Here is a 576,716-nt window from a genome sequence, read left to right as displayed (position 1 = left end):
TACTTAAATCCAAGACACATAATGCTTCGCGACGGAATGAGGACTAGGATATCTTATTTGGGAACAGTATAACCAGTAACTAAAGAGGAGGATTAAGAGAAACGTTAGAAAACATGTGTGGATGAAGGGAGATTAGCGGTGGAGTGACTTCACATACCCAAAATACTGCAATCTAGAGCAATAAAAAAATAATAACGAAAACACAGACTATTCTCATTTTAAAAGCTCAAAATATGAATTAATTTATTTTATACAGAACACAGCGGCTTCAAAGTTTTGTTGTCGTATAATTATATTGCATATCGACAGCGATATGGGTGGTCCGGTAGCTCAAACAAAAACTGTGCCACAACTAAAGTTTCAATTACAATTTTTCAATGTTTCCTTACGTTTGTTATAAATTGTGAGAATTATAAATTGTAAAGCATTTTTCTATATGGCAATACGGAGAAATGGAACATAATTACATAAATTGTTTAATTAGATTCTCTAAGAATGCGCCATGTTTATGTTTTATACTTTTTTCTTTTTAACTATTAAATAAAGGCAATAAGTAAACGACGAACGTATATTTCAAACTTAATAATTATATCAAATGTGTTTTTGTATCGGTCATTAGTCATCATTTGTCAGAAATAGGGAAATTTATAATTAAAGGAATCGTTCTAATTGCGTACGTGTGCTAATTAAACTTTTTACTGTATTTGAGAATGCTTTTAAATAATATATTGATGGAGCATTGTTACTGAATTATTTAAGAAATATTTCATCGTTACTTCGGTTGTTTTAGGACTCTTTAGGAGTAGCTACAAGATATTTAAAAAAAAAAGTTGCAGTCAATAAATGGTACTCAAACTTTTGTAACATGTAAATTAACAATATATTCAACAGTAATGCGTTTCGGTAGCCTATTAAACTATTAACACCAGATTAGCCTTGAAATTGTTCACCCGTCAAAGTAATAAAAATAAATAAATAAAATCATTAGCCAGCGATTAGAAGTTTCCGGGCAACGCCATTTTGTTGACGTCACTACGTAACCAGTCTTAAATAATGCTATCAACATCTAATAGGTCCTCATTTTACGTAGTCCATAAAGGCTCTGGGTCATAGACTCGACAGATCTTGAGCTTTGGAAACCACTGAGGCGTCGAAGTTCTTTGCAGCATAAATCGTTTATCGAAGCGTTGATGCCACCTCCTCTCAAAATACTGGGGTTTGCACCGTGGCCCCTCTTTAAACAAATGTGATCGAATTTAAAACAAACGTCTCTCTAATTTATTTACATATTATGGAGCCTCCACGGCCTATGGCATATTAATACCGGCAGTGATAGAGACAACATGTTTTGAGATTCAACAAGTACGTTTAAAACACTGATAAGAAATATATATTTTTTTAATTGGAATATTTATGGTCCGATTCGTCTATGGTATTAGATAGCATTTTAATACAAGGAGAACGGCATTCTGTCTTTGAACCATTTAAATCTTAATTTATCAATCTATGACTCGCAGAATATTAAATCGAAACAATAATATGGAAAAAATGATTTCAGGATACTGGAGTAGTTGCATAAAACTAATAACCAACAACGCATCCATTGATCCATTTAAATTAAGGAATACACAAGCATATTTTAAACGTCTCGCCTAACAACAAGCCAAGGCAATCGAATATTATTATAGTGAAATCACATAACTCTAACAAGTGATCATAAATATTCATCAGTCACTTTCGAATTTCAACTTCTGATTCTGTATTATAATTTGTAAAATAAAATGAAGGCACATTTTTGTCTTCTGTCTGAATACCAAGACCAACTGAAACTAGTTGCAGGAGGAACATTGTCTTATATAATATTTTTTTAATTTATGTTCATTCTCTAGATTTACTAGTGGTAGGACGTCTTGTGAGTCCGCACGGGTAGGTACCACCACCCTGCTTATTTCTGCCGTGAAGCAGTATGCGTTTCAGTTTGGAGGATGGGGCAGCCATTATAACTATACTAAGACAGCACTCATATCTCAAGGTGGGTGGCGACGTTTACGTTGTAGATGTCTATGGGCTCCGGTAACCATTTAACACCAAGTGAGCTGTGAGATCGTCCACCCAACCACAGAATAAGATAAAAAAATATAGTTATTACTACTGGTTTCCAAGAATCTACATATTTCAAAGCACGTTGAATCGAAGCCTAGAGTGAATAAAATTGTTTTTATGATAATATCCTGTTAAAATTGGGTACAAGGCGTGAATATGTTATCGACTCACACGTTGCAAATGTGGTCTTCGTAGGGCTGTCATCTAAGTTTATAAGTCATATTTAGTTTATTACACTTTAAAATTTCTTCTCAATTTCATTGTTATTGCATTATGTATTGACAGTATTATCAATTAGTTCGACGATGTTTGCCATACAACGTGGGAATGCTACCAGTCTTCTGGGCACGCTGCCAGGCGACAACAGTTTGGCCCAGTTATATTTTTTTAAATTTGTTTTATTTCAATTTATTATTATATTATATTTTATAAAAATATTTGAGATATTGGACCTTAGTCCATAAAAGTAGTACATTTACAGATATAAAATTTGTTCAACCCTGGATTCAGTATACAGGATTTTTTTCAATTAGTATTAACAATTTTCAAATAAAAACAAATAAAAACTCAGATTTGGCACAAACCATTTTTTTACGTATATAATTATATGTGTATGTATTGTGTTTGTTGGACCGTGAAGTAAATTTCTTTAGGTTATCTACCACCTTATTTTACACTAAATTGCCAGAGTAAAAAAAGACCAGGAAAAAGCACTCAAATTTAGTAACAATTAGAAAAATCGTTCGTAAACCAACCAGTTCATTATCAGATCGCAAAAACTAGAATTTTTCGGTTACATTTTTATTTTACTAATTGCTTTACCTTGTTCACACTGCACTTATTGTAAAAGTTTATAACATTAATACAAATTTGAAAAATGTAGTATTGTTTTTTGATTTGTTTGAAATAAAATACTTGAAATAAAAGTGTTAAGTTCTTTTTCGTCTGTATAGTAAAAAAATGTCAAGCCTTTTATTGAACCGTATTTCCTTGTTATCGAAATTGCAATATTAAAAACCGCCTTCACATAACAGGTCATAAAAGGTCTTATAGTTTTTTCATTTAAAAAACATATCGGAACACATGCTTGTGTGTCATGTCACCTTTGAACTTCCCAAAGAAAAAGTTTTATCGCTTTTTTCTTCTAATCACCTTGTAATCATTCACATACTGAAATGACTTAGTAAAATTAGAAATGTTAAATTTCCCTTTGATTTGAACATCCCTGCTATAAGAATAATACAATTAAAAATAATTTGTTACAACAATTACGAGATTAAGCCCTGAAAATACCTTTAAATAATGTTTAAGGCTGTTAAATATTTAGTTCCGTCGATTTGGAATAGAGTAAAGAAGAGATGCAAATTAATTGCTAGTTCTCTTTGTTATTAAGCGTCTTTTTTTTTGTAAACAACATAAATATTATATTATTACATTATTATTTCTTAGATGCGTTCCGATTTCAAAGGTATGATTGTCGTGACCTACCTGATTGATTTTGTACGTCCTAGATAATCCGAGGGAACGCACTTTTTCGTTTTAATTTTGTCCGTTTTCTAACTCAATGTGTAATAAATAGGTTTCGAATATTTTTTATTATAAGTCTTATCTTGATCACGGACAACTATGATGTTGTTTGTGACGATTTCAGAGGTGAGGTTTTCTCTAAGATTTTCAAAAGTATGTGCTTACAATATTTTCAATTAAGTAATATTAATCGTTATTATTTTATTATATTCTTCTTTGTCTCCACCTTATCGCAGTAGGTGGGGTCGGCACAGCGAGTTTTTCTATTCCTTTCTCTTCTATCAGCCGCCATCTCAAAACTCACTCCTCTCTCTCTCTCATATCGTCATTCACACACACTCCATCCATGTCTTCTTCGTTCGACCTCTTCCTCCTCTAACTTGCACTACCATTTCCATACATCACCTAATCACATGCATCCCCATACATTATGTAATTGTAATTTTATTTCGAATCTCAATGTTATTCATCTTTCAACATTTCTTCAAACACGGCTCCAAATGCAATTGTATTTTTCTGTAAAAAACCTAATTACCATCAAACCTTCGCTTGTTCACTTTTCTGCTATACAAATAGCGCAAAAGTCAACGCCCAATCAAAATAATATTTAATATAAAAACCCATTTTGCAAAGCAACGCCTCCGATGCTGTTCGTAACAGCTGTCATAAATGCGCCATTTCCGCTTTTTCAATGAAATTAGCCGCCATTTTACTTTATTTACTTTACCCGCCATCACAGATACTATCTCTGTCGTTTTATTCACTCGGGAACGGGAGAGATGATTTTCTTAAAATTATTGCTGGTTTTTTTCAAAACCCTTGCTACGGGTAAAGGCGAATTCGCGGTAGAACTTGCAACGCACGACATTCTCTGAGAAGTGAAGAATAATTGTCTATGGTGAGAGCGCACAGTAATTAAAACTACATAATTATTCATCGGAAATACTGTCGGCCATTATGGTTTTGTTAAGCTGTTAGCTATTAACGGCATTGTCGTTGTAGCAGAACTAAAGTGCTTTTTTTTTTCATTCAACCTATACCAAAAATATTACCGGATATGTAAGCTGTTAAAACGTCCAGAACAACTTAAAATATAAATAGTATTAAAAATAATTAATTATTCAACAGATATTAGGCATCGACCATCAAACATTACGAAAATAAAAACGACTGATCTGCACGTTAACAATCAGCTATTTTATTTGAGTGGAAGTGATTGCCGGTGACAGCTTCAGTTTAGTTTTACCAGGTCTTTTCAAAGTCAAAACTTTCCAATCTATTAATTTTCTCGCCAATTTATGGCATGAATGACCCCTATTAAAGACAGTCCTCTAAGAATTTCAAACGTTTGTTGGAACCACCTCTAACTCAGTTACTGAAATAAGCTCATTGGTTAAAATTATATTGGGCGTCATAACCGAAACTTTGGGGCCTACGTCAATGGCGTTCTCGGTTCTACTAATGTCATCATAAAATACTACAGGATATTCTGTGGTGGTGCTAGAAAAACGTCCGAGTCAAGAACATCCAGGTCCCAAATACAAAAACAAAAGTTTCGCTGTCATTACTTAACTTTACCGGAAATTAAATCATCGAGGACTGAATTAATGAAAAAATATTAAAATTCATCAGAATATTCTCATGATTCGTAGAAAGTTCTAGACTCGCATTTATTATAATCATTTTATTATCTGCCGCTTCTAATACTGCACAGTTTTCGTTCGTCGTAATGTGTAACACGCGAGTTGAAGCCGTGAAAGCATTTTTAATACCAATGATTGTAATAATAAGAAATTCGAAAAGTTTAAATTTTTAATTCGGGCATCACAGTCAAATCAAAATGGAGGCGTTTAAAGCACAGCCCTTAATCTATGTATGTGAAAATGTATTCGAACCGGCGCAATACATCATTTAAACTACGTGCAACGTGAGGCAATAACTTGATTATTTTTTTCACACTCCATTCTCAGTAATTTCTCAATAACCAATTTGCAGTTTGAAATGTCTTCATTTCGCAACTGTATCGAACAAAAACAATGTAATCGCTTCGAGGACCTTTGGTGTCTGTTGATAATGCTGTTAGTCGTGCGCTGTCATTTCTGTTATTTAATTATTACTGATAGTCGGAAGATAGTGGAATTGTCGTAACTTGAAAAAAACAACTTTACACAAGAGCCTTATGTACAATATAATATGGTACAAAGTGATTTAACCCAAAATGCAAGTTACGACATTTCCACTTTCTCCGATTTGTTCGACTTGTTCCTGTGACGGTAGATTATCTTTTTTTTTTTAAGAATTTTATGACCTGGTAACTAAGACCTTTAAGTCATGTCTTATTTTAATTTATATTCTTATTTTTATGAAAAATCATAATATGGAGTGAAATGAAATGAAAATGATTAATTTGAGACGTTAATCAACTGGGATGAAATTAAATGAAATGAGATGATATGGGATGAAATATAATCTCAGTAAAATGGTGTTTATTTACAGAGATTTTTTCAGTAGACTTTTTGGAGGATCTCAAGAAGTTACATCCAGCGACTTTGTTTCATTGTCCCACATTTGTGCACTTTCACAGATACTAAACAGTTAATAAGCCACCGTTATTACCCATTTAAACCTGAAGAAACACTAAATTGTCAAAATAAAACAAATCACACAACCTCACTCCTCGCGTTCCCGCCAAAAAGTCGTAGATTATCGAGTACGAAAATATCATAGATTACTTTCAGTGTATCTTTTCTTTCTTATTTAAAGTTGACAAGACTAGAATTTATCTCGCAAGATGTGTACATGTAGGAGTACTAACGGAAAGGCGGGAAAAACAGTACTTAGTCGGCTTTTACATTATAAAATGTCAGTAAAATTAATTCTTGATTTTGGGACTGATCAATGCAACGCTATACTGAATTATGAAATTTAATAATTCAAGTATATAGAACGTGACATTTTGTCATGCACTACACCACTTGAATGAGTAATTTAAGTACTGTTAATAACACCTGTTGATTTTCAATTATTAAAAACCTTTAGTAAGAAAACAAAATATTTATATTTACATTCACAATCAACGAACATCTATTTCAGGAACGTCTCAAGAAATACGAAGGCTTGTTTAAATCTCCTATCAGCGACATCACTGCAAATCTAGGGCCCAATATATTTAGACATCTAAACTTGCCTGAGTTGCCATAACGAAGTCACCCACGGCGGTATGCAGATGCACGGGCACCGGCCTTTGATTTACATCCTGCCTTGTTACTAGTCCGATGTTGCCAGTTACATAAAAAACTAACTAAGCCCCGTGTACACTGTTAGACACCTGTCAACAATGATTTATGAGTTTTGAAACGTTCGTTATGGAATTGTATACGGAAAACGGTTCATTGCGGCTTTGTTTTCAGATATACATTAATTGGTTTCTATGGGTTTTTGTTTCGGCTCCGTTAACTAAGGTAGAACAGGCACACTTATGCAAAAAATTCAATGTAAAATGAATAAACTGCCAACCGTGAGCGCCTTATGCGTTATAGTAATAGTGGTCGGGCGTATCGGGAAGAATGAAGTGATTGAACATTCATTATTCTACGAGTGGTTTCTACTAGCGATCACCTAGACCCTGTAGACTGCTATTCATGCTAATCCCCTTCTTGAAGTACGTATCACGTATCCCGTGGTATGTACGTTCAATGATATTCCTAAATATTGAAAATGAATTAATGAACAATTAAGAAACCATTGCCTTCAAAAAAGACGTCGATAAAAATAAACGCATATATAAAAAAAAACTTTGCAGTAAGATGTCACTTATTTTTATACTATGTTTGTTTATTATTTTTTATTTATTTATTGCTTGGATAGGTGGACCGGCTCACAGCCCACCTGATGTTAAGTGGTTACTAGAGCCCATAGACATCTACAACGTACATGCGCCACCCATCTTGAGATATTAGTTCTAAGGTCTCAGTATAGTTACAACGGTTGCCCCGCCCTTCAAGCCGAAACGCATTACTGCTTCACGGCAGAAATAGGCGGGGTGGTGGTACCTACCCGGGCGGACTCACAAGAATTCCTACCACCAGTAAAAAAAAAAATTATATAAATTATACGTTAGTCGTACTCTACAATGACATTAAAAATGCACATAACGTTGCAAATGAGATATTGATACATAATATATCTTTCAAGAGTTATGGGAACAAGCTTGAATATTTTTATAAATCTATTAGATGAAATTGAATGTTTTCTTTCACCATCGGCCATTTTTCCTAACGAGCAATATCAATATTTTTATATATGGGCTCCAGTAACACCAGGTGGACTGTGAGCTCGCCCACCCTAAGCAATAAACCTATCTAAGCAATAAATAAAAACCTTTACACAATGAGATATTAATTATGACGTGCTAAAAAAAAAAAATATGTAGGTTAGCTGTAGAATAAAAGAAATGTTTGGATGGGACAAGTTACTTGTATTCAAAATATTGTTTTATTTAATGGACAGATTTGTTTGCTCTTTGTTTGGGTGTTTATTATCTATATATAATACGTATTAATTAAACGCATATAAGTATCTATGCGAGTCGCTGATAACACAAGGAATCCTAATTCGGAGCCAGATGACCGTGCGTTATTTATATATATTCGATATTTCGATATTTCTCGTTACTATTAGGTACTACTAATAATACTATTTACTGTTTGTTAATGAATCAAGATTTTCTTATTGTAGCGGCAATAGATACGCAGTACTTAACGGCTATTTCAGTGTAACCTTATCTAGTAGGTGAGCTCACGGGGCTTAAACCTGACGACGTTGCTAACACGAACCCTAGCAAAAGCCGTGCTTCGCAGAATCTACCACCGGGTCGGAAACGTGACCCTCTAAGAAGATCCGGCGAGAAACTCAGTGAGCGTGTGTGTAGGTTAATTTACTCGTCGTCGTGGACGATGACCAGTGCTTGAGGTACCTAAAAGCACCGTTAGTGAATCGAGAGAATCCGAAATGACGTGTGTATTCCGAATTAGCAATCTTACAGTTTTTTATAGGATAGTGGGGTCAGAGAACAATATTCTTATCCAATAGCAACCGCACACGCTTCTAGCGTCACACACAGATCGATTATAATTCGTTGCGAAATTTTATAAATAATACCAATATAATAAATGTTAATAACAAAATAAAGATACAATAACTTCACGTATCGCCATACTCAGCATTGCAGATGCATGAAAACTTACAGTAATTTCGATTACCAATTCATAATGTTAGAGGAGTAGACTAAAATATAAGTATATATAATATAAAAGCTTAATCGATCGTAAGCACAAAGAATTTACTATTGTTGGTTAAGAATATATAAAAACATTAATCGAATGTAAAAAAAAAACTAAGTCGGCGCCATATGTCGTTACTGAGAAATATAGAAACACGGCCGCACTAATAATTATAGGAAAACAAAACAAAAGTGATGATTCTTCAAATATTTAAGAATTTTTTTTCCACATTTCCACACACACAGCGACGAGTTTTCTCAGAAAGAGCGTTTACTATAAACTTAAATTCAATAATATTAATTAAATGGATATAATAATGGTTTGTATAAAAGTACTTATAAGTAAAAAGTACTTGGAACGTATTTCTGGAAACGAACTGGCAGTTACGAATTCAGTGAAACAACAAATTGTTTTAAATAGAAAAATAAAAACAAGAACTGTTGTGAATATTCAGGGGTGAGAAAATTGACGCTCGTTTGGTTAGACTAAGTATGATAAAAAAAAATGTTTTTTAGTAATTATTCTACTAATAAAACTATCAAATTATTTATGTTCGGACGCATAAATATCACTAACCACAAGACACGAGTCGATTTTCATCTATAAGATAATGACTCCAATATTAAAACTGTGAAGGATCGATAGAATGTTTCTAGCTACTTCACGCAAGAACTACCCGACGGATTTTGATGAAACTTCACTGTGCAATAGTTTATATATTTCAAAATGGAATATAGGTTATGATAATAATATAGTACCGTGATATTATACAATTGATATTTTGTTCATATCAGCGAAGCGTGATCGGGTTATGTCCTTTTTCTTCCTGTCCTTCTTTAAACGAGGCTTGTGGAGAGTACTTAACAGTAGGCAGCGTCTTGGCTTTGCTGTTGACATTGCTGATGTCCATGGGCGAGGGTAACCACTCACTATCAGGCGGGCCTTATGCTCGTCTGCCTACTAGGACAATAAAAAAATACACCAATGGTTGTGTGAAAGGCGGTATGTGATAAAAAAAAATAGGAATCTGAAGAAGGAAAAATAGGAAGAAGTAGGAATCAAAAGCTCGAGATAATTCCTAAACACGAAGTTTTGCCAAATCCAACTTAATCGATACTAATTTTAAGATCGCTATTTGATTGAACAGCTCTGGTTTAAAAAGAGGTTTTTTTTGTTTGTATTTAGGGGACGTTTTAGTCAATGTTCCGTGCGAATGGGTGTTTGATACGATTGAAAACGTAATTAAGAGTACTTTAACGGTTTGCTCACTCGTGTTCCACGTCACGGTCGAGGGTCCGCGGCCACGAAAGCTGTAAAGCATTCGAAATGTCCGAAATATAATAAGGAACTATAAAAAAGTTAGATAAAAATTCTTAAGTGTTGTGCTATTATTAAAAACTGCCAAAAAAAAATTTAATTAATCTCGAAAATTCGACTTGCGCATTTTACGTGTCAATTGGATTCTTTGCTGTCTCTTAGATATTTTTTTAAATGGATTTTATGACCTGGTAACTAAGACCTTTAGGCCAAGTGTTATTATAATTTTAGTGAAAACTTTTTTCTATATGAAAAATGATATTATGAAATGAAATGAAAATGAAATATGAAATAAAATGAGATGATATGGGATGAAAGATAATCTCAGTAAAATGGTGGTCATTTACTGAGACTTTTTCAGTGGACTTTCTTTTTCTGGAGTGAGAGTGGACTTTTTGGAGGATCCCGAGAAGTTACGTTCAGCGGCTTTGTTTCCTTTTACCATATTTTGCACTTTCACAGATACTAAAAAGTTAATAAACCACCGTTATTACACATTTAAACCAGAAGAAAATTAAATATTAAATAAACAAAATAAAACAAATCACACAACTTCACTCCTCGCGTTCCCGCCAAAAAGTCCTGTCTCTTAGAGTACCCGCCGTCAATACAGATTATCTTCTGAAGTAAAATCCAAAATTGATTCAAACATAAATAAGTTTTTTATTCCATAATATATCTGCACTCGCTTTGCCGCCAATACTTTTTGACGTTTTATCTCATATATATTTAAATCGTTTTAAAACAATATTTCAATTAGGTACCCAATTAAGTTAAAACCAGGGCAAAAATAAACTACTTTGTCAAGCTAGCTCGGAATTGAACAAAAAAACACCTAATTTAGTTTTACAAACAGTGCAACCGTCTAGATTATATTAATTACATTTATTGTACTATCTATTTTTGTATTATACTATCTATCTACTGGTGGTAGGACTTCTTGTGAGACCGCGCGGGTAGGTACCACCACCCTGCCTATTTCTGCAGTGAATCAGTAATGCGTTTCGGTATGAAGGGTGGGACAGCCGTTGTAACTATACTTGAGACCTTAGAAATTATATCTCAAGGTGGGTGACGCATTTACGTCGTAGATGTCTATAAGCTCCAGTAACCACTTAACACCAGGTGAGCTGTGAGCTCGTCCATCCATCTAAGCAATAATAAAAAAAAGAATAAAAACATACGAATGATTCCGGTATCATACATTTTTAAGCCATGGCATAAAAATTGATAAAGAATTCGCAGCGCCAGTTTTTTGCAATAAAAAGAACATTAAATATATATTTTTTCGCTTACTTTGATGTGTGATTCCCGCAAAGCCTTTAAGGCGAAAGGTCAGTTAAAATATCGTATAAGGATGTAGATGACTTAAGGCGAAGTTCTTCGTGGCTTTTTCTGTTTTCCTAGCGTTCCTATTCAGTACGATATGATGGCGTATCGCATACGAATAAGGGTGAGTTTTATTCCGGCTTATTGTGGCTAGCCCGTATTTATACTATAATCATCCGTACATTGAGCTATTCCATTTTCAATCTAGGCTATGTGGTATTTTCATGTTCTTTAACGTATTGTAATTTAAGTCTGGTGGTAGGACCTCTTGTGAGTCCGCACGGGTAGGTACCACCACCCCGCCTAATTCTGCTGTGAAGCAGTAATGCGTTTCGGTTTGAAGGGTGGGGTAGCCGTTGTAACTATACTGAGACCTTAGAACTTATATCTCAAGGTGGGTGGCGCATTTACGTCGTAGATGTCTATGGGCTCCAGTAACCACTTAACACCAGGTGGGCTGTGAGCTCGTCCACGCAACTAAGCAATAAAAAAAAAAAGTGTTTTCATGAAATACTTACAATTTTTTTATAATTTTAATACTGATGTAGTGCAGATGTATAATTATCGTTTTCAGTTTATACACGTACCAACACTGTTAAATTTACTTATTTAGTTACAAACGGATTAGCCGCAGTGACAATTTTTAAAACTTATTCGCCTTTAAGCCTCTTTCATCTGGCTGTGGACTAGTGCATGATAATCGACTATTATTTATACAAACATAAACCTTAACAGTAGGTATACATGTTTATTAGAGTTTGATATCAAATACATATATTTACTAACGCACCTAGAAGTTTGTAAAAACGCTTTCACACATGAAGTTAATGTTCTTGTAATGCTAAATAGTGGAACTACGGTAGCTCTTACAAGGTAAATTAAACAATGATGTAATATATCTTCAGGAGCGCACGAAAAACAACCAGTTAACCTTTATTTTATTCCGCTCTAGCCCTTTACTAAAAATGACTCTGGCAAATTTTTTTTACTTGAAATATTAATAATTTTACATGACATTTTCGAACATCTGCAGGCTGTCTATAGCTTACAAGTAATTGCGTTTCGTAATAAGGTTTTTTCTAGTATTCTATACCAACAAAGGTTAATTGCCCAAAGTATAAAATACCAGCTGTCAGTTAAGTTCCAATGTGAGATAGCAATGAATTAAACAACATAGCTGACACATTCTGGAAATAGAACTAAACCTGTTAAACATATTATAAGACATAAGCGTGAACTAATCGCCTTCGCTGCACACGACCTTTGAATTTAATTGCCGGACTATTTCATGGTAATGGCAACACAGCAGTCTATAGTAAGGGTAGCTTTTTAAATTTCTCAAATGTGTAATATTATTGCTTGCGCCCTTTTTTCTTGTTAACTTCATTCAAACGTATTTATTTGGTCGATTGTCTTTTGAATTATCAATTAAATGTTCTCAATGTCTGTAATCAATTAATTAATTATTCTTAAAACACAGGATATATATCCTGTGTTTTAAGAATATCCATAGATTAGTCCCTAAAAGCATTTCAAGTTTTTAATGGTATTTCCAACCTAATTAATATAAAAACTGTATCTAAGAAGGCGTGAAAAGTGTATAAATTAAAATATTTAATCAAGCAAAAACGTAGTTGTAAGAAGCTATAACAATAATCTAGAAAAAATGCAGTAAAATTAAAGTAGCAGAATTAAATATAAAAACAAACATTCACAACATTAACTGTCAGTGATGTGAATCACATACAAAAGTAATTGAACTAGGAATTACTCAGGAATTCGGAATTTAAAACATTAAAAAAATAATATGTTTCTTTCATCATAAATTTTCCCATCACTATAGTTAAACTAAAATGTTTTAAAATCCTTAAAAACGAATGTCGTACCGCTAGCGTATCGAATAGGAACTCGAATGAAACGCCGCGTTCTCCTGACGCGTCAACTTACCCGCTTGCCAATTAAATAATGTCATTTTAACTAGTTGCACGGTGTGTCTTAAAATGAGAGAAAGAAGTAGGTATAGTGTGTGAGCAGTACAGTATAATGTAGTTGAGAACCACCCGCCTCTCACTTAATAATTCATTTACAAAATGGAGAAATATAATGTCTGTTGTATTTCTTGAAATCGTAAAATGAACGCGGACGATATAGAAAGCACTTCATGACGCAAATAGAATGAAGATAAAATATAAATTATGACACATTCATTTTTAAGTATTTGTATTTAAGTTGTTTCTTTTTTTATTTCAATTAATGTCAATTAAACTTTAATGTTTGAAAAAACAGTTCGGAAAATTACCAAAAGTAAATCAGGTTTTAAGTTTTCGCTGTACAGAAATAGGTGCAGGTGTATTAAGCTGACCCTTAATAATTCTTTTTTTGGCTTTATATGTTGTAAAAATCAAAAAACTACACTGCAGGCAGTTGATAAAAATCTTTGAACATTTTTACACTGTAAACAAAAATAGCGAAACTTGTTAGAGCTGTTAATTGGTAATTTTGTTAGCATAACAATATCTATCTAATTAATGTTATCATACATTATTTTGAACTTGTCTTCAAAACTACCTATCCATTTTACTAATCTTAATAAATCATTAAAATCCAGAAAGGTTAAGTGCTTCTTTAAAGTAAAACATATTTTTTATATACATATTTTAATGATGAATTTTACTGATTTTCCACGCGACATTACTGTTTTAAGCAAACGTCGTCTAATGTTCGCATATGGACCGATGTAGTAACGGTACCGATATTTTTTCTAAGTAAACATGTAACACATGTGTAAACTTCTATGCATGAATAACATCGTGTAATCCATTCTAATATTGAACCGGAAAACATTGCTACTAGATAAAGTTAAACACGTATTAACTGTCTTTTTTCTTTCTAAATTTTCACTGTGTCATTCTCAAGTAACGTCAATATAAGTCTTGCCTGAATTTTCAATGGGCGTTCCCTGTCACTTCATATCAAAAATAAAAATAAAACAGACTATAGAACTTAAAAAGTAACTTTTTACTGGTGGTAGGACCTCTTGAGAGTCCGCACGGGTAGGTACCACCACCCTGCTTATTTCTGCCGTGAAGCAGTAATGCGTTTCGGCTTGAAGGGCGGGGCAGCCGTTGTAACTATACTTGAGACCTTCGAACTTATATCTCAAGGTGGGTGGCGCATTTACGTTGTAGATGTCTATGGGCTCCAGTAACCACTTAACACCAGGTGGGCTGTGAGCTCGTCCACTCATCCAAGCAATAAAAAAAAAAAAAACATAAATTCCTATGCCAAAATGGTCAGTCCAAAGCAATGAACACATGCAATTAATTATCTTATAATTAACATAGAAATAGCTAAACATTCGTTAAACAAAGCAAGCTTGCGTTTATTGTTGGTAATTAGCATCGGGCATGTCCTTAAGCGGGAATCGAACAAAATAAAACACCTAAAAATAACTTTACACAGCGTTGTGACATCTATTATTTATCTTTGAAGACTTAAATGATAAATTATGGCTATATAAGTATGGTATTGTAAGGGTTCCGGGCCATTTAAACAAAGGAAGGTTCTTGAATATCTTCGTTTGTTTTTTCATATTGAATTTACTTCTAAAATTGAAAAATGGAAAAATTCTAGAAATAATTTTTATACAAGAATAGACGGTATTTATTTATTTATTTAGTGAAGGAAGGACTACTGGTGGCCCGGACGCCTTTTCAGCTTCCAGGACCGGGACAGGAGACGGTGTTTAGCACAAGATTCAAATGACCTTAGTAATCCGTGACCGGGAAAACTGCAAAACATTCGCAAAGTCGGTAATCTTCTATCTTCTTCTTCTATATATATTATATAAAAATGAATTGCTGTTCGTTAGTCTCGCTAAAACTCGAGAACGGCTGGACCGATTTAGCTAATTTTGGTCTTCAATTATTTGTGGAAGTCCAGAGAAGGTTTAAAAGGTAGATAAATATGAAAATGCTCGGAATTAAATAAAAATAACAATTTTGTTTTTCCTTTGATGTGTCCCCCGTTGGACGAATTCCTTTTGTTTGTTTTAAGTTTATTTTATACAAAACTTTAGGTCCTTTATTTATCGATTGAGGCACTATGAAGTCTGCTGTGTCAGCTAGTTTTAAGTATTTACGGATTTTAATGGTTAGTTTTGTAGAACATCCATTATAAAGTTTTCGTACTACTAAGTCTGCCGGGTCAGCTAGTCATGTATAAGTTATCGGCAATCTGTATAATTTAGGTATAATGTGTTATTTTTATCTGTCATTTTATACCCATCTACTTACTTACTTACGTAACATTGATAAATACAGGCCTAAATATAGTTATTCTACACATTGCTGGTGGACCTGCAGGTACTTTATACAATACCTATTTTTTATAAATAATAATAATTATAAAATAATTATAATTAATTAATAATAATTATGAAGCAATTATAAAATTATTATACCTAATTTTATACATTGCCTAGGTAAAGTATATACTGAAAATTTTTATTCATAAATACATTACCTTAACGTTTTAGGTATTCTGTAAATTGCCTAGGTATTGTATAGAGTACCGTATTATACAGATTGCCGGTATATATAAAGACGACAATAAAAGCGATGTTATATTAAAGTTTTAATTATACTATCAATCACTTTAAAAGCCATTCAATTTATGTCATATTTCTGCTGTGAAGTAATCATGAATTTCGTTTTCAGCGGTAGGAGACCTGTTGGATAATACAAACGAATATTCAACTCACATCTCAAAACTAATGACAGCATTTCTGTTATTTTATCTGTGGAACCTTGCAAGCCCATTAACATCAATCGGGCCGTGAGCTTTTCCACCCAAACATTGAAATATATAAAAAAACGCATTCGTTCCTCAAGGTTTTCCACGTTATGATGTCAATGCCTTCTAGATGGTTCATTAGCTCACCGAGACGTCTGTGCCAATAATAAACATAATATTACATCGGTCAACAATTCGTTATTTCGTCCGTTAATTATTCGTTATTAAATCGTAAGTACTAAAAGACGTTACGTGCGAGTTTGTGTCGCAAAAAAAAATGTATCCATTGTCCCTATAAATTATCCTTTATAGGCATTGATAGCGATCCGGTGCATATTCAAGCGCAATTAATGTTATTATTACGTATTGAGTTATTGTACCGTTCACAGAAAAATAACGGCACAGATTAATGAATGAATGTATGAATGAATGAATGATTTATTTTATCTCAGACAACAACAACAACAAGTTCATATGTGTACATAGTATCATTGAAATATACTTAAGATTACCAAAATTGTACGCTATTTGTTTTAGATGCGTGAAACGCCTTGATACATACAGATTAATGTTTTGGAAATAAATGTGTAGGCGTTGAAATATTTTGTAAGCGAGCTTAAGAGCTTAAGGTTGTACTTTTGATGAAAATTAGCGGCGGGAAGAATCTATACTAATATTATAAGAGGAAAGATTTGTTTGTTTGTTTGTTTCGAATAGGCTCCGAAACTACTGGACCGATTTGAAAAATTCTTTTTCCATTAGAAGCCGACATTGTCCCTGATGAACATAGGGTACTTTTTTTTTTTTTTTTTATTTGGTTTCATGTGTGTTTTAATGTTTCCGAAGCGAAGCGAGGGCGGGTCGCCAGTTTTAACATAAACTAATTTAATATTTAAACAAAATATGTCAACACAATATTTATTGTTTAGCAATAAATCAACGCTCAATTCCAAATTCCCTACACACTGTCTGGAGGTCTGAAGCAAATAAACTTAATGGCCATTTTTATAACACCGTATATCACATCGTACATCTATACTAATATATAAATCTACAGTGGTTTTTACGGATGTTCCGTTGTAACTACTGAACCATGCATCCGATTGACTTGAAACTTGGTATCCATGTAGAAAATACATGTACTTAATGGATAGGCTAATATTTATATGAGTGTTGGACTCCCTAATAATAATGACGATAAATAATAATGGTAATATTAAATGCCCCGCGAAGCGGGCGAGTACGGCTAGTCGTATATAATTTGAAAAGAGATTTCAAATAAATAATAACTAGAGGTCCCGCAGTAGTCGAAATTCGACTATAATTAATTGGAATTGTAAGTTTGTACACTATTATGATTGTATTTTATACTTCTATAATCACAAATTTCGCCAAGACTACACTATAAATATTAACAAAGACAAACAATATTGAATCTATTCTCAATTTGACAACAGACGCCAAGAACAAAAGCTTGACAATAAATAGTATGCATGCGTGTGTGCGTCAAATACATGGTACGTAGTGTGTGTAATGTTTTCTTTATTGATTTAATGTATCTTATAAACATTATTTAAAAAAAAAATTTAGCATTGTGCATTTCTTCTCTATATTCTCTATAAGTGTGCAAAATTTCAGACTCCTCCGTTCGCGCAATTTTCGTAAAAATGGATACAAAGTTTTTGCTTCACGTATTAATATATAGATAACACTTCTGCCATTCGTACTTGTCAAGCATTTCGTATACAAATGGATATCATGTTCACGAAGCCATTTGTACACATTAATATACATAGAATGCATATCAGTTGTGTTAACCACATTCCAGATCAACGTATGACAATTTTGCATATTTTTTTTCCATTCAAACATCGTTACTCGGTAATTTAATTTCAAATGTTCTCGGTGTAGTTTCTATTCTTTATTGCATAAATATTAAATTACCCACCAATTCTTCGACATCGCATCTCAAGTTGAGTGATCATGTTGTCACTTCAGTAAGTCTAAATAAATTTGGAATCAAATAGATAGATCGTTCTGGAAATCTCGGATGAAGTCCCTACGTATCAATGAATGTATTTTATAATTCGCTGCACGTTTTAATAATAGTAATATTTCCGTTATCATAATTGTTCTTTCAGTTAAATAATAATATAGTACATAATAATAATATATAAGTAGGTTGTATAATAAATAATATAGTAGGTTGGAGATAGCTCAACATGAGATGAATGCATGACGGACATTTTTTTTTTTCGGGCCTGGGGCCGAACCTCCTACGAGGTCCCCGCGCCTAGGGGGCGCGCGGGGTATGTGAGACTTAACGATCTGCAGGTGTTGAGAGCAGACCGCGGGCCCAAGGAATTTTAGGGCCCACCCACTAAACGACTCTCCTGCTCTCTTACACCCGACGTCCGATCTCCGTCCGGGGTCAAAACCCGGTCAGAGTAGGGGGTTCCCGCGGTGAACACTATAACCAGACACGCGGCGCCACCCCGAGGACGCCCGACCGACGGGTTGTCGAGGCGATAGTCGACGACCAACGGCGTCGGTCTCCGCGATACGGCGGCCCTACCAGGCCGCCCAGGTGATACCGCTGGTGTTCCGGGATACCCCGCTGGGCCAGAACCAGCCTGCCGGGTCGGAACGCGATACACCGCCGACCGGGTTGCTCTTCCACAGTATGTTCGGCGACGACAGCGCCGACGAAAATGCGGACCGCATCGCAGTCCGCAGCCGCCGATGCATCGTCCCGTCCTCCTGGTGCCAGCGCGCTAGAGTGACGGTAGCGTGCGGCGCAGCCTCAACCAGGTCGTGCAGGTAGCGACCTAAGCAGCCGTGTCCCGTGAGCACCTGCGTCGCTCGGAAGGTGAGACGTCCTCGGTCGCGATTCACCCAGTCCGAGAGGATCGGGCGGATCGCTTCGACGGTCCGTCGCCCATAGGACCTGACGGACATGTCACAAGGGAAGATCATTGCAAGCCAGATGCTCAGTGGCAAAAGTGTTTCCTCAAAACTGTTCATGAACGCATTATGTCTAGATGGCAGGGAAGAAGACGGCTTTGATTGAGAGTACCGCGATCATGACTCAAACAAATTTTCAGAACATTAGATGTGACACACAGCAACAAATATAGAAGGCGCCAAATATCTCCAGAATCTATATTGCTAGTAATATATTTTATTAACAGGGCAGACAGGGTTATCATTCCACCTGATGCCTACCTTGAGATACAAGATCGAACACACACACACTCACATATTTGTTATATATAATATAATTAGTAATATTGTAATTTATAACTTGTAATATTGTAGTATATAAAGTATATAATGTGCTTTTATGAAAGATCGGAGTCTACTAGTACAGGCTTGCACGCTTAAAAGAGACTCCAATCATCGTATTATTTTAACGTATTTAGTATTTAGATGCCAATCATAGGTATTTCTTTAAGGTTTCGTTGTTGCTGATGTTTTAGTCTTTTAGGTCTTTTAGAAATAGATTCATTCTCAGTATCCTCGGATTCGTCTTTCACAGAGTCTACTAGATACTCCGGCGCCTTAGTATGAAGATCGAAGGAGAAATCGCGATAATTACTTCAGCGAGCCGCGCAGGGCACCGGTGACCTACTGTGACCTACATGACAGTCGACGTGTTAATTAAAACTTGATGACAGGCTTACGACGCTGTAAAATTTAATGTACTTATAAAACAAGTATGTTTCAGATCCTGTGCATTGAGTGTAATGGAACTTCGTAAGACGATAGTTTTTGTTGTTCATTAATAAATGTTTTTGCATTGCACGTAATGTAAATTAAAATATAAAGTTTACGCGGGGGTTAATGACCTCTTGCGATTCAGGGCGCGTCCGATATTCGTCCTTACTTCAGATTGTACACGAAATACTATGAACTCACTGACTTCACAAGTAAATTACGCATTCCTTATACTTCTAAGTGCGATGATCCCAATTCGACTGTAGGAATCGAACAATATTAGTATGGCGAGTAAACAAATCAATTTAATTAATTTTTCATCTCGACGTCTCTCTGTGTATTGCACAGATTATCTTACATTTTCTTTTGAACAATAAATACGATCTGTGTCGAATTTTTTAAGTCGGATCATAAATCGAAATAGGTGTTGCCAACTTGCCGATCCGACAATCGATACGATATGATATTAAATCGAGATATATAATATAAGTTACCAGCGAAGGCTTGTTGGCTTTAGTACCTTAGGATAATCAAAAGAACAATCATAAGATTTTTATTACTATCGCAAGCGAATCCTACAGCACCTCGGAGACATTGCCAGGAAAGGCGTTGAAAATCTTGAAAAACTAGTGATTACTGACAAAATGCAAGGAAAATGGCGGAAGCCTAGTCCGATGCGTTGTTCTGACCAAATCCTGCATAACCCTCGATTCTAACATTTACGATGGTCTTAGAATGTGAAGGTGGTCTTGACTCATAAACATGAGAAGCACGACTGAAGGAGGAGAAATCGAAACGACTTAAAATTATATAGTTCTCAATTCAAGACGTATGTTTTATTTGTGTTCGCGCGAATACGTGTTTCTCATTCCAGAAAATTATTATAATGCTATCGGAAAGAAGCCGCTGAATGGAGTTTTTTTAATCTTAATTACACTCAATAATTATTGGCAGCCACATTACGAGTATCACTTCTATCTTCGTGTAGTAAACAACATACAGATGTTTCGACAATCGCTTCACCTGTTACCGGTTTTCAGAGTAAGGTACTCGATCTATCTACACAACTAGCTATCCAAGCTTGGACGTAACTAGCTTCGAAAACGTGGATAGACTTTTGTATTGCATATGTGCGTAAACGAGCCAGTGTGCATACACAACGCGAAAGAACCACTCATCCCGAGAGATGAGTTCTAAATCTCATTTCTATTGTATTACGGTTGAGCATTGTTCAAACATTTATAGACCAGAAGAATGGTAGCAATCGCCCATATAAAACTTAGAACACGAATAGTAAAATTTAGTTGTTTTTCTGTAGATGAACCGATGACGTCAAAGGCTTCCCACCGATGCCCATAGACATAATAAAATGAAGGCACTAGGATAACGGCTAGAATAATTGTAGAGCATCGTGGCATCTTCGACCTCATCTTCAAAGTGGGCGGCTGTCTGCTCTAAGGCAATCTACTTAACATCAAGCGGGCCGTGAGCTTGTTTATCGACCATTACAAACCTTTTTTTTTTTAAATTATAAATTTGAAATAAAACTATATAATAAACTATAAACTATAATAAACTATATAATAATGCTAATATAGGATATACAATATACGATCGATGCGTCGAAGACGAAATTTAAAAACACAAGCGAATTTAGATAAACACTAGAGGTTAAGAAGAGATGAAATAGTCGAAAGCTAATAAGGTAATGTAAGTATTTATGTGCGACCGATTTTTCCTAAGACAAACGGTAATACATTCGCCGAGAAATTACAGAAATTAATAGACATTATTGTTGACAGAGGACTCCGAGTGCACACGTTTTTTTTATTATTCTTTTTTTATGTTACGATACGTCGTAAGCAGCACAACTTTAATGTTACAGAAAAGAAAGCAAAAATGAGACAAAATACAGATTATCAAAGGTCTTCAGATTAATTAAAAATAGCGATTGTCATTTCTAAATGTTTTTTTTTCCTTTATGGCAATAGTTTTAACTTTATGCCAGTTTCAAGTAAAATTTCTAAAAGTTTATAACGGAAGTCTAATTGAAGTTTCTCTTACAGTGTATATATCTATGCATATAACACTGGCAGAAATTGCCGAGGACGTCAGCAGTTTGACAATTTAAAAAAAACGAACGTCAAAGATTAAAGTATAAGATTGTTCAAAACGTCATTGTGTTGACAGTCTTAGAAACATAGCCTCGAGCAATCGTCTTTGATCATAAATAAATCGATTTATCATCGTCACAGTTAATGATTTAATCATTAACCGGTGGTTGAAGTTAGTTTGATGTGAACAGGACTTAACAGTTTTCATTTAAAGACGTTATTAAGAAGTCTGACACTTTTATTAATGTCGACCAATATCGTGTCGTGTCGGTATCGTATCGTGAATATGAATTGCTGTTCGTTAGTCTCGCTAAAACTCGAGAACGGCTGGAGCGATTTGGCTAATTTTGGTCTTGAATTGAATTGAAATTGAAAATACGGTGACATTTAATTTTATTTTAGTATTCCCTAGCCACAAAAACTGATTAAAAACGTCAATAAATTAAAGTAGCTTCTACATTTAAAAAAAAAATCAATTCGTTTGAAATTTTTCTAAAAAACCATTTCAATGCTTATTGGCCACAAAAAGCGTGAGCAAAAATTTTTGGAATCGTCGGAACAAATCAAAATAAGTTTGAGAGTAAAGGCTCTCACTGACTGAGAGACGCGTACACATTATCAACGATAGCAAAAACACGATTCAAAAATGTGTTATGCGACCAAAAATCGTATCGTACTGTATAAAGTATCTAATTTAATATAATTGACGGTATATAAATCAATCACTGATATCAACGCTGAATTAAAATGTCTATAGTTTATGTTTTATTTTTAATCTTTTTTTTTGTTTATTGCCTTTGTAGGCAGACGAGCATACGGCCCACCTGATGGTGAGTGGTTACCGTCGCCCATGGACTTCAGCAATGCCAGGGGCAGAGCCAAGCCGCTGCCTACCGCTTAATACTCTCCACAAGCCTCGTTTGAAGAAGGACATGTCATAGCGCTCGGGAAACACCGTGGAGGGGAGCTCATTCCATAGCCGGATGGTACGTGGCAAAAAAGATCTCTGGAAACGCACTGTGGATGACCGCAGTGGCTCCAGGTAGTATGGAGTATAATCTGGTAGTACTTATAATCTGTTTTGTTGCTTCTGTAAAATATTTATTTAGACAATATTGTTTTCTGATATCAAAAATATTAATGTAAGTTTAAGATTGCTATTCTATTTCATTACAAAGCTTTGGCCTGCTGTTTCACCTTTTTTTTTTCTGGGATAAAAATCTCAATTAACCTCTGACCCAGGAAGTATTTAAAAAAAAACCTTCAAGATATTTTCATTTTGATTTTTGTTAAACGATAATCGGAGAGCACCTGAATGAATAGTAAATACAATACCACCCATCTTACTTCATTACAATATACATATAACAGCCTCCACCTCTTCATATCAGCACGTTGCTATTGATATGATTTAAGGGAATTTAAGTAAATTAAATTAAAACTTATTCGTATTAACCTTAGATTTTTTAAATTATCATAACACTAATTCCGACGTTCCTAATACTATACAGCTTTTGTGGTCACTAACTTATAACTAGTCAGGTCATAAGTATTGTCACACAGTAAAAACTTTTCTTTTAGAATGCTGGCCACAAAAAAGTTTTTTGAATTCGAATTTCGAATTGTTCATGAAAATAAAAATGTATACTTTCAGAATTTTACTCATTTTTAAATATGGAGTGGACGCTTAAAGAAGACCGTGTTGCAGTTATTGCGTTGCATAGTTGCGGCTACGCGCCAATTCAAATTTTTAACATACTGAAAAATTTGAATATAATCAAAAGATTCGTTTATCGTACCATCAAACGATACAATGAAGACTCTAGTGTAGATGACAGGTCAAGAAGTGGTCGCCCTCGGTCTGTTAGGACTCCAGCAGTGATAAAAGCTGTGAAGGCGCGAATTCAAAGAAATCCCAAACGTAAGCAGAAACTGTTGGCCCTTCAGATGGGGTTAAGCAGAACCACGGTGAAAAGGGTGTTAAATGAAGACTTAGGGCTTCGGGCATATCGAAGAAAAACAGGACATCGTTTGAATGCTCGTCTAATGGACCTGAGACTGAAGAGATGCCGCGCTTTGTTGAAGCGGTACGCGGGAAAAAAATATCGGGAAATTCTTTTTTCGGAGAAAAAATTTTTACCGTAGAAGAGAGCTACAATAAACAAAATGATAAGGTGTACGCACACAGTAGTGAAGAAGCGAGCAACCGTATTCCGCGTGTCCAACGAGGTCATTTTCCATCCTCGCTCATGGTATGGTTGGGAGTTTCTTATTGGGGCTTAACAGAGGTACATTTTTGTGAGAAAGGTGTAAAAACGAATGCAGTTGTGTATCAAAATACAGTCCTGACGACCCTTGTGGAACCTGTTTCTCATACCATGTTCAATAACAGGCACTGGGTACTCCAACAAGATTCGGCGCCAGCTCATAGAGCGAAGAGCACACAAGACTGGCTGGCGGCGCGTGAAATCGACTTCATCCGGCACGAAGACTGGCCCTCCTCCAGTCCAGATTTGAATCCGTTAGATTACAAGATATGGCAACACTTGGAGGAAAAGGCGTGCTCAAAGCCTCATCCCAATTTGGAGTCACTCAAGACATCCTTGATTAAGGCAGCCGCCGATATTGACATGGACCTCGTTCGTGCTGCGATAGACGACTGGCCGCGCAGATTGAAGGCCTGTATTCAAAATCACGGAGGTCATTTTGAATAAACTTTAGTGTCATAAGAATCTATGTTTTGTTAAGTTCATTTTGGTATATGAATGGTTACATAATGAATAAACTTGTTTAAATTATTTTACATTAAACATGTGACAGAATTTATGACCTGACTAGGTATACTTACTATACTTACAAGTATTACAATATGAAATTACATATATTGAGAAAAAATAATTTGAAAATACGTATCATATCGTTTAAGAACGAACCGCGTGCATATTCTTTCTTCATTTAAATATTTTTTCTTTACGATAACCTTTTTTATTTAATTCACCAAGAAGTTTAGTTTGCTGTATCCGACGGCACTAGGCTGCGCTCGTTTCGATTCCGTTGCCCTGAGATTGGTAACAGATGTATCTTCTAAACAAACCATACAACAGTTATTGGCCTGAGCTACGCTATAATAAACGCAGACTCAACGTTAATCGCATACCGCTAGTTATTTAAATACAAACCTCCAAATGAAGAATGCAGTGACCGCGTAAATAGGTATTTTACAATATCCGATGCATAAAGATCGTTACCGCAACAGTTAAATGAGTGTTAACGCGCAAGAAAATCTTGTTTTAACTGCGTTCGAATGACTTTGTTAAAATTCTTCGGTGAGCATTATAACACGGGCTCATTAGTGAGTCCAGCTAAAAAGAGGTTAGTGGTCTGATTGGGTAGTCAGCTCCACTGCCCAGGTCTCATTATGGGCCGTCGCCCATCTCGAGACAGTGAGTCGAAAACTCAGCCGTAATACTCGAAAACTGTCCCTCCATTCGATTTGAAAAGCATTGTGCGGCAGAATAAGCTGGCCCCATAAGACCCCGTGCGGGCTTCGACTACGCCCTGGCACAGATAAGACTGCACCCTGAGCGGCTAGTTCAAAGCTAACCTAAGATCATTAAAACAAGTCCGCTTCGCAAACACAACCAGCCCCATAATTGTTCTAAAACAACAATAAATCGATTACATACATAAACATTACGTGATCGTGTCAATTTGTACTCGTTAACCAGATTTGTGAGCGTAACTGAACATATTTTGTTCTAATTGAATTTCACGACTGGTCCGTAATGAACTTTTGAAGATTTAGAGAATACTGTGCGTAGAATACCGTTCTAGAACTCATTATAAACTGTATGTGTACTAGCTGACCCGGCAAACTTCGTAGTGCCTCAATCGATAAATAAAAGACCTAAACTATTGTATAAAATAAACTTAAAACAAACAAAAGGAATCCGTCCGACGGGGGACACATCTAAGGGAAAACAAAATTGTTATTTTTATTTAATTTCGAGCATTTTCATATTTATCTACCTTTTAAACCTTCTCTGGACTTCCACAAATAATTCAAGACCAAAATTAGCCAAATCGGTCCAGCCGTTCTCGAGTTTTAGCGAGACTAACGAACAGCAATTAATTTTTATATATAGGTATGTGTATTTGTCGATCGCCAATCATAATAAATATTGTTTTAAAAACATCTCAAACCACTCATTCGTCTTCAAGCCTCTCTCTCATTTAAAAGTGCGTTTAACTGGTATTGCATATAATATCATATTCCATGTAGGTACTAAACCTGAAATTTCAGATTTTAGATTAGTTTCATGAAAATCTAGAAATCGATTTTTGGAAAGGTGTGTAACGAAGGTTCTAACACAGAGAAGATCTTCCACTGAGCATATGAAAATTACTGTGTAGACCGACGGTCCGAATGTTGTTGTTCGGAACTTGTATATATGGAAGTTTATCTTGAAAATGTCGTTAACGAGAATCAGACATCCGTCAAATATTTTGTGTTCTATGATGGCTACCACTACAGATTGACAAAAACTGTATAACATAAATTAGTTATTTCAGCTCATTATATGTATACACCAATGGCAGCATCATTTTTTGTACATTTTTGTTGTGCACCCCTATTATACACCTATATATTGTGCACCCATATTATACATAATAATATGAACATGTTTATTAGCCCACTGAGTTTCTCGCCGGATTTTCCGATTTGGTGGTAGATCCTGCAAAGTACTGCTCTTGCTAGGGCTAGTGTTAGCAAATTCTGTCACTTTAAGCATTAACTAAAGTTTGACAATAAACAAAGAGTATATCTGTGTGTGTCAAATACATGGCAGTGTGTGTAATGTTTTCTTTATTGATTTAATGTATCATTTATTCATTATTTTTTTTAAATATTAGCATTGTGCACTCCTTCTCTATATTCTCTATAAGTGTGGGAAATTTCATACTCCTCCGTCCGCGCAATTTTCGTTAAAAGGGGTACAAAGTTTTTGCTTCACGTATTAATATATAGAAGATGTTTACTACCTTCCGTCGTAACAATGGCGACATTCATAATGTCAATGCGCATTACTAACCACTAAACACCAGACGGACAATGAATTGGTTCACTCATTTGCGCGATCACTGTTCTACTTATAGTAATCACATTTTCGTTGTTTGATTGTGATTCACTCGAAACTAATTCGATTAATACTACACATTGATAAATAGATTTCTTCTGCCGTCGGCGTAAACGTACTAGAATGAAATGACCTATGTCTGCGTGATGGAGGTGGCGCGGTTAGCGTCTCGCCTGCGTCCTTATACGTGTAGGATTCATGTATTTCAATTCAACGACGTCTCAGTAATTTTATAATACGATATCAATAAATATCTTGAAGTTTTCTCACGGGAAATGAAGGTATGAAATGTCGGAGACTGAGTTTTTTTTTCTATTAAGATCAGGGAATACGAAACTTTTTAAAAGGGTCTAATAATAAAAATTTTGTTAAATTTTAAATTTGTTTCAAGGTTTGCAGCACTGAGCGGTGGGGTACGAGCGTCCTAAAAATACTTAAATGAATTGTACGAAAGAGAATATGCGAGAAAAGAGTGCAATCGTAGAGATGATGTATGATAGGCCTAAATAGAAAATGAGGGCATACTTCGTCGACCCCGTATAGTGGGCAAGAAGAATATGTTGAGTTTAAAAATAGTTACGCAAATAGGAAAACTTAAACATACCATTGACAGGGCGTATTATGATCCCGGACGGGTAGGTACCACCGCCTTGCTTATTTCTGCCTCAAAGCAGTCATGCGTTCCTGCCTGAAAGCTTGGGACTCTTGTTTTGCCTTACAAACGAAAGGCAAACTCTTCTTTCTCACTTCTGAAAGTGTATAACGATATTGTAGACGGTGATATCTATAGATTTCGATTCATCTAACATTGGGCCGTGAGGACGTTCACCCGTGTCTATTAAACAAATTAAATCTACATAAACGTTTCTTCACATCACAACACTAAAGGTTCGGCCAGATTTCGTGCCTCCCGGACCAATCAACGATCCGCCGCTTCTATAGTAGCTGCTTACAGCCGAGCATTTAACGTTTTTTAGACCTAGAGAATGTGCCTGTACTACGGGAAATGCTAAAAAATACAAATTTATTGCGTAACGCTAAAGTTTTTTATCAGGATGGTCAGACGAGCGCGTTGAAGGTGAGTGACAGTATTCACTATGAGCTCCAGTAACCACCAAACACCAGGTGGAGTGTGAGCACGTTCACTCGCATACAAAATCAAAAAGATTCTATTAAACTTAGCTCAAGTGCCAGCAACGTCGCAAACCTTAACTGATTAAGAACCAGAGAACGCATACACCTAAAACAAATTTTAAGTACAAATCAGAATATTATCCAAAAAGTTTACAGACATTCACGATCTTTACTGGAAATCGTATTCGTAACGGAATCTGTACTAATAATATTATAAAGAGAAAAGATTTGTTTGTTTGTATTGAATAGGCTCCGAAACTACTGAACCGATTTGAAAAATTCTTTCACTGTTTGGAAGCTACACTATTCCCGAGTGACATAGGCTATAATCTTTTTTGAAAAAAATTAGGGATCCTTACAAATACTCCAATAATGTAACCTAAGGTGTAAAAAAATTACCTAAAATATTCTGCGTGCCCTGCGAAAACTATTGATGATAGAATAAAATAATGTGACTTTGTAGAACACATTATTATTTACAAAAAGTGTCGCGACAGCATATATCCAACTATTATAATTATGCCGCAATAAGTGTTATTTTATCTAAAAAAATAAAGCATCAAATAACGTTAAAAATTTTTTAAGGCCCGAGCGGAACCGGATCCGTCCGCTTGTAAATAATAAAATGAAACAATTTAACGCGAAGTCGAACAGCAAAGCGTTTTTAATCGATAATTTTTCTACTTTCCATAAATATACTGTAAAAAAAAACCCACAAGGAATTCCCTTCAATCAATCAATCAACTATATTATTTGAGTCGAAACACGTCTTATGCTCAATGACGAACAAACATTATTTCACAATAACAAGTAAGTACAAAATGCTTAATTTCATTCCAATCGTCTGTATAATAAGGCTTCTTCCAAGAAGTCTGGCCGCGGCTCGTGTCAATAGTAAAAAATAATATCGTTTGAGTTTTTAATATATTCAAAGGTTCTGTACGTTAGCTGGAACTAAATAGCTAGATAGAGTTATAACAATTTTAAAACACAGTATTTTCTTTGGTTTTCGCAGCCATATACATAATTAAAACTGTCAAATCAGGATTAATGACGCGTTTTTAATTGTCATTAGGTATATTCTTTCTGACGTTTAGAATAGTTTATGGTTTTACAAAATATTTTATACGGACTCGTCCGTGACTAATAGTTTTAAATTAATTTTGTGGCATTTTAAAGATTTCTTTAATTTTACGTTTTTCGATTGTGCACAATACGTATCTGATTTCTTATTTATTACTCTCCTATTAACGGGAAATTTGCTAAAATAAATAAGTCAAACACACTATTTTATAAACAATTATATTTTTTTGGTAGTGTACAGTATTCTGTTTTTTATTTATTTTTTGCGTAGATGGGTAGACGAGCTCACAACCCACCTGGTGTTAAGTGGTTACTGAAGCCAATAGACATCTACGATGTAAATGCGCCACCCACATTGAGATATAAGTTCTAATGTCTCAGTATGGTTACAACGGCTGCCCCACCCTTCAAACCGAAACGCATTACTGCTTCACGGTAGAAATAGGCAGGGTGATGGTACCTACCCGCGCGGACTCACAAGAAGTCCTACCACCAGTAATTACGCAAATTAAAATTTGCGGGTTTAATTTTTATTACACGATGTTATTACTTCGCTGTGGAAGTCAATCGCGAACATTTGTTGAGTATGTATTTCATTAGAAAAATTGGTACCCACTCACCTGGGATTTGAACACCGGTACATCGCTCAACACGAATGCACCGGACGTCTTATCCTTTAGGCCACGACGATTTCAAAATGAAACGAAGAAAACGAAGCTAGGCGATGATAGGTGATGATAATTATATTACCTATATTATGTAGATATTTTTATGTTAAACTTTAAATCGGCACGCGAATCTTGTCGACTGACATTTAATGACACCTGCGCATTCGGGAAATACCGATTGTGCCCGATTACACCCGAGTGCCACTTAGATGTGCCAGTGTTGCACGCTACACGCACGAACCTCTGCTTTTTCACGGCTTAGGAGCTCAAGTAGCGGCTTAAGTAGCTACTTACTCACATTGAGTATCCATCGAAAGCTTTAATACTTTCTGAAGTAACACAATGCTGTAACGAATTTTCTGAGGAGCTCCACAGTGACACAGAAAATTAAACAGAACCATAAAATAAGGTACAAACGACCTCCAATCGGTCCGAATACCTCGGTGACTTGCACTTAATTCTTTATGCAACCGTATTCACACCGAACAGTGCCCACCATCATGAAATAAATTAAATGTTGTATTGTGAACAGCCAGTTGAAAATTGGTCGATATAAATCAATTAGTTTACGCTTTCTTTCGTAGACTACGTCCATTGTTTTCTTTTGTTGAAATAAGTGGCTGCGGTTTTCCTTCTATTAGATCTAGCTAACTGTTTCATAATTTATTGGAAATAAGAAGAAAAAAACTAACTCAGTTGTGAAATATTCGTAGTTGTATTTTCCTTGTTGAAGCAATCGGATTGTTCCTGCGCTGATAGATCCGACCATACAGTCGTTACAGTAATATGAACCCTAAAACTGGCTGGGTAGGACGAACGTATCCCGCTACACTATTGGTGCTTCCCAAGCACCGGTCATCGTTCTCGTCGAACCCGTCGCTTGTGACGAAGGGCTCGTCGTGAAAATTAACCCACAGAGACAGCCCATTGAGTTTCTCGCCGGATCTTCTCAGTGGGTTGTAATTCCGATCCGGTAGACTCAGCGAAGTACTGCTCTTGCTAGGGCTAGTGTTAGCAAGTCACGGGTTAAGCTCTGTGAGCTCGCAACACGTCCGATGAAGCTACCAAGAAGCATAGGTAGGATTAAAAAAAAGATAAAATTTGAGACTTCATATCTTAAGAGGTGGTATTCAGTGATGTTACTTTATTAGTTTATCGACTATACCGGTGTTCAAATCCCGCAGCCAGGTTGTAGTTTAAAAATAAAACATAATTCTCATAATTAATAGCGCGTTGTAAGCCTGCACGAGTAGGTATTGACTTACTTATCTCTGCCACGAAGCAGTCATAGGTTCTGAATTGAAAGGTGAGAATAACTTAATACAATTTAGAGCTAGACACGTCACTGAGCACCAGACGGGGCGTGACTTCGTGCAACCCTCGATACAGTAAAAAACAAAATACCGAAGTTGTTTTCATTAAAATCTTCGTGAAGAATTTTGCCTTCGAGTTTTGAGGAGTCATAGTGATGAGTCGCGACCGTCGCATACAGACATCGATACTAGTAAATAATTTCTTACTTAATGTAAGTACGGCCGTATTGTCAGGGTTTTCCTGCCCATGTCTATCCTACAGTAGTACGCGATGCCCTGTGGATGATGGCAGTGGTTCTTGGTAAGCATCGTCTGGTCAACAAATCAACGTTTCACGTCCATTGAGCACAATTGTAGTTTAGCGTTTTGAATCAAATTCACTTTAACGGGACGCCATTTTGTTGCATAGCCATCTCGATCCATTTTGTAGCATGGCCATCTCGATTCATTTTGTTGCATGACCATCTCGATCTGTATTGTAGCATGGCCATCTTGATCCATTTTGTTGCATGGCCATCTCGATCTATTTTGTAGCATGGCTATTTTGATCCATTTTGTTGCATGACTATCTCGACCCATTTTATAGCATGGCCATCTCGATGCATTTTGCTATCAAGACAAACTGCAGACTAAGTAAGTGGTGCCTTCAACAAGTAATATTTTATTGAGTAAAAACGGCACATCCGTATCACGTGCAGACTTCATCCAATCAGGTACCCTCGGAACGGAATCTGCGCCCAAACAGCCGAAAACTCGATCCTAATGCACTTTTTGCATCGCATTCGTTCAGTACCGCCGAGAATTCGTTTTAATTAATTAAATTAATGAAATAAATATTCTTAGTTATTCATTTAATGACGCGTTATTCGCTTTGGAAGCTTAATCATTTTCCCTGTGTTTATTGAATTATTCGTGAGTAAGCTACTTATAGTGCGCAGTGTAAATTTAAAAAGGTAAAATGTGTTTGCAAATCACGCATTGGTTTGGCAATTGATAACTACTGAACCACCGTATCCGGGTTTAATTACGTGAAAACTTCTTTGGCACCGTTAATGATTTAAAAATGACACGAAAATCTAATAAAAAGAAACTGACATAATAGATCCGTAGGATTTATGAAAGAATTAGATAGGCATATATCTGTATATTTATCTATTCGTTTCTACCCAGAATTGAAACTCAACGAAATAAAAGAGACAGACATGAACATTTTTAGAATTTAGGCTACAAGAGAATGAGGCACGCCGGACCAGTGGTCATCGGCGCCACAACCACCAGCCCTCCTGGTCGATAGCCAATTTTAAACACTTTTTTAAGCCACAATACAAAAAGGCTGTTTTATATTAAAAAACCAAAGTATTCAACGAAAAAAGAAAACAGGAAAGAGATTATGACCGGTTTAACTGGTTTTTTTTCTTCAAAGTAAAATATTATGAACCATCTTTCAGGATCATGTCGCTTCGTGTTCAATTAACTTTAACTTCAATTAATTTATCAATTAATTTCCGAATAGAGTCACGATTAGGCCGCTCGTCCGCCTAGTACGTACGTCGGCTGTTATTAACACGTACTGCGACTCATTAGAGGCCATCTCATGAATAATGAATAACAAAACCAATTAAAATGCACGCGAAAATGGCCGCATGTAGGTGGATGCTGGGTTGCTACACGAGAGAAACTTGCAGGCCTCAAGAGAAATTTGCTTGCTGGAGAAATAATATTGTAGTGATAGGGGATAGGGTTTAGTGATAGGGTGATAGTTATAGGGTTTTGATCCTCTCATCTCCTTTTTATCATCATACCTCCCGCCATCGGAGCAGAGTTCATCCATATTGTCTGGAACCGCTGCGTTCATCGACAGTGCGTTTCCAGAGCTCTTTTTTGCCACGTACTATCCGGCTATGGAATGAGCTCCCCTCCACGGTGTATCCCGAGCGCTATGACATGTCCTTCTTCTAAAGAGGCTCGTGGAGAGTATTAAGCAGTAGGCAGTGACTTGGCTCTGCCCCTGGGATTGCTGAAGTCCATGGGCGACGGTAACCACTCACCATCAGGAGGGCCGTATGTTCGTCTGCCTACAAGGACAATAAAAAAAACGTGAATTCAGCTCAAAAGAATTATATAGCACCAATACGACTGGCCTGTGGTAAAATATTAATTGACCCGTAAATTCACAAGTCAGGAATAAATAGAAGGATATAGTCAAAATAATACCAAATTTTAAACAACAGCAAAAAACCGGTTTTAACAATATAAAATAAAAATATGATTAATGTAGTCGAAGTCAATTAGAAATAGATTTTTATAAACGACTCAAAAACAACTGGTTGGATGTTGATAAATAGGACCACCCGAAACCTCACCTAGAAAAAAGCTCTGAGGTAACAACAACACATTTAAAAAAGCAGTCGAATTTACAGTCTACTTCTTTTTAATGTCGATTAAAAAAGGCTTAAAACTAAAAGACCAATGCGACTGAACACTTTTAGCTTACAGCCAAGCACAAGTCATGTTACACCTCCAAACGCATCATCAAAATTTTGTATTGTCATCATACATACACATATTTGCTTGTAGTATGTGATGACGAGACGACAATCAAAAATACATGATAAAACCATTACATATTCATTCACGCCTATACAACTAAATAGCTACAAACATAAATACGTATCTTAACAAAATAAATAATAATGACTTAAGAATTAGATGTATAGTATTTAAAGCCTGTATTATTAACCAAAAAATCCCATAAATTGTTCTCCCAAACGACATACAACTAACCTGGCAACACAACAACTATAATAACATTAATAATAATATAACGTCTTGTTGACTATTAATTAATATTCGAGTCATAACTGTAGTTATATTATAATAATCATTCTGTTCTATGAAACGAATTAAAATTAAAATAATTTACCTACAGATATCGAGATTAAATGTGAATTTGTAACGGCTCGCTTGACTGATGTCTCAGACTAAATTTCGAAAATCAGCTCTATGCTATAGAATTTGATTGATCCTGGAGTATCCATATGTGAGGCCGTTCCTACACATTGTCTATTTCTTTCGTACAGCACTCATTGGCGCACAGCATTGAAGAGCAGGGCAACTGGTGGTAGGACCTCTTGTGAGTCCGCCCGGGTAGGTACTACCACCCTGCGTATTTCTGCCGTGAAGCAGTAATGCGTTTCGGTTTGAAGAGTGGGGCAGCCGTTGTAACTATACTGAGACCTTAGAACTGATATCTCAAGGTGGGTAGCGCATTTACTTTGTAGATGTCTATGGGTACCAGTAAACACGTAACACCAGGTGGGCTGTGAGCTCGTCCACCTATCTAAACTATTAAAAAAAATAATGACAATGTCGTTCGTAATAATCCGGAAATAATGATAATAAAAAAATACGAGATTAAAACGTAAAATTAGAGTTGATTATGTCTACGACTCGTCAAAATATTTCTTATTTTATTTTTCCTACCTAAGCTGGTAGCCTTGAGAGGCTATTCCAGCGTAACCTTAACTAGTAGGTGAGCTCACGGGGCTCAAACCTGACGAAGTTGCTAACACGAACCCTAGCAAGAGCCGTGCTTCGCAGAATCTACCACCAGATCGGAAACGCGACCCACTGAGGTCGTGGCCTAAAGGATAAGAAGTTCGATGCATTCTTAGAGCCTTATCTAGCGATGCACCGGTTTACGAATCCCTCAGGCGAGTACCAATTTTTCAAATGAAATACGTACTTCACAAATGTTCACGATTGACTTCCACGGTGAAAGAATAACATCGTGTAATAAAAATCAAACCCGCAAAATTTTAATTTGCGTAATTACTGGTGGTAGGAAGTCTTGTGAGTCCTCACTGGTAGGTACCACCACCCTGCCTATTCATGCCGTGAAACAGTAATGCATTTTAGCCGTTGTAATATAAAAACTGAGACCTTAGAACTCATGTCTCAAGGAGGGTGGCGGCATTTACGTTGTAGATGTCTATGGGCTCCGATAACCACTTAACACCAAGGGTGCTGTGAGCTCGTCCACAGACCAAAGCAAACGCTTATAGCAACAAGTTAAGGTTTTCCTCACGACCGTTTTTAAATACTAAAACAATGTTGCTCTACGACTGCCCTAGCTGGTAGTGGCGGGGTGATCTATTGCTTTGTACCACCTCTCTACTGCTTAGCTTGATGTGCCTACTTAAAATAAATAAACAATCCATTTGCGGCAAAAAAAAAAGTACATTAAACCAAAAATGGAAAATACATAAAATCGAATAAAGATAATTACATAACAAGCACTTATAATTTCGCCGGTACCATTTAACCTCACAGTACAGACGCATGAATATAAATTTAAGTTTTTAATTGAAGTACATATTACTGAGAAAGGTTGCTTGCTTATTAACGCTAAGTTTTTGAGGAAATGAAGCAATCGACGATAACGCTAAAAGGATTAAGCAAATTACATATTTCTTTAAATAGCTGTTTTTATCTCAAAAACGCTTTTTTTATAATTTTAGTACTTATTTTCTTTGCAAAAAAGTACGTGATAAGTAAAAAAAAGGATTGACAAATTGAACTCAAAGCCAGCTTTTAAATAAGCACCACTTTAATTGGATATCTTGTGTTACATTTCGTAAACTTATAATAAAAGGCGAAATACTAAAAGCCGACCGCACACTAACCAAAAAGTCGCATAGGGAGTGCGCGATAAAGATAATGTGCTCTACGAATCCGAAATTAGCCTATTGCCTCTATTCAAATGTCGATGTGCAATATTTATAGCCGGCCACTTTAAGTATCTTATTGCTATAATGTAGCCCTAACGATAAGCAATTTGAGTTTCAGAAATATCTGATAAATCGGTAGTTTCGTTATGTTAAAAATGTGGTAATCCTGGACATTTCCGTGTGCGGTCTGTTGAAGCTGTTTGACATTTGTGCAAGACACCTAACCGAATAAGGTTTGTTAAGCAACGTAAATAACAATAAATTCATTTTATTTCGGGTCCGCGGAAGAATCTGCTCCATGTCAATCAAATAATACAGTGAAAAATAATTCAGTTAACAGAGTATACGAATTGAAATATTTGGGACAGATTGTAACGACGGATGTGCGCGTCGGTGTTCAGTGTGCTTAGTGTGAGTTTTTTAACGTTCTCGACAGCGTAAAAGTAACTCAGATTTGTACGCAGTTGGAACAGCGCCCCTAGCGGCTAACGTAGGCAAACGTTCCAAATCCATATAAATTTCATTTAACTTTTACGCTATCGAGGACGTTAAAAAACTCGCACTAAGCACACTGAAGCCGTTAATACACATGACAGTACGTCTGCAATTTAATAATGAACTAGTGGTCCCCCAGACTATAATTAATTGTAATTATAAGCTTGCACAATACTATGGTTCTATTGTCAAAGACTATTTATTCTTCTTCTATAATCTTCTAAACTTCTATAATCACAGATTTCGCCAATACTACACTATAGACAAATAATATTAAAGACAAACAATATTGATCTATTGTCATTTAGATCATAAACTTTAAACAATAACAAAAGTTTGACAATTAGCAATAAATTAAGTATGTATATTTTGTGTCAAACAAATGGTAGTGCGTGTAATGGTTTTTTTATTGTTTTAATGTATTTTTTGTGCATAATAAAAAAAATATTAACATTCTGCACTCCTTCTCTATATTCACTATAAGTGTGAGAAATTTCAAACCTATCCGTCCGCGTAATTTTCTTAAAAAGGGGTACAAAGTTAATATATAGATATAGGTTGTTCTAAGGTTGTGTCACTTCTGTAGTTCATCTTCTTAAATCTCGTTTGAAGAAGGACATGACAAAGCGCTCAGGAAACAATGTGGTGTCGCTCACGCACTTAATCTCGCCAATTAAAATATTCAATAATATTTACGGAGCAATTTGTGAATACCGATTACTAATTCCTTAACTCAAATCCAATCAATAGAAAATACAAAATACACGCTTCTGTGGTTTCAAAATCAAAGAATATGTTTAAAAGAGGCAATTCAAATTCAAACGAATGACTCTGATATACATTTATCTTATCTATATATTAATACGTGAGCAAAAACTTTGTATCCCTTTTTACGAAAATTGCGGGCACGGAGGAGTATGAAATTTCCCACACTTATAGAGAATCTATATTCTTATGATTGATTGATGCTAAATATTAGCATTGTGCACTTCTTCTCTATAGAAGATATGCTAATATTTTTTTTAAATAATGCATAAAAGATACATTAAATCAATAAAGAAAACATTACACACACTACAGACCATGTATTTGACGCACACACGCATTGCATACTATTTATAGTCAAACTTTTGTTCTTGACGTCTGTTGTCAAATTGAGAATAGATTAAATATTGTTTGTCTTTGTTAATATTTTTATAGTGTAGCCTGGGCGAAATTTGTGATCATGGAAGTATAAAATACAATTATAATAGTGTACAAACTTACAATTCCAATTAATTATAGTCGAATTTCGACTACCGGGCGACCACTAGTACCTTTAAATGAGCAATTCTTATATTATATATATATATATGTGTCGCATCCGGGTCAATAGTTCGGAATATCAACGATACACAAACGTCAAAGTGACAGAATGGCCGTGTCGTGGTTGACGACTTTAAGTAATATTAAGACGGTGGTTTTGATTATTATTTTAAATGATGAAATGTTGTTTTGATAAATATCACAAAATGAAGGGTAGACTCCGTAACGCCACAGTTATAAAATGGCGGTACGTGGACAGAGTCGTGGCATTCGTGTCAGACAGTGATTCCGTCCGTCTCAGCAGTGAGTCTCTGACGGTCAGTCAGTCAGTCAGTCGGTCTGTCGGTATGTGCAACGAAACTGTCGGTTTATCCTGTCATTGTGAAAGTTGTGTGTGTTGAGTTTCAATAATTATTATTCAAAAGGTTTTATTGACTTTTTATAAACTGAGTTCAACCAAATACGAGTGATAACGGAAACTACCGCTTAGCCATCCCTGGCGACGCCGCCGACATATATATATATACTGAATCTCGGAAACGGCTCCAACGATTTTCATAAAATTTAGTATACAGAAGATTTTGGGGGCGATAAATCGATCTAGTTACGTTTTATTTTCAGAAACTGTTGTTTTATTCGTGTTTTCAATAATCAACTTTATCGATAATCAACTTTATGACTCTTCCCGAAATCTATTGGCGAATAATAATACTATTTTCCTTGATTGAGGGCAACTAACTGCTTTAAAGACACAACAAGATGGCGTTATAAAAAAACAAAAACCGAGGAAAGCTCAGTCATCATCTAGTTTTATTTTATTTAAGTAAACCAATATTATTGGACGAGTTCGTTAGTAAATTAATCTCTATTTTTGAGTATGCTAAATATAAATATGTGTTAAAAGTGAGAAAAAAAAATTAACAAAATATTTTTTTGGTAAAATTACAATAATTTATTTACATGTCATAATTCTGTTCTCGTTTAGCTAATCTACTTTATGGATTCCCGGCCTATCTGGAGCTAAGTGGTTTTTTATTTCTGTTTTTTTTGTTTATTTAATGAAGATAGCTTTGCAGGATATTAACCTGTCTTAAAAGCCAGAGTAGCATATTTATGCTACACGACATTACTTATGATTTATATAGTTGTTTTTATTACTTTTGTTGTTTTTGTGGGACTAAATTTTTCTTAAGAATTAGAAGGTCAATACCGGTCAAAAAGTGACATGTGTGGTGGCGGTCAAGACTACATTGGGGTTAGGGTTAACTATGGGATTCACCGGAGTATTGGAAACAGTATTGTATGATACCAGTTTAGGCGATTACCAAGGTATCTACTGGTATTACAACGTATTGTAAGCTCTCACGGGTAGGCACCACCAGCCTGCCTAACCAGCTATTCAGATTTCAAGTATAATACCGTCGTTACACCATACAATTGAAACTTCACCCCCTAAACCTGGACAACTTAACATCAGTTGAATCGTGAACTCGTTTACCAACGGGTGCAATTAAAAAGTACTTATGCTTAGAGCTACACAATAATTTTGAGTTAGGGAATTATCAAATATTCCAAAGCCAACAAACACTATTAGGTATACACAAAAAAAAAACATGCAAAGAGATCTCTGTCAGCCCCAACTGCTTTTCGGAGTCGTGAATACGCCGATACATTTTGCTCTCGGGCAGATAAAATTGCAACACAAATTATTCAAAAAGTCGCAAAACAGGTCGTTCAGGCTTAATTGTTAAAGAAACAAGTATATGTGGCGCTATTATTGAACAAAGATAAAAACTAGCCGGTCAAAGTCATCGAAACGAAATAAGAGATTTCTTCTAACGTTACTTAAAGCTGTGGCTCACAGACAAAAACTTCTAAACTAGGGGAGTAGTGGATGCGTACCAAAATTACTATTCTGACTCTCAGAATGGAAAGAAGTATTCCCTCCACTATAACTAGTTATGGGAGCTGCATGGATATGTCCCAACATCCTGACATATTCTACAAAGCAAGCCAGTGTTCCGGTTGGAAGGACAAATTGACCAGAGTACCATAAAACTGAGACTTCGTGTATCAAAGTGAGTGGCGGTATTCATATGTGTTTATTTATATAGGCTCCCGTAACAATTAAAAAACCAAGAGCGCCGTGAACTCTGCCCCTCTAGAACAATAAAAACACCACAACATTTTTTGGTCTCGCCGGCAACCTTTCAAAATGGATTGAAGGATGGCTTTGCGATGGAAATGTCCAGAACATCTTACCACCAGTTTAAGCTATCGGAATTCACAATACATCTTACCACCAGTTTAAATCCAAAATACAAATATACCGTTTAATTAAGGATAATATTACCACCAGGCAGGACCATCGATTCTGAACTCTACTGCGACCAACTCATGAGATTAAAGCAAGAAGTTGAGAGAAAGCGGCCGGAATTAATCAACAGAAGGGGTGTGGTTTTTCATTATGATAACGCTAGGCCTCACACATCTTTAGCCATTCAGCAAAAATTAAGAGAGTTTGGCTGTTGAGGTGTTAATACATCCGCCGTACCTTCAGATTTTCACCTGTTTCGGTCTCTTCAGAATTTTTTTGGCAGTGTCAGGTTAACATCAAGAGAGGACTGCCAAAACCAATTGTGGCGGTATTTTGATCAGAAGCCCCAAATTTTCTATAGCAATGGGACCATGTCGCTACCTACACGATGGCAAAAAGCTATCGAACAAAATTGTAACTACATACTTTAGTTAAATGTAAATAATTAAAATGTTGTGAATTTTCTTAAAAAATGCGAAGAAGTTTTTTTCGCAACCTATTATTTAGTGACGCATTTACCAATAAGCATATATTCAATAACAAGTTTCAAATTTTCGCTCTTAAAAAACTTCAAAGAAGGTACGTACAGTAATAGACAGAAAATTCTAAGATTTTACTTGTGTAGCCAAAAATTATTTATGCTAATAGATACTGGTGGTAGGACCTCTTGTGAGTCCGCGCGGGTAGGTACCACCACCCTGCCTATTTCTGTCGTGAAGCAATAATGCGTTTCGGTTTGAAGAGTGGGGCAGCCGTTGTAACTATACTGAGATCTTAGAACTTATATCTCAAGGTGGGTGGCGCATTTACGTTGTAGATGTCTATGGGCTCAAGTAACCACTTAACACCAGGTGGGCTGTGAGCTCGTCTACCTAGCTAAGCAATAAAAAAAAAAGAAAAGATAAGAATCGTTTCACATTACCAAAATCTTTAGACACACCAATTTGTTTCGAAGGACAGAGCGAGCTAAGTGATGTGGGACAGGATGCGGCGATAGCCAATTGAAATAGGGAACTGTCGGGACATACGCGGAGAGCCGATAATAATGGTTCTACTATTACAGCACAAAACGCGAAATCTTTATCTAAAAAAAAATTATGCAATTATTATTAAACACAACTTTATATACATTTACCGACCGATTTTTTCTTTTGTTTCTGAATCGATTTCCTTTTTTTTATTGCTTGGATGGGTAGACGAACTCACGGTAGGACCTCTTGTGAGTCCGCACGGGTAGATAACACCACCCTGCCTATTTCTGCCGTGAAACCATAATGCGTTTAAGCTTAAAGGGTGGAGTAGTCGTTGTAACTATACTTGAGACCTTAGAACATATACTCAAGGTGGATGGAGCATTTACGTCGTAGACATCTATGAGCTCCAGTAACCACTTTACACCAGGTGGGCTGTAAGCTCGTCTACCAACATAAGCAATAAAAAATAAATACTTTCTTGGAAGTGTGAAGTGTGTGACCTATTTATCAAGATATGTATATGCTGCACGCGTAAAATATTTAAATAACGAACTTATGTATAAGGGCTCACATATATTTACATAAGAACTCATTATGAATGAGTTTTTTTTTGGGAGTTGAAACATTTCATCACATAATTAATTGGTTTTATTTAAAGGTAGCTACGACCGCACAGAAAGCGTCGCTGCCAAAGACAAAGGACTTAACAATGAATTTTATATTAGTATGAAGAATCCGCCTTCAAACGAATTAATGACTGAATTTTTGATAAAAACTACCTGTAAGCTATGCCACATTAACGTTAACCTAATTAGCGATGTGCTTTGACTTAAGTCAATTAATTTTTGCAAGTATGTATCGACAAGCCACTTCTCTACGTTCGTTGAGTGACTAATTAGCTTGTGTCAACTGTTAAACCCAATTCGAAATGTCGCAAAAAATAATATATATAGTAGAATCGATCGGAGACAATGCATACCTCAAAGCAGTGTTATAAAAAATCCAAATTATGCACTGGCAATAACAAAAAGATGTTTCAGGCTTTTTTGGCGGGCTTTTTGACAGCTCACGTTAGTTGGGTAAATCTATCTATACTAATATATAAATCTACGGTGGTTTTTACGGATGTTCCGTTATAACTACTGAACCATGCATCCGATTGACTTGAAACTTGGTATCCATATAAAAAATACATGTACTTAATGGATAGGCTAATATTTATATGAGTGTTGGACTCCCTACACCAGTTGCGGGGGCGTTAATGATGAGAATCTTTGTGGGGGTGAGAAATAATAATGTTAATTTTAAATGCCCAGCGAAGCGGACGGGTACAGCTAGTTGTTTTATTTTGTTACTTCAATGTTACTCCAGATTTAAACAGTGGTGGCTTATTATCTGTTGTTGCACAAATATAGGAAAATAAGGAGTAGGCAGGAGTAGGTAAGGGTAGGTTCTTGTAAAATTGGGTATTTTATTTTAATGCCCCTTGTTTTACTTGGACTTAATTTAAGTTCAACTCATCTCGTGTCGATCCAATTCGTCCCGCAGTATTACAGTTTAAAAAAAAAACTATATATCATTTCGCTCAATTTCTCATTTAATAAAATATCAGTTTTTTTAATAATAAATGATATTGTTCTTTTAAATTGGACATTTGCAACAATGGAAAAGTAAAACGGCAACTGCATACAAAAACCAAGAGGAACATGCATCATTTAATTATTAAAAACAATTAAAAAAAAGCAACGTCTAAATCTAGACTCCGCGTCTGTCAATGGCCTAATGACCCACATTAATGTTTACTGAACTAGTTAGGTCTCGAGATATCATTAAATAATAAATAAATAATTGTAACAAATCACGGTCATCCGGCCCCAAATTAGGATTCGCTGTGTTATAGGTACCAGAGACTGACATACATAATTATACCCGTTTAAATAGGTATGTTCTTTGTTGTGGTTTCCTCAGATTATCTTTAAAATCACTAACTATTAATATTCGACTGGAAACATTATTAATCAGCGCGTAATTGTCTGTGATTGCTGTTGATAAAATACACACTGAACGATTATGCTATATTTTTATAGCATTACTAGCGGATCCGGCAGACTTCGTAGTGCCTCAATCGATAAATAAAAGACATATCAAGGGGACACATCAAAGGAAAAACAAAATTGCTTGTTTTTTATATAATTCCGAGCTTTTTTATATTTTCTCATCTTTTGAACCTTCCCTGGACTTCCACGAATAATTCAAGACCAAAATTAGCCAAATCGGTCCAGCCGTTCTCGAGTTTTAGCGAAACTAACGAACAGCATTTAATTTTTATTTATATAAGTAGAGATAGTATTGAAAATGCGTCTTATAATTTTTCATTTTCAAGAAAAGAGAACAATCAAAACGTTTATGAAACATAAAAAAAAGTTGAAGAACATGCGATAAAGCATTTTATATTTCAAATCACAACTCTCTCTCTGATCTATATGTGTCAATTTCACGGAAGCAAAGCGGGATTCGAACAATAAAATTGAGCCAAAATGCAAAAAAATAAAAACTATGGCTAGTCATGCAGGAGTAGACTCTGCGGCCCGCCATCAAATCTTGATAGATGTCAAAGACTTGTATAAGGAGGACAGTAAGACGTTGACGTCTTTAATATTTTAATTATAGAATACTAGCAGCCCGCTCTGGCTCCGCTCGGTTCTTTAACAAACATTTCAACGATATTTAACGTTCTTTTATTTTTTTAAATAAAAGAACACTTCTTGTGGCATAACTATAATAGTTAGACATATGCTGTCGCGACACTTTTTGTAAAATTAAATAATAATGTGTTGTACAAAGTCGTAGTACATTATTTTATTCAATCATCAATAGTTTTCGCAGGACACGCGATGTAAAGAATATTTTAGGTAATTTTTTTACACTTTGGGTTACACTATTGGAGTTTTAGTAAGGATCCCTATTTTTTTTTTCTTTTCAAAAAAGATTATGGCCTATATCACTTGGGAATAGCTTAGCTTCCAAACAGTGAAAGAATTTTTCAATTCGGTTCAGTAGTTTCGGAGCCTATTCAAGACAAACAAACAAACAAATATTTCCTCTTTTTAATTATAATATTAAGTACAAACAATGAATTTGAACGTAGAAATTCCTAAAAGAAATGTAAGAAAACACATGACCGCTTATCTTATGAAAAGAAAAAAATTGAGCAATGCAAATTTTATTAAATTAAACTAGAGACGTACATTTCAATAGTAATTTGATTACTTTATCGCTTACTAGAACATCACATTTAGAATACAGCATTTTTTTTTTGCATTATTTATATATCAATTTCAGTTTTAATTAAAAACTTCTTTTTAAGAATAATTTTGAAGTAAATATATGTTACTGTTCTCTCCTCTTCGTACTCTTTTTCGAAGCTTACAAATAAGGCATGCCACAGCAGTTGCCACTGAGCACACTAGCTTGCTTAGCTGAGTTTAACGTGAATACATGAAACTTAAAAGGAAATGTGTACTACCAACATTTTTATCGCGCCATTTGTAACATTAAAATATTTCGTTTCCAGTCTAGTCACAGAAATAAGGCCATTTACGCGTTTCTTGACAGATCTTCATTAGACAGCATTAATCAGATTTTATTAGAAAAGTGAAAAGTCATTTTCAAATAAATTTGTTTTTATGTGTTTAATTCCAAGAGTGTAACCAAATTTCTGCCTTACAACAATTAAAACAACAATTAAATTAACATATTAGTTAAGTCCTTACTAATTTCCTTAGATATAACAATGACAGTACCTACCATCTTGATGACGGTTTGGATTGTATATAATGACTATTCCGCTATTTACATCGGATCACGTGAATGATACGCGGCAAATGTATGAATTAGTAAATAGTCAATCATTGACTAAATTTTTATTTTTATTTTTTTATTGCTTATGTGGTTGGTCGAGCTCACGGCCCACCGGATGTTAACCCTACTCCTCACAAGACGTCTTACCACCAGTAAATTAATACCATAAATTAATACATCAGTAATAATTCAGATTACAGATACCATCCTCGTGAGTTAATATAGAGCACAACGTGTTTTTGAATGGTAACGTCAATATGCAAATTTCATAACCCGATTTCTAAATAGATTTAGATTCGGCTCACGCTAATGGGATGTATTTCTGGTTATCTTTTTGTGAGACAATAAAAATAATTAAGTGGCACACGAAATCGTTTACGAAAATAAACCTCAATCGACAGCGAAAATGATCCTTAATTGGTTATAAAATATAAAAAAAAACAGTAGAACGGACACTCGTGCCACTTTCCAGTCACATATCGGCTTGTAACGTATTAATAATATGCATAAGGAACCGGATTTATCCACTTATAGTTTTATAACGAAAAAAAAAAAAAAAACCATCTATGGGATCGGGCGTTGACTGATCGAGAAACAATTTTCTAACTTTAATAAATCTAGTATATATAAGTACATTACGAGGAATGACGACGTCTTGTGAAGCGCATCACTAGGCTTTTCCGGTCACCGTCCTCGTCGAACCCGTCGCTTGCGACGAAGAGCTTGACGAGTGAATTAACCCATAGACACAGCCCACTGAGTTTCTCGCCGGATCTTCTCAGTGGGTCGCGTTTCCGATCCAGTGCTAGATTCTGCGAAGCACTGCTCTTGCTAGGGCCAACGTTAGCAACACTTCCGGTTTGAGCCCCGTGAGCTCACCTACATGTTAGGGTGAAGCTGAAACAGCCTCTCAAGGCTATCAGCATATATGTATAGGAAAAAAAAAACTAGACAAACTGATGACCACGATCACTCTGCGAAGAGTAAAATAAGAAAAATCAAAATCAAAATTCCCGTCGTAGGTATTCGTGAGCTTGTATAGTAGATTTAATAAATAAAAAGCTATACTTAAAAAATCGAAAAAGTATCTTCATACATTATTATTTCATCTCACAAACATAGCACTGCATAGTATATCGATCAGATCTTTTTATATTATATTTAAATTGATAAGTTGTAATGTTTATTATATAATAATATGTATATAGGTAAATGGTATATAAGAATATATATATTTCTGCCGCCTGGTACACATACACAGGGAATCCTAATTTGGTGCCGGACGACCATACGTGATTTATTCCCAGTTATTTATTATTTATTAATTTCTTTTAAATGTATTATTCTGTTTTAAAGTCGTAGCTTGGTTCACTTTCGGTTATATTGTAGTATTCTTTTACGAGTTCATTTTTGATTTCTATTATTTAAAATAGTGTTCAGATGAAAGTCTCCGCTATATTTAATTACTAATGTATACTTTGAGCCACACGCCACTCGTTATCAATATATAATTAGAAATTCGTATAATCAATAACAAGTGCCAGTAGCCATCATAGAACAAAAGATATTTTTGACAGATGTCTAAATCTCGCTAACAACATCATCAAGATAAGCTTGCAAGTTCCAAACAACAAAATTCCACGTCCGGTAGTACGTAAGCCCTCAAGCTTACTTGTAATAGGCAGGAAAAAAGCGTGTTAACCAATAATCGTGTACCACGGTTTTATTCTAGTGTAAGTTATGTTAATGACTCTATGCGAATGAGTAATTACCGACAAAAATTATAAAAAAATCCTAAGCCGAAGTTCGAACCGTTGATATTTTCCCTGAAGCTCAAAAATATCTCTTTTATCAAGGAATATTACCGAATTTCAGTGGAGCACAAAGAAAAAAAATTTGGACGTTGCTTGGTTCAGTGTTTTGTTTTCAAAGTTACGGTCCGGTCCAGTCACGGCTAGCAACAGTCTTCAAATTTCAAAACGCAATAAATTTCTAAATAATTAATTATGAATGTTGCAATCCATAAAAACACAATCTCATATTGCCAACTTAATTCCCGACGTGTCAAATAGTTTACGATTACATTTCAAAAGAGCACTTGAAAAAAACAATTCTCTCAAAATAATATCGTACTGAAATTAAATGATTTTGGGTTAATTGTTTTTTAAATTAATTATGACTAAAGATTGTTTGTTAGTTTGTTTGTTATTGCGTGTTATATTCAATCGTTTATCTCTTATCTGATTGAATTTAAGCTTTGCACGGCTGTTATTGGTCCTTCGCTGAAGGTTCTTGTCACAATACGTATGTACAGGCGGAGTGTGATTGGTTTAAAAAAATGAATATTCTTGATGCAACAACGACAAGCACGTCATTACGGACCCTCCCGATCCATTAATGGTGCATTTAGGTACCACAAGCACCGGTCACCGTCCTCGTCAAACCCGTCGCTTGCGACGAAGGGCTCGACGAGCGAATTAACCCACAGACACAGCCCACTAAGTTTCCCGCCGGATCTTCTCAGTGGATCGCGTTTCCGATCCGATGGTAGATTCTGCGAAGCACTGCCCCTGCTAGGATCAGTGTTAGCATCATTCCGGTTTGAGCCCCGTGAGCTCACCTACTAGTTAAGGTTACGCTGAAATAGCCTCTCAAGGCTATCAGCTTAGGTAGGGAAAAAAAACGACAATCTCAGCGGAACGTGGTCGAGCTGGTACTTCAAACAGGATGCATAGATTGTTTTGATAATGGAGACGTAAGGTTGATAGAGAAAGGTAGCTCTATTCAATTTGGAATATTAACTTATTCCCGTTTCGTGAATAGTGTCTTCACACTCTGTATATTTCTAATGATTGCTTCCCACCCTGTAAGCTTAGCGATACTGGCTGCAACCCGTACCCAAGTCACACTTGTTCGGAATGAAAACGAGTTCTATTATATAATAGAAGCTCGCAAATAGAGCAGATGTGGATAAGCTCCTTTTAAATAGTCTTAGACGCTGGTTCTTGCTTGCATATCTTCGCGCATCGATCCTAACCGGGATGATAGGAATACCACATAATTACCATGCAAAGCTGCATTGAAACACTTACATTATTAAGCGTTGTAAGGTGTAACATTTTTGTAATGTTATACGTCTGTACACATGTAGCCCAGCCTTCATTTCCGCAATGAACCAAAGGAAAACAAGGGTGACTTAAAATCAGTGCTGTTCGATCTATCTATCATCCTTAAGCAGCATTAGCTGAGCCACCTCCATTTGCTTTTTTCTTTTGTTGTATTCTTTTTTAATGTGAAAGGCAATAGATTTTATTATTATCATTATTTATTATTATGGACGATTCAATGAGAACCGAGATAGAGCCCGGGTACTCCAGTATTCTTGCTAAAACATTTAATATCCATGACCGGTATCAACAAGGCAAAGATGATGAAAAATATATAGAGCGCGTAGTTTAAAGGGTCCCTTCTTGTAGACACAGAGTTCTATGTTTATACTAGATTAGGCTAGAACTAAAGTCGAATTTGTCAATGACGTAAAATATATTATACCTAATACGTACGTATTCAGCTCTTTCAAAGGCTTACAAAATAAATTATAAGGTTAATTGCTATTTGTATTTGTACTATACCTTTAAGAGAGAAATAAAAAAAATATTATTATTATTATTGTTATAAAATTAATATATGGATCATACGTATTGTTGTAGAAATACCCGGGAAATAATTTTAACGGCCGTCTGGTGTAGTGGTAAGTGACATGGTCACTACGCAAGGGTCGCGGGTTCGAATCCCGCCAAGGGAGGATATTTGTATGATAAATATAAAATGTATTTTCCAAGGTTATCGATCTATATTAAATATAATATGTATGTGTATAATAAAAATATTACATTTATTTCCGTTATGTGGTACCTGTAACACAAATTCTTTACGAACATACCACGGGACCAGTTAACGTGGCGTGATTGTTAGTAAATATTTATTATTTATTATTATAGTATTTTTTTCGATCAAAAGTTCAATCTGTGCTATTGTAACTCTGGCGTCGTCTGTGAAAATTTCATGACAATCGATTGCATATTTAAAAAGTGAAGGCGTAATACTGAATCGGAGCCGGCTGACAGGGCGATTCGTTTAAAAAAATTGTGATTACTCACGTTTCGAGATGTGTTGCTTTCTGATATCTATAGGTCATATTACTGTTACGCGTTGGGGTTCGGGATAAATAAAATTCCATCGAATTATAAACTAAAAACTCAACACTTAGAACACTTAAAACACCCAACAAACACTTTAAAACACTGAAAACTTTAAAATTCTCAATTCTCTTCTTCCGCTTCGCTTCAGGTGATCCGTGCGCTGTTTCTTCACGAGTAGTTCCGATTACTAACTGACTGCGTGCCATCTCTGCAACGCTTTTATAGTCGATACGACATCCCTAGAATTATCGAGAATATTCCACACATCTCTAGTATTGTGCTTCCGCTATCTGACAATAGATGGCGTTGTACTTCTCGAGCGTTCTAGATGCTACTAGATCCTTCGAAATTCGTTCGACTATTCAGCGATAGATGGCATTACTTTTACCGGCGTAACATTACTAACCATAAGCTGAGTCGTAAAATCATATATGTAATATATATTATTAGCTGAAACTAAATAAAGTAACTCGGATAATATGAGTCGAATAAATATTATATTAATAACATTTTTTATTAATATTTACGAAATCTCATTATTTTGCAACAGCTGTTTCTTCGTATTTTTACTTATATGTTTTTTTATGTTTCAGAGATTACTTGGTGGGCCGGAGGCCTTTCCCGTTTTACCAGGGCAGGTGGGCGAGCAAGAACTCAGCCAGGAGGGGTGGAATTTGCTAACAGCTGCTCGAGCGCCTCCAAAAGAGACCTAACAACTCAAGAGTAGCTGCTTAGTGAATGAATCTACTACCGGATCGGAATCGCGACCCGCAGAGAAGATCCGGCGAGAAACTCAGCGGGCTGATGTTTAGGTTAGGTTGCATGTCGAACTCTTGGCCGAGTTCAACGAGTACGGTTACCGGGGTCCCTACTCTTAGTGTTACAGCTGAAGGTGTCGACTTGTCTGTTTGACTTGACTGTCGAGAGCGCGCATCGCGGTATTTGATAAACGCTGCCCGAGCGCCTTCGAAGGAGACCTAACAGCTTAGGGGCAGTGAAAATACATCTACTATTGCATCGGAAACGCGACCAGCTGATGAGATCTGGCGAGAAACACAGCAGACTGATGTCACAGACATAAGCTCTATCACACAAAGTATGTTAGCATATATAGAGAAGGATTATAAATATGAATAGTTTGTACCGTAAATGCAAACACGTGCTTTCTTGCAACAACGTATATAGGTCGTTTTCCCCTACCTATTTATTCGTTTGTAGCCTAAAAGCCTATTCCTACACGCGGACGGGTAGGCAAGCTCACGGTTTGAACTTGAAAGAATTTGCTAACACTAACCCTAGCAAGAGCAATGCTTCGCAGAATCTACGACCGGATCAGAATCGCGTTCCACTGAAAAGATCCGGCGGGAAACTCAGTGAGTTGTGCCTATGGATTGTTTCGCTTGCAACAGCATCATATTATCAAACACATAGCAGTGCGTGCTACAAAACTATCATCTTTAAAATAGCAAAGCAACAAGAAATAATTATACGTAATGAGACGTAAAACCAAAAAGGAAAATTGTTCACATAAAATCGTGTAAAGAAAACATAGCGCAAACAAACATTCGAATTGCAATTATTTCCCTCGCACTCATTCCTTCCGTTGAAGCGGGCCATTCGCGTACCCATTACTACACTATTTAAACACAATTAGAATATTCCTCGCAGCCATTATGGACACGTAGGCCGGGGCTGAATAGACGAGTTGAACAAACAGAAAAAACCTCTTACTTAGACAATTACGTAGCATCTAATTTACAATTGAAGATTACGATTATTGTTTCTGTATAAACATTTATATCGACGGGTGTGTGCGTAATATTTTCTTGTAACGAAATCCTGGTATGACCAATGAGGTTAGAATTCAATTTCAAAGACTATTGACCCCATTTTTCAAGGAAATGCAAGTGTAAACTAACACACCTAGTATTAATATGATATAAAAATAGAAGCCCGTGAACAACCCAACCCGAATTCTGCCTCCCACATGAGACATGAGGTCGAACTTTTAAACCTTTTTCTACTGCTTAGTTAAATAGAGCCCATAGATATCAACATGAAAACCATCATCCTGAATACATTCTACAACAGTGGTCCCATCCTTCGTACTGGAACACAGGACTGCTTCGCGTCTATTTAGGCGGGATGATGATATTATACCTACCCGCACGGGCACACTATACGCCCAGCAGAAGCGGGGTATTCCGTGGGATAGTCCATTCTAACCGGTGCCATCTAGGTTAGCTGCGGATAGCCTGTCGACCGAGAGGGCTGGTGGTTGTGGCGCCGACGACCGTCGGTCTGGCGTCCCGAGGGGGAGGGTGATGGGAGAGATGTGCTCCGCACTAAATGCGTCACTTTCCCCCTTTGCGTTTTCATGAGTTCTGTCTCATGCGAGGTTTGGACTTTGGTTGTTGAGCGACAGGAGGTTTTAGTCGGTTCAACTCCGTCATGCCCCACCCGCCATCCCCAGTGGAGGGAGGAAGTCCGGCGACTTCCTCCTAACCAATAAAAAAAGCGCCAACACAGAGTTTTATTTAAATACATATATTATTTTGCATTGTATAATATACCGTTTATTTCGTAATAAATAGCAAGCTACCTCTAAGTCTAGGCTAACTTAAAATTTAAGAGGAGAGTTTTCTAAAGTATAATTTTACAATCTTCAAGACCAAAGTGCATTTATTTTTGTTTTCATCATTTTTTCTAAAGTTGGTATCAACAATATATCTGTTAATGTGACAACTGGATAGTATGAAAAAAGACGTTTCAAATTTTTCAAGATAATAACTTCTAAGGCAATGGTATCCGAGACTATAAGGTTAAAAAAAATCTATAATTATCGACAAACAATTAATAAATCAAAACTGACCTTCGTATATATAATTCCCACGTCGTTACAACATTTTCTTGTAGTAAATCCCGTGCTTCGTAACAATAAAAAGGAGAATTAAAAATTCTTGTTGTGTAGACGTAATTAGGAACGTCATGAAAAAGTAAATTTCGCACGTTTTCTACAGAAGTAAAGGTTTTATATGTATAGTTTTTAAGTTCTTTTTTTTTTTTAATGATGCAGGAATTTTTATTTTTTAACCTTTAAGCGTAGAGCTAATGAATAAAAAACTCTTTACGTATATCACAATAATGCCCAACCTATATTATTTAGAATAAGACGTGCAATTATTTGATCTTTCACGTTTTTTTTTTTTTAAATGTTGCAGTATTTTTATTTTTACCTTTTTTTTTTTTTTATTGCTTAGCTGGGTAGACGAGCTCACAGCCCACCTGGTGTTAAGTGGTTACTAGAGCCCATAGACATCTACAACGTAAATGCGCCACCCACCTTTTTTATATATCTTTATTTAAGGAGATTATTCACCTAGTGAATATGTCACTCAATTGTGCAACAAAAGATAGTAACAAAAAATTCTATAAAAATATTAAGGAAACTGTTATCGTCTCTGACGGCCCACCAACTCTATTTTATAAATTGACTTAGCCATTTCGGATTCCGGAAAGGCTAATACGCAATCGACACCTCCAACTTGTCGAAAATCTATATATTTTGCAAAGAATTGTTGTCTCAAATCATCATTCCGCGCACACTCCATCGAGATAAGAGTTCTATATATTTATAGTTACAACGGCTGCCCCGCCCTTCAAACCGAAACGCATTACTGCTTCACGGCAGAAATAGGCAGGGCGGTGGTACCTACCCGCGCGGACTCACAATAGGTCCTACCACCAGTTAAAGTGTATATAATATCCCCGGATGATTATACCTCGAATACCTTGTATTCATTGATTTCCAGGGCGAAGTAACAATATCGCGTATTTAAATAAACGAGACTCGTAAAAAATATATTTTTCATTATTTTCATCATTATTCATTTAATGCCTTTTTGTGCGGTGATGAGTCTGCCGTTCTGGTTTGAATGGTGGCGCAGGATTTTTGTAATAATATTGACATTTCAAAGTCAGGACTCAACAGTAAGCCCCTTGAACATGTTTTATCAAAACAAAGGCCAGTATTTAGAAACGATCTAACACACTAAAGAGACTGGAAACTAATGTAAATCTAGTCAAGATTGTTTTCAAGGAATAAATAATGCTTGTTAAAATGCGAAAGAAATGTATGTGAAAGAAGAAGATTAAAAAAAAACATGTTATTAAATTGAGTTTGGATTTGAGATAATTATGTATTTATCATTACTGCATTACCTACTGTATTACTATACTATGGAATGTGAAACAAAATATACCTTTGTATTTTGCTTTTAAAATGTATTACTTAGAAAATTAAAGAAACTGTAAAACTAAATTAATAAATCGCTAACGCTAAAATAAGGATGTAAAATACCATGAAAATAATGCGAACAACAGTTTGTATTCACGGAACTAAATCACTCTGTGTTAAATTCGTGTTTGCTCAAAATTATCTTTGTAATACATTGGCAGCTCAGCTAATGCTCAACTGTAAATGGTATCAAAATAATCATGAAAAATCTGATCTTCTAAAGTTTCATCAACTGTCACGTTTCGCTCCACTTCCGCGAACGAGTTCAGATATGTCGTTCAAACTGTCTATGGTATTTGTTTATGGATTTCTATCGAAAGAGTTTCGTTTCATCATAAATTATTTCTAGGTATTTATGCAAATAAAACTTTATTTTTCTGCGTTCCTTAAACGCACAGTTATTATTTGAGATATATATTTCAAATCGTATTTTTTTTTATTGTTAGCAAAGTTTTCACACTTGCGTTAAATGACCTTTCTGGAAAACGGAAGCGACGGTGTTTCCTAAGCTTTCTCTTCGAACTATCGTTGTTATGTATCGAAAACTCCAGAACACATGTCACTACTAAAAAAGAAAACATTCAAAAACCTTACCTCCTTACTAAAAACGAGCGCGTTCAGAACACAGGCACAAAAACACTGCACAGATTAATAAATTTAAAAAAAAACATCACTAGATTCTCTTGTTCCACTTCAGAACTGACACTAAACATTTTTTTAAAGATCGAACGTCATTTCGATCAGCTGTTCGGAAGGTCGCAGCAAAAAAGCACACATGGCTGACATGTGATACAAAAGGTCATTGCACTCGAAAAGTCGCCCGACGGAGCGTGAATGGACTTGTGATTTCGTCAATTAACTGATCTTTTTTATTATTATTTTCATTTATGTTTTTGATTGTTTGATGGTGCGCGCGCGTTCCGCTCGCCGTCTCTGCAGCGAATGAGGAGCCCAAGAACTATTTCAAGCATCTTTTCCTCTAATCCTTTTGGTGCGCGTGCGCAAGTGTGCTGTTTGTTACCTGGACAAGTGGACTGGTGTGCTCCGTAGCGGAAGTAGGGTTATCTCGGCATCTATAGAATGTAATAGATATATCTTTAATCAAACACCACAGATTACGAATAATAAGTTATTGGGAGATGCTTTTTGTGCGACAGGCGGTGTAATGCGTGCCTGCCATTCCGAAGTTTTATTTATTTACTAGCTTTTGCCCGCGACTTCGTCCGCGTGGAATAGTTCACAAATAATGCTTTATTTTAGAACAAATTTGGATAACATAAAAAACGTTATAGTGAGCTAACCTTAATATATAGACATATGCTGCCGCAAACTTTATTTAGGTCTTTTAAAGGAGAACAATTCTGTCATACATTATTTTAGCGAAACTTTAATCGTTTCCGCAGCGCATGCAGCGGAAGCTCTCAAAAGGTAAAAATAGCCCCGATTTTAAAACATTCTTTATTGGTGCTCCGCTTGTATTGAGCTTAGCTGATGTTATATAGCCTATATAGCCTTCCTCGATAAATGGGCTATCGAACACAGAAAGAATTTTTCAAATCGGACCAGTGGTTCCTGAGATTAGCGCATTCAAACAAACAAACTCTTCAGCTATATAATATTAGTAAGTATAGATTGCATAGACAGGTGGACGAGCTCACAGCCCACGAGGTGTTAAGTTATTACCGGACCCCATAGACATCTATAACGTTAATGCCGCCACCCACCTTGAGATATGAGTTCTAAAGTCTCAGTATAGTTACAACGGTTACGGTTAGTAATTTGTTAGTGATTTCTTTCACTTTTTTTAAAGGCATTTTCTTTTGCTGTAATTTTGTGAAAATGCATACATACGCTACCATAAACCTCTTTGGATGCTTCAATTAAAAATACTTTTACACGGATATCCGTCACCACGAAAAACCTAAAGTATTCGAATACTGTAATTGGACCTGGAAACAAAGCTATGACAATAGTAGACACGAAATTAAGACGTAAGACTAATTTTATTTATTTCTACTACTCCCGAAATTCAAAAGAAAAAAGGTACTATTTTGTCGAAACCATTTTCAATCTCAGTTCTGTGTTTTAAGCTGCGAAATGCTTCACTAAGTTGAACTTGTAAAAGCTGTAATAGTCTCTTCAAATTTCGGTCACAAAACGCAGGAGTAAATATATTAAAATTGAAATAAATAATCAAGAATCGGTGGTCCTGTAAGCTCGAATTTTATGTAGAGTATTTTTTTTTTATTGCTTAGATGGGTGGACGAGCTCACAGCCCACCTGGTGTTAAGTGGTTACCGGAGCCCATGGACATCTACAACGTAAATGCGCCACCCACCTTGAGATATAAGTTCTAAGATCTCAATATAGTTACAATGGCTGCCCTACCCTTCAAACCGAAACGCATTACTGCTTCACGGCAGAAATAGGCTAGGCGGTGGTACCTATCCGCGCGGACTCACAAGAGGTCCTACCACCAGTAACTCTATATAACAATACGCAGCTACAAAACATTTTTTAATACGAACACCGCACAAACCCGGTCAAAATACATGTATGTATATATTCCAGAACCATTGCGTGTAACCGGCAAACGATTCCAAATCATTTAGCATTCTGAATAATACTTATACTCATAAAATACATAAAATAATATTCAATTCAGTTAATAATAACTAGGAAGAAAATCACGCTCGGTCATCCGGTTCTAATTTAGAATTCCCTGTGTTATGAGTACCAGAGACAAACAAACATACTTATATATATATCCAAATATATACGTATATATATATAACAAATACACAGGCAAAGAGCAAACAAACCTGTTCATCACACAATCTTTGCCCGACGTGGGAATCGAACCCACGACCCTCAGCGCCACAATCAGGGGCTCTAACTACTGCACCACCGAGTCAATCGTGTTTTATTTCATTTATGTATATTTTATCATTATATTTATACTAGCTTTTACACGTAGGTTTGTTCGAGCTTATGTCGAAAAATGATGATGGCCTCGGAATGGCACTTATTTTCTTAATAAAAAGTATATTTTTATGTATCCCTCTGACAATATGAATGCAAAATATCATATGAACTCGTCAAGTAGGTAAAGCACAACAAACAAACTTACTTCAGCTTTTATAGCATTAAGGTGTGAGAATCTACTTTTATATCTTGTTTTAAAATTTATAAGCGTGATTAGTTAATCTCTTGTACTCATAATTTCATTCTTTCATTTATTAATCAACGCACTAACTAAAATATTTTTTTTATTTTTTTATTGATTAGGTCTGTGGACGAACTCACAGCCCACCTGGTGCTAAGCGGTTACCGGAGCCCATAGACATCTACAACGTAAATGCCGCCACCTACCTTGAGATATAAGTTCTAAGGTCTCAGTATGGTTACAACGGCTGCCCCACCCTTCAAACCGAAACGCATTACTGCTTCACGACAGAAATAGGCAGGGTGGTAGTACCTACCTGCCTACCCTATTTTCTACGTTTCCACCTAAAAAGCTTTTTTTGTATAAGACCCACTGTTGGTAGATCGTCTTGTCAGCCCAAAGGGGTAGGGGCTGGGTGGCGGCATTGATGTTGTAGATGTCTATGAATCGTGAGCTCCTTCACTCATGTTAGCAATAAAAAAAACAAAAACTTCCAAATCTTCGTGGTCATAGCCTTGAGATGTTATTTCAGCTTCTCCTTGACGTATAGGTGAGCTAACAGGGCTCAAACCAGGAGTGTTGCTAACACTGACCCTAGCAAGAGCCGTGCTTCGCAGAATCTACCACCGGATCGGAAACGCGACCCACTGAGAAGATCCGGCGAGAAACTCAGTGGGCGCCACGTCTCTGTCGACCCCGCAAAGCTGCCAGCGTGAATATATGTCGTTACAAGGCTCGGCACGCGCGCGCTCTCGCATAGTTAGTTCATCGAACTCGCACACTTTTTTGTCTTGCATCGTAGGCGGGTCGTCACGATTAAGATCTTCTGATTATCACTGCGTCGGCCTGGTGGTTATCGACGGCTGCACCACGGGATCCGGGTTCGGTACGCGGTCGACGGTTTGTCAAAAATATTCGAGATATACAGGTCCTTATGTAATTAAAATAAAGAATTGGAATCGAATGTAGGTTATATGACTCCCGGTAGACCAACGCGCGACGCTCCGAATGTGATTGTTCGGAACTTGTATTTTTTTTTATTGCTTAGATGGTTGGACGAGCTCACAGTCCACTTGGTGTTAAGTGGTTACTGGAGCCCATAGACATCTACAACGTAAATGCGCCACCCACCTTGAGATATAAGTTCTAAGGTATCCAGTATACTTACAACGGCTGCTCCACCCTTCAAGCCGAAACGCATGACTGCTTCACGGCAGAAATAAGCAGGGTGGAGGTACCTACCCGCACGAACTCACAAGAGGTCCTACGAATAGTAATTACGCAAATTATATTTTTGCGGGTTTGATTTTTATTACACAAAGTTCACCGTGGAAGTCAATCTATGCGAGCTTATCTTGAAAATGTCGTAAGCGAGATTCAGGCATCTGTCAAATATCTTATCTTCTGTGATGGCTACTGCCACACGAATTTAATTCTTGTGGTTAATTGTATATAGTCTTGTAAAGAAAGGATTATACAAGGTTAAAAAAACTTATATCTTCTGTGTAAGCGAGAGTAAGTCACCACTCATATTCGCTTCGAGAGGATCCCATCCCTTTTTACCACCACACCACTCATCACCGAAGTTGATTCGTTCTAGGAACCGCTGCCTCCGTCGACTGTACTGTTAAAAATATTTTTTGTCACATACTACCTGGGGCACACATACTACTATCCATACTACCTATCCATACTGGAGCCACTGCGATCATCCACAGTGCGTTTCCAGAGATCTTTTTTGACACGTACCATCCGGCTATGGAATGAGCTCCCCTCCACGGTGTTTCCCGAGCGCTATGACATGTCCTTCTTCAAACGAGGCTTGTGGAGAGTATTAAGCGGTAGGCAGCGGCTTGGCTCTGCCCCTGGCATTGCTGAAGTCCATGGGCGACGGTAACCACTCACCATCAGGTGGGCCGTATGCCCGTCTGCCTACAAAAGCAATAAAAAATAAATAAATAAAAACATACCATCCGGCTTTGGAATGAACTTGTGGTGTTTTCCGATTATGACATGCCCTTTTCAAACGAGGCTTGAGGAGAGTCTTCTGCAGTAGACATCGTCTTGGTTGTGTTCTTCTTATGGCTGATGTCCATGAGCGATGGAGGCAAATTATCATTAGGTGAATCATAACCTCCTTTCTACTTACAGAGACAATAAAAAACACCCCCCTCAACCGGGCAGAAAAACGTGCCCATTTATCTTGTTATAACATAGAAATAGGTAAGCAAATTTCTATATTATTTATCCAAATAAGTATAGAGAAAAAACTTCAGAACGCTATATTCTAATTGAAAATCAGAAAAGCTCAAAATCAAAAGCTACAGCCAAATTAAAGGGTTTCGTTGATGTCTTTTGTACCGAATACTGAATTTTAGATGAGATGACGGTCCGCCTAGTATAAAAAAGTCTTCAGAATGATTTGATTGTGCAATAATTGGTGTTGTATCAAAATGTAATGCTTGAATCAAATACACTGATCAAGGATTATAGGGCTGGTAATGCAATGCAGCATTAACGCGCTCCTTAAAATTTTTAACACTAAGTGGGCCGTGAGCTTGTTCACCCATCCACACTAAAATATCCCCAGATAACATATGGACACTCGCAGATGAATAAATAGTTATATTCAATTACTTGTTTATGTTCTTAATTTACAAAATTCAAAATAACAAATGTTTGTTCTTAAATTTACTGTAACCGACAGGTGAAATGCGAGCCATAGTGTAATGATCCATCTTCATTCGTTATCATCAACCCATGATTGGATTCTCCTCTCTCCCAATTTATACCAGTTAGACCGGCCTCAGAACCTCCTCATCCATTTCTAAACGGCTACCCTCCACAAGTCATTGTACTACCTCGCCGGGGGACGTCCAATTCAATTTATTTTATAATGGCGGTCCTTTTTGATTTCGCCAAAATCCAGTTTTATAGAGTCTGTAGTTTTGGTTGTGCCCAGATATCTTTTGGTGTGGTTTGGACTCGTCCCCTGTTAAGAAATGATAATCGAACATCACATGAGACGTCACTGTCAATGTTGTGGCAAATGTCATTGTCATATTTCATGAGTGAACGCTCTGAGTAAAATAATATAATCTGCACTTCCTGTTTCCGGACGTTTCATTGTTGATCGCGTGTAGAACATTTAAGATGTAAAAAATAACCTTACATAAAAATTTTTGTAATTATTTTAAAGAAAACCAAAAATAAAGAGGTCCAGTTAAAAAATAAGCCAGACTTTCACTATCCCCTATATTTGCCTATACGCAGTCCCCACTCAAGAACCCGTCTGCTTCAGCGACCATTGGTTCTGCGGCCGGTCATCGTTCTCGTCGAACCCGTCGCTTGCGACGAAGGGCTCGACGAGTAAATTAACCCTCAGACACAGCCCACTGAGTTTCTCGCCGGATCTTCTCAGTGGGTCGCGTTTCCGATCCGGTGGTAGATTCTGCGAAGCACGGCTCTTGCTAGGGTTCGTGTTAGCAACGTCATCAGGTTTGAGCCACATGAGCTCACCTACTAGTTATGGCTACGCTGATATAGCCTCTCAAGGCTATCAGCTTAGGTAGGAAAAAAAAAGGTTCTGCGGCTTCTGGTTTCTATATGTTCCGCCCTACTTCAGCTAGCCGACTTTCTGGGCTATATCGATGACTAGTTCTCTGTTGCATAACCTCATCCCTGACTTGATCGTTCACTGAGACTCCAGGCATTGCTCTTTCTATTCGCATCATCCAATTAGCCTGAGGGAATCTTGTTAATGCTCGTTTTACGGTACGCAACAACAATAAGTTACTGTTACAATAATTTATTATATATGCGTTGAATCTTTATTGATATTTCAATAATGCGATTAAAATTACACGTCCTGTATTAATGTCACGGCGACCGATAAATTAGTAGAATGGTTTCATTACGACTTAATAAAACACAAATAGCGAACGAGGAAAGTTCCTAGGTTCAAGCAAAGCCGGGATATAAATATCAGGCACACCTCAGATATTTAGGGCCTATGTAGTATCTTTAGAGATCCTTTGGGACAATATAAAGTGAATATTGATAACGTGGATGACTTAAGACAAAACAATTGCCTCATAAGCTACCAGCGAATAGATACAGGAGAAAAAGAAATGTAACCGAAATGTAAATCCGACGAAACATTTCAAAATAAGCGGTGTAACATTTAGAATCAGATAAATAGGCTTACCTGATAGCATAAGGAATAAAAACTCAAAATCAATTCAAAAGAATAATGGGATGTCAAAATCAACTCCACTATTAATTCCTAAAAAGAAAGCCTTCAATCAATGATTCACCTTTATCAAAAGCACTGATGAAAACATATAAATAAACTAATAATATATACTAGTGGTCTCCTGGTAGTCTAAATTCGACTATAATTAATTGACATTATAAGTTTGTATATATGTTACCGGAAATGTATGAAATCAAGGAATTGTATACAAATCCTAGGAAATGTGTACAATTCCGATACTATTTAGGAAATGTATAAAATATTGTTCGAAAAACTATTTAATGCATAGATATCCTAGGAAATGTATAAATTTCCTCGGAATTGTATATAATTCCAATATCGTATTAGGAAATGTATAAATATGCTTTCTGTAATAAAACACGTTGTTAATAAATAAAAAATATTATAACACTTATTGAGACAATCGGGTAACAGTCATACCGTAAAATAATAATAATATATTCATATTATCTTACTAATTAAAACTTCTAAAATCAACTATCTATTAACTTTTAACGTATCACAAAATATTGTATTTATTTTTATAAAATAAAATTTTCATTTGGCAAGTAATCAGTCTGATAATTAAATAATTATAAATGTCAAAGTATAGAAGTAAATCTTTATATTATAATACTTTGTCAGTTCATATAGCTATTTATTTTTGCAGGGTAAGCTCGAATGGCATTTGGAAGTACATAATACTTTATTTTTAAAACACAGACATCTTGATGTAGCACAGTTTTTCTTGCAAAGGCACTTCTTAAATCCCTGGCCGGTTCCAGTGGATTGCAAGTTGGCAACTGACCGTAGTGCAAGACTCGTCCCGCTGTCCCCGCGTACCCACCAATATCTTAAATGTTTTACATTTCCGATTGCTATTTAGGAAATGTATAGATTTCCTAGGAAATGTGTAATGTGTAAGTATAATATAATTTATTTCACACATTTCCGTGCGATTTTAGGAATTACATACATTTCCTAGGAATTGTATACAATGACGGATTACATACATTTCCGTTAACATATACACTAATATGATTCTATTGTCTAAGACTTCTGCTTCAACGAATTCTATTTCTTTACAGATTTCGCTAAGACTACACTTTAGAGAAATATTAACAAAGATAAACAATATTTAATCTATTCTCAATTTGACCACAGACTATAAGCAATAAGAAAAGTTTGACATTAGACAAATAGTATGTATGCGTGTGTGTGTCAAATACATGGTAGTGTGTGTAATGTTTTCTTTATTGATTTAATGTATCTTTTATGCATTATTTTAAAAAAAGATTAGCATTGTGCACTGCTTCTCTATATTCTCTATAAGTGTGGAAAATTTCATACTCCTCCGTCCGCGCAATTTTCGTAAAAAGGGGTACCAAGTTTTTGCTTCACGTATTAATATATAGATGTATTCTATTCGAAAATTAATACTCTAAATTGACGTTTGTCAAAGTTAAACGAACAAGAAGAATGAAATTTTATTGGATCTGTCATCCCGGATCGCGTGTCGGGGACGTGTAAATCAAGTGTAACCGCATCTCGGATACAGTGATAAACCAACGCCACTGACTTTAGATTATATCGAATACTAGACGTGATTCGCGGTTTGACACGCTTCAGAATTGTTATTCATATATTTGACGATTGGTAGGTACGTAATGTACTAGCCGTACTCACCCGCTTCGCTGGGCATCTAAAATTAACATTATTATTTATTGTCATTATCATTAGGGAGTCCAACACTCATATAAACATTAGCCTATCCATTAAGTACATGTATTTTCTACATGGATACCAAGCTTCAAGTCAATCGGATGCATGGTTCAGTAGTTATAACGTAACATCCGTAAAAACCACTGTTGATTTATATATTAGTATAGATGTAATAAGGTAGGTATGTAAAACTATCATATTCGCTAATTCATATTATAGACAATCTATCTGCGAAATATCATCCAAAGATACATGCTTTTGTAATTTAAGTCTAGATATTCACACTGATTTATTACGTTGATTTATCATTAAATTAATTGAGCAGTTTATGTTTTAATTGATTATACTCTATTCCAATTACGAAGTCCCATGAGACAGATGTTATTATTATGTTTTTGTGTGTGTGAATTAATTGTGTAATGATTTAGATTGATTGTGTATTTTTTAATGATGTTTACGACCATTATCAAAAAATTATTATTATTTCTAATTATGTGAAACGTGAAGAGTTACGTTCTAAGGAGTATCAAAAGGGACTTCGTAATTGGAATAGAGTATAGTTATAGTCGTTGGAGTCTTTGATTTAGGACTTCGCTTTTTGTTGAGTTTTTTGTTTTCAATTTCTCCTAAGACCATGTGAGCCATGGGAAGGGTGGCGCCGTGTACTCGTCGCAAAAATAGGAAACGACTTGTCGTTGCCGAGTGTTGTGGCATCGATACTCGGCGACGACGAGTCGTGGAAGGCGATGCTCGACTTCTGCGAGTGCACCATCTCGCAGAAGGAGGCGGCGGGGCGCGTGAGAGACGCACAATCCCGCCGCCGTCGAGCGGGGGCCAGGAAGGCGGATCTCGCCCAAGCCCTGGCCCTCTAAGTGTTTCGGGTCCCCCTCACATGTCGGTCTGGGGACCGGCGAGGGAGGCCTAAGAAGACGACGTGCAAACTGTTCTGCACGCGTTTTACGCAAGAGCATCCGGGTGATGGAAGGCCGGCTATCCTCGACCCACGCTGGTTTTGACCCAGCGGGGTATTCCGTAGGATAACCCATTCTAACCGGCGCCATCTAGGCGGGCTCCGGATAGCCTGCCGACCGAGAGGGCTGGTGGTCGTGGCGCCAACGACCACCGGTCCGGCGTCCCGAGGGAGAGGGTGATGGGAGAGATGTGCTCCGCACTAAACGCTTCACTTCCCCCCTTTGCCTTTTCATGGGTTCTGTCTCATGCAAGGTTCGGACGCGGGTTGTTAAGCGACAGGAGGTTTTAGTCAGTTCGACTCTGACATGCCCCGCCCTTCATCCCCAGGGGAGGGCGGAAGTCCGGCGATTTCCTCCTCCTAACAAAAAAAAAAAAAAAGATCATGTGAGCGTAGTACAGCAGTATCACTTCTGGCTTAGCCTGCGCTCACGAAGCTGGAAAAACCTTCGTACCAATTTTTAATGTTATTGTTTTTAATGAATTTAAATGGCTTCTCGACTGCTCTCTCAGTAACACTGACATTGATAGGTAAATTTTGACCTCATAATTGGTAAGGAAGTTTGCACTCCTGGATTTACCACCGGTTGATTCTTCGTTAGCATTTTTGTTAAATATACGACATATAGAACAACGAATACCAAATGCTAAAAGTGTTATTTATGTGTTTTATGTGTTGGTAAGTAAAAAGAAAACCTTGTTCGGGGTTATTGTGTCTGGAACCATTTGTTTGCTGTTTGAAGGATGTAAACAATGCGATAAGAGACCGCAAGCCTGACTAGGTAGTCAGAGAGATTGTAAGACATTGAAATTCGACGAATATGTGCAGCTCTCTGAAGCAGTTCGGTAAGGCACGTCCGTGTCCCAAATCGCCATTTTACAAAACCAAATCGATCCTCGCTTGTTGATTGCTTAAAATCGAATGTGTCTGTTTGGCTTTTGTTCTCATTTAAACTAATTTTTTTATTGTGAAATATAATGTGAGTAAGTAAATTTTGTGATAATACAATGAAGACCTAATGCTGCCGTGTAAAAATTTCACGCAATGTACTTAAAAGATCAAGTGCAGTTTTGTTGTTTTTTTAGAGGTTTGTCCCAGAGTACAAAGAATTCGCGCTAGGTAACACGCCAGTCACATAACAAATGAATTTTTAATACTATTCGCGGATAATCGCAAAAGATAACTCACTAATAATAAATAAATATCAATACCTACGTAACGTTTAAAAACATATTTAAATTAAAAACAAATATATTTTATTTTTATCGCCACGTAAGGTTGTTGGAGGTTATACAACACGCACGCATAAAACTAGTAACGCCATCTATGAACGAAGTAATGAAAATAATTCTTCAACATTTACCGAAAAGATTAGAAATATTATTATTACATTTTATTATATCGATGCGTGCTTATAATTTACTTAGGTTGACAAACGAGTTTACTTCTAACCCTATATCGCTGGCTGAGACCATAAGGGCTGTGAATGTCACTTTTCGCTTTAAAACCTACCTACTAATAGATAGCGACTTGGCGTGGTTGGTAAACTATCGCCCAAAAACACGTCATTACGGATCCTCCCGATCCATTAACGGTGCTTTTAGGTACCTCAAGCACCGGTCACCGTCCTCGCCGAACCCGTCGCTTGCGACGAAGGGCTCGGCGAGTAAATTAACCCATAGACACAGCCCACTGAGTTTCTCGTCGGATCTTCTCAGTGGGTCGCGTTTCCGATCCGGTGGTAGATTCTACCAAGCAGTGCTCTTGCTAGGGCCAGTGTTAGTAACACCTCCGGTTGTCCTCACCTACAAACTAGGGTAACGCTGATATAGCCTCTCAAGGCTATCATCGGCATAGGTAGGAAAAAAAACTTTGAGTTGGTATTAAGCTCGCAGATATGTTAGCTGAAAAATCTGTTTGTTTACCGGCGACTTTCTTTTAAAATTATTTTTACACTAAGTAACACCTACAGCAGCCGCTATACTGTAAGGCGGAGACTTAGAACTCATGTCTCACGGTGAATAGCGACATTTACATTGTTGATGTCTATGGGCTCCAGTAGCCGCTTAACGTCAGATAAGCCGTAAACTCGTCCACCCATCACGACAGCAACATGCTCGTGAGTTTTTGATAACTTTGAAGAAATCTACTAAATCTACAAGAATTCATGGTTACACTAAAGAATTAACTGAGCTTACAAAAGACCGAGCTTTATAAAGCGTTTAATGTTCCTCGTCACTACGAGCAAACGACTTTATTTCAAAGCTGCACTTTGTGCATGCACGTTGTAAATGTCAACGTCATATTATTCTTTTAACGCGAAATTCAATCTTATAAATGAATTTCTTTTCTTTTCTTTATTTCTATATTTCAACCACCATTTCTGTCTTTTATCTGTTTATTTGAAATTCTATTGTGAAAAAATAGCCTCACCTTTTGTAAATGTTGTCTGTATGTTTGTTTTCAAGTCGTTCACACGTTTTAGCGTCACGCAATACGAGTGAGTCGCTTTTTTATTTTCGTTGTGTTCAAAATAGTACCAATATATTTAAAACCCGTTGCATAATAATAAATAAATGAAAATAAAAGGGCATTTTTATTTATATTGTATTACAATGTACATGGCTGTGTTTTTGTATATTATATTCAATATTATTTAATATTGTGCTTAAAGTTTGGGCTATTTTGATGTATCACTCTGAATATCTATAATAATTGTATACCGCGGCATTCCTGTTGTATCTTTTTCAAAATTTCTTTATATATAAACCGTTGCTTAGAAGAGATCGCTTTTAGCGATAAGACCGCCTGTTGTACATTTATATCTACTTGATGACTGTATTTCAATTTTAATTATTTTTTGATGTGCATTATAATATTTTTTCTTCCTCTCTCTTTTTCTGTCTTCGTCTTATTTTACCCTGATGTTATCAGTCAGGATATTAGAGAAAAGCTATAACATTATAGTATTGCCATAGTAGTCCATTGATACGTGTGCAAATTTTGAAATTTATCACCGGTCTTGAAGTGGGTGAAACTGACGTTCAAACATATCATTCATTCATTACATACGAGAACACATACAGAGTTAATGATTGCGATTTTTTAATTTTTTTCTTTTTCGATTTTTTTCTTTATTTAGGTAACTATATCGTCTGAGTTTGTATAAGTTTACCATTTCTTACACCAAAAAATGGATCATTCACTTCTACGTATTCAATCAACATAATAATTTCATTTCTACGGGAATAACGAACCTTCCACAAGGTTCACGGTCACTGAACCGACGTCAAAAACTCACAGACGTTTCCATGATCCCTACAAAACCCAAAATTAAACCATAATTATCCTGCCCTTCTCCCAGTCACCTGGGGTCGGCGCAATATGTTTTCTCTTTCCATACTCTTCTATCATATACCATTTCTTCGCTCACTCCCCTCTTACCCATATCGTCTTTCACGCAATCCATCAATTTCTTCTTAGGTCTACCTCTTCCTCTGTATCCTTCCACATTCATAGTTAGCACTCTCTTACCAACCTTCTTCATTTTCATTTCGTCTCATCACATGTCCATACCATCACAACGCGCACTTCTCAGCTTCTCTGTCACAGGTGCCACTTTCAGACTTCCTCTAACATATTCATTCCGTATTTTATCCTTTCACGTTACTACAAACATCTGTCGCATCTCTGTTGCATGCAATCGCCTTCACAAAACTAAATATCGAAGATCAGAAAACACAATCGTGTGCATTCGACACATCGAAAGCGACGATCGGTAACAATATTCTCGCGTTTACGGATGCACATAATCACGCGCACATATACACGTATGTATACACATATGCACATTCAGCTTGCACGCTGTCCATACGTGTGGGCGACTCATCACACGTCACCCGCACGCACACCCAACCGCGGATATGAGGTAACGCCTTCGTTGCTACGTTCACTAGATGCTCACGTTGAATTCTGTTTGCGCGTTTTTAATTATTTACTAGCTGACCCGGCAGACTTCGTAGTGCCTCAATCGATAAATAAAAGACCTAAGCTTTATTTCATTCCGAGAATTTTCATATTTATCTACCTTTTAAACCTTCCCTGGACTTCCACAAATAATTCAAGACCAAAATTAGCCAAATCGGTCCAGCCGTTCTCGAGTTTTAGCGAGACTAACGAACAGCAATTCATTTTTATATATATATAGATTGCTTTGTTGGGTGAACGACCTCACAGTCCATCTGGTGTTAAGTGGTTACTGAAGCCCATAGACACCTACAAAGTAAATGAGCCACCCACCTAGAGATATAAGTTCTAAGGTCCAAGTATAGTTACAACGGCTGCCCCACCCTTCAAACCGAAACGCATTACTGTTTCACAGCAGAAATAGGCAGGGTACTCAGGGATGGTGAGTGGTTACCGTCGCCCATGCACTTCAGCAATGCCAGAGGCAGACCCAAGCCGGTTCTTACTGTTTAATACTCTCAAAACTATTATACAACTGGGAGCTCAATTTCATGTTGTATCAAGTGATTCGAATTCCTGTGTCTCTAAACAAAATTTAGCTTTAATTAACGCGCTTTTTACTGGTGGTAGGACCTCTTGTGAGTTCGCACGGGTAGGTACCACCACCCTGCATATTTCTGCCTTGAAGCAGTAATGCGTTTCGGTTTGAAGGATGGGGCAGCCGTTGTAACTATACTGAGACCTTACAACTTATATCTCAAGATTGGCGTCAGCATTTACGTTGTAGATATCTATGGGCTCCAGTAACCACTTAACTAAAAGTGGCCTGTGAGTTCGTACACCTATCTAAGCAATAAAAAAAATGCCAACTGTCCAATCAATCAGTCGTCTTGAATTCTCTGAAAATGACATTCAAAGGCTCCGTTACATACAAAGAAAACAAGCTAATAAATCGTGTTAAAAATCGATAATGTGTCTGACAATATTATACTTTCGTCAATCATTAGTACATACAGAACGAAAGCAATTTAAATTAACGAACGGATCTGCACAAAATAGCATGCATAAACACAAGCTCAACTAAGGCAATAGTTTAAAATGACCGATTTATAAATTACTTAATTTTATAAAAGAAAAAAAAACCACAAGTGAACCAACACCGCATAGCTTGTTAAAATAATATTCTAATGACACGCATTGTAATGTCGACGGTACACGCCTAGAGGTGGCGCGGAGGTGGTAACGAGCAGTGGTAGGTGGTAACCAGACGTGATACGTGGTGGGACGTCGGAAGTGGGGTGGACAGAGAATACGCGAGCTAGCCGGGTGTGTGACTCACGCGCTGTAGAAAGTAGCTTACATAATTTCTGAGTGTATGTCTTCGATACGTTTAGGGCGACAACGGTATAACTAAAATTAGCACTGTAAATTGTGTATTTTAATCAGAACCAGTCTGCTTTTTTTTTTTTTTTTTTTTTTTTTTTTTTTTTTTTTTTTTTTTTTTTTTCCACAGGAGAAAATCGCCGGATCCCCACCCGCGCGGCAGGTGGGGTATGTGGGAGTTGAACCTCACTAAAAACTCCTGCCGCTCACAACCGGCGCCCTACCTCGGACCGGGCCGGAGCCCAGTCGGGGCTATTGAAACGGCGGGACAGGGTTGACGCAGAGCACATTACATCCATCCCACCGTCCCACGGACGCCGGACCGGTGGCCGCCAGCGACACGACCACCGGTTCCCTCGTTCAGCGGGCCGAGAGCCCGCTTTGATGGCGCCGCGTTACACCTTCCCCCAGAGCGGTCGGGGGAACGCGGTCTACCATCACCCGGCTTCCTATTGCGGGTGAGCGTGCAGAGCACGCCACCCCACGTCTGGGTCCCTCCCCGCACAAAACGGGTGGGACCCTTAGCTCTTAGGGGGCCAGGTCACGGATACGACCCCGGTCCCGACCCCCTGCTCGGCGGCGGCGGGTTTCTGCGTAGTGAGGAGAGCTTTCCCTCACTCGCCCCGCCGCCTCCTTCTGCGAGATGGTGCACTCGCAGAAGTCGAGCATAGCCTTCCATGACTCATCGCTGCCAAGCATCGACGCCACGACGCCAGGCAGCGACAAGTCAGGTCCTATCTTTGCGACCAGGACACGGCGCTGCACCTCCCAAGCGGGGCAGACAGCGAGCGTATGCTCCGCCGTGTCCAGGTCGTGTCCACAATGGTGACACCTCGTCGTCGGCTCAGCCCCTATCCGGCGCAGGTACTTCCCGAAGCATCCGTGCCCGGTCAGCACCTGCACCAGACGAAAGGTGAGACGTCCTTCGCCACGATTCACCCAGTCATCAAAGACCGGGTAAACCGCCTCGACGGTCCGTAGCCCCCACGTGGGGTTGGCCAATCGCCTCGACCACGACTCGAGCACGGACCGCCGAGAATGGGCCTTCCGCGCCCGCAGCTCACTTTCGGGGAGACGCGCCACGCCCCGAGCACGAAGCTCGCTGCGCCACCGATAGTCGGCAGCGAGCGACTCCGCCTCCAGCTCCCATGGCGGCGTCCCCGCCAAAACACACGCCGCCTCGAAGGAGACGGTGCGATATCCGCGAATGACCCTGATGGCAACGGTGCGCTGCGGCCGGCGCAGGAACCGAGCCATAGTGGCCCGGTTGCGCGGCTCAGCCCACACAGGTGCACCGTACAGGGCCATCGATCGCACCACCCCCGCGTAGAGGCGGCGCACAACCTGATCCGGTCCCCCAATATTCGGGAGCAGCCGGCTCAAAGAACCGGCCGTCCCCATCAATCGGGGGACCAGCTCCGCAAAGTGAGCACGAAAAGCCCACCGGCTGTCCAACACGAGGCCGAGGTACTTCAACTGCACCCCGACCCCTATCCGGACGCCTCCAACCACGATGTGGGTGTCAACGGGTGGCGCCCCCCGCGGCCCGTGAAACCACAGAGCCTCGGATTTATTGAGCGCCACGTCGAGACCCAGCCTCCTTATCCTTCCGACGACGAGGGCCACTCCCGCTGTGGCGAGACGGGCAGACTCCCTATAATCATCCCCCGGGCCACGACCAACGTGTCGTCCGCGTAACAAATAACGCGGAGGCCCGGGAGGAGGGCGCCCCTCAGCACCCAGTCGTACCCGATATTCCACAAGAGGGGGCCGAGAACCGACCCCTGCGGAACACCACGCACGACCGGAAAACGATGAAGGGTCCCACCGTACCCGGTACATACGACCGACCTGGCCCACAAATAGGACCCAACCAGCCGGCGGAGGTAGAGGGGCACTCCATGCCTCTCCAGTGCCCCCCCTATCACGGTCCAGGGCAGAGTGTTAAATGCGTTGGCGATGTCAAGAGACACCGCCAGCGCCACCCCATCCCGAGAAACGGCCTCGTCCGAGAGGGACCGCACGCGCAGAATTGCATCCACGGTCGAACGGCCCTCCCGGAAGCCGTACTGCTCCGCCGACAGGTCAGGCCCCACCCCGACCAGGTGCCGAACGATGCGGGCAGCCAGAATACGTTCCAGCAATTTTCCCGCCTCGTCCAGCAGTACGATAGGACGATACCCAGCGGCTGTATCCACCGGGCGCCCCTCCTTCCTCAACAACACAAGTCTACCCGTCCGCCAGAGCGACGGAAACCGTCCCGACTCCAAGCAGCCATTATATAGCTCAAGGAGCCGGTCCCCCAGGGCACCGAGGGCCAAGGCCAATACCCGGCCGTGGACTCCGTCCGGGCCGGGGGCCGTGTCTTTCGCAGTCATCTTGACAACGGCCACCCGGAGCTCTGCCTCGGTAATACGGGGCACCTCAGCAGGAGCTTGGCCGTCGACGGTGTCAGACGGCCCGCCCATAGCGGGAGGGACAAAACCCTCCCGCTCCTGCGGGAACAACGCCGAGACGATGTCCCGCAGCTGCTGAGGCTGGAGGCGCTCAGTCATAGAGGGGGCCCACGGGCGTAACTTGCCGCGTACCAATTTGTATGGGCTCCCCCACGGATCCGCTTCGAGCGCCTCCAAGAGTCTCTCCATGCTCTGTTCCTTGGCCCGCCTGATGGCCAGCCGCAGGGCGTCCTTCGCAGCGCGATATTCGCGGTGCAGCCGAGCTTCCTCCTCCGCGAACGCGACAGGCTCGTCGCGCCGCAGGCGGCGGCGACGGCGGTGTCTAGTGCACTGGCGGCTCGCCCGAATGGAGACCGCACGCAGTCTTGCAATTTCGGGCGACCACCAGGGCGACTGTCGCCGTCCAGAATGCCGAGGGCCGACCCGGGGCATCGAGGCATCACATATGCGGTGCATCGCGCCCCGGAACCATTCGGCCTCGGTTTCCACATCGACAGGTTGTGGGCGCTTGGGCGCCCACGCCGCCACCATAGAGGCCTCCACCAGGAGCTCCCTGTTCAGGAGCTTCAGTGCCCACCTAGGGAATGACCGGGATGCACTCTGCGAGGGGTCAACCCCGCGGGCACCTGCAGCCGGCGTCGGCGCGGGGGCAGAAAGATCGTACCGGATATACCGGTGATCGGACAACGATTCCGCCCCCACCACCACTCTCCAGCCGAGGATGCGCCGTGCGACGGGCGAGCTCGCGAACGTCAAGTCCACGATAGACTCGCCCGTCCACCGCACGCAAGTCGCGATCGAGCCCCTATTAACGATACAGAGACCGACCGCGACCGCCCACTCCTCCAGCAGCCTACCACGAGCGTCCGTGAATGGGGAACCCCAAGCGACAGACTTCGCATTGAAGTCCCCCGCCAGTATCACTGAACGGGGAGCGAGTTGACGAGCGATCACCTCTAGCCCATCCAGGAACCGCTCGAACTCGACGGTAGGCCGATTCGGAGAAAAGTACACCCCGATCACGACGATATTCTCTAATTGTACCGCGACGATCCCGGGGCCCCTGGTCACCATCGCCAGGGGGGGAACCATCGCGGTTCTTCTGATATGTATGGCCGCCAAGCCATCAACGTCCCCAAACCAACAGTCATCCGCTGGGGGAACGAAGTATGGCTCGGCGACCACAGCCACGTCAATTGACCACTCCGCCATGGTCTGGAGCAACATATCCTGAGCCCCAGCGGAGTGGTTCAAGTTTCCTTGGAGGAAGCGATAGGTGTGATCCATTAAGGCTGGCCCACATCCATCGCCTCCTCCCCTACTCCATTGCCCCCGCTATCGGGCGCGAACGCCTCAGCGGGGGACAAAGTGCCGGCCGGTGCTCCCCCGGCCAACCGCTTCTTTTGACGCCGCTTAGCTTGGCGGCGCCGATTTCTTTCCGTGTTCTTGCTAGCCGGAGGGCAGGCCTTGCCCCCGGCCCGGTGGTCAGCCTTGCGCCCGGCCGCCGCACATAATAAGCAATGCGGCGCAGCCGAGCACACGGCCGCCTTGTGTCCCGGCTGACCACAGCGAAAGCACAATCCGCTGCGGTCAACCGCACTCACGCATTTAGCGAGGCAGTGCCCAGTGCTGAAGCATCTGAGGCACCGCCAGGCGCGTGGTTCGAGAAGGCGCACGCGGGCCGCTATCCAGCCCACGCGCAACCTGCCCGGTTCCCCCGACGGTCTCCCGGGCGGAGGAGCAGCCAAGGAGGTGGCCGCCTCTACCGGGCAACGCACCCAAACAGAGCCAGCCCCGGTATAACCGAGGCGCAGCTCGCCTACAGTTATATTCTCCAGGGCGCAGTTGCCCCGGGCGGCAATAGCCGCCGCCACCTCATCCTTAGTGGTGCAGTCGTCCAGGCCGGTCACTCTCAATTCAGCCATTTTGACCGGCCTGTGCACTCGAACCTCCTCCTCAGGCAGAACCGTACGGAGCTTCGCCGCCAGACGCTCCGCGATGCCGGAACTATCGGCACCGGGACACTCTAGTAGCTTGGCCCCATTGGCCGTCAGCCTACAGCGGAGGCCCTCCCCCGCCCCGATCTCGTCCAGACCAATAGCCGCGCGCGCCCGGGAGACTACATCTCCGTATGACATGCCCTTGGCCTCGGCGGCCGGCAGCAGCGTTAAGACCACTGCCGCCGACCGCGGCGCGCGCGACGACTTCTTCTTTGACTTCTTTTTCTTGGCGGCCACAGGCGCTCGACCCTGTTGGGGAGCAGCCTGAGACGCCGCGGTGGCCGGTGCTCCGTCCACTTGTGGAGCTGTCGGTACGGCCCTCTTGGCACCCCGCCGGGCCACCACATTCCACCCCTCGTCCATGTTAGACGGGGGCGGAGGCAGCGGACGGGGTTGAGGCGCCTGCGATGTGCACTTCGCATTAGCGCCGCCCCCCTGCTTGGCTGAACCAGTGTGCTTAGTGCGAGTTCATTAAGCTCTCAATCACGTAAAAGTTAGCTCAAATTTGTGTGAAGTTGAAACAGCGTCCCTACGTTTGCCGCTAGCATTAACCATACAAACATCAATATTGAACTAATAAAAGATAAAGGCTATACGGAACCATAATTATTGTAATAAGTATTTCTTGGTGGGGAAATTAATTTTATTTATTTAATTATTTATAACTTCTTATACTAGAAAGTATAAAGGCGGACTTAATGCCATAGGCATTCTCTAACAGTCTACCTTAGGGGAGTGCAGAGATGAAGCTTGGTAGGTGTAGTGTGAAGGTGATAATACTTAAACATATGTGTATATATAACATACATAATATTTATAGATACAAATACTCGTACTTAAATAAATACATATACATAAATATATAGATATAAATATATATATACATATCATAAATATATACATATAAAAACATATATAAATAAACAAATATTATCAATTTTAAATTAAGAATTTGCTTAAAACATATTTTTAAGCGCTGCTTCGTTCAAAGAAAAAGGGCTTAATTCGTATTATACATAGGCTCAAAAGACGAAAACTTCAATTCGTTAATGTATCCAAACTCTGCCGGAAAGTTGGGAAAAAAAAAACGTGGCTCATAGTTTTTTTATTAATTTTTTGTTTTTTTTTTATTGCTTAGATGGGTGGACGAGTTCACAGCCCACCTGGTATTAAGTGGTTACTGCAGCCCATAGACATCTACGACGTAAATGCGCCACCCACCTTGAGATATAAGTTCTAAGGTCTCAGTATGGTTACAACGGCTGCCCCACCCTTCAAACCGAATCGCATTACTGCTCCACGGCAGAAAAAGGCGGGGTGGTGGTACCTACCCGTGCGGACTCACAAGAGGTCCTACTACCAGTAAGAGAGAAATGCTTTTAATGATACATTTGTAAGCACCTTCCAACAATAAAGTTGCATTTATATAAAGAAAACAGCGAACTTACTACCGGAGTTTATATTATATTTATAAGACAAGAGAGACGGCACGAGGAATTCATATAAAAGTGAACCACCAAACAAAAAACGACACGCGAAATAACCATCCGTCACAATGCTTTTTCGCTTTTACCCAAGTTTTTTTTTTTTTTTTAAATTTCGTTTTTTAATTACAGTAATGAGTTATGAGTGAACGAGGTCATGGCTAAACTAGTATTAATTGGTTAGAGTTAATTGACATGACAATGTGAATTTTGTCACTTTTTCGAGGATCTCCTCGAAGATCCAAGTCTCAATTGTGCTGTATAGTAGCTTCCTTCAAATCGAAATGTCGTGACAGAAATCGGCCGGGTACATCCCACCTATAATACTTTTCCTAGACAATACCTTCTTAATCTCTTCTACTGAACACTTTCCTATTCATGTCTTTTTACTGAAGGTAATTTTTTTTTTTTAAATTGTGATCCCATACGGCTTGCACCATCAACCCGGTTGTTTGCCGCGAATCAGTCAAAAGCGAATTATTTGATTTAATGTTAATGCTATTTTTCCAGTAATGCCTGTTGAAATTCGGCAATTTTATTTAGTCAGTATATAATACAATAATAAAGGAAAACTAACTGGATATTAGAACATTATTAAAAAGAAAAGAAGTATGATTTATAATCTTTTAAAAAAAGTTCCTAAATAAATTGGCGTTATCAAATGCGTAAAATGAAAAATGTAAATGAATATTATATAGTAATATCAATAAATGAGTGATTTACTTGATTTTGATGAACCATTTTTATTCTGAACATGCCAAAATACCAAAAAAAATTAGAGAAAGTTTAAATTCATGAAATCGTTACTTTTTTGAAAATGACCCTTATGACAATAATATTAGTTGTTTAAAAGTATACCTACACTTTTTTCTTGTTGTTAGCGAAACATGCAAATCAAAAGTATACGTATTCCATACATTAAATATTATAATTATTCGACAAAATCCGGTCGATCATTTCAAAACCGGCACACGAATCGCGTGTCTAATTCCTGTAACAATGCTTCAATTAATATCTGTATGTTGTAACAGAGCAAAATAAGTATTCAATGAACTAACTCTTTTGGACTGTTTAATTCGATTATAATTACTGTTTAAATTACACGTTTGCATAACTTTGATTAATGATTTACGTATTTTTTCTATTTTAACTTTTTTAATTTTTTTTATTGCTTAGATGGGTTGACGAGCTCCCAGCCCACCTGGTGTTAAGTGGTTTCTGGAGCCCATACACATCTACAACGTAAATGCGCCACCCACCTTGAGATATAAGTTGTAAGGTCTCAGTATAGTTACAACGGCTGCCCCACCCTTCAAACCGAAACGCATTACTGCTTTACGGCAGAAATAGGCAGGGCGGTGGTACCTACCCGCGCGGACTCACAAGAGGTCCTACCACCAGTAAAAGTGGTGCTTTTATTAGCTTGTAACGGAATCTTTCAACGTTTTTTTCATAGAATCCAAGTCGTCCTATTAACTTGAGCCCAATGAGTTTCTCGCCAGATTTTCTCAGTGGGTCGCGTTTCCGATCCGGTGGTAGATTTTGCGGAGCACTGCTCTTGCTAGGGCCAGTGTTAGCAACACTTCTGATTTGAGCCCCGAGAGCTCACCTACCCGCTAGGGTAAAACTGAAATAGCCTCTCAAGGTAAAGGCTATCAGCAAAGGTAGGAATAAAAAAATTTACTTGAAAATTTGCATATCGACGATTATGGTAGTAGTTCTAGACTATCCCGCTGATACGTAAGGCTCTCACAAGTTGTCTCCACTGTTTTTTATTTATTTCATACGAGCTCACGGCCCACCTGATGTTAAAGGGCTACCGGAGCCCATAGACATCTACAACGACATCTAAACAGTAAATAAACCACCGTTATTACACTTTTAAACCTAAAGAAACACTAAATAGACAAAATAAAACAAATCTCATAACTTCCATCCTCGCGTTTCCGCCAAAAAGTCTAATTCTTAGTTCGGTTCGCTATTTAACAGTGTATTTTATATTACATAATATATTTTATAAGACCAACCTGTATGCAATGTGGGTATGAACTAAATAAAATATTTCTAGAGTATTATAACCTCGAGGTGTTTTAATTAATTTAATTAGCGCAAACTATTAATGCATTTAATATCGCATTGTTTTATTTTATTATAATGATATTAAACGCATTAGAAATGCGTTAATGGTAATATAAAAAATGTGTGTGCATCTCCGCATCGCAACTGGTTTACTCTATAAGCGCAATTTTCATTGAATATAAAATAAGCAAAGGGGATTAATATCTTTTAATTATAACACTGGAAGCAAGTTTATACTTTTAATAAAATTCATTTATATTTATCGACAATATTTAATATATTACGTTAGATAAACAATACATGTGCTGCCATCTGTTGTCAGGTACATGTATTACTGTGACAGCACTATGTTAATTATTCAAGTAACTATGTTTCAATTCAATAAATCACGGTCATTTATGTCCGATTTTGATCTACATACTCAATATGTAGTAAAATAGAAATAGTAAGTAGACATTTTAATACATAACGCACTATAACGGGCTTAGATATTGAATACAATAGAAATTTATTTATTTTTAGTGCTGTGTGATAAATTCTATTGGAATGAAAAACGCTAACCGTTATTGTTGAGGTTCAGTTTTACTGCCCATCTGATTTTCGTACCGTGGGACATTAAATCAAATCGATTCTCAAGGCTTAGACTAGAAAAAACCAAACTATACAAATATGATAACACAATAATTTCTTAGCAAACATTAACTAAGTTATCATTTAGTCTTCAAAATTCAAAGTACCTTGAAATTATTGTGAATGAAAATCACGATCATATTCTTCGATTTTACAGACGCTACCGACGGAACGAGATGGGTCGAGAACTGACAGTCATCTGTTGATTATTAACGAATGTAAGAATTAATGTAACAATTTTACTGGACAATTTTGCTGGACCACCCTGCCTATTTCTGCGTGAAGCAGTAATGCATTTTGGTTTGAACGGCGGGGCAGCCGTAATTAAAAGTGAGACCTTAGAACTCATGTCTCAAGGTGGAATGCGGCATTTACGTTGTAGATGTCTATGGGCTCCGGTAACCACTTAATATCAGATGGGCCGTGAGCGGTCACCGGGGTCCCTAAGCCTGCTCCTAGTGTTAGAGGTGAAGGCGTCTAATGCAAAGGTTATTGGAGCACTTACTGGTCGAAGGCAAGGTATTGAAGTCGTCGAGGCCTAAAGGATAAGACGTCCGGTACATTCGTATCGACCGATGCGACTGTACCGGTGTTCGAATCTCGCTGACAAGTAACATTTTTCTAATGAAATACATACTTAACAAATGTTCACGAATGACTTCCAGTGAAGCAAGCACGCAAAAATTAATTACGTAATTACTGGTGGTAGATATTTTGTGAGTCCGCACGGGTAGGTACCACCACCCCCATTATTTCTGCGGTGAAGCAGTAATGCGTTTCGGTTTGAAGGGTGGTGCAGCCGTGGTAGTGTAAAAACTGAGATCTTAGAACTCATGTCTCATGATGTGGCAATATTTACTTTGTTGATGCCTATAGGCTCTGGTAGTAGTCATTTTAACGCCAGTAGGTCGTGATAAGTGAAAGCCACCTATGTCATTAATATATTTATAGGATTTTTGAGTAGGGTAAGTCCGGGGTAGATGGCCATATGGGAGAGATGGCCTATCGAAATATTTCAAGGTACCGTTCATTAAATGCCACTGATTAACGTTTAATTTTCTGCGCGTCGTGCGTAAGGGCAACAGTGCGATAAAATATTTGACGAAAAAAGCATAAAAAGTAAGTAAATCCTTTGTTTTTTGTTTCGACTATTGTAAATATTTATTTGATGTTTTATGTTTTACATAATTGTGGTATCAGTTTCTTTAAATTATGGTGATATTTGTATTTGATGCAAAGTATAAAAACAGTGCTACTTTAAAATCTCAAAATGGTTTGTTTCGTGTCATGGCTTGTTTTAGTTTTTGTTGTGGCCATCTCTCCCGGAAAAAAAGGAGAGATGACCAAGTACAGTCGGTATATGATGGCCATGGTGCCATGTTACAGAAATGATGTTTTCTGCAAAGTATTAATGTATTTTCTTATTTGTTTTAGATGCCTAATAATCGTGTTTACAAAATCCCGCGTTAAAACTGCCACGATGTCTAATGTTTCACACCCGAGTACTCCGAAAGAGGCTTCGTTCAGTAAGGATCCAGATTATACTGCCATCTCGAATTCTACAGGATATATCACCTAGTCCAGAAAAACTGATTAAGTGCTTAAATGAGCAAAGCAAATTGAAACACATTTGACTTCGAAAGAACACATCTAAACTAGAAAAATGCTGCAGAAAAAAGTATAAAAAAGAAAGTAATAATATGTGTCAAAACAAAGAAGGAAAAAATACAATAAAAGGACTGTTCAATGTATAAAAAGAAAAGCCATTCGTATATGAGAATAGTGACGATATTCTATTAAAAATACTGTCAGATAAGAATGAGAAAAGAAAGAGACTCGAAAAGGATAATTGTCTTGGGCGTGGTGGTGAAAATTACTACGAAACACCTCTCATCGAAGAGTGGCCTCAATGTACAGTGTGTCAGTATTGAGTTCACGAACACTACACTGAATTTAAAACGACGTGCTCCAGTTGTGACGAAGAGGAGAAAACAAGACTTAAAAGTAGAAAATAAGACCAAAAAGTAATTATAAGTCTAGAATTAAGCTATGGCCATTTTACCTTTAATACTATGGCCATCACACCTGGATACCTTGGGAGAGATGGCCAATTGTGATTTAAGAAAAACTTGAATTAATAAGGTGATCTTCTTAGAAATTGTTACTTTTTTGTTTAAAATATGATAGTTGATTCTTCAAAGATGAATGAAAAATAAATATAATTAAAAAAACATAAGTATTTGATTTTTGACAGAGCTTAGAAAAAACTATGGCCAACTACCCCGGACTTACCCTAGATATTAAATGAAAGATAAATGGAATGTCGGTATGTTTTTGTCTTATTTTTTTCCGGATCCTGGTGAACCGAACCGGTGATTAATATTTATTTATTTTTAAATAACTTTGTTATTATACTACTAAATAGTAGAACATATGGCTAGAAATGTTTTATCTATACTAATATTATAAAGAGGAAAGATTTGTTTGTTTGTTTGTATTGAATAGGCTCCGAAACTACTGAACCAACCGATTTGAAAAATTCTTTCACTGTTTGAAAGCTACACTATTCCCGAGTGACATAAGCTATAATATTTTTTGAAAAAAATTAGGGATCCTTACTAAAACTAGAATAATGTAACCTAAGGTGTAAAAAAACTACCTAAAATATTCTATACATCGCGTTCTCTGCGAAAACTTTGTAGAACACATTATTATTTACAAAAAGTGTCGCGACAGCATATGTTTAACTATTATATTTATGGCGCAATAAGTGTTCTTTTATTTTTAAAAATAAAACAACGTGGTTGAAATTTTTGTTAAAGACCCGAGCGGAGCCGGAGCGGTCCGCTAGTAGTTAATATAAAGATGTACAAATATTTGTTCCCGTGCGTGAGAAGCTGGAATAACCCCTTAGGCTACCAAAAAATAAGTAGAAAAAAAATTGAATTCGTTTAGGACCGTACTGTGTGTTTAGTGCGAGTTTTTTAACGTTCTCGATAGCGTAAAAGTTAACTCAAATTTGTATGCAGTTGGAACAGCGCCCCTAGTGGCAAACGTAGGCAAGCGTTGTGACATGACGTGTCGTGTCGGATCCTCCCGATCTACTCTCGAAGCTTTCAGGCATCTATCACCGTTATCGTCGAACACGTGTAATTCAAATCAGAAAACTTATGGATACAGATTCGTTTGCATAATTAGCTAAGATAAGTAAGTAAAAAGTAGGGTAGTTTAAAAAAAAAATAAAGTGTCAGAAATTTAATTACAGGATAATTAAAGATTAAATTTATTATAAGTTTAAACGACTTTTGATAGTAAGCTCATTGTTTAAGCTTTACATTCCGTATAAATTGTTTATCGAAATGAATAGAACTGCGTTTGGAAAGAAAAATGTGAGTTGCCATTTTATTTTTTGTTATTTTGATAATTTATGGAATATTTGCGTGCGCTAACCAAGATTCCGTCTTAATTAATATTAATTACCATTAAAATCCATTCACATTTACTTCGCCGGAGTTCTTACGTGTCTTTCTTTAAATACATTCAACACACTTTGAAAATGATGATAAAAACAGTTTACCATTTAAGCCGGCATTTATTTTATTCATTTGTCAGTATATTATTTTTTTCGGTTTTCGCGAGCCGTGGACATAATTAAACTTACTTTTACCTTTGTAGTATATATATATTATATTTATATTATTTTATTAAACGTACTTTTACGGTTTAGTATCTCGTTTATTATTGTAAAGGCGAACTGGTAGTAGGACCTCTTGAGAGTCCGCGCGGGTAGGTACCACCACCCTGCTTATTTCTGCCGTGAAGCAGTAATGCGTTTCGGTTTGAAGGGTGGGGCAGCCGCTTTAACTATACCTGAGACCTTAGAACTTATGTTTCAAGGTGAGTGGCGCATTTACGTTGTAGATGTCTATGGGCTTCAGTAACCACTTAACACCAGGTGGGCTGTGAGCTCGTTCACCCACCTAAGCAATAAAATAATAATAATAATAATATAATATAATAATATAACACTTTATTTAACACCATATGTGAAGTAAATACAAAATAAGTAGCAACTTGTACAGTTATATCATAGGAGCCATATTATTGTCCAAGGTAGTGCGATTTCAATCTGAACTTGAAAATTTCCGGCGAGGACGATTGTTTGATGCTTAAGGGTAGTGCATTCCATAAACGGACTGCTTCAACCGTAAAGGAATGGTCATAAAATGACGTCCCGTGAGCCGGAAACTTCAGTATTAAGTTCTCCGATGACCTAAGCGAATGGAAGAATAAAATGAAGAATAAGACGTAAAACTCTTTTTAATTTCAACGTTTTACGATCATGGCTATCTAATACTAACTTTACAGTAGATATATTGTCATTGTTACATTACTAGATAGATCTTAGACCTACAAAACATCCAGAGAAGATAAATTTTGACGAAAAAAGTTTATATTAAAAAAGTGGATATGAATTAATTTTAAGTTACCTAAGAATACATATATGTACCTCATTGTAATACCATAAATATCATTTCTAAAGCCTTTAATTGGTCTAGTTTGTGCTGTTCTATTCTCGAATGCCGAGTACATTATTCGCTGTTATCAAACTAAAAATAACAATACAGATTTTTTACTGGTGGTAGGACCTCTTGTGAGTCCGCACGGGTAGGTACCTACCACCGCCCCGCCTATTTCTGCCGTGAAGCAGTAATGCGTTTCGGTTTGAGGGGTGGGGCAGCCGTTGTGACAATACTGAGACCTTAGAACTATATCTCAAGGTGTGTGGCGCATTTACGTTGTAGATGTCTATGGGCTCCAGTAACCACTTTAATACCAGGTGGGCTGTGAGCTCATCCACACATCTAAGCAATAAAAATAAAATAAAAAATGTTTTATGTAAAATTCATGAATTGGACTCAGGTCTCATCCAATGTTAGGAGATTCGATTATCAAGCTGAAATGGCAGTGGGTGGCTTACTATACAAAGAACAATTAGCCGCTGAGGCAATTTTTTTTTTAATGTCACTGGAATGTGCTGAATGCGGAAGATGTTATTGTTAATAATGGGAAGACTTATTTGACGAGTGAACGAGCCCACGGCCAACCTGGAGCTCACAGACAACGCAACGTCATTGCCCCCACCTACTTTGAGACATGAGGTCTAAACCTCGATTGTATGGTATAACGGCGCTCCTATTTTTTTTTCTTTTTCTTAAATGAATGGACGAGCTCACAGCCCACCTGGTGTTAAGTGGTTACTGGAGCCCATAGACATCTACAACGCAAATGCGCCACCCACCTTAAGATATTAGTTCTAAGGTCCCGGTATAGTTATATAAGTTCTAAGGTCTCAGTACAGTTACAACGGCTGTCCCACCCTTCAAACAGAAACGCATTACTACTTCACGGCAGAAATAGGCAGGGCGGTGGTACCTACCCGTGCGGACTCACAAGAGGTCCTACCACCAGTAAACCCTATCCCTAAACCAGAATGAGTGACTAATTCGCGGCAGAAATAAGTAGGGTATTGGTATCTATTAATGATGGCTCACAAGACGCCCTACCACCTACCTCGAGACATGAGTCTAAGATCTCTTTTACAGTGCGGCGGCTGCCCCACCTAAGAGTAAGAATCCAAAATGCCACCCATTTTTGCTGGTTTGAAGTGTAAAATAACCCTTAAGTCAGTGGCAGCCCTCAGGTAACTTTGTCGCCGGGAACCACTTAACACCAACTCGTAAAGGGATATACGTAATAAAAAGAAAAATAATAAATATTTGCATTCCTAGGCAGACGGGCATACGGTCCAGCTGATGGTAAATTGTCATAGTCACTCATGGACATTAGCAATGGCAGGGATATAGCCAAAACACTGCCCACTGTTGAGTGCTGTCCTCAAACCTCGTTTGAAGAAGGATATGTCATATCAAATGTATCCCTAAACCGAAAATCCGGATAATGACAGATCGTGACGTCATCGCCGCGATCTCATAGGGCACTTCAATAGGAACGCGCGAACTTTGACAACTTCGAGAGCTCTATATGAAAAACGCTTTATATAAATTAATAATACTGCTCAATCCAATTAAGTTTTAATACCTAAATGAGTGAACGAGCTCACAACTCATCCGGTATTAATTGGTTACCGGATCCCAAGATCAACAGCCTAAATGCCGCCACCCGTTTATGCAATACCCAGGTTTTGCATGAAGGACGTAAAAGATTCTATTGTGACAGCGTCATTTATTAAAGTCTGCCCAGTACATACCTGGAGAGGTTGACTTGAATAACGCGAGCGAAAAGCTAGCCTCCTGGAAAAGCTAGTTGCCAGTCGTATTTGAGAAATAGTTTAAATATACTTATAAGTTAGGCTTTGGTTGAGCTTTGAGAAATTTTACTTTCGATTTGTTGTATAATAATATAGAATAATTATGATACATTTAAATGTTGCTTCTAGTTAGCTATATTAGAATATTTTCAAAATGTTCAAAAATTAATTCATAAAAATCTCCAATTGAAATCCGAGTCAAAATTCAAACACATAATCGAGGTGATTTCTAAATATGGTTTGTCATAGTACCAAGAAATTTTAGAAGCACGTCTACATAACATGAACTACCTACTGACTTACACGCTTACTGCAGTTTCACGGTTTAATATATGATTTATTGTTAATACGCTTTTATTAGCTTCAGACGTATGTATGTTTGTAGCCGAGTCTTTGAACATAATTTTGAACCACTTCAAAACGTCGGATTAACTCGAAATTTGGAATACTTATTAAGGACAGATGATAATTCAATATTAAAAAAAAAAATTTAAAAAAAATTTGAAAAAATCGAAATTCAACTAAAAATAGAAAATAAATTTTAATAAATTAAAATTGAAAATAGTGTAAGAAAAAATTATTTTATTGTAAAAAAAAGCATGGGTTGCATGGTATCAGTAGTTATAAATATTTTATGAACAGATATGAGTACAAGGGTTATTTTGATAATATCCTGAAAAGCACCCAAATCTATTTTTTAGTTTGATTTTCTATAAAAGCGTATTTTGTTAGTAATTTATTATTAAGTAGTAATTTATAATTAGCTCGCGACAAAAAGTACTCTTAAGTCATATCTGTAATATACAAAATATGAAATACTACATTACATAAATACCTTGTTTCTAAGTCTGGTCCCTCTCGGATCGTCTCAAATTTGCCCCGACCTCACTTCTTGGCAGCCAATCATTGACTGACAATAAAAATTGACTGCGAACTGTAAACGAATACATTACGTTTTTAAATTTTCAAAGTCTGCAAATGTAGTAAAAAAAACACCATTAATTAACCCCATTTCTAACTTATATACATAAAAATAACTATTAACTTGCGTACGCAATTATGCTTAGTACATATTAATGCATTTGCCATAAGACATTGTGTTAAAATCAATTTAATTTAATAGAGTTCCGTGTGACGTTTTCAGTAACAATTCTCTTTTTAAGTGAAAGGCTTTAAAATAGTTGTTCATTGCAATTTTAATAAAAAAAAAGAAATTTGTCAACAATATTTTGACATGTGAGATGTAAATGCAACATAAAATATTATTGGCGCGCATTTGTAATGCCTAAATTCAAAAACAATTATTTAAAACTATTATCATCTAAGTTCTAAGCTCTGTCTATTGACGCAAAAGATAATACGAAACGAACATAAAATGAAAAAAAAAAAACTAATATAGAACATTTATTAAATCATCAATTATTTATCAAATAAACTTTTATTAAATTTAATATCAATTAAAAAAAAATCATCTCATTATCATTTCTATCGTTTGTGTATCTATGTAATAAAATAACGTACAGAACCCGAACATAAATTGGCGACAGTTTAACTTGACCGTTTCGTTTTTGTCTCGTTCCCGTCAAATTCTAGAAATTGATAAATAAACAACGTTCAGGCGGCTTGGTACGCCACGCATCCATACATGACTGCGCAGTTTCCCAGAAACCGCCAAGCTCGGTGCGCAACTTCGAAGAATTTCACTGATGGTCCGCGGAATGAGCAGCTCGCTAATCGTTATGTTTTTCAACTATTCCCAGTATTTCGACTAATGTTATAGTGAAAACTAGTTATGTTTCGCAGTATCGCCCTCGTATTCACGTAAAAACATTTTGTTCCAGTTGAATAGGCGGCGACCCCGAGTGGATAGGTTCGTTCTACCCAGGGAACAACTGGCCGAGATTAAAAGTCGCGCTCTTTGGAAAATACCCTCAGCTTACACTGGCGACATTTGGGTCAGGATACTGAATTATATCAAACTATTTACACAAATTTGTTTGCTCATTTCTTATGCAATGATAAAATGATTATTTTCGTTCGAATCTTGTATATTTTTGGACAAAATTATTTTTAACTTATTCAAATGGAAATTGGGTAATATTTGTCGTAGACTAAAATTAATATTGCATCAATTGAATGAACTTCAGACTATGTATTACTCTTTTTCTAAATGAATTACTCTAGAAGAATCTATCGCCATTTGATCATTTCGGACCTGACTTTTGTGTCTGGACACAAAACTACTAGAGTACAAAACAACCTTCCCAATAATACTACAACCATTATCATGACTGCCTGATCTTTTCAGAGTTCAGAATACCTGCAACGGAAGAAATATGCTGAATATTTAGATGAAGCTTTCGGTTTGGAACCCTTGAAAGCTCATGATTGTAACCAGTCGATACCTGACGGGTACAGAGCTCAAGCCTGGCCCTGCGTGCCCAGAAAACGTAGATACCTCACCTCAGCCGACAGCATATTGGATCTACCGACATACAGCTATGCTTTGTGTACATTTTACATTATTTTAGTTTCTCGTATGGCGCAGTAGTTATGAAATTCCATCAGTTGATCTTAGAAGCAGCTCAATATTGTGATTATGGTTTATCAATTTAACTTAACATTTAACATTTATTATTATTTATTAACTTAACATTTACGTTGTGGATGTCTATGGGCTCCAGTAGCCACTTAACACCAGGTGGGCTGTGAGCTCGTCCACCCATCTAAGCAATAAAAAAAAATAAAAAAAAACTTGGCCACTCGGAAGCTATTGATTTGTAGCTCACGAAGATGAACGCCTTGGGAGCCTTGGTTAGTTTCAACGATACAATGACCAAACGGTTCTGCAATAGAGTCTTGGGTTCCGGTTCGAAGTTTATAAGACCCAATTGTGGCCAAAGGTTTTCATTTTTTTGAAGATACATTCGCGAAGGAACTGCTCTTGGGATGTTAGGTTTCATTCGGAGGAGCTTAGGCAGCTATTAACCAATTCCACTTCTGGCTGAACCCGTGCTCACCCACCCGTAGTGAAGTTAGAAAGGCCATAATTACCCTTCGACCATCCAAAAATAAAACGGTTTCATACACCTATTTCCGAAAAATCACAATATTCTAACAAAAGTTTAAATGCTCTTTGAATACATGCTTGAAGAAAAAAAGCACCAGTCATAATTTAGTTGGTCAAACACCCACGTTGTGGGTAAGCGAGCGAAACTAAGTGGTGTTTTGTGCTAATGTAAAAGATCAATCGTCAATATTACTTTTGCGTGCCGCATTCACAATTAATTTTATAACCAGTGAAAATTATTACGTCCTGAATTTAATTTATGTACTTTGGTTTGAACGCTGATTTTACTTCGCCACGTTCCGTGCATGGAAGTATTATCGCCATAATTTTAAACCTTACCTCTCATAGTTGTATATTCATATTGATTTCGAAAACACAGAGGCATACTGCCCTCTTGGTACGAAACGGCCACCAAAGCCTACGTGCATCGCCAATGCCAGAAATAGTATGATCATGTTGCTACATACCTTAAGCCTGCCTGCTTACAATTTGTTTGAAAAATACTTGGTATATGATCCTATTCCAACATGCAAATTCTAAGTCTACAAAGTGTTAATGTTGGCCACTGTGTTTAGATAAATCTGGATTTTGGCATAGAGTCGCTGAAAACAGATGTTAATTGGCTAATAATAACGACGGCAATATTTGGTCAAAAAGAAGTTTCTCAAACACTTTTTTAATTTTACTCTCACAAAGCTTTTCATGCAAAACATATCTTGCTTGACTTCCTCAGTTCCAGAGCTTTTGGACTGGAGCAGTGATAACATTCTGGTGGCAGCTCTGGGCAGGAACTACCATAAATGGAGCTGGCGCACTCAAAGCCTTACCAACCAGGGTTTTACGCAATATGAAATACAATGCTGCAAGTTTGATCCTAGAGGAGAACTCTTACTGGTAAGATTTTCTTATTGCTAATTTATTTAATTTTGTTATTACAAGGCAATGATATGAGATAGAGAAGAGTGAGTGTTGAAAGGACGGCTGATAGAAGAGAATGGAATAGAAAAAATCGCTGTGCCGACCCCATCTAGTGGGATAAGGTTGAGATAAAGAAGAAGATTATATGGCAATGTGCATTATTTATTGATGAGATTAAAATGAAGATTCAGATTGGATGTATTTATTAATAAATAAACAAGAGGATAATCAACAGAGGTGTTTCCTTCGTATCAAAATCAGATAACTTATTAGTAGAAATTAGGAATGGACACGAATTTAAATTACATTTCGGCAAATTTGCTGTCAGTTTCAAAATTAACTAATGCTATTTAATTTTTTTGTATTCTTCATGATTCGACTACAGCTTGGCACTGACAACCAGATAACGGAGATTCACAACAACGCGATGAGCAAGTGGGTGGCTGAATGTTCCTGTTTGTGTAACAGATTTGTAGCCATCTGCAGCATCACTGCCGTCGATTGGAGCCCTACAGGAAACTCTTTTATAACGTAACTATTTTTATCTGGAGTCGATGTTGTTCTAATTCTTACCATGCTAACTCTTACTATACCAAAAAAGCCAATAGTCTAGTGGACCTAATTCAAAGCTCCCTGATGTAGCTGTCACTTGTACAAGGAGAAAGATAGGTACTAGATATGGAAAAATCACCTTGGTAAGACTTTGAATTCCTTACGTTCCTGAGGTCAAATGTTGGATAGCAGAAGTGCTCAGGGTCTAAGCCCTAATCAAAACTAGCGCAGTACGAGAATCTTCTAGAGTCTTCGGAACTAATACTACTATTGTTGGTTTCAATTGTCTACCAAACCTTTTTCGTTTATTGTTGGTGACTCAGATTTGTTGGATACTAAGTTACAGCCGACTTTCCGAAAATTTGTTAAATCTCTCAGGGGATGTTCTCGTGGAGTGCTGGTGTCATACACTCGCACTGGAGACATGCTGGGGTGGCGACGTGTGGGCGAGACGATGCTGGCGGTGCGCGTATCTCCGGACGCACGGTATGTGGCGGCCGCGGCCGTCAACGGAACCACCGTACTCGTCATGACCTGGCCGCTGCTCCACTTGTACTCTAGTTTGGGCTCTAACTGGACTGTTAAGGTAACGTCAACAATGAATACTGTGATCTGTACAATATTTCTGTCAAAGATCAACTGAGAATTTGATCTCAAGTATCAGCTCAAATGGTTGTGTTCACGCTATGTCGAAGAAAGTTTTTTTTTTTTTTTTTTATTGCTTAGATGGGTGGACGAGCTCACAGCCCACCTGGTGTTAAGTGGTAACTGGAGCCCATAGACATTCACAACGTAAATGCGCCACCCACCTTGAGATACAAGTTCTAAGGTCTCATTTATAGTAACGACGGCTGCCCCACCCTTCAAACCGAAACGCATTACTGCTTCACGGCAGAAATAGGCGGGGCGGTGGTACCCACCCGCGCGGACTCACAAGAGGTCCTACCACCAGTAAGTGCTAGGTTCACCATTTTAAGTGGATCTTGTACTCCTCTCTAAGCACGATAGCTTTAACGATCATATACTCGATACTACGACAGTGTAATATATAAAATAACATTTTTAACAATCGAAGTAATAGGCAAATATTTGTTCAAACAGTTTATAGTGTACACTCTAAGCTCTCTAACTTTTTGACTATGACTTCATACTCCCAAGCAAAATCCTAAATTTTATTCCATTTTCCCCTACAAGATTTTAATTCTCCCTTAAGTTTTATTCGTGTCTTACACATCCGAAAATATTTTATCTTACGGTATTCAGGCTTTGAGCTGGCACCCTTGGCGCTCCGCCTTGCTGGGTGTGGGCGCAGTGACGTCACGGATGAACGCGCACGTCGCGGTGTGGGACGCGCCCACCTCCCGGGTCACGGACACCACAATCCGCCACAGCCGCCATAGTCTGGACGCTATGCTCTTCAGCCATAAGACCGGAGAGCTGGTCATCAGCTTGTGGAACCCGGGTACGGTTGAAACCTACTATAACAATCCTATGATACACGTTTTGTCTTCTTTTATTAGCCGCTAAAAATGAATTCCACCATTACATGAGTGTTTGAAGTTACTAAGCTTTTTATTATTTATTGCTTATATGTGTGGACGAGCTCACTGCCCGCCTGGGTGTTATGTGGTTATTAGAGCCCATAGACATCTACAACGTAAATGCGCCACCCTCCTTGAGATACATATTCTAAGGTCTCAGTATAGTTACAACGGCTGCCCCACCCTTCAAACCAAAACGCATTACTGCTTCACGGCAGAAATAGGTAGGGTGGTGGTACCTACCAGTGCGGACTCACAAGAGGTCTTACCACCAGTGAGAATATATGAATAACCTATCATATATATGTTATTGGACATCCAATAGGATATAGTCTGCAAGCTTGAGCGATATTCCAATGCAACCGTTAATTACGCAAGCTTTCCAAATCTGATCCCCTGGAACTCTTTACATCATGAGTCCCGGACATGTTCATCATATGTCCTGTGCTGGTCGAATATTCGTTACATTTATCTCCGTCGCACTTGCATTCGTGGTCTAGTGAGTAATTATTGACAAAGAGTAGCAATAGTGATGGGGACTATCGTAAAACTGCATGATACAATCTTCCTGCTTTTTTTTGCACAAAGCAATCCTACGTTACGGTCTGTCGTATTCGACTTTAGGCTTTCGTAATTAATTACATTAGAGACTTCGAATGCTAGATCACCAGTACCGTGACTGTGTAACTAACTCATTTACGTCAGCAAAAAGTACAACAGCTCTGTAAAGAGAAGTGATGCATGGAAATGCTTTTTTTTTATATATATGATTGGCGATTATACGGAAGAGGAAGAAAACCCTTTCTTTATGGGGCATTGCGTATTTTTCGTTGATGAAATCGAGCCGGGCTAGTTCCATTGGAATACGACGATCTAACCTTAGTTCTCATGACAGCTCTTGCCGTCTTTCATGAGTAGTTGCTCCGTCTAGCTAATGGTCACAGCACGATGACATTTGCCGATTCGCGGTCTATTTAGGAACACTAGTTTTCTTTTCAAAACGAAATAACTAAACACTGAGTTCAGTAGCAATTATTAGTAGAAGCCTATGTCCAGCAATGTCCACGTATGATGATGATGATGATGATGAAGGTTGATTGTCTAGCATATAGCAAAGCCAACATCGGTAATGGAAAAAAACCTTTAACAATAGGTCTATAGAATTGTATTTGTTTTGCATTAGATTGAACAGCACTAAGTAAAGGAACACGCGTGTCACGTTTCGATATACCTTAAATAATCCATTTTAGAACGAGCCGTTTCATCGCCGAAGACTTGTTCACAATTGGTAGTGATGAGTGGACCAGATAAAGTGGTCGATCAATGGGGCGAAGAACGCTCGGGACTGGACCGGATCAGGACTATGGTTTTCAGTCCCGATGGAACTAAGCTTGGTAAGGTAAATTGTTTTTTTTTTACAAAATAATGGGATTGTAAACTTTTTTTACCTTCTCATGTATCAAAATTGTATGTTTTGTCAAACAAGGCACCGAAACTCAAGGTCTGGCTTAAAATTTTTTGACGGACAAAATATTATTCGCAGGGAATTCGATTCCCGATTGCCATTACGCTTATAAATATTCAGAATTTGGAATCCGGGTGCATTCTTTCATATATATCGTCTGTGTACGTTTTTGATACCGATTGAAATTTTTTTTTAAGTTGGTGGACGAGCTCATGGCCCACCTGATGTTAAATGGTTACGGGAGCCCACAGACATCTAGTACGTAAATGCCGCCATCCACCTTGAGATACGAGTTCTAAGGTCTCAGTATAGTTACAACGGCTGCTCCACCATTCAAACCGAAACGCATTACTGCTTCACGGCAGAAATAGGCAGGGTGGTGGTACCTACCCGTGCAGACCCACAAGACGTCCTACCACCAGTAAAAATTGCGTCATACATCATAATTCCAGCGACAGCAACAGCAGACGAAGACCTCATCATCTGGAACTTTCTCCCGGAAGACTCCAAGAGGAAGAAGTGGAAATGTGACAGATTCTGGGCGCTTCCGCTGTACCTTGACGAGACGACTTACGGCCTCTCAATGCGTTAGATCGTTTCTCAAACTTAGATCGAGAACTCTAGTCAGATGCCGCCGGGAATACGGGGACGCGCAATATAATAAAAATACGTAAAAAAATTGTTTCCAAAGTCACAATTAAAATACTTTTACAATAAAATTTTGACTAGTGACTCGAGACCCAAGAATGATTGAGTTAAAAAGATTCGCGAAGCTGACGCCTCCGTCTGGGAAATAAAAAGACTCTAATAATTTCTCTCTTCTTTTCCGTTCTCCTATTTAACTCAATACTATGTCAGTATATCCCAGAGAGCCGCTACATATTAGCTAATCTACGTTAAACATTAAGACGAATTCGGAATAGCATATTATGATAGTACCGGCTACCACACGCCACACCCATCGCATCGGAACGCATATAAATATTATAATATTCCCAACAAAACCCTAGTAATATTTCAAACAATATCTGACTTTCGTATGTAACACGAAACCATCTGACAAATTTATTCTAGATCAGTGTTTCCCAACTTTTTTTGTGACATGCCCAATGTAACTTTTCTAAAATTTGTATACCCCCCTTAAAACATAATTTTTAACATTAATAAATTAATTTGTTCCCATAATAAACATAAATGATATGATTGAAGAAGAAATTACTATGAAATTGTTATCAGAGTAACTAATAGTTCAAAACATAATAAAAAACTAAAAATTCAAATTCAAAATAATTTTAATACAGATTTTTAATATTCATTAAGTGCCATTGCCTCCCTTTATTATCAAATTGCCCTCTTGTGGGGCGTGGGCCCTACGTTGGGAAGCACTGTTCTAAATCATACATCAACTGCCTTAACAGAATGATCTTGAGTTTATCAACTTAGTTTTATAATTTCGCCATTTCAAATAGTCTTTCGCTACTGTAGAATCAACCAAAATACTAAAATACGTCGACATTTGAATATCGTGCGACCTATAAAATATTCGAAAAATATAATATAATTATTGAAAACAAAAAAAAATGAATGCTTTTTACATAAAACCGAGAAGTTATTATCAATATTGCATGGGACAATTTTATTATTTCATTTTGGAAACTATTCCGCGACTGCGGGATTAATGCATCAATTTATTTCAAGACAAAATATGTTATTAACCTATTTCATATATAATTAATGCGCTGTTGACATTTAAAATTGTTGTTTATTTGTAAATTTTATGATATTGTAATTTTGTAAAAATAAAATGTCATTATTAAAATCCGATTTTACTTTAATGGTTGTAAGCCGACTAATCTAATGGTACGTCGAAAGGTTCCTTATATGTTTAAATACGTACAATTGCCATGAGGATTAAGTGAGTGAGCATATCAACATAATTGCAACTGCCGTGAAGCAGTAATGCGTTTCGGTTTGAAGGGCGGGGCAGTCGTTGTAACTACACAGACCTTAGAACTGATATCTCAAGTTGGGTGGCGCACTTACGTCGTAATTGTCTATGGGCTCCAGTAACCACTTAACACCAGGTGGGCTGTGAGCTCGTCCACTCATCTAAGCAATAAAAATAAAATCAGTCAACACATTTTTTTAATGCCTAGAAGGATGAACGAGCTAACGGCTCGCCCAGTGTTAAATAGGTATGGGAGGACATTGATTGAGAAGTCTCAATTCCGCAGTATAACAGACTTTTTACACACACAATTTATATTGAACACTAGCATAATTTCTTTTGCTTTTAATACGCTGTAGTACAACTTAAGAAATTACAACTAAATTAATTGAATTGACAAAATAATCAAAATCGACGAATATTTACGATATTACTATGCATGTTAATATAGATGACTCAAGAAAGCCGACGTGTTACCGTACTAAGGCGAGACGGAGCATTGGCTCTGCCCCTCCAAACCATAACCTCTCGCAACTAAACAACCCATAGACACAGCCCACTGAGTTTCTCGCCGGATCTTCTCAGTGGGTCGCGTTTCCGATCCAGTGGTAGATTCCGCGAAGCACTAGAGCAGTGAGCAAGAGTGCTAGACCCAGTGTTAGCAACACTCCGGTTTGAGCCCCGTGAGCTCACCTACATGTTAGGGCGAAGCTAAAATAGCCTCTCAAAGCTATCAGCATAGGTAGGGGGAAAAAGCAACTCACCTGATTATAGTCTTGGCGACTCATCGCAGGTGTAAAAGTGGGAAAAAAATTATTAACATACATAAATTTGTTTTTTGGACGTCATTGTATGTATTAGTTATAGTTGTTATTGTCTCTTGGGCCGCAGACGGTGATACGTCTATTTGTCTAATTGCTTAAACCCAAACTATAGACGTTTGTGAGACGACACACCCAGAAACTTCTCGAATCACCACCAATGTTCCAATTAAAGTTTGAGAATTCTCTGCTCTTTCCGAACGCATTTTTCTGTCCGAAAACCTAGAGTGTGAAAAATTATTGGTTTCGCGACTAAAAATGAAACTATAATGGCCTTCGTGTACTTTCGATTTAATTTAGGTAAATAAAAGTGTAGCCGAACTATTTAATGTAACGAAATTTTAATTCACTTAAATGCTATCAAAGGTAGTACATACAGTCAAAAGGGTGCTTTAACTTCATAGTACGAACTACGACGTCATTTTTCGTTCCTCGAAAAAATGACAAGGGGACACCCGGGTTTGAACCGGGGACCTCTCGATCTGCAGTCGAATGCTCTACCACTGAGCTATATCCCCATACGCCCTCTTGCACGAATATTACATTTATATTGAAAAGAAATTATAATATGACTTCTATTCGCTTTGATAAGAATTAAAAGAGCAAACAAACAAACCCAACCAGTTAGAACATGTCAGCGTGATTGCCTACTACCACTTCATTGCCACTCTCATTGTCAGTATTGACATTTAGGTATGAATTGAGAATATTAAACCCACTGAGTTTCTTGCCAGATCCTTTCAATGGGTCGCGATTCCGATCCGGTGGTCTACCAGAATCTATTCTGTGAAGCGTGTATTATTTACTGGTGGTAGGTCGTATTGTGAGTCCGCACAGGTAGGTACCACCGCCCTGCCTATTTCTGCCGTAAAGCAGTTTCGGTTTGAAAGATGAGGCAGCCGTTGTACTGTAAAAACGGAGACCTTAAAACTCATATCTAAAGGTATGTGGCGACATTTACGTTGTAATTGTCTATGGGCTTCGGTGACTACTTAACATCAGATGGGCCGTGAGCTCGTCCACCCATTAAGCAATAAAAAAAAGGTTGAATTAAAAAAAAACAGCCACTGCATCACAGAGCATGCCTAGCTAGCTTATAAAGTTGCAAGCTGCCCGTATTAAGAAGTCACAATGGCCCACTACGTAAAAGATTTACAAGTCTATTGAAGAAGGCAACGATTCACCGAGATTTATAAGGTGTGAAGTGAAAGATTACTACTTTGGAGTTGTATACATCAACTTTTTTTTCATTCAATAAATGGCTAACTTGTAAACTAGATATTTTTGTTGTTTAAAAGTAGACAAGGACCTTTCTGATGTTCGTCAGTATATAGACATCGCAACATAATTGAGCGAATCGAACTATTAATAGTATTGCTATCGACTGTAGCCTTTATATCGGAACACGAGATATTTCGGAACTGAAATAGAAAGATTTGCTTAGAGTAACAAATCTCCCCTACGGTTTAATACGAGATAACACCAGTATTTTACCATATAAATATTGCGTAAGAGGGACATTATTTCAATACAATTGATATACTGTCGTCAAAATCTATGAGTTCATCCTATCATAGACCCAAACTAAATTCATTGTACAGTACCCGGCGATAAATATTGCACATCGACCGTGGGAAAGAGACGGCTAATTTTTACTTCGTAGAGCGTTATATCTGTCGCACATTACCTAATTGACATTTAATTTAGTCTCCTTAAATACCAAACCGTTAGTGTTTCGTCGCACACAGGTAACGCTCTAAAACAAAAACAATATTAGACAGCTGTCTCTTTCTAATTATCGATGTGCAATATTTACTGCCTGTTACTGTAATAGTTTTTGATGTGAAACATCCATAGCCTCACGTAAAACCGATAACGGTTCATAAATACTGCCGTATTCACTACCTATTTATTTCGTGTAATTTATTAGCCGACTGTGATAAAACTGAGTGTTAGAAGTGATTTTATATTTTTTAGATGATTTTATACGTTTTATTTAAGATTTCATATTTAGACTAGCGGCCCGCTCCGGCTTCGCTTGGGTCGTTAACAAAAATTTCAAAATTACAAATTATAACACACACACACACATCAACCCTTCTATTTCCGTCAGGTTAATAAAAAACGAAAATTATAAAGATAGTTTGAATGTTATTATTTTACTAAATTTTCATTTAAATGATTTTTTTTTTTTATCTCTTTTTTATTGTTTTTATATTACTATTTTTCTAATTTTCGTAAAAAGGTCATACATACAAAACAAAAGGCATTGAGTTTATTGAGTCAGAGCTTCCCTGTAAACTATATTTGACGTTGTTTTATTTTTTTAAATAAAAGAACACTAATTGTGGCATAAATATAATAGTTAGACATATACTGCCGCGACACATTTTTTGTAAATAATAATGTGTTCTACAAAGTCAAAGTACATTATTTTATTCTATCACCAATCGTTTTCGCAGCGCACGCGATGTAAAGAATATTTTAGGAATTTTTTTACACCTTGGGTTACATTATTGGAGTTTTAGCCTATATTTTATAGCCTGTGTCACTCGGGGTCGGGGATAGTGTAGCTTCCAAACCTTCTGATCGAAGTTCCAAACAGTGAAATGTTTTTTAAAATCGGTTCAGTAGTTTCGGAGCCTATTCAATACAAACAAACAATCAAATCTTTCCTCTTTATAGTATTAGTATAGATTAGTATAGATGTCATTCCTTCATCGTGGTAGTCAATCGTGAACATTTGTTAAGAACGTATTTCATTAGAAAAATTGGTATCCGCCAGTGGGATCCGGACACCGGTGCATCGATAGATACGAATGCACCGGACGTCTTATCCCTTAGACCACGACGACTTGTTGATATTCGTTATAGACAGTTTGTGAGATATTCGGCTATGCTTGTAATAGCGAAATAAATGACAGCTGCTTTTTTCCCCTACCTATGCTGATAGCCTTGAGAGGCTATATCAGCGTTGCCCTAGCGTGTAGGTGAGCTCACAGGGCTCAAAGCGGAGGTGTTGCTAACACTGGCTCTAGCAAGAGCAGTGCTTAGCAGAATCTACCACCGAATCGGAAACGCGACCCACTGAGAAGATCCGGCGAGAAACTCAGTGGGCCGTGCCTATGTCTTACACCTGCTATAGAATTTGAGCACCCATCATTTCCACCTTAATTGGTACGATGTACGGGTATTATAAATATAAGACGACAGACGTTTAAAAATAATGCTTGTCTGACAAGGGGTTGGAGCTATCAAAAATGTCTGACTAATGAGGGAATATCATCTACCTACTTATTACCTAACCTATTATGTATAAAAATCAGCTTTTATACTATTACGTAAGTAGAATTATAATTTCCTGAACATTAAATATATCTGGCAAAGGGGGTTGCCACAATGTTGAGTGTCTGGCAATGAATAACGTGATTTTTAATAATATTCTGAAAGGAACACAAAAAAATCGCACTTCATTATTTAATGAATTTAGATCGGTATTTTACACACCTTCAGTACTGTGTACCTGCCAAAGCCACTGTAAACTTCATAATGGTCCATCGTTCTTACCTGTGTTGGAAGCATGAGCTAACAAACTTTCAGCTTTTATAAAACGAAGGTCTGGGGTTCACGGGTTCTTGTTCTATAAACGCGATTATAGACATTCAATAATATTTTCATTTATTAGGTTGTTTATATATACATTATTTATTAGGTGAAGTTTTATCTGTCATTAAGTTTGTAATCTTAATATCAATGTACTTATAAATATAATTGTAAAACCAAAAAAAAAAAAAAATTTATTAGTTTTTCAAATTGAATACGGGACAACAACACGCTACACGAAATAAGGGGACCGAAAATTATTGTAGAATTTTTAACAGTTTTTCAATATCTCCATATCTTTTATTTAGTACTAGCGACCCGCCCTCGCTTCGCTTCGGAAATTTTATTATTGATAGACGTGTCCCGCGTTTTTACGCCGTTTGACGCCGTTTGACGCCGCGGGGCGAAGCTAGTCTAAAAAAGTAGCCTAAGTTACTCCTTATATCATATAGTGAAAGTCTCGTCAAAATCGGTCCAGCCGTTCCCGAGATTAGCCGGAACAAACAAACAGACAGACAGACAGGCTGAGAGACAGACAAAAATTGTAAAAAATATTATTTTGGTACATACGTACCGTATATATATTCACATGCATGTAGTAAAAAGCGGTTATTTCAATATTACAAACAGACACTCCAATTTTATTTATATGTATAGATTTTACGCATGGACACAAACAATAATGCTTTGATTTTTAAAAAAATATCAGCACATCCCTATTTTATAGGGATGTAAGACGTCGTCGTAGCTCGATTGAATACAGACTCGAATTCACAATGGACTAATAAATTAGAGGCGCGCCTTATTTCGACATCTCAATGATCTGATGTGTGTTTCTAGATATTCCACTATTGCTAGCAATATCTATGTTAAATGAAAGATTTTAAAACTTTATAAAATATATTTTTTTTATTGCTTAGATAGGTGGACGAGCTCACAGCCCACCTGGTGTTAAGTGGTTACTGGAGCCCATAGACATCCACAACGCAAATGCGCCACCCACCTTGAGATATATATAAGTTCTAAGGTCTCAAGTATAGTTACAACGGCTGTCCCACCCTTCAAACCGAAACGCATTACTACTTCACGGCAGAAATAGGCAGGGTGGTGGTACCCACCCGCGCGGACTCACAAGAGGTCCTACCATCAGTAATTACGCAAATTATAATTTTGCGGGTTGCATTTTTATTACACGATGTTATTCCTTCACCGTGGAAATCAATCGTGAACATTTGTTGAGTACGTATTTCATTAGAAAAATTGGTACCCGCCTGAGATTCGAACACCGGTACATCGCTCAACACGAATGCACCGGACGCCTCTTCCGTTAGGCCACGACGACTTCGAATATTAAGCCATGTCTTTAAAAGAATTGAAACTAAAGTATCTGTGTCCATACCATACTGTGCCTTATCAAAAAATATTCTTGGGCATTAAAAGTAACGACCACTAATCATAAATTTCTCTATTTAACCGTTATATAATCGAAACAGTAAGAAAATGTAATAAAAAACATTATTTACTATCACAATTCAGTACAGTTACAGCTTACATTGTTGCAAAATGCTCTTAGCGCTGAAACAGGTTTGTGCAACATGTCAATTTTACTGCGGGATGTCACACTACAGGATTAGGATCAAGGATTTTAACTAAAAGTACGATACTATTTGAAATTAAAATCAGCTTGTTTTTTAATATATTCTATGTTAAATTTTTTTATCTAAAAGACACTAATCCAATATGGACCATAATTGTAAAACTTTTGATATTAAAGTTAGATAGTACTTAATCAAATCTTCATTAACTCGATCATGTTTTTAATTCTACATAATTAATTCTATTTTCACGTCCGCCATATTGATTTCAATAATGATTCTCGAAAATTAAATTTTCACCCATATTCAGGTTTTCATTAGTTAATAGTTATAGAATAATTAGATGTTTCATTCCCTCGTTTATTGCTATTTCATCGTAACCAGAGATTGACACAAAACTTAATTAAATAATCGTTCCAATTACTCGATGTCATGACTTTCTTTTCAATAAAGATAGATTCGTCCTTCGAGTTTATGATCGAAAATGAATGCGTTGAAAACGGGAGGCGGTGCGTAACGACTGGACAACGCTGGAGATTATCAAACATTTGACATTTGGTACAAAGCATAAGCGGCTTAACAAATAAATAATAAATAAATAAGTATTTTATTAACAGTCACGCCACATAAACTGGTCTCGTGATAAGTTCGTAAAGAACTCGTGTTACAGGTACCAGATAACGGAAATAAATATAAGATTTTTATTATACACATACACATATTTAATATACATCCATAACCCTGGAAAAGACATTTATATTTATCATACAAATATCTTCCCTTGGCGGGATTCGAACCCGCGACCCCCTTGTGTAGTGACCATGTCACTTACCACTACACCAGACAGCCGTTAACAAAATTACATTAAAATTTGTTTCATTGACCGGTGGTAGATTCTGTGAAGTACTGCTCTTGCTAAGGTTCGTGTTAGCAACGTCGTTTTAGCATCAGCGAACAGATAGCAATTTTCTAATTTAAACTTATATACACGTGTACCTTTGTTTAGTAGTGTGTATTTTGAGAGAATAATACCTCAAATTTCATTAAGCCTACAGATCGATGGTATAGTTTATTTAAAAGTTAGATACCCGATTTAAACACTATTAAACACCTTTCTGCTATCGGCTAATATTGACTAAGGGTGAGACCGATATATTAGTATTCATTATGATATTCGTAATACAGCTTGTATTCGTGTATCGGTAATCCGTCGAATTCTGATATGCTAATATTCCGTATTACTCTATTCATAATGTTAGCCAACTCACATCGGTCGGGTTGTATCTATCACTCGAAAATATACTGGCATACGCCGTACGTGTCTCGCGGATATCTGTCTATCACATTCATAACAATACTGCATGCGCTAAGAGTAAGTGAGATAAACTACATGTTTGCATATTGAGCAATGAAAATAAGTACATATCATTATGACTATAAGGACTAGTTTTTAATTCAACTTTTTACATGTCAAAGTTGCTAGTGGGAATTTTTAAATGCATTACTTTTTAATGTTTGAACCTTCATTTCTTGATTCAACTAAAGATTCTACTCAAGGCAAAATAGTGCATTTTTACATTTATTGGAATAAAATCGGTGAGCTTTATTTTCATTATTTTCATTTTATTTTGTTTCCTTTGAATTAGTTGGTTTTAAAACGATGATTTGAAAAACGAAAGTAGGTACGGTAGTTGACATTGTTTACCAATTTCATAAATTAAATTTTTTTTACACCAAATGTAATACTGCCACAACTAAATTAAGTGTTTTTACGTAATAAATTATGATGACAATATATTTTTGCGGTGGTATTTAATTATCTTCTACGGACTTCTCAAAATTTAAATAAAAGTTTGTTTTTTTTGATTTTTTTTTATGAAGTTTGATTTGAATCGAAATGACTTTCTAAACAAACGGTTCGTGGATTATAATATTATAGATGTTGTGTACCCACTAGCCACCTCAGTACCATGTGAGAGGTTTTTTACAAAAAAAATTCAAAAAAATTTTTCAAAATTTCTAAACTTATTTCTGACCGACGTAACAGGCTTTCGGTAGAAAAAGTAAAAAAGCTGATATTTTTATGCACCAATAAGAAATAAATAATATTACTAACTTGTTGTTTATATTAATGTACAATGTGGACCAAATTCTGATTTAATAATAATATTAATTTTAATGTACATAATATTACTTGTAAAATATTTAGTGTGAAGTCAAATTCCTAGATACAATATACTATTTATATTTTAACTAGCTGACCCGGCAGACTTCGTAGTGCCTCAATCGATAAATAAAAGACCTAAGCTTTTGTATAAAATAAACTTAGAACAAACAAAAGGAATCCGTCCGACGGGGGGATATCAAAGGAAAAACAAAATTGTTATTTTTATTTCATTCCGAGCATTTTCATATTTATTTTAACTTTTAAGCCTTCTCTGGACTTCCACAAACAATTCAAGACCAAAATTAGCCAAATCGGTCCAGCCGTTCTCGAGTTTTAGCGAGACTAACTAACAGCATTTCATTTTTGTATATATAATACCTTAACTAATACGTGAATATCCTGATATCTTAATATACTTCGATAAAACGGATAAACGAGTTAAAATTAATACGGTACGAATACAGTATTAAGTGTATTAATAATCATTAACTTATTTCACGAATACCGTATTAAGTTTAACTCGTTTACCCGTTTTATCGAAGTATATTAAGATATCAGGATATTCACGTATTCGTTAAGGTATTATAATATTACATCATGAATATATTAGTATTCGCTAATATTGATAAATATCGGTATTAACCCATCTTTAATATTGACTCAATTAATGCAAGCATATTGGGCAACCGGCCGGGTCTATCCCCGCCCCGCCCGCATATATCCCCCTCAAAGGCAATTGAAGAATAATAAATAGGGAAGTGCGCGTTATAATATCTATTGTAAATACTCAACGTCGCCCTAAGCATCATTATGAATCCTCCGTAATCCTTCAATAAAACGTTATTGTCAACTTTGGCAATTAAAGTAGTGCTGTAAATTTGTCATGGCACAATTAACTTGGTCATGTCCATGATTTTATTTTATTTATTTTATTTATTACACTTCATGTAAAATTTACATTGGCGGACTTAATGCCTAAGGCATTCTCTACCAGTCAACCAAAGGTAGTGTAGAGTAAATAGTGGTAGGTGCAATGAAATTTATATTAGGTATATGATGGCTCCGCTGATTACTTAACACCAGACTCAATAAAAAGTACTCATTAAATTTTATAAGCTGCAGTTTTCGAATATCCTACGATCTATCCGACCTAAGAATCGGAGCGACTAGATCAAGTCTTACTTCTTAGACCATAGACGCTTCCAACGACCGCTAGATAACAGACAAGTGTAATCATAGATCTGGTATGCAATTTTAATTATAATATAAAAAAAATCATATTTTAAGTTTTACTTGATTAACTTAATTATTATTATATTTTTTATTGCTTAGATGGGTGGACGAGCTCACAGCCCACCTGGTGTTAAGTGGTTACTGGAGCCCATAGAAATCTACAACGTAAATGCGCCACGCACCTTGAGATATAAGTTCTAAGGTCTCAGTATAGTTACAACTGCTGCCCCAAACTTCAAACCGAAACGCATCACTGCTTCACGGCAGAAATAGACAGGGCGGTGGTACCTACCCGTGCGGACTCACAAGAGGTCCTACCACCAGTAATTACGCAAATTATAATTTTGCGGGTTTGATTTTTATTACACGATGTTATTCCTTCACCGTGGAAGTCAATCGTGAACATTTGTTAAGTACGTATTTCATTAGAAAAATTTGTATCCGTCTGGTACCTATTTGTATTGGTACCTATATATGTGATTTTAAACTAGCAACTAGTCTTCGAATTGAATTCTCTTGTATTGCGGGATACGTACGCTGTGTTTGCCTTCCAGTTGCAGCTTGGCATTGCTGACGTCCATGGGCAACTTTGGATACTTACCATAGAGTGATCCATCTAAAAAACCTCAAGCAACGTCAATACTTTTTAGATTGTTACAGTCAGAATTCAATTTCTAAATTGCATTCACAGATCTGCAACAATGTAAAAGACAGCACTCGCCATAAGGTTTCCCAACGGTATTGCTACGCGGTGGGGTTCCGGATAAATAAAAAATCTACCGAAATACAAATTGAAACTGTATTAACACTTAGGACACTTAAAACACTTTACGAACACTTTAAAATTCTCAGTTCACTTCTTCCGCTTCGCTTCAGGTGATCCATTTGCGGTTTCGCTTCGAGTAGTTTCGATAACTAACTGCTCTCGTGACATCCCTGCAACGCTTTTATTGTCGATACATCCCTAGAATTATTGAGAACATTCCTCACAAGTCGAGGATTTTCGATATGCGATTCCGCCATTTGACAATAGATGACGTTGTACTTCTCGAGCGTTCTAGATTTCCCTGGTCTCTTGATATTCGTTTCTGCTATTTGACGATAGATGGCGTTTCTCTTACCGGCGTAACAGTATCCTATAATTAGAATCGAAATCAACAGTAGGTCATCATGGTCTGAAGAGTTTAATAGTAATACCGTGTTCGGTTATTAATCAGAAGATACAGGCTCTCGGGTAACAAGATAATCGTATCATCAGTAATCACAGAATCTCCACCTTCATACCTGTAGTCGACTAGCTTTGTCCTAACAAATTTCTCTATAGTTTACAGATTTATAATTAAACTAGCGACTCGCCCCGGCTTCGCAGGGGTGCAATGTAGAATTTTCGGCTTTTCTGTAGTATATATGTATCATACATATAAACCTTACTCTTGCTCTTGAATTACACTATCTTGAATTACACTATCTATTGCTGAAAACTGTATTATAATTCATTGTATAGCTTAAAGGATCTAGGCGAACAAACAGGGGAAGCGACTTCATTGTATACTATGTAAAGATTAAACCTTAAAAATAGTTTTACTTATGCCTATCACATCGACTGAAAAAAAACCACTTCACATTTTTATGAGCATTACATGTTTTTACTGTTTGTAGAGCAGACACAGCTTAGGCCTTTCTTACAAAATGATTTTGGGCTGTATGCGTATCGAATAAAACAACAAAAAATACCAATAGCGTCTTGTAATTATTTGAGTTCGACGCTTGAGATTAAAAAAAAAAAGGTTAATAAATAGTTGGTCGATACAAATTACAATAATCGCCAACATCTAGCTTCGACTACATAGTAAGATGTCTAAAATTACGTTCAGAAAACATCTGCCTCAAACAACTCACTCAAGACCTATTTCTGAATAACGAATTATAACATTAAATTAATCGTATGCCATTTAAAACCATATATGCCTCGTACAAAACGCGTGGCTCCTTTTAAAAGTTAGACAAAGTATTTTTGTTATGAAAAAACAATATGCACCTTTATTTTTGGAACGAAGTTCCTTATGGGACGATGCGGAGGGGTACCCTAACGGGGAAAAAACGTCCGTAACGTAAGACTTTTATTACTAATGCACACAGTGTACGACTTAACTTTGTAATAACGTACAAAAAATAACATGTTTTTATTACATACTCGCTGACCCGTCAGACTTCGTAGTGCCTCAATCTATAAATAAAGCTTTTATATAAAATAAACTTACAACAAACAAAAGGAATCCGTCCAACGGGGGACACATCAAAGGAAAAAATTATTTTTTTGTTATTTTTATTTAATTCCGAGCGTTTTCATATTTATGTACCTTTTAAACCTTGTCTGGACTTCCACAAATAATTCAAGACCAAAATTAGCCAAATCGGTCCAGCCGTTCTTGAGTTTTAGCGAGACTAACGAACAGCAGCTCATTTTTAAATATATAGATTTTTATAAATCATTGTGAATAAAATAAAGTTGATAACTTTGTAAAGTTTTTATTTTTATTTTTATCAATAATAAAATCATGATAAAAAATGTATATCCGAATAAATTTTTTTTTATACCTCGAATAGAACTTAAAATTAATATTTTTTTTATATTAAGGAACTTCGTTCCTATCCAGTGTCCCACGATAACACACATCTTTTTTTAAAATATACCTTTGATTACGGCATGTAAATGACATTACTCTATTTGAGATTTGAAGTCGATGTACCCAAGATCGGGCCCATGGTTAATCGTGCATTTTAAACCACGCCCCCACCAAAACTCGAAGGACCGAGAAGCCCTGTAGAGGCCCAAAATCAGCTTTGCACGAACGAATTCCTTCCAATTTTATTCGTCGACGTCTGTAAGATACAAAATCCCTATGCCAGTCCTATAGTTTTTCTTTTTTTTTTTAAACTAAAACCTCTTTGATCACTAACAAGGTCCTAGCTGAATTAACAAGTGAAACTATTTTAAGTTAAAAGCAAAGAACAATTACGTTGATCGTTCATGGAGTTAGCACGATTTGTAACGAACTGGATGTTATAACAATAAAATTTTAAGGTTATTCCGCGAACGCTGCCGGCTAGATTGTGGATATTGCCCACGAGACGTACTGAAGTATAGGCGGGAAGAAAACTGCTTGAAATACAACAATAATTAATATTAACAGAATAAATAACCTAATAGGCCATATAGTGGAGTGGGGTATGCTTTATTGTAGACCATTATTAAATTAAAAACCAATAGATCAAAAACAAAAAAATACAATAGACGGTGTTATCGCAAAGAGAAAGATAAACATCAGGCAGACAAGAATCCTCTGAGGGAATGAAATTATTCGCAGTTCACTTATCGTATGAATAAATAATATAAATATCAATAATACAATGATAATTTTACTATTTTACAAATGATTATAATAAAAAAATCATGGTAATTTAATAATAATACTATTGTGTTCATATTGTGTACTTTACAGAACAAACTTACACTGCAATCTGTGCGTATCCGTGAATAGTAAAACTACCCACTCAGCGAAAGCTGCTTCACCTATAATTGGTAAATATGTAAGCATGCCGAATTGATTACGGGTTCAATATATTTTAAAATATTACTCAAAATAGTACGTAGGTAAATAGTAACATGCAACAATGTTGCAATGCAACATTGAAACAAGCGCTTCTCGACTCGACTGTACCAGAGCTTAAACATTTCTAGAATGCACATTCGCAAATACTTAAAACAGTGCTAGCGTAAAGCTGTGGCAGTGGGCAGCGCTCTCATTAGCGTGCCCGTGTTACACTGACAGCTGTCAATGTCACTGAAAAACGCTCGACGTGGGCGAAACCTTTAACCCGGACTTGTTTGTGCTCCCAGAACGCGTAGAAATTAGTTTTGCAAAAGAAAAAAACACACACACACACACGTAGTCGTAAATAGTGATGTGACCTTCATATGTTAGGTTCTTACCTAAGCTTGATTTAAATATACTGTATTTCTTTTGTAATGTTAGACCGGTAATTTTGATTATGTAACGCTGTTACTTACAATAAACAACTAAATGAACTGTTCATCTTTATTATCTGATTTAAAAAAAAAAACTTAGGCCGCGTTATAGCTGGTTTGGTTTTCGCATATGCAACCCATGTAACTATTTTATCTGATCCTGCTCTGAAACTATGATACGTTCGGTTTCAGAGGACTTCGGAGGACGTCTAGTGGCTCCAGCTACCAAACACACCAAGTGTCATTGAATATTATTAGCCGGTCTGGGCAAAATCGCTAATCAATTCAGATTCTAATGTATTCAAAGTTCGCTCAAAAACAACCACCGAGCAAGTTCGGGAACTTCTATTCCGTATAAGTTTTAAAATCGATTTTTTTAAGTTAAAACTTCTGTAGCATCATTGTGATTCAAAATTCGATGAAACAAAAAAGCGACAGTAAAAAAAGACAGACACATAAATTCACAAGATTTAACGTGGGAGAAAATGAGATAGGATGCATTATGCAGTGTTTCTTATTTTCTTGGTTCTCTGTGTACCTAATATTCGTACTTAATATATTTTGAATAAATCTAATATATACGAATAAAATGACAACAATTATCAAACTTTGTATCACTATGATCATTAATAAAACCTACAATTATCCTCTTTCCGAAATTTTACATTCGTCTCATTATCTTTAAGTCAAAGTTTTTGAAGGTTTCACTTCTACCACGTGTGAATTGCACACATATGTTTTTTTTTTAAATCTCGACGCTCTCTATTTCTTCCTCTTCGCCCATCATGATCCGGATCAATCGATTTTAAAATCGATTAGTAGAACAGTTTACTATAATCGTTTCCAGGGCCGTCTATCCGATAGCAGGACAGTAACGTCGTGCACCTTACATGCATTCCGCGACACAGCACCAACTCACGATCTGTCCCCGCAATAACTCGAGTAATTGACGTTAGCCACCCAGTCAGACGTGCCTTCGATTGTAGAAGGGAATACGTACGAAAATGACGATTTAACTGAATTTCGCAAAACCTACACTTCATCGATCGAAGACAGTAGTTATTGTAATCGGCAAGAGTCGTGAAATTTCGACAAAAGAGTGTAAATTGTAATTTTGAGAATAAAGTGTAATATATTACATTATTAGAATATTACAATAATACTATGTTGATAAATACTTACTAAAAATTATGTAAATTAATGAGGTTGCTAAAAAAAGTGTGGCTAATAAAATTAGACGAAAGTGTAGTTTGCTGCAATGCGCGTGCACAACACAGGGAACCAATTACAACTGACATGGACTTCTGCTCATGTCAAAGCCAGAGACCAAGACTCGTGCCGATTATTATACGCATATTATTGTTTTGTCGACACACAATAGCTGTCAAATGTTTAATCTTTGCCGTGTCAAATATGAAATGTCGCATCTACGCCTTTTCTGCTCATTGTAAAGTGTCATATAATAAAATAGGTTGATCTTCCTAATTAAGACAGTATATTTTATCATTGTATTTAGCAATAAACGGTTACGTCACTATCGGTTTTCTCAATGAATGAACTCAGTACAGAACTGTTTGTTGGTCACACCGTCGCGTCCTGGCTTTCAGGCATCGAACTGACCCCCCTCCCATAGACACAACCTACTGAGTTTCTCGCCAGATCTTCTCAGTGGGTCGCGATTCCGATCCGGTAGTAAATTCTGCGAAGCATTGCTCTTTTTAGGGCTAGTGTTGGTAATTCTCTCAGGTTGAGCCCGTGAGCTCACCTACCAATCCGCACGAAGTTGGAATGGCCCCTTACGCTACCAACGATTAGGAAAAAAAAAATGACACCTGCACATTATTGCCACTTTTCATATCTTTCTAGCATGTTTTACTAAATCAGCACCAGATTGCTTAGAAGTACAAAACAGTGTACAAAGCTTGCGGCTAGTTAATTACATAAATCATTACACTCTCACTTAATTATTTATTTATTAAAAATAATAAGTTAGCCGGTTTATTTTCCACAACAGACGACATCAGAGACCCATCTCTATAACTCAGAGGTCGCGTGCGGTGACTTCCCTATGATAATTTAATTGTAGTGCGTGCATTACACTTTATATTTATAGCTATGAAACATTTTGCGATTGATTTAAAAATATATCAGAAATGAACGCGTCACGTTACGAGAAAATGTCCTTAAGTTTTGTGCGTGATTAAAATCTATATTATTTGTTGATGTTTGATATCAGTTAGTTTTAGAGTTAATTTGAATTAAATAATTAGCATTGCAAGTTTGTTTTCCATTAAAACAATTGTATTAGTAGTATCGATAGCACAAAACCAATAAATAATGTTTTGAAAAACTGTATAATAATAATTCTAAAAAATTTAATTAAAATTTCTCATTTTTAACCTTTATTTAGTCCAAAAACGAAAAAAAAAACATAATTTAGTAGCAAAATTAGTCCGAGTTGTTGGTCAAGTATCCAACACAATCAAAACTTAGGAATCCTAGCTCTAATGTGTAAGACTCATCGTTCTTTATTCAATAGGGGACAGTCGTCTTAAAATGCAATCAGAATTTCAATTCTAAAGGTGAGACGGTTCCGTAAAATAATAAAACATTAGTGATAAATCGAAGTTAAGATCATATTGCACAACCAGTGACCACCAATTTAACGAGATTTTCACATTAATCGCTTTTAATTATTATTCTCATAATCCTCTCGCAGGTCTGCTGGAAGAGATTTCTTAAGGAAATAAGCAGTGCCTTTGTACATAATTTTCCTATTACTCTGTACTATGTCTTCTTTTCTGTGTGTACATAAATAAATAAATTAATTAATTAATCTACATATTTTAAAATAAAAACATCCAATTTAACTAAAAATATTATTTTATTAAATGCCACTTCTAATGCCTATATGGGTCTGCTTGACAAGCAAACAAAGCTCGTCTCATATCGCATTCAGTGGACGGCAGGGCTGTCATGTGTTTGAATAATTTACTTCAACTTAATGCTTCATCGATGCGGTGTCGTAAATAAATTTACCTATTGCTTGTTGCTCCCATCAATCGGCTTCACTTCAGTGCTATAAATATTCTTATACCTAATTTAAAATAATTTTGATATAGCCATACGTATTGTTACGAGCGACGGTAAGATTAACGCCATCTATCGCCGAATAGTCGAACGAATATCGAAGGATCTAGTAAAACTGAGACCTTTAAAACTATTATCTCAATGTAGGTGGCGGTAAATTGTAGATGTCTATGGGCTCCGGTGACCACTTAACATCAGATCGGCCGTAAGCTCGTCCACTCACCTAAGCAATAAAAACAGAAAGGAAAAATAAAGTTCTTAAAATTAATATAATGACAATAAAATACGCGATATTATAAACTGTAAAATATTTTTTAATTATAATCCAATTGCTTTACACTTTTCTAAATCAAAAGTAGTTCTCCATTACGTCCGCTTACGTCCGTCGACAATAAACATTCAAAATGAAATTCAAGTTGTATGCAATTATAAATTCTAACAGTCTGTTTTCACCTTTCGATATTTCAATAAAACAACTGACTAAAGCAAGAAGAACTAACACATGCACATACTTAATTATTCGGAAAGAAAAATGTCACATCACATTAATATTCATACGAATAGAATTAATAACGTTTTTAAAGAAACATGTCCACAACCCTGGCGAAGTCGGCATCACAAAGGAGTACCTTAGATCGTGTTACAGGCGACTTCGTTCGATAGTGGCACAAGTTGAAATCGTACTGCAATCGACTGTAGTTATAACAAACACGTAAAAAACCAACAGATAACCATTTTCGATCTTATAACGTGGAGGATAAGGACTAATATACACACGCGCGCTGGCTGGCGAATAATTTGATGAGCGATTTTTCAGATCGCCTATTTCTCGACTTGCGCTAATACGTTATTAAGCCGGTGCACCATAGTTTTATATCAACAATACATACAATACACACAATAACGATACTTTAAACATTTAATGATATTACTGTGACATTAATTAATGATTTTTCATTACATACAAATTGTTGGTGACAAGAAATAGGTTAAGTTTCTATTGTAGTTTACCGACTTCGCAACGGATGTGTTTTTGTTACCGATATTTTAATTCTGCATTACAATTGAACGTTAAAACTGTTTGTACAAGTATTTTTTAATTAACAACCGTCATTCATGCCATTCATTGTTAGCAAACCTCCAACCGTGAATGATTGCTCGAATTATCTCTGCACGCATAGAACGTAGCCTCGGGAACATCTAGAAATAAACTGAGAGTCAAGTCAATGTAAACCTACATTGCACTAAGCAATTCACTCATCCCTTCAAAAGAAAAACCTTCGCTGGCTTTTGGGCAGTCAGGCTTTGTTCAAAACGCGAAGATCACTTATTCCATTCATATTCGCTATTTACCGCGTCGACTTGGCCCAAAACACGTCATTACGGATCCTCCCGATCCACTAACGGTGCTTTTAGGTACTACAAGCACCGGTCACCGTCCTGGTCGAACCCGTCGCTTGCGACGAAGGGCTCTACGAGTAAATTTACCCATAGACACAGCCCATTGCGTTTCTCGCCGGATCTTCTCAGTGGGTCGCGTTTCCGATCCGGTGGTAGATTCTGCGAAGCACTGCTCTTGCTAGGGCCAGTGTTAGCAACACTCCGGCTTGAGCCCCGTGAGCTCACCTATACGTTAGGGCAAAGCTGAGCTTAGCCTCTCAAGGCAAACAGCATAGATAGAAAAAATTTTTTTTTACCGCACAGCCTACTTACTTTTTATCCATAATAGATTCTCATTCAGTATCACCTTTCTCAGATTCAAATATATTTCATACTTAAGTTTTAGTAGATATCGAATCAGTGGAATGGCCCGCGTGCGTCGTGTATGTCAAAGTTGATAGCAAAACAAAACATAAAAGGAGAAAAGGGGCTCATTAGCATCCAATAAGCTTTTGAAGTCATCGTGGCCTAATGGATAAGACGCCCGGTGCATTCGTATCGAGCGATACGACTGAGCCGATGTTCGAATCCCGCAGGCAGGTATCAATTTTTCTAATAAAACACATACTAAACAAATGTTAAGATTGACTTCGGCATTGAAGGATTAACTTCGCGTAATAAAAATTTAAACACGCAAAAAAATGGGGTATTACTGGTTATATATAGGATGTCCACACGGGTAGGTAATTACCACTCTGACTATTTCTGCCCTGAAGTAGTAATGCGTTTAGGTTTGAAGGGTAGCAGCTGTTTTACTGTAAAAGTGAGACCTTAGAACTGTTGGAGTTGATAGATGTAGAAACTCCTGAACAAAAAAAGTAAACATAGACATAGACAGTGACAATAGGTGTCTTGACTAGTGAAGAAAAAATATCTATCGGTTCGTAAAGTAAAACAAAATAACAAAACTGTGATTTCGATAAAAAAAATCTAAACATTCTAAACCATGCTCTGCTACCATGTCGATGCCTCCAATGAACACTACGCTAACTCCAAATTCGTAGATTTACAGGATCGGAGCGTTTAAACGAAAAAAGTTGATAAAATCTTTATTATTGCAGATATATTTATGGTTTTTTTGTGTAACTAGCTGATTTACTCTTGCTTCGAACCCCATCAATAATGATTAATTGTAATACTTTTAACATAGTGAAGCGATTTGCGTGAAAAACGAAAATTTCAAAATGTTGAGTTAGAGAAATGTTCATTGGAGGCATCGATGTGATTTCGAAAAAAAAATTCTAAAACAAAGCGTAATTAATTCTAATTTATATAAGTGTGTTAGTAGATGTATTATTTTGTAGCTGCCTGTGCTCTGCGATTTGAAGATAGAGGACACTGGTAAGATCTTTAAATCATATCAAGAACCTATGTTTCAAGGTGGGATGCGGCATTTATGTTATTGATGTCTATGTAAAGTAACCACTTAATACCAGTTGGGCCGTGAGCTTGTCCAGCTATCTGAGCAATAAAACACATTTTTAGAGAGAAAATGTGAAAAATGATATATGTAGTAAAAACTAAAAAAAAAACTAACAAATAGCAAAGCGAACTAACTATTAATTTCACATTTTTTTGATCATGTTGATTTAGGTTAGAATATCAAAGCGAAGTTGTAAAATTATTGTGTCTTAATCAGTTGTTGATGCGTGTGCCAATTTTCAAGGCGTGACATTCAAATATTCCGTTACAAACGAACTTAAGATACATACTAAGGCAATCAAAAACATGAGTTCAAAACGCAATTCTGTATAATAAAATAACGCTTTTTTTAATGACTACCACTAACCCCGCCGACCAAACAGAGTATCAAGATTCCCCCGGCGGGTCTAGTCTTTCGACGGTCTATAAAAATACAATTTCAACGTCGTATTTCATTCATAAATCATACCAACAACGGTCTCAGTTTATCGAGCAGTCTGAAAAGATTTATTCAAACATTCATCCAATAACATATGCGCCATCAATTCCGATTAAAACGAACAGAGCCGCGGGCAAAGTCTAGTTTTAATTTCAAATAAAACAAAGATTCTAATTTTAAGTCAAGCGTGTTTATTCATTACACATTTGTACTTTAATGCATACTAGCGATCCGCCCTCGCTTCGCTTCGGAAATTGTAATTTATTATTGATTTTTCCACTATTTATTGAATGTTATTATACCTAAAAACCTTCCTCTTTAATCACTCTATCTATTAAAAAAAACCGCATCAAAATCCGTTGCTTAGTTTTAAAGATTTAAGCATACATAGGGACAGACAAATATAGGGACAGAGAAAGCGACTTTGTTTTATACTATATGTAGTGATAATACAGTCGATTTTTTTACAAAATCTGTTCTAAGTTACAACAACGAACTAAAAAAACCAACTAACAAAAAAGCACTTGGTTTTTGTTTGTTTTTATTATGATCAGTGTAGATAAAGTTTTCCTTGCACATACATAAGGAGTCAGTCTCTCTGTGTTTTGTAGTAATGTCGCACGGAGAGTGGTCTGAATTGTTTAAGATTATTCCATCATTTTATTTTTACCATCGCATCCCTCGCCATCGGAGCATGATTCACTCATACTTTCCAGAACCACTGCGTTCATTTAGCTTTGAATTTCCCTTCACGTTGTTTCATGAACGCTACGATGGGTCCATTATCAAAAGATTTTTAAGGACGGCAATAAAATGAACCAGATGAGAACATGGCCGTGACTCAACTACCACCAGCCGAAGACCACAGATACCATAAGCTGTGTCTGAATCTCATCTTTTAATACGAGATCGATGCCCGGGGTTACCTGTTACTGAGATTTATAATAAAGTCTAGCTGTACCCGTCCGCTTCGCTGGGCATTTAAAATTAACATTATTACTCACCCCCGCAAAGATTCTGATCATTAACGCCCTCGCAACTGGTATAGGGAGTCCAACACTCATATAAATATTAGCCTATCCATTAAGTACATGTATTTTCTACATGGATACCAAGTTTCAAGTCAATCGGATCCACGGTTCATTAGTTATAATGGAACATCCGTAAAAATCATTGTAAATTGATATATTAGTATAGATTAGCTCATCCTTCAGACTGGAAGGTATGATTACTTTCACGAAATTAGGGGGGGGCACAGAAGGGTCCACGATATGGCTTAACACTAATAATTTCAATAAAAACACGACATTTTAGGAATTTGTTTTTTCTAGGAATTATATCTCTGTGAATTCGTAAAAAATGTATGTAATTTGTAAACTATTAATACACCCTTAAACATCAATTAATTTCATTTTTATTTTTAATCCTATCGATCGTGGTTAGAATATTAAAGCGGACATGTAAAATTATTTTATTCTCATCGGACCTTGATGAGTATACCTACTAATCAAGTTAAACCGAGAACTTGAAGTCAGTGAAAATTATAATACCTTCAAAGAATCGGTGACATACGTACATACCAAGCTAATAAAATCGTGCCAAAATCACTAAGTGTTAGGTACGGATTGTCTTCAGTTAGTAACGTCCTGATAAAAGCCGTTGACTTTGACAAATCACATCGTTCTGAGCTTACAGGGAGAAAGTATACTGTTTTGCACCCTAAAACGCAATTCACATTGAAAATTAGTCAATAAGAAAATTGTATATTAAGCGGTTTTATTACCGGCTTACCGTTTTTATCCAAAGAAATTCTGTAAAGGATACGACAGAAAAGTATGTTCCGATACACTAACTACACTATACACTAACTACATTTTTATGTTCTCTGACCTAATAAAATATAATTTACAATTTTTTTATTCCTTAAATAGGTAAACGAGCTCACGGCCCACCTGGTGCTAAATGGTTGCCTGAGCCAATAGACACCTACGACATAAATGCCGCCACTTACCTGAAGACATGAGTTCGTAGGTCTCCGTTTTTACAGTACAACGGCTGCCCACTCTTCAAACCGAAATGCATTACTGCTTCGCGGCAGAAATAGGCAAGGTGGTGGTACCTACCCGTGCGGACTCACAAGACGTCCTACCACCAAAAAAAATTTTACTTTAATAGTTAACGAAAAATATTAATTATTTTTCGTGTTTAGTTTTGAATTTTCGCTAAGCAACTTTACCCTGATAAACATTTACAAACGCCTTTCCTTTGGAGGTTTATCGGTAAGCGATCTTTCGGTGCTCAAAGTCCTCATGTACGGACGGAGTGAGCATGAATGAGGGCACGTTTATCACACATCGTCCTTTGTGCTCCTGAGTTACGGTCGCTCTGAACAGCTCTAGTTGCGAGCGCTGCCCGAACTAAGAACTTACCCGCGACTAGTCTTAAATCGTTGTGATTTCGTGTGACAAGTGACGAGAGACAGCGGTAATGCGTTTCAATATAATCAGTTAAAAATCCACTTGCCGTGGCCTGCAACCTCTTTGATAGGACATAAGACCTACAACGACTAGACACAGACTAAGACAGACACTTGACAAGAATTCAAAAATAAAGAGAGAAATGGAACGAGAGTGTACGTGACTAGCGGCAGGCGGTACTTTTTTTGACTTCCTAAAAAACGGACACGAACCAGACGACAAGGAACGAATTGACCGTTCTCCGTTGACCGTTCGATATGTACATAAAATAGACGACAAAAGAACTAACCGACAGTTCACCACTCGTGGTATGAAGTCTTGTAAGCCCATACGAGTAGGGACCACAGCCTATTTCTAATGCGAAGTAATGCGGTTTGAATTTCGGGATTGCTTTATACAATACTATTGAGAGTTAAACCTCATGTCTTAAAGTGTTGGCGAGCTTCGATTACCACTTAATATCTGGCGGGCTAATTCACATCATCATCAGCCCACAGTCGTCCACTGCTGGACATAGGCCTCTCCCAATCCTAGTTCACATGTCTAAGCAATAAAAAATTTGTCCTTTTTAATAGATTTACATTTTTTTCTTACCTAACTGGCACTTGGCAGTAGCCTTGAAGGGGTATGCATGGCATGTCTTCACCATGACTAGTGGGTCAGCTTACAGGGTTCGGCCTGAGAGAACATGCTAACATCTGCCCCAGGAAAAGCAGTGCTTCGTGAAATCTAACAGCGAATCGAAATCACGACCCACTGAGAAGATCCGGTGAGAAGCTCAGTGGGCTGTGTCTGCGAGTTATTGTTTGCCATGACTATGTGGAAAACACGTTCTAGATCATCAAATAAAATACACAAGAGAACTATTTATATCAAATGCCAGTTTAAAAAAATCTCCTTATACATACAATAAGGCACTAAATTGCATAAACTCAACGAATCAATCGATATATTAAATGTAAAGAATAATTTTTTCTGCATAATTTCTTTCAAACGTACCACCCGAAGCTTATATTTGGTCCTACGTCGGATATACCGGAGCACACACTAAACGGGAAACAGGAGAAAGAAAGACACAAATACTCTAACCAAATTCTTCTTCTTCACCGTTCCCTCACTGCTGAGGATCGTGACCACAGGTGACTTTTCTCCATAGTATTCGATCATGGGTGGCGTGGCCCGCATGATATAGACCACCGATAACTAGATCTCACCTGATGCAACCAAATGGATTTAACTAAAATATCGAAATCGTAATAGAGCTGTGTCCGGTCATTGACAAATTATATCCGCTTCCGCTTCCAACACCAGCCATGCACATTAAACACATTATAACGAAGTATTCTACAAGTAAGGTCAGTTTAATGCATATCTCACGTTAAGTACAGCCGTTTGTATAAACGATACATAATTACTGAAATAATGTCCTGTACTAAACTAGAAATGGCGACCCAACACACGCGTTTAATTCCTAAGCCATCTGTTTTATATATTAAGGATGTTGTGTCACTTTATTTCTGATATTTGAGCTACGTTATCCTGAAGGAAATTACAAAGTATTTCTTACAAATAAAAAGGTAAACACGTCTTTATTTATTTTATTGGTTAGATGGGTGGACGAGCTCACGGCCCACCTGATGTTAGGTGGTTACCGGAGCCCATAGACATTTACAACGTAAATGCCGCCATAAACCTTGAGATATGAGTTCTAATGTCTCAGTTTTTAAATTACAACCGCTGTCCCGCCCTTCAAATCGAAAAGCATTACTGCTTCACGACAGAAAAGGGTGGTGGTACCTATCTACCCGTGCGGACTCATAAGACGTTATACCACCAGTAAAAGACACGTAGTTTCACATTGTTTTTTTTTTTTTCAAACTGCTTCCGGAAGGTCTGTTAAGTACGTATATCACTTGACAAATGTGGACCTGCCTACTGGATTCGAACACCGACACAGCCGCATCGCCCTTATTTAGGTCTTATTTACAGCACTAGTTGTCATCAAAAAATATCCAGTCTGTAAAACACGTATGATGCTAAGCATCTTCCTGTGCAGAACTTACTCTATGCTCGTCTAAAATTTTTAAATTGTATCGCCGTAGATTGTGAGATCTTTTCTTTTTTGTTTTAAACAAAAGTGATATTCTATGAGGCTTCGTCGAACAGATGCTTCAATTTTTCAGTTTCACCAGGACAAGTGGGCGAGCACAGGTCAGCCAGGAGGAGTGAGACTTGCTAACAGCTACCCGCGTAGATGCTTGTACTCATAGATTCTCCCTTCTATATTTATTTAAAACGCCAATTGCTGTTTTAACTATGTAGCGGTATGTACGTAATCTCAAATGTCACAAATCGGAATCAGATTAACCAGATTCTCAAATTAATAATATGAAAATCTTAAATAGCTCGATAACTGTTCGATATTTTCTGTTCACCGAACAAAAATACCCGCTCTGTGGAAAGGTTTTTCCTTTGTAAAACTAATTTCGATTTTCACTCTTCCTGATCTTTCCTGTTGTTTATTAATTAATATTCACAATAACAGGATATTTGTATCTTTCAATAATTTTTATTTTAAGTTAAAACTATATTTTCATTACCACACAGAAGTGTTAGTTTAGTCTTATGTGACCAAAAATGCAGGGCACAAAAAAGTTTTACCTACACCTGCCTGCCTTCTTCTTTTGCCTACATGTTTACATAGTATAGACTCGTAACCTCAAGTGGTTATTCTACGTCCACCGTACGTATTAGAAGACAACATTGGTCTGACATTTTAATTACATGAAGGACACCGTGCTCTCTTCAAACTTCTTGTCCGTCATCCTACATGATATGACGCTACAGATCGAAAGGCGCCTCTTGAGGGTACACGGGTTATTTTCTTAATCTTATCTACTTTTACCCTTACCCATAGGATCTACCTGCATCACCATAATAAGCCTCAAAAATGATGCTGACTATATGCGTCGTAGCGTTATATCGTGAGCCTGAGTAGATATAGAAAAATTCAAATATATAAAAATATCTCGTGTTCGAACTTATATTTCCTGTTTCAACGATGTGGAAATGATTATGCAGAACTATTGACTGACTCGATGATGAAGATTTGAGTGAGTGCCGCAATAGTATCCCTGACTGCAGGACTGTGAGGACAACCGCGTCTGTTTGCTCTTTATCTGGATGCGCAATATCTAAGTATATATAAATTTTTATCGTATATACATAAGTATATACGATAAAATTTTATATTTTTTAAGTATATTTTTACTGGTGGTAGGACCTCTTGTGAGTCCGCACGGGTAGGTACCACCGCCCCGCCTATTTCTGCCGTGAAGCAGTAATGCGTTTCGGTTTGAAGGGTGGGGCAGCCGTTGTGACTATACTGAGACCTTAGAACTATATCTCACGGTGTGTGGCGCATTTACGTTGTAGATGTCTATGGGCTCCAGTAACCACTTAACACCAGGTGGGCTGTGAGCTCGTCCACACATCTAAGCAATAAAAAAAAAAAAAGTAAGTATATAACAGTTTCCGATCCCTACAGAACAAGATTAGGAATAGATTTCCCACTTGATTTACCTCTGATTAAAATTAATGATAAATTATGCTCTATTGATCCACCGTTGCAGCGTCTACTTGCAACAGCCGAATAAAACCGAATGCCTCCGAAGATGCCCGAAGATTACCGAGCGCAGCCGAACGCTCCGATACACATCTCCGGGTGCGCGCATGACATAGATAATCTCAGCCACCCGCGGAGCATGCTCTGATATTATATAGCCAACTTAATAAATGCCCATTAAAATAAATTGTTTGCCATTGTTGGCTTCCGATTCGCGTGCTCTGTATGTCTGATTGCGAGCATCGGGACGTGTCCACACACGGGATTACATTTATGCAATTCTCAATGGTACGTTTTCAAATGTATAGAGTGATAGTACATTTTCGTTTTTTTTTTCAGTGCTTATTCAGCGAACTCATGGTTTGCTTGAAATTAACCTAGCTTGAACCTGACTTTGCCTGGAAGTAGCCCTACCATTTAAGCAACAACGCGTGATTGCTTTGCGACAACACCATACTCAACTTAAATGCTGTACGATATTCTAACAGCACATCAAAATTAAAATTGCTATCTACACGCATACGTTTGCGATATTGTTCATAAAAAGCGGTATCATCTAAGAGCTATCGTATTTTGCCATTTCAAAACTGTAGATGGAGATTCGGGCCTGTCTGATAATAAAATCTCTGGAATCACGCTAATACTGCTACCTCCTTATGGAAACGCATGGCAGCTTTTAGACGAAATAAACAGCAAAAAGGTAAAAGTAAAAAGTACAATGGCGACTTTACAGAATTGTGAGGACTCATAATATACGCATAATATACAAATTAAAATAGAAACAACCATTTCTTAAATTGTTTCATTGGTAGAACTTTTCAGCAAAGGGCTCATTCAATGACCTCTGTCCGTCAGTACATGGTTCCCAAATTGGTCTTACCGTCATATCTAATTGATTTCTCCGGCTTGTAATCTAGGATAATTTTCCACTTTTATTTAGACCCTGAGAAGCGGAGACAACAGCATCGATAGCTTTTGAGTGACAACCGCGTGGCAGCAGAAGACTTCTTCCCTACCTATTCGCTGGTAGCCTAAGAGGCTATCTCAACTATGCCCGGACGGGACTTAGTCGCCCTGTATACACTTGACGACACACCATGGAATGCAAAATGAGGACTGCTGGCCTGACCTGGAATGATATTAAAGGACAAACGCAAGACAGGGTAAAGTGCAAACAACTTATGAAGGCCCTATTACCAGCGGGGTATCCTAGGACTACAACAACAAGATTTTAGCCTGAACCTTTAATATTTATGGTAGGTGGTATTTATGTATTAATCAGACTCCCACAAAGATGTGACGTTTCTCATCATTACTGTCCACAGGTCTGCTCCGGAGCGTCTAATGATTCCTAAGGTCAATTAGTCATGATGACACAATTTGATCATAAATCCGTGCAAACTCACTCAGCTCCGATCACCATATTACGTGATGCTCTCCAAGATACGAAGGAAAAATGGAGGAGCATTATCAAACAGCACCATCTCTTATTGGATGAATCATGACCCTTAGTAATAAGGCAACGCGAGCCTTACAGTACAAAAAACCCTACAAAAATTACTAACTAACTTTTACAATTAATACATTCGCATGTGACGCGGCCCCAACGCTTCAAGATTCTCCGGCATCGGGCCGCATAAATCTACACTACGCAGGCTTATCACTGTGCCCGCCATAAAATATTGATGATAATTTATGCCTGAAACTATGACCATAAAGAATTGTAATGGCCGTTCCACAGTTTCATTGACACTCGCAATTAAGTTTTGAATAAACATTAGCATTGTATAAATCATGTTCCATTTTCATTCTCATGCCGAGTTTTAAGTTTTTTTTTTTATTCTTGTATTTAAATGCAAGTTATAATTAAAGCTGCACTGTCGACGTTGGTCGTCCGTGGTGACCACGAAAACTACAGTATTCAAAATGCCAATGAAACACGCGAAATCTAAACTAATATATAAATCTACAGTGGTTTTTTCGGATGTTCCGTTATAACTACTGAACCATGCATCCGATTGACTCGAAACTTGGTATCCATGTAGAAAATACATGTACTTAACACGTTCGCTGACAGTGAGCACTTACCCTGACATCACAAAAAGGCAGTGAAATTCTCTATACAAAATGATGAACGTCTCCCGACGTAGTCTCGTATTGGATATATGTTTGCTTATCTAAATGTGACACTACGTTGACAGACGTGAACGTTTTACGACGTAGTGTCATAATGGCTACATATTCGATCGCCTCAATCTGGCACTACGTCTACAGACGTGGACGTCTGTCGACGTAGTTTTGTGTTGAATACATGCTTGCCTGTTTTATAGCTAAACGACGTCGACAGACGTGAACGTTTCTCAACGTAGTGTCATATTGGCCACATATTTGACTGCTTAAACAAGCACTACGTCTACAGAAGTGGACGTCTGTAGACGTAGTTTCGTGTTGAATACATGTTTGCCACTCTTATTACAATACTACGTTCACAGACGTGAACGTTTCTCAACGTAGTGTCATATTGGCCACATATTGGACTGCCTAAAGCTGGCACTACGTTTTAAGACGTGGACGTTGCACGACGTAGTTTCGAGTTGGTTATATGTTCGCCTGCCTAAGTGAGACACTACGTCGAAAAATATCTTATATTCTTGGGATCTTCTGAGGAAAGATAATAAAACACATAATATTTGTAAAATAATCAAATATTTTCAAATATTAAACCTCCTACAATAATTTGTGACTTATAAAATAATCGAAATTTCCCAACAAAAAACAAAAAAATATATTAATTATTATAACATCAAATGGTATGGTATTTTTCAATATCTGTACGATGAAAAACAGATATAGTCTGAAACTTATTCAAATACACGTAATAGATACATATTATATATAGGTATATATTTCTTACACAATAATTACAAATTATTTGGTATTGTAATTAGGAACATTCCAATGATTATATCATATGTTAAACGCTTAAATTATTATAAATTATAATATTTTAATACGCTATCGGAAGTTATAAATTAGGATCTTCTATAACAATCTTTGTACATAATAAATAATATACAAAGTTTGGACACTACGGCAACGCTACTAACAAACAATAAAAAGCCCTAATATAATTAACTCAATAAAAGAAAACAATATTAAACATATAAGTACCAAAGTAATAAAAAAATAGGTCAACATACCCTAGTAAATAATTATAAAAATAGGAACGTATAAAGTCTCAAAAAATTAAAGTAAATCTGCAAAATAAGGTTTTGAAGAGTCAGACTACGATTTATTGTTCTTGCTGTTCAAGAATTTGGTGATAATCCTGGAAACATTCAGGACATAATGGAGGAAGTCCTGGACAACCAATGCACCTGTAGCTAGTTTCGACCCTCTTCTTATTCTTGGAACACATTTTACACATCAGAAATGAGTATTTTTTCTTAGAATTTTCAGGTGCAGGTTGGCGTTTGGGCCAATGACCCCAAAATTTTCGTTCTTGATCTGCAAATATGTTCTTTTGGGGGTTATTGTGTTTTCTGCTATTGTGTTTTTTTAAATCTAATACTAAATCTTTACCCTTACAGTTTTCTTTCAAATCTATTAATTTTTTTATTAACTCCTCCCGATATGAAGATAACTCATATTTTGGGTTTTTCAGTACAAATTTCTTGTATAAGTAATAGGAATTCCATACAGCGGTATCCAAAAGATGAAAAAGTACTTTTTTGTACCAGCGTATAGTTTTCCTCGGCGAAGAATAGTAACTTATCATCTGGTCAGACCTATCTACACCGGACATGTATTTATTATATGTTGCTACTTCAATAGGCTTCTTAACTATTTTCCCAAACCTGTTTGTTGTTTCTATAATACGGGGGTGTTCTCTAGTGGTCAACATAATCACTGGTCGCTTATCAACCCATTTGCTAACATACACTTTATTTTTCCTTACCCAAACATGATCACCTTTTTTTAATTTTCTGTCCACTACTTCCTTTGGATTATCTTTTCTATTAACACGAAGAGTACCATTTGTATGGGTTTTCAAATCAAAAAGTTTCTGAGAAAGAGTGACCGAATTGTAGTAATTATCCATGAAGAGGTGATGTCCTTTCAATAAAAACGGTCTCATCAATCGCATTACCAACCGTTCAAGCTTCGTTACACCTCTCAATTGGGTATTCTCGTCTTTTCCGCTATACATTATTATATTAAGAACATAACCATCAGCCGTTGCCAAGACATAGAATTTAATCCCATATCTTGCTTTTTTGGACTTTATGTACTGCCGAAAGTGAAGTCGGCCTCGATATAATAGTAAAGATTCATCTAAACTAAGCTCTTTATCAGGTTTGTATATCTTTCTAAAATTCAATGTCAACAAATCAACAAATTTGTTAATCTTTTCTGCGCCTTTTGCATCCAGTTCTGAACAACATATACATCGAAGTATCTGTTCATATCGCCGCGAAGACATTGTATATGAGAACACAGGATGATAATATAGTGGATCATCATAAGTAAATAGTTTTTGTTGTTTAGGAGTGCGAATATGTCCATGTAATAACGAAAGTCCAAGAAACTTTTTCATCTCAACAGTCGTAGTATTTCGAAAATTTTGAGACCGGGAATATCGGGTTGACGGTTTGTTTGACTGACACAAAGCTGTACCATAATTATTAGTACACTGGACCAGGTACTCGAGTAACTCTTTTGGAAACACGTGATCGAAAATTTGTTCAATGCTAGTCTGAGAGGTAACGTCAAACTGAACGCCATATGACTCGACATCGAATTCAAAATCAGGTATTTCTTCTGTGCTATGTAACCACGGTATCTCCTCTGGTACAGGAGATCTTATCCGATTTTGCACTGGTTCTGAATCTATATCATTGTCATGTTGAGATATAAGAAGGGATGGTAAGTCGTCTACTGATTCGGAAATCGGTTCAGCATTTTCGATAGTTCTATCGTCCTGATCAGAATCTGAACTTCTAATTGAGATATCAGACTTACTTGAATCCGATGAAGCCACAGGGCCTCCAGATATAATTCGACGAGGTCTTATAGAAAATATTTCCTCTGATGAACTGGATGCACCAGTTTCTTCTATATTTTGTGGTTCATAGTTCGTGTCAGAACCATAATCACCGTCATTATCCTCGAAGGGATCTAAATCTGCTTCAGATGGCGAATTTGATGAAAAATCGTCGAACAAGCGTATTTTTGGACGTTTCTTTGAACTTTTTGCTGACATCTAAAATTAACAAATTGTTCAATTGGTAAATCAATCAACAACCTATAAAATTTCCAAGCTGGGCACAAGCTTTATCACATTAGAGGAGTAAATTAGCAACGGCTAATTACACGTAAGGTCATGAATTTTATTCTAATCCGACACTATAATAATACTACTTTGACCCAAGTATTTCAAGGAAAGTCTGTTATTTAGTAAATAAAAATACCTAAGTAAATACTAACATCACAAAATCTTATAAATACATAAACATAACGATGTTTCAATACAAATAAACACACAAAATATCATTTTTGCAAAATTTACTTACTGTTTGAGTGACGTAAACACGTGGTTGTTCACAAAATGGCACTGGCCGCACTGATTGATCGAGAAATTAGCGTGCGCTCACGCAGGTGGACGTAGTACTTATATACGAACTGTTTACGTGTGTGCGTGAGCAACTGAGACAGCAATATTAAACTACCCACAAAACAATCATGTTACGACAGTAAGAAATGTGAGATTGCTTACAATATGACAGTGAATGCTATTCTTCATATTGCTTCTATTAGAAGTTGTCGTCCGACGACGTACTGCCAATGCTCATAAAAGTTATTACCCCGTCCTTCGACGTACTGTTATACCGCAATATGTTAATTTCCCGTCTAACGACGTACTGTCAGCGAAAGTGTTAATGGATAGGCTAATCTTTATATGAGTGTTGGACTCCCTACACCAGTTTCGGGGGGCGTTAATGATGAGAATCTTTGTGAGGATGAGAAATAATAATGTTAAATTTAAATGGCCAGCGAAGCGGACGGGTACAGCTAGTTATACTATAAAAGTACTTTTGACAACGTCGACGACTCGCTAGGGATCTATACTAAATTAAAGCTAATGAGCGTCTGTGCGTAGTACGATTATTTTGAAAATACTTTGTTATATTTCACACGCGGTAGAAGCAAACCTTTCTACTCAGTAGGTCGCGATTCCGACACGGTGGGTCAGTATTAGCAAATTCTCTCAAGTTGAACCCATGGACTCACCTGACATCTGGACGTAGCTAAAATAGCCCTTAGGCTACTGGCGAATAGGTACGGAAAAACAAACTTTTACGAGTATTCTCTCTCATTCTTGCGCAGACAAGAGCAACGTACGTAGCTTAAGAAAAGCTTGAATAACTAACCGATATAAATATTAATGTTATCGCTTTGTTGTCTTTCTTGGTTATCTTAGGTTGGCTGCCACGGTTGGGCCCTAAAAATATCCTTGTCAAATCCCACATACCCCGCGCGCGTACCACGCCCCGACCTCGTAGGAAGTTCAGCCAAAGGCCCGAAAGAATGGAAAAAAAGGCTGGCTGCCTTGGTTACTTAGCCAAAGACCTTAAAGAGTAACAAAATTGTTGAAGTATGATGAAATGGTCCCTGATGCATGCGCATGCGTTTTAAGTCGTGTCATAACCATGAGATCTACAGCTAAGGCTTAAAAACCCTTAATTTTCCTAATTTACATTTTAAATCTTCCACCTCTCTAAATATTACTGCCGGGTAACCTCTGTAAGGGGCTAAAGGGTAACTTATTTGGAATTTTATCCTAATGTCTTAATATTGACCGGGTCTATGGGCTCAGATAGCCATTAACATCGTCTGTAAATCTACACTAATTGCATTAAACCCGACAGTTGTCATTGTCAAAGAACTGAGGTTTAACCTCAGGCATGTCCAGATTATTGTAGTTACCAACCAAGAAACAGAATTGCAGTTGAAACAATATTTACAATGAGCGATTTCCAAATGAATTCCCAATTTTAAACGGCTAAAAATTAATCGATCGATAACTTAAAAAACGGCTATAACAAAAAAATATGTATGTACTGTGGATGAATAATTCTTTCTTAAATATAAATAAATTTCGAAAATTCCAGTCAGTAAATTACGTTCAATTTCCAAAAGTAAACAAAACCAATAAAGAAGAAGTCAGCGCGTGTCCGGCTGGACTTCACAAAAAATAACACCATCAAATTGATTGGTCTTTCAAACACAATAAAAAAGCTTATTGCCTAGTTTTTATATGAAATTTCCGGCTAAATCGTGTCAATAGCCGTCGATGTCGCTTTGAACGAGTTCTAGACTGGTTGCGGAAGGCACAGATTATACTAAGAATTTCATTTTTTTTTCTATTAATATCCGGGTATTTTTTATTGGAAAGAATTACGAGCAAACGTTCTGGTTCCGTTCGGAGTACCATAAAATAAATTTAATTGAATTTTTTTTTTCTCCTTAAAAGAAAGAGAGCGGAGAGCGTTGTCGGTTAGAGCAAACATGATAGCTCGCAGGTTTGCACGGTGTTCACTTAAAGTCAAGGTCACCCTCTTTAGGGGCTACTGTTCTAACTTTTACACGTGCAGCTTGTGGGGTGGATATACTCAAAGATCGTACAACGCTCTCCGTGTTCAATATAATAACGCGTTTAGGGTGCTGGTGGTGCTGCCCCGCTTTTGTAGCGCATCAGGGATGTTTGCAGACGCGCACATAGATTGTTTTTACGCTACCATGCGTAAGAGGTGTGCATCTCTGGTAAGCAGAGTGAGGGTCAGCTCCAACAGTATCCTGAGCATGATCGCAAGCAGGCTGGACTGTGTATACATGGGTCGCTGTGGTGTCATCTCCCATGGGATGTTACGACAGTAATTCATTGTGATGTAAATATAACTACTAACATAGGTCTAAGTCTTATTAACAATTTATATGAGTCATGGTTACTTGCAATAAAAATATTATTATTATTATTAAAATATATATAGTCTTATGGCGACTCAGTAATTGTTAGGAAAGTAGATTTTTCAGGTATTACTATATAAAGTATTACTCAAAATTAAATCTAAAACAAATATCCTTGATTTTTCATTAAAGGTTTTCTCCTATTTACCTATGAACATAACTCTTACAAAACAATAACAAAATAGTTTTTGCTCTAGGTAAGGTTGACATAAAATTTATAAACGATCGTAGAATAATAACTAAAAACGTAGAATAATAACTAAAAAGAACAAAATATGCCAAGTCTTTTTCCTTTAGAAAAACTATCAAAACGTGTTCTAGATTTAATAATGATACATTGATTATATTGGATATATCAGCTATGAGCCCACAGATCTATAACAGCTTCCTGCCTCTGTGAAAATACATGTGTTCCTGTTTGAAAAGTAGGGATAAAGATTAATCGCAATGACTGTTTCACATTATTTAGCAGAATTAAAGAGCAGAAACACCTAATGGTATGGGATCTATACATAGTAACCGCTTAATGCCAAATAGGACTTGAGTTGGTCTTTCGTACTTCAGTTACAAAAATCCTGTAATTACGAAAACTCAAAAATGCGTATTTCAGGTAGTTTTGATTTTTATGAATGGCAACACGATCGAACAAAATAAAAACTTTTGTCATTTAAACTGACAAGATCGAATAATTGTTTTTTTTTTCTTCGGTCACATTCGCTACAGCACGTTCTGTAACGGTTTACGATCGTTCTGAGAGTGGCGCCATTCATAATACGAAATTAAATAGGTGCTTCTCGGAATTCGAACAGAGCTATTTAAAAGTAATACAACATAAGAACGAAAATTACCGCATTTTTATATGTTTTATTTTATTTTACTAGAATAGCTAGTGACCTCGAGGAGTCATACCATATTCATTTAAATTAATGAAGGCGATCGAAACCCATAATCCTCACGAATCGAATCTACTGTTCTATGTTTTGCTCATACGATAAAACTATTGCACGTTCCTGCTTGTATACATTAATAATCCCACATCATACAATAAACAGCTATAACCAAGTGAACTGTGACTCAGGCCTAATTTTAAAAAAAAGTTACTATATTCCCACTGCGTCTGTTAACCATTCAATGGTCAAGAAGTGATCGATACTGAGTCTCTTTGAATGACAACGGTATAAATTTCGTCTACCTACCTTTGAATTTTTACCGATAACAAGGGGCTGGACCAACACTATTTTTACTTCGATAAGGGAGCATTCCTGGGTTCCGAATTGAGGCCTATATAGCCAGCCATATTGAAATACTATTGAGATTTCCCGCTCATGCATAAAAACGTGCGGCTGTGTTCCACTGGGCACCAGCTAAAAGTCGTGACCTCTATCGTATTGCGACAAAAAATTGATTGACAAAGATGTAGCGCGGAGTTAATAATGAGATCGGAGAAAAAATGATCTAGTAGGTAAGTCGAATAGGTCAACTAGCTCACTAGAATCAATAGCTAGGTCGAATCTCTCAATCCGATAACGCTTTTATCATATTAAATCATCAGACATAATTAATCTATACTATCTATATCTATACTAATATTATAAAGAGGAAAGATTTGTTTGTTTGTTTGTTTCGAATAGGCTCCGAAACTACTGGACCGATTTGAAAAATTATTTTACCATTAGAAGCCGACATTGTCCCTGATGAACATAGGCTACTTTTTTTATTTTTTTTTTATTTTATTTTTTTTGGTTTCATGTGTGTTTTAATGTTTCCGAAGCGAAGCGAGGGCGGGTCGCTAGTTATCAAATAAAGTTTGCATCGATTTTGAAATGATTGTATTTTATGAATTAATTAACACTAGAGGTCCCGCAGTAGTCGAAATTCGACTATAATTAATTGAAATTGTAAGTTTCTACACTATTATGATTGTATTTTATACTTCTATAATCACAAATTTTGCCAAGACTACACTACAAAAAAATATTAATAAAGACAAACAATATTTAATCTATTCTCAATTTGACCACAGGCGTCAAGAACAAAAATTTGACAATAAATAGTATGCATGCGTGTGTGCGTCAAATACATGGTATGTAGTGTGTGTAATGTTTTCTTTATTGATTTAATGTATCTTTTATGCATTATTTTAAAAATATATTAGCATTGTGCACTTCTTCTCTATATTCTCTATAAGTGTGAAAAATTTCATACTCCTCCGTCCGCGCGATTTTCGTAAAAAGCGATACAAAGTTTTTGCTTCACGTATTAATATATAGATACATTTTATCATTTTAATGTTTAATAAACGTCATATAAGACCATTTAGCTCGCCGGTCACCGGTCTCGGATCTGAGTTAGCTGTCTCTATTCGTAACCCGCGAAAAGAGCAAGAACAAATTTAGTTCTGTAGCTTACACGACATACAGCGGCCTGCCTAGATTCAGGGTGTAATTTATATGTAAAACAGTCCATTAAGAATCCAGAACATTCAATGCCGGTGGTCTGGCAACATTAACACTAGCGGTCTCATAAGGAATATCTATGGTTCATAATCTCACAGCTACTTTCGTCGTTTTGAAGTAATTTAAAATACGGACTTTTTGGCGGGAACGCTAGGAGTGAAGTTGTGTAATTTGTTTGATTTAATCTAAGTATTTAGTGTTTCTTCAGGTTTAAATGCGTAATAACGGTGGTTTATTAACTGTTTAGTATCTGTGAAAGTGCAAAATGTGGGAAAATAAAACAAAGCCGCTGGACGTAACTTCTGGGGATCCTCCAAAAAGTCCACTGAAAAAGTATCTATATCTTTCCTTACTGCGTACTGATTTAAAACACGATATTTCGAAAGGCGATGGCATGTTTTGGCCTTGAACAAGATAAACGAGTGTTTTTTTGCTGTACAAATGCATACGAATGCGTGGCCAGATTGATGTGGTTACCAGAGAATATGAACGTTATATATTAATGAAGCCAGATGCCTCGACGCTAAGTTGAATTCTTCAATATATTATGTACCAGCGGTTCCACCCTTCGACCCTTCGAGCCTCAATGCATGACTGCGTCACGCCTGAAATATGCAAGATCCTCTAAAACACTTCAGAAATAATTGAAGCAGTCGGTGTACGTTTTCGGTAGGGCTTGATTAGGGAAAAATTGGGCCCTTGAATTAGTCAATACCAATACACAATTTCAAGCAACCTAACCTAAACATCATCCCGCTGAGTTTCACAATTTCAGCGATTACGATTCCGTAGTAGATTAACTCGCGAAGTAACTGCCCTTGAGTTGTTAGGTCTCCTTTGGAGGCACTCGGGTAGCTGTTAGCAAATCCCACCCCTCCTGGTTGAGCCCGTGCTCGCCCACCTGGCCTGATGAAACTGGAAAGGCCTATAGGCCATCAGTAATCCTTTATTCATAACAAAAAAAAAACACTACCAAGACCTTCCCGAAACCTTTTGCATCAATTGAAAACAATATTCAGATTTATCGTGTTATTGTACACTGCATAAAGTACAGAGAATATTAGTGGATTTTATTTTTACTACCTCGCAGTAGGTACAATACGACCGATGTATCTTGGCGAATCCGAACTTCGCGCAGAAGGCTGCGCACAAACGTTTTTAGGAACCAAATGGTGGCATGACCGACGTGCGCGGGGCGGAGGTCTAGGCTAGGGATTGACTCTGCTGGAGTCATGGTCCAGACGGCTGGCTGATCCTTCGGCTGGTCGTAGGACCGTCGAGGCGATTCGCCCGGTCCTTGTGGATTGGGTGAATCGTGACAGAGGACGCCTCACTTTCCGGCTCACGCAGGTGCTCACTGGGCATGGTTGCTTCGGTGAGTTCCTGCACCGGATCAGAGCCGAGCCGACGGCAGAGTGCCACCATTGTGATTGCGACTTGGACACGGCAGAGCATACGCTCGTCGCCTGCCCCGCATAGGAGGGGTGGCGCCGTGTCCTCGTCGCAAAAGTAGGAAACGACTTGTCGTTGCCGAGTGTTGTGGCATCGATGCTCGGCGACGACGAGTCGTGGAAGGCGATGCACGACTTCTGCGAGTGCACCATCTCGCAGAAGGAGGCGGCGGGGCGCGTGAGAGACGCACAATCCCGCCGCCGTCGAGCGGGGGCCAGGGAGGCGGATGTCGCCCAAGCCCTGGCCCTCTAAGTGTTTCGGGTCCCCCCTCATATGTCGGTCTGGGGACCGGCGAGGGGGGCCTAAGAAGACGACGTGCAAGCTGCTCTGCACGCGTTTTACGCAAAAGTATCCGGGTGATGGAAGGCCGGCTATCCTCGACCCACGCTGGTTCTGGTCCAGCGGGGTATTCCGTAGGATAGCTCACTCTAACCGGCGCCATCTAGGCGGGCTTCGGATAGCCTGCCGACCGAGAGGGCTGGTGGTCGTGGCGCCGACGACCGCCGGCCCGGCGTCCCGAGGGGGAGGGTGATGGGAGAGATGTGCTCCGCACTAAACGCTTCACTTTCCCCCCTTTGTCTCTTCATGAGTTCTGTCTCATGCGAGGTTTGGACGTTGATTGTTGAGCGACAGGAGGTTTTAGTCAGTTCGACTCTGACATGCTCCGCCCTCTATCCCCAGTGGAGGGCGGAAGTCCGGCGATTTCCTCCTGACCAAAAAAAAAAGGGATTGACTCTGTGTAAACACAATCGTCCCTTTATTCAATCAAATATCGCAATCGATTTTTATCGATTTAGAATTTATTGATTTTTGTTTTTATGAGATACTGAACGAAATAGATTTACAAACTTATTGAATGTTGTCGTTAGTAAACGAGACTTCATCTTTAAAAAAAAAAAAACTAATAACACTTTATTTTCTTGGTTGAAAGACATGATTTAGTTGAATATCACTTATTTATAAACAACTACTACAATAGGGACTGTTTGTTAATATTTTAAACCTTCTATAAAATGGAATATAAATATATATTTTTATTTAAATTTTAATCAATTTGAAAAAAAATCGATTAAAAAACATCCTCAAACACCCATATTGGACATCCCTTTTCTTGACATCGTATAAATTCGGTAATGCTCGGTACGCGGTAATGTGTCTCACTCACACGCTAGCATTAGTGTCGTGTTCGTGTCGCTATCTCTGTCTTGAGTACGGGCGGCTACAAAAGTTTTCATTGATTTGTTATTATTATACTGTTTTTGTTTAGTGCTCAGTTTTTTGTTTAGTTTTAAGATTGTTTGTGTTTAAATTTGTTTTAGTATTAACTGTCCCTTGGCTTTTATACTATTCGTTAACAAAGATGCCACCAAAGCATAATAGTGTTTTAAATCGTCGGTCGACAAACATAATTTTTGATTTTTTTTTAATAAAAAGAAAAAGAAAAAAGCGTAATAGATGTTGACAGTTTTATTTAGAGTTGCTAACGCAACTGGTGTATCGCAACGCACAGTACAGCGGATCGCAACTGAAGACAGTGTTCGGACTTACTTTCGAATTAATTTAATTAAGTTATTTTTACAGCTTTCTGTCTTAATTTATTATTCTTTTATTATCTCTCTTTAATTTATTACGTTATTTTTATAGCTTTCTGTCTCATAGTGTTTTGATATTCATTTTATTTGTACTTGGTCCCTGTTTATGGAAATTTTAATTCGTATTTTGATTTAAAAAAATTAATGCTAATAACACTTTTTTTTTACGAGTGCACATGCGCGAAAGTTTACCTGTGGCTATATTCAGACTCGCCATGTTACGTCGGTCGTATTGTACTGTGGTGATTGATATTCACCCGTGCAGCTTCACAAGACGCCATACCTGATTTTTCTAAGAGGACTAGCTGACCCGGCAGACTTCGTAGTGCTTCAATCGATAAATAAATGACCTAAACTTTTGTATAAAATAAACTTAAAACAAACAAAAAGAATCCGTCCGACGGGGGACACATCAAAGGAAAAACAAAATTGTTATTTTTATTTAATTCCGAGCATTTTCATATTTATCTACCTTTTAAACCTTCTCTGGACTTCCACAAATAATTCAAGACCAAAATTAGCTAAATCGGTCCAGACTTCTCGAGTTTTAGCGAGACTAACGAACAACAATTCATTTTTATATATAACTAGTCAGGTCATAAGTATTGTCACACAGTAAAAACTTTTCTTTTAGAATGCTGGCCACAAAAAAGTTTATTGAATTCGAATTTCGAATTGTTCATGAAAATAAAAATGTATACTTTTAGAATTTTACTCATTTTTAAATATGGAGTGGACGCTTAAAGAAGACCGTGTTGCAGTTATTGCGTTGCATCGTTGCGGTTACGCGCCAATTCAAATTTTTAACATACTGAAATATTTGAATATAACCAAAAGATTCGTTTATCGTTTACCATCAAACGATACAATGAAGACTCTAGTGTAGATGACAGGTCAAGAAGTCGCCCTCGGTCTGTTAGGACTCCAGCAGTGATAAAAGCTGTGAAGGCGCGAATTCAAAGAAATCCCAAACGTAAGCAGAAACTGTTGGCCCTGCAGATGGGGTTAAGCAGAACCACGGTGAAAAGGGTGTTAAATGAAGACTTAGGGCTTCGGGCATATCGAAGAAAAACAGGACATCGTTTGAATGCTCCTCTAATGGACCTGAGACTGAAGAGATGTCGCGCTTTGTTGAAGCGGTACGCGGGAAAAAAATATCGGGAAATTCTTTTTTCGGATCAAAAAAAATTTACCGTAGAAGAGAGCTACAACAAACAAAATGTTAAGGTGTACGCACACAGTAGTGAAGAAGCGAGCAACCGTATTCCGCGTGTCCAACGAGGTCATTTTCCATCCTCGCTCATGGTATGGTTGGAAGTTTCTTATTGGGGCTTAACAGAGGTACATTTTTGTGAGAAAGGTGTAAAAACGAATGCAGTTGTGTATCAAAATACAGTCCTGACGAACCTTGTGGAACCTGTTTCTCATACCATGTTCAATAACAGGCACTGGGTATTCCAACAAGATTCGGCGCCAGCTCATAGAGCGAAGAGCACACAAGACTGGCTGGCGGCGCGTGAAATCGACTTCATCCGGCACGAAGACTGGCCCTCCTCCAGTCCAGATTTGAATCCGTTAGATTACAAGATATGGCAACACTTGGAGGAAAAGGCGAGCTCAAAGCCTCATCCCAATTTGGAGTCACTCAAGACATCCCTGATTAAGGCAGCCCCCGATATTGACATGGACCTCGTTCGTGCTGCGATAGACGACTGGCCGCGCAGATTGTAGGCCTGTATTCAAAATCACGGAGGTCATTTTGAATAAACTTTAGTGTCATAAGAATCTATGTTTTGTTAAGTTCATTTTGGTATATGAATGTTTACATAATGAATAAACTTGTTTCAATTATTTTACATTAAACATGTGACAGAATTTATGACCTGACTATGTATAGATAGATGTAATTTTTTCATCGTTTAAGCCATTAGCGAACATGTCTAGTACGTATTTCATTAGTAAATATGGTACCTGTCTCCATGATTTGCACGCCGACTTGAATAGGTAGGGAAAAAAAACATAATGAAAACACTTCTTCCACAGACACCGAATTGTTCATTAAATTCGAAATAATAATAAAGATATAGTATCTGTGTACACGATCTCTAATAAGGTTTTACTCTGAATCTCTTTGTTCGAATCGAAGTGAAAGGTTGTATGATGTCTAACAATATTCGCAGTTTTGCTACTAAGGACGTGTCCAGACGCCCCGCAATTAATTTATAAATTTTCTTGCCTTAGCCTGCAAAAGCAACTTCACGGAATCGTGTTTTGATTTCTCGCAATATTACTATCGGCAATGAGCCTAATCTCAACCGTTGTTTGTAATACTCGAATAAGAATTATCGAGTCGACATAATGACAAATGGGAATAACGCAATAGACCTCAACACGCGTCCTATAGATAGGAACAATCATGGAATACAAAAAATATATATCTTGAAATTGATTTTATTCCACTCTAATTCCCTTTGCTCATTGTATAAATGTAACTATTAAGGAAGCCTAAAGGAGTCATATCCAGTACTTTAACAATAAAAAAAAAAGTGGTGGTCTGTAAAGTGGATTTACGGACAATATTTTTACGTGATAACGTCAGTAGCAGAATTATTCGAACTACTAGCTCTGACATCACGCGAGAAGAGAGATAAATTTGTGACATGCCAACGCTTTGCCCGATCGTGCCTCTCTATCGCTTGTTCGGCGCTCTCGTTTACACGCTCAGGCTCAGGCGGAACGTGACACTTTTTCGTGCGTGCAGCCGAAATCGCCTTCATCGAAAAAAAAAAAAGACGTAACAGCGTAATCAATATTTTTGTGTGTACACGTCCTAAATTTAAAAGCAAAAGGGCAAGGATCGATATTGTGAAGTTTCAACAATATGCATGTTATTTGCATTAGTTTGTGTTACAGTATTGCGACCGAGATTTTAGAACAACGCCCGTATTGTTTACATTACCGTTGTGAAATTCTAAAACGGCAGAATTGTGATTTATAACTATTGCAATTAAATAACGCGACATCTTATTTTTGAACGGAGGCTTTGTGGGTTTTTGGTGTCGAGAGCAAGCAGAACATAAGAAACCTCTTTGATCAAGTACACAATAGTGATTTAATTCAAGATTACCTACTTTCGTTTCTGACATGGAACAGATTAAATTTTGTTCCGCCATTTTGATGAATTAGGCTGGATGGACCGACCTTGGGTAGGTTTAAGAAATTGCTGCTTAATGAGGCTGCATTTGATTTACATTAATTAAAAAAAAATACAATTTTTTTTTAGTTTTTAAGTTCTGTGTAATGTAAAATCTCAATTAAATTAAAATATAATTTTACCGGGCAACACAAGGAGTTTATTAATTTTCGTGTGTGTACATATTTATTTTATTGTAGTCATAACAGCTTGATAGATTTTAAAATGATGCAAAAGGACTTTTAATTTATTTTAATTGTTTGAATGAAAAATGAAATAGAAGAGATGACACTAAAAATGATGACCTTGAATTAATGTGAGGTCAAGGTCTAATTTTCTTCAAATAATAAATTATAAATTTTCCTCCAGCACTCATTCACATCACGAACGCCAAGTATACAAGCCTAGTAAGCAACCTACAGACGACTCTTCAAATCTCACTTGGAAACGCACTGCGGAGAACTGAGAAAGGGAGCTTACTCCAAAACTTAATGACGCAAAAGTGCATGATGGATGTATTGAATAAGCATTCGTTTGAAGTGATATATCATAATACTATAAGAACACGATGCAGGTAGCTATTTGTAAGTTTAACTAAATCCTATAAACGTTTTTACGTAGAGCATTAATTACTATACTTGTGTATCGAGGTTTTGAATTCCGTTGACTGCTGATTCGGCAAATCAGGCAAAGAAAGTGACTGAATAATCTCGAACAATTAGTTAATCACAGCACAGGGACTACAGAGTACAAATAAATAAATAAAAACATAGTTTAAGCTTCTTGCATTTCTGACATACCAAAATCAGTTTGCAACTGCTATTTTTAATTGTACTACATACTCGTTTTTAAGTTATATAATAAAATAAAATAAAAAATTACATGACTTCTAGCTAGTTTCCTTTTTAATGAGATGTTTTATTTTATTTTAAAATTATGAATTTTAATTAAGACCGTGGGTGGTTACTGGTTATAATATATTTTAGCATTGTAGACACATTCGCGAATGATTCAATATTATCCGTTGTAACACAGCACTATTTTGCCAAGCTCAACCCATGACTAGTGATGTATTAATCGCTTAATTAGATCGATTCATTATTGCTTCCTCTGAACACGATTCTTAGATAAACGCTGCGCAGTTCAGATTTATACCTACAGCACTGCGAATGGGTTGTAGTAGTTTAAAATGCTCGAATTAAGTATCGATTTATTACGGAACAAATAGTGATGATCTGTTATCATATTCTATTTATAAGTTGACTCGATGTGCACACTTCCTACTTAACATCAGGTGGTTTGTGAACTCTGTCACTCATATAGAGAAATAAAAAAAAACTAGTAAAGAATTAAGAAAATCTATCTATATATATAAAAATGAATTGCTGTTCGTTAGTCTCGCTAAAACTTGAGAACGGCTGGAACGATATGGCTAATTTTGGTCTTGAATTATTTGTGGAAGTCCAGAGAAGGTTTAAAGGTTTGAATTTGAAAATGCTCGAAATTAAATAAAAATAACAATTTTGTTTTCCCTTCGATGTCCCCCCGTTGGACGGATTCCTTTTGTTTGTGTTTATCGATTTGTTTATCGATTGAGGCACAACGAAGTCTGCCGGGTCAGCTAGTAATACATAAAAAATTGAATATTTTTTTATTAAAATCTAACCCAGCTAAAAACTAGGAAACATTTGAGTATTTCAAACAATAAAACTATTTACACCATCGAACACAATAAGCACAATAATTCTAAACTGTGAGCATGAATAGTTAAATAATCGTACATTCCTCACGACAAGACCTCGCATCACTCACTCCACAATAACCATTGTTAACTTTATATAATTCAATTGTAAATACTAAACATGGCTGCACTTGCGGACTCCCTTGCATTTGGTATTTTTCGTTAAAATCGAAGTTTCTGATTATTTAAGCATTCAAACGCATAAATGCTTAGGCTGTAAGTTTTCGATTCCGTTCGAAAAAAAAAAAAACTATGATTGCGCACCGTTGTCGGAATGGCTGATTTTGACGATATCACTTGAGCTGATTTGGGTCGCAATCTTCTATCTTCTTCTAAAAAGCCGGACAGGCTCTTACCATGCTTTTTTTTATTACTTAGGTGGTTGGACGAGCACACAGCCCACCTGGTATTAAGTGGTTACTGGAGCTCATAGACATCTACGACGTAAACGCGCCACCCACCTTGAGATAAGTTCTAAAGTCTCAAGTATAGGTACAACGACTGCCCCACCCTTCAAACCGAAACGCTTTACTGCTTCATGGCAGAAATAGGCGATGTGTTGGTACCTACTCGCGTGGACTCACAAGAGGTCCTACCACCAATCATGTCTCTGTAATATCGCTGAGTCGAGTGGAAAGGATTGTCAGAAAATATAGGCCATAATACTAACGCAGAAAATATAGGCCAAGTGATCGTACCTAAGGAGGTAAGGACATTTTGTGAGCCCGCACGGGTAGGTACCACCACCCTGTCTATATTTTCTGCCGTAAAGCAGTAATGCGTTTCGGTTTGAATGCTGAGGCAGCCATTGTACTGAAAAATTGAGAATTAGAACTCATATCTCAAGTTGGGAGGCGGCATTAAACTTGTTGATGTCCATAGTCACCGTTAACTATTATATTTAACACCGGGTGAGCTGTAAATTCATCCGATCTAAGAAATTAGAAATAATAACATAAAAATAAAAGGCAAACAGACAAATTTACATTTTAAACACGTGCATATTATATTTATCGTACAAATCCAAGAGATCCAGATAAGTTTTCTTTACAACCTTTTGTACACAATTAAACAATACTATTATGTTGGTAGCACGGCCGCCTCCTCCTTAATATGGTACCTAGAACTGAATCGTGAGATTCGAATCCGATTTATAAAATAATAGCTTAACGTTTTATTTAACATAATAATAGAGCTTATAACGAATTCGAAATGTTTGAGGTTAACGTTTTGACCGGTTGTGATGTATTTTTATACTGGTGGTAGGACCTCTTGAGTCCGCGCGGGTAGGTACCACCACCCTGCCTATTTCTGCCGTGAAGCAGTAATGCGTTTCGGTTTGAAGGGTGGGGCAGCCGTTGTAACTATAGCCTTAGAGCTATGTCTCAAGGTGGGTGGCGCATTTACGTTGTAGATGTCTATGGACTCCAGTAACCACTGAACACCAGGTGGGCTGTGAGGTCGTCCACGTATAAGCAATAAAAAAAAAAAAATTCATTCGCAATGTATTCATGGTAGCTTTTTTTTACCTATGCTGATAGCCTTGAGAAGCTATTTCAACATCGCCCTAACGTATAGGTGAGCTCACGGGGCTCAAACCGGAGTGTTGCTAACACTGGCCCTAGCAAGAGCAGTGATTCGCAGAATCTACCACCGGATCGGAAACGCGACCCACAGAGAAGATCCGGCGAGAAATTCAGTGGGCTATGGTAGCTAATGATTGACGTTCATTATAGGACGTGACGATCCAAAAAAATTCCCGTCTCTCTCTAACCTGAGTTATAGAAAAAGATGTCAAAACTTCAATATGTTTTTACCATAGCGACTCCACGCCCAGATCGCGGGTGATGACGTCATTCGTGACATATCGCTTAGCCCCGACTATGGTGCGGAGAAAAAGATTCTGCTAACCCTGTCACCTCGGTCGCTAAGACGGTGAAAGGAGGTGGTACCAGACAGCAGCAGCAGATGTAATGCGTAAACGGACATACGAGTTGTAAATAAATAGCGATCTTAGTCCTGATCAGTGTGTTTAGTGCGAGTTTGTTAACGTTCGCGATAGCGTAAAAGTGAGCTCATATTTGTATGAAAAGTGATCGTCTGCGTACGTCCACGTCACAGCCGGAGTCCCGCAAGGCTCCGCCCTCTCCCCGTTACTATTCAGTTTGTATATCAATGATATACCCCGGTCTCCGGAGACCCATCTGGCGCTCTTCGCCGATGACACCGCCATCTACTACTCGTGTAGGAAGAAGGCGTTGCTTCATCGACGACTTCAGACCGCAGCTACCACCATGGGACAGTGGTTCCGGAAGTGGCGCATCGACATTAACCCCACGAAAAGCACAGCGGTGCTCTTCAAAAGGGGTCGCCCTCCGAACACCACGCTGAGCATCCCTCTCCCGACTAGGCGCGTCAACACCCCCGCCCCCGCCGTTCGCCCAATCACGATGTTCGACCAGCCCATACCGTGGGCCCCGAAGGTCAAATATTTAGGCGTCACCCTCGACAGTAGGATGACATTCCGCCCCCACATCAAGACGGTACGCGATCATGCCGCCTTCATCCTAGGACGTCTCTACCCGATGATATGTAGGCGAAGTAAAATGTCCCTTAGAAATAAGGTGACACTCTACAAAACTTGCATACGCCCCGTCATGACCTATGCAAGTGTAGTGTTCGCTCACGCGGCCCGCATACACTTAAAATCCTTTCAAATCATTCAATCCCGTTTTTGCAGGATAGCCGTCGGAGCCCCGTGGTTCGTCAGGAATGTCGACCTCCATGACGACCTGGACTTAGAGTCCATCAGTAAGTATCTGCAGTCGGCGTCCATGCGCCACTTCGATAAAGCGGCACGACACGAGAACCCTCTCATCGTGGCCGCCGGTAACTACATTCCCGATCCTGCGGACAGAATGGAAAGCAGTCGACGTCGCCCAAAACACGTCATCTCGGATCCTCCCGATCCACTAACGGTGCTTTTAGGTACTTCAAGCACCGGTCACCGTTCTCGACGAGTAAATTAACTCTCAGACACAGCCCACTGAGTTTCTCGCCGGATCTTCTCAGTGGGTCGCGTTTCCGATCCGGTGGTAGATTCTGCGAAGCACGACTCTTGCTAGGGTTCGTGTTAGCAACATCGTCAGGTTTGAGCCCCGTGAGCTCACCTACTAAAGTTAGGGTTACGCTGACATAGCCGCTAGGGCTATCAGCTTAGGTAGGAAAAAAAAAAAAAAAAAAAAACTGCGTACGTCATTCTCGCTCACGACTCGGTCGTGCGCGGACGTGCTTTCCGATCCGTGGCCCGCTTGCGAGCTGCGTCTCTGAACTCACAGCTGTGCTCGACAGTGTAGTGACCGTGAATACATCGTGCTTACAATTCGGTAGTGCGGACGTTCCGATCCGTTGGTTGCTTGCGATCTGCGTATCGGAGTCCATTTTTGTGCGCTAAAGTGTTGTAACCGCGAACCCACCCTTTACCAACTGCCTTTTTCAAGGCAAAACCAATCGCTACGATCAGGCTTCCTGTGGCACTCACAGGCTAGCGATTTCCTAACCCTTCCCAAAACAACAGTCTTTTTCAAGACTAGACCCCCGCTCGCGATTCTGCCTGCTGTAGCACTATACAGCCCGAGCGGGTTCCTTTCCTTTTCCCCGCCGATTGCCGTTTTCACGGCATAGGCATTCCCCCCCCCCTGCTCCTTGCTGTCCTGCAGCACAGGGGGGTTACAAATCCTATCCGGGGCCTCGCCTTTCGGCGAGTTCAACAAAAGTCCCGGGGCCGCCCCCCCCCGGGCAAGAAGACCGAAGAAGAATGGAAGAAGATAGTGCTAGGGATATTGTCGGGTTCCTCCGGGATAGGTACCCGTCAATTAGGGCCGAGTACCTAGCTTATAGGGCCTCCCGTGGCAATCCCTCCCCCCCCGCGTCCGTCGCCGCGTATTTCAACCGTGCCTCGGAGGCACGCCGCGCGCCCCCCGCCGCCGCGTTAAGTTCGAGCGCTCGTTCCGACGATGCGACTCACGAAGCGCCTAGCGCTACCCCCACCCCCGCGCCCGCGTCGATTGCGTCATCGCTCGTATCGTCCGTCGCGACCTCCGTAGTCTCAAGTTCAGGCTCCGATACGGAATCGGAGATGGACTTTGAATCCGCGCCAAGCCCTCAGCCTGGAACCTCGGATGGGTTCCAAACCGTAACGCGCGGTAAAAAGCGTTGTCGCGCCGTGGAGTCCCGGAGCTCCACGACGAAGCAGACAAAATCCGCAACCGCCTCCCGCCCGCAGGTAGTCGTGACACCGGAGTCGGACTCCGCTCGCCGCGTAACCCCGCCGCCGCGTCCCAAGCCCGCGCCCGCTCCTAAAATAGCTGCCCCGCCCCCGCTGATACTTCAAGAGAAGACAGCGTGGAATCGAGTGTCCCAGGCCCTTCAGGCAAATAAAATTAACTACACCCATGCGCGTAACGTCGCGCATGGGATTCAGATCAAGGTCGCAACGCCGGGCGACCATAGGGCCCTCTCAGCATACCTCCGAAAGGAGAACATAGGTTTCCACACCTATGCTCTTCAGGAGGACCGCGAGCTCCGCGTAGTAATACGCGGAGTACCGAAAGAACTAGACATAGACTATGTTAAGGAGGATCTGATCGCTCAGTCACTCCCTATAGTTAGTGTGCATCGGATGCACAGTGGGCGGGGCAAGCAGCCCTATAATATGATTCTTGTCGCGTTGGAGCCAACCCCGGAGGCCAAAAAGAAAATTTCATGCCTCTCGAAAGTTTGCGGCTTATCCGGGGTCTCCATCGAAGCCCCCCATAAACGTGGCACTCCCGGGCAGTGCTACAGATGCCAGCTATATGGCCACTCGGCGCGTAATTGCCACGCGCGTCCCCGCTGCGTGAAGTGCCTCGGCGATCACGCTACGTTAGATTGCGTTAGAGATAGGGAAACCGCGACCGAACCCCCAAGTTGTGTCCTATGCCTTAAGCAAGGGCACCCCGCGAACTACCGTGGATGTCCTAGGGCTCCGCGCAAGCGTTCAACCCTCCCAGCTCCGCGAACCGTCGGCCCAAAGACTTCGGCACCCTCAGTGCCGAAACCTGCCTTCGTGCCGGCTGCAGTTCCCACGGTTTCAGCGTGGAAAAAGCCGCTGCCGTATACGAAGGCGGGAACGCAAACCGCACCCCCGCCCCCGCTCGCGACACGCCCCGCGCCCCAGCCCCTGCTCGCACCTCACCCCGCGCCCGCGTTCCGCCCCCCGCAACCCTCTGCCGTCAACGACTTCGCGCTCGTGCGCGACTTCGTCACCGCTGTTAACTTCGACCGTCTGCGATCGTTCGCAGACGCGATACGTAGGTCGGTAACCCCTGAACAGAGACTCGCGGCCGCGTTCGATCACATGGACGTATACGAGTCCGTGTCCCGCACTTTATAAAAATCTTTACCGGTAATCAATGGCGCAAAAAGGTAGAGAAAAACCGTATTCCCTTACGTTAGCATTCTACAATGCTAACGGACTCGCGCGGCAACGCGATCAAATTTTCGAATTCCTCCGCGATAATCTTGTAGATATTCTATTAGTGCAGGAAACCTGTCTGAAGCCCTCGCGTCGCGACCCGAAAGTCGCGAATTACGTCATGGTTAGGAATGACAGACTCACCGCCTCCAAAGGCGGGACTGCCATTTACTATAGGCGGGCCCTGCACGTTGTCCCTCTCGATACTCCCTCGCTCTCACATATCGAGGCGTCAGTGTGCCGTATCTCGCTGACGGGACACCAGCCGATCGTCATCGCATCCGTTTATCTCCCCCCGGACAAGCCCCTTCTGAGCAGTGACATCGAGTCACTGTTCGGCATGGGAGACTCTGTCATCCTGGCAGGCGATTTAAATTGCCACCACACTAGGTGGAACTGCCATCGTACAAACGTTAACGGTAGGCGTCTCGACGCGTTTATAGACGACCTCACCTTTGAAATAGTCGGTCCCCCAACTCCAACATGTTATCCGTATAACATCGCGCTCCGTCCGAGCACTATAGACCTGCCATTGCTTAGGAACGTAACTCTGCGCTTGCGTTCCATCGAAGCAATGTCAGAGCTCGACTCAGACCACCGACCTGTCGTTATGCAGCTCGGTCGCCCTCACAACCCAGTCACTGTTACGAGGACCATGGTGGATTGGAATAAGCTGAGCACGTGCCTAGCCGACGCCGCTCCGCCAATCCTCCCTTGCGGCCCGGATTCGAATCCATCCCCCGAGGACACCGTCGAATCCATAAACATCATTACCGATCACATCTCTTCCGCGATCATTAGATCTTCAAAAGAAGTCGATGTGGAGGACAGCTTCCACCGCATCAGACTGTCCCCCGATCTTAGGAATCTCTTAAGAGTTAGGAACGCGGCAATCCGGGCCTACGATCGTCTTCCCACGCATTCAAACCGGATTCAGATGCGTCGTCTACAGCGCGAAGTCCACTCCCGCTTAAGCGACGCGCGTAACGATAATTGGCATAGTTATCTAGAACAACTCGCGCCCTCCCACCAAGCATACTGGCGACTAGCTAGGACTCTCAAATCCGAAACTACCGCTACTATGCCTCCCCTCATACGCCCTTCAGGCCAACCACCGGCATTCGATGACGATGACAAGGCTGAGCTGCTGGCCGATGCACTGCAAGAGCAGTGCACCACCAGCACTCAACACGCGGACCCCGAACACACCGAGTTAGTCGACAGGGAGGTCGAGCGCAGAGCTTCCCTGCCGCCCTCGGACGCGTTACCCCCCATTACCACTGACGAAGTTAGAGACGCGATCCACAACCTCCAACCTAGGAAGGCACCCGGCTCCGACGGCATCCACAACCGCGCGCTAAAACTCTTGCCAGTCCAACTGATAGCAATGTTGGCTACAATTTTAAATGCCGCTATGACGCACTGCATCTTTCCCGCGGTGTGGAAAGAAGCGGACGTTATCGGTATACATAAGCCGGGCAAACCGACAAACGAAACTTCTAGTTACCGTCCGATTAGTCTCCTCTCGACGATAGGAAAAATTTACGAACGGCTCCTTAGGAAACGCCTCTGGGATTTTGTTACCGCGAACAAAATTCTCATAGACGAACAGTTCGGATTCCGCTCTAAACACTCGTGCGTACAACAAGTGCACCGCCTCACGGAGCACATTCTGATAGGACTAAATAGGCGTAAACAAATTCCGACCGGCGCCCTCTTCTTCGACATCGCGAAGGCGTTCGACAAAGTCTGGCACAACGGTTTAATTTATAAACTGTACAACATGGGAGTGCCAGACAGACTCGTGCTCATCATACGAGACTTCTTGTCGAACCGTTCGTTCCGATATCGAGTAGAGGGAACTCGTTCTCGTCCCCGTCAACTGACCGCCGGAGTCCCGCAAGGCTCCGCGCTCTCCCCATTATTATTTAGTTTGTATATCAATGATATACCCCGGTCTCCGGAGACCCATCTAGCGCTCTTCGCCGATGACACGGCTATCTACTACTCGTGTAGGAAGATGTCGCTGCTTCATCGGCGACTCCAGATCGCAGTGGCCACCATGGGACAGTGGTTCCGGAAGTGGCGAATTGACATCAACCCCACGAAAAGCGCAGCGGTGCTTTTCAAAAGGGGTCGCCCTCCGAACATCACTTCGAGCATCCCACTCCGTAGTAGGCGCGCAAACACCTCCGCCGTTAGTCCCATCACTCTCTTTGGCCAGCCCATACCGTGGGTCTCGAAGGTCAAATATCTAGGTGTCACCCTCGACAGAGGGATGACATTCCGTCCCCATATAAAAACGGTACGCGACCGCGCCGCGTTTATTCTAGGACGACTCTATCCAATGCTTTGTAGTCGAAGCAAACTGTCCCTCCGTAATAAGGTAACTCTCTACAAAACTTGTATACGCCCCGTCATGACGTATGCAAGCGTAGTGTTCGCTCACGCAGCCCGCACCCACTTGAAATCCCTTCAGGTTATTCAATCACGATTCTGCAGGATAGCCGTCGGAGCGCCTTGGTTCCTTAGGAATGTGGATCTCCACGACGACCTGGAGCTCGACTCTTTTAGTAAGTATCTACAGTCGGCATCGCTGCGCCATTTTGAGAAGGCGGCACGACATGAGAACCCTCTCATCGTAGCCGCTGGAAATTACATACCCGACCCAGTAGACCGAATGGTAAACCGTCGACGTCGCCCAAAGCACGTCATTACGGATCCTCCTGATCCATTAACGGTGCTTTTAGGCACCACAAGCACCGGTCACCGTCCTCGTCGAACCCATCGCTTGCGACGAAGGGCTCGACGAGCGAACTAACCCATAGACACAGCCCACTGAGTTTCTCGCCGGATCTTCTCAGTGGGTCGCGTTTCCGATCCGGTGGTAGATTCTGCGAAGCACTGCTCTTGCTAGGGTCAGTGTTAGCAACTCTCCGGTTGAGCCCCGCGAGCTCACCTACTAACGTTAGGGTGAAGCTGAAATAGCCTCTCAAGGCTATCAGCATAGGTAGGACCTAGGACCTAGTGGACAGTAGTGCTGCGATCTTTCTTTGTCAACTGTCACGCGTATCAAACTATATTTAACAAACCATAGTAATACTATATATAAGCTATTTACTGGTGGTAGGACCTCTTGTGAGTCCGCGCGTGTGGGTACCGCCACCCTGCCTATTTCTGCTGTGAAGCAGTAATGCATTTCGGTTTGAAGGGTGGGGCAGCCGTAGTAACTATACTTGAGACCTTAGAACTTATGTCTCAAGGTGGGTGGCGCATTTACGTTGTGGATGTCTATGGGCTCCAGTAACCACTTAACACCAGGTCGGATGTGAGCTCGTCCACCCATCTAAGCAATAAAAAAGGCAATAAAAAAAAGTAAACAAACTTACGATTTCCTTACAAACTATTCTAATTTTGACCGCACGCAAAACTACATAATAAATGCTTGATTAATTATTGAAGAATTGTTGAGTCCATTCCAGTATAGTTCATTGTCCAAGAGTAATAATTATAAAAAAAAACCACAGAGAAATATACATTTTTTATATTTAATGACATTGACGACAGCATTATTCCTGATGAAAACATTCAGGAAGTTGATTTATGCTGTAGGATTTATATTTAATCATTTTTTATAAACTAAAATGATTGAATAAAATCCCACTAAACACCTTCTACGCTAAGATTACTAAAAGCGGCAATTGCCCTATCTGGTAAACCTCTTTATCTAAACCACTACGGCAATAAGACCGAAAATCGGATACACCGACAAGAATAACATACTGACAATCAGTCTAAAGCTTCAGCATTTCTATCAAACAATAATAGCCTTTAATGCTAAGGAAATTCTTCAATTATTTGACATGTTCCGAAGTCAACGAGCCTTTACACTTTCCTCGCTAAACAAGTTTAGTTTTGTTAACATTGAAATGGTATTTAAAGAATTATATTTTTTATCGTTTAAACAATAAGAGCTACCGTTTATTTGGTAATGTGAAAATGTCCGTTTGCTTAAGAATGCCACCCGCAAACGGATGGCGATTGATAAGAGGACTATAATGGAATACGTTAAGTTGAAAACTAGAAATCTTTTAAAGGATTATAAATCATTTTAAATATAATACATAGAGAAAATAACTGGAAAGAGAGAGATGGACTTTTATTATATTAATCTACAATTTAAAAAAGGATTAAAACATTCAAGAAATGAAATGAATTATATCTCATTACCAATTCTTCTTATTATTGATCTAAAGATCGAACTTACAATCTGCCTGATAGGTTATCGATAAAAATATTTTAACATAAACAATAGACGTCATAACGCGAATACTACGTATAACTTAAAATCTGAACCATTTTTGAAGTGATAACTTCTTATGAGACGGTAGACCGCTTCGTTACGTAACGCGTTACAATGCCAGTCTGTCTGGCATCCCTTTCTCTCACGCATACGGCAGTGATACTGAAAACGTATAATATAACTCCTAACTACTTTTTTTTCAATATATGTATATTACAATTTTTCTTACACTATCATATTAATATATTTTACATAACTTTTAAGTAGTAAAATAAGCTTTTCTCAAGTTAAACAATTTTAATATTAAATAGTTCAAACTAGATTAGCTTAAGTTATGACTTAAGTTGGGCGTCCCAAGACGCAGTTTTTTTTAAATGTAACTGACTTTACTCCTTTTTCAAAACCAAATAGTTTCGCGGCAGAAATAGGCTGGATTATTGCATTTACTTGCAACATAGGGAGAAACGAAAACAATATCGTGTAAAAAAAATTAAACCCGCAAACTTATAATTTGCGTAATTACTGATGGTAGGACCTCTTGTGAGTCCGCGCGGGTGGGTACCACCACCCTGCCTATTTCTGCCGTTAAGCAGTAATGCGTTTCGGTTTGAAGGGTGGGGCAGCCGTTGTAACTATACTTGAGACCTTAGAGCTTATATCTCAAGGTGGGTGGCGCATTAACATTGCAGATGTCTATGGGCTCCAGTAACCACTTAACACCAGGTGGGCTGTGAGCTCGTCCACCCATCTAAGCAATAAAAAAAAAAGATTGTATTTAAAGTGGTAGCGAACACGGACGTTTATATTCGAAAATCATATTATTGTGTTCGAGTCGCAAGATAGCGAGTGCGCTATACGTGTATAAATATGACAACTTGATCAGATAGCGACAGTTTACATCCCCTGCGTAGATGTAAATCTGGTGTTTCAAACCTGCGGGTCGACGAGATCGTCGATACGAAAGAACTTCCGATGTCTCGCGATTCAGAACGGACATCGAGCTAATATAGAACCGAGGACTGTGATTCACACAATATTCTATGTAGTAATTGATTATTAAGCAATCTAATTATTTTTTTTAATCTTCATTGGCTTTGATTTCGGATTATTAGTTACGAATTGTTTTAATCTGTTGAGTCTCTATATCGGGCAAGGATTAATAAGACACGTGTTCGGTTAAGTGACTAACGTAAATTGGGATTACAACCTAACGTGCTATCGACAGCCCGACAATTCCGAGACTGACGTAACATCATTGCAATATAATTACCGCTAACACATACATATAATTGTTAGTTGCTATGGGGACATTTGTGGTCCCTACAAATCTTTCGCGGCCATTTATATTATAAATGCTAATCGTTATCATTATATTCATGATAATGGAGTTCCTCATAATAAATGGACTGTGAGCTCAAATAATCCATCTTTTAGCAGCCGTTAAAAAAGACTTCGTACTAGTAACTACTTCTAAACTTAAATTATTATATTTATAACTGGTGAACACCAACTATGCTTTACTGTTATTATCGCTAAGCGTATGATAAACATCGCTTGTTGAAACTTGACACGTAAAAGATACTGTTAATAAAAACTATCCTTGGAGCAACATCGACGACTGTACAATGTTTGCAAACCAATCAAAGATGCGAAGGCGAATTTTTATTTATCTATATATTAATACGTGAAGCAAAAACTTTGTATCCCTTTTTACGAAAATTTCCACACTTATAGAGAATATAGAGAAAAAGTGCACAACCCTAATATTTTTTTAAAATAATGCATAAAAGATACATTAAATCAATAAAGAAAACATTACACACACTACATACCATGTATTTGACGCACACACGCATGCATACTATTTATTGTCAAACTTTTGTTCTTGACGTCTGTTGTCAAATTGAGAATAGATTAAATATTATTTGTCTTTATTAATATTTTTTATAGTGTAGCCTTGGCGAAATTTGTGATTATAGAAGTATAAAATACAATCATAATAGTGTACAAACTTACAATTCCAATTAATTATAGTCGAATTTCGACTACTGCGGGACCTCTAGTAAACATAATTATGTTATCTGAAATATGTAAATTTCTTAAAATCACACTAGCGCTATCTATCGTTCGCCAATTGTACTACTACAGAACCAACCTTAAAATGCCAACCACAACTATACCAAGTCTCATCACAATCAGATGACTTTTATGGGTACGCATAGAGGACAAACACACCTTATTAAAATTTATTGATTGTTATTAACATAGATATTCATATATGTATATTACTGAAAACAGATTTCTTATAAATGAAATTATGTTAGGTCTATGAGAGATGAAGATTTCTCGCGGCATAATAATATCCAGATAGCCGCTAGGGAAGTTAAAGGTCACGTTTGAATTGTCTTTTCGATGCTACACGACGAATATAAGCAAAAGATAAAATTGGAAATGTCCTTTTTCAAATTTTCACAACACAAGTCGCACAGTCACGCAGCACCTCACTCAGTTGCCGATGATGGTAGATTAGGTTTCTTATTGTTCTAGATTGTCTGGTGAGCTTGGGAATCACTAGGACCCGTGGTCTATGTGAATCTCGACACATATCATGAGATATCAGATGGGAGTTTCAAAGAGCAACAGTTGGCAACGCACGAATTCTTTGCGGCACATACAGATGAGCTAGTGTGAGCCAAGCCTAAAGATATTTTTAATAAACCAACGTCGTACAAAGGCCCAAATCCATATAATCTTTATTATAAATCAGATTTTTCGAACCGAAATGAATTAAATGTCGTTCCAATAAATATATTATTTTCTAAAAGTTTACTTAATTTTGGCAGTACAGAAACCGATGTAAGATCAGTGTGAATTTGAACCAGTAAGTTATTTTAGTATATTTCATTAAACCAGTAAAACATCACAGTCAATAGCCATTAAATGCTGTAGCAAGTGATATATTCTTCTCAGTCGGACACTTTTGTCAGAGTGGTCGTGTTTGCGCTGACGCTGTATGTGCAGTAGGACCTGTTAGGTCGCCCATGCTCCCGACGACCGCCCTCCAGGCAATGCGCTTCCAGGTCTAATAAGGTCCAGCAGGTGATATATTGTCAAACTCTAATCGAAATTCCCCCTTAAATCGAGTTTTCTTAACATTAACCAGCTTCAAATTAATACGATAACCCACTTATTAGCCGCGTCTAATTACAAAGCCCGAACGACCGAGCAACATAATCGCCGTCGCCTCAAACACGTCATCGGATCCGTCATTTCGGATCCTCCCGATCCACTCTCGATACTTTTAGGCACTCCAAGCACCGGTCACCGCTCTCATCGAACTCGTCGCTTACGACTAAGGGCTCGGCGAGTAAATTAACCCACAGACACAGCCCACTGAGTTTCTCGCCGGATCTTCTCAGTGAGTCGCGTTTCCGATCCGGTGGTAGATTCTGCGAAACATTGCTCTTGCTAGGGCTAGTGTTAGCAACGACATCAGGTTTGAGCCCCGTGAGCTCACCTACACGTCTATACGTCAAGGAGAAGCTAAAATAGCCTCTCAAGGCTATCAGTATAGGTAGGGAAAAGAAAAAAAAGAGGAAAAAAACTTGAAAATATTACACAAGTTACAAGACTCGAAACACTAGTTCTATTCGATATTAAATTATACGTCATTTTCATCTTTGAAATAATTGATTTCGGCGCTTAATCGCGTGCTTCCTAATAGACAACTGCATTATTTCGTAGCCGATAGCGTCTATTTAATGAACCGTTTAACAATATCGATTATGTGTAGACCATAATTTTAAATTTACTATAAACAGCCTAAAGATATTTGTAATAATTAGGTGAGCAAGCATGCATTAATGTTTGGCTAGTAATGTATATATGAGGCTGTCAGGGCAAAAGTTGCCTAAGATTATACCATAGTTAGCATGGAAATGATGAAGTTTGAATTTACTTCTACACTGCTTTGTAGACAAAAACAATACGCGCAATAATAATGTTTACAAAGCCATCTCTGTTATCTGTCGATGAATCTAGGGATAGGCCGGTTTTGCATCAAAATTTATTATATTGTAAATAAATTGCAATATATTGGATTTTTTTATTATTAGTTGAATTATGGATGAAAGAATGGTAACTTATATAATATCATAACATCTTGCACTGCACTAAAATTCGCATGTCAAATAATGAGAAAGCATACACGCTGCTTTTAACTTATGTAATAACTCATTTCCACTATGTTTAGCGAATAAATGATTTCTTTCTTCATTCTTTCTTCTTTCATTATGTATAAGCACGAATATGGGAAATTGGGTAGGCCACTTTTGCACTGACGGTCTCATATGATGTCTGGTCATTGCAAAGGCTTGCCACAGCTGACTGAGTTTCTCGACGGATCTTCTCAGTGGGTCGCGTTTCCGATTTGGCGGTACATTCTGCGAAGCACTGCTCTTACTAAGGCCAGTGTTAGCAACACCTCCGGTTTGAAGCCCGTGAGCTCACCTACACGCTAGGGTAACGCTGATATAGCCTCTCAGGCTATCAGCATAGGTATAAAAAAAAATTATTAAATGTAATTGCTGTGATTCTTTTGTACACTTATTTACACATCAGAACATAATTATTATATTCTAGCATTTTATTAATGATGTCCTTTTATGAAGAGTTATGCTGAGTTATGAGAGAAAAAGTTATGCTATTAAAAAAAGTTATGTTTTATTTTTGATGTAACAAACTGAACTTTGAATGGAATATTTTGAAACGTTTTAAAAAACAAAGCCCGCCAAAAACGACTAGTTATCTCATTTCGTTTCAAGATTATTTCGAGCAAACATAATATTAGTTAATAATAATAAGAAATGGAAACAAATCACGCACGATCATCCGGTCCTAATTTAGGATTCCCTGTGTTATGGGTACCAAAGACTGACTTACATACTTAAATACGTTTAAATATATACACATACAGATAATAAACATACAAACAAAGAGTAAACAAACCTGTTCATCACACAATGTTTGTCCGAGGTAGGAATCGAACCCACGACCCTCGGCGCGACAGTCAGGGGCGCTAACTCCTGCACAATCGAGTCAGTCAATATCAAACTGCGCATTTATTCGATTTATCTATATATTAAATACGTGAAGCAAACACTTTCGCATACATATGTATAATACTATTTGTTTAATGTCAAACTATTCTTATTGCTTATAGTCTGTGGTCAAACTAAGAATAGATTAAATATTGTTTGTCTTTATTCATATTTGCCTAAAGTGTAGTCTTGGAGAAATCTGTGATATACAAGTATAATAGTTTTTGACAATAGAACCATAATAATGTTCAAACTTATAATTCCAATTAATTATAGTCGAATTTCGACTACTGGGGGACCACTAATTTATATTAAATACTCTAATTGTTTTTCATCATCATCATCATCATTTCAGCCTATCGCCGTCCACTGCTGGACATAGGCCTCTCCAATAGATTTCCATTTGTTTTTACTCTATTGTATTCGCTTTCATTCTCACTTTTTAGAGATAACATTATTATGCAGGTTAATTCAATTCATGTATAGTATTTGAAAGTTAGCGCTAAAGTTACCAGGTTAGCTGATACCTTAGTAACTCTCAACCGTAAATTATTTTATCGTAAACACTAGTTATTGTTCTGGCAACGTTAAATGGATGCAATTCTTATGAAAATAAGTAATAACATATTCCAAATAAGATATGACCTAAAAGTCTATTTTACCAGGGTTTAAAAAACTTATTTTATATTAGAGAGCTAAAAATAAAGTCTTAATACTTATAAATCTTATTAAATATAAAAAAATAAAGTGTTACTTTAAAAATTGTATTTATGTCTTACTTATTTATATGAAAGCCACAGAGTGTGAGCTGTGATTTATATTTAATTTTTCAAAAATATACGAATAATGACAGCACTTAATTTTAAATTTTTAAGGTGGCAATTTGTATTTTCACATTTTTATTGTAATGTCCTATACAATTGACATTTGTTATATGATTATCATTATCAAGTTTTGTTGTTGTTGTTAAATTCAGAAACTCGGACTTTCCCTCACTCACTAGCTTTTGATACCTTAAGGTCTGGTTTAGCGCCCTCTATAAATCGTATATTACCCACGTCCTACGAAATCGTTAACACAAATCAAACTTCACTTCGGGAACGATACCGCTGTTTAGGACAAATTACGAAAATTCAAACATTTATAATCTAATTTGCAAACAAAAACCAATTTCACATAAATTTAAATAAAAAATATTGAATTTGAAGTTTTTAATGAAAAATAGCCGTTATAAATAACGATAAATTAAATATTTCGAATAAAAAACGCTCTCAGTTTCTGGCGAGGCTCGTGCCTTATCGGCAGCTCGATTTGTGGAAAACAATGCTATTATAAAATGGCGGACATCTGCTAATAGTTGAACAATAGAAACGATAACCGTCTCACCCCATTAGCTCACGGATTTGGTACACTGCTAGTTCAAACGATGCATTCATAGTGTAAATTTGGTTCACCGTATTATTTAAAATACGGATTTAAAAAATATAGAAAATTTTATATTTCACGACATTAGAATTGTGTACGCTTTTTAGTTATTTTTAATTTCTCTAGATCAGTGGTTCCCAAACTTATTTTGTCTACTGCCCACTTTAAGAATAAATTCTTTTTTAGCGCCCCCAATTTTCTCTACCTACTTAAAAAGCACTATAGCAAGAGCTCAGTCGTGTCTAAGAGTTCTTTGTAGATGAAATTAAAAATCGCCTCCCAAGCCTCTACACAACGCCCCCATTTTTTTCTGGGTCTCTTACCGCCCCCCATTAGGCCTGCAGCGCTCACAAGGGGGCGTTATCGCCCACTTTGGGAAAGACTGCTCTAGATATACAGACAAGGTCACGAGTTACACGATGTTAAGTGGTTATTAACAATGCTATTTTTAAGCTTTTGAGGCACCCAAATCACTGAAACGATTGGATTTTGTTGAAATTGAGACTAGTTGGGACCATTGAATGTGGAATATTGAATTTTAAATAACATTTCTGATTTCACAACTGTATATTTTTAACGATAGGACGAAGATCTTCCACTGAAAGGGTGGAATTGCTCGATAGACAGACGGCACAAGTTTGGAACTTGTATGGATGCAAACGCTGTATGCAAATGTATATTCGCTGGTAACTTAAGGGGCTATTTCAGCTACGCCCGGACAGGTAGGTTAGCTCGCGGGCTCAACCTGATACAATTTGCTAACATTAGCCCTAGCAAGAGCAGTGCTTCGCAGAATCTACAACCCGATCGAAATCGCGACCCACTGAGTAGATCCGACGAGCAACTCAGTAGTAGCCTGTGTCTATGGATTAGTTCGCTTGTCTAACTCTTCGTTTTAATCAACGAAGTTCAGTGAAGACGAAAACATCGTTAGCTACCTACTAAATACAGATAAATTAAGTCAAAAACGGCTTAATGATATTTAAAAAAAAATATTCAAAAAGCTTTTTTACGTGTCATGCTCGTATCCATTTCAAGTTGGAAGTAATCCTAATACAATTTTAACACTCCAGTCCACACTAGCAAAGTACTACTGTTTGACTATGTCGCTTTAAAAAATCATATGATATGATATACCTATTAGAATATTAAATAACCTTCTCGAAGACTCAATCAGAATGCATGATGGCCACGAATAAAATACTAGCGAAGCCTTCTTCCTGTGCTTTTAACCACCAAGCGTTCATACATTTAAAATATTTTTAAAACATAAACACGCAAAGTAGACGGGTATAGATTGAGCCCAAAGCCTTCGGCAGTAATTATTTACTGAATAGGAAGCGTATTTAAATTATTTTAGGTCGATGCACATTCCGGTTCTCTTACCGGTGCGAAAGAATTTAATACTAGTATTTTTTCCATTTTAATTGCGGATAGAAAGATTTATCTATGCAAATAAATTAGTTTCAAGTATATTTAACTTTCTAATCTTTTAGATTGATTGTTAGTTTGACATCTGAATGTACCTACGTAATTATTTTTATGATTAAAACACTAACACTAGAGACGTTTCAAGCACTTTTTTTTCCTACCTAAGCTGATGGTCTAGATAGACCATATCAGCGTCACCAGGCTAGTAGATTAGTTCACGGGGCTCAAACCTGACGATGTTGCTAACACAAACCTTAGCAAGAGCCGTGCTTCGCAGAATCTACCACCGGATCGGAAACGTGACCCACTGAGAAGATCCGACGAGAAACTCGGTGGACTGTGTCTATGGGTTAATTTACTACAAGCACAGAGGCAACGGTATTTACATTAACAATAGAGTACTATCGTTTAACGCGTTTTTTTTTCCTACCTATGCTGATAGCCTTGAGAGGCTATTTCGGCCTCGCCCTAACGTGTGTAGGTGAGCTCACGGGGCTCAAATCGGAGTGTTGCTAACACTAACCCTGGCAAGAGCAGTGCTTCGCAGAATCTACCACCGGATGGGAAACGCGACCCACTAAGAAGATCCGGCGAGAAACTCAGTGGGCTAATTGAACGCGTGCGAAAATGATTAATTGTAATAAAAAATCTATATTCTGTGCGCGATTTTAATTCTTAATGATGTCCTCGCAATGAAAGTTCGGAAATAGAAATTTTAAGGAAATTTCCAGGCGTTGCGTGCTTCCAAACACGTTTAAACTCATGAAATATCTAACAAGATAACTACTGTCGTAATCTGTATTTCTGGACTAATCTCTGAAACGGTTGATAGATGAAATGATTAACAGAACAGAATTTAAAACTTCTCAGAGATTTTCTAATAGGTTCATCACTAAAAAAATATGTGTTTTTGTCGTATAATTCAAAACGAGCAGACTACAATTACACAGTGGATACATAACATTAACAAAGATCATTTGAAACTAATTGAATAAAATTTAAATGATCAACGATATAACATAGACATGCCTCGGTGGTCGACCGCAATAAAATACCTTCTCCATTAGTAAAATGAGATTACACACCACGCAATGATATCAATGTACAGTCGGTGTCAAATTTAATGTGCAAATCTCTTTAGCTTACATCGATCAGGAAAATAAAATGTGAAAACATTTCTCTTTGAATATGTATATTCTAATATTATATGAATTTAATTTATGCATGTACTAATTAAATGCGGTATTCGTCCGCTGTGATTCGTTAATCGTATTTTTTTTTAAATCGATTTCTTGAAACTAACCGTACGCTCTCCACTCTCAATACTACAGTCCACGTTGCTATCCACACAGCCGAGGATAGGCAGGAATGGCGCAGGATAATACAGGAGAAAATTGTAAGAGGAGGCCACAACCCTCAGTATTAAGGATTATCGACGCAAGGAGGAGGAGGACACTTTATCTTACATTTTCATATTTAAAAAAAAAACAATTTTTTGAAACTAATCGTACGCCGTCCACTCTCACTGAAAAGAATCCATTTCTTGAAACTAATCGTACGCCCTTCACTCTCAAGACTTCAGTCCACGTTGCTACCCACACAGCCGATGATAGGCAGGAATGGCGCAGGATAATACAGGCGAAAATCGTTAGAGAAGGCCACGACCCTCAGCATTGAGAATTATCGACGCTAGGAGGAGGAGGACGCCCCCTATCTTACATTGACGGTATTATGACAGAAAAATTCTCTGGAGTACTGCAAACAACCGTAGAAAATTTAACTTACAAGATCCGCCGAGAAACTCAGTGGGCAATTAGTAGCCTATCAGCATTATTAAACATACATAAAAATAAAAATAAAACATACAATGGACTGACTCGGTGGTGCAGTATTTAGCGCGGCCCCGACTGCTGAACTGAAGGTCGTGGATTCATCATCCACATTCCACATCCGTGTGAAGAATAGATTCACCAACTCTTTATCTGGACATTTAATATCTATATATTTAAACGTATAAATGTAGAATCCGTCATTGGGGTCCACAATACACGGAATCCAAATTTGGGGTCGGATGTACGTGACAAATCTTTTATTTATTGCCTATATAGGCAGACGAGTATACGGCCCACTTGATGGTAAGCGGTTACCGTCGCTCATAGACGTCAGCAATGCCACTCATGGACTTCAGCAGTGACGTAAAAGTAATTTATTGTTAATTAATTAAGTATGATAAATTATTTTGAGTAATTCATAACAATACATGATTACAAGTCGGATACTTGTAGAACTTCTAAATCATTACGAAATGAAGTCAAGATTCCTTAATACGTCGCGACAATTGACAGAGAGATTAATTAGTTAGTCTAGCTGTGCTAACCATGTTTGGGTTTATGGATAGATAGAAATTGAATTATTATTTTAGGTCGCAATTAGCGCTTGTAAATGTACACTAGTTTGTTGTTATTACTTCCGATACTAGCCGGGTGTAAAAAGCTTAGAAACATGTACACAATACAGAAACATATGCACGGATAGACATTAGGCGAATCAGCTCCCGTCAGGGATGTCACAGGGAGATAGAATGGTCTAGGCAACATTGTTTTGTTGTCAAGGGAAATTAAAATGTATATTGACAGTATTAAAATTATTAAATAATTATATTATTACATATATACTTATATTATAAGGTTAATAAGACAATAGTTTGTAATATTGTGGTGTAGATGAATGAAGAGGAAAAAGAAGTTTGCAAGTTTGTGAGAAATCTGTCGGAGAAACATTACGGATAACTTCTGAACTAAAAAATCATTTCATACATAGCTGCCTGTAAATTCCATGTTAAAATATAGTCAGCATTACTACTCGTAATACGTTTTGGCAGCAGTCGGCTATGTCCCAATGCTGATGTCCATGGACGACAGTGAATACTTACCATCATATTATATCATATGCATAAGTGTATAATCTATGATCATATGCGCCGCATACTTTTTTTTTTTAACGCTGGGGAATCCGTTTACGGATACCCGGTCGAGAGGGGTAACAGACCGGGTTATGTCGGACTCCGGCACCTCCAGAGAAGAAGAGGGAGAAAAGGAAGACAAAAGTCCTCCTCTTCTTCCAATTCCTACCGGGAGACTATGCGCCGTATACCTGTGCGTCAAAATCATGTCTCATTACAAATTAAAATTTTTGGAATATGCATTATTAGTCATCAGCCACTACTATATAGACAAGTACATAATTGTTGAATAGCTGAATTTGTTTCACGGGTTCTTCGTTGAAATGTGACATTTTTTTAAACGGCGGTAGAATTATTTATTAATTCATTAATGTTCAATAACAATATGCTATGACGACATTAAAATTAATTCTACTGGTGGTAGGACCTCTTGGGAGTCCACACGGGTAGGTACCACCACCCTGCCTATTTCCGCCGTGAAGCAGTAATGCGTTTCGGTTCGAAGGGTGGGGTAGCCGTTGTAACTATACTGAGACCTTAGAACTTATATCTCGAGGTGGGTGGCGCATTTACATGGTGTTGTAGATGTCTATGGGTTCCAGTAACCACTTAACATCAGGTGGGCTGTGAGCTCGTCCATCCATCAAAGCAATAAAAAAAAAAACAATTTGAATTTAAAACATAGCAGCTAATGTTGTCAACGTGAACTGTACAAACATCTCAAAATCCACGAAGCGGTTTTTAAGCCTTCAATGAAATCAACAAACGCTTTATTAACAGCGAAATATGCTTTTAACTGTTGATAAATCGACAGAACAACGAAACCAGTTTAATTCTAAACGAAATATAGACCGAAATATGTGTATCTTCGATTGTTTCTATCTAGGAATGTCCCAGATAATAAACAACTCCGATGAAATTAACAATAGTGAGTCACACTCTCGGTCCACGATGTCTTTGTTTCTAGTCGTTAATTACTGAGTGTCCGACTGTAACAGTTTGACTAGATTTCATTTGTAAGGCGTAAAGTGTCAAAGGGATTAGATAGGGCCAAATGCTTGCTGAGTGCTCAATATGGGCTTAGTAGAAGTTAACGATAAATCGTATTGAATATTCGGAGGAGCGCGGATTTGTGCTTTATACTGGTGGCAGGGTGAGTGGAGATCGAAGTCGAGTGACAAGAATGGACAAGATAAGGAATGAGTTTATCAGTGGAAGTGTGAAAATAGCCACAGAGATTGATAAATTAAAGAGCGGACGATTAGCGTGCAATGGACATGTGATGAAAGAGAGAGGAGATGCATGTGACCAGAAAATGTTTGGTAATGGCCGTAGTGGGGGAAGATCGGTCAAAGAAGAGATACATGGAGTTCGTGAATGACGATATGAGAAAAAGAGGAATGAGTGTTAAGATGACGGCTGATAGAGGAGAATGGAAAAGAAAAATTCACTGTGCCGATCCCACCTAGTGGGATAAGATGGATGCAAATATCGCTTGTGGTAGGGAGTCTTGTAAGCCCGCACAAGTGGATACTACCACCCTGCCTATTTCTCCCGTGAAGCAGTAAAGCGTTTCCATTTGAAGGGCAGGAGCTGTACTACTACTAAGTGTGTTGTACTACTAAGACCTTAGAACCCATGTCTCAAGGTGGGTGGGAGCATTTACGTTGTAGTTGTCTATGGGCTAACGGTAACCACTTAACACCAGGTGGACCGTGAGCTCGTCAACATATCTAAATGGTGGTAGGACCTCTTGTGAGTCCGCACGGGTAGGTACCACCACCCCGCCTATTTCTGCCGTGAAGCAGTAATGCGTTTCGGTTTGAAGGGTGGGGCAGCCGTTGTAACTACACTTGAGACCTTAGAACTTATATCTGAAGGTGGGTGACGCATTTACGTTGTAGATGTCTATGTGCTCCAGTAACCAATTAAAATCAGGTGGGCTGTGAGTACGTCCACCCACCTATGCAATAAAAAAAATCTAAAATCAGTCACAACGTACGGTGGGATTGGCTACTTTACATAAAAAAAATTGGTTAACCACTTGTGTATGTAACTGTACAATAACCACAAAATCACACACATGCGATTCCAACTGAAACACAGAACAGATCCTTTTGAGTGCTATCACCAAAACGCCAATTAGAAGCACAAACCGCCGACTTTTATCGGCCATTAACTAGCAATCAAGAACTAAATTAATTGGGCAATGAAAACTAAGTTACAACGACTAGGAAATGACCATTTTGTATATCAGCTTGGCAACTTAGAGTTTTAACAAGCTAGCCACGTGAAATGAATGTAATATTAAGTTTTTTGTTAATTTATTGTACGGGTTTCAGTGATGGATACATTGTTGGGGCTGGATGTGAGTGATTTTAATAATAATAATAATAATAAATAAATATTTACTAACAATCACGCCACGTTAACTGGTCCCGTGATAAGTTCGTAAAGAACTTGTGTTACAGGTACCAGATAACGGATACAAATGTAAGATTTTTATTATACACATACATATATTTAATATACATCCATAACCCTGGAAAAGACATTTATATTTATCATACAAATATCTTCCCTTGGCGGGATTCGAACCCGCGACCCCCTTGTGTAGTGACCATGTCACCTACCACTACACCAGACTGCCGTTTATTAGTAGATTTTAATAAATTGTCCGACCTTAAATGGGATTGACAGAGGTTTGGCTGTACCTCTAACGTTGCTAATGTCTAACATAAAAGTAAAATTACACCAAATAGTAATTCACGCATTTTTATTGTAATGTTACAAAGATTATAAATAGCAATATCATACTTTAACGAGTCCAAATGTGATAAATGCAAGATTTTTTCAGTATTTATTTCTCAAATTAATATACCTAAGAATAGAAAGTAGTTTGTACAAAACTGCGAACGACATGCCGTAATAAATGCATAATTACAAAAAATCGCAAAAATCGGGTTGTTCGAAATAAGCTTACTTTGCAAAATATACAAAATAGCACATTTATTAAGGAGAAAATTGTCAAGTCTTTCACCATTTTGAAATCTCTGCCAAATAAGTTAGTTATTCTTTTAAATAGCTTGCCCAAGAATAGTGTGATACTTTTTTCCAAAATGAAGTTTTAATGTCAGTCTATTACTGGTGGTAGGACCTCTTCTGAGTCCGAGCGGGTAGGTACCACCGCCCTGTCTATTTCTGCCGTGAAGCAGTAATGCGTTTCGGTTTGAAGGGTAAAACTATACTGTGATCTTAGAACTTATATCTCAAGGTGGGTGGCGCATTTACGTTGTAAATGTCTATGGGCTCCAGTAACCACTTAACATCAGGTGGGCTGTGAGCTCGTCCACCCATCTAAGCAATAAAAAATAAAAAAACTGACTATACTTTTATATGCCTTAATAAAACTTAATTTGTTTTAATAAATTAGTTAATAATGTTCGCTACGTTGATTTGTGACTGGCATTAATTACGCCGCCAATTTAGATTAAGTCTTTAAAAAATCACTCCAAATTTGCGATTACATGCGCGAATTAGCGATTACAGTACTCCAAAATATGACCTAAAGTATCGAACCGAAACGATTACTGCTTCACGGCAGAAATAGGCAGGGTGGTGATACCTACCCGTGCGGACTCACAAGAGGTCCTACCACCAGTAAATGGTGTATTTATTATTGGACCTATGTATATTAAACGTATAAATTATAAGTTTGCACGTATATTATAACACGTAAATCAGTTTCTTAAGTGCCAGATGATCGTGTGTGATATTCGGGGCATAGATATATTATGTACCTACTTAATATTAATTGAGCATTTTATAAACTCTCGTCACTGACATCCCAAGAAACCGATTACCATTCTAAAAAGAGAAGAACGAAACGCCATAGACAATTGAACATTAAGTAAATTGAGCACTCAGGCGAGCGCTCAATTAATTTATAATAGTATTTCAATGGTATTCATTACAATGGCGGTTGTAACGACATCACCCTAGGAATGATGTTTAATGCCTCGCAGTAAAACAACAACAATATTGATTGACCGTAAAGTTTGTTTTAGTGTTTGTTAGAACAAATATTAAGTAGCTTTCTCACGGTTACGTGATATACATAATTACCGATAAACGATTGAAATCAATTACGGCAGACTTTCAAATGAGCACCGTGTTCGCGGTCTAACCGTTGTAAACAAAATATTAAAAAAATTACATATAAATTACAATTACCAACGAATAAGGGAGCTTACTTAATATAGACACGGGTCTACTGTGTGGGCAGTTTATTTAACAGCGCGGGAATTTAAAAAAACATTTAAATTTATATTTTCACTGATTCATTAAAATTAGACAATTGACAGATTGTAGACGTCGTGGCCTAAAAGATAAGACGTCCGATGCATTCGTATAGAGCTATGCGTCTGTGCCTATGAAAAAAATAATTTGAAATATTGAATATCAACTAAAAAATTAAAAATAAATAATAGTGTAAAAAAACTTAACAAAATACGCTTTTATAGAAAATGTAACTAAAAAAATATGAAATAAATTTTAATAAATTTGATTTAAAAATAGTGTAAGAAAAAATGATTTTATTGTAAAAAAGCGTGGGGTGCTTTTCAGGATATTATCAAAATAACCCTTCTACTCCTATCTATTCATAAAATATTTATAGCTAGGTACTGATACCATGCACCCCAAATTCATTAAAATCATGAATTCATAAAAAATCAAATTATTAAATTAAATTAAATTATATATTTAATACATATATTTAAATTAAATCATTAAAAATCAAATTTATTAAAATTTATTTCCTATTTTTTTAGTTACATTTTCTATAAAAGCGTATTTTGTTAAGTTTTTTTACACTATTATTTATTTTTAATTTTTTAGTTGTATTTCAATATGTATTTCAAATTATTTTTTTCAATCTTTTTTTTAAATATTAAATTGTCATCGGCCCTTAATAAGTATACCAAATTTCGAGTTAATCCGACGTTTTGAAGGGGGTCAAAATCATGTTCAAAGATTCCGTTACAAACATACATACCTACGTCTGAAGTTAATAAAAGCGTATTAATATGATGTATTTTTGCGGCAAATACCAAATCCACTGTAATTGGATCTAAGTTATAATTAATATTATTTAGCGGAAGGGGGCACGTGTAGTAGTATCATTACCATCACGAAGCAGTTTTATGTTCTGGTTTGAGCGGTGAATTAAATGTTATAGACTAAAGTACAATGAAGTCTTCATCCTCGTGTTTCAATTTCGGTGGTGACATTCACGTAGAAATGTCCACAAGCTGTAGTAACCACTTATCACCGTCGTGGTTACTGTTTTGCCTACCCATAGTAATGAAAAAAAAATCGAATTGGAAGAAGCACAGATAAAATGTTTAATGAATATACATTTTTGGCGCGAAAGGACAATGCCCAAAAGTGGGCCAACTTTATGTCAAAACTATTTGTACTTGAAAAACTATGCCTTATTTTTTCACGTTGTTTAGTTTATGTATCAACATTTCTTTCAACCTGGCATTGTTTTCCAAAAAAATAAATTACTTAATTGATAACATCCCAAAACTATCCATGCCATAGTTTTTAAATTCGCCAATAGGCAAAGGGCTTAGCCCATACAGCCTTATAGCAAACCTATATGCTGTCAAACGAAAGAGTTGTTTGTGACCTGAACAACAAATTAAAAAAAATTTGCTAATGCTTATTATTCACAGGCTTCTTAGTTTATTTTTGTTCAATTAAATATTTATTGTAATAATAATTATTACTTAAAACCATGAATTATTTAATATTTTTAGATATTAATGATTCCATTAGTAAAAATATCAATGGCCTACCATTACTCTATTCTTATTATATATGATCAGAGAGTTTTGGCAGCAACCCGAGTGAAGCGTCACTTGAATTTTTATTTTAATGTTTTTTTAATAGTTTATTGTGTAATTTGTATTATTTGTATTTGTAATATTGTGTATAAAAGGTCTGCGTAAGCTCATACTTAAGTCAATGTGGTATTCGTCAAGTTGACGTCAAAACTCCCAAAAAGCAATAAAAAGAGATACACCGGCTTTTTATTGACATAAAAAATATATAACTTAGACAGACTAGGCTGTATAGGCTACGCTCTTTGCCTGCTTATTGGTGAATTTAAAAACAACAACAACAATATCGTTGCCGGCGTCCGGATTTTCATTTCATTTTATTATTATTATGAGGATATAATAATAATAAAATGTACGTAAGGGCTTATTTCTAGCAACATTAACCACAATTAACTTATTTAATACTGTAAATAATTATGAGAGCGATTATTGATTTCGAAGAAAACAATTAACAACTTAATTTTAGCTGCAGAAAAAAACAGATTTCTCTTAAACCTGGGTGAGAATATAAAAATCGTTTTCTGAATATGAAACGATATTTCTTTGTCTATCAAATTAAGTTAAAACGATCATGACAGGACAACTTTTTTTAGGGGCCCAAACGCCCATAGAAAATGGGCATTGTCCTTTTAGTTGCTTTTTAAAAAAAAAAAAAATTTTCCCTTGTAGGCAGATGAGCATACGACCCACCTGATGGTGAATGGTTACCGTCGCCCATGGACTTCAGCAATGCCAGGGGCAGAGCCAAGCTGCTGCCTACCGCTTGATACTCTGCACAAGCCTCGTTTGAAGAAGGACATGTCATAGCGCTCGGAAAACACCGTGGAGGGGAGCTCATTCCATAGCCGGATGGTACGTGGCAAAAAAGACCTCTGGAAACGCACCGTGAATGACCGCAATGGCTCCAGGTAGTATGGATGAACTCTACTCCGAAAAAGACGTATATATTATTAGCGTCGGCATTCTCAATCTTTCTTTTTATTAACTCGCAGTGAACGTACGTTTCGCTCAAATGCTGTACACGGACACGAAATACCAAGTACTACGCGAAGAGATGATCAAAGCCAACACCCGAAACCTGGTATACCATTGTCGCGCTGATAAAACCGACTGCGACGCAGCCTTGGCCAAGATGCGTTATAAAGCTAGCAAGCACTTCTACGCGCTCGCCAAGGCTGTGGTAGACTATGTTAAGAATAAACGGCAAGCACGGCCCACTGGTTATGTTGGTGAGGATACGTTATTTTCTTTAAAGGCTCTGTTTAAATCTCAAACCCCATTACTGTTTAATTTCGCGCTTAAACAACAAAGCATAGAAGTAGTCCAGACTAAAATCCGTCGACGGCCACGAAAACTGTAGAGTATTCGAAATGTCAAAAATAATTTAATGATCACAGAAAAAATAAAACATTCCTCGTCCGCGACTATCGCTAAAGTGAAAATCCCATACACAGCGCGTCTCTACAGCCGCTGTTACCACGTATCATCCAGCTCTGTGTGCCTAGAACGAGTTTTCTAAAGTTCTCGATTGCGTGAAAGTTAACTCAAATTTGTATGGAGTTGAAACTTTTGCCTACATTTGCCGCTAGGGGCGCTGTTCCAACTGCATTTAAATTTAAGTTAACTTTTACATTTTCAATAGAGAACGTTAAAAAACTGGCACTAAGCACACTGGACTGATCTCACTATTTCCCGACCGATATGACCTTCTTAATCAAGGCTTTAGTCACTTCGAGGGCGTGCAGCGACTTTACCATGCCCACATGCTATTATCCATGCCACTGTTGCTGTTAATGAGTTCTTAAAAAATAATTCCAGGCACGGCGACGTTCTGCCAAGACAACATCTGTGTTCCGGACACCGATCCACCGATCGTGATAGGAGGATGTTACACGCTGGTCTCCTGCGGCGGGAACCAAACCTGGCACCTGGACCCTGTTGTCTACAAGAAAAAGAAATCTAGAATGTTTTAGTTCAATACAGATTTTAAAGAAAATAAAATTTAATATAAAGTCTATTGAACTGCGAACTCTTTTCTCAAACACACTGGTGATTAAAATGGGCTTCCGAATTCCAAACCTTGGTCTTGATGACCGAGTTTGTTATGACTTTGATCTTATCGGTGTCAAGTTACAGGGTCACCTAGATTAGAGGCTCCAGTTTAGAAACTCCAATCTAGAGAATTCCTGAAATATTCATCAAAATCGAATCAAATACAGGGAATATAGACACATGACTTTTATTTGTATATAAATTGGATCTTGGTAATTAATTATTCACGTATACCCTTAAGAAAGACGACTCTGTGGCACTACGGCCTTATGGATTCGGTTTAGACTTCGATTTTTACTGGTGGTAGGACCTCTTGTGAGTCCGCGCGGGTAGGTACCACCGCCTAGCCTATTTCTGCCGTGAAGCAGTAATGCGTTGCGGTTTGAAGGGTGGGGCAGCCGTTGTAACTATACTTGAGACCTTAGAACTTGTATCTCAAGGTGGGTGGCGCATTTACGTTGTGGATTTCTATGGGCTCCAGTAACAACTTAACACCAGGTGGGCTGTGAGCTCGTCCACCCATTTAAGCAATAATAAAAAATAATAAAAGAATAGTATTACTTCATCTTCAACAGGCTCGAATGGTCCTTGACTTTGTTTTTGTTAATTTCACATTTGGCGTGTCTTAACTAAAAATATCACTCCATTCTAGTCCCAGACCAGTCCCATAGTCCCAGAGGTGGCTTTAGCTATGATGCAGGGCTTGCACACGGGCGCAGCATTGTTACGAGGCGCCGGCTTCAGCCGTGTCAATTACCCAATTACTTATGTACCTATTCTATTTTGACCGCGCGCATCCTAGAAAGCGCTACCAAAGACTGTTGTTGGTAACTCATCAGCACTCGTGCCTCATTACTAGCATCTCCAAGTACCCAGACCACATTGACCGTATCTTGACCCAATATATTAAACGCACTCCGTCAGAGCCGAGTCAAGAAGCAACTAGCTAATTGAAAACATAAATTCGTAATCCACAGGCAAGTTAAAACAAAAAGTAACATCGCACCTGTTCCATTGTTCAGATAACTTGAAGTTTCATTGTAATTTAACCTATAAAAGGATTAATCTCTAGCGAATTGACGTCTTCGTCGATATAAGGCACTGTCGAAGTATGCTATGAAATGTTCGCAAACATGGATTCACGTATAATATATGTAATTAAATACGTTTTAATTTTACATGCTTTGTGCGTTAAGGCTGAAATACGAAATGGTGGTATCATGAACAAGTAAGTAACCATGTTTTTTAATAACCGTTTCATATAAAACCCCTGTCTGTTCTCTGTGACCTTAGCTACTATACGTCCACTTCAGCCAAACATGGTAGTTTGACTGTCATACGATCTCGCAGACAACACAAAATGAACACCGCCAATCATTTTGAAACATGGGATCTGAATTTTATGCTTCAGAGCGGAATGCATCACTGTTTTGCGGCATAAATAGCTAGTAGGATCATGGTGGACCCGTAGGGGCTCACAAAACCTCCAGTATTTATGTAACTTTATATTTTCTGCTCTGATTACACAATGTTACTCCTTAATTGTGGAATTCGTTAGGTCTTACGTATTTCATAACTATACTGATAGCCTTGAGAGGCTATATCAGCTTTACCCTAGCGTGTAAGTGAGTTCTCTGGGCTCAAACTGGAGGTGTTGTTAATACTGGCCCTAGCAAGAATAGTGCTTCGTAGAATCTACCACCGTATCGGAAACGCGACCCACTGAGAAGATCTGGCGAGAAACTCTGCGTCTGTGTGATAGGCCATGACAACTTAACCTTATATTTTCGAATAATGCCGGTGGATACACAGTGGCGTCCATTCTCCGTACTCCTCAAACCTCTCTAGTGCACAACGTATAGAAGCATACAGACAGTATTTTTAGCAGGGTATTATTCCACAAGTGTCCGTGTTTTGATGACAACAAGATATAATAGAATTGCCATGTACCAATGGTAGTTTTTTTTTTTCCTACCTATGCTGATAGTCTTGAGAGGTTCAGCTTCGCCCTAACATGATGGTGAGGTCACGGGGTTCAAGTCGGAGTGTTGCTAATACTGGTCCTAGTAAGAGCAGTGCGTCGCAGAATCTACCACCGGATCGGAAACGCGACCCACTGAGAAGATCCGGTGAGAAACTCAGTGGGCTGTGTCTGTGGGTTACAATTGCCGTACTCACTTTACTAAGTTATTAATTGTTCCGAACTACAGCTGAACATAAGCCTACAAAATTTCAGAGTTACCAATTAAACAAATATCCGATACTCATAAATTCTGTCCTAACTAGACAAACAAACTAAAAGGAAGATCAAACTTGTAATATTTACTCTGGCAGTCTGACAATACATTTACTACGCTGCGTCTCAGATACAACAATTTTATATTTTGAACAAACTAGAGGCCAAGTGACGTCACAAGAGTACTTCCTAAAGCTAGGTTCGGAATCAAACTTACGTAATCTCATAAACATAGTGCTTTCTAGGGTTTCTACGAGCTGTTGACACAAAACCACTTTTACGGCTTAAGTACGCGTTTTATATTCCTCATAAGTTTATTTCCAACGTTTTGAAAACTATCGAATGCTACGAATACTTAACGTGCTCACTAACGACCAGTAAAGCCAGTAACGATCAGTATTGGAAACATTTGCATAAAAACGGCAATTCAAATAATAAGTATTCTCATTTGTTTTTCTGACAGGCTAATCAAAGTTAAACCTGTAGGGCCTGATTTCGCCAAGGTATTCGTGCCTCTGACCGAAATCCCACCTCCCTTGAGACCGCACACTCACAGCCCCTCCGGGAGACGACACTTCGAAGACTGCGGAGACAAGCCTAAAGCCAAGGAAGTCGACGAAGGAGCAAAAGTAGAGTTTTTCGGAGAATATTATGACGATCACGTATCTAAAACTGTGGCTACTGTTATTATACCGGACCACATCGATCGTGAGTAAAATGAAATCTAATATTATCTTCATTCACTGTCAGAGTTTAGTACACAGGCTTGGTTGGGGCGCTGGTCTGCAGTATGCTTTTGTTTCACCAAGGCAATTTAAACTTTAACCCCACGTCACGAGGTCCGCCCATCGAAGTTCTTAAGCTGGTTTTGGTACCAGGTGAACTCACTTCATACTCAGTAGCTACGCAACTTTACAATATTATTACTTGTCACAAATCGCTTTAAACTTTCCTCTCTACACTCATCATCATCATTATCATCATCATTATCATCATCATCAGCCCACAGTCGTCCACTGCTGGAAATAGGCCTCTCCCAATCCACACTACTGAGCCTTTTGCCCATCATTTATTTTACCACGTTCAGCTTAGACAGCTTAGGACAGGTGTGGATAATATATAATCATGCATATAATTGTCCGGGTGAACCATCGACTTAAAGCGGCCACAACAAATAACGAACTAGAAAGAACATACACGATTTATCTCCCAACATCCCACCCGCAGTTTTCAGTCTACCCCCGACCATGGCGCTTGGCAAAAAAAAAATATCAAAATCATGATTTGATCCTTTTAGTTTAAAAAACAAAATGATGCTCCTACTTGCTTTAAATAGTTTCAAAAGTATCAATATTCTTAAAAAATATGACATAGCCCTTAAATAACTGTGTGTAGCTCACCCATTAAGCTACGAACGCTAAACGTTAACGAGTAACTCTTTACTTCACAGTTCAACCATGTATGATTTTTTTTCTATACGCTCCGTTTTCCTCTCAAAATATAATTGGTGTAATTCGTTCATTTTCTTCAGGCAAACATTTCGAGGTGACAACTTCAGTTCCCTATCTGACCGTCGGGCCGATCGAAGCTATCGGATACCACCCAAGCACGATCAGCAGCGAGCACCCTCGTGAGTGCGAGAAAATCTACCAAGAGCATCTAGCGGAGCTTTACTCCGATGAGACGGCTGACTACTCGGAAGAGTCGCTGGAGATGGCCCGAATGCCACTCTTCCCTCAGGACATCCCGCCACAGTCAGTGGAAGAACGCATGGATAAAATGTACAGCGACATTAACGATGGCAAGCGGTAGTCAATAGCACGGTTTTACGTTAATCTTTTTTATACTTTTTATATGCGATTACAATGTTGTCAATTACAATGTTTTTTCATTGAGTCAATCAAACGTATTGATATGTTTTTTTCTTTTAACAAATCACATGCAATCTGGAATCAAACCGAATTACGTTTAAATTTGGGAATCAGAGATAGATAAACATACTTATAGACTTTTTTATTTATTTATTGCTTAGATGGGTGGACGAGCTCATAGCCCGCCTGGTGTTAAATGGTTGCTGGAGCCCATAGACATCTACGACGTAAATGCGCCACCCACCTTGAGTGGGTGATCTCAAGTATAGTTACAACGGCTGCCCCACCCTTCAAACCGAAACGCATTACTGCTTCACGGCAGAAATAGGCAGGGTGGTGGTACCTACCCGCGCGGACTCACAAGAGATCCTACCACCAGTAATTACGCAAATTATAATTTAACGTTAAAATAAACACATATATGTCGAAGAAGCCACAATTATTAACACCATAGTCAGACATCATAGGGGCGAATAGGGTGATCGAGCTTAGCAGACGAAACGTATGACAGTTCTTAGGACGGAGGCACCGCTCTTCAAGAAGGCCGGTTGGTAAGTGTGTAATGGCGTCTATGCGTCTCCATAGGCTAGGCTCTGTCGTAGCATGAAGTTAGCCGAGTTCCGATACCGCAATCGTGCTGCCATCTCTCGGGAATCGTGCTGCGTTTCGTTTAGCTACCAAACTAATGACCATCTCTGACGTATAAATATTAAACGTTCGGAAATGAAGTAACAAACTTGTCCATCACACGAATGTTTTCTCGATATCCAAATCGAAGCTTCTATCTAGCGACATCAACTGCTATACGATCTAGTCAGTAATTAATTAACTATTACGTATGCGTATAGTATATAATCGAAATACGACAAACACCCATGAGTGCGTCTATTTTTTTTAACTAAAAAATTACCGACTATTGGATTTAAGCCGTTTGTTTTAGAATCACGTAATTTTCCATAATAATTTCAATTAGTTTACACAACATACACATAAGCTTATAGGTAATTTGTGCACGATAGGATTCGAGTTTAATCTTTGTTACTGATATTTGAGTGTGCCTGCTCTCCGGAATGCTCAGAGTAATTGTTTAAGATGAACCCATCATCTCGTTTTTACCATCGCACCGCCCGCCACCGGAGTAGAATTCATCCATACTATCTACAACCACTGCGTTCATCCACAGTGCGTTCCCAGAGATCTTTTTTGAATGACATGTCCTTCTTTAAACGAGGCTTGTGGAGAGTACTTAACGGTAGACAGCAGCTTAGCTCTGCCCTGACAATGCTGGCGTCTATGGGTTACGGTAACCTCTCACCATCAGGTGGGCTGTATGCTCGTCTATCTACAAAGGCAATTTAAAAAAAACTAATCTTGTATCATGTATCTGAGTCAGGTGAGTATTTAAAAAAAAGAGAAATTGCGGTACAAAAGCCATGAGCAACATAATGATAGATGAAAGCATGCGACTTCAGGCGAAGTGTCTGAAGAGTTGTATGTAACAAAACTGATAATACTGATGCTACTAAATGAAACGTTCAATAGTCAACAGTAATTTATTGATAAAATAAACTTAATTACTAAGTAAATATTAGATTAATGTCCGACTACACTGGTCCCGCTTGAAGATTGTATTTATTTGGTAATTTAACGTCTTTATCTTTTTCGTCGAATATTTCTTCCGTGTCGTCGTCATCAAAATCATCGATGTCTAAAGTATTTCTGGAAAAAAAGAAGAAATCAATGTTTTTTTCCTTTTTTTTCTTTATGGCAATAGTTTTAACTTTATGCCAGTTTCGAAATCACTGTTCATATTGTAGGTACGAAAGAAGTCGTTTTGAATTAAGAATTCATTATCGTTTTTTTTTTTTCTGGTAAACTCAACCATCGAGGAAATAAAAAATTAGGATGCCATACTAAACCGTGATTTAAACAAAACGGGCATGAAATTAAATCGCCAAGCTATTTTCAAATTATTAGGTTTTTTATCATCAGGCTTTTGACTTCTGAATCGTGAAGATATAATCTTTTGTACGACATGTTACATAGGCATTTTGCATTAAAAAATTACTTTAATTAATTACATAATCTATTTTAATATATTTTATAATTATTTTAATTTTAATTATAAACATTCCTCAAAAGTATCATAGGTACCATTTGAAAAAAGTTTCACGCAAAAATCTAAAACCATGAAGGTTCTATGTCAATTTCATACTTTAACCCCTAGTACTAATCTAAACTACTTAATAAATAAATATAATAAAAAACTCACTTATTCCAGTCCATTTTGTGCCGTTTCCTGAAACAAAGTTTTATGTAACTTAATTTACAATGCAACTTCCTTAAATAATACTCATTATAATAGTCATTTTATATAACCCATGTTTTTATTGCATAATGGAAAGGCATCGTTCTGGTCGACGTTATTTGAAATGTAATTTATTATTGAATGAAACAAAAACCCGTGTGCCTTTGAACTAACATAAACCAAACTCAATAATATCTCTCTCGTCTACTATAATATAAATGTTAACTTGAATGTTAATAAAAATTCTCGCCGGATCTTCTCAATGGGTCGCGTTTCCGATCCGGCGGTAGATTCTGCGAAGTAGGGCCAGTGTTAGCAACACTTCCGGTTTGAGCCCCGAGTAGGCTACACGCTAAGTTGAAGCTGAAATAGCCTCTCAAGGCTATCAGTATAGGTAGAAAAAAAAAGACCTAAAATGTTATTGACTGTTAAGTAACCTTTTTTTTAATGTATTTATGGGCATTCATTAACTGAATTAATTGGGTACTAATTGGGAATTTTACATAATTATCAGCTTAGTCGATTAGACCATGGCCCGTCTGATGCTTAGTGTCAATGACGTCGACTAACTTGAATCTTTATGGAATGGAGCAGAAATAGCATGAACCCAAATGCAATCTATCTGATCTCGGAACATTAACCATTGCCGCTTTTTTTTCCCTATCTGTTCGCTGGTAACCTAAGGTCTATTCCAGCTACACCCGGATGGGCTAGACGCTTTCATTAATATGTTAGCGAAACGTCTATAAAACCTCATCGGAAATTACAGATTTTAGGTAAACTAGTGGCCCCGCAGTAGTCGAGATTCGACTATAATTAATTGAAATTATAAGTTTAAACATTAATATGGTTCTATTGTCAAACACGATTATAATTCGATAATATAATCACAGTAGTCTCCAAAACTACACTTTAAATCAATAATATTAAAGACCAACAATATTAATCTATTTTCAATTCGACCACAGAATTTAAACAATAACAAAAGTTTCCCAATTGACAGTAAACAAAGAGTACATTTTTATGTAGGTGTTGTGTCAAATACATGGTAGTGTGTGTAATGTTTTCTTTATTGATTTAAAGTATCAATTAAGCATTATTTAAAAAAAAATATTAGCATTGTGCACTCCTTCTCTATATTCTCTATAAGTGTAAGAAATTTCATACTCCTCCGTCCGAGCAATTTTCGTAAAAAAGGGTACAAAGTTTTTGCTTCACGTATTAATATATTGATTTTGTTTCAACATCGTCGAGCCGTCGATGTGTTTAACATATTTACCGATTAGTAGCAATATAGTCTTGGTCCATGTATTCCTCTGAGACTTCCACAGAGAGGGGCTGTCCCCTGTGATCTTGCAAGATACCGAAGTACCGCGGTGCTCGAGTCACAGAAAACAATAGTCCTGGAAATTTGTTAGCACATTTTGAGCTGTTTTTTATGTTAGGCACATTAGCTACGGAAGCATAATAACATATTTCGCATAATTCATATTAATAATAACCAAAATAAAATAAAATCATACTATGGCTTTCGTTATTAGAGATTAGCTAAACATCGAACTATATTTGGATAACTAATAACTACCTAAAACAAAATACATTTCACAACAAAATTCAAATTCGTTCAGGAGTTAAGGTGACGACCGACTAACAACTTGAAATGTTTTTGGAGGGAAAAACAGATGTCCATTTGTTATTTTTCACAATAGAACCCTTGAATGGAAATTACTAAAAGAATTATTGAATAACTACTACGCTGTTTGAATTCAAACTACCTTAATTTTATTTCCTTTATGCTATTTTTTAAGTGTTTTAAAAACATTTTTTTGATCATTTTATTAACCACTTCGGGCCAGAGAACATTCTTTTACTGGTGGCAGGACCTCTTATGAGTCCGCACGGGTAGGTACCACAACCCTGCTTATATCTGCCGCGAAGCAGTAATGTGTTTCGGTTTGAAGGGTGGGGCAGCCGTTGTAACTATACTAAGACCTTAGAACTTATAACTCAAGGTGGGCGGTGACATTTACCTTGCACATGTCTATGGGCTCCGGTAACCACTTAACACCAGGCGGGCTGTGAGATCGTCCAGCCACCTAAGCAATAAAAAATAATTGAAAAGAAAACATGCCACAGTACGAGAACGGTATGGGTAGGGTGTAGATAAGAGACGTATGCTCCTCCTACTCACAACACTAAGGACAACATTTACGACAATGTACCGATACTTATATACATATATGTATGTATCTAAACGTGTTATAGTGAAAAATAAAATAAACAATATCTTTAGAAACGTACCATCATCGACCGCCCAAATGCTTCTAAAACTTAAAAACAATATCAAAACAATCAACAAAGTTAATTTAACTTCACTCATTTCTAAAACTTATACTTATTAAGAATTATAAAAAGACAACAAGTTGATTAGAACACGAATTAAAATTCTTTGAATTTTCCTGATGATTTTATGAAAATGCTTATTCGTAAATCATTATACAGGTTGGACGTGAATTGAAAATTGTAATTAGAATCATAAAATGCTTTTTGTAAATTTTCCAGACTTCGTGCAACAACTTCCTTCGTCGGGCTTATTTGCAAAACATGGGTTTGTTTGCAAAAAGCATGTATTGTTCATATTAATGGAGATTATTATTGTGTTTTATAGTAACACGTGATTAATGAGTTTACATTTAACTAAACATTAATTTAAAACCGTAAATAAATTGATGCAGCTACAACCATTAAGAATGTTCAAGCATTATGTTACTTTCGCTCACTCTATCTCTCTTAAATATATTTTTTTTGTGATTTCAAAATAACTATACAGTCACAATCTTTAAATTGTTGAAGGGTCATCAAAATTATATTCAATCCGAAAACGCGTAAAGAAAAAGAAATTGAGAGTTTGCCAAAATATTTGGGCAGATCGGTCCAAAAGAAACAATAGGTTTAAGTCGTTGTGACCTAAAGAATAAAACGTCCGGTACATTCGTATGTAGCGATGCACCGGTGTTCGAATCCCGCAGGCGGATACCAATTTTTCTAATGAAATACGTACTCAACAAATGTTCACGATTGACTTCCACGGTGAAGGAATAACATCATGTAATAAAAATCAAACCCGCAAAAATTATAATTTGCGTAATCACTGGTGGTAGGACTTCTTGGGAGTCCGCAGGGGTAGGTACCACCACCTCGCCTATTTCCGCCGTGAAGCAGTAATGCGTTTCGGTTCGAAGGGTGGGGTAGCCGTTGTAACTATACTGAGATCTTAGAACTTATATCTCGAGGTGGGTGGCGCATTTACGTTGTAGATCAATCAAAGCAATAAAAATAAAAAAAATAAAAAAAAAGTTGAGAAGGCGTTTACATAAACACCTGGAGAGCCTAATGCTCAACAACTTGTAAAGGCAATAAACTAACTAATATCATGAGGTCAGAGAATAAACGTTTTATTTAAATAACATAGGTAATAAAGTACGCTCAAGAACTACTTGCGTTTCCATTTAGATTTTATTCAAATTATATTTGTATTAGGTATTATATTATAGTGCTCGAAATCGAATTTTAAAATATTCAATACTAAATTTTAATCATAATTATTTATTAATAATTATTTATTATTGTATTTATGGGCAGAACTTGACATTTCGACCCTTGGCACCTTTTGTAACATAAACTATTATTACAACTGTTAATAGAAAGTAGTGTGATTTGAAAGAAATAAAGAGTTTCCCGCCGGATCTTCTGTGGGTCGTGATTCCGATGCTGTAGTAAATTTTGCGAATCACTGCTCTTGCTAGGACTAGTGTTAGCAAACTCTCTCAAGTTGAGCCCTTGAGCACACGTACCCGTCAGGACGTAGCAGGAATAGCTCCCTAGACTACCGACGAATAGGTAGAGGAAAAAAGAAATAAATATTGGCAACTCTTTAAATATGAAAATCGTGGTAAGTGCCCTTTAAATAACAGTGTGAAGAAAGTAAAATGATTAAAAAAAACCCTTCTGCGATTATTTTTTTCCTACCTAATCTTTGGTAGTTTAGGGGTTTATTCCAAGTACGTGCGGACGGGTAGGCGAGCTCACGGTGCAAGAATTTGCTAACAATAATCCTATTTTCTTAATCTCACTTCCTCCCGATCCACTAACGGTGCTTCTAGGTACTTCAAGCACCGGTCACCGTTCTCGTCGAACCCGTCGCTTGCGACGAAGGGCTCGACGAGTAAATTAGTTTCCGATCCAGTTGTAGATTCTGCGAAGCACGACTCTTCCTAGGGTTCGTGTTAGCATCGTCGTCAGGTTTGAGCCCCGCGAGCTCACCTACTAGTTACGGTTACGCTGGAATAGCCGCTCCAGGCTACCAGCTTAGGTAGGAAAAAAATAATAATAATAATCTCGCTGGCACTATTGCGAGGAAATCACTCGCCCTCGGATAATTCGAAAGGGTAATAACCGGATCTTTTCAAACTATCATAAGATTTAAGTACACAGGAAATAATCTAATAAATAAAATTATTCTGTCCGTGTGTTGTATATAGGGAAGATCCGATATGTTAGGGAACTCCTAAACGGCTAGACCGATTTTGATGATTTTTTTTTTTTGTGTGTGTTCCAGTGAGTTCGTTATTGATTTAGATTCACAATTCGGTATTGTAATAACGTTTTTCTAATAGAATTTTCTTCAAAACGGTCTAAATTGTTATAAAAAAGTCCTTATTCAAAAAAGTTGTAATTTTCAGATATACGACGTGTATACAGTTAAGGTCTATCGGGACCAGTAGCCTTTTTTTCTTTGATATTTTTATTAATCGTCACCTATGCGGCTTACGTTCTGAAATTTACTAACAAATAATTAATCTCTGCCAATGTCTCAAAGTTTAACAAAAAAAAGACAAGCAATTTATTCAATTCATTTATTTTTTAACATCTTTAGTAGAACAGGTTTCCTTCGCCACCCCACAATCTTCTGCCGCCATATCCGATCAGATCCTGCCTCAAAGAGTTGTACTTCTTAAAGAACAACTTCTTCAGAATGCGCTTACGACGTTTATCTTCTTTCAAGCAAGACTCCAGCTTGTCCATACACACATCTTCTCTGAAATTAATTGACAAGACATATCACACCAGTACGCGAAATCATACCAGTTTTGACAATATTTTTTTCCTACCTAAGCTGATAGCCTTAGAGGCTATTTCAGCGTAACCGTGGCTAGTAGGTGAGCTCACGGGACTCAAACCTGATGACGTTGCTAACACGAACCCTAGCAAGAGCCGTGCTTCGCAGACTCTACCAGCGGATCGGAAACGCGACCCACTGAGAAGATCCGTCGAGAAACTCAGTGGGCTGTGTCTGAGAGTTAATTTACTCGTCGAGCCCTTCGTCGCAAGCGACGGGTCCGACGAGAACGGTGACCGGTGCTTGAAGTACCTAAAAGCACCGTTAGTGGATCGGGAGGATCCGAGATGACGTGAGTTTTGACATACGAAATATTTTTCAATAGAGTTATAAAATCTTACTTGTAATTTTGATCCAGCAACAACTTAATTGGTTCAGTTTTAGTAAACTTATCAGGAAGCCGAGACCCTGGGGGCATTTTAGTTAATTCCTTCATTATACCCATTATTGTATTTTCTAATTGGGCCAATTTAGGTACCATCAGCCTTTTGATAACCTAAAAGGAACAAAAAAAGCAGTCGTGTAGTAAAGTAAAACATTCATAGTTATGGCGTGTGTGCATTGTTTACTTATTGTAAGCTAATTATCAAACGCGGAACATTATATATGTATTGATAATATATGATTGAGTGTACGTATAAATTCGCGAGGGAAAAAAAAGGGTGAGATCGCAGTAATATAGTATGATATAAAGTGTTTTTTTTTTAAATATTATTTTTCAGTAGCTAATTGGTCGTTGAACTCGTAGGTAATAATTTCGGTCGTGACATTTTTTAAAGCATCCAAATATTTATCGCCATAATTTTATCGTTGAAACGGCCACCCTCATTGGACAATGGATACCGTAATCCACAGGGATCTCGTGTATATTTTGAACGGAGCCGGCAATCCGGCCGATCAAAAAGTAATTTAATTTCTTTTAATCCTGTAAGCAAAGGCAAAATCGACACAAGCGTTGACGTTCATCTTGAAAATGCAGAAAAGAATCTTAGCGCCATAAATTTGACAGTGACTGTTTAAGTGTCACTTCAGCACTAGATCCATTAGATCAGAGTCTTTAGACATCACAACGCGAATAGCGGTACACACCTTCCCACATTTGTTTCCAGTTTTGCACGGGGTTCGAAATCTCCTGCCTAGATCCATGGTAGGCAAATTCTGAATTTGTGTGATTATGTTCGAAAATGTACCAGTTGCTGTATTTTGAGCTGAAAATATTTTCAAAAGCTACAATTTTACATTTAATTATATATTAAAAATACCTTCAAAATTGACGTTCTTTTATTTTTTACTGCGCTTTATTTTAATATGACTTTATTTTAATTTTAATATTATTTTATTTATCATTTTAATAATTTCACTTTTCATAACTTCGTAACTATTGAATGAACGAAAATTTGGTACCGTGTATCGGATAGTAGTCACTTTTCAAATTCGAAAAAGCTTGCAATACATACTGTATAACAGAACAACTATAACTACATATATAATTATAATTTGAGAACTCGGGATTATTCAAATTCGACCTTATGACTCTCATGTCAACGGATCTTTATATTTATATGTATTTGTTATATTATGTATGGTTTGTTACAATTCGGTAAAAGGAAATGAGTAAAGGTACTTACTAATACAATAGGGAAAAAAACTTACCCATTTTACTTTTTTTCGACTTACTACCCCTACCGTTGTCTGGTTTATTATATTCATCGGAATTCTTACTACTGTTAACTAAAACTAACATATAAAACAGAAAGATACCTAAATAAGCAACTCGTTGCAAAAGCATTGTGGTAAAAACGTCTACTGATTACAACGTTTTAATTCAGAAGGAAACAGTATTTTTGGCTAAGCAATATGTTTGCCAAACATTACGAGCGGAAATGCATTGGTTTCGATCGAACAATGATTGTAATTCTTATTAAAGATTGTTTACAAATTATGCAACAATACAATTTATCGATACGTTTCTTTTTCTAACGCTTTTGTTGTAAGCTATGCTGGATTTAACTTAAAATTCAAGCAATTACCGCAAGAATTAACAATGTGTGAATATTTTGTCAGTTCGTAAGACAACTGATTTAATAAATTATTAAGTTCAGCTTTTTTTTTCCTACCTAAGCTGAGAGCCTTGAGAGGCAATTTCAGCGTAACCTTAACTATAGTAGGTGAATTCACGGGGCTCAAACCTGACGACGTTGCTAACATGAACCCTAGCAAGAGCCGTGCTTCGCAGAATCTACCACCGGATCGGAAGCGCGACCCGCTGAGAAGATCCGGCAAGAAACTTAGTGGGCTGTGTCTGAGGGTTAATTTACTGGTCGAGCCCTTCGTCGTAAGCAACGGGTTCGACGAGAACGATGACCAGTGCTTGAGGGACCTAAAAGCACCGTTAGTGTATCGGGAGGATCGGAAATGGCGTATTTGGGGTGACGTCGACTGCTTTATATTCTGTCCGCAGGATCGGGAATGTAATTACCGGCGGCCACCATAAGAGGGTTCTCGTGTCGTGCCGCTTTATCGAAGTGTAGTTCAGCCTGGACGCCTATTACATATCCATAATATAGCAATCCCATATATTTATCTTTCAACCTAAACATTATGAGAGGAAGATCTGTCCGTTATATTCAATCAGTTAGCAAAGTACAATACAAAATGTATACTTAATTAAAGTAAACATATCAATACCACGAACTTTCTTACATAAGTACACGTACATTATTACTCTTTAGGAAAAAAATTTTTTTAGCAGTTACTGATTTCGACCAGAAATAGAAAGAGGACACCGTAGTACAGCAATCAAGGTTTCTCATAATCAAGGTGATATTATGCATCCAAGCTAACAGTTGGATAGCCATAACAATAAAAAAAAACATCTCTAGCGTTCTACACGAAAGCCAAATCCATACTCGAATGGAGACGATTTATAAATACGTTGTAAGATTTTCTAAGGACACAAATATAGGCAAAACCCTCATTTAATCTCTTAAGATCCCATTAATCTATAATAATATATAAATCTACAGTGGTTTTTACGGGTGTTCCGTTATAAATATGCATCCGATTGACTTGAAACTTAGTATCCATGTATATAATACATGTACTTAATGGATAGGCTAATATTTATATGTGTTGGACTCCCTAATAATAATGACAATAAAGAATAATGTTAATTTTAAATGCGCAGCGAAGCGGGCGAGTACGACTCGCTTAATATTATAATGCCATTCAAGCCCATCCAATTACTTATATTCCAAAACGTCAATGCTTTTTGGCGGAAACGCGATTAGTGAAATTATGTGAATCGTTTAATTTTGTTAATTTTCTATTTCTTCGGGCTTAAACGTGTAATAATTTAGCTAAAGTGCATAAGTGTGACATATAAAAAAAATTAAACATGTGTGCAATTCACACGTGTTAGAAGTGAAACCTTCAAAAATTAAAATACAATTATTCTAAATGTCTATATGTAAAATTTTGTCATTTGTAAATAATTGTAAATCATCTTATAAAGTATGAGGTAGCGCCCTCTGCGAATCGATATTTTAACGTCACGTATAATCCTAAATTGAAATTCACTACAATAGGTTTCATACGCACGTTAGTATTAAAAAATCTCATAGGTGGCGCTGTATTAAAATTTTTCGACACTTCCGTTGCATACCTGCGTGACGTTACATCTGTAAAAAATTTACCCTCATGCGCCTAAAGAAGTTTCACTTCAAAAAATGCGAGGGTTGTAATTTAACGCATTCTTTCAAACAATTCATTGAGGTCTCAATATATTTTTTTCCCCTTTTTCTTTTTAGTTTTTACATATGCCATTATATGAAAAGTAATGAAGCGTAACGATATAAATTTAATTTGAAAATATATCCTAATAAAACTGATTTGTAGAAAATTGAATGAAGTTTTTGAAAATATCCGAAAACCCATATTAAGCGAGTTTAGTTTTATTTACCCACAATTGTGCAATTGTGTTAAATACATGCCAAATAGTTAATAACCCTACATTATTAAGATTTTGAACTGGAAGAAACACTAAATTTATAAAATATAACAATTCACACACCTTCGCTTCTCGTACAACCGTCATTAAATAAAAATAATAATAATATTAATAATGGTTGGTTCGAAGTACATATCAGTTGAATGGAATATTTTTTTATTCAACTGATAATTATTTTTAATATATGTGTCTTTTTTATTTTATTGGTGTTGGTAATTTTAAGAATGTTTCAATGATACTATGTAATAGACATGTGTAAGTAATGCGAGTGATATTACTCCGGTAATATTACTCTACGATGTAATGGAACATCACACATTACGCGAAGGAAACAAACATCACACTATCACCCAACATGTTTCTTTCTTTGTCGTGTAATGTTGCATATTACACGAACGGAACCGAGCGAACGAGACAGACCGATCGACCAAAATAAATGAGCAAGCGACACGGAATTATTCCTAGTGATTTTGAACCGTATGCTCTGGCCGCTAGGTACATTTTTATACCTATGGTACGTCTGAATTTTAATATAGGTATTTGTGTTTATATTTTTCATGCGGCCAGCCAGTAGTTCCCCGCAAGTAGTTACTTAATTTTTAATTCGCAACTTTTGTAAAATCGCTAGTCGCTCGTAATTGTTTAGTAATATTTCATATTAATTTTTGTGTTTGAATTACTTAAGCACTTGTTTGAAAATAGTTTTATTATTTGTTTTAATGCGTGTTTAATAAGTGAAAGAAAGAACGGCGTCTAAATGAAAGTACAGTCCTCTTTGGATGCACTTTGAGGAGACCGCGCCGAAACAATGCATCTACTGCTCTCGTATATTAACATTATTGTCGAGCTCAATTTGCAGTCTAAGTCGCCATATGAAATCCGTTCATCCCGCAATAAATTATATTAAGTAAAAAATAAAATTATTCTATTATTAAGTAAGTCAATCTCTGTCAAGTAATTTAACAGTGTATTACAATACAAAGTTCATACTTTGTATTGTAATACACTACTGTAATGACACACCCGAATCATTACCTAAGTGATGTGTATGAACACATCACTTAAGTAATGATTCGGGTGTATAGATACAATGTATTCGTCGTCACAGTATCTATTGAACGCACCGAGTAATGTTAAGAGTGATGTGTAATGTTTTCGAGTAATATCACCTGTCTGTAAAAGTGATGTCATATCACATTACATTGGCAAGTGATGTTTTGCGCAAGTCTACTATGTAACTACACATATGGACTTGTTTGTCTGAAATAAAATAAATCATTCATTCATTAAATCCTACCATCCTTTTACAACATATTAATTATATTGTCTGTGCCAGGGGGGTGCAACTCCCATACAAAGGAAAATAACATTCAACTAGCGTCATCTTACTCCTGTGGCGACGTCATTTTTGTAACTTTTAGGCATTAATGATCTAATAAACTCACTAGATGGCAGATATGAGTTCTGACTCAATACAAAATGTAGCGTACTTTGAAGCAGTGCTTCCACTTTTAGGGAATTCTCCCTTTTTTAGGGAAAAATAGTTGATATTTTGGATGATAAAGACAATTTAAAAAATACCAGGATTTAGGATATTTCGGGGTAAAAAGCAAAGCATATACTAGTAACTGTTGTGAATTTTAAAATAAACGATAATTAAAGTAAAACAATGAACATTTTATTTTATGGAGAGAGAATGGCATTAAGTCGAGTTGACAAGTAAAAGAATAAAACAGAGTTGTGTATAAAAACTATAAAGGTTTGATTCAACAGTAACCCTCTAGTAAAGTAAATCATAGATTAAGCCACTGCTTTTTCTTAGGGATTCCCCAGAATCCCAATAAGTATAATCCGCCAAATTTTTATTTACCTATTTTCGTTGATGTCACCAGAACTTACTTGTATTGTAATATACAGGTACTTCATGTACCATGAAAGATTATCATGGTAATTTCATTTACGAAAACCTTGTAATTGTCATTTCACTTTTGCTAGCAGTTCCTTCTTCAAAGACTGAGGTGGAAAGATTATTCAGTGTTCTCAAATTTAAAAACTGACAAAAGAAACAGGCTTTCTAATAAAACCCTGAACGGCTTGCTTCATAGAAAGTTCCCAACTTTGCCAGCAAGCAATTGCTCAATTTTAGAACCGAACAGTGTTAGGTTGTGCAGCAAAAGAATATAAAAGCAATGCGTCGACTTCCTTGAAAATTCTAATCCTATAGATCTATGATCTTCTGGGGGCGTTTATATTATATATACCTACATTAAATAATATGCTGTGGTTTATTTTCTGTATTTATTTACGCTTTCTATATAAAGGATTTATGAAAGTTGTCTAGGAAATTTTAGGGTAAATTCAAAAGAAACTAGGGTAAAATGTGTTAAAAAAAACGTAAGTGGAAACACTGCTTTGAAGTTTTCAAAATTCCAGGGCCGTAAAATAATCTCAAAAAAAAAAAAAAAATTTTCAAAATGTCGTAGGTAACGATTTAATTTTTTAAATCGTTTTTTTTTGGTCTTGGTGTGAGTTATTTTACGTTGTAGTATTAATTTAGAGCAACTTTTAGCTTTATGAGAATATTAGACGATTAGACATTGAGAAACTCTGTTTTGAATTCTCTTTAGACATAACTTGGCTCCAATACTTTTTTCTTCGTTAGCGTTTCGTAAGCCTGTGTAACTATTTTCATTTCTTACAGAATGTTTATTATTAAAAATCAGCATGCCTCGAAGATCGAAAATGAAATGCTATTTCGGATGCCTTGATAATGGTGAGTTTACACTATTTTCCCGGTATATTATTTGCTAACAGAATTATTATTCATAATATAATTAAATGAATTAGCACCAACTAATGGTCCTTCCTATTTCTGCTGCCTAGCTATCATATATGTTAAGTTTTGATCAAAACAGTCGGTATTAAGTCTCGTACTATCACACACACACCTCAGATAATAAAATTGTCTCGAGTGGGTGGAAGTATTTATGTTTTGCAACTCAGCGTATTATATGCTTATTGTCAAGTGGGCCCGAACTAGTTTTTTGGAATGATCAATCAGTCATGCTTTCCTGTTTAAATAAAATACAGCACAATTGATCTCACATCCAAAGTTAGATGATGGCATTCACGTTTTGTTTCCTGGTGTTTGATAACTAAGTTACACCAAGTGGCCTGTGACCACGTTCATCCTTCGACCCAATATAAAATAATGTTTTTATTTTTGTAGACAAAGGTTTGATAATGACAAAATTTTATGGAAAAATTATAAGGAGCACTAAAATGTCTGAAACATGAAAAGATTGATGCACTATATTTGAACCAGAACGTGTTATGTAATATATTAATTTGTAAGTAAGATTACATTAACACTAAATTTTTCATGGTCGTATTTTTTTCAATATTTGTTACATACTTAAGATACTTTGTTTCTCCGTTTCAGAAGAGAAACTGATTCAGCAAGGAACGTGAACTCTCAAGGGATCTTAATTTTTTTTAAATATGTTTATAATTGATAAATTAATAATTGAAATAGTTCATAAGAACTAAATTGATGCCAATTTTGTTTTAAAATAGGTTGTTTAGTTCTTATAGTTATAGTATTACATTTGAATAGTTGTAATTAGTAAGTTAGTAATATATGAAAATACTGATATAAATTTTTGTAAATAACCTTTTGTAAATTCTACGAGAAGATGATTTTAATTAATGATCAAAAGTCAACGGTCTTTAAAAGCATTATTTGCAATTATTTAGATTAACTGTGGAATATATTTGCTAAGTTGTGTTTTCTGTATGAGCAGATATAAATGAAAATGCCCAAACATGATTATGTTTCTTACATTTTCATTATGTGAAATCAATATGCTTGTGACTGAGTATATTAATAATTTATTAAAACTTAAGTGATAGACAGCAACCCCTATGGCACTGCTGAAGTTTATAAGCACTGGTGACCACTTATCATGGGCCGGGTTGCGTGCTCGTCTGCTGTTGAGTGCAATAAAAATTTTCGAAACCCTTTCTATTATTTAGATGTAATATTAGTGTACATTTAATTTGGATTAAAAGATAAATTTACATTTTATGTTTGCATGTGTATGTTTATAATTCATTTGCATGTAACGAACACCAGTTTCTTTTGTAACAAAATGTAAACTAATGGTTTGTAATGAATGTAATTAACTTTAAGATGATTTTCTTTCAATCTGCTGTTTGTTTCATCTAGTATTACCAAAGCTAAAGCATCAGAAACGTCAGAATAGAAATAATTTAGATAGGGAATAAAAGTATAACTAATGTAATCATGTCTAAGATTACTATAAGCGTCATTAAGTACAAACTATCAATATTTAAGAGTACTTTAAATCATCATTACATTTTTTAAACATTTTTTGTTTTTCAAATCATGTAATAAAACGTTTGTGCAGAACAAAATGTCACATGTTATGAACATGATTGTGGGTTAATCGTTTCTTAAATTTCTAAATGTTTATAAGAATGCTAAGAATAATTTAGTATTCACTTTAGTGTGTGTATTATCTCTACAATGCTAGTATAAATGACAATTATTGTATGACGAAGCATAGGTAGTGTTTATAGATGTAATATTTTCATACAAGGTCATGATCTGTCACGATCAACTTTAAGCAAGAACTGCTATAGTTAAGAAACAAATTTATTAAATTTAATTCAAATTGTCTACTATGTTTGTAATGGAAAGCTGACATGTTTATATTTCGCACAAATGACTTAAGTGACATTGAATGATTTGATTATCTAGACTTAATTAACTTTTAGATAACTTTCGATTTAATGTTATTAAGTACTCTAGTAGGATTAATCTAGAGGAGTTATTGTTATTCGAAATTTTATACAATTGTACGTTCATACTATCTTTTAACAGTAAATTGTTTGTAATATAGGGAAATTAAATAGCTTACAGAGAATTACAGCTTTTTATTTAAAAAAACTGTTTTCTCTCTGTATGAAAAGGTCTTATCGATTAGAATGCTGAACACAATCAAACGTTCTTTAATATTTCATAAGTACTACCGGGAATTTCAGCGATTCTAAACGATAAGATTTTTTCATAAAGAGAGTTAATTATAAAAAATATTAACATTACTAAAAAAGCCACCTGGTGGGGGGTAGGGAGACTAATAATCGACAGCAGCGACGCCTGCTGTCCCGGGCTCTAACTAAAGCAAAAATAAAAATGAGAGTTGCGCATCTATCTCAAATATATTAAGTGTATTATATTAAGTGTATAATCTATGGTCTGTGCCAGGGGGGTGCAACTCCCATACAAAGGAAAATAACATACAACTAGCGTCATCTTTAGGAACCGGCGCACAGTGGGTCGATTCTATGATTTTAGTGACTTAGGGACCAACTTTGTTTTTTTATAATTTTTTTTATGTAGATAGATAGAGCTCGTTAATCTCAATAATAATCGTTTTGGGCAAAAATTACAAAAACTTTATAGTTTGGTCAGAAAAATGTGTTTTATGATTTTTTTGTATGGAACGGGTCACATTAAATTAAATTCCTGCTAAGTACCGCGAGGTCCCGCTTTGAAACTTTATTTTCCTTATACCTTGTCTAGTCTACTATCATTTGATGCTATGAACATGTGCATAAAGTTGCAACTCTGCCAAATAAATGGATCGAAAAAAATTAATAAATACATAGAATAAAAACCTTTTTTTTTTTTTTCGTAAGTGCTTTTAAGTTAAATTTGATATGGATTAGTAAGTAAAAGCACGTAATGATACCCATAATTACATAATACCTAACAACAATACATTTAGTAGGTCTCTAATTATGCAATCTCTCTAAATATTATATATTTTGTTTCACCTTTCGATCTTTGGGTCAGAAGACGAAAGAAGATTGTGTAAAATATCCTCATTAGTCGACCTTCTACTTCTCATTCTTGAATAACATCTCTCTGTATATTTCCGAAAATCTTTATTGCGAGCTTCCGCTGCCTCTTCCGAGAGTTTACCTATACGAATGGCACCAAAGTTCTTCATTATTATATATCACTGCCATGTGCCAACAATTTATGGATACTGGAAGGCATATATAATACCAGGGATATACATTAACATACAATTCTGCAGTATATCTAAAAAATTCCGAAAAATTGGAAACCTGCTCTCCAGATGCAACAGAGTGAAGAATCACGTGAAGCCTCTCTATTAAATCTTTACGTATTCCTGTTATGCGGGCTGTTTCTTCTGCATCCCTGAAAAATCTTCTGGCAGTATTGCCATCATTGGTTGTTCCTACTCCTTGCTTGACAACATCTATAAGTAAACCGCATTCCTTTTTAAACGCTTGCTGTATAGCGCTCTTTCTGATTGATATTTTTTCTTTGTCATCCCCCCTTGCAACCCCATTTCTTGAAGTCCAAACGATAAGACGCAAACAAAAAAGTGTCATATAAAAAATAATCTCACAGGAAACTACATACGATGAAAAAATTGTGAAGTAATAAAATTATATTTACCGATATGAAGTAAGCACTCCATGCATCTTATCCAGGCATATAAAGATGGCATTCCATACTGGAATATTTCTTCATTATTTTCTCTTTGATAAGCAAGTCACTTCAAAAAACTCTGACGGTTTTGCTTTGCAAATATCACAGACAGCAGAAAATGTTTCTGAAAAATATGAGGTTATTTTGCCGTCTATCATCATCATGTGCAATTGATGCTTAACTTCAACTTGTTTGATTTTTGATGGCTGAAGTCTTTCTATTTCTTCTGTTATGCTAGCTTTTATAATTGTCACTGTTGACTGCGTTTCTTTTGTAAATTTAAACATTATTGGACGGCAATAAAAAGTTGATGAGGTCGTTTTCCCAAACAATTGTTCCATCAAATTTCTGAAGCCTTATAGGAACTAGACTGACCATGAAAATAGATGAATCATCAAACTCTGTTTCAGTTTTTTGTTTATAATTACTTTGACCTGGGGCTCTATCAAAGCCTATTTGCTTATAAGCAGTAGCTCTCTTGCAGAGTCCAAATCCGAAGTAATCACATCTAAAAGCCTATATAGCGCCAAGTTTAGTAATGCTTGCATTTTAATAGTAGCTCCTTCTTCAGTAATAATTACCTCGTCTTTCCCTGGATAACATTTGGTCTTTTCTTGCTTAATTTTATATTAAGAAGGGTATAAATCAGACCCATTTTCACTTGCTGCTTCTCTTAGGTTTATATACTGCCACTTAATTTAAGTGAAACTAATATTGCCTTATCGGGAGAATATGTACTACTTTTCACTTTACTTGTAATTAAATACTCATTAACTTTTTCTAGATCTTCGGGGTGATTTGACAAGTGGTTCATTATTTCTCCTACATCTTCATTTCTAGTGTTTCTCAAACTAGTAATTGTAGTAGCTTTCATTTCATCCGGGGATAACGAAAGCGATTGGTAAATTTGTTCAGTGCGTCTTCGTTTTTGCCTGGATCCCAATTCTTCAAAAGGTTTTCGAGGTGCAAAAATAGATGTCGAGGCTTCTGTAGTACATTTGAGGGTGGTACATTTTCAACATCTTCAGTATTAGAAATCTCGAGCCTTTCATGTGCAGTGTTGATAGCTTCAGGTATCATTCCTTCGGGCCAGTTTATTGCACATTCTAACCAATTACATTTTTTTCTTATAAACTGTGCTAACATGCGACTACTTCGTTTCCATATTGCACTTATATTTGAACAAAATTGCGTACTGAATTTTTGGAGCTCAACATTTTTCTTTTCGGTCACGTTTATTTGATTTTGTAGGAATTGAAAGAGTTTTTTATTATCAGACAGCGACTGTAGTTGCTCTCTTAAAATCATAAATAATCCTAAATTGTTAACAAAACTATCAATTATAACGGAAACAGCAAGATCACAACGACAATCACGAGATGTTAGTAGTAGTACGAATAAACGAACACTAGTTAGTATATAATAAACATGGTCACTTTATACTTCCAGAGATAAACAAATGTTTACTATATTTTCTACTACCCAGTAATGGCTACTTAACTAATTATCCTCATTAAATAATGTTAACTATCTTAATAATTAGAGAGATTGCTTAATTAGAGACCTACTAAATGTATTGTTGTTAGGTATTATGTAATTATGGGTATCATTACGTGCTTTTACTTACTAATCCATATCAAATTTAACTTAAAAGCACTTACGAAAAAAAATATAAAGGATTTTATTCTATGTATTTATTAATTTTTTTCGATCCATTTATTTGGCAGAGTTGCAACTTTATGCACATGTTCATAGCATCAAATGATAGTAGACTAGACAAGGTATAAGGAAAATAAAGTTTCAAAGCGGGACCTCGCGGTACTTAGCAGGAATTTAATTTAATGTGACCCGCTCCATACAAAAAAATCACAAAACACATTTTTCTGACCAAACTATAAAGTTTTGGTAATTTTTGCCCAAAACAATTATTATTGAGATTAACGAGCTCTATCTATCTACATAAAAAAAATTATAAAAAAACAAAGTTGGTCCCTAAGTCACTAAAATCACAGTATCGACCCACTGTGCGGCGAGGTCATTTTTGAAACGTTTTGGCCTTAATGAACTAATAAACTCACTAGATGGCAGATACGAGTTCTGACTCAATAAAAAAGGTTAGCGTACTTTGAAGCAGTGCTTCCATTTTTAGGGAATTCTCCCTTTTTTAGGGAAAAATAGCTGATATTTTGGATGATAAACTGTTGTGAATTTTAAAATAAACGGTTTTTAAAGTAAAACAATGAACATTTTATTTTATGGAGAGAGAATGACATTAAGTCGAGTTGACAAGTAAAAGAATAAAACAGAGTTGTGTATAAAAACTATTAAGAAGGTTTGATTCAACAGTAACCCTCTAGTAAAGTAAATCATAGATTAAGCCACTGCTTTTTTCTTAGGGATTCCCCAGAATCCCAATAAGTATAATCCGCCAAACTTTTATTTACCTATTTTCGTTGATGTCACCAGAACTTACTTGTATTGTAATATACAGGTACTTCATGTACCATGAAAGATTATCATGGTAATTTCATTTACGAAAACCTTGTAATTGTCATTTCACTTTTGCTAGCAGTTCCTTCTTCAAAGACTGAGGTGGAAAGATTATTCAGTGTTCTCAAATGTAAAAACTGACAAAAGAAACAGGCTTTCTAATGAAACCCTGAACGGCTTGCTTCATAGAAAGTTCCCAACTTTGCCAGCAAACAATTGCTCAATTTTAGAACCGAACAGTGTTAGGTTGCGTGCAGCAAAAGAATATAAAAGAAATGCGTCGACTTCCTTGAAAATTCTAATCCTATAGATCTATGATCTTCTGGGGGCGTTTATATTATATATACCTACATTAAATAATATGCTGTGGTTTATTTTCTGTATTTTATTTATGCTTTCTATATAAAGGATTTATGAAAGTTGTCTAGGAAATTTTAGGGATAAATTCAAAAGAAACTAGGGTAAAATGTGTTAAAAAAAACTTAAGTGGAAACACTGCTTTGAAGTTTTCAAAATTCCAGGGCCGTAAAACAATGTCAAAAAAAAAAAAAAAGTTTTCAAAATGTCGTAACGATTTAATTTTTTAAATCGTTTTTTTTTGGTCTTGGTGTGAGTTATTTTACGTTGTAGTATTAATTTAGAGCATCTTTTAGCTTTATGAGAATATTAGACGATTAGACATTGAGAAACTCTGTTTTGAATTCTCTTTAGACATAACTTGGTTCCAATACTTTTTTCTTCGTTAGCGTTTCGTAAGCCTGTGTAACTATTTTCGTTTCTTACAGAAAGTTTATTATTAAAAATCAGCATGCCTCGAAGATCGAAAATGAAATGCTATTTCGGATGCCTTGATAACGGTGAGTTTACACTATTTTCCCGGTATATTATTTGCTAACAGAATTATTATTCATAATATAATTAAATGAATTAGCACCAACTAATGGTCCTTCCTATTTCTGCTGCCTAGCTATCATATATGTTAAGTTTGATTAAAACAGTCGGTGTTAAGTCTCGTACTATCACACACACAACTCAGATAATAAAATTGTCTCGAGTGGGTGGAAGTATTTATGTTTTGCAACTCAGCGTATTATATGCTTATTGTCAAGTGGGCCCGAACTAGTTTTTTGGAATGATCAATCAGTCATGCTTTCCTGTTTAAATAAAATACAGCACAATTGATCTCACATCCAAAGTTAGATGATGGCATTCACATTTTGTTTCCTGGTGTTTGATAACCAAGTTACACCAAGTGGCCTGTGACCACGTTCATCCTTCTACCCAATATAAAATAATGTTTTTATTTTTGTAGACAAAGGTTTGATAATGACAAAATTTTATGGAAAAATTATAAGGAGCACTAAAATGTCTGAAACATGAAAAGATTGATGCACTATATTTGAACCAGAACGTGTTATGTAATATATTAATTTGTAAGTATGATTACATTAACACTAAATTTTTCATGGTCGTATTTTTTCAATATTTGTTACATACTTAAGATACTTTGTTTCTCCGTTTCAGAAGAGAAACTGATTCAGCAAGGAATGTGAACTCACAAGGGATCTTAATTTTTTTTAAATATGTTTATAATTTATAAATTAATAGATGAAATAGTTCATAAGAACTAAATTGATGCCAATTTTGTTTTAAAATAGGTTGTTTAGTTCTTATAGTTATACTATTACGTTTGAATAGTTGTAATTAGTAAGTTAGTAATATATGAAAATACTGATATAAATTTTTGTAAATGAGCTTTTGTAAATTCTACGAGAAGATGATTTTAATTAATGATTAAAAGTCAACGATCTTCAAAAGCATTATTTGCAATTATTTAGATTAACTGTGGAATATATTTGCTAACTTGTGTTTTCTGTATGAGCAGATATAAATGAAAATGCCCAAACATGATTATGTTTCTTACATTTTCATTAAGTGAAATCAATATGCTTGTGACTGAGTATATTAATAATTTATTAAAACTTAAGTGATAGACAGCAACCCCTATGACACTGCTGAAGTTTATAAGCACTGGTGACCACTTATCATGAGCCGGGTTGTGTGCTCGTCTGCTGTTGAGTGCAATAAAAATTTTCGAGACCCTTTCTATTATTTAGATGTAATATTAATGTACATTTAATTTGGATTAAAAGATAAATTTACATTTTATGTTTGCATGTGTATGTTTATAATTCATTTGCATGTAACGAACATCAGTTTCTTTTGTAACAAAATGCAAACTAATGGTTTGTAATGAATGTAATTAACTTTAAGATGATTTTCTTTCAATATGCTGTTTGTTTCATCTAGTATTACCAAAGCTAAAGCATCAGAAACGTCAGAATAGAAATAATTTAGTTAAAGAATAAAAGTATAACTATTGTAATCATGTCTAAGATTACTATAAGTGTCATTAAGTACAAATTATCAATATTTAAGAGTACTTTAAATCATCATTACATTTTTTAAACATTTTTTGTTTTTTTTTTGTTTTTCAAATCATGTAACAAAACGTTTGTGCAGAACAAAATGTCACATGTTATGAACATGATTGTGGGTTGATCGTTTCTTAAATTTCTAAATGTTTATAAGAATGCTAAGAATAATTTAGTATTCACTTTAGTGTGTGTATTATCTCTACAATGCTAGTTTAAATGACAATTATTGTATGACGAAGCATAGGTAGTATTTATAGATGTAATATTTTCATACAAGGTCATGATCTGTCACGATCAACTTTAAGCAAGAACTGCTATCATTAAGAAACAAATTTATTAAATTTAATTCAAATTGTCTACTATGTTTATAATGGAAAGCTGACATGTTTATATTTCGCACAAATGTCTTAATTGACATTGAATGATTTGATTATCTAGACTTAATTAACTTTTAGATAACTTTCGATTTAATGTTAATAAGTACGCTAGTAGGATTAATCTAGAGGAGTTATTGTTATTCGAAGTTTTATACAATTGTACGTTCATACAATCTTTTAACCGAAAATTGTTTGTAATATAGGGAAATTAAATAGCTTACAGAGAATTACAGCTTTTTATTTTAAAAAACTGTTTTCTCTCTGTATGAAAAGATCTTATCGATTAGAATGCTGAACACAATCAAACATTCCTTAATATCTCATAAGTACTACCGGGAATTCCAGCGATTCTAAACGATAAGATTTTTTCATAAAGAGAGTTATTAAAAATATTAAAATTATTAAAAAAGCCACCTGGTGGGGGGTAGGGAGACTAATAATCGACCGTAGCGACGCCTGCTGGACCGGGCTTTAACTAAAGCAAAAATAAAAACGAGAGTTGCGCATCTATCTCTAATATATTAAGTGTATAATCTATGGTCTGTGCCTTTAGATGTCATTTTGTCATTTCATGATGAAATTTTCATTTAAATTTAATTTATTTGATAGTTTTAAGCGCCTTACCTACATTTAAAGTGTTCGTATAAGGCATGACTTTCGGTATCTTATTTCAAAATACTTCCGCATATGGACCACATTCGCTTTTCCTATCAAATAAATCAATAAAAAAAACGTCAAAAAAAATATGACATTAAACATTTGATCATTTCTACTGCAAAATTTGGCTTCGTTTTTCAAGAGAAGCTTATCCTTCGTTCACAAATGGACAAAACAGACAAAAAATGTAAGAAGAATGGTCTAACAAAACCTATCACAACCCTAGAATTGGCTAAGGATATCACTGCAATCGATTTAAGCAACAAAGGTATCAGTGAATTAACGCATAATATCACGCTCCCGGAGAATTTATATGACTTGGATTTGTCGAACAATAATCTTAAAGAGGTTCCCAGTGAAGTCTTAAAACTTACAAAATTAAAAACATTTAACGTCTCCCATAACAGTATAACTTACTTTGACGACGCTCCCGATTTCTGCAACACTGTCGAACAGCTGAACATATCTAACAATGCACTGGAGGGCCCGCCGTATTGGATCTGGTCGAACACCCCTCAAAAATTAAGAAACCTTAATCTCAGTAATAATCCGAATATAACGAAATCATTAAAAAAAGAATATTTAGAAGAGTTAATGCAGTACTCAACTTTAGTCACTGATGTAGATGTAAGTAACTGTAGAATAGGAGAGAACATACAAATTTTAACATTATTTAAAAACACAAAAACTCTAAATGCTGGTATTTTGGATTTCACTTATAGGAATAAAAATAATTTAATAGAACTACCCAATTTAGTCTTGGATAAATATATTAATTTACAAAAATTGAATGTTTGCAATACAAACATATTTACGATCAACTCAAACATAGATATTCACAAGAATTTAATTGAAATTGACCTCTCACTAAACAACATAACAGGCTTACCAAAAGAATTTTGCAATCTATATAACCTGGAAGTATGTATATTATCATGTAATAAAATTTTATATTTGCCTGAGGAATTTTACAAATTAGAAAAACTGAAAGTGCTTCGTTTGGATACGAACAAGCTATGTATGCTTCCGAACTGTACAAAATTGGGCAGCCTTGAATTATTAGATTTGTATGACAATGATATTTATGAGGTACCTGAAGAAATTGAGAACATAGAGAAATTGGACTTGGCACAAAATTATTTTGATGAACCGACTGATGAAATTTATTTCAACAAAAGGAATAAGTTAAGACTAAATTTGGTGCGAGTTGATGGAAGGTATAATAATTAATATGTACAATTCTTTGAAGATTACTAAAATTGATTTATAGTTTCAATATGTTTAAAATTACTAACAAATAGGAAACAAAAATGCACCTTAATCTGGTTCTTACAGCTTTTGAAAATATGTAGTTTTATTGATATAAATAGATACCTTTGAATGTATGGAGATTTTAAAATCTTCAGTTTTTGTATGATGCTCAAACAAATAGACAAACAACCTTTTTATTGTTAAAGTTAGGCAAGTAATGATGATTTGGCATGATTACTGATGGCATATAAGACTAAGTCATAGCATTTAAATTGAAGCTTTTTATTAATATCATCACTAAAGAGAGGTAAGCTATCAGTCAATAAGCGTTGGTGATGGAACACCAGATTAATATGCCAGAGGTCAATAGTATTAAATCCAGGTAGGTCATGAGTTCACCTACCCATCTATGATTATAAATAAAAAAGTACCTCTAAACATTTTCTCATAATCCATAAAGTTTATTGGAAATATCTTCAATTTACAGACACACTTTTGTTCCACTTTAAAAACTTAAACTAATATAATATTAAAATAATAAAATGAATAAAATATTATATACCTTTCAGAAAAGAAGAAATCACAATTTCTGAAAGTGAAAGTTCTTCATTAAGTGATGCAGAAGAGGACTCTTATCCAATCGATAATTTGGATGAAGGTAAATATTGGAAGAATTAATACTAATATGGAATTTCATGTTTGATTTAGTGTTTTCAAAATGCCTTAAGAAATGCATTTGACTTAAAATTGTATTGTATTGTTTTGCTGAACATATAGTAATGGTGAAGAATCCTTACATCCTGATGTAATCTGGTAAAACGAAAAAGAAAAAAAGAACATGAAAAAGTTCATAGGAACTAGAAATTGTTTTTTTTTCTTTTTAGTTTTTTTTTTTTTTTTTTTTCTTTATTAGTTTTAAATTTTAATTTTAATTTTTCCAAGTATACTATGTAATATGGATGGATGATGATTAAATATGTTTCATGCACATAGTATGATGAGGATCCCCTTCAGTAATGTTAGTGGAACCCACCCTTAAATAGCTACTAGTAAGGTACATATTAAATTTGGGTATATTAGATATGAATCTAATATACTAGAATATACTAGAATCTAATAATTTGGGTATATTAGATATGAATCTAATATACCCAAATTTAATAAATTAATAAACTACGATGATGTAAAAGTCATTACTATTCTAATGTCTTCATACTAGTCATATTATGTGCAATTATTCTAAGATCATTTATTACGATTCATAGATGCTGTAAAACAAAACGAACCACCGAGCTCACCAGAAGACTGGGATTCAGATGAGTACTGGATACCAAAGTTCTATAAGTTATCAACTCCCTCAACATCACAATGGCTCTGTTTCATAAAGCAAAAAATGGAAGAAGGAAACTTTTGCCCAATAGATATGCATGTTACATCAGTGATTGACAAGATTAATGAGGAACGCATGTTAAACTCGAAAGAGGACCATGAATCGGAGGGACAGTTTGATGACTATTCTGATGACAATAGCTGACCGATGAGTACTGCTGTTATCTTAAAAATACAATATGAAAATTGTTAAACCATGTTACAAAAAACATTATTATGTTTTAAAATCTATTGATTATGAAAAGAAAAGCGTTTAATAAATAAAAAAGAAGAAAAATAGTTTGAAAAACGGTTAATTGAAATAATTGAGTTGGTTTTTCCTTAATCCCAATATGAATGCACAAGCATTGCAATGTATTAATTCAATGTTATCATGAATCAAAATTATGATCATTATGGTCAGATCTCTTTAAATGATACTACTCTGACAGGAAAGTACCGAAAAGATCAATAATACACAAATGCTTAGTTATTCATCTAAATTTATATCACTTTCAAAGTATGCTCTTTCAGAACTTACTGGTGGTAGGACCTCTTGTGAGTCCGCATGGATAGGTACCACCACCCTGCCTATTTCTGCCGTGAAGTAGTAATGCGTTTCGGTTTGAAGGGTGGGGCAGCCGTCGTACCTATACTTGAGACCTCAGAACTTACATCTCAAGGTGGATGGCGCATTTACGTCGTGGATGTCTATGGGCTCCAGTAACCACTTAACACCAGGTGGGCTGTGAGCTCGTCCACCCATCTAAGCAATAAAAAAAAAAAGAAGAACAAATACATGCAAACACTTTGCCGGAATTGAGATTCGTTTTCGCGCGAATTCTCCTTTACTTCTACCGAATGAAAACGGGTGCTACGAAGTGGTTAAGTTTAGGAAAAACAAAGAAGTCGGCTAGAGCCATATTATTATATTTATGTTATGACAAACCGTTCGCTGTTCCAAATAACGCTGTATTTAATTATTTAAATCTAGGTACTTAACTAAAACTCCGCGCCAAAATTGAAAACAGTTGTGTTGTGTTGTGATTTCGGCAACAACATATTTGCACATAATAAAACTTAAACATGGAATATACACTAAAATAAAATGTTTAACATTATATGGTGGTCAATTACCCTTATTTGAATTATCAGATTTTATTTAATCATTTTAAATTTAAATCATTATAACAGAGTTACCGAATGTACATATAAATTATAAATTAATTCGATTTATGATTCGATGGTTCGGAATGGTTTCGATTTTTTTATGGTATTTTATGTATGCCTTGCCCTAAAATTTGCTACTGGGATAATATCGTTTCTGGGTTTTATTGCTTGAAATAATTTGATTTAAAAAACTAAATAATAATTTATCAATTATGACCATGACGGGTAGAGGTAAGGAGAACTGTCTGTGTGTAAAAAGTGTCCGTTAAAATCTGCTAAATATGGGTGGCGCTACAGTAGCAATACTCTAGTCATTCCTCCGTGCGTCGTATTCCTCAGTTCTGAGGGTCGTGACCTTTACTGAGCACTTTTGTCAGGACTATGTTCTTCCATTCACTTCTGTCCTCCGCGCAGTGGATAGCGACATTGATGCTGGATTCCAAAGTCGTCTTGATCTGATCGGACCAGCGCATGGGACTACGCCCCCTAGGCCTCTTTCCTTCCATTTTGCCGGTGATGAGAAGTCTTTCGAGATTGTCACCCTTTTTTCTCGCAACGTGACCGAAAAACTCTAAAATCCTACGTAGGCAAATGGTGGAGAGTCTTAAGGAGACGCCTAGTTCTTCCAGGATTGATGCGTTTGTCCGATGCGCCGGATCAGTTAATAACTGGTCAATTAATTACATCTTGTCATACTTATGCTAGCGCCATTCTCGAGGATTTTTGAACTGTTATTTAGTGCTGAAAGTGGGACACTTTTTCAAGCCTCCTCCCATATATAAAAATATATATACCTAGGCAGGTCATAAATTCTGTCACATGTTTAATGTAAAATAATTGAAACAAGTTTATTCATTATGTAACCATTCATATACCAAAATGAACTTAACAAAACATAGAGTCTTATGACACTAAAGTTTATTCAAAATGACCTCCGTTATTTTGAATACAGGCCTTCAATCTGCGCGGCCAGTCGTCTATCGCAGCACGAACGAGGTCCATGTCAATATCGGCGGCTGCCTTAATCAAGGATGTCTTGAGTGACTCCAAATTGGGATGAGGCTTTGAGCACGCCTTTTCCTCCAAGTGTTGCCATATCTTGTAATCTAACGGACTCAAATCTGGACTGGAGGAGGGCCAGTCTTCGTGCCGGATGAAGTCGATTTCACGCGCCGCCAGCCAGTCTTGTGTGCTCTTCGCTCTATGAGCTGGCGCCGAATCTTGTTGGAATACCCAGTGCCTGTTATTGAACATGGTATGAGAAACAGGTTCCACAAGGTTCGTCAGGACTGTATTTTGATACACAACTGCATTCGTTTTTACACCTTTCTCACAAAAATGTACCTCTATTAAGCCCCAATAAGAAACTCCCAACCATACCATGAGCGAGGATGGAAAATGACCTCGTTGGACACGCGGAATACGGTTGCTCGCTTCTTCACTACTGTGTGCGTACACCTTATCATTTTGTTTGTTGTAGCTCTCTTCTACGGTAAAACTTTTTTCATCCAAAAAAAGAATTACCCGATATTTTTTTCCCGCGTACCGCTTCAGCAAAGCGCGGCATCTCTTTAGTCTCAGGTCCATTAGACGAGCATTCAAACGATGTCCTGTTTTTCTTCGATATGCCCGAAGCCCTAAGTCTTCATTTAATACCCTTTTCACCGTGGTTCTGCTTAACCCCATCTGAAGGGCCAACAGTTTCTGCTTACGTTTGGGATTTCTTTGAATTCGCGCCTTCACAGCTTTTATCACTGCTGGAGTCCTAACATACCGAGGGCGACCACTTCTTGACCTGTCATCTACACTAGAGTCTTCATTGTATCGTTTGATGGTACGATAAACGAATCTTTTGGTTATATTCAAATTTTTCAGTATGTTAAAAATTTGAATTGGCGCGTAACCGCAACGATGCAACGCAATAACTGCAACACGGTCTTCTTTGAGCGTCCACTCCATATTTAAAAATGAGTAAAATTCTAAAAAGTATACATTTTTATTTTCATGCACAATTCGAAATTCGAATTCAATAATTTTTTTTGTGGCCAGCATTCTAAAAGAAAAGTTTTTACTGTGTGACAATACTTATGACCTGACTAGTTATATATTTATTGCTTAGATGGGTGGACTATCCCACAGCCTACCTGGTGTTAAGTGGTTATTGGAGTCCATAGACATCTACAACGTAAATGCGCCACCCACCTTGAGATATAAGTTCTAAGGTCTCAGTATACATAGTTACAACGGTTGCCCCGCCCTTTCAAGCCGAAACGCATTACTGCTTCACGGCAGAAATAGGCGGGGTGGTGGTACCTATCCGTGCGGACTAACAAGAGCTCCTACTACCAGTGAAGACCACCACCATATGAGACGGTTCTCTTTACTTCTACCCTCCATAGTAGTAGGTAGGTAGTTAGGTACCTACATTTAAAGAATTAGTGTCTTATTAGATGCACTTAATGTTACTGGACCAAAACATGGCATAGGTAGCAGATTTAAAATACATGAATAATTATCAATATAAATGTAGGATAGTTAATTAGCATTGTATTACAAACATTAGTTTAAAGTCATTTATTTTAATTAGTCCATTTTAGTTTTAATTTACAACATTAATTCTAACAATAAATAATAAATCTGTTAAAAATGTTCTGCTCTACAATTTTTTTTTCTATTGAATCATATGGAAAAATTCTATCTTATTAAGAGCCAAATTGCCATGGCACTTATAGCTAGCTTTATTCTCTAAAATTGATCATAGAGCATATTCAAACAGATTAAAATCGGGACTAGATATAGCCAGTCTTCAACTCTGATGATGTCAGAAAAGTTTATAACAACACTTGCAAGGAGTGAGCCTTATGACCTTTCTTGATGAAAGAACTGTTTTTAGATATGGATCATGATCTGTTAAGATAGTTAATTACTGTCTAAAGAATTATATCTTGATACATCTGAATTGATGTGTAAGTTACTTTTGATTACTCCCATCTCACCAAATCATCATACATGCCCACATTGTATTCTATAGACAAATTAAGAAGCCTCACGAGCATAAACTTAATCTTTCTGCTAATTGAAATTTTGCTCTAAACTTTTCTCATCCTTAAATTAAAAAATCTTCGAGCTCTCTTAGCACACTGCCCAAGAATTTGTTGCAATTTCACCGCTGCTATTTAATTTTAAAATATTCATATAATTGTTACATAATATCATGCAACTGAATAAAGTTAAATCAAACTCAAAACAGATTTCATTTCGTTTATAACTTCTTCATGTAGTTTATTTCTATTCTTTTTTGTAATCTGAAAATAAAATAAATATATCATGTAATCATTTGATAAAATGCAATATTTCATAATTAAACATTCAACTTTTTTTTTATTGCAGTATAGGCAGCATACGAGCATAATACGAGCATACGGCCCACCTGATGGTGAGTGGTTACCGTCGCTCTTGGACGTCAGCAATGCCAGGGGCAGAGGCAAGCCGCTGCCTACAAAACCTACCTATTTTCATTCATTTGATTAAAATTGAATTTTCATTTAAATATGAACACTTGTGATTAAATTTTCTACCTTGTTCATTTTTTATGTTAATATCTTATCTACCTTACCTACCTACTTTAAAATCTCTTTTAAAATTAATATTAAAAATTATAATAAACAGTAAACAGTATTAATTAATTATACAAAACTGATCACTTTTTTTACAGAATGACAGACTTCACTCCATGGCACTGAAAGACACTGAAGAAAAATATTTTTTAAAAACTGAAGAGTTAAAAAAAATTGTTTTTGTCGTTGCATATATATATATATATATATATAACTATACAATAAAGTGTGTCTATAGATTAAAGTTAGACAAGTAAAAGGATGTCAATACAGAAAGTGTCATATATTTGAGGTGTCTTTACCACTGGTAAAATTTGTATTCAGTTATACATACCACCCAAACTTTAGCTTTAGGATGACTTCTAATGTTCTCCACAAGAGCAGACCTGTTTCTAACAGGTATGGTTGCCAACACAACATTGTAAGAATTTTGCTCAGAACTAAAAATATTTTCGATTACATTTTTAAACTTTTTACTAGATAATTCCATGCTTCCAATTTCATCTATTACTAGTAAGTTTGGTTGTGATGTTGTCTGAAAAGAAAAAGTATGATAATGTTCAATAATTGTTTTAAGAAGACCAGCCTAATTGTGAGAGATATAAGGCCCATTCAAGCAATAAATGAAAGCTACAAACTTTAGAAGTATTTTTCCAATGATGTCAACTGCAATACACTGACATAATTTTTCGTTCTCCATTCTTAATATAAGAAATTAATGGTCTACATGTTTTACAAAAATTCCATGCATGTTAGTGCAATACAGTGTGAAACCTTATTTCATTGGTGAAAAACATTATAAATATTACTAAACTTTTTTATGCATTTCGCTACTATTAATGACTATAGTTAACCTGATAACTTATAAGTACCGGCTGAAAAACAACGAAAATAAACGATGGGTTAGCTTACTTTCCACCGTTTCCTACGAAATAGGTACTTTGGAGCGAAGGCAACCTTAGCAAAAGGTTAAAAAAGTAAAATGATCACGGAGTTAATTGAATTGAATATCATGAAAATACTAGTGATTTCACACTTCACGGAACTCACCTCGTTTAAACATGGCAATGCAATATTTTCAAACTCTTCAATAAAAATCCCGTATTTACCAATTTTGCGCTTAATAGGGATAGTGATGAGATCTTGGTCCCTAGCCAAACGGCCCCTGACTCCTGCACTAGTAACCACATCGAAGCCTTCTCTTACTCCTTTATTTCTGACTTCTTCAGTAATAAAACCATTAACTTTTACACCTTCTGCTTCTAAAAGCGAAGATATTTTCTTGGTCAGAGTAGTTTTACCGATGCCTGTAAAAATTTTCGTTCAAAGCAATACCTACAACTGAACAAGTAAAATCAATCGTAAATACTGAAAGCTGATAGATAAGCTAACCAGGATCGCCTGTTAATATAAAAAACCTTATTGTTGTATTAGGATTTTTAGCCATTTTTGTAATACGAATAGTGTACTTATTATCTATCGTAATACTATCCTTAAATATTAAAATACTCAATCAGTTTATTCAGTATTTACAGGACATAAAGTACGTACCAGTACCTACACTACCTACCAGTAGAAAAGGCGAAGGTTATACACCATACAGCCTAAACTTTTATTTGGTGTGTTTGATGAAAAAATATATGAAACGAAATGAAATAAAGTTGATTAATTAGACACATTAATCAATTTCCCCACGTTTGTGCACTTCCAGAGACTATATCTTAATTACAAGAAAAAATTTATAAACTTATATTTTGTAAAAAAATGTTTCTACTACCTTTTTGATCTCTACATTTCGTAGTTAATATTTCTTTATTTCTGCAACTGAATTGAATTTATTATTTAATATTAATTCTGGAACTCAACTTCCATAACAACTATAGTTCTATTGATCGACTCCTGATTTACCTTTACATTTCAAATGTCCAAATTCTGATCTTAACATATTGCGAAACGCATTTCTGAACAAGAAACAAAATTCTAATACTTTTGGAGGAGACTTTTACTATTTTAATATTATTATTTATATAGCTGACGTCCCATTCGAGTTTTCTCCTTCCATAGCATAGAAAATATATTATTGATATATAAGTAGCTCCATAACTTGACTATGATGCTTAGAACCTCAAAACCAATTGTCCGGTATTAAAGAACCGGCTACCAAAATAATTCAGCGTAGATCTCCGTTAACAGAGTAGGCAAGCCCTTTCTGACTCTCTTCAACGTCTACCTTTATACCTACCAAATAACTAATCTATGGTTATCACTTCGCTTCGCAACAAGTTGTAGTTATCTTTTATCGCGCCGGCGTATGTATCAAAGTTCACGAGTGTCATACTCGCCGGTGCCTTTGTCCTTATCATTAGTATTGCATAAATCCTAGTACTTGGTGGTTCATATTTCTTAAAATGGCTTCTGTCGCTACTGTAACTCGTGCTTTGCTGGGAAAGAATGTACTGAACAAGTGCAAAGTGGTATCCGCAACAAGCCAAGCATCCATAAAGTTTTATAGCACAGGTAACTCGGCACGGCTTGCATTTAGCAGTTGCGTTAAATACAACATATATCTAGTATGAATTTGGAACTTGTAAATTTTTTGCGTACTACGAATCATAGTACCAAAGGTCCTTCACAAATATCAAAGTAAATTTATTAAATGAACTTTAATAATATTATATAACATGTGCCAAAGCTAAAATATTCCATAAAATATTTATTTTAACCAGAAACTCGCGACCACCTCGCCAGGACCCATGTCCCTGGTAGGTAGGTAGGTATCTGTACTATTACCTACAAACGAACACAGATGAAAGTTCCAAAACGATAATATAAGAAAGTTTTGTGAAAAAAAATTGTTTTTTAATCCTGCAGATGGGCAGATGATGTGCAATTTCATTCCTTTATCATGAAATTGTACTAACATGTTCTGTGCTACAAGCACTGTTACGCAATTAAAATGTTCCATGGGAAGTGTTGTGACCAATTATTGGTAATGATCCCATTATCTCAACCATGTTTTTAACATCGCACTAGCCGCCACCAGAATAGAGTTCATCCATACTACCTACAAACAATGCATTCATCTATAGTCCTGTGCCCTCAAAGATCTTTTTTGCCATGCACCATTCGGCTTTGGAATGAGTTGCTTCTACAGTGCTTCCTGACCATTATGACATGTTCTTATTTAAACGAGGCCTGTGGAGAGTATATAACGGTAGCCAGGGACTTGGCTCTGCCCCTTTCATTACTAACGTCCATGGGCGACGGTAACCACTTACCATCAAGTGAGCTGTACACGCCTGCCCATAAGGGCAATAAAAAAAGTTTAACCATGTTCTTTTTTTGTGTTATTTTGGCTTGTGTAGTTGTGTAGTATTGTAAGTATGAAGACTTTGGCTCCAATATTTAAAATTTTCAAATATGGAATGTAAATAAAGATTCAATAGTATAATTTATTTATTAAATCTAAGACCTCTTTATTATGAAACTAAATTCTTTTTAAACATATTTCTTTCTTTGAATCAGTTAATTGAATTTAATGTCATCTAAATTTCTCAGCTTGATATTCTCTTTAAGAGAGACTTGAATTTTAAAGGTAAAAATACTTAGTGTGAGCAAACAAGTAGAGATTAAATCACACAAACATATGACAAAAATGGTATGTTGCAAATCTGTGACGCTAAATGAAATAATGTGGTTAATTCTAATATAATGATAATATTGCCATGTGCAATACTCAGAGATGTCAACATACATAATGAATGTAACTTGTTGTTTAACAGCATCATACGAGAACATCAAGGTTGAGGTGGTCGGCTCCAAGAAGAATGTCGGACTCATTCAGTTAAACCGCCCGAAGGCACTGAATGCTCTATGCAAACCATTGTTTGTCGAACTCGGGAAGGCAGTCAATGATTTTGACGCCGACAGCAACATTGCTGCCATCATCATCACTGGTAATTCAAATAAATATCAACACTTAGATAAATTTTCCAGAACTTATGTTATGCATTCTGTAGGAAACTGTCGTGAACACCCTTTACTTAATTTTTGCATGGAATGTTTAGTATATCTACCTGCAGGATATGAAAATAGTCATAGTCTTATAATTTGGTACAAATGCACCAGGCATCTCAACCATTAGACCAGTGATTCTCAACCACTGTTCCGCGGCACTTTTGTGTGCTGCCAAATTTTTCGAATATATAATAATGTTAATATTATTAAATTATATCATTTTAAAAGAAAAATATTTTAAACATGAATATATATTTAAATCCACAAAAAAAAAAAGTATATTTTAGTTTATTTCGTATATAAAATTTTTTTAATAAACTATTTATGTGGTGTGTTGTAATAATTAAATAGTCTTTATATTTTTTTTTGTGTGCCGCCAAATTTTGAAATCATTAAATATGTGCCGCACCAAAAAAAAAGTTGAGAATCACTGCATTAGACAATGACTATCGTTTTAGTTAAAGAACAAATCACATTTATGTGTTAGCAAATTAATAAACCGCATCTTGAACGAAGATCTGAAATATTATTATTGGCATATATTAGTAATGTCAACAGTAAGAGCTAAGGCTATTTAAAACTTTGCTGGTATAAACTTATACTGTGAAGTCACTCAAATAATAGCATTCGAAACACGTACACTGCATTTTCACTATTTAAATGACAGGTAACGAGAAGGCGTTTGCGGCTGGTGCTGATATTAAGGAGATGCAAAACAATACATACAGCAGCAACACAAAACAGGGTTTCCTTCGCGAATGGGAGGACATCTCCAACTGTGGGAAGCCCATCATTGCCGCTGTTAATGGTTTCGCTGTATGTTGCATTTCATTATAATGTTAATTTATGAAGTGGTTCTTGCTGTTGACCAGTAATGGGTTTAAAGATTTTCAAAAGGACACGAAAAAAATAGAGCCATTCTTAGTGGATATATAGTATAATGTTAGTAAAATTGAACCTGCCTATTTCTGCCGTGAAGCAGTTATGCGTTTCGGTTTAAAGGGCGGGGCACCCGTTGTAACTATACTGAGACCTTAGAACTTATATCTCAACGTGGGTGGCGCATTTACGTTGTAGATGTGTATGGGCTCCAGTAACCACTTAACACCAGGCATGCTGTGAGCTCGTCCTCACATCTAAGCAATAAAAAAAAGATGTTTCAAGTAAATTAGATAACCGGTCTAGTTTGATCTATCTACCAAACATCTATCTAGCTCACAAACATCTACAGATGGACTTATGTGTTACTCACCACAATAACTGGTTTTGCTATTTCTGAATACAGCTAGTTTCATAGTATATAGTAATTTTAAATTTCCAAGTTAGTGAAGAAGGACATTTACTAATAGTGGGCAACATTACCTAAGAATAGTCCTATCTGATGTAGTCACCGTAGCCATAGAAATTACAGCATGAATACCATCATCCACCTGAAAAGAGAGGTTGAAGTCTCAATTGCATTACAACTATCCTTGAAACAGGACCCCATGACTGCCGTAGGAATAGACAGGATATGAATACTTACCTGGTACCTGTCTGAACTTCTGATTTTTACAGAAGTCTTAAGTAACATAAGGAGTGTTCTCGATTAGCAGGGTATTAATTGTTATTATTAATATTTAATTGACATTGTTAACGACAAGAACACACTGTACATAAATGGCCTGTTCATTTTCTGTGCGCGATTGTGATTACATGATAACGTTTTGAGATAAGATGCATTGTTACATCATATTCATTGTTATTGTAACCTTTACTACCTATATAAATAATTGCCTTCTTGTGGTATCTGATTTTTATTAAATTATGTTATTTCTAGAATTCATTGGAGAAGTCTTTCATGAACATGTTCTATTATAATTATGAATTTATTAGGAAAAAAATACTCTCCTCCCTACTCCTCATTACACTCCTACAGGATTTGAACACGAGCATAGTCGCAATGCTTAACAAAATACACTTTCTTATCAGTTTACTACTTACACAACGACGTTATTATTTGTGTTTTACAAAATAAAACATAATTTATTGTATTTTTTCCCCCCTATTTTTAGGCTTAGGGTACTATTTCAGCTTCGCCCGGACGGGTAGATGAGCTTACGGGCTCAACTTGAGAGATTTTCTAACACAGGCCCCATCTAAAGAAGTCCTTTACAGAATCTACCACCGGATCGGTATCATGACCCACTGAGAAGATCCGGCGAGAAAGTCAGTAAGCACCAACTTGCTAATTTTACTTAAAATCTATATTTTTGATGCCGTGCAGCTTGGAGGTGGTTGTGAGCTGGCAATGCTGTGCGATATCATCTATGCCGGCGAAAAGGCGAAATTCGGTCAGCCCGAGATCAACATTGGCACCATCCCCGGAGCCGGAGGCACCCAGCGTCTTCCCAGATACGTTGGCAAGTCGAAAGCAATGGAGATCGTGTTGACAGGAAACTTCTTTGATGCTCATGAAGCCGAGAAAATGGGTAATATTATTAATTCATTAGTAATATGGTGAGATAGCACAGTGTTACCATTTTATGAGATGTTATTGGAAGTTTGTACAGTATCATCATCCTTGGCAGCAGCAGCCCACTACCTGCTGCTGCTACAGTTACTGGATATAGGCCTCCCTCAATTTACACCACTGAACCCGGTTTTCGTTTCTTATTTATTTCTTGCTAGTCACCTTTGCAAATCATTGCTCCACCTGACTGAGGGACATGTCGTGAATTGAAAGTATACATTATAATAATTACAGATATAACAATGCAATGATAGAATACTAGTGCAAACTAGTAATAAAAACTAAAAGATTTATTATAAAATATACGCAAGTTTGCCATTAGTATTTAACATTTATAACAATCATTAGGTATTAGGTATTAAAGTTTTTATTAACCTTTAAATTAAACAACAAAATCTTCATATTCAGGTCTTGTCAGTAAAGTATTCCCAGTGGAAAAACTTTTAGAAGAAACCATCAAGCTGGCTGAAAGGATCGGAACCCACTCCCCGTTAATTGTGAAGTTGGCCAAACAAGCTGTGAACCAAGCTTACGAGACCACCCTCAAATCGGGCTTGCAGTTTGAGAAGTCCACCTTCTATGGAACCTTTGCTACGGTTAGTCTCATATTTATCTTTTACACCCCCAAATCATTAAATGAAAGTAGTGCATACATAACATTTGTAACCATGATTTTACAGTTCTGAACTAAAAGTTCTGGGTCTTCATGTTTACCTTCAGAATAGCTGCTATTTATTACCACATAATCCAATATTTGGATAAAAATGAAAACAGACTACCTACAACAAAATAAAATAAGAATCTTACCGAATCTAATCTAATCGATCTACCCGAAGTAAATTAAATATCCATTATTTGTGATAACTCGTAAACCGTTAGTCAGATTTTGATAAAATTTAATCACGAGGACCTCATGAGAAGTACCAACTTGCAAATTAAAAGTCATCCGAATCGTTTCACTTACAAAAATGTACAGTACAAATTCTATATTCGCGGGGTATATGTTTTTTTTCTTCTTTTTTTTCTACCTATTCTAGTAACCTCAAGAGGTAATTCTAGATTCGCCGAATTAGTAGATGAACTCGCAGGGCTCAAACCTGATGATGTTGCTAACACGAACCCTAGCAACAGCTGTGTTTCGCAGAATCTACCACCTGATCGGAAACGCGACCCACTGAGACGATCCGGCGAGAAACTCAGTGGGCTGTGTCTGTGGGTTAATTCACTCGTCGAGCCCTTCGTCGAAAGCGACGGATCGACGAGAACGATGACCGGTGGTTGGGGTACCTAAAAGCACCGTTAATGGATCGGGAGAATCCGTAATGACATGTTTGGGGCGACGTCGACTGCTTTCCATTCGGTCCGCAGGATCGGGAATGCCGTTCCCGGCGGCCACGATGAGAGGGTTCTCGTGTCGTGCCGCTGTCTCGAAAAGGCGTATATGTTCAGTAAATATACCGCGAATACAGAAACCGTGAATATGTAATGGTAATTTACATAATAATATATGGGATTAGTGGGGATACGTTCTTAGGAGACAAAATAAAAACTTGCTTTAGGCATAATTGTAATAAGGTCTATTTTACTTTTTTATTAGTTCATTTGACAGCGCGCTTACAAAAGATATTCGGTTGGATACCCACATAGGTATTGGAATCCTTTTTATCAATGTGTATGTACCGATTAGATCGCGAATATAGGAATTGATTCGCATACATCATAATTAAAGGCGAATTGATAACCTAATTCTTTTTTTGAAATCAGTTAAAATAATGTATATATGTTATATTCATTTTAAATTAAATTAATTTTTAGGAGGACCGCAAAGAAGGTATGACAGCATTTGTTGAAAAGAGACCACCGAATTTCAAGAATGAATAAATCTTTCCTTTATTTTCAAGTTTTCTATGTTGTTGAAAATGTTTTGTTATTTGTTAGGCAGTAAGTGAAATTAAGTGGGAAGTATAATATTGTTTATAACTTTTATATATTGACAAAAAAAAATCGTGCAAAATCTTTTTATACACTGAAATAAACGAATTTATTTTTAACTAGTCTCCATTTATTTGCAATTGGCCTATTGAATTCAAAATATTGTTTTTAAATCGATACTATACCTAATCAATATGATTTAGCTTTAATATGATTTAACTACCTATACTGAGACCTTTGAACTTATATCTCAAGGTGAGTCGCGCATTTACGTGCCGCCGCTGACTACTCCCCGAATCCTGATCATGCAGGAGCCAGTCACCGTCGACGCCCTAGACACGTCCTTACGGATCCATCAGATCCAATAACCTTTGCATTAGATGCCTTCAGCTCTAATACTAGGAGCAGGCTTAGGGACCCCGGTAACCGTACTCGTCGAACTCGACAAAGAGGTTGACGTGCAACCTAACCCATGCATCAGCCCGCTGAGTTTCTCGCCGGATCTTCTCAGCGGGTCGCGATTCCGATCCGGTAGTAGATTCATTCGCGAAGCAATTGCTCTTGAGTTGTTAGGTCTCCTTCGGAGGCTCTCGGGCAGTTGTTAGCAAATGCCGCCCCTCTTGGCTGAGCCTTTGCTCGCCCACCTGTCCTGGTGAAACTGGAAAGGCCTTCGGGCCACAAGTAAACTTTCAATCATAAAAAAAAAAAAAGCATTTACGTGTAGATGTCCATAGGCTCCAGTAACCACTTAACACCAGGTGGTATGTGAGCTCGTCCACACATCTAAACAATAAATAAATAAAAATCGTAGGTTGGAGAAAGAAAAAAAAACAAAACCGAAGATTTTGCTTTTTTCGAAAAAGCCATTTAAATCTCTTTAAATTCCAGCCCCTTAAATGAGATGCAATTTCATTTTTTTTTCTATATCATGAGCGGAGAAGGATATAACTTTGGTCTTTACACGTATAGGCCAATGGTCAGCAACCTTGTCATCCAAAAGAGTCAAATATACGTAATACACAATTGAAACTCATCCAAAGTGCCATATTAATACGATTTATTATTAGCTTCAGACGTGTGAATGTTAGTATGTAACGGAATCTTTGAATATGATTTTGACCCCCTTCAAAACGTCGGTTTAACTCTAAATTTGGTATACTTATTAAGGACCGATGTCTACTCAATATTTAAAAAAAAGCAATTTTTTTTTTCATTCATGAAATTAATTATTAATATTGAATAGAATGATCGATTAGAATTAGAATTGATATTGAAAAAAAATTGATTTTTTTAATAATTGAAATTCAACCAAAAAAAAAAAAAAAATAGATTAAAAAACTAATAAAATGGGGTGCTTTTCAGGATATTATCAAAATAACCCTTCTACTCATATCTGTTCATAAAATATTTATAACTACTGATACCATGCACCCCACGCTTTTTTTTACAATAAAATCATTTTTTCTTACACTATTTTTAATTTAAATTTATTAAGATTTATTTAGTATTTTTAGTGGGATTTTCTAAAAAAGCGTATTTTTTTAGTTTTTTTAAACTATTATTTATTTTTAACATATATTTTTATAGTCTTGCATTCTAAAAATGTTTACTTGTCGCTTACAAGACAAGATAATAATAGTAATATTCCGTGCCTGGGCCTTTCATTTTCATACTGGCATTTCTGTGAAAGAGCGGTGGCCTAGTAATCAAAGAACAGCTGGTTGCCGACCGCTGATGTAAGCGAGTATTCACACAGATTCACACAGAAAAAGACGTATTAAAGACAATTGAATACTCTTCTTGAAGTCGAGATCTTAAAAACATTCGTGATGCTGGTAGGGTGTGCTGTGAGCTCGCATAGGTGTGTACCACTACTCTACCTGTTTTTGCCGTAAAGTAGTATTTTTCTGTTTAAAGGGTAAGGCAGCCGTTGCATTATAATGTTAGAACTGGCCTTTTTACTACAAGTGTGTAACCATCATAAGTTTATATTAAGAAGAATAGTTGTTGCCTAGCAACAATTAGTTAGTCGTATAATTTTATGTAAAGAATAAAAAAGTCAGTATGTGCATCCGAAGAACTATGTTTCATTATTTAACATAATTACCACATATAAAACTCCGATTTAGAGCTCATGTCTCAAGGTGGGTGGCGCCATTTTCGTTGTTGATGCCTATGGGCTCCAGTAACCACTTAACAACAGGTGGGCTGTGAGCTCATCCGCCCATCTAAGCAATAAAAAAAAAACAATAATAACAAAAAAGTGAAAAAGCCTAAAAAGGGAATTTCGATTTATTATAGAAATCTAATTTCCTGGGAGTTCTACCAATGAATCAAATCGCGTTTAATCTATTCTAATATTATAAAGCTAAAGAGTTTGTTTGTTTGAACGCACTAATCTCAGGAACTACTGGTTCGATTAGAAAAATTATTTCAGTGTTCGATAGCCCATTTATCGAGGAAGGCTATATAACATCACGCTAAGACCAATACAAGCGGAGCACCAATAAAGAATGTTTCAAAATCGGGTTTTTTTTCCTTTTAAGAGCTTCCGCTGCGTGCGCTGCAGAAACGGTTAAAGTTTCGCTAAAATAATGTATGACAGAATTGTTCCCCTTAAAAAGATCTAAAAAAAGTCCGCAACATCATATTATGTCTATATGTTAAGGTTGGCTCACTATAACGTTTTTTATGCTAACCAAATTTATTCTAAAATAAAGCATTATTTGTGAACTATTCCACGCGGACGAAGTCGTGGGCAAAAGCTAGTATATCGATAAACGTCAACGAAAATTTTTGTGGCATCGATGCTTACCATATGCTTACCGAGCAAAACAGCTTTTTTTAAGGGATTTATGAGCTGGTAACTGAGACCTTTAAGTCATGTCTTATTTGAGCAAAACAGTGGTAGTTTTCCAATTACAGCACAAGAGCGCATTATGCGGCATAATGCTCAACTAAGCTTCAGCATAATTCGGCATTGTGCGTCACTGAGTCGCATTATGCTCTGTAATTGGAAAACTAATACAGGTAATAATTTATGCTGAAGCTTAGTTGAGCGTTATGCCGCATAATGCGCTCTTGTGCTGTAATTGGAAAACTACCAGCATCACTAGTTCGGTCATAGACTATATTTGATTAAAGAGCCAGTACCGGTAAAATGGGGCGATTAGGGACAAATTCCAACTTTATGACCAATTTTAAGGTAGTTGTTGATGTATATAATGCTATATCAGGATCAAAATGATTGAGTCTTGGGGGCATCTTTGTTGTCCAATTTAAAACTATGCAACTAGCATTCCAGTTTAAGCAAAAAAAGCAAAAATAGGTGTAATCCCTATTTACCCGGAAATTGCGGTTAATTGGGACGAAATGAGAAATTTGCTAGGGTTGAGATATTTGCTACTTGGTTTTAATTTATTTATTTATTTAGTTGCACCAACAAAGTGATCATCAATAAAAGACATTGAAAAACTGACACTCTGAACAAATATTAAATATTTTATTATGTATTACTTAGACATTTTTGTCCACCTTGAGATTTCATTGTTCTTATTACATGTCTGTGCAAAGTCGACTTACTTATATTAAATTGCTTAGCTATTTCAACTAAAGACTTATTCCCAATTAGGCAATTGCCCAATTGCTGTTTTTAATATTAAGGGATAATATCTCTTATAAGGCTTTGCACCCTTTGATACGTACACGCGAGGCATATCTAAAAATAGAAAACAATACGTAACTGATAATATAAATATTTACCAAACAATAAAATAACACATTGATAATTTTGAATAAAAGTTCTAGACAAAAACATCATGAATAAACCTGATTTTTACCAACAAATTTAAAAAATATTGTTATAACTACATAGACAACCCTAGAAACCTGTACCTATTTATACTTAGGTTGTTTCCATTTCACGTATTCTCATCCCAATTGACCCCTTTTTCGTTGTTATTTGTACCTAAGACGTCCCCAATAATCCCCAAAACAACAGATTTTTACATGTATTTTTATTTTATCAAATACATTAAAACCAATAACAACTGAGACTTTACCGTTAATATACATGATCGTTCAAACACTAAATAACGTTTATAAATCACAGTCGTCTTCTATTATTATCAAATAAATAAAAGAGAGCAAAGTTTCTAGCACTAAAATAATGAGCACCACAGAAAGTTAATTTGAAACGCGATTTTTTATAAGTTAGCAGCTATTATCATGCATATTCAGAGTTGTTTTGTAAACTTTCAACATTTTACTATTAAACTATAAAAAATGGAAGATTTTGCAACGAACATAAAACTAATATTGAGTGTCGAAAGATTTTCCCGGTTTTTTCCCGATTCGCCTCTCAATCCCTAATCGCCCCATTTTACGGTACATAAATAAACTAAATAAAATACTACAAACAAGATTCCTTCTTAATTTCAAGAAATATAAGTTCAGTGAATACAAACTCGTGGAACAATGGTAGTTATGAAACTTTCATCATGAGTATCTAAATGCAAGAATATAAATTATTTATATCGAATGAGACAAGTGCTTCGTGACAATACAGTTTCCATGTTTTGGGATCATGTTTACCGTAATCGGCATATCATGCAAGAGTTTCAGGACACTGAAGTGCACAAAACTAGTGTCTCGGTGTTCGTAGCGCTGTTTTATCTAGAAATGTTATACATATTGATCATGACTTTATCTATATTACATAGGTTGAATCAAAACATTGCTTCATAATATTTAAAAGGTAACTTTTTTCTACATTTTTTTGTACACAGTAAGCAATATGCAACGCATATAATAAAACCTACAGCCATAATAAACAAGCTAAATTAGACATACAATTAACTCTTCTATTACAAGATTTAAATTTATAATTCAAGTCAGTTTTACTGTAAATACAGGTTTGGACATGCAGTGTGTGTTTATGAACAAGTTAATTATTATTATAGTAAATATGTAGTTATTAGGTAGGGATTTAGCCTATACCAAATAATAATAGATAAATAATAAAAAAACAAAACAAATACTTGTCTTCAACTAACTAATGCACCAAGTTCAACACCCTGAACCTATGAAACTTAATTTTGACAGCACATGTTCTTAAATAAAATAATTACTAAGAATGTTTATGTATTCTAAGCCTTATTGGTCAATACTCTGTAAAAAATTCTCAAGGTCAATATAAAGTTTTATCATTATTATTTTACAAAACACAAGGTCCTTTTGTTGATTTTAGAAGATTACAAATTTTTAAAATTTGGTCTGAGAAACCTCATTTCTGTATTATATAAATTTGAAACTTACAATAACTAGACACATGTCACAGAATTCTGATGTTGCTAGACTCCTACTGATGAAATGTTCAAATAAATAAAATGCAATTAGCAATTCAAGTAACATAATATGAATTTATAATTGAATATTTTCATTTTACAGTAGATGAAATGAAATAAAAATGTCTTTAGTAATGAATTTGAGTAGTCCTAGAAGAAGACTGTATCTCAGCAAAGATGGCAATGGAGTCTATATAAACAACTGTAATCTACCACAGCACCAAAGAGATGGTATTAGATTTATTTACAGACAATTTGAACTGGTAAGTTTAACATTCTTTGTATGATACTTATTCAATGAATTGATCACAAATAAATAAACAGCACTTTTTATATTCCTAGAATGACAGTATATTACTATTTATATGCTATTAATGGTGAAACTTATCTTTTTGTTTTTTGAATTAGCAAATAAGAACAGTCTTAGTGTAAAAAAACTAATGTCAGAAGATTTGTCAATTTTTTTCTCAATTTTCTTAAATTTTATAATAAATTGTAAACATTGCCTCTGATGTTTAGTATAGATAAGCTGATAGCTTAAAGCCTCGTAGGTGATAATTACTTTATCTGTCCAGATAACAAGATTTATTTGTGGTAGATCAACTTGCTTGCTCCCAACATGTCCAGTAGTAGAAGCTATGCAAATTTTTTTTTTTTAGATTTTTAGTATTACATATGCTGAGAGCACACAGGTTCCTCTATTCCGTATATATTCATTTCAAAGGAGTTATGCATTCTACTCGGACACATATACTATTTATAAAAATTGATATTTCAACTTCATGTCTGGAGATGGGTGGTGGCATTCACATTATACTGTTTGTGTTATAGAACTGTGACTAACCGCCAGCATCAACATATTTTTTTTGTACACATCATAACATCATCATGAAACTCATTCTTGAATAGATTTTAAAGACAATCTAAAGGAGCTACCCTATAAATGACCTTGTCCTAACCCAGGTAATACCATGAACTGATTCTATCATGCGCTTAGTTTTACTACTATGAAACAATTACTGCACTGAAGAACACAAGCGAAACAATCACAGAGAGACTGCATATTGTACTTACTTTAGTCTGAGAATCTTCACTGATATGTGCTTTATTTTTGTATATATACTTTTCACCTTTCAGAAAAACCCTGGTATAATATTAAATGATCCATCAGGTTATGGAAAAAAAATACAAGTTGTCTTATTCATAAAAGCAATACGACATGCTCTTGAGGACTCCGTGTTGATCATCTGCAATGATAATGATGCAGTCATTTGGCTGGAACACTTCAGGGAGTGGACTGATTTCTATGATGGTATATTTAATAAAATATCTTTGGCTATAAGAAATATATACAGCTATGAGTTAGTTGTGATTGCGATTTTCTTCAAAGATGATCCCTTAGACAGAACCCACTGAGTTTCTCGTCGAATCTTCTTAGTGGATCGCGTTCCGATCCGGTGGTAGATTCAACGAAACACTGCTCTTACTAGGGCTAGTTATAGCCAGTTCTCTCGGGTGAAAAACCAGTGGTCGAGCTCGCTTACCAATCCTTGCATATTTTGATTAGCCCTTTAGGCTATCAACGATAAAAAAAGGTGAACGGTCGTATCGCATCGATCGATGGTGTTAGGACCTCTTGTGAGTCCGCACGGGTAGGTACCACCACCCATCCTAATTCAGCCGTGAAGCAGTAATGCGTTTCGGTTTAAAGGGTGGGGCAGCTGTTGTAACTATACTGAGACCTTAGAACTCTTATCTCAAGGTGGGTGGCGGCATTTACGTAGTAGATGTCTATGGACTCCAGTAACCACTTAACAACAGGTGTGTGAGCTCGTCCACTCATATAAGCAATAAAAAAATGCCTAACCTAGTGTTAAGCTGTCACTGGAGCTCATATCACAATATGAAATTCACTGACTCGTCCTTAGACATGATGGCTTTAAATCATGTATGGACTATAACACCATTTCAACGAGAATAGCAGTGACACCTAGATATTGACATATAAAACACATTGCACATTATCTAAGACTAGCGACCCGTCCTCGCTTCGCTTCGGAAACATTAAAATACACATGAAACCAAAAAAAAAAAATAAAAAAAAAAAAAAAAAAGTAGCCTATGTTCATCAGGGACAATGTCGGCTTCTAATGGAAAAAGAATTTTTCAAATCGGTCCAGTAGTTTCGGAGCCTATTCGAAACAAACAAACAAACAAATCTTTCCTCTTTATAATATTAGTATAGATCAAAATATCTAATTACAGAACTTCATCAATTTAATCTAATATAGTTTTCTATTATTTTCAGAAGTGTGTATTGAGAATTTTAATCCTTACAAGAAGAAGTTTGTTTTTATAAACACCATGCAGAATCTTCAAGCATTCACCAGCCGACAGAGAAGTGTCATTATAATTGACAACGATATCATCACAAAGGAAATGTTGAAGCTTTCATACAGATGCAACTTCAAGATATGGATGACATCCGTAGAAATGAAAGTAAGTCCAATCGAACAATTGAAAACTTTTCAATTAATTTTTAACACGTTTATGAAGTCGTCGTGGCCTAACAGATAAGACGTCCGGTGCATTCGCGTTGAGCGATGCACCGGTGTTCGAATCTCAGGTGGATACCAATTTTTCTTATGAAATACGTACTCAACAAATGTTCACGATTGATTTCCACGGTGAAAGAATAACATCGTGTAATAAAAATCAAACCCGCAAAATTATAATTTGCATAATTACTGGTGGTAGGACCTCTCGTGAGTCCGCACGGGTAGGTACCACCCCCCCACCACCACCAGGTGGGCCGTGAGCTCGCCCACCCATCTAAGCAATAAAAAAAAAATAAAAAAAACAAAATTAATTTATTCAATAATATTAAATATTGAAATGAAATTGATGTTATTTATAATCATACCTGCGAGATCCAACTTGAATACGGTCACATATTAAGTCTAAGAATTAACATTTTTGTAATAATGGTTCACAAGAGGCGGTAGTGGATTAGACAGTCGTGGTGGTTAGCTGTAGGCAGCGGCTTGGCTGTGACATTGGCATCGCTGCAGTCCATCAGATGGGGTGTATACTTTTCTACTAACAAGGACAATAAAAAACCCTAAATAGAGAACAATCTAATAAAAATTTAATATTATACAAGTATTACAAGAATGTTAAGTAGATAATGCTGATTACTATAAATAGTGGAAGCACTCACGCATAGATATTATTGAAGAATACATGTAATTAAATAAAAAAAGCACTAATACAAAACAAAAAAATACTGTCGCATTTCAGCAAAATTGTTCATCTAGTAGGCAGTTTAATGAAAATGTTAATGTTATAAAGTTTTTTAGCCGCAATCCAGCTATCGGTGTCTTATTTTCTACGGTTTTCGCGATTCGTAGACCTAATCAAAACTACATTACCTTATTTAGGATAATCACTGTAGTCTTTGAAATGTCCAACATAATAATAAAATGATAATAAAAAAAAACCTCACGATTAAACCATAAAACTAGTTTTAATTATATCACTATAAATAAATAAAAAACTGGGAACAAATCACTCACGGTCATCCAGTCACAGATTAGGGATTCCCTGTGATATAGGTATCAGAGACTGATAAACAGACTTATATATATTTAAATGAATAAATTTTTTGATAATATTCTGCAAGACAAAGAGCAAACAAACCTGTTCATCAGACGAATGTTTGCCCGATGTGGGAATCGAACCCACGACCTTTCCGCAACAGTCAGGGCCACTAACTACTACACCAGTGAGTCAAAATTATAACAGTATGATAAACAAATCTGTTAATCGTCTTTATTTTGCATTTCCAGAAAAATCTAGAACTATTCTCTGGGGTATACAGTTGGTTATTTCCAAAAGAAAAAGTAGAAATCGATAAATTCAAAATCAATGATGATGATGCATTTGATTACGTAACCAAAACGATACTCTTCGATGCTTTCACCGAAGAGTTTTTGAAGAGGAGTGAGGATTTCTTAATGCCTTTTTCGGTTAATAAGGTAAGATTATGTGTACATATTTACGAATCTCACCGAAATCACCGTACTTTAAGCTGAAAATTTAAAAACCATTCTGTTGTTTTTAGAAATCTAGTACTTCGGTCAAACAATCAAGAAAGAGAAAGGACATAACTGGTACTAAAATAAAACGTACTAAACGTGCAATTATAGATGATGATGATGATAATACTGATATTAAAGTAAATAGTGATATTAAACATAATAATGCTGATGTAACAAATAAGAATGATAATAGTAAGAGTGAAAATGGTGTTAATGATACTGGAGATCAATTAAAAATGGACGTTGAAACGTTCAGAGAACCATGTTCCGAAATGAAAGTACCCGAAGTGTGTGATAAGATTGTTAATAATATGGACTCGGTAGATCTGTTTGAACTCGATGAAATGATAGGTTTTAATAACATTAATTATAATGATGTAAAACAAGCGATTATAAATTTAGAAAGTGATTTAGTGAATGATGATCAAATAAAAAATATTGAATCTGAAACTAAAAACAGTTGTAATCTACTTTTAAATAAGGTAGATAATACAAATAAAGTATCAGAAAATACAGTAGATACTACAAATAAAGTATCATTAAATAAAGACGATAATGAAGTAATTGATGATCATAAAATGAGTGTAGAAGAATCTGAAGTTGACGATCGAAATGACAGTACACAGAGTCACAAAAGTATAGACACGATAATGAAGGAATACGAACATAAAATATACGACAAATTCAAAGGCTCGCTGCTGGATAGTTTATTTTAAAAATATTTGTTCTATCTGTATCGTCGGTGATTCAATAGTGAGTTCTCGTTTCAATAGAAGCTGTTATTCGATTTAAAGATTTTATTTGTCGTTTTGCGGCACACAAATTGTACGCATAGTTTTTGTGACCGCTTAAAACCAAGTGCCTCGTCCTGTGCCCGCTTAAGTCAATAAAAAAAAAACAGTTCTAAAAATAAAATCGACGATATTCTTCTTTTAACCTCTCCTGAGCACTGGTTTTCGAACGCGCAAACTTTTACCATAGTATAGTCCAAAAAATGACAATTAATTAAGATAAGCTTGTGCACAGTAAACCCAAAGCTGAAGGATATTTCCGTTTGATTTTATGTATTTTAAAATATTAACATTTTAAACTTTTCATCGGTGAACAGAAGTGGGAAATGAAATGGGACTGTCATTCAATAAATTGCACTAGTTAGAATTTTCTGTGACAGTACTTTTTTTTAATGTCAATTGGGTATTTTATTTTATGAAAAATCTTTACTATATCTTATAGACTATAAAGGACATCCACGCCATCCTTACTTGATTGATGAATAATAATTTTTATTTATTTATTGATGATGGTTTATTGAATTGATGGTTTTAGAAATGTCGAATGTTTTTTTTAATCGTTTTTCAGTTTTCCAAAATTACTAATATATTACTAATATACACATAAATTATTTTATTCATATAATTCAGCAAACCAAAACTGAAAAACAATAACCAAAATTTTCGGAGTGGTTCCACGTGACCAATAAGTGTCAACTTTCTTTTTCATCATCATCTTCACCCACACAATTATTGCATTTTTTAATTATCATATTTTATTACGAACAATGGCGACTGTTAGCCTCACACTTCGATCCTTGGATTTAGATAAATCAATTAATGCATTAACAGATATATTAATGAAGTAAAACTTGCGTTTTTAAAAGGTATAATTAATTTAAGTACATAATGTAATGTTTGCAATTTCTTTTTTTTTCATTCCTTTGACTACGGAAATAAAGTATTTGTATAGCTTTTAATTAGGTTATGTATTTTAATTTGATGAGTAGCAAATATAATGTACAGAATTTTTTAAGATCATATTTGTTAGTAAAATTCGTTATGTTATAACATTTAAGTTAGTAGATTAAAAATGCAATACATAGTTGAATAATTTTAACATAGTTTTTGATATTTTTTTTTACTAATTTGTTATCTACAAAACATGCTATCTCTGAATGCCAAAATTAAGGAAATTATTATAATTATTGGACGTTTTTCCGTTTTCAAATCAATTTGACAAAAAAGCAATTTTTAGTATTATGTAATTGAATTTTATGTATTTAGTTTTATGAAAATAATTTTGTCTCACGTTTGTTTATTAGTAGTTAGGGCAGTGATTCTCAAATTATATTTCTCACACCAATTTCCCATTAAAATTATTATTACAATGAACTATCTAACTTGTAATTAATCATTTCATTAATATACTGTTTGTAAAGTTTACAGTATTATAAATTCAATACTATTATTATAATATTTTCTACTTTATATGTGTCATTATAGGTAAATAAACAATGTTTAAACTTATCTTCTCCTTTGTGTGCTGTCAAAATTTGAAATTGTTACAACAGTAGTGTGGTGACAAAAAACGTTTGAGAACACTGGATTATTATGTCGAATGACGCGTGACGACATTTCAATCCTTGGAAACACTGAACTGCACTTGTGATTTTTAAATACAAACAATAGAGGAGAAAATTAAACTGTACTTAACTCTTTTTGCTATTGCATATATAGATAATGAAATAAATTTATTTTTTACGAAATAAATTACCATGAATGCATTATTTCTAATTGAAGTATAATACGTACATAGCAGAATGTACTTGGTCGCAATTATGTCAATACCAATTACAATTGTGAATCTTCTTCAGTAACTATCATTCGGGTCGTAATCAAGATTTATTGTTGTTATTAATGAATAGCCAAACTTTCGGGCCACCTAGCGTTAATAACCGGTAACCACTACCGGAGCCCATGCCTACAACGAAAACCACAACTTTGAAATCTTGGGTTGAAATCCTAATACATAACGTGCCTGATCTTTCACACCAGAAATTGTGATTACGCTGTCGCAAAAATAAATAGGGATAAGCTTACGTTGTGGCAAAAATAAATAGGAGAGATGTGCCTACCCACCCGGGGTACAAATTCTTAGAAGCGCAACTCTAAATGTCAATCGAAAATTCAATCTTAAGCACAGGTATCGTGTATTTGCAGCCGCCTCGGATAGTCCTGACGCAATCCATTCTCGAACTTTCAAAACCGATGTACTAATGCAATTGGGTTTTCATTGTGGTATGTGGCGCAGTGTGAAACGGAATTACTTCGACTGTTCGTATACTAAGTGCTCATGTTATGTATTTGACGGACGTATTTGAACAAAATTGTATTTTATTACGCAATGAAAAACATATGCAACAAAAATTGAAATTAGATCTAGAAATTGTTGGAATAGACAAGAATACCCTATGCCTTATACTGATATCGTCGCTGGCTCGTGATAAACAAAATCCTTGACGTAGACTGAGTGTTGTGCGACTGAGAATATAAATTTAATATAATATCTAGTACATAGTTAACGTTTGTAATTTTTTTAAATAACTAATAGAGTGTACGACTAATAAATAATGCAAAAACAAGTCTACTTGTGAAATTTCACGTAATAATATGTTCTGGGAAGATTAATAAATATCATCGGATAGATTATTCAAAAAAAATGAGCGATAATTTATTTCAAAGAAATAAAAATACGTTTTTTTTTCTTCCTTTTATATTCATTTAATATATTTAACAATTTTCTTAAAATACGAATAAGCCAACGTTTTTTTTTTTCTTTTATTTTCTACCCTCGAAGTAATGTTATATATCTATATATTTTGTTAAATAAATTTGTCTATGATCAACAATATTTTTGTTTTATTTGTTAGGTAACAATATGTCTCGTAAAACGAACTAGTATCCATAAAGGATTTTTGTACATAATATAAATACATATTTGTTAATTTACAAATGAAAATTTTCAACCAAATCGCATTTGCTAATCAAATGTATAATATTTAGGCCAAATTTGAGGAAAACCTCGCTTGAGTATTGAATTATCTTTTTAATTGCAAAAAAGCGTATATATCCTTTTCGTCACTCGTGGACATGACAACACTAGCAGCGTACCCAACCCGCTACAGATATAATACATATAATAATAAATAATATAAAAAAATATGTTTCCCCCTTAATAACTAAAACTAGTTGAATTAATTTATAGTTTAACTGTAACCGCGTCAATATATAATATAATAACTATATAAAACTATAATACTACCAATAAGTAGTCAGTTAAATTGAAAATATATAAAAATAGTTAAAAATCTATTTTCCAGGTACAAGTTGCTCACGATGTTAACTCACATTAGCTAACATTCGTTTAAAAAAAATAATTAAATAAATTGCTCACCAATTTTTAGCAGTTACAGTTTGGCAGATTTTGTGCCGAAAAAAATCTACATAACAATATCATTGTTATTAATCAGCTGCCAAACTTGAGCACTTATGAACACACAGTTACTTTCTTAATAACTGGGATTAAGGCGATCTCTCATTATACATGTTTTGCCGTTCATATATTTTTAAAATCGCATTTAATTCAGTTATTTTTATATTAGTTTCATATAGTTTAAAGCATTGATCAAAACAAGTTGCGAGGAATGTTTAGGTATAAATATTAATATAATTCAACTCTTATTTGCTAGAAATTTTTAAAATAAAATATAATATTATAAAGGCGTTTCTAACATAGTCAACGAATGGAATGTATGACTAATATAATGCGTAAGTACATAAGCTACGATATTATTATTAGTTGCCACGTGGAATAAAGTTGAACAATGCTCGACGTGAGAGTCATAAAGTCGGATGTTCACAATTTCTGATGTATTATTATAAATGCTTTGACCATTTTCAAAGCCTGTAGTAAAAGTCAGCTTTTTACGTCAACTTACCATAAAATTATAGTACATTTAATACTTCCAGTTACAATAAATTAAAGGCGATCATCGCGGACCATTTTTAAAAATTCAATCGACCATTTTATGGGTTATCGTTGGCCCGTACAAATCGATCTAAAAGGTAAAATCGATTTTAGTCTGTATGTAGTAAATATTTAATCAAATATTTTCGTGCAAATCGATCTAAAAGGTAAAATCGATTTTAGTCTGTTTGTAAATATTTCCGAGCATATCGATATAAAAGGCAGAATCGATTTTTGTAAAATAAAAAAAGGAAGCGAAACATTGTCTCGTAATTTTGTAACTTCTCAAATCGAAGCCGAACTTTAGGAATGACATTTAATCGTATTACTACCATAAGGAGCCAATCAAATTACACTAGTTGAAATACAGAGTTGTAAAGCAAATTATGGAACTGGGGCGCGTTCCCGCCCGGCCCTGACACCGGACCCTGAAAGCATCCGTTTATTAACTCGATGGATAAACGTCTTATCCGCCCGCTGTATAACTGAATATAAAATGTTATCCAAAAACACATTTTGTTTCGAATTTTCATTTTTCATTTATCAACAGTTAGAGAAGAAGAAACGAGTCGTTTAATATCTCTAAAAAAAAGAAACATATTCGAACACAGAATCTACTAAAAAAAAATCGCCAATGGGAATGTTTTTGAATCTTAAGATAAATATAATATATATAAAAGATCTTTGAGTTTTCATTTGCCAATCGTTTTCAAAATCGGCTTTAAAAATGACACTTGAAAGCCATCAATAAATATCAATCTAAGCTGATTGATTCGTAAAAATAATTCAAATCAGTATATAATTTTATGTGATCAATAAAATTGGCAACATTATGTACAGACCTATAGGAAAAAGTCCACTAATTTATGATCGATTGGTGCCATTCAATACATTAGAAAAAAGTAGTTAGTATAAAAATCATTTTCTATGCCTAATAAATAAAAGATACAACTTTTGTCTGTGGTAGATCTTAGACGCTTCTCTAGCCAAAATGTTCTTCTATGCGAATGCACGTGTTTTATTTTAAATAGTTCCGAACTTATAACAGAAAATTTTGCAAAGAAATTTTCTTCAGCCCCCATCGCAATTGCAATCTGAACTAAATTAATCTAGATCGTTCTTAAAATAAATATTACATATAGCTATAACGCGCACAAAAGATTAACTGTTAATAAGATGATGAATTGAAATTTGCTTAATCTTTTGACCAAGCTCTATTATATCGTGAAAGGCTATTTAGCTTAAGCGACATTTTGCTTAACACGCGACATTTATCTTTGTAATTAAAGGTGCTTTTTATCTGATACTAGCGGCCCGCTCCGGCTCCGCTCGGGTCTTTAACAAAAATTTCAACGATATTTGACGTTGTTTTATTTTTTTTAATAAAAGAATACTTATTGCGGCATAACTATAATAGTTAGACATATGCTGTCGCGACACATTTAGTAAATAATAATGTTTCCTACAAAGTCATAGTACATTTTTTATTCTATCATCAAGAGTTTTCGCAGGGCACGCGATGTAAAGAATATTGTAGGTAATTTTTTTACACCTTGCGTTACATTATTGGAGCTTTAGTAAGGATCCCAAATTTTTTTCAAAAAAGATTATAGCCTATGTCACTCGGGAATAGTGTAGCTTCCAAACAGTGAAAGAATTTTTCAAATCGGTTCAATAGTTTCAGAGCCTATTCAAAACAAACAAATCTTTCCTCTTTATAATATTAGTATAGATTAGCATCAACAGTTCGATGTTTTTAATTGAATTTCAATTAAGTTTACTCCATTCAAATAGCTGAAGAAGTTTCTTTTGTTATGATTTTTTTTCTCCAAATTTTAAACTTGTAATTGCTCTCCGGTAATATTGCAAACATGTCGCTTAAACCAAATAGCCTTTCACCCATCTATATACAGGATGATTTAAAAGTTTCATCGATATTATTACCACTTACTTTAATGTACGGGGCGTTCATTATACTATAAAAAATTAAATTATCGTTACTCGGTAACAAATTAGTACCAGACGTCGTGCTCCAGTCACGATAATAACGTAACGTCAGTTTAAATAGCATATAAAAATTTGAACATTATCATTAAAAAAAAAAGTTGCTTTCCTACAAAAACGGTACGTCAATAAATATGTTATTAAAAGTCACATCACAACAAGACATGTTTTATACAATTTTGCGTTACTAATGTTACATATTACATATAAGGCAATAATCAAGCGATAATTAATTACTAAAATAAAAATGTCTATATAATATTATCTATTATCAAGACAACACAGTTTGTGCTTCTAGCCTTGTCTCTACGGTCCGCTACGAAATATCATACCGTTACAATTTTTTTTTTGTTTTGCGTTCACTAATATTTCTATTAATTTGAATACGTTAGAAATCGTTCGCGTACCGTTAGGGGGTGACGTGGAGGTATTCAGCAACGAACACCCTGAATATCTTGTTTAGGTTCTCTATTGTGTTGAAGTCGAGGGCGGTCATGTCGTCGCCCGCCGTGTGCCACACGCTGGGGAAAGGCGACGGAATCACGTGCAAGATGTCCACGTCTAAAACAAACAAACAAAAAATGTATATAAATATCAGCGCAACCCTGCTATTAAGGGTCGCCGCACACGGCGCCACCCTCCTTGAGATATGAGTTCTAAGGCCTCAAAATTATAATTTGCGTAATTACTGGTGGTAGGACGTCATGCGAGTCCGCACGGGTAGGTACCAACACCCTGCCTATTTCTGCCGTGAAGCAGTAATGCGTTTCGGTTTAAAGGGCGGGGCAGCCGTTGTACTATTAAAAATAAGACCTTATACTCTCTCTATAACTCTATACAATGGGTTATTATTATATTGATTTAGCGTAAAATCTATATATCTGCAAACTTATCTATGACAATGATAACAATACGTATCGTAAAGATAAATTTCCGTTACATAATGTTAAACGAAGTGCAGATCAGAGTAAGAACTTTAAGGTAATATGTGAGGTACAGTAGGGGAAGTAGACCCTATTCCCTATTAATGAAGGTACTAAAATACAGTAGAAAATAAGCAGTTCAAAATGCGGTAGGAAACGGACCTTCTAAAATACTGTAAGGAATAGGCTCTACATAACTATAAACAAGCAAGATAAATTCTCATGGAACCTAGACTTTTTTATGAATGGGGATTACCGTTGCCCCGGAGGCATTTCCAGTTTCACCAGGACAGATGGGCGAGCAATGCATGCGACTAGGGGATGTATGGAAATTATAGTGCAAGGTAGAGGGGGAGAGGTCGTCCAAAGAAGACATGGATGGAGTGTGTGAATGGTGATATGAGAGAGAGAGAGAGGTGACGGCTTATAAAAGAGAATGGAATAGAAAAATTCGGCGTGCCGACCCCACCTAGTGGGATAAGGTGGAGACAAAGAAGAAGAGGTGGGCGAGCAAAGGCTCAGCCGGGGGGGGGGAATTTCCTAACAGCTGCCCGAGCGTCTCCAAGGGAGACATAACAACTCAAGAGCAGCTGCTTCGCGAATGAAGAACCTAGTTTAAACTATGACTTTAGAACGGTGTTTCCCAACGTGGGGCCCACGCCCCATAAGGGGGCAATTTGATAGTTAAGGGGAACAATCGCATTAAATTAATAAAGAAAATCTGTATTAAAGTGATTGTGAATTTCAACTTCAGTTTTCTATTAATATAAAAATTTTAGAAATGTTACAGTGGGACGTGGCACAAAAAAGGTTGCGAAACACTGCTTTAGAATGTCTAATAATAGTTTTATTAAGGATTTTCTTCGGTTTCCGCGATTTGTAAACGTCTACTTATACGGTTTAATCTCAATTTTAATATCTTCATTCATCTTATCAATCGTCCGTGACCACGAAAACTATAAAGTACTCAAAACAACGGAAACAATAAACACGAGATTTTAGCCGTGGTAAAGTGTTTTTTTTTTAAATAAAATAATAATAATAATAACTGGGAACAAAGCACACGCGGTTATCGGGCCCCAAATTAGGAATACCTGTGTTACATACTTCATCATCATCATCATCATAGCCGGTTACTCTCGGCAGAGCGGAATGTGGATTTCTTGTTAAAAAAAGCCTTGACAGATTTTATCCATAATTTACGAACGGAGGCTTGAGCGCACACACTCGTTAAGTGGGATTTTGATAGGGATTTTCATCTGATGAGTCGCACGGGGTTTCGTCCACGAGATATTTTACCATTGACCCTACCCTGAACAACAAGTTTCTCGATAGTACATACTTATATATACATTTAAATATATACATATCTAGATAAAGAACACCCAGATAAAAATTAAAAACCGACCTGTTTGTCACACGAATGTTTGCCCCATGTGGGAATCGAACCCACAATCCTCGGCGCCACAGTCGGGTGCGATCACTACTGCACCACCAAGTCAGTCAAAATTTTTTATTGTGTGTAGCTTCGATCAATAATACTACTATTGATCGAAGGTGTGTAGTTTATTTTTTACTATTTATGATTCAATTAACTATTCTTTAATTTGTTTCAATTATTTATTTGCAGGAAATAATTTTTAATTCAAATAAAAAGTCTGATGACCAATTAAGTATGTCAAATATGTCTGGAAAGCTAGGCCGCGCGGACACGTATTCTGAACTATCCTATCAAAAAAAAACACTTGTCTATGTGTCTTTATCGGGCATTCAGCAATTCTATCTGCATCTGTGGCAATGTTTACAAATGCACAATATTATTAGAGCACTAAAACCATAGATAACGAATATTAGGAAACAAGTTGCACACGTGTTCGTGGAGTAATTAATTAATATTATTGTTTTAATTACAGCGTCAATGTCGCGCTATCGGGGCAATAAAAAATCGAAATGACAAAATTAACTGTTGTCCCGAACACGTAATTATCAATACATGAATATGTTACTAATAGGTTTATGTACTGACTTAAGATCTATGGGAGGGAACTAGACTTCACGGTCAAACGCGGCGTGTTAAAAATTTTTACTGATTGTAGGACGTCTTGTGAGTCCGCACGGGTAAGACTACTACCCTGCCTATTTCTGCCCTGAAGCAGTAATGCGTTTCGGTTTGAAGGGAGGGTCAGCCGTACTGTTAAAACTGAGACCTTACAATTCATATTATATCTCGAGGTGGATGGCGGCATTTACGTAGAAGTCTATGGGCTTCGGTAATCACTTAGCCCCAGTCTGGCCTTGAGCTCGTCCACCAATCTAAGCAATAAAAAAAAAAGAAAATTCATTTTATCAGGTCACAGAACCTAAAAATGTAGGTAGTTGTAGGACATCGGAATATATCTACCGTACCTTTTTCAGAATTTATCTAGATAAAAACGGTAGAGATTTTCTTTTCCTACCTATGCTGATAGCCTTGAGAGGCTATTTCAGCTTCTCCTTGACGTATAAGTGAGCTTACGGGGCTCAAACCGGGAGTGTTGCTAACACTGACCCTAGCAAGAGCAGTGCTTCGCAGAATCTACCACCGGATTGGAAACGTGACAAACTGAGAAGATCCGGCGAGAAACTCAGTGGGCTGTGTCTCTGGGTTAATTTACTCTCCGAGCCCTTCGTCGCAAGCGACGGGTTCGACAAGCACGGTGACCGGTGCTTGTGGTATCTAAAAGCACCATTAGTGGATCGAGAGGATCCGTAATGACGTGTTTAGGGCGAAGTCGACTGTTTACCATTCGGTCAATAGGATCGGGTATGTAATTCCCGGCGGCCACGACAAGAGGGTTTTCGTGTCGTGCCGCCTTCTCAAAGTGAAACGCGCCACGTAGGACACCGGTGACATACATAGCAGTCAATATGTTTTAAGGAGATTATTCACTTAGTGAATATGTCACTCCATTGTGCAACAAAAGATAGTAACAAAAAATTATATAAAAAATAAAGAAAACTGTTATCGTCTCTGAAGGCCCACCAACACTATTTTATAAAGTGACTTAGCCATTTCGCAGTCAATATGTCAACTGAAACAGTCTCCGGTTAGACAGTCTTGTTTCAGCTGTATACAGTCGCCAATCGCTAGCCTCTAGATAACTAGTCGAGAGGTGATTGAGGTCACGCGGTCACACAAACACACAATTAACATTTAAGAAAGGAGGAAAAATGCATTAGAAAAAAAAAATTAACTTGACCTCCAAACTCAACGATCTAGTTATAAATACATTCTTTATTTATACTAATATATAAATCTACAGTTGTTTTTACGGATGTTCCGTTATAACTACTGAACCATGCATCCGATTGACTTGAAACTTGGTATCCATGTAGAAAATACATGTACTTAATATTTATATGAGTGCTGGACTCCCTGATAATAATGACAATAAATAATAATGTTAATTTTAAATGCCCAGCGAAGCAGGCGAGTACTTACGGCTAGTACTGTATACTTAGTCTGGTCATAAATACTGTTACAATTAAAAATAAAGTATTACATTTGAATTTGGAATCTGTCATTTTTTTAAGATTGCTCATTGAGTTTTCTCATTTTGACGCCAATACATTGTACAATATTTTGCGATATTAAAATGGAGTGGGGTGATAAAGAGAACCGAATCGCTGTGATTTTACACAAAGTAGGTATGGAGCCAAATGCAATTTTTAAAACTCTCCATACGCTTGGTATTAGTAAACTGTTTGTGTACCGGGCTATTAATAGGTGCAATGAGACCTCCTCTGTTTGTGACAGAAAAAAATCTGGCCGTCCACGTAGTGTTCGTACGAAAAAGGTGGTCAAAGCAGTAAGGGAAAGAATTCGAAGAAATCCTGTCCGAAAGCAAAAGATTTTATCTCGGGATATGAAGATAGCACCTAGAACCATGTCGCGTAATTTAAAAGATGACTTAGGACTTGCAGCCTATAAGAGAAGTACTGGTCATTTCTTAACTGGTACTTTAAAAGAGAATAGGGTGGTAAAATCGAAACAACTACTGAAGCGGTACGCAAAGGGAGGTCATAGAAAATTTTTGTTTACGGATGAGAATTTTTTCATAATTGAGCAACAATTTAACAAACAAAATGACCGTATTTATGCTCAAAGCTCTAAGGAAGCTTCCCAATTAGACAGAGTGCAACGTGGGCACTATCCGACTTCAGTGATGTTTTGGTGGGGTATTAGCTATGAAGGAGTGACTGAGCCCTACTTTTGTGAAAAAGTTATCAAAACATCGGCACAAGTGTATCAAGATACCATTCTTGAGGAGGTAGTGAAGCCCCTTAACAACACCATGTTCAATAATCAAGAATGGTCCTTCCAGCAAGACTCGGCGCCAGGTCATAAAGCTCGGTCTACGCAGTTTTCGTTGGAAACGAACCTTTCGGACTTCATCAGAGCTGAAGACTGGTCGTCGTCTAGTCTCGATCTTAATCCGCTGAATTATGATTTATGGTCAGTTTTAGAGAGTACGGCTTGCTCTAAACGCCATGATAATTTGGAGTCCCTAAAACAATCCGTACGATTGGCAGTGAAAAATTTTCCCATGGAAAGAGTGCGTGCTTCTATTGATAACTGGCTTCAACGTTTAAAGGAATGTATTGTTATTATATGTTAAATTGTTTTATATTTATGTATTAAACTAACACACTGTAAAAATAATAAATGTTATTTGCAATAGAATTTTTTTTTATTTTTAATTGTAACAGTATTTATGGCCAGACTAAGTATACCCTCTTTCGCAATATTTATATGGTAAAATACTGGTGGTATCTCTCAAAATATAAATGATGAAACCACTTTCACGATGAAGGAAAAATATGATATGATGAACAAATAATACAAACCATATATTTTATTTATAACTAGTCAGGTCATAAGTATTGTCACACAGTAAAAACTTTTCTTTTAGAATGCTGGCCACAAAAAAGTTTATTGAATTCGAATTTCGAATTGTTCATAAAAATAAAAATGTATACTTTTAGAATTTTACTCATTTTTAAATATGGAGTGGACGCTTAAAGAAGACCGTGTTGCAATTATTGCGTTGCATCGTTGCGGTTACGCACCAATTCAAATTTTTAACATACTGAAAAATTTGAATATAACCAAAAGATTCATTTATCGTACCATCAAACGATACAATGAAGACTCTAGTGTAGATGACAGGTCAAGAAGTGGTTGCCCTCGGTCTGTTAGGACTCCAGCAGTGATAAAAGCTGTGAAGGCGCGAATTCAAAGAAATCCCAAACGTAAGCAGAAACCGTTGGCCCTTCAGATGGGGTTAAGCAGAACCACGGTGAAAAGGGTGTTAAATGAAGACTTAGGGCTTCGGGCATATCGAAGAAAAACAGGACATCGTTTGAATGCTCGTCTAATGGACCTGAGACTGAAGAGATGCCGCGCTTTGTTGAAGCGGTACGCGGGAAAAAAATATAGGGAAATTCTTTTTTCGGATGAAAAAATTTTTACTGTAGAAGAGAGCTACAACAAACAAAATGATAAGGTGTACGCACACAGTAGTGAAGAAGCGAGCAACCGTATTCCGCGTGTCCAACGAGGTCATTTTCCATCCTCGCTCATGGTATGGTTGGGAGTTTCTTATTGGGGCTTAACAGAGTTACATTTTTGTGAGAAAGGTGTAAAAACGAATGCAGTTGTGTATCAAAATACAGTCCTGACGAACCTTGTGGAACCTGTTTCTCATACCATGTTCAATAACAGGCACTGGGTATTCCAACAAGATTCGGCGTCAGCTCATAGAGCGAAGAGCACACAAGACTGGCTGGCGGCGCGTAAAATCGACTTCATCCGGCACGAAGACTGGCCCTCCTCCAGTCCAGATTTGAATCCGTTAGATTACAAGATATGGCAACACTTGGAGGAAAAGGCGTGCTCAAAGCCTCATCCCAATTTGGAGTCACTCAAGACATCCTTGATTAAGGCAGCCGCCGATATTGACATGGACCTCGTTCGTGCTGCGATAGACGACTGGCCGCGCAGATTGAAGGCCTGTATTCAAAATCACGGAGGTCATTTTGAATAAACTTTAGTGTCATATGAATCTATGTTTTGTTAAGTTCATTTTGGTATATGAATGGTTACATAATGAATAAACTTGTTTCAATTATTTTACATTAAACATGTGACAGAATTTATGACCTGACTAGGTATATCGAGGGGGAGAAAAGAGTTTTTGCGACATTTACCTTTCTAATTAAGGGTCTGTTTTATTTGGTATTAGCGTCAACAATTCGATGTTTTTAATTGAACTTCAATTAAGTATAACCCCTTCAAATAGGTAAAGACGTTTTTTTTTTATATAATTTTTTCCAAATTGTAATCTTTGAATGGCTCTCCCGTAAAGTTGCAAAAATATAGCTTATACCAAATACCCTTTCACCCCTCGATATATACATATAGACATTTTGCTAAAATGTGTGGACGAGCTCACGGCCCTCCTGGTGTTATATGGTTACCGGAGTAAATACCTTGGGACATGAGTTACTCTCTGTTTTTCCAGTGCGATGGCTGCCCTACCCTTCTAATCGAAACGCATTACTGCTTCACGGCAGAAATAGGCAGGGTGGTGGTACCTACCCGTGCAGAAATGTCGCAATTCCTGATATTGGGGCGTATTCTGATACCTGCACGACTGGATAACGCCATCCTCTGTATTAATATCGCGAAGCACTGGTGAGTTCAAGATTGAACGATGGACCGGCCAATACAATACAATTAACACATTGAGCGCCGTGTAGGACACCAGTGCCCCACGTAGCGCACTCAAGTAATTATGTAAATTTCTGTTACTAAGCCCCCAGATTTCCTTACTTTTGCCTTCTATTGTATTTAATTAAATCTTTTATGTATATAAAAATGAATTGCTGTTCGTTAGTCTCGCTAAAACTCGAGAACGGCTGGAGCGATTTGGCTAATTTTGGTCTTGAATATTATTTGTGGAACTCCAGAAAAGGTTTAAAAGGTAGATAAATATAAAATGCTCGAAATTAAATAAAAATAACAGTTTTGTTTTTCCTTTGATGTCCCCTCCCCCGTCGGACAAATTCCTTTTGTTTGTTTTAAGTTTATGTTATACAAAAGTTTAGGTCTTTTATTTATCGATTGAGGCACTACGAAGTCTGCCGGGTCAGCTAGTGATCGATAAATAATAAAACATAAGCCAATGCAGTGATAACAGTCTTTCAGACTCTATTTACTGAAGGGTAAAATCACGAAGTGGAACTTACAATTTTAGACTTTTAAGGTCTCTTAGAAATTATTTCATTCTCAGTATATTCGGATTCGTCTTTCTCAGAGTCTACTAGATATTTCGCCACTTTAGCCACAGAGCAGGTATCCCTGAAGAGTGCGCCATGCAGGGTACCGGTGACCCTATATACTAAGAACTATACTGAGATCTTAGAACTTATATCTCAAGGTGGGTGGCGCATTTACGTTGTAAATGTCTATAGGTTCCAGTAATCACTTAACACCAGGTGGGCTGTGAGCTCGTCCACCCATCTAAGCAAATAAAAAAAAACCTACATGGCAGTCAAAGGGTTAAAGAGTTCCTCCTTTTGTTCCAAGATCGGTGGTGCCGCCCAGGCTATTGTTGTTCCATATCGGCCCTGATCTCATCTACTTAACTAATAATAAATAATAGTTTAAAAAAACTAACAAATTACGCTTTTATAGAAAATCCACCTAAAAAATAGAAGAATTTTAAGAAATTTGCATTAAAATTAATGTAAGAAAAAATGATTTTATTGTAAAACAATCGTGCTTTTCAGGATATTATAAAAATAACCTTTTTACTCTTAACTGTTCATAAAATATTTATAACTGATGATACCATGCACCGCACGGTTTTTTTTAATTAAAAATTAATAAAATTTATTTTCTATTTTTTATATTGATTTTCTATAAAAGCGTATTTGGTTAGTTTTTATAAACTATTATTTTTTGTTTTTATTAATTTGGCTTATGATAGTGGCAGCGTTATTAACGCTTCTGGATATTATTTGTAAACTGTTTATTATATACGATTACGAGCACACAATTGATAAACACTAAAAATAGTATTTAATAATAAAACTATTATTTATTTTTAATTTTTTAGTAGAATTTCAATTTTTTTTTTTTTGTAATTGAATAGACATCAGTCCTTAACTACATATTTCTTTTCAATTTTCCAAATTTCGTTAATCCGAAGTTTTGAAGGGGGGTCAAAATCATGTTTTTTTTATTAGTTTTTTATTGCCCTTGTAGGCAGACGAGCATACAGCCTACCTGATGGTGAGTGGTTACCGTCGCCCATGGACTTCAGCAATGCCAGGGGCAGAGCCAAGCCGCTGCCTACCGCTGTTTAAAGATTCCGTTACATACCAACATACATACGTCTGAAGCTAATAAAAGCGTATTAAAAATAATAAAATAGAAGTCGCTTACTTCGTCTCATGAATGGAATGTGATCGTCCTCGATGACCGCCCCCGAACTCATCAACCTGAAGTAGGTCTGCTCCGATTTCCCTCTCGTGTACGCATCGAACATTCCTAATTCGGCTAAGCGCTGTTCGGCGGAGGCGAGACGGACGTACCACTTCTCCGTCGATTGGAAATAACTGAAGAACACCGGATCCGGTGCTCCGAGGAGATCCAGCAGTACCAGAACGTCCTAAAACAATGTTAAAAACGAATAACAGACAGATATTTAAACGTTGCTAATCTAACGGACCATTCTTTTTTTAAATTATTGCTTAGATGGGTGGACGAGCTCACAGTTAGTGGAACTCATAGACATCTACAACGTAAATGCCGCCACCCACATTGAGATACAAGTTCTAAGGTCTCAAGTATAGTTACAACGGCTACCCCACCCTTCAAACTGAAATGCATTATTGCTTCACGGCAGAAATAGGCAGGGTGGTAGTACCAACCCGCGCGGACTCACAAGAGGTCCTACCACCAGTAATTACGCAAATTATAATTTTGCGGGTGTGATTTTTATTTTCACCGTGGAATTCAATCATGAACATTTGTTAAGTGTTTTTCATTAGAAAAATAGGTACCCGCCTGCGGGATTTGAACATCGCTAGATACGAATGCAAACAAAACCCGTCAAAATACAAACAAAAAAATCCCAATTTAAAATTTAGACTAAGAGCGCGATTTTCGAATACTAATCATTAACAAAGATACTAAGTTGGAGCCAAGCCCCAAGGTTTTATTGTGTACTTTTCAAACGAGTTATCATGTATTGGGTACTTGAAACAGAATATTTTTTGAAAAAAAAACCTCTGTCATCGTTGATAGCTTAAGGGGCCATTATAGCATCGCGCGGATTGGTAGTTGAGCTTATGGCGTCTCCACTTCGGAGGACTTGTTAACACTAGCCCAAGCAAAGGCAATGTTTGGTTAAATCTAGCGACGGATCAGAATCGCGACTCACTGTGAAGATTTGGCGAGAAACTCAGTGGATTGTGTCTATAGGCTAGAACGGTGACGGATGGTGGTCAACTGAACTAATTATGTCGATTTCTATTACTAAGGCGTCGGAATATCTAGTAGTAGACTCTGTTAAAGACGAATCCGAAGATACTGAGAATGAATCTACTTAATCCTAAGGGTTAAAAACAAAAGAAGGCAAAGCTAGACATTCCAGACAGGCAATCCAAATCTTCTCAAAATTCATACACGACAAAAGAATGTCACGAATATCACTGACTGTCGATGTTTTTTGAGTGAAACGTATTTGCTTTGACGCCTCTCTCGGTTAAGAAAGGAAAATCAATTTAATTGCAGTTCGAAAAAACCGACTGATTAACAAACAAAATCTTCCTTAATGCATATGAGCAATTTTCTCGGAATTTTTTATCGCCCATCGAAAACTATAACGCAGATAAAGTATCTGGGTTTTCATTATTTCAAACGTACATATTATGATAGGCCCAATGAAAAGGTCACGACACTGATTGTTTTGAATTTGTTCGAATAAAAATATAACAGCAAAACAACTCTCATGGTGCTCCTAAAACAGGGTGAATTCTTCGCTTTGTTATCTACGATTTTATTATTGTGACCAAAAAGAAGATATAGTTTTAAAAAGAAAGATGCCGTCATTAAAAAGTTATTGCAACGTTATACGTAATAATAAGTAAACAAATATTTAATGCCAATACACTTTAAGAATGTCTCATTACAAGAGGATAATTTTAAAATACCTATTTATCGTTTGCATGTTTGGTTTAAAATTACATTTCTCAATTATAATTTCTTTTAATTACAAAGATAAGCTTGGTAAATGAAAAATGTAAAAAAATGAGGTCTAATAATACGGATTTACTGTTTGAACGAACAAATCGAAATAAAAACCTATTATTTAAACTACTACATATTTAATTTTATTACTAGAATAACATTTTTAAAAAGTTAATCTTACGAGGTATATCATTCATTATTGGGTCATTATTATCTGATTTGAATTAAACATTTAAAGACGCAAGCATGTTTTGAAAATTTTAAGTTACTTTAATTAAGTTATGGGCATTGAGAAATAGGTTTTTTTTTATGATTGGGAGTTTACTAGTGGCCCTGAGGCCTTTCAAGTTTCACAAGGACAGGTGGGCGAGCAAGGGCTCAGTCAGAAGGGGCGGGATTTGCTAACAGCTACACGAGCGCCTCCAAGGGAGATCTAACAACTCAAGAGTAGCTGCTTCGCGAATGAATCTACTACCGGATCGGAATCGCGGCTGAGAAGATCCGGCGAGAAACTCAACTCAATGCGGAGTTCGACGAGTACGGTTACCGGGGTCTCTACTCCTAGTATTAGAAGGGAAGGCGTCTAATGCAAGGTTTATTGGATCTGATTAATCCGTCAGGACTTGGAAATTTCGGTACGTACCATTCTCTGCAAGTTATTAGCGCCATCCCTGTACGGAGTTTCGTGCCATTTCTTGGCCAAATGCCTGGCGCCGTAGATGGAGTCAGTGGGGCCCCACTGCCGGAAGGCCTCCTCACCGTCGAAGAATATGAACATGAGACTGAGGTTGGCATCCTTCAGCCTCTCCAGCTGTTTTTTCATCACCTTGGCCAGGTTCAAGAGCATGGCGCAGGGCACCGCGGAGTCAGTTGCACCTTATCAAAATTTAAAGGTATTATTGTTTAAAAAAAATACTATATTAAAATTTAATAATATGTCGTTTAACAGTTGTTCCATTGTTAGCACCGTACTTTCTATCCGTCCACTTCACGGTAGAAATAGGCAAGATGGCGCTACCTACGCGTGAGGGCTTACGCCGTACCACATGCTAAAAAGATACATCGTTTAACAAAATTAAATCGGCAAATATGGATTAATTTCCGTCATTATCGATGCTGGACTCACACGAGATCGAGTGAGCAGATGATCGAGTGAGCAGATGATCGAGTGAGCAGATGATCGAGTGAGCAGATGATACGTAGGACTTTTTGCCGAAAGCATTCATAGCTCGTCTCCCAGACTGGGTATTGCTGGCTGGGTTATGTTATTCTGTCTATAAGCCCCCTGAGGATGAGCGTAACATGTCTGATAGCATTAACAATATTGCATAAGCAATATAAAACACTCACCAACAAAAACGTGTTCCCTTGTATATTTACTGTCATAATGACATGCCAATACCAAGTATCTGTCGGCATTAGGATTCAATTCAGCGATAATATTCTTAAAATTCAACGTTCCAAAAACCGGCGTATGATCGGGAAACACGTTTTCGGTCACTGACCAGCCCATGGTCCGCATCTCGTTGGCTATGTAATTTCCGACTTTCTCGTGATTCGGTGTACCGACCACTCGCGGTATTAATATCTCGTTAAGTACAGCCTTAAAGTGATCCAAATCGGACAGGTTGGCGTATGCTTTTATGTCGTCGTCGGTAAAATCGTGCGGTTCGTGGAAATTCTGAAAATCGGCACTTGATTGAGTTAATTGAATCGTACCCTATAACTCTTTTCGATCAGTAGATTAGCACGCTATAGAGTAAATACAGAGCTGGTGTACACAATTAAGTTTATGCACATGCATATAATACAATACGTATTAGTAGGGGAGCCCAAGCGGGGATTTCGGGATTTACTAAAGCGCGGCAGATAAATATACAGGGAGATACCTTGTACCCGGTTAAGTACCTCCACCAAATATGAACCTCATAAATAAGGCCGCGCGTCCAGGATAAAGGATCAGATTAGTAAAAAAAAATTGATCATCTGAAATTCTCGAGCGCGTCAGATTAAGGTAGGGTGAGTTATTACATGCTAAAAAGTGTATATTCCACTAATCTGACAATTTGAGAGTGACGTAAAGAAAGGGGAGGGCTACAAAGTTGTAAAAAACAAACGTCATGTGGACATTCTCGAGCGTGGCTCAATTTTCTTTTATTTTGAAGGAAATGATTGAAGAAAAACGTAAAATATATAATCTGACGATTACCACAAGCTGAAATAACAAAAATTCGTCGTTAAAGTTGAATTTGTGCAGCTGCGTCGTAATGCTTATATTCCCCTCTCCGCGTTTTTTTGAGCATGTTTTTTTAAATTATTTTCTTGCAAATAATGGAATGGAATAAGGATTTTACTTAAAAAACATAAACTTTTTACTTGCAAGCTATTTCCTGAGCTTTTCAATTAATTAGGCTCAACGATTTAAAAAAAATTTTTTTTTTGTCAGATTATGCAAATCTCTTTAGATAATCGTCGCATTATGAGACAGCACGTCTACGACATAAAGATGAAACATATATATATCTTATTCTGACGCGCTTGAGTATTTCAAAATTGCGAATATATATTTTTTTTATATCATAATAACGGGGCGAGCTTGCGTCACATCGAAATCGTCAGATTATTGCATGAGATCTTTATGGTTCACTTAAGATCCCCTAATAAAACGCGCTCGATTAATTTTGTTTTTTTTTCATTTTCAACCCTTACATGTGTCACAGACCCCCATCATTGCAAACGATCAGATTAACATACACACATTATTAAAACGTAGGATATTTATGTTATCAATATTTGACGCGCTCGAGTATGTCCATCCAACAGTTTTTTTTACAAATTAGGAAATCTATAGCTGCTTCCCCCACGTATGAAAAGGTATACACTATGTCATATTTTTTTCTTACTAGCTGACCCGCCAGACTTCGTAGTGCCTCAATCGATAAATAAAAGACCTAAACTTTATTTAATTTGGAGAATTTTCATATTTATCTACCTTTTAAACCTTCTCTGGACTTCGACAAATAATTCAAGACCAAAATTAGCCAAATCGGTCCAGCCGTTTTCGAGTTTTAGCGCAACTAATGAACAGCAATTCATTTTATATATATATAGATTATCATCAAAGCTTTGCAACTCAATCAGTATCTATGACGCTCAAGTACATCCCCATTTAGCATAGTGGGCTCCCCTACTATATCATATAGAGGGGTAAAAGGGTATTTGGTTTAAGCAATATTTTTTCGATATTACAGAGAGCCATTTAAAGTTTAAAATTAGGAGAAAATATCATAACCAAAAAAAACTTCTTTAGCTATTTCAAGGAGCAAACTTAATTGAATTTCAATTAAAAATATCCAACTGTTGATGCTAATACCAAATAAAATGCACATTTAATTACAAAGATTAATGTAGCGTATTATGTGAAATGTCGCTTAAACCTAAAGACTTTCAACTGTCGATATGTTGTTGTACTATCCTTTTTATATTATAGAATTATATGTTCGTATTGGATATTTTTATAAGACTATATTAATAGGTAGTTGATTGAGTTGTAGTTTGTTTTTATTAATATATAAAAATCACTGGGCACAATAATATTGTTTCATACAATTGAAAATATTTTTTAAATGAACAATAGCATATTATTATGCGCTAAAAGTACAACGGAACAAATTAATTAATAATTTGCATACATATTGATATACCTATCATGTTTTATTTATACTGTCTATATTTGGTATGTCAAGCATTTTAATGATGACTTCAATAGTTTTGTCTTTATTTTTTAAGTGGCTACGAAACTACCTTCACTGTTTAATCCTGTATTTGCATACTATTTTCATTTGATTAGTTCTATAATTTTTAACACTTCAGTGTTCTTGGTAACAGATGACTAAGATTTTATGTGTAGACATTTGAATATTGTGTTAATTAGTTTGGTTTGTCAGTAACTAATAGCTAGTGAAAATTCACTTAATAAATTAAAATATTAATGACAATATTGTTAATATATAAAGACCATATTCATGTTTTGTTTTAATTCTTGGTATAACAGCTGTTATTCATATTCGAGGGTATATCAACTTAAATACTAGCTTATCTCATATTCAAGATAATTTAAAAAGCTTATAAATATCTAAGTAAAAAGATCAATGTAAATTTATGATAAAAAAACATTTTTCTTTGTTGGTCTTTTTCAAATGATTTATGGCCTTCACAAGTAAAAGTACAAAATTTAACTAGTGTTAGATATATATCAAAATTATTAAAATTATGCTTACTTTTTCTTGGTAGAACTTGAGGTCGCCTTTATCCGAGTTTCCGAAAGCGAAACACAACATCAAAAACAAATATAACAATTTAGCCATGTTAGTGAGTGATTAAATTACTTTACTATGAATTTAATTTCTGAAATTAATGTTATTTTACTCAAATTTTGTACTACTCAAAGTTTCATAAAGTTAAGTGTTAATTTAAAAGTTTTTGTATACTGCCACTACCACTTTCAAAGTTTCGCCCTTCGTGGCAGTTTCAACTGAACTGACTTGAACTGAGCCTGAACTCTGAAATTGTGACATGAAATCCGTATGTCATAATGTCCGTCAACTATCAAGTAGGGACGCGATCTGGGTCGCTCAATCGACGTATTCGTTTGACAAAAAATTTTCGATTTTAAATCAATGTTCATTTAATATAAAAATATAGAAGATAAAAGTGATATTAATTTTTATCCCATTCATTAAAATCTTAACGATAATATAATTTAAAATAATTTTCACTAAATTATTTTAACACCATTTTATAAACACGTGTAAATAAAAATAAAAATTACCTTCCTCCAGTAAATAAAATTCGGTAATGGTGCGACTTGAGTTCTTTCCGTTTTATATCTGCAGATAAAATATGTATTACATAAAAAAACATGTGTGCAATTCACACGTGGTAGAAGTGAAACCTTTCAAAATTAAAATACAATTATCCTAAACGTCTTAAGTATATGTAAAATTTTGTCATTAGTAAATAATTGTAAGGTAGCGCCCTCTGTGAATTGATATTTTAATTTCACGTATAATCCTAAATTAAAATTCACTACAAGAATTTTCATACACACGTTAGTATTAAAAAATCTCACAGATGGCGCTGTATTAAATAGTATGTATATTTCTGTCTCATTCTTTGCTGGCTTCATCCTACACATTTTTGTATTTGTGTCTCTTACCTGTCGTTTTTTCCGTTGCATCCGGTTTGAAATCACAACGATTCTAAAGAAGTTTTCACTTCAATATATTTTTGTGCGATAATAATTTGTGGTTGACGACTAGTTGGTTGATATAGTATATCATTTGCATCTAATTGATTGATCCTTGCGATCATGTTTTTCATTTATGTAAAACGTCAACCATTTTGAGAAAAATCGATTTTGAATTGATCATTTTCGGGAAAAAGTACCATCCCTCTAGTGCTTAAGCTGCAACTTGTGACTTTTTCTACATTTCCGTCCCAGGCAACGAAGCAACGCAAAACCGTCATCAGAAACATGTTTTATCGGATCCTCCGAATCCACTCTAGCTACTTTTAGGCACTTCAAGCACTGGTCACCGCACTTGTTGAAAGTCCTCGTTGTCAAAGAGTTCGACGTACTTAAAAAACTTAATCCACGGAGCTTAAAGCCGAATATTCTGAGTGCTTCGCGATTCCGATCCAGTGGTAGATTCAATGAAGCACTGCTCTTGCTAGGACAGATAATAGTAAATCCCTGCAAGCTGAGCCCCGTGAAGTCAACCACCAAACAAGGCCCCTCGAAGTTACTCGCAGATAGGAAGGCAAAAAAGTGTTTTATTTTACTTATTTCAACATTTTTGTAAACAGCCTTAATAAATTTTTTATTTTTATTTCATTGAAAAAAACCTATGTTTATTTTCAATGCGGCATGCATGAGACCGCTCTTTAACAAACCCACTCGGCCACTCAATCTCTTCTAATATAACAACTTACGTGGGCGCACCCTTGGGAAATCTGTTTTCGAATCTATTATTGTTTTACGTCCGGTTCTTTTTACAAAACTCAATTCAATTAACTTTATCATGGCGTCCCTTACTACAGTGCTCAACATTTAAGTTTTTATTGGTGATCTGATCTCCTGGGTTGTGTGTGATTTTGGTCTAACAATAGCAAAATACCTTCGTTACGCGTACCCTAAAAACTGACATCAGTAAATCACCGGAGGAAAAACAGCGTTCTCTGACCATTCACTGTTATTGCTTCGGCAGTACATATAATAAAATTGGAGCGATACAGAGAAGATTAGCATGGCCCGTACATAAGGATGACACACAAAATCGTGAAGCGTTCACTTTTTTTTTTAATTCATCGTGGCCTATAGGCTAAGTCGTCCGGTGTATTCGTACGTTGCAGTTATGCGTTTCAGTTTGAAGGGGAGGGGGGCAGCCATCATACTGTAACACTGAAACCTTAAAACTATTATATCAAGGTAGTTCGCGGCATTTACCTTGTAAATATGTGTATGGGCTCCAGTAACCACTTAATATCAGGTGGGCCGTGAGCTCGTCTAAGCAATAAATAAATAAATCAGCATACTACGACCGCCATCAAACATATTTCACTGATAGTATTATGAGCAAATCTATTAAAGAATTCATTAGTGTTAAGTGGTTTCCTGAGTCCATAGACTATATATACTACACGAGTGGCGCCACCCACCTTGAGAGTTCAGTGTGCTTAGCGCGAGTTTCTTAACGTTCTCGATAGCGTAAAAGTTAACCCAATTTTGTATGCAGTTGGAACAGCGCCCCTAGCGGCAAACGTCGCAAACGATCCCATTCCATACAAATATGAACTAACTTTTACGCTATCGAGAACGTTAAAAAACTCGCATTAACTCGTAGATATGTTGTTTCGATTGTCCAATAAGAAAATCAATACATAATAGATATTTAATAATATCTCCTTCGGTTTTCGCGAGTAGTCGACGTAATTAAAAGTTATTTTACGATTTAATTTCGCTTTTTTTTCTATCATTTTATTACTTCCGAAATCTCGAATACAGTTTACAGTTTTCGTGCGATCACGATATGATCACAATTTAAAAAAAAAGCGACATTAAATCGTAAAAGTACTTTTAATTATACGCAAAACGTGTTCACGACTTCCACGATAAAGGAAGAGAATAAAATTATTTCATCCTTTTTGTTTTTCATAAAAATTGCCAAACTATAAATTCGTATAATTATCGGCGGTAGCCTGGTAATAATAAGTATTGCACTAACAAACGATTCTGACGAATAAAATTTTATTAGTATTAACAAAAGAATGGTTAACAGAGTGAATAGTTATACTTGTTTAAATTACTCTTAGAAGCCTCTTAGAAGATAAAAATAATCCTTTTTATTAAATTATGCCCTTTCGAGAACATGCTCTTTCAAGTATTTACACAATTTGCTATCATATCCGACGCTGCGTCGCAGTTTATACTGGACGACGTGCAACTGTGACTCTCCTGATATCTTCACACGGATATTCTTCTTTGGGTAGACGCGGCTGGAGAATACCACGTCTCCGGAACCACAGAAAACCTCTATTGAACTATAGTCGACGAATATACGCAGTTTTAGTTTATCATTTGGAGCCCAGTCCGCCCTCCTGAGGCCGTCCACTCCGCCGCGATCTACTATGATGTGACCTCGATCCGCCGAGTACCCCACCGTGTACTGCTGGTCGCCATCCCATTCAAATATGACGGCGACATCGTAAAACACTTTGGCAGTGCTGACTATCAACTCAAAAGTCCTCGTCCCTGCATAGAAAGCCTCGCCGGGGTTGTACCACGCGTCTTCAAGTATTTCGGTCCGTAATTCAGCTACTTCCCTAACAGGAGGCATCTGGAGACGACCTTGTGGGGTCAGCTTCATTTCTCGTACAATGGTGAGCATGCTGGCCCATCCGTGCTTTGATTCTTTGAAATGGCTCTCCCACATTCCGAGCCAGCCAATCAGGAGTCTTCTGCCGTCGACGGCAAGCACTGTTTTCGGGGCATAAAAATCGTGTCCATGATCAAGTTCCGTAAATGTTGCCGTGGAGACTTCTAAATCATCAAACTGGCCATTAACATAGTTGAAATTAGTGACGATATAGCCAGTTTGATACAAATTTTTAAATCGAAATCCATCGCTAGGCACCCCTTGGAGGCACAACATCAAAACGTGCTGACCATCTATTTCGATCAAATCCGGACTTTCCCACGCATACCCGGTGTCGCCGAGTGACAGTGCGAGAGTGCCATTCAATTTCCAATTGAAAAGGTCCATGGACGTGTAGAGGAGAAGCCGGCCCACCCCTTCCCGGGTGTTAGTGAGGAGCATGTACCAGACATTCCTGAACCTCCAAACTTTAGGGTTTCGCGAGTCCTCCGCCCCAAAAGCTCCGTCCCGAACAACAGGATTGTAAATATACTTCTGAAATACGATACCATCTGTGCTGATCGCCACGTTTTGCGTTTGGAGCGTCGCGTTGTCTGATACGGCATTTCCAGTGTAGAACAGCACCAGGTACCCGTTGTGGGCGATTCCGGATCCTGATAAGCATCCGTGTTTGTCGTAGAGCTCGCCGGGGATGAGGGCTGGTGGATAAAACGTCCAGTCGACAAGATTATCGCTGACTGCGTGGCCCCAACTTATAGGACCCCACGCGCCATTGTACGGATGATATTGGTAAAAGATATGGTACTGCCGTTTGTAATACACGAACGCGCTGGGATGGTTCGTCCATGCGTGGGCCGCTGATATGTGGTACAGTGGACGATATCTCTGTTTCAAACAGTAACGATTCTCCTGTACAAAAGTCTCAATATGAGACAGGTCTACCGCGAAGACCGCGCAAAGGAAACGCAAATATAATGCCACAACTAAAACGTCCATTTACGTGGAGGTTTTATTAACAATTGAAAAATCTTCATCCGAGTACCTAATCGGCTAGTAATAGATTCTGTTTGTAAACAATGATGTAATAAAGGCATTATTTACAATAACAATTATAACACAACAGTAATCAATAACAGTCGCGTATCGGGTGGTTAAATGAAAATCGAAGTTTTTTATTTATTTATTTATTCATTTATTGTAACACGAAATATATTATTGAAAAATTTAAATAACATATCAAAATGTAAAACATTCATATTATTCGCTGTTTAGAGTTAAAATATTGTAAACGGCAAATGTAACAACACGCCTTATTGCTTTGAAGCAGAAAAAGCGAATCTATAATATACATAGTCATGTTTATGCGAATTCATATTTTTCTATACAAGATGGCGCGATGGCGTATCCTTTGAATTCCTTTGCACGCCACTTAGACAAACAATTATATTTATATATGTTATATGTATAAGAAATTTATACACATTTATTTATTTAAAAAAAATATCAAAATGGTTTCTAGAGTATCATTAATTATTCGAGATATGACAATGCTTATTTTTAATTTATTATTACTATTTTAAAAAATATTGCATTTCTATTCGATATATCGCTAACAGCCGTGTATATACAAATAAATAACTTGAGCAAACATACGTGAGCTTAGAGATTTATAAAAACATTTTTGTTTGAAATTAAAATACATATCTTATTTAACAAAAATAATTCTAATTGTGCATAATTACGTACCTATTTACTTTACAATTATATAATAATGGAATGTTTTAACTATTGAAATAAAAGTCTAAAGTCTAATATAAAAGTCTTAAGGTATATAATATTATGACTGAACAAATATATTTATTTTAGACTTATTTTTATTTGAATGTGTTCATAATACGTCATATACGTAGTTAGGTAACAAAAATCAAGTTTTGTTTGCATTATGAATGAAAACTTATTCGGTTATTCTCATATATATTTTCTTCACGTTAAAGTTTTTTTTTCAACTATATTCTGCGATAACTGAAGACTCCTAATCTCCTACGGATTCACTATAACACTAAACACATTGCGAACATATCCAAGAAGAAAGTTATTCAAAAATATATTTTTCTAAAATCCAACAATTATAATTAAATACAGCGAAAAGGCACATAAGGGTCGGATTATATATATTATAATATTTAATCGCATGCATATATATATACATATATGTATTTTAAATTTTTTTGCGTAAATTAATTTATTAGCTCACAAATCGCGCGTCACGTTTATTTTGTGAACCTTTTAGTTCTTAAGTTCATTTATTGAACTTACATTGCGCTAATTCTACCATAAATGTTGACTGAATGAAATATATTAATAATTATCTTTGAATTCTGGAAATCACAAGCATATGCAAGTTGGAACTGGCTGTATGGCTGTATGCAAAAATCTTCTTTGTTAATATTCTATATTCAAAATTCTTAAGACTATAATTTTAATACGAATTATTCAACAAAATCTCCCGCTACTAGTAGTGACTGCACAGATAATAATTCAACATTATGCATTTTCTTTTATTAATGCGATTCGTAGATACTTATAATTACAACTATTTTTACCGTTCAGTCTCGCCTTTATTATTTTTGATATTTCGAATACGTCACAGTGGTTTCGTTGTTACGGACGAATGGACAGATTTTTTTTTTTATAACTATCTCTCCTTTGTCGTATCACTCTTGTCAGAGTGGTCGTGATCGTCTTTCAGTATCATTGCTGTGGGCAGGTGTTATGCGCCTCACGAGCATAACATCTATAAAATTAAAACTATAGCGGGTCTAATTATAGTCAGTATAGTAGTTGTGAGCCTGCATAATTTTTTGGCGGGAACGCAAGGAGTGAAGTTGTGTGATTTTTTTACTGTCTATTTAGTGTTTATTCCGGTTTGAATGGGTAATAACATTGGTTTATTAACTGTTCAGTATCTCTGAAAGTACACGAATGTGAGAAAATAAAACAAAGCCAATGGACGTAACTTCTCAGGATCCTCCAAAAAATCCACTGAAAAAGTCTCAGTAAATGACCACCGTTTTACTGAGATTATATTTCATCCCATATCATCTCATTTTATCTCATCTGATTTCATTGCATGCCATGTTTCATATTTTCATTAAAATAAGACTTGACCTAAAGGTCTTAATTACCAGGTCATTAAATCCCTTAAAAAAAATGTGGGCCTGGATATGCTATTCGAAATAACTAATCCCTTTAGTATGGCGCGGAAGCGGCGGGCGGCAGCGCGGCGTGGAGGCGCGCCCAGGCGGCGGCGGCCCGCGCATGCCCCGCCCCGCGCGCCCGCGCCAACCCCCCCAGCGCCTGCAGCGCGGCCGCGGCATACGCGCGCCACACGCACGCTTCCTGTACAGTACAACACGAGTACTCTTAAGGCTTCGTCAAACAGAACGCGTACTTAGCGCTGCGGTTTAAAGTCGCGCTCTTTTGATGTCACACTAATTGACTAGATAGTCAAGATCATAGTACCTTTCGATAGCAGTGTGAAAAATGTAAAAGTATTAAGATGTCGAGTGATTTAGATGCGGCATTGTATAAGCATTGGTATTTTCTAACTAATTCTCAATCAATTTTTCGGGCATTATCCAATGTTTTAATAAACATTCACTCGGACGCCAAAATAAAATTTGTAAAAAATTACAACGCCTGACGTCAAAGCGTCCTAACGCCGCAACAGAGCGTTGCGTACTTATAGCACTGGCGCTCTGTTTGGCAGTATATTACCATAGTAGTACAACACACTTCGGCATCATAGCGCGCCGACAGTTTAGCTTTCTGACACGCGCTAAGTACGCGTTCTGTTTGACGAAGCCTTTAGAACCACAAGTTCGGGCGTAACTAGAATAAACCCCCAGTGAATAGGTAGGGAAAAAAATTCTTAGAACGATCAACAAAAATCTCCCGTCGAGCGCGTGATATTGCCGTGTAGACCGACAGTCCTAACATTGTTGTTGTTGTTCGGAACTTGTACATACGCAATATATCTTGAAACTGTTTATTACTGGTGGTAAGAACTCTTGTGAATCCGCACGGGTAGATACCACCACCCCGCCTATTTCTGCCGTGAAGCAGTAATGCGTTTCGGTTTGAAGGGCGGGGTAGCCGTTGTAACTATACTGAGACCTGCCTTAGAACTCATATCTCAAAGTGGCATCGGTGGTGCATAATTTAAGCAATAAAAAAAACTAACCATAGATAATACACTTAATACTCTAACTCGCAACGCCACTCACTTTGACACATGACAGTCTAGAATCGACTAGATTTTCTATGATATTTTATGGTTTAATTTGATGAAAATTTTGTAACACATCATCGATTTGGAAAAACTGTGAAATCCTCCGAAAATATCTGATTAATTGTCACACAGGTGTAGTGTCAGTACCTGAAGGACGGCGGCGAGCGCGTAGAGGTGTCGTCTCCGCAGCGCGGCGTGGGGCGGCGCGAGCGCGGCGGCGGCGGCGCGCTCGGCGTGCAGGCCGCGCCCCAGCCGCGCACACAGCTCGCGCCCGCCCGCCAGCGCGTCGCGCGCCAGCGACACCCGCCCCTCCGCCTCGCTGCCCACAGACTCGTCGTCGAACATCTCCCCGGTACATACCCTGCACGTAACCATAACCAAAAACGGTTGCGGAATACAAGAATACTTAAAGAGACAGTATAGCTGTTGTGGAATACAAGAATACTTAAAGAGACAATATAACTGTTGTGGAATACAAGAATACTCAAACATTTTACCTAGACAGTATAACACAACATTGAGTACACAGTTTAGGTAGACAATATGATACAACATTATACTAGCTTTTCTTGTACCATTATTGCTACATATTCGTTTATATTTCTGCCACAAAGCCGTCGTGGCTTAAAGGCCCCCATTCGTTAGTATCAACTGTGCCAGTGCTTCTAATGAAGTTTTCTAATGTAATACGAACTTAACACAAATTCACGAATGAGTTCCAAGATGAAAGAATCACGTTTTGTATAATAAGTTATAATTTGCGTAATAGCTCGTGGTACGGTGTCTTGTGAACCTACACGGGTAGGCACCACCACCCTGCCATTTCTGTCGTGAAGCATTTCGGTTTGAAGGGAGACACAGCCGCTGTAGTGTAAAGCTATCACTTATTATTGGTATTATTTATTCGTCATTTAAAAAAAAGATATGTCTCACAGTGCCGCGTCGCCGTAAGCTTGCTTGAGCCGGGTCCAGAGCGGGGTGTCGGCGGCGTCCCGCGTCGACAGCGCCTGCAGCGCGGCACCCAGCTCACGGAAATCTGATTTTTCTGCTTCGCATCTGATTTTAACTAAAAACAGAACTTACAATTTTATAAAACGCTTATAAAGACCGCGCTGAACCAATACCCTATATATTGGTCTAAGACGAACCGGTCGCATACTAGAAATGTAATTATATCGATGTTTCATCTTTAAATAATTCTATTTAGGATTTTACCCTGGGTTATGGGTGCTGTGAAAATTTTTTTCACGCCCACTGGGAATCGAATCCTTTTGTTTTAAGCTATTATTCGTTTCGATACAGGAAATAAATCTGGGTCTAAAATAAGTAAATGGAGCTTATGGCCAGACAAAGACATCACCAGCAACTGAGAAGTTAAATTATGAAACAGACCGTTCAAAGTGGATTTCCCAATTTTTAGTAAAGTTTGATATAATTAATCATTTTTTTGTTTTTTGTTTGGCAACACTGATATGGAAGACACTCAACTGACCTCTATTGAATATCTGCGCTAGTCTATCCATCCCCAAGTACAAGATCCGCAGTTGTTCCTGCTCCTTCGCAAACCTCGCCTTCATTTCGTCTAGAGGTGTTTCTTCCTACAATAACAGACGCGAAATTATTGCTTCACCCACTAGCTTATCGTTTATTATAGGTTTTTATAGCCCGTCCTCGTCGAACCCGTCGCTTGCGACGAAGGGCTCGACGAGCGAATTAACCCATAGACACAGCCCACTGAGTTTCTCGCCGGATCTTCTCAGTGGGTCGCGTTTTCGATCCGGTGGTAGATTCTGCGAAGCACTGCTCTTGCTAGGGTCAGTGTTAGCAACCCTCCGGTTTGAGCCTCGTGAATTCACCTACATGTTAGGGCGAAGCTGAAATAGCCTCTCAAGGCTGATCCGGTGGTAGATTCTGCGAAGCACTGCTCTTGCTAGGGTCAGTGTTAGCAACTCTCCGGTTTGAGCCCCGTGAGTTCACCTACACGTTAGGGCGAAGCTGAAATAGCCTCTCAAGGCTATCAGCAAAGGTAGAAAAAAAAATTGCTATTCGGAACGTGAGGTGTCGCTTCGCAAAAACTATCGTGTAATAAAAATAAAACGCATATGAGGAATATACTGCTAGTTACCGCCTTTTTTCCTACCTATACCGATAGCCTTGAGAGGCTATATCAACGTTACTCTATTGTGTAGGTGAGCTCTCGGGGCTCAAACCGGAGTGTTGCTAACACTGGCCCTAGCAAGAGCAGTGCTTCGCAGAATCTACCACCGGATCGGAAACGCGATCCACTGAGAATTCGATCGCCAGATCTCTGATCTGCCGTGAAGTAGTAATCATGCATACTGGTTTGAAGAAGACCGTTTCTTGACACTAATACATCATTTACACACCCAATTTACAGCAGTCCAAATTTTTGCCTTTCGGAAATATAGGTTTATTGATCTATCAAAGAATGATTGGATGATTTATTTATCTAATTAAAGTGGACAAGTCCGTCTGTGAAAATTAATTGTAAAAATAAATAGATAAAATGAAATGAAAATGAAACATTAAAAGTTGTTTAAGCTACCTCTAATACATCTAATAAATCCCTATATGTAATAACAAAGACAAAATGAAAACCGTTTTTCAGATAAATTTGTATTAAAGATATACTGACTTAGCTCACTAAATATTACAATATATATGTATATAAATATTACAATATGTTTAAATTAATAATTAATATTCAACATAAGCGCATCTATATCTTCTACTGAATTACTCACATGAAATCCAAGTGTTCAGCTATGAATATTAAGTAAAATTATTATTTTCCTCTATTATTTTATCTTATCTTATTATTAACGTAATGCTAAGCCTGCGGGACCGATGTCGCTTTAAAACCGTTATATTGTTCTAATTCTATTTAATAAACGACACTTAAGCACTTAATCCAGATTTACCTTAACTAAAAGTTATATTGAATTAACATTTCACTAAATAAAGATAAATCTACAGAGGGATGGGAGGGGGTTTTCACGGGGGTCCTTTTCCAAATTGTTTGATGATTCTGTCATCTTGTTGTTACTATGGCACCGTCTGCCGTCCAAGCAGAATTCACGAAAACTACCATTTTAATAGAAAATAATTACATTCGAAGTCGTCATGGCCTAAAGAATGAGACGCGCGATGCGTTCGTATCGAGCGATGCCAGTGCTTCTAATGTAATACGAACTTAATAAAAAATCATGAATGACTTCGAAGATCAAGGAATATCATCTATACTAATATGTATATAAATCTACAGTGGTCTTTACGTATGTTCCGTTATAACTACTGAACCAAGCATCCGATTGACTTGAAACTTGGTATCCATGTAGAAAATACACGTACTTAATGGATAGACTAATATTTATATGAGTGTTGGACTCCCTAATAAGAATGACAATAAATAAGCTAATTTTAAATGCCCAACGAAGCGGGCGTGTACGGTTAGTCGTGTAATAAAAATCGAATCCGCAAAAATTCGCAATTACTGGTAGGACGTCTTGTGAGTCCGCACGGGTAGGTACCACTACCCTGCCTATTTCTGCCGTGAAGCAGTAATGCGTTACGGTTTGGAGGGTGGGGCAGCCGTTGACGATATTGCCGAATCCAACAGAGATAGGCCGAAGGGCGTGGGTTCGTGTGACGAACAGGTTCATTCCCGCCAGGGAATCTTAACTAAAGGTCAGAAGACCGTGCGTAATTTTGTCTTCGGTTATTATCATTATTATTACATAATATCTTTATTAGAATCATTTATTTATTTATTAGCCGCACAAAATAAAAGACAAGACTATTCCTCAAGTTCTTGGAAATTATAGGATGGCTTGTTACGTTACACTGAGATTAGGTGTTTCGCAATAACCGCCAAAAGCTCCGCAATGAAAATTGATAGACGCTAAAAGTTTTCTAGATGTTTCTGAGACACGTGAATTAAGTTCTCACTTAAAGTTTACAATACCTGTTCATCGCACTGAGTGCCGGCAAGCACGAATTCGTCGTGCTTAGGTTTCTCCAGCCGCAGGACCGGCTCAGATAGAAAGGTGCGCAAGTCAGCGTCATGGGCCAATATTGGATGACAGGCGGCCAACGATAGCCAACGTTGGAGAGCAGCTCGACGGGATTCTAAGAACTGTCCACTTCCGCCCCCAACCACCACACGTTTCGGAGGTAGCTGACATACAGCCCTGCAAACCAGTAATTTTTTTAATAATTTCTGTATTATTCACATTATAGTTAATATAGAAGATGTCGAGTTGGTGCATCCACCATTGCATTAAATAATGTTTTTTGGGTGGCACTCAAACCAATTTCAACGGAATGTGGAATCTGTCATCATTCGTGCTTACTGCCAATGATTTCCTGTTACATTGGAGGTTGATGTTCTTCTAATCAGCCAAAAATACACTAGTGTACATTTTTACAAAAATTCAACAGTCTAGCTATTCTTAAGTTAGGGTGATCATAGAAATCATACTATGAATACCGTTGACCACTTGCTGTTATAATGGCTGTTCTACTGCACAAACTGGAATGCATGACTACTTTGTGGTAGATATAAGTGGAACGGTGCGGGCTTGCAATATCTCCGCACAGATAGATTTTTTAATAATATATATTTTAATATTTTTAAATTATGGAGGTACCTTTTTGTTCATTACTTTGGTGTAAATTGATCCTGTAATTTATATTTTTATAAAACATTAGAATAATTTTTTTTGTTACTAAAAATATATGGAGCAGTGGAATAAATTTATTTGCTTAAGGCAGTGCATATTTTTGAGATTACTTGCATACCTATTTACGATATTTATGACCCTACTTATTTGTACCACGAGGAAAGTCATGCATACCAGTTTGCAAGCCTAGTGTACAATTTGATTGAGATATCTCTTGTTATCATGAAAGAGGCATTTCTCATCTTGCATGACTCAAAGTAGTAACATTTACTTTTTTTAAGGCTTTCTTTAGATAATATTCATTTACTGTTCGGTTTCACAGAAACACAGCTTTGCTCTAGCAATGAATTAAAAAAAAGTTTTTTAGTGATCTTTGCTTATTGTCATAAAGTAACCGATATGAAATTTACCGATAAGGATATTTAGCAAATAGCACATCGTAAAGTTGTACAAAATCATTGTATCTTCTGGTCACAGTTGTGCCATGACGCCTTGAGCTGACATAATACTCGCAGTGTTTTAGTATAATTCCCTTCCGTTCGGGTACAAGATCTATGCTTACAACATCAGTTGCTTCAAGCTCTTGAAATGTTACTTCATTTGTATTTGTCATAATTGTCTGGAAATAAAAAATAAAATATTATAATTCAGTCTTCCATTCAATGAAAAAAATTCAAGTAGGCATTTGAAAAATCTAAAATGTGTAAAAAAATTAAACAAGTCAGAAATTTCTTTTACTTTATCTAGAAATTGTTACATACTTTTTTAAAAGTAATATTATGATTATCTGTGAATACACATGCTACTAGTTATACACAATGGTTTGTCTAATATTTTAAATTATTTAAAAAAGGTTAATTTCCCACATCACAACTTTTTTGGATAGGGTATTAAAATTGTTTATGAAGTTGCAGAATTGAAAAAAAACCCAATTTGTTCAAAATGACGTAAATTAATTTTAAATTACCCACATAAAGGTTTGTGTAAATTCCAAATAATATTCCAAAATAAGAAATCTTTAAATATATTTGGTTTGTCCATAAAATAGGACAACAAATCACCTTTTTTCAAGTTTTATCAACTCCGATCACACTTGAATAAATTTAAACATATTAAAAACAAATGAAACCATTAATATTATGGTGTGCAACCAATGCAACAAATTTCGTAACACTTACCGGTGTTTTATTACTCTATCATTTTGTTTACTTGCTTAAATTAATGCATTGGCGATTAAAAGATCGCTGTACGAATCCACCTCCAAACTTTCTACGACAGACATTTCCACGACAGAACAACTGTGACAGAAAATAAAGAGTACAGAAATAAACCAAAATAAACACGGTGGCTCTATCATTTCATTAATATAATCTATGACACTGATGTAGGTATGTCTCTAATATATTAAGTGTATAATCTATGTAGGTATGGATTGTTAAGACTTTTTGGCGGGAATGCGAGGAGTGAAGTTGTGTGATTTGTTTTATTTTGTCAATTTACTGTTTCTTTAGGTTTAAATGTGTAATAACGGTGGTTTATTAACTGTTTAGAGAGAGAGAGAGAGAGAGAGTATTCTTTATTGTACACCAAAAAACAAATAAACAGTGCGATACATGAAAAACAAAAAAAGTACAATTGGCGGTCTTATCGCTAAGAGCGATCTCTTCCAGACAACCATCAGGTGGACAAGAATCATTTGGAAACGAACTACGCGCGGTGTACCATTCCTGTGAAATACATATACATATATGTACACATACAGATACACATACATATCTCCATAAATATACATACAATTAATACAAAGTATTATAATATAATAATAATTATTAAAAATAAAATAAAAATAATAAAAATTAAATAAAAATTAATTTTAAATTAATTTTAATATCTGTGAAAGTGCACAAGTGTGGGAAAATGAAACAAAGCCGCTGGACGTAACTTCTTGGGATCCTCCAAAAAGTCCACTGAAAAAATCTCAGTAAATGACCACCATTTTGCTGAGATTATATTTCATCCCATATCATCTTTTTTTTTATTGCTTAGATGGGTGGACGAGCTCACAGCCCACCTGATGTTAAGTGGTTACTGCAGCCCATAGACATCCACAACGTAAATGCGCCACCCACCTTGAGATATAAGTTCTAAGGTCTCAGTATAGTTACAACGGCTACCCCACCCTTCGAACCGAAACGCATTACTGCTTTATGGCGGCAATAGGCGGGGTGGTGGTACCTACCCGTGTGGACTCCCAAGAGGTCCTACCACCAGTAATTACGCAAATTATAATTTTGCGGGTTTCATTTTTATTACACGATGTTATTCCTTCACCGTGGAAGTCAATCGTTAACATTTGTTGAGTATAGTAACCGGCAAACTTCTTGAGCAAATGACCTTGACTGCGCAGAACCGAATTTTAGATCACTTTGGTGGTGAGGGTGAGGCGCGACGGCAGGGGAAATCGTATCGAGCGCTTTATTGGTAGATCAGTCGAACCTTGCGTCCCGCACCGCGCCCTCATTCCGCTTGCTCCCAAAAGTACGCTTGCGTACAGTGGAAAGTCTATCGTTATTAATCGTTAATTATTTGTTATAATTACTTGTGGACTTTGTTGCCATTGGTATTTGTTGAGTGTTTGTTGATTTTTTATAAAACATACACTATGCCGCGACAAACTGGTGTAGTATTCAAAAGAAAGGGTAGAAAAATTGTGTACGACGTATATTGCTTCATTATAAAACAGGGGAAGAATGATATGGAAAAATTAAAACAAACTTCGGAAGTAACAAAACCATCAGTGAGTACTGTTAGGTGCATTATTAAGGAAGCTAAAGGCTCTGGCTTGCTCGCCGTGTTTCAGACTTCGGGTAAGAAAAGATCAGGGAAGAAGAAAGTTACCGGAATGGATAGTTTCGTTCAATCTGTAATAAAAAGATATAATCATAATAACTACATAACAAGCAGCGAAACTCCGTACCGTAGAAAGGCTTCGAAAATTTTAAAGAAGATATAAATTTTAATGGCTCGGAATGAAGCTTACGACGTATTATGAAAGAGCTAGGCTTTAGATGAAAAAAAATTACAGAAAATAATCGGAAGCTGGTAATTGAAAAAAGTAACATTCGATTACTACGAATCGAATATCTTCAAAAAATAATTAATTATAGACAAAAAAGAAGACCGAATCGACCGAGTTGTAAACTACACCGATGAGCCCTATGTCGACTCATCACGATGATAGCGACTCGGGTGATGAAAACAGTGATGATTCTAATATATTAAGTGTATAATCTATGGTGATGATGATGATGGTCAAGATTATGATAACGAAAAAAAAAATTACAAATACCAGCTTCACTTCAACTGAATAAAGACCTGGCAACAGCTCTAGTTTTGACTTAATAGAAGGAATATCTATTTTACCTCAAGATTAAATTATTACAATTATTATAACCTATATGTTTTGTTGATGTTCTAATAAATATTAAATAAATACATATGTTCATTTTAATAATTTAATAGCATTATGACGCAGAGTAAGTAATGTTTTTGCACGTGAGTGTACCATGCGCGAACTTACCCCCACTACGTCAACAAATGCTCAAGAAGTTTGCCGGCTACTATACGTATTAGAAAAATTGGTACCCGCCTGCGGGATTCGAACACCGGTGCAATCGCTTTATACGAATGCACCGGACGTCTTATTTAATTTAATTCCAGTTAATTAATGTTTCAAATTAATCATCTTTCATTCTCTCCATATTATCATTTTTCATAAAAACAACAATATCAATAAAAATAAGACATGACCTAAAGGTCTTAGTTATCAAGTCATAAAATGCCTTAAAAAAAATGGATTGTTATTATTTTTATAATTTTTTTTTCATTTTTCATTTTCATTCATTAAAACTTATTATATACAGTATCATTGAGTTTTATTTTAATATTATTGAACAAACCTTAGATTTTTAATAGTATTAATCATAATTTTGAGAAACCCTTTTATTATTTAATTTTGTCAAAAACGAAAATAAAAAACAGCTGCATCTAATAACCTAAAATTGGAATTTAACATATTAGAAAATATTACCGACAAATAAATACATACATAGTTTTTAATTATTTATATGATAAAATAATATGGAACTTGTTTTTTACTTCTCGGTGTTTTTATTATATTTGTTTTATTTTGTTTCATTTATAATTTTACTTATTGTAATTGCACACAAAAAAATATTTTTGATATTACTTAAAAAATTAAATGGAACATAATCATATACATACATGTCAAATAAAACATAAAATAATCAACCATCTTTATTTATGAATTGTATCACGTTGGATGATTTAAAGATACGATTCTTCTTTTGTAACAATTCATCTTCATCCATAGGTTCTATAATAGCGCCTGCCATAGTGACAACATTTGGACGTGTAAGTTTTCGGTGTGCAGTCTCAGGTATAAATGTGTTGCCTAATGGAGCTTTTAGTGAGGCCTCGAATTCTTTAACACTGTTGAAAGGATATGGGAGTTCTTTTACTTTATGTGCATCCAATTTTAGATCCTTGTACTCTTTAATGATTACATCACCTTTGTTCTCATCCCTCCTGGGAGTTTTTGGGGCAAATTTAGTAATGAATCTATTTTTTTTTCGTTTCGGTGCTTTCACTCCTTTTCCTCCCCACGCTCCCCATCCTGGCAGAGTTAAGTTAATATCTTCGGGCTTATCTTTATTAGCCTCATCTTCTTTTTCTTGCCTAAAGCTAGCTACAACATCATCTTCCTCGAATACTTCTTCTATATTGACTTTTGGTACAACCTGTTCATCGTCTAAAACATCCAATTCAGTTTCCTGTTGAGATATTTCAGAGTTTAAAAATTTCGGTTTGACCTCAATAAATTTACTGGGATCAATATTTGAGTTTGTAGGTTCCTCAGTTGGAATCTTGTTATGTAGCATAACCCTCGACACAATATCGTCAGATATTGTTTCTTCAGTAGGAATAGTTTTTGAAGTAGTTTCTAGTAACTGTTCATCAATTATAGCTTTCTTATTTTGAGTTGCTAATTTTAAGTACTCCAAATTATTCTCAGGTATATATGATTCACTGTTTCCTATTCTTTTGGATTTCTTTTTACTCTTTGAAGCTGTTAGCTGTTCAAGCTTTCTTAATTTCCTCCTGAAAATATCTAATTTCATATTAACTTGTTTCGATATGTTTCTTTCCAAATTATCAAATGCACCCCCAACACCTTCAGTGTACTTTTTATCTTTATTCTCTACAGGTTCAACAGTCCAATAAGATGTTGCTACCAGTTTAGTTTTAAGGGATTTTTTATTATTAATAAGAGTTTCTTTATTTTTCTTCATTTTGTTTTCATTTTGTTTTTGTTCTGTTTCAACAATCTTGTTTTTTGTAATATTGGAATTGTTCTGAATTGGTTGATTCAGATCTGATTGATTTTGTTCAGTACTGTTGTCTTCTTCAATGTTTTTATCAATTTGTGCACTTTCATTTTTGTTGTTAAATATTTTCTCAATTTTATTTTTTAAAGTATTTAATCCAGCATCAGAACATGCTTTTGTAGTATCATTATTTTTTTCTGCTTCATCTTCACTACCACTGTCTTCTTTGTGTTTAAACATTTTTCCTTTCAAATATTTTTTGTAGCCGAAATCAAATTCTGCATCAACATTAGACTTATTGTTTTGTTTCAACATCCAAGGATTCATCGGGTCTTGTGCTAAAGCAATATCAGGAATAACTACATTATCTTCTGCATCATCATCTGAACTATCAGGGTCTTGTGTCTTTTGTGTCAAACTTCGACTAACTGCTAACTGTTCTGCTATTTCTTGCCGAGCCTGTAATAATAAACAAAAAAAATTTTTAGTTTATTACTCTGTACCAACAATCCTCTTCAGAATATTAATCTTCTCAAGAATAAGACTGTCTGTTCATATAGTAAGAACTAATAAATTATTATTAATATAAATTATTAAAACTATTATTTGTTTTAACTTCATTTCTAATTACTGAGTTCAATCAGTTATTCTAATTCAATTGAGACTTTAAGCTGCAGTATCCACATTGTGATTTCTAATAATTACTATAAATAAAATTTTTTACATACCTCTTTATCATACTTTGCTCTGATCATTTTATTTTTTGCCCACTTTCCAGTGTTCTTATGCCGCAGTGTATGTCTTTCTAATGCTCTAGATTTTTCCAGAGCCTCTAATTTCTTTAAGGCCTCCTCTGGATTACTTTTTTGTAATTCTTCAAACTCTTTTAACTGTTGTTTTAGCCTGTCTTTCTTCAAAATTCTGAAAGGAGAAAGTCACATAGACCTGCTGGTATGAAAGACACACTGAAACAGTTTACTACATTTAAAAAATATCTACTAAGAATAATTACAATATATTTCATTTTCATTCATATTTCCACCATTTGTACTACTATATTTATATTTGCATATATATTATATTTTTATATTTTTATTATATATATTTATATTTATATTTTTTATTTCCGGCCGCACTGGAGATCAGTTGGAGAGGCCTATGTTCAGCAGTGGACAGCAGACAGGCTGAAATGATGATGATGATGATGATGATTTATATTTGCTATAAAGCTATTAAATTAATAAATAATAATAATAATTAAAGTAAAATAACCAGATGAGAAAGAAACAATACTAACCTATGATATTTCTTGCTCTTGATTTTACTTTGGCGTTTAGCTTTTGCAGCTCTATATGATTCTTGAGCTCGTATTTTTGCCAAATGTTGCCTGTGTTCAACCATTTCTTCATACGACATTGGGTACACCTGTTCTTCCTCATCGTCTTCTAGAACAATATCTGGTGGATCTACTGCCTCCAATTCGCGTTCTAGTTCAGATTTAGTTTTTAATTTTGAAATGAAGGCTTGCGTTGGCTGTAATCTATTTTCTGCTTTTTTCAAAGGAAAGAAAACCTGATCCACTGTTCGAGTGCGAGCAACAATGGGGTCCCACCGACCAACTTTCTTTTTTGTTTCCAAATATCCTGTCGCTCGCTTTATACGCTCAACCTGTGGTTTTTCTAATGGTTTACTTAGGACCTTGGACTCTTCCTGGCTTTTCAGCAATTTTTTCGTAATATCTACATGTGAAGCAGTATCACTCAAAATGTTAGAAACATTTTTCAAAATTGATTTATTCGATTTTTTTATCAAATTAAATTCTGAATTGATGTTTGTGGGCTCGTTGCGTGTGGGCTCTATTATATGCTGAGTTTTATCTAATTTGGAAATCACACTAATTAGTTGATCATGGTCCGAAGCTATGTGCTCTATATCATCAATACCTTCCATCTTATGTAACTTTGTTAATAATTAGCAATATTAAACTACGGAACTTGAAATTGCTACTCGCATAAAGTTTTTTTAAATTTTACCACGTTATCCTTAAAATACTTAAAAATCTTTCACCTAACCTAAAAAATTAAAATTACAAATTTGTCAGATAATGTCAAGTCAAAACTCAAAAGATAGATGTGTCAAATCGGAGCAAAGGGACATAGGTTATATAGCCAAATTTCTGGAAAAAGTCGAAAATGTTCGAATCCATAATACAAACAGTGGATGAAAAGGAGAAAGATGTAATGGAATTGAATGAATTCGAACTATGAGAAATGAAATAAAAAACCTAAGTAGAATGGTAGGAGATTGACAATTCCTTGGAGTGTTATATAGAACACAACATCCATCCACTTGTAGCTTTTTTCATTTTCCAACAGTTAAACTCTTAGAAAGATTAACTAAATTATTAATAAGCCACAATCAGTACACACTTTAACACCCTCAAACACCGAATTAGTAAAATAAATCGAATCAATGTGCACCGAAAACGGTTTGCTTTATTATATCTACGACGGTCAATGAGAGAAAATTTATTCCAGACCCAAAAATAGTGTAGTAATATAGATTAATAGGGATATAAAACATAATTTGTTTGGGTAAACTCCTTTTTAATTTCGCGTTTTTATTGTCGTTTTAATATTTCTGACGTTACGAATACTCCACAGTTTTCGTGGTCGCGGACGATTGAGCTGTTATTTGTCGACATTACAATATTGCGCTAAGACGGAACTTAATTATGTCTATAACCCGCAAAAGCCGAGAAAATACTAACTTATTGTAATTCGTTTTAGTAAACTCACTTATTATTTTGAAATAAGCCTTTTTCCAATATCGTTCTTCTGGAAACATAAAATGCACCTGTTTCTATTAATTCTCCGTTCCAATCCTGTCGCCTAGGCCGATTGAAAACATGAAAATTCAAGGGAAATACATTTCCATTTTCGTAACGCCAGCGTAAACTATAGCTTCTGAAACATTATTTATATAGTTAAGTCAATAAATTACTTTTAAAAGAGATGTGACATACTTCTTCTGAATAATGTACCTACCTATTACTGGCAATTTCAGTGATAAGCAAAAGTAAATGGACAACAAATTTCTTAAAAGTTTAAGTTTAATCAAAAACTCACCTGGCCACTGAAAAGACACAGTCGACCGGTTTTGGTATATTTAGTTTATTTAAAGCAACTCTTAACTGTGAAGGTTTCGTAAACGGTGACGTGGCTTGAATCAAAACTAATGTATTTATTTCACTATTATGCAACAAATATTCTTGAACTCCCCAAATGGACGGAGCCCAGTCAGTGGCTGTTACTTTACTACGTTTAAAAGGAGTAGCACCACCTTAAACAAAATCATATTTTGACAAGAATTACCTTTTTTTTTTTATATTGCTTAGATGGGTGGATGAGCTTACAGCCCACCTGGTGTTAAGTGGTTACTGGAGCCCATAGACATCCACAACGTAAATGCGCCACCCACCTTGAGATATAAGTTCTAAGGTCTCAGGTATAGTTACAACGGCTGCCCCACCTTTCAAACCGAAACGCATTACTGCTTCACGGCAGAAATAGGCAGGGTGGTGGTACCTACCCGTGCGGACTCACAAGAGGTCCTACCACCAGTAATTACGCAAATTATAATTTTGCGGGTTTCATTTTTATTACACGATGTTATTCCTTCACCGTGGAAATCAATCGTGAACATTTGTTGAGTACGTATTTCATTAGAAAAATTGGTACCCGCCTGAGATTCGAACACCGGTACATCGCTCAACACGAATGCACCGGACGTCTTATCCGTTAGGCCAAGACGACTTCAAACCTACCTAACTGTTGTGCTACTAATATTTAGTATTTTTAATAGTTGTCTTTCTGAAATTTCTTCATGCAATACTGAGAAAATTTAAAACATTGGGAGCTGTAGGTAGATCCGTACGTTGATATAAAACTCTAATATAAATTTAAATTAAAAAAAGGAATATTTTGATTATGTTGATGGCGGAATTCACATCTATAGGCCCCGTCAACCACTTAATAACAAGGTGGGTCATGAGGTCGCCCATCCATCAATGCAATAAATAATTCTATCCAAAACTTTTAAGACGTAAAACGTTTACTCACAAGCCACTGATTCCAAAGCAATTAATGGATGATCCGTGGACACAACCACTTGTTTCAAATCAGATCTTCTGGCTGTGATAATTGCGCGACACAAAAGACTTATTCCACCAACTGTTTGTAGATTTTTCAAGGGAATCCCTTTCGAGCCCCCTCGAGCTAGTATGAGCACGCCGATATCTTGACTTTTTGTAGATAAAATTGATCTGTGATATTTATAATGTAAACGTTTCAAAACAACTTCAGTTTTTCACATTAATGTTACCTAAATCGTAAATTGAATAACTAAAAATAAAATCAAGCGTACCCAAATTAAACAATAAAAATAGGTATGGTCACTCGGCATGATATGAGGATTCTAACAATACCCCATATATCTAAACCTGTCCTGGTGTATAAAGTTATGGTGGAATAATTAACCGTACAGCATAATATATACATATTCAAACCTTGAAAATATCACACACATTTTTCGAGCAAATGTTTAAAAGGTCTATGGCGATACATTATCCGGGAGTAAAATCCCTCCTGTTTATATTAGAGTCGCCCGAAAGCCTCACCCTTTGTATTCCTGTCAGAGCAACGGTAACTAGTTTTCATCAGGTCGTATGCTTGTTTGTATACTATGAAAATAAAAAAAATCCTTCTCTCCTCCCATCTACCAACGTTAATCTTGGTACTTAAGTGCATCTTTCATATACATCTCGACGCAATCAAATTAATGAACTTCCGCTACCCACTTATTCATCTATCATTTCATTTTATCATTTTAGTTTCTCAAAGCGTGGCCATATTACGCTTGTCTCCAATTAAGATTATTACTAATAACTCTGCTAGCAAGATGATATTCCTTTTAAGCTTCTTTCGAAATGGTCATTCTTTACCTTATATATCCTGGCCCAGCATAAAACGCATTTGACCATTCACATGTTTTAGTTGTTCAACACTCCGTCCATACTGAGGTTCAAATATTCGTATTTTATAAAACTTTAAATTCAAAATTAAATTGACTTCTAATGTTGTCTATGGAATACTAATTACAAAGAAAACCTTAAAATTAGATATGTCAATTAAAATCAATACACTCACAGGCTTAAAAAAACGAGCACTGGACACAACATAGTTCCGTGGAAGTCTCTGGAACACTTTATTGATGTTTCCTCTTTACCGAGCGCCGGATTGAGCAATCGAAAGAGTTACAGCTATTACTGCGCAAATTTGAGGGCTAGAGAAACGGAACCCAATGTCTTCATGCGAGTGTCATTAAAGACAACTGACTTTGGGCAAACATTGTGTGATGAACAGATTTGCTCGCTCTCTGTCTGGGTGCTTATTATCTATAAATATATAAGTATGTTGTGAATCTCTGGTACCTATAACACAGGGAATCCTAAATTAGGCCGGATGACCGTACGTGATTTGTTCCCAATTATTATAATTTACCACCTGCTTTCTTCAGCTGCGAAGTGGCCAAGTGACCCGGCTTAAAGAGTAACAGCGTTTCCACAATACAATTGAGAGTTTTACCTCATGTTTCACGGTAGTTGACGGTATTCACTCTGCTCTGCTCTCGTTCCAGGAATCAACTCGGTTTTAGTAATCACTTTACCCCAGATTGACCGTGAATTCTTTCACTCATCTAAGCCACTGACTGTACCTAAGCTCGCCAATAGCAGATAGAATTATTGTTTCTGCCTTAAATAGGCAGCCTATCCGGCCTATGTCGGAGGTGTGTTCAGCAGTCATTACAGCACACGGACCCCATGTGCGATCAAACTATTAATCAAATTAGTATCACGTCTATCCCCTTTTACATCAGCCGTACTGTAGATAAAAGAAAGAAGATGCTTGCAACATGCCTTAACACCAGTACCTGTTAAAGGTAGAACGATATAGGACTAGTATAGGGTTATCCAATAATTGGATTGGAGAAACTAAAGTGAAGATAGAGCTATTACAGACGTTTATTAAGTTGTTGATGCATTGGACACCGTACGGTGACTACCAGTTATTCTGGATTATGATGGATATGGAAGATTATTTCTTGATACTTGAGATGGGATATTCATTTGTTTTGTACGATAGCTATGTCACGCTTGAAACCGGAACTTAAGACTACTTCGTTCCAGAAATTGAATGTAACGGATGCACCAAACATACTCCTGCGGGTTATAACACCAGTGTATATTGGTTATGCGTCATAAAAAAAAATGCATATCTTGCAAGATGAGAAGCAATGAATAGCACGTATCTATAAGGAACATGACTTTAAAAAAGAACCTAACGAACACTTTGTGACATTTCTTATCAACTGTTGTTGTTGTAGATAATAATATAATTATAAAGTGACGTTAGGATGGTGTTATGCGCGATGTGCTCATTGATACGATGAGATCATTCTTGTTTTTTTTTTATTGTTTAGATGGGTGGACGAACTCACAGCCCACCTGGTGTTAAGTGGTTACTGGAGCCCATAGACATCTACAACATTTAGACTTATTTAGCTTTATTTATTTACCATTTAGACTTTAACATTGTGTCATGAAAATCAAACTCGTAAAAATTATAATTTGAGTAATTACCGACAACTTAGATGGACGGACATTGTCAAGGAAGCCACAAACACCAGCGTCCCGAGCGCCGTTATACAGGCCGAATGCAGGCAACATTGGAGGAAGCTGGTGCAAAAACTAGACCAAGGTGGTCACGACCCTCAGTAATGAGGAAGCGACGAAGAAGAAGAATTACCGATGGTAAGGCATGCTGTGCGCTCGTCGGGTAAGTACCACTGCCACCACCCTACCTATTTCTGCCGTAAAGCCGAAAAGCGTGTCGGTTTGAAGGGTGGTTTTTTTTTTATACCTACCTATGCTAATAGCCTTGAGAGGCTATTTCAGCTTCGCCCTAGCGTTTGTAGGTGAGCTCACGGGGCTCAAACCGGAGTGTTGCTAACACGGACCCTGGCAAGAGCAGTGCTTCGCAAAATCTACCACCGCATCGGAAACGCGACCCACTGAGAAGATCCAGAGAGAAACTCAGTGGGCTGAAGGGTGGGGCAGCCGTTGTACTGTAAAACTGAGACTGATGTCTCAAGGTGGATGGCGGCATTTACATTGTTGATGTCTGTTAACACCAATAACCACTTGAGCAATACCATGTCGGTCGGAGTGCGGGCATCTATCGCAGCAATAAAAACAGTTTTCGTTTGAAAAGTCGCACGGCCTATTTTACAATGCGATTGACAATTCAATCTAACGTCTCAAGACAGCTGCGTTTACATTATGGCGTCTATGGGCACCCGTAATAGGTTAACATCATGTAAAGAAAAACCTTCATTGTCTAAAACTCTTTAGTTTTCTAATAACGATTTTTCTTGAATGTCATTGAGTGAAGGCTTAAATTCAGTAAAAAGAAAGTCAGTTTGTTTAAAATATTAATTTTATTAGATTAAGGGCTTGAAATGTTGTTTCTTATTATACATATAACAGAAAACGTAATTGAGCCTTTTATTTTTTATTGATTCTGATGTAACCAATACCATTATAAAACAACATTGAATATGAACTGAACTGTTCACGTCAATCCCTATTATCTGAAACTTAAACAAATTTGGTACTTACAAAAATATATCCGAATAAAATAAAAACTATTGGTTCCGTTCCATTGTAAACATTCATTACGCATCTCATGAGATAAACCGCGAAAAGAACCTATCACAGAATAACTATTCCTTTATCCTCCTTATTCAACAGGGACTTCACCTCTTACATGGAAGATTCATTTAAATACATCCACACCGCAACTATTCACTACATTCGGTCTTGAGGAGCGAAACTTGATACAAGTAAGTACTTTGTTTTGTGTTTTTTTTTTTTGCTTAGTTTAGTGGACAAGATCGCAGCAAATCTAGTGTTATGTCGTTACCGAAGCCTATAGACATCAACAATGCAAATGCCGTCAGCCATCTTGAGACATGAGTTCTTAGTCTCAGTTTGTATAATTACTCTACTTTGCTTCCGCAAACGAAAACTAAGTCCTTAACTTAACGCGACAGACGTTGTCAACATTTTTTTATTTTTTATTGCTTAGGTGGGTGGACGTTCTCACAGCTCACCTGGTGTTAAGTGGTTACTGGAGCCCATAGACATCCACAACGTAAATGCGCCACCCATCTTGAGATACAAGTTCTAAGGTCTCAAGTATAGTTTTGTCAAAAATCTGTTAACTTTGATGAATCGACAAATGACAATGCAGTTTTTAAAGCACTCTTTAAATTGTAGTCTCTTTTTTCAGATGACAATTCACTAAAAGTACTGTATTATTCGAGCTGATAATTAATTATAAAAATGAATATAGCCATGTTTAGAATATCCGCGCTGGTCCGATATATCCCGGAGGACACATTCCACATTAATATGTATATTTTGTACTAAAGTAGACCCGCAAACTGGTGGAACCCTCGTTGGTTGACGATGCCACCCAACTCTTTCATTAGGAGAGATGTACACATGTGTATCATCTGATTATATTTGGCAATACTTAATGAATCGTTCTTATTGTTTTAGCTCAAAATGAATTCAAATCTGTTTTTTATCTTCGCTACAAGTCTGGTGTGTGTTAACGCAGAAGTTTACGGACCTTCTGATTACGCAGAAGAGTGAGTAGATTTGCTTAAATATTATTACTAATCTCATATTTAATTTACATAGATTTACAAACGCCTCAATTTCTTAGTCCATAGTTTGAAATTACCATATGAAAAAATGTAACGTCTGATATAGGAACATGCAAAAACTCGACTGTTTTATTAAGCACCATCTTCTTCCATTAGTATTTTTAGTTAAAACAGTTAATTACCAATTTCTTTTGGTAGTAGTAATTAACAAAGTTTAGTATCATTATCTAGCAAAAAAATATCCTGGCAACAATTTTCTCTGAAAAAAAAAGAAGAAGAAAACAGTTGAGTACCACTGTCTCCAATGTTTGTCAACCGGTTTTGTTAATTTATTTGCCTAGCAGCTATTGTCGATGCTATGACAATTTAATTTGAATTAATCTCTTCTTTTTCGTAATTGCAATAACAAAACCAAAGAGAAAATGTAATTATTGAAACGAATCGATCTTAAGGATCACACAGACACGTGATTATATTCGAATCTCAATCACTGACCGAACAATAGGAATTGTAATTACTTACTTTTCAGTTACTCGATCAGCGGGCAATCCTCAAGGCGACACCCTCGTGACGTCACTTGGGACAAACAAATGGGGGGAGGCAAGGTCTTTGGCACTTTGGGACAAAACGATGATGGACTCTTTGTAAGTATAAAATAAATTTTGATCCCATCACGTGAGACCTTATAGACTTATAGAAAGTGTTCCCTGAATTCTATGAAACGATTTTTCTGCAAACGAAGGCATAAATGGGCTAGGCATAGCTGTTCAGATATTTTTGAACAACGATGATTGAAATTAAAAATCTTTAATTTTCCATCAGCTTCAATTTCGTCATGCTAATCGATCTTAATAGTTCCCACGTCGATCAATAGCCATTTATCACTTATCTCGAAGCATATATAGATAGAAGTCTTCACTGTAAATTTCAAACCGCTTCTGGGTCCTCAAATCCCTTGACGGGGGCATGGCGCGGGCCTCGGGAACCCTTCCTGTCTGGACTGGAACCCCCCGCCCTCCCGACAGGGGTGATTATTCTGCTGGATGGTGATGAATTAATGAATCAGTGGCTAGATCGATGTATAAGGTAATTTCAAACCTGAATACCAACTGCTTTATGAACAGAAATGAATGATCTTAACATGCGTAATCCTTGTAACCAAACAATGTTTGAATGACCAAATAATTGTGTTTCAGGGAAAAGCTGGTTACAACAGAGAGATCTTTAATGACGACCGCGGCAAACTAACCGGTCAGGCTTACGGTACCAGGGTTTTAGGACCTGGAGGCGACAGCACCAACTACGGCGGACGCCTAGACTGGGCGAACAAGAATGCACAAGCCACTATTGACCTAAATAGACAAATCGGTGGCAGATCTGGGGTTAGTTTTAGTACTGTATAAATATGTATTTTAAAACGGAGCCTTTCCCTTTTCACTACAGGCGCCGGTACTATCTGTACAGTCTGGGGCCATAAGTCAACCTTTTTCTATAACATTTTGCATACATACACGATCATTGTCTAGTCAGAAAAAATGCGACTCGGAGAGTGTATAAGTGAGAAGTCATAATTGTCTTAAGGATGTCCTGTATAATCTTGTACATGAACTTAAAGCCTCAATCGCATAATGAAAATCACTACAGTTAAATACAGTGGGGCAAATTCTATAGAGCGCGATGTCAAACATTAAAACTACTGCTTAATAATAATTGGTCAATGTTTTCTGACATATTTGGACAAGGATTTTTTCTCGATAATTCTCAGCAATTAAAAACTCAAATTTGTATGCAGTTAGAGCAGCATCCCTAGCGGCAAATGTAGGCAAACGTTCCAACTCCATACAAATTTAAGTTAACTTTTACGCTATCGAGATCGTTAAAAAACTCGCACTCAGCACGCAGAGCCGATACATACACCTTCCAACTCCATTCCAACTCTAACGATAGATAATACACTACTCTAATTTCAACGCCACTCGCCTTGACACATGATAGTCTAGAATAGTCTAGATTTTCTATGATATTTCATGGTTTTATGTGATGAAAATTAAATAACTCATCATCGATTTCAAAGAACTGTGAAGTCCTCCGAAACTATCTGATTAATTGTCATTTACCAACGCAAGTTTTGATTTTTTATGTTTTTTTTTACAGATAACTGCATCAGGCTCCGGTGTGTGGGATCTGGATAAGAACACCCACTTTTCTGCCGGTGGTATGGTCTCGAAGGAGTTCGGTCACAAAAGACCAGACGTCGGTCTTCAAGCAGAGATCCGCCATGATTGGTGATCACCTCAACACCTATACAATAATCTGTTGCCAAATATGTCTAACTGTAAGTTTGTTCCATAATGTAATTAGATAGGATCTCGTGCTTTGTTATGACGGTTAGAAATACAATTTAATAAAAAAATGACGTTTCGTAAATTTCGTTGCATTTTATTTTAAGTAAATTAAACAACCATCAACATTGAACTTGTTTTGGAACATGAATTGGCCTTTTCGGGAAGAAGCAATGCCTAATAAAAATATAAGAAAATCGAAACACCTTCAGACTGATATGTTTGTTCACGTCTTTACAAACTTTATATGAAAAAAAAAACAGATTATGCGAATCCAAAACCTTCATTTCACCAAAATACCTACTTAATTTATTAAAATAAAATAATCTCAATAAATTAAGTTTTAATAAAAGGAAAGAAAAATCAAACGCGGCGTCTCGGTGACCATTTCAGTGACATTCTCTCGTAGCTAGCAACATTCTCCTCATTTACACCGTGTCGTGCATATCTATGTTCGTTTTCAGGGGACGATTTTAGTGCTGAAAAAAAAACATCTTATTTATGTAACTACGTAATTTTACCCGTGTATTTAAACTATGCAAGGGTCTCGAGATTTTTGAATAATTGTCTATAACATTTCTATATGATGGATTGAAGCGCTGTAATAATAGTCACATCTGTAGCGACCTACTCTCGCGACCATTTCTCTTGCGATCAGTTTCGAGTCACAGCAATCGTAACATGTACATGGCGCGAATTACTTGTAAAAATAGAATCTTAAAGGTAGGGTACCTATGGCGATCTGACGTTGACGATTAGTAGAATTCTTCTCCCATCTATTTTAAGTATTTTTGCCACTTTCACATAGCGCACAAAACGAAATATATTTGGAATATTTGTGGGAAAATTAAAACCGGTTTGCACTTACGAAATTGCTTAGTATTTTTGAAAGTATCTTTTTTTACTAATTTATTAAGACCGGTAGTAGAACCAGAGCTCGAGGCTATAGTTCTAGCTGTAGACGGTTCGCTGTCTATCCCCAGTGCATCCAGTGCTCGCATACGTTCGGCTATTTGGTCGTTTACTATGTCTCTGTGCGGACCAGCTTCTCCCAACTGCTCCATTTCACTCAGCCACTCGACACGTTCACGAATTTGATTCAATACTGAAATTAAAGAGACATTTGTAAACGTTTGAATTAGGATTTAAAGCAAGAAACAAAGTTTTTACTAATAACTAGTTTAAAAATTAGGTATAATAAACAGATGAGTAATTGTGTTTATTTGTTGGAATAAAACAATGTTTGGAGAGCCTAAAACATCAGGCAAAACATGCTTTGGGCGACGGCGCCGCGGCGGTTTTGCTTTGCCCCATCGCCTGTGTTGGCTATAAAATTAGCGGCGGCCACGAAGAATTATCGTGTGGCAGCATTTAATCAAAGTACCATTTCGACTATTGCATGAGATTAAGCTGGTTTTTAAAGTTTATTGTGTGTAAAGCGTATTGTGTGTGTAATTTCTGTACCAGCCGTGATCACGAAAAATTAATTTGAAATGTCGAATAATAGAAAAATAAGTTCCGTTGATTGGGGGGAATCGGGATCCTTTCCAAATCCAACACAAATCAATGGTTTTTCTTCTTCTTAAAATAGAGATTAAAATGGTTCCGGAGGCTTAAATTTTTATATACAATGCGTTATTAATATTATATTATACATGGTTCATTACAAAATATACACAAAAACTGAAAAAATTTGCTTGACCTGATTCTCCTTGACTTTGGGGTGATGGGATGGGATTACGTATGGGGACAATAAGAGTTTTTCGATAGGGCTGGCACTATTTAGTTATTAGGTAGGTACCTAACTTTAGGTAATTAGCTTTTCAATATCTTTAATGAGTTACAAAATCTTGATGACTAAATTGAACTATATTTATTATTTTTAAACACTAAATAGTTCAACAAAGTTAAATGTAACAACTCAAGAAAAGTATTATGACATCCCAGATTTGTCCCTATTCTAATGCCGGCCACTCACATGCGCGCAAATATTCGTACATTGTACGAATGTTTGTTGTACGATGTTTGCGCGCATGTGAAGGGCCGTCAAACATTCATTCGCAAAATTAGCGGCTGTGCAAATGGGTTCGGTACTCAATTTGCGAACCCGTTTGCGCTTCCTCCTACACTTGTTTACGAGTGTCTCACGAATTTCTCCTCCTTTTTAATTCGTCAATAGAACATTGAAGAGAAAAAGAGTTTTGAATTCTTTCCCAGACATCATTAACAGCCATGCTGTTTTTATGGGATTTCTTTTGATGAAGATACGCTACACAGTAGACGTCACGATCTATGAAAATAGCAAAACGTCCGTTGCCTTCGCAATCCTGGGCGCAATTGGTCACACGAATGTGTGGGAGACTACGCGAAGGATCGCGGTTCGCGCGCTTTGATGTATGTTAAAAAACCGACACAGCTTGGAAAACCACGAATGCAGCGAAAGCTTTGCATAATCATTTGCAAATGTCGTCCTACACTTGCGGGTTTGCATATTCGTGCGAATGTTAGTGACCGGTATAACTCTAATCTCTGTCCCCCCCAATCTACTATTCGTAAATAAATTGAGGGTAGGTACCCACATCACGTACGTAATGTCAAAATTATTCAATGTCAAAATGGAATCCTCACTTTCATTCCACATTTCTTTATTAGACGGTAATGTCGCAGTTTTCTTCGCTTGTTTTTCTACAGGTTTCGATTTTAATTCGCGTGCTTCTCCACAATCTCCATCTGACATCAAACGCGAAAGTCTGTCCTTTAACACTTCTCTATCTTCACCGCGTTTGATCGGTCGATACCTTGACCCAAGAAATCATTCTTATTATCAAAAAAGTTCTCAGTTGTACAAGATAGCATATTATAAACTAAGACACGAAGTCTGTTGTTTCGGAATAATTACTATTGTGGTATACTGTTAGAAACGAACGCGTTCTTCTTTTTTAACTAACATATTTATTCTGACTAGTTCGACAACCTTTCTTCCTATTAGTAAAAAAATACCTGATCCCATCATTCCATTTTCAAATAACTCTACATTTATATGATTGTTTTTTTTTATATTAATTTAATTTAACACTCACACGTCTTCGTCGAATATGCCGGAAGCACGAATAGCTGAAAGGGATCGACGTCGAGAAGTGCGAGGTCTCGTCAAAGGGAACCTGTCTTGGACGTCCCTTGTATTTGAAATGACTTCTTGTTTACGTAATTTGAGAACATCATTATGTCGCTGTGCTATGCTAAGCTTGGATTCTTCCAAAAGGACTGTTTAGGAGTGATTTATGAACGATTAATTAATTTATTATGGTATTTCGTGTAAGGGTCGCAAGGATTATAATTTTGTCTATTCAGGCTATAAAGCTGTCAAGGGGAAGTTTAGGACAGCCGCTTATAAGCCATGTCCGGTGGTTTGTCAGACAGGGCAATATCAAAAACAAAATCTTAAATAATTATCTACCCTTTATAAATTCCTGTTGTGCTGGAGTTCGATTTACCGTCTTCGTATGGAAGATACCACCGTGGGGAACATTTCTACTTGGCCATGTTACATTGACGAACCCTTTTTCATCTGGCTTCTCCATTTCACTTGAATCTTCCAAAAAAAATGTTAAAATCTGTAAAACTTATTTGCGTATTAAATGTCTCAACAGTTTGTTGGCTCTGCTTTTACAAGTTTCAAATATTGATGTTGTGTTACCTTAGTTACCATCGTACGTATAGCTTATAGAGCGTATAGAGCATAACATAAAGTTCAGCATACAGAGGTCACTACTGATTGTGCATTGATTACTAGAGATATAGGACGACGATTCAAAAAAAAAATCATTATCAAAAGTCAGTGAAAAAATGTGTCTCCGCTCCTTCCATAGGCTCCTTCAGCTGCTCAGAGTTTGATTGAGTTGAGTTGATGTCCGATTGTCATTGAATATAGGACGGGCCAAAGGGTTAAATACATGCTTCCCTTATTAAATAATACTAAAAGCATGTACGGGTACCTGTAGACTTTTATTCATATTTATTTATTTTAATTCCTTAAAGTGTTTATATATATCGTGTTACATTAATAATACGCCAGCCGCCATCTATTGTCAGATTGTACGTTACTATGTTACGAAAAGCTATTTAATTTTGATATCTTAAGCTATGTACTTCTGTATGTTTTGACATGTCCTTCTTCAAACGATGCTTGTGTACTTAACGATAGGCAGCGGTTTGGTTGTAGCGTCCCTGGCATTGCTGATGTCCATGGGCGACAGTAACCACTCACCACCAGGCGGGCCGTGTGCTCGTGCGTGCGTGCTCGGCCCTGCAATAAAAAAAATACCACTAAAACAACAAGACAAAGTTAAAATTAATAACTCCGAAATTGCTAACTCTCTTATTAATTTACTTATTAAATGATTCGTGGCTAAACTGGTACTAAGTTGCTACTGATGCCTAACACCACGAACGCATCCCTTCTTCGCGGAAAAAGGGTAGGGCGTTACCTAGTAGTAGTTACGCAAATTATGATTATCGAGAATTTGATTTTTATTACACGACGTTATTCCTTCCTTGTGGAAATCGTTGATGAACATGAGTCAAGTATGTATTTCATTAGAAAAACTATTGCCTCGCTGTGGGATTGGACAACCGTCACATTGAATCGAGGTTATTGAGGCCGTTTTCAAATTACAGCACAAGAGCGCATTATGCGGCATAATGCTCAACTAAGCTTTAAGTACATACAGGTAGTTTTCCAATTACAGAGCATAATGCGACTCAGTGACGCACAATGCCGAATTATGCTGAAGCTTAGTTGAGCATTATGCCGCATAATGCCCTCTTGTGCTGTAATTTGAAAACGGCCTCAGTATTGTTCAGCTGCTTCGCGGTCTCCGCTGTACTTACAAGTGATTCGAATATTAAATACATTTATTTAGTTTTAGTATGGTGTGGTTTGCCTGTTGCATTGTCACCTTTGATTTTACAAAAACTGCCCGCCCCACCCACGAAGTCGGAGCTGACGGTCGCGAGTTTTCAAAATATAAATCCCTAATGCATTTAGGAATTTTCGCTCGAGAAGAAATAATTGACCAAATTTGTACCTGGCTCCCTAATATGTGAAACGTACATTATTAAGTGTATTATCTATGGACAAATACCAACCATCTTCAACTAGGTATTGCGCAAAAAATTAAAAATGATTTAAATGTAAACAAAGCCTCTTTTAAAAATTAAATAGATAAGCTTTGCTTACCTAATTCTCTAAAAATAGAGAAAAATTGGATAAGGAACACTCAGAGAGGAAAAAGCAACGTATTATATCAATAAAAAATAAATAAATAAAAGATAAAAATGAAATAAATCCTCTTTATGTTGCGTATAATGACATTAAAAAATTGCGAATCCGGTAAATCCGTTTCCGTTTCTAGTTCTAAATTTAATTATTTTGTTCTTAATCACTGGTCACCTGTAGGCATAGTAATTAATTTAGTTTAATATGCATATAATGTCTGCGTAGTGTATTTATTTAGGAGTTCTGTTTACTATACTGCTGCTCCCTTTATACTGTGAACAAAGTGTGCATAAATATAGTAAAAAATTTAATTCATTTTGTCAAATCATACAGAAAAAAACGAATTTCACAAATGGATGATTCTATCGAACGTGTTATAGAAAATATTAAGCTCCAAGAGCAAGACAACGACGCTAAATTAAAAGAAAAGCGGGAATGTAAGCATAGATTAACAATTTATTTTGAAAGAAATTGATTTACAGAGTAGCTTTAGACGTCCGCTATCATAATACCTCCTAAATAGAATTCATTAGATGACTGAAAGTTTGGATGTAGTCGACATTTGTTTTATATTTATTTTGTATTATTTATAGTGTATCGTCTATTATGTATAGTATTAATGTATTATTTATATATATTATATTCATCAAAAAGTTCCTGATACCACATTAATTAATAAATCATCATTCACTTGAAACCAATAAAAAATCGTAATGCTACACTAATAATTCTAAAAATAAGATTTTACAGACTAATAAACCTAAATTACACATTAGCAGTAAAGGGCAAATCCCTACAATCAAAACGACCCACGCTTAATTCATGATGTAACTTTTTAAAACGTTTTTTTGGTGTCCATCACATTAATGTCCGTTGGCAAGCGCAGCGTTCTTTTATAATATTAGAAAAAAAAAACATTGCTACTCATTATCCGGTGACTCCATTATTCGTCTCTTGCATTACCTACAGGAAGATATAGGGTGATGTATTTGTAGGCCGTGCTATTTTTATCACTTTGGTTTGGAGACAATTGTTTTCATAATTCATTATCTGTGAATATTTTGATGTTAATCAATAAATTGTATTAATTCAGTCGAATCCAAGTTAATACTGTTGAAACGGAGTATTCGAGAGGTCACGTCGCAGATATCTAAACTGGACCAAGATATCCCACAATTAACAAACTCTACAGGTAAACTACAATTAGAAGTCGAGCAAGCCCGGATTCAGCGAGATGCTCTAACGCAGTTGCTAAATGATTCTAAGAACGAATTGAAAGAATTTAGGATTAAAACTGTGAGTGAATTCATATTTTTATTGTTTACTAAAAATTTATTTACCGCTGTCGAAGTACCGGATTTTCACCACTATTCAAGGACGGTAGGTATGCCAGGGAAGCAACCAGGTCCCTGTCTACTGTAAATAATAGATACCGAAAGCCTCCATTAAGAAAATTCAGCCAATAATTTTACATAGCATATGAAACTGGGAAGCGCTTTGAGTTTGAGTATAGCGCTCTCAAGATCAACTCTCTCAATTACGGGTTTTACAATGTACTCTTGTTATTTTCTTAAAATGAAAAGGAAAATATATTCGTGACTTTCACTTTTATCTAGATAATGGGAAGAATTACATAGAAAAAGGCAACATTAATAAATAAAACGTCACTAACAGCAGGCGTACGGCGTGGAACGCTCTAGACCTTAGTAGGAATAAAATAGTAGAATTACACGAGAAGCTCTCAGTCTCCTGAGCCGCCAAACTCTCGTTCGAGTGCGTTCTAGAACGGTAGCGTGGGGAGTATAAAATACGCAATAAGCTGCCCACTGAGTTTCTCGGCGGATCTTCTCAGTGGATCTCGATTTCGATCCGGTGGTAGATTCTATGAAGCGCTGCTCTTACTAGGGCTAATGTTAGCAAATCATCTTAGGTTGAAACCTTGGGCTCATCTACCCGTCCGGGCGTAGCTGGAATAGCCCCTTATGCATCGAGCGCGGCAACACAACCCCGATTCGACACACGGATTTCCGAAGGAATCAAATTAAAAACACACCAGCACTCCTCATGTTTAATATTTTGTAAAATTTACTACCAGCATGGATGGGCTCATAACTTAAAAAAAGTAATAGTTAATCTACTTAATCTTTTTAAAAAATAGCATTGATGTTTGAATTTGTTGAAGTTGGAAACTATCCATGACAGAAACGACTTTATAGCTGACATTGAAATTTAGTTTACAATTAACTACAACATAGTCCATAGAAACGGTTTTTAAGTCACATTTGTTTTATTAATGGGGTTGGCCGGTTAAAGCTTTTCTCAGATGTCGCCAGCGTAGCTTGTTCCCTTGTCACAGAGAGCCGCCATTTTGTGTGTTTTGCGTTCGTGATATTTCGGCATTTTGTGACTTTGATACGGTTCTTATTACTTTCTAAGTAGTGCTAAACAGTTTTACAACATGTATTCCAACTGGATAGTTAAAGAATTAAAGGAGGAGTTGAGAAAACGTGGTGCATCTTTACGAGGAAAAAAAGGGGATTTTGTCGAAAGGTACAATGTTGATGTTTTATTTTAATTTAGAAAACTTCTCTCAAACTGTTTCCGGTAGCTATTATAATAATAATATTAAATTGTGTACCTTAGGAACTTTATTCCTTGTAGCATGTGCAAAAAGAATTGCTCATATTACACACATTACCTACCAACTAATGTATTATTTTACTTTTTTCAGATTAGAGCTATATGACCAAAATTTTAATTTTGAAACAAAATGAAAAAATTGCTCTAGCAAAATATGCTAATATATATGATTTGCTAGTGGAGCCATGTGGCATTTTCATTAGCCAAGAGCGCCCATATCTTGCTGCATCTCCTGATGGTGTGTTGGGCGAAGAAACTATAATTGAAGTGAAATGTCCATACGCTCGCAGAAAACATGAAATAAATATAACAACGGTGCCTTACTTAGAACAATGTAACGGGATATTGTCTCTAAAAAAACCTGCCCATATTATTATCACATCCAAGGGCAGTTATACTGCTCAGGCAAAACATACTGCAACTTGGTCATTTACACCTACAAGGACAGCAAAGTGATTTATGTTGAAAAAGACAATAATTTTATAAATAATATGTTAAATAAATTAGATATCTTTTATGGAAATATTTTCAAAGAAGCATTGTATGAGAAATATCTGTATTATAACTATACACACTTGTCAAAATAAAAAATCAGGAATATTTTTAATTATTTTTATTGACAATTCCTTCTCTAAAATTACATAATATTACACATATGAAATTAATCGTTCTATGTGAACTCTCTGACTAGCTAATTTTTTATTTATCTTTAACTAAACACCTGGGATTAGTGATTTACCTTTTAAAAAAGATGGGATATTTATACTAATTCCTTTAGAGGCAAACATATCCTGTACATTAAAACCTCTGTCTGCCATAATACTATCTCCAGAATCACAAATCTGCAGCAGCTTACTTCGTTCTACTATCTGTCGATCACTTGCAGAACCAGCGTAGCCGTTTGAAACATATGATAATAATCCCCCTGGTGAAGCTCCTACCAAAAATTTCAGGGTATTTTTATGTTTATAAGAACTAAATGACGCTTTTTGAGCATCAGGTTGACTAGGCTTCTGTATGCCTATTTCAGTCCCATCTATAATCACCCTTGTGGAGGAATAATGTGTTCTAAAACAATTAGGCATATAATAATTTACTAAGCTGCGGCTAGGCCAAATGTCAATTAGGCTCTAGATATCACTGACAAAATTTATCCATGTTACAACAAAATTAGACACTTCAGTGTTGTGTTTCTTCTAAGCTTAATTAGTAACATTAAAAATTGATCTTTTATTGATATGCCGACCACTCTACTCCAGCGATACCTTATATAATTTGACATTGGCAAAAGTGTGATTAAAACAAATGAAAACTTAGATGCTGTTTCCAACCCGGTGTAGTATTGCACTATCTCATCGTCTGCAAGTAATAGCTCTGTAGAGAACAATCTTAATATATTGGATGTTTGATTTCCAATAGTAATATGATGCCTTGTAATTGTTTCATCTATACTAGAGTTATTATTTTCTATTAGAATTTCTTGAGAGACATTTGAATCAAAATGCACATTGCTGTGTTCTTCATGGGGTACTATATCTTCACAGTATTGGGAAGTGTTGGGCAGGCTAAAAAGCTGTTTTTTAAGGTTACGAGTTTGTAACCTTTGTTCTCTACTTTTTGTTTCTTCAGAAACTGGTTTCATATTCCATGAAAATATAGATGGCACAGCACCTTTCTTCAGATATTTATGTTAATGTTTGACACCTACAACACAAAAAAAAACATTTAAATATACTATCACAAGGAAACCTGACCATAGTTTCAAAATATTTGTTATTACAATGGATGCAGCGATTTAGATAGAACTTTCAATAGTAACAGCTGATAATGAACAACATCTCAAGAGGAATGTGTTTCCTTCAGTCTGATTTTGTGTTTGTTAAAAGGTTCCTTACAGCATAAATCTACTTGCAAAATATGTTAGCAACTAATAGTGTGCCTAACTATATTATTATTGGATTTTTTTAATAAGAGAAAAAAGATGTGTGCTAAACCTAGTCATGCATTATAAATATTTGACAGAAAGAAGCATACCTGTGTATTTACTAATGTTTTCATAGTCAGATTCCACAAAGTGTTTACGACATAACCTCGAACTTTTTGTGGGAGTACTTTTTTCGCGTTAAATGGCCTTTAACCACAGTCTTCCAATTATCTTGTCCTTCGGGAATTGATGTACTCCAATTTCTGAGCATATTGGCACAAAAAAACGCGTCATTGTGCTTAAAATAATTTTGAATCAAAAATTTCAATACAAATATTGAATGTTATGGGAACAATGCACACCAGCGCCACTTTGACAGTTGCCAACCCCATTAAAACAGATGACACGCCTTTAAATTTGAACTCGCGACTATTCCAACAATCTACGCGGGCTCACGACAGACCCTATCACTAGCACTTAATATTACAATTATGAGTAGGAGAGGTACGTAGAAATTCGGAATGAGGATAGCATTGACCGGATGATGAGTAATAGATATGGGTACGTAATGGTTGAATGGCAAACCCGAAATCCTTGTGTATTATCTCTATAGACCCTCATCATCATGAGATCCTTTTGCCGCAATACTCATTGAAGTAAGAGTATTTTTTTATTAATGCACCGCTTAGTTAACTAGGGTATGTTTTGGCAATTGCTCTTGTATTATGCGGTCTTTGCGACCAAGAACAGTAATAGCCGGCAAAATGAAGTTTAAATCAAAGAGTAATGGAAAGTAAAATTAAAAATTTATTCATTGCGCAATGAGAGTATAGATAAATTTGTTTGACAATATTTAAAACTTTTTTTTTGCTAAGTCTCGATCGTTCTCTTCTATCCATCTACTTTCCACATGACACGTGCCGAAATAGAGTTCTGTACAGCTGTAACATTATTGAAATTGATTGAATTATAATAATATTTCGCGAAGTGTGTACACTTTCTACTGAACAGCTCTTAATTACTCTGCGATTTGTATTTCACAAAAACACAGGAGAAAGGAATATCAACGGTTTGGAATCTACGAGCATCGCTGTGTAACTCAGTTAAAGAAATAACTGACAAATGCGATGTGCAGACCTTACTGTTGAACAATTTGAAAACCGACCTACATTCTCGACCGATGCCGATAAGTACAAATAAATTGACCTTGAATACGGAAAAATTAGAAATAGCCACAGAGAAACTGAACAGAGCATTAAAAGAAAGAGATTATTTATTGAGAGAACCTGAGATCGGGGACGAATATATTCGGTAAGAGTTTTTAACTGTAGTGTAGTAGTCTGTAGCTCCGGAAACCTTTCCAACTGTATTATTTAAAAAATTGCGAAACCAATGAGGTCACATGGGGTATCGGCTCAAAAATGTTAATACTATTTAGATTAAATTTTACACGGCGCATTAAAATTAATTTAAATGAATGCCTTCTAACTTAGGCACATGTGAATTTTTTTGCTTAATACATAATTAAACACTAGATTATTTCCTTTAATATAAAATAATTATGAATGTTAAGTTCCAAACGAGTCTCCCATTTTATCAATATACCTAGCGGAGTTAAAAAAAAAAAAATTTTTTATTGCCCTTGTAGGCAGACGAGCATACGGCCCACCTGATGGTGAGTGGTTACCGTCGCCCATGGACTTCAGCAATGCCAGGGGCAGAGCCAAGCCGCTGCCTACCGAAATATGTTAATAGCATCAGTTTAAAACGACACAAACGCTCTTTCCACGCCAAAAAGGCGCCATGTCGTCGAATTGCAGAGAACTGTTTGCTTTTCAAGATGTTTTCGCTCTTTTCTTCATAAAAATTTAGTTGTGTACGATTGAACTAAATATGATTGAATTGGAAATTTATTTCATTATTAGACACTGTGTGGTTAATTAGTTTTTTTTTTATATTTTCAGCATTAAAAATGCTTTAAGATATTCTGAAACAAAAATCACTAGCATTTTAGAAAAAAAATGTATTCTTTAGATTCTCATACTTATCTGTCAAGGTAAGAGCTTTGTATTACTAACATGATTTTGGGACACGAAATTGAATAATAGTCTATAGAATAGTCTTGAATATCAATTACTTCTAAGCAGCTTCTTCATATCTTAAATTTCGTGTACAATGTGATGAGGTCATAATATTAATTAATTCAATATATAATAAATGCGGTAGGCAGCGGCTTGGCTCTGCCCCTGGCATTGCTGAAGTCCATGGGCGACGGTAACCACTCACCATCAGGTGGGCCGTATGCTCGTCTGCCTACAAGGGCAATAAAAAAAATATATTTTCACTAAGGGAAACATATTTATGACACAAAGTTTGCACACACACTTTTTACTGGATTCATGAAGCGAACAAAGGAAAGCAGCAAAGTAGGACGTACCGCACCTATTATGTAGGATGTCAATGTCAACTGTCATTTGGTGTTGACTTGTTATGTCATTGCAATTGCTTTGAATTTGTCAGATTGACCAAAAAACTTAGTAATTTGTAAAATAATTTAGTCAAATGCAAAACCTACAATCTAGATTCGATACTGTGAATTGTGAAACTATAAACTTTTCAAACGAATCAAAATAGTATTAAGCATAAAAGTAGGAAAAAATGTTGAGAAATCTAAATTATTTAAGGTGACCATTTAATCCACAGCTTAATATTGTATAATAATGCTAAATATTAACAAGTTTATGTTTACAGGCATTGTTTTCGTGTTAGCGGAATTAGATTTAAAAGCAGCAATGTTGAAATTAACGAAAATGAACCGGTAAAATTTTCAACGAGCAGAGCTGCCTCTAGAGGTCCCGTTCCTTTAATCAGCAAAATAAATGATGATATGCCTTGGTACCAACCGTACGTAGTCATCGGAAGCGTTGCAATCTTCATGTTATATTTTTGTGTTTTGAGGGAAGAAAGTGACATTGACCGGGAATTCGACAAAACACTTTATGATAGGATTAAAGGGTTAGAAAAAGAACAACTCCTCCAATCATACAGATACAATAAAGAACATGGTAAAAGTGTTATTGAAATCGAAGAGAGATTGCTGGAAATTGAGAAGGCAGAGAAGGAACTACAGCTTTGAGTATAATATCAATAGATTTGTTTTATAGATGTTTAAAAGTATCATTAAAGAAAGTTAATTTATTTACTATGACAGTGTTATTTTATAACCATCCTCAGAAGTCCTCTGCTGAACATATTCTCATCCTTGGATTTTCAAAGTGACAAGGCTAATCTTGTTGATTTTGTAAGATTAATAAGTTAGCTACACTTAATTACTCCTCTAAAAATAAAAATAAATATGAATGAAGGAAGTCAAAATTCACAGTATCAAGTGCACTAAAAGTTGAAAGATTGTGTTTAGGACATCTGAGGAAAAGCTAATCTACAAGTTAAACTTATACATAATTTTGTGTATTTATTATTTGGTGTGCTTATATTATTAGTGAACGATGTTAATTTACAAATGCCACTATCTAGCAACATTTTTTTCTAATGAAGTACATATGGATCACATTCACAAATGACTTCCACAATGAAGGAATAACATGGTTTAATAAATTAAATGAATCAAAATTTTAATTTCGTAAATAATATTTTTTTTACAATTGCTATAGTCCTCAAATCTCAAAGTGGTTCATATTGTGATGTCATGGGCTCTGCAAACCACTTAACACCAGATGTGAATTCACTCTTTCACTTGTCTAAGTAATAAATTTATACTTTAAGTTTCAACATATACTTATAATAATATATTAAATACACAAAAAAAGAAACTAATCTGTCACACATTTGTCTGTGTTAATAGAACCCATGGCCGCAAGTAGTTTTAATAAAACAAAATCAGAAAATGGAATTCCAGTCGCCTGTTGTGAATAAAATGTTTGATAATTTCATTATTAAAATTTGCATTTGGTTGTTTTCATTGAAAACAATCCCATGCATTATTGTTTCCGTTTTTGCCCATATTTCCAAATCCATTTTGGAAATTCCATGCTGTAGTGTAGCTAACTACAAACTTAACTTGCCATTTTTATGTATTTTTTTACTCTTCTGTACTTTGTTTGAGACATACTATTAGAGAAATACATAAATAGGAGTGGACAATCCAACAAATGAAACAACCTAAATGATAATCCAGCTTTATCAGAAAATCCCTCACCTATGATTTGCCCTACTGGATATACATATCAGTGGGGTATAACCATAATCACTATTACAGATAAGAAGTGGTTTTTTTTAAGAATCGTATAGAAGGACATGCTAAGTAATTAACACTTGAAACTTTAAGCTTATCTCATGGTGAGCAGCAGCCATATGTATATTTCTAATTAATAGATTCAGGTAATGACTTAGTGTCAAGTGAGTAGTGAACTCATCTGGCCCTCGTAGCTAATAAAAAATGTAAACCACCTGCTTGACAAAACTGAAACTGACAAAAATATTAAAAAAGCCGTTAAGTCTAAATTAGATTTATTTAACACCAAATACTCAATTACACATTATGAATCAGTTCAAACACAGATTACTCACACACATGTGTGGCTTGGAAATATTACCTAATAACTACTGCTAGACACAACTTACAAAGTCATTTAACACAGATCAGGCATCCATGGGCTTTTTCTGTGACTAATGAACCTTACACAATATTACATGACCATATCTTGGTTTAGCAAGAAGTCCAATTACAGAATTTTGATGAAATACATCATTCTCATACTTCATTGCAGCATACCATTATTAGAATGAAAAAAATCAGTTCTGCCTCCTTACGATGTAATGGATATTATAATATTTAAGGTTAATTTAATATAAGTGAGACATAAAAAAGTTACAGAATTACATCTAATCAAAATTACAATTAAACTAATTTAAGCACGTTCACCACGGATTCGTCGAGCAAGTTGAATATCCTTCGGCATGATGGTTACACGTTTGGCGTGAATAGCACACAAGTTGGTGTCTTCGAACAAGCCAACGAGATAAGCCTCGCTTGCCTCCTGAAAGGTTCCATAACAATGTTAGCATTTAGGTTCAATTTAATAATAAATTTTTCTGTCGCTTTTAGATCGACAAGGTCTTATGGGTCAGAATATCAATTATGCAAAAACTATGCACATGTTGAAATACATTAATCATAGGTACCTGGAGAGCTCCGATGGCGGCAGACTGGAAACGCAAATCAGTTTTGAAATCCTGAGCGATTTCTCTCACAAGACGCTGGAAAGGCAGCTTACGGATAAGCAACTCAGTAGACTTCTGATAACGACGAATTTCACGAAGAGCCACTGTACCAGGGCGATAACGATGTGGCTTCTTGACTCCACCAGTGCTCGGCGCTGATTTTCGCGCCGCTTTTGTAGCAAGTTGTTTACGCGGAGCTTTACCTCCAGTAGATTTACGGGCTGTTTGTTTAGTACGAGCCATTGTTTACTGAAATAAAATTTTACACAATACATATCGACATGACTTAGTTTGGCAAACAATAAATATCAATAAAATTTTCTACGGTGAAGTTAACACAACAAATTATATCTCCTTAAAGCTATTAGTAAATCTACACACCTTTTTTAATGTTTTTCACAAGTTAAGCTACTAATTTTCTAATATTTTAGAATTTATTGACCAATTTCACAACAACGATCATATGCTCAAAATGGCGTCGGAGAGAATGGCGGGTGAAACTGACGCCAAGCTCTTGTGAACTGATTGGCTCTCAGAGGTTCATTTCAACGTTTACCATTGGTTACTATACTCAGCTATTTGATTGGTGTTTTGCGTTCGTCTTTCTTGAATGCTATTGGTTATGCACTTTTTAGTGTGATTTATTTTGATTTATATTTCGATTTTTTGAGGAGAGGCATAGAAGTCTCTTACATATGTTACGAAAAAATATGATATCACACATACAATTCCGCGACAAATCACTATGCAATTACTGACGTCCTAAAGCGATGGTAACCGCTCATCCTCAGATGGACCATATGCTCGTCTAGGTTGAAAGGAAAAATCTATACAGAAATTACTTTATTTCCAACCTACCAAATATCAGTATCCATACACCACTCTTCCCATCTAAATGGTAAATTCGTAAACATGTATTATTACATCACATTTTTAAAATGAGTTTATCGTCTGTTTGTACCACTGATGAAGAAAAAGTTGAATTCATTTTAAAAATGAACTGGTTTAAATTTGAATCTGAAGTCGTCGTGGCCTAAAGGATAAGACGTCTGGTGCATTCGTATGTAGCGATGCACCGGTGTTCGAATCCCGCAGACGGGTACCAATTTTTCTAATGAAATACGTACTTACTAAATGTTCACGATTGACTTCCACGGTGAAGGAATAACATCGTGTAATAAAAAATCAAACCCGCAAAATTATAATTTGCGTAATTACTGGTGGTAGGACGTCTTGTGAGTCCGCACGGGTAGGTACCACCACCCCGTCTATTTCTGCCGTGAAGCAGTAATGCGTTTCGGTTTGAAGGGTGGGGTAGCCGTTGTAACTATACTGAGACCTTAGAACTTATATCTCAAGGTGGGTGGCGCATTTACATTGTAGATGTCTATGGGTTCCAGTAACCACTTAACACCAGGTGGGCTGTGAGCTCGTCCACCCATCTAAGCAATAAAAAAAAAAAGAAGATATCTCCCAATTCAATTAACAAAAAATTATGTTATTTATTGTAATTACTTACAATTGTTAATGGGTAAGTAATTTGTTGGACTCTTTTGAACAGAACATAAATAAAGTAACATAAATAAATTTCACTTATGTGACCGAGTTATAAATAGTTTATAACATAGCCTATAACCAGTTTTTATCCCTTTCCCAATCGGCAGGACAGGATCTTCGATTGTCCGCCTGCCTGTCGTCAACACTTTAAGCTATAAAGGTCACAATAAGGCAAGATGAAAACTACATAGTCCTCATCCCAACAAATTATAGATAATAGTTACAAGTATAGCATTATAAATAATAGCTACAAGTGGTAGGGAACCCAAATGGGTTAGGAGAATGGGCACTCGTATTATTCTAATGAAAAGCACCAAACTAATATAATCTAAAGCGTAAAAAGGAATGCAACTTTCCAAATATTTTATCTCAAGATGCATGTGGCAAAATATTGAAGATAGAAAGAAACAAACAGAAAACACAACAGTCGATGTGACATTTCTGCTGTCACGAATGTTATTTGATAGGTTTTTTTTCAAAACCCATGAAAATAAAAGTTTTTAATGTTTTGGACTTTCGTTATTTTTGTTTAAATGGATCGCATAACTTATTTTCATCCATTTATAAAAGTAAATTCTTATAAAAATAGCTGTTTAAGATTAGTTCGGAAAAGTGATTGAATTTAATTGGTTGGCGGTAAGCGTACCCTGCGCGACGCGAAAGGCGCAGTAATACCTAGTTTTCCAAAATGCCGTCGGAATCCAAGCCTTTGTTAACAGCCCAAACCGAAAAACCGAATCATTACAAGTAACGAACCATTTAGTTTACAAAATTTGAAGTAAACGTGATGTGATGTCGGTGAACATTAAATTGGAGTTGTTGAATTACAGATATCTAAAAGAATTCCGAGTGGAGCAGTGTCCATCTTTTCTCCAACATAAATGTACACAACACAGGCCGTTTACGTGTTTTCATTGGCATTTTAATAATCAAAGGAGACGCAGACCTGTTAGAAAAAGAGACGGGACCTTCAACTATAGCGCGGACAATTACTGTACGAAGTACAACGAGACGTCGGGCGTTTGCGAAGACGGAGACGAGTGAGTACTTTAACACGCTTTGTTTACCTAAACATTTTGTAGAAAACATAATATACTTGTTTTTCGTAACCCTAATACATTTAAAAAGCTTCTGTTCGATGTTCTGATGTATACAAAAATCACAAAACATCTAAAAAAGTTGTTTATTTTGACAAAACAAAATTTACTGTAGTGCTCGAGTTTGGTATTTTAATAAAATAATGTTTAATTTATTTCATTTTGTAATTTCACTTGTCATTTTTCACAAGAACAATACTATAAGTATCAGAGGATTGTGTATCACAGAAGTAATTAAAATTAAATGATAAAGTTTTGAAATTGATATGTTTAACTTTTTCGTGTGTAATGAATATAATTTATATCTAGTGTTTGGAAAGAAGCCCTTAATTGTAACATAATTTAGAAATTAAAGTGCTCAACTTTTTCATTTTCTTTGAATGTGGCTCTTTGTTTGAAAAAAAAAATAAGTCAACAGATTCATTTAATGGTTGTATTACCTAATAATTCATCCAATTCAATCATATAATGTGTCATAGTGTTTACACATTTTGTCCATAAATTAATGTTTGTTAGACACTAAGAAAACTGTGCTGTTTGATCACAGATGCTTGTAGATGTTTTAACAAAAAGTTTTAAGTACATATGTTGCTGAAATTAATACCAATGGCTTACATCGTGCAAATATTCACGTAATGAACAGGTTTGTTTGCTATGTATGTATTTAAACTTTATTTATTATCTATCAATAAAAATATATATTATATATCAGTCTCAGTGACTTCTTTATAGGTATAAAAAAAAAAAGTTTACCAAAGCGTATTCTTAAAATTTTCACATGCTGCCATTGGTATTGTGGTAATTGACATCCAAGCTATACAGCCAGTCTAAATAAGTCATCTCACATGTGAAAGTGATGATAAACTTAGGCAATTTGCAAAGCATTAGGCAAAAGCAAAAATACACCATGGTCTACTGCTAAAATACGTTTTCAAATATTACTTGAATCAGCCTGTGTTGTTGGGCTCAGGAAACACCGAGGAGAGGAGTTCATTCTTAGTATATGGCAAAAGGATCTATTGAAATGTTGTACAGAAGCAGAAGTTTCAGGTAGTAGGGATTAATCTCTGCTTTGGTGTTGAGTGTTGGGATGATCAAAAGGCTGTGATGGGTTCGTTTTAAAAGATTCTGAGAGTATACCACGTTTTTTAGTTGAATCATATCAACAATAGTGCTGTAAGATTATTATTATTATCTTTTGTTAATTTCATAGTCGAGCAATTAAAATTTACATTACATGTTAAACACAAATATTTCTTGAACGAATACAATGCGAAGAGAAGAAAATTGTGAGATTTATCATAATTGTATATATATCATTAACAAATGTGCACGCATCAGGTGTCCGTTCCTGCATCGCACGGCGGGCGACACGGAGCGACGATATCACTTGCGCTACTACAAAACTTGCATGTGCGTACATGACACGGACACGCGCGGCCTCTGCACCAAGAACGGGGCGCATTGCGCGTTCGCACACGGCGCGCCCGACCTGCGCCCCCCCGTGCTGGACGTGCGCGAGCTGCACGCACTTGACGCGGACGACGACGCCGCGCCCAACGCCCTCGACCGAGAGCGGAACCTCATCAACGAAGACCCCAAGTGGCAAGGTACTGTCTGCAACAGCATAGACGTCTAATGCTGGGTATAGGCCTTCCCCGAGCCTCGTCACAACGACCGGTCCTGCGCAGCCTACATCCAGCGGGTACCCGCGAATTTTGACAGGTCTGGCTACCTCGTGGGAGACCTACCCACGCTACGTCTTCCAGTATGCGATCGCCACTCGATATCTTTTCGGTCCCAAACTCCATGTCTTCTATGAGCTCAATGTGCCCTGCCCACTGCCACTTCAATGTCGCAATTCTTTGGGCTATGTTATGTTATTATGGTTACCATGGTTTTCCTGCAAATCTCTTCATTCCTGATTTGATCTGGGCATAGCCCTCTCCATTTCTCTTTGGGTGACCTTGAACTTTCTGATAAGGCGACAACATTATACAAGATTAAAAATATATTAGACTAGCGACCCGCCCTCGCTTCGCTTCGGAAACATTGAAATACAAATGAAACCAAAATAAAAAAATATAAAAAAAATAAAAAAAGTAGCCTATGTTCATCAGGGACAATGTCGGCTTCCAATGGAAAAAGAATTTTTCAAATCGGTCCAGTAGTTTCGGAGCCTATTCGAAACAAACAAACAAACAAATCTTTCCTCTTTATAATATTATTAGTATTAGTATTAGTATTAGTATTAGTATTAGTATTAGTATTAGTATTAGTATTAGTATAAGTATAGATATAGATTAAATAGATGTTTTAACTGAAATTAACAAGCTTACTTGTTCACAGATACAAATTATGTCCTGTCATCATATAAAACGGAACCATGTAAAAGACCTCCTAGGCTTTGTAGACAAGGGTATGCATGCCCTCAGTATCATAATAGTAAAGTGAGTGATAAGGATTTGTTAATTGAAATTATAAATAAATATTTGAAATACAACAAGTATAAAACATAATAAATTCTATTAATTTGCAGGATAAACGTAGGTCTCCTAGAAAGTATAAATATCGCAGCACACCGTGCCCGAACGTGAAGCATGGTGAGGAGTGGGGCGAGCCCAGCAATTGTGAAGCCGGTGACACTTGTGGGTACTGTCATACGCGGACGGAGCAGCAGTTCCATCCAGAAATCTATAAATCCACAAAATGCAACGACGTTCAGCAGGCGGGATACTGTCCACGAGGCTTGTTCTGCGCCTTTGCGCACGTTGAGCCCGAAGAACCTGGCGGCCGCGAGCCCGGCCCCGGCGACTGCGGAACCAGTCTCGCGGACTTGCTGTCCTCCGCGTTGCCCGACAAGAAAGATCGCTCTACAACCCCTTCCGGTCCTCTCACAAATGGCGCCGGTGACGGATCTGAATGCGCGTCCACGTCCAGCGGGGGATCTGGTCCGCAGGCTGCGCGTGCTCGGCCTCTGCCTTTCGATACCGCCGTGCTGCAGGAGGTGGTCGGCTGTGCACTTGACGATCTGCACCTCGATGACCCCATCAATCTTGTCGCGGCTCTGGACCGCGATCTCTCGGACGGCGAGGGCGCGCTCGCGGGCTCCGCTCCCGTCAACATTCCGTCGGCGCGACCCGCCCTGCGCGGGTTCAGTCCCCCGGGCGGCTCACCGCTGCCGGCTTTCCTGCGATACGGACCCGACGCGTTCGGTCTCAAGGCTGGCAGCTTCGGCGCGTTCGAGGGCGGCGGCTGCGAGGTGTCGCGGCTGCGCGAGGAGGTGGCGGCGGCGCGGGCGGCGGTGGCGCGGTGGGACGAGCGCGTGGCGCAGGCGCGGGCGGCGTGCGAGGCGTGGCAGCGCGAGGCGGAGGACGCGGCGCGCAAGGCGGCGGTGGCGGAGCGGCAGCGCGACGAGGCGCTGGCACACGCGCTGGCGCTGCGGCGCGAGCTGGACGCGCTGGCGCCGCGCCGGGACCCGCGGGCGCTGTCGCTGCCAGCGCTCAAGGCGCTGCAGTCGCGCGCGCGGGCGGACCTCGAGGAGATCGAGAAGGCGTTGTACCTGGAGACGGCCACCAAGTGCATGGGCTGCGAGGAGCAGCCCCGCAGCGTCACGCTGGCGCCGTGCAACCACTACGTGCTGTGCGACAAGTGCGCGGGCACCACGGACCACTGCCCCTACTGCCAGACCCCGGTGCAGAGACACCAATAGCGTCGGCGCCGCCTCGTTCCGGTTGCTGTTTGAAATACTGCTCTTCGAGTGCCACTTGGACCGTACGTTAATATTCACCATTGTTGAAGGTAAATCATAGAGAATAATATCTCATGGAAAAATATCGATCGCGAGGTCATTGACATTCGTCTTCTGTTACAGTATCGAACAAAACACTTAACAGAAATGCGTTGCGTCAAGGTTTTCTCGCTGCTTAAAGAGCTTGCATTATTCATTTGGAAGGGACAGGAGCTTATGCTCCTGCATTGTGTTTGCATTTATTAATACTGATACGAAAATATATACTTAACAATACAATAAGAATTTAAGATCTGCCGCTATTGACCAATATTAAAATGACAAAATAATAATAAATATACCACTTGGACACTTTTAAATTTGATGAAAAAGTAGATGTAAGTTAACAACAAACTTATTCTGAAGAATAAAAAGAACAAAAGCTATTTCAGTAGAAACTTATATTTTGTGGTAATCTGTCTTGTGAATCACGAACTAGTTTTGGAGCTATTTTCTGCATATGTATGAGAGGTCTATTAAACGACCAAAAACCATGAAAGATGTATTGGCAACATTGTTAAAAAATACAACATAATTTATATTAAAGTAAGAAACCTTGGAAATCTGTAACCACGGTCTTATTTCATATTTGGAATTTAATGAAGTTGAAAGTCAAATTCCTTTTTTAATCAATATCCAAGGAATTTTGTCATTAAAAAAAGATATGCATAAATAGACTAGGGTTAAGGAATGGAAAAGCAATAATAAGAAAAACGTCGTGCGTATAACCAGCGCATTACATATTTTAGGAACTTGTAATCGTGATTTTGAACTGAAAATATAAAATATAATTATAATTCAATTAGCATTTACAGCAATCGTGTATTCATTGACATTGCTGTAGTACCTTTAGTGTACTTCTTAAGCTATTACTGTGTTAGGGCGAGGCACACATTCGGTGTGTATATAAATCACTCATCCACATCCCGTCATAAGGCTGTGTGTACATGTTCAGACTGACACACTATATTGAATTTTTTTTATTTTAAAAAAGGGCAGTAGTGCGTTGGATTGTGCACGTTAAAGGTTTCAGTATCTAGGGTAGGGTAGGTAAAGTGTTCAATATATATACTATCAAACTAAACTATTATTTGATCGCTTACTCTAAACAGCTTGTCCTCAAATAAATACTCCGGTGAGCATTTGGCTTGTCTTAACGACATATAGTCATACATGTGTGTCTCGTGTAGCTCTAGCTTCAATAATATTGAATTGAAAAAAATTTATATTTTGTATATCATATTATTTATACATTAATATCGATCAATGTCTGTACGATTGTTGTAATGCAGAAATATAGTGTTGCACATTTTTAATAATTTTATAAACACATAATAATGTTGGCATATTTAACATAGACTTTAAAATAATGCAGTTTATAGTCTTACACATATATATATTAATTATATACTACGCCCCTTCTCGCTGAGTATATGTTTAGATTGTAGTTTTCTGTAGCGATTTGGGTTTAGTTCGCACAAAGCCTCGTGTAGTTATAAAAACATAAAGAATTGTTTTTTTTTTGCTCGGAGTGAAGAATAGCTCTTGCAGGTCAATCAAAATTAAGAAAGAATTATATGCAATTTACTATGTATATGTATGTAGTTGATAGAGGGCTTACTGGACTTTACTAAAGTAGGACGGTACACTAAATTAGTGTATTTATTTTTTGCGCCATAATCCTGAAAATTCATTCACTAAAAGGACCAATAAACGAAACGAATATAAAGTAACATTTTAATAATAATAATCATAGAAAGATAACGCATATTTAATCTGTTTGAAATAAATAGTTTTTGTCTATGGTTCGTACACGCTTGGAGCTTCCAATAATTATTAAATGGTATTTAAACAGTAGTCAAGGTTGGTTTCTCACAAAAAATTTTTATTTTTTTTTATTGTTAAATTATCGCCGTATACAATTTTGCGATCGTTGGTAATTTCTCGCAGTTATAGTAAAAATGTTTCAGTAGGTGTTTGTCGCATTTCCACAGATTATATCTTATGAACGTTGATAATCTTTATGACTTGGCTATTGAAAGTTTGTATACTGTTTTAAATGAAAAGAGTAACTAGACTGTATTCGATTAAATGCATTTTTATATTAACGTTTTCATGTGAATGTAGAATCTTGATAAGAGTTCAAACGTTGGAAGAGTAGTTGTCAAATTAAAAAATCTGATTTCTGTGGTTGAGATAAGATTCATTTTCCTTTAAATATTTAAAAAAAAAAAAATTTGTTTTGCCTTTTGTAAATTTTAGATAGAAATGATGGGTTTTTCGTTTCAATGAGCCGTAGGAGATCGTTATATGTGGATGTTAGTAATTTAAATACGGCACGTAAATGTTCATAGCGCTTTGAGTTTCTTTTTTTTTTTGTCCATGACTCGGCTTTTTGTCTTTAGCCAATATACGAGACCTAAAAATACTGTGATCCTTTACAGAGATTTCATCTCATCTCACAATACTGTTTTAAGATACCAAGGAATTTCACTGTCTCCGTAGCTGAGAAGGTATTCCATTTTTTTTTCAAAAGTCAAAAGGAACGTTGTTTTTTTTAAGTAGTCGTGATACTCTGTGGATCATTGAACGAGTTATTATTTTCGTTATTGTGTTGTCATGGTAACAAAACCCCAGGCATGGTGAAGGCGATGTGGTAGTGTATAGTCGACAAGTGTACTCGCAAATGTAATCTGTAGCGTTTGAGGCAAAAGGATTTGTTGGAGTTGGTCATTTTTGTCTTAAAAAAAGTTCTAATGTTTTTTATAAGAAAATTCACAACACAAAATTTTTGTATTGAAATCTTTTTATTTTATACGAACATAATCTGATTAGACGCTGTATTTTTGTTAAGGCTATTTATATTCATCTATCTATGTATTTCAGATAATTATATTGAAGTGAAGTGTTACAAGTATTTTATTATTATTATTTTTTGTAACTTTAAATATTTAATGATAGTGACAAAACAAAATTTGTATTAGCGTTTAAAAAGAATATAGATTTAAGTAGTATTTTTTCAAATTTTAATCGACTTTGGGAATTCAGAACGAAAGCGACTAATAACGTTATAAAACTGAATAATATTTTTTATCTACCATAAATCGGATGTGTTTTTGCAATAATAAACGGTTACGAATTGAATTTAAATAAATTAAAAGTATGTTTTTTTTGTATGTATGTATATTTTATAGATATTTTTTTGTATGTATATAATAAGTATGTACTTCAATTGTCCTCGACGGTTATTAAACTTATTCTTTTGTCAAATTCTCTCATGTTATCAATGTCTTAATCGCGGAGAGGTGGTGTTTTCAATTGAATTGCTTTTTTTTAAATAGGTCGTTTTCGTTCCGTATTCCTAAAGTTGGGTATAGATAATATCGTAATATTAAACATATGTTATTTAAGTAAGTATGTAGTGGCATATGTCGCAATATCGTAACTGAAGCAATACGCGCCCGTTTGCCTTTTGATATTTTGTGTACGTCTACTTTCAGATTATAATAAAACCCTGTTTTTGGGTAATCGATGTAATGATGCGTTAGTTACATTTGTTAATGTTTTGACGATGAGCAGTCTAGTTGACGTAATGTTAGAGCCCACTTACAAAATAACGGTAGGGTAACTAACACTATAATTGACCAATTGTTTGGTGTTCGCATTTAGAATTCAGAAACTATAGGATATTTTGATTTTTTATTAAAATTTACGTGACAACCCTATCGGGTATCCGTTGATATCTGCTACGAAAACTCCGTAGGTATATCCTTTACATTTAATAATATCCAAATTAAAAAAGCTTTTTATACGCATAGAAAGAAGCTTGGTGCGAGCTTTTTAAACATTCTCGATAGCGTAAAAGTTAACTCGAAATTTGTATGCAGTTGGAATAGCGCCCCTAGCGGCAAATGGAGGAACTCTATCCAACTGCATACAGATTCGAGTTAACTTTTACGCTATCGAGAACGTTAAAAAAACTCGCACTATGCACACAGGATAATAAAAAAACGAACAATTTAAAGTCTGTAATAATTGATATTTTAGTGGCAATTACAGTGTAGTTCACCCATTACCAAGTACAAAATAGTATATAGCGCTCTTATATTAAATTTTTAATATTGTGTATTATTCCCTCAACACGCATTTTGCGGACTTTTAGTATCCTATTGTGTTTATTAACACTCGCTAATGTGGTACGTGTTGTAACTTTTATACGTATCTAAGGTTATCGTGGTTAATAGTAACAGAAAAAACAAATTACGGATGGCCTACAGCAACGCACGTATTGTTCGGAGGTGGGGGTCTTTGAAAGAGCTTGCATGTTACGAAGACCGACCGTAACATAGTTATATATAAACTAAGAGCTTTGCACTGATTTATGGTTACAATGGAAATTATTTACTTTTTTTTTTTATTGCCTTTATAGGCAGACGAGCATACGGCCCACCTGATGGTGAGTGGTTACCGTCGCCCATGGGCTTCAGCAATGCCAAGGGCAGAGCCAAGCCGCTGCCTACCGCTAATAAATAAATATCAGCAATGGTCCCAGAGTCTACACTACTATTCCGTTTGTTTACAAAATAACTGAACTACATATTTGCGATAAAGTGGCGACATCTGTAGCGTACCTCCGGAATTAATGCGTGATAAAAGAAACAATGAGAAGTCAATCGCACTCGCGCGCTCGCGATTCATTATTGAGTCAGCGTCACACACGTAACGTCCCGATACTTACCTAAATCATGATGTACTAAAATGACTGAGTGTTGAAATTCAAAGTTAAATTAAAAACTGTTAATGTGCGAGGGATGCACCGAGATTGAACGAAGGGTTTTTTTAAAAGAGAGATATTTATATTTATGTAAGCAGTACATATGAAAAAAATGAAGCTTTTAAAATTGAAAGATAAAATTTTAATACGACCCAATATGAGGTTAAGACGTTTAAAATAATCTCGTTGGGTTCCCGAAACAGAATGAAAACTTATTACCTCATAATTATAATTATTAATATATATATATTGGATATTGACATCTTCGTGGAGTATCGAAATGTGTTTGAATAGTTTTTTATATTGATGGCGTAATGCAAAATGTACTGTGTGGCCATAGGTCGTAGTGGTTGTAGCTTGCTAGCGTTTTTCAAATTTAGACGTGTATTAGAGATCATATTTATTTTTATATACTTAGATTTATATATCACATGGAGAGACTCATCAAATCCTATATCGACTTTATGTACCTGCTTCTTTATTCTAAATGTAAACAGAACAAAACGTTTATAAAATTATATATTTATTAATAAATACGTGACCGTTAGATTTTAATTACCAAAAATAAATTAATAGGGAATGTATTGTTTTAAATTGTCAATGTGTAATCAGAATTTATTATAATCGTTTGATAGTAAAAAAATCACATTTTATTCTCTATTATTAATAAATAAATAGATACGATTTTAAATTTTACATAAATTCTACCTTTATGCATAATCAAGAACACGAATGTATTCGCTAAACATTTTTTATTTTTGGTAATAATAAGTTATGGAGCACATAAAAAAAACATTTTCAATTTTAAATAATTGTCATAGTTTTATATAATATCAGAACGTTCACAAAAAGAGAAAGGATTAGAGTTGTTATCATCTGCTGCGTTTTCAGGAAAGTCTAATTCATGACTAATTAGGTAATGTAAAAAATACGTTTTTTATAAAATTAACTAATTACTGATATACGTTAAACACGTAACTACCAAACCACTTTTGAGTCAGTGTACACAGCCGTATCGTCTGATTTGTGATGAAACTACCTTAGTTTTGAGCAAAAATAATCATAGTGTGCTTAGTCCGAGTTTTTTTAACGTTCTCGACAGCGTAAAAGTTAACTCCAGTTTGTATGGACTTGGATAGGGTACCTACGTTTGCCGCTAGGGGCGCTGTTCCAACTGCATACAAATTTGAGTTAAATTTTACGTTAAAAAACTCGCACTAAACACACAGTTCGAAAGTATCTTAACTGCCTATTATTTTGGATATTTTTGTGATGCTTGCCGCGGTATTGTTCAAACGGAATTTCTCTTGATGAGGAGGTTGTTCCTGAAATGGTCCATACGGAGGGGTTTAGTAAAGACCAGTGTGCTTAGTGCAAGTTTTTTAACGTTCTCGATAGCGTAAAAGTTAACTCATATTTGTATGGAATGGAATCGTTTGCGTACGTTCGCCGCTAGGGGCGCTGTTCCAACTGCATACAAAATTGGCTTAACTTTTACGCTATCGAGGACGCTAAACTCGCACTAAGCACACCGGTCGCGCGTCTTCACGTGTCGAGTGTAGCCACCGGATTAAATTCAACAGAACACACTACATTATTATATATATTGTTATTGATGTTAATAAGTCTTAATTATTGTTTGAACGATATTTTGTTGCAATTGAAAATGATCACGATTTTTTTATTATTTCTGTAGGATTGTTTTAGATAATAATCCATTATTCAATAATACATATAATGCAGTATTTCTGTAGCTTATGACTTCTTTGAGATAAAATTAGAACAGTTCTAAATGAAGTTGGTACGTAGGTACAATTAACGTTTTTTTGAACATACTGTTTAGTACAAGAGCCACTGACCCAAAATTAATTTATATATTTTTTTTATAAAATACTCGTGTTGTCTTAAATAGGAATTTGATCTCACGACTTCAAACAGTTTTGGATGTGTCACCGCTTTGTTAGTAGGCTCTGGTACTAAATGATATCAGTAATTCGTATCGACAATGTTGGCGTACAAGTCAGTCACGATGATTGACCATATAATAATAAAATCACAATAAGGATACTGCACACTTAAAAATAACACTATTATTTAGTATGTCTTTAAACTGAATGGAGATGGGTTTTTTTACTAGAAAAATCTAGAAAACAGATATCCATATGATGTTAATTGTTTTTGCATTTTATATGCTGCACTGTCACTATGTTTTCGTTATAAGTTTTACTATAATTTAAATATGACTGATTGTTTTTTTTTTATTATATGATATTAATATGAATGTTTTAATCACAGATAAGATCAGTCATAGGTTTTTTTTCATAGAAATTAAAATAGTTTCGATACGAGCTGCATTTGAATTTGCGGAAAGAAATGTTTAATATTCATTTAAAATTATTAAGAAATTTTTACATGAATATTTATTAGAGATTGCATTTTTATTAGGACCAATTTTTGTTCGAATTTCTTTGTGGTAAACATAATAATAATAACATTTTAATTACTACATAATTGTAATGTTTTTTTCTTCTTGTATTATTATTTTTTATTTAATCACTAGTTAGGTAGTTTCAACAAATTCTTTTCAAATTTTTATCGTAGTAAATTAGTAATAAAATTTCTTTGTAGTAGAAAACAAATTAAAATGTGCGTTAAACATGTATGACTCATAGAAACTTTATGAATTAAGTTTTTTCTTTAATAATCGCCTTTTTTAATATTTTTACTAGTTGTACCAAAATATACATTCAGCTTTTACATAATCTAACATAAGATCATAATTATTTAGAATTTTGTAACCATAATACTTTTCAAATCCATGTGATAAGGTGTTTTTGACAAATGGAAAGATTATAACATAGATAGGTAGGGTTAATAAATTTTTAATTCCATTCATTATTTATTAGTGTTTTATTACCCAGTAACTATAAGGACTATGGTGGAAGTGAGACTGCTATAGTGGATGCACTGGGACTGCTGCATTGAATAGATTGAGACTACTGTAGTGGAACTCCGATATTGGTGTGGTAAGACACCATTAGTGGTAGCTGGGAGAGTGTAGGAGGGTGGGACAATACCTAGTCAGGTCATAAATTCTGTCACATGTTTAATGTAAAATAATTGAAACAAGTTTATTCATTATTCATATACCAAAATGAACTTAACAAAACATAGATTCTTATGACACTAAAGTTTATTCAAAATGACCTCCGTGATTTTGAATACAGGCCTTCAATCTGCGCGGCCAGTCGTCTATCGCAGCACGAACGAGGTCCATGTCAATATCGGCGGCTGCCTTAATCAAGGATGTCTTGAGTGACTCCAAATTGGGATGAGGCTTTGAGCACGCCTTTTCCTCCAAGTGTTGCCATATCTTGTAATCTAACGGATTCAAATCTGGACTGGAGGAGGCCAGTCTTCGTGCCGGATGAAGTCGATTTCACGCGCCGCCAGCCAGTCTTGTGTGTTCTTCGCTCTATGAGCTGGCGCCGAATCTTGTTGGAATACCCAGTGCCTGTTATTGAACATGGTATGAGAAACAGGTTCCACAAGGTTCGTCAGGACTGTATTTTGATACACAACTGCATTCGTTTTTACACCTTTCTCACAAAAATGTACCTCTGTTAAGCCCCAATAAGAAACTCGCAACCATACCAGGAGCGAGGATGGAAAGTGACCTCGTTGGACACGCGGATACGTTTGCTCGCTTCTTCACTATCGTGTGCGTACACCTTATCATTTTGTTTGTTGTAGCTCTCTTCTACGGTAAAAAATTTTTCATCCGAAAAAAGAATTTCCCGATATTTTTTTCCCGCGTACCGCATCAACAAAGCGCGGCATCTCTTCAGTCTCAGGTCCATTAGACGAGCATTCAAACGATGTCCTGTTTTTCTTCGATATGCCCGAAGCCCTAAGTCTTCATTTAACACCCTTTTCACCGTGGTTCTGCTTAACCCCATCTGAAGATCCAACAGTTTCTGCTTACCTTTGGGATTTCTTTGAATTCGCGCCTTCACAGCTTTTATCACTGCTGGAGTCCTAACAGACCGAGGGCGACCACTTCTTGACCTGTCATCTACACTAGTCTTCATTGTATCGTTTGATGGTACGATAAACGAATCTTTTGGTTATATTCAAATTTTTCAGTATGTTAAAAAATTGAATTGGCGCGTAACCGCAACGATGCAACGCAATAACTGCAACTAAGGGTGAGACTGATATATTAGTATTCATTATGATATTCGTAATACAGCTTGTATTCGTGTATCGGTAATCCGTCGAATTCTGATATGCTAATATTCCGTATTCCTCTATTCATAATAATAGCCAACTCACATCGGTCGGGTTGTATCTATCACTCGAAAATATACTGGCATACGCCGTACGTGTCTCGCGGATATCTGTCTATCACATTCATAACAATACTGCATGCGCTAAGAGTAAGTGAGAAAACTACATGTTTGCATATTGAGCAATGAAAATAAGTACATATCATTATGAGTATAAGGACTATTTTTTAATTCAACTTTTTACATGTCAAAGATGCTAGTGGGAATTTTTAAATGCATTACTTTTTAATGTTTGAACCTTCATTTCTTGATTCAACTAAAGATTCTACTCAAGGTAAAATAGTGCATTTTTACATTTATTGGAATAAAATCGGTTATTTTCATTATTTTAATTTTATTTTCTGTTTCCTTTGAATTAGTTGGTTTTAAAACGATGATTTGAAAAACGAAAGTAGGTACGGTAGTTGACATTGTTTACCAATTTCATAAATAATTGTTTTTTATAATACTGCCACAACTAAATTAAGTGTTTTTACGTAATAAATTATGATGACAATATATTTTTGCGGTGGTATTTAATTATCTTCTACGGACTTCTCAAAATTTAAATAAAAGTGTGATTTTTTTTTATGAAGTTTGATTTGAATCGAAATGACTTTCTAAACAAACTTTTCGTGGATTATAATATGTGGGTATGTTGTGTACCCACTAGCCACGTCAGTACCATGTGAGAGGATTTTTTCAAAAATTTTTCAAAGTTTCTAAACATATTTCTGACCGACGTAACAGGCTTTCGGTAGAAAAAGTAAAAAAGCTGATATTTTTGTGCACCAATAAGAAATAAATAATATTACTAACTTGTTGTTTATATTAATGTACAATGTTGACCAAATTCTGATTTAATAATAATATTAATTTTAATGTACATAATATTACTTGTAAAATATTTAGTGTGAAGTCAAATTCCTAGATACAATATATATATTATTAACTAGCTGACCCGGCAGACTTCGTAGTGCCTCAATCGATAAATAAAAGACCTAAGCTTTTGTATAAAATAAACTTAAAACAAACAAAAGGAATCCGTCCGCCGGGGGTTATCAAAGGAAAAACAAAATTGTTATTTTTATTTCATTCCGAGCATTTTCATATTTATTTTAACTTTTAAGCCTTCTCTGGACTTCCACAAACAATTCAAGACCAAAATTAGCCAAATCGGTCCAGCCGTTCTCGAGTTTTAGCGAGACTAACTAACAGCATTTAATTTTTATATATAATATAATACCTTAACTAATACGTGAATATCCTGATATCTTAATATACTTCGATAAAACGGATAAACGAGTTAAAATTAATACGGTACGAATACCGTATTAAGTGTATTAATAATCATTAACTTATTTCACAAATACCGTATTAAGTTTAACTCGTTTACCCGTTTTATCGAAGTATATTAAGATATCAGGATATTCACGTATTCGTTAAGGTATTATAATATTACATCATGAATATATTAGTATTCGCTAATATTGATAAATATCGGTATTAACCCATCTTTAACTGCAACACGGTCTTCTTTAAGCGTCCACTCCATATTTAAAAATGAGTAAAATTCTAAAAGTATACATTTTTATTTTCATGAACAATTCGAAATTCGAATTCAATAAACTTTTTTGTGGCCAGCATTCTAAAAGAAAAGTTTTTACTGTGTGACAATACATATGACCTGACTAGGTACAATATTACTTCAAGATTAGAAACTGAACTAATACATACACATGTGGTACCCGAGGGTTAAAGAAATCAACGCTAGTTGGCAATCGTCAGGTCAGTAGCCTGTTTGATTTCTGAGACTTCTTGTCGAACCGTCCGTTTTGTTATCGAGAAGAGGGAAGTGGCCCTCTCCCGTATCAAATCCGGGTTGGCCTCCTGCAAGGCTCCGCTATCTCCGTTGCCTTTCAGGTTATATATAAACGACATACCCTGATCGCCGGCGGTTCAGCTAGCCCTCTTCACCGATGTTATGGTTGTTACTCGAGTAAGAAGTTGTTGTTAATCTACAATAAACTACAGAACGCGGTGACCAATTCAGGACAGTGGTTCTGGTAGTGGCGCATCGACATTCGACTCCCGCCACTAAAAGTACAGCCGTGCTCTTCAAAAGAGGCCGGCTTTCCCAGACCACTGCTAGTATCTCGTCTCGAATTAGGCGCGGTAACTCCTTTCTCGCTATCAAAGTTCTTGGCCAGCTCATACTGTGTTGCTGTTATACCGTTGCTTACTTTCGAAGTTAAGAAAAACCAAAACACTTTCGCTTTTTATAATAATATTATTTATTACATTATGTTAGATGGCATATATCGACAGGGGACGAAATTAGAACGCACTTTTAAAGCTCACAATATATTTTTCATAAACCAAATTACGTTATTCCATTCTCGACTTACAAATAAAATCTCAATCAGCTTAACTTGAAAAATATATCGATAGTAATTTCTCACTTTCTCTTTACAACGTGAAAATAGAGAGTATGAGCAGGACGAATGAAGTTCTTCATAACAGCGCTGCCAGACGATAGCTGCTAAACCCGAAGACCTAAAGGTTACCATCAATCCGTCCATAAAAAAAATCTGATTATAAACGAGTTTCGTATTTATTGTAAAATAAGTTTCTTAGCGGGGCTTGCAGTCACAGTTGACCGATAGAAACCGTCAGATTGGCAAGAACCGTTATACCTACCTTTCTTTTTTTATGATTGGGGGATTACTGGTGGCCCTGAGGCCACCAGGACAGGAGGGCGAACAAGGGCTTAGCCTGGAGAAGCGGGCTTTGTTAAAATCTCAGAGTGCCTCCAAAGGAGACCTAACAACTCAAGAGTAGCTGCTTCGCGAATGAATCTCCTGCACGCGTAGTCGCACGGAGGAGTGTAGTTTCGAACTTGTCTGCAGATGGGTGGCGCATTTACGTTATGACGTCGACGCGTCCGGTAACCGCTTAACGCAATGTGGGCCGTGAGCCCCTTCACAAGCTAAAATTTTACTTCACTTTTACTTTACTTCAAAAGCTTTAATTTAAAATAAAAATACACGTATATTTGAGAACGGAATTTGTGACAAATTTCCCAATAAACGGAATTTAATTGCACCAAACAACTTTTAGACAACTATCAAGGGAAACAAGAATGTTATACGAAGCATATAGTTAAATGTTTTTTAAATTGACCGTCTAACAGGTCAGCTAAGACTGTTTTCATCGCGAGGGAGAATTAATCTTTATATCCAATGCCACTCAATAGTGGTCGACACTATCACACCAACGACCTGGCAACGCTGTTTCTATTCTAAATTTATATTTTTAACTTAGATTAGAATCGATACAAAACAATACATACAAAACGAAATAAACATGTCACACGCATTATTCCCTCTTTAAAACGCATCCGCAAAACAAATAACTTATGAGTATTTCGTTAGTTAAATTAATCTTTCATGTCAAAACGGTTTTAATTAATAAAGAGATCTTGAGTTTTGTTCTTTTTTATATATTAAATTAGCGTTGGTAACATCGGTGGTATGCTTACCAAAAATAAAGCAGTTCTTTGATATGAATTATTATTAAGAAGACGAGAGACAACGATATTTAATATAAACTTATAAAATATCAAGAGCGCCCACAAGAAAAAAATAATTAGATAGGCCCTACTTCTTATATTAGCACACTCAAAACACACCTCTTTTCAAGAGTTTCCACAATATTTATTTGTTTATTTATTAAATTACCTATAATTTTCTCAGTTTTATGCATGAAGTGTAGAGATAAGGAGCAGTATTTTGTATAGGGAACAAATTTAAAAAGTGTCCACCTCTAAACAGCAAGCTATAATTCGAAGACTCACCGAAATAGCGCTAGTGTAGGTAGTAGAAATGGTATGAATATAGCAGTTTTAAACTGAGTGAAGTGTGTTAGTTTATAGCGCTGTTTTTTAAATCTTTCCACTTGCGACTATGGCGCCACCATAATTGGCTCCCTTTTTCTCTTTTTAATATACTGAGACGATGCTCCCTACTTCTACCCTCCATAGTTTTATGGTGTACATTTGACATACGACAGATCAAATGAGGCTGACAGGGCAAAGGTGGCCTAAGCCTACCATAATTATATATGGTATACATACTACATACTTATTACTGTGTCCTTACTAACTTATTTTTAAGAAATAACTGTTACTAACATTTATATGGACCATTATCTGAAATAAGGAATTTAATAATAATAATGTGGAGATAACGAGGTCTGAATTTACTTTTACAATGCTTAATACAATGCTTTAGCGATAAGACCGCCAATTGTACTTTTTTGTATTTAATGTATCATCATGCACTGTTTATTTGTTTTTGATGTACAATAAAGGATACTCTCTCTCTCTCTCTCTGCGTAGGCAAAAATAATGTTTACAAAGCCATCTGTTATCTATGGGTGATACTAGGGATAGGCCGTTTTTGCATCAACGTTTATTACCTATATTATAAATAAATTTCAATACATAAGCACGATTATGAAAAATTGTGGGTTAGGTTACTTTTGCGCTGACGGCCTCAAATTTGACACATGAAAAACGTCAAACTGATGATGAACTGAACTGGTGTTTTGTGGCAGCGAAGTCACACAAGTTCACACTTCTTCACGCTATATTTCATATTTTCTTTAATTAAATGCTTGACGCAGGCAATAGCTCTACATAATAATGGCCAATCTTTTTCATAATCTAAATTCGTTTTTGTATTCTCGATTTATAACTATCGGCTTCTATAGTTTTATTGAAACTTCTTTTTATAAAAAAATAAAACAATGTTCTGTTGTTCCATTTTCTAAATGAAAAATACTTGAATAAAACACGTCATTACTGAAAATATAAAACTACATATTGTAAAATGCACGAATAAGTAGAGAAAAAAAGGCATGTTTATATAGAGAGATATCATGATGACATTATCAGAGAATTATATTAATTAACTTACACTTTGATGTTGTTGAAATTCTGTCAATGTACGTTGAAGCTTCTAATTACATCTTAGAACTATCGTTATTATTATTTTAAGTTAATCTATACAGCTCGACCAAGCTAAGTTTGCACCTCGCATCGATTACGTCATACAGCCGCTTAGGTACGGTCTGAAAAAAGGATCCGGTATGACTTTAAAAATGTAAACAAATGTTTGTTAGATTTTACTTTGCATTTATTGTTTTTAACAGGGAGACGAAAACTCGTATGACGCGTGTCGGCGACAAAGATGCTAACCGTACTGACGCGACAGGGCGATCGCGGGAAGGTGAGCGGGGGAGCGGGCGGAGCGCCGCATTCCAGCGAGGTGCAAACTTGGCTTGGTCGTGTTGTACATGCGAGAGAGCCTTCACAAATCCCAATTTCAAGGCTATCAGAGGTAATCAATCTTATAATTGGCGCTTTAATGATCTTAGATTAAAATTAAACAGTACTTAATTGATAAATTAGTCATGGTATATTTATTAATATGTGATATAAATAAAAGTATAAAGCCATTTTTAAATCTCATCCGAATTAATTAAATGCATTTCATTTCATTTTCAATCCTTTACAACGTAATATATTATGCGATTGAGTTTTGTTGAATTTTTTTTTTATATTCACACAGTAGAAGCAATAAAAATTAGGTTTTAGAAATTACTTAGATATTTTTGGTAGACGGATTTTTTTTTTAAACTAGTTATCCAGCTGCCTTCGTCAAAACTGAACGTATGCAATATAGAATTTCTAAAATAAATTAATTAAAAAATGAAAAAGTTTAATAATTAATTTAAATTGCATTTTAAATGTAATTGTAAACAATCACATTTACTTAAAATAAGATAAAAAAGCAATTAAAACGGTAAATCTCATTTAACTGCTTCAGTATTATTTCGTGTATAAAAACATGAACAGTATTATTTTATTAATTTCATACAACATCGATAATGATATCTCATCTCTCTCGCACCTCATCCAAACTCTAGACACAGAAAGAGATGTACGATGTGTTCAAAGCGGGATGTCAATTTTGACACATACTTTTTTTATCAACTCGTGCAAATGCAATGACTTTTTTTACAAGCTGCCAGCCGTGAGCGTTCGGAGCATAGAAACTGAAGCATAGTAGCTTCGAATTCGAAAACTGATCTCACATCACAGGTCACTGGCCATCGTGGTTTTTAAACAAGATAAAATAAATTATTGATGAATTAAAATAAGTTTCCACTCAAAGAATAGTAATATGGACATTCGACGGTCATCTTATTCCATGTACTATGCCCGGCAAAAGTGGATGGATAATTCCAAAGCATGTGTCCACGCACTTGTGCAACTGATTGTACTTCGTCATTACGACATACAAAGCGAGAGTTAGCCAAACTCATACAAACTCATCACAGCGGTAACTCTCACCACAGCCAATGTATTTTCATAGAGAGCTTTCCATCCTATAAGCTTTTGAAGATAAACCTATGCGTTCGATCTAGGATCTAGTTATATATTATTTACACTTCACTACTCTCACTAGCTAGGCACTATGTTATTTTACAAATGATACTCTGAGTATTGAGGCATTCCTACAGATCTTTGGTATTCGTAAAGCATAATATTACTGAAGCGATATTACCTTTATCATCAGCTTAAGTTGGCAGATGTTTTTTTTATGACCTGGTAACTAAGACCTTGAAGTCTCTAAACCTAAAGAATTTTCTTTGAATTCGTTCTTTCATTCAGTACTGTCAACGGTTACGAACAAAATATTCTGATATGATTTCAAAAATGGAAATATTACTTATTAATAGGTACGCTTTTTTTAACTTATTATTTTAATTTATATAAAGGGATTCCTGTGAGAAAGATATTAAAAAAAAATTAAGCTCGAACTGCATTTCATACCAATTTGGCATTTTTTTAAGCGTTGCGACAGTTTTTAATTCTCTATATTACAAGTCACCGATACTACATTTGCCAGATTATTTCTAAGGCATACTTCTATTTAATTCCAGTTCCCTATACATTTATATAGAGACAATTTTATGCAACGCCAATGTCAGTATTGATATCGATAAATATTATTGTTTTGTTGTCGATACGGGCATAGCTGTTGTCAGAGTCCGACTTAAGACCGCCACCAGTATCAACCAGCAGTCCGGTCCGATACTTATATTTAATCGTAGCTATTTAACCTAAAAATTGATTATACATTAATAATTGCCAATAATCGATTATTTTATCACTTTACGTACGGATAATTGGTGCGTTTACGTATTAATTAGCATCGTTGTATATTCGAACGTCACTGTCTACATGACATCAGGCACTAGTGAGGGGGAGGGGAGGTCGGTCGGCGTCCAGCAAGCGTAGAGTCGTTGTATTCTCGGATGTCAATATCGACGTGACATCAGGCACTAGTGAGGAGGGTGGGGGGTCAGGCGGGGGGTCAGACGGGGGTGCCGGGCGGGGGCCGCTCGTCGAGGGACACGTCCTCGGGGCTGGCGAGGTCGGCGCGCAGCCTCACGCCGCGCCCGCTCAGCGTCCACCGACACGTGCTGCGACCGGACACTCTGGGGAAGAATCAAACGTTTAGTGAAACAATCAGGGTGTAAGTTTGTATACATGTTGAGCTTGTTATTAGAATTATCATTAATTATTAATAGACACAACTGTCAACAAAAAAACATTCAATTTAACGCAAGCTTGCTTATAATACATCTCATATTGACAATGACTTTTGGTTTAAGCGACATTATTGCAACATTACAGGAGAGGCCGAAAAACTTTTTTTTTTTTGCTTAGATGGGTGGACGACCTCACAGCCCACCTGGTGTTAAGTGGTTACTGGAGACATCTACAACGTAAATGCGCCACCCACCTTGAGATATGAGTTCTAAGATCTCAGTATATTTACAATGGCTGCCCCACCCTTCAAGTCTTCTTCAGCTATTTGAATGTGGTAAACACAACTAACGTTCAATTAAAAACATCGAACTGTTATAATATCAAATATAACGCACCTTTAATTACAAAGATAAATGTCACAAGTTAAACGACACATGAGTCGTCTATTATCAAAGGTGGCAATCAGTGCATTTGGACAAAAAAATGTTATTGATATGGCAATACAGATTGATTTGAATATCAATCGTCTCCTTCAAAGAATACGGTTCAAAACCTGCATTAAATAAAGTATTAACTTAACCTGTTATTTATCTAAGATGTCGTTCAGAAGAGTTTTGTGACTGCCAATGGAATACAAAGTCAATAATTCGTTTTTCTGATTTACCAATAATTGTCCAAAAGTCACATTGCCGGCTTTGATAATAGTCTACTCACATATAACACAAGCTTAATGGTAGGCAGCGACTTGGCTGTCCCTGGTTTTGCTGAAGTCCATGGGCGACGGTAACCACTGACCATCAGGTGGGCCGTATGCTCCTCTGCTTACAAGGGAAATAGCCTTTCCCTCCTCAATATATAATACTATTCTAGTGACTACGTCTGCAAGGCAGAAGTAGGCTGAAGCGACTAGTAAAATTGTTTAGTTAACCAACGTATTAAGCAACCTGCAAAGTCCGTCGTCTTCCTCCCTTGGTCGTTCTTCCTCCTCGGCGCTGGCCTCCGAGCTGGATCCCTCCGAGCTGCCTCCACCTCGATACCTCTCCACTTCGTCTGTTGCTATGTTCAACATAAACATCAATAGCACGACAATATATTTTTAAGCTATTGCATAGCTTTTATCGCGGGCTTTGGGCGCGGCGACCAAGTCAAGAAATTCCGTAACGAAAATAAAACCTAACACCCCTACACTCCGCCTATCATGTAGCTCGCGTTCAACACATTCACACGTTGCGCTTGTGTAGCGTTTGTGAATAAGCGAGCGGCGTGACGTCGCACTGTATGCGCATCATGAAAAGTCTGCCCATCTCTTTCTCGCGCGGTCTAGCAATTATGAGTGTGAAGGGGACAGTTAAGGTTTTGCTTTTGTTAATGTTTAATTTTATTATTGTTTTAATATTATATTATTTTTGTCTAATTATAATTGCATAAGTTGATAAAAATGCTATGCAATAGCTTTACAGCGGCAGTCCCGGAGTGCCACATGTGTTTTATTAATTACGCATTTTTTTTTCCAATTTTTATTACACAACGTTATTCCTTCACCGTGGAAGTTACTCGTGAACATTTCTTAAGTACATATTTCATTAGAAAAATTGTTACCTGCCTACGGGATTCGAACTCCGGCGCAGTCGCATCGTTAGATACGAATGCACCGGACGTCTTATCCTTTAGGCCACGACGACTTCCAGACAGGATGATGTTACTGTGAAATTTGTAGATAAATGATGTTGTTTCGCCGCATGCTCACCTCGCTTCTCGTCGCAGTCGGGCGCGTCCTCCAGGCTCTTCAGTATCTCGGCGCACAGCTCCGAGTCCAGCGGGACGGGGTTGTCCGAGTCCCTGCGCGACACAAGCGGACACACTGAGCACACGGGACACGCGCCACACCAATGACGTATACATAATAAATTCTAGAAAATTCTTTATGATTTTATGATTATGGCAACTATTACCAACGACGTATAAATTTCAAATTCTAGAAAGGTCTTTTATGATTTTAGTAACATTTCAATGTTTTTTTTTTGTGTGAGGGCAACTCCCAATTAGGTCCCGTCGTCGGATTCTGTTTCTGTTTTGGCTTCATTAAGCATAAATAGCAATAAGTAAGTATTTGTATAGTAAGCAGTCGACATCGGTCAAAGCACGTCATTTCCGATCCTCCCGATCCTTGCACGGTGCTTTTAGATACCCCAAGCACCGGTCATCGTTTTCGTCGAAGCCCTCGCTTTCTCGAGTAAATTAACCCACAGACAAAACCCATCGAGTTTCTTGCCAGACCTTTTCAGTAGTGTTGGTTTTCGATCTGGTGGTAGATTCTGCGAAGCACTGCTCTTGCTAGGGACAGTGCTAGCAACGTCGTCAGGTTTGAGCCCCGTGAGCTCACCTACTAGTTAGGGGGGGGGGAGTACCTGTTGTGCAGCACTAGCGCGACGGTGGCGGGGTGGGGCAGCGGGGGCTGCAGCGCGGCGCGGGGGCTGAAGGCGGCGGGCTCGAGTGCGGGCGCGGACACGCGCAGCGCCGGCCCCGAGCCCCACGAGCACCACACGTCTGTGGAACACAGCAGATACAAGCTCGTTTTATCTAACAGAGTAAGTGATGTAGGATTCCGAGCATACTTGTGTGAGCACAGAGCGAGGGGGCAGTAGTTGTTTATAATGATAACTCCGAATTTTACTTACTCACTTTAATACACACATCATCATTATCCTGCCCTTCTCCCAGTCTTAATACACACAATCACGTACAAATATTCTATGTTATAACTGTTATTGTTAATGTTGTAATTAATAAATGTTACAGTCGCGAGGACTGGACTCGACTTTCGCGGAACCAGGTTGTTGTACGACTGCTATGTTATGTTCAACTGCGACTTTTAAATAAACGTGCAATGTGGCGTTATTGCTTGCTAAGATGTTCGGTCGCATTACACCGAACAATATTAATGACGCGATACTGTTCGTTATTTTGTACTCCCTTAATTTTGAATCTATTTTCACTTTTATCCTTTCAGATAGGGAGATGATCTATCTACAATAGGCTAATCTGTGGTTCATTCATTAATAATATCTCGGTGGGACTTTTTGGCGGGAACGCGAGAAGTGAAGTTGTGTGATTTGTTTTATTTTGTCTATTTAGTGTTTCTTCAGGTTTAAATGTGTAATAACGGTGGTTTATTAAGTGTTTAATTTAAAATGTAATGAACTGCTTAATTTAATTTAGTAAAAAAATTTATAATCGATCAATTCAAATGTAAATTTGACTGTTCGACTTTCCGAGGGATGATTATGAAAATAAACTTGGATTAGAAAAAACTTGTATATTCAATTGAAAATCATAATCTAGGATTCCAGTGTCACTTATGACAAGGGTATCATGACAACGGATTTGCGTATTACAGCGCTCTCTAGTGACGGTTTTAGGAGTTGGAAGAAACAGGGTGAACATTCCGCCCACCATGAACTACAAAAGTTCATAGCCAACAATGAGGCCATCAAATTTTACATGTACAATTAACATCTCCATGAAACCGTAACATCTTAACCTAATAGTAATCAATAAAGAACTGCTCAACATGAACTAAATATAAACTTACACATTAAAGAAACCATAATAACGACAAAGTTCAGTCAAGGGTTGCTTTTAAACAGTTCGTACTTACTTACAACTAAACAATAACAAAATACTTAATAGCTGATGCATCCAAAGATACATTTAAGTTACATACATTGCATGAAATATCTACAGTTATTCAGGTAAGTAATGTTAAAAAGCGATAGGCAAAATGCAAAGTTTGGAGACTGGTCTTACAATTTTAGATTTCTTACATTTGATAGTACCCTTGTGACATTATCTGGAAGTCAGTATGCTCTGGTACGACCTTGACCATTCGATACATCTTAATTATGTCCGCAATAAATCATTGTTCAATGACTTGCCGCTGGTACCCTTACACGAAGCGTCGAAAACAACGCCGACCTTCGTTGTACTTTTGTCCTCGCGAACAACCAACTGCATGATGAGGTAGATAAACGCATCCTGGCTTAGCAGCTTCTTGTTTGTCATTAATTACTTCTATATGATTCATAGCCAGGTGGCTACATTTATTACCTTGGATTATTCTTGCTTCAAGACTGGATTATTTTCAAGTTTCTTCTTGAGCAAGTGGATTGTTGTCGCGAAAAGGAAGACCTACAACATAACGACCCAAACTGTCCCTAGTTGTAGTGGATTCAAAGTATCTTTCACAGGATTCTTCTTCCTTGGATAAAAGTGGATGATGCTAGTCAGTTTCAATCTCCCAGAACTGACGCAGCAAATCATTGATTGAGTTGTCATGGGTATGTGCGCTAATAATGTAAGGAGTATCCCCACTAACTTAAACTCGTCCCGACAGGATCCATCCCAGCTGTGTATTTTGAGCTGTCAAGATTCCAGATGGATTTCTCAATATGCCTTCTGACAAACCTGACCATACACATCAGCGCCCAGTAGAAGATCTATATTGCTTGGTGTACCATATCCTGGATCAGCCATCTGCAATTGCAACAATTCCGGCCAATCCTGTAATTGAATTTGCTGTGAAGGAAGAGTGGATGTTAGGCAGTTTAAAACATAGGCTTGAACGGGATAGCTAAAAGAGTTATATGTGGACTGTACTTTAAATTGAACCATATGTTTTACTGAAATACTAGATTTTTCTCCTCCTAAACCAGATATGGTACTTCGAACTGGCAACCTTCAAAGCTGCAAAAGTTGAACTGCGTGTTCACTAACAAACGAGGCTTGAGAGCCATGATCCAACAATGTCCTAAGTGTGTGATACATACCCTTGCTGGATACATTAACTAATGCGGTAGCTAACATTACTTGACTACTTGATCTCATTTCACTGTTAGAAAAATGGCTGACAACACGCTCCACGTGATCCGCCGCCTGCGGTTCTTGTGCTGGCTCCCGCTGTTGATTAGCGGGCTGACTAGGGCCCGCCAGGGCCGGATTGTGTGTGCCGCCTTCCTGGTGCAGCAGCGAGTGATGACGTCGGCCACAGCGCCGACAAGCCGTGCGTCGTTTGCACTGTGTTACCGAATGGTTAGCTCCGAAGCAATTGAAACACAGTTTTCTCTTCTGGATGAACTCCCGGCGATTCTCGATGGCTTCTAATACAAATTTCTTGCATTGATAAAGTAAGTGATCTCCCGAACAGAATGGGCAGGATACAGACATCGTCACGCTGAACACCTTCGGTTTATTCACTACATCCTTACCTCTAGACTCTATTCTTTGGTTTGGTTCTAAAAACTCGAGTGCTCGATATCTTGATTCCAGGAATGATTGGAACTCGCTTAGTGTAGGCAATCGATCAGCCTGTTCGCTTAGTTTTTGTTCCCATTGTTTCCGGGATTCATTATCCAATTTTATTGTGATGAGATATATAATCAAGATGTCCCATGTCGATACAGGTATACCAAGGTTAGATAAAGCGTGCAAGCAATCATTTGTCGTATTGAATATTTGTTTGACAACGTTGGATGACTCTGAAGATAAAGCCCTTTTGCCCAACCAGCCTGGCCAGAATGCAGTTCGCGATGTAACGTTTGTTATTGTACCTTTTGTTTAATAGCTATAATCGTTACTTTCGCATCCCAATATAACATTCTGGTGATTTTCTTCAAACTTTAACCAATGTTGTTCCAATAATTGCAATCTCGTTTCGATATATTCCCTTGTTATTCTAGACGCAGGTGACTTTTTGAAATTAACCTGTGCCTTAAATATCTTATTTTGAACATCGGTTTGCAATTTAATATAACTTTCCGGGCCCATTCTTCACATTCACTGGTACTTAGCAACGAAATAGTTTTGTGTTAATTACGGTTTGTAACGTTCTTTTGCACTTAAAATTGTTGTTTATCATTAGTTGTTTTCTTATCCGGCTCGTATTGGACCATGTTCGACTTTCCGAGGGATGATTATGAAAATAAACTTGGATTAGAAAAAACTTGTATATTCAATTGAAAATCATAATCTAGGATTCCAGTGTCACTTATGACAAGGGTATCATGACAACGGATTTGCGTATTACAGCGCTCTCTAGTGACGGTTTTAGGAGTTGGAAGAAACAGGGTGAACATTGACTTTTTTTAAGGAATTTTATAATCTGGTAACTAAGACCTTTAAGTCAAGTCTTGTTTTAATTTATATTCTTATTTTTATGAAAAATGATAATATGAAGTGAAATGAAATGATATGAGATGATTTGGTATGAAATATATTCTCAATAAAATGGTGGTCATTTACTGAGACTTTTTAGCGGACTTTTTGGAGGATCCCGAGAAGTTACGTTCAGTGGCTTTTTCCCACATTAGTGCACTTTCACAGATACTAAACAGTAAATAAACCACCGTTATTACACATTCAAACCCGAAGAAACACTAAATAGACAAAATAAAACAAATCACACTTCACTCCTCGCGTTCCCGCCTAAAAGATTATAAATTTTACGAAACTTGAAGTATTTTGAATTGGATTTAACTAGAGGCGATCGATGAATGTCTAAGCTTTGCATTGCTGATGTCTAAAGTTCGAGAACAATTTTTGGTTTACGACTAACGCACGAAAGGTGGCATTCCAGTAATGTTTCCTACGAGCCAGTGGTGCCATTCACGGTAGACCATTCCAGTTGTATTTAGTTTTGAATCGTAATACAGTCGATTGGCTCCAAAGTCCGCTAGCAGTATAATTACATGGGCAGTCGGCGGGCTGGTCGTGGTCGTGGTGGGGCAGCACGTCGGGCGGGGGCGCCCCCTCGCTGCCCTCCAGCGGCAGCCGCGCTTCGCCGTCCTGCAGCGCCACCACCGTCTCCGCGTCGAACACCTGGACGTCACATACGTTAGGGCACTTACACATCAGCCGAGCTACCGGAGCCAAAACTTCACAAAACTTTATGTTACTAATAGAATACTAGCGAATACATTAATCTCCTTAAGACATCAGATCGACATGCTCCGTGGCAGAAGGGGGCAGTTTGGTTGGGTGGACGAGCTCACGGCCCACCTGACGTTAAGTGGTTAGCAGAGCCCCTAGACATTTACAACGTAAATGCCGCCACCCACCTTAAGAGTTCTAAGGTCTCACTTTTAACAGTACAACGACTGTTCCCACTTCAGACCGAAACGCATTACTGCTTCACGGCAGAAATAGACGGAGTGTCGTACCTACCCGTGCGGACTCGCAAGAGGTCCTACCACCAGTAATTATAATTTTGCGGGTTTGATTTTAATTACACGCATGTACATCGCTACACACGAATACACCGGACGTCTTTTCTTTTAGGCCACGACGACTTCTGAATGGCGGTCCCCACCCGTGCGGACTCCTAGTACTCCTAGTAGTGCGGCACCAGTATATCGAGACCTACCTCGACGAGCATGTTGGCGGCGAGCCCGTGCCAGTCGTCGGGCGCCAGGCCGCGCTGCGCCCACCACGACTCCTCGCGCGCCTCCCGCCGCCACAGCGCGCTCAGCTCCGCAGCCGACGCTTCGATCGCCCGCTGCGCACGACAACGAGGTTATAGCGAGACAGTGGACACGTCCGGCGCCCGCAAAGCACGCGACGCGACTGCGCCGGGGACTATCCAATACCCACAGTCAGGTGCTTTTGTTTTTTTTTTTAAACACAATATCGTGTCTAAGTATTTCTTCCACGATGTAGATATCATAGCATCATGTAATAAAAATCAAATGATTACTAATTCAATTGAATTCAATTTATTTATTATCTAATAACAAGAATCCATCACTTACATACACATCTAAATCAACATTAAATTACAATAGGCATCTATCTATATATAAAAAAAATATATAGTTCACAGCCCTATCTACCGTATAAAAAAACTATTATGTGTCTATAGCTTTAAAATTTATCTATAGCTTTCATTTCATATAGTTCTTTTTTTTTATTGCCCTTGCAGGCAGACGAGCATACGGCCCATCTGATGGTGAGTGGTTACCGTCGCCCATGGACTTCAGCAATGTCAGGGGCAGAACCAAGCCGCTGCCCATCGCATAATATTCTCCACAAGCCTCTTTTGAAGAAGGAAAAAAATCCTTAAAAATTCACCTTCATACAAAATTTTATACGAAAATATTTTACTTGTTAATTTAAAATTGTTTTTACACCTAGCAGATTTTGGTTTGGCAGCGACGACATACTACTTGTGAAATGTTCTATGGCTAGAGGAGAGTGCGCCGGTTACCCTGAGGTCCCGCGGGGAGAGCCGCGCCCGCGCCCGCGCCGCGTCCGACAGCGGCAGCGCCAGCTCCCGGCGCCGCGCCGCCACCTTGTCCCGCAGCGAGCCCGCCAGCGACCCGCACTCGCGCTCCAGCTGCCGGTACGCGCCGCGCTGTCCACAACACGCGGTAAAGGCCTCGTCAAACAGAACGCGTACTTAGCGTTATAGCGTCGCGGTTTTAACGTCGCGCTCTTTTCATGTCACACAAATTGATTAGATGAGCCTAACGCTCCTTGACGCAACGTAACATTCGCCAAACCATAGTGCCTTTCGATAGCAGTGTGAAAATTTAAAAATATTAAGATTTCGAGTGATTCAGATGTGGCATTTTATAAGTATGAGTATTATTCTGCATAGCACTTGATCTCTGAAAAAAAAAACTGAAAATCGCTCGCTTAGATAGCGAGTCGAACTGAAAAATGTATTTTTTTTATCCGCTCATTCTGGTCAGGATATTAATAAGTAATAAAATTATTGCGTTGTCGTCAGTACCTGTTCTGAGAGCAATCATTCGAGTTATTGGGACATTTCGAAGTTGCTGAAAATTATGTTGAAAGATTCCGTCAAATAGATGATAAATAGAAACAGGTAAGGTTATTATATTCAAAGCGCGTGTACAATTAATTTTCTCAAGTGTCCAAGTACAGAATCCGTACCTTGGCTATTTGTACAGAGAAGGGCCCGAAGCAGGCGTCCACGAAGTGTTCGAAGTCCCTGAGCGGACGCTCGATGGCGCGCTCCGTGTCCGCCGCCCAGCGACCCAGCGCCTCCAGCTCGGCGCGCGCGCACACCGCCGCCGCCGCCTGCGTGCACCTGCGCGCACGCACGCACCTCGCACCCGCACCACACACCCGCCGCCACGGACCCGTCGCAGTCCGAGGGGGGTAGCGACATTTGTCGATGTCTATGAGCTCTAGTAACCACTAATCATCAGATGTACAACGAGTACGTTTGCCCAACGAACGCTTTATATATATTTCTACTTATTCTACGGTTTGTTTGAACATCAAATTGAGTAAACAATGAGGGCACCCTGATATGTAAATATCTTAAGGTAGCGTCAGAGCACTACTTTGACAAAGCGGCGCAATACGATAACCCCCTATCGTAGCTGCCGCTTAGTACTTATCCAACTCAAGCGACAGGGCAACGCAAAGCCGCTACCGCCCGAAGCATATCTTCTCGGATCCCCCGGGTCCACCCTCGTTACTTTAAGTCTCTTCGAGCACCGGTCACCGACCTCGTCGAACTAGTCGATTACGGTGAAAATTTAGACGAGCGAACTAATCCATAGACACGGTCCTTTGAGTTTCTCAGTGGGCCACGACTTCGATCCTGTAGTAAATTCTGCGAAGCGCTGCTCTTGCTAGGGCTAGTTCTCTCACAGGTTGAGCCCGTGAGCTCACCTACCCGTCTGGGCGTAGCTGGAACGGCCCCTTAGGCTACCAGCAAATAGGTGGCGAAAAGAAAAATGAGTATGTGTATTACGTAAGCTGGTAGTAGACGCGCGCGTGCAGGCCGGGCCCGCGCACGCGCCGGCAGAAGGCGGAGTCGTGCGCCGGCACCCGCGCGCGCCGCGCCGCCACGCCGCGCCACGCCACGCTCTCCCACACGCCGCGCGCGCCCCACCACGCCACGCCGCCTGCCGCGGCACACTCACACTCTATACTATCCACTAGCGGTAGTCCGACAGAGCGACCTGTAGCGGCACTATGGGGATATTCAATTCGAATATGTATTTATAATATTTTGAATCCTAAACCTGAAACGTTTCATTGGAACTGGTCCAATGGACTGTCCTTTTTTTCTTGGGTAAATGAAAAAAGAAACAAATCCTTTATAATTTCAATCAGATACGCTTAAACACCGAGTGACATTTTCTGTAAATATTTTAAATGTACAGTAAAGCTTATGTAACAGTGTCACTACGTAATAATATAAGGAGGTAGGTGGATTGATTATATTGATTGATATGACGGGATTGCGACGTTGAAGTGGCAGTGGGTAGAAAACATTGCTCGTAGAACGGATGGTCGTTGGGGCCAGAAACTTCTTGAGTGGCGACCGCATACCGGAAGACGTAGCGTGGGTAGACCTCCCACAAGATGGATAGACGATCTATTGAGGTTCGCGGGGATCCGCTGGATGCATGCAGCGCAGGACCGGTTTTTGTGGCGAGGCTTGGGGGAGGCCTATGTCCAGCAGTGGACGTCTGTGGGCCGATAAGAAGAAGGTGGGGAGGGGGGTTGGATGTGCTCACCGACGAGCAGGACAGCAGCAGCCAGCGGACAGAGCAGCAGCGCCGTGAGCAGCGCGGCGGCGGGCTGCAGCACGCCCAGCACTGCTACTCGCCACAGCACCACCTCCAGCAGCGGACACCACCTGCACACAGTACCGGGATTCGGCTACAGGGTTAAGCAGATTTAATATGTACTATTTGTTTAATCGCTACTTAATAAATCTATTATATTATATTGAATGTATTGCATTTTTTTAAAGGAATTTTATGACATGGTAACTAAGACCTTTAGGTCAAGTCATATTTTAATTCTAATAAAAACTTTTTTATATGAAACATGGCATGAAAAGGAAGACAATGGTGGTCATTCACTTTTTCATTTGACATTTTGGAGGATCCCGAGAAGCTACGTCCAGCGGCTTTGTTTCATTTTCCCACATTTGTGCATTTACACAGATACTAAACATTTAATAAACCACCGTTATTACACATTTAAACCTGAAGAAACACTAAATAGACAAACTAAAACAAATCACACAACTTCACTCCTCGCGCTAAGAAGTTTGGATTGAGCGGCTTGATGTGCCAGTGTTGCCAGTATTGTACGCTACACGTTCAGCAAGTTAACATATTAGCGTGCAGGGCACAGCGCACCTGTTGAGTGCTGGGTCGGGCGAGTCGGCGTCGTAGAGCACGGCGTGCGCCACGTGCGCGGCCAGCGCCAGCGGCGGCGTCCACAGCGGGGCCGCCAGCGCCAGCAGCACCGCCGCCGCCGACACCGCCAGCGCGCACACCGGGAACACCACCAGCAGCGCCGCCGACCCGCCGCCCCCCACCACGCCGTACCACCACACGCGGTGCGCCCACCGACTCAAGCCCTTGCCCAGTAGGCCTGACAGTCGAAATCACACAAAGGAACTGATAAGAAATCCAATAGCGCTTATATTATTACTATATACAATAATACTCTTTATAATATAGGTACACTAAAATACAACAATTAACCACATATCACACGTTTAGAGAATTGAAGTGACTAAAACCTAAGAAGTTAACTAAAAACTTTAAGAAAATGAATTTTATATTTCGAACGACCTATGAGCAAAGATTCTATGAATTTATTAAAATTAAAAACAGTCTCTTTTACTCCAAAAAAGGCAAAACTTTCTCCTTCGGTCTCTTTTAAATCAAGCGGTTAACTTAAAGTATCGTAATCGAAAAACTAAAAAAAATGACAATTCTTCAATTACATTTTTGGCGTTTACTAAAAAATAACAATTTTGGATTAAGCCACGTCAATTCTGAAAGTGCGATATGAGATCATACTGCGTTGTGATTGGTATTTGTATTATATGTAAAAGGCCAAAACCGACTAAGACATATTAGGAACATTATATTTTTTTCAAACAGTTGAACGAGCTACCGCCCCCTGGTGGTTAATTGTTACCTGAGTCCACAGACAACAGTAACGCAATGAATATCACCACTTAGCTTTAGACTTGGGCCACAGTCTCAATTATACTATGGAGAGGAGCGACCCCCCCCCAACGCCCCGCCCCGCCCCCCGCCCAACGTCTGTTCCAACACCGAGCTAGTGCGTGTGGACTCACCCGTGTCCGGTTCGGTTTCGAACTTCGTGCGCTGTTTGGACACGTGCCTCCACAGCGCCAGCAGCCGTGAACACATCGTGTGGGTTTCGCTGCTCTTCTTCGGATATAAAACTCCATTCACCTATATACATAAATATATCCTTTTTAGTGTTGAACTTATTTTCACATATTTTGCAGAATTTGCTAAAGAATTTTTGAAAAAAAGAAAACGCATTAAAAGTTTAAATTAAAGAATTCAATGCTAAATTCAAAGCAAAATAATGTTAAAATGGTTAATTAAAAACGTTATTAAGTTATTGAAAAACATATCCGACGCTCAGCACTTTATATGCAATAGAGAGTCGATCTATCAACGGTGGCCGCTCAAAGGAATATTAACCCTTAGTCATCCACAGTCTAGATAACGGTAGAATTGAAACGAGCCGATTAAAACCAAGAGTTCGAGGGGCAAAGTCTGTTAGGACCTTGTTGAAAACTGTTTTTTAGTGTGATTTTATATAAAAACTAATGTTTTTTCGGGATAAAATGTACCCTACGTCACTCTCCCGACCACATACTACATCTTTTAAAAATATATGTTAATCCAGTACCTGAAAAAAGGACAAACAACCACACTTTCACATTTATAATATGATGGCCATGATATGATGTGCCGGTGGAAGTTAGCTTATCATGCATGTGTAGTACCACCATATAATATATTGCCACCAATGTATCCATTATAACGTAAGACAGTCGCATTATATTATATTGTATAAGAACCTTCTAAATCAGTGTTCAGCAAGCGTACCGTATATAACGATAAATAAATAAATAAATAGCGTAAATTTTAACTTATCTTTGTTTGAATTCACTCTGACATACAAAGTAATAATTACCAAAAGCACGAATACGCTAAAAACGGATATAGTATGTAGTTAGAAGACGTTCACCTGGGAGACCTCTAGCTCCGGCGTGTACGGTTTGACGCAGACCAGCGCTCGCAGCGACAGCGGGGAGCACCACGGCACCACCACGCCCAGCACGTACACCAGGTTCCAGCTCCAGCACCATATTCTGTACAGACACTACTCATTATTACCCCATCACTATCGTAAAGTAGTGCTGTGGTAAGATACTTGAAGCGTATTCAACAGATTCCGGTAGCATAGTATTTGTTTTTTGTTTTTTTGAAGTGAAACTTCTTTAGGCGCATGTGGGTAAAATTTTTACAGATGTAACGTCACGCAGGTATACAACGGAAGTGTCGAAAAAGAGAGAGAGCGATCGAGACAGAGTAAGACAGGGCGAACGTAGCATGAAGCAACTAGCCATGGAGTGAGAGTAGGGAGCAAGCAAGTGAGAAAGATCGAGAGAAAAAGTGAGACAGAATGCTCAGTTCCTACATACTTTAAAACATACGTATAAAGTATTTTATTTTTAATACAGCGCCATCTATGAGATGTTTTAATACTAACGTGTGTATGAAACCTCTTGTAGTGAATTTTAATTTAGGATATAGGTGAAGTTAAAATATCAATTCACAGAGGGCGAACATTTAGGATAATTGTATTTTAATTTTTGAAGGTTTCACTTCTAACACGTGTGAATTGCACACATGTAATTTTTTTATTATTGCTTAGATGGGTGTACGTGCTCACAGCCCACCTGGTGTTAAGTGGGTGATATAAATCTCTTGGGTGACCATACATCCTACTTACTGCCTCAGTTTGTAATTATATATTATATTTACAATTCACCATACCGGATCGTGTGTTTGAGTGTCAGTGTGCGTACCTATAGGCGAGGTTGAGCAGTCTCCAGGCCGGCCAGCGCGTGGAGGTGGTGGAGACGGCGTCCCTCCGCAGCAGGAACACTGGCGGCGCGGCGGGCGGGCGGGCGCGGGGCGGCGCGGCGGGCGCGCGGGCGGCCACGGCGGTGCGCACGCGCTCGGCGCGGCCGCGGCAGTGTCGCACCACGGCCCAGCGCGCCGGCCGCCACACGCGCCGCGCCCACTGCCACGAGCGCCGCGCCGTCCGAGCCGCGCGCAGCTCCTGCGTCACGCCGCCGCTCTCACTACACTCTCGCATTACTTCTGCCGTCATACGTGGGGCCCATACAGATAGCGCGGGATGAAATCGACGGACGTTTCTAGATGTTGAACCTTACCGCACCCCTGCCGACTTAATCTAATATGGGTATGTATGGCTCTAATGATGAATAAAAAAAAAACTTTGCCGCACCCGGGTGTTACGCCATGACTTCACAAAACAAACCATAGGCTTGCGCTCTTCTATATGCAATAAACGATATATTATTTTTTTATTGCCCTTGTAAGCAGACGAACACACGGCCCACCTGATGGTGAATGGTTACCGTCGCCCATGGACTTCAGCAATGCCAGGAGCAGAGCCAAGCCGCTGCCTACACGTCGTGTAGAGCGCGCAGTGTTACCTTCATCAACAAGGGCTCCCGGTCCCGCTGGAAGGCCAGGTCCCGCAGCAGGAAGTACCGGTGCTGGTGCAGCTTGTGCGCCTGCATGGCGGCGGCGGCGTCCTCGAGCGCGGTCCAGCGGCACTCGTCCCGGAGCCGCCGCGCCGCCGCCGCCAGCTTCTCGTTCCTCCACGAGTCGGCCCGGGACAGGATCGGGTGGGAGGCGCGGATCCTCGCCTCGGCCGCCGCAAGACCCGCCTCGATCTTTTTGCAGACGCCTTCTTCGGCTCTAAATAAATAAACTGTCATTATCATTTAAAACTTAACATGTAAGATATCAATGTAGTTTCCGACAAAATTAGCAATAATCAACGACATTATGATTCTAATTATTTCTTTAAGTTAATTTTAGTGATGGATACTGATATTAAAAATGTGAACGTTTGTATGTTTATAAAACTCGGATATGAAAGAAAATTTCATATATAAAAACAATTTATAATCTGGACAATTAAGATTTAAGAATCGATTGACTGAGTTTGGAGGTTATATGTAACGTTATTTTAGATTTAGACGAGTGAGGAGTACCTGTGCAGCGCGAGGTGCGCCCGCAGCTGCGCCACCAGCAGCTCGGGCAGGCCGGGGCCCAGCGCCCGCAGCGCGTCGCTCGCCCGCACGGCGCCGCACACGCGCGACACGTACTCGCGCATGCCGCACTCGCGCACCGCCTGCCGGCCACTCGCTACACACGGGCCCGCTTCCGTCTTTTTTTCCCCCTACCTAAGCTGATAGCCTTGAGAGGCTATGTCAGCGTAACCTAATAAGTAGGTCAGCTCACGGGGCTGAAACCTGACACTAACCCTAACAAGAGCAGTGTTTCGCAGAATCTGACACGTGACCCATTCAGAAGATCCGGCGAAAAACTCAGTAGGCTGTGTTTGTGGGTTAATTTGCTCGCCAAGCCTTTCGGGTTCGACGAGAACGATGACCGGTGCTTGGGGTACCAAAAGCGCCGTTAGTGGATCGGGAGGACCAGAAATGACGTGTTTATGGCGACGTCGACTGTTTACCATTCGTTCCGCAGAATCGGGAATGCGCCTCCACCTCGGGAGTCCTTGTACATATATAGCACGAACCCCCTCCCTCTACCCCCAACCGGAACTCATCGCTGCATTCGCGGCAATAACAGGGAGATTGGGAATTTATATCTTTTTCCTTTGTTTGATTTTTATTACACGATACTTTTACGACCTTCATTGTAGAAGACATTCGTGAACATGAATTAAATAGGTATTTCAATGGTTTTTTTTTATCTAAGCTAATGGTCTTGAGAGACCATTTCACCGTAGCTTTAACTAGTAGATGAGCTCACGGGGCTCAAGCCTGACGTTGTTGCTAACACTAACCCTAGCAAGAGCAATGCTCCGCAGGATATGCAACCGGATCGGGACGTAACGCACTGAGAAGATCCGGCGAGAAACTCAGTAGGCGGTGTCTGTGGTTAATTTGCTCGCCGAGTCCTTCGTCGCAAGCGACGGGTTCGACGAGAACGTTGACTGGCGCTTGAGGTACCTAAAAGCACCGTTAGTGGATCGGGAAGATCCGTAATGGCGTGTTTAGGGCGACGTCGACTGTTTACCATTCGGTCCGCAGGATCGGGAATGCCTCTCCATCTTTTTTTATGATTGAGTGTTTACTGGTGGCCCGGAGGCCTTTCCAGTTTCACAAGGACAGGACGCGCCTCCGTCTTGGGGGCCCTTGTACATATATAGCACAACCCCCTCCCCTACCTCCTGCCGGAACTCATCACAGCGTTCGCGGCAGAAACAGGTAAAAATTGTATCTGAGTGCGGGATTTGCGATACGAGCGTACTGGACGTCTTATCCTTTCTCGTATGTCGTATCACTCTTGTCAGAGCGGTCGTGGTCGTCATCCAGCATCATTGTTGTGGGCAGATGTTATGCGCCTCACGAGCAATCGCCACTTATCCTTTAGTTAGGGAGTTGTAATTTTCGTTACGAACTTGGACACTTGCTGCGAAGTGGGTCGTGAGGTCATTGACCGACCTAGCGCAATAAAGAGGTATATGAAATCGTTAATTAGTTGCTTAGAAGAGGCCGTTAATCACGATGACTAACCTCCTCGATATCCTTCAGGGGCATCTTCTCCCGCGCGAGATGGGCGGCCTGTTGTTCCCGGAAGTGCAGGAACCAGCCGCGGGCCTCGCGCTCCAGCACGGCCTGCAGCGGACCCAGGGCACTCCTCATCACCTCGCGACGGTACAGACGCAGGTCGACCTGCATCCCATATACTTATTTATTATTATCAAGTAACAAAATACTAGTCCTATTATTAAAATTGAGTGTAAATAGAAGGGCGACTCAAAAAAAAAAAATTTTTTTTTTCTCGGAATCCAGGTAAAAAATTTCGTTTAGATGCCAAAATAGGCCTCTAAAAATAGGAGACCTTAATATTAATATTAGAAATGTCCGCTTCGCACTTTTCGATTTCCCGTAAGAATAACACAGGAAAAAGTTAATTTAAGTTCACGATTTGCCTTTGTGTTAACGCACCTATGTTTCAATGTATTTTATTGATGTAATGTTTGTTTAAAAAGATAATGTGTACGTAAAGAAAATCCTTCATTATTTAAAACTTTTTAGTTTAAAAATCTAGTCATTCAGGGTCATTGAGTAAAGTTCTGTCATTGAGTAAAAAGAGTTAAATTCTGTATAATTTATTAATACTGGTTAATTTTTAATATAAAATTTAAAAGAGATTAGGCTTTAAATGTGTTTTCTTAATATATCCCAGAAAACACAATTAAGTATTTTATTGTTTATTGATTCTTAAATACTGCATATAAATTATATGTATATTATGAGGGGCCCGGGAGAGGTGCGTGGGGGGGGACGGTACCTGCGTGTGTTGGGGCGTGGTGTAGAGCGTGGGGACGGGCGGGGGGCAGCGGGGGGCGCACTTCTCAGCGGCGGCGCGGCGTAAGGCTCGCCACACCCAGCCCGCCAAGGCCGTCACGTCCTCCTGTTGCTCCGGCTGACCGAGCACACGTACCACATGTTAACACCATCACGAAGCAGAAGTCACGTTTTTTTTTATTGCTTAAATGGGTGGACGAGCTCACAGCCCACCTGGTGTTAAGTGGTTACTGAAGCCCATAGACATCTACAACGTAAATGTGCCATCCACCTTGAGATATAAGTTCTAAGGTCTCAGTATAGTTACACCATAGTACCGATGGTGTCCCCAAAATATCCCCTTAGTCTATACGTTAACCAGCACAGCGGTAGAATTAGGTGAAACGGCCACCCCCAAGCGGTTTCACGGTATGGTATACCCCCAAGCGGTTTCACGGCCTGGTATATAAGCGATCACGTCATCTCGGATCCTCCCGATCCACTAACAGTGCTCTTAGGTACTTCAAGCACCGGTCATCGTTCTCGTCGAACCCGTCGCTTGCGACGAAGGGCTCGACGAGTAAACTAACTCTCAGACACAGCCCACTGAGTTTCTCGCCGGATCTTCTCAGTGGGTCGCGTTTCCGATCCGGTGGTAGATTCTGCGAAGCACTGCTCTTGCTAGGGTTCGTGTTAGCATCGTCGTCAGGTTTGAGCCCCGTGAGCTCACCTACTAGTTACGGTTACGCTGGAATAGCCGCTCCAGGCTACCAGCTTAGGTAGGAAAAAAAAAAACCGAATTTCGATATTATTACACAATACCATTGACCGAGTAATTCGTTCGTAAACTCCTTTTTATTTTTTTATCGCTTAATTAGGTGGACGAGCTCTAGGCGTGGTGTTAAGTGGTTTACGGGACCCATAGACATCTATAACGCAAATGCCGCCACCCATCTTGAGACATGAGTTTTAAGGTCTCGCTTTTAACAGTGCAACTGTTGCCCCGCCCTTCAAACCGAAACGCATTACTGCTTCAGGGCAGAAAGAGGTGGTGGTATCAACCCGTGGGGACTCACATGACGTCCCCACGGGAGTAATTACGCAAATTATAATTTTGCAGGTTTGATTTTTATAGCAGGATGTTATTCCTTCACCATGGAAATCAATCGTGAACATTGTTAAGTACGTATTTCATGGAAAAAATTGGTACAAGGGCAATAAATAAAAAGTCAAAGTAAAATAATTTAAAGCACCCATGTTAATTGTCGACTTTCTTATTATATGTTATTACTTTACGTCGATCTGTATTTTTGGAATAAGATAATAGTAATCTCTCTAGTCTAACGGAGGATCCATTCATTTGATATTTTTTTGTTAAATAATTCAGGGTAATTATAACTGTACCTTGCATATCAACTCTGCCACCAGATATCGTGATCTTTCCTCGCGTATCTTCTTATCGAGATCCCGGGCCTCCATTGATGGCATCCCAATGGCCAGATCCAATAACCTGCAAATGGAATGTTCATTTTTATAGCCACAAATGGCTACGCGACTTTACGGTCGACATCGTAAGCAGTACCGAATGGTATCAGCCACACCGAGGATACGAAGGAGCGATAAAATCAATTTTATTTTAAGATTCTTTATTCCCTTCCGAATCAAGACAATAAACTCTCATTGAAATAACGATCATTTTTTATTTTATTTTATTGCCCACCTGATGGTAATGGGTTACCATCGCCCATGGACGTCAGGAATGCCAGGGGCAGAGCCAAGGCGCTGCCCACCATTAAGTACTCTCCACAAGCCTCGTTTGAAGAAGGACATGTCACAGCGCTCGGGAAACACCGTGGATGGGAGCTCATTCCAAAGCCAAAATAATTAATTGCTGAGAATTCCCCATTGAACATACGATACAAAACACAGAGAGAACCGCAGTTCCTCCGTAGATCCAGAAGTTTCAAGCGATCCGCTCTTATTCCGATCTTATTTATAAAACTTTAAAGATGATATTGGCCCGTAACAGAGGTGGGCATGATGGTTGTGATTTGCTCAGAACTCAAGAAACATATTAAAAAAATTTCATCAGAATAAAACTTATTGCTACTCTTTTCATAAGGTAAACGAAGCGATTCTATTGGTTCTTAACAAACACATCCCTAGCTACCCATCCTCACATATCTTTGATGGAAACCCAGCCTTACTGACCTGTGCAAGCCGGCCAGAAGCGATTTGATCCCCGCTCGTACAGAAAGCGGTTCATCTTTGACAAGTCGGTCCCTGGCGACTACCACGATCAGCGCCAACGCCCTCGCCACGTGTCGGTAGAGTTCCTCTTGGGCTCGGACCTTACCGCGCTGCAACCAGCCCGCCACTCGCCACACGTGCGTTTGACCAGGAAAGTGACGGGAAGGTACTTCGAACTCCCTACAAGGAAGATATCACTTGAAGTGTTTTAAACTGTTTTTTTTATCTTTTGTCAATTTGGAAAGAAGGAGAGGATCGACTTTCAATCGTTAACAAAACGACAGTCATATTTTTAATACGTGAAGGTAAAAACTTTGTACCTCTTTTTACGGAAATTGCGCAGACGGAGAAGTATGAAATTTCTCACACTTTTTTTTTTTTTTTTTATTGCTTAGATGGGTGGACGAACTCACAGCCCACCTGATGTTAAATGGTTACTGGATCCCATAGACATCTACAACGTAAATGCGCCACCCACCTTGAGATATAAGTTCTAAGGTCTCAACTAAGTTACAACGGCTGCCCCACCCTTCAAACCGAAACGCATTACTGCTTCACGGCAGAAATAGGCAGGGCGGTGGTACCAACCCGCGCGGACTCACAAGAGGTCCTACCACCAGTAACTACGCAAATTATAATTTTGCGGGTTTGATTTTTATTACACGATGTTATTCCTTCACCGTGGAAGTCAATCGTGAACAATTGTTAAGTACGTATTTCATTAGAAAAATTGGTACCCGCCTGCGGGATTCGAACATCGGTGCAACGCTAGATACGAATGCACCGGACGTCTTATCCTTTAGGCCACGACGACTTATAAAGAATATAGAGAAGGAGTGCAGAAAGCTAATATTTTTTTTAAATTATGCGTTAATAATACATTAAATTAATAAAAAAAACATTACACACACTACCATGTATTTGACATACACACACACATATATACCCTTTGTTTATTGTCAAACTATTGTTATTGCTTAAAGTCTGTGGTCAAATTGAGAATAGGTTAATAGGTATTGTTTATCTTTATATTTATTTGTCTATAGTGGAGTCGAAATCTGTGATTATAGAAGTATAATAAATCTTTGACAATAGAACCTTAATAATGTTCAAACTTATAATTTAAAATCATTATAGTTGAATTTCGACTACTAATATTTTTAATTAGACAATGTTTCCCAAAAGTAAAATTTCGCGTCAGAAAAGTATTTCCGCGTTCGACTATTATTAATTATCTTCTAATGTAAAATTAATTGTTAGACGACGATTCGGTTCGCATTTAATGTACAATGAAAATAGTCTTTAAATTTAATTTAATTTTAGTCTTATTGTCATGGTCTCAAATCATTTAAAAAATTTAAACCATAGTTTTGGGCTGCGGTAAACCAACCCCAACAATAATAAACTTAAATTTATAACCAAAAATGCGCTTTATTAAAGCCATTAAAGCCAGTCAAAGATTAATTCATCATCATCATTCTTTCCTATTACCCTCTGCTGGGGCGTAGGGCCCGATTTTTTTATTCCTACCTATGCTGATAGCCTTGAGAGGCTATTTCAGCTTCGCCCTAACGTTTGTAGGTGAGCTTACGGGGCTCAAACCTGACTACGATGCTAACACGAACCCTAGCAAGAGCCGTACTTCGCAGAATCTACACCGGATCGGAAACGCGACCCACTGAGAAGATCCGGCGAGAAACTCAGTGGGCTGTGTCTGAGAGTTAATTTGCTCGTCGAGCCCTTCGTCGCAAGCGACGGGTTCGACGAGAACGGTGACCGGTGCTTGAAGTACCTAAAAGCACCGTTAGTGGATCGGGAGGATCCGAGATGACGTGTTTTGGGCGACTAGGGCTCGAATCAAATTTTTTATATCGGTCTTGGGCAGATAACTAATTTAACATTTTTTCCAGGTAATAAAATGAATGAATTCAGACTGATCGATTAACATGTGTGCAAATAATTTGAATGATACAAGTCAAGCTACTATTAAAGGTATTTATTAAAAACACGATATTTTTCAGCTCCAGTAATTATTTCTAGAGACGCTAACAGAAAAGAATTCACACAGTTTAACAAAACAAAAAACAAAACTAACATGTGTACACCAAATGTTCATGTTATAATGTGTTTTTTAACATCAATATGACTTACATATTAATAAATTTGTATGAATAAAAACTAAGCATGCCCGTGTTGAGCGCGCATATGAAGTAGACGGTAGTGGGTTTGAAGACTGCACAAGAACTGTTTAACGAGGGGTGAAAGGCTATTTGGTTTAAGATTTTAACTTACTGGTGGTAGGAACTCTTAAGAGTCCGCGGGGGTAGGTACCACCACCACGCCTATTTCTGCCGTGAAGCAGTAATGCGTTTCGGTTTGAAGGTTGGGGCAGCCGTTGTAACTATACTTGAGACCTTAGAACTTATATCTCAAGGTGGGTGGCGCATTAACGATGTAGATGTCTATGGGCTCCAGTAACCGTTTAACACCAGGTGGGCTGTAAGCTCGTCCACTCATCTAAGCAATAAAAAAATAAAAGAAAGCGACATTCGCTTAATACGCAATATGTATCTTTGTAATTAAAGGCGCGTTTTATCTGATATTAACATCAACGGTTCGATGTTTTAATTGAACTTCAATTGAGTTTACTGCATTCAAATAGCTGAAGAAGTTTTTTATTAGGATATTTTTTCCAAATTTTTTATTTAAATAGCCCTAATGTATAGTTGCAAAAATGTCGCTTAAACTAAATAGCCTTCCTCCCCGAGTCGCATCCCATTATCATTCTCTGGATGATGTTTCACCATTCTCCAGAAATAATAGAAATAAATAAATAATAATACCTATACCTATATAGCCTTACAACTCTCGATAATTGTTTTTTGCAGTCTTATGTTACATAATAATATGATACATGAGTAAGCCGTAAGCTGTTAAAGCCACAAGTTCGCATTACATGTTAGTTGCAATGGGTTGACAAACAAGAGGGTACTGAACTATTTCGTCTTTTCTATTAATACAAGGTTACAGTTAAGGTTAAGTCGACCTATTCCCGTTAAGGGCGTATAATTTACGTCGTTTCTGACTGATTTGACTATGAAACACCCTGCCCTAAATCTAACCGATTTAGAGATAAATAAATAAATATTTACTAACAATCACGCCACGTTAACTGGTCCCGTGATAAGTTCGTAAAGAACTTGTGTTATTATACACATACATATATTTAATATACATCCATAACCCTGGAAAAGACTTTATATTTATCATACAAATATCTTCCCTTGGCCGGATTCGAACCCGCAACCCCCTTGTGTAGTGACCATGTCACTTACCACTACACCAGACGGCCGTTATAGCCAGAGATATATGAATTAAATTGTTTTTTATAAAAAATACTCGATTTTCGGCTATCAGTTTAGATATTTTGATTTGGTGGACAAAAGCCATTTTCACAGCTCATTTGACGTACAAACCAAAGACATGCACGATCATTCAAAGTTCAATGTGACTTTACAATTGAAAAAAAAAAAAGAAACTACAGACAGGAAGTGGCTTATAAACTAAGCTCCTCTGTATAGAAAACATAATTGACAAAATATTATAAAACTTATGACTTAAGTGATAAGGTGTAAGTTTGCGTGTTCTATGTGCAAAGACCAATGTTATTTTAAATGTAAGGTCATCTGTTTGAAAACATTAATTGAAGTTAATGTACAGCATAGGGGTGAGAGATTTTGTTTCTTAACAAGCTTAATAATTAACATTTCTGATAGTCAAATCCAATTGTAATTTTTTTTCTGTTTCTTTATTTAATTGAGTATTATGCATGCACTATGTAGATTTTAAAGAATTTATTGTTTGATAACAACTATGATTACTTATATTAACTATCTCACATGTGAGGGATATGACATAAAACCATATTTGTTCTCTACAAGTGCATTGGTTCTCTCATTCTAACTACATAAGTTATTCATTCCAATGTTTATACAAATGAAGATAGTGGGCACATCATATTAAATTTTTTTTTTATTGCTTAGATGGGTGGACGAGCTCACAGCCCACCTGGTGTTAAGTGGTTACTGGAGCCCATAGACATCTACAACGTAAACGCGCCACCCACCTCGAGATATAAGTTCTAAGGTCTCAGTATAGTTACAACGGCTACCCCACCCTTCGAACCGAAACGCATTACTGCTTCACGGCGGAAATAGGCGGGGTGGTGGTACCTACCCGTGCGGACTACCAAGAGGTCCTACCACCAGTAAAAATGTAACTTATATACTCTTTGCATTGAATAATGAAGTAATGTCAATGTTTAAATCCCGCATGCAGGTAGATACAAATTTTTATCATAAAATTTGTTCCTTATTAATGTTGATATTAACTTAACAAATGTTCACCAATGATTCCAGCGATGAAAGGATAACATCATTTGTAACAAAAATTTAACACACAAATTTTATACATTTGAATAACTGTACACATTAATTATTATTGTATGCGCTCATACGTAAATAATATGACCCTGTTCATTATTTGTGGTAAAGCCGTCATGCATTCCAATTTTATAGATGAGACAGTCATTATATTATATAACTGAGAACTTGACTTCAAATCTGAAGGTACATGCATAGTGACATTTACAGTAAATCTCTATGGGCTACTACAGCCAATTAGGTGGACCTCATTCACTTGGGTATGTAATAAATAAATCAATTTAGACATACATAATATTTGTAACATGACATAAATACACATCTGTATATGTTCTTTTTTTTATAAAAAAAATTTATTTATGTATGAGAATATTAGGCTTAACTTACCCTTTCTCCCTAATAGATTGTAGTTGTTTGGGCGACAGAGGTTGCGGTTCCGGTCCAGCATCTAGAGCAGCTGCATCCACCTCATCGCAAGGAGGTGGAATAATGATGTCACATGGACGGTTACCGGGACCAAACCGTGTTGGAGGTAATACTGAATAGCACAATGAAAAACTAAAACACAGTGCTTGCATAATATGTCAATCAGAGTACAGAGTAATAACTCGTTAAGTGACAAATCCATCAAGAGCTACAAGTTCTCAACGACCTTCGAATAAATTCTCTAAAAAATAAATTTAATGTTTTAGCACCAGTGTACATGGTGTACATTGCAGTCAGTCATTCTTATCAACACTTTTTATTGCTTAATGGAAGAGCTCTTATTACCCTTACACATTAAACTACACTGTTTTTTGTACTTAGTAGCGAGGAGCAGCTTGGCTGTGCCCATTTGCTGACATCCTCTAATAACAGTAACCGCTCAACATCAGAAGGTCTGTACGCTTATCTGACAACACCTGTTACTTAATTGGTCAATATTGGAATACATCAACTTAATGGGACAGTAATTGATAGCTACAATAAAATTATTAGGGACATACAAAACAAAGAAATACATTTCTTTGGATTAAGCAATGAATGATTATATTCAATGTATGGTTATATTCAATGTAAATTATATTGTGTACTAGATATTTTTTTTAATAAACATTAAATTAAAATAGTTTAGTTTTTTGCTAAATAACAAAATAATGACAAAACGATAAATTTTCAATAAATTATCATTTACTAATAATTTATATTTATAATTTACTAATATATTATTATTTACTAATAATCTATGTTATCAAACAATCATGGATAGTCATACAGTTTTACAAATTTAAATAATTATAGTTACTTACCAATGGGAAAAGTTTTCCAGTGATATAAAAATTCTTCGGCTACCTGTTTGATGTTATTAACCAGCTGCTCAACCTCCGGTGGGGCTCCAACTAACTGCACATCGAAGCGCAGAGGTTCGCGCTCCGGTGCCGGCGTATCCAACACTAAAGAGTTCGGCCGCGTTGCTCGATCTCCTGACATCATCAGTTTCTTCCTCTTTAATCACACTGCTCGTCTCGTTTCCATAATAATACCACTGTGGGCGTAGTGATCACTTAACACTGAAAACCGACCTCTTGGTCTTTTATTGTTTCAAATATTTACTTTAATTTAAGCCTCTTTCAGCTATTAACCGTATTAGAGGTATATCCGATCGTCGGAATTTTTATTTTGAACCGACTACCTTATGCCATACAAGTATGATTTCGATACATAAAAATGCAGGACAAAACGAAAAATTGGACAAAATTATTTTTGACCTAGCCGACACCTATAGTCGGATTTTTTATTAGACGAAGTAAACTGACGTTTACTGTGTTGTCAGTTTTTGATGAAATAAAAATAGTGTTGTGACAAAGTGAACGATTGAAAAAACTCCTGAATTAATGAAATTGCCTCGATTGTCTAGTGAATAGTTAGTGTGCCGAACTGCCGATATCGGGCACGGGGTTCGAATTTTAGCCGTGCTTTGTACATACCAACGAGTTTTCGACGAAACATTATGTTCCTATGGTATCTACCTGTACTGAATACCGAGTGTTTTAAACATTAAGAAAAACATTGCGAGGAAGCTTGTAAGACTGTCCTATTTCCAATGCATCATATAGTTGAAACTATAGATGTATAAAATATAACAATTATAGGTACATAGGTAATGAAAATAAAAAAAACTGATTGTAGTTACATACTACTAGTAACATATTATTATATTGGATCACTTTAATACAATTTTATTGTAAAATATAAATAATATTCTTTTATAGTTTGAAATTAATGAGTAACTCTTCACACTCATTGTTCATTTATGTGATTGAACGAGAACTGAACGCATCACTATTACTTTAAATATAGCAACATTATTTCACAAAGTGACATTAGCTACTGTCAGCTGGCTTCGTCTAATGGGGTTGGCAACTGTCAAAGTGGCGCTGGTGTGCATTGTTCAAAATAACATTCAATATTTGTATTGGAATTTTTGATTAAAAATTATTTTAAACACAATGACGGGTTGTTTTGTGCCAATATGCTCAGAAATTGGAGTACATCAATTTCTGAAGGACAAGAAAATTGGAAGACTGTGGTTAAAGGCCATTTGACGCGAATAAAGTACTCCCACAAAAAGTTCGAGGTTATGTCGTAAACACTTTGTGGAATCTGACTATGAAAACATTAGTAAATACACAGGTATGCTTCTTTCTGTCAAATATTTATAATGCATGACTAGGTGTAGCACACATCTTTGTTCTCTTATAAAAAAAATCCAAAAATAATTAGTTAGGCACACTATTAGTTGCTAACATATTTTGCAAGTAGATTTATGCTGTAAGGTTTAACAAACACAAAATCAGACTGGAGGAAACACATTTCTCATGAGCTGTTGTTCATTATCAGCTGTTACTATTGAAAGTTCTATCTAAATCGCTGCATCCATTGTATTAACAAATATTTTGAAACTATGGTCAGGTTTCCTTGTGAAAGTATATTTAAATGCTTTTCTTTGTGTTGTAGGTGTCAAACATCAACATAAATATCTAAAGAAAGGTGCTGTACCATCTATATTTTCATGGAATATGAAACCAGTTTCTGAAGAAACAAAAAGTAGAGAACAAAGGCTACAAACTCGTAACCTTAAAAAACAGCTTTTTAGCCTGCCCAGCACTTCCCAATACTGTGAAGATATAGTACCCCTTGAAGAACACAGCAATGTGCATTTTGATTCAAATGTCTCTCAAGAAATTCTAATAGAAAATAATAACTCTAGTATAGATGAAACAATTAGAAGGCATCATCTTACTATTGGAACTCAAACATCCAATATATTAAGATTGTTCTCTACAGAGCTATTACTTGCAGACGATGAGACAGTGCAATACTACACCGGGTTGGAAACAGCATCTAAGTTTTCATTAGTTTTAATCACTCTTTTGCCAATGGCAAATGATATAAGGTATTGCTGGAGTAGAGTGGTCAGCATATCAATGGAAGATCAATTTTTAATGTTACTAATTAAGCTTAGAAGAATCACAATAAATATTGTTGTAACATGGATAAATTTTGTCAGTGATATCTGGAGCCTAATTGACATTTGGCCTAGCCGCAGCTTAGTAAATTATTATATGCCTAATAGAACACATTATCCCTCCACAAGGGTGATTATAGATGGGACTGAAATAGGCATACAGAAGCCTAGTCAACCTGATGCTCAAAAAGCGTCATTTAGTTCTTATAAACATAAAAATACCTTGAAATTTTTGGTAGGAGCTTCACCAGGGGGATTATTATCATATGTTTCAAACGGCTACGCTGGTTGTGCAAGTGATCGACAGATAGTAGAACGAAGTAAGCTGCTGCAGATTTGTTATTCTGGAGATAGTATTATGGCAGACAGAGGTTTTAATGTACAGGATCTGTTTGCCTCTAAAGGAATTAGTATAAATATCCCATCTTGTTTAAAAGGTAAATCACAAATCCCATGTGTTCAGTTAAAGATAAATCAAAAATTAGCTAGTCAGAGGGTTCACATAGAACGATTAATAGGGCTAACAAAAACTTATTTAATATTAAAAAATAAACTAAATCATTTTTATGTACCTTTAGCATCTAAAATATTTTTCATATTATGTGTAATGTTATGTAATTTTAGAGAAGGAATTGTCAATAAAAATAATTAAAAATATTCCTGATTTTTTTTTTCGACAAGTGTGTATAGTTATAATACAGATATTTTTCATACAATGGTTCTTTGAAAATATTTTCATAAAAGGTATCTAATTTATTTAACATATTATTTATAAAACTATTGTCTTTTTCAACATAAATCACTTTGATCTCCTTGTAGGTGTAAATGACCAAGTTGCAGTATGTTTTGCCTGAGCAGTTTAACTGCCCTTGGATTTGATAATAATATGGGCAGGTTTTTTTTAGAGACAATATCCCGTTATATTGTTCTAAGTAAGGCACCGTTGTTATATTTATTTCATGTTTTCTGCTAGCGTATGGACATTTCACTTCAATTATAGTTTCTTCGACCAACACACCATCAGGAGGTGCAGCAAGATATGGGCGCTCATGGCTAATGAAAATGCCACATGGCTCCACTAGCAAACCATATATATTAGCATATTTTGCTAGAGCACTTTTTTTCATTTTGTTTCAAAATTAAAATTTTGGTCTTAAAGCTCTAATCTGAAAAAAGTAAAATAATACATTAGTTGGTAGGTAATGTGTGTAATAAGAACAATTCTTTTTGCACATGCTACAAGGAATAAAGTTCCTAAGGTACATAATTTAATATTATTATTATAATAGCTACCGGAAACAGTTTGAGAGAAGTTTTCTAAGTTAAAATAAAACATCAACATTGTACCTTTCGACAAGATCCGCTTTTTTCTCTCGTAAAGATGCACCACGTTTTCTCAACTCCTCCTTTAATACTTTTACTATCCAGTTGGAATACATGTTGTAAAACTGTTTAGCACTACTTAGAAAGTAATAAGAATCGTATCAAAGTCACAAAATGCCGAAATATCACGAACGCAAAACACACAAAATGGCGGCTCTCTGTGACAAGGGAACAAGCTACGCTGGCGACATCTGAGAAAAGCTTTAACCGGCCAGGTGAATGAAGTTAGCCCCTCAAAAAAATTTTTTTTTCCTGTTTTCTACTTATTTTCTATTAATTCGTTTGTTCATCATTTGTTCTTGATTGTTCACTGTTAATCATTGTTTGTTCCCCATTTATTTATTTTAAAAAAAATATTAAAAATATATCTAAAAGTTAGCCCCTCGATTGCAATTTTTAATATTTTTTCGTCCTTAATTACTCGTAAATATTCATTTTCGATTGTTCTTATATAAAATACGTTTGTTCTCTTTCGAAATTACTCATTTTTTGTTTAATTAATTGTATTAGTTGAATAAATGTATACAAAATATGTGTACTGCGCATGCCATAAGTGTATATTCTATGGCGCATGCGTCAACTATAATGCCTAAACTTTCTACGCGGTTTTAATCGTGAAAAAAAAACAATTATAAATCCTGAAGGATCAATTAATTGGTATACAGTTTAATTCAAAAAATTAAAAAATAAATAAATAAAATAATGTGCATTCGCGTAAAGTTAGCCCAAATACATTTTTTCCATCCTCCTATATACCTATCGCTATGAAGGTATAAAAAAGATAGGTTAAGAGTTCACATAGGTAATATAAACAAATAAGTAAATATGTTCATTATTTATCTTTCAAGAGATAATGTAGGTATACATTATAATAACATTTTGACACAGTCGAAATTATATTCCTAACATTAGTAAAATAACATTTTAATAATTTTTTTATAGGTTATGTATTGAAATTGTTGGAAAATTATTTCATGTTTTAGCTGGAAAACGACATGGAGAATTATATGCAATACAAGATAATGAGCTCCATCAAATGAATTCGAATGAAACCAAACTGTTTACCATCCAAATTCGATTGTCGGGCAGATAGAAAACGAAAATTCACTCATAGTGAACCTCGGCCTGCATTTGTGAAACGGCAAAGACTCACTATTATCAAGGAAATTGAAGAGACGACTAAAAATGAGATGTGTCGTATTATTATACCTTTGCCATCTTGTAGTCAAGGTAGGTGTAACTGTCAATAATTAGTTACACTCACAAATCTCCTAATCAAATAACAATATCAGAAAAAATGAGAATAGTTAGTTAGTTAGTGGAAGTAGCCAAAATGGGCAAGTGGATCTCAGTTCCTATTACATAAGGTACTAGGAAGTTTGTGAAAATGAAAATTTATCACAGTGTAATATCACTTACTTACTTTAACAGTGAAGGAAAACATTGTGATGAAACCTGCACACCTAAATGTTCTTAGGATTTTCTTAGGTGTGTAATCCACCAACCAGCACTAGGCCAGCGTGGTGGACTAAGGCCTAAAAACCCTCTCAATGGTAGTGAAGGCCAGTGTCCAGCAAGGGGATATATTATATGGGCTGATGATGATGACTAGGAAGTTAAATACTACTACTACTACTACGACAGTACACATATAATCCTATATATTTACAAACTATACGTTTGTTGGAAATTGCTAACATTATTTCATATTTCCAGATGTCCAGCCACTTGAAAATAGGTGTAGTAATGACAAAGCTATCCAAGTAGCTCCAGCACAGGAACACAAAGGCAAGGCAAGTGTGTATTGCCACATCACCCCTTAATATATCTGAAGCAAGTATAAGTAAACAATCAGAACCAGCAAAAAAAAAAACTGTTGTTCCTGAGGACAAATTTGACAGTGATGAGTCAAATGCACCAGCAACAGAAGGATCAACTGTTGACTATGGGTTATAGAAGAAGAAGATTAATTCATATTTATTTAAATTAATATTAATGAATATTAATTTAAATTATCGTGCAAAATTCGTGGTCAAAACATATGTGTATTTTATAAATAAATATTCATTCTCAGTATTAATGTTGTTTTAATCATCGATTGAAAAATTGGTTCTTAATGAATTTAGTTGGAGCTAAATGCTGCTTGGAGCTTAATACTTTCGAATAACATAAACACGTGACTTTAAGCATAAACATATTTTTTAGGTAAATACTTTATTTAGCTTTGCTGGATTTATCCAAGATTTCGACATACCAAAATTTCATACAGGAACGACAGATAGATAGCTATCTGATTGAATACCCTTGTAGAATTGAGCTTCGAAGAAAAGTTTATTCTTATTCTTTATTAGACTTTATTCTAGTTGCAGTGTCAGTTAGAGAAGCTGTGCAAGCTTCTCTAACCGATACTGCATGGAATAAATAGTCATTATAATTATAAAATATATTTCTGTTTACATACCATACAATTTTCATAGTTCAAATATGAATTTGGATTGATATGAATTTATTTCGATTATCAAAATAATTTGTATTAAACATTTATATTTCCTCAAAATTTCTATTTTTATAATAATGACTGTGACCACCCCATAAATCACAATATTAAAAATATTAAAGATAACTTATTTTTAAATCATATATTAAAAATTATAAACAGATCGCGAATTAAAATATTATATTATGCCTATCATTCTTAAATAATTCAGTAATGAATTTTCGCATCGCCGCGCCGTATATAATTAATATGAATAATAGGGTATTGCCCACTGTGCTAAAAAAACATAAATTATGTTTTTTTGATAGATCTGCAAACAAGCAAGTGAGTAATGCTATGTTTCCATAAATAAAAAGGCAAAAAAAAATTAAAGAAAGATATTATGCACAAGTTCAAATGCATATGTATTGTGCTAAAAGTAAAACTTGCTACTTTTGTGTAGCATCCAGCAACTTTGAAAAAAATAATCAGGTCACTATAATTAGTAGGTATTGATTTTGATTCCGAGTAAGTTGCACAGTTGTTAGATAATGTAGTTTCTTTTTGGAAGAATAACAATTTTCTAATATTACACAAAAATGTAATGTTAAATATTTTAAAAAAACTTTATACCTATTTTCCTTTTAGGGAGTACAAAATATTGATGTGTACAAAATGAATGTGATTTAATAAAAATAATATTTCAATTTAAATTATGTTTTATTAAAAATTATTCTTAACATACAGGTACAAAGGTTACATAACATTAATATTTATTCCTTTTCATATATATAAGCCCATATTTAGCACATTTGTGGAAAACAGAATCAAAATAATAATGAGTTGCTAGCCATAGAAGACCAGCATAAAAGTCTTATTAAAATCTGTTCAGTAGTTTTTGAATGAAGAGTGAAAATACTTACAAAACTTCCTATTTATAAGTAAGGATTACTTATTTAATTAAAGAGTTTTGTAGGTGGCAAACTATCTAAAAACTTTCTATTTTCCACCAAGTTGACATCAATTATCCTTCCTGCATATATATTTATTGTATTGTTTTTTTTATAGTCTAACAAGGGGTGATATTACATTTGCAATTTCTGGGAGTTTGTTGAAAAATATATTGCTTGCTTGACTTACAGATAAATCGAAATCATCAGCCAATTGAGAGAATGTTCTATTTAATGTTATTCTCATCAGACATAATATAATATTTTGTTCAGAAACATTTGTATGTTTCTCAATCAAGCCTATTATGAAACATAATTCTTGTGGAAGACCAATATATAAACGTTGTTTATTTTTCACTTTAGATAAAGTTGTTAACACATTCATTTTTTCAACTTTTTAGTCTTCTTGAGAGCTATAGTCTGAAGTGCACAAGTCTTTGATGGAGTGGAGATATAGAGAGATAACTCATAGTCAACAGTTGATCCTTCTGTTGCTGGTGCATTTGACTCATCACTGTCAAATTTGTCCTCAGGAACAACAGTTTTTTTTTTTTGCTGGTTCTGATTGTTTACTTATACTTGCTTCAGATATATTAAGGGGTGATGTGGCAATACACACTTGCCTTGCCTTTGTGTTCCTGTGCTGGAGCTACTTGGATAGCTTTGTCATTACTACACCTATTTTCAAGTGGCTGGACATCTGGAAATATGAAATAATGTTAGCAATTTCCAACAAACGTATAGTTTGTAAATATATAGGATTATATGTGTACTGTCGTAGTAGTAGTAGTAGTATTTAACTTCCTAGTCATCATCATCAGCCCATATAATATATCCCCTTGCTGGACACTGGCCTTCACTACCATTGAGAGGGTTTTTAGGCCTTAGTCCACCACGCTGGCCTAGTGCTGGTTGGTGGATTACACACCTAAGAAAATCCTAAGAACATTTAGGTGTGCAGGTTTCATCACAATGTTTTCCTTCACTGTTAAAGTAAGTAAGTGATATTACACTGTGATAAATTTTCATTTTCACAAACTTCCTAGTACCTTATGTAATAGGAACTGAGATCCACTTGCCCATTTTGGCTACTTCCACTAACTAACTAACTATTCTCATTTTTTCTGATATTGTTATTTGATTAGGAGATTTGTGAGTGTAACTAATTATTGACAGTTACACCTACCTTGACTACAAGATGGCAAAGGTATAATAATACGACACATCTCATTTTTAGTCGTCTCTTCAATTTCCTTGATAATAGTGAGTCTTTGCCGTTTCACAAATGCAGGCCGAGGTTCACTATGAGTGAATTTTCGTTTTCTATCTGCCCGACAATCGAATTTGGATGGTAAACAGTTTGGTTTCATTCGAATTCATTTGATGGAGCTCATTATCTTGTATTGCATATAATTCTCCATGTCGTTTTCCAGCTAAAACATGAAATAATTTTCCAACAATTTCAATACATAACCTATAAAAAAATTATTAAAATGTTATTTTACTAATGTTAGGAATATAATTTCGACTGTGTCAAAATGTTATTATAATGTATACCTACATTATCTCTTGAAAGATAAATAATGAACATATTTACTTATTTGTTTATATTACCTATGTGAACTCTTAACCTATCTTTTTTATACCTTCATAGCGATAGGTATATAGGAGGATGGAAAAAATGTATTTGGGCTAACTTTACGCGAATGCACATTATTTTATTTATTTATTTTTTAATTTTTTGAATTAAACTGTATACCAATTAATTGATCCTTCAGGATTTATAATTGTTTTTTTTTCACGATTAAAACCGCGTAGAAAGTTTAGGCATTATAGTTGACGCATGCGCCATAGAATATACACTTATGGCATGCGCAGTACACATATTTTGTATACATTTATTCAACTAATACAATTAATTAAACAAAAAATGAGTAATTTCGAAAGAGAACAAACGTATTTTATATAAGAACAATCGAAAATGAATATTTACGAGTAATTAAGGACGAAAAAATATTAAAAATTGCAATCGAGGGGCTAACTTTTAGATATATTTTTAATATTTTTTTTAAAATAAATAAATGGGGAACAAACAATGATTAACAGTGAACAATCAAGAACAAATGATGAACAAACGAATTAATAGAAAATAAGTAGAAAACAGGAAAAAAAAAATTTTTTGAGGGGCTAACTTCATTCACCTTAACCGGCCAACCCCATTAAAAATCCGACTATACAAAACCAATGAAGTAGGAAACCTATGGAAATGAAACGTCAACCAAAATTTCGTGCCGCTGTGACGTCATCTGGCCACAAAACATGGCGGCTTTAGTGCTGTACAAAAGATTTCAATGTTATCAGGTTTTATCGATAAACGTTCTTGGCTCATTTTATTTTAAATATTGTTGAGTATTATTTATTTGTAGAATTTATACTTTAATGGGAAGTAAGTAGGTATATTGTTATGTGCAAATATGATATGATTTAGATGGGTGAAATCTAAGACAAGTTCGTCCTTCGAATTTGCCAAGTAAACGATATGATGATTTTTAAAAGTTGCTACACTGATTTTATAAAGTTGTCGTTTGTCGCAAAACATAAAGATATGGCGTAGTTCAAAGCCATCAGCCCATTTCTAGCATGCTAAATGTTATCGTATTTTGAGTACGTGTTTTTCTTAGACTATTACAATCTATTTTAATTGTTTTGCTGACTCTAAAGTCCGTAACATACTACCGCAGCGCACCCCAAGGAAGGTGCGCCGCACCATTTGAATCACTTTCGCTTGAGAGTGATTCAAATTTTAAACTTATCAAGGGACCGCGTGAAAAAAAAAACACCTACAGAACATTTATTCATTAATTACAAACGTCATTCCTTGGGACTTCCTCTCTAAAATCACTTAATTATTAAATATTTAACAAATTTACAATAGTGTTTTACTCACTGCGGAATAAAACTATTTTATTTAAATAGTTCCGAAGAGATTTTGTCGGTAGCCTTTTTCCCGAAATATCTAAACAGAATGTCTAAATATGTTTTGATGACATATTTTAAAGTGGTATTTATGATTAGTGTCATGATCAATAGATTCCGACCGAAAAATGGATTTTTCGGATGAGGGCTCCAAAATGAATTTAAATATATATAAATAATAGTTTTAGGACATCGACTTTCTTGAGATCCTATAAAATACGTTTTAATTATTATTTTTGTATGTTTTAAGCATGATAAATTATGAAATTTTGTATAATCAATCATATTAAATCGATATCATAGTCAATAAATAATGTACAACCCAAAACAGACGGCCGAACTGACGTGACAATGACATTTGGCGCGCTAAACATGGCGGATTTTCGGCCTCATTAGACGGAGACGGAGATATTTACGTATATTCATGTTTCATTTTATGTACGCACTGAAATACTGTTATATTGTTTTCCTGCGAGTTAAAGTGCTGAGTAAAAACGAGATAGATATATGTTTATGTATGTGCCTTCAAAATGGGTGCTATTTATATAAGCAATTGTACGTATAAAACAATATGTCGTGTCCCTACTATATAGGTCTATGTACAAAACTTAATAAAACATAGATTACATATCACTGACTACTGTCAAACACTAGTACCTACAATAGTAGTAGTTTTATTTTTCCAAATGGAAAGGCAAAAGTATTGTTAAGTACCATACAGCCTAATCTTTTTTTTTTTATGAAAATTAAATATGATACTATGAAATGAAATGAGGTTGATTAATATGAAACATCTCCATAAAAACCAAGCGAAAACTTGTAATAAGTCCCTCCCACTAAGTTAGTGGATCGGGAGGATTCGAGATGACGTGTTTTGAGCGACGTCGACTGCTTTCCATTCTGTCCGCAGGATCGGGAATGGAACTGGCGCAACAATCAATAATCATTTAACGGGATTGGAAGCCTCTGATTCCTTATTCTAAATAATACTTTATAGAAAAAAATAAACAAATACTTCACAACTCTATAAATAACATATTTCAATAAACACCATAAATAGAGTTTTGAAGATGATCAGCAAATATAATTTTATTATGCCTACATCTCTTTTGATTAAGAGCGAGACACTTTATTTGTATTATATTTTGGTCTAAAAAATGTATACGTACAAAATTGAGTGTTTCAGTTCCATTATGGATAAAATAAAATAAAATCGATAAAATCCGTAACGAGTACGTGCGTGGAAGTCTAGGTGTACGGGACATCGCCGACAAGATGCAGGAGAGTAGGCTGAGATGGTATGGCCACCTGAAAAGGAAGCCTGATTACGTCGGAAATTTGGCGCTACTGCTCGACCTCCCCGGTCAGAGACCTAGAGGTAGACTCAAAACAAGGTGGAGGGACGTAGTGCTGAAGGACAAGAGAGAATGAAATGTTGCTGACGAGGATGTCGAAAACAGAGCGAAGTGGAGGAGTAAAGTCAGAAAAGCTGACCCCACCACCATGTGGAATATATAGCTGGGAAGAGAGAGAGAGTTTCATTATGGATAAGTAGGTAGTTACAATTTTTTTTTAAGTAATCCATGATTATTCTTAGTGAGAAGCGTTTCGACCTTTGTAGTCGATTAACAGGAAAAGTCGAAACCGAGCTTCATTACAATAAAATTTCAAATCGCTCCCACTGGCAACAATGAATCACTATCACTCGACGACTATTTGATACAAAATTCACATCACTAAACCAATTCGAATTTCGGTCGGAATCGGAAGTTCGGGGACATGTCAATGTGGTGATTTGTGGAGTTGTTTGTTATTTACAGCGAAATCGCTTAATAATTTATTTCTTTTATTACAAGAGATCAACTTATTTAATTACGACCTGTCGGCTTTCCAAAGTATAGTAACGTGTTCGCTCTGTTTCTATATCTACAAGTCGAATTAACGAGGAAGAACCAGACAACGGATTAAGGTATGTCCTACACTTAATCTATAATTTGGTGTAGAATTTATCAGTTTTCACTTATGACACGCTAATATACCGTATTCGTGATGACGAAAATGTTTAACTATATCTATTAAAATTGGTAAGTTTTATGTTTCGGTGACAATTTCGTTCGGTGATAAACAATGTTTAATGTTACGGTACGGCCTATTTTACAGATAGCCATGGAAGCGATGGATATTCAGGCCGTGGAGTCAAAATTGAGTGATGTAACCGTCACAGCCATTCCAATGAGCGGTAAAAATGTACACAAGGAGCTGGGTCATGGTGGTAGCAGTCACGCGACCATCTCAACAGTTCCGGCTTCCTCTCCATCCTCTGTTGGAAAGGACAAGGACAACGGCACTTCCAAGTACGCCCAACTCCTTTCTGTTATCGAAGAGATGGGTAAAGAGGTCAGACCCAGTTATTCAGGTAGTCGCAGCTCAGCAGAACGTCTGAAACGGGGTATCGTTCACGCACGTATTTTGGTTAGGGAGTGTCTCATTGAAACTGAAAGATCGGCACGACAGTAGTTTTGACAGTAACAAATCAAACCAGTCAATTTTTAGTGTACCTCAAAGTAAACTAAAGTATACTTGGAAATAATACAATTTACAAATAATAATAAATTTAAACTTATGAATGCTACATAAAATATGTAAATTATTTAATGAAAGACATTTAAATTTAGTTAAATTTGTCGTATTTGTTGATAGATTATATTTATGAAACTAGAAAAAAGAATTTAAATTTTGAGACTCACATTTTAAAGGCAAGCGCATTAAATATTTACGGTTCATGTCATCATTATTCAAAATATGAATTTAGCACTCATACTTATTACACCTAATAAAAAATTTAATGATTATAACAATTATACATGAAAAAAATTCACAGAAACTCGTTATTGTTATCACAGAACACTTCATAATAACCAGTTTTCAAATAAAAAGGAAGTTAGTTGCTTAATCTGTAATGTTAATTTCAATTTATATTCATTACACTTTGTTGAATATTTCCTCTCGGTGAATGAAATGAAATGCACTCCATGAACTGGTATTCAAATGTGATAGTCTTAAGAGCCGCTAAGGTATTCAAGCCATATTTAAATACTGTACAAGTATAAAGTGAATCTAAACTTATATACATTAATATTTGGTTAGCTTGAACTGATTCAGGGTACTTAGATGTATAATTAAGAATTACCGAGTTTGTATTTAATTTTCAATTCAAAATAGTTATTATTAGTAAAAACCTCAACCATTGATGAATGCGAGTGAAACTATTTCAAAATAACAGTGATGAAAAAAAAATTTTTTTTTCAATGTAATTGATATAGACATTTTAGTTGGATTATTTAACATAATTACTTTTATTGAGTGTCACTTAATTTTCATCCCTGTTTGTCTAACTAATTTAAAACCTTACATTTCCATTTGGCCGATAACTCAAGATTATAATTTTGGGAATATTCCGGAACTATATACAATATGTACATAAATGTTTATGTCATGAATGAACACAGGCTGTGATAGAAACATTTATTGTGAACATCTACCTCATTTTCAAACACTATAAATATAGTAATGATATTAAAAATTTAAAGCGTCAATGTCATAGTTAACTCTGTATTGAGTGAGGCAGTGTTGCCAGGAAAGTTGATTAAATGTGTACTATTTTTAGTAAATGAAGTTGATTGATTGTAACTTTACAATTACAAACATGAGTATCATATTGATAAGCGATTTTTTTTAAACTAAATGTTTATAATGAAAAAAGATGCTTATTTTAGAAAACTGCTATATGAATGGGTATTCACAAACGGTTGCATTGCAAATTGAATTCTGTTGTCAATGAATGATATTAATTTGGATATTGAATAAGGTTTTTTTCTATTGTGGCTTGGTGATTGGGATAATGGTAATAACTATTGAACATGAACAAAATATAATGATTGATTTTTATGGCCTCTGAAAGAAGAAAGGGCAGCGTCCCCTCCTGATTGATTTTTTCATCAAAAGTAGATTCAAAAATCACAGACAATGGTTGGTTAAAATATCTTGTAAGCAAAAATTACTATAATCTATTATAACTTGTTTACGGCAACATTGCTCATTGTAATGTTACTTGAAAATTGTAAACAGTGAACACAAAAAAAGTTATCTTCAAGCCATATAAGAAAAGTTTTATCATATATCTATAATGAATAGTTATTAAGTGATATATGCTCATTAATTTTTTATGTTTGTTTTTGGATAGCTTAAGTTGTAAATAAATTTTAGTTTTAGACATTTGTTCGTATATACATCCATGCTGTGACAATAGTTCCTTGTTGTAGTGGTAAGGATTTAGGCAAGCGATATTGTTGAACAATGAACTCCTTTTTTTCGTCAGAAGCTGTTGTGATGCATGGGGTTCACAGTGGCTATGTGTAATTTTATCCTCGTACATAAAGCAGGCTTATTAGTATATGCCGAGAGTGTAGTGTTTCACTGTTTATCATTGATTGGAACATACAAACTGATATTATATACATTTTAAATTTTTCATGTGATAACGTCTTGTAAATCGATGAACACCAGCTGCACGCACGAAAAAGTGTCACGTTCCGCCTGTGCGTGCAAGCGTGCAAGCGAGAGCGCGATATAAGCGTTAGAGAGGCACGACCGGCCCAAGCATTAAAATATCGAAAAAAAAAAATTTTTTCAATTAACTACTTCTCTGTATTATACAAAATAATGATAATTCAGTGATAATAATTCAATTCAATTCATAAAAGTATGCAATTTTTCATCAATGTTTCTTTATGACGCTATCACGTAAAACTATCGTCCGTAAACCGACTTTACAGATTAATTATTATTTTTAGTAGCATTTGCAGAAGCGAGTTTAACTCATTCTTGAGGGTGATTATAAGGCACACAATGTTTAGCTAGTTTGTATGTAATTTTGGCATACAACGGTTCTGCGTTCACGTATGTCTTTGAAGGCTGTAACAGCATCCAAATAATTCAGAATTGAATTATACCTTGAATCCATTCTAATTAAAATTTGCGCCCGAAATATCGAAACGAAGTACTTGCGCCACCTAGGTGGGTGGCGCATTTACGTTGTGGATGTCCATGGGCTCCAGTAACCACTTAACACCAGGTGGGCAGTGAACTCGTCCACTCATCTAAGCAATAAAAAAACCTAATTACCGCTTGAAAGTGGGAAAATATATTTTATAAAACAAAAAATAACAAAACTAATTGAGATTTCCAATTTATTCATTTATTAAGGCCGCTTGTTCAATAGGGAAATAAATCGTGAGAATAATTTACAACAGCAGTCTTTACGGTGACCGTGTTGCCAGATTCGGCCGTCTACAATACCCAGTTGCGACGAAGATGTTGCCATGAGAAGTAAACATGAAATTAACGAAACTGATGCGCATTGCGCAAAAGGCAGTCGAGCAACTTTAAACAGTCAGGTGGATCTGTTTCTGAAGCGAATGTCTAGAAGGTCGTACATAATTCACACATTGTTTGAAATTAGTTTCAGCTGTGTGCTTAGTGCGAGTTTTTTAACGTTTTCGATAGCGTAAAAGTTAGCTCATATTTGTATGGAATGAAATCGTTTGAGTACGTTTGCCGCTAGGGGCGCTGTTCCAACTGCATACAAAATGGGGTTAACTTTTAAGCTATCTATTACGTTAAAAAAGTCTGACTAAGCATATGTCGACGCGAGATAGTTGATGTGAATCCAGCCAATATGCGACTGATACATTTAGAATACAGTTTTTAGTGACGTCTGAACACAGCGGTCGTCACGTAGACAAGTAGAGATAAACTTTTAAATTCGTTTTTTAATTTATGTTATTCGAACAATAATCGCTTGTCTGAATTCGTTTCTACCTCCCTAGTTGAGTAAAATAGACAGATTTTTTAATATAAACTGCCGTCTGAGTATACCTTTAGTATAATTATTGATTATATAAATATAAATATATATAAGAGAATATACGATATAATGTGTAGTCGATAATTACATTTTATGATTATTATGAAATAAGTTACCACTAATTAATAATGTACTTACATAGTTTAAATCTTAATGTTGTAATTATTACGAGTCCACGGTTTTTTTTAATTGATTTTGCTTTTTTTACGTTTGTTATTTTTGTCGCTGTCCGTAACAATATGTAACATATCTGGAAAAGAAAGCTCTTCTGTAATCTGCCATTCCAAAATGGTCACGACTCTCTCAACTCTTAATATTCGTAACGAAAGAAAATATTCTTTGAAATTAAAACACAACGTTGTTTTTCCTAATTCGAACACAACATATAGAGATATGGTACACGTATAGTTAATTTTGATTCGATATATTTCATGTCTAATAACGATTTCTTAAATCTATTTCAAAGGAATGTAGTAATTAATATAAGTAATTAATATATTAATTTTCAAATGCGTTGTGTTTAAGAATGTTTTACATTTTACTACGGCACTTATTTATGGTGCTTCCAAATTGGGATATATTTTTGCAGTTATAGTGTTGCCAGTAATACCAATTATTCATTGAAATATATTTTTAGAATTCACGAAACTAGTCAAACATGTTCAGATTCGAGGTATTCTTTATGTACCAGTACATGTTCCAGAGAAAATTCGATCAGGTTTCTAAATATCTTAACCACTATACAATAAGAACAACAATGGATTCTCAATACGATTTTTAGTTTTGATGACTTTTCGGTATTTCGTCGCTGTTTTAAGCGCTATGCTCACAAGATTCGTTGCATTTGGCTCCGTTTTTTTTTCTTCTAAATCGGTATAGATAAAGGACTGTTCTGAATCATTGTACTATCGGTATAGGGGGTAAGCGAAACCACATGTTGTGGATATACTGTTTCAGTATACGAATAAAATAGTTTAATATAGTTTTAAACTAATATTTTTATAGTTTGCGTATAATGAAACGCGAGACGGACGCGAATTGAAAAAAAAAAAGAACGTTGCTTTATTAAAATAAAATCGAATCTCTTTACGTAATCGATGTTTGATAGTCGATTAAAGATAATAATAAAAAATAAAACATAACCTATCGTTGAGGATAATTGATTAAAAAAATGGTTAATAATGTTATAAACTCGCAGTTTTATTATACGCTACAATGTTTCGAAGAGTCCGTTTATATATAAATCTTTTTCTTATTAATCTCGATGTAATTCCTATTGAAAAAAAAAAACCTACCAAGTAAGTGATGAACCACAAAACAGTACAAATTAGTTAATACGACAATTGTGTAACGAAAAGTTCACCGCAGTTGAATAGATATAGAACTCCGTTCCTCCTCTATGGACATATTTTTAATATAAATAAATGGGTTTAATGTAGTCATCTTGTGTTTTATTTGGTTGGACAAATTACCATACATTTTGGTGTAAGCGCCCGTCTTGAAGAAATGTTCCGGTCATCGTCCTCGTCGAACCCGTCGCTTGCGACGAAGGGCTCGACGAGCGAATTAACCCTTAGACACAGCCCACTGAGTGTCTCGCCGGATCTTCTCAGTGGGTCGCGTTTCCGATCCGGCGGTAGATTCTGCGAAGCACTGCTCTTGCTAGGGTCAGTGCTAGCATCACTCCGGTTTGAGCCCCGTGCACCTACTAATTAAGGTTACGCTGTAATAGCCTTTCAAGGCTATCAGCATAGGTAGGAATAAAAAAATCGGGCCCTACACCCCAGCAGAGGGTAATAGGAAAGAATGATGATGACGAATTAATCTTTGACTGGCTTTAATGGCTTTAATAAACCGCATTTTTGGTTATAAATTTAAGTTTATTATTGTTGGGGTTGGTTTACCGCAGCCCAAAACTATGGTTTAAAATTTTTAAATGATTTGAGACCATGACAATAAGACTAAAATTAAATTAAATTTAAAGACTATTTTCATTGTACATTAAATGCGAACCGAATCGTCGTCTAACAATTAACTCAAGGCTATCAGCTTAGGCAGGAAAAAAAAAAAGAAATGTTAAGTGCGAGACAGATAGTTACCTTGTTTTTTTTTTCTTTTTGTCTTTCTTAAAGTCTTCATTCCTAGCGTGGTAAGCGGCAATAAACTTCTTTAAGTTAATTAAAAACTACTCGCAATTAATTCGCGGGGCGCGTAAGCTGTGTTATGTGTCAATCAAAATTCTACCCTCTGCAACAATTGATATTAAATCGCGTATATATAAAAAAAAAAAAAAATTCGTTACCTACTGGATTTTTAGCAGTCTTAAAAAATAGGGGAGGGTTCTGTTTTAGATAATTTTTTAGGAATATTGTTTGTCATTTGTAGATAAAATTTTAAAGCTTTTTTTTAAAACCGTCTATTTTCGAGGTGGTCTTTTGTTAAATGACGTATTTTATTATTGAAGTCGATCAGAAATCACCAGGTTTTGTTTCAAACCTTTCTGAAATACCCGGTAATTATCGTATATGTACTTTTTTATTTTTTTATTGCCTTTGTTGGTAGACAAGCATATTGCCCACCTTATGGTAAGTGGTCACCGTCGCTCATGGCAATGTCAGGAGCAGAGCCAAGCCGCTGCCTATCATTAGGTACTTTGCGTAAGCCTCGTTTGAAGAAGAACATGTCACAGCGCTCGGGAAACACCGTGGAGTGGAGTTCGTTCCAAAGCAGGATACGTGGCAGAAAAGGTCTTTGGAAACGCACTGTCGATGAACGCAGCGGTTCCAGATAATATGGATGCACTCTGCTCCGGTGGCGAGAGGTGTGATGGTAAAAAGCAGATGACGAGATCATCTCAAGTACCTAATTCTTCAGAGCACACTTGTTTTATATTTATTTCATTTCCGTGTCAAGTGATAATTCAGCAGGATAGCGCTGCTAGCAGGAAGACTAATTGATTTTTATTGTAATAATAAACTTTTTTAGTATGAACGTGACGTGGAGAAATATTTGCAAGTGGAACACTGAGTACAGTGCGGATTCGGTTGAGTGGTGTCCCGTGGAACCTCACAAGAACGTGCTCGTATGTGGAACTTATCAGCTCGCGGAAAGCGACGAAGGTATCTTTTTTTGCTGCTCGCCTTTAGACGTATACAACTCTTTTAATCCGTTACCCGAATTAACGAAATAGGCAATCGATATCTATGGTAGAATGTAAAAAAAACAACAGCTGGTACAGACGTTAAACTTTTAGTGCGATAACAACACTAAAATGGAAAGTAATAGGCAGACTCTATAGCATGAATTCAAGATTTCCAGAAAAGCGTAATCCCAATCTTTTTAAAGTGTTTTATTTCCAGATCAATTGGCACAGAAACAGACAAGGCTCGGAAAAATATTTCTATTCGTAATCAATAAGAACGAGACAGAAATAAAACCAATACAAACTGTAAATACGTCAGGAATTTTGGACTTGAAGTGGTGCAATCACAAATTGGAGGGCCACGCTGTCTTAGCAGCGGTGACGTCGATCGGTGAATTACGAATCTACCGTCTTTTCAATGACGAAACTTTGAATTTAAAATTGTGGAGCGAACACGTTATTGGTCAAGACATATTAGCGTTGTCACTTGATTGGTCGACGAATAAAACGGACAGTGATGTACATAATTTAGTAGTCAGTGATTCGTCGGGATGCGTCACGATTCTGACCGTTAATGGAAATGGAATAGAGAAGAGATTGTCGTGGAGAGCGCATGGCTTCGAAGCTTGGATCGGCGCTTTCAATTATTGGAACACAAACTTGCTTTATTCAGGTATTCCGCCTTCATTATACAACTTTATATTAAAAACTAGCTGTGCCCGCGCCTTCGTCTGCGTGGAATTTAACAAACCATTATTTTATAATAATTTTAATATTTTTGTAAAATAGGAGTAGCCTAAGTTACAACTTATTATATCAGCTATCTGCCAGTGAAAGTCCTATCAAAATTGATTCAGCCGTTCTAAAGATTAATCGGAACAAACAGACAGAAAAAAAAATATTTTGATATAAGCATGTACCCTATATAAATTCATCTGAATGTATTGAAATTTTGATGTGCAATGAGGCGTCTTCCTCATAGTCATCATTAGCTATTTCTAAATAAGAGACAAGTTTAGATAATCACTCATTGGGCTTAAAGTTTTATTTGCAAACGCAAATATCTAATACATGAAATTCTCGTGTCGCGATGTTTGTTGCCATACTCCTCCAAAATGACTCGACCGATTCTCATGAAATTTCGTATGCATATCGGGTAGGTCTGAGTCAACATCTATCTTTCATACCCCTAAATGTTAAGGGTGGTTCATTCCACCCAAAAAAATAATTCTAGAAATAATATATATGACAAAACAACATTTGCCGGTCAGCTAGTACGTATTGTTACGCGCTGGGGTTCGGGATAAATAAATGTTCCACCAATGTACAACTTAAAACTGTATTCAACACTTAAAACACTTTAAAATTCTCAATTCACTTCTTCCGCTTCGCTTCAGGTGATCCGTTCGCTGTTTTGCTTCGAGTAGTTCCGATTACTGACTGACCGTGTATCAAATCTTATAGCCGATACCACATCCCTATAATTATAGCGAACATTCCTCAGAGCACTTTCGGTGCGTACTTCCGCTATCTGTCAATAGATGGCGTTGTACTTCTCGAGCGTTCTAGATGTTACAAGATCCTTTGATATTCGTTCGGCTATTCGGCGATAGATGGCGTTACTCTTACCGGCGTAACAGTATATGAAACTGATTTTAAATTATAGGAGGCGACGACTGCCTATTCAAATGCTTCGACGTCCGCATACAAGACGGACCCGTGGCTGTAAACAAATCACACGAGGCTGGTGTAACCTCAATCAGGAGTCACGTTGACGTGGAGCATCAGTTGCTGACTGGAAGGTCTGTATATTGAAAATTACGTAAAACATCTTATCTTAATTTAAAAACAATGTTTGACGTGACGACGTCGTATCAATCGATAAACACCGGCTGCACGTAAGAAAAAGTGTCACGTTCCGCCTGAGCCTCAGCGTGCAAGCGAGAGCGTGGAACAAGCGATAGAGAGGCGCGATCGGCCCAAGCGTTGGCTTGTGACACATTTATCTCTCTGCTCGCGTGACGTCAGAGCTAGCAGTTCGAATGGTTCTGCGACTGACGTTATCACGTAAAACTATCGTCCGTAAACCCACTTTACTAACAACCAACTGTTTTTTTTTCCTTCTATTATGTAAAACATTCATTAGTGTAGGTTAATTTGTAAAACTGTTAGTTGTGAAGCTTCCGTGGAGCTGATTTCGGTTATTTTTTATTAAAATATTGTTCGTAGAAAAGAAAAAAAATTGTAAATATTTGTTGCGTAAGTACGGCCTAAGAAGCTGTTGTATTTATACAAAAACAATTTTAAAATTTTTATACGTTTTTTTTTAGTTACGATGAAAAAGTCCGGCTCTGGGACGCTAGAAAAATGAAATCGTGCATCACGGAAACTTGCGTCAACGGCGGCGTGTGGCGTTTGAAGTGGCACCCTATCACACCGAATGTCGTTCTAGCGGCTTGCATGTACGGCGGATTCCGTATATTACACATCGATGACGGTGTAAATGTCGTCAGTGAGTACTTGGAGCACTGCAGCATCGCTTACGGCGCGGACTGGTGCCACGGACGGAATCTGGTGGCTACATGCTCCTTCTATGATCGTAGTCTACATTTGAGTGAAATTCAATTAAATCTAGACTCTAACTAAGTGTAGGAAGGAGTAAACTAGTAATCAAATAAACGATTCTTTGCTACGCGGCGGTTAAATTAAAATTAAATTAAATTGTTCTGGAAGTTACATAATTACCACTAAGATAATATTAATAGGTGTTCATTAAGCATAAATACCTGAAATGTATAATATTAATTCTTTATTATTAAAGTTCATAAGAAAATTATTACGTTATTGTTTTGTTTCCTAAATGCTCTTTATACTCTGGGCACCCTTTTGGAAGTCGTCGTGGCCTAAAGGATAAGACGCCCGGTGCATTTGTATGTAACGATGCGACTACGCCGGTGTTCGAATCCCACAGGCAGGTAACAATTTTTCTAATGTAATAAGCATTTAGTAAACGTTCACGACTGACTTCCACGGTGAAGGAATAACATCGTGTAATAAAAAAACAAACATGCAACTTGCGAGTCTGCACGGGTAGGTACCACTGCCCTGCCTATTTCTAGCGTGAAGCAGTAATGCGTTTCGGTTGGCTGTTTGGAAAGGCTGTTGTACTGTAAAATCTGAGACTTAAAACCACCACTTAATTAAAGGACGTCCCAAAGTTAACTTTCCATTAACCCGTAGTGTAACGAGCAGGAAGGACTAATTATTCCGCGCGCCACAATTTTTGATTTTTGCCACATACAAAATGATTTTTGTGACTATTTTGCTACCGCGATGGAAGTCATCGCGAACAATGCCACTCTGTACTCATTTACCAAAACGGTTTTCATTCTCGTTCTATTTGTCCTTGCAATTTTGGCGTTTAATCTTTGGAGTTAAAATTAAATAGCCAAACTGCAAACAGGTGGTAGGAACACTTGTGACTACTGGTGGTAGGACCTATTCAGTCCGCATGCGTATGTACCACCACCCCGCCTATTTCTGCCGTGAAACAGTAATGCGTTTCGGTTTGAAGGGTGGGGCAGCCGTTGTAACTACATATACCGAGACCTTAGAACTTATATCTCAAGGTGGGTGGCGCATTTACGTTGTAGATGTCTATGGGCTCCAGTAACCACTCAACACCAGGTAGGCTGTGAGCTCGTCCAACCAACAAAGCAATAAAATAAATATTAAATCTTGAAACCGTACAGATGCATTTTTCATGCATGCAAAAAATAATTAGAATAAATTAAAGTGAAAAAAGGAAGCGGAATGGAAAAATTGTTACAAGGTTTTTTTTTCTGGCAAAGGAAATAAATGTCTACGGCCTATGCAACGGTCTTTACTGTGTCACCCCACAACTATAAAACTGTGAACTATTTCGCCAATACAGCAAAAATGTACATTAATAAAACGACAATCATTTTAAACATGTTGTATTTAAATTTGCTTATAATGTCATGATAAATATAATTTATAACAATTACATACTTAATAAAAGTAATCAATTTGCATGTAAGTGATAAAAAAAAAAAACTTACACCATTTAGAAGGCTTCGGGTGCGTCCCTGTCGTAACTACACCAATTTTAACACATTTATTTTTACAATTCATTCGTTCAACTACGACTGGCCAGATCCTCCCTACGATAAAATTTGTACCTTAACATTTCCTAAATAAAGTCTATTCTTCTATTCACTGGAATTAAAGTACAACGTGAAGCGTTGACGCACACATGCAACTCGCGCACACACATACAGGCTTCACTATTCCCCAACACGATATTATTCGAGGTAACTCAATGTTGCTTTTTTTTTCTATTTCGAATTAAAATTATCTACGCTTACATTTTTTTTTTAATTAAATAGTCAGCTTTCTGTTCCTCTTTTTGTGTACACAAAGTTTTACGTTACACATATGTTGAGTTGTAGGGTAATTATTTTTAAAAAACAATTCTCTTAAGACAACAACAACATAACAAAGACAATGATCTATCCACGATTGAAACTTCAGATGACATGCGTTTTTTTCAAACTGCATTCTTTGAAAACAGTTTCAGCCTTATGCAAGATAAAATGCAATGAGTATAAAATTTTACATTTAACAACATATTTATTTTAGTACTTTTTATTTATTTATTTCTCAAATTCGTTTTAAACAAAAATTTCTAAGACTAAAGTTCAAATTGGGTTAATTTCAGATTCACATCGCATTTCTTCGTTATAAAATCACGAGGAGAAAGCAAAATAAATCTGCTTTAAATAATATATACTTACACAAAAACCGAAAATTTAAACAATAAAAAAATAGTTCAATTCCGTAATTGGCTACTGCCAATTATATCCTAAAAAAAGGTTTAGTATATCATAAAGATCGTCTAACAAGAAAAAAAAAACATTGAGTTACCAGTTTTCAAATTTAAGCGTAAATCACTTTATATTAAATAACCACTATTTTTAAGAGCACTACACACGAATGCGTTATTAATTTAAATTTGATTTAACCCTCCGTTACGTTCTCGAGACAATTGGTGTCTCAAATACAAAACTAATCAAGAGTATCGTATAAATAAAATGCTCTCGACGCCATCTTTTGGTCGTTTAGGCGGGAAATCAAAATAACGACATTTGGTCAATAGTGTTGTTCTGGTATTCCAATTTAACCCGTGATTAGCGCAGTGTTGTACCAGACTAAAATTAATGAACGCGTATGTATAGTCTGTAAAATTACATAGTACATTATTGTTAAACATAGTTCAACTGTAAGATCTTTGTAACATATTATGGGAATGTACTGAAACAAAGATTGTTTTATTTATTATGATGAAAAAAAGTGGAATTGAAAATGCTGCACGTTATATCGATTTGTTTCAATTTTCAGGTTTAGTAATTACCGAAGAAATTGATGGATTGCGTGAAAGACGATATGGGTAAGAGGGAAGTGAGCGAAGAAATGGTATATGATAGAAGAGTATGGAAGGTCGCGCCGACCCCAGGCAACTGGGAGAAGGGCAGGATAATGATGAGTAATTACCGATATTTTTTTCAATCGGAGCTTCGATTATCACTCAGCGTCACATTTATAAATCGTTTTTGAAAATCAGAAACTTTTTTTTTAAATCACAAGACTATTAGACTAGTTCTCATACTAAAATGGCAACTAAACAAGTTAATTCATATGTTTGTTATGATCAAAGGAAAATAAAGAAATTACCTCAAATATCACTTGTCGAGTCATTATGACAGTCTCCCAGCTTGTCCTCCTTCGGGACAGGCAAGTTAACTCTAATTTACAATGAATAAACATTCAATATATTCACATACATGGAAAATTAAATATCCATTTACTTAATGCATTCATTCACTGTAAGTTTCATTAGCAGATTGAAACAATATCCACGATATCCAGATCATTTTATGTCAAGTATTCTATAGTTACATTAATATTAGGTACAATAATACCAATGGTAATAACTGGTTTTATATTTACATAAAAAAAAACGGAACGTCACAATTTAATTAAGTAACGAAATTATTTTAAAAATAAAAATAAAATGTGATACGGCACTTACAAGTCAGTGTTCTCGAAAAAGAATCCTTCGATAGAACGAAATTACACGTCCATATATACATACGTTCACAATTTACTGAAACGTAACAATTTCAGTTTTAGATCTTCTGTTAAATCAGACACAATCAGATTGATATTCTAGATGATGGGCGTTAATGATATTTTCAATGGAAGGTAGTTCTTTGGATAGTTCCTTTTTCATTATGAAAATTTAGTGAGAGAAACAAGTAGTTCACATAGTTCATTCAGTCACTATATCATTTTGTCTTGCACATGTCACAATAACTGAATGTTTTCATGATACAAAAGTAATCGTTCAATTCGGCGAGTCATCGGGCGTGGCGGGCGCGTGCTCGGGGCAGTACGCGCGGAAGTGTTGGTCCCGCAGCGTCCAGGCGGCGGAGCGCGCGCAGGGCACGTGTGCGCGGCGGGAGCACGTGCGCAGCGCGCAGGCCACGTGCGCGCCGCTCCCCGCGCACACCCTGCAGCGCACCGCCCGCGCCGCGCGCACGGCGCCGCCCAGCCCCCACACGCGCGCGCCCGCCGCCACCACGCCCGGCGCCCACACGCCGCACTCTTCGTGGAACCACGCCCACTCACTCACTCGAGATTCACTCTCCGAATTTCTGGAAATCAAACAAATTCATGTCATTGCCTTTTTTAGTATTTAATTAGGCTTATTATTTTACGTGGACTGACTGTTGTCCCACGAAGACTAATACTCGAAAAATCAGCTAAAAACAGGTACTTAAATATTTTTATAAAGTAATTTTCCTCAGTGACTGATACATTGACAATTTTATTTACGAAGTCCTGGTCGCCAAACGATAAAGGCAGCGTACCTAAATAATATTGTGTAATAAACATCAAACCCGAAAAACCATAATTTGAGTAATTACTATATGATCCAGATATAAATCTCATGTCATATACACTCATGCCTACGACCTCCAGAAAGCACTTCACACCAGGTCGGCCGTGAGCTTCTCCCCTGCCAAAGCATTAAGCTTTGTCATTTGCCTCATCATACACAAAAACATTGTTATGAGCTGTTGCTTTTTCTAATAAGTGTTGTCTTTGTATTAATTTTGTTAAAAAATATTATTTTGACAGTATCACTTTCCCACAAATAAGTAAAGGTACTAAAAAATAAATACCCACTATAGACAATAATGAAAAATTTGATATAATTTTTAGCATTGTAAGTGACTTACGCCAGTCATCAAGTCAACCTGTTTTCTGATCCTTCTTTGTTACTGTAGTCCCGGGATCAAGTTTGTAAAATCTTCAAGCATTTACTGAATTTATTTACACATACTGAATATACAATACATATATACTGCTATATGAAAAGCGGGGTGAATGTATTGAGTTTTTCATGGACTTTAAATATCCAAATGCCACATCCAATTAATTAACGTTTCCACACTTGCTAAATGGCTAACAAGACCGTTGTTACACGTTTGCATCAGAACAAATTTGACTATATTAACAATTTAAAAAAAATCCCTCCTCGTAAATCCAAAAATGTCGGTTAACTGTTACTGTCTCTTTTACCGCCTCTTTAAGGACGCCTGCAAGCAGCGATCGCTTTAGGCTAGGATTTATTTTTTTATTGCTTAGATGGGTGCACGAGCTCACAGCCCACCTGGTGTTAAGTGGTTACTGGAGCCCGTAGACATCCACAACGTAAATGCGCCACCCACCTTGAGATATAAGTTCTAAGGTCTCAAGTATAGTTATACGAATTACTTGAAGTGTTAACATACTAATGAACATAATAGATATTTTGACGTTTGGAACCTGTAATCGTCGCAGTCGTCGTCCATAGCGTAGGGCCCGAAGAGGTCCCCGAGCGCGGCGTCGTGCGGGCGCCGCTGGCAGAAGGCGCACACCCAGGTCGCGTCGGGCGTGGCGGCGTCGTAGCGCGGGCCCAGCGTGCTGGCGTGCAGCCCGCGCGCCGCCCCCCGCGCCGCGCGCCGCTCCTCCTCCGAGCGACCCGCCGTGGAGCGCGGCCCGCGGATCTGGACACATCGTTGCACTCTTTTAATGAACCTCGCTCATAATTGAACTGGTACGTCGGCACCTTCACCCTTGTAGTGAGGATGAGACGTGAAGCAGAGGTCAACATTCCATTGAAACACAAAAGCGCTATAATGATTTTCTTTTGCAATCGTATCGTATTCACTGCTGCAACTGTTGAAGAGTCCAGATACTTCAATACTAGTTACTTCTTATCGTTATCTATATATGTATATAAAAATGAATTGCTGTTCGTTAGTCTCGCTAAAACTCGAGAACGGCTGGACCGATTTGGCTAATTTTGGTCTTGAATTATTTGTGGAAGTCCAGAGAAGGTTTAAAAGGTAGATAAATATGAAAATGATCAGAATTCAATAAAAATAATAATTTTGTATTTCCTTTGATCTGTCCCCCGTCGGACGGATTCCTTTTGTTTGTTTTAAATTTATTTTATACAAAAGTTTACGTCTTTTATTTATCGATTGAGGCACTACGAAGTCTGTCGGGTCAGCTAGTTCTGATATAAAAATATAATAGACGGGGTACGCATGGCTCACCTGAATGTAGGGCCCTCTGGATCGACTTGAGCTGGCGTTGCTGCCGGAGTCATACGCGTCCCTGACGGTGACGTCTTTGCTTTTCCGTGCACGACTCGAATCGCTTTTCTTCCGCGGCCCCTTCCGCCGGCACCCCTCGTCGCTCCGCGCGGCCGCCCGCCGCTCCCCCCGCGCAGGCGCTGACTTGCGTCGTTTTTTGGCAACAGCGGGCGTCGCAGGGATGTCTTGATTAGGCTCAGCGGGTCGCGTCGAGTCGGGATCAGATTTGTTCCCATCTAGTCCGGCGAACATTTTCTCGAGTTGATTTTCTACATCGACGTACGTGGAGGCGGTGGGCTCAGCGCTGCGGACCTCCGTGGCGTCGGGCTCGGCAGGCTTGGCCTCGGAGGGAGACTCAACGGGCACGTTAGGGGCGTCGGGGTTAGAGGTACGTAGGCTGCGGCGGCGGGGGGCGGCCGGGACACAGGGGGCAGGCTCCGGCTCAGGTTCAGGTTCCAGCTCGCAGGGCTTATCTGGTTCAGGACTCGCGAGGATGCTCTCAAGTTTGTCGACAGTGACGACTGGCTCCGGCTCGGGGGGCGCCGGCGGCTCCGGCTCTGGCTCTGCCGTTCGATCCGTACTCGCGATCATTGCCGCTATGTCGTCGATCGTCTCTGCGGATCCTGAGCGCGTTTTTCTTCTCGCATGTGGGTCGGGGGGTGGCGGGGAGGGGGGCTTATCGGGCGCAGCGTCGTGGGCGCGCTCCACGTCGCCGTTCTGTAGGGGGGGCGCGGCGCGGGGGGGCTCAGCAGGCGCAGGGGGCGCAGGAGGAGGGGGAACCACCGGGACGCGGATCGTGCGTTCCGGTTTCCGTTTTCTTTTGGAGCCAGGTGGAGCACCGCACGAATCTGCAGAATCCTGGAAATTACATTTACAAAATAGGTTAATTTCGGGATTAAGCATGGCGTGGGTCGTTTTAAAACATGAATGCGTGACGCGGCACCTCGTTGGAGGAGGGCGGCGAGGGCGTGGGCGCGACCCTGGAGTGCACGATGACGGAGTGCGGGGAGGCGGGCGCGAGGCGCTCGAGCAGCGCGTCGACGCGCGCGTGCGGCGGGCGGGCGGCGCCGCGCCCCACCAGGCTGTTGATGGTGGGCGCGTCCCGCACGGACAGCGCGCCGCCGCCGTTAGCCCGCGCGCCCGCCACGGATAGGTCCACGCCCACACGGGCGTATGCCAGTAAATCTTCTGCCCGGACTACCTTATCTGTCAAACATATATTTGATTCAGAGATCAAGATCGCAGACTCCAATAATGATAATTTTTTTATTGCTTAGGTGGGTGGACGAGCTCTCAGCCTACCACCTAGTGTTATATAATTACCAAAGCCCAGACATCTACAGAACGCCGCCACCCACTTTGATTTATGAGTTCTGAAGTGTTCGTTTTTACAGTACAATGGCTGCTCCAGTCTTCAAACTTGCGCTTGCGCAATATTGGACGATTATGTTTAAAATAATATTTGGATATATGACAATGGCATTATCCAAACCAGCTATTTTTAAAGAGAAGCAATTACGCAGAACAATTAACAAGAGTCGTTAGTTTTTTTAAATTTTCAAATAATGAATTAATTCCTAATAATAAGAAATGGTCTCACCTCTAGCTGGACCCAGGTGCGAGTACAATTCTACTGGAGGTAAGGCGACTCCCGTCTTCACGTCGCCCGGAGAAGGAGTATGTCTGAACAAAATTAATTATTAAGTTACTTCACCATTTCATTTCATAGCTTCATTAGGGAAAAATGTATTATTACTACTATTTCTCTCAGCTGCAGAAACCATTTTACCATAGTTGATTTAATTGGTTTCAGTTGCAAAATCTTTTTTTTTTTAACTTTATGTTATGTTATATTAAATACCTATCTCCCAGTATACACTTTGTTAGAAGCATTGAGACAAAACAGATAAAATAGTATTCCAAGGATGAGGAAATAAAATAATACGGCAACATCATACCCCTACCACAAATGTCATAAATCATATCTACTGAAGAACTATTAACAAATATTTCGGAAAACAATATTAAAATGTTAGAGTACTTTATCTATACATTCCAGTGTATATAAAAAAAAAACATGATAAAATGAACTAGCTTAAATCTAATTTGTGTGGTTGTCCACAAAACAATTATCAACTTATTATTACATTGTGGTTGGCTAATTGACATAAAATGATTTGAATATTGATAACTCAGGAATGTGAACATGGTCTTCTATTTATTATCATAACTTGTGACCAGAATTCTGGTTGATCGTTTTTTTTTTTATGCCCTTTTAGGCAAACGAGCATACGGCTCGCCTAATGGTGAGTGGTTTCCGTCGCCCATGGACTTCAGCAATGCCAGGGGCAGAGCCAAGCCGCTGCCTACCGCTAAAAAAGTGTTTCAATTCTTACGAGGTTCTTCTTACAATTCTTATGGCTCATTTTTGTGTGTCACAATGAGTATTCATTATTATTATTACATAACACTTTGTAGTTCGCTTTTGATATACTTAATAATAATAACCAATATTTAATAATACCCAAGTATACTGGTTTTTAAGGGCGCTTATGAATATATTTTCTTTTTACGCAGCTCATTTGAAGTTGTCGAAGGTGGAACAAAAGCTTTTCTAACTGTTGGGGCCATGATCAAAATCAATTGTAGTACTGATTCTAGAGCTGCTATTGTAAATTTAAAAACTGTTCAAAAAGTGGTCTTGTACATTTCAGTTTACCATGTATTATACTTTCTCTGACCCCAATAAGTTTAAAACTGTGGTGGGTAAATTTTCAAAATAAATATCCAATATTATGGTTATAATGAAAAAAACTAATTGTCACATTTTAAAGCAAAAGATAAGTAAGGTTTCTCTACAAAACACAAATCGTCTTTTTGTGTATGTATTTCATGATTTACAGTACATCATGAATGCAAGATTCATCTATAAATTGAACAATTTAGCTATGCATTTACTTTAAAAAATTGGATAGACTTTTTAGTGAAATCAGTCATTAGCAATCTACTTGAGGTTTATTTAATGTATAAGTAAAAGTATGTCAGTTCAGTGCCCCCAAAAGTTAAAGTTATTATCACTGAAATGAAGAGTACTCATGGTACCATTGTGAATCTGTATCAGCAGCTTGCCTGTTTCTGTTGTGAAGCATATATTATTGAAGATCAGGCCATGCCTTAAGGCAGATGTCACTATTCATGCTTTAATGTTTTATGGGTCCAATAAACACTTAACACCGGAGAAGAGGTTGGCTCACTCATTAACAACATTTTGAGGTCACTGTTAGGACCATTCAGTGTTTCTTGCACTGAGCCAATAATATTTAGATATTAGAATTACGTAGCCTGGTATTTGTAGTTTGGTATTTGTTTCCAAAATTATTTTAACTGCTTTATGCCATGTAATCATGACGTCAATGATTAATGCTTATGTATATTAAACAAATCAACGGAAAAAAGCGGAATTGTCGAAAAACCCAACTTTACATCAGAACCTTACATACATCTATAATTCTATACTAATATTATAAAGCTGAAGAGTTTGTTTGTTTGAACGCACTAATCTCAGGAACTACTGGTCCGATTTGAAAATTTCTTTCAGTGTTAGATAACTCATTTATTGAGGAAGGCTATAGGCTATGGAACATCACGGTAAGGCCAAAACAAGTTGATCAACAATAAATAATGTTCCAAAATAGGGGTTTAAATAGCTTCTTAACATTCTATAATTCAAAAATATTTTCACTTGCTACGTAAATGAAGTCGGGAAAAATTAAGCGTTATGCCAAAATAACTATTCCACGCGGACGGAGTCGCGGGCAAATGCTACTATAAGATATATGGTTACAAAGTGATTTAAACCAAAAAGCAAGTTACGACATTTCCGCTTTCTCCTGTCGGTATTGTTATTATTGGTTCCACACCAACCTAATGAGATGTTTATCTGGTGGGGTTGGTGTGTGTCTGAACATCTCCGGAGGGGTAGCTGTGTGTCGGAATACAGAGTTGCTGCCCGCATTCTTCATGGCCTGAAACATTTAAATATTACAAATTAGATTATTGTTATAATGTAATTTCACAATAAATAAGTTGTTCTTTGTAACATTGCTATTATGAATGATCAATACCGATTTTTTAAATACTGGGTTTTAACATGTTGTACAGGTTCTGTAAATGACAACCAGAATTGAGGTGGGTGCTTTTAATTAGGTCATGTACCTGTAGCGGATCAGGGGGCGAAGGCGCCGGCACATGGTACAGGTGTGGTGGTGGCGTCGGTGTGTGCCACGTCACTCCACGATCAGACGCCATGTGCGCCTGAGGCGCTCGCGCTAGGAGATTCGCCATCTGCAACTGTTTTTTTTGATTTTTCTTCTTATATTGTTTTAAAAGAAAGGACTAACAATAGACAAACAATTCTTTTGTAACAGCCAATCAACTATAATCAAGAGCTTCTGTTATCACATCTTATATTTTTCCACTTTGTCAGTCACTCATTATTTTAGTTTAGTAATTTTCTGAATCTTATTATTATTTATTTATTACAGATAGAACTAAATCGACATTTGATTTTAAAGGTGACCTACCTACCTGAAACCATGAGGCTAAAGTTGTTTTGGGACAGTGGCTATCTTACCTCTATCCTCAATGGGCTTGCAACATGAATAATACTCGTGGAAGTATAAGGGGAATGGATAGAGGAAATAGTGTTCTCGCCCTAAATATAGGGCAAGTCCTGTGTCTCAAATTTACTGGAAAACAATAACAGCTATTTAATGTAGGTAGAGCAACATGAGAAATAGAAGAACAGGAATCAATAAAATAGTAACTTTTACATTTGTTTTGATTAGGACAACTGTCTTGTTCATATATTGTCAAAATTTGTAGACAAAGTTTGAAGTCTTACATACAAGTTTAAGTTTCTTAAAGTATTTAAACAGATGATTAGGAGTTTTTTTTTAAACATAATACTTAAAACAGAGCTGTTCAGACAAAATTCAGTTGAATGTTAGGCACATATAATGTTATCAGTATTTTAATTTTCTTTTAGATATAAGAAATCAATATTTGAACTTGACTCAACAACATTGTCAAAGTAAATATTTCATATAGTTACAGAAACTGGTAATATGAATATATTATTGCAGTAAAAGAAGATTCTGTGTTAGCAATTCACTTGATTTTTTTTCAGTTTTAAAAAAAAAAATTGGTAGTTTTAATTTAAGGGAAATGGCACACCAAATGGTGAGTGATCAGCATTGCACTCATGGATATTAATAACAGTAGGAGTACTGGCAGGTTGTTGAGTCTCCCTGAAGGTTTTAAAACCTGCTTTGAAGAAAGACAGCACAGTGCGAGAGAAACAGCATGGAGAGTAGTTAATAGTTCATTCAAAATAAGATACTATATGGCAATAATGTTCTCTAGAAGTGCACCATAGAAAGCACAGCTGTTCCATAAATTAGATACAAACTCTACAATGGGTCGTGCAAATGGAGATAGATGACAGGAGCATTTCAAATAATTCCATAAAGCACTTTCTTCTTGTTCTCATTAAATTAAGGAACTTAGTTACTTATGTTAATAATTTAAGGCTACCATTTGTCACAAATTGTGTACATTGGTCTTGATTAAAAAACAACAACAGTAAAATATATAGGAAATATGACTAGTAACTTAAGTTTCTCAAAATAAAGTAACCTCCAATTTTATATTCTTTACTTAACATTTAACAATTATGAGCTGAAAGTGAGATTATTATGTGCAGTATCACAATTTTCCAATTGACTTTTGTTTAAATTTATTGTTGTTATATTATGAAATTGCAACAGATTTACACCTGTCAATACAAACAGCTGATTGGTGTGTACTACATACCTACTTCAACGATTCACGACACGCACAAAGACACGTTCATAGAAAAATAATTAATAAACAGCATTTATCATTCACATTTCTAACGTAAGGATATAATGTAACTTCCGTCGAGTATTGTGAAACTCGATAAGTTAGTTGCGGTAATTAATGAATAATAAGCACCACCTGAAGGGGGCTCCAACCGGGGCCCAATTGTGATTGCCGACCATTCGGGTTGTGTTGCGATCCGCCAGACATGATGCACGGGGCAGTCGCTCCGATTTCGACAATTCCTATTCAGCACTATGTCGTCAACAGACACTGTCTCAGTCCACCATAATGATGCCGGCAACTTTGAAGCCTTCGCCCGCGTAACTCAGATCGCTTACGACGTGTACAGAAACTTCTGAAACAATCTCATGTGTGCAATCCCAAACTTCGTTCACACTTAACATGCCGTATGAATCACGGATAGCGATAGCTACTTTTTTACACTCAACATACATACAGTTTAAAGAAAACGAAATTTATTTAGTGCATGGTATGGTGTTCACGATTCCGATGCTCACTTCGCGTGACATTTTGAACGCATTTTGATTTTGAAAATAAACACTTCCCGGTAAAATATAGGCTAGCATTTGCTCAACAATAAGATAGTGACTTTAATCAAAGCAGTTTAAAGTCAAGTTTCTGCTGTAAATACAACTAAAATCACTGAAATAATTCAAGTAAGTGATAGATTCGCCTTCACAATGGTGGCCGATTTGGATTTGAAAGCAACGACAGCGCCATCTTGTGAATAAATTTTAAAAAGTGTCGACCAAACAGCACAGCGGAAACGTTGTGCTCTATTGTCTTTGGTTAAAAAAAACCGGAAGCTATATTTTTATTTTTACCTCAAGTGTATTTTTTTTTGAAAAATCTAAAGACTTCCTCATACATTTTTATTTAGTTCTTGCTCCTCTCTTTAAATCTTTATCGGTCACGCACCAGTGTGGCTATTGATTGGCAACACCGTCAAGGTCGTTTCTATGGCAACAGCTGCTTTGTTTTGAATACTTTTGAACGGACTTGTCACGAACTTGAAACTGGTTGAAACTTCGTACATATATGTATATGAGTATTGAACATTATAGAAAATAAAATATATCAATGAAAAGTACCGAGATAACCAAATTCTTAGTGTCTTTTAGCGGTCAAATTGAACACGTAACGTTTCCTTCCGGAATATTCGATGAATATCTTTATATTCAGTATGAAGTGGTATGGGGTCCGGATTGGGAGCCTATCACGGGTCTTCCTTCAGGAACGAGTCAATTGTCACGCCCCGGGATCAATCCAGAGAGAGTTGTTATCAACATGCCTATAGAAATGACTTTCGGAAGCACTAATGTGTATGGGTGTAAGTAAAGTGGACTTTTATTTATTTATTTTTTTATTTAATATATTTTGTACACACAGCTGTTAGAAAAGAAACGTCAATAAGGATACAGAGTACAAGGGCACTACTTTTTTGCTTTTTTGATACTATATTCTTTTACGATTTGGTAATTGGTAGTTGGGTGGGTGGGTGCCGTGTGCAATTCGGAGTTGAATTAACTAAAATACCCTGTCTCTCACGTCAACCAGTTATGAATGAGACGGAATTCAGACGATAGGGAAAGGTGAGGCGACTCCTTCCTTGCAGCTCGCCCTGTCCACCTGAAAGCCAATCATCCGGTCGCATTTACCAAGACATTTATCGATTGCAATGTCTCTACGTCTCTGAGTACTCTACGACTCTACGTCTGTCTCTCGTTCTATATTATAGTCCCTTAAGCTTATTGTGGCACGGGAGCGTCTAATCTAAAATATCATCAAATCTACCCTACATGATTCATTGAACGTGTACAATTCATTATATTAGTTCTTCCTGCGTCAGTCCGCCCTGCCCATATTTACGACTAAGCAGTCACGCGTTGCCATTTGTGGGTAGTGACCATCGCACAACATAAAAACCTTGTATCTTAGGGTTGCTGACGGCAAGCATGTTGTGGTCTCCATTAGTACCGGTATCCGATGACAATCATTTAATCTCCTACCATGTTTTTTAATTTTTTTTTGATTACTTAGATGGGTGGACAAGCTCACAGTCCACCTGGTGTTAAGTGGTTTCTGGAGCCCATAAACATCTACAACGTAAATGCCGCCACCCACCTTGAGATATGATTTCAAAGGTTTCAGTATAGTTACAACGGCTGCCCCACCCTTGAAACTAAAACGCATTATTGATTCACGGCAGAAATAGGCGGGGTGGTGGTACCTACCCGTGCGGACACATAAGAGGTTCTACCATCAGTAAAAATACTTTGCACACGTCCCTACGGATCTATCAGATCCAATAGCTCTTGCATTGATGCCTTCAGCTCTAGGACCAGGCTTAAGAATCCCGGTAACCGTAATCGTCGAATTCGGCAAAGAGTTCGTCGTGCAACCTAACCTAAACATCAGCTCGCTGAGTTTCTCGTTGGATCTTCTCAGTGGGCCGCGATTCTGATCCGGTAGTAGATTCATTCACGAAGCAGCAGCTCTAGAGTTGTTAGGTCGCCTTTGGAAGCGCTCAGGTAGTTGTTAGCAAATCCCACCCCTCCTGACTGAGCCTTTGCTCAACCACCTATCCTGGTGAAATTAGATAGGCCTCCGGGCCACCAGTAATCCTTGATATTTAAAAATAAAACCATGTTTTGTCTAAAACAAAAGTTTGTGTCGTTTTCTTGAAATATGAATGTTTTGCCAGGGCCCCGACTTGTTATAACCGTGAAAGCCCGTAATTTCCTAACCGGAGACACTTTGCGGGGGTACGCTGTTGTGGTACTGCCCCTGACAGCGGGTAGGCGATGCGTGACGTCACCGCTCCTACGTCCGAAGCCAGCCACGGTACTCGGCGAGTGGGTAGCCTGGCTCACCGGCCGGTATCCAGAGTTGAACGACCCGAAGATGTTGGCCGACGGAAAGGATAATTACAGTACGATTATTTACTGATCTATTTATTTATATCATACACATTTTAATCCTTTGTACTCGAGTGCTGAGTCTCGCATATCACTTTGTTGCGAATTTCAATGCGCTGTGTAAACTATTTATATCGCTTTGTTTGATGATTGAGATTTTGTTTATGGTTTTGATATCTGTGTGTTTAGTGCGAGTTTTTTAACGTTCTCGATATCGTAAAAGTTAATTGAAGTATGCAGTTGGAACAGCGCCCCTAGGGGCAAACGTAGGCAAACGTTCCAACTGCATACAAATTTGAGTAAACTTTTACGCTATCGAGAAAGTTAAAAAACTCCCACTAAGCACACTATTAATTCTTATCGTTCTTTTTGTCGTTTGTTATTAAGTCATGTGTTGAGCGATACTCACCTCTCGAGTTTTTTTTTTTTTTTTTTTTTCTTTTTTTATGATTGAAGTATTACTGGTGGCCCGGAGGCCTTTCCAGTTTCACCAGGACAGGTGGGCGAGCAAAGGCTCAGCCAGGAGGGGTGGGATTTGCTAACAGCTGCCCGAGCGCCTCCGAAGGAGACCTAACAACTCAAGAGTAGCTGCTTCGCGAATGAATCTACTACCGGATCGGAATCGCGACCCGCTGAGAAGATCCGGCGAGAAACTCAGCGAGCTGATTCATGGGTTAGGTTGCACGGCGAACTCTTTGTCGAGTTCGACGAGTACGGTTACCGAGGTCCCTAAGCCTGCTCCTAGAGCTGAAGGCGTCTAGTGCAAAGGTTATTGGATCTGATGGATCCGTAAGGACGTGTCTAGGGCGTCGACGGTGACTGGCTCCTGCATGATCAGGATTCGGGGAGTAGTCAGCGGCGGCTACGATAAGGCGATTATCATGACGCATAGCCCTATCGAAGTACCGTTCCGACGCTGACTTCATGTATTTCTGTATAGATTCGAGGCCCAGGTCGTCGTGTAGGTCAACGTTCCTCACGAACCACGGAGCTCCGACGGCTAACCTGCAAAAGCGGGATTGTAGAGATTGAAGGGTGTCTATGTGTGTGCGGGCCGCGTGAGCGAACACCACACTCGCGTAAGTCATGACGGGCCTTATGCAAGTTTTGTAAAGTGTCACCTTGTTCCGAAGGGACATCTTACTCCGCTTACAGATCATGGGGTAGAGTCTACCGAGAATAAACGCGGCACGGTCACGGACTGATTTTATATGCGGGCGGAATGTCATCGATGCATCCAGGGTAACGCCCAGGTACTTGACCTTCCTGGCCCAGGGCATGGATTGACTAAAGAGAGTAATCGGGGGTGTGAGATTCCTCCTCCTAATACGGGAGGAAATCCGTGTGGAGCTTCCCCTCTGAAATAGCATCGCAGTACTTTTCGCTGGGTTGATGTCTATGCGCCATTTTCGGAACCACTGTCCTAGGGCTAGGGCTGCGCTCTGAAGCTTCTTCGCGATTAGGGAGTTGTTTCTACTGGAATAGTAAACAGTCGTGTCGTCGGCGAATAAAGCTAAATGGGTCGGCGACGACCGGGGAATATCGTTAACGAATAAGCTAAATAGGAGGGGTGAAAGGACAGAGCCTTGCGGGACTCCAGCTGTGAGAGGTCGTGGGGAGGAGCGGGTTCCCTCTACTCGATATCGAAAAGAGCGGTTCGACAAGAAGTCCCGTATGATGAGCACGAGACTATCCGGCACACCCATGTTGAATAGTTTAAAAATCAAACCGTTGTGCCAGACTTTGTCGAACGCTTTTGCGACGTCGAAGAAGAGAGCTCCCGTGTATAACGGTTTTGGTCGATTAAGCCCCACAAGAATGTGCTCCGTGAGGCGGTGCACCTGTTGAACGCATGAGTGATTTGTACGGAATCCGAATTGTTCATCGATGAGAATGCCCTTGGATGAGACGAAGTCTCTGAGGCGTTTGTAGAGCAGACGCTCATACAGTTTGTCTAGAGACATGAGGAGGCTAATCGGGCGGTAGCTCGTCGGATGATTTTTTGGTTTACCGGGTTTATGTATGCCGATAACATCCGCTTCTTTCCACACCGCGGGAAAGATACAGTTCGCCATAGCGGCATTGAAAATAGATGCCAACATCACGATGAGTTGGACGGGTAGAAGTTTAATAACGCGGTTGGATATACCGTCGGAACCGGGAACCTTGCGAGGACGTAGGTCTTTGATCAAGTCTTTAACTTCTATCGGGGTGACGGGTGGTAACGCATCCGAGGGTGGCAAGGAGGCTCTGCGTTCTACCTCACTGTCTACTAATTCTACATGAACAGGGTCCACGGATTGAGTGCTGGGCGTGCACTGGGTTTGCAATGTATCGGCCAGCAGCTCTGCTTTTTCGTCATCATCAAAGGCCGCGAGTCGGCCTGAGGGGCCTACGAGGGGGGGCATAGTTACTACCGTATCCGATTTGAGAGTACGAGCTAAGCGGTAGTAAGACCTTTGGGAGGGCGCGAGTCCTTCTAAGAAATCAGACCATCTGGCATCTCGGACTTCGGCGATGCGAGACTTTACGTCGCGTTGTAGGGCACGCATTCGAATACGATTTTCCACTGTAGGATACCTGTCGTAGGCACGTATCGAGGCGTTCTTAGCTCTAAGGAGTTCCCTAATATCATCGGACAATTTGAAGCGGTGAAGGAAGTCCTCCGCTACAACTTGTTTCGATGATCTATCTAATGTTGAGGTGATGTGTGACGTTAAGATGTCTATGGCTTCAGCGGTATCCTGAGGAGACGGGGTAGAGTCCGGGTTAAACGGGAGCGATGGTGGATCAGATTCAGCCAGGCTGATGCCCAGCGTGTGCCAATCCACCACAGTCCTCGTGACGGGAACGGAGTCGGGAGCGCGACCGAGCTTCATAACGACGGGACGGTGGTCTGAATCTAACTCTGAAACTACTTCGATCGAGTGTAAGCTCAGAGTTACGTTTTTTAATAACGCTATGTCGAGTATATCCGGGCGATGCGCGATATTTAGCGGGTAGTGAGTCGGGGTTAGCGGAGCGACGATATCGAAGGCGAGATCATCGACTAACGCGTCAAGCCGCCTGCCATTCGGGGTTGTAGTGTGTGAGGTCCACCTGATGTGTTTACAATTTAGGTCGCCCGCCAGAATGACAGAGCTCCCCATGCCGAGCAGCGCCTCGATATCACTGCTTAGAACGATCTTATCCGATGGAAGATAAACGGACGCGATAACGATCGGCGCGTGTCCCGTCAGTGAGATTCGGCACACTGATGCTTCGATATTAGCGAGCGCGGGAGGATCGAGCGGAACGCAATGCAGGGCTCTTCTATAGTAAATGACGGTACCACCACCACGAGCAGAGAATCTGTCGTTCCTGACCATGTTATAGTTCGCGATTTTAGGGTCACGGCGCGCGGGCTTAAGTAGGGTCTCCTGCACTAAAAAGATATCAATTTGATGGTCACGCAAAAAGTCAGAAACCTGATCACGTTGATTTGCGAGACCGTAAGCGTTAAAAAATCCTATCGTTACGGATAGGGGCTTTATTCTACTTATATACGCCATTGATTACCGGCGGAGTGAGGGGAGGACGTACGTATTTAATGACGCGTATACGTCGGCGTATTCTTGCACAACGGCGGTAAAGTGTTGTGCAGTGGAGGCAGCGCGAATGGCGTCGCCCAAAGCGTTAACGCGCTCAAAGTTGATCGACTGAAAGAAGTCGATCGCTAAAGCGAGATTGTCGGACGCGACCTCTCGAGTGCAAAGGGTTAATCGCGAATACGTCTGACCAGACCGGTGTGCTTAGTGCGAGTTTTTTAACGTTCTCGATAGCGTAAAAGTTAGCTCATATTTGTATGGAATAGTATCGTTTGCGTACTTTTGTCGCTAGGGGCGCTGTTCCAACTGCATACGAAATTGGGTTAACTTTTACGCTATCGAGAACGTCAAGAAACTCGCACTAAGCACTCGGTTCTACTAACGTTGTACCGTTCTGAAATTTGTCCCTGTGTTTCATTTTGTTATTCTTAAAAATGAGAGTGCTAAAGAAATATCTCTCAGCAATCAATGGTTTCTATTTAATCTTGGAACAAGTTGAATTCACGTTGCAACGATTTTTATGCCTTTTTAAAAAGCTAAAAAGAATTTAAGGTGCATTGCATTGTATTTCAGTGTTAAGAACACAATCGTCAGGAACCGTGATGGTGTCGGCTGCGATGGTGTCCAAGGACCTCAGAAAACTGGGCTACGACAATGAACCGCCAGCCTACACTAAATATTCATAAAATCTATAACCAAGAAACTAAAAAACTAATATCACGGGCAATCATAATAAGAAATATGTTTTTTAATGCTCAACCTAGCGAGATAATTATTTGAGTTTATAATTTAAACAAAAATGAAACGGACTTAACTTTATGGATGAATAAAATAAGATATCACTACCAATTGTTTACTTTATTATTTTTATATTATTTAGGCACTGATTTATCTATTTTGCTTGAATTTATTACTAAAACCTGTTTGTTTTAATATTATGCACATAATTAAGTAGTACTCATTTCATTACTTCAATAAGAAAATATGAGTAGGTATCCATTTTTTACTTACAAATAAAACTATAATTGGTTTAAATACAACAAAAAAGTTGAAGTAAGGTAATTTTAGAAGCTGGTCTCTCTGTTTTACCCCCTAAGAGTTTCTTCATTCATGAGAATATTTACACCATAAACATAGTCTACACACAATGCACACAAAAGCAGTCGTGGAGTTTCCTTTATTTTTTCGCTTTCTCTAGAAACCTAGTTTTATTCATAACTAGCTGACCCGGCAGACTTCGTAGTGCCTCCATCGATAAATAAAAGACCTAAACTTTTGTATAAAATAAACTTAAAACTAACAAAAGAAATCCGTCCGGCGGGGGACACATCAAAGGAAAAACTAAATTGTTATTTTTATTTAATTCCGAGCATTTTCTTTATTTATTTTCATTATTATTTATTTAACTGTTAAAGCTTCTCTGGACTTCCACAAATAATTCAAGACCAAAATTAGCCAAATCAGTCCAGCCGTTCTCGAGTTTTAGCGAGACTAACGAACAGCAATTAATTTTTATATAATAATATAAATTAATTAAGAAAAAAACACTTCTAAAAAGTTATTTGAACTTTTTTGTGTTATGGATTCGGTAAACACACAAACAAACTATCGTCCGCGGGAGCCCTAACAGTTCGAAGTCACCTGGTTTGCGAATACCTAGTCAGGTCATAAATTCTGTCACATGTTTAATGTAAAATAATTGAAACAAGTTTATTCATTATGTAACCATTCATATACCAAAATGAACTTAACAAAACATAGATTCTTATGACACTAAAGTTTATTTAAAATGACCTCTGTGATTTTGAATACAAGCCTTCAATCTGCACGGCCAGTCGTCTATCGCAGCACGAACGAGGTCCATGTCAATATTGGCGGCTGCCTTAATCAAGGATGTCTTGAGTGACTCCAAATTGGGATGAGGCTTTGAGCACGCCTTTTCCTCCAAGTGTTGCCATATCTTGTAATCTAACGGATTCAAATCTGGACTGGAGGAGGGCCAGTCTTCGTGCCGGATGAAGTCGATTTCACGCGCCGCCAGCCAGTCTTGTGTGCTCTTCGCTCTATGAGCTGGCGCCGAATCTTGTTGGAATACCCAGTGCCTGTTATTGAACATGGTATGAGAAACAGGTTACACAAGATTCGTCAGGACTGTATTTTGATACACAACTGCATTCGTTTTTAAACCTTTCTCACAAAAATGTACCTCTGTTAAGCCCCAATAAGAAACTTCCAACCATACCATGAGCGAGGATGGAAAATGACCTCGTTGGACACGCGGAATACGGTTGCTCGCTTCTTCACTACTGTGTGCGTACACCTTATCATTTTGTTTGTTGTAGCTCTCTTCTACGGTAAAAAATTGTTCATCTGAAAAAAGAATTTCCCGATATTTTTTTCCCGCGTACCGCTTCAACAAAGCGCGGCATCTCTTCAGTCTCAGGTCCATTAGACGAGCATTCAAACGATGTCCCGGTTTTTCGTCGATATGCCCGAAGCCCTAAGTCTTCATTTAACACCCTTTTCATCGTGGTTCTGCTTAACCCCATCTGAAGGGCCAACAGTTTCTGCTTACGTTTGGGATTACTTTGAATTCGCGCCTTCACAGCTTTTATCACTGCTGGAGTCCTAACAGACCAAGGGCGACCACTTCTTGACCTGTCATCTACACTAGAGTCTTCATTGTATCGTTTGATGGTACGATAAATGAATCTTTTGGTTATATTCAAATTTTTCAGTATGTAAAAAATTTGAATTCAGTATGTAAAAAATTTGAATTCAGTATGTAAAAAATTTGAATTGGCGTGTAACCGCAACGATGCAACGCAATAACTGCAACACGGTCTTCTTTAAGCGTCCACTCCATATTTAAAAATGAGTAAAATTCTAAAAGTATACATTTTTATTTTCATGAACAATTCGTAATTCGAATTCAATAAACTTTTTTGTGGCCAGCATTCTAAAAGAAAAGTTTTTACTGTGTGACAATACTTATGACCTGACTAGGTACATCTATCACCGGTTCGTAATTATGACCCGCTAAGAAGATTCGGCGGGAAACTTAGCAGGCTGATTCTGTGCGCCAAAATTCGGAAGTTGTCTTTTAACTAATATAGGGTACAGGCAAGGTTACTTGAATTTGTCGTTAGTGCGATTCAGATGCTTACTATTTTATTTATTTTGGTGATAAACTAGACGAGAGATAGAGAGACAGAGAAGTCAATATATCCTAATACATGTCTCACTCAGTCTCATGTGCGTGGATAATGCCCTCGCGCTCTTACCTACAGAGGTATTAAATTGAATTTAGGGGATGATTGGCCCTTTAAAGCGTCTGCAAAGCAATTCGGCCGACGGAAAGTGTCTGGGAGTATTGGCGACTTATTTTTAAGGATATTGCCTAAAATATACGTAAAAATCAGCTGTCAGAAAATACCTGAAATAGGTAATGATTTTATGTACCTTGAGTACCTGATACCTGAAAATTGGCCGTCTAAGCAAGGTAGCAGGTAGGCATGCGTTCTTAGTACATGCTAACACTACGCAATCGGCCACATTTCGTTCGTCAGAAAATACGTGACGTCTGGGGGCCCTGGGATCTTGGACTACAATGTGTACTGTCAGGAGGTTAATAGCTCCCTCTCACCATTGGGATATGCAACGATGTATGTACATACCTAAACTTTTTTACTGACGTTACCTTTTTTTTCGATTTGACAGCTTTGAGGTCACAATACTTAGTCTTAAATACTGTTACAATTAAAAATAAACAAAATATTACATTTGAATTTGGAATCTGTCATTTTTATATGATTGCTCATTGAGTTTTCTCATTTTGGCGCCAATACATTGTACAATATTATGCGATATTAAAATGGAGTGGGGTGATAAAGAGAACCGAATCGCTGTGATTGCATTACACAAAGTAGGTATGGAGCCAAATGCAATTTTTAAAACTCTCCATACGCTTGGTATTAGTAAAATGTTTGTATACCGGGTTATTAATAGGTGCAATGAGACCTCCTCTGTTTGTGACAGAAAAAGATCTTGCCGTCCACGTAGTGTTTGTACGAAAAAGGTGGTCAAAGCAGTAAGGGAAAGAATTCGAAAAATCCTGTACGAAAGCAAAAAAAATTATTTCGGGAGATGAAGATAGCACCTAGAACCATGTCGCGTATTTCAAAAGATGACTTAGGACTTGCAGCCTATAAAAGAGACGTACTGGTCATTTCTTAACTGATAATTTAAAAGAGAATAGGGTGGTAAAATCGAAACAACTACTGAAGCGGTACGCAAAGGGAGGTCATAGAAAAATTTTGTTTACGGATGAGAATATTTTTACAATTGAGCAACATTTTAACAAACAAAATGACAGTATTTATGCTCAAAGCTCTAAGGAAGCTTCCCAATTAGTCGACAGAGTGCAACGTGGGCACTATACAACTTCAGTGATGGTTTGGTGGGGTATTAGCTATGAAGGAGTGACTGAGCCATACTTTTGTGAAAAATGTATCAAAACATCGGCACAAGTATATCAAGATACCATTCTTGAGAAGGTAGTTAAGCCCCTTAACAACACCATGTTCAATAATCAAGAATGGTCCTTCCAGCAAGACTCGGTGCCAGGTCATAAAGCTCGGTCTACGCAGTCTTGGTTGGAAACGAACGTTTCGGACTTCATCAGAGCTGAAGACTGGCCGTCGTCTACGAGGGCGGCACTGAAAATTTCGGGAATTAACGAAGTGACACAACATTACTATTTAAAAATGTATTTATTGCTTTTCGAATTATTCTCCGCGAAATTTGACACATTTTTCCATACGATGGAACCAATCATTGAAGCAACCATTCCATTCGGAAGTTGGGGTCTCTAAAATGGCTGTTTTGTAGGCGTCCACAGCTTCTTCAGGTGATGAAAATCTCTGTCCACGCAATTTATTCTTTATTTTAGGGAAAGTATAGAAATCATTAGGGCTTAGGTCGGGGCTGTACGGCGGATGGTCTAATAATTCTATGTTTTCTTGCTCTAAAAACTCTTTTGTTCTGTGCGCGGTGTGAGAACTCGCATTGTCGTGATGGAGAATGATGCGGCGGTTGCAGTTCTCTTTACGGAGTTCAGAAACGACCTGTGGCAAACAAATGCTAGCATACCATTCTGCATTAACCGTTCTTTGTCCCTCAAGAGGAATAGTCGTAACATGGCCGGTTTTGAAGACAAACGCGGCCCCATTTTTTTTGCAACACTCCAATGCAACACTGTTGTTCACACGAACAATTTTTGTTGGCTTTAACTCATTTTCGAACACCCAAACTCGTGACTGGTTTTTTGTTTCGGGTTCGTACGCGTATATCCAGGATTCGTCACCTGATACAATGTTGTATACAGCATTTGAGGATCCTGCGTGGAATCTTTCGAGAGTTCTGACGCACCAAGTAACGCGAGCCGCTTTTTGCTCTTCACAGAGCGAATGCGGTATCCATCGGGAAAACAACTTTTTTACACCTAATTGTTCATGCAAGATTATTTGTATTTGACTCATGCCAATGTCTAAAGTTGCCTGAATTTCGCGGTATGTCACATGTCGATCTTCCTCAATCAGCTTACGCACAGCATCAACGTTTTCTTGGGTGACTGCAGTTTTTGGACGACCTTGACGGGGATCATCACTGAGCTTGACACGTCCACGTTGAAACTCAGAAAACCAGCGATAAATTGTGGTTTTGGATGGGGCTTCATCACCAAATGCAGAAATCATCCGATCAACACACTGTTTTTGTGTTAAACCACTTCGAAAGTCATAATAAATCATCGCTCTTGAATTTTCTCGAGTCAATTCCATTTTCTCAACGACTAAACAAGTTTAACAAAACCTCGTGACAAGACCGAGAATCTTTTTTTAAATAAATAAATGGTATTCGATTTTTAAAACCAAGGAGTTTTCAATTAAAAAGATTTTAATCAAGAACAGTGGAAATATTTCCATTCGCGATACTTTTAGTGCAGCCTAGTAGTCCCGATCTTAATCCGCTGGATTATGATTTATTGTCAGTTTTAGAGAGTACGGCTTGCTCTAAACGCCATGATAATTTGGAATCCCTAAAACAATCCGTACGATTGGCAGTGAAAAATTTTTCCATGGAAAGAGTCCGCGCTTCTATTGATAACTGGCCTCAACGTTTAAAGGACTGTATTGCAGCCAATGGAGACCACTTCGAATAAGCTTTTTATACTTTAAATTGTTTTATATTTATGTATTAAACTAACACACTGTAAAATTAATAAATGTTATTTGCAATAGATTTTTTTTATTTTTAATTGTAACGGTATTTATGGCAAGACTAGGTATGGCGCAAGTCCGTGCAGATTCTTGAAACGCATTTTAGAAAAGCGTAATGCGGTGTGTGTAGTGAAATAATTTACGGACTAAATGTAAAGCTTGCGTTGTCCTTTCGCTATGTGATTTCAAGAGAATCTCTTTCATCTATACTAATATATAAATCTACATTGGTTTTTACGGATGTTCCGTTATAACTACTGAACCATGCATCCGATTGACTTGAAACTTGGTATTCATGTAGAAAATACATGTACTTAATGGATATTTATATGAGTGTTGGACTCCCTACACCAGTTGCGGGGGCGTTAATGATGAGAATCTTTGTGGGGGTGAGACAATTATGTTAATTTTAAATGCCCAGCGAAGCGGACGGGTACAGCTAGTATCATATATAGAAATGTTCATTAATACACAAATAATTTTATTATATTCATTATAAATATATATTATATATATATTTTGTTGCTTAAGTGCGTGGTCGAGCTCACGGCCCACCTGGTGTTCAGTGGTTACCGGAGGCCATAGACATCTACAACGTAAATGCCGCCACCCATCTTGAGATATGAGTTGTTAACTCTCAATATAGTTACAACGGCTGTCCCATCCTTCAAACCGAAAGGCATTACTGCTTCACGGCAGAAATAGGCAAAAATATATAAATATATGCAGAAATACTCGTGCGGACTCGCAAGAGTATTCAAATTTAAGTATTCAAATTCAAATTACCTTTTAAAATATTAATGTAACGATAACAGTGTTCCTATTTTAAAATATGTGTACATATTTCGTATTTACATTTATAAATATTTAAATTAATACATTTTTAATTAACAGCAAATAAGGATAACCGTGATTGTCAATCATAATTTATTTCCAACATGATCGTGTTCTCTCAATCGCTCAATGTTGCGACGTAAGAAATCACTTAGCTAGCGAATCTACTATACCTAATTTTTTTATGGAAATTGTGTAATATGTATTATAATTTAAAATAATTATCTTGGTGTGCCATACTGTATTCTTTATTTATTAGCATAATTCAAAATCGACGTAATATTGAACTTGATAAACTATATAGACAATAAAAGGAGCGTGTATGTTTAATTAGCAAAAATCTATATATTAATACGTGAAGCAAAAACTTTGTATCCCTTTTTACGAAAATTGCGCGGACGGAGGAGTATGAAATTTTCCACGCTTATAGAGTATGTAGAGAAGAAGTGCACAATGATAATATTTTTTTTAAATAATGCATAAAAGATACATTAAATCAATAAAGAAAACATTACACACACTACATACCATGTATTTGAGGCACACACGCATGCATACTATTTATTGTCAAACTTTTGTTCTTGACGTCTGTGGTCAAATTGAGAATAGATTAAATATTGTTTGTCTTTATTAATATTTTTTTTCTTGGCGAAATTTGTGATTATAAAAGAATAAAATACAGTCATAATAGTGTACAAACTTACAATTCTAATTAATTATAGTCGGATTTCGACTACTACGGGGCCTCTAGTTTTAAGAAATTCACGATATATTAATAATCACAACAAAAAAATCTACATAAAAATATGTATATGTAGTACTTAAATTAACAATTGTGTACACATCCGTAATTGTCTTCAAAATATCTACATATTAATTAATAAAGACAATACTTTATTATTTTTAAATAAAATTTACTGTAAAACCGTTTTTTTCCATTTCATTCTATTTGATTAATACTCGTATTTCCGTCGAGCTAGTGAAATTCTATTGTATTTTAGACAACAAGTGTTCTTTATTAATGTACTTTTCCATACGTGCTCGTGGTTCACTTAATGTGAAGTGGTTACGGGAGCCCATGGACAGCGACGTGCAACGAATTGTATGTAATATAGCTGTGCTATCTATACTAATATTATAAAGAGGAAAGATTTGTTTGTTTGTTTGTTTCGAATAGGCTCCGAAACTACTGGACCGATTTGAAAAATTATTTTTCCATTAGAAGCCGACATTGTCCCTGATGAACATAGGCTAATTTTAAAAAAAAAAAAAAAAATAATTTTTTTGGTTTCATGTGTGTTTTAATGTTTCCGAAGCGAAGCGAGGGCGGGTCGCTAGTACAATATATTTCCGCTGTGAAGCAGTAATGCATTACGTTTCGCTAAAACCACGTCATTTCGGATCCTCCCGAGCCACTAACGGTGCTTTTAGGTACCTCAAGCCCCGGTCATCGTTCTCGTCGAACCCGTCGCGTCGCTAGCGACGAACGGCTCGACGACTAAATTAACCCTCAGACACAGCCCACCGAGTTTCTCGCCGGATCTTCTCAGTGGGTCGCGTTTCCGATCCGGTGGTAGATTCTGCGAAGCACTGCTCTTGCCAGGGTTCGTGTTAGCAACGTCATCAGGTTTGAGCCCCGTGAGCTCACGTACTAGTTAATGCGACGCTGATATAGCCTCTCAAGGCTATCAGCTTAGGTAGGGAAAACAACATATCGAATCGTGAGACATCCGCCATAGAATTCAAGCGAGAATTCGTCCTCATGTCTCAAGGGGTAAGCCACCACGAAATGAGTTCTCTCCGTACAAGTTTTCCTGGAAGATATTTATTACTTTAAACGATTAGATCGTCCATTGCGACACTCTTGATCGCTTTTAGCAATAAGGCCGCCTATTATATAAATATACCTGCCTGTTGACTGTTTTTCAAGGTTAATTGTTAGTTTGCATTGCAATAATGTATACTCTCTCTCTCTCTCTCTCACTTTCCCCAACATATTAAGACATAAATGTAAACTTAAAGATTAATAGTTTATAGGAAAAATGAAACTCGGAGCGGGAATGTGAGTCTAATGAAGTTTATTAATCTGTATTAGCAACAAACTGGGATGAAATTGAATGAAGTGAAACGAAATTAAAAGAGATGAGATAAAATTAAAGAATGTCTCAGTTGAATTCTGGAGTATTACTGAGACTTCAGTGGTATTTTTAGAAGAACCCTAGAAACCACGTCCGGCGTCTTTGATTTTTTTATTTTGCCACATTTCTAAATCGTCACAGCTACTAATAATAAGTTACACAATATTACACTTTTAAATCAGAATAAAACAATTTTCTTAAAAAAGCGCTTTTTTTTCCCCTACCTATGCTGATAGCCTTGAGAGGCTATTTCAGCTTCACCCTAACGTGTAGGTGAGCTCACGGGGCTCAAACCGGAGCGTTGCTAACACTGGCCCTAGCAAGAGCAGTGCTTCGCAGAATCTACCACCAGATCGGAAACGCGACCCACTGAGAAGATCCGGCGAGAAACTCAGTGGACTGTGTCTTTGGGTTAATTCGCTCGTCGAGCCCTTCGTCGCAAGCGACGGGTTCGACGAGGACGGTAACCAGTGCTTGTGGTACCTAAAAGCACCGTTAATGGATCAATATCGCTTGTCATCTCACGTTCCCGCCAAAAAGAGCGTAGAATATATTTTATTGTTTGTCGTTGTACGAGAGCAGACGACTTTGTATTTAAATGGTCATTGAAGAATGAATATATAAAGGAAATTCGTTGACATCACAAATTGAGTGTCCGTCTTTAGTCATGAGGTCGATGCTTACTTAATTGTGTGATAATAATTGTTGTCATAGCCTTGAAAACGGTGACGCGTCACTCTTTCACAGCAGAAACAGGTTTCATGATAACAAGACATGATAGTAATAAATAATTCAGAATTAGTTCAGAATTAGTAAATCTTTCAGTTTTCTCGAGTCGTAATTGTAATTTAATGAAATTTTACGGTTATAATATCTCGTTTATTTTTTTATGTCATTATATGACGTCCGATGTTTCGTTTTTGAAAACTGTAAAGTATCATATCGAGGGCTGAAAGGGCATTTGGTTTAAGCGATATTTCGGTTAATACGCGATATTTTTATCTTCGTAATTGAAGTTGCATTTTATTTGATACTAGCTGAACCGCGCAGACTTCGTAGTGCCTCAATCGATAAATAAAAGACCTAACCTTTGGTATCAAAATAAACTTAAAACAAACAAAAGGAATCCGTCCGACGGTGGACACATGAAAGGAAAAAATAAATTGCTATTTTTGTTTAATTCCGAGCATTTTCATATATATCTACATTTTAAACCTTTTCTGGACTACAAATAATTCAAGACCAAAATTAGCCAAATCGGTCCAGCCGTTCTCGAGTTTTACCGAGACTAACGAACAGCAATTCATTTTTATATATAACTAGTCAGGTCATAAGTATTGTCACACAGTAAAAACTTTTCTTTTAGAATGCTGGCCACAAAAAAGTTTATTGAATTCGAATTTCGAATTGTTCATGAAAATAAAAATGTATAACTTTTAGAATTTTACTCATTTTTAAATATGGAGTGGACGCTTAAAGAAGACCGTGTTGCAGTTATTGCGTTGCATCGTTGCGGTTACGCGCCAATTCAAATTTTTAACATACTGAAAAATTTGAATATAGCCAAAAGATTCGTTTATCGTACCATCAAACGATACAATGAAGACTCTAGTGTAGATGACAGGTCAAGAAGTGGTCGCCCTCGGTCTGTTAGGACTCCAGCAGTGATAAAAGCTGTGAAGGCGCGAATTCAAAGAAATCCCAAACGTAAGCAGAAACTGTTGGCCCTTCAGATGGGGTTAAGCAGAACCACAGTGAAAAGGGTGTTAAATGAAGACTTAGGGCTTCGGGCATATCGAAGAAAAACAGGACATCGTTTGAATGCTCGTCTAATGGACCTGAGACTGAAGAGATGCCGCGCTTTGTTGAAGCGGTACGCGGGAAAAAAATATCGGGAAATTCTTTTTTCGGATGAAAATTTTTTTACCGTAGAAGAGAGCTACAACAAACAAAATGATAAGGTGTACGCACACAGTAGTGAAGAAGCGAGCAACCGTATTCCGCGTGTCCAACGAGGTCATTTTCCATCCTCGCTCATGGTATGGTTGGGAGTTTCTTATTGGGGCTTAACAGAGGTACATTTTTGTGAGAAAGGTGTAAAAACGAATGCAGTTGTGTATCAAAATGCAGTCCTGACGAACCTTGTGGAACCTGTTTCTCATACCATGTTCAATAACAGGCACTGGGTATTCCAACAAGATTCGGCGCCAGCTCATAGAGCGAAGAGCACACAAGACTGGCTGGCGGCGCGTGAAATCGACTTCATCCGGCACGAAGACTGGCCCTCCTCCAGTCCAGATTTGAATCCGTTAGATTACAAGATATGGCAACACTTGGAGGAAAAGGCGTGCTCAAAGCCTCATCCCAATTTGGAGTCACTCAAGACATCCTTGATTAAGGCAGCCGCCGATATTGACATGGACCTCGTTCGTGCTGCGATAGACGACTGGCTGCACAGATTGAAGGCCTGTATTCAAAATCACGGAGGTCATTTTGAATAAACTTTAGTGTCATAAGAATCTATGTTTTGTTAAGTTCATTTTGGTATATGAATGGTTACATAATGAATAAACTTGTTTCAATTATTTTACATTAAACATGTGACAGAATTTATGACCTGACTAGGTATAGAAAGATATATAGATAAGCATGAAGCGTTTGATGCTTTTAATTGAATTTCAATGAAGTTTACTTCATTCAAATAGCTGAAGAAGTTTGTTTGTTTTGATATTTTTTTCAAATTTTAAACATTAAATTGCTCTCTTGTATAGTTGCTAAAATGTCGATTAAAACGAAATAGCCTTACACAACCCTCGATATAAAAAGACAAAAGACCAAAAAAAACGCGAGATCAAACCGGACATTTTGTTTTAATTGTTATAATTGATAAACATGGTTCGGAATTATGCGACTTAGAAGCGTCGCTCGGTACGAATTGATATCGCTTCTTTCTGTACGTCAAGCACGAAAATTATCGAACTCGTAATGTAACCGTATCGAGTCCTCGATAAGAAAACGGATCATTACATTAGATGCTTACTACTTACTGGTGGTAGGACCTCTTGTGAGTCCGCACGGGTAGGTACTACCACTCTCGTGAGGCTGAGGAGCGCGAAAGGGAATGGGATCCCTCTTCGGCTCCTCAGCGCAGAAGGCGGGGTGGACGGCGCGTGCGAGAGGCCGCCGCTCAGCCCTCGTAGGGACTATCGAGTGCCGGGTGCGGGGGCGCCCGGCACTCGACTGTTGGTCCGTCCGGTGGTGAAGCGGTGCAAGGTGGCTCCTGTGCGCCGCTCACGGTGTGTCTCCCGAGACGAGGTTCTACGGGATTTTCCCGGGGATGAAATCCCGTCTTAACATCAGTACGGGTACCGCCTAAGGCGAGACTTTCGGCGCGCATCGCGGTACCGTAAGTTTCGTGTAGTCGGTGTGGTGGAGCTCGATGGGGTTTAGTCGGTAGTCGTTCTGCGGGGCAAGTGCTTCGCGCGCCTTTTTCAAGGCGTAGTCTCCTGTGAGAAATTGGGGGAGGTGAAGGACCTCGGTCCTTCTCTTCTCCCCTTCTTCCTCGCCGGAGTCCGACATAACCCGGTCCGTTACCCCCCTCGACCGGGTATCCGTAAATGGATTCCCCAGCGTTAAAAAAAAAAAAAAAAAGGTACTACCACTCTGCCTATTTCTGCCATGAAGGTAATGCGTTTCGGTTTGAAGGGTGGGGCAGCCGTTGTAACTACACTGAGACCTTAGAACTTATATCTTAAGGTGGGAGGCGCATTTACGTCGTAGATGCCTATGAGCTCCAGTAACCACTTGACACCAGGTGGGCTGCGAGCTCGGCCACCGAACTAAGAAATAAAAAAAAATAGTACTCGATAGCCAGCCTTCGAGATTTATGTTATAAAAACATAATATGTCAAAACAATTTTCGTGCTCTCGATTATGAGTATAAGTTTCGAGCTTCGATTGCGCGACGATTGAATTACCAAACGGGAGTACCTAAGTACATACTCGTAAATTCATTCGGGCTGCTGAGATTAATTCTTTTTACGGACTTCTTTCTGGTCGTTCCCTCGATGCTGCGGATCGTGACTGTATGTCAATCTTCTCCACTCGGTTCGATTCTGCGCCATATGTACCCTGTATCTGGCCTCCAGTCACCTCCTTGAGTTGGTCCACCCATCTAGCTGGCGCTCTTCCTCTAGCGCGCTTCCCCTCCATTTGTCCGAGAATTATGAGTTTCTCCAGGCTGTGCAATGAGGATCGCATTATGGGCCCAAAGAAACTCTGGATCCTTTCCTGGCACATAGTTAGCAGGCGCTTGGTGACCTACAGCTCTTCGAGGATGGAGACATTGGTTCTCATAGCTGTCCAAGGAATGCGTAGCAGCTTTCTCCAGCAATACATTTCAAAGGCCTCGATCTTTTTGCGTTCCTTTTTCCTGAGACACCAAGTACTTTACGGACTACAATAAAAATAAGAAAAAAAAAATTGTAACTATTGTAACGTCTCGATCTAGGTAAAGAATGGGGATGTAGTGTGTCCAGATAACGGAAATGGTTTTAATACACCCTGTATATGAAAAGGGTAGGATGCTCGGAGAAAGCACCCGCTGTGCAACTCTGAATAGCACTAATGACACGTTTAGGGAGGTGAATGCGCGATACCAGTGCGGTTATACTAACGCGGATATCGAACTACCATCAGAGTCGTCGATCAAAGAAGTCGTCGTGGCCTAAAGGACGTCTGGTGCATAATATTGAGCGATGCACCGGTGTTCGAATCCCAGGCGGGTACAAATTTTTCTAATGAAATACGTACTCAACAAATGTCCACGATTGACTTCCACGATGAAGGATCGTGAAATAAAAATCAAACCAGAAAAATTATAATTTGCGTAATCACTGGTATTTATTGAGTCCCTAGTGCCCTAAAGATATGCTGTCGTATAACGCATGCAATTTAGGATCTGAAAAGCAGACAAAAGCCGCTGTCGTGAAGAGCAGTGGAAAGTTTGGCGCTCAGACGGCGGTCTTCTCACGGAAAACCGAACACAAATAGTCTTGTCACGACGCTGCGAAATATACAACCTTGATTGTTTAGATCTATTAGTATACGACACGTATTACGACAATTTATTAAACCCGTTTGTATTAGTAGGATTGTATTAGCAGTTTTTTTTTATTGCTTAGATAGGTGGACCAGCTCACGGCCCACTTCGTGTTAAGTGGTTACTGGAGCCACCCACCTTGAGATATAGGTTCTAAAGTCTTAAGTATAGTTACAACGGCTGCCCCACCCTTCAAACCGAAACGCATTACTGCTTCACGGCAGAAATAGGCAGTGGTGGTACCTACCCGTGCGGACTCACAAGTCCTACCACCAGTAATTACGCAAATTATAATTATGCGGGTTCTGATTTTTATTACACGATGCACCGTGGAAATCAATCGTGAACATTTGTTGAGTACGTATTTCATTAGATAAATTGGTACCCGCCTGCGTGATTCGAACACCGGTGTATCGCAAGATACAAATGCACCGGACGTCTTATCCTTTAGGCCACGACGACTTTAGAATCTCTTTCGATGGAAACCTCAATTTCTTTGCATAACTACTGTTATTTCAAAAAGCATGACCTTTTCACATCGGAATTGGTATTGACCTAAAAATAGGGAGATATTCATGGCTAAGGGAATTTGGGAAAGGGAAGTTTTAACAGGACTAGAGATCCCGCAGTGGTCGAAATTCGACTATAATTAATTGGAATTGTAAGTTTGTACACTATTATGATTGTACTTCTATAATCACAAATTTCGCGAAGACTACACTATAAAAATATTATCAAAGACAAACAATATCTACTCTCAATTTGACAACAGACGTCAAGAACAAAAGTTTGACAATAAATAGTAGGTATGCATGCGTGTGTGCGTCAAATACATGGTATGTAGTGTGTGTAATGTTTTCTTTATTGATTTAATGTAACTTTTATGCATTATTTTAAAAAAATATTAGCCTTGTCCACTTCTTCTCTATATTCTCTATAAGTGTGTAAAATTTCATACTCCTCCGTCCGCGCAATTTTCGTAAAAAGGGATACAAAGTTTTTGCTTCACGTATTAATATATAGATGGTGCTACTAAGGACGAGTCATGGGAACTGCAGTGACGGTTTGACGTACTCGTGTAATTGATATATAGCTTTATAGAGTATTACAAGTCCGGGGTCCTCTTAATTCAAGACTCCCTCCCCCAACTACTTCAGAAACATAACACTCAGCTATAAGCACTAGATAGAAAAACACTTAACTAATACCCATCGAAGTCTGTTGGCATTGAAATTGTTTTTTCATTAGCGTAAACTAAGAATGTTAATGCAATTTTACCGACATACAAATAGTTATGCGGGCTTAATACTGAAAGATATGGTACTGATGTCTGTCGTAGGGTTTTGTAGGTTGTAGGTAGGTAGGGTTTTTGTTGTTCAATCTCCCGTCCCTGAGTACTCGTGCGTACATTCTTTACGATACACGCATGATATTATACTTAGATTAGGTATTATAGATTTAGAGAATATTTTAATTTAACACATTGACTGCTGTGTAGGTCACCGGTGCGCTATGTGGCGCACTGAAGTAACTGTGTCGATTTCTTTCTTTGATCTTCTTACTAAGGCGTCGGAATATCTAGTAGATTATGGGAAAGATGAATACGAACGATACTGAGAATGAATCTAACTATATCTAAGTGACATAAAATACTAAATAAAACATATTTTAAAAACAAAAGAAGGCAAAGTTAGGCAATCCAGGTCCTAGGCGGCCTGACGGGCCGCCGACGGGTACCGAGACAGCTGACATGTCAGAGTATTCGATTTGCCTCCGTCAGCCGGGCGTCCTTGGGGTGAGCTGCGCTGTCTGGTTGCAGTGGTGACCGCGGTAACCCCCGTACCTCATCCGGGTTCTGACCTCGGAGGGGATCGGACGCTTGGGCGAAGAGTGCAGGGGAGTCGTTTAGTGGGTAGGGTCCTAAAACATCCTTGGGCCCGCGGTCTCGCAGTCGCAGACCAGTCCCACATACCCCACGTGCCTCCTAGGTGCAGGGACCTCGTAGGAGGTTCGGCCCCCGGCCTGAAAAAAATATAATAAAATAAAAGGCAATCCAGATCCTTAGTAGCTGAAATCGACATAATTGCTTCCATTGCGCCAAGTAGGGCATTGGTGACCTGCATGGCTGTCAACTCTTTCACTAGTGGACATGTTCATTGACAATTTCAGTGGCACAGGCTTCTTAAACTCGCACATTAAGCAGTACGGTGGTTTTCGCGGAGTCGGAGTGGTGAAGCCCGATGGGTTTTAGTCGGTAGTCGGTTTTGCGGGACGGGTCTTGCGTGGCTGACGCCGTGCAGCGTCTGGCGCGCCTTTCTCAAGGCGAAGTCTCCCGGCAGGAATTGGAAGAAGAATGGGACCTCGGTTTTCTGCCTCTTCTTCTCTGGAGGCACCAGAGTACAACATAGCCCGGTCTGTTACCCCTCTCGACCGAGTATCCGTAAACGGATTCCCCAGCGTTAAAAAAAGGCTTCTTAGGCCGCTTTTCTTTCATGTCGCTTTCCATAAAGTATTGACGATAGAGCGTTCTCCCTTAAAAACATTGTTGCGTCATGGACATTTCCTGAAATATTTTAGCCGCATCAACAGGTTCTGGGCCACCGTTTTACCAGACCTCTCTAACATGCCGTTAGTGATAATAACTAACTTAGCTGCGGTGATTGTCGATGTCAATAAGCGACGGAGATCGGATTTGAGAGCAAGTGGGTCGCGATACAAGGTCAACAAGAACTGAATTAATATTCGTAGCTCTGAATACGCACACGTATGAAATTGCATTTTATTTATTTATTTAAACTTTCCGCAGGAGATGCGCTTAAAGATGCATAAAGTCACCAGGCCGACGGAGATTGCTAGCGCACACCAGCTCTTTCTCTTGGCAATAGATAAGTACTAGTTTAATAATAACAACAAATCACGAACGGTCATCCGGCCCCAAATTAGGATTCCCCGTGTTTTTTTAGGATTGAAGGATTACTGGACGCCTGGTAGCCTTTCCAGTTTCACCAGGATAGGTGGGCGAACAAAGGCTCACCCAGGAAGGGTGGGATTTGCTAACAGCCGCCCGAGCGCCTCCGAAGGAGACCTAACAACTCAAGAGCAGCTGCTTCGCGAATGAATCTACTACCGGATCGGAATCGCGACCCGCTAAGAATATCCGGTCCCCTGTGTTATGGGTACCAGAGAATGATAAACACACTTATATAGGTTTAAATATATATAAATAGATGATAAACACCCAAACAAAGAGCAAACAAACTTGTTATCACAAAATATTTGCCCGATGTGGGAATCGAACCCACGACCCTCGGCGCAAACAGTCAGGGCCGTTAACCACTGCACCATGGAGTCAGTCAAGTTTGTATTATTAGATGGTTAATCTCCAGTATATCCCTCCCGACTAGGCGCGTCAATACCCCCGCCTCCGCCGTTCGCCCGATCACGATGTTCGACCAGCCCATACCGTGGGCCCCGAAGGTCAAATATTTAGGCGTCACCCTCGACAGTAGGATGACATTCCGCCCCCACATCAAGACGGTACGCGACCGTGCCGCCTTCATTCTAGGACGTCTCTACCCGATGATATGTAGGAGAAGTAAAATGTCCCTTAGAAATAAGGTGACACTCTACAAAACTTGCATACGCCCCGTCATGACCTATGCAAGTGTAGTGTTCGCTCACGCGGCCCGCATACACTTAAAATCCTTCCAAATCATTCAATCCCGTTTTTGCAGGATAGCCGTCGGAGCCCCGTGGTTCGTCAGGAATGTCGACCTCCATGACGACCTGGACTTAGAGTCCATCAGTAAGTATCTGCAGTCGGCGTCCATGCGCCACTTCGATAAAGCGGCACGACACGAGAACCCTCTCATCGTGGCCGCCGGTAACTACATTCCCGATCCTGCGGACAGAATGGAAAGCAGTCGACGTCGCCCAAAACACGTCATCTCGGATCCTCCCGATCCACTAACGGTGCTTTTAGGTACTTCAAGCACCGGTCACCGTTCTCGTCGAACCCGTCGCTTGCGACGAAGGGCTCGACGAGTAAATTAACTCTCAGACACAGCCCACTGAGTTTCTCGCCGGATCTTCTCAGTGGGTCGCGTTTCCGATCCGGTGGTAGATTCTGCGAAGCACGGCTCTTGCTAGGGTTCGTGTTAGCAACATCGTCAAGGCTATCAGCTTAGGTAGGAAAAAAAAAAAAAAAAACCAGTATACTAGAGTCACCTTATGAACTTGCTTTGGTTTCGCTTGCTACTGAACTTCACAGAATTACTCGCTAAGGTTTGCTTAAAATTTAATAGATTTCGGCTAGCCCGCTGCGGAATCTTTAAGGAAGATATAAATTTTATATCGACAAGTATAAGATAACTCTAGTAGAAGCATATATGAAAAGAAAATGGAACAACAAATTGTTATATAGGCAAAGGTCTTAATACGTAGCATAGACGTAACAATGACTACTTAATTCTATTTGTAAGGTTTAATTTCGTTTTTTTTTATATATCAAATTATTTTCGGAGCGCTTTAAAGTTTCCGTGGTGACGAACGACTGAGTCTGAAACTCGGGAAAACTGAACTGAATAACAATACGTGTCATAACAAAATAAATTAATCATCCGAATTTTCCTGATAAGAATATTATAGGTGTATAAATACAGCCTTCGGTAAACTGGAACTGACATTCGCGTCAGAACGATCGAGTCGGACGTACGCGATTATAATCGAATAAAAAAAAATGACAATCGAATTATAAAATTATTTTGTCTTTAAAATAAACAGTTTAGTTACTTACTTAGTACTAGAGATTTAGTACCTAGTGTAAAGGAATTGTTATCATTATTATTTTTGTTTTTGTAAGTGAACGTTGATCGTCTTTACGGTGAGTTTTTTTTTTGTTGTTTTTATTTACACTTAAGTTATATACATTTATTTATTTTATTTTGTGATAAGAAAAACTTTGTTTTGAATTTCTTTGAATAATCTAGAAAATGTGTGCTGTTACCATCTTCTGTTACTTAATTTGTTTATTTTATTTTATTGTTGGGCATCAATGGGCAGCAATGAAATATGTCACTTTCGTTTGCCACAAAAAACACAATATAAATTTCTCGTCAATTGTGTGATGGATAATGTAAGATCTGTTGAAAATTTTAAATCTAGGCTTGAGTCTTAGTCCTTCACATACAGTTATTATACTCAACATTATGGCCAATTAGACGAGGCACAAGATTAATCCGCAGACGCTGGCAATTAACAATTAGTTGCACAGATAATGTTAAAATCATTCTTAAGTATTTTTAAAAAACCGAAGTGCTTACATTTTTTTGACTTTCAAATTTCGAAAAACAAAACGAAAATACAATGATCCAAAAAAGACATTGGAATTGAGTACGGTAATACTTTTGAGCAATGCAATTGTTATGATGGTATCTATTTTCTTCTTTCTTATCTCTAGATCTTTCTATGTTATAATTATCGTTTACTCTGTACAATTTTGTGTTGGTTTAATTTCAAAGTGAGTATATTTAAAAAAATCTTAACTCTTAAGTTGTACCTGTGTATCGCATAAAAATATAATGGAGTTTGGATATTTGAAAATTAAACTGGCAAATAGGTTTTAATTGTTTTTTAAGCCTAGCTAGTAGTCTTGAGGGGCTATTCTAGCTTCACCGGGCGTGAAGGCGAGCTCACGGGGTTCAGTTCGGCGGATCGGCATCGTGTCCCACCGAGAAGATTGTAGATAGGATTCCTTTGCCTGTTTATTTTTAATATGTCTGAAAACTAGGTCAAGTCGAATGTTAAACCAGCCCTCTACTCTGACCGGGTGAAAAAGTGCAGCGGAGTCGTTTAGTCGGGTCCCAAATTCCATTCCTCATGCTCACGGTTCGCTCCCAATATCTACGGTCCGTCAAGTCCCATATACTCCGCACGCCCCCAAGGCCCGGAGACCACGTAGGAGGTTCGGCCCGGCCCGAAAAAAAAAGTCAAACCAGAAGCAATTATGAAACCTTTTGGCCAGAAGATAAATTACCTATGTGAATGGTTTTATTTTAAACACTAATATTATTATATTATATTATATATTATAATATTATGATGTCAGACTCGATCACATATAAAAAGGCCGTTTAATTATTAATTTTAATAAATTAAAAATCAGTTGTCGCGTTAGGTCAACGGACCCGTGTGACGCAGGGACGGACTTGGATATATCGCACATACGGTGCGATAACGTCACTTATGCAAATTATGTAATTTTTCGTTGAGAAACGTTGGAAAATTCAACATCTTATTATATAATTCTGATGTAGTTCAGCTAGACTATAGAAATAAAATAATATTTAAACTACAACTTTAAACTTCATCAGTAAAAGTAAACATCTCTCTCGTCTCACTAATAACTATTAAAAAATGTATCTTCTCATACTAAGTTCAGAGTTGACAAAAATTGCATTAGTGACTTTATAGCACATATGCATAGCATATATGTATTTCTGTTTTACGAAAATGAATTCGCAAAATTATAAGTATACGCTTAATAAATGAAAATTGTTTTCATTTTAGATTCAGTAAACGATTTATTCACAAAAAATATACATATATCTTACATATCTAAAAATGAATTGCTGTTCGTTAGTCTCGCTAAAACTCGAGAACGGCTGCACCGATTTGGCTAATTTTGGTCTTGAAATATTTCTGGAAGTCCAAAGTTAGAAGGTTTAAAAGGTGGATAAATTTGAAAATGCTCGGAATTAAATAAAAAATATGACAATTTTGTTTTTCCTTTGATGTGTCTCCATTGGACGGATTCCTTTTGTTTGTTTTAAGTTTATTTTATATAAAAGTTTAGGTCTTTTATTTATCGATTCAGGCACTACGAAGTCTGCCGGGTCAGCTAGTATTTAATAGATATATACATCAGGAATATTGTGTGATAATAATGTTCATAAGATACTTAGAAATAAACAAAGATGTGAGCTTTGTTTACTGTTCACTGTTGTTTGTACGATCTGTCTGAATCATAGTTGGCTTTTGAAAATTCCATTTCTAAATCAATCAAAAGTAAAATTATTTCATATAGGTACTCCGACCATATCAAAATATTCATTGTTAAATACATATTATGTTATCTGCCAGTGCAAAAAAAAACGTACAAATATTTATATAATAAGATAATTAAGACAAGTTTTTTTTTTTCTGAAAATATGTTTGGTTCTTTAACGAATAACAACTTGGAAACAAACATAAAAACCTCGCATTCTCGTCTAGCAACAAATTGAGATTTGAATTCTTTAAATATTACACTACTATTTTTGTAAAGGTTCCGACAATAAAATGTAAATCAGGCCTATTTTCTGACCGCATAGGCAAGTACCACTATCCTGTCTATTGCTGCCACGAAGCGTTCTTGTAATACGCAATACAATTGAGGCTTTGAAGTCATGTCTCCAAATAAGTGTTGACACACATTGTGGGGTCTATGGGACCCGTAATGACTTAATACGGGCCGCATTTGAACGTTCTATAGAAAAAGAAAAAAAAATACATGTGTGCAATTTATTACACGTGGTAGAAGTGAAACCTTCAAAAATTTTGGCATCAAGATAATGAGACGAATGTAAAATTTCGGATTGATCATAGTGAACAAAGTTTGATAATTATTTTACATTTTATTCGTATATATTACATAGATTTGAATATAATGTATTAAGTACGAATATTAGGTACGAAGCAGAGCCCAAAGAGAACCACGAATATAAGAAAGACTGTATTATGCTTCCTATCTCATGTTCTCCCACGTTAAATCTTATAAATGTATGCGTCTATCTCTTTTTACTGTCGCTTTTTCGTTTCATCGACTATCGAGTCATAACGATGCTAAAGAAGTTTTCACTTCAAAAACCAAAAACTTTGGTATTTTAACTAACACAAAATTTTAAGGTAATACTTAAATATTATTCAAAACAACTTTACGTTTCATTCATTCGTCTATTATAATTTATATCGTTTTGTTTTCATCTTCACGATTGAAGTGTTACTTACATCTGCGACATGTGAAAATCGAGAAGAATACAAAACATAATAATAACAAAACAAAATATGTTCTTATTATATTATTAAATGTTGTAATATACAAATGAAATCCTGACGAATAGAAGGCATGAAGGTGGACTTTTGTTAATGATCAATATGTGTGTATTCAATTCAAAATGATTGTTTTTAAATTAGCTTTGCTTTACCTCAAATACTCCCTTGAAAGACACACTCGTTAGGTACGCATCGATACTATTACCGAAATAAATGACTGATAATTTGAAGTTTATGTAAAAACAACATTTATTGCTTTTATGGGTTGATGAGCTCGCAGCCCACCGGCTGTTAAGTGGTTACCGGAGCCCATAGACATCTACAACGTAAATGCGCCACCCACCTTGAGATATAAGTACTAAGGTCTCAGTATAGTTACAACGGCTACCCCACCTTTCAAACCGCAACGCATTACTATTTCATGGCAGAAACAGGCGGGGTGGTGGTACCTACCCGTGCGGACTCACAAGAGGTCCCACCACCAGTAATTACGCAAACTATAATTTTGCGGGTTTGATTTTTATTGCACGATATTATTCCTTCACTGTGGTAGACAATCGTGAACATTTGTTAAGTTTGTACGTATTTCATTAGAAAAATTGGTAACCGCCTGCGGGATTCGAACACCTACCATAGCCCACCATATACCACCATAGTCTCCTGTGAGAAATTGGGGGAAGTGGAGGACCTCGGTCCCCCTCTTCTCCCCTTCTTCCTCTCAAGAGGCGCCGGAGTCCGACATAATCCGGTCCGTTACCCCCCTCGACCGGGTATCCGTAAATGGATTCCCCAGCGTAAAAAAAAGGACAAAGTAATAATAATATAAGGATAGTGTTTAATAAATACTAGGATAGTCGATGAGATACTATGATAGTGCTTGAAGCAAATGAGGAAGAAGTTAAAATTTTAAACGGTTTACAATTTGGAAATTCTACTAAGAGAAAAAACAAGATAGACTTCCTGTTATATTAAAATGAATTTGCAGGAAAATGTTTAGAACGCTTAGAGGAAAAACTCGACTGACACGCGCGCACGGAAGGACGAGGCTATTTTCCATTGAGATGGCAACCGATATCTTTTTGTTACTGTTACGAACTGTTTATTACTGTGGTACTTGTTACGGATGAGCTCACAGATCAGTTAGTTTTAAATAGTGATCGGAGCTCAAATCGCAGCGTGGCTCCCTGTTATAGCCGTGTTACTAAAGTTTTTTTTATTGGTGCACGAGCCCACAGCCCACCTGGTGTTAAGTGGTTACTGGAGCCCATAGACATTTACAATGCGCCACCCACTTTGAGATATAAGTTCTAAGGTCTCAAGTAAAGTGCATAGAGTATTTTGTCTTTTTCGATAAATGTCAAAGTTTGCGATTAATACCTAAATAATAGAAGGTCGAAATTGATTTTTATTCAATTGGATACAGTTTTTTTTCTCAACTTATTCGCGGGTAGTCTAAGCAGCTATTCCGGCTAAATCCGGACGGGTAGGTGAGCTCACGGGTTCAACCTGAGAGAATTTGCTAACACTAGCCCTAGCAAGAGCAATCTCTGGTGGTAGGACCTCTTGTGAGTCCGCACGGGTAAGTACCACCACCCCGCCTATTTCTGCCGTGAAGCAGTAATGCGTTTCGGTTTGAAGGGTGGGGCAGCCGTTGTAACTGTACTGAGACCTTAGAACGTAAATGTCAAGGTGGGTGGCGAATTTACGTTGTAGATGTCTATGGGCTCCAGTAACCACTTAACACCAGGTGGGCTGCGGGCTCATCCACCCATATAAGTAATAAACAAAAAAAAAAAACCTGTGGCACTCGGGGACTGCCACGGTAAAGCTATTGCATAGCATTTTTTATCAACTTATGCAATTATAATTAGACAATGATAATTAAAAATAATAATAATAATAATAATAATAAGTGACCGATGAGCCATACAATGTCAATGAAGAGGACATGTCAACATTTTGGAAAAATATTTGGTCGATACCCATTGGTCACTCTGAAGGGGAATGGATACAAACTGTCAGGCGGGAATGTGAATCGTATAAAGAGATGGATCCAATAACAATATCCGCCATTGATGTTTCTCGTGCAGTACGTTCGATGCCAAATTGGAAAAGTCCGGGACCGGACGGACTGCACAGTTACTGGATCAAGTGGATCCGAAGTTCACATGAACGCCTGGCAGCTCAATTCCAACAGGCCCTTGAGATGGGATCACTCCCAGATTTCATGACATCTGGTATCACTTATTTGATTTATAAATCTGGCAATACCTCGGATCCCAAGAATTACAGACCAATTACATGCTTACCTACCATCTATAAGCTACTTACATCCATTTTGAGAATCAAAATTCAAAACCACATTTTTAATAATAACATTTTATCACCTAATCAGAATGGATGTAAGGCTGGGTCTCGAGGTACAAAAGATTTGCTACTCATTGACATGACCATTACTCAACAAGTTCGGCGGGGTAAGAGGAACGTTCATATGGCTTGGATTGATTATAAGAAAGCGTATGACTCTGTGCCTCATACATGGCTAATGAAAGTTTTAGAGCTATATAAAATAAATCCCATACTATGCTCCTTTCTTAGCTCATGCATGGGTCAATGGTCTACGTTTCTTAGTCAACCAGGTCAGATGACTTCTTCTGCTGCCCCGAATTTAATAAGGATTAAGCGGGGTATCTTTCAGGGCGACAGTCTGAGTCCTTTGTGGTTTTGTTTGGCGCTTAATCCTTTAAGTACATTACTTAAAGATTCAACGCTAGGCTACCGACTTCGCAGAGGAGCTGAGGCTATATCACATCTCTTGTTCATGGATGATCTCAAATTATTTGCTTCCAAAAAACCAGACTTAATGAGTTTACTAAAAATAACCGACAGTTTTAGTAAAGCCATTGGGATGGAATTTGGTGTTGATAAATGTGCGTTCATAGATGTACAGAGAGGTAAAGTTGTAAGCTCAGATTGCTTGCTACTTAACCATAGTGTGGTCCTCAAGTCTCTTTGTGAATCGGAAACGTACAAGTACCTTGGTATGTTTGAAGTGCTGAATATTGTTGACGCAGATATGAAATAATCGTTTAGAGATCGGTTTTTTGGTCGTCTTATAAAGGTCTTAAAAAGCCATTTATCAGGCGGAAACAAAATCCGAGCGTTTAATGGTTGGGTCATGCCTATGTTAACATATTCCTTTGGCATACTAAGGTGGACGCAATCAGAGCTGAACGTACTGGACAGAAAAGTCAGGCGATTGTTAACGGCATACAGAATGCATCATCCACGTTCGTCTGTAATGAGGTTGTATATTCCTCGGAAATGTGGGGGTCGTGGTATTTTGAATGCCAAGGATCTACATAACCGAGAGATATACAACCTTAGGGAATATTTCCTTAAGATGAACGTGAATATGTATCGGGATGTCGTTGCAGTCGATAAGGGGCTAACTCCGCTATCCTTAGCTAACGGGAATTGGAAGAGGCTGAAGGTAGAGGGTATTTCAGATCGCATAACCGTATGGAGGAGCAAGGAGTTACACGGTAGGTTCTACCGGGCTCTCACAGGGCCTGATGTAGACCAATTAGCTTCCGTGGCCTGGTTACGATTCAGTAACCTCTTTGGGGAAACTGAAGGTTTTATCTTTGCAATTATGGACGAAGTTATCATGACGAACAACTACCGGAAATATATACTAAAGGATGGGACGGTCGACATTTGTCGGGCATGCCACCGTCCGGGAGAGTCTATTAGACATATTGTTTCTGGCTGTTCTCGGTTTGCTAACGGCGAGTACTTGCATAGACATAACCAAGTGGCTAGGATTATCCATCAACAACTTGCTCTGAAATATGGTTTTCTTGATTCTGCTGTACCTTATTACCAATATCAACCTCAACCAGTTCTTGATAATGGTCATGTTACGCTCTACTGGGACCGATCTATTATCACGGATAGGTATATTGTTGCCAATAAACCTGATATTGTGATAATAGATCGATCTGCGCGTCGAGCAGTGTTGGTTGATGTCACCATTCCTCATGACGAGAACCTCGTGAAGGCAGAAAAGGACAAATTAATAAAATATTTAGACCTGGCCCACGAGACTACCGCCATGTGGCATGTTGATTCAACCATCATTGTTCCAATAGTTGTATCGGTACACGGCTTGATAGCGAAAAGTTTCGATCAACATCTTAAGAAACTTTCGTTATCCAGCTGGGTTAAGGGCCTAATACAGAAAGCAGTTATCCTCGATACTGCACGCATTGTGAGGAGGTTTCTCACTCTGGAGTCCTAACCACTGGTGGCTTGTGTCGTAGACACCGCCATCAGCGGCAATCTATTTTTATATAGTGTTTTTTAAAAATTGTATTTTTAATATCTTTTTTAAAAAATATTATGTAATTAATAAGATTTTAAATAAATATAAATAAATAATAATAATATTAAAACAATAATAAAACAAGACCACGCTATATTAAACATTAATAAAAGCAAAATATTAACTGTCCCCTTCACACTCATAAGCTAGACCACGCGAGAGAGAGATGGGCAGACTTTTCATGATGCGCATCTAGTGTGACGTCACGCCACGCGCTTATTTACAAACACTACACAAGCGCAACGTGCGAATGTGTTGAACGCGAGCTACATAGTAGGCGTAATGGGGGTGTCAGGTTATTTTCGTTACGGAATTTCTTGATTCACTCGCCGCGCTCAAGGCCTGCGAAAGAAGCTATGCAATAGCTTTAAAATTCAGAATTTACCGCCGCTAGAGCTGCAAATCGTTGCAGTGCCAATATATTGTTCGATTATTTTGCTATTCTGTGCAAGTAGCCTTACAATTGCACTTAGGCCAACATACGTTACTTCATATGTACTTGATCTTAATTACAAACGTATTAGCAGAATGTTAAATGGAAATTTCTGATAACCTCCTCCATTAAGTTTCGAAAGATTTGGAACGTATTCAAAAGCGTGATTATAAGGCTGCGCCAGTGAATAGCTTTACCGGGGTCAGGTGGGCGAGCAAAGGCTCAGCCAGGAGGGGCTGGGTTGGTACCGGAGTCGCAGAAACATCGCTTATACCAAAAATAGCCTTTATATAATAATATATCTCTTGCAACGTGTCCATAGGGAAGGACTTTTTTAGTTCTTTATTTCGTATTGTTTTACTTTATCCGGTTTTGGGTGTTACAAATGCTTTTTATTATTATAATAAAAATTTACACAAAAAAATTATAATTAAAATACGAAAAATATAAAAATATCATAATTTTGTTAGTTTTTTTTTGTATTTTCATAACAACAGCCAATAATGTGTTGCCAGTATTAAACTTAATTTTCTTTTTTTTCTTTTTACCGATCATATCCGGTAAGTTGCTTCCGGTTTGACATCGCATATTAATTTATGCAGTTACACTGTTAACGCCTTTAATAATTTGCATATAATGCGGGTAGAAGTGGAAGAATATATTTTATTTCAAAGTAATACGTGGTATGTATACCAATTATTTTAGACTGGTTTCTGGTATTTATATTAAAGACCAAATAATATAACCTCTAACAGATTTAATCCAATAGCAGTTGACAATTAACATTGTACGCATGTATAACGGATTGAAAGAAGACTTTTCTTTTCGTCATATTGTGTACTTAGTGCTAGTTTTTTAACTTCTTGATTGCGAAAAAGTTGCCATTGCAAAAAACTAAAATTTGTGTGGAGTTGGAATAGCTTCCCTTCGTTTGCCGCTAGGGACGCTGTTTCAACTCCCCACAAATTTTAGTTAACTTTTACGCAAGCACACTGTTCCCAAAAGGCTGGATGCCGATCCAATATTATGACCTGCCTGCAATGGTGGGCACGGAATGTGGCACAGAAGGTGGCAAGTTGTCAACAATAGCTGAGGTTGACTATATAATAATATGTTATATACGAGCTTTTTTTTTTCTCTACCTAAGCTGGTTACCTTGAGAGGCTATGTCAGCGTAAACCTAACGTGTAGGTGAGCTCTCGGGGCTCAAACCAGAAGGCGTTGCTAGCACTGACTCTAGCAAGAGCAGTCGCAGAATTTACCACCGGATCGGAAACGCGACCCACTGAGAAGATCCGGCGAGAAACTTAGTGGACTAGCGGTCATAATTAATACACTTAATATTAGTAGCGGTTCCGGAGCTTATAGATACTAGTTATATTTATTATTATTATTATTTTTTTATGTTTTTTTTTAATATGTACTAACAATCACGCCACGTTAACTGGTCCCGTGATAAGTTCGTAAAGAACTTGTGTTACAGGTACCAGAGAACGGAAATAAATGTAAGATTTTTATTATACACATACATATATTTAATATACATCCATAACCCTGGAAAAGACATTTATATTTATCATACAAATATCCTCCCTTGGCGGGATTCGAGCCCGCGACCCCCTTGTGTAGTGAGCATGTCACTTACCACTACACCAGACGGCCGTTAAATTAAAAAATATTAGATTAGCAACGTGAACGCCACGAAGAAGAACTCATTAAAACTCATTTATAAATCATGATAAAGGATGATCGTACATTAGAACCTCAAACTAGGACCGACAATAGATACTTAGGCCATTGTATTGCGATCGACGACGTGTGCATTAAAATAAACAATACGTCAGCACGTGGTCTGTGAATTTCGAAATGTATATATATATATATTTTATTACTTAGATGGATGGACGAGTTCACAGCTAACCTGGTGTTAAGTGGTTACTGGAGCCCATAGACATATACAACGTAAATGCGCCACCCACCTCGAGATATAAGTTCTAAGGTCTCAGTATAGTTACAATGGCTGCCCCACCCTTCGAACCGAAACGCATTACTGTTTCACGGCGGAAATAGGCGGGGTGCGGACTCCCAAGAGGTCCTACCACCAGTGATTGAGTGAGTGATTTAATTACTATTTAGTGTTACGACTCATCTATCACCTCCAGCTCGATTTATTTTGACTTCCACTTATTTGAGTAACAAATAATATTCCTTGATTTGTTAAAAAAAAGGTAATTATCAAATGTTTACATACGAACTTGTTACTATTTTTGTTGCAATAATAAGAAATACAAAGTGTTGTTTCCATAAGGGCAATGATACTTAGCGTTGTCATTCAAGATATGCGTATCATTTGCTATCTAATCAAAAGTTAGCACACTCTGTGGTCTTATCAAACATCTTAAACGGAAACCCCCCTGTTATTTAATAGACTTTTCAGAATGTAAAACAAATTATTACACTGTTTCCTCTGACCTAAAATTCTACTGGGAAAACCACGTGATGATTGTCGAATTTCGCCATTATGAAACCTATAGAACAATATTATTTTTGGAAAAACACGATCTAAATAAACTGTTTTAGTTCAATTCACTGTAATCATTTTCACAATGCAACGTTATGAATGGAATTAGTTTACGTAGCTCGCTGTTTCCCGAGCGCTATGACATGTCCTTCTTCAAACGAGGCTTGTGGAAAGTATTAAGCGGTAGGGAACGGCTTGGCTCTGCCCCTGGCATTGCTGATGTCCATGGGCGACGGTAACCACTCACCATCAGGTGGGCCGTATGCTCGTCTGCCTACAAGGGCAATAAAAAAATATAACAAATAGTCGCTGGTATTAATTTGTCAATGGTATTCAATCGCAGAAATAGTCGTAGGCACACTCCAGTTTTCTGTCAAGAAAGTCTTGAAATGTTATCGTACGTAGATTGATAAATACATATTTTCGTAAGAACGAGAATGAAGTGTATTTCATTTCAACTCGAGGATCATACAAAGGTATTAATGGCCAGTTTAAAATAAGCCTTTTGTGTTTGGTGTTAGAAGTGAAAATTTAATTTGTAGAAGAAAAAAGAATGTGCTCCAAGATGTGATCAGAATTAGTTACGAAACATTCTCAAACAACAATGGATTCGGCTGACGATAAAGTGCATTTCTGAAGTTTTGTTGCTTAATAAGATATAGTCGTTTCGGTCATGTAAATAATTTTTTAGCATTAGATGAGCGGTCCGCCTTCAGACACAAGGTCGAATATCGATTGTATTGTGTAATTTTTTGCAAGATGAATGATATTATTTTCGTTACTTACCTTCGGTAATCACTTAACTACACTTGAGTCGTGCACATGTTCAAAGAGCTAGAGAGAGAAAAAGTAAAATTTCTAAAATAGAGTACCTATTGTAAAATTTCTTCACAGTCAATTTCATTAAGAATTATTATTTTTTGTAAATATAATTTGGATTATATTTATCCTTTCCCATCTACTTTCTTACTTTTTAACTATGACTGTTCAATACAATTCACTGACATCTACAACTTAAATGCGCCACCCACCTAGAGATATAAGTTCTAAGGTCTCAGTATAGCTACAACGCATTACTGCTCACGACAGAAATAGGCGGGGTGGTGGTACCTACCCGTGCGGACTCACAAGAGGTCCTGCCACCAGTAATTACGCAAATTATAATTTTGCGGGTCTGATTTTTATTACACGACGTTATTCCTTCACCGTGGAAGTCAATCGCGAACATTTCTTAAGTACGTATTTCATTAGAAAAATTGGTAGCCGCGTTCGGGATTCGAACACCGGTGCATCGCTAGATACGAATGCACTGGATGTCTTATTTCTTAACCTTTAGGCCACGACGACTTCAAACAACAAACTTCAGTGAACAGCAAAATTCAATTCATGCGGATAAGGAAAACTTTGTACACTTTGTTTAATTGTGAAATACGGATTGAACTGGACTTGCCTCCGCTGCAGGGAATTACTGAACACTAAGAATCCATTTCTTTATATCCTCATGAATGCGTATATCTAATCTGACAAAAGGAAAACAAAACATACCTACGTAGGTGCGTTAATTGAAAATTGTTCTAACAAAATGTTTACGATGTTTTTATAAGCGTAAGTGATGTTTGATATTTAATCGTAATCTGTATTGGCATTGTGAAAAAGTAAAGGCCATTTCAAAGATCTGTCGATATATTATGAAAACGCGTTCATAGTTTTTTTTTTTTTTATTGCTTAGATGAGTGGACGAGCTCACAGCCCACCTGGTGTTAAGTGGTTACTGGAGCCCATAGACATCTACAACGTAAATGCGCCACCCATCTCGAGATATAAGTTCTAAGGTCTCAGTATAGTTACAACGGCTACCCCACCCTTCGAACCGAAACGCATTACTGCTTCACGGCGGAAATAGGCAGGGCGGTGGTACCTACTCGTGCAGACGGAAGAGGTCCTGCCACCAGTGATTACACAAATTATAATTTTTGCGGGTTTGGTTTTTATTACACGATGTTATTCCTTCACCGTGAAAGTCAATCGTGAACATTTGTCGAGTACGTATTTCATTAGAAAAATTGGTACCCGCCTGTGGGATTCGAACACCGGTGCATCTAAGCTATAAAAAATAAAATAAAATAAAAATCAAAGAAAGATGCCTGCCTACCTATAGATTTTCGGTGAAGACATATTATATATGTTTCTAGGTTTTTCCAGGAAATTCTCGCGGACCCATGCCACGTGAAGTGTGTTGACGAATTATCACTATTTTTAATAAATGTGTGGCATTTAAGAACGCACCTTTTTTTTACGATACGTAAGTCGGAACGCACGAGAAAAGAAGATAGTCTGTGACACGAGATTTTTTTACCGCCGAAAATCCATAAGACGTAAAACAATAAATAAGTGTACAACATTAAACTGTGTAAGCCGCTGCAACAATAAAACTCCTATTGTTTCAATTGTGGTGTTAATTACGAGTGATCCAAAAACACGAATTTCACACGAAATAGAGAAGGGACTCTATATGGCTCCCTCAAATGCAGATTACATTGGTTTTCGATTGGTTTTAAATGGGTTTCGATGGGAATAAAAACAAAAAAAAAACAAAAGATTAAAAAGAAGAAACCGTTTGATTATTATATACAAACGTTTTTTCTAAATCTAAGCTAGGTTATTTATAAATAAGTATGACTTGATGATCACCACATCCTAGTTTGCCAGTGAGATTTGTTCCCTCGTCTCCCAGTTATTCATAGTTTAAATTGACTTATATAAACCACTCTAACTCTAAACAGTGAAACACGGGTTTGTTCCAGAACAAAAGTAATTTATAATTGAGATTCAAACGCAAAATGGCGGGAAAAAACTGGTGTATTAAATTCAGAACAGTTTTATATTCAATTAGCGAACTCTAATTTATTATTGATCTTATTGAATATTCTTTTATACGAATCTGGTCCTGACAGTAACAAACACAATAAAAAAAGAACATAACAAAGAAAAAATGTAATCTTTCCTCTTCTTATATTAATGGTTCACTATTTTGGCAATAATAGCTTACAAATAAAATATTTATACATATATATTTATTGCTTAGGTGGGTGGATGAACTCACGGCCCACCTGATGTTAAGTGGTTACCGGAGCCCATAGGCATCTACAACTTAATTTCCTGTCGGCATTTACGTTATAGATGCCTGAATATACCTTAGATACTAGTTCTAAGGTCTCCGTTTTTACAGTACAACGGCTGCCCCACCCTTCAAATCGAAACGCATTACTGCTTAACGCCAGAAATAGGCAGGGTGGTGGTACCAACCACCGTTTTCGCTTTAGGCTACTTTTCTTCATTCTTATATTATATACTAGCGAAAATTTCAAAACATTTTTGAATAAATTGTAGTCATCTGGACTGTTTTGATGAATTAAAAAAGGTTGTTATAATATTTAAATTGTGATTCTAAAACATTCTCGAACAATGGAGCACATACAAAAAAAAATCATCAAAATTGGTCCAGCCAGTACTTACTGACGGGTTTCTTACCACGATTTTCAAAATTTGCCAACATTTCGGCGCTGTTGTCAAGGATAGACTTTAGCATAAGACTTTTAATTGGAAAATAATCTTCTAACATAGGAAACTTTCAGAATGATCAAAGTCAAGGTTGGTAATGATTTGTCACAATGACAGTAGGTATTTTTTTTATAAATGAGGGATTACTGGTGTCCCGGAAGCCTATCCAGTTTCACCAGGACAAGAGGCAATAAATACTGGATTCGTTACACGTAATTCTACAAGGAAATAAATTATTATTGTGTTTAGTGTTTATTATTTAGTGGTTTGTTACAAGTTATTTATTAATAACCTAGCTGACCCGGCAGACTTCGTAGTGCCTAAATCGATAAATAAAAGACCTAAACTTTTGTATAAAATCAAAAGGAATCCGTCCGACGGGGGACACATCAAAGGACAAACAAAACTGTTATTTTTATTTATTTCCGAGCATTTTCATATTTATCTACCTTTTAAACCTTCTCTGGACTTCCACAAATAATTAGACCAAAATTAGCCAAATCGCTCCAGCCGTTCTCGAGTTTTAGCGAGACTAACGAACAGCAATTCATTTTTATATACCTATGCATATAGATAACTGGGAACAAACCACGAACGGTCATCCCGCCCCAAATTAGGATTCCCCGTGTTATGGGTACCAGACATTGACATACATATTTATATACATATAGAAAATAAACACCCAGACAAAGAGCAAACAAACCTGTTTATCACACGAATGTTTGCCCGATCTGGGAATCGAACCCACGAACCTCAGCGCAATAGTCAGGGCCATTAACTATTGCACTACCGAGTTAATCAAAATTATTATTCGATTAAAAATACCGCGATAGTCATTGATGCTGTAAAACCAAATCTTAACCAGTTTTACTTTTTTATTGCTATCTAATCGTGGCTTAAGGGGTTATTCCAGTTAAATCTTTACATGAAAACAAAACTTGGCTAATAAAAATCATTTAGTTTTTTTTTAAATTAAAGTCCACAGTACTAATAGCCAATAGACCTTACATCCGACAAAATAAAAAGTTAAATAACCATCGATTTGAGCTCGGTTTTTTTGTTGTTGCAAAGATTTACATTTATCGTGGCAGATTTAACAACATATTTAAATGTGATGGTTGGTTGGAGCCTAATATTTCGAATGATAGCCTACTTGTTCTAATAATTTCCTTACCGACATTTAATTATTAAGTTCTATCTAGGAGCTGAGAGGATTTCTACGATAATAGTAAAATACAATCTAAGTGATACCGTGTCGTGCTGTATGGATCTGAGTGTTGTGTTGGGCGCTTTAAGCATGAAAGAGGAGTGCATGCGGCAGAGATGCGAATGTTGAGATGGATGTGTGGAGTGACAAGAATGGATAAGATATAGAATGAGTATATCAGAGGAAGTGTGAAAGTGGCCCCGGTAAACAACAAATTAAGGAGCGGACGGTTAGCGTGGTATGGACATGTGATGCGTAGAGAGAAGATGCATGTGACTAGGAGATGTATGGAAATGGTAGTGCAAGGTAGAGGGGGAAGAGGTCGACCGAAGAAGACATAGATGAAGTGTGTGAATGACGATATGAGAGAGAGAGAGGAGTGAGTGTTGAGATGACGGCTGATAGAAGAGAATGGAAGAGAAAAATTAGCTGTGCCGACCCCACCTAGTGGGATACGGTGGAGAAAAAGAAGACAATCTAAGTGATACCGTTATATTATTATGGCTTTTTAACCCACCACTTCTGTTAAAAGTAGTTTAATACCACCTTCTGGTATTATTAGCCTACTAACATCTTCTACAACAGCCTCGATATCAAATAGTGGCCAGATATTTGACTTTATATTATATTTCTGAATCTACGACCGAACAAGGTGAAACAGGTTATGGAACATAACGTATAAAGAGGATCAAGATATTTCTTAAGTTTAAAATCTTGATTGAATCTAATCAGCGAAGCTAGTTAAAAAAAAAACGATCGTAAAAAACAAGTCGCAACAGGTCAAGGTATTTTTGACAAAAAATATTGACGTACCTATTTATGATTTGCACATGCTAATAATGTTAACGAAAACTTGTTATTGACTTGTTCATGGCCGGAGTTAAACGTGTAATATTCGTTTTATATTAATGGTCTAAAATTAAATGGACAGATTCTGTAACCGGTATTAGATTTATACGATACTAGTGGATTACACAAAATTTTGCATAACTCCAGCGAGTAGTATTGGGGTGCGTATTGCCCTCGTCTGAAATATAACATTCCCGATCCTGCGGACAGAATGGAAAGTAGTATATGTCCCCCAAAACACGTCATTTCGGATCCTCCTGATCCACTAACGGTGCTTTAGGGTACCTCAAGCACCGGTCATCGTTCTCGTCGAACCCGTCGCTTGCGACGAAGGGCTCGACAAGTAAATTAACCCTCAGACACAGTCCACTGAGTTTCTCGCCGGATCTTCTCAGTGGGTCGCGTTTCCGATCCGGTGGTAGATTCAGCGGAACACTGCTCTTGCTAGGATTAGTGTTAGCAATATCGTCAGGTTTGAGCCCCGTGAGCTCACCTACTAGTTAAGGTTACGCTGAAATAGCCTCTCAAGGCTATCAACTTGGGTAGGAATAAAAAAAATAGAAATATAAAGAAAGAGAGACAGAGGGAGAGAGAGAGAGAACATGATACTTGATTGCACACTCAAAACACAATTTACATAAAATTCGGTTTAAAATAATATATATAAATCCATATAACAATGATTAATAATGAGAATGATTTTCACATTTTTTTATTGTTAAATAATCATCTATTTATTATTTAAGAACTTTCTGTGTGATATGGTGACTTGAAAGGAAGATTTACATTCTTATATGAAGTCTATGGAACATATTGGTTCTACAGTACTGTTTTCTTGTTACAGATGAGGTTGTTTCTACTACTGGTGGGATTGACGACGGTAATCGCGGATGACCTACCGCCGACTTGCATCAGACCAGTTTACTGCAACAGTACGCTGCTCCATTACGTTCAAATGGCCAGACTCTACCCCGATTCTAAAACTTTCGTCGATTTTCAAATGCGTAAAGACGAGAACGCAACACTGTCCGCCTTCCAAGAGCTATTGGACCGCACGAATCATAATCCAACGAAAGAAGACCTGCAGGAATTTGTCGTTGACTTTTTTGATGAAACCAGCGAACTTGAAGAATGGAAACCGGATGACCATAAAGAAAACCCGCCTTTCCTCGCCAAAATTCGTGATGAAGGTTTCCGGGAATTCGCTAAAGCTTTAAATGATATTTGGCCAACTTTAGCCAGGCGCGTTAAGCCCTCGGTCCTTGAAAAACCCGAACAATCTAGTCTCGTGCCTATGACACATGGCTTCATCGTTCCTGGAGGTCGATTTAAAGAAATCTACTATTGGGACGCATATTGGATTATCGAAGGTCTTCTAATCACTGACATGACCGAAACTGCAAAAGGAATGATCGAAAACCTAATCGAGCTTCTGTATAAATTTGGCCACATTCCCAATGGAAGCAGATGGTATTACCAAGAACGTAGCCAGCCTCCTTTATTGGCGGCCATGGTAAAGCTTTATTACGAAAAGACTAAGGACATCGAATTCATCAGAAAGTATATTAGTGCTTTAGAAAAGGAATTAGAATATTGGCTGGACACTCATCTTATCGCTTTCAACAAGGACGACAGAGTTTACACTCTCCTGAGGTATTATATTCCAAGCGCTGGTCCTCGACCGGAGTCTTATTATGAAGATTACGAATTGGCTCAGAAATTAGACAAGAATACTGATCCTAATGATATTTACGCTGATTTAAAAAGCGCCGCTGAGAGCGGGTGGGACTTTTCTACGCGCTGGTTTATTTCAGAAAGCGGCGACAACAGTGGTAATCTAACCAATTTAAACACAAAGAACGTTATCCCCGTAGACTTGAATGCTATTTTCGCCGGAGCGTTACAGATTACGGCGAACTTCCAAGCTATATTAAAGAATCCTCGGAGAGCGGCTCACTGGGGCTACATGGCCGAACAATGGAGAAGTTCTATAGAGCAAGCATTATGGGATGAAGAAGACGGAGTCTGGCACGACTACGACATATTGAATAATAAGCCACGTAGATATTTTTACACTAGCAACCTAGCTCCCCTGTGGATGAACGCAGTCGAAAAACCATTTCTAGCTAAGCATGGCGCTAGAGTCCTGGAGTACCTTCACGAATCGCAAGCGCTCGAGTACCCCGGAGGTGTCCCGGTGTCTCTAGTCAACAGTGGAGAACAATGGGACTTCCCTAACGCTTGGCCTCCAGAAGTCAGCATTGTCGTTACGGCTATCCAAAACATTGGTTCCGAGGAGAGTAGTAAATTGGCAAAAGAACTCGCCCAGGTCTGGGTGAGAGCTTGTAAATCAGGATTTACCGAAAAGAAACAGATGTTTGAGAAGTACGATGCGTTGAACGCTGGTAAATACGGCGGCGGCGGTGAATACACGGTTCAAGATGGATTCGGATGGTCGAACGGCGTTGTCCTGGAGTTCTTAGATAGGTACGGAGCTGTACTGACTTCGGTGGACTCTGTAGATGCGAGTGCAAATAACGGTCAGTCAAACGAAGAATCTGAGACGGATTCTAAGGAAAAATGTGAATGACATTTAATGATATATAAGAACAAAGAGTTTTAAAGCTAATAATTCATTAAATTCTAAGCAAAACAAGATTTCACAACTTGTTTAATAATGTTTATTTTCGTCCGTATTTTTCCTCAATCTCAATCCGGTGCTAAAATATTAGAAGGTTTTATAATTGACTGACTCAATGGTGTAGTAGTTAGCGGCCCTGACTATCGCGCTGAGGGTCGTGGGTTCGATTCCCACATCGGGCAAACATTGTGTGATGAACAGGTTTGTTTGCTCTTTGTCTGACAGTTTATTATCTATATATGTATATATTTAATCATATATAAGTATGTTTATCAGTATCTGGTACCCGTTAAGCTGCTTTCAGATTACGCTATACTGTAGTGCCATATCCTATAGCAGCCTATAGTTAGGCAATAATTTAAAGTACAGTACAGTGTGAGTGTGTCAATAACAATGCATTGTGTGCGATATTGTTGTGCTATAAGAGATATACTATATATGCTATTATATTATAGCATAGTCTGAAAGCGGCTTAACACAGGGAATCCTAAATAGGGGCCGGACGACCGTGCCGGATTTGTTCCCAGTTACCTATGTATATGAATATTTTATTTAATATAACTATATATAGTTGAGTTCACTAAAGCATTTACGTGAAAAAAATGGTGATAATCCCCTTTATTAATTTACTGCTGGAATCATTGTGAAATAATATTAATTCAGATTCAGGTGGACGCGATTAATTGTGCACTCCCAAAAATGCATTGTATTATTCCTATAATATAAATGAAGCCACGGCTTTTTAACGCAACTAAAAGAGTCTACCGATAAGCGTCTACGTCAAACGAAAATAACCATTTAGACTTATAGTACGAGATCCGACTGCAGGATTAGTGCGCTCATTGGTTATTTGGTAAAAACCAAATTTTTATATATATTTATAATTAGGAGAATATATATCTACCAAGTTGCCTATCAAAATTTGGCCGCTAGTATTTTTAATGAAATTATTGGCAATTGCTTTTTGGGAAAAAATTTCGTTCACTTGTTTTTTAAATAAAATATCGTCTACATCACGGCAATTTACATAATGATTTAAAAAAATCACGGTTGCCATTGCGTACCTGGCCGCACCTCTTCGCAGCCAGGTGTAAACAGGTATGATTTCGTTACATTTATACGTTCATAACGTATATTTATTAATTATATATCAAATTGAAGCTAATTTTTTTCTATTAATTATCATATATGGTTACCTAATTAAATCTGGCCGCAAATAAGGGTTGCTGGCTGTTAAAGATGATAAATATTTAAGGTAGAGTGAAACAGAGTTAACGCGTAACATCATTTGTCAGACGAGGATAGCGATTGCCGGCCGTGCGACGGTTTTGCGTTGAATGTTAGTGTTCTCAACCAGCGGGAAGTAACAGAGAGTTAATAAATACTCATTGCTTTTTTCGTTACACAAAAAACACGACTTCATCTTTATCAATTTTATTTTACGTTAATTAATTTAATAATTTTTAGATGCACAAATGAAACAACAATGTAAATATAAAACGTTTATTACGAACTCCAAAACAGCGTGGTTTTTATGTTAGAATAAAAATGCCGCATCTGTTCAGTTGAGAACACTAACATTCGACGCATGCGCAATGGCTTAAAACCGTCGCACAGCCGGCAATCGCTATCCTCGTCTGACAAATGATGTTACGCGTTAACTCTCTTTCACTCTACCTTAAATATTTATCATCTTTAACAGCCAGCAACCCTTATTTGCGGCCAGATTTAATTAGGTAACCATATATGATAATTAATAGAAAAAAAATTAGCTTCAATTTGATATATAATTAATAAATATACGTTATGAACGTATAAATGTAACGAAATCATACCTGTTTACACCTGGCTGCGAAGAGGTGCGGCCAGGTACGCAATGGCAACCGTGATTTTTTTAAATCATTATGTAAATTGCCGTGATGTAGACGATATTTTATTTAAAAAACAAGTGAATGAATTTTTTTCCCAAAAAGCAATTAAAAATAATTTAATTAAAAATACTAGCGGCCAAATTTTGATAGGCAACTTGGAAGATATATATTCTCCTAATTATAAATATACATAAAAATTTGGTTTTTAGCAAATAGCCGATGAGCGCACTAATCCCGCAGTCGGATCTTAGACTATTAGTTTTGGGAACAACAGAGAGACTTTTCAATTTATTCATCTGTGAACAGATAATTAATTTACAATTTAGCATTTAAGGATATGTTGTTACTGTATTTTAAATACGGTTCTTCTTGATTAAATTAAGAAAATACCTCACATAGTGGGGGGCTGATTATCTTAATTAACCTAAGTACAATTTTAGCTTAAGTGTCTGTTATTGAAGGTTCCAAAATTAAATAAGAATGTTGTTAAAATTACCTAACTGCCATATTATTTCGGTTTGATTCAAATAAACTATGTAACTTGACTGTTTTTATTTTTATTTCCTTTCTTTCCTATATACTTGCGTGCTCCACATTTCTCACCCATTAAACTTTGTACACACATTTTTAATTGAGACCTTTGTTCATATTATATTTCGTGTAGCCTATATTTAAATAGATAAATATAGATAATTATATAGATATAAAATAATTTAATAGATCATTTTTGGCTTCTGTCTATTTTAATACGCTTTTATTAGCTTCAGTGTGCTTAGTGCGAGTTTTTTAACGTTCTCGTTAACGTAAAAGTTAGTTCATATTTGTATGGAGCGGGATCGTTTGCGTACGTTTGCCGCTAGGGGCGCTGTTCCAACTGCATACAAAATTGGGTTAACTTTTACGCTATCGAGTACGTTAAAAAACTCGCACTAAGCACACAGACGTACCTATGTATGTTAGTATGTAACGGAATCTTTGAACATGATTTTAACCCCCTTCAAAAGGTCGGATTAACTCTATTAAGGAACGATGACAATTCAATATTAAAAAAAATATGGAAAAATTGAAATTCAACTAAAAAATTAAAAATAAATTATAGTCTAAAAAAACTAACAAAATACGCTTTTAAAGAAAATACTACTAAAAAATAGAAAATAAATTTTAATAAAAAGTTGAATTAAAAATAGTGTAAGAAAAAATTATTTTATTGTAAAAAAAAGCGTGGGGTGCATGGTATCAGTAGTTATAAATATTTTATGAACAGATAAGAGTAGAAGAATTATTTTGATAATATCCTGAAAAGCACCCCACGCTTTTTTACAATAAAACGATTTTTTCTTACACTATTTTTAATTGAAATGTATTAAAATTTATTACTATTGACTATGAACATACATAGTGTGTAAGTACGGGACATTGGGTTTTGCATTACAGCGTCATCTAGTGGCACTTTACTATAGTAAACATTTTGATGTGAATCTAATTACTTCTCATTACTATCAGGTAGATGGCGTTAGGGTAGGCGTTAAAAGACCAATATTTATTTTTATTCTGTACAATAGTACAATTCGTACATAGCCTATGTACCAATATACTATGTAATATAGGTGAATACCGCTTAAATTAAAATATATAATGAAATGTACTAGAAAAATATGTCCAGGATCAAATAATGTATTTTTTATCATAAAGGTGGTAGGACCTCATACCGGTGCTTGGACCTCTTGTGAGTCCGCACGTGTAGGTACCACCACCCCGCCTATTTCTGCCGTGAAGAAGTAATGCATTTCGGTTTGAAGGGTGGGGCAGCCGTTGTAACTATACTGAGACTTTAGAACTTATCTCTCAAGGTGGGTGGCGCATTTACGTTGTAGATTTCTATGGGCTCCAGTAACCACTTAGTAACAGGCGGGATGTGACCTCGTCCACCCATCCAAGAAAAAAAAAAGTTAATCCCTATCTAGGATACTGTTTAATTAAATAAATCTTTTAGAACACCAAACCTTTCATCTTAATGGATTGATGCCATATTGCATTTCTAATAAGTCCTGTCTTAGGCAAATAACCTAAATTCAAGTTGTTTTTATCACATATTTATAATCATTTTGATAGTGATTCATGAAGACGTCGTGCAGTGTAAGCGTGTATTTACTGTAAACAAAAATGGTAGGTGTCTGCCCAAGGAATCAAACCACGACATCATCACGAAAATACGAATATGCCGAACCATTTTTTTTATTGGCCAAGGCCAACGCCATCTACCTGATAGTAATGAGAAGTAATTAGATTCACATCAAAATGTTTACTATAGTAAAGTGCCACTAGATGACGCTGTAATGCAAAACCCAATGTCCCGTACTTACACACTATGTATGTTCATAGTCAATAGTAATAAATTTTAATACATTTCAATTAAAAATAGTGTAAGAAAAAATCGTTTTATTGTAAAAAAGCGTGGGGTGCTTTTCAGGATATTATCAAAATAATTCTTCTACTCTTATCTGTTCATAAAATATTTATAACTACTGATACCATGCACCCCACGCTTTTTTTTACAATAAAATCATTTTTTCTTACACTATTTTTAATTCAACTTTTTATTAAAATTTATTTTCTATTTTTTAGTAGTATTTTCTTTAAAAGCGTATTTTGTTAGTTTTTTTAGACTATAATTTATTTTTAATTTTTTAGTTGAATTTCAATTTTTCCATATTTTTTTTAATATTGAATTGTCATCGTTCCTTAATAGAGTTAATCCGACCTTTTGAAGGGGGTTAAAATCATGTTCAAAGATTCCGTTACATACTAACATACATAGGTACGTCTGTGTGCTTAGTGCGTAGTAGTAAAGTTAATCCCTATCTAGGATACTGTTTAATTAAATAAATCTTTTAGAACACCAAACCTTTCATCTTAATGGATTGATGCCATATTGCATTTCTAATAAGTCCTGTCTTAGGCAAATAACCTAAATTCAAGTTGTTTTTATCACATATTTATAATCATTTTGATAGTGATTCATGAAGACGTCGTGCAGTGTAAGCGTGTATTTACTGTAAACAAAAATGGTAGGTGTCTGCCCAAGGAATCAAACCACGACATCATCACGAAAATACGAATATGCCGAACCATTTTTTTTATTGGCCAAGGCCAATAAAAAAAATGGTTCGGCATACTACAAGTAGACAGATGAGACAAAATATTAGTAATAACTTTTAAAATTAAAGCCATCAGCAAAGTAGTGTGTAAAAATAAGTTTAAAAACAAAAATCTCCAAACACTTATATTATATTATTTTCTCTCGTTGTATTCGCACCCTTATTGAAGTGCGCATGCGCATAACATGTAATTTTCTAACAAATCAAAGATGATTAGACTTAAAATAAACATGAATTTGTCGAAGTGACAGTTCCTCAGTCGACTGTTAGATAGTTTAGACGAGTTTCGTATAATTTTGTGATTTAGGTCAAGGCCTTGAGATCTGCAAAGGTCGTATGGCTGGCGGATTCGATCTACACGGTGAAAGCGTTAGTTACTAACTTAAACTAGTATGATTAGAAGTGGCGTGCCTGCATCGAGACGCACTTTCCGCTGACACACATCGCGCGACGCATTCAGTGATTATGGGCAAATCGCGACTCGCGCCTGCGAGACATATCGGCACACGGCGCGCGGAGCTCATCGCGACGTCACGCGACCGGAAAGGTCGTGTTTATTTCGTTTCGTAAATTTATCAACGCTCAACAGCTCTTAATGAGTTTGTGTTAATAGTCGAGTATGTATAAATCACGTTCTATACGCCTGTACCGCGTGATCGGGCTGCTTGGAGCCTGCGCTCAAGCTGTGCACATTGTTCCCGCTTGTAACTCCTCAATACATTGTTCCGGTGAACTCCTGCATAAAGTTCAGCTGGCCCGAATCTTTCCCGACTCGAAGACTTTTGTCGACTTGAAACTAAAGTATCCGGAATATCAAACTCTCGCAGATTTCGCTGAATTGATGAAAGAGACACACCATGAACCCAGTCGCGCTAGTCTAGCTCGATTTGTGGACAGTCATTTTATGGAAGGGAATGAACTCGAAGATTGGGATCCACCTGATTTTGATCCCGAGCCGCCAATCCTGGAAAACATCACAGATGTCAGACTCAAGCGATTTGCGAAAGGTGTTATTAGCATTTGGGCCAAATTAGGCCGAAAAGTCAGGCCAGATCTCATTCAAGAAGAAGACCAGTATAGTTTCATTTCGGTGCCCAACGGTTTTATTGTTCCTGGTGGAAGATTCAAAGAGCTATATTACTGGGATTCGTTTTGGATGATACGTGGATTAATTATTAGTAACATGATGCAGACAGCAAAAGGGATGATAGAAAATCTGTTACATTTGGTGGAAAAAGTTGGCTATATACCTAATGGCAGCCGAATTTATTACCTAGGCCGCAGCCAACCCCCCCTACTCACAGCAATGGTCGCAAGTTATTTTGCAGCCACCGGCGACATCGTGTGGCTTGAACGACACATCAGCACCGTCGAAAAAGAACTTCAATATTGGCTCGACAAAAAGAAAGTCACTGTTACAGTTGAAGGTAAAAAATATATTCTTCTCCGCTATCTTTCTGACAGAAGAAGTAAAGGACCTCGTCCAGAATCTTATTATGAAGACTATACTAACGCACAAGTGTTACCCACTGAAGAGTTGCGAGAAGATTTCTACAATGAAATGAAAAGTGCAGCAGAAAGTGGATGGGACTTTTCGACTCGATGGTTTGTTACTGCCAAGAATGAAACTGTTGGCTGCTTGACTGACGTTCACGCGACTCGTATCGTGCCTGTCGATCTAAATGCTATCTTCGCTGGGGCCCTAGAACTTGCCGGTGACTTCAGGTATCATCTAAAAGACAGGCGTGAAGCGAAAAAATGGTGGAGTCTTGCCAAATATTGGAGGAACGCGATTGACGCCGTGCTTTGGGATGCCAATGATGGTGTTTGGTACGATTACGACACTCAAGCTAAAGCTTCGAGACGTCACTTTTATCCAAGCTCCGCGACTCCGTTATGGTCAGGAGCCGTGGAAAGCTCCGAAGCTCCACGGTATGCGGCGAAATTCGTAAAATATCTCCTGTCATCTGGGGCGTTAAGCTTCCCTGGTGGGATCCCAGCTTCCGTGCTACATTCAGGTGAACAATGGGACTATCCAAATGCTTGGCCTCCTTTACAGAGCATCTTGATCGGTGGCTTAGAGATGAGCGGAAACGAAGAGGCAAGGAGGTTGGCGAGAGAACAAGCAAGACTATGGATTCGCGCCAATTATATCGGTTTTACTACATGGAATAAGATGTTTGAGAAGTACAGTGTAGTAGAACCAGGGCATCACGGCAGCGGAGGGGAGTATATAGTGCAGGAAGGTTTCGGGTGGACCAATGGGGTCGCCCTAGAACTCTTGCAAATGTACGGGAAGGAGATGACGTTGGATGATAGGCCCGAAAATTTTCCGTACCTAACGGTGGTTAAATAAGTTGAACAAATCTGTATTTCTTCTGAATGGGGTAAATGAGATCCACATACCGTCGCCACAGTCTGATCGCTCGTATTTCAGTTTCCTGAGGTGACCAGTTGCTTGAGTCTTTTGAATCTGGCTTACCCGCGTTGAAGAACTTGGAACCATATCGGCAAACTTGCTATTTTTACTTTTATAATTAATTAGCCGTACTCGCCCGCTTCGCTGGGCATTTAAAATTAAAATTATTATTTATTGTCATTATTATTAGGGAGTCCAACACTCATATAAATATTAGCCTATCCATTAAGTACATGTATTTTCTAAATGGATACCAAGTTTCAAGTTAATCGGATGCATGGTTCACTAGTTATAACGGAACATCCGTAAAAACCACTGTAAAATATTATTATATTAGTATAGATTACCTCTAAAACATATTAACATACATATTTACATTATATCTAATTGTTAAGAAAAAATGTGATAGTAAAATGTTCAATGATAATAATATGGAACGAATGATAAAAATAAAACATATATTTTTTTTAACTACGGATATTTATTTTAGTCTTATCTTTGTTGAAAATATAAGGAAACAAAAATTACTGTTGACAATATGTATTTCATAGATGATATTTTTTTATTTACTTTTCATTGCTTAGGTGGGTGGACGAACTCACAGCCCACCTGGTGTTAAGTGGTTACTGGAGCCCATAGACATCTACAACGTAAATGCGCCACCCACCTTGAGATATAAGTTCTTAAGGTCTCAGTATAGTTACAACGGCTGCCCCACCCTTCAAACCGCAATGCATTACTGCTTTACGGCAGAAATAGGCGGAGCGGTAGTACCTACCCGTGCGGAATCACAAGAGGTCCTATCACCAGTAAAATAGTAAGTAAGTTAGTTTTGAAATTAAACTCGTAATAAAATACGTAGTGTTAAAACTAAAGAAACAAACACTCTTAAAATATAGCAAATACAACTAATAGGTTAATTTTGTCTTTCATATCCTGTTGATATTGGTCGGGATAACTATAACTATATGATAACTGATCGGGATACTAGAGCGAAGCTATAAAATTATTCCATTAACATTGATCCTTGTTGCATGTGTAAATTTTCAAAGTAACTACATGTCAAATTTACAAAATGTAATAAGTGTTTAGTGCGTCACAAAATATTTAAAAACATGCCAACAGAAATACCTACTTTAATCCGCGCAATACAATGAAATTAGATACGCCAGTTTCGATAGGTATTTCGCTAGTATTGCAATTAGGTATGCTAAAAATTTATATCATAAAAAAATAAAAATCGTATTACGTATGAAATATTTGTTAGTATAATATATTGCGTTTGTTTGTGTGTTTTTTATTTGTTGTGAGCTCGTCCACGCATCTAAGCAATAAAAAATAACGGGAGTGAATTTTGCTGGGTTGAAATATTTAATTTGTCTTTTGGCATTATCTTTAAAGTTACACCGTATTACGGTAGAGCCACCCTATTTAATCGTTTTTCGGCAGATAATTTATCAAACACAGACAGTGTCTCACAGTGTGCTCCTAACCTCTAACTTACAGATACGGTATTCGGTCTTTCGATTTGACATTTGTTACTTCGTGAACTTTAGGCGGAACTCGACGAGCGAAGTTGTGTAAATTGTTTTATTTTGTTAATTTAGGGTTTCTTCAGGTTTAAATGTGTAATAGCGGTGGTTTATTAACTGCTTAAAGTCTGTGAGAGTGCACAAATGTCGGAAAATGAAACAAAACCGATGGTCACAGCTTCTCGAGATCTTTCAAAAAGTCTACTAAAAATGTCAGTACATAACCACCATTTCCTTGGGACTATATTTCATCCCGTAACATCTCGTGTCATTTCCTCTTCTTTTTCTTCAAGACATGTCCACCCAATGCTGAGTGTAGATCTCTTCAAATGGACTCTATTCTTTTCGGTCTCTTGCCTTTCGTATCCAGTCCTTACCCTCTATTTTGGTGTTTCATTTCATTTCACTCTATATCATTTTTCATAAAACACAATCCCACGAGACCTTACACATCTACAACGTAAATGTGCCACCCACCTTGAGATATAAGTTCTAAGGTCTCAAGTATAATTACAACGGCTGCCCCATCCTTCAAACCGAAACGCATTACTGATTCACGGCAGAAATAGGTAGAGTGATGGTACCTACCCGTGCGGACTCACAAGAGGTCTTACCACCAGACAGTACAAATGATTAAGAAGTAGTATGGTATCGTACCTTCGCCTTTCCAGTTGGACAAATGAAACTACCACTACTTTAAAATTATTTCAAGACTTTTTGGCGGGAACGCAACGAGTGAAGTTGTGTGAATTGTTTTCTTTTGTCTATGTAGTGTTTCTTCAGGTTTAAATGTATAATAACGGTGGTTTATTAACTGTTTAGAATCTGTAAAAGTGCACAATTGTGGGAAAATGAAACAAAGCCGCTGGACGTAACTTTTCGGGATCCTCCAAAAAGTTCACTGAAAAAGTCTCAGTAAATGACCACCATTTTACTGAGATTATATTTCTTCACATATTATCTCATTTGTAAATTTCATTCGTTTCTACTCATTTATGTTATGTCGCGCAGTTTCCTTTGTTTTTTATTATTCATAAATTGTAAATAATTAAAACGGCGAATTACAAAAATCTTATTACTTAACGCTGGCTAATGCACAAACCGTGCCGGAGCCAAAAAATAAAGAAGAAGAATAATTATTTCAAAAATTTCAAAAAGACAAATTCACATTGATCGAAAACTGCGGCTCTAAATTAAAATATATATTCACGTAAAATTATTACATACATAGTCACATAATTAGTCATAGTGATGAATTTATGTTATTTAGTAAGAAATGAAGACCATAGAAGAACTACAAAATGAACTTATCAGCGTTAACGATGAATTGCAAAAGGTCGATGCTGAACTTGAGAAATGGAGGACCCGGCAAAGAAAATTGCACGAAAAACGCAATAGTTTAAAAAATACTATTAATACTATAAAATCTGAAACATTAGCGAGCGTTGACTGGGCTGGTACTGAATACGAGTGGTCGGAAGACGTCAAAAATGTTTTAAAAGAAAAATTTCGATTAAAAACTTTTCGTACAAAACAGTTGAGCGCGATTAATTCCACGTTATCAGGCCAACACGCGATAGTCGTGATGCCGACAGGCGCCGGTAAGAGTCTTTGCTACCAGCTACCTGCACTCGTTAGGCCTGGACTAACAGTGGTCGTGTCACCACTCGTGTCGCTTATGGAAGACCAAGTAAGATCTCTCACAGATAAGAAAATAAGCGCCAAATTGATAACCAGCACTAGTCCAAAAGAGGAAACGTCTGCTGTACTGAACATGCTAAAAGACAAATCTGCCACTGTAAAACTATTATATGTAACTCCGGAACGTTTTGCTAAAAGTAAGAGATTCATGTCGAATTTGCAAAAATGTTATACTGATGGAAGGCTGCAAAGAATTGCTATTGATGAGGTTCACTGTTGTTCCCAGTGGGGTCATGACTTTAGACCTGATTATAAGTATCTTGGGATACTGACTCAAATATTTCCCAACATTCCAATATTGGGGTTAACTGCGACAGCTACTGCTCATGTTCTAAATGATGTTCAAAAAATACTAAACATACCTGGTTGCTTAATCATAAAATCTACATTTAATCGTCCTAATTTGTATTACAAAATTCTAGAGAAACCAACATCCCAAGATGATTGTCTCATTATATTAGAAAAACTTTTGAAATACAGGTACAAAGATCAATCTGGAATAATCTACACAAATAGCATAAAAGATGCTGAGGAAATAGCTGAGGGACTAAGGAAAAAAGGTCTAAAAGTGGCTTGTTATCATGCTAATTTAGATGCAGATATTAGATCAAAGGTCCATATCCGATGGCATGAACAACATTACCAAGCCATAGTTGCAACTGTAGCATTTGGCATGGGAATTGATAAACCAGATGTCAGGTTTGTCATACACCACACTATCAGCAAATCAATGGAAAACTACTACCAAGAGAGTGGAAGAGCTGGACGAGATGGTCTCAGAGCTGAGTGCATAACCCTGTACAGAATGCAGGACATATTTAAAGTGAGCACTATGGTATTTCAGTCTTCAGCTGGTAGCACTGATCATTTATATGAAATGGTGAAATATTGTCTTAATGGAACATTATGTCGGAGGCAAATTATTGCAAAACATTTTGATGAAGATTGGGGTGATAGTGACTGCAATAAGATGTGTGACGTTTGCAGTACCAGTCAATCAGAATCACCCAAAGATTTGGATCTTAGAGCTCATTGTAGGATAATTGCTCATATTCTAGAAAATGCTGAGAAGCTAGACACCAAATTAACAGCTCAGAAATTACTTGATGCATGGTTTTTAAAAGGGCCAGTAAATTTAAGACATAAAGGAAAGGAGCCAAATTTTCCTCGTGTTTTAGGTGAAGATGTTATAGCATTTTTATTAATAAACGGTTATTTAGTAGAAGATTTTCATTTCACTGCTTATTCGACTATAAGCTACCTAAAAATAGGTCCTGAAATGTCAGGAGTAAATAATGATGGCTTTAAGCTTAAAATGCGAGTTAGAGTTTATTCCCATTTTGAATTGAGCAAGCTGGCACCTACTGAATCTGAAGGATGTAAAGTGTTTGAAGAAACAGATAATAAATCAGTGAAAAGGAAAACAGAACCACCACCACAAGTGAAGGTTAAGAGAAGATTGGTTGAAATTGATGATTAATTAAACATTAAAACTATTTAATATATTGTTCATTATTTCTTGTCCGATTTTCTGGTTTAACACTAGCTAGAAGTAGTGATTCCTACATTTAGAAGTGAAATATATTTCTTTTGCAATGATGGCTACTTGACAATAATTCAAACTGGCCAAAAATCCAACTGACACACAAATTTCTGCAAAAAAAGTTGCAAACAGGAGAGCAAAAAAGTTGCAATGTTGTTTGTACCAACCATATACTCCCAGAATTTTCTATAAAATGTACTCAAAATTGGATCAGGGTATTGTTGGAATTGCTACTGCTGGTCATACCATGATGCCATGCTGTCCGTAAGCCGCGATAATCAATTTAATCGTGATCCACAATCACAAATTTATCGAATCTACCAGTGATTTAAGAAAAAAGAGTTTCATTAATTTAATCCCATATATAGCCGTTATTTTGCTAACAATAACTTTAGGTACAACGAAATTTTTCAATTTTGAGACTTGTGATTACGAAAAAAAGTTCTCAGTAGCTCCACCTAGGCACCTGTTCTCAATAAGATACATTTGCCAAATAATTATCGTGTAATTTTTTAAATGACAATAAAAATGAAGTGTGGGGTTTTCAATAAGGGGCGTATATTTTATGTATTTATTTATCGTTTATCGCTCGATTAGTATAGTTTGCATAAAACTCTTATTAATTTTATAATATTCAAATTTACTTATTGTTAAATTCATTACATATTAAATACTTTAAATATGTAATATTAAATACTTTAAATATGTAATAATTCTAAAATGTGAAATTTCCTAATATGTATAGGTGGTACGATAAAATAGTTAGGTACATTGTTTTATTTCGATAACTCATCTAGGTCTTTTTTTATCAAATTAGTTCACAATTCGTTATTAATATGTCTACAAATATTTGTAGTACTATTGTCTTGGAATTTAGTAATGTCTTCTAATATGTAATTGAAGATTTACAATTAGCTTACCTATCATACATATTTAATCGAAGAGAGAACTTCTCAATTCACAGAGTATGAAGCGTCATCTATATTATAGATTATTATACTTATGCTACTACATATTTTAATAAACATTCTTTATTACAATAATAATGATACCGTTTTTACTATTTATATGCAGTTTTTAAACCGTGGAAGTTCTCAATTCGAGGCGTACTCTTTGGTAGAGAAGAGACCTAGAGGAAAATAAAATAAAATTTTAATAAATAAATTAACGATTTTTTTCATTCGATCATACATGATTGCATTCAATCATCTTGCTCGTCATATATGTGATCTTGGGCCGAAGTCGCGTCCATTTCCCTGCCGAATGCCGCTTCGTAAAGCACTTGTTGTATCTTGAGTCTAGCTACCGCGTTTTTCTTGGAATTCAACCGTTTTAATGTGGGTGCGCAACTCAGCAAGAATAGTTCGTCTGGGTCCGTCCTAGTACAATGTTGACATGATTCTTCATCTGTGGAGTTGAGACGTTGTTTCTTTGGCGATGGCTCTGAAAATTCGTCATCTTCGTATTTGTCGTGGTTGAAAGAGAAGTCTGGAAGGTTCTGTATGGCTCGCTGTCTTGCTACTTCTTCTTCGGGATCGGAATCCTCCTCTTTTTTTATTCTAAAATATTAAAGTTTCAGATTATAATTCAAATTCTAGTTGGCAGATAGAAGAGTAGTTATGTGCTGTCAGAATGTTTGGGCGGAAAAAATGACGATATTTTCAATATAGGTAAGTATAATGATGTGTCGATAGTGTCTGGCTGTGAATTTATTAATAGTTTTGTTATTAGTTTAGTTCAGTATATAAATCAATTTGCTTTTATTATATTGTAATCAGCACGGCCAATTTATAAATTTAAAAAACCCACATCATACGTCGATGTTATATTGTTTGAAAAGTATTGTTTTAAACCATATTTCATTACTATAATATTATTATAATTATTTATCTTAATATGTACCTATATTAATTTATTTTATGTTATTATTTATCATTGAAAACAAGAGTAATTTGTGGGGTTAATCTACCATATATTTAAAAATAAGGGTCATAAGTGTCGCCTTAACTAAAGCTATAAAAAAGTTGGTAAATATAAACAAGACTCCTAAAACCATATTTTTATTTATTTTTTACGCGAAAAATAATGTATTTTATAAAATGAAATTGTCAACATACAAGCATTCGCTGGATAATTATTAACTACACCTGAAACCTTAGAACTTATATCTCAAGGTGGGTGGCGCATTTACGTTGTAGGCTGTCTATAGGCGCCAGTAACCACTTAACACCAGGTAGGCTATGAGCTCGTCCAACCATATAAGCAAAAAAAAAAAATTGAATGAAAATCTTAATATACCTGGACCAATTTTTTTTCGTTTTGTTTGCGAATAGATTAGATTCACAAAGAAATATTGTAATAACTTTTTAATTCATCAACAATCTAAATCATCAGAAATAATTTAAAAAAAATGGAAACTTTCGGATTTAACACACATTTTTCACATAAAACTTTATGAAGATACTCGTATCTTCTGTTTAAAGACTTATTTTCGTAAAAAATTAAGCAATTTCTTTTTAAAGTTTGTGGCGTAATAACAATTTAGTGGATTCTGAATGTAATTGTTATGATACTAACCCGGTCTCCGCTTTAGGTTCTATATGCGGCAGGAGGAAACGCATCGCCTGATGATATGGCCACCTCGTACGACCTCCATGAGTTCGCTGTAATTTTATGAAGGAGTCACGCAGAGATCTCCAGCGTTTTTTACACTCGGATTCTGTAAAAAAGTCTAGTTAAACATTATTATTATACAGAATACAGCTTAAAACGCACAGCCGAAAGCGCGGGATTTATAATTCTCGCAAAAGAGAGTGACAGAATAGGTATAATAATGCGATATCATTTGATCGCGAAAATCATTGTTAACCTTCTGGTTTTCTGGTTCGTGCTAGAATTTCAGTCGTCGTGGTCACAAGGATAAGGCGAAATGGAATAGGTACATACGTACCTACTTAACATAAGTTCACGAAAAACATCTCAAAAAACAAACACTTTTTTTTTAAATTAATTTGCGTAATACGTCCGTTTTGGTAACAGGACGTGATGCGCGGGTGTCTATCGTCAAACAACCCACTTTTGCCGCGAAACAGTGACTCGTTCCGATCAGAAAAGTGGGATAGGCGTTACACAATTCATTTGAGAATTCGATCTGTTGTCTCAAATTGGGTGGCGATGTCCAGGTGGTGATTTCTAGGGCTTCACTAAGGACTTAAAACCAAGTGAGCAGTGAGCTATTAATAGTATTATTATTACGATTTATTTAGTTTAGCAAACAAAAATACACCCTATATTTAATACTATTAGATTCTAATTTACATACAAGAACACCAAGTTAATCTAACATCGTTAAACCCGAAGGGATTCCGTATTGTAAATCCTACGTAATCATAAATTTCACTCACCTGTAACATTAAGAGCTTCTTGCACCTCTTTCCAGGCATCATCTCTGAGTTTCGTTTTGTTAAATCCGCTTACGGATTTATCATAGAGTATAGGACGTTTCTCAACTTCTTTGATCAGATCTAGTTCGTTCATTGTTCTCTTAGTCTCACTTAATCTAAAATATAAAAAAGTAAGATTGTCTCGTTGGTCTACTGGATAAGTTATTGTGACTTCTGTGCCATAAGGTCTGGGTTCAGTTCCTAGTCGAAGCCAGTACGCTTACCCTTTAAGATGACATATGAGATGATTAAGATGTAAACTAAGTATGTTTTTGAAAGTTTAGATTCCATCCGAAAACGCAACCGGACATCATTAATTTGATTCGGTAAGTATAATAATAATATTATTGTCTCAAGCTGAATGGGCGGGAAAATCATAATTGTTTTCTTCATTTATAAAAATAATTTCGATATACTGTCATTATTTTCCTATTATGATACAAGGTTTGGCGATAAATTGGGTATCTGTTATGTATTTAATTCTCATTTAATTTAACTTCCTATTACCCGTTAACTTAAGATTGATTCACTGTTATAAATCCTGCGCCAAACGTAAAGCAATTTCAATGTAAAATGATAAAGAAGAAAAATAAATTTTATAGGTATATAATAATCAGTGTTCTTTGGTATTCTCAAAATTTCGAGGCAAAACAAAAACAAATTAAATGTTTACAATGGACGTTAATGTTCAGTTGACAATGACATATAATTATTTTTTTATGATTACTGACTTTTTTTTTACTGACCTGTAAGTTTGTGTAAGTTCCCGTGTTGTGGTGTATACTGACTGGGGTCCGGCCGCACGGTACGCGCGCGCCGTGCGTATCGAACGACGCGGCCGGCGCGGCGCGTTGCCGTATTATCCACAGAACAAGCTAATTTTAACTTTATTCTCAATAACCAAGATATAAATTCTAATGAAACACGTCGAGGTATCGTATATTGAGCTTAGGTCTCATAAAATTTGCAAATTAAGCGTAGGTAATTAATTATCAAACGTCCAGATGCTATTAAAATTTGATACAGTGAAAAATGATAGTAGATTAGTAGGTATATAATTGAAATGTGCTAATAAATTTCGATTACAAATTTTTTTTTTTATATTGTTGCTAAAATTAAGTTTTATAAATAAAGATGGCGTTGGTAGATAGTATTGATTAATATTTTTTCGTTATGTAATATTGGCAGCTTTTAACTGACTTTAAAAGATAGCATCTTGTTTGGTTTTTCTTCAAAAACGAGTACTTGTTGCTTTAGGATGAAAATGGGTTTTGAAATTTGAGTAAGAAGATCGCTAACGGAGACCTCGTAAATGGTACAGTCACTTGAAGAAAAACATAAATGGCCAAAGCATCAGTTGCGTTACTTAGAACTTACTTATTTATTTTTTATGTATTTGCTAGAAACTTCTCAAGGTTATTCAAGACGTAAGTAACGACGCAAGTACTTAGTCTTCGAGATATCCAAAATACAGGGTTTTTATGCTTTCCACGGCAACCGAGGATACTGGATGGTCAGTGGTCGGAGTTGCTAACATCAGCAATGTTAGGGATTCTCCTTTTTTTTCCTACCTATGCTGCTAGCCTTGAGAGGCTATTTCAGCTTCTCCTTGACGTGTAGGTGAGATCGACGGGACTCGAACCGGGAGTGTTGTTAAAACTGGCCCTGGCAAGAGCAGTGCTTCGCAGAATCTACCACCGGATCAAAAACGCGACCCACTGAGAAGATCCGGCGAGGAACTCAGTGGGCTGTGTTTATGAGTTAATTAATTCGTCGAGCCCTTCATCGCAAGCGACGGGTTCGACGAGGACGGTGTCCGGTGCTTGTGGTACCTAAAAACACCGTTAATGGATCGGGAGGATCCGTAAAGACGTCTGGAATTCTCTAATTCGATTCCAACCGCTAATAAAGTTGCGGTGCTGTTCAGATGGTGCACGTCATACCATTAGCGATAGGAATAGAAAATTCTGATTATTTTAGGCTGCTCTTTGTGGTATGTCTGATATAAGCCGTGAAAAAGGGCAAAGGATCGGATTGATACCGCAAGCCGGCATATTTTTGCCGCGACACCGTAATGCGTGGTTATAGCGAACTGAGACTTAGAACTCATTTCTCGAGGTGGGGTGGCGGTGGTTGTTGTCTATAAAAATGAATAGGTTCGTAAAATAGAAACTATTTACTAAGTGGTACGCGAAAAACAAATAAAGAGATTAGCCTACTGAGTTTCTCGCGATTCCGATCCGGTGGTAGATTCTAAAAAGCAGTTCTTGCTAGGGCTAGTCTTAGCAAATTCTCTCAGGTTGAGCCTGTGAGCTCATCTACGCGTCCGGGCACATCTGGATTAGCCCTTATGGCTGCCAACTAATAGGTAGGAAAAAAAATAGATATATGATTCTGGAGAGGGCGGTGAAGCCTCTTACCACACCGTGAATCGCTATCGAGAACCGATCTTTCAGTTCTTAGAGTTCAGACCCGGTCCTAAAGTTCGATCCAGACAGGTCTTCTGAACATACCTTATGTTTTAACTCTTAACGTAACTTAATCTGAGCTAAAGACTGGTCAAAAAAGAAATATAAACTCTCTTTGTATATTGTTATATTGGCACTTTCTCGTCGTCACCATCAGGGGGGGCCGTATACTCGTCTGCCCACACGGCAAATAAAAAACAAAAGAAGCAGATACTTAATTACAATAATAAAACAATAAAACATTTAAAATGATTTATTTTAATTAAAACGCCCCAATTCTTACACATATCAACAAGATAAATCATTAATCATAAAATATACTATTTTCTTCGGTTTTCGTAAATCTTAAACATAGTTAAAATTAATTTCACGGTTGGATTTCGCTTTCAATTTAAAATGCTAGACAATATTGACATGTCAATAACATTCGAGTCATCCGTGACCTAGGAAACTGTAAAGTATTTGAAACGACGGAAATATATGAAATGAAAATTATTAACCGCGACGTTAAACCGTAAAAGTAATTTTATTATAATCAAATCATAAAATAATTAAAACTTGAATGAATCCATAATTGATAACAAATTAATAATAATTAATCTATACATAAACTTCGGAAACCAAAATTTTTAATGAAAACATTACAAAAATAAAAGTAGGTAATACATAGTTTTTTTTTTTTTTGGCTACTGATGAGCAGAGCGCACAGCCTATACGCTTATATCAATGCGAGTGTTATTTGTACGAAATAGGTTCCAAACTCTACGCCTCGTGATAGTAATAAAATAAAAAAAAAATGGGGCCGTTATGGAATCTCGCACGGGAACTTGTTTTAATTATTTATTTCAAAATATTGATCTTGCCTTGAATTTGAATAATGTTGTAATCGACTAAAAAAAAAACTAACAAGCACTTCTTAGCTTAGTAGATGCTGTTAGATATCTGTGTATAAGGTATATTAGTTAGTATCTATCTATTTATATATTTAAACGTATATAAGTATGTGTATCAATCTTTGCTAAAGCTAATTATTAAATAACCGTGAGGAGAGATACGCTGACGATCATCTGGCCCCAAAGTAGGATTCTTATGAGAACCAGAGATAGTTAAATTTTTGTTATTGCCTTTGTAGGCAGACGAGCATACGGCCCACTTGATGGTAAGTGGGCACCGTCGCTCATGGACGTCAGCAATGCCAGGGGCAGAGCCAAGCCGCTGCCTACTAAATGTACTTAAGGGCGATTAAATTTATAAATATATAGATATTAAAAACCCAGAGACAGAGCAAACACGTCTGTTCATCACACAAATGTTTTCTCAATATGGGAGTCGAACCCACGATCCTCGACCAAACAATCAGGGCCACTAAGTACTGCACCACCGACCCAATCTATTTATTACTATTGCTAGTTTTCCATGAATGTTGGTACTTCAATAGCGTTTCGGATGCTTGGGAGACGATCCTCTTAACTTACATATTAATACCCACCGGCGTGTCTTAAATAGCCTCTTAAGCGCGACTTCATTTGGACGGAGGTTTCATTTAGTTAATTTCTTTCTCCTTCAGCGACAGACAAGATTACATCTCAGCTAATAGAAGCAAGAGCATTGCTGATGTTTGGACCATTCTTAAATCTTGGTCAAAGTGCTCAGGCTAGCCTGGATTTGATTCCAAAGCTATACGGACTCAAGTCAATTTCTGGAAATGTACAATGAGTGAAGTCCCCGCTTCCGGATAGCGAGTAACAAAGAACTCTACTTACGAGGTACAAATAACAGGTAACAAAGTAGGTCCCTCCACGAGCCCAGAGCGCCTCCAAAGTTAGGACCCATTTTCTCTGCTTTTACTAACTAATTTTTGTGTTTTTCTGCTAATCTAAACCAGTCAAGATCTGGATATTTTGCAATAGACTGAGCGTATGTAATAATTGAAACTCAAAAAATGAAAACCAGACTTTTAGGTTGTTTCTTAGGTACTTTTCTGGTTTCCTTTATATGTTTCCTTCTGATGTGGATCGCCAAAAGATTTTTTAGTTTAAATTTCTTCCCGCAATAGTCGCATTCGTATGAAGCTGTTGACGAATGAAACAACAAATGAGACGACAAGCCCTTCCTTCTGGAGAACGTTTTGTCGCAAATCTCACAAAACCAATTCCCCGGAGATTGACAGACTATACGTTTGTGTTGCCTGAATTCAGTTTCCGAATAAAACTTCTTTTTACACACATCACAGTACAAAACGTTCATGTGACTGTCCTTCACGTGCGAAACTAAAAGCAATTTTGTATTAAATACTTTTTTGCAATGGTCGCATTCGTAATAAGCTGCGTCGGTGAGATGTTTTAGCCGGTAATGGTTGGTCAGCGATGCGGGTAGCGAAAAAGCACAATCACATTTAGAGCACGAGTATTTGGCAAACTCCTCCTTTTTTGCATGTTTTTTTATATGAGACTTATAAGTTTGCTCACTTTCAAGATTTTTATCACATTTTTTGCATTTGAAACATCCTATACGATTGTGTCTCTTCAGATCGGAATTGCTTGAGAAATAGCTTAAGCATTTTTTGCATTTGATCTTTACATGTTGCTTAAGCATGTGGCGTATTAAGTCCCATTTCCACGTATATTGGTTAGGACAGTTATCACAAAGATAGAAGTGGTTTTTAGTGTGAAAGCTTTTTGTGTGTTTACTTATGTCTCTGGTTCGCAGACCGCACAGTTCGCATTTTATGAGATTTTTATTCACCGAATTCGGACATTTGTGCTTAATCATGTTGGTGGATCCCGAAAAGTTTTTAAAACATTCCGTGCATCGATACAACTTTTGGCCATAATGTATTGTTCTGATGTGATTAATGAGGTTGCATTTTTTCGTGAAATAATTCTTGCAATAATCGCACTGGTAATCTTTCACTGCCGTATGCGATAAAAGATGGATTCGTAGATCCGTTGTGGTGTAAAATGTTTTATCACAAATTCGACAGGCGAAATCCTTCTTTCCTTTATGCATAAGGCGATGTCTTATGACGCCGCTCGCGTCCGTGAAACCCTTACTGCAATATTCACATTTGTATTTCATCTCGCGCGTGTGGATCCGCTCGTGGCGTATTGTGGCCGAACGATCGGCGAATGCCTTCCCGCAATGTTTACATTCATAAGGTTTGACTTTCGTGTGCGTATATTCGTGATTGATTCTCGCGTGGCGTCCAAGAAATTCTTTGCCGCAATATTGACATTTCTCATCTTTGACACCGGCGTGCCTTTTCATATGTATATTTAAGGATCCTTTTTGCGTGAATCGTGCATCACACAGTTCACACCCGTACGGTTTCACTTCGGAGTGCGTTACTTTGTGTTTTACAACATTCCCTTTATTTTTAAACGTTTTATTACAAATCGGACATGAATAAACTAGATTGTCGTTTAGTTTTTTATCAAAATTATGTTTTATCTTTTGACTACCCGGCTTTGAATTCCTTCCTCGAATTTTTTTATTTTTTAATTTCTTGAGTTGCACAGATTTAATTTTTGATTTGGAGGTTTTCGTTTTGACAGGTTCAATGGCTTCTTCAATACTTTCAATTGACATCTCGTCGGAATGTACGAGTTTCTTGTGATCCTTCAGGTCGCAACTCTTGTAGTATGCAACGCCGCAGTGACAGACATAAGGGATAGGTTCGTGAACAAACGAGTGCGCCTTCAATGTGCTCTCATGAACGAATTTTTTATTACAATCGGGACACTGATGGACTTTAATGTACTTGTTGTTATTGTTAGACAAGTTTTCTTCTTTTCTGAAAATAATAATAATAATAAAAAAACGCTTTAGACGTGAGTTCTTTCCTTAGAAATCTGTAAGCTTACTGCAACAGTGACTCAACGAATTATCATATTAGTTATGTTCAATGAAAATTAGCTTGTAAAGATATTGTAATCAACAAATTTCATTAGGCTATAGTATAAAATATATTTGATAGCCTCAATTTTATTGCTTAGATGGGTGGACGATCTCACAGCCCACTTGGTGTTAAGTGGTTACTGGAGCCCATAGACATCAACAACGTAAATGCACCACCCCCCTTGAGATATAAGTTCTAAGATCTTAGTATAGTTACAACGGCTGCCCTACCCGTCAAACCGAAACGCATTACTGCTTCACGGCAGAAATAGGCAGGGCGGTGGTACCTACCCGCGCGGACTCACAAGAGGTCCTACCACCAGTAAAGTGGTAGGACCTCTTGTGATCTCAACTAAATTGCCATTTGGGGCTTTGATTAGTAGCCCTGCAATGGAGGCAGAGCTGTGAGACCGGGTTCACAATTGTTTTAGCCAAAATTAAAAGTAATTCACGAGATCATTTACTTACTCTTTGATATGCGAGAATTTTGTTTGGTGCAAACACCAATCAGTCTGGTCGAGGAATCCGAGTGGACATTGGTCGCAACTGTAGATTTTTACACGATCTAACACTACCTTAACTTCGCGGAGCTGTAACATTTATTTAAAAGGAGGTCAAATGAGGTTTTTTGTACATCACTGAGTGTTCCCTATTAGGGCTCATTCAATATAGTACTTAACTTTGTAATAAGATCAATGATAATTGAGAACAAATCATGCACGCTCATCCGGTCCCAATTAAGGATTACCTGTGTTATGGGTACCACAGACTGATAAACATATTTTTTTTTGTTGTTGCTTAGATGGATGGATGAGCTCCCAGCCCACCTGGTGTTAAGTGGTTACTGGAGCCCATAGACATCTACGACGTAAATGCGCCACTCACTTTGAGACATAAGTTCTAAGATCTCAGTATAGTTACAACGGATGCCCTACCCTTCAGACCGAAACGCATTACTGCTTCACGGCAGAAATAGGCAGGGCGGTGTTACCTACCCGCGCGGACTCAGAGGTCCTACTACTAGTAATGGCGCAAATTATAATTTTTGCGGGTTTGATTTTTATTACACGATGTTATTCCTTCACCGTGGAAGTCAATCGTGAACATTTGTTGAGTACGTATTTCATTAGAAAAATTGGTACCCGCTTGAGATTCGAACATCGGTGCATCGCTCAACACGAATGCACCGGACGTCTTATCCTTTAGACCACGACGACTTCAAATATACAGAACCATTACAAAATATATTAAAGGATTCAAAAAACATTTCTATTGAACTACCTTAATAGATGATCACAGACCAAGGGAATAAGGCGGTATTACCACCATGGGGTTATCAAAACTCAATACAACAATGGGAATAACACATCACATTAAAACAACATGTTAAGACATCAGATTGCTATTTCAATCAAAATGATTGTAGAACACTCAGATTTCATTTTGAATAATTTAATTAAGACAAATTTAATAATTTAATTGTAATTGTAAATGTGCATTGTAAATGAAAATTGCAATTAACAATTAACTGACTCAGTGTTGCAATAGTTAATACCCGTGACTGCTAAGTCAACAATTTTGGGTTTGATTCCCACATCAAAGAAACATTCATATGACAAACAAGCTTCTTTACTCCTATCTGGGTGTTTAAAATATTAATAGAAAACACATATAAGTATGTATATCAGTCTGGTTTCCATAGACAGGCATTTTGAATTGGGGCCAGCTGACCTTGTGTGATTGATATGAATGGAGTCAATAATAACAGAGAATGTTATTATTGACTCCATTCAGAAGAGGAGCATTCACTTATGAATCTTTTAGGTCCTCTGGACCTACAGATGAGGCTTTGAGTTTTGGAGAATTGGTTTGCTCTATTTGGATTCCATAAGGAATTCTTAGAAAAATGATCTGAGACAATTCCATCATTTTCTTTTTACTGTGATACATCTCCTACCAGAGCAGACTACATTCCTACCAAGAAACACACTCAGTGTGTTACCAGAGATCATATTTGCCTTCGCTTTAGAATTAACAACCTTCCATGAACATTCTTTTCTTAATTCTTTCTTCTATTATGGTAGGCAGCGGCTTGGCTCTGCCCCTGGCATTGCTGATGTCCATGATCGACGGTGACCACTTACCATCAAGTGGGCCGTATGCTCGTCAGGCAATAAAAAAAAATGAAATTTAAAATTCTTGGGCAGTAGGCAGACCAAGGAAAAGACCATAAGCGATTTAAATTAATTTTTAAGCTGGATAATCTTGTTTGTGTTGAAATCAAGTATCATCGAAAAAGTCGAAATTATATGAATGTTAGTTATTAAGAAATATTTCAATATAAAAAAAAATAATTGAGCCATTATGATCCCAGTTTTAATCAAATCGAGATCTAGTAAAACTACACATTTTTATTCGAGATTCTTCAAAGCATTTCTGAGAAATTTCAATTCAAAACAAACTGAATCTTACTAATTGTGCCATTGTTTTCTCGACAACGGATATGCCTTCAATGCTGTAATTAGTTGATTTTTTTTGTCATTTCACAGCATAATTAAAAAAACACAAACTTTTATAAAAAAAGTACATATCAACAATCTAAGCTTTAAACTTTTTGAACGAATGATTACAGCATTTACAGCCTCACTTCTCCAATCTTTGCTGTTCTACCGGGCATTAACTGACAGTGACACTACTGACAGTAGGTAGTAGTAGTTCTATTTTTCCAACTGGAAACACAAAGGTGTCATACCATCTAACCTAAAAATTATAATATGAAGTGAAATGAATAAATGAAGTTGTTATTTTGGAACAATAATCAATTGGCATGAAATTGAATGAAATAAAATGAGATGATGATATGGGATGAAATATAACCTCAGTAAAATAGAGAAATTTATTAAGACTTTTTGGAGGATCCCGAGAAGCTACGTCCAGCGGCTTTGTTTCATTTTCCACAATGGGCAAATGGGAATTGACGAGAACGCGAAGAGTGAAGTTGTGTGATTTGTTTTATTTTGTCTATTTAGAGTTTCTTCAGGTTTAAATGTATAATAACGGTGGTTTATTAACTGTTTAATATCTGTGAAAGTGCACAAATGTGGGAAAATAAAAAAAAGCCGCTGGACGGAGCTTCTCGGGATCCTCTAAAAAGTTCACTGAAAAAATCTCAATAAATGACCACTGTTTTAATGAGATTATATTTCATCCTATATCATTTCATTTAATTTTAACTTAGTTGATTAATGTCCCAAATTAATCATCTTCATTTCATTTCACTCCACATTATCATTTTTCATAAAAATAAGAATATAAATTAAAATATGACATGACTTAAAGGTCTTAGTTACCAGATCATGAAATCCCTCAAAAAAATAGGTCGGTAATGTAGGTACCGTACAATGGGGTAAATAGGGACAAAATCGACCTTCAGATTGAATTTTAAAATAGTTCCAATTAAATAGTCACTGCTCAACCAAAGAAATAAGTTGAGTCTTGAACGTACCTAGGTGATAAAAACCGTTACATTATTTTAATTATTCATTTTAAAGAAATAATCGGTAAAATAATGGCCGTCCCAATTTACCCAGCGTCCGGGGTAAATTGACACGGTTAAGGGTTAAATTGGGATATTTGTAAGGGCTGTCAACTCGCAGTACTGCGATATATAGGTAGGTGCCATATAATTATTTATATGGACCGAAATGATGAATACAATCCATAATTTAAGCACAATACACAACATAGTGTAAATTAAGCTGGTTTCTATTCCGAAGCGATGTGACGTGAATGATAATCAACAATACAATGATCAAAAAAAGTACGTGCATGTTATATTTTAGAAAATTATTATTTAATTTCCTTAAAAATCACAACTCTGAACCAAAATCATAAAATAGAATAAAAAATAGAAAACAAAAGGACTGGAAATGCATTAATACAATTTTATTTAATCAACATTTTCAAAATGATCTTTGAGCAAGAGTAAGATATCAGGTGAATAAGATAAAAAAAACAGCTTTATCTGATTACTGCCAATAATAACAAAAATAAAAGAAATTCTTTCTAAGCTAAATAACTAAACTCAATTAATTCACTCACTCATAATTGGATATCTCGGATTTTTAATTAATGTTACATTTAAAATCTGAGGCCTGTTTTTATTTGTGTGTGTTCGTTGTGAATGTTAACAAAATCATGATTCGACGCGTGAATAGATTCTGAAATAACAAAAGTTTTGATTCGATTGAGTTCTTTTAACTTTTAATTTTTTTTATTGCTATAAAGAACATACGACCGTGCAGATATTACAAGGTAAATGTCGCGAAAAAAAGTAATTATATATATACTTTTCTTTTACCTATAATACTTACATAAACTAACTGATCAACACATTAACCTTCTTTACATCACGCAATTAAGTGATAGTATAGGCTAAAAAATCTATTATAAGATATCAGTGACAACCCTAACAAGCCATCCCTATTTTGTCTTTTGGCGTTCCAATTTTGTGTTTTCTCGTCCCTAATTTTTCCAGTCTCGTTTCAAATTACCCTACATACGTCCCAATTTTCCCCAAAAAGAAAGGAAAAAATATACATTTTTTATTTTGTCGAAATATTGTATTTAAAATAAGAATATTGCAACTTACCGTTTGTTGTGGTATTTCCAGGTGTATTAAAAACTTATATAAACTGTGATCTTATTGAAAAAACAACGATAATATTACTTTTTTTAAAAGTTCTTTAAGCTGTTTTAAAACGCACTTTTCAACCACTATTTTAAATTTAATTTGACGAATTTTTGGGACCAACTTAACTCATATTTAGTACTTCCATAGTTAACTTGGTTTTTCTTCTATACATTGATAAATATTAACATAAACAAAATTAAGTAGATTCCGTGTTACAGGTACTTTGAGAATCTTCCGCAGGTTTGTCCCAATTTACCCCAGGATCCCAATTTACCCCATGTCATGGTAATAGTAGACCGTATGTACCTACATAATAGTGTATTTTGCCAATTTGCATTACTATTTGTTTTTAATTGTGTGCGAATTGTTCCACATATGTAATATTTACAAATAAACATTTTAAGGTAAAAATTTATAGTTCTCGTGGAGGTCTTACATTTTTAGTATTATAAATTATAATCGAAACAGGTCATTTTAGTATTAAATGTTATTATCATTGTAAACACAATATTAGCTCAGTGCTTGTATGATCATAATGATATAAAACACTGAATGTGTATAATAGTTTTTAAAAGTAAAGTGTTAATTTTTATTTATTGTCAAAATTGCAAGTCACAGATATACATATTTGCAATTATTTTATTTTAAATGTCCAATTGAAAATAATATCCATTACATTGTAATTTTTTTAGATTAATTACCTTTAAAGTTCAATTGGATACTTACAAACAAAATATACATTTTTTTGTGAGTAAGAAAAGGTAAGTGGTATTAGATAAGTTCCTAGTATTTTGGAGTTTTAACTTAGGGTTTGGAGGTATTTTTTAATGTGTATGAAATCAAAATGTTCATTGTAATTGAAACATATTAAAAGTAAAACATCAAGTAGAATGGATCAAGCTAGATCTTGCTCCTGTGTAATGAGTACTAGGAAAATATAAATTATAAGAAAACAATAATTCCAACCTGGACACACAACTCCAAATATCTTATTCTTCTTCTTCGTCGCTTCCTCATTACTGACAGTCTTGACCACCTTGGTCTAGTTTCTGCTCCAGCTTGAAGAAGAGGCAACATTGGAAGCAATGTTGCCTGCATTCAGCCTGTTTAATGGCGCCCGGATGCTGGTATTTGTGGCCTCCTTTACAATGTCCGTCCACCTGGTTGGCGATCTTCCTCGACATCTCATTCCTTCTACATGACCTACAAGTATTAGTTTTTCCAAGTTGTCAGGATTTCGTCGGGCCACATGTCCGAAGTACTTGAGGAGACGCTGCGTACAGATTGTAGATAGACGGGTCTTGACGTTTAGCTCTGAGAAAATTGACACATTTGTTCGGCGCTCCGTCCATGATATGCCCAACATTTTGCGCCAATACCACATTTCAAATGCGTCAATTCTCGATCGGGTCCGGGCCTGAGGGTCCAGGTCTCAGAAGCGAAACGCATTACTGCTTCACGGCAGAAATTGGCGGGGCGGTGGTACCTACCCGTGCGGACTCACAAGAGGTCCTACCACCAGTAGTTACGCAAATTATAATTTTGCTGGTTTGATTTTTATTACACGGATATTTTTTTTTTTTTATTGCCTTTGTAGGCAGACGAGCATACGGCCCACCTGATGGTGAGTGGTTACCGTCGCCCATGGACTTCAGCAATGCCAAGGGCAGAGCCAAGCCGCTGCCTACCGCTTAATACTCTCCACAAGCCTCGTTTGAAGAAGGACATGTCATAGCGCTCGGGAAACACCGTGGAGCGGAGCTCATTCCATAGCCGGATGGTACGTGGCAAAAAAGATCTCTGGAAACGCACTGTGGATGACCGCAGTGGCTCCAGGTAGTATGGATGAACTCTACTCCGGTGGCGGGCGGTACGATGGTAAAAACGAGACGTTGGTATCATCTCGAACAATTCCTCAGAGCACTCCCCATGGAACATGCGGTACAAAATACAGAGGGAACCGAAGTCCCTCCGCAGACCCAGAGGCTCCAAACGATCCGTGAGAATGGGATTATCGACAATCCGAACGGCTCTCTTCTGTATGGAGTCAAATGGAAGAAGCTGGTATTTGGGAGCCCCGGCCCAGAGATGGGAGCAGTACTTCACGCGAGGCCGGACTTGTGCTTTATAGAGCAAAAGTCTTTGTCCAGGCGTGAAGTACCGCTTGGCTCTGTTGAGGACTCCCAGCATTGTGGACGCCAACTTGGCTTTGCCTTTCAAATTACTCCGAAATTGGACATCGCTCGAAATGTCGACCCCAAGTATCCCGATACTCTTGGAAGGTTGCAGGGATACTCCTTGGAATTGCGGCGCCATGACAAAGGGGTCCTTCTTCGCAGTGAACGCGCAAACTTGTGTCTTTATCGGGTTGAATTGAACCAAGTTCAATTCACCCCATTCGGAGACTCGCCCCAGAGAGTTCTCCACTTCAGACACAAGTTTCGATCGTCTCTCTTGCACCATGCTCCGAGAGAGGCTCTGATGGCCGATATATCGCGCATCCCCCGTGCTGTCATCCGCATAGCAATGCACGCCATCAATAGACAGCATGTCATTGATATACAGGATGAAAAGCGTGGGGGAGAGCACCGAACTTTGTGGAACGCCAGCGTTAATGGTCATGGTATCAGAGCAGTCATCGTCTACAACGACCGTGATGCTCCGCCCATCCAAGAAGCTAGCGATCCACTTGCAGAGACCCTCGGGGATTCCGTAAGATGGTAACTTCGATAGAAGTGCCCTATGCCAGACCCTGTCGAAGGCCTTCGCGATATCAAGGCTCACAGCAAGAGCCTCGCCCTTGCTCTCCAAGGCTTCAGCCCACCTGTGAGTAAGGTATATAAGAAGATCGCCAGCTGAGCGACCGTGACGGAGACCGTACTGTCGGTCACTGATCAGCTGGCGATCCTCCAGATACTTCAGGAGTTGTATATTTATTATTCGCTCCATCACCTTGGAAAGCAAGGAAGTTATCGCGATAGGCCTATAACTCGATGGGTCCGACCGGTCACCCTTCTTGGGGATAGGGTGGACGTGGGCAGTCTTCCATGAAGACGGAACCCTGTTAGTGCAATAAGAGAGGCGATACAAACGCGTTGGCGCAGGCGTCAGCTCAGGGGCGCACGTTTTCAGAACCACTGCAGGGATGCCGTCTGGCCCACTCGACTTATGGACGTCCAGGAGTCGGAGCTCCCGCCTGACTGCACATTGTTATTCCTTCACTGTGGAAGTCAATCGTGAACATTTGTTGAGTACGTATTTCATTAGAAAAATTGGTACCCGCCTGCGGGATTCGAACACCGGTGCATCGCTACATACGAATGCACCAGACGTTTTATCCTTTAGGCCACGATGACTTCAGATGTGACATCAAACATAAAAGACTCGGACAAAGTATAATATTGTAGACGTATATACTACTTAGTTTCAATCATAAAATACTGATAGCGCTTATCTATGTCACATAGCTATCAGCATTATATACCGACTTGAAAATTAAATGTATTAGAACACAAAGACAATACAATTTTATTATTATTAATACAATTAAAATATTTAACTAACGCTTTTATATAATTAGAGTTGACACTTTTATCTCGTATGATTTGCACATAATCATCATTCGTATTATGGTGTCTAAAGGGTTACTTCTTGGACTTAAGGGTTAATTTTTGTATAGCCACGATGTGGGCCCTTCCACCCTTCAAACCAAAACGCATTACTGCTTCACGGCAGAAACGGGTAGTGTGGTAGTACCTACCCGCGCCGACTCACAAGAGCTTCTACCAGCAGTAAATTACGCAAATTATAATGTTTGCGGGTTACATTAGGCTTCTGTGTGTAATGCGGGTTTGATTTTTATTACACGACTAGCTAACCCGGCAGACTTCGTAGTGCCTCAATCGAGAAATAAGACCTAAACTTTTGTATAAAATAAACTTAAAACAAAAAAAAGGAATCCGTCCGACGTGTGACACATCAAAGGGAAACCAAAATTGTTATTTAATGCCGAGCATTTTCATATTTATTTACATTTTAAACCTTCTCTGGACTTCCACAAATAATTCAAGATCAAAATTATCCAAATCGGTCCAGCCGTTCTCGAGCTTTAACGAGACTAACGAATCTTCTTCTCTGTCGTTTCCTCATTACTGAGGGTCGTGGCCACCTTGGTCCAGTTTTTGCACCAGCTTCCTCCAATGCTGCCTGCAATTGCAATTCATTTTTATATATACAGATGTTATTCCTTCACCGTGGAAGTCAATCGTGAACATGTCTTATGTATGAATATTTTTGCCTGAAAATTTTAAATAATCAAAAACGAATGTAATAAGGTAAAGTCAAGGGATCAGTAGATCATTAGTTTCGTTCTCGTGGTTCCATTGAGTATAGAGTTTACATTTTGTTTCATCTTGCTACAGTTACTAATCTAAGCGCTATCACCAATAGTGAAGAAAACTTATAAAATCTTTTTTTATTCTTTTCAGTTCCCACTGCTTCATTTTATTGTCATCGTTGCTCTCTGTATAGCGCAACAAATATTTTAAGAGAAGTCCGTAATTAGCATTTATCAAAATGTCAAAAGAGGTTTGTATTTTTAGTAATATAATCTTAGAACTTGTATTGTAATTGACAACATCATAAGTTTCACGGTGTTGAATAGCAGTATTAACACTAGAATTATCATTTATTACAAGCTCATCTATTAGACCGGCTGTAAGATTTGATTTTGCCCTACTCTTAATTGGACTGTAACACGATAGATACCAGAAATTACTAAAAGTCATTCATTAATTAAAAAAAATCAGTTTAATTTATTTTTACGATTTGAATGCCTTACTGTGTAAATCTCGTGAGCATGGCACAAAATTACTTGATCAATATGATCGAAAGACAAGTCTTAATCAAGTGTCATGGAGCGCTCGAATATTCCTCCTAATTTAATAACTATATCGACTGCTTTAGGTCGCATATTGTTTGTCGAGTTCTCGTAATTCGGGCACTTTATCTACAAGTTACTCCAGTACATTGAAAGCTCCTAAGAGATTGGTTTGTTTGCAGCATTACTTCGCTCTTTGGAACAACAGCTTTGTCAGCTGAAGAAATCTCTCTATGTATTGTATGTCATGTTTTTACAGTCGTTTCAATTTTATCCACAATGTTCCAGAACATTCAAGAAATGTTCTAGGTGTTTCGATATTTGTTTACCTTATTAGACTTCTTAGACAGATAGCGACATTTGTCGCCCACTGAGTTTCTCGCCGGGTCTTCCCAGTGGGTCGCGTTTCCAATCCGGTGGTAGATTCTGCGAAGCACTGCTCTTGCTAGGGTCGGTATCAGCAACGTCTCCTGGCTTGAGCCGCGAGAGCTCACCTACACGTTAGGGTTACGCTGACATAATCTCTCAAGGCTTAGGTAGAAAAAAAAGCCACTCGTATCGGCATTACAATAATTATACCCTTAATATCTTTCAGTTTATGTTCTTAATAACAATTTCAGTTCGAAAACGTGATAAGATTGTACAAGAACTTCTCGAAAGTTCCGTCGATCGTGGGCGCGCACTTGAGCAGGGACACTTCGAGGGTCACCGTCAAATGGACGGTCCGGAGCACGGACAGAGGCAAGAACACTAGATTCGTCTCAAGTTATATATTGAATGAGAGCTTAAAGGTCATAGCCGATTGCGGCTTTGGCACGGATATCAGTAATGAGTAAGTTTTATTTTATACCTTTAAACGAGCAATTCTTGTATATTAATATATATGTATATAATCTGAATCTTGGAAACGGCTCCAACGATTTTCATAAAATTTAGTAGACAGGGATTTCGGGGGCGATAAATCGATCTAGCTACGATTTATTTTCAGAAAATGTTGTTTTATTCGTGTTTTCAATAATTAACTCTTCCCGACATCTATTGGCGAATAATAATACTATTTTTCTTAATTGAGGGCAACTAATCGCTTTAAAGACACAACAAGATGGCGTTATAAAAAAAACCGGTCATCATCTATTTATTTAAATCTATACTTAATATTATAAAGTTGAAGAGTTTGTTTGAACGCGCTAATCTCAGGAATGGTCGGATTTGAATAATTATTTCAGTCTTAGATAGCTCATTTATTGAGGAAGGCTATGTAACATCACTCCTAAGACCAATACAGGTGGAGCACTAATAAAGAATGTTTCACAATAGGGGTTTAAATAGCTCCTTAACATTTTATAATTGAAAAATATTTAAAGTCTAAATTGAGAGCTTAATTTCGTTTCAAGTATTTTCCCAGTGTGTGTGTCATTAGCTATGACATTGCTTGGTAGATGGGGGGGCGACGCCCGAATATAAAAGTAATTACAACTCGGGGCTTTAGAGTGCTAAAAGGCAAAAGACAACCGGCTATCTGGTTTTAGGCTCCTCTCGGCCGTTTCCCCCAATGAGACCTACCGAGCGGTCATCAGGGAGGAGAGGAATCAGAAGGACCTGAAGAAGCAGTACCTCGAAGTGTGGAGCAAGAACCATCTTGCGCACTGCATCGACCTCAATGCGCTGGATTTGCACGGGGATGTTTACGCTGATTGTGAGGTTTTTTGCCTATAAATTTAATGGTATATTTGAGGTCATCAGCGCAAAAGTGGCCTAATATAGTTATTATGGAGCAATGAGGTTTAAGTTTTTATGAATTTAATTGTAGTAGGCAAAAAAAATACGCGCAAAAATAATGTTTACAAAGCCATCTGTTATCTATGGGTGAAACTATGGAAAGGCCGGTTTTGCATCAAAATTTATTATATTTTATTTAAATTGCAATATTGTATATAAGCATGATTAGGAAAAATTGTGGGTTAGACCACTTTTGCGCTGACGGCTTCATTTATGGTAACCACTCGAATATGAAGCAATGCTAACACTTGGTATTCAGATGCTGCGCCGTGGTGCAATACTGCTGGCTATTTTTCCCGCGTAGCAGTCATGCGATGCTTTTTTAAGGAAAGCTGTTTACAATTGTGACTACTATCTCATGTCTCAAGGTGTGTGGCAAACATAAGCATTGTAATATTTAGAGCATACAAATACTCTTCATGAATGAGGCAGGTAGGTACCACAACACTGCCTGTTTCTGCCGAGAAGTAGTAATGCGTTTCGGTTTGTAGGGTGGGGCAGCCGTTGTCACTATACTGAGACCTTATGACTCATATCTCAAGGTGGGTGGCGGTATTTGCGTTCTAGATGTTTATGGGCTCCGGTAACCGTTTAACACCAGGTGGGCCGTCAGCTCGTCCACCCATCAATGCAATAAATAAAAAAGTCCAAGTTGCCGGACTTTTTTTTTCCTACCTATGCTGATAGCCTTGAGAGGCTATATCAGCTTCGTCCTAACGTGTAGGTGAACTCGCGGGGCTCAAACCGGAGTCTTGCTAACACTGGCCCTAGCAAGAGCAGTGCTTCGCAGAATCTACCACCGGATCGGAAACGCGACCCGCTGAGAAGATCCGGCGAGAAATTCAGCAGGATGGCCGGGCATTGGTTGTATAACAGGCACTACGATCTTACGTGTCAAGGTTGCCACAAAGAAATAAATAAATAAAAGACGTGTGGCACTCGGGGACTGCCGCGGTAAAGCTATTGCAAAGCATTTTTTATCAACTTATGCAATTACAATTAGACAATAATAATTTAATATTAATACAATAATAAAAATAAGACCACGCTATATTTATAAACATTAACAAAAGCAAAACATTAACTGTCCCCTTCACACTCATAAGCTAGACCGCGTGAGAGAGAGATGGGCAGACTTTTCATGATGCCCATGCAGTGCGACGTCACGCCGCGCGCTTATTCACAAACACTACACCAGGGCAACGTGTGAATTTGTTGAACGCGAGCTACATAGTAGGCGTAGTGGGGGTGTCAGGTTATTTTCGTTACGGAATTTCTTAATTCAGTCGCCGCGCTTAAGGCCCTCGATAGAAGCTATGCAATAGCTTAACAATGTTTCCAGCCGAATTTGGCTGCCTGAACTGGTCGCAGGATGAAAGCGCTATCGTTTACGTCGCGGAAAAGAAACTGGCCAAAGCAGAGCCTTACATCGTGAGGAAGCCCGCCGAAACACCCAAGTCCGACAGTAAAGAGACGCCGAGAAAGGTACCTTTTAATATTACCATTATTTCTTTGGAATTCTTGTCGTGATGCGGCATTGAATGCATAGATTTTAAAATTTATTCTCGAACAATCCTTGTCTCTTTTAATATAGTTTTGACAATGTCTTGAACATGATTAGTTTTAAATATAATACGTCTACTTCTATCTATTCTGACACGGTACTAAATCTATCTATCTATCTATACATATAAAAATGAATTACTGTTCGTTAGTCTCGCTAAAACTTGAGAACGGCTGGACCGATTTGGCTAATTTTGGTCTTGAATTATTTGTGGAAGTCCAGAGAAGGTTTAAAAGGTAGATAAATATCAAAATTCTCGGAATGAAATAAAAATAACAATTTTGTTTTTCCTTTTATGTGTCCCTCGTCGGACGAATTTCTTTTGTTTGTTTTCAGTTTATTTTATACAAAAGTTTAGGTCTTTTATTTATCGATTGAGGCACTACGAAGTCTGACGAGTCAGCTAGTATGATATATTTCTCGATTACTTTTTGCTTCTCATAAAACCTATTCTTCAAGGGCTGTAGCCGTAATATTGCTGACGTCCGCGAGCGAAGGTAATCGCTCACGGTCAGCTGGGCTGTATGCTCATATATATCGAGCCTATAGAGCAAAAAAAAAACTGTAGTCTATGAATGTCATGTTGATAAAAAGTTCATTACAACGAAGAGTGTTATTAATAGTTCTTCTTCGATCAACAATAGTAACTAGTTATATAGTAAGTAGTTACTATTGTTGATCGAAGTAGTTCTTTGTGGTTTTGATAAGGTTGCCACCTAACGTGATAAAATATGGTCTCTTATCTATTAGGGTCGAATTAAAAACAGGTCGGTTGTGGAAAGAGTGAAAAGTTTTTTTTTTTAATTGACTATCGTTCGGACATTCGGTAGCCCTGCAAAGAAATTAATTTAATAATTTTTATTTTTTATTGGCCTTTGAATGCAGACCAGCATGCGTTCCTGCTGATGGTGAGTGGTTACTGTTGCCCATGGACTCCAGCAATGCCAGGGACAGAGCCAAGCCGCTGCCTATCAAAATGTGTAGTGATCATAATTATTGTCACGCTTCATAATATTGTATATTATTTTATAGGTAAATATAATATATATATATAGGAGTAGAAACAGAAAAATATTAAATATTCTATGGAATTAGGTATATAAAGAGCCGATATAAGAAAAAAAAATAGATGTTTGGCTTTACAAAATTAACTTCCCGGCTTCGATGGCACAAAACCGATTTTGGATTTTATGTACTTAGTTTGTTGATAAATGGCGCATAAAGAACAATCCATAAATGAGGTCGTCAGCGCAAAAGTGACTCAAGTTTACCACAGTTTGTATGGAGATAACAGAGGTTTCAATTTACTTTTACATTGCTTCGCGGGCAAAAAAATTAACGCGCAAAAATAATGTTTATAAAGCCATCTGTTTCTATGGTTGAAACTAGGTATGGTTGAAACAGGCCAGTTTTGCATCAAAATTTATTATGTTTTAAATAATGTAATACATAATCTAAGTAAAATATACAAAATGTGTGCAATTCACACGTGGTAGAAGTGAAACCTTCCAAAATTAAAATACAATTATCCTAAACGTCTTAAGTATATGTAAAATTTTGTCATTAGTAAATAATTGTAAGGTAGCGCCCTCTGTAAATTGCTCACAACATTAGCTTCACGTGGGCGAAGATCTTACGTCGGGTTTGAGAGAGCAAGGGGAATCGCTTAGTGCGGTGGGGCCCTAAACATCTTTGGGCCCGCGCTGCTCCCAACCTCTACAGATCGGCAGGTCCCACATAGTCCGCGCGCCCCCTAGACGCGGGGAACTCGTAGGAGGTTCGGACGCCGACCCGAAAAAAAAATTTTTCACTATCATAATTCACTTATTCGCTTTCTTGAGGTGACCCGTCCATCGTATTGCTTCGAAGAAAACTCTCCCCATGTCCACAATCTTCTACAATTTTCAAGAGCTGTTCCCATTATTTCAACATCCGTTTTTGCTATTCAACGACAGATGGCGTCACTCGTACCGGCAACGCACTATTGCCATACGTATCTTTGTTATACTGTTTTCGTGGGCACTAAAACACACTGATCACATTGCAGGGCGAGGAGTACATATACCGGCAGGACTGGGGCGAGCAGCTGGTCGGGAAGCACGCCTCAGTCATCGTCATTTGTAAGATCGAGAGCGAGAGCTTCACCGTATTGGACGGCCTCCCCGAAGACTGGTGTCCGGGACAAGTAAGGACTTATGAACCTGATTTCAATTTATGCGATTATCTACCTTAATGTGACTTAAGTTTGGTCGATTCGTGGCTGTAATTGTGTAAGTCGCGAGTGCCTGCTGGTGTTGGTCACGGATGTGCTGTGTGATACTTTTTTTTTGTAATGCTTAGATGGGTGGACGAGCTCACAGCCCACCTGGTATTAAGTGGTTACTGGAGCCCATAGACATCTATAACGTAAATGCGCCACCCATCTTGCGATATAAGTTCTAAGGTCTAAGTATAGTTACAACGGCAGCTTCACTGCTGAAATAGGCGGGGTGGTGGTACTTACCCGTGCGGACTCACAAGAGGTCCTACCACCAGTAAAATTTTTTGCTATCCACTTTATTGCTATCTACACTACTATACTAATCGCTCTACCACCAGTAAACAATAAACGTTATTGTAAGGTACGTTTCACGTTGGACGGCAAAAGCGTCATCGGGATAGCGTGGAGCACGGAGCCGCGCCGACTGGGCCTCATCTTCTGCACGAACAGACCCGGACACGTGTTCACTCTGTCCCTGGAAGACGATAAAGCGTTGAGTGAGTAAACTCTTATTATTGTTACGCGCTGGGGTTCGGGATAAATAAAAAATCTACCGAAGTATACATTAAAATTGTATTTGACGGCCCCGGGGATGGCTGAGCGGCAGTTTCCGTCATCATTGGTATTCGGTTGAACTCAGTTTATTGCAATAAAAGTCAATAATAACTTTTGAATACTAATTATTGAAACTTTCAACAAATAATTTTCACAATGACAGGATAAACCGACAGTTTCGTTCCAACAGACCGACTGACTGACAGACTGACTGCCTGAGACTGACCGAGATACTAACAGACTGGCTGACTGAGACGGACTGAGACGACTCTGTCCACGCACCGCCATTTTATACTCCGGCGTTACGGCGTCCACCCCACATTTTTGTGATATTTATCAAAACAACATTTTATCATATAAAATAATAATCAAAACAACGTCTTAATACCACCAAAAGTCGCTATCCACGACATATTTATCACATAAAACACTCACAAAATACTTTACAACTCGTAGTTCGCTTCTTCCGCTTCGCTTCAGGTGATCCGCTCGCTGGTTCGCTTTGAGCAGTTCCGATTACCGACTGACTGCGTGCCATCTCTGCAAAGCTTTTATAGGCGATAGGAAGTCCCTAGAATCGTCGAGAACGTTCCTAACAAGTCGAGTACCTTCGATTTGTGTTTCTGCTATCGACAATAGATGGCGTTGTACTTCTCGAGCGTTTTAGATGTTACTAGATCCTTTGATATTCGTTCGGCTATTCGGCGATAGATGGCCTTATTATTACCGGCGTAACACCATTTAAGTAGCCGGTTCATGATGGGATTATGTGACCTCGGTACCAGGCAGACTGTCGCCGGAGGGCGTGTCGGTGCGGGCGGCGCGGCTGTCCCCCCGCGGCGTGCCCGTGTGGCTGCAGCGGGTCGCCCGCGGGCCGCACCACGCCGGACACCAACTGGTCACTGGTAACATTGCGGTGAGTGTAAAAATTTTGACATAACGCTTCAAAAATCGCTGCAAACGGCAAAGAAGCGGTGGGGACCTGTGGACAACAATGTGCGACGATATCGAAGTGTCGTTGCACTATCATGACGGCCATTTTAATTTTTGCAACATATTTCTAGAACATGTCGTTGAAAAGTACCAAGTTCAGTCAACAGATGGCGCTGATTAAGCGGCTTAAACTTAATATTGGGACTGACAGGTTTTAATTTAATGCAAGAGATAGCCGCCGGCAGGTGGCGCTGGCATACCCAGCCGCCACTTAGCAATGTCCGTGTCGCAGGAGGCGCCGCTGACCGTCATAGTGGACCTGGTGCAGACGGTCACCAGGACGGACGACGGTCGGGACTTCCACGGCATCTACTCGCAGAGTCTGCCCGCGCGGTGCTTCAGCAAGGACGCGAAGAGAATCGTGTTTTCGACGCCCCAAAAGAACGAAATTAGGAGTTATGTTGTTGATATCGGTGAGAGTGATCATTGATTCATTTTTTAAATGATTCGTTCGTGTGCACACGTGCGTCACGTCACGTCACGCCACGCCAACGTCAACGCCACGCCACGCCAGGCCACACTGGTGTCAACTAGGGTCACTGTCACTTGGGTGTCATAGATTAATATAAATTTGATGAATAGATACAATTTTATTCAGGATAAATAAATAAAAATTCAACTCACTGAGTTTCTAGTTGGATCTTCTTAGGGGGTCTCCTTTCCGATCCGATGGTAGATTCAGCGAAGCACTGCTCTTGCTAGGGCCAGTGTTAACAACACTCCGGTTTGAGTTCTGTGAACTCACCTACACGTCAAGGAGAAGCTGAAATAGCCTCTCAAGGTTATCAGCATAGATAGGGAAAAAAATAATAATAAATAAAAATATATTGTCAAACTTGTAAGTGCTTATAATCTGTGATCAGATTGAGAATAGACTAATCTTTAATATTATTTGTCTGTAGTGTAATCTTGGCGAAATCTGTGATTATACAAATATAATAAATTTTAATAGTCTTTGACAATAAAATCATAATAATGTACAAACTTATAATTTCAATTAATTATAGTCGAATTTCGACTACCGCGGGGCCACACTAGTTAAAGATAAATAAATCCACATAATGTTCATTGTTGATTACGATTTCAATCTATCTGTAATGGCACAGTAATGTTTGTATGTTGTTACCAGAGAGCGGCGGGATGATAGACATTTCAATCCGTCGAGCGGCGGGGTCGACGAGCGTGCTGGACGTGCACGATGACGTCATACTGGCCGCGCACTCCAGCCTCACCAGCCCCAGCCAGGCGGGTCGCAGCTCCTACACACGCACACAACAACCCACATATAGGATATATCACCCGCTCGGTGGAAGATCTTCCCTTTGTCTTTTTTTTTTTTATTTCCCTTGTAGACAGACGCGCATACGGCCCACCTGATGGTGAGTGGTTACCGTCGCCCATGGACGTCAGCAATGCCAGGGGCAGAGCCAGGCCGCTGCCTACCGCTAAAACCTGCCTACCGCTTTGTCGTTTAAGCCTCCCAAACTGGTGACCTGCGACGGAACAATTGCAGCTTTCGCACTTCATCACAGAACACAAGATATTTGACAGATGCCTGAATCTCGCTTACGACATTTTCAAGATAAAGCGCATATATGAGTCGTCTATTATCAAAGGTGGCAATCTGTGCATTTGGACAAAAAAATGTTATTGATATGTCAATACAGATTGATTTGAATATAATCGTCTCCTTCAAAGAATACGGTTCAAAACCTGCATTAAATAAAGGTTAATAGTTAACCTGTTATTTATCTAAGATGTCGTTCCGAAGAGTTTCGTGACTGCCAATGGAATACAAAGTCAATAATTCGTTTTCCTGATTTACCAATATAGTTCAAAAGTCAGATTGCCGGCTTTGATAATAGACGACTCATATACAAGTTCCGAACAACAACATTGGGACCGTCGGTCTACAGAGCAATATCACCCGCTCGGTGGAAGATCTTCCCTTTGTCGTTTAAGCCTCCTAAACTGTTCTGTGATGGCTGCCGCCACACGAAACGTATGATTTTGGTGTAATCTAACACTTAAAACACGTACTGTCGATAGATCGACTCAATTTTTTTTTAGTTTTTTATTGTTTAGGCGGTTGGACGAGCTCACAGTCCACCTGGTATTAAGTGGTTACTGAAGCCCATCTACATCTACAATATAAATGCGCCACCCACCTTGAGATATAAGGTCTCAGTATAGTTACAACGGCTGCCCCACCCTTCAAACCGAAACGCATTACTGCTTCACGGCAGAAATAGGCGGGGTAGTGGTACCCGTGCGGACTCACAAGAGGTCCTGCCACCACTAAAGTAACTCCAATACAACGTCTTTCGTCTTCCGGGTTACCCTGCGTCTGCGCGCCGTCGCGTCCGGAAACTACTCCCCTGTTGCTTATGCAATAAAACTAGATGTTTCGCATTCATTCGCCTCTTTTCTCACTTCCAAACACGACATCTTCTATCTCTCTCACTCAGTCATGCTCCATATCTGTCATTCCTCCATATCGCTCCGTTCCGTTCCTTCACTCATATACTAATACTAACTGAATTCTGTGTAAACATATCGACGCTTGAAAGGCAAACGTGACTAAGCGACAATGCGTGAACTTTACAGTGGACTAATTTAAACTTGAAATACCTGAAAAAATTCTATTTTAACGAATCTAGCTGTAGGATTGAAATTATTTTAATAGACCTAGAAATATATATTTTTTTGCGCATCGAATATGGTTATTGCCTATCATTTATGTATAAAGCAGTTATTGTCGCTTAGTCACGTTTGCCTTTCAAGCTTAGATATACATAAATATCCTCATTCCATCGACTACGAATGAGAACCTTACGTTATAATACAGAGAGTTCATTATTGTGTTGTGCAGCTGTACGTAGCCAGACTGCCGGCGCGGGGCTCGGAGGCGGAGGTAGAGTGGATGCCGGTGACGTCACAGCCGGAGGTCCCCGCCGGCCTGGCTCGCTCCGAGGTCACCTACCTGCAGCTCGAGCACGCGGACTGCGCCGACCCCGTCAGTAAGTGGAGCCGCCAGCCGCCAGGCAACAGCTCACACCACATCCGGGGTTAAGTGGTTACCCGGAGCCCATAGACATCTACAACGTAAATGCGCCACACACCTTGAGATATAAGTTCTAAGGTCTCAAGTATAGTTACAACGGCTGCCCCGCCCTTCAAACCGAAATGCTTTACTGCTTCACTGTAGGAATAAATGAGGTGGTGGTACCCACCCGTGCGGACTCACAAGAAGTCCTACCACCAGTATTTACGCAAATTATAATTATTCGCGTTCGATTTTTATTACGCGATTTTTATTCCTTCACCGTGGAAGTCAATCGTGAACATTTGTTAAGTACGTATTTCGTCAGAAAAATTGGTACCCGCCTGCGGGATTCGAACACCGGTGCATCGCTACATATGAATGCACCGGACGTCTTATCCCGGCCACGACGGCTTCTAATATACTAAAGCTAACGAGTGCTCAATATTGCTCAATCCCACAGAGTCTTTCTCGGCGATATACCTCTCCCCGAGCGTGCAGGACGGCTCGAAGCTGCCCCTGCTGGTGTGGCCCCACGGCGGACCTCACTCCAACTTTACAAACAGCTACTCGTTTGAGGCGGCCTTCTTCAATGACCTGGGTGAGTGAAATAATAACAATAATAATTTATTTATTTCTCTCTTAAAGGTAAAGTACAAATACAATTGGAAATTAACCTTATAATTTATTTTGTAAGCCTTTGAAAGAGCTGAAGTCTGTACTAGGCTCAACGACCTGTATTACTGATCTCCAGGCTCCCTCCGTTTTAAGATAGATTAGGTTAGGTTAAGTCGTGAACAGATGCTGCGGACTAGTGTTGAGAGGTCATTAGGTATTATCATTTAAGGTTTATTATAATCGACCCAATATTGTTTGTTTGTCGAATATAAAATTATCCAAATCTGACTCTGGCGTTGAGCGTAACCGGGATTACAGAAATTTAAATCTAAAATATCCCTCGAAAATGATTACTTAATAATTTCCACGTGTACGCAATTTGTGTGATGGAAGCTAGATATTAAAGACTTATTCACAAATTCCCGGTCCACTGCCCCGCGTCGCCAGGTGGCGCTGTCAGCGTGCGGGCGACTGTAGCCCATAGACAACACCTGATTGAAAACAAACGATCGAATCGATAAAAAATCGATTCACTGATTTAACGTGATACCGCAACGGACAATAAAGCAGACGAATAAAAAAACCTAATATTGAATATCTGCCCATTAATTGCTGAGCAATATCTGTTTATAGTTTACAAGCGCCCCGATCCGACTCGGCTCGGACCTTTAACAAAAATTTCAACGATATTTGACGTTGTTCTATTTTTTTAAATAAAAGAACACTTATTGCGGCATTACTATAATAGTTAGAAATATGCTGTAGCGACACTTTTTGTATATAATAATATGCTCTACAAAGTCGTAGTACATTATTTTATACTATCATTAATAGTTTTCGCAGGGCACGCCATGTAAAGAATATTTTAGGTAATTTTTTTACACCTTGGGGTTACATTTTTAGAGTTTTAGTAAGGATCCCTAATTTTTTTCAAAAAAAAATTATGGCCTATGTCACTCGGGAGTAGTGTAGCTTCCAAACAGTGAAAGAAATTTTCAAATCGGTTCAGTAGTTTCGGAGCCTATTCAATACAAACAAACAAACAAATCTTTCCTCTTTATAATATTAGTATAGATAGTATATTATAGTATTTCGAGGAGTGAAAGGCTTATCTAGTTTAAGCGACATTTTTCTTTGTAATTAAAGGTCCGTTTTATTTGGTATATAGCATCAACAGTTCGATGTTTTTAATTGAACTTCAATTAAGTTTACTCCATTGAAATAGCCGGAGAAGTCTTTTTTGTTATGATATTTTTTCCAAATTTCGTCGTTAGATCTCTTGAAAAGTTGGAGAAATGTCGTTAGAGCCAAATAGCCTGATCGATATGTAACATATATTGTACAATAACTACTCTGTAGATTGTTTTGTTATTGCTGTCCGGTGGCTTATTGAATCCGGTTAAGATGGTAGTGCGAACGAACCCGTGCGGGTCGACTAGAGCATCAGTGCTCGGGGTAGGAATTCGGGGGGGACCGAGGTGGTTCAACAGGCTGACCCCCCAGAGTCCAAAGATAGACATCTGGTTCAAGGAGAGCTGACTGGCGTGACCACTTTTTGTTCATCTAAGCCATAAAAAAAATTTGCTTAGATGGTTGAACGAGCTTACGGCCCACCTGGTATTGAGTGGTTACTGGAGCCCATACAACGTAAATGCGCCACCCATCTTGAGATATAAGGTCTGAGTATAGTTATAACGGCTGCCCCGCCCTTCAAGCCGCCACCCGTGTGATATTAGAGCTTTATCGACTTTAACGGTAGGCAGCGGCTTGGCTCTGCCCCTGGCATTGCTGAAGTCCATGGGCGACGTAACCACTCACCATCAGATAGGCCGTATGGTCGTCTGCTTACAAGGGCAATAAAAAAAAATTGTAAATTATTTTAGGTTTCGCCATACTGCACGTCAATTATCGAGGGTCCACTGGGGCAGGGGAGGCGTCTGTGGCGTTCCTGCCAAAGCGCGTGGGCGACGCAGACGTGAAAGACTGTAAGCTGGCCACGGAGACGGCCGTGACCAGGTTCGGTCTCGACGAGAGTAAATTGTGTCTAATGGGCGGCTCCCACGGGGGCTTCCTGGTGGCGCACCTCAGCGGGCAGTACCCGGATCTGTTCAAGGTGGTCGTCAGCCGCAACCCGGTCATAGACGTCGCCAGCATGTTCAACTCCACGGACATCGCTGATTGGTGAGTCAGCCGGGCTCCGTTACATGAGTGTTCGTGTCGCGCATGGTAGTGGAACTGTGCTTGAATAGTTGATTTCCAATGCCTTCTATGCTTTTCAGCCCCATGTAGACAGATGAGCTTACGGCCCAGCTAATGGTAAGTGGTTACCGTCATGGACGTCAGCAATGCCAGGGGTACTACAACTAAGCCGCTGCCTACCGGACCAGCTATCGGCATACTGTACCCTTGAAAACTATTTTCTTTGATTCGTCCTCATCTTAAAGGATTCATTGTCGCTGGTATATATGTCAAGGTCGATTTTTATTTATTAAAATTCTGATGACTTATTGTAAAACGTAATTGTTTTGTCACTAAATTTACTAATAATAAAAATAACGTGAATCGAATAATTTGTAAAATTTATTTAACTCTTCAAAGTGTTATTTCTTACTTAACTATTTCACTTCGTGAACATTTAATGTGGCGAAATTGCACATTCTCTTTCTCACATATACTAATATAGCAATAATATATTGACAATCAAATTAGACTATATCCAAAATTATTTCAGAGACCGTCAGTTACATGTAATGCGATTAATAAAAACATTCCCGTTCTTACTATGCTAGGCAGCTATGTTTATATCGATGTTATATAGTGTCACATTCGTAATACTTCTTCTTCGAAATCTTGTTCCTTTGAGCCGAATTAAAATAGTAAGCGAATTACCATACATTCCTCTGCCTCACTAGCGGACACCGGCTTTGCGAATTGCGTATTTTGATATCACGCTTAACGCGCACGCACTTATAACATAGCATGCGCAACCCTAGCAGAAAAACGTACAAACTCCTTTAAATAGATAACGCAACCGATATTGCTCAGTGATTTCGAATCGCGACTAAATATAAGTAAAGTTACGTAAAGATTGTGCATCGTTCATGACTTTACCTGTGTTGATAGGTATGGCGACGCTCCTTGTTAACTACCGCGGCTCGACCGGCTCGGGAGAAGCGAGCGTCGCTTCTCTCATATCGAACGTAGGAAGCTATGACGTCAGAGATTGTCATCTCGCTCTAGAGACCGTATTAGACAGAGACGCACGATTGAGCGGGACGGTTTTCTTGAAGGGAGGAAGTTATGGCGGGCTCGTGGTTGCCCACCTAGCGGGACGTTTCCCGGATCTGTTTAGAGCTACCGTCATGAGGAATCCCCTCATAGACCTGGCGACTAAAGGACATTACGCTGATAATTTGGACGGGTAAGTCTCCGGTCAATGACTTCACATTTTCGTTCTATTCGTACACTCTTGACAGAGTGGTCGTGGTCATGCATCGGTCGGATCCTGCGATACCGATGCTCTCGCGATGCGACGCGATGTGGCAAGGTGTTTTGGCAGAGTGAGAGCAATCATTTATGTTGCAGAGAGTCACAGATTTTATGAGGTCGGTCCGTTGTGTTGGAGATCGTCCGCGAGATCTTTTGCCCTCGACTTTCCTCAATGGAGTCCTCATTACGAGTGATGTGCCCGAATAGTCTCTCCTTGATGTCGAGCTCTTTCAGGATCGAAACGTTGGTTCGATGCACGGCCCACTTAATTCTGAAGAGACGTCTCCAACACCACACCACATTTTAACTTGGCCTAATTAAGTACCGTACTTGTTTCATCGTTTGGGCAACGGGCGTGACATTATATAGTCTGTCGATATTTTATAATCTGTACATGGCTGCCTAGTAAAAGTTAACGCAGTAAAGAAGCTATATCGCTGTAAATTCGTGAATTAATTATGCGTGAATAGGTGTGCGGTGGAAGCCGGTTTCCCATTCACGGAGCAGGGACCGCCTTCAGAGGAGCAGCTGCTGGCGATGCGCCGGTGCTCGCCTCTGGTCCACGCTCACAAGGTGAAGGCCCCGACGGCCCTCATGCTGGGCTCTGCGGACAAGCGCGTCCCCCACTACCAGGGGCTGGAGTACGCGAGGAGGCTCAAGGCCAATGGTGTTCCGACCAGGTCGGTAGCGCTATTTATTGTACTGTATGGATGAGACTCGACTCAGTGGCGTTTTCTTGTCGCGTAATTGGGCGAAGGACCTCTCGGCCCACCTGGTGGGAATTGGTTACTGGATCCCATCGATAACACAACCTAAATACCACCAATTGTCTTTTTTAATTTTTTTTATTGCTTAGATGGGTGGACGAGTTCACAGCCAGGTGTGTTGAATGGTTACTGGAGCCCATAGACATCTACAACGTTAATGCGCCACCCACCTTGAAATATAAGTTCTAAGGTCTCAGTATTGTTACAACGGCTGCCCCACCCTTCAAACCGAAACGCATTACTGCTTCACGGCAGAAATAGGCGGGGTGGTGGTATCTACCCGCGCGGACTCACAAGAGGTCCTACCACCAGTGATGTCTTGTCTTGTGACATCTTAGTTTCATTACGTAACGGCTGCCCCACCCTTCAAGCTGGAACTTGTGGTGGTGGTCCCCACTCCCCCTCCGCACAGTGGGTCGATACTGTGATTTTAGTGACTTAGGGACCAACTTTGTTTTTTTATAATTTTTTTTATGTAGATAGATAGAGCTCGTTAATCTCAATAATAATTGTTTTGGGCAAAAATTACAAAAACTTTATAGTTTGGTCAGAAAAATGTGCTTTGTGATTTTTTTGTATGGAGCGGGTCACATTAAATTAAATTCCTGCTAAGTACCGCGAGGTCCCGCTTTGAAACTTTATTTTCCTTATACCTTGTCTAGTCTACTATCATTTGATGCTATGAACACGTGCATAAAGTTGCAACTCTGCCAAATAAATGGATCGAAAAAAATTAATAAATACAAAGAATAAAAACCTTTATATTTTTTTTCGTAAGTGTTTTTAAGTTAAATTTGATATGGATTAGTAAGTAAAAGCACGTAATGATACCCATAATTACATAATACCTAACAACAATACATTTAGTAGGTCTCTAATTAAGCAATCTCTCTAATTATTAGGATAGTTAACATTATTTAATGAGGATAATTAGTTAAGCAGCCATTACTGGGTAGTAGAAAATATAGTAAACATTTGTTTGTCTCTGGAAGTATAAAGTGACCATGTTTATTATATACTAACTAGTGTTCGTTTATTCGTACTACTACTAACATCTCGTGATTGTCGTTGTGATCTTGCTGTTTCCGTTATAATTGATAATTTTGTTAACAATTTAGAATTATGATTTTAAGAGAGCAACTACAGTCGCTGTCTGATAATAAAAAACTCTTTCAATTCCTACAAAATCAAATAAACGTGACCGAAGAGAAAAATGTTGAGCTCCAAAAATTCTGTACGCAATTTTGTTCAAATATAAGTGCAATATGGAAACGAAGTAGTCGCATGTTAGCACAGTTTATAAGAAAAAAATATGATTGGTTAGAATTTGCAATAAACTGGCCCGAAGGAATGATACCTGAAACTATCAACACTGCACATGAAAGGCTCGAGATTTCTAATACTGAAGATGTTGAAAATGTACCACTCTCAAATGTACTACAGAAGCCTCGACATCTATTTTTGCACCTCGAAAACCTTTTGAAGAACTGGGATCCAGGCAAAAACGAAGACGCATTGAACAAATTTACCAATCGCTTTCGTTATCCCCGGATGAAATGAAAGCTACTACAATTGCTAGTTTGAGAAACACTAGAAATGAAGATGTAGGAGAAATTATGAACCACTTGTCAAATCACCCTGAAGATCTAGAAAAAGTTAAGGAGTATTTAATTACAAGTAAAGTGAAAAGTAGTCCATATTCTCCCGATGATGCAATATTGGTTTCACTTAAATGAAGTGGCAGTATATAAACCTAAGAGAAGCAGCAAGTGAAAATGGGTCTGATTTATACCCTTCTTAATATAAAATTAAGCAAGAAAAGACCAAATGTTATCCAGGGAAAGACGAGGTAATTATTACTGAAGAAGGAGCTGCTATTAAAATGCAAGCATTACTAAAATTGGCGCTATATAGGCTTTTAGATGTGATTACTTCAGATTTGGAGTCTGCAAGAGAGCTACTGCTTATAAGCAAATAGGCTTTGATAGAGCCCCAGGTCAAAGTAATTATAAACAAAAAACTGAAACAGAGTTTGATGATTCAACTATTTTCATGGTCAGTCTAGTTCCTATAAGGCTTCAGAAATTTGATGGAATAATTGTTTGGGAAAACGACCTACCCTCATCAACTTTTTATTGCCGTCCAATAATGTTTAAATTTACAAAAGAAACGCAGTCAACAGTGACAATTATAAAAGCTAGCATAACAGAAGAAATAGAAAGACTTCAGCCATCAAAAATCAAACAAGTTGAAGTTAAGCATCAATTGCACATGATGATGATAGACGGCAAAATAACCTCATATTTGTCAGAAACATTTTCTGCTGTCTGTGATATTTGCAAAGCAAAACCGTCAGTTTTTTGGAGTGACTTGCTTATCAAAGAGAAAACAATGAAGAAATATTCCAGTGTGGAATGCCATCTTTACATGCCTGGATAAGATGCATGGAGTGCTTACTTCATATCGGTAAATATAATTTTATTACTTCACAATTTTTTCATCGTATGTAGTTTCCTGTGAGATAATTTTTTAAATGACACTTTTTTTGTTTACGTCTTAACGTTTGGACTTCAAGAAATGGAGTTGCAAGGGGCGATGACAAAGAAAAAATAACAACCAGAAAAAGTGCTATACAGCAAGCGTTTAAAAAGGAATGCGGTTTACTTATAGATGTTGTCAAGCAAGGAGTAAGAACAACCAATGATGGCAATACTGCCAGAAGATTTTTCAGGGATGCAGAAGAAACAGCCCGCATAAAGGAATACGTAAAGATTTAATAGAGGTTTCACGTGATTCTTCACTCTGTTGCATCTGGAGAGCGCGTTTCCAATTTTTCCGAATTTTTTAGATATACTGCAGTATTGTATGTTAATTTATATGCCTGGTATTATATATCCCTTCCAGTATCCATAAATTGTTGGCACATGGCAGTGATATACAATAATGAAGAACTTTGGTGCCATTCGTATAGGTAAACTCTCGGAAGAGGCAGCGGAAGCTCGCAATAAAGATTTTCGGAAATATACAGAGAGTTGTTATTCAATAATGAGAAGTAGAACGTCGACTAATGAGGATATTTTACAAAATCTTCTTTTTCTGACCCAAAGATCGAAAGGTGAAACAAAATATATAATATTTAGAGATATTGCATAATTAGAGACCTACTAAATGTATTGTTGTTAGGTATTATGTAATTATGGGTATTATTACGTGCTCTTACTTACTAATCCATATCAAATTTAACCTAAAAGCACTTACGAAAAAAAATATAAAGGTTTTTATTCTATGTATTTATTAAATTTTTTCGATCCATTTATTTGGCAGAGTTGCAACTTTATGCACATGTTCATAGCATCAAATGATAGTAGACTAGACAAGGTATAAGGAAAATAAAGTTTCAAAACGGGACCTCGCGGTACTTAGCAGGAATTTAAATTAATGTGACCCGCTCCATACAAAAAAATCACAAAACACATTTTTCTGACCAAACTATAAAGTTTTTGTAATTTTTGCCCAAAACAATTATTATTGAGATTAACGAGCTCTATCTATCTACATAAAAAAATTTATAAAAAAACAAAGTTGGTCCCTAAGTCACTAAAATCATAGAATCGACCCACTGTGCTCCGCCACACGACGAGGTTGTAGACCCGTCAACGTTGTTATTTCAGAGTCTACCTGTACGACGACAATCATTCGTTATCGTCGCCGCTTGTTGAGATGGACAATCTTATCAACGCCGCCCTTTGGTTCTTGAAGCATTTAGATCAATAAGACTTAGGTATAACTAGTGATGTGTAGCGTCATCGATCGATTTTATATATGAACACATATCGACACTTGAAAGGCAAACGTGACTTGAAATACCTGAAAAAAATTCTATTTTAACGAATCTAGCCGTAGGATTGAAATGATTTTAATAGACCTAGAAATATAAATTTATTTGCGCATCGAATATGGTTATTGCCTATCATTTATGTATAAAGCCGTTATTGTCGCTTAGTTACGTTTGCCTTTTAAGCTTAGATATATATATATATATATATACTTTTAATTGAAAATCATTTATGAATTTATGTCAATAATTATGTCAACAATCTTAGCAAATCATAATAATTTAACATAAATCAATTGATACAGTAGAACAAATCTTCCAATGCGCTTGAAGGGGCACAGTTCCCAAGATACTGGCTGCGTTACCTTTTTTCTTATTGCTTAGATGGGTGGACGAGCTCACAGCCCACCTGGTGTTAAGTGGTTACTGGAGCCCATAGGTATCTACAACGTAAATGCCGCCACCCACCTTGTGATATAAGTTCTAAGGTCTCGGTATAGTTACAACGGCTGCCCCACCCTTCAAACCGAAATGCATTTTTATGCCCTTCCCTCGCAAGTCGAATTATTTCTGATTATTTTTTCGATGGTTTAAATCGGCATCTCCTCACAAACTTTCTCATTTAAGATATTATATACAGAGAAATAGATTAAGAAATTTTTGTTGAATCAGAGATATCTATATCTATATTAGCTGACCCGGCAGACTTCGTAGTGCCTCAATCGATAAATAAAAGACACATCAAAGGAAAAACATTTTTTTTTTTAATATAATTCCGAGCTTTTTTATATTTTCTCACCTTTTAAACCTTCCCTGGACTTCCACGAATAATTCGAGACCAAAATTAGCCAAATAGGTCCAGCCGTTTTTGAGTTTTAGCGAGAATAATGAACAGCAATTCATTTTTATATATATAGACAGATAGATTGAAGAGGTTAAGTGATTTATGAGGATAGATCCGAAGAGAGAAGGGTTCGTTCTTTTCAGTCGCGTCAGTTAAAATTCGTTTTCCTAGCTAATTTCGGGAATGACGCAATGAATTTTTGTATTAGACACGTAATATTGAGGTGTTCAGATATTTGTATTTTAATAATATAGAAATTACTGTGTCTTTGTAATTTGAATAATGTTTTTTGGTGTTGTTGTAATAAACGAATATCGAATTATGCTGTTGTATTTATTTAACTCGTCACTAAACTACATATTTCAAGTCGCAGAATTTCGTGTTTATTTTTAGTAAGTAAGTGTGTAATATGACACATTATTTTTCATTAATATGAAATCAACACATGCAAAATACTAAACTAAATTTTTTTCCTATTTACGCTGAGCCTCGAGAGACTATTTCAGCTTCGCGCTAACATGTAGGTGAGCTCACGGGGCTCAAACCGGAGTGCTGCTAACACTGGCCCTAGCAAGAGCAGTGCTTCGCAGAATCTACCGCCGGATCGGATACGCGACCCACTGAGAAGATCCGGCGAGAAACTCAGTGAGCACCAAACTACAATGGGAGCTGTTATTGCTAAGAGGAATCTCTACAGGGCTAATCATCGGACGGACAAGAATTATCTAAAGAGAGAAATTGAGATAGAGACCGCGGTGTATTTATAGATTGAAAAAAGATCAAAAATATAATCAATTAATCAACCACCAATGGTATAATGGTAAATATCACTATTTTAGAAGTCGTCGTGGATAATACGCTCGGTGCATTTGTATCGAGCGATGCAACGGTGTTCGAATCCCGCAGGCGGGTACCAATTTTTGTAATGAAATACGTAGGTACTCAACCATTGTTCACGATTGACTTCCACGGTGAAGGAATAACATCGTGTAATAAAAATCGAACCCGCAAAATTATTGTTTGCATAGTTACTAGTGGTAGGACGTCTTGAGTCCGCACGGGTAGGTACCACCGCCCAGCCCATTTCTGCCGTGAAGCAGTAATGCGTTTCGGTTTGAAGGGTGGGGCAGTCGTTGTAACTGTTAAAAGTGAGACATTACAACTCATTTCTCAAGGTGGGTGGCGGCATTTGCGTTGTAGATGTCTATGGGCTCCGGTAACCACTTAACACCAGTGGGCCGCGAGCTCGTCCATCCATATAAGCAATAAAAAAGAAAAAATACATAAAAAGAAATAAACGATTCAAACATGAATATCACAATTTACTGATCAGATAAAAACAAAAAATTAAACAAGCTGACAACTGATCGTATAAATAATGATACTTATAGGTACCATTCGATTGAAGGTATTTAATGTTTCATCATGTTTGTCCACGTATCGGGAGTACAATCTGTTATACAAATCAGTGTTTATCAGTGTTTGCGCAGTTCAAATAATTATGAAACATCTCATCATCAATGGCTATAATCGAACGATTGGCCATCGGATACTCCTACCCTGCCTATGTTTGCTGTAAGACAGTAATGCGTTTCGGTTTGAAGGGCGGAGCAGCCGTTGTAACTATACTTGAGACATTACAACTTATATCTCAAGGTGGGTGGCGCATTTACGTTGTAGATGTCTATGGGCTCTAGTAACCACTTAACATCAGGTGGGCTGTGAGCTCGTCCACCCATCTAAGCGATAAAAAAATATTGAAGTCAATGGTGATGTTTCGTTGAAGCAATATTATTATTACCTTCGGTTTGGCTGAGGTTATTAACACGGGGTCACGAGCATTCCTGAAAGGTCAACGGTATTCACGATTTTCATGACACTCGACTTAGCAGCTTTTATGTTTCGTTGATTTTCTTTTCTAGTTCAAAGTCGACGAGCATTACTCAAAATTGTCATATTAATTCGCGAAAATACTTATTATTTTGTAACAAAAACATTGTACACCCGAAAAGTGACTAAAGTTGTATGAACGTTGAAGAAGTTAATTTTGTAATGATTAATATCGATCTCAACATTACTAGTTGTACCTATGTATTGGAAGGTAGGTACCACCATCCTGTTTATTTTTTTAAACGACTTCAAAAAAAAAGGAGGAGGTTCTCAATTCGACTGTATGTTTTTTTATGTTTGTTACCTCATAACTTTTGACTGGGTGAATCGATTTTGATGATTCTTTTTTTAATAGAAAGCTGACGCTTTTAGTCCAGTTCTGATAATGGTATCCATGAGAAAGCCATATAAGTCTTCAATTTGCATTAAGTACGTGCGCGACAAATCGATGAATAACTCGATAACTCAATACCACGCCAACCGATGTCGATGAATATAGAATTTGATGAACATTTTTTTGAAATATCTTTTTTTTCTATTTGAAGTCGGTTTCTGTTAAAGCATGTCTATTTACAATTATAACTCATGCCTTCCGGTTCGAGATATGGGACGGCTTTTTTACAATGCTGTTGGGAATTCAACCTTTTTTTACAATTTGGGCGGCGGTAAATAATAAAATCATTTAAATAGATGATTCTAACAATGTTCGTTTTAATTGCCATAACAAATAATTGTTACCTATTTGAATTTTAATTTTTCGTTGCAAGTGAAAAAGACCGATCTTTATGGCGAGGCTTGGGTGGGATCTGATCAGTGGACGTTTGTGGGCTGATAGAATACAATTGCCAATGAGCGAATGAATTGTCCAGTGCGCCAGTCTACACATTTCAGTATTTAATGGATATTATCTAAGCATAACTTTGATACATGAATACAAGGAATTAAAAAATTAAAATTTATTCCCTTTGTTGTATTAATTTCGTTTAAATATTATTAAAAATACTAATTTATTAAAGTATGTATAGGTTACATACATTTTGTTTTCGGTTCCACTAATTCATAAAATATCTGTTCTATCTACCGTTAATAATTACGTAAATGTAAACGCAATTTACAAACATACCCTATTGATTGGGTCAATAATAATAAAACTTTACAAATTGAACCCAAACCCAGTTGAATTAAGAGTGAATTTGTATTTTTTATTTATTAGAAAACAAGGAATATTCGTAACAGGCACTCGGGGTAACGCGGTGCCTGCGCAATATGGCGGCGTTTTGTCACAGAGGGTGAAAAGGGCGGGAATAAAGCGAACGTCAACCACAGTTTTTATGCTCATTAAAATGTACCGTATAGAATCTGTAATGTATCCTTTAGATGCGAAAAAATATTTTATCGACGAAAAAATTGGCTCAGCCGCTGTCGTTTTATTTTTTTACGTTCTTTGCTACGAGTAAGTATTTTCGGTGGGTATTTCATGCTTTTTTTTATTGCTTAGATAGGTCGACGAGCTCAGAGCCCACCTGGTGTTAAGTGGTTACTGGAGCCCATAGACATCTACAACGTAAATGCGCCACCCACCTTGAGATATAAGTTCTAAGGTCTCAAGTATAGTTACAACGGCTGCCCCACCGTTCAAACCGAAACGCTTCACGGCAGAAATAGGCAGGGTGGTGGTACCTACCCGCGCGGAGTCACAAGAGGTCCTACAACCAGTACCAGGCTTCATGTGATGATAATACTGCGGACTCGCCGGATCTTCTCAGTGGGTCGCGTTTCCAATCCAGTGGGAGATTCTGGGAAGCACTGCTCTTACTAGGACCAGTGGTAACAACACCTCTGGTTTGAGCCCCGAGAGCTCATCTACACGCTAGGGTAACGCTGATATAGCCTCTCCAGGATATCTGCATAGGTAGGGAAAAAAACTGCGCACAAAGAGATGGCACCTACTAATTAAAACACACACATTAGATTCTACGATTCCAATCGATTTCAATTGAATTATTGAGATCGATATAAAATATTAACAACGCGTATGAAAGTACATAAATTCATTACTTAGTAAAATTGAGGTCCCCTCTGATATAAAACCCTTTGTTGACTTTAGCTTGTTGTTAGACGGAGACTGTTCAAGTGTTTATTATGATTCATAGTTCGTATAGTACAAGTGTTTTATTGGCATATAAAATGAGTGAAGGGTCCACTGGTATTCCCTTCAAGAGACTCTATTGGTTATAACTTGGCACTTGGACTTTTAGGCACAGGCTTAGCTCTGTCCCTGGCATTGCTGACGTCTATAAGCTACGTAACCACTCATGATCAGGGCCGTATGCTCGTCAGCCTACAAGGGCAATAAAAAAAAAATAAGTTCATATTTTAGTTTAGTTAAAATAAGTCCTTTAAAATCCTAGACGAAATATTCTCGATTGCGCGCGACTGTAATATTTTTGTCAAGTATTTAAGTTTTTGGTAACATCACCTGCGCGGACCACTTTATTTCGCGTGGATACCCGCGCCCAATAGTGTTATGAACCCTTTCCCAGAGTTCGGATCCGTTCCACGTCAAATTTCGTCAGAACGGTCTCAGAGGTTTGGACATGAAAACGTAACAGACCTACTTTTATATTTATAATATCATTTGCTATAAAATTTCGAACAAACAAACATCATATAGTATTCTGACAATAGCTGATAAATCATACTAGCGACCCGCCCTCGCTTCGCTTCGGAAGCATTAAATTTTATTATTGATAGTTGAGTCCCGCGATGTTACTCGCGGTTATTGTCGTACCGCGGATGACGTCGTGGGGCGAAGCTAGTCTAAGTTACTCCTTATGTCATCAGCAATATATCAATGAAAGTCTCGTCAAAATCGGTCCAGCCGTTCCAGAGATTAGCCGGAACATACAGACAGACAGACAAAAATTGTAAATAATGTTATTTTGGTCTATGTACCGTACCGTATATATATTCATATGCATGTAGTAAAAAGCGGTTATTTTAATATTATAAACAGACGCTCCAATTTTATTTATATTGTATAGATTACTAGCGACCCGCCTTCGCTTCGCTTCGGAAACTGTAATTTATTATTGATTTCTCCACTATTTAATGGATGTTGTTATACATATAAACCTTCCTCTTCAATCACTCTATCTATTAAAAAAACCGCATCAAAATCCGTTGCGTAGTTTTAAAGATTTAAGCATACATAGGGACAGATATAGGTACAGAGAAAGCGACTTTGTTTTATACTATGTAGTGATTCTTCTTAAACAATCTATTATTAGATTTTTTTAATTTGTCCTTTTCCATTTTTATTATGTTTCTTCAGTGTACAGACACATCGAATTCCGGTGATATTTTATATATTGATTGATATAGACAACAGAGTTTTAACAAGGTTATGCAAGTTAATTATATAGATTAAATATGCTTTGAAACCGTAACCTATTATTGTACATAATCGTTAAATTACTTTCAATAGCAGAATGGGCGCTATCTTAATTCCTATGCGAACAATATGAAAATCGTTTCGCCATTCTGGCTGTCAGAAAACACAAAAATGTATTTCAAAATTAATATTCAGTTATAACTTAAATTTTGAATAAATTTAATGGAATGTGTTCTGAGCGTTATGCGATGCTTTAAAATCTCGGTAGATATAACTAAAACTAAAACGAATAAAAATAAATACGTTCAAGAAAACATATTTCATCTACTTACCTGTAGTTATATAATAATATGTCTATGGTTACCAGAATTTTGAACTCGATTAACCCCAAGTTAGTTTTAATAGTTGCGAGACATCTTTGAATAGTTAGGGATAGTCGACATTTTGTCGATACGTTCAAGAAACAACCCGAGGAGTTACGGAAGTACCCGCAGGGTGTCTTTGTTGGAAGTGTGACTGATAAGACGCTCTGTGCAGACGTGGATTCGGAAGCTTGAAAATTAAAAATGACTACACGTTTTTTTTTCCTTCTTACGTATGCTGATAGTCTTGGGCAGATATATCAGCTTTACCCTAGCGGGTAGGTGAGCTCTCGGGGCTCAAACCGGAAGTGTTGCTAATACTGACCCAAACAAGAGCAGTGCTTCGCAGAATCTACCACCGGAAACGCGACTTATTGAGAAGATCCGGCGAGAAACTCAGTGGGCTCTATCTATGGGGACGACACGTGGCGTTCTGCCATACATACGAAACCTAAACGTATATAGAAACTTTACGCATTAAATATACACATAATATTCAATATAATGTATACATGTATTCTGTTGAAGAATTTGATGAGCTTTCTAGTAAAATAATCAAGTCATGTCTTTAAGTGGGTGGTGGCGTAAAGTTTGTGTTTATTTAAAGAATCAAAGGCGAGTTAGTATTTTAACGACACTAAAAGGTTAATGAAGTTAATGAAGACATGAGAGCACGTAATTATGAAACGATCTTGGTCTGATGCTTTAGCTAAAATACTAAAATTAGTACTTGTTTAGTTATTAAAGTAATGTTTAACTTGGTCGAAGAAAACTAAAATTTAAACAATCTAGTCAGTTCTGGTTCCTTGTCAGACGTTCAGACACTCGGTTCGGTCCTGACCACGATATCGGTGACTAATTGTCCGAAGCTATCAGCTATGCGATGCGGGCTAGTCGCCCCGTGCTCTTGCGGGCGGAAAAATATCGATCGGGCCCCACACACCTGTTCGTGCGGCAGACAATGGGGCCCGCGCACCTGCCGCACTAGCCGGCGCGCCGTGGGGAGGCACACACCACTCGCCACTACCGCTTCGATCGCAGCATGGAGCGCGCGGGGGGCTGCTGACCACCACCACCACGCCACCGCACCCGCGCCGATCGATCGCCCTCCGGCATCTTGGATGGTCACCTTCGACCACCACGTCTAATAACAGGTATTGCGCAAAACAAAAATCATTCCAATTGCACGATATTAATTTAATATTCAAAACTATAATAATTAGTAACCCCGCTGCTATGAAATTAGTTGATTCATACTGTAATGACTCATGAGTGCGACGAAACGTTTTCAGGAGCTCCGAGAAATGTAGAACGCGATGCATATTACTTCAGGGTTGTCTCCGGTATCCGGCGAAATGCTGGACACGGCTACCATACATTTTTATGGAGATTCAAGTGAACAGTATGGGGAGGCTTACTTCGCCGTGGACCATACAGTGCCTGAATCATCGCACACGGTTGAAATAGAATATGTTTACGAGCAACCAGAGAGCTACACAATCAACCGAGAAGACGCCAACAAACAGACGCCGACAAATGAAACGAAACAAGCCCAGGAAGGTGCTCCCAAAAAAAGTCTCAAGAAAATGAAGCCCGAGAAAGTTATAGATGACGAACAGGATTTAACTAACCTGACCTGGCTCCAGAACATAACAAACATAATGGCGGTCCCGCAGTTTCCTATATCGCCGATGTCCCCGACTCCGCCACTGAAGTCGCAGAACACGAGACTGCAAAAGTTCAATCAGACTATAGCTAAATGCCAGAACGATTTTATGGAGAACAAAGAAGAATACCAAAGGAACAGCGACAAGAAACCACCATATTCCTACAGCACCCTCATCTGCATGGCGATGAGATATAACAACGACAAAATGACGTTGTCCGCGATATATTCTTGGATCAGAGAGAACTTCAAGTACTACAGGAACGCGGATCCCACATGGCAGGTGAGTCTTATCAACCAGTAGTGATGAGGGTAACCGATTTAATAAATACGTTACACGCGAAATTGATAAGATAACGTATGATTGGATCACCAAATAGAGTGGAGGCTTCGAGTGTTAGGGGGCAATTATTGAATATAACGTGATTAGTAATCGCGGCGATACAGTTTTTGGAATTATTAGTTTTTCTTTGCATAAGTTTAACGTGATATAGTTTTGCAATTATTTTATTTGTGGCTTTATTAATAAATTTTTACTTTAGAGTCATTGGTGATGTGTTAGTGTGATAAAAAACAAAGGGTCGCAATTTCGAAAAAAAAAAGCACGTACCAATACAGTTACGTTTTGTTGAATTTTAAATTGCCGTTTTAATCTTAAAGCGTTATTATCCGTATCTTTAGAGAAGTCGCTTATATGAGTCCGAGCACAGAGTTCAATATCATCGTAATCTCTTTCAGTCGTAATTACGTAACGTATTTTTTTTAATTGCATTAATATAATGACGCCACAGCAGCTGGCATTAAGTGGATGCCGGAAGTCACAGACTATACAAAATGATTACTGACCCCCACCTTTAGATGTGAGGTGGACTGGAGTCTCATCCTTCAGAGCGTGCGATTGCTTTGCGACAGAAATAGGCAGGTAGTGAACTACCCGTGGCTTCTGACATTATTATTTACCATAAGTGTATTTTTTTATTAGTCTCACAATTTGTAGCGATTCCCTCACAAAAAAAAAAACAGTTGTGCCTCGCCATCAAATCTGACAAAATATAGGGTCTGAACTTTAGGAAGAATAGGTTTATTAATTTCTAATAGTCATTCGTCCTTCCAACGAAGGGCATGTAAGGAACAATTGCAACTCGTTTTGATTATAAGTACATAATATGATATTGTAGTGGATAGTTTTTTACATTGCATTTTTTTCCCTCATAAATTTCGTTTACTTATTCGATAATTGAACACGTGGAGTCTGAGAGCAATTAACGTAATTTCCAAAATAAGGGGACATAGCAGTGGCAAATATGTTGTATGGTAAAATATTAAAATATATGGTCTCATGTCATTTACGGAAGAAGCATGGAATTCATTCGTATGAAATAAACCCAGTTTGCTATTTCTTCGAAAAAATTTGAGATGTGAAATTTAATCGGTATAAAAATAACTCCATTTTCTACTCCGGTTCATAAAATCCAATAATTCATGTCAATTTTTATAAGTACTGCATGAAAGAAGGAGAAACCATCAAACACATTTTCGTATTTTTTGTTACAAGCTATATTACCACTACCAACTCAATAAGCTAAATTTTTTTCCTAACTAATCGTTGGTAGCCTAAATATATATACAATTAAGGGTTATAAAAACAGCGCGCGGATAGGTAGGTGAGCTCACGGGACTCAACCTTAGAGAACTTGCTAACAATTGCCTTAGCAATAGCAGTGCTTCACTGAATCTACTACCGCATCGAAATCACAGCCCACTGAGAAAATCCGGCGACAAACTGGGTTGTGCCTATGGGCTAGGTTGCACGTTGAACTTGTTGTACGATGACCGGTGCTCGAAGAGTTTAAAAGCATCGAGAGTAGATCGGGAGGATTTAGAGGTGACTGCAATAAAAGAGTTACCGCTTTCTCGAAGAAGTAAGCTAATAAGCCAATACATTACGTACACCGTTTCATTTCCAGAATTCAATAAGACATAATCTGTCCTTGAACAAAGTTTTCGTCAAAGTGGCCCGGTCGAAACACGAACCAGGGAAAGGTGGCTTCTGGAAACTCGACTTGGCTCACTTAGAAGGCAGCAAGCGCATTTCCAACAGAGCTCACAAGAAGAAAACCAAATCTACTCCGGATACAAGAGCTGATAACACAAGTGAAGAAGGAAAGGCAGTCGAACACATCCTTCAGGATTCTATAACTAGTGAAATGTATGAACCGATAACATTGAATTTACCGGACTACAATTTACAAAGCATCGAATCTCTTGATAACATCCAATTATCTAATAATATAGGGGCTAACGTTATTGTGGAGCCGGCTATTCCGCCGCCATTGTTACCTGAAGACGATTTAACTAATCTCTTACTTAATCCGACAGAATGGGATGATTTGCAACTTGACATGTTGGATAATTATTTGGATTTCAGTTTTAAGTAAGCGCGAAAATGCATTGCGAGTATTTCTTTTATTATTTATAGACTGTAATTTAAGACGCCAGTATTAAGATTTTAACGTATAGATATAGTGAGAAAAGATTTTCCTTCGTAATTTTTCGGAAAAATTCGTATTTATCGTGCTCTCTCAAATAGCTTCAGAACCCATCTTAGAGCCATACGATACGATAATTATCTATCCATCTATCTATCTCTTAGGTTTATGGCGATACGATCTATACTTTAATATTATAAAGAGGAAAGATTTGTTTGTTTGTTTGTTTCGAATAGGCTACGAAACTACTGGACCGATTTGAAAAAATCTTTTTCCATTAGAAGCCGATATTGTCCCTGATGAACATAGGCTACTTTTTTTATTTTTTTTTTTATTTTTTTTTTGGTTTCATGTGTGTTTTAATGTTTCCGAAGCGAAGCGAGGGCGGGTCGCTAGTAATTAATACGATTGTCATTTAATATGACTATTCATTGACAGTACGAGTATCATCGTATTCCGATAAAGATCCGAATTTTCTCGAAGGAAAATAATTTCTCACTACATGTATATCTAATTGAATTGTCAAATGAACAATTCTAACAAAAACTGAGCCATAATGATAGCAGTGAAAAATGATATGGCCGCAGTAAATATCAGTTATCAAGGAATAAGACGAAAAAAAAAATTATGTTAATTAAATTTTAAGTGGGTGGGTTTGTAATTAGTTTGATCGTTAAGTAGTGACAAACGAAGATATCACCGTCAACTTTATTTGTTGTTTGTGGTTATTCGTTTCTAAATTTTACTAATGATACTATTTCTTATTGTGAATTTGCGGTCATGCGAATTCATTATTTCGGAAAAAAGCATGTTCTGAATTATGAACCATTCTTTGAACTGTAGCCGATTAATAAAATATCAGTTATATTTTTAATAGGTATCGTATAGGAGACGCCTTGAATCATATTGATTATAGACAAGTTCATACTTTAAAGTACATCAAATTACAAATTACTAGGGATTCAAGTTTCAGTTTTTAAGTTTTAGAAAAAAATTAGAAATCGTAATTCAATTTTCCTCAATATCGATTTGTATATATATAATTATTATTTTTAAAGCCTTTTCAAAACTAGTATTTTACATTTATTTTTCATGTGACTTTAAAAAAAACCTGCAAATTCATTATTATTTTTTAAATATGCCCAAGTAATGTTATATTTAATTTTAACATTATTATTGTTCAGTCAAGGCAATATTATTTTTACTTGTCGAAATTCTTATTTTTTAATCAAGTTATTGTGACATAAAGAATTCTAGTCATTTATTATGTATGTTTTGACATTTATTTAGAATTGTGAATCGCACATACCTAAGTACGTATTATATGTGATTACTGACGAAATAAAATCGAAAGTATTTTTTTTTCTTAAGTAGAAAGGGCGTCGAGGGGTTCTTAATTACGTATATTCGGTTGAGACGTTTAATGTGACACACAATGTGATCATCCTTTGGAATAAGTCTTTGGTTGACAAAAAAATTATTTGAATTCCTAAAATCAGTATTTCTAGTCATTATAAACGGCTTAAGCGAAAGATTAGGCTAAAATTAGGATAATGTTGTGTTTACGTAAGGGAAAGTAGATTTGTATTTTGCAAGTTAAGAAAATGCACAATCCAATAGGTCGTGAATGCATTTAAATAACTATGGTGTGGAGTATTAGATACTTCTATAAGATCACGTCTCAAATTCATAAATTTTTTTGCTCAAAAAACAGCTCATTCTGAACAAATAATACGATTATTTGGCATTGAAACAGTATTAAAATAATTGTTTCAAACTTTGCACAAATAAAAAAATAACAAAATATTTATTTAGTGTTTAAGTTTAAATGATAAGAAGAAAAAACTATGGATTGTCACTTTATATTGTGAACCACCCAAAGAAATCGGGATAAAAACCGACATGTTCAATAATTTCACGTAAATAAAAAAAAGATGGATTTTATAGCAACATTTAAGTATGTCACCTTCAAATGCATCATCATGTTTAAAGTCGTAATTACGAAGACATTAGTATGACTCGAAGCAAAAAATGTTGTACCAATAAGATTTGTTGAAATTAAAATAAAAAAATGGCGATTTGCAAAATTTCAAAGGTTAAATTGATGTTTTCGCGTCCGCTTCCAAAGTGACAACCTAGTTTGAAGGCTCTTAAAGGTGACAGCTCGTAATATTGAATTTAAAATTAGTTAAAACGGATAATCTTTACCGCTCAGTATTAAACATAGTTTGTAAATAGTGTGGCAATAATTGCGTATTTGAAAGATAGTTTTATTGTCTTTTGACTAAATTACTTAATAATATGTATTTTTATTTTAAGATTGTCGTTATCAGATGATCCGTCCTACAAAATGATTGCGTCCATTTGCTCATGTTAATCGTGAGATAAAATTAGACCTAATCTTAGATATAGTGATTTTCAATGTTTAGATACAATTAAAAATGTGCTTTAACATAATTAAATCGTGCAATTGTTTTTTTTTTGGTGATAATCTATTATATTAGGTACCTACCTACCTACCTATTTATCGAATAACAATAATTATTTTTAATGTATCTACGGAAGAATTTGTCAACATGTCTTATTAAAATTTAATGAAATTTAAATATAAATTTCCACGTATGGTTGTGTACGGCATTATTTGTTGTTGATGGACGTATTTGGTGCGCTAGTATCTATACCATTGATTCTCAAGTATTCTCAACCACTGTTCCGCGGCACTTTTGTGTGCCGCCAAATTTCAAAAGTGTGCCGCCAAATTTTGCGAATATATAATAATGTTAATATTATTAAATTATATCATTTTAAAAGAAAAATATTTTAAACATGAATATATATTAAATCCACAAAAAAAATTATAGTATATTTTAGTTTATTTCGTATATTAAAATTTTTTGATAAACTATTTATGCAGTGTGTTGGAGTAAGTAAATAATTTTATATCTTTTTTTTTTGTGTGCCGCCAAATTTTGAAATCGTTAAATATGAGCCGCAACAAAAAAAAGGTTGAGAATCATTGATCTATACTAATATATAAATCTACAGTGGTTTTTACGGATGTTCCGTTATAACTACTGAACCATACATCCGATTGACTTGAAACTTGGTACCCATGTAGAAAATACATGTACTTAATGGATAGGCTAATATTTAAATTAGTGTTGGACTTCCTACACCAGTTGCGGGGGCGTTCATGATGAGAATCTTTGTGGGGGTGAGAAATAATAATGTTAATTTTAAATGCCCAGCGAAGCGGACGGGTACAGCTAGTTCTGTTATAAAAACTAATTTTATAACCCTGAAGGCTGGATACCAGGTACCTATATGATTGATTTCCGCTCTAGGGTGTGGGTGGCAACATCGATCAATAAAATTTAAGTGAACCTTTTAATATTCAACTAAACCTGTTTTAAATCTTAAAGACTCAAGTAAACCTATAGCTTACAGAATCTGTTATTATTGTGAAAAACGTGTCTAGTAAGTTTTTGCACGTTTAATATTCTTGTGAAGTATTGGAATTTTATCATTAGTAGGAATTAGATATTTAAATAGGATCCTTCCGTCCACGATTGTTATCATTTACAACACTTCAATTTGTAACGAAAAATGTTATTTACAAAAAGTGAATAGGTAAATGATTTAGGGTTGAACTATTTTATCAATCTCGTAAAATGAGGTTTTTCATTTTGTGACTAGCAAGAACAAAGTAGGCTTAATAACTGGTAGGTACTACAAATATTAAAATTTCTATAAAGTTAAAATCGGTAAACGCAATGTTATTCCTTCACCGTGGAATTCAATCGTGAGTTCATTCGTAGAGTACGTATTTCATTAGAAATATTGGCACCCGCCTGCCGGATTCGAAAACCGGTGCGTCGCTAAGCATTTATGCACCGGACGTCTTATCCTTTAGGCCACGACGACTTCAAACTTTACATTAATCTGAAGCTCTTTTAAAAGAGCGTGCACATTTCATTCGACGTGGTATCAAGTAATGGTGGCCGACCTAGGGACATAGGTTAGATTACTGTCTCAAATGTGTAAGTAGGAAGGAATAAGCAGGATGGTAGCGTAGGTAGATTCTTGCGACATTTGCCAACAATCAAGATTATGAATTACGGAGTAAGGAGAAATGAGGAAACTGGAGAAGATCGAACGAAATACGGGGAATGGTAGGGAAGGGATAGCAAGTCGAACATTGCGGAGACGCATACCAATATCTTATGTTGATAAATCGGTCAGACTTATTTTTAAGGTCGCCTGAGCCGAACTCACACCGCATTGTCCGTAGGCTAGTTTATATTTTATTTATTTATTATTTTAGAACACATTACAACTCTAATAATCGAGTTATTCAACTCACTAGTAGTTGTAACTAATTTATGTTCATTGTGAATCTTTTACGAATACATTTCACCTAGTCATTCTAATCGTATACCTGTGAATGTGTAATTCAAAAGATGTAAAATGATTGTGAAAATAAAATATTTGTATGAAAAACCTGTATTTATTTTTACCCATCGATTATACTGTAGAACTATACATGTGTGTGCTTATCATCAAAGCCGTCATCGAATATGCATAAAATCAAATCTTAGGTCATGCGTGATGAGAAAGGAATGTAATACAGTAGGTAAGTTTTTTTTTATTGCTTAGATGGGTGGACGAGCTCACAGCCCACCTAGTGTTAAGTGGTTACTGGAGCCCATAGACATCTACAACGTAAATGCGCCACCCACCTTGAGACATAAGTTCTAAGGTCTCAGTATAGTTACAACGGCTGCCCCACCCTTAAAACCGAAACGCATTACTGCTTCACGGCAGAAGTTTTACTGGTGGTAGGACCTCTTGTGAGTCCGCGCGGGTGGGAACCACCACCCTGCCTATTTCTGCCGTGAAGCAGTAATGCGTTTCGGTTTGAAGGGTGGGGCAGCCGTTGTAACTATACGTGAGACCTTAGAACTTATGTCTCAAGGTGGGTGGCGCATTTACGTTGTGGATGTCTACGGGCTCCAGTAACCACTTAACACCAGGTGGGCTGTGAGCTCGTCCACCCAGCTAAGCAATAAAAATAAAATAAAAAAAAGTAGGCAGGGTGGTGGTACCTACCCGCGCGGACTCACAAGAGGTCCTACTAGAGAGGGTTTATGTAATTGGAACTCAGTGCTAAAGCACCGAGAATTTCAAGATTATTTAACTTTGTACTAATCTCTGCACAAAGTTCGAAATTCAACTATATTCTCTGATACCTCAAGCTTTATAGTCAATTTATGTATTAAAATTTTCATTTTGGGTTATTGTTGACATTACGAAGAAAAAGCATACTGTTTTTAAAGATTTTTAATGGTAGCGTTCAATCTCGTTAAAGTCTTCGAAAAAATTAAAACAAAACAATAACAATATCGGCGGAAAAAACAGGAAAATATGGTACTTAAATGTTAATTTTAACTTAACATATTGATAAAGTTTAATTGAACATAATTAATGTGTCGGCGAATAAACGGCTTGTTTCGATAAAAAAAAACTAATAAACATCATCTTAATTATATTTTTTTATAACTTTTTATTTTTTCTATGCATTAATTAATATTTACAAAAAATAAAATAAAAAGTCACTTCAAACATATACGAAAAACATACTCTATGAACCAATCGTATACATAACAATAATTTAAAACTTCTGTAAACATTCTTTGTTCACTTTTGAAATTTGTTTCGAAGAACAAGCTGGCCATCATTGCGACCGCTGCATTTATATTGCCGCTTGGCATTGTTGGCAGTACTGAGGCGTCGACAACGTATAATCTGTTAACACCGATCACGTTGAACGATGTGTCTACAACTGAGTTTTTTGAGGTCGGAGGACCCATTGAGCATGTTCCGATCGGATGATAGCTACTTAGCGTTAAATGTTTTATGTAACAATTAAAATATTCGTCTGTAAATAATACGTGATCTTCACAACCGGGAAATTTTATATCATTTAAAGTGGCACCTATTTTCTTCATAGATTCTGTATTAACAAATTCTTTTATTAGTTTCAGGCCATCAATTAAGGTTCTTCTGTCGACAGTACTAGATAAATATTTTGGATCTATTACAGGAGGTAATCTGGGATCAGTACTGTTGATGTAAACAGTACCTTTACTCTTTGGATGTAAGACTATAGGCAAAATAGTTGTTGCATATTTATTGATGCTATTAAAATAATTATTCCATACATTATTTTTAATACCTAAAATATTTTTCAAAAGACTACCTCTGTCTGAAGACAGCCCCACTGGCAACACCATGAACTGGATATTGGGTGTTGCCAATTTCTTAGTAGATAGAAATCCTAATATTTCACAGCCTGGAGAGGTGAAAGAACCTGTACCATAAATAAAGTATTTAATGGCATTTATTGGGTTAATCATATCTAAGGCAGAAATTGAAACTGTCTTATTAAAAAGAACTAAATCTAAACCAGTTGTTACGTGATCTTGTAAATTCTTGCCAACTGGTAAGTCTTTGACAATTGGTATCCCTAGTGACTTCAGTATGTGCGCCGGTCCAATCCCAGATAATTGTAGTATTTTCGGGGTATTTAAAGTTCCTGCAGATAGTATCACACCCTTTTTAGCGTACATTTGAATTTTTTGATTGGACAGTGAGCATTTAACACCAACAGCTGTGTTACCAATAAAAAGAATTTCTTCTACTAAAAAATTACTAAACACTTTAGACATATCTAAGTTATCTGATGTAGACCATCTCTTTCCGTTTCTTTGGCTTAATAAACTTTTTGTGAAACCTAGATCAAATTCTGATTCTAAAATCTTATACCCAAGTTCAGTAGCAGCATTCAAAACTGAATTGGCGAGTTTGCTTTCATATTGTAAATCGTCAAGATGAAGAAAATGTTTTTCTACAAATTCAAATTGTTTTTTTATATAATCATTTGAGTATTTTCTGTGGAACCAGACTGCATAATGTGAAATGTTGCCTCGGACATGTACCATGTTATTTAATTTGGATGATCCCCCAACTATTTTGCCTTGAGGGAGTCTGCATTTCTGAGAACAAAATGTTTGTTTGCAGTTGTTGATATTTTATGAATTGAATACTCCGACACAAGATTGAGTTTAATTATCTAGTTTGCAAATAAAATATATGCAATTGTACTGTCAAATAAAAAATAGTTATGGTGCATTAGTAATATCGATTATAATTAATGTAAGTATATTTAATCTAATGGTGGTAGAACCTCTTGTGAGTCCACGCGGGTAGGTACCACCGCCCTGCCTATTTCCGCCGTGAAGCAGTAATGCGTTTCGGTTCGAAGGGTGGGTTAGCCGTTGTAACTATACTGAGATCTTAGAACTCATATCTCAAGGTGGGTGCATTTACGTTGTAGATGTCTATGGGCTCCAGTAACCACTTAACACCAGGTGGGCAGTGAGCTCGTCCATCCATATAAGCAATAATTTTTTTTTACATATTTATATTTTTTTTGGGACTTTAAAATGATCAGTATTACATTTCTAATTTTATAATACTTTGGAGAGCATTCTTACATGGTCAACCATGCCCCAGCAAGCATTTTCCTGTGGTGATGTTTCATAGTTCCAATCATAAACCGATTTATGTAGAAAGGGACTAAGAACAGGAATATCCAGTAAGCCATGACCCTTGCTTCCTGCTTCCAATACTATATATGTGTAGTTAGTCTCTGTGGCTATGCGATGTGCTATTACGGAGCCAGCTGTGCCAGATCCAACTGCAATATTCAAGAGTAAGTTATTATTATTCTTTTTATTGGCTTTGTAGGCAGATGAGCATATGGCTAACCTGATGGTGAGTGGTTAACGTCGCCTATGGACTTCAGCAATGCCAGGGGTATAGCCAAGCTGCTGCCTACCGTTTAATACTCTCCACAAGCTTTATTTGAAGAAGAACATGTCATAACGCTAGGGAAACAACATGGAGGAGAGCTCATTCTAAAGCCGGATAGTACATGGCAAAAAAGATCTCTGGAATCGCACTGTGGATGAACAAGGTGGCTCCAGGTAGTTGTTGTTTGTGATTATTGCTTTTTATTTTTTATTTTACTCAGTAACATTTACCAGGGCCGGATTTAGACTTAGTGCTGCTCCTGGGCACCAGAAAAAAATCCGCCCCAATACTGGATTTTTACCTAAACTTATAGTTTATAAAGGACAATGCCCAAAAGTGGGCCAACTTTATGTCAAAACTATTTGTACTTGAAAAACTATGGCTTATTTTTTTACGTTGTTTAGTTTATGTATCAACATTTCTTTCGCCCTGGCATTGTTTTACAAAAAAATAAATTACTTATTTGATAACATCCCAAAACTTAGTGTCATAGTTTTTAAATTCGCCAATAGGCAAAGGGCTTAGCCCATACAGCCTTATAGTAAACCTATATGCTGCCAAACGAGAGTTGTCTGTGACTTGAACAACAAATAAAAAAAAATAACTAATGGTTATAGTTCACAGACTTTTTAGTTTATTTTTGTTCAATTCAATATTTATATATTGTAATAATAATTATTACTTAAAACCATGAGTTATTTTATTTAATATTTTTAGATATCAATGATTCCATTAGTAAAAATCTCAATGGCCTACCATTACTCTATTCTTATTATATATGATCAGAGTTTTGGCAGCAACCCGAGTGAAGCGTCACTTGAAGTTTTATTTTAATGTTTTTTTTATTGTTTATTGTGATGTATAATATATAAATTGGGCGTTGTTTTGTGTATTAAACGTCAACAATCGTTGTTCACGATTATTGAGGCATTGGAATAAAACTGTGGCTAACATAGCAGTGACTGTTTTTTTTTCAAGATAAAAGGTCTGCGGAAATTCATGCTCACTCAATGAGCTATTCATCGAGTTGACGTCAAAACTCCCAAAAAGCAATAAAAAGAGATACACCGGCTTTCTATTGACAAAAAAATATAACTACGATAGACTAGGCTGTATAGGCTACGCTCTTTGCCTGCTTATTGGCGAATTTAAAAACAACAACAACAATATTGTTGTCGGCTTCCGGATTTTCAGGGCTTATTTCTAGCAACATTAACCACAATTAACTTATTTAATACTGTAAATAATGATGAAAGCGATTATTGATTTCGAAAAAAACAATTAACAACTTAATTTTAGCTGCAGAAAATAACAGATTTCTCTTAAACCTGGATTTGAATATAAAAATAGTTTTCTGAATATGAAACGATATTTCTTTGTCTATCAAAATAAGTTGAAATCTTCATGACGCGACAACTTTTTTTAGGGGCCCAAACGCCCATAGAAAATGGGCATTGTCCTTTTATTTTTCAAAATTTAAATAAGTAATTTATTGCAGAAACTTTATCATATGTTATATATTCCAAAAACATAAATAAAATTTGTTTTTCTAACAATTATAAATTTTGCATTGAGGGTAACTCCTAATTATATTACATAAAAAAAAATTAAATTTCATTAATTCCAGAAAATGGAAAAACCGATTATTATTTTAAATGTTCAAGGAAATAAATTGATTAAATCATTTTGATTATTAATTTTTACAAAAGTGCCAAAATTATAATTCACAAATAATGTATCAAATGAATTTTTTGAATTATTAATTAAACAGAAAATTAATAATTAATAGAATTAATTAATTATATTCAGCGATCTTGATAAGACTATAAAAAAATTTTACTTTAAAAATTTTGCCGCCCTAAAAAATTTGCCGCCCTGGGCAATTGTCCCGACTGCCCCTAGTGTAAATCCAGCACTGAACATTACTGAGGTATATAGTTTAATTAGTTTTAATCAGAACTCGATTTGCGACCGGACCGGCCGCACTGGAGATCACTTGGAGAGGCCTAGCAGTGGACAATGGACAGGCTGAGATGATGATGATGATGATGAGAACTCGATTTTATTTAAATATACCTACTAACAAATAAACATTTTAAAGAATGAACCTCAGCTTTATTAACCGTTTGATTTCATATTTAAGTTAAAAACATATACTTATTAAATTTAACGCTCGCCGGTATATGTTTTAACCAAAAGGAAAATAAATTAGAGCAGGTATGGGGCTGAGCTGATAAGTAGTAGGACAAAATATAAGGAAATACGACAAATTCACTTACCAATAATATAATCATATTCCGTTTCAACTGTTTTTAGATAAATTGATGCGAAAATATCGCTATAGTAAATTATATAAGTGAACAAAGTGACTATATGAACACACACGCTAAATATGAAAAATTGTACACAATATGAAAAGTTCATTTTAATATTGGTGCTTATTTTAAATACGTTCTAATCATTATAAAGTTCATTTTGAAGTAGGTGTTTTGCTGAATTTCATTTAGAGGTTATGTTTACAATTTGTGCTGGTTTTGACAAGCCATTCAACGACGGGTTTTTTATTTATACAGCCAAGTTAGTATTTAGTTCATTCCATTCTATCTACGAAAACAGATGGACCTATTTGCAGGAACACGAACATTGAACTGTTTTATTTTGTTAATTTGTTGTGTTTCTTTAACTTTAAACAAATAATAATGTCAAAAGGCAGCGTCTTGGTTTTGCCTCTGTTATTGCTGATGTTAACTAGTGACGGTGATTACTTACGGTCTATCAAAGCAGTTAACCGCTCAGCATCTGTTCGGTAGACTTTCACAAGTTTGCGAAAAAGAAGCAAAATTACCGAACGAGGCTCCTCGTGTTCTTTCAAAAAGTCTATTGAAATCAAGAAATTCCCAACATATTACTGAGGTATTATCTTGGTCACGTCATCGCATCTCATTTCATTCAATTTCAGTTCCGTTTTCATAGAACAAAGTATGCATTCATAAATATTTAGCTAGGTTCGACAGTGGGCATCGCAAGAAGCCGATAGTCATATTGAAATTAAGAAGAAGTAATTGGAGTGTCTACCATAGGCAATGGGTATCCATTACTGAATTGATTCGGATATCAGTGGTCTCAGGCGTTTCAGTCAACCGCTGAGAACAGAGAGAGAGAGAGAGCAGTTTCAAACTTTATTTAAAGCAAGAAGTATGCTTTTTTTGGGACTGAACGATTACTGCTGGCCCGGAGCCCTCTCCATTTTCACCGGGACAGGTGGGTGGGCACGAGCTCAGCTAGGAGAATTGGATTTTGCTAACAACTACCCGAGCGCCTCCAAAGGAGACCTAACAACTAACTCAAGAGCAGCTGCTTTGCGAATGAATCTACTACCGGATCGGAATCGTGACCCGCTGAGAAGAGCCGGTTTATTCCGAGAAGATTCCGGTTAGGTTGCACGTCGAACTCTTTGCCAAGTTCGACGAGTACGGTTACCGGGGTCCCTAAGCCTGCTCCTAGTGGAGGCTTCTAATGCAATAGTTACTGGATGATGGATGTCTAAGGCCCAGGATGTATGCTCTTGGGTAATATGGAAGGGGGAGTTCATCCTAGAGCCCACTCTAGAGCCGAGTTAGCCAAGTACGTAAATCATGTTACAAGGAGTTACTTTGTTACGAAATGTTTTGCTTGGATAGCGTTAGCCTAGCATTTACTTTTTTAATAATTGACTAAACTAGCATGTAGTGTTATTAACTATTTAACACATTAACTATTTAGGTACCAGACTACTGCCACTATGTAAAATATTGATATTTATTTATTTATTTAATTAGTCTACTTACAAATTAACAGTATAAACCAAAACATTTGTAAGGTATTAATAATTAGCTTAAGTAATTTCTAACAACAACAATAAATCGCTGCAAACCATCATGGAATATATCCATTTCCGGAGCATAGGCTAGCAAGCCATTGAGTAGCGAGACAGCACGATGCGTCGGGGAGTTAGCGGTGTGCTGCGTACGCGCGTGCGTAATATAGAAGCTGCCGCTGGCGACGCACCCCTCCACACATACATCCGCGCATGTAGCCATCAGGCACATATAACGACACTGATTCCAGTGCAGTGGAGTTATCAATTTTGTTATGCAATAGCTGCTAATAATGCACCATAAGAGTCATCTTCCGTCTGAGCTCAAGAGTATCTAATCCGACCATACCAGTCACATAAAGTGATGGATACAAGAACGGATAGTATCCATACATTTTCTTGAATAGGAACCTGAAATTTTTTTTATGTAGTTTTTCCAGCATTAGCTTTTGAACTGCTTCGCGAGGATCCCACACGAGTGCGTTATATTCAAGACTACTTCGCAAATAGGCATCGTACAGCATAACAATCACACGATGGCCTACAAAGTCGTGCGTCTGACGAATTATGAACCTGAGCAGACCACTACCCCTTTTACATTACATATTACATATATTTTGTATGTGATCTTTAAACGTTAGCTTGGAATCGAAAATAACTCCCAGGTCACGTATAACTGCCACATGATTCAAAATGACTCCAGATAAATGGTATGGAAACAACACGGGCGACCGTGACCGGCTGTAAGCAACGACCTTGCATTTATTAGTATTAAAATGCAAGCGGTTACGCTCTCCCCATTCTGCAACCCGACTAATTTCGCGTTGCAAAGCATGGTGCTCAGCATCACACCCGACCCCAACGTACAGCTTAAGATCGTCCGCAAACATAAGACACTTGGTCCTCTCACTGAGAATAGAAGATAGATCATTTATCATGATTAAAAACTGAGTGGGACCAAGCGTACTACCCTGACTGACCCCTGATCTTGTAAAATAAGTTTTAGATTTGAAACCCGCTAACTCAACATGCTGAGACCTATCAGAGAGATAAGAAGAAAATAATTTGAGGAGTTTTGGGGTAAATCCGAATGAAGCAAATTTCATCAACAGTACGTCATTATCGACACGGTCGAAGGCTTTTTCAAAGTCTAAGTATACAGCGTCGACTTGTTTCCCTGCATCCATTTCAGCAGCAACATAGTTGACGAAATTAATATGGTTAGTTGCCGTAGATCTACCAGCTCGAAAACCATGTTGACTGTCAGTCAATTGGTTCCGGATCTGCGCACTAACATGTTTATTAATAATGGACTCAAATATCTTTGCAAATACTGATAACACTGCGATGGGTCGATAGTTTTTCACATCTGTGCGGTCACCACCCTTGAAGACCGGAGTTACTCTAGTGTGCTTCCACGTAGATGGATATGTGGACATTTGGAGTGAGAGATTATAAATATGTAGTAGTGGTACACTAAGCACACTTATACAATCCTTAGCCAAAAAGGAAGGGATACGATCTGGACCTGATGGGAGAACGGCTTAATGCGCTTCACAGCACAGCGCAGGTCGCAATTATCTACAGTCAATAAAGCTACTCGAGCACTGGAACAAAACTGTGATGTTATTGCTGCACTATGCTGGGCCTCATTTGGATCTAATTTGGGTTCATCGGCTAAGAAAACTGAACTGAAGTAAGTTGCAAATGCATCTGCCGCGTATTGTCCTTCCACAGGTTTTCCCAAGTAATCATAATATTTATTACAATTATGCCTACTTTGTCGCTTATCTTTAATAAACTTCCAAAATATTTTTGGATTATCACCGATGTCTCTCTCTATACTCAACAAATATTTTTTATACGCTGTCTCCATCAGATATTTTATTCTACTCCTATAATATTTAAACAATTCTAAATTTACTTCTTTTCCCTCTGCTTTGTACCTTTTGTGGTTAAAATGTTTGAATCTTAAGTTTTGTATTATTTCGGAAGTAAACCAAGTTGGGTATTTATTGGTTTGATTTGTTACTATACAACGTTTGGTCGGCACACAGTAGTCGATTATAGAGTATAATTTGTTATAAAATGTATTAAGAGCGATGTTGACATCCGTCTCAGAAACAATGTCACTCCAATCAATCTCAGCAAAAGATGCATATAGTACATTAATATCAGCTTTACGAAAATTCCATTGGAAGCCGCGATCCAGTACGTAGGCTGGATCGGATGATAGAGGGAGGGCATGCCGGCGCCGACACAGCTCCGCCTGCTAGGCCATCGCACGGATACTTCAAGCGTCGGATGATAGCAGTCCTCCGGCACGAGAGCACCGATTCCCCTCACAACACAGACACGCTCTCTGTGTAGTCCACTCAAAACGAAATCCAAGATACCTCCATGATGATTTGGAATAGTATTAAATTGCGTTAATTTACAAAAATTTAATAAATATTCGAATTGCTCGCGTACATAGGTAGACACAGAATTTAAATTGAAATCACCAATAACAACTACTTCCACCGGTGCAAGTTTACAAATAGCATTTTCGATGGTTTGTAACACATGTATATACTCCATATTATTATAATTAGGCGGTAAGTATACTACACAACAGAGAAACTTAATATTTTTATAAGTTATTAATACAAATAAAACCTCCTGCGCCGCCGTGAGACCATCAATATTAGTAATACGGCGTGAGGAGAAAGTGTCGCGAACAGCGAGCAAGACGCCACCCGCGCCTGCATCGTTAGCACGATCCTGTCGATAGACAGTATATCCCCTAGGGAACAGCTCTCCATCATATACCGAACTAACAAGAAATGTCTCGGTAACAGCTATCAAATGTGCATTCGTATTCAAAAGTGATTTTTTTAAATAAACTTAACTTAGATCTAAGACCGCGTACATTTTGATATAAAATATAGACTGAAAACGATTTACCAATATTTTTTGTATTTTTAAATGTCGCTGGGCTTACGAAATCCCCGCCGCCATGGCTTAATGCAAATATCCTCTGGCCAATTTGCCGAAGACATAACCAAACCCACCATTTTAACGGGAACGCTTATTTTGAAAGAGGCGTATTTACCGCGAGGTTTTAGTGACTCGACTATAGATACATCTTGTTTACAAATCTGCGTAAGGTGATCGCGAATGATGTCATGCGCTTTAGTAACGTTGTGATGGGTAACAGGGGTATCCGATGAAGGTTGATCCAGTGGCTTGTCATGCAAAGTGCAAACGGAATGTGCGCCAGACGTAGGAAATACTGCTGTCGCACTCGTTGTCCCTTTCTTGCGTCCAGATGCCATCGCTGTGATTGCTGACACGGCCCGAGTACGAGCCAATCGAATCGGTACTTTCTGCTTATTTGTTAACGCAGGAACAGAAATATCACTATCTTTGTGGGTACTTGTGTCATCGGCAACAGTAACCGATGTATTTGTTGTCATAGCCAGCACCTCCCACACATTGATTTTTGATGATCGTATTTTGTTCAGAAATAACACGCTCTAACCGCTCGACTTTAGTAACCAAATCACTGACCACTTGGTGTAACTCGCGAACAGTTTCTTCAATGCGTAACGAAGCCATTTTCTTATTATTATTTTTTTTTTTTTTGGGAAATACGAAAGTCACTATAACACGTCTATACTCGACCGACCCGACCTGATACTAACTGAATATCGATTTTCTAAGCTCAAACAATAACATAAAATCATGTTTTTGTTATGAACCATATAGACACTTCGCTACGAACAATAGCTTTATAAATAACACAATTCCCAATAAATTAAATAACATAATTTATTCACGTCAAATGTAAACATACAATAAAAAACATTTGTCCTTAAAATTAAATTTGCAGTATCTGTGGTTTTAGTTTCAGCCTGTCTATTGTTTCCTGTGGCATGCAGTATGTGGGGTTAACAGGTTTTATACTGGTGTTGCCTAGTAATGAAAGGCCTGCCAGACCAAACAATGTATGGAATGGGTCTGTGATGTCTCCGGGCCTGTCACTGAAGCCACCAGTTTCATTATCTTGACATGCTAAGATAAATTCTTCTAAGCTTTTCTTGTCTACCCAGTGAATTCTATTCAGCATTGAAAGTGAAGACATGACCCACCTGTAATTTTAAAATTATGTTGTCATTCCGATACTATAACATAATTTTTTTTATGGCAGTCGCTACAGTTTGTGGTACACACTTACTGGTGGTAGGACCTCCTGCGAGTCCCCCTATTTCCCCCCTCCACCACCCTGCCTATTTCTTCCGTGAAGCAGTAATGCGTTTCGGTTTGAAGGGTGGGGCAGCCGTTGTAACTATACTTGAGACCTTAGAACTTATATCTCAAGGCGGGTGGCGCATCTACGTCGTAGATGTCTATGGGCTCCAGTAACTACTTTACACCAGATGGGCAGGTGGCACCAGGTCCACCCATCTAAGCGATAAAAAAAAAGTTGGAATCCCAATCTAAAGTCCCTTCGTCCATAGTTAAATAGATAACTATGCATAAATATTGCTTTTTAACAAAAAAAAATCTGTTTTTACTGGTTGACTCCAGTGACGCTTCAGTAACTCTTTTAATCGTGACATTAATACTACTACGCTTTTTTGATAAATCACGCCATCTGCCTTCCCTTAAAGTAACTAAAAGACTGTTGGGAAGTTGTCAAATAACTAAATTTCAATAGCATCGGACAATTAATTACATATGAAAAAACTGGCGCTTTTTAAATTTTATATAAATTGTATATTGTGCTTCATTGAGAGAGAAGCATAATATTAAAATAAATGCAGTTCTTATGTAATAAATTATATTTATGAATATAGCAGGATGAGCTTAATGCAATGAAAATTAAAATACTCGAGGTACAAGATTGGATATTCCCATGACTTAAATTTTTCAATTACATATTGGGTTCAATTTATTTTCCCTACCTATGTTGATAGCTTTGAGAGGCTATATCAGCGTTACCCTAGCGTGTAGGTGAGCTCTCGAGGCTCATACCAGGAGGTGTTAATAACACTGGCCCTAGCAAGAGCAGTGCTTCGCAGAATCTACCACTGAATCGGAAAAGCGACCCACTGAGTAGATCCGGCGAGAAACTCAGTGGGCTGTGTCGATGGGTTAGTTTTCTCGCCGAACCCTTTTACAACAGTTTTAGGATAAAAGTTTCCCATAATTTATATAAAAATTAATATTTATAGACCTGAAGCTAGTTAGAGATAGTCTTGTTTAGTAGCGTCATGTGAGCTTAGATAGCCACCAATACACACTACCAACCTGTCCAAGGTTGGAACGACAGACTTGAAACTCATCACATTCAAAGTAGGTGGCGGCATTTACGTTGCTGATATCTATTGGTTCCCGTAATCGCTCAATACTAGGTTGTTCGTGAATTTATCTAAACAATAAAAAAAAGTTGCTCCACATCTATGGGTGGCCATAATAATATAGTCTAAATTATAGTGAAGAGTTCTCACCAAGAGTAGCACAAATCTGGCAGTTTTTCCGGTCGACCATTCAGACCACCACTGGGCAGCTGTCGTTCACATAGCCACCACGCCAGCTCGTCTGCGTGTAGGGCGTCCATGCGCTTGCATATCGACAGTGTACCCACACAGCAGTAAATTAGACCTGCAGGAATTTAAAAAATAAATACTAGTTTTGAACAAAAAAAAAAACACTTCGAATTACTCATATACACGTATTCGTATCCACGAAATAATAATTACCATAAATTTTACAGGAAAAAATTTGCTAGACCGACGTCCAAAATTTGTTTGGAGCTTGTAAAATACATTCAAGTATTTTTAAAATATCTTGTTTTATATTAAGATGGCTAGTCTACAGAATTTTATTAATAATATTAAGAAAGACATGTATATCATGCCAGAACTAAAATAATTTCTCAAAATGTACCAAATATATAAACCAAAATGACTTACCAGCATGGCTTTCCGATCCAGGTTTGGAACCGAATCCACCATCAAAATTCATGCAACTGAGCACAAACTCAACAGTCTTGTTGATGTCGATGGCATCCAATCGTTGTAAGAGTGATAGACACATTACCGCACAGAAAGAGAATCTAGTGTCTATTTCACCCCATTTGTCTCCTTTAAGCAACATAAAATAATTTGAATAATTTGGGTAGGTATTTAATCTAGCATTCTCTACTGTTTTCATGAGTCACAGACATAATTAACCTTCTTTTTAGACTTTAATTTAACATTAAAGTTTAAATAGTATACTGGGATTATTTCTATTCCGACTTTTCAAATATTTTACAGAAAAGTGTACTTAAGTGTTTCTGTTTGAAAGTACATGTAAATATCAATATGCAATTATTATACAAAATTATTTGAAGTTTAGCACAATATTTAAATGTCCATGAATAACAGCTTAATAATGAAAATAACAAATGATTAGATTAAAATGTAAAAATATTTTTAATTAGGATTATAATGTTTCACAAAACATTGCAAAGAATATTGTTGTATTAATTTAATATACTATAACCAAATGCTCTTTGGATTTTTTAAGTAAATTAATGTTTTCTTTTTTAAAAAAAAAAAATCAATAATAGTAGTGTGTATTTTTGACAAATGTTCATTAATTTTAATGTAGTATGGTTTGAATAGTCAACAAATTTTACATTATATTCTGATGTATTTATGAGAAGCAAGTGAAGGTAATAATATTTACCATAAAAACTACCATCTTCTTGCTGTAAAGAAGCTATGTATCTGACAATTCCTTCAATATCAACAGCATCTAATCTATCATACATCGCCAGTACCTGTTAACAAATAAAAGTAATGACAAACAAAATAAAAATGTTACATAACTTTATTCAAATTTTAAAATGATTTTCTGGTTGTTTCATGTTCTACCTGTACAGCACTTAATGTGTATAGTATGTGTGGATCATGTCCGATGCTAGCCGAGATACCTCCACTTTCACTATCCTGGCATTGTGTAATGAATTCTATTATATCTTCTTTAGGCATCCTGGAACAAAATTCCAGGTTTTACAACGCTTGTAGGACTCTCAATGGCGTCTTTCACTTTATTTTTATACGAGAATGAATTTTTAACCATATTCATTGTTCAAATTTTACAAGATTTATGTTGATTTAAGGTTGATATAATAATATGATTGATTGAGGTTAATAACGGGTAAAAATCATAATATAAATACTTTTGATACCTTGATGATTGTCCCATGAGTTCCATAGCAGTTAAACTCCAGTAAATACCGGACATTCTTAGATATTCGGTCATACAATACTCGTAGTCATCTTTATTTAAGCCGTAACTGGCTAAATAGTCGGAGTGCTTTTGTAAGAGTAAAGTTTTAGGTCGATCTTCTTTTAAGACAACATCTTTCGTTGTAAAAGACATTTTAAATTTTTATTCTATTGCAATTTACATTAAATTAAAAACTACAATGTTTTGAAACGGGATGACAATATTTTGAGTCATCAGTCATCATAGCATTTAAAGTTAGATGTCAAATAGTGACAGCGAATTTATGTCATTGTGACATTATGTTATTAATGTTTTAACGTTTAGAAATCGTGCGAAAATAAAATATTTAGTCACTCAGAGTTCTGCCTTATGGTAGAATCGACCGCTAAATCTTGGGGCCGGGCAACATATACAATAAATTGCAAGCCGGGACTGTTATAATGGTCGAGTTGTAGTAATTTGACAAATTCAATTAATAGTACTGAAGAGCTTTTAGCTCGGGGCGATCGCCGGATAACGCTAGTGGCATAGTAGCACTTTAGCTAGCGATTTAACGCATCGGCTGGTTCAGAGCGAGGAGTAGGGAAAGGGGGAACGGGGAAGGATTTTTTAACGGGTATTTTTTTATGATTGAAAGATTACTGGTGGCCCGAAGGCCTTTCCAGTTTCACCAGGACAGGTGGGCGAGCAAAGGCTCAGCCAAGAGGGGTGGGATTTGCTTTTTGCGGGTATTACAGCTGAAGAACATAAGGTGAATTACGAAATAGGGAGAGCTATACTCGCCTACACCACATAAACCACTTGATGATGCTAGACGAAAATGGTTACTGGATAATGGTTAATGAATATAATTATTGCCATACAAAGCACCAAAAAAACAACCAAAAATGTACGTAATCAGGAGCCACAACACAGGTGTCATTACCGATTACCTACATAGATAAAAAACACCGAATCCTGATCACGCAGGAGCCAGTCACCGTCGACGCCCTAGACACGTCCCTACGGATCTATCAGATCCAATAACCCTTACATTAGACACCTTTAGCTCTAACACAGTAGGGACCTCGATAACCGTACTCGTCGAATTCGACAAAAAGTTCGATGTGCAACCTAACCTAAACATCAGCCCGCTGAGTTTCTCGCCGGATCTTCTCAGCGGGTCGCGATTCCGATCCGGTAGTAGATTAATTCGTGAAGCAGTTGCTCTTGAGTTGTTAGGTCTCCTTTGGAGGCGCTCGGGTAGCTGTTAGCAAATTCCACCCCTCCTGGCTGAGCCCTTGCTTGCGAACCTGCCCTGGTAAAACTGGAAAGGCCTCCGGGCCACCAGTACTCTCTCAAACATAATATAAAAAAAAAACAATTATAATATTTGATTCCAATTTAAACAAACTTTATCCAAAAACAATCCGTAATTTTTACATCAATAATATTAAGTAATATAGGACTCTCATTTGCACTAATGGGAGCAATCAGCCACGCTTTCACTGAGAGTCTCGGAATAGTCGTTAACTGAGGTAAGCCCGGAACTTGAGTAGTGAAAAACATGAACATGTGAAAAACATGTTTTATAATTTAATAATAAAAAACTTCAAATTATTTAAAATATATGAATCTAGTGAAACCTGATCACGTTCTGTAGTGAAGATCGCTAACTGTACAACTAAAAACTTCGATTTCTTAAAACTACCTTGAAAACCCTAGCGCTGCCTATTGTGCATTGATGGCACAATTAGAAAAATCGTAGAGTGCCAATAACAATCTAAAAAGTTTCTAATCGATCAATTCATTCGGATGAATTAATGACTGACGCACAGAAAACAATTAAAGAAATAGTTTGTTTTTAGGTTCGCAGGACAAGCGGAGTGGAAATAATAAATAACAATAATAATAAATATTAATAAAAACAAAATTATTCATCAATTTCACTATAATTAATACTACCTACTTTTCCGATTTAATCTCGAGTTTTCATTGTTTCCGACGTTTCGAGTATTTCATGGTTTTCATGGTCACGGACGACTAAGGTGTTATTTATTTAATATATTTTGTACACACAGCTGTTAGAAAAAAACACGACAATAAGGATACAGAGTACAAGGGCACTACTAATTTCATGTTGAAATCTCTTCCAGTAGGCCCGCAAAAGGAAAGAAGAATTAGGAACACAAACCTAGTGCATACAGTAAACATTACATATAATAATATATACATATTACAAGATACAAAACAATATACATACAAATACACACAAACACACACACACACAATTATTTATGTGTTATTTGTTGACGTTTGAATATTTGGCTGGCTACTGTCTAATTTTGAATAAAAATATTTCGTAGTATTTATGTTTCTTTTCAATATCAAAAAACATTCTGTTTTACAATTTATTATGATAAATGCAAGATTAAACTGTAGAAAAGTATTTCCAAGTAGTTACGACTCGAGCGAATACATTATTTTTACGAATACATTTATCAGTATCAATTAATTACCTTCATAAAAAATGATTCGTCCTTGTTTAAGAATACGCTGAAGTTGTCATTTTTTGCTGAGATGCGATAATTTTTCTATTCAAGTTTGAAAAACGAGATAGATATTATTGCAATGGAATTGAGACATTGTCCAAATAAATCAAAGTCAGGGGCGCCATTTTAGATGTGGGGTCCTCCGATAAAAACGTCGCAAATCAAATAGCTCACTGATGCTTCCGAGATGAGATTTATAATGTCTTTTGTTAAGCCGAGAATAAAGCGTAAAATGTTTCTATGAAATGTTTTTATTCAACTGCAAATTAGGAGTATAAATATTGAACCGCGTAATAAGTTGTGAAAACCTATGTACATTTATTGTGTATGTTTGCATTTGTGTTTGTGTCTGCGATTTCTGAAGACATTGCTTGTTCGTCAGCATTGGCTAAAATAATTTTGTAACATTTTATTGGGAGCGAATTATTTTTATGGTACATGTATACCAGTGCAATTAAGTGCCACTAAATAATTCGTAAATGGAAGTGATTTCAGAAATTCCGAAGTCTATTTCGGCGTTAATTAAGAAATTAACGCTAATTTGTATTTAAACGATTTCTTGAAGGAACTGAAGATTTTCCTCATTAATGTAAATCACTTAGGTTTAGTTTAGTTTCGACCCCACATTTGTATTTTATTCGTATTAAAAATTTCGACCGTTCCAATTCCGTATTTGTAGAAAAGTAGGGTTTTCTATAGAAGTGTATCAATGTACCAAATATTAATAATATGAAGGACGTATCAATATCCCTTTGGGATCGAATAAGCCTAAATTCCCGAAGCGGCCGGGCAGCTTTTAGCAAATACCATGCCTCCTAGCTGAGACCGTGCTCGCCTACCTGTCTTTGTGAAACCGGAAAGGCCTTCTATTGATAAATAATTTTGTTTTTATTAATATTTATTATTTATTCTTCCAAGACCCGGGCCATCGGTAGTCCTTCCTTGCTAAAAAACAAAAAAATAGACCCGTTGTAAATACAGAGACGTAGTGTCGTGCAACAAAGCTTCCGCATCGGTGTATGTATTTTTTTTTAAACAATCAGTTGGGTAGAAAAATAAATAGTGCATTATTAGTATAGATGAGCAGACGTTCACGCGGCTCAGCTGATGTTAAGTTCCTATCGGACCCCACAGACATCGTTTTGTGCATAAATTACTGCTGCGTTATGTAGTCATGTATTCCAGCTTTTTTTAATCCTACCTATGCTGATAGCCTTGAGAGGCTATTTCAGCTTCACCCTAACGTGTGTAGGTGAGCTCACGGGGCTCAAACCGGAGAGTTGCTAACACTGACCCTAGCAAGAGCAGTGCTTCGCAGAATCTACCACCGGATCGGAAACGCGACCCACTGAGAAGATCCGGCGAGAAACTCAGTGGGCTAAATTCCAGCTTGAAGGACGGGACAACTGTTGTACTGTAAAATAAAGAAATGGTCAAATGCTTTGCGACAGAAATCTATTATAGTGGTTTTTAGAGTCCGTAAGTGTCGAAACGATTAAAATTCCTAAGTCTCTAAATATTTCACACGTAAACTTCGGCTAAGACGGAATTCCAGTGGGGTATAGATAAGGGACAAGTTTCTCGTCAATTGCATTTCTTCTCCTTGCCATCCTACCCTCGTGGTACCGGCTGTCGGCGCCACGACCAACATGGCTCTTGATCGGCTCAAATAACTCCTATCTTTGTTTTAAAGTTTTTGAGGTAATGACACATTAACGTACTGTTACTACATCACATGTTCGTATGGATGTTTCCTCACTCGTTTTTTTATTACTTAGATGGGTGGATGAGCTCACAGCCCACCTGGTGTTAAGTGGTTACTGGAGCCCATAGACATCAATAGCGTAAATGCGCCCACCTTGAGATATAAGTTCTAAGATCTCAGTATAGTTACAACGGCTGAGGCGAGTTAAGGAGCAAACGCAAACCAGAGTCGAGTAGAGACAGTTTGTGAGGGCCCTATGTACCACCGAAGTACCCAAGGACTACAACTTAATCCAAACTATGTCTCATAAATGTTCGTCAGAAGCGTTTATCTGCCTACTCTTATCTCATTAAACATTAAAGTAAATATTCGTCACAATTAGATTATGCTTGTCTCATACTATTATAACGGGCTTTGAGATAAAACGCTATCGGCGAGGGGGCAGTTAACAATTGTTGACTTGTTGATAGTAAAGCTTAATAACTTAGGGTGTGTTTATAATGTTTTATCTTATAAAAACTCGAAGCCGCAGTCTCATACCGGTTTTTTTTTATTGCTTAGATGGGTGGACGAGCTAACAGCCCACTTGATGTGAAGTGGTTACTGGAGCTCATAGACATCTACGACGTAAATGCGTCACCCGTCTTGAGATATGAGTTCTAAGGTCAACGGCTGCCCCACTCTTCAAGCCGAAACGCATTACTGCTTCACGGCAGAAATAGGCAGGGCGGTGGTACCTACCAGCGCGGACTCACAAGAGGACCTACCACCAGTAATTACGCAAATTATAATTTTGCGGGTTTGGCTTTTTATTACACGATATTATTCCTTCACCGTGGAAGTGAAAGTGAAAATTTTGTTGAGTGGGTACGTATTTATTAGAAAAATTGGTATCTGCCTGGGATTCGAACACCGGTGCACCGCTTAATACGAATGCACCGGACGTTTTATCCTTTAGGCGACGACGAATTCAAATCTTTTAATATATTGTCGAAATGTATCTGACCTTGGTGGCTGGTGGAAGGACCTCTTGTGTTTACACGGGTAGGTACCACCACCCTGCCTATTTCTGCCATGAAGCAGTTAATGCGTTTCGGTTTGAAGGGTGGGGCAGCCGTTGTAACTATACTGAGACCTTAGAACTTATATCTCAAGGTGGGTGGCGCATTTACGTCGTAGATGTCTATGGACTCCAGTAACCACTTAACACCAGGTGGGCTGTGAGCTCGTCCACCCATCTAAGCAATAAAGAAACACATATATAAGCTATGTTGTTGTTAGAAGAGAATGATTTTGGCAGTTTGCGCGGCATAGATAAAACGTATACAAAAGATGTCGTCTGGCACGCAATGTAAACATGTCCGACAGGTGAAACCCGCTTTCTCCAACTCCCGTCGTTGTACCGAAATAAGATATACATAGTTAACATTATTTCAGTATTTATTGTATTCGTTTCTTTATTAATTTTAATAATTTTGATTCGGTTTCATTTTTGTTTGTTTTTGTTTTTGATAAATTGTAATTTTAATTTTGTTGTATTTTATGTAATAGGGTAAGTCCGGGGTAGATGGCCATATGGGAGAGATTGCCTATCGAAATATTTCAAGGTACCGTCCATTAAATGCCACTGGTTAACGTTTAGTTTTCTGCGCATCGTGCGTAAGGGCAACAGTGCGATAAAATGTTTGACGAAAAAAGCATAAAAAGTAAGTAAATCCTTTGTTTTTTGTTTCGACTATTGTAAATATTTATTTGATGTTTATGTTTTACATAATTGTGGTATCAGTTTATTTAAATTATGGTGATATTTGTATTTGATGCAAAGTATACAAACAGTGCTACTTTAAAATCTCAAAATGGTTTGTTTCGTGTCATGGCTTGTTTTAGTTTTTGTTGTGGTCATCTCTCCCGGAAAAAAAGGAGAGATGGCCAAGTGCAGTCGGTATATGATGGCCATGGTGCAATGTTACAGAAATGATGTTTTCTGCAAAGTATTAATGTATTTTCTTATTTGTTTTAGATGCCTAATAATCGTGTTTACAAAATCCTGCGTTAAAACTGTCTCGATGTCTAATGTTTCACACTCGAGTGCTTCGAAAGAGGCTTCGTTCAGTAAGGATCCAGATTACACTGCCATCTCGAATTCTACAGGATATATCACCTAGTCCACAAAAACTGATTCAAGTGCGTAAATGAGCAATGCAAGTTGAAACACCTTCGACTTCGAAAGAACACACTTAGACTAGAAAAATGCTGCAGAAAAAAAGTATAAAAAAGAAAGTAATAAAATGTGTCAAAACAAAGAAGGAAAAAAGACAAGAAAAGGACTGTTCAATGTATAGAAAGAAAAGCCATTCGAAGACTATCTTAGAATAGTGACGATATTCCATTAAAAATACTGTCAGATAAGAATGAGAAAAGAAAGAGACTCGAAAAGGATAATTGTCTTGGGCGTGGTGGTGAAAATTACTACGAAACACTTCTCATCGAAGAGTGGCTTCAATGTACAGTGTGTCAGTATGGAGTTCACGAACACTACACTGAATTTAAAACGACGTGCTCCAGATGTGACGAAGAGGAGAAAACAAGACTTAAAAGTAGAAAATAAGACCAAAAAGTAATTATAAGTCTAGAATTAATGGCCATTTTACCTCTAATACTATGGCCATCACCCCTGGATACCTCGGGAGAGATGGCCAATTGTGATTTATGAAAAACTTCAATTAATAAGGTGATCTCCTTAGAAATTGTTACTTTTTTGTTTAAAATATCAAAGTCGATTCTTCAAAGTTTAATGAAAAATAAATATAATTAAAAAAACATAACTTTTTGATTTTTGACAGAGCTTAGAAAAAACTATGGCCAACTACCCCGGACTTACCCTAGTATGTGAAATTTTATGGGCTTAAGTTGCCTGAAATAAACGCACATCATTTCATTTCATTATATTCTAAAAATCATTCGCTTCGTCTAATTCATGTAGTGAAAACACACAAATCGGGTTTAGATGTTATAGTAAAAAAAATGAATAGCGTTCAATCTTCAAACTTAACCTATAAAAATTAAAAAAAAAACACGTTTCTACAAACATCCAGTGAAATGAAACAAAGCCAAAACATACAACAAAGTCGAAGCTTTCTTTATGATTTTTTGAAATAAAACATAAACACGGAATCAATTTAGGAAACAGTATTTTCGAATTGTCAATTTAGATTTACATAATATTATAATAACAGTCTGAGTTGCAGCTATATCTGTCCTGTTCTATTCAGGGAGATAGGTACAAGAGAGAAACAATTCGCAGTTTTGCGTATAAAATAACCAATTCGACTAATAGCGTTTCCTTTTATAAAACGTCATATCTTAGCGTCTGTTGCACTCTAAGCCAATTACAGTGGGCTGTGAATTCTTCGCTTCGTAAAAGCTAGAAATACAAGGTAAGGAAAAAGGAAACTATAACGAATATGTCTCGGGGAAGTAGTATCGATAGTTCAAGGATGCCAGGGCAATATGATATTGTACGATTGTTATTATAAGCCAACAAACCTGCAAACTACCAAGCTGGATTCATTTTTGAAGACCGCTCGTTTAAATTGATTGGACCATCTCGACGGTAGTGTATCGGGTATGCGCCTTAACAATACCGGCGTCTTACAGAAAAGTACTATACGTACATATTATTTAAAACGGATCTCTCTTATTATTATAATGTTCAAAACAATTTTCAAAGCTCAATAAAAGGATCGGATTAGATTTATTCTACCGGTAACATGAATTCGCATTCAATTCGCAAGTTAGATGGATGGATATTTGCGGAGTGAATACTATAACTTAGAAATATAAATTAACAATCTGAATAATAAATTAAGTTTTACAATATATTTTTTTGTATATTTGATACAGTCGTGAAAATAATAAACTTTTAAAGAATTTAATAGGAAATTTCATCCGATAAATTACCGTAAAGTTAATTATTATCTTTGACAATCAATATAATAGGCAACTAGGTAGCTCATAAGAAGTGGACGTGATAACCCGGCGCCGGCTGCTATCTTCTGCTTCTTTTTTCTTCTTTTTTTTCCCAATTCTTCTTTATTAACTAACGAAATCTAACTAAACTAACTACAACTACTATATGTAGACAATAAAAGCAGGGACAACAGTCAGCGCGAGGGGCCTGCCACCGGCTCCGTGCCGCGGCCCACCTCTACAACCCAAAGGAGGAGCCACGGCACTTTATCTTGGCGCTCACCCGCTCTGGGCTCCCCAGACGGGGGAGTGGTCCACGCTCGGGGGTAGTGAAATGGGTCCCCATAGGGGGGCACCCCAACAATGTGGGGGGAATGACGGAGGACAGCTTAGTCCCATCATAGGTGCACTCATTATGCGCACTCCCATATTACTCCGATTAAGCCGACTATCTTACCATAGAAGGGGGTTCCAGTAGCTCCCTTGATAGCGCTCGACCATCAGGTGGTCTGGCGTGCAAGGGAGCTACATTGTGGAGATGCTCGTGGGGTCCACCCTCTGTAGTTACTTACCAACTATTTCCTATTTCTTTATTTTTAACTTGTGTACTTGTGGAGGGATTCTGCCACAAGCAGTGTTCCGCTCTGACCAATGAAATTATTACTGACTGACTGGGTGGTGCAGTAGTTAGTGGTCCTGACTGTTGCGCCGAGGATGGTGGGTTCGATTCCCACATCGGGCAAACATTCTTATGATGAACATTGTTTTCTCTCTATGGTCTGGGTGTTTATCTATACTAATATATAAGTCTACAGTGGTTTTTACGGATGTTCCGTTATAACTACTGAACCATGCATCCGATTGACTTGAAACTTGGTATCCATGTAGAAAATACATGTACTTAATGAATAGGATAATATTTATATGAGTGTTGGACTCCCTACACCAGTTGCGGGGCGTTAATGATGAGAATTTTTATGGGGGTGAGAAATTATAATGTTAATTTTAAATGCCCAGCGAAGCGGACGGGTACAGCTAGTTATCTATATATTTAAACGTATGTAAGTATGTATGTCAGTCTCTGGTACCAATAACATAGGGAATCCTGATTTGGGGCTGGATGACCGTGCGTGATTTGTTCTCAGTTATTTATTATTATTATTTATGTTTATTTATTAACACATTTTAACTAGCTAGGTACGCTTGTATATAACGGAACTTTTTTAAGGTTACAATACGACCGATGTATCTTGGCGAGTCCGAACTTCGCGCAGAAGGCTGCGCACAAACGTTTTTAGGAACCAAATGGTGGCATGACGGACGTGCGCGGGGCGGAGGTCTAGGCTAGGGATTGACTCTGTGTAAACACAATCGTCCCTTTATTCAATCAAATAGCGCAATCGATTTTTATCGATTTAGAATTTATTGATTTTTGTTTTTATGAGATACTGAACGAAATAGATTTACAAACTTATTGAATGTTATCGTTAGGAAACGAGACCTCATCTTTAATTTAAAAAAAAACTAATAACGCTTTATTTTCTTGGTTGAAAGACATGATTTAGTTGAATATCAGTTATTTATAAACAACTACTACAATAGGGCCTGTTTGTGAATATTTTGAACCTCCTATAAAATGAAATATAAATATATATTTTTATTTAAATTTTAATCAATTTGAAAAAAAATCGATTAAACAACATCCACAAACACGCATATTGGACATCCCTTTTCTTGACATCGTATAAATTCGGTAATTCTCGGTACGCGGTAATGTGTCTCACTCACACGCTAGCATTAGTGTCGTGTTCGTGTCGCTATCTCTGTCTTGAGTACGGGCGGCTACAACAGTTTTCATTGATTTCTTATTATTATACTGTTTTTGTTTAGTGCTCAGTTTTTTTGTTTAGTTTTAAGATTGTTTGTGTTTAAATTAGTTTTAGTATTAAGTGTCCCTTGGCATTTATACTATTCGTTAACAAAGATGCCACCAAAGCATAATAGTGTTTTAAATCGTAGGCGATAAAAAAAAATTTTTTTTTTTTTTAAAGAATTAGAAGATGGCGTAAAAGATTTTGACAGTTTTATTTAGAGTTGCTAACGCAAATGGTGTATCGCAACGCACAGTACAGCGGATCGCAACTGAAGGCAGTGTTTGGGCTTACTTTCGAATTAATTTAATTACGTTATTTTTACAGCTTTCTGTCTTAATTTATTATTCTTTTATTATCTCTCTTTAATTTATTACGTTATTTTTATAGCTTTCTGTTTCATAGTGTTTTGATATTCATTTTATTTGTACTTGGTCTCTGTATATGGGAATTTTAATTCGTATTTTGATTTAAAAAAATGAATGCTAATAACACTTTTTTTTACGAGTTTACATGCGCGAAAGTTCACCTGCGGCTATATTCAGACTCGCCAAGTTACGTCGGTCGTATTGTACTTTCATCGAATTCAACAATAATAGACAATTTAAAATAGACAACATGTAAAAATAATAATACTCCTGATCTAATATCCTGACCTGTATCATCAAGATAAACAAAAAAACAAAATGAAATTAAACCCTACTTCGGCTTGCTATTTTTAAACTATAATATCGAGGGGTGATACGAAATTTGGTTTAAGTAAAATTTTTGCAACTTTACAGGAGAGCCATTTAAAGTTTAAAAGTTGCTGAAGAGGTATACGACAAAGGGAGGGAAGATCTTCCACCGAGCGGGTGATATTGCTCGGTAGACCGACGGTCCAGATGTTGTTGTTCGGAACTTGTATATATGCAAGCTTGTCTTGAAAATGTCGTAAGCGAGATTCAGGCATCTGTCAAATATCTTGTGTTCTGTGATGGCTACCGCCACATTGCAAAATAAATCATGACAAAAAACTTCTTCAGCTATTTGAATGGAGTAAACATAATTGAACTTCAATTAAAATCATCGAATTGTTAATGCTAATACCAAATAAAACGGACATTTTATTACAAAGATAAATATCGTGTATGAAGCCAAAATGTTGCTTAAACCAAACAGGCTTTCAGACCTCGATTTTTTTTTTATTTTTTTTTTATAATTCAGAGTTATATCGCTTTTCTATCAGACGTCAGACGTTTTTAATAAACGCATGATATGAGCTAGTGAGTGAAGCGGTGCCCGTGCGCTCTGTACTCAACGGGATTGTGATAACAAAAGAAATACAAATATTTTGTGTTAAAATAGTACGTATTTGCTTTTGCATTTTGTTATTGTATGCTTTAATATATTAAAAAAGTTAGTTATATACAACTTTATATTTACATGGCATGTTTCGTGAGTTGTTGATATAAAAAAAACACTTATTATTATATTTTCTCTCTGTGTTTGTGTATGAATGTGTGTGCCGTCGGACCACACATCGTTAACCATAAGTACTGCGTTGAGACATCAAGTTGGATTGCATTGTATGATTGCTGTCCCTTTGACTGCGACTGACACGTGGATATTTTTAATTTTATTTATTACTAAAGGACCCAGTCCTACGGGATGGTCCAAGCCAAATTCGATCGTGTCTGGACATCAAGCTCCACGATGTCTACGAAGCTAAGGATGGAGGACAATTATGCATGAGGTATGATGCAGAGGTCACGACCTTCTGTAATGACGGAAGCGACGCAAGGAAGAACTATAGGTGGCAGACAAGCATATGGTCTAGCCAACGGAAAGTGGTCGCCGTCACTGACTTCGACAATGCCAGCGGCACAGCCATGTCTCTGGTTTGGGACTTTAATGCTCTTCTCAAATCTCGTCTGAAGAAGGATACGACAGCACCCGGTGAATACTGCGTGATGGTGTTAGTTCCACATTTCTATAATATGATTCGAGATAGATATGGTCTTTACGGAAGGTAGATAAGGGTTTCAAAGTGGGATGGTATCAGGTGGTACGGTGGTAGTATTGTGAGTTAGTGTAAAACGAGCAACTTTATTGTAGGAAATGATTTCCTCTAAACAAGCGATTATGAAAAATCTATGTCTATAAAGCGCCTAAATACGCGAAACGGTTTTTGTGAAGTTATTTAAATAATTGAACGAAAACAATATAATAAATTTTTTATATTATTATTATCTACACGATAAATTCTTTTTACCTAAGTTTTTTATAGAAGATATTATCGAACTATAAAAGTTTTACAACGTACCGATAACAGTAATTTTAAGAGCCATTTTACAAAATTGCTTCATTTGATAATAACAAATGTACTTGTCAAGTTAAAATGTCAAAGAAAATACGGTCCACTAAAATCAAGTAACGGGTCGTAGAATTACGTGAACATAATATTTAAAAGAGAAATGAAAAATATGACATTAGCCTGACAAGCCAGACTTATGCGTCTAAAAATCTACTTTATTTTATAAGCTGCTTTATCGAATGCATAAAAATTGAATCAGGAATGAGGATAATAACATAACATAAAGGAGAATAGCATCGTGTAATAAAAATGAAACCCACAAAATTATAATTTGCGTAATTACTGGTGGTAGGACCTCTTGTGAGTCCGCACGGGTAGGTACCACCACACCGCCTATTTCTGCCGTGAAGCAGTAATGCGTTTCGGTTTGAAGGGTGGGGCAGCCGTTGTAACTATACTGATACCTTCGAATCTATATCTCAAGGTGGGTGGGACATTTACGTTGTAGATGTCAATGGTTTTTTTTTTTTTTTTTTTTCCGGGCTGTTTGCCGAACCTCCTCCGAGGTCCCCGCGTGTAGGGGGTGCGGGGTATGTGGGACTCAACGATCTGCAGGTGTTGAGAGCAGACCGCGGGCCCAAGGAATTTAGGGCCCACCCACTAAACGACTCCCCTGCACTCTTACACCCGACGTCCTATCTCCGTCCGGGGTCAAAACCTATGGGCTCCAGTAACCACTTAACACCAGGTGGGCTGCGAGCTCATCCACCCATCTGCGCAATAAAAAAAAGGAGATTCGCAGAAGAACCAAGGTAACTGATATAGCCCGAAGGATTGCAAGATTGAAGTGGCTGTGGGTTGATCACATTGCTCGTAGAGCAGATGGCTGCTGGGGGTGAAAATTTCTCGAGTGGCGACTGCGCACCGGATAGCGCAGCATTGGTAGACCTAAACTCGCACCCACTGAGTTTCTCGCCGGATCATCTCAGTGGGTCGCGATTCCGATCCGGTAGTAGCGAAGCACTGCTCTTGCTAAGGCTAGTGTGTTAATTCTCTCAGCTTGAGCCCGTGAACTCACCTACCGGTCCGCGCGAAGTTGGAATAACTCCTTAAGTAGGCTACCAATGGTTAGAAAGAAAAAAACGTTGCGGGAACCCGTTGGACCGAGACTGCGCAGGATCAGTTGTGGCGAACTTTGGGGAAGGTCTATGTTTAGCAGTGGATGTCCGCGGGCTTGAAAAAAAAGATGTTGTTTGTAAAAATTTACAATCCGTATGTAACTAAATAATTATTATTGTAAAGAGACATGCTTTAACAAAAACCGACTTCAAATAGAAAAAAAAAATATATTCCAAAACAAATTAATATACACTAAAAACAATAATCGTCGAAATCGGTTGGCGTGATATTGAGTTATTCATCTATTTGTTGCGCACATACTTAATGCAAAGGACATGGGCCACTCTCCATACATTGCACGGCCCACTAAGCGAAGTTCAAGGACAGTAATGAAATTAAGTTTGAATAACAGACTATATTTTATATCCCTTTTATTATAAACAAATTAAAATCAATATTGTTCATGGGGATACAGAGATATTTAAAAAATAAGATAAGATTTTTAGGTTACCTATATCATATGATTTGCTGTCAATACACTTACACTTTAACATCATCATCAGCTTAAATATTATTTATATTACTATATTTTATAACACAGACCTAATTCAATGAACGCCAAGACTTAATTTGATGCAGAACAAATTGTAATAAGCAGGTATATCGCAACGAAACACTTAATAATATCCACAATGCGCATGAGTGCGAAAAACGACTCGTCAAAATATGTAAAACGTCAATAAACATTATACAAGCGTAGTTTTGTTTTTGCTTATGATCAATAATTATTGATCAATGTAATGATTTATTCTACGGATTTAAAAGTATAAAAATAGATTTTTGTTTAGATATAATGTTTTATATTAGTTTTAAAATCCGTTAATTAAATATATTGATATATTTTGCTAGTTTTTTGTAATATAATGTGTTTTTTAAGAAGATTTAATGTGGATTGTTTAAAATATAAATATATTTTACCTATGGCAACTCCTTCAATATTATCAATGTACCTTAGTCATGCTAATTTCTTTTTATTTACGATTTTAATAATCCCACCATTAAAATACCCTTAAATTTTATAATAAGTATGTAAAAATGAAATGTTTTTTTCTATAGATATTTCATTCGTGTCCTTGAGAGCACTAGTAGCTGGACCGAAAATGGCCCATGTCCTTTAAGACTTATATGGTTTTCTCATGGATACCATTACCAGAAATGGACTAAATTGGGAATTTGGGACTAGAATGGGACCACACGGAAAGCGTCAACTTTCTAATAAAAAAATAATCATCAAAATCGATTCACTCAGTCAAAAGTTATGTGGTAACAAACACAAAAAAAAAACATACAGTCGAATTGAGAACCTCCTCCTGTTTTGAAAGGTAAAGAGATAAACGTTCTTTAATATAAAATTACCATAAATTAGGTTTTTTCTCTTTTATTCGAGTTCGGAAACAAAGACATGTCATATGAGAAAACTAAATCCGCATTAAGCATCCAGACCGCAAAGGACAATGCCCAAAAGTGGGCCAACTTTGTGTCAAAACTATTTGTACTTGAAAAACTATGCCTTATTTTTTCACGTTGTTTAGTTTATGTATCAACATTTCTTTCACCCTGGCATAGTTTAAAAAAAAAAAAAATACTTATTTGATTCATAGATAAAGATGGGTTAATACCGATATTTATCAATATTAGCGAATACTAATATATTCATGATGTAATATTATAATACCTTAACGAATACGTGAATATCCTGATATCTTAATATACTTCGATAAAACGGGTAAACGAGTTAAACTTAATACGGTGTTCGTGAAATAAGTTAATGATTATTAATACACTTAATACGGTATTCGTACCGTATTAATTTTAACTCGTTTATCCGTTTTATCGAAGTATATTAAGATATCAGGATATTCACGTAATATTTAAGGTATTATATATACAAAAATGAAATGCTGTTAGTTAGTCTCGCTAAAACTCGAGAATGGCTGGACCGATTTGGCTAATTTTGGTCTTGAATTGTTTGTGGAAGTCCAGAGAAGGCTTAAAAGTTAATATAAATATGAAAATGCTCGGAATGAAATAAAAATAACAATTTTGTTTTTCCTTTGATATCCCCCCGTCGGACGGATTCCTTTTGTTTGTTTTAAGTTTATTTCATACAAAAGCTTAGGTCTTTTATTTATCGATTGAGGCACTACGAAGTCTGCCGGGTCAGCTAGTTAATAATATAAATAGTATATTGTATCTAGGAATTTGACTTCACACTAAATATTTTACAAGTAATATTATGTACATTAAAATTAATATTATTATTAAATCAGAATTTGGTCAACATTGTATATTAATATATAAACAACAAGTTAGTAATATTATTTATTTCTTATTGGTGCATAAAAATATCAGCTTTTTTACTTTTTCTACCGAAAGCCTGTTACGTAGGTCAGAAATAAGTTTAGAAATTTTGAAAAAAAATTTTGAATTTTTTTGGAAAAAATCCTCTCACATGGTACTGAGGTGGCTAGTGGGTACACAACATCTATAATATTATGATCCACGAACCGTTTGTTTAGAAAGTCATTTCGATTCAAATCAAACTTCATAAAAAAAAATAAAAAATCAAACTTTTATTTAAATTTTGAGAAGTCCGTAGAAGATAATTAAATACCACCGCAAAAATATATTGTCATCATAATTTATTACGTAAAAACACTTAATTTAGTTGTGGCAGTATTACATTTTGTGTAAAAAAAAATTAATTTATGAAATTGGTAAACAATACCGTAAATGGTAAATAATACAATAATTGGTACCGTACCTACTTTCGTTTTTCAAATCATCGTTTTAAAACCAACTAATTCAAAGGAAACAGAAAATAAAATTAAAATAATGAAAATAAAGCTCACCGATTTTATTCCAATAAATGTAAAAATGCACTATTTTGCCTTGAGTAGAATCTTTAGTTGAATCAAGAAATGAAGGTTCAAACATTAAAAAGGAATGCATTTAAAAATTCCCACTAGCATCTTTGACATGTAAAAAGTTGAATTAAAAAATAGTCCTTATACTCATAATGATATGTACTTATTTTCATTGCTCAATATGTAAACATGTAGTTTATCTCACTTACTCTTAGCGCATGCAGTATTGTTATGAATGTGATAGACAGATATCCGCGAGACACGTACGGCGTATGCCAGTATATTTTCGAGTGATAGATACAACCCGACCGATGTGAGTTGGCTAATATTATGAATAGAGTAATACGGAATATTAGCATATCAGAATTCGACGGATTACCGATACACGAATACAAGATGTATTACGAATATCATAATGAATACTAATATATCGGTCTCACCCTTATTCATAGACCTATATAGTAGGGACACGACATATTGTTCTATACGTACAATTGCTTATATAAATAGCACCCATTTTGAAGGCACATACATAAACATATATCTATCTCGCTCTTACTCAGCACTTTAACTCGCAGGAAAACAATATAACAGTATTTCAGTGCGTACATAAAATGAAACATGAATATACGTAAATGTCTCCGTCTCCGTCTAATGGGGCCGAAAATCCGCCATGTTTAGCGCGCCAAATGTCATTGTCACGTCAGTTCGGCCGTCTGTTTTGGGTTGTACATTATTTATTGACTTTGATATCGATTTAATATGATTGCTTATCTAAAATTTCTTATTTTATCATGCTTAAAACATACAAAAATAATAATTAAAACATATTTTATAGGATCTCAAGAAAGTCGTCGGAACTATTTAAATAAAATAGTTTTATAACACTATTGTCAACTCGTTAAATATTTATTAATTAAGTGATTTTAGAGAGGAAGTCACAAGGAATGACGTTTGTAATTTTATTAACGAATAAATGTTCTGTAGGTGTTTTTTTTTTATCAGGCGGTCCCTTGATAAGTTTAAAATTTGAATCACTCTCAAGTGAGAGTGATTCAAATGGTGCGGCGTACCTTCCTTGAGGTGCGCTGCGGTAATGTGTTACGGACTTTAGAGTCAGCAAAACAATTAAAATAGATTGTAATAGTCTAAGAAAAACACGTACTCAAAATACGATAACATTCAGCATGCTAGAAATGGGCAGATGGCACTGTACTACGCCATATCTTTATGTTTTGCGGCAAACGACAACTTTATAAAATCAGTGTAGCAAATTTTAAAAATCGTCATATCGTTTACTTGGCAAATTTGAAGCACGAACTCGTCTTAGATTTCACATAATATCTAAATCACATCATCTTTGCACATAACAATATACTTACTTCCTATTAAGTATAAATTTTACAAATACATTCACTCAACAATATTTAAAATAAAATGAGCCAAGCACGTTTATCGATAAAACCTACTAACATTAAAATCTTCTGGGCAGCACTAAAACCGCCATGTTTTGTGGCCAGATGACGTCACAGCATAGACCTATATAGTAGGGACACGACATATTGTTCTATACGTACAATTGCTTATATAAATAGCACCCATTTTGAAGGCATATACATAAACATATATCTATCTCGTTCTTACTCAGCACGTTAACTCGCAGGAAAACAATATAACAGTATTTCAGTGCGTACATAAAATGAAACATGAATATACGTAAATGTCTCCGTCTCCGTCTAATCAGGCCGAAAATCCGCCATGTTTAGCGCGCCAAATGTCATTGTCACGTCAGTTCGGCCGTCTGTTTTGGGTTGTACATTATTTATTGACTTTGATATCGATTTAATATGATTGCTTATATAAAATTTCTTATTTTATCATGCTTAAAACATACAAAAATAATAATTAAAACATATTTTATAGGATCTCAAGAAAGTCGTCGGAACTATTTAAATAAAATAGTTTTATAACACTATTGTCAACTCGTTAAATATTTAATAATTAAGTGATTTTAGAGAGGAAGTCACAAGGAATGACGTTTGTAATTTTATTAACGAATAAATGTTCTGTAGGTGTTTTTTTTTTTATCAGGCGGTCCTTTGATAAGTTTAAAATTTGAATCACTCTCAAGTGAGAGTGATTCAAATTTTACGTTGACGTTTCATTTCCATAGGTTTCCTACTTCAGTGCGTCCACTGAAGTAGGAAACCTATGGAAATGAAACGTCAACAAAAAATTCGTGCCACTGTGACGTCATCTGGCCACAAAACATGGCGGTTTTAGTGCTGCCCAGAAGATTTTAATGTTAGTAGGTTTTATCGATAAACGTTCTTGGCTTATTTTATTTTAAATATTGTTGAGTATGAATGTATTTGTAGAATTTATACTTTAATAGGGATTAATTATATTGTTATGTGCAAAGATGATGTGATTTAGATATTATGTGAAATCTAAGACGAGTTCGTGCTTCAAATTTTCCAAGTAAACGATATGACGATTTTTTAAATTTGCTACACTGATTTTATAAAGGTGTCGTTTGCCGCAAAACATAAAGATATGGCATATTACAGTGCCATCAGCCCATATCTAGCATGCTGAATGTTATCGTATTTTGAGTACGTGTTTTTCTTAGACTATTACAATCTATTTTAATTGTTTTGCTGACTCTAAAGTCCGTAACAGACTACCGCAGTGCACCTCAAGGAAGGTGCACCGCACCATTTGAATCACTCTCACTTGAGAGTGATTTAAATTTTAAACTTATCAAGGGACCGCCTGATAAAAAAAACACCTACAGAACATTTATTCGTTAATGAAATTACAAACGTCATTCCTTGTGACTTCCTCTCTAAAATCACTTAATTAATAAATATTTAAAGAATTTACAATAGTGTTTTACTCACTGCGGAATAAAACTATTTTATTTAAATAGTTCCGAAGAGATTTTGTCGGTAGCCTTTTTCCCGAAATATCTAAACAGAATGTCTAAATATGTTTTGATGACATATTTTAAAGAGGTATTTATGATTAGTGTCATGATGAATAGATTCCGACCGAAAAATGGTGTCCGATATTTCGGATTCAAATATATTATTAAGTGTATAATCTATGTTTCGGATGAGGGCTCCATAATGAATTTAAATATATTATATAGATAATAGTTTTGGGGCATCGACCTTCTTGAGATCCTATAAAATATGTTTTAATTATTATTTTTGTATGTTTTAAGCATGATAAAATTAGAAATTTTATATAAGCAATCATATTAAATCGATATCAAAGTCAATAAATAATGTACAACCCAAAACAGACGGCCAAACTGACGTGACAATGACATTTGGCGCGCTAAACATGGCGGATTTTCGGCCTCATTAGACGGAGACGGAGACATTTACGTATATTCATGTTTCATTTTATGTACACACTGAAATACTGTTATATTGTTTTCCTGCGAGTTAAAGTGCTGAGTAAGAACGAGATAGATATATGTTTATGTGTACCTTCAAAATGGGTGCTATTTATATAAGCAATTGTACGTATAGAACAATATGTCGTGTCCCTACTATATAGGTCTATGAGTGCGTCACAGTGGCACGAATTTTTTTGTTGACGTTTCATTTCCATAGGTTTCCTACTTCAGTGATTTGATTACATCCCAAAACTGAGTACCATAATTCTTAAATTCGTCAATAGGCAAAGGGCTTAACCCATACAGCCTTATAGTAAACCTATATGCTGCCAAACGAAAGAGTTGTCTGTGACTTGAACAACAAATAAAAAAAAAATAGCTAATGGTTATAATTCACAGACTTTTTTAGTTTATTTTTATTCAATTCAACATTTATATATTGTAATAATAATTATTACTTAACACCATGAATTATTTAATATTTTTAGATAATAATGATTCCATTAGTAAAAATCTCAATGGTCCAACATTACTCTATTCTTAATTCTTATTCTAAATGGTCAGAGAGTTTTGGCAGCAACCCGAGCGAAGCGTCACTTGAAGTTTTATTTTAATTTTTTTTTATAGTTTATTGTGATGTATAATATATAAATTGGGTGTTGTTTTGTGTTTTAAACGTCAATAATCGTTGTTCACGATTATTGAGGCATTGGAATAAAACTGTGGCTAACATAGCAGTGACTGTTTTTTTTTTTCAAGATAAAAGGTCTGCGGAAACTCACGCTCACTCAATGTGCTATTCATCGAGTTGACGTCAAAACTCCCAAAAAGCAATAAAAAGAGATACACCGGCTTTTTATTGACATAAAAATAATTTAACTACGACAGACTAGGCTGTATAGGCTACGCTCTGTGCCTGCTTATTGGCGAATTTAGAAACAACAACAACAATATCGTTGCCGGCTTCCGGATTTAAGCCGGTAAATAAGGGCTTATTTCTAGCAACATTAACCACAATTAACTTATTTAATACTGTAAATAATTATGAGAGCGATTATTGATTTCGAAGAAAACAATTAACGACTTAATTTTGGTTTTTTTTTTTGTTGCTTAGATGGTTGGACTAGCTCACAGCCCACCTGGTGTTAAGTGGTTACTGGAGCCCATAGACATCTACAACGTAAATGCGCCACCCACCTTGAGATATACCTAAGCTGTAAGGTCTCAGTATAGTTACAACGGCTGCCCCACCCTGCAAACCGAAATGCATTACTGCTTCACGGCAGAAATAGGCAGGGCGGTGGTACCTACCCGCGCGGACTCACAACAGGTCCTACCACCAGTAATTACGCAAATTATAATTTTGCGGGTTTCACTTTTATTACACGATGTTATTCCTTCACCGTGGAAGTCAATCGTGAACATTTGTTGAGTACGTATTTCATTAGAAAAATTGGTACCCGCCTGCGGGATTCGAACACCGGTGCATCGCTTCAACACGAATGCACCGGACGTCTTATCTTTTAGGCCACGACGACTTCAACTGCTGCGACTGCAGAAAAAAACAGATTTCTCTTAAACCTGGGTGAGAATATAAAAATCGTTTTCTGAATATGAAACGATATTTCTTTGTCTATCAAATTAAGTTAAAACCATCATGACGCGACAATTTTTTTTAGGGGCCCAAACGCCCATAGAAAATGGGCATTTTCCTTTCAAATTTCTTTGACAAAAGAATTGAGTACGATGAGGTGTGATTTACCCCGAGCCCGTCTCATCGAATCAATCAACTAGAGAAATATAATATTTATTTCTAACACGACGAATTAATGTCACTCTTGAAATGTTTCAAAATGGAGGGGTTCTTTTTGTATAGATGGGAGATTTCACGGCCCACAGTTGTTAAGTGGTTACTGGGGATAATAGACATGATATGTTCTGGCACCTGTAATTACGCATACGTGTTTTTTTTTGCTCAGATGTGTGGACTAGCTCACGGCCCACCTGGTGTTATATAGTTACTGGACCCCATAGACACCTACAATGTAAATTTCGCCACCCACCTCGAGACATGAGTTCTTAGGTCTCAGTTTTAACAGTATAACGGCTGCCCCGCCCTTCAATACTAAACGCATTACTGCTTTACGGCAAGAATTATAATAGGCAGGGCGGTGGTACCTACCCGCGCGGACTCACAAGACGTCCTACCACTAGTAAATTTTATCGGTTAGTTTTTTTTATCAGAAATACAATTATTTAAAAAAGCGCCTTCAATGCATACTATACGTAAGACGAATCCTAATGGTCGAACCAGGATGGATGAACCCATATTGTTGCACAGTAATCCACATATCATTGACTTGCAAATTTTCAAATCAATTTGTGTTTAAATGTAGATTAAGGTCAGGCTTAAAAAGATAGTTATACGAGTGAAATTATCATGATATTGATCTTTAAAATGCCATAAGTCGACTTACTTATGTCTATTTGATGCGTTAATGACGGATTAAGTTGTGAGTGATGCCTCACAAAAGTACCTCCTCTATACATTTAGAGATTTTGAGTGTAGACAGTTTTCGAGGTTGTTTAGGTGTGTGAGCTTCTTAATTCTACCATAAATTTTGAACATGGATGAATAAGATATCGTTTTAACCCACTGAGTTTCTCGCCGGATTTTCTTAGTGGGTCGTGAATCCGATTCAGTGTTAGATTTTTCGATGTACTGCTCTTGCTAGGGCCAGAGTTAGCAAATTCTCTCAGGTTGAGCCTGTGAGCTCACCTACCCGTCCGGGCGTAGCTAGAATAGCTCCTTAGTTTACTTAGCGAAAAAAAGATAAAAAAAAACATTACATTATCCCGTGCTACACTGACTATAATTTATCTCAAGGTCTTAGAATCTCTAAAAGTGATTTTCAAATACAGCATGACATCCATCCGATTAACTTGAAAATTGGCAGACGCATCAACGACTGATGAGAATACAATAATTCTATAACTTAGATACCTTTACTTGACACACGTCACATGACACGACACATATCTAGTCAAGCTCGTACGTTGGTCAGCAGAGTTCGGTGTGCGTAGTGAGAGCTTTTTAACGTTCTCGATAACATAAAAGTTAACTCAAAACTGTATGGAGTTGGAACGTTTGCATACGTTTGTCGCTAGGGGCGCAGTTCCTTTAAGCACGCGGTTCGTAAGTCTCTCGACACGTCCGCGCGCTTGGTAAGCCCGTGTAGCAGTAGTTGTCACAGAACACAAGACATTTGACAGATGCCTGAATCTCCATCAAGACAAATTCAAGATAAGCTTTCCATATATACGGGTTAGGAACATTAAGGCTCCCCGCACACGTCTGAAAAAAAGAAATAATAATAATAATGAACAATAACTTACTAGATCTATGAAATATTTGTCTTAAAATTATGTGCTTCATAAAATATGTAATTCTATTGTTTTACAGATGAATTGCGAAGCGATACCGAAAGGCGAGGCGGCGTTGTTGCGACAGGCCACTGAAAGATTCATTGTCGCATACGGCAGACAACCGGAAGTCGCTGCAGCAGCGCCGGGACGCGTCAACCTCATCGGGGAACACGTTGACTATTGCGAAGGCTTCGTTCTACCAGTGGTTTGTGATTTATTTACTGACAAACAGTTTTTTTTTATTGCTTAGATGGGTGGACGAACTCACAGCCTACTCGGTGTTAAGTGGTAACTGGAGCCCATAGACATCTACAACGTAAATGCGCCACCTACCTTGAGATATAAGTTCTAAGGTCTCAAGTATAGTTACAACGGCTGCCCCGCCCTTTAAACCGGAACGCATTACTGCTTCACGGCAGAAATAGGCAGGGTGGTGGTACCTACCCGCGCGGACTCACAAGAGGTCCTACCACCAGTAAAGTTTCATTCATAACGTCCGCTACATATCTAAAACCTTCAGCTGTGTTCAATAAAACAAATCCCGCCAAAAATCTGAATCGCGTTAACGAGTTATAGTCGATAATTTGGCCCAAATAAAATTCCACCACAAAAGTTTTCGGACCAGAGTCCGTGTACTGACCCAAAACGGATATCAGGGCAAAATCTAAGCTTCGTATATACAGGTTTATTCGTAATTGAATAGGATATTATGTTCAATACATACAGTTGTGGCGGTAGCTATCATACAACGCAAGATATTTGATAGATGCCTGAATCCCACTTCTGACACACAATTTGTAGGTTACGCCGAAGGCAAAATCTTCCACCGAGCCGGTGAAATTGTTCGGTAGACCGACGCGACGGTCCGAATATTGTTGTTCGGAACTCGTATATGTGCAAGCTTATCTTGAAAATGTCGTAAGCGAGATTCAAGCATCTGTCAAATATCTTGCGTTGTATGATGGCTACCGCCACACAGTGACTGTTGTGTAACAATGAAGAGCTCCTGGTAACTCCTCGCGCCATTTTATCCGTGCGATCCTGGGGTCGACGACTCCTATAAGCCATAGCCTCGTTAATTGAAATCTGTATTGTCAATTTGTCACACGCAGATTATTTGATAATAAATTACCTGTTGAATGATATCACTAAATTGTTTTCAAAAGTTATATATATATATTTTTTATCAATATTATGAAAGTGAAGTTGAGTTATTAGTTCTCCCTTATCTCATCTGGATATGGATGTGAAACTTGTCAAATATAATGTTTTGACGACGCCGAGAATAACAATGACTGATTAATGTTTAACAATGTTAAAATACTGAGAGCAGATGCTCTCATTATTTCAATTAATTTTAGTGCTCCGTATATTCGATGGGAAATCTTAGGTTTTCGAAGGATCATTGTCGTGTCTGTCTGTAAATCCGTCGTAGGGACATTCTGCGGATAATTGTTTTAGTGGATTTTTCTTGTGTTTTCCAATATCTCAATAACACTAAGGATCGCCCTCCAGGCTAATTTGAAGATTTTCGGAAATTTTCATAGAAATCGGTCTAGCCGTTTCGCAGTCTATATTTCTATAAACATTGGAGCTCTAGCGTGTGATGTAATTTATGGATGAACCCTTATGAGTATTGCAAATATTTGTAAAATGTTGAAAACGTAATAAACGAACTAAATTCTTAAACACAGAAAGTATATCTATGTTGTATTGTTTTTAATATCAACGAAAACGGAAAATTCGTTTGAAAATTTTCCTTTCAAAGGAGCTTAAAATTTTGAAACAGAAACGGAAAATAGGATTCCAAACATTCCAAAGTTGTATAAGATAATTGAAATGAAAACATTTAATAGTTAAGTTATCACGATAAGCGGATTGGTACGGGTACGTTAGCTTGCCTCGCACAGCTGGCAAACAATATAGTTAATTAACTGTTCTATCGGAGGGGGGAGCTTTGATGAAAATTTTCAAAGGAAATGATTATTTTCGACAAAATAGCTCATGTTTGGGGGGTGTGGGTTGTATGGAATTGCAAAGACGTTAAATGACATCTACTAATCGACTCCGCTACACTCTCGCTTGAGCTTCCGAACTCTGTCTGAGACTTCAACCAGAAGTCTGGCCGACGAAATGGGAGTACACGTCGGCCGTCACGATACGGGGTCCTGCTAGGTCACTGCCACCAGGACTTTGGAAAGGGATAGTGTTAAGCTTATTTTTTTAATACGCTTTTATTAGCTTCAGACGTAGAGTGTTAGTATGTAACGAAATCTTTGAATATGATTTTGACCCCCTTCAAAACGTCAGATTAACACGAAATTTGGCATACTTATTAATTAAAGGACCGATGACAGTTCAATATTAAAAAAAAATCCTGGTAAGCACTCCACGCTTTTTTTACAATAAAATCATTTTTTCTTACACTATTTTTAATTCAAATTTATTAAAATTTATTTTCTATTTTTTTGTTGGATTTTTTATAAGAGTGTATTTTTTTAGTTTCTTTAAAGTATTATTTATTTATTTTTCTTTGTGAGCTTAAATAATCTGATGTCCCATCTGATGTTACATACTTACTTAAATCCATATATTGATAGGCGCCTATGAGTCCAGATGTACCACCACCAACCCTCTGTTCTGGTTTTATTGATAAAACTGATGGAAGATGTATCTAACCGTTGGGCTGGGCAGGGGCAGCCGTTGTACTGTTATAAGTGAGATCTTACAACTCATGTCTCAAGGTGGGTGGCAGCATTTACCTTTTAGATGTCTATAGGCTCTGGTAACCACTTCAGATCAGGTGGGTGGGTGGAGTTCGTCCACCCATCGAAGCTATAAATAAAAAAACCCTGTATAACGGCGGCGGATCATTGCGAAGAATGAAGACCTCTTTCTCTCACACTCTGTCGTCTTATGCTCCGTCTCCTTTTGGGAAATCTACCATCTTCTTCTGGGACTAGTTGCTGCCAGCATCATAGCTAAGACGGTCGGCAGTGATAAGTCGGCAGTTCTTACTGGTGGTAGGACTTCTTGTGAGTCCGCACGGGTAGGTACCATCACTCCGCCTATTTCTACCGTGAAGCAGTAATGTGTTTCGGTTTGAAGGGTGGGGCAGCCGTTGTAACTATACTAAGACCTGAGACCTTATATCTCAAGGTGTGTGGCGCATTTACGTTGTAGATGTCTATGGGCTCCAGGAACCACTTAACACCAGGTGGGCTGTGAGCTCGTCCACCCATCTAAGCAATAATAAAATAAAAAATAAGACTGTCGGCAGTGAAAAGTCCGGCTCTATTTGAGCGACGAGGCATCATACTGTGTGACGCTGCTCTTCTTAGAAGGAGCACGCTGCAAACGAATGCGACGTATCCTCGTCGCTACCACAATAGTGGCACTCCATCATCGCCTTGCTCCCCGCGGTAACTGCTATTTACTATCATGGCAGCATTATTTCAGGCAATACCATTTCTTACCGTCGTCGTGGGATCATACAACATCACAGATGTCTGTCGCGTGATCACAGTGTTGGCGTCTGGTGAGGAGTTGGAAGCCAGTTTCCCTGCCACTGTCAAGGCAGAGCTACGACCAGGTCAACCAGAATGGGCTAATTATATCAAAGGAGTCATCGCCAATTTTCCTAGTAAGTTACTCGACAATCTAGATTCCGTATTGTTTGCTATACGGACAATATACGGTCTATATACGTAACGTAGCTCTAATCAAAACATTTTAATAACTAATATATCTAAAAATGAATTGCTGTTCGTTAGTCTCGCTAAAACTCGAGAACGGCTGGACCGATTTGTCTAATTTTGGACTTGAATTATTTGTTGAAGTCCAGAGCAGGTTTAAAAGGTACATGAAAATGCTCTGAATTAAATAAAAATAACAATTTTGTTTTTCCTTTGATGTGTCCCCCGTCGGACGGATTCCTTTGGTTTGTTTTAAGTATATTTTATACAAAAGTTTAGATCTTTTATTTATCGATTGAGGCACTACGAAGTCTGCCGGGTCAACTAGTAACTATTAAAATCGAAATACTTTCGTATAATTTTGTCAGCAAACAGCAATATTCCTAATATTTCGTGCATCATCTCCAATTGTTACTTTTATATTGACACAAAAATCGATTTCGCGTTGTGAATACCAACACCCACCTCCAGATGGAGTCGAACTCTCATTTACATGGACAAGCGTATGACAGCTTCGCGGCATGAATTGTCAGGAGGCTACCATAATCCATTGTAGCTTCACATCACGTCTTACTTCTTGTAAATTAGCAAATAAATAAAAACCTACAACTATAATTGTTATTACGCCATCTTGTTTCTTAACCGTGAAAGTCGTTTGTGAACATACTGTTAGTAAGTTACGTATTTACTATAAGCACTCATAATACCTATCTAAATTAGCATTTTTCCAATCAACTTTCTTTCATTTGTCCATAGTAAAAGTGAACGGTTTCGATATTGTTGTCGTATCCGACGTGCCGATGGGTTCTGGTGTTTCCAGCAGCGCCGCCATTGAAGTGGCAGTATTCACGCTGCTAGAAGGACTCACGGGAAGGACGGTTAGGTGAGTTCTTTTAAGCTTAGAGGGATAAAGATCAAGTCGTCAATAATATTTATTTATTTATTAAGTTGCACCAACAAAGTGATCATCAATACAAAACATTGATAAATTGACAAAAGTTCATGGCAGATGTCACCTCAATTATACAGTGCATTAACAACAAGAATAAAAAAAAATATATAACTAAGATTTGATTACATTTGGTTGATTGTTTAAAATTAATTTATATTTAATTGGGAAATGATCCGCGACAGATTTTTCCTGTAAGTTGTGAGAAAATTAGAAAAAACATTTATTTCACTTAAAATTAGTTCAGAGCAATCGGACAGCTCCGAAGGAACATTGACGGAGACCGCGCTACCGTGGACTTTATTGTAGTCCCAAAGAATTCTGTTTAAGGGAGAGTAAGCATCTAAATTTGAACGAGCAGGCTTTCTTATAAACGGTTTATATTTCTTCGTTCTTGGTAGGTACTTAGAGGCTGATATTTTTATCTGGGTTAAGAGATTAGGTGTGTCGGTTAACTTCCTACCCAGATTGTAATTCTAAGACAAGTACCATAGAAACCATTTCTGGACACTTTCCAATCGTTTCTTGTATAACTCATAATAAGGATTCCACACAATGCAGCAATATTCTAAGGTACTGCGTACGAGAGCATTATAAATTGTGATCTTAGTGTTTGGTTTTTTGAATTCTTTGCAATTGCGAAATATAAATCTTAATATTTTAAAGCTCTTTCTGGTAATATTTTCAATATGTGTGCTGAATTGCAGCTTACTATCAATGGTCACACCCAGATCCCTAATATCAATCAATGAATCATCATATAGTTCTAATTATAGTTCCGAAGACAAGTCTAGCGTCGTTGCCTAAAGGATAAGACGTCCGTTGCATTCGTTTGTATCTTGCGATGCACCAGTGTTCGAATCCCGCAGGCGGGTACCAATTTTTTTAAATGAAATACGTACTTAACAAATGTTCACGATTGACCTCCACGGTGATGGAATAACATCGTGTAATAAAAATCAAACCTGCAAAATTATAATTTGCGTAATTACTGGTGGTAGCACGCGAAAGTGAGATGCCTCTGGATGGGTTTACCCATGATTATGAACTAGCATCTTCTGGTTCGGTCTGGTTATTGTTTTCCCATTTTAAGTTTGACTATTTTTTGCAGTTTAGTGGAAAAAGCCAAGCTGTGTCAGAAGGCAGAGCACGACTTCCCTGGGATGCCGTGCGGCATCATGGATCAGTACATTGTTACTATGGGCAAAAAGGACCACGCATTACTTATTGACTGCAAGTTAGTCGCATTTGTTAACAATTTTTTTTCCTCGATTGCCGATACATTTTTTTTACCTACCCACATCAGTAACCTATAGGCTTATATTAGCTTCACCGAACGTGAAGTGAATGTGAACGTTTTCACTGGTGGTAGGACCTCTTGTGAGTCCGTACGGGAAGGTACCACCACCCCGCCTATTTATGTCGTGAAGCAGTAATGCTTGTTGTAAGACTTGAGACCTTAGAACTTATAACTCAAGGTGGGTGGCGTATTTAAGTTATAGATGTCTATGGGCTCCAGTAACCGCTTAACACCAGGTGGGCTGTGAACTCGTCTATCTCTCTAAGCAATAAAAAAAACGTGTAGGCGTGCTCACGGACCTGAGAGACTTAGCTAACATTTGCCCTAGCAAGAGCAGTGCTTCGTTAAAACTACTACCGGATCAGAATCGCGACCCGCTGAGAAGGTCCGGTGAGAAACTTAGTGAGCTGTGTCGGTGGGTTAACTTGGACGATGTACTGTTCGTCGCATTCGACGGGTTCGACGAGAATAGTAACCGGTGTTTGGCATGCCTAAAATCACTGAGAGTGGATCGGGAGGATCCGGTTTTAGATTCAGCGAAGCACTACACTTGCTGGGGTTAGTGATAGCAAGTCCTCCCAGATGAAGTCCAGTGAGCTCGCAGAAAACTATTGTCTAATTTTCGAACCGTAAAAGTAATTTTGCTGGTGGTAGGACCTCTTGTGAGTCCGTGCGGGTGGGTACCACCGCCCTGCCTATTTCTGCCGTGAAACAGTAATGCGTTTCGGTTTGAAGGGTGGGGCAGCCGTTGTAACTATACTTGGGACCTTAGAACTTATATTTCAAGGTGGGTGGCGCATTTACGTTGTGGATGTCTATGGGCTCCAGTAACCACTTAACACCGGATGGGCTGTGAGCTCGTCCAACCATCTAAGCAATAAAAAAAGAAAAAAAAAGTCTACAACTACCATTTAATTATTTTTTTCCGGGCCGGGGACAGAACCTCCTACGAGGTCACCGCGCCTAGGGGGCGTTGAGTCTTACATTAAGTACCCTACCTGTACTTTAGGTTATGACAACTTCAAACTATATAATATAACTACTTAATAGCGAACTAAAGAATACTTTTAAAATAAATAGATTAGATAATTAGAACGTAATCCTGATGTTTAACAAGTAATGCTCAAGATAATGATTATTACTTAAGATTACGTTGAATTATGATAAATTATTTTGTGTATTATCTACGCAAGACACTGTGGCTTTATTGTTTCTATAATAAAACCAATTGAATGCTTGCTACTTGCTTTAATTACAATTTACAATGGTTTAGTCGTGATTGTTCTGGGATGAATGTATGAATGTGACCTTTCTCGAAAAGGAAGGATCTTGTGCCAATAATGATTATTGTGAGGTAAATTAAGAATATTGTTGAATGCTGTCAGCTCGCGGTGCCGGTAGTAGTAAATGTTTTGGTATGACGTTTTGGCTAGCTTGCTGTGCTAAACGAGTCAGGCGCCGCGACAGTATAATATGTCGTTTATCAAATACGTCCTAACGTGAAATTTTTGGCTGATTCGAACGATATGCGATTTGTTTAGTTTAGCCTTTAGTTTAGTCTATTTTGAAACATCCTTTATTGGTGCTCCACTTGTATTGGTCTCACCGTGATGAAGCTTATAGCGGTACAGTAGTTCCTGAGATTAGCGCGTTCAAACAAATAAAATCTTCCTCTTTGTAACATTAGTATAGATTATTCAAATACCAACAAAATAAAACAATTCATATTATAATTTCATAGCTCGCGTTCTCGACAAGAATTAACGAAAAATCTTGAATAAAAAAACCAAATCTATTTTATTATTTTTGAGCTGCTAACATCCGAACTAACGAATTAGGTAACAATTTCAAGAGGGCGTAGATGATTAAATCAGAAACAATCGTCTGCAGCGTAAATGCTCAAAAGAGTCCCCAGGAAATTTGATAAAATTTCCTTTGATTCGTTATTACTGTTTTTTTCGTTTTTAGAAGTTCTCGAATTTAATTTACGGTAATATTAATTTTATTGTTTGTAGCAATACAATCGAAATTTTGTATTTACAATATCGTCTTGTTTCGGTTCCACAAACAACTGTTCACGCTATTAAAATGTAACGACAATAAAAAATTTAATGGTAGGAATGGAATGATTTTTGTCACGATTCGGAAATTTAATTCTGTAGACCGTTACGCCACTCGCTAATGTCATTATAATAAATAAATAAATAAATAAATATGGTTAATTTTTTTTTTATTGCTTAGATTGATGGACGAGCTCACAGCCCACCTGATGTTAAGTGGTTACTGGAGCCCATAGACATCTACAACGTAAATGCGCCACCCATCTTGAGATATAAGTTCTAAGGTTTCAGTATAGTTACGACGGCTACCCCACCCTTCGAACCGAAACGCATTACTGCTTCACGGCGGAAATAGGCGGGGTGGTGGTACCTACCCGTGCGGACTCCCAAGAGGTCCTACCACCAGTGATTACGCAAATTATAATTTTGCGGGTTTGATTTTTATTACACGATGTTATTCCTTCACCGGATAAGCCAATCGTGAACATTTGTTGAGTACGTATTTCATTAGAAAAATTGGTACCCGCCTGTGGGACTCGAACACCGGTGCATCGCTACATACGAATGCACCGGACGTTTTATCCTTTAGGCCACGACGACTTATAACCCTACGTGGAGCGCTGAAGTAATTATGTCGATTTCTCTCGTCGATCTTCTTGCTAAGGCGCCGGAATATCTAGTAGACTCTGGGAGAACGAATCTGAACATACTGAAAATAAATCTATTTTTAAGAGACCTAAAGACTTAAACATACATTATCAAACAAAAGAAGGCAAAGTTAGGTAGCCTAAGCGCTTCGTGAGAGAAATCGTCTAATTTGAAAATGACCTACACGGCAGTCAACGTGTTTAACTTTAACCACCGGTGACTTGGGTAGCAGACACCACAACACACAATATACGACCCAGGCGACGGCTCACCCTCGACCGGGTATCCATAAATGGATAACCCAGCGTTAAAAAAAAAAAAAGGCGACGGGTCAAGGCATAGCCGCTATTACTCGAAACATATCTTGTTGGATCCCCGGATTCACTCTCGGTGCTTTTAGGCCCCTCAAGCACCAGTTACCGTCCTCTATAATTCATTGATTAGGAGGATGAGTTCGACGAGCGAGGATGTGTTAGCCACATACACAAACCCCTGACTTTCTCGCCGAATCTTCCCGCACATCAACACGCTCTCATTGTTTGTCTATTTATCTGCATCACCAGATAGCTCATGTTCAATCGCTTGATCATATATTAGGGCTTTAAATACATGAGACTATAGGTAGGTACATCAAAACTCTTGTGTGACTATTCACTAAGTAGAAATCGGAAAGGAACACTCTGAACTACCGTGATTTTTTTATTGGTTAGATGGGAGGACGAGCTCACAGCCCACCTGGTGTTAAGTGGTTACTGGAGCCCATAGACATCTACAACGTAAATGCGCCACCGACCTTGAGATATAAGTTGTAAGATCTCAGTATAGTTACAACGGTTGCCCCACCTTTCAAACCGAAAAGCACTACTGCTTCAGGGCAGAAATAGGCGGGGTGGTGGTACCTACCCGTGCGGACTCACAAGAGTTCCTACCACCAGTAATTACGCAAATTATAATTTTGCGGGTTTGATTGATTGATTGCGGGATTCGAACACCGGTGCATCGCTCGATACGAATGCACCGGACGACTTATCCTTTAGGCCACGACGACACGGATCGACTTAAGGCTCATCCAGTAGTCTGAAACAATTGCAATAGGGCGATTTAACTACGAGACCGAAAGTACTGAATAATATTCATTGTAATACCCACGGTAGCATGATACTCACGAAGGCTCAGGAACCAGACTCAAAAGCGTTTTACTGGCTTAGGTCGTGAGCTTACGATCACCCCCAAATCAGGAAGTGAATTTGAAACCTCTTTTCCAGGTCTTTGGAAGCAAAGCAGGTGCCGATTAAAATGGATAATATATGTATACTAGTGATCAACTCCAACGTGAAGCATCGGTTGACGGGAAGCGAGTACCCTCAGAGGAGGGCTCAGTGTCAAGAAGCGGCTTGTCAACTGGGATTGACATCTTTGAGGGCGGCAAATATGCAGGATTTAGACAGTAAGTAATTTAAGCGGTAGGCAGCGGCTTGGCTCTGCCCCTGGCATTGCTGAAGTCTACGGGCAACGGTAACCACTCACCATCAGGTGGGCCGTATGCTCGTCTGCCTACAGGGCAATAAAAAAAAATAAAAAAAATAGTTCTTTACTAACAGGTGAGTTCCATAGTTCGTGCGGGAAGCAATTGATGCAGTCCATTTACATTAAAAATCACAATGATACGAGAAGTTTACACATTTGACTTGCCTATTTTAAAGAAGAAAATTAAACTTAATAAATATGAATTAAAAATAGTATAAGAAAAAATGTTTTTATTGTAAAAAAAGCGTGGGATGCATGGTATCAGTAGGTAGTTATAAATATTTTATGAACATATATGAGTAGAAGGGTTATTTTGATAATATCCTGAAAAGCATCCCACGCTTTTTTTACAATAAAATCATTTTTTCTTACACTATTTTTAATTCAAATTTATTAAACTTTATTTTAAATTTTTTAGTTGTTTTTTCTATAAAAGCGTATTTTGATAGTTTTTTTAAACTATTATTTATTGTAGCGACTTTTTATTGTAAAGCTCGCGTCAGCTCATTACTGAGGGTCATGATTCGTCAGATGAGCGTATTAAAAATCGATTTCGTTCGTTTGCTTTAAAATTTTAACAACAAAACTAGGTTAAATGACGAATATTATAAAGTATTTTTCTTACATATAAACTAATTGAAATAAGAAGTAAATAAGTTATACCGATAAAGTTCATAAACTAAATATGAAATTTGAAGCTTTCTTATTATTACTGCTATCCCGCTAGTTGGGATGACAGAACTAATAAAAATGCATATTCTGTTTGATTTGGCTTTTGAGGCTCCGTAATCTAATTGCAAAAACGGGATCCTATTTGTCATATTGGTCTATTCATAGCCATCGGACCTCCGACGCAAATGGGTATTAGTATTCAGTGATTTTCCTGAAATAACGACATGTTGTTTTAGTAGGTTTGTGAACAATCACGGTCATGGTCCTTCCACGGAAACAATTAGCTGACGTGCAGCCTTCTCCTTGTGTAGGACCGTAGACCTAACGCAACAATTGATTTAAGATCCATCGTCTTCTTATTGGATACTGTGCTAAAACTTGTTGAGAACATAATTTTGGTCGTGACTTTTAGCACCATATGCTTAGATAAGACTAGGTCGAAATGCTGTTTTATGTGATTGAAACCCCTAAATACCTGTTTTACTTAGTGGCTTAATCGAAGCATTCCTATATTTACTGGTGGTAGGACCTCTTGTGAGTCCGCGCGGGTGGGTACCACCACCCTGCCTATTTCTGCCGTGAAGCAGTAATGCGTTTCGGTTTGAAAGGCGGGGCAGCTGTTGTAACTATACTGAGACCTTAGAACTTATATCTCAAGGTGGGTGGCGCATTTACGTTGTAGATGTCCATGGGCTCCAGTAACCACTTAACACCAGGTGGGCTGTGAGCTCGTCTACCCATGTAAGCAATAAAAAAAACCGATATTTATTTATATGATTCAATGAAATTTTGTACAATTATGGTTATTTTAAGAACTGTTTCTGTATTCATAGTAACGAATCGTCAATGTAGTACGGTTGTGCGCGAATTATTGTCAATAAATCGGTGTATTTCACTTTATAGTTTTAATTGTACTAGAGGTCCCGCAGTAGTCGAAATTCGACTATAATTAATTGGAATTGTAAGTTTGTACACTATTATGATTGTATTTTATACTTCTATAATCACTTCGCCAAGACTACACTATAAAAATATTAACAAAGACAAACAAAATTTAATCTATTCTCAATTTGACAACAGACGTCAAGAACAAAAGTTTGACAATAAATAGTATGCATGCGTGTGTGCGTCAAATACATGGTATGTAGTGTGTGTAACGTTTTCTTTATTGATTTAATGTATATTTTATGCGTTATTTAAAAAAAATATTAGCTTTATGCACTTCTTCTCTATATTCTCTATAAGTGTGGAAAATTTCATACTCCTCCGTCCGCGCAATTTTCGTAAAAAGGGATACAAAGTTTTTGCTTCACGTATTAATATATAGATTTGAGGTAATTTTATTCAGTCAGTGAGATCTATGAAATCGGTGGAAAATTTTAAGGCAAAAAGCTGAGTGCGCGAGCGATAGTAACATTGTCAAGGGTAATTAATTACGAAGTGAAACATAAAATTCTATTTGTTATCTAACACCATTGTGACGTGGTATAATGTGCGAACCCTAATAAGTGTCATGTGGACGCCTTTGTCATTGTGTTTATTTCGAGAGAAGCGAAAATATTATACTTGAATAACGTTCCACAATTTTATTTATTACGCCCACATTTCAGGCTGTGATTGCCAGTTTATAAGGTATCTTTTTCCGAAATCTCCAATTTGTATTTTTGGGAAGAGCTATAATCATGTGTCTAATAAAGAAATCTTAGACGATTCCCGAAAAAAAAATTAACTTTAATAATTATTTCTATTCTATGTATATTTGTTTTGTGGCACTCATTTTTATGGTACAAGATTTGTATAACATCTGTGCTCTACTGCTTTTTTAATTACCAAATCTAATAGATACAGGAACGCATAAAGAAAAGAAGTTCATGTCACATAGCCCGTATTGTAAAATTTTTAAATAAATTTATTATAAAAAAAAAAAACACAATATTCCTAACCTAAAAGTACATGTTATTATCCGCAACACGCTTCGTCAGATTACAGAAATAGAGTTATCAGCAACATGCTTCGTCAAAAAGTACAATACTTACTTTCAGCTGCAAGCGTCGTCATAAGATTGTAGCAGTATTGTCTCTTTTTAAAATCAATCAAATTTCTTAAAAAATTTTTTTATCGTTTTAGTTTTTAAAATAAATTATTTGTAAAGGGGTAATTGGTTTTTCTTTTCATTAATAGCGTTGTTAACGGCCATAGCATATCGGAAAGTCACATTTAACACAATAATAACATTCCATGCGTTTACAGAATCTTTTTTTTTTTATTTATTGCCTTTTTAGGCAGACGAGCATACGGCCCACCTGATGGTGAGTGGTTACCGTCGCCCATGGACGACTTCAGCAATGCCAAGGGCAGAGCCAAGCCGCTGCCTACCGCTTAATACTCTCCATAAGCCTTGCTTGAAGAAGGACATGTCATAGCGCTGGGGAAACACCGTGGAGGGGAGCTCATTCCATAGCCGGATGGTACGTGGCAAAAAAGATCTCTGGAAACGCACTGTGGATGACCGCAGTGGCTCCAGGTAGTATGGATGAACTCTACTCCGGTGGCGGGCGGTGCGATGGTAAAAACGAGACGTTGGTATCATCTCGAACAATTCCTCAGAGCACTCCCCATGGTACATGCGGTACAAAATACAGAGGGAACCGAAGTCCCTCCGCATACCCAGAGGCTCCAAACGAGAGATGATTATTGAATATTTGAGAGAGATGATCATGGAGGACAAACAAACGAAAACACTAGAATTTACAATTTTAATCGTTAAAGAATTGTAAATGGCCGTCTCATCGTGTCATCACGTAACGTGACATAAATGCGGTCCCCATTATTATTTTCCGCCTTTTATTCTGTCGGCTGTCCCTTCTCATCTGAAGAAGACTAAAAATGTTTGTCACACCACGAGCGGCATCAATTGTTATAGTTAATGATATTCCTTGTGGGTGACTCACATGTATTTATTTATTTTATAATATTTTATTATAATTACACTACACAACAACACATACATACTTTATTTTATTTCAACACATTCATTTATCACACAATCATACAAAACATTATTTACACTAAACAAAATTAATTCACAAGCAAAGTCGGGCGATAACCGCAGTATAGCGGCGGCGATAATATTTCGCTAGTACATCGGTCGCATTTTTACCGATCCACCGCCACCAGTCGAAATCTGACTTGCGAGCACGCATCCCGTATTATCTTTTCTGTTCTACGCCTTTTATAATTTTTGCTTTTTGTTTCGTGTACCTGCTTGTGTTGCTTGGACTATCTATTTCTTGTGTACTTTCTCCTTCTTTGTTTATTTTGTGTTCGTCTTAAATAAAAACTTTCTTTGTCTCCATTTGTGTTTGGAAAGACATTATAATACCAACCCTCAAGACGACTAAATTCCTTTGTCTTTGGTTCAGCGGATGATTGCGACATTTCATTATCCATATATTTTTACGGCCTTACAATTTATTGTTTAGATGGATGAATGAGCTCACAGCTCACCTGGTGTTAAGTGGTTACTGGAGCCCATAGACATCTACAACGTAAATGCGCCACCCACCTTGAGATATAAGTTCTAAGGTCTCAGTATAGTTACAACGGCTACCCCACCCTTCGAACCGAAACGCATTACTGTTTCACGGCGGAAATAAGCGGGGTGGTGGTACCTACCCGTGCGGACTCCCAAGAGGTCCTACCACCAGTGATTACGCAAATTATAATTTTGCGGGTTTGGTTTTTATTATACGATGTTATTCCTTCACCATGGAAGTCAATCGTAAACATTTGTTGAGTACGTATTTCATTAGAAAAATTGGTACCCGCCTGCGGGATTCGAACACCGGTGCATCGCTACATACGAATGCACCGGACGTCTTATCTTTTAGGCCACGACGACTTCAAATATCGATGAGATGTGTGATGTTACTATGCCTATGGCTTGAGCGGTGTCCTGTGTGGACGGGGTAGAGTCCAGACTAAACGAGAGCGATGCAGTCAACCACAGTGATCATGACTGGTTCAAAATCGGGAGCGCAAACGAGCTGCATAACGACGGATCTATGGTCTGAGTCTAACCCTAAAACTACTTCGATCGGACGTATGCGCGGAGTTACGTTTTTTAATAATGCTATGTCGAGTATATCCGAGCGACACGCGATATTTAGCGGGTAGTGAGTCGGTGTTAGCGGAGCGACGATATCGAAGGCTCGATCGTTGACTAACGCGTCGAGGCGTCTACCTTTAAGGGTTGTTGTGGTTTGTTTTACAAAGCGATTTCCCTCTCTGGAATAAAAAAGACATCAATAACCAGTGTTTTATTCTGAGGTGCTGTGTACTACTTACATAACGAATCGTGCTTAGGAGAGTTTTTTAACTTCAACGATGGTGTAAAAGTTGTTAGAAAAAATATAAGACACTACCCTTCGCAAACTATTTCAAAAGACAATATTAATAATTGACGTATTTAGTCAAGATTCAAAGTAGTACAACACTTGCCACTTTTCTTGGCTTTAAAATCGCTACTTCGTATTATCGCAAAAGGATCTCTCCTAAAAAAAAAAACGAACACTTTTTTGTATAAATATATCGGCGTCTTCATTGTCTGTAATGAACAAAAGCTTATGGGTCATTTATAATATTTAGTACATATATTATCAATCGGAATTTCAAACGAACAAATAATTGGGCCCTTTGAGTTGACTCTAAATGTAATTGATGGCGACTTTATTGTATTAACTCCAAAACGATTTGCCAAATTTCTTAAATGAAAATGTATAGGTACATATCTACAGAGAAATATGATTAGACGGTGGCCCAGCTCTGTCGGTGCGCGATTATTTGAAATATGAATATCCCGACAAATGGACGGACTTGGTTCAATTCTATTCCCACCTCATTCCACCGATCTCAATCCAGTACATTTAGTATTCGTACTGGAGGCAAACAGTTCGAGCAAACACTTAATTTTTAAGAATGCGATATTAAATAATTTAATTGAAAATAAATAAAATAAAATAAAATTCTATAGGTCGTATATTTTAAGTATAGCCCACTGAAACGACAACGAAGCGCAAATATTTACATTAAGTTGACTATTAATTGAATCAAATATTTACTGAGGCTTGAAATTCCAGGGCTGAGAGATCTCGGTTGTAACGAGTTAGTTATCAGAATAGCTCGGCATGTCATAGGAGAAATTCAGAGAACGGTGGAAGCTGCCAGCAAATTGACCGAGAAGAATTACAAAAGGGTAAGAACTCAATGTGAGGCGTTTGAACATTAACAATTCCCATTATTTTATCTTCTAGTTACAACTTGCCTCATTTTATAATAGTGTGTTAAATAGGCTGTATCTTTCTGGGAACCAACCAAATATAATTAAACTTTGTGAGCTGAGTTTAATCTAAATATATATGAATAATACGTTAAGCAAAAACCTTGTACCCCTTTTTACGAAAATTGGACGGAGGAGTATAAAATTTCCCACACTTATAGAGTATATAGTATAGTATATAGAAAGAATATAGAGGAGTGCAGAATGTAAATATTTTTGTTTTAAATTATGCATTAAAAATACATTAAATCAATAAATAAACATTACACACACTACCATATACCACATACCAAAATAGCTAAGTGGTAGATGAATGTTAAGATACTGATCAGGATTTTGGGAATTTGTTATGCGGGAACCCTAATTCACAATGGCTAATCTACTCTGTAAATTGAAATGCACGATTTCCTCGACTTTTAACGTAAACATATTCCGTCGATATGCTCAATATATGCCCTTTTTTTAGGTGGGTGAACTTTTTTACCAATCGCATGACTCGCTAAGCAAATTGATGGAAGTATCCTGCGTGGAGCTCGATCAGATAGTGGACATCCTCCGGGATGCTCCAGGGGTGTATGGTGCGAGAATGACGGGAGGTGGCTTCGGTGGATGTGCGGTGGCTTTGGTAAGTACCAGAACTGAATCAAGCTAACAAGATAGTGATGTGGCGGTAGCTATCATACAACGCAAGATATTTGACAGATGCCTGAATCTCGCTTACGACATTTTCAAGTTAAGCTCGCATATATACAAGTTTCGAAAAACAACATTCGGCCATTCCCAATCCTGCGGAAAGAATGGAAAGCAGTTTACGTCGCCCCAAACACGTCATTTCGGATCCTTCCGATCCACTAAAGTTGCTTTTAGGTACCTCAAGCATCGGTCATCGTTCTCGTCGAACCCGTCGCTTGCGACGAAGGGCTCTATGAGTATATTAACCCTCAGACACAGCCCACTGAGTTTCTCGCCGGATCTTCTCAGTGGGTCGCGTTTCCGATCCGGTGGTAGATTCTGCGAAGCGCGGCTCTTGCTAGGGTTCGTGTTAGCAACGTCGTCAGGTTTGAGCCCCGTGAGTTCACCTACAAACGTTAGGGCGAAGCTGAAATAGCCTCTCAAGGCTATCAGCATAGGTAGGAAAAAAAAATACGCACCGTTGGTCTACCGAGCAAATATCTTTCTTCCCTTTATCGTATACCTACATTCATAAAAATATAAATAATGAATTCGTTTACTAGACTTCAGTTCGGAGGCGTTCGGGCAGATTTTAGCAGATCCCACCTTGTTTGCCTGTACCAGTGAAGCTGGAAGGGCTTCTAGGCTACCAGACATGCCTTTATACTAGTTTACTAGTTTATTACTTTTTACTACTTTATTACTTTATACAAGTTCGTTTTTTTTTGGTTCACACAGCTGGATAAAATCTACACACATAAACATTGGACTTATTTACGTAAAATTTATTATTACTTACATTGTTTATTATTACTTAGATACTTATTACTTTATTTTATTATTACTATTTACTAGTTTATACTAGTTTAGTTTAGTCAGTTTCTACTTTAAGGCTTAGGACGAAATTAAGAGTTTTAAACCCCTGCGACATTAGGTCCAGGTCTCAAATGCATTACGTTTGTCATATTTTCCCAAATGGAACGCCGTGGTCAGGAAATGCCGTGGAAGGAATCAGCAAGATGATCGCAGCTTTTTTTTTATTGCCCTTGTAGGCAGACGAGCATACGGCCCACCTGATGGTGAGTGGTTACCGTTGCCCATGGACTTCAGCAATGCCAAGGGTAGAGCCAAGCCGCTGCCTACCGCTTGAACTACCGCTACCCGCGAGGCCTCATGATACAATCTGCCACAAGATAGAAGCTAACAGAAGAGAATAACATACCACATAAATAAACAATATCACCTATTCGATTTGAATTCTTTAGAAATTGTCCGAATCTTATGGCGAATTGTAAAAAATAGGCGAAAAATTGTCATTGAGTTTTGAGTTTGCCACACTGAAAACTTATTTACCAAAGCGCCTTTACAAACATGAAACCACATACAAATATAATAATACAAACGTAACATTATATTGGCTTTTACTGAAAACGCTTTGTGTTATAGCCTGAATTTTGTTAAGCTACATTCTGATGTATTTAATCATTTAACTATGATAATTACAATACCCAGAAACCGCAGAAGTGAACAGAAGCCTTTATATGCAGCCATGATCGCGTTAATGTAAATTAACATAACGTAACGTAATTTCTAACCGACTTCAAAAAGGAGGAGGCTCTCAATTCGACTGTCTGTTTTTTTTTTTTTTTGGAACGAATTTCCTTATGGGACGATGCGGAGGGGTACCCTAACCGGGGAAAAACGTCCGTAACGTAACATTTTTATTAGTAATGCACACAGTGTACGACAACTTTGTAATAACGGACAAAAAATTTTATCATTCATTGACCACGATCTCAGAGCGTTAGTTTGCGCAATACACTAACTCTTATGCAAGCAACCATGAATGAAGTGTACCACAATAAGTTTTGCACGTTACCGAATGATCGTGGTTTGTTGCGAAACCTCCGGTTTTATTTTCTTTATACCTCGAATAGAACTTAAAATTTATATTTTTATAATAAGGAACTTCGTTCCTATCCGGTGTCCCACAACACCGCACATCATTTTTTATGTTTGTTACCTCATAACTTTTTACTGGGTGAATCGATTTGGATGATTCTTTTTTTATTAGAAAGCTGACGCTTCCCGTGTAGCCCCATTACAATTTAGTCCAGTTCTGATTATGGTATCCATGAGAAAACCATATAAGTCTTAAGCATTAAGTACGTGCGCGACAAATAGATGAATAACTCAATACCACGCCAACCGATTTCGATGATTATTGTTTTTAGTGTATATTAATTTGTTTTGGAATATCTTTTTTCTTCTATTTGAAGTCGATTTTTGTTAAAGCATGCCTATTTACAATTATGACTATTAACTTTAATTGACTATCAAACATCAATTACGTAAATAAATTCGATTTTATTTGTGGACTATTTATACTATTTATCGAGATTAAAGTTACTCTATGTTTCTTTCTATAAACCTAACATGAAATGACACCTAACAATTTTCATGACGGTTAGTTGAGTAGTTAAGACGTAGTCAAGCGTAACAAAGAAACAAATACGCTGATTTTTTTTTGTAGTAATTATAATTTCATGGATGTCTTTTCTTTCTAGGTTCAAAAGAGCGAATTGGATGCTTTGAAACAGCGGATTCTATCGCAGTATAAAGGAAAGCCAGTATTTTTCGTGTGCGTACCGAGCGAAGGCGCGAGATTGTTGAAACTTAACCACTGAAATCAGATTGTTAAAGTTCATAATAAATCAATCGTAAAAATATTGAATTTTTATTTGTGAATTCGTGTCGTTTGATTGAGTCAAAACTTTGTACAGCTCTTATTGTTGTTTTAATTATAGTTCCTGACTTAGCTAGCTACTTTTATAGATTTGAGAATAGTGTTACGCGCTGGGGTTTGGGATAAATAAATAATTGCTGACGTCCATGAGCGACGGTGACCACTTACCATCAGGTGGGCCGTATGCTCGTCTGCCTACAATGGCAATAAAAAAAAGTACAACTTAAAACTGTATTTATCACTTAGAACACACACAGAACACTATAAAATTCTCAATTCGCTTCTTCCGTTTCGCTTCAGGTGATCCGTTCGCTGTTTCGCTTCGAGTAGTTCCAATTAATAACTGACTGCGTGCCATCTCTGCCATCCTGCTGTGCTTTCGTAAACGGATGGAAAAAGAATGAGTAACGAAAAATAAAAAAATATTTAAGGAGATATATTGTTACTGAAGACTATCCAAAGGATGTACTGACCAAAATGAAGGTGTTACAGGCGGAGTTGATTGAATTAAGGAATAGGGGGAAAATAGCGTATTTGAAATATGATAAGCTTGTAGTGAAGGAAATTGAAACAACTAACGAAAAAAAGAAAAAGGGAAACTTCTTCTTCACCGCATTCTTCAGACTTTCAACCTAAAAAACAGCAAGTCACCGTACCATTTAAGGCCAATAGAGCCAATGCATTTGACATGATGAGAATGAGATCTAACTCTCTTACTAACGTCCCTACAACCAAGCAACAATAGCAACCAAACCCGGCAATCGCAAAATACAATAAAACAAAGAAATAAAAATACATTCAATAGAAAAATTACACCCTCTCCCAAGCCGACTGATCATCGTGGGAGAAAACGACCAACATCCTCTAAGGATAGATAAAAAAGGAATAATAATTGCGACATACACATAGCGACGCTGGCAGGAACTGGAGGAGAGAAGCCGAGGATCGTGCTCAGTGACGAACAATTGGAGAGGCATATGTCCAGCAGTGGACTGCTATAGGCTGATGATGATGATGATGATGACATGGCGATGCTTAATACACGACCACTAAGATCTCCAGAGAAACTCATTGAAATAGAAACAGCAATCGATGAATAATAACGGATTGGTACCCTAGAGAAAGCAGAAGAACTAGAGGAAGACAGCCAAAGCGATGGGAAGACGACTTGAAGCAAGTAGCTTTCCCAGAATGGTTACGTACATCAGAGGACAGAAACAAATGGAAATCCCTAGAGGAGGTCTCTGACGAAAGACAAGCTGTTAAGAGGAGTGATAAGCTGAATCCTGAGAATATGTTTGAGCTTAAGTTAATTTATAGTTTTTTTATCTCTGTTTTTATCATTTTATATTTAGTTAAATAAGTTAAAATCTAACAGCAGTACAGGGTTATTTATTATTTAGAAAGATCAGGATGCCCAGAACTACCGCACGTACTGGTGCGATAAAAAATGTACCATTTAGTTATGAGGTGGCCGTGGTTTTTGTTAGATATGTACAATGAAGACAAAACAGTTACCTAAAAGTTAATCGTTATCGTCTGTTTATAAGATTTCCTTACTTTTTTCTGCTTTGTAGCCACTGAGGGCAGGAGCGACTTAACCTATGGTGTAGTTGGTTGGAGCAGGGTCTGGTGAATACGGAGGGTGACGATTGGTTTCTACCTCACTGGTGGTAGGACCTCTTGTGAGTCCACACGGGTAGGTACCACCGCCCCGCCTATTTCTGCCGTGAAGTAGTAATGCGTTTCGGTTAGAAAGGCGGGGCAGCCGTTGTAACTATACTGAGATCTCAGAACTTATATCTCAAGGTGGGTGGCGCATTTTCGTTGTAGATCTCCATGGGCTCCAGTAACCACTTAACACCAGGTGGGCTGTGAGCTCATCCACCAATCTAAGCAATAAAAAAAATAAAAAAAATAAAATTGCAGTTCATGTAGAGTTAAAACGGTTTCTCTAGTGAAGATCGATTCATGGGTTGGGCTGTTTCACTGCAAGTTTTGCTATCACTGCTCAGAGTTCGGCACAGTAGACATCTGCCGTTATTGCTTGACCAGATCGGAGAAAACTATAGTGAATAACACCATGCTGAGACCACCAAACAGTTACCATTACCTTTTTATTGGTAAGATTTGCTTTAGGACGCTGTTGCGGCGTTTGACCCAGGGTCAGCCATTGCATTTTTCGCTTACGGATATCGTAAAGAATCCACTTTTCATCACATGTCACAATTCGATCCAATAATCCTTCATTTCTGTATCGATTCAGCAAGGCAACACAAGTTTTTTTTATTTTTTTATTTTTTATTGCCTTTGTAGGCAGACGGGCATACGGCCCACCTGATGGTGAGTGGTTACCGTCGCCCATGGACTTCAGCAATGCCAGGGGCAGAGCCAAGCCGCTGCCTACCGCTTAATACTCTCCACAAGCCTGGTTTGAAGAAGGACATGTCATAGCGCTCGGGAAACACCGTGGAGGGGAGCTCATTCCATAGCCGGATGGTACGTGGCAAAAAAGATCTCTGGAAACGCACTGTGGATGACCGCAGTGGCTCCAGGTAGTATAGATGAACTCTACTCCGGTGGCGGGCGGTGCGATGGTAAAAACGAGATGCTGGTATCATCTCGAACAATTCCGCAGAGCACTCCCCATGGAACATACGGTATAAAATACAGAGGGAGCCGAAGTCCCTCCGCAAACCCAGAGGCTCCAAACGATCCGAGAGAATGGGATTATCGACGATCCGAACGGCCCTCCTCTGTATGGAGTCAAATGGAAGAAGCTGGTATTTGGGAGCCCCGGCCCAGAGATGGGAGCAGTACTCCATGCGAGGCCGGACTTGTGCTTTATAAAGCAAAAGTCTTTGTCCAGGCGTGAAGTACCGCTTCGCTCTGTTGAGGACTCCCAGCTATTTAAAAAAAAATATTAGCATTGTGCACTTCTTCTCTATATTCTCTATAAGTGTGGAAAATTTCATACTCCTCCGTCCGCGCAATTTTCGTAAAAAGGGATACAAAGTTTTTGCTTCACGTATTAATATATAGATTAATTGTAATGCCAAATTTGTTAAATCTTTCATAAACCTCTTCCAAGTGCTGTCTATACTGTCGTAAATTCTCCCTTGCAATAACTACGTCATCAATAAAAATATATAAATAATATCTAAGTTTTTTAAAACAGTGTGGTTCATAAACCGTTGAAAAACTAAGCAGCGATGCGTAATGCGTGGAAATTCGGAGACCGAAAGGTGTAATTGTACCGGTTTTTTCTACATCCTCAGGGACGACCATTACAAAATGATACGCTCTATTGATTTCTATTTGAGAAAAAACTTTTTTATTAGCCAAAATATAAGTAAAATCGTACAATCTAGGTATCGGGTGTCTATTCGGTTTAGTTAATGCGTTAAGCGCCCTATAATCGCCACAAGGACGTATATTGCCATATTTTTTAGCAACGACATGTAACGGGATTGCCCAAGAACTTTTCGACGGTCTAGAAAACCCCCAACTGTTGCATAAGTCTTATCTCTTCTTTAACCTTGGCATAACGATGTGGTGGCAACGGTCTCGCACGAGCATGTACGGGAGGTCTCGATATGATGGTAAACCAATTGTTTCGGTGGCTCTTTAAAAGAAACCGGCTCGGTGATATCCGGATATTTCGATAGCAAATCATAAAATGGGTGGCTTATATCTATAGTTTTAACACTATGACGTGTATTTACAAATAAGGATGAAACGTTAAGATTAGATATTTGGTCGGTTAGGTTACGAGAACTTAAGTCGACAATTTTTCAAAAAATCAGCTCTTAAAATAGGCTGACTTACATCTGCAATAAAATTGCAGCATATAATATATACTTAGAACTATTATCAGAAAAAGCTTTTTTTCTTATTACTGTACATGATAAAACAGAAATATTGGCACCAGTATCTATTAAAAAATTTAAATTGCTATTTCTATTCCATAAATAACACTAAGGCGGTAGTTACGTGCTCCGACGCAGTGTCCCCCGCCGCTGACTGCATTGCACTTAGTTTCCCGACTGGTTCTGTTTCTTCTCCCATGCACACGGCGGCACGCACTTATGCGCCTTCTCCTTGAATCTGTAGTAGTAGAAGCACATCCATTCGTCACGAGCCGATGAGCGATGGGGTGTGGTGTTACGGCGACCATGGGAACTTGATCGCGCTCTGTTTGCATAGCGCCCACGGAATCTGTATCTGTACCGTTCTCTGTGTTGGCCATTCCTCTGCGACTGCATCTCATCGAGGCGAATATTAATTCTGGCTATTTGCGACCGAGTGGAGAAGATTGACATACAGTCACGATCCTCAGCATTGAGGGAACGACCAGAAAGAATTTGCGATATTAACGTAGCTGTATCTGCGTGGGGCGTCCTCCAACCAGGTGGACTGACGACTTAGTGCGCACGGCGGAAAGTCGTTGAATGCGGAAGGCGGAGGACCGCATTATGTGGAAGGCATTAGGAAAGGCCTATGTCCAGCAGTGGGCAGATAAAGGCTGATGACGATGATGATGATCTGCCGTATTGACCTCGCCTATGGAGATTGGCCTGGTTGTCTCCATTACCTTGTCGGCTACGGAAGCCAGGGTATTGATATCCTTGCTATCTGTAACTACTAATACTGCACCGACTGCGGTTGGTAGGTGGTTTTGCCACAAAAGGAGAAGGCTGATTTTATCGCGGGCTAAATCTTTCATTCGACGAAGCAGCTGCGAAGGTTTCTGATCGCCCAGTTCCATTTTACCTATGAGTTCTGCAACTGGAGGCTATCCGATTCCTCGTATATTGCTAAAAGTGTGGCCTTGAGTGTGTCATATTTTTTATTTATTTCGGTGGCTTTATTATATCTGCCACTTGACTGACCACGTTTTTACCCAGTTTGGCAATGACGAGATGGCATTTGGCGTCGTCCGATATTTTTTGATTACAAAGAACCGACTCGGCATGTATGAGCCACGTCCTGGGTCGGTTGTCCCAGAACTCGTCAATTCTCGATGTAACCGTAATCTGCTCCACTTCGCTTTTATTAATGTCTGATTCGTATGACATTTTTTTTATATTACTTTTTTGCACTGTTTGTAACTATTAAATTTATCGACACGGCACGGGGTCACCACTATGCGGAGTGGGTGAATCTAAAAGGAAAGTCATATCACTAATAATTATTTATTGTATATGTGTCCGAGTGCCGTGCCGGACTCTGACGGACTGACTTGACGTTGACATGAGCCGGCACACTCGCCAACAATTATTTATGATTTAGCTTAGCACTTAAGAAAAGCATTTTAGCTTAGCACTTTATCATTGTAAATGATTTGTTATAATAAATACGCCAGCGCGTTTGCTTCTACCTGAGTTTCACCACTAAGGTATAAACTAGCAGTTGGATCTGAGATAGAGAGACAAGAAAGCTTTTACCCTTTGAGAGAACGTTTTTTGTTTCTATATTACAAAGTTAACGCGCGTGAAATATCTGAGAATATCAAAACTAAGTTTCGACAGAAAGAAATGTTAGCGATGAGGGGGCGTTTTCTCCCGGGAATCATAAATTGTATCAGATGCCTTTAGGGCCCTCCAGTGAAATTATCGAAAACTTCAGTATTTCAATGTAAAATAAATGGGCGTGACAGGATAGATCGTCTTAGAACAAAACAGTTTACGTCAGTCGCAAAGTAACAATTTAGTAATTAGTCAAGGCTGAAGTTAATTTTGAAGGTGAGCGAATTGGTGATCTGAGGTGGGTGAACTGGTGCAGATATTTAAGTCGTATTCTCGAGTTTGGAGTCAGTAACTGGCAAGAGACGATTCTTCATTCCCGATCTTGCAGACAGAATGGAAAGCAGTCGACGTCGCCCAAAACACGTCATTTCGGATCCTCCCGATCCACTAACGGTGCTTTTAGGCTTTCTCAAGCACCGATCATCGTTCTCGTCGAACCCGTCGCTTGCGACGAAGGGCTCTACGAGTAAATTAACCCACAGACACAGCCCACTGAGTTTCTCGCCGGATCTTCTCAGTGGGTCGCGTTTCCGATCCGGTGGTAGATTCTGCGAAGCACGGCTCTTGCCAGGGTTCGTGTTAAAAACGTTGTCAGGTTTGAGCCCCGTGAGCTCACCTACTAGTTAAAGTTACGCTCAAATAGCCTCTCAAGGCTAAAAAAAAGCAAGAGACGACGAAGATATCGGGAGTAACGAGAAAATCTCACTTTATACGTCAAGATCTACTTCGTGTCACTGAACCAGAAGAGTAATTTATTATTTCTAAAGGTAATATTTTATATATATATATTATTCAGAAACAATACATATTGTGGTTCTGGATAAAACACCTTTGGCTAATGATGGTTGCCATCAACGAAAGCGCCATCTACAAATTCAATAAACGTCATACGTCAAACCACATTGACAGCAAAAACGTCATTCTATGTCTTTTGTGTCACTTCACATTATTCATAACTTTCGAACGTAACGAACTAACAGCCCTTTTTGTAAAATCGAGGGTATACGTAATTATACACCTTTTTTGTAAAAAAAAAATCGAAAATATACGAAATTATAAAGTAAAACGAATTGTGTTAAAATTGTGTTTTGTGCTTACAGTTGCGTGATCGGCCGGCGCGGCCTACTCTTTGTGTCGGTTGGTGGTGTTTTTACAAGTAAGTGCATTTCGTTTTCTCATAAAACGCCACAATGACTGAGGAGACTTCTAAACTATTACCTGTTTCTCCTAGAAAAAAGTCGAAAGATGAATACCTTTCAGAATTAAAAAGACAAAGAGGTCATTTAAAAGGACGGTTAACTCAATTTAAAAAATATGTTGACTCTTTTCAAGATGCCACTTTATCTAAATTACAAGTAGCTGAAATGAAATTGCGATTACAAACCGCCAGCGAATATTTTACGAAATTAAATAATATTGCTAGTGAAATAGAAATAAATTGCCCTGAAGTAGATATTGTTAGTCATTTGGTATACTTTGAATCAATAGAATCATTATATTTTAGTACAACGGCATCAGCTTCATGTTTAATCGAAAGTTTTGAGACTAGTGATAGTTTAAACAATGAAAAGTGTAGTCATATTTTAAACGAAAATACAAAAACTTTAAATGTTAAACTACCTGAAATCAAGCTTCCTATTTTCGATGGATCATATGATCGCTGGTTGGAGTTTAAAAATTCCTATGAAACTATGATTCATAAACGGTCTGATCTTGACGCTATTCATAAGTTTCATTATTTGAGATCTTCACTTAGTGGCACAGCCTTACAGGTTATAAGTGCATTAGAGTTCACTGCCTCTAATTACACTCATGCATGGGAGCTCTTGGAGAATAGGTTTCATAATCACAGATTATTAGTACATAATCATATTAAATCGTTATTCAATATTCCATGTATAAAACAAGAATCGCCATTACAATTAAGAAAGTTAATTGATACAATTTTGAGGAATTTGCGTGCTCTAAAATCATTAGACGAACCTACCGAGTCATGGGACACATTAATCATATATTTAGTCGTAACGAAGTTAGATTCTGTTACTGATCGTGAGTGGGAGAACCACAAAGGTTCCCTTATGTCGCAGCCAAATAGATTGAAGCTAGAAGATCTTCTTACCTTTCTGAGAAATAGGGCAGATATGTTAGAAATGATTAATGTCACTCATTCCAAGCCACAGTTTAGGTCCAATCAATCGAATATAAACGAAACTAAACATAACCAAGTTTATAGCTATGTATCTACCTCTAACAATACTAAATATTTCTCTAATAAAAATAAAAACATAGATAAAACAAAGCGCAACTGTGTTATGTGTAACAATAATCATAAGTTGTTTACATGCATTAAGTTTTTAAATTTATCAATTACGGATAGAATAAAATTAGTAAACGATTATAAGCTATGTGTCAACTGCTTGCGCCCAGGGCATTCGATTCAAGATTGTATATTCGGCCCTTGCCAGCAGTGCAAACGAAAACATAATAGTTTATTACATTTAGACGAACATAGCGAAAGTAGCAGCAATACGAATGTGTGCACTACGGCATGCGCTCCTACATTCTCGGCTATGCATTCAGCGGCTTACCGTGCCGATGCGATAAATAATAATAAGGACGGTAGGAGCTCATATTTTAACCAAGTGTTACTTACAACTGCTTTGGTTGAACTAGCGGATCAAAATAATCGATATCATGTCGCCCGTGCTCTGTTAGACAACGGCAGCCAGCATAGCTTAATATCGGAAAAATTAGCTAAACGATTAAATATGAATTTTACACAGTCCACTGTTCGAATAGCAGGTGTGGGTCAACATCTCACACATACGAATAAATCATGTGTTATTTCTATGCGTTCTAAAACAAGCAATTTTAATAAACGAATATCTTGTTTAGTTTTACCTCAAATAACCTCAAGTTTGCCTATGACAAACATTTCACTCGAACATTTAAATATCCCCGATAATATACAACTAGCAGATCCCACTTTCGATGTATCATCAGACATAGATTTATTACTCGGTGCTGATATATTTTGGGATCTTTTGGAACAGGGTAGGATCCGTTTACCTTCAGGTCCATTTTTATTAAATACGAAGTTAGGTTGGGTGGTTTCTGGTCCTATCTTCTCTAACCATTCGAATATAAACGAAGTTCAATGTAATTTTAGTCGTTCGTTAGATTTACAACTTCGTAAGTTCTGGGAAATAGAAGATTTATCTGTGTCAAAGAATATTTTGACACAAGACGAAAATAAATGCGAAGAATTATTTATTAATACGACAAAACGCGAAAAAGAAGGTAGATTTTCAGTTCGCATACCGCTACGGGAATCAGCTGATTTTCTAGGGGACTCCTATTCAGTAGCTAATAAACGTTTTTTAGCACTTGAAAGGAAACTTGAACGTTTGCCATTACTTAGAGATATGTATAATAAATTTATGAAAGAATACGAAGTTCTCGGTCATATGACTCGCGTAGAAAAATATGATAGTCCAAATTTTTTCTTACCTCATCATGGAGTTTATAAAGAGAGTAGTACTACTACTAAACTTCGCGTGGTTTTTGACGGCAGTGCGAAGACTACGTCACAAAAATCATTAAACGACATTCAATTGCCAGGTCCTGCTCTTCAAAACGACATTTTTTCGATTCTGTTGCGTTTTAGATAGCGTGCGCGGACGTTGAAAAGCTATTCAGGCAGGTTTTAATTCAACAAGACCAAAGATCACTTCAGTATATTCTATGGCGTGAAAAACCTACTGATGCATTAAGCGTTTATCAATTAAATACAGTTACTTACGGAACCGCCTCCGCACCCTACTTAAGCATGCGTTGCATTAGGCAATTGGCATTACAATGTGACGATGACGTCATTTCTCGTGTTATCAATGAGGATATGTTTGTCGACGACCTGATCACCGGGCATGACGACTATGACGTGCTTCTCGAAATTTGTGAAAAAACAATGCATATTTTGCAGTCTGGATGTTTTCCTTTACGCAAGTGGACCTTTAATTTTGATCCTATGCGAAATAACAAAGAAAGGTTTAATGACGGCTTAGCACAAAGTAAAACTCTCGGATTGGGTTGGTATAATGACAACGATCAACTTAGGAATTCTAGCGCCAGCTGTAATAATACCTAAAATATTGTTGCAGAAATTATGGCTTTGTAAAATAGACTGGGATACTCCTGTATCACAAGAAATCGCCATGACTTGGAGTAATTTTATTAAAACATTAACTCATTTAAACGAATTGCGTATACCTCGGCAAATTAGAGGTTCAAACACCCAGTTTATAGAATTACACATATTTACGGATGCATCACAGAATGCATATGGAGCATGTGCATATATACGTACTTATAATTTGAATACAGAAATTACTGTTCGATTGCTATGTGCTAAAAGTAAGGTCGCACCTTTAAAAATAATAAGCATTCTACGACTTGAATTATGTGGTGCCCTACTGGGAGCTAGGCTTTATAAGAAAATAATTAATTCGCTAAAGTTATCATTTACTAACACTTATTTTTGGACGGATTCGACTATCGTAATGGGCTGGATACGCATGTCACCTCATTTATTAAAAACCTTTGTTCAAAATCGTGTAACTGAATTAAACGAATTGACAGGCGACTCAGTATGGTTACATGTAAATAGCAAGAATAATCCTGCTGACCTGCTATCTCGAGGTTTAAACCTTGATTCACTAATTCACTGTCAATTATGGTGGACAGGACCCTCTTATTTACATGATCATAATTTTGTAAATAAAAATATTAATTGCGATCATATTAATTTAAATAACAATAATTTACCAGATTTACGAAAAACTATACAAACAAATACTACGACATTAATCGACTGTTTATTCGACTTCGAAAGGTATTCGTCATTTCTTAAAATAAAACGAGTTTGTGCCTATTTACTTCGTTTTGTTTACAATGTGCTAATGAAGCGAGAGCGCTCACAATGCAAAACCGGTTTGCTATCTGTCGACGAGCTGAACGAGTCGCAGCGTTTATTAGTTAAACTCGCTCAGATGCATTCTTTTTCGGACGTGCATTATTGTTTACAAAACAAGTTACCGTTGAAAAATAAAAACACTAAACGTGTATTAGGCTTAAATGTGTTTTTAGATGAACATAATATAATTAGAGTCGGTGGTAGGCTTGGTAATTCGTCTAGTTTTCAATACGAGAAAAAACATCCCATTTTATTATGCGGTAAACATCGGTTTACTTTGCTATTGTTTAGATTCGAACATATGAGACTACTTCATGCTAGCCCTTTGCTTCTCCTGGCTAACATACGTGAGTGTTGGTGGCCATTAGGTGCAAGAAACTTGGCAAAAAAGGTAGTTCGCGAATGCGTAACGTGTACTCGTCATAAAGGTAACACTTTGTCTCCTATAATGGGTAACTTACCGAATGAGCGTTTGGATCCCGGTTTCCCTTTTATCCGGACGGGAGTTGACTATATAGGCCCAGTTTATGTACTAAATCGGAGAGGACGAGGTGCTGGACTTAGTAAATGTTACATTGCTTTATTCGTTTGTTTACTTACACGTGCAATTCATTTAGAAATTGTAACTAGTCTCACTACTAAAGATTATTTACTGGCTTTAAAACGTTTTATGAGTAGACGAGGCAAGCCTGATATTATTCTTTCCGATAATGGGAAGAATTTCGTAGGTGCCGAAAAGGAACTTCTCTCATTTTTTTCTGAAAATTCGAATGTTATTGTCGAGTCGTTTTCAAACGATGGAATTAAATTAAAATTCATTCCTCCCTATTCTCCTCATTGTGGCGGCTTATGGGAGAGGGGGGTGCGCTCATGTAAATACCATCTTCGACGCATAGTTGGTAATGCTCGGTTGACTTACGAGGAGTTCAGCACGGTTTTAACACAAATCGAGGCCGTCCTGAATTCCCGTCCTCTATCCCCTATGTCCACAGATCCACACGACTTTTCTCCACTGACCCCAGCTCACTTCCTGATCGGTCGGTCTCTGGCAGCTCCTGCATGCGAAGACTTGACGGCGGCTACGGATTCCCAGCTAACACGCTATCACAGAATCGAACAGCTGCGACAACATTTCTGGAAGCGCTGGTCTAAGGAATACGTGGTAGAATTGCAGACGAGAACGAAGTGGAAGACCAATCAAAGCGATATTGCTCTGGATACGCTTGTCTTGATAAAGGACGACAATCTACCTCCACTCAAATGGAAGCTCGGCCGTGTGATTAAGGTGTTCCCAGGCAACGATGGCGTGTCTCGGGTTGCTGATGTTCGGACTGCTACTGGCATCTTAAGACGTTCGTTTGCGAAGATTTGTCCGCTTCCACTGCAACCGGAGGATACAGAGGGCGAGTAAATCGAAGACCACACTTTGGAAGAAGCTGGTTCTTCCAAGGCCGGCGGTATATTCAGAAACAATACATATTGTGGTTCTGGATAAAACACCTTTGGCTAATGATGGTTGCCATCGACGAAAGCGCCATCTACAAATTCAATAAACGTCATACGTCAAACCACATTGACAGCAAAAACGTCATTCTATGTCTTTTGTGTCACTTCACATTATTCATAACTTTCGAACATAACGAACTAACAGCCCTTTTTGTAAAATCGAGGGTATACGTAATTATACACCTTTTTTGTAAAAAAAAATCGAAAATATACGAAATTATAAAGTAAAACGAATTTCTCCTTTTGGATATCCTCCGTTCCTGCGTCTACATATATAATGTATTTATTTATTTAAATCAAAATACAGTTTAGCTTTGTAAAACTGCTATGAGTTGCTCTTATAAAGAGAAACAACATTTAAAGCTATTGCTTCACCATTATTTTTATATCTTTTTATATTTTAATATTGCAAAAATGCTCTTTATATGTCTAATGTTCTAATGTTTCAATAATCGAAATTCTATTTATGTCATCTATAGAAGAATGATATAAATAACATATTAACCTCTTTAAGGATTAATCGTATAGAGGTTACATATATATATTAATTCGGTAGGCAGCGGCTTGGCTCTGTCTCTGGCATTGCTGAAGTCCATGGGCGACGGTAACCACTCACCATCAGGTGGACCGTATGCTCATCTGCCTACAAGGGCAATAAAAAATAATATTTTTTTTGGTCAGGAGGAAATCGCCGGACTCCCACCCTCCACTGGGGATGGTGGGCGGGGTATGTCGGAGTCGAACCGACTAAAACCACCTGTCGCTCAACAACCCACGTCCGAGCCTCGCATGAGACAGAACTCATGAAAAGGCAAAGGGGGGGAGTGAAGCGTTTAGTGCGGAGCAGATCTCTCCCATCACCCTCCCCCTTTTATATATATAGGTATATATTTTCTTGATGACGAATTTACGTTCCTGAATTCATTTAAAAATAAAGTTAGTTAAAGGATTTTGTGCAAAAGCAAACAGCTTATAATAGAAAAAACAGTTTTTTTTTCTCAGATTAGATATCTTCCCACCGGGTAATAAGCGCTTTCTGGAGATAATATGAATCACAACGCGAATGCTACTACTCTTTTTTATTTTTTATTGCTTAGATGGATGGACGAGCTCACAGCCCACCTGGTTTTAAGTGGTTACTGGAGCCCATAGACATCCACAACGTAAATGCGCCACCTACCTTGAGATATAAGTTCTAAGGTCTTAAGTATAGCTACAACGGCTGCCCCACCCTTCAAACCGAAACGCATTACTGCTTCACGGCCGAAATAGGCAGGGTGGTGGTACCTACCCGCGCGGACTCACAAGAGGTCCTACCACCAGTAATTACGCAAAATATAATTTTGCAGGCTTAATTTTTATTACACGATGTTATTCCTTCACCGTGGAAGTCAATTCACCGTGGAAGAACACTTGTTGAGTACGTTTTTCGATATGTCTTTCACAATAAAATCAAGACTTTGATCATCTTTTGCAACAGCGACAAGTAGAATAAGGTTTACTGATTGTTAACGTGGCAGTAAAGACACAGCATAAACACCATATCACCGCTGGGCGACGCGTGCTCTATCTGATGTCACTAAGCTCTAATCCTAAAACTATATAAAATTCAATAATAAACTACCCATCTGTATTCATTTAGCGCGACAGACTGATTGATATGTTTTTGAAAAATAGACACGATTTTCTTAGGGATGTTGTTCTTTCAAAAGCTTGTTTTCAGTATTTTTAGGCTAAAATAAACACGAATGCCAGCATCCACTTTGAGATTTGAGGTCGCATTGCTCAAACTCGAACACATGGTCACCTTTCAGTACAAATAAGTTAGAGTAAGGTATTTCATTCCGTATTTAGTAGGACATATTATTATCTTTAAACTTTTATAACAGAGTTAAACCAAAACAGCAATCTTCATGTATTGGCATCGTTATCGTTAAATTTGATACTGCTACCACTAAAAATAATATCCTGAAGAGTCTGCTAATCAGTCACTCGGTATTGCATAGTGGTAAACAGAGTGAGGGCCAGCTCCAACAGTATCCTGAGCATGATCGCAAGCAGGCTGGACTGTACTTTCCTGGGTCGCTGTGGTGCCATCTCCCATGGGATGTTACCACAGTAATTCATTGTGATGTAAATATAACTACTAACATAGGTCTAAGTCTTATTAACAATTTATATGAGTCATGGATACTTGAAATAAAAACATTATTATTATTATTATTATTATTTATTTATATTTATTTAAAATCTTATTAATTACATAATATTTTTTAAAAAAGATATTAAAAATACAATTTTTTAAAAACACTATATAAAAATAGATTGCCGCTGATGGCGGTGTCTACGACACAAGCCACCAGTGGTTAGGACTCCAGAGTGAGAAACCTCCTCACAATGCGTGCAGTATCGAGGATAACTGCTTTCTGTATTAGGCCCTTAACCCAGCTGGATAACGAAAGTTTCTTAAGATGTTGATCGAAACTTTTCGCTATCAAGCCGTGTACCGATACAACTATTGGAACAATGATGGTTGAATCAACATGCCACATGGCGGTAGTCTCGTGGGCCAGGTCTAAATATTTTATTAATTTGTCCTTTTCTGCCTTCACGAGGTTCTCGTCATGAGGAATGGTGACATCAACCAACACTGCTCGACGCGCAGATCGATCTATTATCACAATATCAGGTTTATTGGCAACAATATACCTATCCGTGATAATAGATCGGTCCCAGTAGAGCGTAACATGACCATTATCAAGAACTGGTTGAGGTTGGTATTGGTAATAAGGTACAGCAGAATCAAGAAAACCATATTTCAGAGCAAGTTGTTGATGGATAATCCTAGCCACTTGGTTATGTCTATGCAAGTACTCGCCGTTAGCAAACCGAGAACAGCCAGAAACAATATGTCTAATAGACTCTCCCGGACGGTGGCATGCCCGACAAATGTCGACCGTCCCATCCTTTAGTATATATTTCCGGTAGTTCTTCGTCATGATAACTTCGTCCATAATTGCAAAGATAAAACCTTCAGTTTCCCCAAAGAGGTTATTGAATCGTAACCAGGCCACGGAAGCTAATTGGTCTACATCAGGCCCTGTGAGAGCCCGGTAGAACCTACCGTGTAACTCCTTGCTCCTCCATACGGTTATGCGATCTGAAATACCCTCTACCTTCAGCCTCTTCCAATTCCCGTTAGCTAAGGATAGCGGAGTTAGCCCCATATCGACTGCAACGACATCCCGATACATATTCACGTTCATCTTAAGGAAATATTCCCTAAGGTTGTATATCTCTCGGTTATGTAGATCCTTGGCATTCAAAATACCACGACCCCCACATTTCCGAGGAATATACAACCTCATTACAGACGAACGTGGATGATGCATTCTGTATGCCGTTAACAATTGCCTGATTTTTCTGTCCAGTACGTCCAGCTCTGATTGCGTCCACCTTAGTATGCCAAAGGAATATGTTAACATAGGCATGACCCAACCATTAAACGCTCGGATTTTGTTTCCGCCTGATTAATGGCTTTTTAAGACCTTTATAAGACGACCAAAAAACCGATCTCTAAACGATTGTTTCATATCTGCGTCAACAATATTCAGCACTTCAAACATACCAAGGTACTTGTAAGTTTCCGATTCACAAAGAGACTTGAGGACCACACTATGGTTAAGTAGTAAGCAATCTGAGCTTACAACTTTACCTCTCTGTACATCTATGAACGCACATTTATCAACACCAAATTCCATCCCAATGGCTTTACTAAAACTGTCGGTTATTTTTAGTAAACTCATTAAGTCTGGTTTTTTGGAAGCAAATAATTTGAGATCATCCATGAACAAGAGATGTGATATAGCCTCAGCTCTTCTGCGAAGTCGGTAGCCTAGCGTTGAATCTTTAAGTAATGTACTTAAAGGATTAAGCGCCAAACAAAACCACAAAGGACTCAGACTGTCGCCCTGAAAGATACCCCGCTTAATCCTTATTAAATTCGGGGCAGCAGAAGAAGTCATCTGACCTGGTTGACTAAGAAACGTAGACCATTGACCCATGCATGAGCTAAGAAAGGAGCATAGTATGGGATTTATTTTATATAGCTCTAAAACTCTCATTAGCCATGTATGAGGCACAGAGTCATACGCTTTCTTATAATCAATCCAAGCCATATGAACGTTCCTCTTACCCCGCCGAACTTGTTGAGTAATGGTCATGTCAATGAGTAGCAAATCTTTTGTACCTCGAGACCCAGCCTTACATCCATTCTGATTAGGTGATAAAATGTTATTATTAAAAATGTGGTTTTGAATTTTGATTCTCAAAATGGATGTAAGAAGCTTATAGATGGTAGGTAAGCATGTAATTGGTCTGTAATTCTTGGGATCCGAGGTATTGCCAGATTTATAAATCAAATAAGTGATACCAGATGTCATGAAATCTGGGAGTGATCCCATCTCAAGGGCCTGTTGGAATTGAGCTGCCAGGCGTTCATGTGAACTTCGGATCCACTTGATCCAGTAACTGTGCAGTCCGTCCGGTCCCGGACTTTTCCAATTTGGCATCGAACGTACTGCACGAGAAACATCAATGGCGGATATTGTTATTGGATCCATCTCTTTATACGATTCACATTCCCGCCTGACAGTTTGTATCCATTCCCCTTCAGAGTGACCAATGGGTATCGACCAAATATTTTTCCAAAATGTTGACATGTCCTCTTCATTGACATTGTATGGCTCATCATCGGTCACTTGGGATTGAGATGACTCCCAGTTTCTGTATACACTTCTTTGATCTCTTTGGAAAACTCTATTCAAATGGTATCGCTCAGATCTTAGACGATACCGACGAATACGGCTTGCCCAAGCATAAACTTTTTGCTTCCAGAAGTCTATGCGCTCAATAATACAGGTCATGTATTCGTTTGAGCTTATTCCAGTTCCGGCAAAAGCCTGATCGACGAAACACATAACCCGTGGACGAGTATTTCCTTTCTGGAAGCACATAAGCTTTGCTATAAGAATCCTGGCCCTATCAATTCGCTTCTCAATTCTGCACTGCCATTGTGGTTTAGTAGGGGGTCGAGAGGCTGTCTGGGTTAAATTTGGAGACTTAACCTCAGCTACACGACAAACCGCTACCGCACCGCAGTACAGAAGTGAGTGAGATCCGTACTTGATTCTAAATAGGGTTTTAGAATAGAGTCCAGGGCCCCTACAAGCGAAACATTACGTCTATGCATAGGCAAACGTGGTAATCGTGGTCTAGAGCAGGAAGAAACTAACCTATATTCTTGAATAGAATCCTCCAAAGCACTACTCAAACGCTCATAGTCCTGGTTACTTGCACAAACCTGTTCTTGAATTTCCTCATCGTGTTGTATTATTGGGGCGACGGTGTCAGTTACCACTTGGTTTTCTTGTGGTTCGATGGGAACCGGTAGCGCTTCGTAGCGTAGTCGATCAAGAAGAGACTGGTCCAACAGCCTAAGCCGCTGGTTAGCCCTCACCTGATCTGACAGTCGTTGTGTCGAAACATTCACGGTCGGGCACAATGTCTGAAACACAGAGAACATTTTTGAGCGATACGCAGAAAGGTTGGTTTCTCCCTCCGTAGCCCTATAGTACGCTCGCATGACATTCATATTTATATTTTCGTTCCAACGCATGCGAGAGCGCACTACACCACTGGTAGCGGGGACCGTAGACGGGGCATTTCGCCTCGTTCATCCTAAGCGTGCCAATGGTGGGCGGCCCCGGCGCACAGGTCTTGGCGGCGCAGGGGACGGCTGTGTTTCGTCGCTGGATAAACTTTCAATTCTCGTCGGACTTGGAGAGCCATCCGACGAACACGACGGAATACATGGTGATGTTCTTCGTGCGCCACAGGTCACCTGTCTACACTGTCGACTTGGGTTTTTCCTTAATGTAGTTGTCGTCGACATGGACGTGTCACATTGCAATTTTCTTTAAATTATTTATTTTCGTTTTTGCATCCAACTTTACACTTTCTCTTTATATGTTTATCATTTTTAAAATTTAATTATTTGTATTTTTTCTATAAATATTTGTAAAAATTTAGGTAAAATTAAATAAATTTGAATTTTGCAATTTTTGACACGTCTGTTGTTGTAGACGGTTTCCATGGTTTTATTATTATTATTATTATAGTGGCATGGGGCGGGTCTTCCAAAACACACTTTCTAAAACTTGAACGTGTTCAGAGACGTATTTTGAAAGTTGGCTGGCGGCTCCCTTATAGGTTTCCTACAAATGATCTTTAAAAAACCTGTACAGTCCTTTCTGTCCGTATATTATTTATTCTTAACCTTATTATGACTATACACTCGAAAACTCCATACGATCCTTTGATGTGTCCTCTTGATGTGTCTTTTATTTATCGATTGAGGCACTACGAAGTCTGCCGGGTCAGCTAGTGTACAATAAATATATATGATTACTATATCATACTCAATATAACTTCAAAGCTACATCGTTCTTTCGATTAAGACTGTCGGGAGGGATACATTCTTCCAGCGATTGGACAATATGCGAAAAAAATCGGTAATTTTATTGTCAACTAGCGGCCCGCTTTAGCTTCGCTCGGGCCTTCAACAAAAATTTCAAAATAAAAAATTATAATATTGTGTATGTAAAAATTATAATACACACATCAACCCTTCTATTCTATATGCGTCAGGTTACTAAAAAAAGAAAATTATAAAGGTAGTTTGAATATTATTATTTTAATGAACTTTTATTTTCATTTAAATTTTGTTTTTTATCTCTTTTTTATATTATTATTTTTCTTATTTTTGTAAAAAGGTCATACATATGTGGGGAGGCTAAAACGACAAAGGGAAGATCTTCCACCGAGCGGGTGATATTACTCGACAGACCGACGATTTTTTTTTTTTTTTTTCCTACCTATGCTGATAGCCTTGAGAGGCTATTTCAGCTTACCCTAGCTTGTGTAGGTGAGCTCACGGGGCTCAAACCGGAGAATTGCTAACACCGCCCTAGCAAGAGCAGTGCTTCGCAGAATCTACCACCGGGTCGGAAGCGCGACCCACTGAGAAGATCCGGCGAGAAACTCAGTGGGCTGTGTCTGTAGGTTAATTCGCTCGTCGGGCCCTTCGTCGCAAGCGACGGGTTCGACGAGGACGGTGACCGGTGCTTGTATTGCCTAAAAGCACCGTTAATGGATCAGGAGGATCCGTGATGACGTGCTTTGGGCGACGTCGACGGTTTACCATTCGGTCTACAGGATCGGGTATGTAGTTTCCAGTGGCCACGACAAGAGGGTTCTCATGTCGTGCCGTCTTCTCAAAGTGGCGCAGCGATGCCGACTGTAGATACTTACTGACGGGATCGAGCTTCAGGTCATCGTGGAGGTCCACGTTCCTCTGGAACCATGATGCTCCGACGGCTATCCTGCAGAATCGGGATTGTATAACCTGAAGGGGTCTCAAGTTGGTGCGGGCCGCGTGAGCGAACACTACGCACAAGTTTTGTAGAGGGTTACTTTGTTACGGAGGGACAGTTTGCTTCGTCTACAAAGCATTGGGTAGAGTCGTCCTAGTATAAACGCGGCGCGATCGCGTACCGTTTTTACGTGGGGACGGAATGTCATCCCTCTGTCGAGGGTGACGCCTAGGTATTTGACCTTCGAGGCCCACGGTATGGGCTGGTCAAAGAGAGTGATGGGGCTAACGGCGGAGGTGTTTGCGCGCTTATTGGGGAGTGGGGTGCTCGAAGTGGTATTCGGAGGGCGACCCCTTTTGAATAGCACCGCTGTGCTTTTCGTGGGGTTCATGTCTATTCGCCACTTCCGGAACCACTGTCCCATGGTGGTTACTGAGATCTGGAGTCGCCGATGAAGCAACGACATCTTCCTACACGAGTAGTAGATAGCCGTGTCATCGGCGAAGAGCGCTAGATGGGTCTCCGGAGACCGGGGTATATCGTTGATATACAAACTAAATAGTAACGGGGAGAGTGCGGAGCCTTGCGGGACTCCGGCAGTCAGATGACGGGGACGAGAACGAGTTCCCTCTACTCGATATCGAAACGAACGGTTCGACAAGAAGTCTCGTATGATGAGCACGAGTCTGTCTGGCACTCCCATGTTGTACAGTTTGTAGATCAAACCGTTGTGGCAGACTTTGTCGAACGCCTTCGCTACATCGAAGAAGAGGGCGCCGGTCGGGATTTGTTTACGCCTATTAGCCCTATTAAGATGTGCTCCGTGAGGCGGTGCACTTGTTGTACGCACGAGTGTTTGGCGCGGAATCCAAACTGCTTGTCTATTAGAATTTTATTCGCGGTAACGAAGTCCCAGAGGCGTTTCCGAAGGAGCCGTTCGTAAATTTTGCCTATCGCTGGGAGGAGACTAATCGGACGGTAGACCGACGGTCCGAATGTTGTTGTATATATGTAGGCTTATCTTGAAAATGTCGTAAGCGAGATTCAGGCATCTGTCAATTATCTCGCGTTGTATGATGGGTACCGCCACACATACAAAACAAAAGCCATTGAGTTTATTGAGTCAGAGCTTCCCCTCCCCGTAAACGATATTTACCGTTGTTTTATTTTTTAAATAAAAGAACGCTTATTGTGGCATAACTATAATATATACACATATGCCGTCCGGAAACTTTTTGTAAATAATAATGTGTTCTAAAAAGTAATACTACATTATTTTATTCTATCATCAATAATTGTTTTCGCTGCGCACGCGATGTAATTAATATTTTAGGTATTTTTTTTACACCTTCGGTTACATTTTCGGAGTTTTAGTAAGGACCACTATTTTTGTTTTAATATAGGTTATGTCACTCGGGAATAGTGTGGCTTCCAAACAGTGAAATATTTTTTTAAATCGGTTCAATAGTTTCGGAGCCTATTCAATACAAACGAGCGATCAAATATTTCCTCTTGTATTTTGTATTGTAATATTAGTATAGAATAGTCAATATCGTTTACAACATATTTTTAAGTGACTAAACTTAGGAAGGTTCTAGTCAACTTTATAATTAAAATGTCTCAAAGCACTATCAGTAAGAAAGTCAAAGAAAGCTTCAGGGAAGTAATCATGAATTTAATTAAAGTTTGCGGAAAACAATTACCCGTCTGCGACCCAGTATTTAGTCTTTTAGTAAACAAGTTGTTTACTTAAGCTATTTAGTTAGGCTGGTAAATGTTGTTACGCCGTTAAGAGTAACGCCATCTATCGCCGAATAGTCGAACGAATATCGAAGGATCTAGTAGCACCTAGAACGCTCGAGAAGTACATGGGGCTAAAGATCAACCAGTCCAAAACAAAGATCATGATCGTGGATAAATCCGGCACCCTTAACAAGAATAATATTCTTGGCCAATACGACATGGTCAAGACTTTCGTGTACATCAGCTCGATTATTTCCAATAGAGGTGGATCGGAAACCGAAATAAGGCGACGCATCGGAATGGCCAAATCCACTATGAGCCAGTTAAACAAAATATGGAGAGATCGGAACATACTCAAGAAGACGAAAGTGCAAATTGTTGAGACGCTCGTTTTCTTAATCTTTTTGTATGGGGCTGAGACCTGAATCTTGAAAGAGTCTGACAGGCGACGCATAGACGCGTTTGAGATGTGGTGCAGGCGGCGCTTGTTGCGCATCTCTTGGACGGCTTTCCGGACGAACGCTTCCATCCTCAACGAGCTAAAAGTTGACCAGAGGCTATCCACCAGATTTTAATGCTTATATGGAGTGCTCCAATATTTTGGTCATATAGCAAGAAAACCCTCTGACAACCTGGAGACACTCATAGTGACGGGTAAAGTGGATGGAAGACGATCCAGAGGTTGGAGCCAAAAAAGATAGAGTGACCAAGTGTCCGAGTGTCTGGACATGACACTGAGCCACGCACTTCACTGTGCCACTGACCGACAAAAGTGGCTACAAATCACAAAAAAGGCCACAGGCGGGCGCATCACGATGCTTAGCAATGAGCGATCGACTGAAGGAGGAGAATAAAAGCGTTGCAGAGATGGCACGCAATCAGTTAGTAATCGGAACTACTCGAAGCGAAACAGCGAACGGATCACCTGAAGCGAAGCGGAAGAAGCGAATTGAGCGATTTTAAAGTGTTTATGAAGTGCTTTAAGTGTTCTAAGTGTTAATTCAGTGTTAACTTGTAATTCGGTAGAATTTTTATTTATCCCTAACCACAGCGCGTAAGAATATGGTGCGATAATTTACTAATAAACTGCAATTAGCATAAGATGTAAGTAGCTGTGCTGTGAGAAGTGGCAGTGTGTCCGCAAGAGCAGTTTCTCATTAGAAGATCATCTGTTTATAACAATATGTTATTTTATTTAATAGAACTTCGTACTGCTGCTTTGGTAGCCAACTGTCTCTTCAGCCTTCCTTGATGTTTTTCTGAAGTTTTCTGAATTTCCTCCTTTATATTGGTAATATAAAGTTTTAGTTGATCGTGAAACAGGCAGGTTGTAGGCAGCGGTTTGGCTCTGCCCCTGACATTGATGAAGTCCATGGGCGACGGCAACCACTTACCGTTAGGTTGGCCGTAAGGCTCGTCCCTGTCCTAAAAGATCAATAAAAATAAAAAAATCTAGTAATTTCATATTTCGTAAAACTGCAACATAACACTAACGTAGAAGATGAAAAACGCACCGCGCGTTTTCTCGAAAGCGTGAATTCTGAACCTTTAATGTTTAATGTCACAATGGGCCTTATCAGAAGGCTCAAGGTCACCCAAAGAGCAATGGAGAGGGCTATGCTCGGAGTTTCCCTGCGAGATCAAATCAGAAATGAGGAGATTCGCAGGAAAACCATGGTAACCGACATAGCCCAAAGGATTGCGTCATTGAAGTGGCAATGGGCAGGACGCATTGCTCGCAGAACGGATGGCCGTTGGGGCCAGAAAGTTCTTGAGTGGCGACCGCGTACTGGAAGACGTAGCGTGGGTAGGCCTCCCACAAGGTGGGCCGACGATTTATTGAGGTCGCGAGGATCCGCTGGATGCAGGCAGCGCAGGACCGGTTTTTGTGGCGAGGCTTGGGGGAGACCTATGTCCAGCAGTGGACGTCCATGGGCTGATAGGATAGGATAGAATGTTTAATTTTAAATGTTTGCTTTGAGAACATTACCAATATAAATTAGTAAATTAAATTCTAAATTTCTGAAAAAAATATTTTTCAGTTGCTTAGAGTAGTCACCGTTTTCGAATAAGAACCACAGAGTGCTTCTTATAGTTTTCGGAAACGTTTTGCAACCCATACATCAGCCCGCTGAGTTTCTCGCCGGATCAGTGTGCCTAGTGCGAGTCTTTTAACGTTCTCGATAGCGTAAAAGTTAACTTATATTTGTATGCAGTTGGAACAGCGCCCCTAGCGGCAAATGTAGACAAACTTTTTATTTATTGCTTAACTTAAATTATTAACTTTTGAAGTCATCGTAGGCTAAAGGATAAGATGTCCGGTGCATTCGTGTTGAGCGATGCACCGGTGTTCGAATATCAGACGGGTACCAATTTTTCTAATGAAATACGTACTCAGCATTGTTCACGATTGCCTTCCACGGTGAAGGAATAGTAGCATCGTGTAATAAAAATCAAAATTATAATTTGCGTAATTACTGGTGGTAGGACCTTTTGAGAGTCCGCGCGGGTAGGTACCACCACCCTGCCTATTTCTGCCGCGAAGCAGTAATGCGTTTCAGTTTGAAGGGTGGGGCAGCCGTTGTAACAATACTGAGACCTTAGAACTTATATCTCAAGGTGGGTGGCGCATTTACGGATGTAGATGTCTATGGATGTGTTTACTGGAGCCGATACAAATTTGAGTTAACTTTTACGCTAACGTTAAAAAGCTGGCAATAAGCACACTCTTCAGCGGCTAACGATACCGATGCGGTAGTAGATTCATTCGCGAATTAGCTGCCCTTGAGTTGTTAGGTATCCTTTGGAAGTGCTCTGGTAGCTGTTAGCAAATCCCACCCCTCCTGGCTGAGCCCGTGCTCCTTACCTGTTCTGGAGAAACTGGAAAGACATTCGTGCCACTACTAATCATACCTTTATAAAAAAAATGACATGGTTTCTACACGCTCTGTGTAATAGACACATTATCTACGTTTGACTGTGTCGCTGATTTTATTCGCAAAGAAATACCTCTCAGGAAATATTTTTTCGGAAATCTACGGATGAAAACTTTACTTTGGGATACGAAATATATGAAAAATGATTTGATTTAGCATGCAATACTAGACTAAAGGGCGTAATCCGTATTTAATTTAATAATCATAACTCGCTTCGGTAAAATTTGCCCACCAAAATCAATTAAGCTTGTGATTTCGATTAGTCTTGCAACTCGTGATCACTTCAAGAAAACATCGGTTTAAGTAAACATATATTTTACACGTTTTGTTTATTACTAGATGATGACCGGTTTTTTTTATAACGCCATCTTGTTGTGTCTTTAAAGCGATTAGTTGCCCTCAATTAAGGAAAATAGTATTATTATTCACCAATAGATGTCGGGAAGAGTTGATTATTAAAAACACGAATAAAACAACATTTTCTGAAAATAAATCGTAGCTAGATTGATTTATCGCCCCTGAAATCCCCTGTTTACTAAATTTTATGAAAATCGTTGGAGCCGTTTCCGAGATTCAGATTATATATATACAAGAATTGCTCGTTTAAAGGTATAACATTGGAACGTAGTTTCTTATGGGACGATGCGGAGGGGTACCCTAACCGGGAAAAAACGTCCGTAACGTAAGATTTTTATTAGTAATCCACACAGTCTACGACTTAATTTTGTAATAACGTACAAATTAGTAATGCTCACAGTGCTTAACTTTGTAATAGCGTACAAAAAATACCATATTTTTTTATCATTCATTGACCACGATCTCAGAGCGTTCGTTTGCGCAATACACTATGTAAGTATATTATGTAACCAACCGTGAACGAAGTGTATCACAATAAGTTCGCACGTTACCGAATGAACGTGGGTTGTTGCGAAACCTTTACACGTCATCTCGGATCCTCCCGATCCACTAACGGTGCTTCTAGGTACTTCAAGCACCGGTCACCGTTCTCGTCAAACCCGTCGCTTGCGACGAAGGCCTCGACGAGTAAATTAACTCTCAGACACAGCCCACTGAGTTTCTCGCCGGATCTTCTCAGTGGGTCGCGTTTCCGATCCGGTGGTAGATTCTGGGAAGCACGGCTCTTGCTAGGGTTCGTGTTAGCAACGTCATCAGGTTTGAGCCCCGTGAGCTCATCTACTAGTTAGGGTTACGCTGGAATAGCCTCTCAAGGCTACCAGCTCAGGTAGGAAAAAAAAAAGCGAAACCTCCAGTTTTATTTTCTTTATACCTCGAATAGAACTTAAAATTAATGTTTTTATAATAAGGAACTTCGTTCCTATCCGGTGTCCCACGACACCACACATCTTTTTTTATTGTAGATAATAAAACAAGTATAGTATTCTCGGTAAGAGCTAATGACCATAATAAAACTGTAACAGTAATTGATTGCGGGGCATAAACTGCAACGCGATATATCTAGGGTTGACCGAGAACTAGATTCTGCTCGTTGCGTAAGAACTTCCGCTATTTTACACGTCACTCAGTAATGTTGACCTAATTAAAACTGCTTTTAAGGTTTAGTCTCGCTTTTTTTATTTATTGATGTATTATTAATTCCCGAAGTTTCGAATACTCTAGTACAGTTAGTTTTCTTAGTCACGGACGACGAAGAAATGGGAGAGTAAGCCGTAAATGTAACTTGAATTATATGTAAGAAAATGGATTTTTTTTTAATTTTTTTTTATTGCTTGGATGAGTGGACGAGCTCACAGCCCACCTGGTGTTAAGTGGTTACTGGAGCCCATAGACATCCACAATGTAAATGCGCCACCCACCCTGAGATACAAGTTCTAAGGTCTCAAGTATAGTTACAACGGCTGCCCCACCCTTCAAACCGAATCGCATTACTGCTTCACGGCAGAAATAGGCACGGTGGTGGAACCCACCCGCGTGGACTCACAAGAGGTCCTACCACCAGTAAAGAAATTAAAGAAAATGTAGACCTTTCACGTCATTGTTATTTTAAAATTTGTTTTTGTTTTTAGAAGGTAGTAACTTTACGTGGTGAATATTAAAATACACATTTTAATGTATTGGAATTGAAGTCGTCCCCAAAGGATAAAACGTCCGGTTCATTCGTATCTAGCGATGCACCGGTGTTCGAATCCCGCAGGCGGGTACCAGTTTTTCTAATGAAATACGTACTCAACAAATGTTCACGATTGACTTCCACGGTGAAAGAATAACATCGTGTAATAAAAATCAAACCCGCAAAATTATGATTTGCGTAATTACTGGTGGCATGACCTCTTGTGAGTCTGCACAGTAGGTATTACCGCCCTGTCTATATCTGCCGTGAAGCAGTAATGCGTTTCGGTTTGAAGGGTGGGGCAGCCGTTATAACTATACTGAGACCTTAGAACTCATATTTCAACGCGAGTGGCGGCATTTACGTTATAGATGTCTATGGGCTTCGGTAACTACTTAACAACCAGGTGGGCAGTGAGCTCGTTCATCTATCAATGCAAAAAAAAATACCAAGCCCTACGTTTCCCGCCGATTCTCGCTCAGTGGTGCAACCGCAATTCGTCTCGGCGGTGAAGTCATTACGATTTAAAAGTGCCAGTAAAGCCTGCCTACATTTTAGTTATTTATTCTTTATATATTAACGTTGTATTTCATAATTACTAGATGACGCCATCTTGTTGTCTTTTAAGAAAAATAGTATTATTATTCGCCAATAGATGTCGGGAAGAGTCATAAAGTTGATTATCGATAAAGTCGATTATTGAAAACACGAATAAAACAACATTTTCTGAAAATAAATCGTAGCTAGATCGATTTATCGCCCCCGAAATCCCCTGTATACTAAATTTTATGAAAATCGTTGGAGCCGTTTCCGAGACTCAGATTAGATATATATACTTAGTCTGACCATAAATACTGTTACAATAAATAAAAAAGCAAAATATGACATTTGAATTTGGAATCTGTCATTTTTATATGATTGCTTTCTCATTTGATTGATTGATTGAGTTTTCTCATTTTGGCGCCAATACATTGTACAATATTTTGCGATATTAAAATGGAGTGGGGTGATAAAGAGAACCGAATCGCTGTGATTGCATTACACAAAGTAGGTATTGAGCCAAATGCAATTTTTGAAACTCTCCATACCCTTGATATTAGTAAAATGTTTGTGTACCGGGCTATTAATAGGTGCAACAAGACCTCCTCTGCTTGTAACGGAAAAAGATCTGACCGTCCACGTTGTGTTCGTACGAAAAAGGTGGTCAAAGCAGTAAGAGAAAGAATTCGAAGAAATCCTGTCCGAAAGCAAAAGATTTTATCTCGGGAGATGAAGATAGTACCTAGAACCATGTCGCGTATTTTAAAAGATGACTTAAGACTTGCAGCCAATGGAGACCACTTCGAATAAGCTTTTTATACTTTAAATTGTTTTATATTTATGTATTAAGCTAACACACTGTAAAAGTAATAAATGTTATTTGCAATAGATTTATTTTTATTTTTAATTGTAACAGTATTTATGGCCAGACTAAGTATACAAGAATTGCTCGTTTAAAGGTATAAGATTAATCAAATCATCATCACTATCATCAGTAGGCTATAGTCGCCTACTGCTGGACATATCCCTCTTCCAATTTACACCAGTGAGCCCGATCATTGGCTCTCCTCATGCATTCCTTACCGGTCACTCTTCGCAAGCCACCATTCCACCTGGCTGGAGGACGTCTCGGGTCCCACGTCCTGTTTGCCGGTGGTGGTAGTCTCTCCAGTTATGGACCCGTCTGCTTCAGTGATGTCCATTCCACTGTTATTTCAGTTTGCCGACTCTCTGAGCTACAGTTGTGATTATCTAATTGTGTGTGCCTGTGCGCCTGTGCACCTGTACAACAAAATCCTACCAGATTTTCAGAACCTACATATACATAAACATCTGTGCAATAAAGCTTACTATAAAATCAATGATTATCTAGAAGATTTCACAAAGTGAGAATGAGTTGCTCGCTCCGGGCATTTTAACATTGCATTAATTGTTACGTTGTAATACCTCTTGTAAAAATGAATATTAAAAAAATTATAATCTAATATTTAAAAAAAAATAAAGACATGTCCGCTGAGTTTCTTGGCAGTTCTTCTCAAGACGGAGGCTAGTTTTTGTGAATTGGCAGTAGTCCTTTTTAACGTTCAACAAGTCTGTACTTTCATATATGTTGAATAAAAAAAATTTGATTTGATTTGATTTCATTACATTTGATTTGAATTAAGATAACGATTTGAACACGCAGATTTTTAGCGACACTGGTATTTTCAAGCTATTTTCAGCTTTTGGTAGCTTACAGGCGGTAAATAAAGAAGAAGTAACGATTCACATTACGGTCTTAGATGATTGCCATTTTGCGTATCTACAGACAGTATGTAAACTGTACAGTATGTACCAGTATGTAAATTAGTAAGCTCGGAATACGCATGCAATAAACATTCAGTATCGCACAACGCGATAGAGCACAACGCTATTTAAGAGCTCTATTTGTTCGCGTTTAAACCAGCCATTATAATTATATTCTGTTATATATTTTTATATATTTTTACTGGTGGTAGGACCTCTTGTGAGTCCGCGCGGGTGGGTACCACCACCCTGCCTATTTCTGCCGTGAAGCAGTAATGCGTTTCGGTTTGAAGGGTGGGGCAGCCGTTGTAACTATACTTGAGACCTTAGAACTTGTATCTCAAGGTGGGTGGCGCATTTACGTTGTGGATGTCTATGGGCTCCAGTAACCACTTAACACCAGGTGGGCTGTGAGTTCGTCCACCCATCTAAGCAATAAAAAAAAATATATATATATATTCTTCTTATATTCCGTCTTCGGAATTCGTGAGTTGTACACTCGTGAGTTTTAATACACTTAATTAAAACAATTTTCACGGTTTGATCTCGCTTTTATATTGTCATTCATCATTCATTATGTCATTATTATTTCTGACGTTTTGATTAATGTATAGTTTTCGTGGTTACAGATGACTAAGGTGTTATTTGTTCATTAATTATGAAAATTATCTAAATTAGTATCTAAACTGCCAAGCTTCAAGAAAATAATATAATGAAAATAAAAAACGCGAGAGTAAGCCGTAAAAGTAATTTCAGCTTTCAGCTTTAGTTATCAAGCAAAACCTATTTCCGATGTTTTTCTACGCGGGAATATTCCTGCTTTCCCTGTATCAGTTCGTCGCGAGGTTTCCTGCGGATTACACGTCTCCGACATGTCTAACAAACCATAAACTTTTGTTAGTGTCTCTCGATAGCTTTACTATACGGATTGTTTAATTAAGTGTATAGTTTGTTGGTTTTCGAACATTGTTGCAGTAATTGTTATCACTACTTTTGGATGTTATTTTAAATTTGCGTCTTTTAATTGATGTGGTAATTCGATATTTTAAATTGGATTTTAAAAGATTCGCACTAAAAATAAAGTGGTATTTTGTGTCTATCAACAGAAACTCTTTCGAAGATTCTTAGTGTGTGTAAGTATATGTATCTACATATTATTTGTATATTTTAGCGTGAAGCAAAAACTTTGTACACCCTTTTACGAAAATTGCGCGGACGGAGGAGTATGAAATTTCCCACACTTGTAGATAATATACAGAAGGAGTGCAGAGTGATGTTTTTTTTATTTTTAATTATGCTTAGAAAATACGTTAAATCAATAAAAAAAAATATTACACACACTACCATGTATTTTACACACACACACACGCATATGTGCTCTTTTGTTTATTGTCAAACTTTTGTTATTGCTTAAAGTCTGGTCAAATTGAGAATAGATTAATATTGTTTGTCTATAATATTATTTATCTATGGTGTAGTCTTGGTGAAATTTGTGATTATAGAAATATAATAGTCTTTGTAAATAGAGCCTTAATAATGTTCAAACTTATAATTTTAATTAATTATAGTCCAATTTCGACTACTGCGGGATCACTAGTAAAAATTGATATCTGTATCGCAGTATTGCTGTATGTTCTTTAAAGATTCCGAAACGGCTGGACCGACTTTGATTAAATTTACAGGAAACCTTCAGCGGGTGATCTTGTGGAGTTTGGTAGCGATAAAATCAAATTCAAATCAAAACGGTCCGGGTTTGATAGGTTTGGTAGGTTTATTTTAATTTTATAAAAGCATCACATTTCAAAACAAAGTCGGCTTTTTTCCAACTCTTATAATTCGAGGACGGCTGGACGGATATTCATGATTTTTTATTTATTGTATTTGTATCCGTCCCGAATAGCAGAGTAACTATTAAAAATATAGGAAAATTGATGAAAAAATAGTTAAAAGAAAAATCATTTTCCCATACAAAATGTTCATTGATTTCGTAACTGTCAAATATCTAATGTTAAGATATATCCAGAATATTCGGTTTATGGCATATTTTAGATTTTTTAAATTTAGAATAATGTCAGTAACGAAAAAGGTTCGACTTATAATAATAATCGACGCTTGTAAGGCAAACGTGACTTGACAATGCGTGAACTTTACAGTAGACTAATTTAAAGTTGAAATACCTGAAAAAAAAAATATTTTAACGAATCTATCTGTAGGATTGAAATGATTTTAATAAACCTAGAAATACTTTTTTTTTGCGCATCGAATATGGTTTTTTTTTTTTTATGATTGATAGTTTACTGGTGGCCCGAAGGCCTTTCCAGTTTCACCAGGACAGGTGGGCGAGCAAAGGCTCAGCCAAGAGGGGTGGGATTTGCTAACAACTGCCCGAGCGCCTCCGAAGGAGACCTAACAACTCAAGAGCAATTGTTTCGCGAATGAATCTACTACCGGATCGGAATCGCGACCCGCTGAGAAGATCCGGCGAGAAACTCAGCGGGCTGATGCATGGGTTAGGTTGCACGTCGACCTCTTTGTCGAGTTCGACGAGTACGGTTACCGGGGTCCCTAAGCCTGCCCCTAGTATTAGAGCTCAAGGCATCTAATGCAAAGGTTATTGGATCTGATGGATCCGTAAGGACGTGTCTAGGGCGTCGACGGTGACTGGCTCCTGCATGATCAGGATTCGGGGAGTAGTCAGCGGCGGCAACGATAAGGCGATTATCATGACGCATAGCCTTATCGAAGTATCGTTCCGACGCTGACTTCATGTATTTCCGAATTGATTCGAGGCCCAGGTCGTCGTGTAGGTCAACGTTCCTCACGAACCACGGAGCCCCGACAGCTAACCTGCAAAAGCGGGATTGTAGGGATTGGAGGGTGTCTATGTGTGTGCGGGCCGCGTGAGCGAACACCACACTCGCGTAAGTCATGACGGGCCTTATGCAAGTTTTGTAAAGTGTCACCTTGTTCCGAAGGGACATTTTACTCCGCTTACAGATCATGGGGTAGGGTCTACCGAGAATAAACGCGGCACGGTCACGGACTGATTTTATATGCGGGCGGAATGTCATCGATACATCCAGGGTAACGCCCAGGTACTTGACCTTCCTGGCCCAGGGTATGGGTTGTCTAAAGAGAGTAATCGGGGGTGTGAGATTCCTCCTCCTAATCCTTGAGGAAATCCGTGTGGAGCTTCCCCTCTGAAATAGCACCGCAGTACTTTTCACTGGGTTGATGTCTATGCGCCATTTTCGGAACCACTGTCCTAGGGCTAGGGCTGCGCTCTGAAGCTTCTTCGCGATTAGGGACTTATTTCTACTAGAATAGTAAACAGTCGTGTCGTCGGCGAATAAAGCTAAATGGGTCGGCGGCGACCGGGGAATATCGTTGACGAATAAGCTAAATAGGAGGGGTGAGAGGACAGAGCCTTGCGGGACTCCAGCTGTGAGAGGTCGTGGGGAGGAGCGGGTTCCCTCGACTCGATATCGAAAAGATCGGTTCGACAAGAAGTCCCGTATGATGAGCACGAGACTATCCGGCACGCCCATGTTGAATAGTTTGAAAATCAAACCATTGTGCCAGACTTTGTCGAACGCTTTTGCGACGTCGAAGAAGAGAGCTCCCGTGTATAACGGTTTTGGTCGATTAAGCCCCACAAGAATGTGCTCCGTGAGGCGGTGCACCTGTTGAACGCATGAGTGATTTGTACGGAATCCGAATTGTTCATCGATGAGAATGCCCTTGGATGAGACGAAGTCTCTGAGGCGTTTGTAGAGCAGACGCTCATACAGTTTGCCTAGAGACATGAGGAGGCTAATCGGGCGGTAGCTCGTCGGATGATTTTTTGGTTTACCAGGTTTATGTATGCCGATAACGTCCGCTTCTTTCCACACCGCGGGAAAGATACAGTTCGCCATAGCGGCATTGAAAATAGATGCCAACATCACGATGAGTTGGACGGGTAGAAGTTTAATAACGCGGTTAGATATACCGTCGGAACCGGGAGCCTTGCGAGAACGTAGGTCTTTGATCAAGTCTTTAACTTCTATCGGGGTGACGGGTGGTAACGCATCCGATGGTGGCAAGGAGGCTCTGCGTTCTACCTCACTGTCTACTAATTCTACATGAACAGGGTCCACGGATTGAGTGCTGGGCGTGCACTGGGTTTGCAATGTATCGGCCAGCAGCTCTGCTTTTTCGTCATCATCGAACGCCGCGAGTCGGCCTGAGGGGCCTACGAGGGGGGGCATAGTTACTACCGTATCCGATTTGAGAGTACGAGCTAAGCGGTAGTAAGACCTTTGGGAGGGCGCGAGTCCTTCTAAGAAATCAGACCATCTGGCATCTCGGACTTCGGCGATGCGAGACTTTACATCGCGTTGTAGGGCACGCATTCGAATACGATTTTCCGCGGTAGGATACCTGTCGTAGGCGCGTATCGAGGCGTTCTTAGCTCTAAGGAGTTCCCTAATATCGTCGGACAATTTGAAGCGGTGAAGGAAGTCCTCCGCTACAACTTGTTTCGATGACCTATCTAATGTCGAGGTGATGTGTGACGTTAAGATGTCTATGGCTTCAGCGGTATCCTGAGGAGACGGGATAGAGTCCGGGTTAAACGGGAGCGATGGTGGATCAGATTCAGCCAGGCTGATGCCCAGCGTGTGCCAATCCACCACAGTCCTCGTGACGGGAACGGAATCGGGAGCGCGACCGAGCTTCATAACGACGGGACGGTGGTCTGAATCTAACTCTGAAACTACTTCGATCGAGTGTAAGCGCAGAGTTACGTTTTTTAATAACGCTATGTCGAGTATATCCGGGCGATGCGCGATATTTAGCGGGTAGTGAGTCGGAGTTAGCGGAGCGACGATATCGAAGGCGAGATCATCGACTAACGCGTCAAGCCGCCTGCCATTCGGGGTTGTGGTGTGTGAGTTCCACCTGATGTGTTTACAATTTAGGTCGCCCGCCAGAATGACAGAGCTCCCCATACCGAGCAGCGCCTCGATATCACTGCTTAGAACGATCTTATCCGGTGGAAGATAAACGGACGCGATAACGATCGGCGCGTGTCCCGTCAGTGAGATTCGGCACACTGATGCTTCGATATTAGCGAGCGCGGGAGGATCGAGCGGGACGCAATGCAGGGCTCTTCTATAGTATATGACAGTACCGCCACCACGGGCAGAGAGCCTGTCGTTCCTGACCATGTTATAGTTCGCGATTTTAGGGTCACGGCGCGCGGGCTTAAGTAGGGTCTCCTGCACTAAAAAGATATCAATTTGATGGTCACGCAAAAAGTCAGAAACCTGATCACGTTGATTTGCGAGACCGTAAGCGTTAAAAAATCCTATCGTTACGGATAGGGGCTTTATTCTACTTATATACGCCATTGATTACCGGCGGAGTGAGGGGAGGACGTACGTATTTAATGACGCGTATACGTCGGCGTATTCCTGCACAACGGCGATAAAGTGTTGTGCAGTGGAGGCAGCGCGAATGGCGTCGCCCAAAGCGTTAACGCGCTCAAAGTTGATCGACTGAAAGAAGTCGATCGCTAAAGCGAGATTTTCGGACGCGGTCGGAGGGCAAGTCACGGGAGAGGGACGAGTCGCGGGGGCGGGACGAATCGCGGAGGAGGGAGTTGTAGCCGTGTTCGTGTACGGCAGCGGTTTTGCCCAGGCCGAGACACTGGGCACCGCCGCCGGAACGAACGCTGGCTTAGCCTGCGACGCAGAGGGTGCCGAGGCTTTGATGTCTGGGCCGGAAGCTCGGAGGCGGTTTTGGCGGGCGACGCGGCGATTTATTTTAGGGGCTCGGGGGCAACCACGGTAATTCGCGGGGTGACCCTGTGTTCGACACAGGACGCAGCTAGGCGGTTCCGTCGCGGTTTTTTGGTCGCGGGCGCAGAGGGCCGTGGCGTGATCGCCCAAACACTTAACACATCGGGGGCGCGCGTGACAGTTACGGGAAGAGTGCCCGTACAATTGACAGTTATGGCACTGGCTGGGAGTGCCTTTTTTATGGGGGGCTTCGATGGCGATACCGGAGAGCCTACAGACGGTCTGTGTGTTGAAGATTTTCTTACCCTCGGGGGTAGGCTGGAGGGTGACTAGAACCATATTATATGGCTCCCTACCGCGACCGGTGTGCATACGGTGCACAGAATTCACTGGAAAGCCCTGTTCTAACAGATCGGCCTTGACGAGCTCTACATCTAACTCTTTAGGGATTCCGCGTATTACAACGCGGAGTTCGCGCTCCTCCTGGAGCGTATAAGTATGGAAACTTATACGTTCCTTACGGAGGTAAGAAGACAGGGCCCTATGGTCGTCGGGTGTTTGAACCTTAATTTGAATGCCGTTCGCGAGGTTACGGGCATTCGTGAAATTTATATTTTTGGCCTTAAGGGCCAGGCAAACTCGATCCCAAGCTGCCTTCTCCTGAAGGATAACCGGGGGAGGGGTCTGGGTTTTATTTTGTGCCACCGGACGCGGCGACGGAGTGGCACGGGCTGGGGGCGCAACGGGAGTCTGAGGGCGGGGGCGCGACGCGTTCACGGCTTTGCTAATTTTAGCGGCCGCGGGAGCTCGAGACTCCGCGGCACGCTTCTTACCCTTCTGTACCAGGGTGAATCCATCCGTCGATGAGGCGGGGGCGAGGTCGACCTCCATGTCCGAGTCAGAGTCGGAGCACGAGGAGGCGGGTGCAGGCGACCTACGAGCAAGTGTAGGTGTTTTAGAGGGCGCGACGGAGGCCGCGGATGATCGCTCAGCTGAAACGATGGTCACGGCGGACGACGCAGCAGCTTTTCTCGCCAGTATAGGCGACACGGGAGCGGCAGGCACGACAGAGGCTGCGGTGCTCAATGCAGAAGCTCTGCACGCAGGTACAGGCGACGCAGGAGCAGCGAGCGCGGCGGAGTCCTCGAGAGGGCTCGCAGTGTGATTGGCCTTGAAGGCCAGAAACTCTGAGGCGAGCTGTGGGTGGCGAAGTCGGAGGAATTCCGCGAATACAGCGTCCATGATCGCTGAGTACCCAGGTGGGGCGGCCCCGGGTCTTGAAAACACTCGCCTTGCGGCGAGGCCCCAACTTCTCGGACCTGAGCGGTTCTATTGAACACAGGTGGCAATGCGGCGCGATTACTACAGGACAAAGAAAAAGCACAACAAAACAGAAATTACAAAAAGAAACAAAACAAATAAATACTTGCAGGAAAACACTTTGTCGGCAAATGTTCCACGAACACAAAAATAACTAAAACAAAACAAATAAAAGCTTCCAGGAAACACACTTGGATGTATCACAACACAGGCGCGCGAACAATGGCCGGGCTAACAAAAGCCGGGCGAACAAAGACCGGGCGATCGAGTGGACGATGAGCACGTCCGCACGTGACGGGTGCCTCTATCGGAATGACCGAATATGGTTATTGGCAATCATTTATATACAAAGCAGTTATTGTCGCTTAGTCACGTTTGCCTTTCAAGCGTCGAATATGTATATTGGCTGTCAAATATTTATGTGTTTATTCAGAAATTTATTTTATGTTCTTCTTCTCAATCGTGTCACTCTTGACAGAGTGGTCGTGATCGTCATGTAGTATTGGAAAGGGCAGACTTTTATTTTATGTAAACTAGGGAAATATATCAGACCACTTAAATAAAGAACAAATGACTTCATTAAAAAACAAAAACAAAAAAATAGTCAAATAGACTGCTCTCACTCAATCATTACAGAATATTCTGTCAATTTTACTGATGGTAGGACCTCTTGTGAGTTCGCGCGGGTAGGTACCACCACCCCACCTATTTCCGCCGTGAAGCAGTAATGCGTTTCGGTTCGAAGGGTGGGCAGCCGTTGTAACTATACTGAGACCTCAGAACTTATATCTCAAGGTGGGTGGCGCATTTACGTTGTAGATGTTTATGGGCTCCAGTAACCACCACCAGGAGTGGTGGTACCTACCCGTGCGGACTCAAAAGAGGTCCGACCACGAGTGAAAAATTTTAATTTCGAGCATTTTGATATTTATCTACCTTTCAAACCTTCTCTGGACTTCCACAAATAATTCAAGACCAAAATTAGCCAAATCGGTCCAGCAGCTCTCGAGTTTTAGCGAGACTAACGAACAGCAATTCATTTTTATATATCTAAGCATATATAAATGAATTACTATTTGTTTTTCTCATTAAACTCAAAAATGGCTGAACCTATTTGCCTAATTTTGATCTTGAAATATTTATGGATGTTCCGGGAAGGTTTAAGCGGTGAGAAAGATAAATAATAATTAAAGGAAAATAGTAAATACGACAATTTAATTTTTGAATACGTGTTGTTTGTAGTTGTGAAACATTTGAATTCTTTTGTTACTTTGTTATCAATTATTTATAGGTACGTTCAGAAATTTGTTTCAAAGCTGTAGTATGAGGTTAGATAGCTTTGATCAATTTGAGAACATCTTTTTGTTCACAACAGTACTGTTTCAGAAATAATAGTGTAAAGTGTCAGCTGGTTCTCGAAAAAAGAAAATGACTAAATTAAAATCTATCATGAATTACGTTAAGTACGCGTAAACTTTATTTACCGTTATATTGTTTTAAAATGCCAAGGAGAAGACGACCTGCGTTACGTCTGATGGAATTTACTTCCTTGATGCTCCCGAGGGCATGGGAAAATGTTCCTAAAAATACTTCCTAATAAACAATTCATTACGGTTGGCAAATATCAGGTCGCAAAACGAAGTAGCCCTACCTAGCGTTGGCTTCATCTGGAATAGCTGTAAAATTGGTAGAAGGTACTAATGAAATACGTACTCAACAAATGTTCACGATTGACTTCCACGGTGAAGGAATAACATCGTGTAATAAAAATCAAACCCGCAAAATTATAATTTGCGTAATCACTGGTAGTAGGACCTCTTGGGAGTCCGCACGGGTAGGTACCACCACCCCGCCGATTTCCGCCGTGAAGCAGTAATGCGTTTCGGTTCGAAGGGTGGGGTAGCCGTTGTAACTATACTGAGACCTTAGAACTTATATCTCGAGGTGGGTGGCGCATTTACGTTGTAGATGTCTATGGGCTCCAGTAACCACTTAACATCAGGTGGGCTGTGAGCTCTTCCATCCATCTAAGCAATAAAAAAAAAGAATTAAAAAAAAAAAAAAAAAGGTGGATGAACTTCACATTCTGCCTTGAAATTACCACTAAACATGCAAATCAACAAAGCACCAGTTTGCAACATCCCCGAAATACATGTACGATGGCGAGGTCACTGAAGGCACTGGACAGAATGTTTAAGGATATTTTTTGGTGTTGTCAAAAGATTTTCGTCAGACTCTTCCAATCATTCCCCGATTAACTGTTGCTGACAAACTAAAAGCATTTGTGGCGGCATGTAATGACACTCCAATTAACAACTAACATGTACGTGTTTTTGCAATAGGATCAAACAGCGATTATGTTTTCGAAGCAGTTATTACTTAAGTAGATATTGGAAATGGTAAGGTCGCAGTTAATATCTCAACCGGATTAATTACAGTACCCACGGATTTATGTAACTTTACCGACTACAAAGAGGAGCTTATTTAGCGGGCTTTTACGAATAGAACAACAGTTCAGAAACGATAATTGGAAAAGTGAACGAGCAATATTGGCAGCCAAACACAAAGATGTCGATGATCCAATGTGACCAGCAGAACTTTCTTCCGGGAGAGTAGATTTCTTATAAATCAGTTGAAACAGTTTCAAATCAGGATGACGTAGACAACTATCCCAGAGAGTTTTTAAGATTCCTGGACTACCACCTCATAAATTACAAAAGTAGGATCTGCGTAATATTAATCAACCTCGATTGTGCAATTGAACGATACTGGCTGTGAAAAAGCTAAGTAATAACGTCATCGAGGTCAAGATAATCAAGGAAATATACAAAGGAAAGGATGTCTTGATCCCGCGTAAACCGATGATTTCAACAGATTTGTTATTTGATTTTAAGCGTCTACAGTTGCGTCTGGCCTTTCCAATAACTATAAATAAATCACAAGACCAGCCGTTGCAAGTTTGCGGAATCAACTTGGAGTTTCCCTGTTTCGCCCATGGGCGATTATACGTCGCGGGTTCGCGAGTCGGAAAACCATCATTATCTTTATAAATTTACGCAAAAAAAAAACGAAAATATATAATAGTATATCAGAAAGCTTTCAGTTGATTAAGTGTATAGCTGTTGTGTAGCATTTAATAATGCAGGTAAACATTTGTATTAATTTTTTACCACATTTAATGCAAAACATATGTTGCTCAATTATTGAGGCGGGGATTTTTCTACGTAAACAAGTCTCCTACCTGAGAGAAATCCCGCAACACTGTGGGATTGTTTCGTGATTTAACAAAACTCTTTGATTGCCTTTGTTTTGATTAATTCATTAATTATAATTGGAAATTAATTACTTAAACTATAACTATGCCACTCCCTCAAGCTAAGATTTTGGGATCTATTTTTAATTAAAGGTTGACCTTATTCATATCTAATTTTGAAATATTCTATTGTTTGCTAATGGTTTTTTGTTATAATTTTGAAGGGGTGAAAACGAAGCATTCGAACAAAAAAAAACAAATCGGTTAAGACGCCGTAAACAGTGTAATAATATTTTACTTAATTTAAAAAAGCAGGTTTTTTTATTGCCTTTGTAGGCAGTTGAGCATACAGCAACTGATGGCGAGTGGTTACCGTCGCCCATGGACGTCAGCAACGCCAGGGGCAGAACCAAGACTCTGTTTACCGTTTTATACTCTCCGCAAGCCTCATTTGAAGAAGGACATGTCATAGCGCTCGGGAAGCACCGTAGAGGGAGCTCATTCCAAAGCCGGATGGTACGTGGCAAAAAAGATATCTGGAAACGCACTGCGGAGGAACGCAGTGGTTCTAGGTAGTAACAATTGTTAAAATTTTCTGTTTTAAAGCGATCATCCGTTTTGTGATTGGTCTCACCACTCGGTTTCCTGGAAGATAGTTAAGATTGATTTGTTGTATCTTTGAAATGAGTAAGCTTTTCCTTCAGCTGGGGTTTGAAAATTTTATTTGGACTGTGGCTTAGGTATGTTGTAGTCGAACTAACTCACTCTGTCACACGTAGATTTCGATCCTCATCAAAACGAAACTCAGGGTGGGTAAGGGGAAAATAGTGTAAAGCCGAATGCAATTTGGGCCACCAAGACTGAGAACCCTTCAACTTCCGTCTCGCGCAGATGCTTACCAGCTGTTTTCGTTACCTACGTACTTCGTACCTATTTCGTACCTCGTACGTACCTACCTACCTACCTTTCGTAAATACCTACTTGCATCGATTCGGAAGGAAGGAAATCGACGACGCAGTGCTGCTATTGTCACCATGATGTTAACACGGTATAACATACGCCCGCTATTTGTCCAGCTTGATCGTGGCTAACCATTAGAGTTGGATACGATTTGGACTATCTGATTATGGAAAAAAAAACTGTCAGTGTTTATGCATAGCCCTGCACTCCGGGGATAGC

General features: G+C 37.5%; 35 protein-coding genes, 8 long non-coding RNA genes, 2 other non-coding genes and 1 pseudogene across 71 annotated transcripts; 28 read left to right on the top strand and 18 right to left on the bottom strand.

The window, feature by feature from the left end:
- Positions 1 to 81,004: 81,004 nt before the first annotated feature.
- LOC114241413 (protein cortex) lies at positions 81,005 to 93,507 on the top strand. The gene is made up of 9 exons (XM_089734326.1): positions 81,005 to 81,200; positions 85,984 to 86,097; positions 86,451 to 86,652; positions 87,946 to 88,106; positions 88,516 to 88,661; positions 89,061 to 89,268; positions 89,946 to 90,144; positions 91,474 to 91,617; positions 92,141 to 93,507. The coding sequence occupies exons 1-9, from the start codon at positions 81,171 to 81,173 to the stop codon at positions 92,278 to 92,280; spliced, it is 1,344 nt and encodes a 447-aa protein (XP_089590452.1). The 5' UTR covers positions 81,005 to 81,170; the 3' UTR covers positions 92,281 to 93,507.
- A 1,396-nt stretch (positions 93,508 to 94,903) lies between these two features.
- Positions 94,904 to 94,975, bottom strand: TRNAC-GCA (transfer RNA cysteine (anticodon GCA)). Its single transcript has one exon. It is a non-coding gene; the product is annotated as a tRNA-Cys (tRNA).
- Positions 94,976 to 165,696: 70,721 nt separating this feature from the next.
- Positions 165,697 to 166,657, top strand: LOC114241408 (uncharacterized). Its single transcript, XM_028172236.2, has 2 exons — positions 165,697 to 165,913; positions 166,503 to 166,657. The coding sequence occupies exons 1-2, from the start codon at positions 165,697 to 165,699 to the stop codon at positions 166,655 to 166,657; spliced, it is 372 nt and encodes a 123-aa protein (XP_028028037.2).
- Positions 166,658 to 167,845: 1,188 nt separating this feature from the next.
- On the top strand, positions 167,846 to 170,811 carry LOC114241292 (uncharacterized). Its single transcript, XM_028172077.2, has 3 exons — positions 167,846 to 167,964; positions 169,436 to 169,680; positions 170,504 to 170,811. Exons 1-3 carry the CDS (start codon positions 167,858 to 167,860, stop codon positions 170,782 to 170,784), a joined length of 633 nt encoding a protein of 210 aa, XP_028027878.2. The 5' UTR covers positions 167,846 to 167,857; the 3' UTR covers positions 170,785 to 170,811.
- A 1,636-nt stretch (positions 170,812 to 172,447) lies between these two features.
- On the bottom strand, positions 172,448 to 175,531 carry LOC114241308 (uncharacterized). The gene is made up of 4 exons (XM_028172094.2): positions 175,453 to 175,531; positions 174,431 to 174,554; positions 173,116 to 173,142; positions 172,448 to 172,562 (listed from the first exon to the last, which is right to left on the bottom strand). Exons 1-4 carry the CDS (start codon positions 175,529 to 175,531, stop codon positions 172,448 to 172,450), a joined length of 345 nt encoding a protein of 114 aa, XP_028027895.2.
- Positions 175,532 to 178,052: 2,521 nt separating this feature from the next.
- Positions 178,053 to 180,406, bottom strand: LOC114241424 (uncharacterized). Its single transcript, XM_028172258.2, has 4 exons — positions 179,984 to 180,406; positions 179,420 to 179,538; positions 178,672 to 178,826; positions 178,053 to 178,249 (listed from the first exon to the last, which is right to left on the bottom strand). Exons 1-4 carry the CDS (start codon positions 180,117 to 180,119, stop codon positions 178,084 to 178,086), a joined length of 576 nt encoding a protein of 191 aa, XP_028028059.2. The 5' UTR covers positions 180,120 to 180,406; the 3' UTR covers positions 178,053 to 178,083.
- Positions 180,407 to 183,732: 3,326 nt separating this feature from the next.
- LOC149501086 (uncharacterized) lies at positions 183,733 to 187,288 on the top strand. 2 transcript variants are annotated; one of them, XR_016324472.1, is made up of 4 exons: positions 183,733 to 184,864; positions 185,041 to 185,112; positions 185,569 to 185,689; positions 185,782 to 187,288. It is a non-coding gene; the product is annotated as an uncharacterized LOC149501086 (long non-coding RNA). The 2 variants fall into 2 exon arrangements; XR_016324471.1 differs by having other exon boundaries at positions 184,461 to 185,112.
- A 4,706-nt stretch (positions 187,289 to 191,994) lies between these two features.
- Positions 191,995 to 194,421, top strand: LOC149501085 (uncharacterized). The gene is made up of 3 exons (XR_016324470.1): positions 191,995 to 192,236; positions 192,692 to 192,812; positions 192,904 to 194,421. It is a non-coding gene; the product is annotated as an uncharacterized LOC149501085 (long non-coding RNA).
- Positions 194,422 to 194,722: 301 nt separating this feature from the next.
- Positions 194,723 to 197,796, top strand: LOC114241382 (uncharacterized). The gene is made up of 3 exons (XM_028172205.2): positions 194,723 to 196,068; positions 196,672 to 196,760; positions 197,368 to 197,796. The coding sequence occupies exons 1-3, from the start codon at positions 195,017 to 195,019 to the stop codon at positions 197,634 to 197,636; spliced, it is 1,410 nt and encodes a 469-aa protein (XP_028028006.2). The 5' UTR covers positions 194,723 to 195,016; the 3' UTR covers positions 197,637 to 197,796.
- Positions 197,797 to 201,199: 3,403 nt separating this feature from the next.
- On the bottom strand, positions 201,200 to 207,584 carry LOC114241325 (uncharacterized). 2 transcript variants are annotated; one of them, XM_089734256.1, is made up of 4 exons: positions 207,527 to 207,584; positions 203,308 to 203,564; positions 202,592 to 202,792; positions 201,200 to 201,945 (listed from the first exon to the last, which is right to left on the bottom strand). In XM_089734256.1, exons 1-4 carry the CDS (start codon positions 207,567 to 207,569, stop codon positions 201,871 to 201,873), a joined length of 576 nt encoding a protein of 191 aa, XP_089590382.1. In that variant the 5' UTR covers positions 207,570 to 207,584; the 3' UTR covers positions 201,200 to 201,870. The 2 variants fall into 2 exon arrangements, with proteins under 2 accessions (XP_089590382.1, XP_028027930.2); XM_028172129.2 differs by lacking the exon at positions 207,527 to 207,584 and adding an exon at positions 203,650 to 203,831.
- Positions 204,521 to 210,837, top strand: Echs1 (Enoyl-CoA hydratase, short chain 1). Its single transcript, XM_028172127.2, has 6 exons — positions 204,521 to 204,774; positions 206,040 to 206,213; positions 206,942 to 207,090; positions 208,541 to 208,745; positions 209,195 to 209,382; positions 210,602 to 210,837. Exons 1-6 carry the CDS (start codon positions 204,666 to 204,668, stop codon positions 210,665 to 210,667), a joined length of 891 nt encoding a protein of 296 aa, XP_028027928.1. The 5' UTR covers positions 204,521 to 204,665; the 3' UTR covers positions 210,668 to 210,837.
- Positions 210,838 to 214,910: 4,073 nt separating this feature from the next.
- LOC114241314 (uncharacterized) lies at positions 214,911 to 223,845 on the top strand. Its single transcript, XM_089734253.1, has 6 exons — positions 214,911 to 215,474; positions 216,167 to 216,326; positions 217,201 to 217,375; positions 218,372 to 218,562; positions 219,912 to 220,100; positions 220,187 to 223,845. Exons 2-6 carry the CDS (start codon positions 216,186 to 216,188, stop codon positions 220,877 to 220,879), a joined length of 1,389 nt encoding a protein of 462 aa, XP_089590379.1. The 5' UTR covers positions 214,911 to 215,474; positions 216,167 to 216,185; the 3' UTR covers positions 220,880 to 223,845.
- Positions 223,846 to 224,992: 1,147 nt separating this feature from the next.
- On the top strand, positions 224,993 to 225,364 carry LOC149501084 (uncharacterized). Its single transcript, XR_016324473.1, has 2 exons — positions 224,993 to 225,130; positions 225,185 to 225,364. It is a non-coding gene; the product is annotated as an uncharacterized LOC149501084 (long non-coding RNA).
- A 1,277-nt stretch (positions 225,365 to 226,641) lies between these two features.
- Positions 226,642 to 242,749, bottom strand: LOC114241326 (glutaminyl-peptide cyclotransferase). Its single transcript, XM_028172130.2, has 5 exons — positions 242,471 to 242,749; positions 239,541 to 239,871; positions 238,834 to 239,066; positions 236,382 to 236,607; positions 226,642 to 227,528 (listed from the first exon to the last, which is right to left on the bottom strand). Exons 1-5 carry the CDS (start codon positions 242,555 to 242,557, stop codon positions 227,377 to 227,379), a joined length of 1,029 nt encoding a protein of 342 aa, XP_028027931.2. The 5' UTR covers positions 242,558 to 242,749; the 3' UTR covers positions 226,642 to 227,376.
- Positions 242,750 to 244,443: 1,694 nt separating this feature from the next.
- LOC114241433 (U6 spliceosomal RNA) lies at positions 244,444 to 244,550 on the top strand. Its single transcript, XR_003624589.2, has one exon. It is a non-coding gene; the product is annotated as a U6 spliceosomal RNA (small nuclear RNA).
- A 935-nt stretch (positions 244,551 to 245,485) lies between these two features.
- LOC114241426 (uncharacterized) lies at positions 245,486 to 247,123 on the bottom strand. Its single transcript, XM_028172260.2, has one exon. It carries the CDS (start codon positions 247,121 to 247,123, stop codon positions 245,603 to 245,605), a length of 1,521 nt encoding a protein of 506 aa, XP_028028061.2. The 3' UTR covers positions 245,486 to 245,602.
- A 172-nt stretch (positions 247,124 to 247,295) lies between these two features.
- On the bottom strand, positions 247,296 to 256,424 carry LOC114241318 (sorting nexin-8). Of its 2 annotated transcripts, XM_028172119.2 has the most exons (7): positions 256,300 to 256,424; positions 255,532 to 255,740; positions 254,404 to 254,629; positions 251,911 to 252,016; positions 251,352 to 251,484; positions 250,566 to 250,779; positions 247,296 to 249,526 (listed from the first exon to the last, which is right to left on the bottom strand). In XM_028172119.2, the coding sequence occupies exons 2-7, from the start codon at positions 255,732 to 255,734 to the stop codon at positions 249,377 to 249,379; spliced, it is 1,032 nt and encodes a 343-aa protein (XP_028027920.2). In that variant the 5' UTR covers positions 255,735 to 255,740; positions 256,300 to 256,424; the 3' UTR covers positions 247,296 to 249,376. The 2 variants fall into 2 exon arrangements, with proteins under 2 accessions (XP_028027920.2, XP_089590381.1); XM_089734255.1 differs by lacking the exon at positions 251,911 to 252,016.
- Positions 256,425 to 259,425: 3,001 nt separating this feature from the next.
- Positions 259,426 to 262,631, bottom strand: LOC114241317 (U3 small nucleolar RNA-associated protein 14 homolog A). The gene is made up of 3 exons (XM_028172118.2): positions 261,827 to 262,631; positions 261,258 to 261,450; positions 259,426 to 260,988 (listed from the first exon to the last, which is right to left on the bottom strand). Exons 1-3 carry the CDS (start codon positions 262,477 to 262,479, stop codon positions 259,429 to 259,431), a joined length of 2,406 nt encoding a protein of 801 aa, XP_028027919.2. The 5' UTR covers positions 262,480 to 262,631; the 3' UTR covers positions 259,426 to 259,428.
- A 4,657-nt stretch (positions 262,632 to 267,288) lies between these two features.
- LOC114241328 (gloverin) lies at positions 267,289 to 271,646 on the top strand. Its single transcript, XM_028172132.2, has 6 exons — positions 267,289 to 267,400; positions 268,400 to 268,491; positions 269,213 to 269,304; positions 269,852 to 269,966; positions 270,519 to 270,704; positions 271,477 to 271,646. Exons 1-6 carry the CDS (start codon positions 267,304 to 267,306, stop codon positions 271,609 to 271,611), a joined length of 717 nt encoding a protein of 238 aa, XP_028027933.2. The 5' UTR covers positions 267,289 to 267,303; the 3' UTR covers positions 271,612 to 271,646.
- A 344-nt stretch (positions 271,647 to 271,990) lies between these two features.
- Positions 271,991 to 275,334, bottom strand: LOC114241327 (UPF0193 protein EVG1 homolog). Its single transcript, XM_028172131.2, has 5 exons — positions 275,122 to 275,334; positions 274,745 to 274,928; positions 274,293 to 274,462; positions 272,533 to 272,769; positions 271,991 to 272,143 (listed from the first exon to the last, which is right to left on the bottom strand). Exons 1-5 carry the CDS (start codon positions 275,243 to 275,245, stop codon positions 272,028 to 272,030), a joined length of 831 nt encoding a protein of 276 aa, XP_028027932.2. The 5' UTR covers positions 275,246 to 275,334; the 3' UTR covers positions 271,991 to 272,027.
- A 1,656-nt stretch (positions 275,335 to 276,990) lies between these two features.
- LOC149501082 (uncharacterized) lies at positions 276,991 to 283,125 on the top strand. The gene is made up of 3 exons (XM_089734444.1): positions 276,991 to 277,387; positions 278,026 to 278,238; positions 282,558 to 283,125. The coding sequence occupies exons 1-3, from the start codon at positions 277,295 to 277,297 to the stop codon at positions 282,819 to 282,821; spliced, it is 570 nt and encodes a 189-aa protein (XP_089590570.1). The 5' UTR covers positions 276,991 to 277,294; the 3' UTR covers positions 282,822 to 283,125.
- Positions 279,240 to 281,856, top strand: LOC149501083 (uncharacterized). The gene is made up of 2 exons (XR_016324474.1): positions 279,240 to 279,492; positions 279,674 to 281,856. It is a non-coding gene; the product is annotated as an uncharacterized LOC149501083 (long non-coding RNA).
- An 870-nt stretch (positions 283,126 to 283,995) lies between the features above and the next one.
- On the top strand, positions 283,996 to 284,711 carry LOC114241342 (uncharacterized). The gene is made up of 2 exons (XM_028172150.2): positions 283,996 to 284,190; positions 284,258 to 284,711. The coding sequence occupies exons 1-2, from the start codon at positions 284,165 to 284,167 to the stop codon at positions 284,640 to 284,642; spliced, it is 411 nt and encodes a 136-aa protein (XP_028027951.2). The 5' UTR covers positions 283,996 to 284,164; the 3' UTR covers positions 284,643 to 284,711.
- Positions 284,712 to 286,016: 1,305 nt separating this feature from the next.
- LOC114241324 (histone H3.3A) lies at positions 286,017 to 287,287 on the bottom strand. The gene is made up of 3 exons (XM_028172128.2): positions 287,129 to 287,287; positions 286,709 to 286,996; positions 286,017 to 286,563 (listed from the first exon to the last, which is right to left on the bottom strand). The coding sequence occupies exons 2-3, from the start codon at positions 286,988 to 286,990 to the stop codon at positions 286,435 to 286,437; spliced, it is 411 nt and encodes a 136-aa protein (XP_028027929.1). The 5' UTR covers positions 286,991 to 286,996; positions 287,129 to 287,287; the 3' UTR covers positions 286,017 to 286,434.
- A 1,444-nt stretch (positions 287,288 to 288,731) lies between these two features.
- Positions 288,732 to 300,863, top strand: unk (RING finger protein unk). The gene is made up of 5 exons (XM_028172193.2): positions 288,732 to 289,051; positions 289,135 to 289,344; positions 290,743 to 291,011; positions 291,751 to 291,851; positions 291,941 to 300,863. Exons 1-5 carry the CDS (start codon positions 288,993 to 288,995, stop codon positions 293,111 to 293,113), a joined length of 1,812 nt encoding a protein of 603 aa, XP_028027994.2. The 5' UTR covers positions 288,732 to 288,992; the 3' UTR covers positions 293,114 to 300,863.
- Positions 300,864 to 304,641: 3,778 nt separating this feature from the next.
- LOC114241316 (uncharacterized) lies at positions 304,642 to 335,812 on the bottom strand. The gene is made up of 22 exons (XM_089734248.1): positions 335,369 to 335,812; positions 334,467 to 334,617; positions 329,599 to 329,817; positions 328,792 to 328,897; positions 327,392 to 327,526; positions 326,611 to 326,769; positions 325,060 to 325,199; positions 324,493 to 324,760; positions 323,836 to 324,092; positions 322,992 to 323,115; positions 322,060 to 322,180; positions 321,104 to 321,341; positions 320,471 to 320,592; positions 319,699 to 319,852; positions 318,867 to 319,023; positions 318,175 to 318,321; positions 317,335 to 317,466; positions 316,661 to 316,790; positions 312,326 to 312,464; positions 311,665 to 311,756; positions 310,862 to 310,973; positions 304,642 to 309,862 (listed from the first exon to the last, which is right to left on the bottom strand). Exons 1-22 carry the CDS (start codon positions 335,550 to 335,552, stop codon positions 309,739 to 309,741), a joined length of 3,411 nt encoding a protein of 1,136 aa, XP_089590374.1. The 5' UTR covers positions 335,553 to 335,812; the 3' UTR covers positions 304,642 to 309,738.
- Positions 335,813 to 336,477: 665 nt separating this feature from the next.
- Positions 336,478 to 338,242, top strand: LOC149501081 (uncharacterized). Its single transcript, XM_089734254.1, is given in 2 exon segments — positions 336,478 to 336,752; positions 337,077 to 338,242. Coding segments are annotated over 2 exon segments (1,347 nt in total). The 5' UTR covers positions 336,478 to 336,568; the 3' UTR covers positions 338,240 to 338,242.
- A 1,281-nt stretch (positions 338,243 to 339,523) lies between these two features.
- On the top strand, positions 339,524 to 341,046 carry LOC149501080 (uncharacterized). Of its 6 annotated transcripts, none has more exons than XR_016324468.1 (3): positions 339,524 to 339,627; positions 339,954 to 340,200; positions 340,687 to 341,046. It is a non-coding gene; the product is annotated as an uncharacterized LOC149501080 (long non-coding RNA). The 6 variants fall into 6 exon arrangements; XR_016324466.1 differs by having other exon boundaries at positions 339,613 to 339,627; positions 339,913 to 340,200; XR_016324467.1 differs by lacking the exon at positions 339,524 to 339,627 and adding an exon at positions 339,632 to 339,772.
- Positions 341,047 to 342,147: 1,101 nt separating this feature from the next.
- LOC149501079 (uncharacterized) lies at positions 342,148 to 344,442 on the bottom strand. Of its 7 annotated transcripts, none has more exons than XR_016324462.1 (3): positions 344,156 to 344,442; positions 343,583 to 343,829; positions 342,148 to 343,096 (listed from the first exon to the last, which is right to left on the bottom strand). It is a non-coding gene; the product is annotated as an uncharacterized LOC149501079 (long non-coding RNA). The 7 variants fall into 7 exon arrangements; XR_016324461.1 differs by having other exon boundaries at positions 344,011 to 344,441; XR_016324460.1 differs by having other exon boundaries at positions 343,583 to 343,870; positions 344,156 to 344,170.
- A 1,221-nt stretch (positions 344,443 to 345,663) lies between these two features.
- On the top strand, positions 345,664 to 439,888 carry LOC149501077 (uncharacterized). Its single transcript, XR_016324476.1, has 2 exons — positions 345,664 to 345,971; positions 439,064 to 439,888. It is a non-coding gene; the product is annotated as an uncharacterized LOC149501077 (long non-coding RNA).
- LOC114241350 (diphthine methyltransferase) lies at positions 347,121 to 357,273 on the top strand. Of its 2 annotated transcripts, XM_089734357.1 has the most exons (6): positions 347,142 to 347,341; positions 347,533 to 347,726; positions 354,284 to 354,417; positions 354,658 to 355,113; positions 356,107 to 356,242; positions 356,771 to 357,273. In XM_089734357.1, exons 2-6 carry the CDS (start codon positions 347,539 to 347,541, stop codon positions 357,084 to 357,086), a joined length of 1,230 nt encoding a protein of 409 aa, XP_089590483.1. In that variant the 5' UTR covers positions 347,142 to 347,341; positions 347,533 to 347,538; the 3' UTR covers positions 357,087 to 357,273. The 2 variants fall into 2 exon arrangements, with proteins under 2 accessions (XP_089590484.1, XP_089590483.1); XM_089734358.1 differs by lacking the exon at positions 347,533 to 347,726 and having other exon boundaries at positions 347,121 to 347,341.
- Positions 358,402 to 369,815, bottom strand: LOC114241293 (uncharacterized). Of its 3 annotated transcripts, XM_089734377.1 has the most exons (9): positions 369,531 to 369,815; positions 369,206 to 369,428; positions 367,385 to 367,519; positions 367,094 to 367,194; positions 364,770 to 364,852; positions 364,113 to 364,375; positions 363,131 to 364,027; positions 362,355 to 362,575; positions 358,402 to 361,177 (listed from the first exon to the last, which is right to left on the bottom strand). In XM_089734377.1, exons 2-9 carry the CDS (start codon positions 369,278 to 369,280, stop codon positions 360,868 to 360,870), a joined length of 2,085 nt encoding a protein of 694 aa, XP_089590503.1. In that variant the 5' UTR covers positions 369,281 to 369,428; positions 369,531 to 369,815; the 3' UTR covers positions 358,402 to 360,867. The 3 variants fall into 3 exon arrangements, with proteins under 3 accessions (XP_089590503.1, XP_028027879.2, XP_089590504.1); XM_028172078.2 differs by having other exon boundaries at positions 369,206 to 369,815; XM_089734378.1 differs by having other exon boundaries at positions 369,209 to 369,814.
- On the top strand, positions 370,062 to 376,442 carry B9d1 (B9 domain-containing protein 1). The gene is made up of 3 exons (XM_028172208.2): positions 370,062 to 370,424; positions 371,799 to 372,026; positions 376,173 to 376,442. The coding sequence occupies exons 1-3, from the start codon at positions 370,175 to 370,177 to the stop codon at positions 376,283 to 376,285; spliced, it is 591 nt and encodes a 196-aa protein (XP_028028009.2). The 5' UTR covers positions 370,062 to 370,174; the 3' UTR covers positions 376,286 to 376,442.
- On the top strand, positions 394,635 to 416,057 carry LOC114241330 (trehalase). The gene is made up of 2 exons (XM_028172135.2): positions 394,635 to 394,832; positions 411,844 to 416,057. Exon 2 carries the CDS (start codon positions 411,844 to 411,846, stop codon positions 413,587 to 413,589), a length of 1,746 nt encoding a protein of 581 aa, XP_028027936.2. The 5' UTR covers positions 394,635 to 394,832; the 3' UTR covers positions 413,590 to 416,057.
- LOC149501078 (trehalase-like) lies at positions 418,944 to 421,559 on the top strand. Its single transcript, XM_089734252.1, has one exon. The coding sequence runs from the start codon at positions 419,289 to 419,291 to the stop codon at positions 421,023 to 421,025; it is 1,737 nt and encodes a 578-aa protein (XP_089590378.1). The 5' UTR covers positions 418,944 to 419,288; the 3' UTR covers positions 421,026 to 421,559.
- On the top strand, positions 423,753 to 425,822 carry LOC114241329 (ATP-dependent DNA helicase Q1). The gene has a single exon (XM_028172134.2). It carries the CDS (start codon positions 423,897 to 423,899, stop codon positions 425,799 to 425,801), a length of 1,905 nt encoding a protein of 634 aa, XP_028027935.2. The 5' UTR covers positions 423,753 to 423,896; the 3' UTR covers positions 425,802 to 425,822.
- On the bottom strand, positions 426,556 to 430,188 carry LOC114241375 (uncharacterized). 2 transcript variants are annotated; one of them, XM_028172190.2, is made up of 4 exons: positions 430,054 to 430,188; positions 429,269 to 429,423; positions 428,442 to 428,595; positions 426,556 to 427,423 (listed from the first exon to the last, which is right to left on the bottom strand). In XM_028172190.2, the coding sequence occupies exons 2-4, from the start codon at positions 429,399 to 429,401 to the stop codon at positions 427,066 to 427,068; spliced, it is 645 nt and encodes a 214-aa protein (XP_028027991.2). In that variant the 5' UTR covers positions 429,402 to 429,423; positions 430,054 to 430,188; the 3' UTR covers positions 426,556 to 427,065. The 2 variants fall into 2 exon arrangements, with proteins under 2 accessions (XP_028027991.2, XP_028027992.2); XM_028172191.2 differs by having other exon boundaries at positions 428,442 to 428,583; positions 430,054 to 430,187.
- LOC114241310 (uncharacterized) lies at positions 432,014 to 438,360 on the bottom strand. Its single transcript, XM_028172100.2, has 3 exons — positions 438,145 to 438,360; positions 436,141 to 436,262; positions 432,014 to 435,568 (listed from the first exon to the last, which is right to left on the bottom strand). The coding sequence occupies exons 1-3, from the start codon at positions 438,154 to 438,156 to the stop codon at positions 433,711 to 433,713; spliced, it is 1,992 nt and encodes a 663-aa protein (XP_028027901.2). The 5' UTR covers positions 438,157 to 438,360; the 3' UTR covers positions 432,014 to 433,710.
- A 760-nt stretch (positions 439,889 to 440,648) lies between the features above and the next one.
- LOC114241309 (acylamino-acid-releasing enzyme) lies at positions 440,649 to 465,313 on the top strand. 6 transcript variants are annotated; one of them, XM_089734249.1, is made up of 16 exons: positions 440,714 to 440,769; positions 441,058 to 441,126; positions 444,853 to 444,952; positions 445,865 to 446,076; positions 446,774 to 446,940; positions 448,366 to 448,508; positions 450,635 to 450,772; positions 451,209 to 451,344; positions 452,188 to 452,318; positions 452,628 to 452,808; positions 453,525 to 453,640; positions 455,268 to 455,415; positions 455,902 to 456,039; positions 457,940 to 458,237; positions 460,016 to 460,225; positions 463,984 to 465,313. In XM_089734249.1, exons 3-16 carry the CDS (start codon positions 444,941 to 444,943, stop codon positions 464,084 to 464,086), a joined length of 2,133 nt encoding a protein of 710 aa, XP_089590375.1. In that variant the 5' UTR covers positions 440,714 to 440,769; positions 441,058 to 441,126; positions 444,853 to 444,940; the 3' UTR covers positions 464,087 to 465,313. The 6 variants fall into 6 exon arrangements, with proteins under 6 accessions (XP_028027898.2, XP_028027900.2, XP_089590376.1 ...); XM_028172097.2 differs by lacking the exons at positions 441,058 to 441,126; positions 457,940 to 458,237 and adding an exon at positions 459,180 to 459,477 and having other exon boundaries at positions 440,649 to 440,769; XM_028172095.2 differs by lacking the exon at positions 441,058 to 441,126 and having other exon boundaries at positions 440,650 to 440,769.
- LOC149501076 (uncharacterized) lies at positions 460,235 to 463,337 on the top strand. Its single transcript, XR_016324475.1, has 2 exons — positions 460,235 to 462,778; positions 462,888 to 463,337. It is a non-coding gene; the product is annotated as an uncharacterized LOC149501076 (long non-coding RNA).
- Positions 465,314 to 471,395: 6,082 nt separating the features above from the next.
- LOC114241399 (uncharacterized) lies at positions 471,396 to 479,292 on the top strand. The gene is made up of 3 exons (XM_028172223.2): positions 471,396 to 471,791; positions 471,930 to 472,586; positions 474,271 to 479,292. Exons 2-3 carry the CDS (start codon positions 471,954 to 471,956, stop codon positions 474,739 to 474,741), a joined length of 1,104 nt encoding a protein of 367 aa, XP_028028024.2. The 5' UTR covers positions 471,396 to 471,791; positions 471,930 to 471,953; the 3' UTR covers positions 474,742 to 479,292.
- Positions 479,293 to 480,117: 825 nt separating this feature from the next.
- LOC114241400 (glucose dehydrogenase [FAD, quinone]) lies at positions 480,118 to 485,237 on the bottom strand. 3 transcript variants are annotated; one of them, XR_016324456.1, is made up of 5 exons: positions 484,947 to 485,237; positions 482,349 to 482,551; positions 481,618 to 481,847; positions 481,052 to 481,162; positions 480,624 to 480,805 (listed from the first exon to the last, which is right to left on the bottom strand). XR_016324456.1 is itself a non-coding variant. In XM_089734251.1 (4 exons), the coding sequence occupies exons 1-4, from the start codon at positions 485,089 to 485,091 to the stop codon at positions 480,405 to 480,407; spliced, it is 1,545 nt and encodes a 514-aa protein (XP_089590377.1). In that variant the 5' UTR covers positions 485,092 to 485,237; the 3' UTR covers positions 480,118 to 480,404. The 3 variants fall into 3 exon arrangements, 2 of the variants coding, with proteins under 2 accessions (XP_089590377.1, XP_028028027.2); XM_089734251.1 differs by having other exon boundaries at positions 480,118 to 480,805; positions 481,052 to 481,847; XM_028172226.2 differs by having other exon boundaries at positions 480,118 to 481,847; positions 484,947 to 485,232.
- Positions 485,238 to 490,318: 5,081 nt separating this feature from the next.
- Positions 490,319 to 494,042, bottom strand: betaggt-II (geranylgeranyl transferase type-2 subunit beta). The gene is made up of 6 exons (XM_028172142.2): positions 493,749 to 494,042; positions 493,432 to 493,549; positions 493,244 to 493,337; positions 492,484 to 492,654; positions 492,019 to 492,172; positions 490,319 to 490,656 (listed from the first exon to the last, which is right to left on the bottom strand). The coding sequence occupies exons 1-6, from the start codon at positions 493,940 to 493,942 to the stop codon at positions 490,386 to 490,388; spliced, it is 1,002 nt and encodes a 333-aa protein (XP_028027943.2). The 5' UTR covers positions 493,943 to 494,042; the 3' UTR covers positions 490,319 to 490,385.
- Positions 494,043 to 505,099: 11,057 nt separating this feature from the next.
- Positions 505,100 to 536,630, top strand: LOC114241343 (galactokinase). Its single transcript, XM_028172151.2, has 9 exons — positions 505,100 to 505,211; positions 517,080 to 517,247; positions 520,502 to 520,685; positions 521,494 to 521,620; positions 522,798 to 522,923; positions 526,960 to 527,141; positions 533,032 to 533,147; positions 533,698 to 533,856; positions 536,471 to 536,630. The coding sequence occupies exons 2-9, from the start codon at positions 517,080 to 517,082 to the stop codon at positions 536,588 to 536,590; spliced, it is 1,182 nt and encodes a 393-aa protein (XP_028027952.2). The 5' UTR covers positions 505,100 to 505,211; the 3' UTR covers positions 536,591 to 536,630.
- A 4,053-nt stretch (positions 536,631 to 540,683) lies between these two features.
- LOC149501075 (uncharacterized) lies at positions 540,684 to 541,727 on the bottom strand (annotated as a pseudogene).
- A 3,437-nt stretch (positions 541,728 to 545,164) lies between these two features.
- LOC114252289 (uncharacterized) lies at positions 545,165 to 548,849 on the top strand. 2 transcript variants are annotated; one of them, XR_016324427.1, is made up of 2 exons: positions 545,165 to 547,577; positions 548,142 to 548,849. XR_016324427.1 is itself a non-coding variant. In XM_028186787.2 (2 exons), exons 1-2 carry the CDS (start codon positions 547,136 to 547,138, stop codon positions 548,558 to 548,560), a joined length of 693 nt encoding a protein of 230 aa, XP_028042588.2. In that variant the 5' UTR covers positions 547,052 to 547,135; the 3' UTR covers positions 548,561 to 548,818. The 2 variants fall into 2 exon arrangements, 1 of the variants encoding a protein (XP_028042588.2); XM_028186787.2 differs by having other exon boundaries at positions 547,052 to 547,409; positions 548,142 to 548,818.
- The last annotated feature ends 27,867 nt before the right edge of the window (positions 548,850 to 576,716 follow it).

Source organism: Bombyx mandarina, chromosome 17 (genome assembly GCF_030267445.1).
Source record: "Bombyx mandarina strain Sakado chromosome 17, ASM3026744v2".
NCBI lineage: Eukaryota > Metazoa > Arthropoda > Insecta > Lepidoptera > Bombycidae > Bombyx > Bombyx mandarina.
The sequence above is the reverse complement of the archived record's forward strand: the minus strand, read 5'-3'. Positions and strand labels throughout refer to the sequence as shown.

Coding starts and splice junctions, on each gene's coding strand:
- LOC114241413 (XM_089734326.1), top strand. CDS start 81,171: ATGAATAGAACTGCGTTTGGAAAGAAAAAT. Junction 88,107..88,515: donor CTAGAGGAGAACTCTTACTG/GTAAGATTTTCT, acceptor ATTCGACTACAG/CTTGGCACTGACAACCAGAT. Junction 88,662..89,060: donor ACAGGAAACTCTTTTATAAC/GTAACTATTTTT, acceptor TAAATCTCTCAG/GGGATGTTCTCGTGGAGTGC.
- LOC114241408 (XM_028172236.2), top strand. CDS start 165,697: ATGCTGTACACGGACACGAAATACCAAGTACTACGCGAAGAGATGATC. Junction 165,914..166,502: donor ACGGCCCACTGGTTATGTTG/GTGAGGATACGT, acceptor AAATAATTCCAG/GCACGGCGACGTTCTGCCAA.
- LOC114241292 (XM_028172077.2), top strand. CDS start 167,858: ATGTTCGCAAACATGGATTCACGTATAATATATGTAATTAAATACGTT. Junction 167,965..169,435: donor AATGGTGGTATCATGAACAA/GTAAGTAACCAT, acceptor TTTTTCTGACAG/GCTAATCAAAGTTAAACCTG. Junction 169,681..170,503: donor TATACCGGACCACATCGATC/GTGAGTAAAATG, acceptor CATTTTCTTCAG/GCAAACATTTCGAGGTGACA.
- LOC114241308 (XM_028172094.2), bottom strand. CDS start 175,531: ATGAGTGAAGTTAAATTAACTTTGTTGATTGTTTTGATATTGTTTTTA. Junction 174,555..175,452: donor CATTTGGGCGGTCGATGATG/GTACGTTTCTAA, acceptor ACAAATTTCCAG/GACTATTGTTTTCTGTGACT. Junction 172,563..173,115: donor CACAAAATGGACTGGAATAA/GTGAGTTTTTTA, acceptor CTTTTTTTCCAG/AAATACTTTAGACATCGATG.
- LOC114241424 (XM_028172258.2), bottom strand. CDS start 180,119: ATGCTTTTGCAACGAGTTGCTTATTTAGGTATCTTTCTGTTTTATATG. Junction 179,539..179,983: donor GTCGAAAAAAAGTAAAATGG/GTAAGTTTTTTT, acceptor AAATATTTTCAG/CTCAAAATACAGCAACTGGT. Junction 178,250..178,671: donor TTGCTGGATCAAAATTACAA/GTAAGATTTTAT, acceptor AATTAATTTCAG/AGAAGATGTGTGTATGGACA.
- LOC114241382 (XM_028172205.2), top strand. CDS start 195,017: ATGGACAAAACAGACAAAAAATGTAAGAAGAATGGTCTAACAAAACCT. Junction 196,069..196,671: donor TTGGTGCGAGTTGATGGAAG/GTATAATAATTA, acceptor TATACCTTTCAG/AAAAGAAGAAATCACAATTT. Junction 196,761..197,367: donor AATCGATAATTTGGATGAAG/GTAAATATTGGA, acceptor TACGATTCATAG/ATGCTGTAAAACAAAACGAA.
- LOC114241325 (XM_028172129.2), bottom strand. CDS start 203,704: ATGGCTAAAAATCCTAATACAACAATAAGGTTTTTTATATTAACAGGC. Junction 203,565..203,649: donor TATATTAACAGGCGATCCTG/GTTAGCTTATCT, acceptor AAATTTTTACAG/GCATCGGTAAAACTACTCTG. Junction 201,946..202,591: donor CTAAAGCTAAAGTTTGGGTG/GTATGTATAACT, acceptor TTTTATTTTCAG/ATTACAAAAAAGAATAGAAA.
- Echs1 (XM_028172127.2), top strand. CDS start 204,666: ATGGCTTCTGTCGCTACTGTAACTCGTGCTTTGCTGGGAAAGAATGTA. Junction 204,775..206,039: donor CATAAAGTTTTATAGCACAG/GTAACTCGGCAC, acceptor GTTGTTTAACAG/CATCATACGAGAACATCAAG. Junction 208,746..209,194: donor TCATGAAGCCGAGAAAATGG/GTAATATTATTA, acceptor CTTCATATTCAG/GTCTTGTCAGTAAAGTATTC.
- LOC114241314 (XM_089734253.1), top strand. CDS start 216,186: ATGTCTTTAGTAATGAATTTGAGTAGTCCTAGAAGAAGACTGTATCTC. Junction 217,376..218,371: donor GTGGACTGATTTCTATGATG/GTATATTTAATA, acceptor TATTATTTTCAG/AAGTGTGTATTGAGAATTTT. Junction 220,101..220,186: donor TGCCTTTTTCGGTTAATAAG/GTAAGATTATGT, acceptor TGTTGTTTTTAG/AAATCTAGTACTTCGGTCAA.
- LOC114241326 (XM_028172130.2), bottom strand. CDS start 242,557: ATGGCTAAATTGTTATATTTGTTTTTGATGTTGTGTTTCGCTTTCGGA. Junction 239,067..239,540: donor AAGGGAACACGTTTTTGTTG/GTGAGTGTTTTA, acceptor AATTTTGATAAG/GTGCAACTGACTCCGCGGTG. Junction 227,529..236,381: donor CATTCCATTCATGAGACGAA/GTAAGCGACTTC, acceptor TGTTTGTTTTAG/ACGTGGACATCTTGCACGTG.
- LOC114241426 (XM_028172260.2), bottom strand. CDS start 247,123: ATGGACGTTTTAGTTGTGGCATTATATTTGCGTTTCCTTTGCGCGGTC.
- LOC114241318 (XM_028172119.2), bottom strand. CDS start 255,734: ATGACAAATACAAATGAAGTAACATTTCAAGAGCTTGAAGCAACTGAT. Junction 254,630..255,531: donor TTTGCTAAATATCCTTATCG/GTAAATTTCATA, acceptor ACTGGTTTGCAG/GGCTGTATGTCAGCTACCTC. Junction 250,780..251,351: donor GCTTACGGCGACGCGGCACT/GTGAGACATATC, acceptor GGTTACGTGCAG/GGTATGTACCGGGGAGATGT.
- LOC114241317 (XM_028172118.2), bottom strand. CDS start 262,479: ATGGAAGGTATTGATGATATAGAGCACATAGCTTCGGACCATGATCAA. Junction 261,451..261,826: donor AAGAGCAAGAAATATCATAG/GTTAGTATTGTT, acceptor TTCTCCTTTCAG/AATTTTGAAGAAAGACAGGC. Junction 260,989..261,257: donor GAGCAAAGTATGATAAAGAG/GTATGTAAAAAA, acceptor TTATTATTACAG/GCTCGGCAAGAAATAGCAGA.
- LOC114241328 (XM_028172132.2), top strand. CDS start 267,304: ATGCAGGCAACATTGGAGGAAGCTGGTGCAAAAACTAGACCAAGGTGG. Junction 268,492..269,212: donor AGGAGCGAAACTTGATACAA/GTAAGTACTTTG, acceptor TTATTGTTTTAG/CTCAAAATGAATTCAAATCT. Junction 270,705..271,476: donor AAATCGGTGGCAGATCTGGG/GTTAGTTTTAGT, acceptor TTTTTTTTACAG/ATAACTGCATCAGGCTCCGG.
- LOC114241327 (XM_028172131.2), bottom strand. CDS start 275,245: ATGGAGAAGCCAGATGAAAAAGGGTTCGTCAATGTAACATGGCCAAGT. Junction 274,929..275,121: donor ACAACAGGAATTTATAAAGG/GTAGATAATTAT, acceptor ACTCCTAAACAG/TCCTTTTGGAAGAATCCAAG. Junction 274,463..274,744: donor GGCATATTCGACGAAGACGT/GTGAGTGTTAAA, acceptor TCTTGGGTCAAG/GTATCGACCGATCAAACGCG.
- LOC149501082 (XM_089734444.1), top strand. CDS start 277,295: ATGGATGATTCTATCGAACGTGTTATAGAAAATATTAAGCTCCAAGAG. Junction 277,388..278,025: donor AAAAGCGGGAATGTAAGCAT/AGATTAACAATT, acceptor TCAATAAATTGT/ATTAATTCAGTCGAATCCAA. Junction 278,239..282,557: donor AAGAATTTAGGATTAAAACT/GTGAGTGAATTC, acceptor ACAAAAACACAG/GAGAAAGGAATATCAACGGT.
- LOC114241342 (XM_028172150.2), top strand. CDS start 284,165: ATGTTGAGAAATCTAAATTATTTAAG. Junction 284,191..284,257: donor AGAAATCTAAATTATTTAAG/GTGACCATTTAA, acceptor TTATGTTTACAG/GCATTGTTTTCGTGTTAGCG.
- LOC114241324 (XM_028172128.2), bottom strand. CDS start 286,990: ATGGCTCGTACTAAACAAACAGCCCGTAAATCTACTGGAGGTAAAGCT. Junction 286,564..286,708: donor CCGCCATCGGAGCTCTCCAG/GTACCTATGATT, acceptor GGAACCTTTCAG/GAGGCAAGCGAGGCTTATCT.
- unk (XM_028172193.2), top strand. CDS start 288,993: ATGCCGTCGGAATCCAAGCCTTTGTTAACAGCCCAAACCGAAAAACCG. Junction 291,012..291,750: donor CGAAGACCCCAAGTGGCAAG/GTACTGTCTGCA, acceptor ACTTGTTCACAG/ATACAAATTATGTCCTGTCA. Junction 291,852..291,940: donor CTCAGTATCATAATAGTAAA/GTGAGTGATAAG, acceptor ATTAATTTGCAG/GATAAACGTAGGTCTCCTAG.
- LOC114241316 (XM_089734248.1), bottom strand. CDS start 335,552: ATGATGTCAGGAGATCGAGCAACGCGGCCGAACTCTTTAGTGTTGGAT. Junction 328,898..329,598: donor CTTCTGGCCGGCTTGCACAG/GTCAGTAAGGCT, acceptor TTCCATTTGCAG/GTTATTGGATCTGGCCATTG. Junction 319,853..320,470: donor TGCTGCTGTCCTGCTCGTCG/GTGAGCACATCC, acceptor GTGCCGCGGCAG/GCGGCGTGGCGTGGTGGGGC.
- LOC114241350 (XM_089734357.1), top strand. CDS start 347,539: ATGGAAGCGATGGATATTCAGGCCGTGGAGTCAAAATTGAGTGATGTA. Junction 347,727..354,283: donor AAGGACAACGGCACTTCCAA/GTACGCCCAACT, acceptor AAACTTTTTTAG/TATGAACGTGACGTGGAGAA. Junction 355,114..356,106: donor CACAAACTTGCTTTATTCAG/GTATTCCGCCTT, acceptor TTTAAATTATAG/GAGGCGACGACTGCCTATTC.
- LOC114241293 (XM_028172078.2), bottom strand. CDS start 369,280: ATGTCTGGCGGATCGCAACACAACCCGAATGGTCGGCAATCACAATTG. Junction 364,853..367,093: donor CCAGATAAACATCTCATTAG/GTTGGTGTGGAA, acceptor AATTTTGTTCAG/ACATACTCCTTCTCCGGGCG. Junction 362,576..363,130: donor CCAGAGGGCCCTACATTCAG/GTGAGCCATGCG, acceptor CGATGTGTCCAG/ATCCGCGGGCCGCGCTCCAC.
- B9d1 (XM_028172208.2), top strand. CDS start 370,175: ATGAAAAGTACCGAGATAACCAAATTCTTAGTGTCTTTTAGCGGTCAA. Junction 370,425..371,798: donor AAGCACTAATGTGTATGGGT/GTAAGTAAAGTG, acceptor ATGTTTTGCCAG/GGCCCCGACTTGTTATAACC. Junction 372,027..376,172: donor CGACGGAAAGGATAATTACA/GTACGATTATTT, acceptor ATTGTATTTCAG/TGTTAAGAACACAATCGTCA.
- LOC114241330 (XM_028172135.2), top strand. CDS start 411,844: ATGAGGTTGTTTCTACTACTGGTGGGATTGACGACGGTAATCGCGGAT.
- LOC149501078 (XM_089734252.1), top strand. CDS start 419,289: ATGTATAAATCACGTTCTATACGCCTGTACCGCGTGATCGGGCTGCTT.
- LOC114241329 (XM_028172134.2), top strand. CDS start 423,897: ATGAAGACCATAGAAGAACTACAAAATGAACTTATCAGCGTTAACGAT.
- LOC114241375 (XM_028172190.2), bottom strand. CDS start 429,401: ATGAACGAACTAGATCTGATCAAAGAAGTTGAGAAACGTCCTATACTC. Junction 428,596..429,268: donor AGAAGCTCTTAATGTTACAG/GTGAGTGAAATT, acceptor ATGTTTAACTAG/ACTTTTTTACAGAATCCGAG. Junction 427,424..428,441: donor GAACCTAAAGCGGAGACCGG/GTTAGTATCATA, acceptor TTAATATTTTAG/AATAAAAAAAGAGGAGGATT.
- LOC114241310 (XM_028172100.2), bottom strand. Junction 435,569..436,140: donor AAATTCTCGCATATCAAAGA/GTAAGTAAATGA, acceptor TATTATTTTCAG/AAAAGAAGAAAACTTGTCTA.
- LOC114241309 (XM_028172097.2), top strand. Junction 452,319..452,627: donor TGGTCACTGGTAACATTGCG/GTGAGTGTAAAA, acceptor TCCGTGTCGCAG/GAGGCGCCGCTGACCGTCAT. Junction 459,478..460,015: donor TACGCTGATAATTTGGACGG/GTAAGTCTCCGG, acceptor ATGCGTGAATAG/GTGTGCGGTGGAAGCCGGTT.
- LOC114241399 (XM_028172223.2), top strand. CDS start 471,954: ATGCATATTACTTCAGGGTTGTCTCCGGTATCCGGCGAAATGCTGGAC. Junction 472,587..474,270: donor ACGCGGATCCCACATGGCAG/GTGAGTCTTATC, acceptor TTTCATTTCCAG/AATTCAATAAGACATAATCT.
- LOC114241400 (XM_028172226.2), bottom strand. CDS start 485,091: ATGAACTTTTCATATTGTGTACAATTTTTCATATTTAGCGTGTGTGTT. Junction 482,552..484,946: donor GGAATATGATTATATTATTG/GTAAGTGAATTT, acceptor TGAATATTGCAG/TTGGATCTGGCACAGCTGGC. Junction 481,848..482,348: donor GCTGGGGCATGGTTGACCAT/GTAAGAATGCTC, acceptor TTTTGTTCTCAG/AAATGCAGACTCCCTCAAGG.
- betaggt-II (XM_028172142.2), bottom strand. CDS start 493,942: ATGTCTTTTACAACGAAAGATGTTGTCTTAAAAGAAGATCGACCTAAA. Junction 493,550..493,748: donor CTCATGGGACAATCATCAAG/GTATCAAAAGTA, acceptor ATTTTGTTCCAG/GATGCCTAAAGAAGATATAA. Junction 490,657..492,018: donor CCAGATTTGTGCTACTCTTG/GTGAGAACTCTT, acceptor TTAAAATTACAG/GTGGGTCATGTCTTCACTTT.
- LOC114241343 (XM_028172151.2), top strand. CDS start 517,080: ATGAATTGCGAAGCGATACCGAAAGGCGAGGCGGCGTTGTTGCGACAG. Junction 521,621..522,797: donor CTCACGGGAAGGACGGTTAG/GTGAGTTCTTTT, acceptor TATTTTTTGCAG/TTTAGTGGAAAAAGCCAAGC. Junction 533,148..533,697: donor CCGAGAAGAATTACAAAAGG/GTAAGAACTCAA, acceptor CCCTTTTTTTAG/GTGGGTGAACTTTTTTACCA.
- LOC114252289 (XM_028186787.2), top strand. CDS start 547,136: ATGAAGCGAGAGCGCTCACAATGCAAAACCGGTTTGCTATCTGTCGAC. Junction 547,410..548,141: donor ACATCCCATTTTATTATGCG/GTAAACATCGGT, acceptor CTATGTCCACAG/ATCCACACGACTTTTCTCCA.